The sequence below is a fragment of the Saimiri boliviensis genome, chromosome 20, assembly GCF_048565385.1.
Source record: "Saimiri boliviensis isolate mSaiBol1 chromosome 20, mSaiBol1.pri, whole genome shotgun sequence".
Lineage (NCBI taxonomy): Eukaryota > Metazoa > Chordata > Mammalia > Primates > Cebidae > Saimiri > Saimiri boliviensis.
Window position 1 is genome coordinate 13183391 of NC_133468.1, and position 576716 is coordinate 13760106.

Genomic DNA, 576716 nt, shown 5'->3' on the forward strand with positions numbered 1-576716 from the left:
CAGATTTACACTGAGGTCTTACTTCACCAGAATGACTATGGTGACTCACGGAGAGAATACTCCCACCACTGTCCCCTTCCCTTGCACTCAGGCCAGTCCCAGCTTGAGAAACATCCACTGCACTTTCAGTATGGGATGGGGGGTTTAATTTGAAAATACAAAGTGATATAATCGGGATGGGACTATCTGTACACCCCCAGAAACTAGGACTCAATCAAATGCTTCTATTTTTGAAAGAGGCCCTCTGAGCAAATTTTCTTAGGACTATGTTAAGATTAGCAGGCTGGTCACTCCTCACCATCACCTCCTGCAAATCCTTGGAAGCTTCCGTGGCCTGAGGTAAGTGATCGAAAATATGTGGGTCTTCCTCAGGCCAGTAGGTGGGCCCAGGGCTGAGCTGTGATCACCAGGGATCCAGTGGTGGGAGAGAAGGTAGATGCTCATGTAGCTCCTGCATACGAGTCACATGGGAAGTGTCAAATGATGGACTGGTGCTAAAATCCTCAACGCTGGACTCCCAGCCCATCCAAATACATGTGCACATTACGAAGACATTTAAGAGTTCTTTGGGATGAGAGAGGCAGGGTTTAAATACCAACCTTGCCCCTTATTTCCCATCTGATTTTGGAATACCACATGGGATTAAGGTAATGTGCAAGTTAATAGAGGCCCCAAATAATAGTGACTAAATAAGATAGACATAAATTTCTGAAGGGCAGCAGTCCATGACCAATATGGCAGTCCTTAGTGCCAGGGCCCCAGGCTCTGTCATGCATAGATGTTTCCAAAGATGCTGCACCTCATAGAGCAAGATAGCTGTTGAAACTCCAGCCCTTATGCTCACATTCTAGCAGGTAGAAAGAAGTAAGGAATGAGAAAGGAAAAATCCTTTTATCCTAGCTCCTTTTAAGGACACTTCCTGGAACTGTATATATCACCTCAACCGAAATCCTATTGGCCAGCCTTAATCACGTGAACACATGTGGATGCAAGGAAGTCTGGGAAAGGTCGTTATTCCGGTTGGCCATGTGTCCAGATAAGAATCAGAGAGTCTAGACCTAAGGAATAGGGAAGATCATGTATTGAGGGACAGCTGGCAGTCTCTGCCACCACAGGGCAAAATCACATTATCTCTGATCCCTGCTTTTTTAATCTGTAAAATGGGAGTAATACTAGTATTCATTGGGTCATTATGAGAATTAACTGAGATTCTGTAATGTACCAAGCACATTGCCTGAACTATGGTAAGCACTCACTATCTTTCAAGAGATATTCTCATTCTCATGACTCATGGCTCTCACCTTTGAATATCTGCAATGAGAACCAGCAGAATCACCCTTTCAAAATTCATCTCAGGCTGATTTAATGTTGTGTCATATTAATGGCAATACCTGGTTTGCAAGGGGGACAGAGAGGGAACTCATGGGGGCATCACTGTGGGATTGTCATGTTCCCTCTTTTACAGATCAGTACAGTGAAGTGCACAAAGCTAGACTTTGAGCTTGGCCTTCTCTCAAGCCTGGGCACCTAACACTGTATTATACTGCCACTCTTCTGTGAATACCATGGGCAAACATTCTTGTGCCCAGGAGATTCCAACGGGAAAGGCTTTTCTTGCAAGGCATGTTTCATGCTGCGGGAAATTTTATAGCCAATCCTGTGGGCTCCAGCAGGATGCTGCCCAAACACCCCCCACCTGCAGGTGGAGCACCACATCCAGCATTCTCTGGGGAAGCCTGCAGCCCCTAGTCCATGTTGGGAGGCTGTGCCCACCATGCAGGTTTGCACCAGTGAGTCTTCTGTGGGTAAATGCTCAGGACTATTCTAGGGGGTGACATCACAGGGCTTTACTTTTTCACAATTGCTACCCATGGGTGCTGGTGCTGGGGCTGAAGTTCCGGGTTGGCCAAGATACCCAGAAGGAACCGCAATTGCCCAGGGGCCTTCCAACTACAGGAGCCAAGGAAGCCGAGTCACGGAGCTCTGCCAAGCCTGGCCCCAACTCTGTCCACGAGAAGGGTCTGCTGAGCTCTGTACACTCATGGGCCATGAGACTTCAGCCCAATTGCAGAGGGTGCAGGCCCAGACTGTCTTTGCAGTTGTGACCTAGAAAGCTCTGAAGACCTGTAGGGGTGTGGAAGGAGAGGTCTGCTTAGGAGAGTCCTTCCCTGGGCGCTTGTCCTCAACTGTCTCCTGGCGGCTCAGCCTAGCTGAAGAATAAGGTACCAGGATGGGGAGGGAAAAGGAGTCCCCAGGAATTGGGGAAAACTGAGGCTGAAGCATCCATCAGGATTCCATCGTGTGTGTGTGTGTGTGTGTGTGTGTGTGTGTGTGTGTGTGTGCGCACACACGCACATACACCTTAGGGCAGGGAGACATCTTCCATATGCTATGATGTATACCCACAGGCCTCTGGCATCTAGAGCTGGTCATGCTTCTGAGCTGTGGGACAATTTGTATCCAAAGCCAACCTTGGTCTTCTGGCTGGAGCTTCTTCTGTGTAAGCAGACACCAGATCACTCCATCACCAAGTGATTCAGCATTAAATGGTGCATAGATGGAGCAGGATCGAATTCCTTTGGCTGCAGGGAGCGGGAGCTGGGGTGTGGGGAGCAGTGGCAACAGCAGTAGTAGCTTTGTCATCATTGGCTGAATAATAATGAAGGGGGACAACATTTGGGGAACTTGGGGAAAATAATGATGGTGGCTGGTCATCTTTTTCATTCCCTTGCCTGCTGCCTGTAGGCAGGACCACTGTGAATCACCCAGGAAGATGACGGAAGGCATCCTGGCCAGGAGTTCTGCTTCTGCTGGTGTCGCCCATTCCAAGCTTTAACAACCCTTCCCATCAGGGCTTCCTCATCGCATTGGGGCCATTCACAGCGCCATTTGAACAATGGCTTTCCTGCCCAATCTACAGCCAAATATCAACCAAACCCCGTCCATCATGTAACAAGAGGGAGCCCAGGGTGGGGACAAGCAGCCCAGAGCCTGGCTCACATCCTTTCTTGTTGTGCGATCTCGGAGAACTTCCTATCACTGGTCCTTAGTTTTCCCTTCTGCAGAAAGGGAAAAAATTAACAATGCCTTCTACAAGAAGTTGCTTTGAGGATTCAACTTGGTCACAGGTATAAATAAGCCCAGTGCATACATTTAATAACTGTGCAAAATGTTCCATTTAAAAACAAAACTTTGAGACAAACAAAAAAGCAAGCAAAATTAGCCGTCCCATTGAATTCCAGACCCTTTAGTCTTCCTCATGGGTTTTCTTTAGTAATCATGACTTACTGAGCACTGATTATGTGCCCGGCACCTTCCATGTCGTCTCCATCAGTCTTCACAGCAGCCCGCTGAAGTCAGTACTATTGTTATGCCCATTTAACAGATGAAGAAACTGAGGAGAGGGCCTTACTCATGGCACAGTAGTAAATGGAAGGTCCATCTCTTAGCCATCATATAACTGAGTCTCCACACAGAAGACTCCTCTCCTAGTGCTCCTTTGCTGTCTTGGTTTGGAAAGTGGACCCCATCCCAGAGAATCCCCTTAGACCACAGACTCTTTGAGGAAAGGGAACACATGTCTGTGATCTTACACCCCAAGCACTGGTATAAGTCTGGTGCAAGTTAAGTTATCACTGTGCAGAAAACATGAATAAGTGAGTCAATACGTTAATAAATAATGGAGAGTTTTTAGAAGACAACTTTATACTAAGATGAAGGACATTGTCACTATTGCCTACCTTCCTGTGTGACACTGTATCTGACAGCTCTTTCCTTTGTAAAATGGGGATAATAATATGCCCTCTGCCCTGTCGTGGAGACTGGGTCAAGAAACTGTTTACCGTTCAGCTTGAACAGAGCCGGATGACATGGCTTTTGCCCTAGTTTATATCTACCAGCGTAGAGTAGGTATTCCACGGTTATTGGCTGAATGAGTAAATGATTCAGCGCTTTTATTCCCCAGACATTTCTGAGTTATTAAAAGCTGCAAACACAACTTTACCGTGGATGCGCCATGAAGAGGTGGAGTTGTCCCGGTTTGGAGCGGGGTTCTCCCTCATCCTACGAGAATCAGCTGAAAACTGTGGTTTGGTTAGGACTGGCTTCAGCTGGAGCCATGCTTATACATTCACTTGCTGCAGCCTAGAGAGGGTTAACCCCTGGGCAGCATGGCCTGGGTGTTCTCCAGCCCTGCCGTGCCCCATTACCTTGCCTCCAGCTAAGATTAGGCCATTAGTTGACTTGTCAACAGGCGGCACGCTCCACCTGTGCAGCTGGAGATAAGGGCAGCTCTGAAGCTGCTGCTCAGGAAACCGCACCTGCACACCCAGGCCTACGCACCATCTTGGTCTCAGCAGTCTGGGAGGTTGCTCTTTGCCGGCAGCTCTGCCCTGTCCTTTGGAAATCCCTGTGCTTGCATCAAGACTTTAGGGGCCTGGAACGGCCACACAGACAGAAATGGAATCCATGAGAGGGCTTACAGAATACCAAGAGTCTCGGACCAAGAAGGCACTGGGCAAGCCCTGCAAACCCCAGTCAGGGGCAGGCTGGAGAACCCTCATTCTAGAACTCAGGCTGGAGTTTTCCAAAGGTGAAACTTAAGTAATTCCCTCTTTCTAGCCCCATCTAAACTCTTTGGCCTTCCTCCTAGGTCAGGCGTCCCCACACTTTTTACACAGGGGGCCAGTTCACTGTCCCTCAGACCACTGGAGGGCCGCCACATACTGTGCTCCTCTCACTGACCACCAATGAAAGAGGTGCCCCTTCCTGAAGTGCGGCGGGGGGCCGGATAAATGGCCTCAGGGGGCCGCATGCTGCCCGCGGGCCGTAGTTTGGGGACGCCTGTCCTGGGTACTTCTTCCTCACCAGGCAGATATTAGGGATAACCATACAGCACCAGATTTCCTTTGACAATCCTGATTAGGAATGGCTTACTTTCACACACTAAGACTGCAGCCCACAGGAAGAGCTGGCGTGCTGCTTGGTTTTGGATGGCTCATGGGCTAAGAATGATTTTCACATTTTTAAATGACTGAAAAAACAAACAAAAGACTAATTCCGTTTTTGACATGTGAAAATTATGTGAAAGTCAAGTTTCAGTTCCATAAATAAAATTCTATTGGAATAAGTGAGGCTCATTCCTTTATATATGGTTTACATATGTAAATGATACATGCATAAATGTATGAGTAGGTCTCATTGCTTAGGACTGCTTCTTAGTGCACTGAATATCACAGTGATGCCACACCTATTTCACAGCTATTGATGTGAAATACATTTTCAGACACAAAATACGGTAAGGCCATTACAGATGAGCACTAACAGGTAAACATTTACAATTGATTTTGACGTGAGAAAGTACTACCTTTGAAATCCAATAAAATAAAATATTATTCCCCCCCCAAAAAAATCCATCTTCTCATTAATAGAACTGTATTTTTTTTTTTTAAATGGACTCGGTTATTATTTTTTTTTAATTTTCATTAATAAGAATTTTGTGGACATTTTTTTTATCTCGTGAATCTTCTCTCTTGCCTCTTGGTCTACAAAGCCAAAAATGTATTCTATCTGAACCTTTACAAAAATGTTTGCTGGCCTCTGACCTAGGCCATTGAACTATGTCAGAAATGTCATGATTTTAGTCTCGAAACTCCATGTCCTCGATGGTCCTACACCTATGGAGAGGCTAGAAATCCTTTAAAGACCACGACCAAAATTTTTTGATTTCCTGCTCACATCAGTCTTAGGAAACCATGAAAAATTAACAGGAAGACCCATTCAAATACATTTCTTGATCTGGTTTCCTGGTCTACTCATCTCCCTTCCTGGCAAAACCAGTGCCTCCTTACTTAAAACTCTCAGAGAAGTGTCTCTGACCCATCAAGGGCTCGTTAATTTTCCTCTCCTCTGCTCTAACTTCCCATAGGAGAAATTTAATTAAACCTGGTCCCTTGATGGATCAACTGATACCAAACCAATAGAAAATTAATTCCCTTATTCAAATATTTATCAAGCATGGTGCTAGGGGCTAAATCAGTGAGAGATCCTACTTGGCATACACCCCAACCCCCAAGAGCAGGATGGCTTGGGGGCACTGGACTGGAATCAGCTATCTTGCGCCTACATTGAGCTTGAAGTCCACACTTCCTGTCTGTGTGACCTTCTTAAGTGGCTTGATCTTTCAGTCTACACTTCCTCATCTGCAAAAGACAAAGCTCAGGTGAAGTTACCTCCAGGCTAGCTTGAAGATTTATTTCAAACTGGGTAAGTTGGCAATGAGTCACTGATCAGCAGGAAAGGCACTGAGGGTTGCCAATGGCGTCCTCCCTACCAAGCACTGAAATCCAGTCCTCTAGATTTTCCCATCACCAGTCTGGAACAAAATGTCTTTTTAAGCCTTTGCAGCCACCATCCCCCCTGTTTCCTGCTGGCCCCTCAACCACATGCCCCCAAGGAGTTCTGGAGCAGGACTCACCTCCCACAGCCCTGGGCTCAGCCAAGCCCAATTTCTTCATCCAGGATCAATTATTTTTTTCTCCTTACCTTAAAGAATAATAATGAATCACACTGCCAACCCCATAGCCCTTTCTATTATTCTTTCTGTCTGACTTTGGATTTCCTCTTGGGTTGTGTAATTTGGCCTTTACAATATCCTTTCCATGCTAACAAAAATGAAGCACTTGGGAGGGGATGTCAGAGGGACATTTGGTCTCCAAAGCCAGGAGTTTGGTGAGTTCTTGCCTCCTACTCAGCCACTTCAGTCACCAAATCCCAGCTGCCTTTTTCTCTCTCAATGTCTCAAGTCCACCCACTCCTTCCAAGGCCCTTAGCCATTGTCCAGGTTGATTGAACCAGCATCTGTCTCTTAGTTTCTTGGGACTCCAGTTTCCTCCCTGCTCCCCCCAGCAGCTATCCCTCCCAGCAGGGATCTTTCTCAGTCAGTGCAGGTCTCGTCAGGTTTCTCCCCCAGTGCTTAAATCCTTCATGGCTCTCCATTACTCAAAGAATAAAATCTAAGTGTCTCACAGATTGGTTGCTTACAGCTGAACCTCACATGGTTCGTCCAAAAGAGTACTTTCTAAAACCGAATGGGATGTTTTTAGTAGGGACACATGCTCAGCAGGCCCTAAATCTGAGTTTAGGCTTCCTCTAGATTGTTACTCTGATCACCTCTTGAAATGGACATTTGTCATGTTTTTGCCAGACAGTCAAGCCCCATTTCCCATTTTCTTTCTTGCTTGCTTTCTTTCTTTTTCTTTCTTTCTTTTTTTTTTTTTTTTTTTTGGTAAGAATTCTATGTGAATCTTGAAAAGAGCCAGGGCTCAGACACTACATCTCCATACCCAGGCAGAGTTAGGGTGTAGGACCGTCACCTAATCGATTGGATGTTGCCCCTTGGGCTTTGAGTCTTGAGGGCAACATGCAGGCACAGGCAGAGAAATATCTGCCGAAGGAATGACAAGGAGCCAATATTGGGATTCTAACCATAGTGTCCCAATGGTGTGACCCAGAGTGTAATTCCTGCACCTGATCTTCCTCGGCCCTCATCTTTTTCTAAACATAGTTTCACAGTCTTACCTTTGAACCCACAAAACTCAAGAGCCTTCCCTTCTGTCACTTTCCACTTATGATTATGTAGAGAGACTTTCTGTTGCTGCAAATAGATGCTGCCTTTAGCCAGCCCCATCTCTGTTCCTTGAGCTCAAAGCTCTGACCATCCTTCTTTGCATTGCTGTAGATTTCCACCTGCTCTTGATGGTGGAAGAGCAGCCAGTCCCAACATAGAAATGTTTTGTTACATGAGTCAATTAAATTCTCCTGAGTGGGTGTTTCTGTCATTTGCTACCAAGAGTCCTGAACTAATACAGTCATTAAATAATAACTGTTGTTAAATATAGCAAACATCTGCTGAGTACCTACTACGGGTTAGGCTCAAGGAGAGGCCAACACTGAGCCTCATGGGCCATGAGTAATTTGCTCATTCTGGGGCTATTTCCCAAGGGAAAAGTGAGGGCGCTGTTAATAGAAGGAGGATGTGGGCTCTAGACACTGAGCAGACAAACACAACAATCTCAAACACATTTTTTTGTTTTTGTTTTTGTTTTTTTGAGACAGAGTATCACTCCGTAGCTCAGGCTGGAGTGCAGTGGCATGATCTCGACTCACTGCAACCTCCACCTCTCGGGTTCAAGATGTTCTCCTGCCTCAGCCTCCCGAGTAGCTAGGATTACAGGCACCTGCCACCATGCCTGGCTAATTTTTGTATTTTTAGTAGAAATGAGGTTTCACCATATTGGCCAGGCTCTTGAACTCCTGACCTCAGGTGATCCACCCACCTCGGCCTCCCGAAGTGCTGGGATTACAGGTGTGAGCCACTGTGCCCGCCCTCAAATGCATGTTATCATCATTGTTATTTTGTTAATTTTGAAATGAAGAAAATGTGCTTTCATCAGGAGATAAGGAACGCTGCAGTGTTAACAGACAGAAGCCAAGCTATGGATGTGGTTTAGGTGTGTGCCTTCCTCAGTGGAGGTTAACGCCAAATTCTCGGTGCTGGGAAGAGGGGATGTACTTGGTCATTCACTCTGAGGTCTGCCATCAGCCGACTTTCTGCTCACACCTACTTGGATTGCCCCACTGTAGGAATATTATCAAGGAGGCTCAGGGAAAGAGAACATAGGATTGCTTTTAATGTCCAGTTCCTTATACCCCTTCCCACATTCCATTTATTCATTGATAGATTCAGGTGGCTCCCAAGGCTGAAATGGAGAGTTAAAGAACTTGCCCTGTCTGGTCAATGGCTTTTATCAAGCCCTCCCTGTGTCCCTATGCCTCAGTTTTCTCATCTGTGACATGGGAGAGATTTTGAACTGCACTACTGACCTTGCAAGATTGTGTGAAGATCAAACCTGAGATTTCAGTTTTGAACACACTGAAAACCTAAGAGTCTCATAGAAACATCAGCCAAAGTGATGCCTAAGGATAAATGTACTCCTGTCTCCACCTGGCTGAAACTATCTGGATGGTATCACATTGTTTGTAGAGTGAATGTGAGTTCTTCCTACAGTCCACAAAGCGCTGCCTGACCTGTCCCCTGCCAAGCCTCCAATATTGTTGTATGTCTCTTTCTCCATCAGCCTCCTTTCTGATCTTCAAGAAATGCAACTTTCCCAGAGCTGGGTCTTGTGCTGGCTGCTCCCTCTGCCTGGCTCAGAGCTTTTCTCTGCTCTCTTCTCATTTCTCAGGCTCAGCTCAAACCTTGTCCCCTCACAGAAACCTTCCCTGACATCTGGACCAAGTCAGATGCCCTAATGGACATACTAGCCCCTCTGCTTTTTCTTCTTAGCTTTGATTTCAATTGCAATCAATTACTTGTATGATGAGTTAATGTTATGTCTGTCTTTGCTACTAGAATTTAAGTTCCTTGAGGAAAGAGGCTATAGGTGACTTAATCCAGGTTGAGTGCCACCTTCCAAATGAAGATTCTCAATAAATATTTACCAAAAATTAAATAAATGCATTACTTGAGGATATTAATTTAATTCCTTTTCCATAGTAGGTATTAGATTAGATACCAGCCAATGTTATGTATCTTGTCCAAATCAATAGATTGGTAGAAAATTCAAAGGCAGTTGGGATGAGTTAACAGGTTCACAGTCAAATGTGCACATTCAGGGAGAAACCTACATGGAAATAACCATCCTCTACTCACCTTCACACAGACAAATCATCCAGTGGACATCCGGGCCTGAAAGAGAAAATTCCTTTCTGGCAACATTCAGAAACTAAAAGGTCCTGAAGCCATATCCAACATTCTAGCTGCAGTTGGTTAATAAGCAGATACTCTTTTTTTTATCAGCAAGTAGTTACTGAGCACACCTACTGGGTGCCAGCCTCTGGGCTCTAAAGTGAGGTGGCTGCAATGAATCAGATGGATAGGACCCTGCTCTCAGGGACTCTACAGGATGGTTGAGAAAACGGAAAACAAACAAGTAAATACATTAACAGGCCCTTCGCAAAGTGTTTTCAAACAACCTGATCTTGATTAATTATCATGAACCTCCCTTTAAATTAGGCCTGGGTAGCCCCCTTGTACAGAAGAGGATGTGAGACTCAGAGAGGAGAAGGGATTCACACAAGGAAACGGGTGAATGGCAGGGCCGGAATCTGTCCACTTTGTCACTCAGGGACATTGTTTCCCTCTTTGTCCAGCACATCCTGCCACCCGAGATTCAGACAGAATGAGTCAGAGGCTTTGGTGACTGAATTGGCGCTGAAATTTTGCATAAGTAGGATTTATTGAAAGCAGACCAGATGTCAACACTATCCTGCTGGAAACGAGGCTACTACCATCTGTGTTTTGGAAAAAACAACCACAATTAGAGCACTACTGCCTGCACTTTAATTGACACACTATTTAGGAGGGTTGCTGGCTGCTCCTGGGGTTGGGTGCTGAGCCCTTCTGTTGCCCTTTAGAGAGCCCTAAGCTTATTGTCTCCCTTCTCTCCTGTGCACATTCTCCTTCCCCAACCATTATCCCCAATAGATGGAGTAAAATCAATCTCCTCCCCAAGGACCATGAGGTCCTTCCAGTTTCTCCTCCTTCACCCTCCTGACCGGACTCATCTTTTGGTCATTCCTCAAACTTGCCCAGCTCGTTTCTTCTCCAGGGCCTTTCTACTTTTCTGTTCCCATGACCTGCAGGAATGCCTTTCTTTCAGGTATTTCCATAGACGGCTTCTTCACATGTCCGGCTTCACATGGTTGGCTGTTTAAATGTCAGCTTTTCAGAGAGCCTTCTTGGACCACCCTATCTTAAATAGCATCCCCAGTCACTGTCTGAGTCTTTAGCCTGCTTTGGTTTAATTCATAGTAATAATCATCACCTGGCATGAGATTACATTTTGATTTAATTGTATAACCTGCTTATGTTTTTATTGGCTGTTTCTCCCATTAGAAGGTAAGCACCATAAGGTCAAGGGAATTTTTTTCACTGCTGTGTCTTCTGTACCCAAATCAGCACATGGTGTAAAGTAAGCAGGGGCTAAGAAAATGTTGTTGAGGCCGGGCACGGTGGCTCAAGCCTATAATCCCAGGACTTTGGGAGGCTGAGGTGGACGGATCATGAGGTCAAGAGATCAAGACCATCCTGGCCAACATGGTGAAAGCCCATCTCTACTAAAAATACAAAAATTAGCTGGGCATGGTGGCATGTGCCTGTAGTCCCAGCTACTCGGGAGGCTGAGTCAGGAGAATTGCTTGAACCCGGGAGGTGGAGGTTGCAATGAGCCGAGATTGTGCCACTTCACTCCAGCCTGGTGCCTGGCGACAGAGTAAGACTCTGTCTCAAAAAAAAAAAAAAAAAAAAAAAAAAAAAAGAAAGAAAGAAAAGAAAATGTTGTTGAATGAATCAAATCATGTTGGAATGTCTCCCTTCACTCCACAGATGAGCTATGTCATCCTTTTCATTTTATAAGGAGAAACCATCCCTTGGTAGCATAAAAGGCCACCATTTGCATTGTAGTCAATGCGAGTGGCAGCTCCTGGAGCCCACAGAGCTCAGGCTGAGTCTACAATGTGAATGGCTGATGGAGTCGTGCAAGCCGGGCATTCTTGGACAAGCACAAGCCCTAAAATCAGGCAGTTCTAAACCCAGACAGTTTAGATCCTGACTCCATCACTTATTGCCTGTAGGGTATGAACTTCACCTCTTTGGGTGTCAGTTCGCTCATTTACAAGATGGGGGTGATGGTAGGACTTACTATGTAGGATTTGTTGTTAGGATTTGATAATATACACAAACTGCTTAGCAATGCAACTTACACATAATAAGTGCTCAAATATAAAAATACAACTACATGTACCTATGCCTGATAAGAGTATACGTCAGATGCTGAGAGATACATGTAGAAGCAATAGCAGGTAAATTAGTAAGTGGTAACCACTACTAACACTCTAGCCAAGCGGTCACGAACTCAGAAAACTTCAGGGCTACATGGGTCACTAAGTGAGGGAAGCAGGCAGAGGGGCCACATGGAGGGAGTGCCCCACTGAATGGGTTAGCTGCCATTCAGCTCCTGACCTGGTTTGCCAGGGGAAGCTTGATTCAGCATGGCTAGAGCTTTCTACTTTTCAGAGATGTCCAAGTCCTAATATTTACCTGAAATCTCACAGGTTTCAAATATTGCCAGCTAATTCATTCAGTGCTCTGGAACTAGCCCCAGCAAGGATGCTAACCAGCTTTGTCACATCTTGCTGTAAACTCCAAATACCTGCTTTTATTTTAATCAGCTTCATTGAGGTGTGATTTACCTGCAATAAAATGCACCTACTTCACGTGTTCAGACCCGTGAGTTTTGATCAATGTATACACTTATGTAATCATCAAAATAATCAAGATATAGAATGTTTTCATCATTCCGGAAGATTCAGCAGGGTCTCTTCCCAAATAATCTTCACCTCTGCCCCCACCCCAATCCCAGACAACTACTGATTTACTTTCTGTCACTGTGGATTTATTTTGCCTACTCTAGAATTCAACGTAGATGGAATAATACAGAATGTACTTTGGTGTTTAGTTTCTTTTACATAACATAATGTTTAAAATTATTTTTTGATTTACTTCTGCCTTCTTATGTTACTATTTACACCCTCAACCTGTGTCCTCTCTGTTTAAAGTATGTATCTATAGACAGTACATAGTTGAGTTGTTTCTAAAAATCTATTCTGAAAACTTCTGCCATTTCGTTGTAGTGTTTAGTTCATTAACAATTCAGGTAATTATTGATACGGTTGGATTTAAAGCTACTATTTTATGATGTCCTCACTGACATGCCCTCACTGGCACTCTGTGACATTGGAGACAGCTTACAGAACTACACCTGGTCCCTAAATCTGCTGTGTCACTAACATAAGGCCTTAATTCTGTGTCTGTCATTTGGGGAGTAGAGATGCTACCTGTCCTCATTTACCTCTCAGGGTTCTTTGGGGCATCAAAATATGACCACAGATATAAAACAGATGGTCAAAGCTAAAGGAAGCCCAGGGTTCATTTTATTCTGCTCTTTCCTCTTCCAGTCAAGTAAACCAAAGTTCATAAGTGAGAAGACTGCATTAAATAGTGATAGGGCAGGGCATCTGGCTTGCAATCCAATGCTCTCTCTAGGGCACCAAAAGAAAGTAAGAGCCACTGGAGAAAGTGACAGGTGGCTGGGTGCTGTGGCTTATGACTGGAATCCCAGAACTTTGGGAGGCCAAGGCAGGCAGAACACAAGGTCAGGAGTTTGAGACCAGCCTTACCAACATGGTGAAACCCCATCTCTACTAAAAATACAAAAAGTAGTTGGGCATGGTGGCAGGCACCTGTAGTCCCAGCTACTCGGAGGCTGTGGTAGGAGAATTGCTTCAACGCTGGAGGCAGAGTTTGCAGTGAGCTGAGATTGCACACTGAACTCCAGCCTGGGCAAAAGAGTGAGATTCCCTTCTCAAAAAAGAAAAGAAAAGAAAAAGAAAGAAAGAAAGAAAGAAAGAAAAAAAGTGACATGTGTCTAGTCTGTTTGTAGTAGCGGAATAAAAATCATCTAAAAGAGACCTAACTCGCCCTCCATACATTTTAAATAATGCATAGTGGATACTGGCATGTATAAGACCTTCGACATCCTGTTTGGTATCCTCCCTGCCATCTCCCTGTGCAGTATATCATTGATACTGCTTTGATTAGTATGCTAAATCTCTTTCACTCTTTTTAAATGGCTGCAGAGTCTTTCATCAGAATTATTACAAACCATGACATGGTTTATTTATTCAATTTTTCTGATGGTAGATATTCAAGTTATTCCAGCATTTCACTAATATAAACTTTGGACGATATAAACATCTCTGTGAGGCACATTCTTGTACATTCATCTTGGCATACCCAGCCTCAAAATTAAACTCCTAGTAGAGAGATTCTTAAGTCAAAAGAGATATACGTTAGACATTTCCATGGTCATTACTGAAATCGCCCTTAAGATCTTTCTGCCTTGTTCTTCATCCAAGAATATATGAGACAAAGGCACCTATTTCCTTCTATGCTTGACAGCTCTAGGCATTGCTAATGTGTCAGTGGAAAGGATACAATATCACTGTGGTCTTTTTTCTTTGATCATTAGTGAGATTAGGCTTCTTTTCATGTGTCTATTATCTATTTGCATTTCTTTGTTGGTGAAAATAGATTAGCCCATTTTCTACTGGGAAAGTCTTTATCTTACTAATTTGCTAGATCTCTTCCTATAATACAGTTATTAAATTTTTGACATGTGTGCTGTAACATTTCTTTCCCTTTGTGTTTACTTTCCTACTCTGTTGATGGAGGCTTTGCCACAGAGAAACATCTCATTTGTATGTAGTCGACTTTGTAAACTATTCTTTTATAGTCCGTGCCCCTGAAGGCAGGAGGGGTGAGGCACCAGCCTTTCAATGTCATCAGTGTGACTCTTGGTTTTGTCACCCACCTGCTCGCAACCTTTGCAAGGCTCCCTGATGTCTTGGGAAGGAGGAATGAGCTTCTCTGCTGGGATTTAAGGCTGCTCTGCTTCCTCCACTTACTTAACTCCCGTCATCTTGAATCACTTGCCTTTCTCTTTCATCTCCAGGCCTTTGTGCATACTCTGCCTCTGCCTCCATCATTCACCCCCTCTTCTTTCCCAAGGAGAAATCCACCTGGTCCTTACAGACCTCTCTTAGGTGTCACTAACTCAAGGGAAACTTCCTTGACCCCCTCACCTGTGACAGGTGCCTCCTTTGTGCTGACCCATCAGAGCATATGCCACAGGGTGCTGTGCTAAGATGTTTACTTATCTGTCTCTCTACCAGACTATGAGCTCCTGGAGAATGGAACCATTTTTGGCTTACCAGTATACAGTGTCTCTAACTCCTAACACAGTGTTGGGTACATCATACACTTTTCGATGAATAAATGAGTGGTTGAATGAGTTTTCTACCCACCAAATGTCAATGTCCTCCAGCCAAGGGCTTCCAGGGATACCCCTGTTGTTAAACAATTGGGTTGATCCCTCATTGCAGTGATGGGGAGCATGCAACATAAAGACCGGTGAGCATTTCAGTATGAGGGTGTTAGAGAGGACTTTAAAATGTGGCCTTGTGTTAGGTGTTTGGGAGCAAGCTTAAAGAAGAGGGGCTTTGCTTGGATTGAATGCTTTGAGAAAGTGAAGATAGTTCTAGAATTGGGCACCTTAATAAATCGTATTTTGAAGGAGGGAAGTGTGGAGTGATAGTAAATCTGGAATAGACAAAAACAAAGCAGAAGCCCCTCCTATTGGCCAGGACTGGGGCCATGTGGTCATATTGCAGCTTGAGAAGTGCCTGTGTCTTCATCTGTGTTCACACATGGTTGTGGAGTGGTCTTGGTTATCTTGATCCATTATGGTCACAGAGTGGCCTTGTCTGGATGTTGATGTTCTGAGAAATTGTTCATGTCCAACAGACCAAAGGCTTAGCTGTGTGGGCACAGCTGGCCCCTGGATTTCTTCTCAGCTGTTCACTCACTCACCCATTCAGTCCCAGTCAGCAACTCTACCTCCCTGAACCCGGGGTTCCTTGGCGTCACCTCCACCCACCTTCTGCTCCTGCCCAATTCAAACCTGCTCCCTAGAGGGGATCTGTTGAACACTCCCCATGGGCAGTGTTGAAGTATAAAACCCCAGGTCCCTTGGGAAGTTGGCACATTGGTGCCTGGTTTTATGTCTGGCATTAACAATGAGACTCTGGTCCAGGGCTCTTCTTTTGTGACGTTCAGTGTCCTGGCCTTTGAAGTCATGGCCTGAGCTCCAGATTCCAAGAAGCCATTCACTTTACTCCTGGAGAACTGAAAAACTGCATGCTGCGCTGCTGCTCTCACCGTGGGTGTAAGTTCTTACTCCCTGTGAAAATGAATGGCTTCTGGCTTCTACGGACACATGGTGAGCGTTAGGTATGTGTGTGTGGTGTGGCACGACTTCCTGGCACTTCCAGACCTCACCATGTAGATTACCACCCTGGGCATGTTATCTGCTCCTAGGGCTGCCTCTCTGCTTGGGAGTTTGGGAGGTTGAGCACGGGAGGAGTGAGGAGCCAAGGCTGGCTTTTTGATTCCTGGGAAGGCACCATGTGTTTGTTGCCAAATCATGGAGCTCTCAAGGAGGTCAGGTTAGAACAGGTGTACTGGGCAGAGGGAGGGGAGAGACCTCACTCCTCCCAGAAGCCATAGTTCTCCCAGGTGTTGTGTGATTGGGCCTTAGTTTCTCAAGATACTTTAAAATTTTTTTCCAAGGAGAATCTATAACATTGACCCAGTGAGAGATCAATGACTTATTGATTTGCATCAAATTGATAATTAAGAGGCATTTCCTCTGGGCAAGCTACTTGGCATGCTTTTTCCACGTATCCTAATTGATGCTCATCGAAATCCTGACATTGGCTACATTCCTTATTGCCATTTAATAGATGATAAATTGGAGGTTCAGAGGAGTGATGTTACAGGCCCAAAGTCTCCAACAGGTAAAAGGCCAAATCAGGATTTGAAACTTGCTCTGGCTAGATCCAAAACCTGGGTTCTTATTCTTCACTATTTTTAATCCTTTTTTTTTTTTCTTCCAAAGGCTGGCAGTTTGTTACAGTATGCATTTTTTTTGTCTTGGCTCTAAAAATAGAGCAATCCTTCTTCTTCTTCCCATTGCAACATAACGTTACCCAAACCAGTCAGGGCCTGGGATCAGGACACTAATCAGTAGCTTTTTATTGTTTTCATCTTTGATCCTGCTTCTGAATCAGGGTTATACCCAGTTATCATTGGACAAAGGGGCACTTGAGCATCCCAAAGAAGAGCTGGGAGTAATGGGGAATGACCAAGGTTAGTCTTAAGAGGTGTCACCCACCCCAGTGTCTTAGACAGAATGAGGAGCGCTAGACCAAAGTCTGCAGGAGTAGGGGCTGAAGTGCTAAGGTATTAGGAATTTCTTCTAGGGATGAGTAGGTGCAAAGATTAATGACTTGTACAAAATGTTATCCATCCAATCATCCATCCATCCATCCAACCATCCATCCATCCATCCATCCATCCATCCATCCATCCATCCAACCATCCATCCATCCATCCATCCATCCATCCATCCATCCATCCAACATTCATCAAGCACATTCACTATACCAGGGACTGTGCCAAGTGCCAAGGGAGCCACTGACAACTGCTTCCTGTCCTAAAACTCAGTGTACAGAAAACCAGACAAGTAGAAAATGGCAATGCATGGGTAAGGGTCCTGTACTGTAAGAACATATACTGCTGGACCTTTGCTAGCCAGGAATGGCTTCCAGGAGCAAGTAGCTTCTTAGAGGAGAATTGAAGGCAAGGGTAAGGAAGGAAGGGTTTGGGGAAGAAGAAAGGAGACCTGGCAGAGAGAATAGCCCCTGGCAAGGCCCAGAGGTGATGATAGCAATAGCAGGAGGGGGCGACCACTAGTATTTTAGGGAGAGGGGAGTCTGGAGAAATTATGGGCGTTTATACCAATGGTGTCCTAGAGCCTGCTCAAACTGGCTCACAACAGCTGACTGCTAACTTTTCAGTTTTATGTTAAGCACAGCTGTTATTAAAAATTAATTAAACTTACATTAAAATAAATTATAAACAAAGGTAAAAATAAATATCTAAAACTCATTGCTTCTTGATTATTTTACTACATTTTACTTTTATCCATGCTCTGGGTGTTATTTACATCTATCATATGTGTATGGTGGAAATAGGTTTAATGTGCTACTGCATGTATCTTCCCAACTCTGTCTTCAGTTACAGTGTGTGGGAAGCTTGAAATCAGTTGAGAAGAGAGTATTTACACCACAGAAATGGACAGGCATTACAAATCTGGGACACCCTTTTTTCTCCAGTGAAACAGTTGTTACACATTTATCAGCATATGACTGAGTTAACATACATACATAAAAATCCAGAAATCACAAGTGTTCTCTCCATACAGTTTCCTAAAGTGAACATATCTGTGTGATCAGCACTCAGCTAAAACAATAAGTGATTACAAACCCCACCTTATGCACTTTCCCAGTCAGTAGCTCCTTCTTCCCCCCAGGGCTAATCACCATCCCCACTTCCCCAATGACTCCTAGAAACTCTCAGGAAAGCTTCTACCTGCCCTTCATTCTCATAACCCCACTTCTGAATGGTGCTAGAATCTGGGTATTTATTGTCCCATGATCCTGTTTTAAGTATTTTTAAATTGTACTAAGAATATAGCATGATTGGGGAAAAACAGTAAAACATGCTGATATGGTTTGGATGTGTCCCCACCCAAATCTCATCTTAAACTGTAGCTCCTACAATTCCCATGTGTTATTAGAGGGACCTGGTAGAGGTAATTGAATCATGAGGGTGGGTTTTTCCCATGTTGTTCTCATGATAGAGAATAAGTGTCACCAGATCTGATGGTTTTATAAAGGGGAGTTCCCCTGCACAATCTTTCCTTGCCTGCTGCCATGTAAGATAACCCTTGCTCTCCCGCTATGATGGGAGGCCTCCCTAGCCATGTGGAACTGTGAGTACATTAAGCCTCTTTCCTTTATAAATTTCCCAGTCTCAGGCATGTCTTTATTAGTAGTGTGAAAATGGACTAACACACACGAATATGCAGGACATCTCTTGAGGCGGCTGCCTGCTTACATTGACTCCTCTAGGCAGGCAGAGGGGATCTGAATCCAATTTAGTCTAGTGTTAAGCCTGAGGTCCTAACCAGAGAGATGAGGCTTTACGAGCCTTGCAAATTAGTGTGGACCTAAAGGATGTGGGACCACTGAGAGGCTCTGAGGAGGGCAGAGGCAGGCGTGACCTGCTCTGTCCTTTAGGAAGCTCACACTCTGTGTGTGGAGGGAAAGGCTGGAGGCAGGGAGGCCAGCCTGGAGGCTGTTGCTGATCAGGAATGCAGCGATGATGAGCTGACACAACATCTTCTTGATAGCTGTTATCCCATGTTTGATTGTTCCAGAATCTGTGGAAAGGGAATTGTCTCCTTGTGGGGATACTGTCTCCAAATTCCCAGTTCAGGGGCTTTCTCCTGGCATCTAGGCTAAGAGCACAGACTCTAGAGCTGGGGATCCCTGTGTTGGAGGTCTACCTCAGGCATGAGCTGCATGGTCTTGGAAAAGTTATTTAACTTCTCTGAATACGAGTTTACTTCCATACCAAAACCAAATAACTATAGTCTCAGCTTTAGCAATGTTGAGATTGTTAAGCAGTCTATAGGAAGTACAGAGGCTGAGCGCCATGGCTCACGCCTGTCATCCCAGCACTTTGAGAGACTGAGATGAGCGGATCACCTGAGTTCAGGCGTTTGAGACCAGCCCGGCCAACATGGTGAAACCTGTCTCTACAAAAAATACAAAAATTAGCTGGGTGTGGTGGCACACACCTACAGTCCCAGTTACTCAGGGACTGAGGCAGGAGAATAGCTTGAACCTGGGAGGTGGGAGGTGCAGTGAGCTGAGATCATGCCACTGTATTCCAGCCTGGGTGACAGAGCGAGACTCCATCTCACAAAAAAATAAAAATAAAAAGGAAATACATAGTTCATCCTAAACATGCAATAAATGTTAAAAATTCTGCTGTTACCCTATCTGCCTGAACTGAAAGAAAGCAGAAAAGTTTCCCAAATAGTGACACCACTTTGATGACAGACCCTGCATTTTGGCCTTCTTCTTGGGATTCCAATGGCTTCTGCAAGGGAGGAACATATGCCCATGGGGTTATTTGGGGGCCTACAGATAGCAGGAAGCAAGTGGTGCCCTCAGCATTGCAATATTTCTGCCTCACAAGAAACTCAAAGAAGCACTGAATAGAGAAAGTCAGGACAAAGGCCTATTTCGTTGTGTTTTCATAGCAGCTCCCAAGGAGGAAATCCAAAGGTGGGTTAGCAGAGAAAGCAGCCCAGGCCTCTCTCCTTCTGGGCTGAAGGAAAGCAGGGGGGCAGGCATGAAGTCTGTGTATAGGGCAGCGGGGCTGAGCTAAGCCTTCCACAGAGACAAAGCTTGGGTCTCCAGTGATGTGCTGGCCGACATGGCTTTCCTGATATGGGTGCTATGTCCCTACGTTCTCTCTAGCAGGGAGACTGATGGTTTGCTTGACAGCGGGCCTCACAGTGCGCATTTATAGAGGAGTGGGGGAGCCCGAGATTTAAAGCATGTAGACTGTGGTCTGAGATCTTGAGAGGCTGCTTAAACCTTGGGTGCCCGCCCCCAGCACCTAAGGCATTGTGAAGATGGAGATGACTGCATGCTCCTTGAGTCCCCAGGGCCTAGTGCATGTCAGGGCCTCATAAATGCTTCTCTGCAGTCCCTCCACTGTCTCCTTAAGCTCCCCTGCCTTTCTAGTCTTGTGCCTTGATCTCTGCTGGGCCCCCCAGGAACTGCAAGGAGAGCTTCTGCTGCCTTTAAACTCCCACATCATTCTCATCAGCTTGGCATGAGCTTTTCAGTAAGTCTGAACATTTATTCTGACTCTTATGTTTTATTTTATTTTGCTTTTTTTTGAGACAGAGTCTCACTCTGTTGCCGAGGCTGGAGTGCAGTGGTGCAATCTCTGCTCACTACAGCCTCCATCTCCCAAGCTCAGGTGATCCTCTCACCTCAGCCTCCTGAGTAGCTGAGACTACAGGTACACATCACACCTGGAATTTTTTTTTTTTTTTTTTTTTTTTACTTTTTGTAGAGATAGGGTTTCACTGTTTTGCCCAGGTTGCTCTCGAACTCCTGGACTTAAGTGATCCTCCTGCCTCAGCCTCCCAGAGTGCTGGGATTACAGGAGTAAGTCATCATGTCCAGCCTTGACTCTCATGTTTTAGATAAGTTGCTGGCATCACATTGATTCCCCTTTCTTTCAATAGTGGCTGCCTAAGGGCCATGCCTGTGCTAAGGGGAATCATTTCCTCAGGCATAGCAGAGAGACCTCAGCTTGGATTAGGTGTCCCTCAGGATCAGTCAGCTGTGATGGCGGGAGGTGGGGATGCCATGGGACAACATGGCAGGTGTCTTCCACCCCTGTCATTGGAACCAGTGGTGGCCTGGGATGACAATATGTCTACTGTACACAATGACCAAAACCCACACCTAGTATTTTATTAGCCACCAGACAATGACTGCTAGGATTTTATGTATAGAATTTCCCAACTTTTCCTCTTGCAACTTTGTCTATTAAAATAAACGAAACTGTAAACTGTATGTATATTTTACATATATTGCTTTGAATCATACTTCCCTCAACCTCCACATCACTTGGAAATGGAGGCACGCTAATTCAGGGTTTGGGGGGTGGTTTGAGTTTGGCTGTTGGAGTGTGAGGTTATAAACTAGTTTGTCATCCTTCAGCTCCCGTCACGTCTCTTTCTGGCAGCATTTCAGGTGGCCCTTTTCTCAGACCCTTCATTGACACTGGACACCATGGCTTCGACATGGAGCCAAAGTGTAGGAGGCTAATGATGCGAGCATCCATGCATGGCACTGTACACAGGATTAAGAGCTTGGTAAATAACCAGTCCTTTTCTCCCTTCCTCCTTCCCTCTCTCCAGCTCTTATTTCTTCTCAGAGAAAAAGAACCAAAACAGGAGCAGGCAGCCTCCACGGAAACTGCTGGGAGACCCCTGGACTTAAGTGATCCTCCTGCCTCAGCATCCCAGAGTGACCCCCCTCAGCTGTGCCGTTCTGGGTGCTCCCAGAGCCGTGCTTCCCATGGGCTCCTGGCGCTGCTACCAGGAACTCCCTGCAGGGCCACAGGCAAGAGTTGGCAGGGTCTTTGTGTTGTCAAAGCATTAAACACTTTCTCCTTTCTGCGTGTGCCCGTTAAATTCTGGGCAGAAGAAGACTGGAGACTTGAGGTTGTGGGCCTTGGTTCTAAATGGCTGGCTCCCTTCCTGGTTGGCTTGGGCTCTCCCTGGGCCCCTTCACTCCTCATTCCTGGCCCAGGCCCTTGCCCATTGCAGACCTGCCTGGGGGAAGGAGGAGGGGCTGAAGAGCAGGCAGTGAGGTGATCAATGGAGAGGGTGGGGTTTCAGGGTCTGTTTGGGCAAATTTGGTGACAGAGAGATCTAATGGGATAAAAAAAAATCCTAGTCTGGGCTTCAGGTACTTGTATTTTAATTCTGACTCTGACCTCATTGTCCTGGTGTCATTTGCGGAGTGCCTTCCCCTCCAAGCTGTAGGCTGCCTTTCTTTGCAGCAAGGGGCAGGCTTATCTTGAGTTTTCCAACAGGCTGACAGTCTCACACCATGTCCCATCCTTTTACTTCCCTAGGCCACGTGGAACCTGCCAGAAGTCTCCCTGCAGAAAGGGACTCCCAGGGAAAGGGTCTGAGGGCTTCGCAGGCAGCCTTGCTGCTTTTATTCTTGGTTGTCATGATGTGTTGGTCTGTGGTAAGTCCTGGGCTCCCCATCGCTAGGTACTGTGGAGAAGCACTTCAACCACAGCATTGATGAATCTGCTTGAGTCCTGGTTGTGACTATTCTATCAAGCTACGAATCTCCCCAGGCCTCAGTTTTCTCACCTATTCAATGAAGATAATGGTATTGATTGCACTGGATTATTTTGAGGATTAAATACAATAAAGCAGGTCAAGTCCTAATACAGTGCCTGGCACATGGTAAACCCAAGATGAATGCTCTTATGGTCATCACCATCATGTCATCATCGTTGTTATTTACCAACTCCCCTCTGTCACTCCAAGGAAAGAGAGCCCCCAAGGTCTGAAGTAGGCAGCGATCCAAGTGGCCAGCTGTTCCTGGTTTAAGCCCTCTCTATGCACACCCTAAGAGAGAACCCCTAACAAAAAAATCCAGCTTCAGTGCACAAGTCCTGCAGCATGCATTGTGTCAGGGACCCCAGGAGATCACCGGTGTACACACTACGGGCTGCTGGAAGGATTAAAAAGGTCCCACGTACACAGCACTTGCTGCAGGGCCTGCCCACAGCCCTCGGTGAATCGTAGCCCATAGTACTGTTGTTACTGCCTCTAACATCCATCACATCTGAGGCCACGTGGATGCATGATGAGGTGCAGGGTCAGACAGACCTAGGTGTGGACTGCATGTGGACTTCACATGAATCTCTCAACCACTGTGACCCTCAGTTTTCTCATCTGTATAATGAGACTAGTACCACCCTCATCACAGGGTTGTTAGGATGAAATGATCATCGCACAGTTAGGAGGTTTGCATGAGCTGTAAAGACTGGGATACGCCAAGTCCATATTGTGTGTTCAGCACCAGGGGATTCCTTCCATGTCCCCATACCTCCTTCCCAGACTCCCCTCTTTTCCTTGGGGGCTTTTGTCTGGGCTCCATGCCAGTGAAGAGGTGAATAGAGTCTTGATATGCATTCTTTCTCTGCCTCCTGTCCCAAATGCCTTCAGCTCTAGGCTGCAGGTGGCCCCCTGTTGAACACACCAGGCAGCCGGGAGACAGGAAATCTCATAAAGAAGGTCCACACACTTCGGCACCACTTTTTTTTTTTTTTTAATTAAAAAGAAAATAAGAAAACAAACAACACTTCCCAGGGTGTGCTGTGATGAAACATCACCAGCATATAAAGTACTCACAAAAACAAGAAGGAGAAATCCCAGGAGGGCCCAAGGCCCCTCCCTTGAGGCCACTGGTTTTTCAGACAAACATCTACCTCCCTTGGGCTAGAAAAAGGAAGTGCTTATCCAGCCTTGTTTCTCTTGGAAGACTCAGCCATCTCCAGCTCACTGGTCCATGACGTGCACACAGGAAACTGAGCTTTACAAGATTTTACAGATGGGCAGTGCTGGGGTGGGAGGATTTAGGGGTACACACCACCCCTCTCACTAACCGCTGGATCTGCTCAAGGTTTCTGGGGGTGGTGGGAAGCAATGGTGTTTCTCCATGGGGATGCATTACACATACATGCTGGGTGCATTGTTTCGCAGGGCCGCTAGGGCTGCGTTTTCTGGGCTAAGGCTAATGGTGACTTCCTTCCTTGCGTGGTAGCAAAAGAAGTGTCTGCAGGTTTAACTGGGGCAAGTAGAATAAGGTCTTAGACCAGGACAAGATGTGACTGGGCTGGCACTAAATTTTGGTGGACAGAAGGCAGTGGAGAGATTTTGCTATATTTGCCATAGCAAGCTTTTCACACTGACGTTTCTTGGCTACTCAACCAATTCTCCATCGTGGCCACCAGTCTCTGAGGATCACATAGACCTGGATTTGACTCTTAGCTCTGCCATTTACTAGTTTACATAACTCTGGAAATGTTACTTAACCCCCTTGAGCCTCAGTTTCCTCATCTGTTAAATGGGGAGGTTCGTGAACCTTACATGATGAGTGTAAATAGTAAGGTGTGGGAGTGCAGAACCTAGTACAGCACCTGGCATGTAGGAAGTGCTCAATACCTGGCCACTGTTACTGCTGTTCTCCAGGCACCGGTATTTCCATTGCAAAGTTGGTGAGTTTGTGTGTGGACCTATGTGTGATAAACAAGTCTTCACCAGTGTTCTAGAAAGAGGGTGGATTCCTCCGAGGCTCCTGCTTATGTCTGGGCAGTTCCACAGTCATGGACCACCCTGGGGCTGGCATGGAGCACCTCCACTGCTTTTCTCTCTGGCATGTCCATCTGGCTCAGGAGCTGTTCTGCACCTAGACCTCGCTGCCCTCCCTGGGGTAGAGGACGCCATTGGTGTTGATGCTATTGTAGAAATGAGGGCTGAACTGGCTGAGCACAGGTCCACCGTAGCTGAGTGTGTTGGTGGGCATGGGGTTGGCCCAGTCGCCCCCACCACCGTGGTTGCTGAGGTTGGTGAGCGGGGAGAAGGAGTTGAAGCTCAGCGAGTTCTGCCCCGTCTTGTCACTGGGCTCAGGATTCAGTCCTGGTGTGGCCAAGGGGCGGCTGGTGGGGCTCCCCCCGCTCACATAGGCTGTCATAGAGGAAAGGAAGCTGTTGAGGCAAGGGGCACCCGATGGGGGAGGGGAAGGCCGCTTCTCCGGGGAGCTGGTGGTGCCCCCTGGTGAAGCTCCATCCAAGATGTCCTGAGGCTCCGTGGTCTCGGGGCTGCCCACCAGGAGACTGCTCTCTGTCTTCTCTAAGGCCAAGGAGCCTGTGCTGGAGGAAACATCCGATTTTCTCTTCCTTTTCCTGCGGAAATTTCCATTGTCAAACATCTTCTCACAGTTAGGGTCCAGGGTCCAGTAATTCCCTTTGCCTGTTACAAAAGTGAAAGGTGGTAAGTAGAGAGGTGGACAAAATGCGTCTCTTCTGCCCCTCCTCATTGTCATGAACTAAAAACCACGGTGACAGACGCAGGAAGACAGAGACCCAAAGGCAGGTACTGAGGAATGGAGGAATTCCATCAAGTGATGGACCATACCACATCCATCTTTATTTAAGCAATCCATGATAGGGCCCTCTGGGACTGCAGCTGAGAGGCACAGGCATCAAGGAGTTTGTAGTGTCGGTCTCTTTAAGAAGGATACATTACTGGGGGCAAGGATGCTGGGGGTTTGGGGATGGAGGGCTTTCAATGCTGACACAAAAGAAGACTCAGGAAAAACTCTGGGACCCCCTTATAGCCTAGGCTTGGAGTCTGAGGACAGACTTGAGTCCTGGCCTTGCTCCTTACTGACTGAGGGGCTTTGGGAGAACCTCAGTTTCCTAGTCTGAAAAGTGGGCCCATTGCCCGTGTCTTCCTCAGGCCCACTGAGAAATGATGCTCACTGGGTGTGGAAAGAGGCTTTGCAGCCGGGAGGTACCATCCCAAGGGATGGCCTGAACTCTTCTTGCTACCATCTCTCAGCCTGAGGGTGACAGCAGTCCTTGGACAGGACACTTGCCCTCTTCTGGGGACAGACAGGCCTGGCGCTTGCTAAACTCAAACGGGGCAGATTTGGGGTTTTTCTGAGCTATACCTTGGCTTTCTGTCGTGGAACAAAAATGGGATTTAATTCTGGGAAATTGATGCATGAGTATTTAATACATGCCTCTCTGCAGGCCACTGAGTTTTAGAAATGCATCACTGAAAAGGAAAAGCTCACAATTTCTGGTGTTAGAGAAAACTGACTTCAAATTCAAACTCCATCACTATCATTTCATTCTGTGTCACCTCTGAGTGTTATCTTCCTAATCTGTAGAATGGATTTAATAAGAGTTACCCTGCAGGGTGCCGTGGGCTTAAAGGAGATTGTGTAAGTAGAAATAGGACAGGCAGCAAGATGGGCCATTAGTGGCTGTTTAACCTAGGTCATATCCTCTTCCTAGCGGTCTTGGGATGCCCTCCAGCTTAGCTTGGCCCAATTATTCATTCACCAAAGACTTTCTATGTGCGGGGTGCTGGAGACGCAGATGAATCGTAATTACTGCAGGTGATGAAGCGCTTGGTAACACCAAGGACCTTTCGTACATTATCGCATCATCTCCACTACAGCCTACAAAGCAGACACCATCACTATCCCTAGTTTTCAGATGAGGAAACTGAGGCTCTGAGGTCTAACCTGCCGGAGGTCACTGACTGGTCAGCTGCACAGCCAGAATTGAAAGGCAACTCTTCCGCCAGGTCCACGTCTCCTCCACTGCTGAGCTCCCCTCTGCCCTGTCTGGTAGCATCCCCTAGTCTTGGGGGACACAGCCTTAGTCAGAACTTTCTAGAATGAGGTCTTGGGGAGGAAGGAAGTGAGCCTTCCTTGGGGACACCCCCCACACTCAGAGCCTCCTTACCCGGGTCGTCCTCGTCCCGGGGCACCTTCTTGAAGCAATCGTTGAGTGACAGGTTGTGGCGGATGGAGTTCTGCCAGCCGGCTTTGCTCTTGTTATAGAAGGGGAAGTTGTCGGCCACATACTGGTAGATCTGGCTGAGGGTGAGGCGTTTGTCGGGTGCCCCGTGGATGGCCATGGCAATGAGAGCCGAGTAGGAGTAGGGGGGCCGCACCAGCTTCATCAGCTCCTCCTGCGAGGGGATGGGCAGCCAGCCCAGGTCACTCCCCCCAAGCCCCGACACGCTGGGCAGCAGTGGCCTCTGCATGCTGTAGGCCTGGGGTAGGAAGGGGCTGGCGTTCGGGCCGGGCAGGTAGGGCGGCGGGGTCATGGTGGGCCCGTTGAACCAGAGGTACGGGTTGGGGGTGGCCCCATACTCGCTGCCCCCCTCAAAGGATGGCCTCTGAGGGCTGGGCATGCCCTGTGGGTGGAAGAAGTTCTCGTAGTAGAGGTTCAGCTCGGGGGGCTCCTGGCCAATGCTGGGGAACTGGGGACTGCAGCGGGGTGGGGAGGGCGCCGGCAGGTCGAAGGAACTCATGCTGGGGCTGGGCTGGCTGGAGCCACCTGCCTGGCACCTGCACCCTGGAGCTGCCCCTGACAGGTGCTCAGCAGGCCCTGGCCTCCCACTTATACCCCGAGGGCTTGGCCAGGCGGCCCCACCCAGGGGCGGCCACCTGCCTGTGGATGCCAGCCTAGGGCCCGCCCTCCCCAGCCGCCAGCCCACGGGGAGGGGACTTTCCCCGCAGGCGCCTCAGGTCCCCACTAATGACATGCTAGACAGCTTACCAGAGCTGACACAGCGCAGCAAGGACGCCCGTCTATCATCCTCCCGGCTCTCCCTCCTGTCTTTCCATCCTCATGAATCCCCTTTTTCTCCTTTATTCCATCTTGCTGCATTTCATTTTTTTTTCTGTTTTTCCCCTTTCCTCACGTTTCTGCTCCTCACCTTCCTTCTCTCTCTCCTCTCTGCGTCTCATTCTCTATTTCTTTCCTTCTTATTTTCCTTTTCTACTCCGAACTGTATTTATTTTCTATGGACTGCTCTGACCACATCACGGCTGCTCCTTCCGGCGCTCTCTCTTTCTCTTTCTCTCTCTCTCTCTCTCCCTCCTCCTCCCTCAGTCTCCAGGCCTCCAGCCCTTCCCTCCACCTCTGTCTCTCGCTTCCATCCTCACTGTCTTCCCAGCTTCCCCCTCCCTCCTTCCCGTCCACTCTGTTCCTTTCTCTCCACCTCTCACTTTCTCTGCGCCTCTCTTCCCATCCCCTCATTCTCCCTCTTCTTCCCCTCAATAGCCCCTCATTCTTTGACCAACCACCCCAGCCCAGGCTGGGTGGGGCACTTCATCAGAAGCCCATTTCTTGGTCTTTTGAGGTGATAAGTCACTTTCTAGAATTGCCAGCCGGCCCTGGAGACTCAGAAGAGGGCAGAGAGGGGCCTGGGCTGGCCTCTGGTGGGATTCAAAGGGGCAGCCAGTGGTAGGTTCCTCTACTTCTCCCAATACACACACGCATGCACCCACGCACGCATCCACGCACACGCATGCACACACGCCCCCATGCACCCACGCATGCACACACACATTCACGCACGCACATGCATACATGCTGCAGACGGGCAGAGAACCTGAGAACTTGCTTAGAGAGCAGCAAGCCTCTTAAAAATCATAGCAAAAGGGGAAAATGGGAATCGTTCTTCAGGGAAAAGTGAGAGAACTTGAAGAATTCAAGCTTCTTTCTAGCTGCAGGGGAATGCAGGCTCCCAGCTCCTCTCTGATCCAAAGACCTTTCATCTTTCAGCTCACAGAGGCCCCTGGCATGAAGAGAGCCCCCGACTCACCATGCCCCAACCATCCTCTCTCCCTCAGGCTCCAGAAGCAGGACCTGCAGCCCCTGCTGGCTTCTCCCTGCGGCTCAGCCAGCTCCTCCTATCTGGGCTCTATTCTTCATCTTGTCCCAGCCTCCCTGGTGCCCAGGTCAGGCCCTCAGCTTGGGCCATGGGTGGTGTCTCTACTCAAAGGGTAGGCACTGTTCCCTGACCAGGTTCTGGTAGCAGCTGAGACTTCTCTCTGTCATCAAGCAGATGGGAGAAAAATTAGGGCCAGCTCCTCTGGTCACCACCTGGCTCCAGCCTGCCTCCCTCTACTCCTTCTTTCTATCCAGCATCTTCTCACTTCCTGCATACCCTATGTTTCTCTGAGGCCAAAGAAAGAGGTCACTGATGGTCCCAGCTAGAGGGGATGCTCCCCAAGGAATTCTCCCCACCTCTGCTCCTCCTTCACGGTTATGTGGGGGCACATGTGGCGAACATGAGTGGGAGTGAATAAATTTCATTTCAGCATACCGGTGTCCAGAGGAAGAGTTTCAGGTAACTGGGTAGCAGGGGTCATGTCAGGCCCAGAGGAACCTGTCCCCATCACAAAAAAAAGTGATGAAATGTGACTCTCTGAATGGCTCTGGTTGTCCAAATGAGGCTTAGAGTAAGGCAGACTGCAGATTGAAGCCAGAGGCAGAGTTTTTGTTTAGCAGATTTTCTCTATGAGGAGTCCTGGCTTGCTGAAGATGGAGCTCTGACTTTTCAAACAACATTCACATTGGAGTCCCGTATTTCATACTCAAAGCCTTACAATTAACCTAGCAATTTCACTTCTTAAAGCTTATCTTAAAAAAATTAAACAGAGCAAAGAATTAGCTACGGGATGTCCACCACAGCGCTGTTTATAGTGGTAACAAACTGTAACTAATCTAATTGCCCAATAGTAGGGGATTGGCTAAACAGTGTATCCTCCAAATGATGTCATATTATGGAATATTATGCAACTATAAAAAAATAGGTTGTGGAAGGATAACTAATGATACGAAAAGATGTTTATATTCTCATGATTTTATTTGGAGAAACAGGCTGCAAAATGCAATGAGATTTTTTTAGTAAAAATACATATTTATAATTGTATAAAAAATCTAGAAATATAAACATCAAACTGCTGATTATTATTTCTAGATGAAGAATTAGATGGAATTTTTGTTGTTTTTCTGCCGTTTCTGATTTAAACGATTACAGAAAGGCAAACACACAGGCAAGTTGCTTTTGGGGTTAAATGTGAAAGGCTGAAAAGAGATAATATAGCAGAGATGTAGCAAACATGGGCTGTGAGATCAGGAGGACCTGGCTGCAAGTCCCAACCCTGGTGCCAGGTAACTAACTGCAGACTCTGACGGGTGATCTGGCTTGTCTCAGCCTCGGTGTTTTCTGGTGAAAATGGGAACGATGCAGCACTGAACGCACGAGTTGCTGTGAGCACTCAGTGAGGTAGCCAGTGTAATCAATGTCAGTCATTTTGCATGGCACATGAAGGCTCACTCAATAAATATTAGTTATTTTGGATTATGGTCAATATACATTTTCGGTGTACCTGCATTTGCTACCCTGAGAGCTAATCGCACGCAGCGGGGATGTGACAGGGATTACAATGCAAGAACAGAGGGAGAAATATTTAGTGTAGACATCGATTCTATAGCCGGACTCTACCTTTACAGATGGTGATCAGAGAGGGCCCAGAGTCATGCAAGTTCACGGCTGGGTCAGGACCCGCTCTGCCCCACTTTGGCGTCTCCTGCCTTAGAGACATTTTCTAAGGAATGCTCACCTGAGCCTCCCTAGCTGCAGGTGCGCTCTGGTTCCTTTCCCCCAGGAGATCAGAGAAAGCCTGGCCTGTCTGAGAGGGCCTAATTCACATGGGGCCTCTGGTACCCGGAGCCCAGTCGCTGGGGTCACAGCTTCCCTGCACTTGATCACTTGTGGCCTTGACTTTCAGGGGTGGACAACCGTGCTCTTTTAGAAGTCAGATCTCAGTTCACCTGTCTGCTGGGGGGTGATGTGCATTTTCACAAACATGAGCTCATGTGGGACTGCAGTGCATCAAGGATGCGGTTTTCCTGTTGAACATCAAGGAAGTGAGACGAGGGAGGCAGGTGGGAGCCAGCCTGGCTGCTGCTCCACTGTGGCTGGACCTGGACCGCACCGGCAGTGCCGGGAGCAAGGAACTCCAGCCCTGCAACCAAACTTCCTGGGTCTCAATCCTGCCTCTACTTTTTTCGGCACTGTCATACCTCAGATAGCAACCATTTGTTTTGGGCCTCAGTTTTCCCACCAGTAAAACCAACTACTTCTGGGTGCTGCTGTGAGCACTAAATGTCAGGTGGTACTGTCTGGTATCGTACCTGTTCAGTACATAAACTCTCATTAGGGACTCGGGAGCCCAAGGTGACGGGAGATGCTGCAGGTTCACCAGCTGGGACTACAACATCTCCAGCTCTTGGACCATACCTCCCTCCCCCAAATTGACATTAGATTAGAGGCTTGGCTTCAGGGGCTCCTCCCCCTCTCTCCACATAAAACACAAATAGTTTCTAAGCTCCAGGATTCCCAGGAGCCTAGCACGGTACGAAGTTGTTTGAGATGGGGAATCAGGGGATTAGGGACTAGTTGGCCTCTAGCTTAACTCTCTGTACCTCTTCCCTAAGCTGTAAAATGCAGATAGAATTTACAGTACTACCTACTGTCTATGATGGTTCTCTGTGAGTGGCAGCGAGCCCTCATCCGTCCTGCCTGAGTGACAGTGTTCACCAGTCATGTTTTGGGGTATTTGGAGCTGACATGGGGTTGGCTTCTTCATCCTGAGCATGGGCTTTGTGTAAGTCTGGCTGAGGCATTAGCCAAGCTAAAGGTGGTCTTGGTGCTTGGAGGCTTTTTGGCTGCTGATGCGCTTGTCTGAAGAAACATAGATCAATACCGCCCTCTGGCGCCCTTCTCTTAAAAACGGGAAGGATGTTGCAGGGCTTGGGTGAAAAAGTTGAGGGCAGGCCAAGAGTTTTCTTTCAGTTCCTTTAAGGGCAGGAGGCAGAGTGAAAGATTGCTGGAAAAATCCGGTTCCCAGGAACAACAGTTGCTTAGAGAAAAAGACGTCACTGCTGCTACAGTGGGAATAGCAAGGGCTGGGCTGGAAATGGGAAAAGGTGTCTTAGAAGGCAGCCCAGCAGCAGGCTGCCTGGTCCGAGTCAGAATCAGACTCCTCCAGCTGTATTTTCTGAGTGCCTTGATATCTCATCTCTGATCCTGTTTGCGCATATGGAACACAGCTGCTGCGAGGACTGGATAGAAAATGCTTCTGAAACAAAGCATGGCTGTCATTCATTCCTTCATTTATTCAGCAAATATCAGGCTGTCTTCCCAGTACCAGCTCTGGGCTGGTGTTCAGGACACCGCCACAGCCACACAAGCTGAGGCTCGCTTTGCTTGCGGTGTTTGCCATCTATCTCTGTGTGGTGCCTGAAGTTCTGACATACTATACTTCAAAGTTCTCATTGGCTTTCTTGCTCTGTTTTTGATTTTTACTCAGTGAACTTGTTTTAAAGATAAATTCCACATAACTTCCGGCATTTATCAAGAGATAAACACAGCTCTTGAAGACTTGAAGAATGTAGGGGCAGTGGCCCATGTAATATTCCCATTCAATTCACCTGTCTGTGCTCTAAATATGAATTGAATCATGAAAGATGATAGTGGACTATCATCAGTATCACTAGACGCTATGTGGGCTTTGGTGCCTTTGCAGGAACTGGTCAGGACAGCCTCTGCTGTCTGTATGTGGTTCTTCATTTCATAAATGCTTTCTTCTTAGCATCCATATGAAAGGAACATGAAAAGCAGGTTGCTTTGGTATGGCAGGACCACAGGATAGCTGCACTGTGTAGTCTCGGTGCCATGTCAACTCTCCTTTTCTCTGTCCTAAGATAGTCCGTAGGGATGGTGCTTATGTCGTACTATTCCTGCATGCATAACATCATGTTCATTGGCTTGGTGATCAGGGAATCTCAGGCACCCTAGAGTCCCCATCAAGACACATACATGCTGCAAGAATGGCTTTATAAACCTCAGAGTGATTTAGGGGCCTGATATATGTCACCAATGTGACTGTCACCAAATTTTAGTGCTCCTAAAAGTGGTCAGGGCATGCTGGGACATCACCTTGAATATAAATGACAAGCTGTTGCATCTTACTTTTTTTTTTTTTTTTTGAGACTGAATCTTGCACTGTCGCCCAGGCTGGAGTGCAGTAGCATGATCTTGGCTCATAACAACCTCCACTTCCTGGGTTCAAGTGATCCTCCCAATTCAGCCTCTTGAGTCACTGGGACTGCAGGTGCATGACACCACACCCAGCTGATTTTTGACTATGAGTCCACTGGGCCTCAGATCCCTCTTTTTCTAACACTTTGGCATTGGGTTTGGTCTTTACTAGATGACCAGGCTTGGGTGGTCTTGCCATCTCTTTCCAAAGGTGGAGAAAAGTGGTCTGACACCCCACTATTCAGATCTGTGAGGAAGACCAGGCCAACTTTTTTAACATTCTGGTAGCCCAGGATTTGGCACCTAAGGAACCAGAGTCATGGAGATTCTTGAAGAATCTTCTCACAGATAGGTAGGGAAATTTGGCATTGGGCAAGGGCATCACCAGGCTCTTTAATATCACTGCAGCCCCTGGGTCTGCCTTCCTTCACGGGAGCTTCCTGCCCAGTCCTGGGCCTCAGAGAGTCAGCCAACAGAATCAGGAAACAAGGCTTACTCGAACCAAGGGACCATTTTTATTGTCAGTAAGAAACAGCAACACTTTGGAGATGATCAGCTAGAAAAGAAACTGGTTGGTTGTATTAAAAAATGTAAAGTACAAAACTGTTAATCTAAAATAAAATTAAAAAGAATATTTAAAAGACTTCCTTTCTGTTAAGGTCGGGGACTCAGTAAATGAAACAGTTTCTTACACCTAAGAAACTGGGTTATGAAAGCTGTGCCTAGGATGTTGGGGAGAGCACAGTGGGAGAAGGCATTCTTGCCAGTTCCTTGCGTTCAAGAATCTGTGTTGAGGCATCTTCATTCACCACCATCACTGCCCCAGGGGATGCTGGGCTTGTAACGCTCGAGCTCTGGGACCTGATTGGCCCCTCTGTCTCCTCTAAGTGAGGACAACTGTCAGGGACAGTCTCCCACTCTCTGAGGCTTCGATGTTGCCCCCATGGTTCTCTTTGTCCGGAAACTCCCCTCCCTGGCTCTCCCATGCAGCCCTAGTCAGCAGCAGCTCACAGGTCCGTGGACAGCGAGTCCGGGATCTGTTTGCCTTCTTCAGCCGATTTGCTGGCCAGCTTTTGGGAGAAGAGAATAAACAAGCACAAAACCAAGATGGGATTATCAGATTAAGCACCAAAATGGAGCTTCCCAGTCCTGATCACAAGGGCCCCAACACTGACCCCTGCCCAAAGCCCAGTGACTGTGAGCTGCTATGGCTTTGGCCAGAAAGGCAGTAGTAGGCAGTTGAGGGAGCCCAGGCTCATGGCCATGTGGACTTGGGCACATCACTTACCAAACCCTGTCAGCCTCCCTTATAAAATCCTGAGAGTGGGAGCTCAAATGGCATCACGCCTGGAAAGTGCTTAGCACAGTGCCTGACTCGTCGTGTGCTCACAGTAAACTTGTGATATTCATAATAGCACAGTTCTGTTTTCTTATTACCTTGAGGATGAGGTAAGTTACGGTACCTTTTTGCTCTTGAGCAAAGATCAGCAAGTGACAACAGAATCAGTGCTTGGAAACTAATGTTCAACTTGTAGGATTTTGTGATATAGGTCGAATAGAAAAGTGCTGGAGCAATTTCGGCAAGGGCAGGCCACCAATTGCTTCTGAGGTCCTGGGGCCCTGCACGTCCCTAGTTGGGGTCAATCCTGGTCCGAGAAGTCACTTGGAGCCCCAGAGGAGAACTGCCCTCTGGGCATTGCTGCACAGTGTCCCAGAACTCAGGGCCTCCAGACCATGCCTCGCCAGGAATGACCACTTATGCACACACATCTACACACAACCCCCCATTTTCTTCTCTCTGTATTGCTCTCTTCCCTTTCTCTTCCCAACATCTTCCCTTCCTTCCACTCTCAGTGTCCTCACCATTGTCTTGAAGAACTGATTGACTTTCTTCCGTTTGAGTGTCTTCTTGTCACCGTCTGAGAGATGGAGGAAGGTCTGGCTGAGGCGGGGGGATATGTTGGCCTCGTCCAACCCAGGCATGCCTGCCAAGGAGAGCGTCAGGGCTGGAAGGAGAGCAGAGCTGGGATATGAGTGGGTGCGTGGAGGAGAGGCGGTGCCTTGGGGGAGGTAGGCAGGAGGAGGGCTGGGGGACAGAGCCAGCATCCAGGGTTCACACATTGTCTACGCCAAGCAGGAGGTGGGATGCCTATCTCCTGCCATGCCAGGGAGTGGTGAAGCTGTCCTCTTTCAGGGAAGCTTGTCCACCCTACAGACAGGGGTCCAGCCTCCTGGCTCCTGGTCACAATCTAGCCCCAAAGCCCTGACATCCCCAGGAAACACAGAGCTTTCTGCCCCAAGGCAGGGGACAGTGTGAGCTTACTCTTCTTTCCGCTCCCAATACCAACACCCTTGATTTTTCTCTCCACTGCAGAAGACAGTGGGAAGAGATTCTCAGACTCATATGTCACCTGGTGGAGGGCCCAGATGGCTGAGTGTTTATAGCCCCAGCTTGGAGTCACAGAGCCATGAAACATTAGTTACTCTCTGACTGTTGGTTTCCACATTCGTCAAATGGGAGAAAGAGCCCAGACCTCCAGGGTGTTGTGAGACCTGCTGAGAGGATACCTGTGAAATGGCTTGGACTTCCTCAAATGTTGCAGCTGCGTTTAGGCTATCCTGGGTGGGCTATCAGGGCAATGGGTAGGTGCCTGCTTCCAGGGCAGAGGGCCTGGGTCTTAACTCAGTCTCTGCCATTTACTGGCTGGTGATAGGCAAGAGGCTGACATTCTCAGTGCCTCAGTTTCCTCATCTATACAATGGGGCAGATGACATGAAGTACTTTCTGGGTACATGCAGTGATGTAAATGAAATAATGAAGGAGTAGGAGTTGGCACAGGACCTGGCACCCTCAGCATTCAGGAAACAGCAAGCATCTTCACCATGATTGGGCTGCTGAGTTCCACAGGGCAGCACTGGCCCTGTCTTGCTCCCTTCTGACCTGGCCCTTAGCACACAGAGCTGGGCACATAGCAGCAGATGCCAAGGCCTTCTGCATGCCAGAAGGAGTGCTCCCAGGCATGCCATGTCCCCTGTTAAGGCCTCAGGTTCCCTTCTGTGAGTTAGGACTGCTGGCTGTGCTCTAACCTCCTCACTGGACAGTGAGTGAGTGATGGGGGTGGCAGGTAGGTAGCGTCTACGCACCCAATACTCTGCAGCTATAAGATGTGGTGGCCCTTTTTGTAAAGCCAGAAACTGTCTCCAGGTCTACAAAGAAGCCACAGGTCTTAAGGACATACTAAGGGCAAACTTCTGGCCCCAAGAGGCCTGGCTGAGAACAAGGGGCCACCTAGTGGGACAAATGGATGCCCAGTGAATCCTGCTGAGGGCCCAAGGGACAGCAGGTCTCTCTCCTGTCCCCGCTGGAGGTTGCTGGGATGATGTCACCCCCAGGAAGTGGTGGGTATGGGGAGAGGTGAGAAGGCGGGCCACTGTGAGCAGAGCCTCTCACCCCCAGGATGCCTGGCCCACTTTGTTGTGTAGACACAATTTCCACCCATCTTCCACCCACCAGGCTGGTGGCCTGTTCTATCTCTATTCCCTCATGCTGGCAGCAGCAGGGAGCATACCTGGGATGGTGGGCATGGACTGGCTGGCAAAACTCATCTGAGAGAGGACGGACGCCCTGAGGGGGATGGCTGTGTGCTCCGAGAGGTTGGTGTCACTCATGAACTCGTGCTTCCTGGAAAGCTGGAGGAATACAATACACCACACACACACACACACACACACACACACACACACACGCACACGAGAGAGGCTTAGCATGAGACAGATCTGGGCTCTGAAAGACCAGGGGGAGGGTGTGGCATGGCTTTCATGAAGCCAGTTCCAAGCTCATTTATTCTGTTTTATACCATTCCATTCCAGCCTGCCATGTATGGTTGCACAGGTTGCACACTACACAACTATGGGAGGAGGGAAGGAGGGCATTCACTTAGACTATCATGTGAGTGGCGTCCCCTAGAATTGAGAAACACGGAAGACACTTCCATTCTTACCCATTCAGGCACAAGTAGCCTGTGAGGCCACTGGGAAGTTTCTGGAGGGCCCTTTCTTCACCAAGCCATCTTGGTTGGCCCCCTGCTCTTTCATCTGGCACCCCTCCCTTGTCAGGGCAGTTAATCCATCTCCCCCTCCCAAGATCCCAGAACACCTTCCACAAACCTCTTTTGCAGGGGGAAACTAAGATTGAATTCAGGGCTGTCTGACACCAAGTCTCATTTTTAAATAGTGATTAGTTTACAAGACCAAAACTCTCAAAGCCAGGGCAGTGAGATTTCATCTCTGCATCCCCACCTGGACTCCTGGCACCCAGGAGGGGCTTGAGACGTCAGTGGTTAGAACAGCCCTGGGGCGGGGGGCTACAGAAGCACCTAGTTCGGAACCAGGCGGGCTGCTCTCCCCTTTGGTGGAAGAACAGGTGGCTTCTCTCCAGCCCGGAAAAGCCCTGTGCAGTGGTGGGAAGAATACACACAGGCTCCGAAGTGCAAAGTTCAACTCCCAGCTCTGTCATGTCCCAGCCCCCAGCTGGCTGGACACGAGCAAGCACTTCACCTCTCAGCTCCTCCGCTGCGGCCTCTGCGGTACCCACAGCGCCGCAGAAGCAGGCTTCAGGGAGACCATGTCTGGAAGGCCTGGGTTTTGTGCCCAGCACGTAGGGAAGATCTGCTAACAGCGCCGGAGAGGCAACCTGCCTCGGCCGCTCACCCGCTTCAGGTCCGACTCGGCGGCTGCTTTCTCATCCGCAAACACTACGCTGCTTCTCTTTGTCCTCTTCTTGGACCTCCGCAGCTTGACCTCAGGCAGGGTGCTCCCTGGGGAGATCGGCTCCTCCTGCTCCGCTCTTGGAGTCTTAGGTGGTGCTAATTCCAGGTCAAAGCTGAAAGGCCAGAGGGGTAGCCATAGAAACTGCAGTTAGAGCTTCAGTGGACCTGTCTTGCAAGGACCCAGGAAGCTCAAGGGGACCTTCAGGCTGCCTGAGCTGTCGCTACAGGGTCAGGGGTAGATCGGCAAATCTGGCAGAGGATTTGGGGAGCAACTTGCTCAATCCACAAACACTTAAATGTAATGACTAAGGTTCATTTTATTTTATTAATGGTAAAATGAAATTGAAAGAAGCGAGCCATAGTAAAGAAACTGGTGAGAAGGAGAGAAGGCTGCTTGAAAGTATGAATGAGGATTCAAACCCAGGCACTGCCGGTTCTCAGCTGAATGAGTAACTTTGGGTAAATCACTCAACCCCTTCAGGCCATCATTTCCTTTTCAGCAAATGTGAGTTCTTGCAGAGACCCTGCAGAGTGGCCACGAGATGACGTCTGAGGAACCCTTGGTATATGATGAGTGCGGGGTCGCTCATGGTGTCTATGATTAGAACAGATGAGTCGGGCAGGGTGAATGGTGCCCCCTAGAATTGCACATGACACCCTTTGGACCTGTCCGAGCTGTGAAACACAGAACACGTTTCCATCCTTTTCTCTCTGGGCAAGAGTAACCTCTGAGGCCCACTGGGAAGTTTCTGGAGGGTCCAGCAATGATGGCCAGAGGGCCCCAGAAAGCTGGAAGGGGGCAAGGGAAGGAGGACCCCGACAGAGGGGTGGGCGGGTGGTACAGGAGGGGGACTCTGCAATGAGGACAACCCATGGTGGTTGGGAGGAGCTTCCTTGAAAGGGAACCGATCCCTGTGAGAGGTGACAATATTCCAGAAGGATGCAGGCTTGCTCAGGAGCTCAGGCTGGCTGGCAGAGATCACTGGACTAGAAGTCTGGGGGCTGCAGGTGAGTCCTGCTGGGTCCTCAGGAAAGCCACCTTGCCTCTTGAGCCTCTGATAATCCCCTAAAAATGGTACTAACCATGAGCCTCCTAGGGTAGTTGTCAGGCTCCAGATGGGAAAAGGCTTTTAGACTGAAAGGGGGAAGTGGGAGGGAGAAGGGATGTTGTCAGGGAAGAGAGAAAGAGGGGGCATAGGGCCAGGGAGGCAGGGGTGCAGGGGGCTCCCTAGGGTGCAGGGACTGACCTCTCTGAGGTGGCCTTGCTGGGGGTGCTGCAGTCAGAATTCATGGAAGCCAGAGAGATGATGGACATTTGTCTGTATGAGCGCAGCATAGACCTGGGTCGGCCCACTCTCCTATCATCAAAGTCAGGCTGTGGTGGGAGAACAGGGTGGTTAGCAGCTGCAGCCTGGGCAAGGTGGCCCCAGCCTACCTGTTACCTTCTTCCTCCACCTGCGCAGGGCAGAGCTGTGCGGCTGAGTGAAGCATCAGCACAAAAGCTTCCTGGCTGGCTGAGGCCAGGGGGTTATTGTAGAATAAAGAATGTGGCCAATGTTTATTCCTGGTTCCTGGAAGGTAATATCCAAATCTTTGGAATTTCCTATGTAATAGGAGTATCCTTGTTATTATTCATGGTGACCCCCTTGACCATATTTAATTTAATGTTAGTAAGATGGTTCAGATGGCCAGAAAGACCAGCTTTATGATTACAGGGCTGGGGCTTTGAGCCATGTAATATCAGCTCAACCTCCAGGGAGTAGACAGGCCTGGAGACTGATTTCCATCATTGGCCAATGGGTCCATCTATCATGACCACATAATGAAACTCTAATAAAAACTCTGGACATAAGGCTGCAATGAAATTCTCTGGCTGGTAACCATACATCGATATGCCTGAAGGGGGACGCGTTGAGACGACATGGAAACTTCATGTTTGGGACCCTCCTAGATCTCACTTCTGTGTCTCTTTAACTGGCTGGTCTTGATTGGTGTCATAAACTGAAGTCATAAGTATCATGCTTTCCTGAGTGCTGCAAATTGTTCTAGTGAATTATGAAACCTGATGGGCTAGTGGGAATCCCCCAATTTGTAACCAGTTAGGCAGAAGTATGGGTGGCAAGGGTCCCTGAAGCTTATACTTGGTATTTGAAGTGGGAAGCATCTAAGACCATGCTTTTAACCTGTGAAATGTGACCTGACTCCACAGAGTTAGTATCAGAATTGCATTGCAATGACTTTATGTAGGCAGTACTGAAAGTGACAACCTGTCTCATGGAAAAAAATCTCTGAATCAAAAGAGACCTGAGTTCACCTCTAGGCTCTTCCAGTAATTCACTTTTCTTCTCTGGGTCTCAGCTTTCCCATCTGTAAAATGGGAAGGCTGGACTAGATGGTTTTAAATGAATTGCATAGCCTTGACATTTTACAATACCACATATTAAGTAAGAGGATGAAGTACCCTGTAAGCATCAGGTTCATGGCCGCTTTAGTCCAAGGAGTTCAGTTGCCAAAACCACTGGCTTTGAACTAACAGAACTAGAGGCAAATTCTGCCCCACACTCATTTGCTACAGAGCCTCTGGCAAGTTACCTGACCCTCTGAACCTCAGAAGAAATACAGGGGGTTAAAAATCATTCCTGCCTCTCAGGCTTGTGGTGAGGATTAAGTGACCTAGTAGATGTCAAGTGCATGAATCAGGCCTGGCACACAGTAGATGCTACGTCATTGTAGCTTTCATTATTACTATTACACAGTCCCTTGAGTAGTTGGTATTTGCACAATCCCATTTTAACAAGAGTTTGCCTGGGGGTTACTTTTGCTGGACCAAGTGTCCAGTAGGGTTCCCCTGGATGGGATTCAGCAATGCTGGCCATCAGTATCTTCTCTTTGGAAGCAGCTTCCTTTGCTGGGTTCCTTCCAGCTTCAGCCCTCATCATCCTTCCCTGCCCTGCCCCGCCCAATGCCACCCCTCCAGGCCACAGGAACCACTTATACCATCTCTCGGACACCATATTCCTTCTCCACCTTCATTTTCAGGTTCTTGAAACATTCCTCCATCCGGTCATGGAAGGGTCTCAGGTTATCTGACACCCTTTTCTCGTGGATCTTAATCCCAGCTCCCAGGAAGGGGATCTGGAGAGAAAGTGGTTAAGAATGAGCCAGAGGCTGGCTGGTGGGCCTCAGCCTGGCACCCAGTCCATGAAGGCAGCTGTAGTCTAGTCTGCCTATTAAGAATTTGTCAAGGGCCTCAGGGTCCTCAGAGACCTGCAAACAGGGTCCCCAACCATGGGAAACAGGGAAAGTTGTGAACATGGGGTTTGCCCTGGAAAGGGGAGAAATAACTCCAGCTTTCCTTGCCTCATAGGAGGGCTGGACTCTCCCATTCCCCAAGAAAAGCCACATGCTTGGGAAAATTGACCTCTTAAAGAATCTACTTGGGGGCAGAGTGTGGGGATCAGAGGAGGGGAATCTCTGATCAATCTTCCATTGATTTGAAAACTTGCCTAAGACGTTCTTGGTAATACTGAAGTGAAAGGATGAATTCAGAAGCTGGAAGATAGAGAAAGGCAAGAGAGGAGAGAGAAAACAGAGGAGTAGACATAGCCTCATCTTACCACATGGAGCCGATTGCACTTTATACAGCTGTTGAAGAAGGATATGAGCGTGCCAATATCATAAAGTTAACCCACCAATTGGAAGCTTTGAAAAGTGACGTAAAGGCCTCAGGAAGATGAGGGAAGAGGGGAGGATTGATATGAGGGGCTGAAGTTTTATTTGTCCTCATAGGAGGCCAGTGGATAATGTCTAAGTGGCAGCTGCATTAAGGCAGAGTAGCAGAGCCATGGTGGGTACTGTTAGAAACAGAAGGGTTACATTCCCCCAGGGAGATGTAACCATGGGAGCAAAGGGTGGACTATGAATTATCTGGGGAAAAGTTGCTTTCATGATGGTGGCATAAAGATATTTCTGCTTACTTTTCTTGGAGGTCTCCCAGAAATGACAAGGTGAAGGGGAAACTGAAATCTTCAGTGAAACTTGGAGACATTCATGAACCTGCCCCACAATGTGTGCAGGTGCAGGAGGCAGGACATAACTGACCTTCCAGAGCAGAGAAGGGAGGTGCCGATAAGAAGCAGCCAGTCTACCTCCATGAAGCCAGGAGGGCCTCAGGGATTGGAGACTCCAGGTACAACAGAGAAGCCGGGTGAGCTGACAGGAGCAAACACCAGGGAATTGGCTCAAGTTCTGTATCAGGAACAGTTAGATTGCCTGACCTGCCTCACTCTGCAGCCAAATGTTCTATTCTCCCATTTTCCCAAGAAGCAGGAGCTAATCCTCTAGAACAATTAGAACAAGGAACTCTGGGCTTAGGGGCATCAGGCACAACAGAAGGTAGAATCAGGAGCCAGAGTACAAATAAGGAGCTGAAGCGAAAGTCTGCATTTGGATCATGAGACCTCCACTTCCCAATTCTCAAATGGCCAGCAGTGTAGCAGCTGGGATTATCTTTCTATATAACAGCTGGAAGGGTCTGACTCTGGAGAACGTGAATGATCCCATGTAGAGAGAGAGACAGCTGTGGGTCATTCTGCTACCAAACAGTAATGCTACCCAGTAGCCAAGGCCCTCTCTCATGTACACAGATTTTCGATTAGCCTCGCTCTTAGCTATGAAGAGAGGGCCAAGCATCACCAGACATTGGAGGAAACTCCCCAATATCAAAGACAGAGACCAGACCAACAGATAGGGAAGAAAGCAAATAAGGATGAAAAGAAGGAAAAAATAAAGGAAGAAAAAACAGAATGAATTTGGAAGAAACAGAATAAAGAGGGCCTAGGAGAACATGTTTTTCTACAAGTTTTAATGACTATATAGGAATGGAAAAGATCCCCCATCCACGAAAAAGACAAGGATTTTATATAAAATAATGCATGCTAATAGAACAATTACATATAAAAGTAGTAAGATAAAGTTGTAAATGGAGATAAGTTTATGGCTTTAGTTTTACATATTAGAAAAGACAGAAAATCAAGTAGCTAAGTATCCATCTCAAGATATTAGTAAAAGAAAAGCGAATTAAATTCAAAGGGAGAAAAGGAATGAAAATGATAAAGGTAAGAGCAGACATGAATACAAATAAAAAACAAATTTTTAACAGAGAGTATCAACAGAGACAAAATTTGTTTCTTTGAAATGATACAACACTAATAAACTCCTAAAAAAACTAATCAAGAAAATACAAGGCACTAATAACCAATATTAAGACTGAAAAAAACAGAACTACAAGAAGTAAAAACATCATAAAAGATCATAAGAAAAGTATATTATGAAAAGTTGACAAACAGAAAATAAAATTTAAAAACAATACCATTTACAATAGAATTGAAAATATCAAATACCTAACCTAAGAGCAGATCTAATAAGATACATAAAAGAAAATATGTGAAAACCACAAAATTTTGCTGAAATTAAAGAACTATATAAATGGAGAGATACTCTATGTTTATGAATGAGCAGATAGTCATTCTCTCCAATTTAATTTAATATTTAATGTACAATTAATCCAAATCTCGATGTGTTTTGGAGAAGTGTGTAAACATTGACAGAGTTATTTTTAAATTTATAGAGAAATACAAAGGACTTAGAAGAGGTAAGACACACTTGGTGGAAAGCAACATTTGGGGTACACTTGACTATTAGGTTTCAAGACTTAAGGCAGTGTGGTATTGGTGTAAGCATGGACATAGACCAGTGGATCAGAATAGAAAATCCAGAAATAGACAAACACATATATGGTCAATTTTGGGGGTCAAAGTGGGGGTCAAAGTCTTTTCAACACATGGTGCTGAAGAAACCGGAAATCTGTGTGGGAAAATAATCTGCCTCTTACTTTACATCTGTCAAAATAGATCATACACCTAAATGTGTAAGATAAAACAATAAAAACTCGGAATAAAACATAGGACAGTATCTTTGCTATCTTGGGGTTGCTAGAGGTTTCTTAAAGTGGACACAAAAGCACTAATCATTAAAAAAAAAAAAAAGATAAATTAAACCTGACCAAAATTACAACTGCTGTTCAACAAAATACATTACGAAGAAAGCAAACAGATAAGCCAAACTAATAGAAGATATTTATAATACACATATCTGACAGAAGACGCATATCTAGAATATAAATAAACTAACAAATCAATAATAAAAAAGACAACTCAATTAACAATATAAGTAAAAGATTTGAAAAAGTATTTCACAAAAGGGTAATCTAATTAGCAGTAAGCATATGAAAAGGTGCTGTATGCCATCGCCCATGAAGGGAATGCAAATTAAAACTAAACTGAGATATCATTACACACCCACCAGAAGGACTAGAATTAAAAAAGACTCCTGGTATCAAGTGTCAGTGAGAATATGGATCAACTGACTTAGAAGCTGTGTGGGAGTGAAAATTGATTTAGCCACTTTGAAAAACTGCTTCTTGTGTCCAGTAAGGTTAAATGTGCATGGCCCAGCAATTCCACTACTAGATATATACCGAAGGAACTGAGTGCTTATGTCCACCGAAAGTCATGCACACGAATGTTCATAGCAACTTTACTCATAATACACAACACCTGAAAACAACTCAAATGTCCAGCAACAGGAGAGTAGATAAATAAATTGACATGTTAATGGTAATTTAGATACACATACAATAGATAACACTTAGAAACAAAAGTCAAACCTCTAGTATATGCAACAACCTAGAAGAATCTCAAAGGCATTATGCTGAGCAAAAGAAGCTACAGATTCAATAGTACATACTGTACTGAATAATACAATTTATAAGAGGTTCCAGAACAGGCAGAATAACCTAACCTTTGGTGATAGAAGACTGTAGTATCTACAAAAGCCGAATATCCTTACATGCTGCGACCAAGCAAGTTAATGCACAGGTATATACCCAACAAAAATTTTGCATATGTGTGCCAAAAAGACACACGCACAAGGATGTTCAGGATAGCATTACTTGTAATAGCCCGAAACTGAAATAAACCCTATTGTCTATTAGTAGAAAAATAAATAAATACATTTTGGTATAGTTATATAAGTCAGCTGTGTGGACTACTATATAGCAATGAAAATGAATAAATGATACATAACTACGTACAACAAAATGAATGTCTTTCACAAACATAACGTTGGGCAAAATAAGTTAGATTCAAAAGAATGAATATTGTGTGATTCGTTTAATGCATAGGTCAAAATTAAGCAAATCTAAACTATAGTGTTTAAGAATGAGTGTTTGGGTTAAGGCAGGGAAATGATTACTATAAAAGCAGAATAGTGCTGACTCTTAGGGAAGGAGTCATAGGATAGGCTTGGGGAGCTAGCAGAATTCTATTTTATCTGGGTGATGGTCATATGGGTGTATGTTTTTTGATAAATCAGTGGGTGATATATTTTCACGTGTACTTTTCTATACACAATATTTCATAACAAAAGCTTTAAAAGAAGAGCATACTGCAGACATCTTTTTATGCCAAAAATACAGAGTCTTTACAAAGAAAAGAAATTGACAAGCCATTGATCTTGAAATCTGCAAAAGGTTGAACACCAAATATACTTTGAAGGCCTCAGCATTTGTTGAGTTGCTAGAGGTTCAAATATATTCGCTGCCCTTGAAATCTAACCTTCTCATGTTTTCAGTAAATTCAAAGTGTATCTGGCTTTGCAAAACCAAGATCCAATCTAGAATTAAGCTCCAAGTGGGCAGGGAATGGGCCCAATTTTGTTCATCACTGTCTCTGTTGCCTAAGACTATGCCTAGGCCACAAAAGAGGCTCAGTAAATACAAGTCCCAAGAACAAATGGAATGAAACAGGTAGGGAAGAGCTAATCTGCTGTATGTAATCATGTTAAAAGGCTGCCTTCGCTATGAGCAGAGCTGCGTCTTTTGCATGCAAGTGCCCACAGTTAGGGTGCCTGGGCTCTGGGTGGGAGGAATATGGCTCTGGTCAACCTCCTTTCGGGGTTAGGCAGCCCTCTATAAAGGTGGTCTCAGGGGCGGCTGGTGGGACTAAAGAGAAGGTGGCCACTAGGGGGCGGTGTCTGAAGGCCCCTAGCTAGTGACTTTCAGAAGCAGTCACATCTAACGGAGTGCATGCTTTCAAAGTCTTCCTGCTTTGTTAGTAGTGTCCCTCTAATAAGTTCCAAGACAGTAGTAGAATTTTCTTAGAAGGTACAGCTTGGTATATGCTGTGCTGTGAAGCTGAAGTTCGTTCTTAGGGTACAACAGACACAGCATGGAGAAGCTGTTTCCAGATGAGCAGAAGTCCCCAGAGGAGAGGACCAGGGCAGTGGTATGAATTCAGAGTGACAGCCAACACTAAGCCAATCTGTGTGACACGTTAACCTTCCCTGTGACTTCCCGGTACTATCTGAGGATGGGAACCAATCAAAGCCCGGCCTTCCTGCTTCCCAAGTCTGGGGTGCTGACGGAGCAAATATCGTTATTTGAATAAAGAACATGATGACTCGAGAAGGCTGGGGACCTTGGAGATATTTGGACATCACAGGTGGCACAAGGTAAAAAGCAAGAGAAAATTCCAGACAGACACACAACATGCATTCGGGAAAAGCGCGTCTGTGCAGTGCCTGGTGTTTCATTTTTAAAGCCCCACTTTGCATAAATTGGCAGAGGCAGAGAAGGACCTGAATTAGGAATCCTTATTTTAAGAAAAGAGGCTGCACCCAACGCTTCTCATTCCCTGATTTCCCTAGAGTAACAAAAACTCCCAACCACAAAAGCTTGCTTTTCTTTGCACAGTGACTGGCAAGAAGGGAGCGAGGGAGGGCAGGCAGCTGCAAGCTGCCACCACCTGCCCCTGCACCCACCGCTTGCCTCCTGCCAGCTCCTGCCCTCCGAGCCCACCCCTGTGTTCTGCCAAGTGGTTTGCTGAGAGTCCAGAGTGGGCGACTGTCTGAGGAGGGGGCTGCTCCAAGCCTGGAGGGGAAGCCTCGCCCTGTGTAAGCCTCTATGGGAGAGATCTAGCAGACTGTTTCTTTTGCAGGGAGAGGGAGAATGAGAGAGAAGAGGAAGAGAAGCCAAGAGAGGAGTAAGATGTGTGGGGGTGGAGGGCAAAAGACAGAGAGGCAAGGAATGGAAGTGCAGACTTCTAAGAGAGAGAGGGAAAGACAGAGGCAAATGCACCGAGAGAGAGAAAGGAGGAAAGAAAGAGCCCACAGGAGGAAGAGGGCTGCAAGGAGGGAATGGAAGGAGAGGAAGGTAAGTGGCCAGTCTGAGACCGCAGGGGGGTGTCGTCCAAGCCTGTGGGCTGAGCAGCAGCTTGTGTGGGATGTAGACCCTTTGACTCACGACCAACCACACAAAGGCCTTGATTATTTTCAAAACCTGACATCCATCTGAGCATTATCTGCAACAAACTGGGTCAGCTCTAAAAGGAGGAGCGGTGGGAGTAGGGGCTCACATCTTCTATTATCAGATTGGCCTGTGCTGGGTGTCGAGGGAAGGTGCTGGTTTGGAGTGTGGAGGCCTGGTATTCATTTTCATCCCACTGTGAAAAGCCATCCCCTGAATTCAACATCAAATAAGGTAATCTTAGCATCATCCAGTATAGCATTGCTGCCTGGCGCCATGCAACACCCGAGAGTGCAGTGCCCCGAATCTCTGTTCCAGGATGTACCTGCTCAGGTGTGATACAGACTTGGAAGAGGGGCTGAAAAGCAAGGGACAGGAGGTCATGCAAATGTAGGCTGCCTCAGCCAGAGCCTAGCTTAGGGCAAGTGAACCCTGGTCGGGGGAGAGGAAGGAGGACGGGATGCTCCCCCAGCCAGCTCTGCTTTACCTGCCATGCAATCAGGTCCTTGAGGTGGGTCAGCTTGTCCTGGTCCTCAGGGTGGTCGCTGATGTACTCTTCAGTGAAGAAGGCCTGGGGAAGACAGACAGGAGTTCAGCATTCCCTGTTCATTTGGCATTTCACAGCCAATCTCTTTGGCACTGGGAGAAGATTCAATTTGAGAGGGGCAAGGATGACGTCACAGGCATTTGGATGGAACAAGAGTGAGAGGTCTGGAGAGACTGACATTGTTTTCTCTGCTTGGAGGCTCAGATCACCACCTAGTGGGAATGGGCTGAGAACTCTGGAAAGGTGGTTCTCAAAGTCAGGTTCCTGAGCCAGTAGCAGCAGCAGCACTTTGGAACTTGTTAGAGATGCAAATTCTCTGGCCCCAGCCCAGACAGCCTGAATCAGAAACTCAGGGGGTGGGATGAGGACCTGTGTGTTGGGAAGCAGTGGAGGGGATTCTGATGCTCCTTCAAGTTTGAGAAATTGCTCTGCAGAAAAGAACTCAGTAAGGATTCTCACTGGGTGGGTGTTCCAGTTCACCTCATGGCCTCCCTCGTTGCAAGGGACCCTGGCAGCCCCTAGCCATTTCCTGGGCTCATGTCCTTAGCGTGTGCGCATGTGTAAACAGACATATCCTATCACTGCTCAAGGCTGAGCCAAAGGTTACCAATGATGACTGCATTGGTATCTGAGGGTGGCTGGAAGGACTGATCAGGTGACTGGAGTTATTGTTCCTGAATTATACTACTGTGTGGCATTCTTAGTTTTATATCAATGGAGAACATAGGAAAAATAATAGGGAATTCATCAAGAGATTTATTAGAATGAGGAGTTCATTTTTCCTTCAGCGTCTGCTAGGTGAAAACCAAGTAAGAACTTTCTATTCTATTTTAATGCCAAGAAAAGCTATGTCTCCTTACTGAGAAATGGGTGTTTTTCCTTCCAGCGGATAATGTGTCTCATGTAAGTGATACTATTTCCCTTTCTGCCATGAACACCAGGAAGCTCAAAAATAAAATCTGTGGCTCAAATGTGTGGGGCTTTCTGGAGGGACCTTATGCCCTTGATAACTAGATTATAGCTCCCCTCTTGGAGATGATCTCTTAGTTTTTATGTCTTTTCACAGATTCTGAGTTTCATTTCTTTCCATTTGTACAGATCATTTCAAATTCTCTGTGGAAGAGATGGGTTTATACAACTGACATGTGCTTTTATGGTTTGGCTCACAGTCACCCCAGAGCCTTTCCTTAATAGAGCCACCCGAATCTGCCCGGTGAGAAAAGCGGCTCTTGTGACCCCTGTCCCTTCCTGCCCCAGCACAGGGTTTGGATAGGAGGGTGGGAGGGAGATGGGAGCTCAGCTAAGACATGAGGCTGTAGAAACATGAGGGCCAACCAAGCTGAGGGTCCCTTTGTGGACAAGGACAGCCAGAGTAGGATAAGTGACAGGCAGCTGCATCTGTCCCCTGGGTCCTCCCTCCACTGCTCTGCCCCCCTGAGCTCCCCTGAGCACAGAAATCCTCACCTTCTCGTACTTGGCGAAGCCTCCCATGACAGCAGGGTCCACAATCCCATTCAGGAGCATAGAGAGCGGGTTGATGGGGAGGGTCTCGTCACTCTGGTACTGGTTTATCATCATCAGGATCTTCTCATTGGCCGTGGACATGGTTTCTATGGCATTCTCCAGAGGACTAATTGTGGTCTGTGGAAAATGACATCACCAAGAAGAAAGGGCCTTAAAGTTAAGTCACTTTAAAAACAAATATTATTGGTATTGATTTCACTTGGGGTGGGAATTCAAATGAGGCAATGCTCCCTGAGGGGCTGTAGCAGGCTCTTCTTGTAATTACTGAGCTCTGGCGGCTGTCTGCTCTCTGGGGAGAGACAGACTGACTTTCTGCTTCGTGAGAAAGGAATTTCTTTGGGGAGGCAGAAGCAGGAAATGTCAGGTACTTGCTGAGGCTTCAGATGCTGAGTGTACCCCAGAGGAGGTTTCTCATTATTATCTGGGTGCAACACATGACAATTTAACCCTTTCAGTATTGGTTGAGCAGAAACTATATGTGAGTGATTGGCCAGGGGGATTAGAGCCATTTGCAATGTAGGCACCCAGCCAGGCACATAGTAGGTCCTAAGACTGGTTGTTAGGGGGTCAGTGTTCCAAGGTAGACTGAGGTTAGTTGGGAAAGTTAAACTGAACACCTCTCCAACACCTCTTAGAAGGCAATATAAAGAGAGTGCCATCAAATGCTAACCAGCAAAGAGTACAATTTGTAAGAACATGAGATCTGGAGTAGAAACCTAAAGTAGAGGTCGGCAAACAGTTTCTGTAAAAGGGCCAGATAGTAAATATTTTAGGATTTGCAGGCCAGATGGTGTCTGCTGCAACTACTCAACTCTGTTATTGTAGGGCAAAAGCACCTACAGGCAGTATGTAAATGAATGAGAATGGCTGTTCCAATCGAACTGCAAAAATAGGTTGTGCGTGAAATTTTGTCCATGGGCCATAGTCTGCTGACCCATGAACTCAACTGAAAACAAACTAAATAAAAATCTTCAATTTGCTAAGACTTGTTTTGTGGTCTGACACATGATCTATACTGAAGAGTGTTGTTCCATGTGCACTTCAGAAAAATGTGTATTCTGTTGCTGTGGGGTAGATTGTTCTGTGTACGTCTGTGAGGTCCATTATGACCTAAAATGTAGTTCAAGTTCAATATTTTCTCTTTTTTTATTGGCTAAATAATCAGTCCAATGTGAAAAGTTGAAAAGGGTATTGGAATGCCCTACTATCATTGTGTGGCAGTGTATGTCTCCCTTCAGATCTCCTAATGTTTACTTTATATATTTAGGTGCTCTAATGTTGAGTGTATATGTGTTTACAATTGTTATATCCTCTGGATGAAATGACCTCTTTGTCACAGTATAATGATCTTGTCTTTTTTTTTTTTTTTTTTTTTACAGTTTTTCATTTAAAGTCTATTCTGTCTGAAATAAATGTAGATACCCCTACTCTCCTTTTAAAAGTTTTCATGGACATGGAATATCTTTTTCCATCCCTTCACTTTCAGTTTACGAGTGTCCTTAAGGTGAGGTCAGTCTCTTGTAGGTAATATATTTGATACAGTTGGGCACTCTATCCCCATCCAAATCTCATCTTGTAGCTTCCATAATTCCCACATGTTGTAGCAGGGACCTGTTGGAGATGATTGAATCATGGGGACAGATCTTTCCCATGCTGTTCTTGTGATAGTCAATGGGTCTCATGAGATCTGATGGTTTTTAAAAAAAGGAGTTTCTCTGCACAAGTTCTTTGCCTGCTGCCATCCACCTAAGATGTGACTTGCTCCTCCTTGCCTTCCGCCATGATTGTAAGGCCTCCCCAGCCATGTGGAACTGTCAGTCAGTCTCAGGTATGTCTTTATTGGCAGTGTGAAAATGAACTAATACAATATCATTAGTTTTTTTTGTGTGTTGTTCAGTCACTCTATGCCTTTTGATTGTTGAATTTAATCCATTTACATTGAAAGTCATTATTGATAGGTAAGGACTTACTAATGCCATTCTGTTCATTGTTTTCTCATTGTTTTATAGATCCTTTGTTCTTTTTTTTTCTGTTTCTTTCTTCCTTTACGGTTGATGGCTTTCTGTAGTGATGTGCTTTGGGTCTTTTATCTTATCTTTTATCTTTTCTTTTACCTTTCTTTTATCTTTTCTTTTGTATATCTGTTATAGGCTTTTCCTAGGTTTGGAAAGTTTTCTGTCATTTCTTTGGATATGTTTTCTGTCCCTTTCTCTCTCTCTCTCTCTCTTCTTCTTCTTCCAGTACCCCAATAACATGTATGTTGTTACACTTGATGGTGTCCCATAAGTCTCTTATACCAGCCTCGTTCTTTCACGTTCTTACTGTTTTTGCTATTCAGGTTATGTGATTTCCAGTGACTTGTCTTCAAGTTTGCTAATCCTTTCTTCTGTTTGATCTAATGTGCTATTGAAATCTTCTATGGCATTTTTTAGTTCAGTTATTTTTTTAGTTCAGTTATGATATTCCTAAGCTCTGTGGTTTCTGTTTGATACATGTTATACTTTCTCTTTATTAGAATTCTCAGTTTGTTCTTCATTGCTCTCCTGACCTTGGTGAGCATCTTTATGAGCATTATTTTGGATTTCCTGCTGAGTAAATCACATGTCTTCACTCCACACATATCGGTTTCTGGAGATTTATCTTGTTCCTTTACTTGGAATAGATTGTCTTGTTTCTTCATTTTCCTTCAGTGTCTGTGTTGGTTTCTGTGCATTAGATAAGACAGCTGTATCTCCCAGTCTTGTCAGACTGGTCTTGTGTAGAAGAAGGATCTGACCAATCCATCTAGGGTGAAATGTTAGGGATCTTCTCAAATCTCTCTATTTGTCCAGACTGTTGTCTCTGTTTTTGATAACTCCCTAGAGTTTAGGATGTGCCACTTCCTGTCAGTGCCCTGAGACAGATAAGGTAGGGGCTAGACTCTCTAGATGTAGCTGGAAAGGTCAGGGTGTTAGATGTGTGTTCCAGCTCCTTCCATCTTCACAGTGAAGCTGAGCATGGGTGATTATCTCTCACTCTCTCTGCCCTAAGCTTGGGAGAGAATCTGTGGCAAGTGCCTACACTCAGGTTCAGGCTGCACCCTCTGATTCTGGGGATACAGTTGTTGAAATTGAACCCACTGTATATCCACCTCTTTTTGCTGTGGTCTAGGGCCACTCAGGAAGGCAAAACTCCATTGACTCCCAGAGCTACGTCATTAAGAGGACAGTCCCTTGGGGGGGGGAGCTCCAGTGTGGCACTTGGTATGTGGCCAAATTCTTTGCAGGAAGAATGGATAGACCTGGATTTATCACTGGATTGAGACAGAGGAAAGACTTGTGAAGTGCCAACCCCTGGCTGCTGGAAAGCTATTGTTTTCACTATTAGTTCCTGATGCAAGTTTGTTAGATGCTAAGTCATTAAGTAGCCACTGGAAGTGTGTGCCCCTTCCAGAAAGAAAATGGGACTATACATTTCTGTCTATTTTCATGCTGCCCCAAGGGGATGTAACCCCTGGAAGTGTTTGTGCACCCATTTAAAATCAGCTCTTTGTTCTGTGATCTAAGGAGACTTGTCTACGCCTACTCCCTTCTGTTCCCAGAGCTAAGAGGTTTAGATGGAGTCCTTTCAGAGATAGCTGTAAAAGTTGGGACACTCAATGCATAGCATAAACCTTGTCTAGGGAGAAATAGGGGATTGCAATTTTTTAAGCCCTTTCTCTGCACCACTCTCAGGGAATGAAGCCCTGGAAGTGCTTTGATGCCTGTACAAAACTGCTATTTTTTTTTCTTCTGTGGTCTTTGGAGACATGCATATGCCAGTCCCCTCTGCTCCCAGAGCTAGGGTGTTTAGGATACAGCCCTCAGGTGGAAGTTGTAAAAGTTGGGAAACTTGATGTGTGGACAAACTCCTCCAAGCGGGGATTAATAAACCTGTAGTTATTGCTGGGGTGAGCCAGGAGACAAGGTTTGAGAAGCGATAGCCTGCTTCTCAGGCTGCCAGTGGGTTAATATTTGTTTGCCCCTTAGCTCATCCGTGAAAGTTATGTAGAAGTCAGGCTGCCAAGTAGCTACTGGAAGAGTGTGTCATAAATGCCTTCTGGGGAGAAGCAGGGGATTTCAGTTTTTCAAGCCCCTTTATGACACTGCTCTCGGGATGAAAGGCCTGAAAGTTCATGTGCACCCATATAAAACCACTGATTTTTCTGTGGTCTAAAGAGACTTGCATGTGTCTAACTCTATGCAGTCTCAGAGTCCATAAATTAAGAGCCAACCTGTGAAGAACCTCAGAATTAGAATGGTATATGTGAGGTCCAAGCCCTCCCGGGGAACCTTAGAATTAGGGTAGTATATGTGAGGTCCAAGCCCTCCTCTCAATAGGGAGACAAGTACTGGAAATTTCTTTCTTGATTTTATGGCAGTGTCAGAGCAGGATCCATGCCTGAGTGTGACTCAGCTTTTCATATCAAATCAATGTGGATGTTTACTCAGTGCCTGACAGGTAGAAGTCCCTCAACTCATCTCTGAGTTTCTCGCAGAGGGAATTGACCTATGAGTAGATGTTTGGTGCATTTTGGGGATGGAGGGCGAGCCAGGAGCTTCCTATTCTGCCATGTTGCTAACTGTCTCCTTGGTCATCTTTTTAAACCATTTCTATGAAATTACAGCCTCCTCACTCCCTTACCCTGTATCTGGATGTTTTTGAAGATGATTGATCTCTGCAGTGAGAAGGCCCTGGGAATAGACTGACTCCTCTCTCTCTCTCTCTCTCTGCCTCTGTCTCTCTCTGTCATTCATATACATACTCACATAGATACACATACACATGTATGCACACATGCACACACTGGGCATACCCACACACCCTGCACCTGCACACGCACAGACACACATGTTAACTGAAGGGGAACACTGCCCACCTTGGCTGCAGCCATAGTCCTGCAAGGTGAAACCCACAGTCTAGTATCTGTCAAGTACACAGACCAGCTCTGAGGGGACTCTGAGGGACCAAGGTCTAGACTGCATTGTAAGGAAAATCTATCACCACCGCCTGGATTGAGCCCCATACCACACCTGCATTTGAACAATAGCCTGTTATATCTGACAGACTCAGGCTTTAAGGTGAGTCATTAAAAATGGAAAGAGCTATTGACTGGCATTCCTCCTTGCTTTTGAAACTATTTTTGGATTCCCAAAGCTTCATCCTCATTATAGCCCTCAGAAACAGAAAATGAGAATGAAAGTAACTTTGGTTTCTCACCTATGGGCATAGACCAAATATGTAACTTTCAGAGCATAGTTACAGGGGTTAAAGAGTCAGTGGGAGGCTTAGATGTCAGAAGCTAATAATAGGAATAAAAGTGATGATCATGATAATGAAGATGACTTCACTTATCAATTGCCTCCTACGTGCCAGCCCATGCTGGCCACATTACATCCATGCTCATTTCATTCCCCCAACAATAGGTTAAGCCACTTGTCCCTGAGCCACAGGGCAGAGCTGGGGAGAGAATGCAGGTATTTCTGATTCCAAAGGTGGGCTTCCTCCACCACATGTGAATGAAGCTTTGACACCACACTTGCCATCAACGGGCTATTGGGACTAAGGCCAGCCCTCAAACCTCTGGTATCTTCCCTAAGCTGAGCCTCAGTTTCTTTATCAATATAGTAACACTTGCCAGGCTTGCTGTGAAAGGAAAATGAATTATTAGGCAAGGGTGCTTGGGAAAAAAATATAAAAGTGTGGCTGGTGGGTGGGGAAACAAGATGAAAGAGAAAGTGATCTCAATCCCTGGTAATGAGGTGGCATTTCATATTTTTCAAAGCCATTTCACCAATATCAGCTTCTTAAGTCTACCCAGGAATCCTATGAGCTGCACGGGACAGGTGCTTTCATTACCTCTGAGTTCTGCCATAAATTGCTTTGGCAGTTCAAGTCCCATCACTGGGCTTCAGTTTCCTCATGTACGGAATAACACAGCTGGACAAGAACCAGGAAGAATCAGGACAAAAATTGGAGAACTGCAAGTCAAACCAGGCTGGGAGGTCTGTCACTTAGCTTGCACATTGATTCTAACTTTTAAAAATGTAATTCCACAGCAGTGCAGGAGGAGACTGTTGCTACTGCACTTTGCCACAGCCCAACCAAGACCCAAAGATACACCCTGCTTATCTAACAGAGACAGCTCATTAGCGACCAAGCCGAATTTGGATCTCTGATCCCTAGATCAGGGCTCCTTAGAAAGACTACATTTCTCAGGGCCAAGAACAAGAAAAAAAAATGAAACCCCAATAAGCAGAGCTTATACTTGAAGCCCATCAGAAAATATCTCTCTATATAAACATTACTGTAGTCATGATAATTTACAGAGGAAATAACCAGGAATAAGATGCAAATTCATATAACATAAAAATAATCTTTGGAAATGAAGTCACTTAGAAGAGTGACTTTTGTATCTGAGACACCCTGAAATTCCTGGTAACATCTGAGAGAGGCCATTAAAGATAAATGCACTCAGGCCAACTTCTTGAAGCTTTCCTTAACGTCTTCTATGAGAAGGCATCAGGATGAAAGAAACAAGTCAAAAATCTTGACTATTTCTTTCCTAACTTCAAAATGCTGAGTTTATAAAATAAGGTAACCAGTTTAAACATTATGGGTGTCTGTATATTGGCTGATTGATTAATTCATGTAAGTATTCTTTAGTTAGCATCAATTGTGGGCCAGGGACTATTCTTAGCACTGGGAGGTATAGCAGAAAATAAAATAGACAAAATATCTGTCTTCTTAGAATTTATATTCTAGTGGAGCTTACAGTCTAATGTTATATTTAATATTTTCTTAATACTAAAAATAACCAGGAAAATTATATAGTCTATTAGGAGATAAGTGCTTTGAGAAGACACACAGTAGCAGAGGGAATGGGAAGTAAGGGATGGGCTCTCTCAGTCTGTTACAGTTTGGCAGGAATGACTACAGAAGAGGTGCCTTGCTGAGCACCACCAGGTAACAGGGCTCAGGCAGGGCTAATGGAGAGAGGCTACAGATTGATGGAAAGATTCTAATTCCTTAACCCCTAAATAGGGCTAATAACAGTATGTACCTCACAGGGACCTATGAGAATTAATTGAGATACTGCTAGAAACCTTTTAACACAATACCTGTGGCACTTGTTAAAACTTAATGTGACCTGAAGGGCACAGACACTTCCTTTCCGTGGTACCACTGGCTGGGGTGTGCCAGGTGGGCTTCTTTTAATTTTTCTTAAGGAAAAAAAGATAAAGAGTCCAAGCCAGGTACCTGACAGGGGAGGTTAAAGTCACACCCTATCTCTTTTACTAACCTTGAACAATGTACTCATCAACTCTGCATCTCAGTTCCCTCATCTGTAAAATGGGAAGAATAATAGTATCTACCTCACAGGGCTGTTGAGGGGTTGAAATGAGATCATGCATATGAATAGTTGAGGCCACACTCAAAACAATGTTTTTTGCTATCACCATCACTGCTATACTTTTCCAAGGTCTAGGTCATGCCTGTAAAAAGGATACTGAAGGGCTACTGAGCTGCTGGGTTCACTGAAAAGAGAGGAGCATTAAGGGTAGAAGTGAAAATGTCTCAATGCTACCTATCGTCTGACACAGTAGCTCGAAAATGCAAGTCCTTCTGCTCATGGCTCTGTGCCACTTAGTGGGAAAGTCAAGGTTTTTACGGTCGTCTACAAGGTCCTACGTGATCTGGTATCAGACGACTGCTACTCACCATCATTTGCTCTGATCTGGACACAAGCATGTTCCGGCCCCAGGGCCTTTCCACTTGCTGTCCCCTCTGCTGGAATGTCTCTCTCTTCAACGTAAGCATGGGCCCCTTCCTCACTTCCTCCAGACCTTTCCTCAAAAGCCATTGGAGAGGGAAGCTTTCTCTGATTGCCCTATTTAAAACAGTCATCCCTCATCTATCACCTCTCTGCTTTAATTTTTTCCATCACAGTTACCACCATCTGTCATATTATATATTTACTTTGACTTTTTGGTCTGTCTTTCCCACTAGAATGGAAGCTACACTGCAGAATCTCTAGGTCTTAAAACAGTGCCTAACACATTAGGTACACATTAAGTATTTTCTGAATGAATAAGTAGGATATCCTTAACATATCCACATTTATAAGGTTTCCTCATAATGACACTGAGCCTTCCTCTGTATCTGGGGGACTGTAAGATCTTTAGCTGTCTGAGGACATGGAGAGCCTAAGCTGTGCTGAGAAGCAAAATATGTGTTATCTGCACAAGGGAGTTCAAATATTTGGATTCTAGCCAAATGATTTCTCCCCTCTGAGTCTCAGTTTGTCCAACTATAAAATGGATTCATATTGGGAGACTGCACAGGTACCCCCAAGGGGGTACTGTGATAAGCAGGTAGTGGAGTAGATTGTGTTCCAGGACCTCTGTGACACCCCACCCGCCCAACAGAAGCTCCGCATTCATCATTTTATTACTGGAGGCTCTGGAAAGTTTCATTTGCAAGGAAAAAAAGGGTTATCTGGTGCTTAAAAAAAAAAAAAATCTGAAAGCCACTATTCTGAATGCTGCCTGCATGGGAATTCTGGGACTCACACAGCAGCTTCAAACAAAAACATGTTCCCTTTTGAAAGTCAAAAGGGGCCTTCTGAGATTGGCTGTGCCCTGCCCATCAGAGGAGGGGTGGCCCTGCTGTGAATGTCCCCGACTCACCTGTGACATGTGCACCACCTCAAACCAGCGCAAGATCCCCGGCAGCTTGTATGCCGTCACGAAGGACGTTCTCTCAATCCACATGGACTGTCCGCGGGCAGAGAATAGCAAGGGCAGGAAAGCGACAAACACATTTATGAAACCTGGGTACCGGAGAAGCTTGGCAGAAACCCAGCCAGGTCCCCAGGCCTCCCACTACCTGAAAGCAGAATAAATATTGCAAGGCCCAGGAAATGCTCTCACCTTACCCTTAAGAATTCTTTCCCAACGTAAAGTTTAAGCTCTCCCTGGACTTAGGCCAAGTAAATTTTAACCAGGGTTGATTAGCAGACAGAATTTTTAGGTAATATTGAATGTGTCTGTTTGTTTTCTGGGGGAAGGGTTCCCAGTGTTTATTAGATTCTCAAAGAGGCAGTGGCTCCAAAAATATTAAGAATTACAGTCCAAGGCAAAGAGGTAAGAGAATTTGGAGACACCTCCTTATTCTAGTCTTGTTTGAATTCTAGCTGGACACACACAGAGGAGACGGGCACTCAGAGGACAGTGATAACCAAATTGCTGTGTTTGCTGGAAGGTTTGACTTTATCAACACCCTTCTACCTGCGGGAAATGCCTGAATGTCCTGTGGTTGAAAAGGTGCCTCTGACATGAGACCGGGGTTCTGTATTAAAGGGAAAAAAAGCTCAAAAATTAAGGACGCAGGTCCTAATGGAAGAGACCGGGGAATGGATGACATCATATCCATGGAGGCTAGCTTTATTTTCTCTGGCTTTGGATCAAGTTCCTTCCCATTCTGAGGCCGGCGGATGCATGCTCTGGTTCCTCCAGGTGGCCCTAGGGAATGATCAAGGGTAGGGAAGATACTCACGGCAAACTCATTCTCCGGATCTACAGTCCCCCTGCGCACGGGTCGGGAGTAGTGGAATCGTTGCACGTAGTTGGATTTGTAGAAGCTGAAAGACAGGAAGAGGCTGAGGCTCCTGGTAGCCATGTCTGCCTGCTGACACCTGATCTGAACCTGCACTGTCCAAGGGGGCTCATTACAGTAAACTTCAGGCCTGGCAGAGTCCCTTGTGGTGGCATTTAAAATCAAGGTCTGTGTTCTGAGCTCCATAAGAGTGATTCTTGCACAGGCTTTCCTGGCAAGGCAATTTAGAAGGTAGACTGGTCTCATGCCCCTTTGAGAACATAGTACCCCTAGAGTATCCAGGCAATTGAATTCCAACATTGATGGAGCTAAGGTCTGAGCCTAATTTCCCAGTGGTATCCTTAAAGGATTTCTTTAGGTGTCTCCGGCAACCCCCCAAAATCAGTCTTCTTGAATCCTTGGTGAGATTCTAACATCAGGGCCAGCAGGACACGGTGCTAGCTGCATGGTTATTGTCCCGAGCGTGGGTGCCTGACCAAGAAGGTGAGAAGGAGAGGGGAGGCTGAGACCCAACCTTGGCTCCACCTGCTCTGCTGTGGCACTTTGTGAGGCTGCTGGGAGGGACTGCCTCTCTCTGAAGAGTCCTTCATCTTGCAAAGCACATCCTGTTTCTGACTGTCCCACCCAGAGGGGAGGATGTACTCTAAGACACTCAAGTGCTCCATTAGAACCTGGGCATGGAGTCGGGGGAATGAGCTGAGCAGCTGGGAGGCATACAGCCTTGTGTCCCACTGGTGTCCCACCTCGTGGCCTCATCAGTGACCTTACAATCTGATCATCACTTCACTTCACTTCCTCTAGTGTCCCTTTATCAGAGCCTGAGCACACCATTGTCAATGCACAACCTTCACAAATGCTGAGGAGATGTCCCTCTGGGAGCATGTGTGGAGCATGGTCAAGGTCCCCTGTCTCCAGCCTGCCTATCACTTGCCCAGCCACACTCTGGCTATGGACTCCCTGGGGTCACTCTGAGATCAACCTGAGCAACCAGCAGGCTGACCACATCCAGTTGAGCAAATGCTCTATGCTTGCTAAGGATTTGCCGAGCCAGAACCCTGGCCCTCCCATCCTTTCCGGCTTCAGCCTTGGCAGGGGCAGAGCCCAGCCACTTGGAGGGCTTTGATTCTTTGCCTGAAGAGGAAAAGGGGGAACGAACTGGCTGGGACACAGAAGGAACTAGAAGGTCACTGGATCTGTTCTGCCACCAGCTCAGTTTGGTCACCCCAGTGGGTTCTCTTCCCCATCCTTCTTCCCAGTGGACTACGAGTCTTACTTTATAATCTGGTCAGGCACTGGCTTATTCTTGAACCTGGGGTGTTCATCCAAGACAGGCTGGACAGTGAAACACTGGATGTCTGGAATCCCTGTAGTTAAGGACTTATGTCTGCCAGATGCAGGGATGGTTCTAAGTGTAGCAGGTCCTAACTGAGACCTTCTAGGCCAGACTTTATGGGCCCACATTTTTACTGAATGATCAACCTCGGGTTGTGGGCTGCCCACGAGGCACTGATGACGAGTTAGTCACTAAGGTCCTTATCAGTGCTACCTGTCACCTTGCAACCTCATCCCAGGGCTCAGACCCTGCAAACAGAGTTGGCTAGTGGTGTTTAATCAGCATCACTGCTATATTATCATTAACAATAATACATTGAATGAATTAAAAGCTGTCAAATCAATTCCAGAGTACATCTCCCCATGATCTCATTTGATCCCCTCAATTCCACCGAGTTGCATTATTAACCTAAATTGTCCCCTTCAAGGTCAGAGAAGCCAGGCCACTTGTTGAAGGTCACACAGCTTGTCAGAACAGATCCAGGTTTGTATTTAACTTAACTCTAGCTCAGAATTCTTTTATTCTGGACTCGCTATTCAGAGACGGCCCTCTGACCAGTAGTATCAGCATGACCTGTGAGTTTGTTAGAATTGAAGACTCTTTGGCCTATCTCAGGACAGACTGAGCCAGAATCTGCAACAGATCCTTGGGTGATAAATATGCATGCGAACGTGTGAGAAGCACTGCTATAGAATATGCAAATCAATGTCATTTTGCACTCCAACTCTGAAAATTTGAAAGCAACTGCCTGCGGCAGGATTGTAAGAAGCTGTGTTCAGACTCAGTGGAAAAGAGTCTCATGATGGATTAATAATGCCTGCAGCAAGCAGAGATATTGGAGAGGCACTATGAGGGCCAGACTCTTGTCATGCCTTTTCCAGATCTGTCTTTAGTCCTTGTAAGCTGACAATATGGCAAACTGAATGACCAAAGTCCGTGGTCACTGGCCCTATCCCTGACCCCCTCTTCCCTTTCCCTACCTCCACTTCTTCTTTACCCACATCTCTTATTTGGGTATTCAAGGTCTTTCCTCCCTCAATTCCACCCAAGGACCACCATGACTCCAAAAAATCTTCGCCTAGGCCTGACATGTCTGCCAATGAAGGAATCAATAACTCCTCTGGCTGGCATTCAAAGATAGGCCAATATGGCCTTCGCCCATTTTTTCATCATTGGATATCCAATGGATCCTATTCCCTTTGCTTGGAAGCTTTTCCCTCATCAGTATCCCTCTCTTGTGAACTCTTTGGACAGATGTCAAATACCACAGTCCATGAAAACAAAATTCACCCCACCGTTAGAAGTTGTTTTCCTTCCTTTGGCTTTCCACAGCCTTCGTCTGTGCTTCTCTAAGGATGCACTCTCCAGCTCCCTGTCGGCTTCCTCCTTCCCCCAGCCCACCTCACACCCTCCAGCCCCTGCCCAGATTGTGAACTTCTTCATGGCAGAGGCTATGGTTCTTTCACACATAAGATATGTCCAAGACCTAGTTCCAAATTAAATTGAATTGCCTCTCTCTGATGAACTTACTCTATGTAAGGGGTTTCACTGATTTACTTCTGAAGCCTATTTCTGCCTTAAATAGAAGATACCTCTTCATAAGAGAGGACAATGTTTAACATGAATGAATGAATCTCAATGGAAGTATTTCTACGATCATCACGATAAGCATTTTCTTTCTAAGCCATGTGGCCAACAGCTTGCTCTGTGAAGAAAATCACTCTGGATTAAGTCTAGGGCAGGAGTTGGCAAACTACGGCCCTACAGTCAAATCTGGTTCACTGCCTGTTTTTGTAAGGCCCAGAGGCTAAGAAATTTTCTATGGAGAGAAAAAGAATATTTTGTGAGATGTGAAAATGATAGTTCAAATTTTAGTGTCTATATAGGTTTCACTGGAACACAGCAACGCCCATGCATTTTTGGGTTATCAGTGGCTGCTCTCCCACAACAGCAGAGTTGAGCAGTTGTGGTAGAGACTACATGGGCCACAAAGACTGAAATATTGCCTATCTGATCCCTTTCAGAAAAGTTTGCAGACCCCTGTTTTAGAAAACATTCTAGGTCATGTTTACTGATCTTAGCCACTGGCCTTGGTCCAAGAGGAGAATCCAAACCCATCCTGGGGAAGCCCGTGATACAAATCCCCTGAAGTTGTGCTGGGAGGATGCCTGGCGAGGTTGTTATGCCACATGCTGAATGTATGCATGGAACTGGGACCCCAGAGTTCTGGGCAACTGTTGACTTCTTGTAAAGATACTTTGGCTTTTAATTGTCATTCCCTACTTGAATACCTAAGTGAGGAAATATGAGATCTGTCACCCTCTCAGACTGCTTATCAGCTTTTTAACCAGTGAAGGCAAGAGAAGAGAACATTAGGAACTCAATATTTTGTCAAAAAGCAGGCCCGAGTTCAAATCCCAGCTCCATCACTTCCTAGCTGTGATCTTGTGCAAGCTGCTTAAATTCTGTGAGCCCCAATTTTCCTATTAGCAAAATGCAGAAAGCAATAATACCTAACTTGTAGAAGTATTGGAGGGTGAAACAACAATGCATGTCAATTGCCTAGTACACGGTAAACAGTTAATAAAGAGAAGGCTGTTCATCAATCTTTTTAAAAAGGATGGTGTACTAGAACAGAGGTTTTGAGACAGACAGATCGTGGGGATGAAGTACCCACTAACTAGCTTTGTAACCTTAGGCAAACCACTTTATATCTCTGTCCCACATATTTCTTCTCCATGAAATAGGGAAAATTAACATTTCCCTTATAGGATTTTAAGAGGTTCAAAGAAATATGGATATAAACCCCTCAGTCCCATGAAAAGGACGTTTAGCAAATATTAGCCCTCCCTCTTTTCTTTTGCACCTGCCTCCTGGCAGTGAACTAGGGAGATGTCATGTCCCAGGAGCATGAACTCTCTTCCCAGCCTCATGTTAAAGGGCCACAGAGCTGTTCAATCCCAGATGTCCACTTAGAAAGTCCTTAGAACTAATCCTGTGTCTCGCCTGTAACCAAATTCATATTTGTAACCAGCCCAGCCCACTACCAGTTGTATTTCCTCCTGCAAATAACCATGGTAGAGCAGGCACCAAGGGCAGGCAAGATTAACAAAAAGGTTGCAGATGAGTATTTACCACCAGAGAGAGAATATTTAGATTTGAGTATAGCAGACCAGTCATGCAACCTGTCAACCCCATTTTAGAGGCTGTCAGTTAATTTGCGCTAAAGGGTGCCATGACAGGAGCTAGGCTGAGTTAATGTGCTTCCTGGCTCAACAGTCATCCCTATCCCTGCGTTTTTTGGCTCCCTGCCATGTGCATCCTGTCTGCTGCCCAGCATCGGCTGCTGGCCCACTGACCACCACGCTTGGCGGCATTGGCGCCCACTTACACTACACTGCAGCATCATCTGACGTGACTTCTGTGTACTGTGTACTCCAGATGAGCTGGCTTATTCTCTGCCTCCTTCCTCCCTTTCTCTGTTTGTCTCTTTTCTTCTTTCCTCTTTCTGTGTTGTTGCCTTTTTATTTCTATTAATCAACAAATATTTACCGGGAGTCACTTTGTACCAGGCACCAGGGAGATAGGGGCTTCACTGCAGGGAGGAAGCCAGAGCAACCGTCTTCCCTCATGGAGCTGACATTCCAGCTCACATACATTTTAAAAGCACCAGGGATAATGGCAAATTGAGACAGATTTTCCAAAGAAAACACAACTTTTTTTCTTTGGATACCAGGGTCATGAAGAGCTCAGAAAAGGCCACACTAGACAATAGAAAGATCCAGGCAGGCCTCTTCCAGAAGGTGACATCATGCTAGGATCTGATGGGTGAGAGAGCTAGTCATGTAAGGAGCTGAGGAAGGGCATCCCAAGCAGAGGGAATAGAGAAGATGGATGCTCAGAGGCAGAAACAAGCTGGGCACAGTGCAGGAACAGAAACAAGACCACTATGGTCAGAGGGACGTGAGAAAGGGGTGGCAGTGATGACATCGGACAGGCAGGCAGAGGTCATAACCGATGGCCTCGCAGGCCTCGCTTAGCAGTTTTGATTTTATGCTAATGGCAGTGTGGCGTCATTTCTGTTCACGGAGCCTGCTCTGCTCATTCCTGTCGAAGGCCTCTGCACACAAGCATCTTTCCTTCCCTCTGGGATATTTTCCCCACTTGCTGCTAAGGTTTGGTTATTTGTCACCTCAAACATCACCTTCCTCAAGGAAACCTTTCCTTTCCCAACCACAGTACTCAGCATGGCCTCCTCTAGGCACAGATTCTATTTTTGTAAATAAATATGTAATAGTGCAATTAGTCGCTTAATATCTTTTTTACTTGCTAAACTGTAAGCTCCCTGAATGTAGGACCACTTTGCGAACGAAAATCTCCAGTCCCTTAGACCTTGCTTAGCATAGAGTCAGGGCTTGAGAGTATGCAATGCAAGAATGAATGAGTGACTTAATCAATGCATGCAACATTTACAGTGTATTGAGATGGGTTTTTTGGATCTCATCTCAATTATTTACTGGGAGTCACTCTGTACCAGGCACCATGGGAGATAGGGACTTAACTACTACAGTGAGTAAGCCAGAGCAAGCATCTTTCCTCACAGGGCTGACATTTTAGTAACATTCATGCACTTTAAAAAAGCACCAAAGACAATGGCAAATTGAGACGAATCTTCCAAAGCAAACAGAGCTTGAGATACCAGGGTCATGAAGAGTCCAGAAAAGGATCCCAAGAACATGGATCCGAAGAATGTGTTGCATGTTCCTGCAATATGACACCACTGCAATGATTCTGGCAGCAGCTCTGAGCTCTAAGGCGGGTCTTTGTGAGCTGCAGCCCTGGCAGGGCTGCTCATGTGTGGCCCCTTGGCTAGAGCATTCTCCAAGGATACACTGGCCTGGGGCATTCTTCACATCATCTCCAGGGGCAGAGGTGGTGTTCATCTTCTCCGCGTTGGGGAACTGGGTCATCAGCTGCATCTGGAAATCTTCTCTTCGCTCATACTCCTTCCCTCGGTAGATGAACACTTTGTTCTGTAGAGAAAGGATGTTCATTAGAGATTCTGGGACCCAGGTTTGAAGAAAGAGGCCAAGCAAAGCTGAACCCAAAGCTGAGCATGGGCTGTGGGCACCTCCAGGGCATCACCCTCCTCTTGGTTTTCCCACAGGGGAAGGAAAGGCTCAACTCACTGACCTAGTGGAGGCCATCACTGCTTTAAAGAGTCTGGGTCTAGAGGACGGGAAGATCATGGATGCTAAGAACTTTCTTCTTTTCACCACCCTACATATAGCTTCCAGAATAATTACTCACTCAGGTTTCACTATATCACAGCCTCTCTCCCATATACATGCCTACAACATTTCCTCCTTGCCTGTAATGGGCCACGTGGGCTGGACCCATGGGCTGGAAGGGCTCAGCATTCATATTCATCATCACCTGGCTTCTGGCTCTGAGCCTGTGAAATCACACTCATTACCCTTCCTGACCATGTTAGCCTCTTATAGACCAGTGGTTCTCAACGAAGGGTGATTTTGTCCTGCAAGGGACACTGGCAGTGTCTGGAAACATTTTTTGGTTGTCACAACTGGAAGTGGGGGGTGCTGCTATTACCTGCAGGGTAGAGGCTAGGGATGCTGCTGACATCCTATGATGAACAGCACAGCCCTACAATGAAGAATCATCAGGCCCAAAATATCAATCGTGCTGAGTTGAGAAACCCTGCTCTAGACATCTGTGCCATTCATACTCTTTCAAACGGCCCCGAAGTTCTTCTGCCCAAACACACATCTATCATTTATCTCTACATATCAGTGCTTCCGAACCTGCTGATCGTCCAAGGCACCTAGGAGACTTTCACAGATTCAGATTCCCAGGGCACACTCCAGACCTGCTACAATGGAATCTATGGGGGTAGGAACCAGGAGTCTGCACTTTCAACAAGTTAAGCAGGGGACTCTGATGTACAGCCATGTTTGGGAAGCCAGCTCTACTTCATCCATGAAACCCGCACCCCTCTCTGCTGCTTGTGGCAGTCACTCGTGTAGGCCCACTCTCACTTCCACGTTGAGTGCTGATTAGTAACTGTGAGTGGCTTATCTCCTTGGCTAGACTAAATCAAGTGAGGTTCGAGACCAGATTTGTCATTTCTTTTCTGTCTTCCTCACCCCAGAACTGAACCACAGACTCACAGACTGAAGGAAGCCTACTAGTGACCAAATCCAATTTGCTACAAGATGGGTAAATAAACCACTACCGCAGCAGTTCAGAAACTGTGCTTCAGGGATGCTTGGGGTTCCCAAGACCCTCTCAGGAACCACAAGATCACACTGTTTTCACAATCACATGAAAGCTGTTATTTATCCTTTTCATTCCCATTCTCCCATGAGCGTATGATGGAGCCTTCCGAGGCTGCATGATGTGTGATCACAACAGACTGCAGAAGCAGAAATGAGAATCTATATGTCTTAAGTCAGACGTTAAAGAGATTTGCAGAAATATGAAGCAATTGCATGATTTTCACTGATTTTTTTTTATTGGAAAATAGAGCTATTTTTCCTACAATTGCAGTTTATGTTAACATGCAATGGATTTATTATGGCTATTTTTATTTTTAAAATGTTACTTATTTGTTGAGACAGGGTCTCTCTTTGTCACCCAGGCTGGATGGTGTGCAGTGGCCCCATCATGACTCACTGTATGTAGCCTCAATCTCCTGGGTTCAAGTGATCCTCTTGTCTCAGGCCCCCAAATAACTGGGAATACAGGTGCGCATTACCACACCCAGCTAATATTCATATTTTTTTGTAGAGATAGGGCTTCACTGTGTTACCCAGGCTAGTCTCAAACTCCTGAGCTCAAGTGATCTGCCCACCTCAGCCTCCCAATATACTGGGATTACAGGCATAAGCCACTGTTATTCCTGGCCCAATATTGTTATTTTCAATTAAATGAACACTTTTAAAAACATTTTCTTAGTTTTAATTTCTCACATGGTAGATGTAGATAGAGACTGTCTATAACACACCTGTTCTTTGGGATTCTCAGTAATTTTTTTTTTTTTTTTTTTTTTTGAGATAAAGTCTTGTTCTGTCACCCTGGCTGGAGTGCAGTAGCACAATCTCAGCTCACTGCAACCTCCGCCTCCCGGGTTCAAGCAATTCCCCTGCCTCAGCCTCCTGAGTACCTGAAATTACAGCCATGTGCCACCACACCCAGCTATTTTTATATTTTTAATAAAGACGGGGTTTTACCATGTTGGTCAGGCTGGTCTCAAACTCCTGACTTCATGATTTGCCTGCCTCGGCCTCCCAAATTGCTGGGATTACAGGCTTGAGCCACCACGCCCCGCCAGGGTCCTTAATAATTTTTAAGAGAGAAAGAAGGTTCTGAAATCAAAAGTTCAGAGAACAACTGCTCTACAGTAACTCCTGGCAGCAAACCTCTTGCCAGAAAACATCTTCCAGCCTCTCTTTGAACAGCTCATTCCTGCGATGGGGAACTCACTACCTCACGAGACAGCTATAGTTGCTGTGTAGTTACAGAAACATAGTGATGAGAATTGCTGGTGATTAGGTGTTAGGGATTGACTGGGGAGTCTCCTGGGGATGGGGGCAGCGCTCAAACAGAGAAGAGCACTGCTCTGAGCACGAGCACATCCTCAAAGCAGAGAGGGATTGCTGAGATGCCAAGGCCCTGGGGCCCTCGCCTGTTGTCCAAGTCACCCCCAAACTCACCCGCAGGAAGGAGGGGAATCCCTGGCCATAGTACCCAACAGCAAAGTAGTCTGGTTTGGGCCTGAGGATTTTCATGATGCTCTCATAGAATTTTGCCTGCTGGATCTAAAAGAAGAAAACAAGGCTTGCTGCAGTACAGATGTGTATCAAAGGCACATTCAACTCAAAGAGGCCACAGTGAAGACACTATCATTACACCAGAACCAACGAGCTGTGTGTACATATTTGCGTATCTGTGCTATGTCTAAAATCACAATAGTAATAGCTATATTTACAGTATACCAGGGACTGCGGTAATCACTCTACCTACACTAGTGTGGTTACTTGAATCATCCTTGTAATAATCCCATGAGTATCTCCATTTTGCAGATAAAGAAATGGTGTCTCCTAAAGCAGCCAGTAAGCATGGAGCTGAACACAGTCAGCTACATCCAGGGTTCCCATCATGGCATCTCTGCTCCCACCTCCATGCATGCTTGAGCATGGATTTGTGAGGCTACAGGAATAAATAAATGCCCCGACATATAAATGTTTTTCTGTGTATGTATACCTAAGACATTTCATCTATTCTAAGAGGTGTGTATTTTTCATATTTTAACATCTCTGGAAATAGTCCGAATCTTACTTTACACCTAATGTCATCTTATAACTGCAGCTGGTCCTAAAGGAATCACGACATGGCACAATAAAAAGAATGATACATTTCATGATCAATTTGCATCTTCAATTTGATACAACCTGGAAGATGTATGTTGATCTAGACAAATGCCTGTGTGATGTGGACTCTGTGCAGGCGTGTGCACATACATTAGTGTGTGCCTGAATGTATCCTGTATCCTGTGTGTGTGTGTGTGTGTGTGTGTGTGTGTGTGTGTCTGTCTGTCTGTCTTGGGCATAGGCATTAGCAAACATCTTATGTAGAGGTACACGGGGGACAGATATCAGGTGTCACTTGGTGCAAGCACATGTGTGTGTGTTTGTGTAATATCTTGCAAACAGTGAAAACAGTTAACAGCTCAGTTGTTTGTAACAAGATGACCATACCTTCCCCCCGACAAAAACTATCAATCCTCTCTTAACATTCTGGCTCTGTAAGTCACTGGCCTGGCCTCTCTAAATGGGCTAAGAGGGGTCCCTGGGGTCCTGCTGCTCAGGCAGCCGGAAAATACGTGGGGAGTGTGGGCAGGAGGGAAGCAGTCAAAAAGCTCTGCATTTCCCTGCAGAGTCCAACTCCCCGCCAAACCTAGGCTTCTGCAGTACAGGCAGGATGGGCTAGGCTGGCTTCCCTCACTCTCCACACTTCCCCCACCAAATCCTGAGCATCGAGATGCTAATGGGAATAGCCAGATGGGGAGCATTTTAATGAGATTTATCTGTTAATCAGAAAGCACAAATTTGTGTTTTTATTTAATTGGTTTAGTGATTTGTGGAACTTTTACTGCAAATGTAGCACAGTGTTTATTGGGGCTGCGGCAGCAGCGGCAGTCGCAGCCTCATGCAGGTACTGAATGCTCCCTCCGAGAAGCTGTCCCTGAAGCATTTCTCCAGAACATCTCTCTTTGGGAATATTCCCAACGGGAAGGAAATGCTCAGTACAGCCTCGTTCAGGTCCCACTTCCATTCATTTTCTATTTCCCTAATCCTACCTGGCCCTCATTCCCCTCTACCCAGGATCTGGGGTGAGCTGAGGCCTTGAGCACCCAGCCTGCAGGCCATTCAGCCTTCCCCAGGGGATGCCTTACCAGATTCTGGCTGAGCAGTTCATAGTCAAAGATCTCCATCTCGTATTGTTCCGCCAGCTCCTTGCACAGGCTGATGGCCTCTTCCCACATCTACAGGAAGGTCACAGGGACAAAGGTTAGGCAGCACCTCCAGGTTTGCAGAGTCTTTTCCGAGGAAGGGACCCAGGCTTAGCTGGGCTTCCTGGGACTGAGTGGAAACCTCGCTCTGACTGGGACCCATCCCCCATACAGAGGGGGGCCGGGGGGCTTCCCAGAGAGGACAACCTTCCTCTGGCCTCTAACCCGAGTTTCTTGATAAATAATCGAGTAGGCACAGACGAGGCTAAACCCTTCATTTATGTGCTCTCTGATTCTTGACAACCACTCGGAGAGGTAACTGAGAGCATCTTCCTGGTGAGAGACAGGCTCAGGGAGGCTCAGCAGCCCACCCCAGGTCAGATGCTTCACTGGAAGCAGAATCAGGACACAAGCCCCCTTGTGTGTCTCCAAGGCCTTACTCTGCAGTCCCTGCCTCCCACATGTTCGTGTTTAGTGAATGAAACCTTTGATTCCCTCAGCCTCCTCAGGGCGGTGTTGCCCTCTTTTCCAAGGAGAAATGGTTCATGGAGAAGTGAACAAGGCGGTCCAAGGTCAGAGTTTCTTGGGGCAAAGTTGGGGCCAGGCCCCAGTTCTCCTGATATTCAGTCCTGGAAGTCTTCCACTCTGCCAATCCCATCTCTTTTAAATGGGCTTATTTGATGTGTGAGAGTAAAGAGTCAGGTAGCATAGAGGTGGAAATGGGGTGGTGCTAGAATATTCAGAGAACAAGACTTTTTTTTTAATAGTAGGTCTTCTCCATCTTAAGAGAAAAGATTGTAAACAAGCAAACCCCGGATATAGTGGACACTTCTCTGCTCTGTCTTAGACAACAGTCAATAGATCACCTCACTCTCTTGAGACCGAAGGAGGTCAGGAACCTCTGCAGAGTCAGGGGGGTGCAGGGCGGACTGGAGGCTGGCAATCTCAAGGGATACCCACTACATTTCACCTTCAGTTTAAAATGGAAAATGCACCTAAATGGAGACGCTGGGGGAGGCAGGAGGAGGAGAGAGGGGAGGTTGCCAAAATGCAGTGCGAGCTGTGTAGCAGAAGTGCTCTCTCTGCATCCAAGCATAAAAATAAATAAAACCAAGTGCCGAGTGGAGAAGCCACGGCTGTAAACCCACGGACAGCTTAGCAAGCAGCATAAAAATGCTTTATGTGCTAGGAGGAACCAAGTGTACGGGCCAGGCTGGGGTTTTCTCTTCATCCTGAACCAGAGGTTGAGGTAATCCCCCTGGGCTGGGCCAGGTGACTGTTGGGCTCAAGTATAGGTCTTGTCTACTTCTCACTGTAATATGAACAGGGAAAAGAAGTGCTCTCCCCATGAATTACAAGATCACTTGTAATCAGGGAAGAGGTGGGGCAGGAAGTCAGGTACCTAGGATTTCCTCCCAGTTCCACCTATGTGGCCCCTGAGACCTCTGACAGTCACCGATTTCTCTGAGTCTTACACATTCATTACTAGGCACATGGTGGGTTCTGGGCGTGGTGTGGTGTGCAGTAATGATACAAAGATGGACAAGACACAGACTCTACTCTGATGGAACATAAGTGGACAAAGCATATATATCAATAGATGAAATCGTTTGGCTTTGAGGAATTTAGAGGAGTCCATCAGGTGATGGCAAGACAAACTTACGGAACAGAAAGCTAGCGTGTATGCCTGGAGCAATGAGTCTCCCTGAGGAGGTGTGGGGAAGGAAAGCTGAGGGTGTGCTGAGGAGTTTGGGCTTCCTTCTAGAAGCTTCCATCACAGTGACTTTCAGGGTAAGCCGTATCCATCTGCCCCCTCCTCTCTGCTCCCAAAGTATTTTGGCACCACCCCGACCCCTTGCCTTTTTTCCCATTATTGCATAATGCCAAAGGTCAATGCAAAAATATTACTATTGGCATGTCTGTTTTGCCCACTAGACAGTAAGTTCTTGGAGGTTGGGGAGCATGCCTTTTTCCTCTCTGCTCAGCACAGAATGGGCTGAACCGCGTATCTTACTGAGGACAAAGCTCAACACGTACTTTTGGGCTGTCACACTGCAAGCTACCTAGTCGGCTGATAACAAATAGTAAGCTCTGACCCGACACCCAGCAGGGCAGGAGGTTCAAGGGATGGCAGCATCTCTGCCCTCAAGAGGCTTATAATTGTAAATTATGAAAACAGTGCTCTCCAACTGCTTGAGCCTTGGGAATTTATAAGCCCTTCCACAGACATTATCTCATTTTGTCTTTCCAGAGAAGGTGGAGGGATCCGATTAAGACAGATGCAATAAACTGCAGTGACAGGACAAGCCCAAATTAAGTGCCGACTTATATCCCGATGAACTGTAAGAGGTCTTGCAATGAAGAGGAGAGAGCGGGCTGCAGGTAGGCCAGAGGACTCAAGAAAGGCTTGAGAGGAAGTTGGGGAGTAGGGTAATGGTGTCGATTACTGACATTTCACCAGCTATTACTACACACTAGGTCCTATGCCAGGTGCTCTGCATGCATTTTCTCACTCAATTTTCATAGTACACTAGAAAGAAGGTACTATTAGTACCTCATTGTTATGGATGGGGAATTGGAGTCTCTTAGGTCAAGGAAAGGGTAGGTGGTAGAGAAGCAAGGATTGCAGCTGGGCCATCTGGCCCCAGAGCTTGCGCATGTGACCACTGAGCAACGTTTTCTATAGGGTGCATGGCAGTTTGAGGGCTGGTACTTCCTGAAGGTCCACTAGAAGCTGGAGCTGGGCAGCAGCTGGTCTGGCCAACCTCCTGACCAAACCCAACCAAGCATCCTTGCCGTTTAAAGACCAAGGATGACACTGCATGTCATTCATCCATTCAGTTTATTCATTTATGAGTGCCCAGTGACTGGAACAGAGCTTAGGATACAGGCCTACATATTCATTGGGGACTATGTCCTACGTTCTGTGTTCTAGCCTAGTCACTGGGCTTTTAGCAGTGAATAAGCCAAGTGTCTGCTTTCATGGCATTTTAAATTAGGGAGCCAGAGAATAAACAAGTGAAAAGAAAATGAACAAGATGATGTCTCATGGGAACAAGTGCTCTGAAGAAACCATAAGGGTAACTTGGGGCAGGGGTGCTGCTCGTTTGTCTAGTGGTGGTCAGGGAAGATTTCCTTAGCATGTGACATGTGAATGAAGCCCAGCCTTCCAGTGAGCAGCTAGGATGGAGGAATGCTTCCAGCTGGGAAAAGCAAGTGCAAAGCCCCTGAGTTTAAAAGGAGTGTGGCATAGAGCATGTGAACAAGAGAGACCCCAGCAGGCATGGAATGATAAGAGGGCACAGCTCGCGTGGGGTCTTGTGGGCCATGGAAAGGATTGTAGATTGGGGGAGCAGTTGAGAAATTACAGGCAGAGGAATGGCATAATCCAACCTATGTTTTATGATCATCCTATTTGCTATATGGAGGATGATCTGTTGAGGGTAGTGGAGGACGCAGAAAAATTATTTAGGATCCATCACAGTGCCCAGGTGAGTGATGTCAGTGCCTTACATGGAGGTGGAAGGAATGGAGATGGAGAGGAGATGGAGAGAAGTGATCAGAGTTAGGATTTGCAGGGATGCCTGACAGCTGAAGATAGACTGGATATAGGGTATGGGAGAGAACCATCCTTCCAGTAGCCAGGGTCCCCACAGAGAGAAGTGGGCAGGGACAGATTACCTTTCCTTTGTCAAAGTAGCCTATGATGGTCTCATAGAGTGTCTCCTTGAGCTGCCGGTGTGTCTGGGGATGCTGCTGGCCTGTCTGCATGACCTGCGATGCACACTGTTCATCTGACCACTATGAAGAGAAGGCACGGGAAGTCACACAGGGCTGAGAGACTGCCAGGAGCAGGTGTCTTCCCAGGATTAAAGGCAGGAACCACTCTCCCCACACCCTGTCTTTTCCATCTCTCCTTCTGTCTCAAACTCAGCTCATTTCTGGAAACCTGGGGTACCACTGGGAAGGCTGCCCTTTTGAGGCATGAATAGGGTATTTGGAGGTTGCCTTCCAGGCAGCACTAATGCCCCAAGTCCCCAAACAGTCAAATGAGAGAATATGAAATATTAAAACCACAGTGATTAGGAGTGAGATGAAGCCCTGCAAACACCCTCCCCTCTGCTAGCTACCCCCCCGGTCCCCTCTGGGTGCCAGTGGTCAGTCAGAGAGACACTGGGCTGCCATTTCCACTTGTGAAGTCTCCTGAGTTTTGTTGATTTGCACTTATCTTACTCTTTATTGTCTCTGTGCATGTGGTTTGTAGGGATTTATTCTGAACCCCTAAGAGACATGCTCCCAGCTCTCCCAAAGCCAAAGGAAATCATTCTGATTTTTTTTCCCAGCTACAGCTAAGTTCTCGAAAGAAGGAATGCAACTCAGTGGGCATGCCAATGATTTACTGTTAATAGCAGTTTAGATATTATATAAAACTGCAAAACATATCTCGGAGGGGGTGTTGTTGTTGCTAAATGTAAAGATCACTCAAAACCACATGTGATAGGGAAGCAGTGCAAAAAGTATCCTGCTAGCTCAAGAGTTTAGGGACACAGGGTAAAACAAAATTTATTTGGATTCTTCTTCTTTTTTTAATTTTTTCACTCTTCGACTTGCTGTGAGGCCCTGTTAGGATCCCAGCATAAATACCCTTCACCCAAAGTGACAGTACCTTGAGAAGCCAGGTGTGGAGAAGGAGTGTGTAGGCAGCCTCTGTGTAATTGTCGCAGTCCAGGTGAAGATCGCGGAGTTTGTACAGGTATCTGTTTGAGGGAAAATATGCTGAACTACCAAGTGCAGTAACAAGGAGACACCCAGCAGGGACAAGCAGGAGCCCAGAGAACAACTGGGCACCTCTCCGGGTCCCAAGAAAGTCTTCCTCCCTGAATAACCATCCCTTTGTGTAGGTGATAATGACAGAACCTAGTGTGTGTTGGGTACTTAGTGCATGCCAGGTACTATGCTAAGTATTTTAAATTTCTTAGATTACTTAATCTTCATGGAAACGCTGTGAGATGAGTCTCAGGAATTGCTATTTTCAGATGAGAGAATGATGGCCTAGACAAGTTAGGTGCCATCCCAGCTAACATGCAACTTGATAAAGAATAGTCTGGCCAATGCAATATGACAAACAAGAGAAATAAAGGAAGGAGAGACAATTTATCAGGATTTCCGTGCTAACAAACAGAAGCGTCAGGACATGATCCCTACGCCTAATCTCTGTGTCATTGCAAGAGTATGAACAAGCCACAGCAGCTGTAAGGGGCAGTTCTTACCCCTCTCTGCAGAGTCTCTGGGTGTAAGTAAGTGCATTTTTAGTAATAAAAGGAAGTAGGGGCTGGAGAATAGATATTCATATAGAGACCTTGAGCTGTCAGTAGGAGGAGTTAGGTATTTGACTGTAGTCACATTTTAACTTCCTGTTTCTTTGAAAAGTGAGATCCCGGTTATGAACCATGAGATGGCAATATAACGGAGGGGTACTGAGGATGGGAACAAGGAGAAAGAAAGGATGCTTTGGAAAATTCTTGATAACTGATCCATAATAGGTATTAAGGGCAGTGAATTAACTTCTCTGTACCTTATTTGCTCATCTATAAAATGGCAACACTCACAGAACCTATCTATAAAGTTACTGGGCATATAAAGGGCCAAGGAGACCATGTGTGTCTTACAAAAGGCTCAATACGCAACAGCTCACATCACTGCTACAAAATGCAGGTATGCACTGAAAGTGATTAGCCTGTTGCCAGCACTGAGCAGCAACAGCTTTTATCTATTATCACTGTGAACTAAATTTCTCTGTAAAACATTCTCTCCTGCCACCATTGGAAACAGAATCCAGAGGCAATGAACCACTGCTTTGGTGACCTGCATATCATTAGGAGGATTTATTTAAACCCAACTCTAAGTAATGTGGTGAGGGGATATGCTGATTTCTTCCTGTGAGAGGAAAGGCAGGGAATGCCTGCCATGGTGCTAACATTCCACCCTGACCCATTGTCTCACACCAGGGAACACAGGGTTTCTCGGGCATCTGCACTCAATGAGCGTCTCAATGCTCAGGTTTACAATCCTGTTGGGAAAAAGGTTTATTGCACGAAGCTCACCAAAGGAGAAGCTAATGTTCAGTATTTCTGGCCACATAAAATGGGCCAGTGGGTCAAATGTAGGCTTTCTGAAATCAGGGTAGGGACTGCCAAAGATTTTGAGGTGAGGAAAGGTCACCCAGCAGTGATTTGACAGCTGGTGTGCTGGGATGCCCTGGCAAACTTTTGTTCATTCACTTATTCATTCAGCAAAGCTGTACTGGGCATCCAGGCTGTACCAGGCCTTAGAGATGAACAGTGACAAAAGCAGGCATTGTTCTCATGGTTTGGGATTTAGAGTCTAGGAGAAGAGACAGACATGAATCAAATCATCAGATACATAACCGCAAGAACACAGTGATGATGTGTGTTGTGAAGGAGTGGGCTGTGGTACTAAGAGTGAAGGCTTTATCCAGGTGGGGAGAAAAGGGGCTTCTAGAAAGGTTCCTATGGCATAACAGTTCATCTGAAGGGGAAGGGGATGCGTTGGGAGAGCTTCCCAGGCAGAAACATTTGTTCATTCATTCGTTCATTCATTCAACAAATGGGTGTTTTATTATCACGTATTTTTATCAATGTGTCCTTCCAACAACACTATTAAGATGAGAAAACTAAGATCTAGGTTAAAAGAGCCAGAGCCAAAAATAGATAGAAGCAGATTTCAAGCTCAGTGATTTCTGCTTTCACAGACATAGCTTTTCCACTCTTCTCCGGCCTAATGTTCTGCTAATCAGAGTTAACCATGGACTCCATGTAGAGAGCTTGGAATTTAGAAACACCTCTGTGTGCATACATGGCTTTATTCTGCCTTATCTCCTCCTGCCCATCCTTTATGCCTCAGACCCCGAGATGGCTGAGTCCAAAAAACCTGGGGAGAGTAGCCCAGGGAGAGCTTCCCTGCCATTTTCAGCTCCTCCTTTGGCACTGTCTCCTCTTCTTTGTAAACTCAAGGGTCTGATGATCTGCCACAGAACCCAGAAGAAGACACCCTAATAAAAAGGAAGACATCCCTCAACCAAGGATACCAAACTCAAACACCTCCAGATGGCAGGCGCTTGAGCGAGGTAGACGGGGAGAAATAGAATAGGGAATAGAGATGGTGTCGTGACTACAGTGCTCCAGCCCTCTCTAGGATGGCTGCCACCACTCGGTTCAGCTAGCAATCGTCAGAATAGGATGAGGGCCCAGTGTTGTCACACCTTCTGAGTTTTCCCAGGAGAAAAAGGACATTTTGATTTTCATGTAAAATATCTAGATTTTTAAATTTTGGCAGCCAATTAAAAATGTTTTTAAATATTCTGCCTGCCAAACAGAACAGATTTTCAGACTATACCCTGTTTGCAGTCTGGTTTAGACAAATATGGTTTTCCTGGATTACTGTGGGCCTCAAATCTCCAAAGCTTGTGGAGGTCTGGGATTTGCCATCTGTGTTTCTAAGATGAGAAGGAGAGAAACAAGGTTGGAGGAAGGAAGCCATGTGGCGGGCATACTACCTATAGTACTTCATTTCATCCTCAAAACAGAAGGTAGGGAGGAAACATTCTACAGGTAGGGAAACCTCAACTCAGAAAGACTGAGTTATTTAAGGAATTTACCCAGGACCACAGAAAAAACGAGGCAGGACCTAGGTCCTTCACACCCCAGAGCTTTGTGCTGCTACATTAACGTATGACTAACGATGTAACAAATATCCCAAACCCAGGACAACCTATAAAATTAGTTTTTCTCCAAATGATAGCTCCTATTTCTGGAGTAATGCCAAACTAGGTACCTAAATATATCTGCAGTAATAGCAGAGTGAGTGTAGACTTGAAATCTCTGCCCTTTGACAGAATGTGACAAAAGCCCCATAAATACCTTGCTCCTCAATCTTCTGGTTGACTCTGCCTCAAAGGTTCCAGCCTCATAAGGATGTGCATAAAGGTATATGTCTGAGAATTTTGTGGTTGTGCTCTTTATTGTAGAAAAAAGTTGGAAACAACCTAAATGTTCAATAGTCTAGAATTGGCTATATAAATGATGGTATATTCTGGAAAAAATTGTTATAATTTCATTAAATATGATGTTGATTTACATCTGTTGAAATGGAATTCTTGTCGAGTTAGAAAAAGCAAAGAATAAACTATGAGTAATATAAAACTATTTTTGCAAAAAATATGCATGCATAGAATTCAATGTATATGTAAATATAAAAAGGTCTGGAAATATAGATGATTATGGAAAGTTATTTCATTTTTTGTGTTGCTTGTAATTTATGAGTTTTTGTTTTGTAATAAATATATATTTTTATTATAAATAAAAGTAACAATCATATAAAAAAATGCAGGAAAAAATATGAGATTCTGAGAAAAATTGGCAAAGGAGTTCTTTGCTCCAGGCTAATGTCCCCCCCAAAAAAATCCCTTCATGATATATTCAAATAATATCATTTAAATGCCTACAAAGATGCAGACATCATGCATCTTAATATTTTTTCCCCTTCACAACTGGGCTAGCCAATGGTCTTGCTACATGCCTGGACTAGGGCTTCACAGCAATTTATCCAAGGTCAACCCTGCAACAATGCAAATGCAGCTTAAGAGCTCAAACCACAAAGTATTTACTCTTAAGGAAAGTATGATCTGTGGGATTAATAGGACAGCGTGGATGGCCAAAAAATTTCACGTGGTTTAACAGGGCTGGCTGTGGGAGAATGAAAGCAGTTGAATCTGGAGAAATTGACAGGAATCAGAACACAGAGGGCCTAAATGTCAAGAAGGGAAGTTTAAATTTCATCCTGAAGGCAGCAGGGAGCCATCGATGGATAATAAGCAGGAAAGTGACACAGCAGGTCTGGATTTTAGAAAACATAAATCTTACCGTATGTACATCTCCTCCCTGTTGTTATCTTTGTAGAAATTCTAGGTAGAGGAGGAAAAACAAGGATTAGTATTGTTCTTTGCAATGTCACAGAAGTCAAGGGTGTAGTGATGAAGATGACAGGAAGAGTATTGTTTACCATCTGGGTACCCTGAGATAGGAACAGGAAATGTATTTTCCTAGATACACCAAAGATGCATCAAACAGCCTAATTGGAAGATTCTGCTTTGAAAGTCACTTTTCTGACCCTTAGACTACAAAGAAACAGGGGACTTGATGTGTCTCAGCCATTACATACCAGGAGGTGCAGTTCAGTTTTTTGCTGCATTGAGAGGTGGGCTGCCAAGACTGGCATAGTCTACTTTGGCCAAGCCCACTTTGAAAGACAGCCCAGCTTGATGTTTCAACACTCAGGCCTTGTGCTGGAAAGAACCTGAGTTGGAAAGTGAGTTATAGCACCTCAGTAACAGTAAGAGATCAGAGTTCCTGATAGTGCAGAACTCTCAGAAGTTATGATGGGATTCTGCAGCCAACACATTTAAATTTGGCAATACACAGGAATCTGGGTCGCTATTCCAGCTCAGGTACCATTTAGACTAGTAGTTGCCCTGGACTTCACCACCAGAGATCCTAAATCCTGTGGCATTTTTAAAACAAGTCCTTACAGATTCTGAGCCAGGAGGTCCTGGTCCAGTCCATGAACCATACCAGATGCATATTCTAGTTTAATCCAGCACACCCATGTGCACCTGAGGCTCAGAAAGACATATGCCAGAGCACACAGCCAATGGGTAGCAAGTCATACTGGGCATCATCTGTCCTGATGCCACCTCCCTCCCCACCCTCCTTGACACCATATTTAAGTAACACATCAACAACTAGTGGTGTCTACTGCTTGGAGAACTCTCTGTCTCAAGCATTCTCCCTGGTCATAGCTGGCTGTCAAAGGTCATTTTCCTCAATTAACTCTGTCTCTCCTTAGAGAGAGTGGCTGATCAGCTCCTGGAAAGCCTCTCTTTATTATCTTCATGTAAATTGGGCCTGGTGGAGTTATTAGCAATGGATTCCTTTCTGCTGTCATTAGGATTTTCAAACTCTCCTTGGCATTCTGGAAAATCAGTGGCAATATCTAGGCTTTTAAAATAAAGTCTACTTAGGGTAAAGGAAGCCACACAACAGAGCTATGGGGACAGGGTTTGTATTTCGGGAACCTTGGGAATGGTAGGGAGGTTGATGTGACAGATGCCACATGGCCTTTTGGTCAACTTCATTCTTTTAAACCATTTTCAGGTGGGATGACATGGTAAGTATGACGTATTACGGCTGCTTGCCTACCTGTCTCCTGATCGAATCACAGAGCATGTGAGAGAGGCTGTTTGGCAGCCGGCCCATGGGAGCTCATGGAATGTAGGAGTTAAGAGCTTGGGTCCAGGATTAGCTTCTCTGGTTAAGCTGGTTCATAGTGACAGCAATTCTATTTATTAGTGTGACTCCATTTTATAAGAAGAAGGAAAGTAATATATTGAGCATTTAACCATGGGCCAGGACAACACAACCTAATGAAATTGGAACCATTATTTTCTCCATGTTAGATAAGCTAACTAAGACTTCAGAGCATTTCCTTAGCTTGTACATCCTATTAATTATCGGACACAGGATAAAAACCTAGAGGTCGTGTGATTCCAAAGCTCACACTCTCAGCCAGTCTACACTGCCATCTTCTTTCCATGTGATGTGTTGAATGCTAAAGGGAATATGCATTAATCCCATGTTATAAATAAGGAAACTGAGGCAGAGAAAGGTGGAGTGATGGCCTCAAGACACAGAGCTAGCAGATAGCACAGCAGACGTTCCATTCCACATTTGTCTGCTTTCCAAAGCTCTTAAGCATCGCTTCCCTATGAAGAACAATCATGAGACCCCAAGCCAAGCCCACCCCCATCACCGGGTTCTGGTCTGACTTGGACCTGCCAGCCCCACGCACCAGTAGGTTCACAGTGCAGCTCATGCGGTTGTCTTTGCTCTCATCCGTCATCACGCCCCGGTAATCCAGCAGCTTCTCCAGGAGGCCTTTGACCAGGTTCACGAAGTTCTCCACTGACTTGGCAATGGTTGGGTGCTCTGCTGCACACTCCATCAGGCTGTGGCAGAGACCAGAGGGCAGTGAGCTCATGGCTGGGGAGAAAGACCATGCTGGGGCCAGTGGGCGGTGGGATGGAACACATGCAAAATCAGTCAGTCAACCCAAGTTCCCCTGACTGCTCCTTTTGTTCATTTATTCTTGGATGTAGCCATATAGTGCAGCAAGTGTTGTTTTTTTTTTTTTTTCTTTTTTCTAACATCAGAATGGAAAAAAATAAAAGTAAAATAGTTTCCAATATGGGTAATGATGGTGGGGGAGATGGTCACTTTCACCTACCCCTGCTGAGAATAAATGAACAAAACTTTTTGGGAAGCAATTTTCATAGTATCTGTCAAAATTTTAAATGCACATATCCTCTGTCCCCACAACTCTACTTTGGGGAATCCGTTCTACAGAAATATTCCCAGAAGTATGAAAAGACATATTTATAATACTCACAAATTGTGTCTAATAGTGAAATAGATGGAACTATCTTAAATGTTCATCAATTGGGAAATGCCTAAATAAATTACAGTATATTCACCAAATGAAATTCTGTGAAGACATTAAAAATATTAGAGAGTTTAAATATGTTTTGGCATGAAAAGCTCTATAAGATATAGAGCTAGGTGAGAAAAGTAAGTCTCAGAACAATATTTGTTTTTCATTAAACCAACTGACATAGAGCTTAGCATGGCGCAGGTGTTCTTCTAAACCACACGCAAATGGTAACTCATTTAACCTCCTGTCACAGTTTTATGAGATGGGACTTTTGTACATAGGGAAACTAAGGCATGGAGAGGTCCACTAACTTGTCCAAGGTCACATGGTTGGGAGTATCAACCAGTCTGGCTCCAGCATCCATGTCTCTCCCACCAAACACTGCATGTGTGCACAAGTATACATGGGAATCATATGTCTCTGCATGCTTATAAAGTGCCATGTATAGTCAGCAAGGACGGACATCAAACTCATTGTGATGGCTGTTTCCAACAAGGCTTTAAGTGGAAAAAGAGGGGAAAAAAGGCCTCAATTTTTCTATTGAAGTAAGTGTAAATTATTGTTTAAAATTATAAAATTTATTGTATTAGTATTCTAAATTTTAAAAACAAAAATAAAAACGTAACATCATTAAGCATCCGTTAGTTGCTAGGCATTGTGTGGTGGGGAGAAAGATATCAATGTAAAAAAAGAACCACACCTACTGTCTGTCTGGCAGCTCACAGGCTAGGTGGGGAGAAACAGATGGGTTAAAATTTTGTTTAATGACTGTTTCTTCTTAATTACTTATTCTGTGCCAGACACTGTACTAATCAACTTTCTTTAGAAATCCTCACAGTAGTTCTGGTAAGTGAGAATTATTCCCCCCATTTTACAGGTGTAGAAATGAAGGCTGAGAAAGATTAAAGGACCTTCCCAATATCACTCTGATAGTAAGTTTCAGTGGGGACATTAAGAATCAAGCCAATCATTGTGAAATTTAGGGGAGATATGCTTCCCACAGAGAAACCCCACAGCATGTTCTCAGGCATCTCAAGTAGACAAGCATTATGCAGGCCACATGATTTGTATCTGTCTCCTCTCCCCATGGACTTGTAACTTCCCAGGGGTCCTTAGGAGGATAAACGTAAGAAAAGCAAGGACTTCAGAGGGTCATTTCCTCCAAGAAGCCAAGCCAAAATGCAAGAAGGTGACATCTCAAACTGTGGCTGTGATAAGACAAATCCATCTTCACTCTGGGAGAAGCACTGTTCCCTGGCTCTCAATGGGAGATGCATATGGCCCTGTGATTTAGACCTGTCTGGCTCAGCCACAGCTGTGTATGCCTCCTTCTGGGGCAGTCACTTCTAGCCCTGTGTGTCACCCTAATGACAATGCAACAAAGCTTCTTCCCAGAGTTTGGCGTGTGATTTTTTCAAAGCCTTCATGGGCAGGAGACATGTCAGGGTCTGAGCTTCGCCAGATCTGAAGTTCTCAGCCCTGGTCACATGATAGAATCACCAGGGAGCTTTCACAAAGCCCAATGCCCAACCTAGGTCAGTAACTTTGGAATCTTTGTGGGTGAGCCCCAGGCAGCAGTACTTCATTTTTTACTTTCTCTAGGAGATGCCGACATGCAACTAACATTAAGAACAACTGGTTTTGTCCAGAGGTTTGCAAACTTCCATGTGCATGGGAATCACTGGGGCCTTGTGTTAACAGATTCTGATCCATCACATCTGGGCTGGTTCCTGAGCAGCTGCCTTACTAACAACCTCCCAGGTGGTGCCAATGCTACTGGTCCATGGACCACACTTTGAGAAACCAGGGTTTTGAAGAACAAGGTCTTGGCTTTCTTTCTTTTTCTATTTTTTATGCATGAAGCAAGAAAGGTGCTCCTACTATCTAGGATTGATGACATGGATGGGAAAATTGGCTAGAAAGGACCCATTTATCCACTATCCAGCCTTCCACTCAACATGTAGCATTCTAGAAACTAGGGATTCAGAGTCCCAGGAGATCACAGTCTAGCGAGTACAACACAGATAAAAATTAACCAAAATATATAATGATATTACCACTTATTGAGTACTTCCGGTGTTCCAGACTGCATGCTAAGCCTGTTTGTTTACCTTGTAATCCCATAACAGAGTATAAGTGACAATAAAAAAGCTTTGGGGATTGTGAGAAGATGTAGCTAATTCCTCACGCAGTGGAATGAGGGGTGGTGGACACTCGCCACACTGCTTCTGCCCCTGTCGTGGGATGGCTAGAGGGAGCTCACTCCTCCCTGCAACTGATTTGCCCTTGTATCGGAGGCTTTTAGAGGGAGGAGCCCAGACTCCCACTCTCTGTCGGTGCTGATGAAACTGGACTTTCTTTCCTTCCTTGAAATGAAATGAAATGACCGGTGACAGGTCCTCTTCCAGGTATTGAAAGGGTTTGGGTAGGTTAAAGGCCCAAGAACATACATCTGTCTCCTTCAGCCTTCCGGTTCCCTCACCATTTGTAGCACGATTCCCAGGAATAAAATACAGAAAGGCAGGGGTGTGTCTTAGGACTCCATTCAAGGTGAGACTCATACTTTCAGATACACGTGGATCCATGTGGGCTCCAAGGAGAGCACTGAGGGTAGGGAGAACTGGAGTGCCGTGTAAGGTAATACAGCTTGTACACTGCACAGAGCACATGAGGACTGAAATTCAGCCCCACTCCATGTCCTAAGCCTTGTGTTCTTATGCAAGGCTGCAGTTGCCACAGGGTGAGTAGCTCTGTTCTGTTCACCAAGGCACCATCCAACTACCAAGCCATGTGCCCACAGGACTGTACCTGCCCAGCAGGGGCCCTGTGTATCAGTGGAGGCCCTGAATGAGGGGCTGGAAGGCTGGAGGAACTGAGATGATTAGCCTGGGGGAGAAAAGACGGGTAAGCTCATGGCTTCAAATATTTACCCTGCTATCCACCTGTAAGTAATATAAGTTGACTGTCCCTTATTTAAAAATGTGAAATCCAAACCGTCTGAGAACTAACATGACACTCAAAGGAAATGCTCACTAGAACATTATAGATTTTGGATTTTCAGATTAGGGACACTTTACTTTTAAGTATAATTATTTCAAAATCTGGGGAAAAACATTCAAATCCAAAACACTTCTGGTCCCAAGCATTTCAGATAAGGGATAATCAATCTGTACTACTAATAATTAATATTGCTAGACAATCTATTCAGTATCAGAAACTGTGCTGAGCACTTAACATGATTTTTCTTATTTAATCCCAAAGAAAACTCTAAGGGCTGGATAAGGTTTTTATCCCCCATTTTCAGATAAGAAAATCGAGGCACAGAGAGGTGAAAGGAAGGAGCAAGCACAGGGGCCCCATGGATGTTCTGATGGGGTCCTGGCTCCCTGTGTCAGGCTTGATTCACTTTGTGTAAAAATCATTCACACCTCTACCTCAGGAGAAAAATAATGAGCTATCTTTAATTTCCGTGACCTCTAAGGACTTCTTTTATAAATCATCACTCAAGAAGGATTTGAAAACCCTGCTGATCATCTAAGACCGTTGCAGAGCCCCATCCACTTATAAAAATGGAAATTGCCAGCACTATACATGGTTTCACTTCTGGTCAATACTTAGATTTTCTTGTTTAGAACTTTAAGATAAACATGGACTCAGCCAGAACATTGTTTATTCCCCCTGGATACATCAGTCTCCAGATCCACCTGAGGGGCAGACGGTGGGTTTCTCCTTCTGGCAAAATGGCATTTACATTCTAGGTGTTTAGTGAGGTCCATCCATGGTGACAGGAAGGGGACAGGGGCACTGCCTGGGGCACCATCCTGCCCTCTGGGCTCTGCCTGGTTGGGCAGGGTCAGGAGGCTCATTGTGGGGGTCAGAGCAAGGCCTTCAGTTTGCTTTTGTTTCGAAATTAAAATATTTGAAAAGGATTGGAGAAAGAATCCAAACCAGAGTGATTTCAGAGAATCGTACAAATCAGAGAATATGCAGTTAGCGAGAATTGGGGATGTCTGGGCCATGTTCCTAAGCCTTAGGAGAAGCCCGCACAGAAGAAGGGGGCAATTACCAAGCTGTTAAAGACAGAAACTGGGAGCAAGGCCTGGAGATGGAAGCATATTTATGAAGCATTTACCTGCTGTGTGTCAGATGCTTTATAATTATTCAGTTCTCAGGATAACCACAGGAGCTTATTATTCCTATTTCAGAAATGGGGATACTGAGGCCAGAAATGTGTGATTCATGTGAAGTCTTGCAGCTGCTAAGTGGTAAAGCCAGGACCAAAACTCAACGTCTTTCTTCAAAGATATACAAGTGGCTGATAAGCACATGGAAAGATGCATAACCCTGTGAGTGTACTGAAAGTCAATGAATTCTACACATCACGGAAATGCAATTTGAAACCACAATGAGAAATCATTGCACACCTGCTGGGGTGGCTGTAATCAATAAGACAGATATTAACAAGTGTTAACAAGAATGTAGAGAAATTGAAACCCTTATGCATTACTGGTAACGATATACATGGAGCTGTCAGTTTGGAAAATAGTCTGGTTGCTCCTCAGAAGGTCAAATATAGGTACCATATGATCCAGCAATTCCATTGGTAGGTATATACTCAAGAGAAGTGTAAATGTATGTCCACACAAAAACTTGTACATGTGTGCTCACAGCAGAATCAATACTAATTGTCAAAACGTGGAAACAGCCTAAATATGCATCAACTGAGAGATTAATAAACAAAATGGGGTACATCCGTATGGTAGAGTATTTGGCAATTAAGAGATATGAAATATTGAAACATGCTACAACATGGATGAACCTTGAAAATATTATAAGCAAGACTGAATAAAGAGCAATGGTGGCCTAGGGCTAGGGAAGATGGGGGAGTGTTTGTGTGGGTGGGTGTGTGTGTGCATGTTGGCAGAGCAGTGGCTAAGGGGTGCACAGTTTCTTTTTAGGAGTAATGAAAATGTTGTAAAATTGATTGTGGTGATGGTTAGCAACAGAGCTCTGTGAATATACTCAGAGACAATGAATTGTACCCTTTGGGTAAATTGTATGGCATGTGAATTATATCTTGAGAAAGCTGTTAAACAATGTCCTGACTCCAAGTCCGTGGTCCTGGGCATTGTTCTCTGTCCACTGTCTACTGCCTGCCCTGGCCTGGGAGCTGGAGGCCGGCACAGCCAGTTTCAGGATGCGGCTTGTCCACCCCACTATCTTGTCCTAGTTTCCTTGAACAATGTGCTTACTTCCCTCAGCCTCAGGGCCCACCTATGTGAAATGGGCATCAAAGCCAGTAAGTGTGATTAAAGGAGGTATTACAAAGTCCATTGCACAATAGGATGCTAAGTTATTATGTGCATTTAATAAACGTAGTTCATGACCAACATCTGTCACAAATTTAAGAAAAGAAGGGAAAAATAGCAACCACTATTCCACAGTTAAGATGTAATGAAAGTAGACATTTTGGTGGATTATTTCCTCTTCCCAACACAGCAAAGATTCTTTTCATCTGGCCCATTCTATCAGTTCCAAAAAACTGGACACTGCAGAGAGAAATATGAGGTTTCTTCCAAAAATGCAATTTTACCCACACCCATGAGCCTCTAGATCGATCTCCAGGAGAGGACAGAGTCATTGGAGCCCCCTGGAGTTCTAAGCCCTCCCGCCTCACCTGACCTTCACAGGCTGTTCCTCCATAGGAGGCACTGGACTTACATTGACTCCAGCAGCTGTGTACTGCTCATCGCCTCGGCCCCCTTCCACCTCGTGGTCCAGCTTCAGGATGATTTCATTTTCAAACTGAAGATGCAGGAGACAAAAATCAACAATAACGTTAGAAGGTTGAAGACTGAAAGTCAATTCATGATTTCAACCAAAGCTTTATGGAGCCCTCATTATCTCCCAGGTTGAGTGCTGGGATCTGAGACTGCAAAACGGAACAGAATACTATGTCTACCTTTTGGAAATGCCCAGAGAGTGCAGAGGAGCAATGGCTGACAAGTGCTGGAGAAAAGGAGACAGACAGACAGAGAGAGAGAGAGAGAGAGAGAGAGAGAGAGACACGGAGAGAGAGCAGGAGCGGGAGGAAGGGAGGAGAGTCAGGAAAGACTTCTCACAGCCCATGGTATTTGAGCATGTTTTCAAAGGTTAAATAGAAATTTTGCAGAAAAAGGAAAAGGGCAACGACATCTCAAGAAGACAGCACCGCCGGGCGCGGTGGCTCAAGCCTGTAATCCCAGCACTTTGGGAGGCTGAGGCAGGTGGATCACGAGGTCGAGAGATTGAGACCATCCTGGTCAACATGGTGAAACCCCGTCTCTACTAAAAATACAAAAAATTAGCTGGGCGTGGTGGCGCGTGCCTGTAATCCCAGCTACTCAGGAGGCTGAGGCAGGAGAATTGCCTGAACCCAGGAGGCGGAGGTTGCGGTGAGCCGAGATCGCGCCATTGCACTCCAGCCTGGGTAACAAGAGCGAAACTCCGTCTCAAAAAAAAAAAAAAAAGAAGACAGCACCACATGTGCAAAGGCATGGAAGTGCATGAGGGAGCTCAGATTCTTCAGGGAATGCCATGTTTCCTTGACAGCTATTGTTTCTGCCTGCTTGGCATTCCTTCATTTCTTTCTCCATATTTTGGTGATCATATCAGTCCTAACCGCAGTCCTTGGGGCTCTGGTGGGCTGAGCTTCCCTCCCTAGTTCCAGGTGTGGAGACCCGACACAGCCCTAGCTCCTAATCAATATATTTCATTGCCAAGGTCCCCGGATTAATAAAGGTCTGAACTGAGACAGTGAGACTCTAAATCTGAGGCTTTACTGGAACTCAGCAAAATGAGTCTTTCGGCTCAACCTGAAGGTGGAAGGTCATGAGCCTGAGGCTGCCGCTGACCACAGTGAAAGAGGCTGTCTGAGAATGAAACCAATACAGAGGCAAGCAGAGAGGGGAAGATACAGACAGACAGAGAACTGATGCCATTTGTGAGCCTCCGCATTCAGCCACACCTGACTTATCTATCAGCCAGTTTGAATCGGAGTTTTGTTACCTGCAAACAAAAATATGCTGAAAAATACTCATAAGACATGGAGCAAATCAGGTCTCAGAGAGTTAAGACTGGTGTCAACAGTAATGATCAGAGATCAGATCAGGTAAGTGATCAGAAAGCAAGTATCCATCTACAGCGCCACCAAATCGTGTTGCATGGAAGCCACAGAAAGTTTTGTCTCCCTGCTTTCCATGTTAAGAAGCATTTCACCCATTGGAGTGCATGGCTTATTCAATACATTTTTTTGAAGTCACACTGTGTCTTTTTAACATGATTTTGATGCAAAATGGTTTGTATCGTTTTAGTATTACACCCTGAAGAGTCCATCCAAATCCACCCTTCCCTCATTTTACCATTAAAAAAGAAACTGGCACCTGAAGAGGGAAAGGGGTCTTGGCAAAAGCCACTGAGTCCAAAAGAGGACTTGGGGAGTCCTGGCTTCTAACTCGACCTCTTCACACTCAGTCTTCATAATACTTCATGAAGTCTGGAGGTCCCTGATCACCTTTAAATGTGGCAGTGGATGAAAAGCAGCCAGCCCTTGCTTGGTACAACCCTCAGTGTCAGTTTATTACAGATGAAGAAGTAAAGGCTCAGAGAGTTTAAGTGACCTGTCTAAGGTCTCAGATGAATGGCAGAGACCTTTAGCAGGCTCTTTCCTGTACATAAAGGATAGAGCCCCATGGAGCTGGAATCTTTAGGTGATGAAAAGGCAGGGACCAGATTCATTCTTCCCTCTGGTTCACACATCATCCATGATGCCATTGTCCCCTCACTTTTGTGCATAAAGGGTCAAAGGCGTGGACCAAAAGTTTGTACTGATACAGAACAAATGCCAAAGAATTTCCCATGAGTTGCCACAGTTGGGGAAGACTTATTGAAGGAGATATACTGAGCCTGGAAAGATGGGTAAAGCTGACAAATGTGAAAAGGAAGGTATTCCAAATGGGGGAAATGGTGTGAGTCAAGGGGCCGAGGTGGGAATGAGGAGAAAAATGAGGACAACAGTTCACTTTGAGCTGAGAGGGATGGATGTATGGACAAATGAAAGGGAGAGAGGAAAGGAAGAAGGGAGGAATGGAGGAGGGAGGGAGGAAGGGAGGGAGGGAAGGAGGGAGGGAGGGAGAGAGGTTGGGAAGGTGAGAAGGAGGGAGGAGAGAGAGGGAGGGAGGGTGGGAAGAACGGAGGAGAGAGAGGGAGGGAGGAGAGGAAGGGAAATAAATAACAGACACCTAGATGAGGCCAGTGCGGTAAGGGTCTAGACTGGCAGGCTGCAAATGAGTCATGCCCCTTCTATGGTATATCCTGTCAAGCATTATATCTGTGTTGAATATTATCCAATGTCAACGGCTGGGGACTATCATGCTGAGAGATGTCTTCTCTGCCAAGCCTAGAGCAGGAAGAAATATAGCCAATGGACTACACAATGAGTCTGCTGTGAAGCTGTCTGGCTTTAAATCCCTCCCCACTTCCCTCTGCCATCTTGGGAAAGCTGGTAGGTCTTTCTAATCCTCAGTGTCAGGATTTAGATCAGGGGCCAGTAAACATTTTCTGTAAAGGGCCAGATGGTAAATAATTTAGGCTTTGCAGGCCAAAGGGTCTTTGTGACAACTACCCAACGCTGCTGCTGTAGCACAAAAACAGCCCTAGACAACACATATACACATTGGCATGGCTGTATTCCAATAAAACTTTATTTACAAAAGCAGATGGAAGGAAGGATTTGGCCTGTGGGCCAGAGTTTGTCTACCCCTTATCAATATAACGGGAATAGCAGTAGTACCTACAGAGTGGAGTAGTTAGAGGGTGCAGAGATTTTACACATAAAGCGCTAGCAAAGTGCCTAACATGAAGTGTACACTGTGCTTGATTGACTTGTTATCACCACTGATGTGATTGTTATTCCTGCCGAATGTTACTGGAAAGCATCACAGGCGGAGAAAACCAGCATGTTTTCTTGTCTGAGTGGTTCACTGGGAAATGCTGGCATGATTCCCCTCGGTGAGCTGAACTTTTCTCTGGAGCAGAGACATGGTTGAGGTAAATAAGCACTTGTCTCAGGGTCACAAAAGAGCCTGCCAGGAGGGAAATTACAGGGTGCCAGGGAGCCTGTAGAGACAAATGCTACCACACCACCGTGCCCGAGCCCTTGGGGTGAGCTAGAGGGGTAAAGTCTCAGTAAGGCACATCCCAGGGTCAGTGCTGTGCTCAGAAATGGCTATGATCACTGACCTTGGCATTGAATAGACTTGGTTTGAGTCTTGCTTTGTCTGTTTTCTCGGTCCTGTGACCTCAGGCCAGTTAAGAAACATTTCTGAGGCTTAATTTGCTCATCTGTTAAATGGAGATTTGAAATAGCATCTCCTTCATAGTGGTACCATAACAAATTAAAGGGCAAACACATGTAAAAGGCACTTGGCACATAGTAAATGCTCAGTAATTGCTAGCAAAGCTCATTATGCTATGTCATTGTGCTGTCATTCTCATCACCACAGGAATCATACTCTCATTTAATTTTTACAACAGCCAAGGAAGAAGAATATCAGCATCCCCATGTTACAAATGAGGAGACTGAGGCAATGTAGGACCTTGGCCTGGAGTGCTAATGGATGAACTTGAGCTAGGGTAGGCCCAAGGTCCAATAGAAGAAGGCTCTCCCCACTGGGTGCAGTGAATCATGCTTGTAATCCCAGCACTTTGGGAGGCCGAGGTGGGTGGATCACAAGGTCAGGAGTTTGAGACCAGCCTGGCCAACACAGTGAAACCCTGTCTCTATTAAGAAAACAAAAATTAGCTAGACATGGTGGCAGGTGCCTGTAATCCTAGCTACTTGAGAGGCTGAAGCAGGAGAATCACTTGAACCTGGGGGGCAGAGGTTGCAGTGAGTCGAGTTTGCACCACTGCATTCCAGCCTGGGCGACAGAGTGAGACCTCATCTCAAAAAAAAAAAAAAGGCTCTCCCAAACATACACTCCATCATGATGCTGTGATAGTCCTTACCCACAACTGTGTCGCCATGCAGAGCTGAGGATGTAGCTCTGGTCTCTCCAAGTTACTTCCATTTTCATCCTCAGCTACATGACTGCATCACATCATTGACTCCTTACCCCATGGCTATGAGGTGGATGTTTGCTAATAAGTATACACAGATTTGTATTGGGCCACTGCAGAAGTCAGAGTCTACAGAGGCCCAACACAAATCTTAAGGAGTCCTAATCAAGAAAAAAGGGGTGAACTCCAGGCGCCCAGACCTCCTTCCTGGGCCTCCCTTTTCCAGGAGAACGGCCTAACAGGGGCCTCGTGTTTGCTTCGTGCCTTCCCTGCATTGCTTTTCCTGCCTCTCCTGGCTGCTTTAAAACATCTTGGCTATTTTTTACCATCTTGTTTTCCAAGAATGTTTTCTGATGGGAGCCCAGCCCTGTAGAACTGTGCGATTTGGGGAATAACTGCTCTTCCTCACATGTCTGGTGCTAACTTCGACATGGGAAGGGCAGAGATGGTTAGAGGCCTGGATGTCAGAGAGATGACAAGGATGACATCGACACCAGTAAGTCTGCCTTTGACCACCTCTGTTATGAAACGCCAGTTATCCTGGGTGGAAAGAAATACAGTCAGGAGGAATCTGGGAGAGAGAGTGCCATGTGAAAAGCGGTGTCTGTGGAAGTCAGTGCAGCTTTCTAATTTTCTTTGAGTTGTCTGGTCTCTAATTGTTCCAATTCATCCCCCCAAAGAGCTTGGGATGGGAACCTGTAATGGCAGTATGATACCCACTTTACAGATGAAGAAACTGAGGCTGAGAGAGGTTAAATAACTTACCCACATTTATTCAGCTTCTAAGAAGTAAGCTTAGCTGAATCCAAACCACTGCACTCAGAAGAGCAAGTCCTCAGTACAGATTTACTGAATTGTTGTAATCTTTCCACATTATGTTCTAAAGAATTTAAATCATCAGCTTACTCCATGACAAGACGCAGTCTCAGTGGAATCCACCAACATGGCTATCTCCATCTACTAATTCATTCAGTGAGCAATATGGAGCTCCTACGGTGTTCAGGCACTGTTCTAGGTGCTGCTGTCAGATACTATCTCCTCTTCTTTCTCTTAGAGAAGAATTCTCTCTGGGATCTCCCGTCTGCTGAGGGCTCAGACCCTCATGCTGACTGATACACAGTCCTGTTCTATAATATGCATCCAGCTAACCAGTCTCTAAGGTCTCTATACCCCAGGACTCTCATTCATTCCCATGAACAGTATGCAGAACACCTACGTGCCCTCCTTCCACAAAGATTTGGCCAGCAAGACAGCTGTTTTGCCCAGTGCAAGGGGATTACTAGAGCAATATTAGAAACCCCCACTACTCTATGTTATAAAAACATTTGCTGCAATGTACCTCCCTGTGCTGACTAGGTTCCCCTGAATGTCGTGGCATGGGGGTCTAAATGCCTCCATCCATTTATTCTGGGAACACTGACATGGATCTCCACCACATGGATCTCAGGCACTTGACAGGGACTGGGAGTTCAGGACTGAGAGATCAGTTTTGGCCCTCAAGAGCTCACAGTCTGCTGTGAGAGGCAGACCTATGAGTAGGCAATTGTGCTGTGTGGGACAAGTGTGACGACTGCTCAACCCAGGCAGGACGAGATACGTTTCACTGTGGCTGGCATGTGTCCTGGCCAAGCCAGCCATGGTGGGGTCCATCCAAGGCCCTCTTGCTGCAACTGCCTTTCCACAACCCCACCAAGGGAATCATGTGGCGTACCAGGGATGGGACATCCAGTCCTAGACAATGGACAGAGACCCCCAAGATGGTCTGGGATGAGGTGCTGCGCTCATGACGGGTAAATGTCATCAGTCAAACCCATCAGCTGTATATGAAATTTGGGTGAGAGGAGGAGACAGGGCAATCTGGCATTGAGGTTGCAAGAAGAAACCCAGAGCAGAGAGACAGCTTGCCCTGGAGTCACTTCTTGTTCAGCCCCCAGAACCCTGAGCCACTTAGCGTCTAACACCTTCCTGTCCCCACTCTAGCCTGTGTAGACTTGGTTTGAGCAAATCTTTGTCTGTTGTACCCAGATGAATCACTGCCCAGGATGTAGGAAAGCCTTTCCCCAAAAGCCTCCGCCGAAGGGTGTCTAGGATCTCCTCGGGAAAAGATATAAAAGGAAGAGCCCATACAAAGGAATGAGAGCTAGAGAACTTCAAGAAGCTGGCATCAGGCCAGAGGGCTTGGTATGAACTGGGAGCAAAGCCCTGCTTCCTGGGATTCAGCAGGCTGTCACGCCCTCCATTTCCTGGAGACTTCTTCCATGACTGCTTACTATGAACCAAAGCCATGCCTGGGACCGCTTATCCCACAGCTGAGCTCCAATGAAGCATGCCGGCTGGTTTTCACATGGGCATCTGCCTCATTAGTCAGCCTGATTGTCCCGTCTCTTTTGATAAGGGAGCAGCGAGGAGAAGTGATTGGGGAACATGCTCAGAATGCACACTGGAGCAAGGAGTTGAAGGAATGACACCATACAGAGAAAACAGGTGGGTGTATGCCACAGAGAAACCAAGATAAGCAAATCCTTTAGAGAATGAAAATCACACTAGAGTGAAACCCTCTGAGGCTGCCAATCACAGCTGTCAGGTCGCAGTCCAGGCAATGACCAGGTCTTCTTTCTTTTTGGGACCCTGTACACCATCGGACACTTTGTATGTTTCTTCTGCACAACTATTCCCAGGAACTCTTCTAAGGCACCAGCTGACCTCAGAAGTGGGTCTGAGGGTAAGTACAATGCCCTTCATCTCATGGTGTGTGCCCTTCAGTGGTCCCAAGCTGCACAGACCTTGCTCCCACTTAAAAGGCAGCAAATTCCAAGCCACCTGCAAACACGCAATGCAAGCTTTCACCCTCCACTACCCAACTGCTCAGATATGCCCTCTTTCTCCATTTGACCTATTCAGCCTGATTGCTTTTCAGGCATTTCACAAAGGGGCAGCTGGTCACTAGCCCTTTTGGCACTAGAGTCCCTATAATGCTACCTCTCACAGTGATATCATCATAGCAAACTAGTCTCTTGTTCCTCTCAGAACAACTTTCTCCCACGTGGGATTAATAGGATGGAAGATCCAATCGATGTTTCTTGCACAAATAAATTTAAGAAATTACAGATCTGTTTGCCATGGAAAGTGCCTTGACTCTGTTAATATGCACTGGGAATCTCTAAGAGGGGTTCCAACATGCAATGGTTTCCCAAGGTATTTAACCTTGAAACCTCTTTCCATGGAGCATCTTGTTGGATTCGCACTCCATAGACATATTTAGGGAAAGCACTGCTCTAGCAGATACTATTCAGCCAGAATTACTGGGAGATACTGGTGGCTGGAGAGTACAGGGTTCCAGCGTGGGTTTCAGAATCATAGCCACCTGCTTCTTGTAGCCTCTGTTCTACTACTTTCTTAATGTGTGACTTTCAGCAAATGACAACAGCTTTCTATGTCTCAGTTTCTTTTCATCTTTAAAATGGGGAAGATAATGTTACCTACTTCATAGGGTCGTAGTCTAAAAAAGACTACATGAACTAATATATAGAAAATAGTTGCCATATGCCTGATACGCAGTAAATACCTAAAGTCAGTCATGATCATCATCATCATCGTCGTCATCATTAGATGCAGATGAGGAAGATGAAAAATGCACAGAAACGAGTCTAAAGCAAGGCAGTAGATAATAGTTATACCTTAGACATAAAACGGCAGGAATGGGGAGAAAAGCCCTCTCCTAGGTGACATGGCATTTGGATGGGCTTTGCAGGATCAGTAGGAGCTTAGAAGGTGTTGGCAGGCAGGGTTGTGACTGTGCAGAGAAGTAGCAGGAAGAAAAAAATTCACGAAGGACACCCACAGAGGCAATGGCATTCAGGTGAGCTGCAGGGATAGCTGGAGAAGAGGTGAGGTACGGAAGACTTGGAGAGGATGGCTGAGTTCTTCAGAAGGCCGGAGCAGGGAGGACTGTGGATACTGGCTGGAGGGTATGGGCTTTATTCTGCAGGGTATTAATGGGTAAGAAAGGGCAATATCCCTAGGGATCTTAAGGACGGGCAGTTTGGAATCTGCTGCCTTGTAAGTGCCCATTTTAAGGCAGAATATGGTAGGAATGAGAGGTAGAAGCCCTGGAGGAGGGAGGAGAATGAGCAGATCAGTTAGTGGTAAGACTTAGTGAGGCCATGGGGCAGAGAGAACAGGGACTGAGACCTGAGGGAACTGCTCAGGCAGCCTTGATCGGACTGAAAGACCAACTTTCCTGAACAGGGTAAAGTCACTGAGCAGTGCCGGGAGCCAACTGCAGAGATTGGTGCTTCTTCCACTGCCAGAGCTCCCAGTGTGACCGGCCTGGGAAATGGACCTCTTTCTTGAAGTATGATCAGATATTCACTGACAATATTTGGCCAATGGCTCTTGTGTTTCACTGAAGTTCTGGTGCCCTCCATGCTGGGGGCAGCCTCCTATTCCCACACAGATCCACAGGTACCTCGTGAGCAACATGTCCCTAACTGTTTGCTATCAGATTTGATGTGTGAGTAAGCATGACACGTGGCAGGGTTGGCTTATTCTAGATAACATAGATCTGCTGGGTCAGTCAAGTACCAGACAAGAGTGGGTGCCAGAGTGGGACAGGTGGGATGGGTAGGAGGGTTTGCCCTGTGAGCACAGTTAGGGAATCATTAGCTAGAGACGTGGGGTTCTTAGCCTTCTGAGAAAGAGACTAAGCAAATACACAGCAAGAAAGTGCATTTTCATCTTGTCCTCGGATGGAAAGTGTGATAGAATACTGACCAAATCTGATCTGCCAGCTCATTCTGAGCCCATGAATAAATCTCCCTATACTGCCACGGAGCCTCTCAATGAAGCTCAGGGAGATGGAATGAGGATATCATTATGGGAAAATGGGCTGGGGATTAGGGATGCTGGCATGAGTTTCCGGCCTCATTTTTTACCTTTTTGAAATCCCCACTTCTTTGATATTCACACAGCATCATGTCGAAGAAGATTGGTATGGTGGCTTTCCGCAGCTCAGCCTCGGGGATAAGTGTCATCTCTAATATAGGTCCCACCATGCCTGGGATGAAGCAGATTTTGTTCTGACCTGAAAGAAAAGAGGAGCATGAACACATAAAACAGATCCTCCCCAGACCAAGTCTTGTGAAAGACAAAAAGGGAGACATTATAGTAACAATAATAGTTAACACTTATATAGTTGTTTACCATGAGCCAGTCACCGTTTTGAACACTTAACATGTATTAACTCCCATTAGAGCGCGTGCATTATCCAAAACAAGCCCCATTGTTAAGGCTAATAACACGGGCAGGCGTGTGGAAAGCACTTCACTGTTTACAAGAGTTTTCACCTGCATCATCTGCTCCGCAAATAGGCCCATGATGGAATATGTTAGAGATGGCAAAGCACAGGTACAGTTGAAATTATGTCTGTCTGCAACACAGGCCGTGTTGCCGAGATTTTTAAAATGGGCTTTTACCAACTGTTTTATGAAATGAGAAAAGCAAAATTTTCTACTAAGAGCCTGGTATAATAGTGTGGTCGGCGGAACAGGGAGATTTAAAACATAGCTTGAGGATCAGATAAACCACAACTTCTTGTTTCTCCTGCCTCATTTCAAGGCATTCCCTCCATCCTCTCCCCTGGCTCCTGGCATTCTAGCCTAGCTGGGGTGGCTCAAATGTCACAATTTCACATTGCTTCCCCCATAGCAAGGTCTGTGCACATAACACTCCTTTGTTGAGAATACTTTTCTCTGCCTGCTCCCTAACCCACTACCCATTACTACGTAGCTCCCCCTAGATAGGTGCTATCTTAGCTTAAACACTCCTTCCTCTGGGAGAAAATCCCCCTCCCTACACCACCTCCCACCCTTAGCTAGAAAAGATACCTTGCATTGCCTCTTTACGTTTTGCCAGTTTTGAAATGATGTCTTTATGTGCCGAATCACTAGAGACCATGTATGTTCTCCTCATTATGTCTACAGCATTAAACATAGGACTTATTAGATGATCAGTGAATACCTGCTGAATGAGAAAATAAATTTGTCTAGCTCCTACATTCCCTGGCTGTGGAGCTTAAATTTGTGTCTCTTAAAAATGCAATAGCGATGCCCAGCTGTTAAGATCTTGTAAAAATATGTCCGCATGTACTTAGCACAGAGCCCAGAAGAATCAGTGCCACTGGCTGGGGCGGTGTTGTCCAGGGGTTAAGGGCACCAAATCTGGAGCTAGCTGGCCTGCATACGTAAACTGACTCCGCTATCAACTATAGCTGTGTAATGCTGAGCAAGTTTGTCTCACCTCTCGGGGCCCCAGTGTCCTCCTCTGTAACTTGGAACAATAACAGCATTTATCTTGTAAGGTTGTTGTAAAGAATCAAAGAATAAATGCGTGATTGTTTAGCAATTGCCCAGGACAATGCTTGGCACATAGCCCACTTTCTACAGCATTAGCTATTAATATTATCTTTGTGATGTTGGGTCAAAATGAACCACAAAGGGCAGCCTCATAGAGCAGGACTGAGCAGAATCTTCAGAAAATACGCATCAGAAGTGGCAGATAGGGAATAAAGAGGAGCACTTACGAATTGCAGGGACTTCCTGAGAAGTGAGGGTCAGCATATTCAAGCAACCCTATCACTGAAGCTAACACCCTCTATATTTCATCAGCTGCTGCCTCCTTCTCCTCTGAGTTTAGGAGCCCATCCTGCTTTTATCATTGGCAGGATGAACATTTGTGGTCCTTGCCTAGGGCAGAAACTCGAGTGGTATGGCATGTAGCCTGGCACAGCTGCTTTTGATTAAAGCTCAGAAAAGGAACTGAGAGGGAAAGCAGTAAGAAAATGAATTTTCTTTCAACCTAAATGAGGCTTAATGTTGGAGTAGTTGCCCAAGATTCAGATTTAAAAAAAAAGCATCATCCCAGGAATATCCTTATCGTCAGTTAGTGAGAATGAAATGGTGGAGTCAGGCAGAGTTGAGTGAAAAATGAAGTCACTTTTCCAGGATATGAGCTTCGTTACATGATGCATTCGGATTACACTTAAGCCTCCGGTCTTCGCTTTGGCCCAAATAGAAAACAATAACAAGAACAACTTACTTTCTGGAAGGTTTATAGTAATTGCTAATCTAGGTTTCAGATTTCGTCCTTCAAGATCCTTTAAGTCTTTTTCAAACCACAATGGGGTTTTAAAATTCAAAGTCAAGTGCAAAAATAGGTAGAAGGTAAATGGGAAACTGTCAGATAAGCCACTATGGAATGGAGAAATTGCTTATGCAACAAAGGCTTTGAGAATACTGGAGGGCATTGGGCATGATAAGGATAAATTTAAGATGGTTTAAAATAAAGGGCAGACATGCTGTAGACCCAGGATTTCTCAAATACTTTTGATCTGCATTCTTTACAGTCAGTTGAGATATTTGGCAGAACAGGCAAAGTGGAGAGGGAAATGGTGATCTCCAAATACGTGTGACCCAATGGCTCTTACAATGCTCCCCAGAGAAATTGTATTCATTTACATAAAAACAGAATTTCAGCACATTGGATTTTGTGTTCAAGTAATCCAAATGCATATGTGTTTGTGTATATTTACATACGTAGATGCACATAGAACATATTTGTGCCTAAAGTGAATACAAACTCATTTGGGGAAAAAAGTGCTCATGCAAGAGGCACACCTGCTGCTGTATTCGAGAAAAGGCGAGGAAGGCCACTTAGGAAGAGGGTCTTTTTCGTGTGACTGAAGCTGAACTTTACTGGAAACATATATCAATTAGAAAAGGCTATTAAAATGCCAATAAGCCAGCAGGAAAAATCCCAATGCCAAATTCCACAGGCTTTGGGAGAGGATCTGGTGGCAATGAGAGCACAGACAGAGCTCAGGTGTGTGCGTGGAAAGGGGTCTCCGGTCTTGCTTTATAATCTGTACAACGGCCTCCTCCAACTCTCCTCCCAGGTGTGGACTGCAGGGTGTCATGCAAAGGTCTGAGGGCACTCAGTGAGATGATGACCTTGAAAAAAACAAGAAGGAAGGAGGAGGGAGCAGGAAGGGAGGGGAGAAAGGAAGGGTGAAAGGAAGGAAAGAAGGAAGAAAGGAAGGAGGAAGGGAAGAAAGGAAGAAAGAAAGGAGGAAAGGAGGAAAGGAGGAAAGGAAGAAAGGAGGGAAGGTGGGAGGGAAGCCTTTGTGAACCTTACTGAGAACAAAGTCCGGCAAGCCATGACCTTCTGAGGCTCACATGGGACAGAAGGGTCTCTCTAAAGCAGGCATCCCCAAACTTTTTACACAGGGGGCCAGTTCACTGTCCCTCAGACCACTGGAGGGCCACCACATACTGTGCTCCTCTCACTGACCACCAATGAAAGAGGTGCCCCTTCCTGAAGTGCGGTGGGGGGCCGGATAAATGGCCTTGGGGGGCCGCATGCGGCCCACGGGCCTTAGTTTGGGGACACCTGCTCTAAAGACTGGCACAGACCCCGCAATGAACAGGGATGAGGGCAAGTTATGACTCTGGATTTCAGAGTCCAACAAGCTTCCTGGGGACTTTGAAATAAAGCTGAGCTAATTTTTTTTTTTTTTTAATCAGTCAATCAGTTCAAAAGGGGAAGAAAAACCACAGATCCACAGATCTCTGTTCCTCTGTCTTAGGCTTGGAAAAGCTCCCTCCTGGTAATGCTCTGAGACAGGCAATCAATTCTCTCCTCATTATTCAGGACTTGCCGAGCCTCAGCTTCCCTCCAGGCCCCATGGAGTCTGTGAGTCTGACAGCCTGGGTCAGGTCCTGCCACTGCCACTCCCTGGCTGTGTGGCATTGTGCTTGTCATTTACCTTCCCTGAACCTCCACAATCTCATCTGTAAAATGAAGATAATAACATCTGCCTGGTAGAGTTGTGGAAGCTTAAGAGTTTGTGCAAGCAAGGGCCCTGCACAGTGTCTGGCGCATTGTAAAAGCTCAGTAAGTGTTGATGCTGCTGCTGCTGCTGGTTAGTACTTTGGGTTCAGCTCTATGCCGAGTTTTAGATTAAGCAATATGAAAAGACAAGGTCTAACCTCATGGAGCTCCCTGAAGCTTTTCATGGAAATTTTCAGGCTGGTCATTTTGTTTGTTCACTTTTAAAGCAAACAGCTGAACTGGGAAAGGGTCAGACAGATTTATCTTCCCTACCATGGCTGACATTCACAACCCTCCACTCTTCACTGTCTCATTGAAATATTTTCTCATCTGTCCTCAAAGATGTTTGAAAAGCCCCAATTGGATCATGTTTATTCATAGCTTTTTTTCCCTATGACTTTCATTGCTCTCAGGATAAAGTGCTACAGGTCTGTCTGGGCCTGTGCTCCCTCCCTCTCCACACCCATCTTGTGCCTCTCATCTGCCCACCCTCTATCCGTCTGCCTCCCACTCCTCCAACACACCCTGCTCTTCCCCCCTTGGGCCTTCCTCTGCCAAAGAGCTCTTCTTCCTTCGCTCTCCTGGACCCCACTCCAAACTCTACCTGACATGTGTCTCTGCAAGTAAACCCTTTCTCATGTTCCAGGGCTGTGCTATTCAGAACAGAAGCTACTAGCCACATAAGTCTTTTGAACACATGAAATGTGGCTAGTCCACTGGAAATGTGCTGTAAGCGTAAAAAATCCACTAGATACTCCAAAAAAGGGGGGAAAACCCTTAGTAACATTTTATATTCATTACATGTTAGTATAACACTTTAGAATATGGGGTTAAATAAATGTATTGTTAAAATCAACTTTACTGTTTAATTTTTGAAAAATATAGACCTAAAGCATTCATAAGTAGGAGGCTTATATTCCATTTCTAAAGAGCAGCACTGCTTGGAGCTCAGAGGTTCTGGCTCTTCCTCACGGAGGCCACCCTTGGCTTATTCACTAAGCAAAAGTCTGTCACTGATTCTCTGGGTGTCCCAATTTTCCACCTACAGCTATTTCTCCTTCACAGCTATCATTAAATAATGCTGCAATTAGTATGTAACTATTTAGTGCAACGAGCACCAGTCCATGAGGTCAGGGGCTGTGTCTCTAACCTGATTTGGGTTTTTAACCTCAGCTACTGGCATAGTGCCTGGCATGTAGAGGATGTGTGTGATAGTTTTCTATGGCTGTTGTTATAAATCACCACAAACTTCGTAAATTAAAACAGTACACATTTATTTTTTTTTTTACCTTTCTGGAGGTTAGAAGTCTGAAAGGGATTGCACAGGGCTAAATCAAGGTCTGGGCAAGACTGAGCTCCTTCTGGAGGATCTAAGGAAGAATCCATTTCCTTGCCTTTTCCAGCTTCTTTTTCCAGCCTCTAGAGCAGGCGTCCCCAAACTACGGCCCTCGGGCCACATGCAGCCCCCTGAGGCCATTTATCCGGCCCCCCGCTGCGCTTCAGGAAGGGGCACCTCTTTCATTGGTGGTGAGTGAGAGGAGCACAGTATGTGGTGGCCCTCCAATGGTCTGAGGGACAGTGAACTGGCCCCCTGTGTAAAAAGTTTGGGGAAGCCTGCCCTAGAGGCTCCCTGTATTCCTTGGCTTGTGGCCCCTTTCTCTGTCTTCAAAGCCAGCAACACAGCTTCTTTAAATCTCTGACTCTGATTTTCTCCAGCTTCCGTTTTTCACTTATAAGGGTGCTGTACTTTTACTGAGCCCACCTGGATAGCCCAAGACACTCACCATCTTCAAGATCCTCAATTTAATCACACCTGAAAGTCGCCTTTGCTGTGTCAGGTAACATATTTCACAGGTTCCAGGGATTAGGACATGGACATCTTTGGGGAGCCTACCACAGTGTTTGATGTTGGTTATTAAATGAATGAGTAAATGAATGGATGGATGGTCACACTAATTCCATTTCCTATTTAATGCCACCAGCCTGTCCCCAACCCTAGGAAGCCATGTTTGCTTGGGCTCGTTGCTCCCCTGGAACTCCTGCCCTTTCCCTGTCTTTCCTCAGTCCTGACACGGTCCTCCTTCCAATTCAGAAGCCATTTCCCCACACGGAATCATTCTTAGAGTCCTCACTTATATCCCTTTTGCCTGAACTCCTGTGTCCCCACTACACATTGCACTTTGCCACTTTTCCCAACTAGATCATTCCATTCCCTGGAGCTTCGCACTGAGCTGGGCGCTCTGTAGATGCTTAAAAAGTATTGGCTAAATTGCTCTCAAGGCTCGGCCAGGAGCGACCTCCCTATATGGGAGGCTGAGATGCCAGACACTGGAATGTATCTTTCTTTCCTACAATGACTGTTAACACAGCAGCTCAGTAATTAACCCAAGTGAATGTGGGAGGGTTAAGTGCAAAGTCATCTGAGCAAAATGTGCATTGCTTCATGCCAAGCAGAAATCAAATGGTATGATGCTACATTATCAGGAAAAGTACATTCCATTTGGCGTTGGCCCAGGATCCAAAACAACAAATGGCATTAACCCCGGAGTGGCTGGCTCCTTAGCAACATGTCATCCTTTTCCCCATGAAGACCTCCCTGCCCATACCTCCTCCCCCAAAACAACACTCACACACAATTTGTGTAGACTTTCCCTTGAAGAATGTTAAATAATCCTCAAGCCTGAGATTATAGCTTTGCAATTAGCTATCTTATAATCACAGGGTTGCTCAAGTTGTTCTTGATGAGAAGAAGAAGATGATGATACTGACGATCATCATTATGATGCCCTGATTGCTTCTGGCCTTAAAACAAAATTTAAAAAACTAACATGCAGTATGATTTACTCATTATCGATGGTCTTTGAAAAATGTAGACCATTGGTTATTTTACACCCTTTGCAATAATTTGCATACACTTTGAAAAAAAATTATCGGTAAAAACATTGCACTTGGGATCAAGAGACAAGCTCTTTTGGCCTCAATTCAGTCAATGACTTGTTTTTGACCTTGGGAAGGTCCTTGTATTTCTCTTGGCCTCACTTGGCAATTTTACCTATAAAATCAGCAAGATCAAATTAGATGATGTATCAGTTAGGGATGCAACAGAAATCTGACTACCATGACTAAACCAAAGATTTAATTTTCTTGTTTAATAAGCAGCCAAAAGATGGCCAGTCCAGGGTGGGCTCAGTGGTTCACGCCTGAAATCTCAGCACTTTGGGAGGCCAAGGCGGGCAGATTATGAGGTCAGGAAACAGAGACCATCATAGCTAACACAGTGTAACCCTAGCTCTACTAAAAATACAAAAAATTAGCTGGGCATGGTGGCATGTTCCTGTAATCCCAGGTACTCTGGAGGCTGAAGCAGGAGAATCATTTGAACCTGGGAGGCAGAGGTGGCAGTGAGCCAAGATCGCACCACTGCTCTCCAGCCTGGGTGACAAAGCAGACTGCATCCAAAAAAAAAAACTATGGCCAGTCCAGAGCTGCTTGTTCATCCTCGGAATGTGAGTTTTGTCCGCATAGCTTTCAGATGGCTACTGCCCCTCTAGCCATATTGTTCTTTTCCAGAAAGGAAGCGTGGAGAGGGCTATGGGCAAAAATGTGTTTTGTTCATTGAATCTGTCCTCTCCCTGGTTTTTTTTTTTTTTTTTTTTGGTCTTGTTTTGTTTTTAATCAGAAAAAAATACTTTCCAGTAGCCTCAACAGGTATGTTTCTGCTGATTCTCATGGTACAAACTTGGGATACTTGGCTGTTACCTGCTACAAGGCATTGTTAATGGCGCAAATTGCAAACCTACAAAACAGAATCCTGGATTCAGGTAGCCAGGAAGAAGACGAGCCTGGTTCTTCAGCTCCTTTTGCCCTTCTAATAAATACCTTCTCTGATTAAGGCAGCTACAGTCAATGCCTCTTTTTTGCAACCAAACCCCAATCCCTGATAGATATATCTTTTAATTGCATTAATTCATCCTACAGATTTTTGCTAACAGCAGGGAGTCTGTGGTGCTTCAGAGAAAACACTCTGGCCAAGGTGTTTGTCCAGTTTCTGCCTCTAACACACTACCTGATCTGTACAAACACCTTCTCTCTGGACCTCAGTTTCCTCATTGGTAAAATAGTGGATTGGACCAATCAGTTGCTTCCAACTATTTTCTGCAGTGCCCAGGACTTCCCCCTAGAAAGCCCTCTAAAAGGGAAGTTCAAGAGCAACCTGTTATAATGGGGTCTGGGTCTCCCACCTCACTTCAATTACAATAGCCCTGCTTTCATCCAATTTACTTAAGCATGAGAATTTTTTTTTATTGGTCCTCAGTTAAAAATAAATGTTTGAAAAATGCTGGACAATATGATCTCTGAAGAGCCCTTCCAGCTCCGATGTTATGTGATTCTAAGTAGGTGGAATATTTGGTAACAACTTTTCATTCATCAGCAAACTTGGGAGTACAGGAATGCCTGCCAAAGCATAATCTATATCTAAATAAAATCTTCTGTGTGCAAAACAATGGCAATGAAGGACATTCAGAAAAGAGCAGGCCATGTGGAAGGACCTGAAACAAACAAAGCCCAGATCCCTGTTTTGCGATTCTGGCAATGCCTGGGGTGTAGAGCTGGGAAAGGAAGCCCGCCACAGCTTTATGCAGCCTCTGCTGTTGTAGAGCAAATAATGCAAACTTGGAAGTGAACTGAATCTAGGTCCATCGTGTGTTGGACACATCTGATGTTTTGAAAACTTTCAATTATTTATCATTACCATTCATAAATTGGAAAATACATTGAAAAACCCAGTCTCCTGGCTTCTTTTGAAAAACTGAAAGGTATGACAACATCGGGATTGCATTTCAGTAGCACAGCAATTAACTGGAGAGGAACAGCGACTGTCTTGTTTTCTCCGCATGGGCATGCCATCTTCACTTTGCTGCAGGCCCTTACTCTTTCTCCTGTTCCTGACCCTGAGGACAGGTGCTGGCTGCTGGCTGGGCCTATGCTTGCATGATGTTTCCCCATTCCCCTCCCATTGCAAAGCAATGGTAAATAAAACATCAATTATTTCCTATATCCCAGTCCTTACTCACAGTGGAGAAGCAAAAGATAGACTGAGTAAGACATGCCTTTCTAAAAAAGGGGGCAGAGATGGTACCCTCTCCTCCCAGGGGACACTTGGCAGTGTCTGGAGACTTTTTTGATTGTCACCACTAGGGAGGATGCTACTAGCGTCGCAGAGAGTAGAGGCCAGGAAGAATAGAAAAATTCAGTTCCAACCCGATGCGGCCAGGATGACAGTAATGAGGAAGAACTCTGATGTGGGTGTGGTGGCCTCCATGGCTCCAGTTACCCCAGCTTGTACTCTTATGACCCTCATAAATACTCTGTGAGGGTGCTTATTTCCCCAACTTAGGCCTGGTAATGCCAAGTCCCCTTGTTTTAGGCCTTGTAGCATGTAAATGTCAGAGCAAGGCCCAAGGCAAAGATGTGGCAGTCTGCTCTGGGCTTGGGTCCTTGGCTTTGCCTTAGGCTTTGGGAGCCAACCTGTAGCCGCCCTGTTATCCAGCATGTACTGCTCTTAGCTTAAGTCCGATGCTACCAGCAACCACAGAAGCCAGACTGATCGTCTATCCACTGTGCTATGCTTCCCCCACAGCGGATAGAACTTGCTGGAAAGGGCATGCAACTGCTGCCTAAAAAATTCCTGGGAACTGGCAGACAATAAGACGTCTGGGGAAGTAAGAAGCATAGTCTGGAGAGGGAACAAAAATTAAATCCAAGAGATGGACACAGTTAGTACTTGCAGGAAATTCAGCAGCCATACCCAGGACAGAACAATTTGGCATCAGAGCATCAAGGAGGGAGCAGAAAAATAAAAAAGTCATTATTGTCTATCCATCCATCCATCCATCCATCCATCCATCCATCTTTTCAGCAAATATTTATGAATGAGGATTCAGGCTAGGAGCAAGGTTTATGGCCTCTGTCCTTATGGAATCAAAATCACACTTGGACGCTTCCAGCTGTTTGGTTTCAAGCAAGTTACTTCCCTTTCTGAGTTTCCTGATCAATAAAAGGATGAGGGAACAATTCAATCTTGCAGGAAGTGAAGATTAAATAAAATCTTAGCACGGGCCTGACTCAGACTCTCAATAAATGTCTCATTGGTTCCATCCTTCCCACTGCAGGTATCACTCCAGTAATCATACAGGATTCCGGCAGCTCCCTGTGGCAAAGACAGCTTCTGGGGTCACTTTTCAGCTCAAAAGACCCTCTCAACTTTCAGAGAACCAATTCTCCCCAGGAGGTTGGAGGTTGTTTTATGGACCATGCTATGTAGGATACAGAATGACCCTCCAATCAGCAGCATGTATTCGTGTGATGTGTGAGCATGTTAGTTCCCTTAACAGTCCTGATCCCTCTTATAAATTTGCATTTGAATCTGTAACCCATTGGGGGCATCAAGCAGAAGCTTGATATTCCAAACTGCTTGCAGGTTGGGTGGTAGGTGTATGTGTGGGGACCCATACCTTCATTCAGTGTATAATCAGGCACTTAATAAGAACTGGGCTACACACAGTAATGAACTGCTATTTCATGGTCCCACTGCTAAAACCCCTATGGCCCTCTAACGAATGGTCTTTGAGAAGGAGTTTGGTGCATGCAGATGTGGGTATCCAAATGTGTGCGCCTACTCACCAAGCTTGTACCACATATCACGGATGGAGAAGCCAATGAGACGTCTCATGTCCCCGTACCTAGGAGGAACAAAGGCCTCTGCTTCAGCCACCGTCTCAGAGGACCCCATGGACCTCCCCCTTTTCAGGAAATCCAAAAATGAAACCTACTTATTCAGGATTTTGTTGTACTTGGCGTGCGAGAACTGCTCCAGCTGCAGAGAATCCTGGGTGATGAAAGCCACTGCCAGATGAAAATAGTTGTTCCACAGCTGTAAATGAAAGAGTAGAGAACAGTTATGGAGAGGATCTGAAATGGGAACGCATAAGTGCTGGGTGGCGTGAATAATTTATGAAGATGGCAGAAGACAGAGGCAGAACCAGTTTCATTGTGCCCACTGCAGTTTTCTAACTGGCACTGACTCTGAAATTAATATCATGGCCAAAGTGGAGACAATGGATGGATTTCTCTAGGCGCTAACCTATCCACCACGTCTATTCTCAGACAACAGAATTTGGGAGAAGAGGAGAATTTTACTTTTATTTTTGTCCTTTTTGTGCTTTGTTTGGTTTTTTTGAAAGACATGTAACTTGCCCCAGCTGGTGAGCTGTTTCCTGCCCCAGAATTAGAGGGTGATAAAGGGTAAGATAATTCAGGGATTCACAGCCTCTCTGTAAGTCCTACCTAATTCACCTGACAGCATGGAGAACCAACCTGTAATCCATTCTGTCTTAAAATATTTTGTGTTTTCTTTCCCCTTAGTTTGATGGTTTCAAAGTGTGGTTCCCAGAACATCAGCAGCAGCACCTGGGAGCTTGTTAGAGCTACAAATTCTCTGGCCCCTGCCCAGACTTACTGAATCAGAACCTCTGGGGGTGGGACCTAGAAATCTGCAGGTTAAAAAGCACTCAGGTGATTCTGATGTGCATTTCAGTTAGAACCCCTGTTGGCCCAGCTGAGATGCAGGCTTCTCAGGATTTTTGCCTGTATCTGATGTTGGTGCTATATGTGAGACTAGTAGAAGGTCTCAATCGCAGGAGAGACCTTCTAGAACCCATTCCACCAGCTTGCAGCAAAATAGAGCAGGTAAAGGAGTCAGCACATGGTGACTGCTCAAAAGATTAGCCACACTGATGACAATATTGATACAGGCTACAGAACCAGAGAGATTGTAGACTCAAACCATGGGTCTACAATCCATGCATTCATTGCAATGCCTTGGTGAACCCTTCTGCAAAACTGAGGTGACTCTGGTACCCACTGCAGAAAGCTGTAATAAAGATGACACAAAATGATGTGTTTAAAGACATGAATCACAGTAAGAGCTCAGAAATCCTTGCTAGCCTTATTGCTGTTGGGCTTTTATTTCAGTGGTTCCTTTGGTACCAAAGCCAGTGATACAGCCTAGGGTCTTGGTGCTCAAGTGAAATTGTTGCACGATGCCACGGTCTCCTGCAAAGAGCAGGTGGGAGACAGCCTTGCTGAACAAAGCCCACCCACTTTAAGGCCCTCTCAACAGTGTATCTAGCAAGAGGATGGGTAACATTAGCCAGAGAAATCATCCAGCCCGGAGACCTTCATCCTTAACTCGCAGATGTTCATCGGTGTTTGCAGATGGCCAAGGCTATGAAAAAGGCAATTCTTCCACTGATAAAATAACATTATCATTGCTGCCCAGAGTGTGACTTTCAAATGGGCTTGTGGTTCCAGTCTTCAAAAGAAGCAAAACAAGCACTCTAATTTTACCATGGGCCAGGCACTTTCTATACATCCTCTTTTCATCTGTTAACACTTGACAGCTCTTCTTATTCCTCTCTTATAGATGAGGAGACTGAAGCTTAGAGAGGTTAAGTATTTTTGCCCAAGTCTCTCAGCTTGTTATACACACGTCAGAGCTAAGATCTCCACCCAGACCTTCCGACTGACATTTGGGGCTCTTTTAACACACCACGGTTAGTCTTCAGCTGGGGATGTATTTAACAAATATTTCTGGAACATCTGCTTAGTGCCCAGGCATTGCCACAATGTGGTGAGAGAGCAGTGGTTACACAGACAGTGATGCCTGGTCTCACGCATCTTATATTTTTTTGAGTGAATGCTTTTTCCTTACTTGGACCTGTATCACCCAGTGCCCAAAAAACCAAACTGCTCCTGGGGTGCAGTGAAGTGGTCTCTTGGCTCATGGCCCCCTTAAAGTCAGCTCTCCATGCAAAGACCAGAAGAACCCTTTAAACACATCAGATCATTCGAGACCAGCCTGACCAACATGGTGAAACCCTGTCTCAACTAAAAATACAAAAATTAGCTGGGCGTAGTGGCATGCATCTGTAACCCCAGCTAGTCAGGAGGCTGAGCAAGAAAATCGCTTGAAACCAGGAGGCAGAGGTTGCAGTGAACCAAGATGGCACCACTGCACTCCAGCCTGGTTGACAGTGAGAGATTCCGTCTCAAAAAACAAACAAACAAACAAACAAACAAACAAAAATATCACATCATGCCACTCCCTTCCTCAAAGTCTTCCAAAGGTTCCTGTAACACTTGGAATCAAATCTCCTTGTTTCCATAGCAACCTTGCTTATCTAAGGTTGCTATATCTAAGCTTGAGTCTCCTGTCCACATCCCCTCAGACTGCCTTTCCTTCTGGCACCCAAGTGACTTAGCAGCTTCTCCAGGGCCTTGCTTTGAAAATGTGCAGCTTTGGCCTGCTTATGCCCAGAGCTCACACCTTCTCACATTTAAGATGAGACTTTGAAACAACAAGCCAGGGAAATAGAAAACCATGGCCACAGGACATAGAAATGAGTGTTTCCATGAACGTGAGAAATCCATTATTTTAGGGGACAGCAAAACAGTAATCAAGGTACAATAGGAAATAGATATCCAACAAAACAAGTCAATTTACAATTACTTGTGAGAATGATTTCAGAAATGCTCCCTAATACATAAGACATGTCAAATATGGTTGAGCCTCTTGCCAGTCTTTAGTCCACCCTGAATGAATTCTTCAAAAAAGCGTTTTCTCTGTCATCACATCCTTGATTTAAAAAAAAAAAAAAAAACAGATATAATTTATATACCATAAGATTCACTTTTTAAAATGTATGATTTAGTTTTTAGTATATTCACAAGGTAGTTCAACCATTTTCGTCATGCCAAAAGAAATCCTCTAATCAACCAGGCATGGTGGCTCACACCTGTAATCTCACCACTTTGGGAGGCTGAGGCAGGTGGATCACCTGAGGTCTGGAGTTCAAGACCACCCTGACCAACATGAAGAAATCCATCTCTACTAAAAATACAAAAATTGGCCAAGCATGATGGCACATGCCTGTAATCCTAGCTACTCAAGAGGCTGAGGCAGGAGAATCGCTTGAACCTGGGAGGCAGAGGTTGCAGTGAGCCAAGATCACACCATTGCACTCCAGCCTGGGCAACAAGAGTGAAACTCCATCTCAAAACAAACAAACAAACAAACAAAAAAACAAAAAAAAACCCACAAAGAAACCCTCTACCCATAACAGTCAGTCCCCCTTCTCCCCAACAACACACCAACACCTTCTCCTACCCAGTCCCTGGAAACTATGCAAGCGTGAGGTATCCACCCCAGGCTTGGCACACACCAAGCACTCAGTAAATGTAACAGTGGTGGTGATGGTAGCACTGGTTGTGAAGTATTTGTATGCCCTGTCTTCTCCAGTTATAAGCTCCCCAAGTACCAAAATCCTGTCTTCCATTTATTTGTGTCCCTAATGCCATGCTCAGCACAGTGACTTGAATACAGTTGGGCTCCAGAAAATATTTATTGATTGCTGTATGGTCACAGAAATTCTTCAAAAGATCCCAGATATTTCTTCCTGCCCTGCTACAAACTGCCTGGAAACTGTTAATACTAGTGTACTGTCTGTCTCTGTGGATTTGCCTATTCTGACAGTTCATATAAGTGACATCATACAATATGTGACCTTTCATGCATGACTTCTTATACTTAGCATAATGCTTTCAAGGTTCATCCACGTTGTAGTGTGGATCAGTACTTCATTTTTTTATGGTTGAATAATATTCTATCATATGAATATATACATTTTGTTTTTTTCCATTCATCCACTGATGGCCATTTGGGTTTTTGCCAGTCTTTGAATATTATGAGTCACAGCATTGACGCTATGCTACTATGAACGTTTTTATACAAATTTCTGTGTGGACATACGTTTTCAATTCTCATGGGAGTGGACCTGGTTTTGTTTTGGTTTTGGCTTCTGTTCTGGAAGACCTTTATGAACCAGGAGGCCATAGCTGTGCCTTATATTCTTAGTGAATCACAAACGATATCCAAGTACCTCACCCATAGCCCCTGCCCAGTTCTGCCCATGGGGCTCTATGGAATGACTTCTGGAACTCAGAGGAGGTTGTCACAGTGTGTGGCTCTGTGCAGTGCCCTGAGAGTTGAGCAGTGGTCACAACTACATATCGGTGAATACTTAGAATGCCTCTGCCCCCAGCCTTTCTTCACTCTTGTTCCCAAAGAATCAGATTCAAACGCATTCGCCTGGCTTTTAAAGTCTCATACAATTTCCATGACCTCCAGTGTTGTCTCCTTCGACAAACTGCCCACCTAGTTGGGCTGGTCTGCTCTGACTCCACAGAGATCACAGGAGCATTTTGGTCTCCATGGCTTCGCTCACAGTGGTTCTCATACCTGCAGTGACTGTCTCCTACTCTTACATCCAAGCTGAGTTCAAGACCTGCTTCCTTCAGGAAGACTTTCTAGATTGCAGGGCACCTTGGGTCTGCCTGATCACTTCCTGATTTCAGGAGCACTTATTGTGTGCAACTCCATCCACTAACGGGGATGTCAGTCCACTGTTCTGTACTTGGTCTTGCGCTCTATTCATTTCTCATGACAGCATTGCCCGATAGTCAAGAGCGCACACGTCAGTGTCTTGCAGACCAGGATGTGAAAACCAGTTCTATTGCTTATTAGATGGGTTGCCTTTGGCTAGTTACTTGACCTTTCTGAGCCTCATTTTCCTCACTTGTAAAATACCCAAAATAATGGTACCTACCATAATGGACTGTTGTAATTACAGGATCATATGATATGAGCACGAGGCATCCATTACAGGCTTGGCACTAAGTGCTCAGTAAATGGAACAGTGGTGTTGACAGTAGCGTAGGTTGTGGAGTATTTGTATGCCCTGTCTTCTCCACTTGTAAGCTCCACAAGTAACAAGACTGTGTCTTCCATTTATTTGTATCTCTAATGCCATGCTCAGCACAATGACTTGAATACAGCTGGGCTCCAGGAAATATTTATTTATCGATTGCTGTATTGTCAGAGAAATTCTTCAAAGGGTCCTAGATTTTTCTCTCTGCCCTGTTACAAACTGCCTGGTGATATTTCTACTAAGTGCCTAGCTCAGCTGATTAGGGGAAGCCACAGTATCTCTTTAGCAAAACGACAGGTCTCTTTGCCCTGGGGAAGAGATGAGGTGATTTCAGATTGGGAATTTAATATTTTGAAATTATAGGACAATAGAGGGTTAGAACTGGAATAAATTTAAGTGTCATCTGTTCTGACTATCATATTGCACAGAGGTGAAGTCCAGATAAGGTAAAAGACTACCCAAAGTCATACGGCTAGTGAGTATAATGAGAATTTACTTTTAATCAGCTCTCAAAAAATTATAAAATTAATACACACACATAGTTAAAAAATGATAGAAAAGATTTACTAGGAGAAAGTTATTTTCCATCCTACCTTGAATCCAAGCTTAATTCCCCAGAAGAAAATGCTAACAATTCCTTGGATAGCCTTTTAGAATTTTTTTATGCATAAACAAATGTATGTATAGACATCTTTTTTAAAAGTCTGCTGCACTTGGCTTTTTTCTTTACCAATATATCTTGCAAATGTTTCTATATTAGCACATACAGATCTGCTTCATTCTCTTTTATTGCTACATTGTATTCTGCTATGAGGATGTACTTTAATTTTAACCAAATTCCCTATTTATAGACATTTAGCTTGATTCCAATTTTTTTTTTTTTTTTTTTTTTTTTTTTTTTTTTTTTTGCTAGCAACAGCACTGTAATCAACGCCCTTATTTAAACATCTTTATGCATGGGAAACTGTATTAGTAGTACACATTCCTAGAACTGGAATTTCTAAGATGCAGGGTCTATGTAGGTTTTGGGTTTTTTTTGTTTTTGTTTTTGTTTTTTTGTCTTTGTTTTTATAGATACTGTCAGGTTGCCTTCCAGAGTTTCAATTCAGTTACCAGCTCCATTGCCATGAACAAGTTACCCTACCTTTCTGACTCTCAGTAACTTCATCTAGAAAATGAGAACAATAGTATTTAAAGGGCATAGTTGTAAGGACTAAATGAGGAAATCACTGCCTAGTAAAATCTTAGTCTCGCAAAAGCCTTCTTTACTCAACCAACCCAAAGTAGATTCGCCCAGTATTCACCCATATTACACCCTGTTCACAGCATCTAAGTCATATTTTAGACAAAATTAATTTATATTCTGTCTCCTGTACTAGATATCAGCATCAAGCAAGCAAGAACCTTCTTTTTAAATTAACTATTGGATATACAGTTTCGTGCATCATGTCTGAGTCAGCATGTGCTTGGGAAATACTGTTTGAATGAGTTCATTAATGAGCCAAGCACACTACATGCGTTCTGGTTAAATTCCCCTAAACAACCATGAGATTTGTATAATGATTCTCCCCATTTTCAGATCAGGAAACTGAGGCCCAGAAAGGTTCAAGATCTTGCCCAATACCACAGAGGTATATGATGAAGGTGGCATCTGAATCCGGTTTATCTGACCCCAGGACTTGCATTCTTCACCACACTGCTCTTCTGCCGAAATCACTCTTTTTCTTTCTTAGTGTCCTTTCAGCTTTGTTGTTTGTTAAGGTTTTCACTGGTCCATCTGATGTTCATAAGGACTACAGTCTTTATAGCAGAGAGACCAATGCTTTTTAATCAGAATCAGGATTCTTTCTCAGTGACCTCAAATCATTATTTAGCCCAAATTTCAATTAAAAAATAAAACAAACAAAGCAGAATGCAGTGGTGCTGAAATGCAGTCAGCCTGCCCCCTCTGAGGGGCAGAGACACAGCTGTCATGACCACTTTGGGGATGCCCCTGGTTCTGGGAGTGGAAAGGCCCAGGTGTGGACTCAGGTGAGGAATATCAGACTAAAGGATGTCTGGGGCCTAAAAGCTGAAGCAGGCAGGGCTGGGGAAACTGTACCCAGGCATGTGCCCATGCTTCTGCCTGGTGAACCATCACACCATGAGTCCCCTTGTACCGGTGCTATGGGTGGTTGCAAGGCTTTGACAAATACTCCCTGTGTGTGTGTCTCCCTCACCTGTTTTTGGCATCACTGGTTACATTTCCCATTATAAAGACCAAGGTGGCCCTCATTTCTCTACTAATGTCTAGAAATATTCTAGAGGTTTTTCATTTCACAGGATATCCAAAGTAGCTCCCATCCAAAAATGCCTCAAAGCCTAGGCAGAAATGGCCATACTCAAAGCTGATTAGAACATCCCCAAGTAGAGACAGTGATCTCAATACCAAACACAGAGCTGCCGAAAACAGAGTCTTTCTGGAGCCCAAGTATAATCTCTGATTCCAGGGCCAATCAGAGATTTCAGCATGGAGAGTCTCATCTTCCAAGCCAATCATCTCAGAGCTCTCTATCCCAGTACCAGTAAGAACCAGCAAGGGCAGAGGGTGCTTCTGTATCTAAATAGAGCTGTCTCCTAGAATCCAAAGGCACCCTGTTCCTAAGAGACAGAGCAGAAGAGTGAAAAGAGGATGGGCTTTGCAGACAGGCCTAGTGTTGAATTCCAGCAGCCCCATTTATTGGTTAGATGACCTTTAACAGAAAAGCCAATCAACTCTCTGAAGCTCAGTTTATTCACCAAATGTGTATATCCTAATCTAACAAGATTACGATGAGAATCAACATTTTCTAAGTAGATGCCCGATAAAGTTAGTCATGTTCTTCAAAAGCCTGGATGCTAGAAGATATATTTATATAGCCTTCTATCAAGATTCCAAGATCCTTGAGGACAGGGCAGTGTTTTTTCCTTCTGAGTTCCTTGAAACATGTTGCAATAGTCTGGGCCCATGAGAATTGCTCTTAAACAAAAATGCTTGCTGATTTGAATTGGAAATCCTCTCTTGGTCTTCCCTGACCACACAAACTGATGCAGACACTAAGGACCAGCATCCTGAATAGGGCCTGGAATGCAAGTAATCTTAGCCCCAAGCAGAAAACACCATTTTTATAATTCCCAGTTCTTGTCACCTACAGAGTGGCACTCACCAAGCTTCTTACTTTCTGCCCTTTGAATCACAAAACCACAGTTCTGGGAAAGATATTAGGGGAAAATCTCATTGCACCTGTCCCTCCCCTGGTCAGTGGCTGCCAAGACAGGCAGCAGTCAGTGATGGATGCTGTTCCTGCTGATATTAAATGCATAATTAATGAGACCGTAAGAAGGAGACAGGGCATGTTCCAGGCAGGGTACAGGGAACAAATCCATTCTCACACAGAGGGAGGAAAAGGTAGGAGAACAAAGATAAGGTTGGAAAATGGTCCTGTTCTTGGGTGCTTTTCAGTAAATACCTATGGAAGCCTCATCAGGAAAAGAGACATACTGTATTTTGTGATGTTGGCCACCCTCCTGTTTTATAGAATCTTGTGGGTGTAACAGCCCCAGGCAATGTTGTGGTGAACAGAAAGAGGCTGCCCTCCTATTCTGTTTATCAAAGACTGACATGCATCCCCAGCCCTGACACATTTAGGGTCATGATCATCATCACGATTATCCAAATAGTAAGATTATTGTTGTTATAATGAGCTAACACTTATTAAATGGCTACTATGTTCCCAGCACTGTTCTAAATGCTTTACATGAATTAATTCACTCAATCCTCACAACAAGCCAATGACATAGCTGCTATTAGTATCCTGATTTAACGTTAAGGAAACTGAGGCACACAGAGATGAAGTAATCGTCTAAAATCACTAGGCTTGCAATCCCGCACTTCTCATGTATAAAACCCTCAATCTCTGAGCATCTCTCAAATACAGATTTTCTTTCAGGAAAACAGGATATAAACCTAAAGAAATGGCCTGAAGGACTGAAGTTGAACTTTTCTTAGAAAATATCAATCTAAGAGCATGGAAAAGAGTGAAGTCAGGAAAGCAAGTTCTAGGCTGCAACTGCTGACACCCACAGAAAGAGATGAACAAACTAGCTTGCAGTTGTATGGACCAAACCCTGTCACCTCTGGCCCCTAGGTATGGTGTTCCAAGTTGTCCCTCCCAAAAGGCAAAAACTTCTCTGAACATACCCATGACCAGAGCCTGCAGGCATCTTGGCCACATTTGAAAGGGAATCAAACACCTCTCCTGATTCAAACCAGCTAAAGAGATATGCTTTGTTCCCATGTCAAAGATTTATAATGCTGGGGGAAAGTTTCACCCAGAACCCAGCTGGGCAGTCAACCCACTGCAGGGATGAAAGTCTGTATCTGGCATGTGGCCGTTGTCAACTATGTGGGCCTTGGTGTCAGCTACCACTGAGTTCTGGTCCCAACTTTGCATCAACATGCTCCATGACACCAGGCTATCTCCTTATTACCTCTGAGTCTTACTGCCTCCTTAGAGCAGAAAAATAGTAGTAGTAGTGACTAACTGGTAGGGTGGTTGTAAAGACAGAGAAAGATAGTGGCCTTAAGGTGCTTCTCATGAGATCCGGCATGTATTAACCATCAGAAAACAACAGCTACTCATTTTATCATTATTCTCATTATCGTTCAGTTGCCTGATGTAAATACAAGGTAGTTCAAGAGAATCTTGTTCAAAGATACTGTTCATCCTCTCAACAAATACTCATAGGCTGGTGCTCTCAGCAGGATGAATCTCACAGGCCTCAGCCCAGACATCACTTCCCCAAGGAGACCTACTATGTGACAGGCACAGAGCTTGGAGTTGCTGTGTGTTCAAGGTCTTTATACTCACAAGGCTACGTTCTACGGGCAGAAAGAGAGAAAATATGCACGTAGTCAAGAACGATGATTTCTAATGACATTTAGTGCTATGAAGAGGCTCCAGGAAGCCACGTGGTGATGCATAATGACCGTGGGGTCAGTGGAGGTGATCCTCAGAGAGGAGTCAGGCAAGGGAGGCCTCTTGAAGGAGGAAGTCTTTGAACAGAAACTCATGGGACCTTACAAGTGGATTCTGCCAGCAAGCCCCCTCATCACATTCCAGTTCTGGAAAAAACTATGAAGTAGAAAGGGTAGTTGTTATATTTTACGGATGACTAATCTGAGGCACGGATACAGTCCAGGCCTTGCCTGAAGTTGCTCACAGGCCTCGGCCCAGACAGGAACGGAACAACTTAGATGAACAAGGAGAAATCACCATCATCCCAGTTGATGAGCTCGGTGCCTTCTACTACCTAAGCCCCTGCTGCAAGAGATGCTGGGGGTCAGAGACTTCCCTGGAGATGATCCTTTTGAGCGTGGTGGTGTGGGGTGGGGGTGGGGGGTCAGCAGGGGCTTCCCTCTCACATCTCCAGGCAGAAGCAGCAATCTGGACTTTCCCACAGAGTTTGCTCTTCTTGGGCCTGGACCTGGGGCAGGTGCATCATTCTGTTTGCCTCATGGACATACTTTTAGGACGCTGAATCTCTTAGAGGTCCCAGGTCTCAGCTGAGCACTAAAAATGACTTTCAGAGGAATCAGGAGCCACACAGTTGTACTGGTGAACTTGATTGTAAATCATTTTTCAGTGTCTATGACTGGCTGCTCTTTTGGCTTCAGGGAATAGAAAAGTAAAAAAAAGGTGATATATTTTTAAAAGGTGGGACTGACTCTGACAATGAATGAATGCAAGTCTCCTTGTTAGCGTAAGATCCACTATACAGTCACATTTGCGTATGATGGTGAATTGATGACTATTTAATCAAGGTCCTGGTTGAAAGCCTGAGAATTTTCTCCCCAGCCACACCCCACCATGGGAATCCCTGGAGACACTGGGACAGCTTCTGTGGGCTTTGGGACGTGTCGGATGGAACAATCAGCCCAACATGTCAGAAATGCCCTGGGCAGCTCCAAGGGTAGCTCTGGGGCCTCATACATACTCACTTGGAACTCAAAGTTCGTGTGCTCCAGGAACTTCTGGTTCATGGTTTCTGCAAACTTGTTGATAGCTCTCAGGAAGACCCTGGAAGAGAGCAGAAAATTACCAGACCACCTGAGCATGATCCCTCAGGTTCCTTTCTCCTTGTGCCAGACTGAAATTCCCTTACTCTCTGCGGGGAGAGTCTCAAAGGCCAAATCACTGATTTAGAGAGGTCAACTAATGCACATTAACAACTGTTCACACTCTAGACCAGGGGCTGTTTGCCTTGCAAGAACTCAATAACTGTTTAAATTCTTTTTGAAAATTTGCATTGTTTTATGTTTCAGGTATTACAAACTTATGGCGGAGGATTCATGCCATCCAGAAAAGATCTAAAGAGAAATCACCCCCCATCCCAAAACAAATAAACAACATACCATCACATCCTATCATCTATCGAAAACGGTCATCTACCTGTTGATGAACATTATTTTCAAAGGTATCCCTGGCTGTGTATATACAAATGATATTTTAAGGATATCACTTTGATAAATGAGGCTAAACAACAAATGCTCTTTCACAGCCTGTCTTTTTTAGTCAGCAATAAATTGTGTACTTTTTTCATGCCATTGAATGTAGATATATATCATCCTTTTTAATCACTGAAGAGCATTCTACTGTATGGATGTATCACAGTTAGTTTAACCTATTTCTTATTGATTGGTCTTTTTGTTTTATCTTTTTTTTTAATGTAATAAACAATGCTCCAGTGATTACTCTTCTGTGTATATCATATACATCCTATAAATACTCCTTTTCCAGTGTTCTCCTCCAAGTAATAAGACTGTCCAAATGGGCCAGGTGCGGGGGCTCGTATCTGTAATCCCAGCACTTTGGAAGGCCAAGGCGGGCGGATCACTTGAGGTCTGGAGTTCGAGACCAGCCTGACCAAAATGGTGAAACCCTGTCTCTACTAAAAATATAAAAATTCACTGGGTATGGTGGCACACACCTATACTCTAAGCTACTTGGGAAGCTGAGGCATGAGAATCCCTTGAACCCAGGAGGTGGAGGTTGCAGTGATCTGAGATTGTAGCAGTGCACTCCAGCCTGGGCAATAGAGTGAGACTCTGTCTCAAAAAAAAAAAAAAAAAAAAAAGAAGAAAAAGAAAAAGAAAAAAAACTGGTCAAATGCATGCACTTTAAAAATTTTGATACTTGCTGTCAATTTGCGTTTCTCCTTAAGTGTCTTCCTGTCCATGTTGTTCTCTCCCTCCTCCTTGTCAAGCCCTTCCGACTGGTCTTGCAGCCTCCTATCTCTTGCTCTTTCATCCTGAAAAGCACCTTTCCCTATAGGATAGCTCCATCATATCAATCATTGATTTAATGGCTCTCCACTGCCCATAGGGTAACTCCAAGCTCTTCTCTGGACAGTCCCTCTCCTCATGATGGGACCCCAACCTTCTTTTCTAGGCTTACTTCTTGCAATTACCCTGTGCTTCTGGTATTTCCCAAATCCCTGGCTGTGTTCTTTCTTTGTGGAGAATGTCCCTCGCTTTCTCATCTCTGAAAGTCAAGATTCTTCATGGTGATTATCCTTCATGGTCCAGATTAAGAGCCTTCTTCATTTAGTTGTCCATCATCCCGCCTTAAATGATTGTGACTGCCCCATTCTCTGAGATTATTTCTGGCACCAATCCTATGAGCACACTTTAAATCTAGCTGTCGGTGTGCAGCCGCGTCTCCTCTTTCTGACTGTGAGCTTCTTCAGGACAAGGTCTTCTGCACTATGTGTCCCCCAGGGATCCTCATTGTAACTCTCTTTTCTAACATTCATTATGGCCTAGGATGATTTACTTGTATGCCTCAGTAACGTCTCTCTCCTTGAGTAGATTCTACTCTCCTGGGAATCATAGACTCCCTCTATGAGCTCACATTCTCCCCAGTTCACCTGCCTTTAACTCCTAAATTTGTATCTCTGTCCCTGACCTCTCTTCTAAACACCGGTTTGTACTCAGCTCTCTGAATCTATACCCATACTTGAATAACCTACAGGCATCTCAAACTTCCATGTCAAAAAGTAAACTCCTGACATCTGCCCTCCCCACACTCACCCAGAAATACTTCTTCCTGTAGTCTTCCCATCTAAGTTAAGAACAATTCTATTCTTCCAATTGCTCAGAGTGAGAGATAAATAAGAAACAACTTTGGTAACGTCCTTGACTATGTCTTTCTCTCATATCTTACACCTGGATTTTACAGAACACATATGCTTAAAAGTGTCTCCTCTCAGGGACCAAAAAGGCTAGGCTATTTATCCCTTAGCTGCAGCCCCTCACTGGTTGAAAGTTGCTCCAATGGGCTGAAAGTCTGTACTTCTGGTCTGTCCTACAGGTGAGCTGGGCACTCTGTAGCCAGAGAAAGCCCAGGGAAAGAAAGAAGAAGGAAAGCCTTAGGGTGCATGGGAAATGTCCACTGAAGCTTCCTGTGGATGGGCGGATTTTGGGCGGTCTAAGTGTCGGTGGATGGAGTATCTGCAGCATTTGTTACATCAGGTGCTGCAAGACCAGGTGTTCATTAAAATACTTTAATGACTGTTGAACACAGAAGGCAGTGTATGCTGGCACTGCAATCACAGGATTTGGACACACGCACGCACGCACACACACACACACACACACACACACAAATCGGTGTGATTTCTGGCTTTGTTACTCTCTAGCTGTGTGGTTTTGGAGCATGTTAATATCACCCCCAACATTTCAGTCCCCTCCCTGGTGAAACAGCAGTAATGTAACCTTTTTCATAGGGTTATTAGCTGAGGTGGCTTCAGACCCCACAGGACTGCTTCATTCTTTTAAAGTCAAGAGCCAGACAACAGGGCAGACAGAGGACAGGAATCAGTTAGCAGCCAGTTTTGAGGCAGACAGCACCTTACAAACACAGAAATAAAAACCCCACAAAATCTGCCACCCCATCACGCTGTCACAAAGTGAGATTTCTTTGGTTTTGTTAGTCTGTTATTCACCAATATGTCTTTGAAACAACATCGTATTTTGTATTCTCCCTTGAAAGATTAGTTATCTGATTCCCCAGATGGAAATGCACCAAGTAGCTGTCATATTATATGTAAACATTTCAGAATCTTGAATACAATACCAAAGTGAGGGCTTTTACACGTTCTCAGCAGCAACAAAGCTATCAGTCGGTCCTGTAACAGTCATTATTTTGGTTGTCAGCTTAAACTTATCTCCAGCCTCAAAGGCCAGTCTAATGACCAGGAATTGATCTGCCCCTGTGCTGATGACGGAGATTAGTAGCAGGTAAATCAAAGTTCCTCCCTTTCTCTAGAGTCTTTCATAGTCACACATTAGAAATAAGAATATCACTTAACTTTGGTTTCCCATGTTTGGGTTGAGAAAAGTAACGCATTTTTCCTATTTTTTTAAAATGATAATTGTACTTAAAGCCTAAGCACTCATATAGTAAAGTGGGATAGGATGAACATACAGTCAACTTGGTTACTCTCAACAATGAACTTGAGTTGTTGAAAACAAAGCTCATTGTCAAATCTCAGCCTAGCACTTCCTGTGTCTCTTCCGTGAAGCTTAGTAGCTGTATGGGAGGAAGAACAATCCCAACCACGGTTTTCAACTGTGTGCCAGGCTCCATGCTAGAGGCTTTGCATGGATTTTTTTTCCTCTTTTGCTTTTGTTTTTCTAATGCTCACATATCTCTGAGTTAGATGTGGTTTCCACTTCAGAGATGTAAGTTTAGGTGACTTTCCCAATAGTCCAGCCAGTACACGTAAAATCAGGATTTACATGAAGTCACACTGCCTGCAGAATCTAGGTGTTGAACCACAGTGCAGCTGTGTCCACAAGATTATCTCTGTAATTCTGTTCAATCCAAGCTGTGAGCACACTTAATTAATAATTAATTAAAACACTCAACTCTGAGTGTGTTTATTTACCTATTATTAATAACAATGATGGAAGTATCAATTATCATAATTCACATGTCCTGTGCTAAGAGCTCTGCAGACGCTATTTCAGTTCCACTTCAGTTAGAAGAAGAAGCTACCGTTACACCCATTTAACAGAAGAGGAGACTGAGCCTTAGAAAGATCAAATAACTTCTCCACATTCAAACAGCAAACAAGCAGAAGAGAACAGACCCAAACTCAGATTTTTCTTTCTCTAAAGTGTTTTCAGCTAACCAGAAGAACACACTGGCTCCTCGGAAGGTCAGCCTCCGTGGGCTTCCGGCACTGGCATCTTCTGCTCATGTCTGTCGTGCACACGGCCCTTCGCACTTCGTCCACATCATTCTGCTGCCTGCCCACAACTGACTGGGCCCAGGGCCAACACTTGACTCAAAACAGTCTCGCATGGGCGGGCCGGCAGCCCATGGGTGGTCTTATGGATATGGCACTATGTGATGGAGATACCCAAGCCTGGACATAAGTAGATCCATCTTTTCAGACAGCCCACGAGGAGAGAGAATGCAATCTGAGCCTTGAGCAGAAGCCATGGGCAGACGATTCCACGAAGCCATATGCAATAGAGCAGGGAACGGAGAAGTCAGCTGTTGTGAGTAGGAAGAAACTGACAGAACGAGGAGCCAAACCTGTGCTTGCTATCCTGAAAACTGTTCCATGTGAGGCCTCACAGAGCCTGCTGGCTCGAGTCCCTAGCTTCCTACTTCTCTTCATGTGGCAGAACAAATGCTGGTCACAGGAGGCAGCCAAGAATAAGCCTATACACACTGCATGTACTACTCCCTGGCCCGGGCCCAGAAGTGGAAGGTGCATATAGATGCCTGCAGGTGCTGCAACCTGCCAGAGTCACCTTCCCACTCAGACACTCTTCTGAGCTGCGGCCATGGGCTGAGTGGTTGACCTCTGTGAATCTCAACTGCCCCATCTATGAAAGGAGCCAATGTGTGAAGACTAAATGAGATGCAATACAGGAAGCAGGGGCCCAGTGCCTCGGCACATAGATGTCCTCAGTACATGTCAGTTGTTGTTGTTATGGTCATCCTTAACTGCCCACTGCCTCGAAGTTCGGGGGCAGCACGATACGAGGCTAATGATATTCCCATGTGACAACACAGCATGGACCCATGCCCAATGATAACAGGTAGTTATCATGTGAATAAAAGGCAGATATGCCCTGTCTGGTGAGATTCACCAAGGGAGGGAAAGGGCCACTCCAAATCCCAGTCCCCTGTCATTCATGGGATGTAGTTGATTCTGCTGATCAGAACTTGAAGATAAAAGCAATGGCTAGCTAGGCACGGTGGCTTGTGCCCTTCCTGTAATCCCAGCACTTTGGGAGGCCGAGGTGGGCAGATCATGAGGTCAAGAGATTGAAACCATCCTGGCCAACATGGTGAAGCCCCATCTCTATTAAAAATTTAAAAATTAGCTGGGCTTAGTGGCATGCACCTGTAGTCCCAGCTACTCAGGAGGCTGAGGCAGAACTCAGGAGGCAGAGGTTGCAGTGAGCCAATATCATGCCACTGCACTCCAGCCTGGTGACAGAGTGAGACTCCATCTCAAAAAAAAAAAGCACTGGCTGGGAGACAGTCTTATCCCTCTCCTTGAGCCACTGGGAGATCCATTCCCCCACAGAGCCTTTAAGTGCCTCCATTACAACACACAAGATACTCCATGCACCAAAAGATTAGAATGAATCAGTATATTCCAGCTCAGTGACAGGACACAGTTCATCCCAAATGCCCGCAAACATTTTCTGCATAATTTGGGATTCCAGTTAGGGATGTAGCAGGCTCCCGGGATCGGGATCCCACATTAGCTGGATGTCAGGATTCGGTGTTCTGTGCTGGTTAAAGAAACCATGAAGAGGTAAGGTGGGCACGGTGGCTCGTGTCTGCAATCCCAGCACTTTGGGAGGCTGAGTCAAGTGGGTCGCCTGAGGTCAGGAATTTCAGACTAGCCTGGCCATCGTGGTGAAACCCTGTCTCTACTAAAAATATAAAAATTAGCCAGGGTTGGTTACGCACATAGTTAATCCCAGCTACTGGGGAGGCTGAGGCAGGAGAATCACTGGAATCCGGGAGGTGGAAATAGCAGTAAGCCAAGATCGTGTCACTGCACTCCAGCCTGGGCGACAGAGCAAGACTCTATCTCGAAAGAAAAAAAAGAAAAGAAAAGAAAAGGAAAGGAAAGGAAAGGAAAGGAAAGGAAAGGAAAGGAAAGGAAAGGAAAGGAAAGGAAAGGAAAGGAAAGGAAAGAAGGAAGGAAGGAAGGAAAGAAGGAAAGAGACAGAAAGAAAGAAAGAGAAAGCAAGCAAGCATGAAGAAAGTTCTTTCTTTCTGGATTGCATGGATTGGAGAAGGTAGAGACCCCAAAAATGAATAATCATTACAAATTCAGGTATGTAGGACAAAGAGAAAGTGGGTACCCGTGATTCAACAGCACACTGGGAACCACCATATGAAAAGGTGGACAAGATCCAGCCCAGATTTGCTGCTTCAGTGAAGTATTTTGGAAATATCTAGACCACAGAAATAGAAATATAAAATAAAAATGACTAACATTTATGAAGCACTTCTATGTGTCAAACACTGTTCTAACTACTTTCTACATATCATTTCATTTTAGTTCCCACAAATATCCTCTGTGGTAGGTATTATTATTAGCCACATTTTACAGTGAGGAAAACTGAGTCTGGAGTGGTTAAGTAACTTACCCAGGTCAAACAGCTCTTGAATGGTAGAGATGGAATTTGAACCCAGGCAGCCAGAAGTCCTAACTTGTCTGTTCTGCCTCTGGTCTCTCTCTGGGCTCTGAATTCATGATAGCGACTGCAGCACTTGGTTATACGTCCATGCAAATATTGACTGTTTTTCCAGCTAGACTGAAGCCCTCTACCTTCTGGGATCATAGCTTAAATTGGCCTCTTCATTGCCTAGAACCCTGGATGCCCATGAAATTCAATAAATATTTGGCAGTTGACTGCATTTAGGGTAACTTTAGGGATGTGTATAACTCCTAAGCCTCCTCAAAATGTTGGATGTCTAGAGTGAGGTGCAGATGGAAGAGAGGTAAAAGAGGTTTCTAGGCATAATCTTGTTCATTTACAACATTATAAAGAACTTGATCATTTAAAAATTAACGACATCATGTAAATCAGATCTTACTGAGTGTTGCAGCTTACCAAAAAGAAAAATGCTCTAACAGGAAGTATTTCTTGCAGAAGATGTATCACTATGTCTGCATACACAAACAGTACACAGCTGGGGAGACATTAAAATCTAGAAAACTCCACTCCCTTTTCCAACAAACTGATAAGTAAATAATAGATGACTAATGCATGCATAATACAGAAATCATAAGTGATAGTATAAAAATTATAAAACCAGGCTAACTATAACAACATATAGATCATGGAAGGAAGGAAGAAAAGTTAGTTGACATGTACAGACATACTGATAAGTGAAGTTGGCCCTGATCACATGAAAAAGTTGCATCTTTTTGGAGAAAAGAAAATGGTATTCTGGGGCCAGGCACGGTGGCTCATGCCTGTAATTTCAGCAGTTTGGGAGGCTGAGGTGGGTGGATCGTCTGAGGTCAAGAGTTCAAGACAAGCTGGCCAACATGGCGAAACCCTGTCTCTACTAAAAATACAAAAATTAGCTGAGAGTGGTGGTGCATACCTGTAGTCCCAGCTACTCAGGAGGCTGAGGCAGGAGAATCACTTGAACCCAGGAGGCGGAGGTTGCAGTAAGCCGAGATCATGCCACTGCACTCCAGCCTGTGCAACAGAGTAAGACTCCTTCTCAAAAAAAGAAAAAGAAAAAGAAAATGGTATTCTGTGCTCTGAGATAAGTCATGGTACATGTTCTGTTTATCTAAATCGGGTTGAAATTGTTCACTAGTGTCTTGACCTTAAAGGGGCTGTTTGACATCTCCAGGCAAAATGCAATTAATAATACAGAGATTAAGAGCATGGGCTTCAATGAAATGGCTTGTATTTCTTTTCAGCAAGGCAACAGGAAGTATGTTACTTATCTATTCTGTGCCTCACTTCCTCTTATATAATACGGGGATTACAGTTGTTCTACATTATAAAGTTGTTGGGAGGATTAAATGAGCTAATACATGTAAAGCCTTTGCAACAGTGATGGATCTAGGTACTTAATAAATGTTAGCTATTATAATATCACACAAAATGCAAAAATAGTGAGAACATTTCACGTGTTCTATAAATATAAGAGATCATTTTGGCTGGAAGATGAAGGAAATCTTCAAACTAAGCTATGTGCCTAAAAGGAGAAAAAAGTATTCTTTTTTGCTTGATGTTAGCACATGCTTCTTTAGTCCAAGCTAAGTTTGTTGTCATCCCCCAGTGATGGCAATGCTATTATTATTGTTTCCTTGATCCTGGCACTGTGCTAAGGAATAACTCATTCTATCCTTATAAACACAAAGCAATTTTTATAAAATAGAAACTACCATTATCCCCATTTCACAGACTAGGAAACTAATACGCCAAGAGTTTAAACGACTTCCCAAGAAAGAGAAAGTGGCAAAATTAAGGAGTCAGAAGCCCAGGCTGCGTTCTGGAGTCTAACTTTTTTCTTTAATATAAAAATCATAAGTACTTGGCTGACCCTTAAGAGATACAAATCTATTATTTCTATTTAGGAAAGATTTCCAATTTATTAGGTCCCTTATGAATTTATATTCTAATTTCCTCAGTATAAAAAGCCAGGATTGCTGGGCATGGTGGCTTGCCCAGCAATCCTGGTTTTTTATACTTAGGAAATTTCACATGGTGAAACCCCCATCTTTATTAAAAACACAAAAAATTAGCTGGGCATGGTGGTGGGTGCCGTAATCCCAGCTACTCAGGAGGCTGAGGCAGAAGAATCTCTTGAGCCCAGGAGGCAGAAGTTGCAGTGAGCCAAGATTGTGCCACTGCACTTCAGTCTAGGCAACAAAAGTGAAACTCTGACTCAAAAAAAAGAAACAAGGATTATTTTATCATTTCTGGTGGTCTGTCCCAAAAGTGACTAAAGTCTGAATCAAGCTGGGATTTCAGGAGGAAATATTCCTTCAAAGCACTTCCATGGGGCCCAGCACATGTTTCTTACAGAAGGACAGTGTAGACAGCTCAGAAGGGGAAGCTGCCTGGCTAGGGCTCCAATCCCAAGACCCTGGATCAAAGATGATCTGTGCATTCACCTGCCCATCATTTAGTCCTCTTTCTGGTAACAACTCCTAGACTTTCCTTTGAAGAACTGCTCCCTGTGCTTCTCTTCTTACTCTCTGACTTTGTAGTTTTGGTAGAACTGACCACACCACCCACCCCCAGTTCCAAAGGTGGGTTATAAAATCCATGCCTGATTTAATAGCACATTTCATGCAGTTGGCCGCAGAGGTCTATGGATAGGCACGTAGCCCAGACCAAACCTTTGAAGACTGGCCTCATGACTTTTTCTGTACCTATAAAAAATAAGCCTTTTTCCTTCTATTGTGGTTGAAAATACAACAAGTAATATATCTGCAACTTCTAGAGCCCATTTTCCCCACTATGAGGACAGCATCTGCCTGAGAATAAAGTAAACATGGAGAAAAAGCAGAGAGAGAGAGAGAGAAAGAGAGAGAGATAGAGATAGAGAGAGAGAGAGAGAGAGAGAGAGAGAGAGAGAGAGAGAGAGACAGAATTCCTACACTGCTATTTGAGCACCTAGATACATCCACGCCTGAAGCCACACCTCAGGGTTCTTTCAGTTATCTGTGCCAATAAATTCTTTTTTTGCTTGGGCAAGTTAGTCTTTCCTTTCTGCCTTCCACTTCAGAGAATTCTGATATTATCTTTTTAACTTCTCCCCTGTTCTGCCCTCTAGAGATATTTCTATCTTTTCCAGCCAATGCTTGTTTTTTTTGTTTTTTTTTTTTTGTTGTTTTGTTTTTTTTGTTATAAAATAAGGGCATTCGTGAATGCTCATTGCAGCACTCTTTTACAATAGCAAAGACCTGGAACCAACCCAAATGCCCACTGATGATAGAGTAGACAGGGGAAATGTGGTACATATACACCAGGAATATTATGCAGCCATCAAAAACGATGAGTTTGCATCCTTTGTAGGGACATGGAACTGGAGACCATCATTCTCAGCAAACTGACACAAGAACAGAAAATCAAACACCGCATGTTCTCACTCATAGGTGGGTGTTGAACAATGAGAACACATGGACACAGGGAGGGGAGCAACACAAACTGGGGTCTGTAGGGGGGGAAATAGGGGAGGGACAGCAGGGGGTGGGGAGTTGGAGAGAGATAACACGGGGAGAAATGCCAGATATAGGTGATGGGGAGGAAGGCAGTACATCACACTGCCATGTGTGTACCTATGCAACAATCTTGCATGTTCTTCACATGTACCCCAAAACCTAAAATGCAATTAAAAAATGGAAAAAAAACAAGTGCAATAGTTAGAGGGAAATAAAACCAGACACCAGTATACAATGAAGATCTTTCCATGAAAGAATCTAAAGCAAATGAAGAATCCAAAAGAAAGCAATGAGAAATGAAAGAGAAACGCCAAGAAGATGATATTTTAAAGGAATTGATAGGTAGGATTTGGAAATCAGGTTCTGAGAGAGGCTTGGGGAAACCCAAGGAATATGAGAAATAAATCCAAAAGAATATTAGAAAATATTAATGGATGTTATAATTTGGATTTTACTTTGGTGAAATGATATAAGAGATCTATCAGTAAAGACTGAAATTGTTTACAATTACTTTTATCTCTTGTGTTGGGCCATGGGAATCTGTTACTCTTGGGTTACACTGACAGTCTAGGAGACATTAACGGGTTTTGTAGATGCACATACAGACACACCAAATGCACAGCCTATGTGCAAATGGATGGACAAATGGAAGGCTGCACCCTAAATCATCCCTTAGAAAAACATCACATTAGCATATTAAAAGCTCAGAGAAGTCCTGCAGCACAGAAACCTGTTTCAAGCTGTTTAATTCAATGCTTCCTAAACTTATTTTACCATGCCACAGAATATATTTTAATATTTTAAAAAATTTAAAATAACGTATTTTTGAAATGCTTTTCTAAGATCTCCTGTCCCAAGAGTTCAGGAAAGGCTTCAAAGACGAAGTATGATATTCTAACTGGGCTTTGAAAAATGGGGGAAGTTGGGGAGGACTTTTTGAGTAGCTTCAAGATTGGTGAGGCATACTTCCCTGGGCTTCAAGATAGAAAGAAAGGATGCCTTAACACTTTAATTTCTTTTCAGCAGGAAGAAATTGTCCCTTAACCCCCTTAACCCTATCTTAACCCTAAATAAGTGATCTTTAAAGTGAAGCCTGGGTAAGGCAGCTTCATGGAAGCAAGTAGCAGCTCACCTGTTTTGAACCATGCTCATGGCCATCCAGTCTCCAGGATACACGTTCTTCCCAATGAGGTCCTTGAACATGATAAAGGTCTCCATCAGGAAGTCCTGAAACAGTGAAGCACAACACACATATCATCCTGTTTTAAAAGAACTTGGAGTTTGTTGCCTCTTTCCATTTTTTTCTGCATTACATTTTAGAGGGAGGAAAAGGGAAGGGATACAGCCTTCCATTAACTAAATTAAATGGAAGCTTAAAAGTTGAATGCTGGGATAGTGCTTCCCAAATATCAGTGGAACATGAATATGGAATGTGAAAATGCTCTCAAAATAAAGCACTATTAATTCCATCTTTGGGAATAAAGAAGTAAATACTCATTGATGTGGCAATTTTATCATCATTTTCCCAAATATGTATTTGAGGAGGAAATAATCTACACTATATAAAAGCATCTCAGGTCATTGAGCAAACAAACTCCTATTAAAATGAACATCTAATTAGTAGTGCTGTAAATGCAGCTAATTCATATGTGTCACACACACACACACACACACACACACACACACACGCACAGACGAGCAGATTAGAGGAGACACAGTGAAAGAAATTCTTCCTCTGAAGTGGACTTCAGCACCCTCCAGTAGATTTTGCAGTGAGCCAAACTTTTTCTCCATCTTTGGAGAACACAAATTAAAGACAAATCTGGATAGCTAAGATCAGAACCACAGTCGCTGAGACCCTTTTGAGCTGGAGGTAATGAAGTCATACCACCAGGGTGCTTTAGGCAAAATTTAAAATCTATAGGAAATCGGTTCAGAGTTGTTTCCTTAAGTCGGTGGTTTTCAAATTATTTTAACAGCAGAATTATTTGTTCAAAGGAAGGCTTACCTGGAACCCAATATATAAAATATATAAATGTAAAACAGCTCTGGTGGAATTGCGTGTGTGTGTGTGTGTGTGTGTGTGTGTGTGTGTTTGTGTGTGTGTGTGCATGTTTATGGTAAAGCAGAGTGAGGACAGGAGGAACACAATTTGAAAATTACTGTTTTAAGCTAAATTGCAAAATTCTAGAAATGGCACTTGTTCCTTTCCAGCAATCTTTGTTGCTAGGGAAAACTACCTCAATACTGTGAGCCCTAGTTTCCACGTCGGCAGAATGGGGATAATATCTACTTCAAAGGGTCACTGTGAGGACGAAGTGCATACTGCCAATCAGAGGCTGAGTGCAGCCCTGGCCTCTTACAAATTCTCATTACCTGATGATGATAATGGTGAGTGTTATTATATTATGCATACTTGATGTCACCTGGGAAAGTGTGGATATCATCACAGGCACATCCCCTTCCTATGGAAATGAAGATCACCCCTGGCTCACAGATGGGAAGAGTAGCTTCTTAATGAGAAGAGGCAACACTGTATAAGGATTACAGTCGAAGTCCAGACCTTACCTCCACCACATACTAGCTATCGGACCTTGAGCAAGCAGACCGTAGACTTGTGAAATGTGACTCCTAATTCCTATGTCAGACTTTTGTGAGGGTTATGTAAGAAAATGTATTATGTTCAATCAATAAGAATTCCATTTCTTACTTTCTTCCCCCAGAAACCTTTCCTTCTATAGAGGATCAAAAATTAGGAGTGCAGTTTTTCTCTTTCCATGTCTTAAGATACAGGGAAGTTGAAGGGTGAGTGAAAGGTTCCACTTCTTGCCAATCTTACTCCAATGGAGAGAACATCTCATTACTGAATGGATGAAGGGGTAGGGCATTGGCTTTCTAATGATTCATTTTTTTATGAGCCTCTCTCTGAGGTTTATCTCATCTCTCCAGGGAGAGTTGAGAGTGACCTCAAGAAGTGAGACTCCTGAACCTGGTTGCAAAGAGACAGTGAGAAGGGTGACAACGCTGAGGGCAACAGGTACTTTGCTCCACCCTTGGGGCAGGAACAGCCAGCCTGGGCTGGGCTCTATGTTAATGAGGTCATCTGCTGTAGAGATAGAAGCCACAGGCCACGGGCAGATTGTCTTGCAACAAATGCATCCTGAGAGGCTAGAAGAAGGGGGTCCAGAGGCCAACTTCCTCTAGGTGTTTGTGATCTTAATAAGAGCTATATTTTACTGAGCATTTACTACATAAGAGCTATTGTGTTCTCGTGTAACCCCTTCTTAATCCTATGACACAAATGATATTATCCCTACTTTATAAATGGGGAAACTGAGGCTTAAGGGTGATTGGCCTGCCCATGGTCACACAGCTGGCAAGTGACAAATCCTAGATGCAAACCTAAGACTGTGTGATTCCAGCAGTCACGCTCTTCAACCCCAAACTGTCTGTGATTCATCAACAAACATTGGTTAAGTCATATCTAGATTATGTGATAGACATTCAGGTCTCTCTGACATGGACAGAGGCATGTTCCAGAGATGGAAGAGTTCTTATCCTACGGACTCACCACAAGTTCAGAGCTGGTCTGGAAGGTCTCAATGTAGAAGGAGTAGTGCTGGTCACCCATCTGGTTTAAGATGGCCGTCATACAGGCCACAAAGTGACTCTGCAAGAAATGAAGAAAAATGCCATAAATGGTGGAGAGAGGACCATGGGAAACGTCCCTGTGAGAAAATGGCTCCTTATGGCTCATTGATTAAAAAAGTGTTTACTGAATACTACTATGTGCCTGGGACTGTAATGGGAGTGCCAAACATAAAGGTAACACCTGATCCATTACATCCCCTGCTGTTCGCACACTGAGGAAAGAGCACTGTACTTGTGTCAAGAAATCCAGCCTATATCAAAGTCATGAAGACAGTTTCATTTTATGACAAATAATTTTACATGTGTAAGTCCCAATTGTCTCATCTGTCAAGTAGGGCAATAATTCATCTGAATCTAACCCTAGAGGAGTATCGAAAGCATCAGGTGGCTCCTTTAGCACCTTGAAATACATTACAATTCTCTGCAGAGGAATCTGTAGTTGGATCACCATGAATCAGCCAGTGGCAACTCAGTACCTACTGGGTTGGCCTGGCACTTGGTAAGGGCTGAGAGGGATGAAAGAAATGAGAAGAGATGGCCCTTGCTCTTTGTGAGTTCATGGTCTAGTTGGGAAAGAAAGATCAATCCATGAGAGAAAAAGAGTAAGACCCTCAATCTGCAAAGCCAACTAAGTACCAGGAAGATTCAAACAAGAGGGAAATCAAAGCAGGGACATGGAGAGGAGACCCTGGGGGCAGAGGAGACTCTACTAAGGTTAAGACATCAGTAGAGCCTTTTCTGCTTCCTCTTTCCCAGATTGTATCAGTCCGTATCAGGGTGAGTTTTCTGTGTTTGCAAGCAGGATTCAGGGAGATCTATTCTGGAACCTGGTAAATAAAGAACTGCCCACTAATCCACCAAGGGTGAGAAGTCATTCTTGATTGTCCCTTTCAAGTTTCCACTACGGCTGCCATCTTGGCCAAATGAAGTTCCACTGTGGTCTGCCAAGCATGGGCTTGTGCAAGATGGCCTGGCTGGAAGTATTACGTTTGAACCCCCGAAAAAAAAATGCATTTTTATCATAAACTGCTGCCTTTTTCTAAAAAACTTCTCCTTTTATTAATAAAATAACATATATGAAATATATAGAGGCATATCTTGAAGATATTGTGGGTTTGGTTCCAGACAATCACAATAAAGTGAGTATCACGATAAAGCTAGTCACATGAGCTTGTTGGCTTCTCAGTGAATATAAAAGTTATGTCAACACTATATTGTAGTCTATTAAGTATGTAATAGCATTATGTTTTAAAAAATACACTTTATTTTGAGAACATAAACCTTAATTTAAAAGTACTTTATTGCTAAAAAAATACTAACAATCATCTGAGCCTTCAGTAAATAGTAATCCTTTTGATGGGGGAGGGTCTGGCCTTGATGCCGATGTCTGCTGACTGATCAGGGTGTTGGTTGCTGAAGGCTGAGGCGGCTGTGGCAGTTTCTTAAAAACAGACAACAGTGAGGTTTTCCATAGTGAAGTTTGTTTGTGGTGCCCTAAAACAATTATAATAGCAACATCACATCAAAGGTCACTGATCACAGATCACCGTAACAGGTATAATAATAATGACAAAAATCTGAAATACTGCTTGGATTTCCAAATCATGATGCAGAGATACAAAGTGAGCACAGGCTGTTGGAAAAATGGTGCCAATAGCCTTGCTCAATGCAGGGTTGCCACAAACCTTCACTTTGTAAAAAAAAAAAAAAAAAAAGCAGGTATCTGCGAAGCATAATAAAACAAGATACGCCTGAATGTACACATACATGTGTATATATTTCCTCCCAGGTATACAACTTCATTCCAGTGGTAGAGAAACAGGAAGCCTTTTGGAAAACTGTGTCTTAAGCTTACACTCCCCAAAGATTCTCGTTTGTTGTCCTTTGTGGGACCCAGAACAAAGTAAAAATGCAGAGCCCCTGCTTAAAATTATTCAGATATTTCAAACAGCCACGGAACCCTTCTAAGCAAAGGTCCTGGCGTGACTATGAGGGTCACACACCCAGGAAGCTGGTCCTCCCTGCCAAGTAACCACCACACCCGCCCACCATAAATGCCTAGAAAACATGCATATCCTGCAGAGAATGCAAAGCTGGGACTCTAGGGGACAATGTCTGATGATGCTTTATTGATGGGAACCTGTAGCCTCTACACTGGGTGGCACCTCCTTGAACATCCAGAGTCTAATTCTTTTTCTTACTCAGGCCTCCAGGGGGTGGTAGTGAGTGTGTGAAATTATTCCTTTTAAACTAGACGGAACACCACGGTCACTGCTAATTTAACCAGCTCCCACTTAAATCAAGAATTGACCAGTATTATTGTTTATACCTACAGCCAGGCCAAATGCAGGCAAGAAGAAACCTCAGCATTTGAGGGACACAGGAGTGTGTGTATGTGCATGTATGTGCACCTGCATATGTGTGTGTGTGTATCTACACACACATACACAGGAGCGTGTGTTTCCTCTGCTCCCTCCATCTCTCCTCTCCCTTCCTTAAAGAATTCAGCCTGTGGCCACTAGAGGTCTTTTCTTTTCACATGGTAGCTGCCGAGCAGTTTGTTCGGCTTTTTATTTATTCCTACGTGAGCAGACCCACTACACTTCTTGCATATAAACAGTGAAAATTACAATATAAAGGGCTTATTATTCCTTCTTTTGGAGTAATTCTGCTTCTGGTCAAAGCCTGGCTCACTGTACAAGGAAGGGGGACCATCCTCTGCAGGTAATTCCACTGCTTCAAGGTAAGAGATGTGGGTAGGTTTTATTTTTTATGATCGATGATCCTCTAAGAGAAAATACGATCGTCTCTTGTACAATAGTTTACTTTTAAAGCTTTGGCTTAAATGAACAGTGAGACTGGGAGCTTGTATGTGTGTGTGTGTGGTGGTATGTAATGAAAAAATCCACCATTGTCAGAACTGCAGGCTGCCCCAAATGCATAGATTTGGAATGCTTGTTATTTCTAATGGCTTGATTTGAATTTGAAGGGGGAAAAAAAAGCAAAGAAAACAAACCGCGGATCTCAAGTTGCCTGGAATTGTCTTGAAAAGGATGCATTGTCTTAAGCCTTGTTTAGAGAAACTTCCATTCTTCATTGTAAAAGATAAAAAGGGAGGGGGATTCTAGTCCCCATCTAGAGAGAGTGGCTGTTTTATGAAAGAAACCATTATCTTTTTATTAGGAGTTGGTCGGCGTGTTGTTGTTCACTGATCAATCAAAATTACTTTTACCAGCTTGTTAATTTCTTAGTTCTCACTACCACGTAGCAAAACCCGGTTGCATGCCTTTCAGTACGATTTGTAGTGCAATATGACTGAAGTTTGAACAAGTTACCTGCATCTGGCTGTTAATGAAAAATGACAGTGTTTTACCTCCAACTAAAAGCATCTTTTTTTTTTTTTCTGCTATGGTGTCTAGCCCACTTTGGTATCAGGTCTGTGAGAAATCACACCAATGTGACTGATTGATACCTGAAATGGAGTGAGACACTAGCAGCGGCTTCGTATTCAGAAAAGTCTCCTTTCTGTCATTTGGATTTTAAAAACCACCTCTTTGTCACATAGCAATAGAATAATGAAATAACATTTTGCTTCTCTGATGTGGGTCTCTTTTTCAGTAGTTTCCCCCAAAATGGTATTTGTGTCCTGCACCTCTGTACAAGTTTGAGACCTTACTTTCATGTCTACTATTCTTAAATTTTTAAAAGGAGACAGGAATAGGGGATGGAGGATGATCAGACTGCATTTGCCCTAGCAACTTAGCCCTAACACAGATGTTGCTCGAACTTTATAGTGTAGGATCTCGAACTCTCAGTCTTGTCAGAAACCTGGAAAAGCCTGAATACTGCATGGGGGACAGAGTGGTGGAAGGATCCCTTGTAGTCTCCATACTAGCAAGAATTCCCCTCTTTTCATCCCTGGCAGAAATTTTGTAATCGACATATTTACTACCTAGGAATGAGGCAGCCACTCATCCTTACCCAAGCAGCATGCCAGGATGGGAAATTGCTTCTTAAAACAGAATTCCAGAGAGACTTGCATATTAAATTCCAGAGAGAAATTATATCCGAGACTCTGGCACAAACCAGGCAGTGTCACCTCGCTCCAATTGGGGTGGTTTAAAATGTGGCTAATGAATCACAGCATGAAGAGACACTGTTTGAAACTAGGTCAAACGTGTAAAAATAAGTGCAATCATTGCAGGCACTTGGCTGATGAGGGGCTACTTAACACCCTGAGTGGCAGGTCTTATTTGCTGTATAGAACCCTCCTCAGTGATCCAAGACGATCAATCCTCTTAATTAATTCAGCCCATCGGGATGTAGGGAGGTCTTTCTTGCACACTTGGAAGCTCCAAAGGAAAAGCGTGAGGGTTTCTTCACTGTGTGACGGCGAGGGAGGAAAAGAAAAACCCAATATTGTGTGATCAAAATTAATTAGCTAGGATACTAGGTGACTGTGATCAGGAAATTAGTTCTCCCCAAATCATTCCATTCTTTTCCATTAAAAAAGTCATCATCATCTTCGTAATCATATTGATAATGCCAATAGTTTTAGTGTATAATATTCAACTTAAACATATTTGTTTAACAACCTCTAATGCAAACACATCTACACACACACACACACACACACACATACACACACACACACACACCACAGCCAGGACCCCTGCGATGCCAAGTGAACTGAGGAAAAGGCTACCAGTTTTCCCTGCCTTGGGAAACAGACAAAATAGGGGTGAGGGGCATGGGTGTTGCTCAGGCAACCCCCACTCACCTAAGATTAGTAGGAGTGATGAGATCGTAGAGGGAGAGAAACACCCAACTTCGGAAGCTTGTTACCTAAATGCCAACATTACTATGTGATACCAGCTGGTGACACGTTGCTATAGTAACATCAAATAATGCACACGACCAAAATAAAATAAAATATAGAAAGCACCAACGAGAGGAGACGAAGGAAAGTTTGTATGCCGAGGGAGGCTCAGAGAAAGATGAAAACTTCTTTCTATGAGCTGTCCTTTGGAGACAGGGAGTGGCCAAATGCACTCACAGGTTGCTTCTCTATTCACCCCATGTCTGCCATCTGGTTATGCAACAGATTTTATTCTTGGATGAAATTGGTGCTGTCTGTGTGGTGGGTCCAGGACTGGAAGTGGGAGGCTTTGGTGTCAGGAAAAACAGGGACTCTAAAACCCATTCATCTTAGAGCTTTATCAGGCAGTTCAGATTCGTAATTTGGAGCACTCTTTGGGGAAACTCAGGTATGCGTACCGTCCCTGCAACCACCAGGTGCTGGGCTCTGTGCTAGGTGCGAGGGGTGGAGCAATGAACCAGACGGATAAGGCAGTACTCTAAAGGGTTTACATCTGGTTCTGCCAGGATACAAACATGAGAGTGGGGGCTTAGGAGCCAGAAAGCCTGAGTTCAAATCTCAGCTCTATCGCCTACTAGTTTTGTGACCTCGAGCAGTGTCTTGCGCCTCAGTTGCCTCATCTGTAGGAGGTAAAAACATGCCTTACTTCACATGGTTTTGGTAAGGATTCAAATAATTTGTGTAAAGAACTTAGAATGCAGAAAGCCCTCGACAATAGCAGCTATTATTAGTATTGTCTTGTTGCTGACTCAAGTCCAGAGAAGCTATGCAGATTAGCTCATTGAAATTCCTGACCTGGACAGAGGAAATGATGACTCTGCCTACCCATGACTATGAACACATCAAGCGCTCCCCATCACAGCTTGGGATATAGAGCTAAGAGCCTCTGCCACTGAACATGCTTTTGGTTAGCAACATGCCTAAGGTGCTGCTGTTCAGTTAAGTCCAGTGTGTGCCTCTTGGAGCAAAGCATGCTGGGAGAGTTCTTTGATTCAGGAACAGTTGCTACCAGGTAGGAAAAGTGACCATAGTGCCCAAATTGTTCAGAAGCATGAAAAATAACTGTCTTCCTCTAAAACTTAGTTCCCCAGTTGTTTGGCTTTAGGAAGTTTCTGTCTGTCTTTGCGTGCAGTGACATTCTTTGGTTACCCAGGAAATCCTGCTGTGCAATAGAATAAACCAAATCACCTTCCTTCCTGAGAAGATTCTTGATGGGCACAGATCCAGAAGGTTCATGTGGCCTGCTACATGTCAAAGGCACATCACAGGAAAACAGAAAGATGCCACTTGGATGTTGCATAAGCTGGGCGTGCCCTGACATGTTCCATCTGTACAACATGGCAACTCCAGCAGAGTCAGCCGTGTGCGCCCCTGCCTGACGCTGTGGGCCTTAATGACAGATCAGCTCTCAAGCACAGATGAGGGGCCAGAAGCACAGGCTGCTTTGAATCAAGGCTTGAAGAGGAGCCTGAATTCATTACACACTCTTCATTTGAAACTAACACCTTCTGATCCTGGTTGGAGCCTGTGCTTGTGGCTCTGTGGTGTGAGATCACTTTAAATCTTCTAAAGCATATGATGAGATGTTTAATCACAAGGGGAAGTGGAAGGAAAGAAAATTTCATTCATTCATGCCTTTTGCCCAGGGCCCTACATTCATCATCTCAATAGCAATCACCACGTACTAGATGCCAGGGGTACAGCAGTTACTGAATACCCTCAATAATCTCATGAGGTCAGCTTTATGTTCATTTTACAGAGGAGGAAAGTGAGATGCCTGGAGGCCAGGTATCTTCCTTATGCAAACTTTTAGTATACGGTGACATAGGACCTAGGACTCAGGCCTTTCCGACTCCAAGCCCTGTGTTCGCTTCAAAAACCCACTACGTCTTCCATGTCAGCACTCTCATGTGCAGAGATTTTTGTCCATTTATTCATTGTTCTTTGTCAGAAGCCAGAGTTGAACTTGCATACTGCATGGACTCAATAAATATTTGTTAGATGGGAGACTGAATTTATTATAGTATTCCCCATCTCTAAAAGAACGTTACAGGGACCACCCCCTCCATAAACTCTCAAAAGTTAGGGTTCTGTGTTGACTACCTTTGCCTTTGGAGAGGCCAGAGATGAAAGAAGCTTTGTTCTGCTTCTGAACACACCCTATGATAAATTATATTCTAGCAGGCCGGAGTGGGATAATTCTTTCACACATTGCTTAATAATTCAACAAATATTTCTTGAGCATCTACGATGTGCCAGGCATGGTTCTAGATGCTGGGGATACACCTGAGAAGATTACCAAAGACTTTGTTTTTAAGAAGCTCACATCCCAGTTGGGAAGAGCCAGGAACAGGGAGAACACACCTTAAATATGGAAATATACAAGTAAGATCATTTTAGATAGTGGTATGTGCTACTGATGAAATATTACAAAGCAAAGCATGGAGATGGAGTGTCTACCCTATTTTCAACAGGGTGAATAGTAGTGGCCTCCTTGAGAGTTGACATTGAGTAGAAACCTGAATGATGAAAATGAGTGACGCAAAAATCTGGCAGAAAGTAGGTGCAAAGGCCCTGAAGTGAGATGTGCCTGAAGTGTCCGAGGAGCTGAAAGAAATTCAGTGTGGTGGGAAGGCATGAATGAGGGAAGGCTCTGTATATGATGAGGTCGGAGAGACAGGCAGCAGTGCAATCCCATGGGTCCTTGGAGGTCACAGCAAGAATTGGGATTTTCTTGAAAGTGCAAAGAGAAGCCATTGATTTGGATTTTGAGAAGCTGGCTCTGGCTGCTGTGTGCTGGAAAGCTCTCCTCTTTAAATAAGCAGTTTCCATGTCTTTCCACATGAGCCCATCTCCAGGGCACTAGATTGGAGTAGTTCCCAGGGTCATGAGTTTGTGAAAAACAAATTATGTTTTAAATGTTGACGCTTCCTCATTCCTGATGGTTGTCACTCCTCAGCAAGCATTTCTTGCTTATTTTCTAGCAGAATCTGGCCCTCCTTCAGCAGGTGTGGGCATGGACTTTAGTTTTACATTGATTCCATTTGTCTTCAAGTCCAGTGGGCTCATCTCCCTGTCATGCAGAGTTGAATGAACAGATGGCTCCCAGTCTCTAGTTAAAGCCATTCAAGTCTGGGGGCCTACCTGAGAAGCCCACTTGCCAGGAGAGGGGTTATCATTCAGGATACCACAGTTTTTAATGGAACGGAAGATAATTATCCTGTTTCTAACTCTCCATGGAACTCTGTGTGTGTGTGTGTGTGTGTGTGTGTGTGTATTGGGGGTCACAAATATGACTGCAAAAAGAACAGGTTCAGAAGCAAGCAGTTTTTCTCCATGCATACAACAATAATGGGCTTCTGTGCCTGAATATCTCAGGAAAAGCTATGCAGGAAGATATGGTATATTTCTCAGCTCATACCTCCCTGAGAAAAATCAAAACCAGGAGCATTGTTAGGATGTGGAGCTCTGAATAAGGATCCTAAGCAGCTCCCACTGTTTCCTGCAAACATATCCAGGGTAAAATGACACCAAGGTTAACCTTCTATGGGAAAAGCTGTCCCAAAAGGATATGAAGTCTTGAACAGAACATATTGTGGGCTAAACAACAGTACTAAAAGTCACTATTTTAAGGGCTAAATATGTGTTAGATACTGTGCTAAGCCTCTATTTCCCATCTGAAAGGACTTTTTATTATAGGGTCATGACAAGGGAAGAAGAACCAGAAGAAAAATAAGTTAGTATTAGTCAGATGCTTCTGTGTTAGACGCTGTTAAAAAGTTCACTGATGATCGTAACAGCCAACAGTTATATAGAGTACTTACCATGGGTCAAGCACTCACTATGTATGCTTTATCTTATGTCATCCTCCCAACTTCCAGTTGATGTTGGTAATACCATTTGTACTTTATAGGTGAGGAAACCAAGGAGCAGAGAGAGGATATAGCTTGCCTTGATCAGCTTGACTTCAGAATGCTCTCATTTAATTTAGAAAGAAAGAAGACTATCTGTTTGCAAACATGATATGATCTTATTATCATTAAAATTAAGCTATACCTCAAGAGACAATGAAGAACGGAAAAGTGTGTGATTGTTTATCTCACCACCTCTCCCCCTGATGAATTAACCTTGAATATTAGGAAACACCATTAACATCTCTTGTGCCTATATAGAAGTGAAGGAATGGATAATGGATGGATGGACAGACGGATAGATGAATGGATGAATGAACAGATGCATGTATGGACCGATGGATAAAGCTAGCTATATGATATACACAGATACACGAATTGGTAATGGTAGATACACCGTTACACAGACAGAACCAGCTCTCTTAATGACTCTTCTCTATGGCTGAGGATACCCCTTCTGTTTTCTGCATTACTTGGGAGCTGAAGGCTAGGAAGGGTTTTGTGTGAGGTGTCAATGCCACATACTAGGAAATATATGTGGTCTCCCATTGATGTTGCTTTTCCAGCAGGCATGGGGCACATCCTAAGTTCTGGGATCGATGCCGGCTCTCTTTGAGGTGCTCTGGAACTCTGGACAAGTTGCTTTACCTCTTGGAGCCTCAGTTCTCTCCTTATAAATGGGGATAACCATACTGGCTCTGTAGGACTGTAGTGAGGATGAAGGTAGAAGACACATGCAGAGGGTCCCTTAAAGAGACTGGCGCACATAGGTATTCAGAAAGACTTCTTGCAATGCTCAGCCTCAATCCCATTCCTGGTTCACCAGGAACAAACTGTCTGTAATCAGCCAGAAATGTGTAGAGTTCGCTTCTGGTTCACTCATGGAGGATGATTTAAATCCCCCTGTGGACATGTGGCAGCTGCATTGTGCGTGAGGATTTATAGTTTCTTCCCTTTTTCACCCTTTACAAAGCCTCTATTGTTTAAAGAAGTGGAGGGGGCAGGCAGATCAATACGCTCACAAAACATTAGGTGACCAAGCCAGAGAGTTTCCAGGAGGGAAGATTACTTTGTGGATAAAAGGATTTCTTCAGTTTACCTCTTGTTTTCCTTCTTGAGGCGTGAAGAAGAGTGAAGAAGGTCTCTTGCATCATGTTTTAAACTTCAAGCCAAACTTATCAGGCCTCTTTTAGCACTTCCTCCCTCCTCTACTTGTTTCTGCTGCAAGAGATCTGCTAGTCACAGCACACTCAGGTACTAGGATCTGCTAACAGCTTATCGGAGTGAGGGGTGGTGGTGTGTGGAGATGGCCCCTTTGCAAACTCTGCATTGCTCAATTCTGCAGTGCTTTACTGCAGCAAGAACACACTGAAAGTGTAATTCTCAGTCCACTTTGGAGAACATTTTTCCTGCTTCCTAGACAATTGTTCAGTCCTCATTCCCAATTAATCAATCAATTATCAAATATTTACTTAGCGCTTATTGTGTATAAGGAGCTATGCCAGGTATGATCGTGGTCCACACCCTGAAAGTCTCAGACTAACAGGGGAGATTTTATCTACCTATCTATTATCTCTCTCTTTCTCTCTCTCTGTCACACACACACACACACACACACACACACACACACACACACAGAGTGGCTCTCAGCTGGGGCAAGTTTGGCTCTCAAAGGGCATTTAATAATGTCTTAAATTATTTTTCTTTGACAAAAGTGATGGAGAGGGTTGCTACTGACATCTGTTGGGTAAAAGCTAAGGATGCTGCTACAATATCCTATAACACATAGGCTAGACCCCAGAAAGAAAATGATACAGCCCCAAAAGTCACTAGTGTTGATGTTGGGAAGCTCTGATCCATAAAGAGGAAAATACATTATGACACTAAATGACAAGTGCAAAATTCATGCTCTTTAAGGTTTTCACTAGGCTTTTAATAAGGAGGAACAATCTATGAGGGTAGAAATATTCGGGAAATATTTTACCAAGCATGCAGGATTTAAGAAACTACAAGATTGAGAGAGATTGAGCTAAGAATGGGAAAGGACATCTTAGATCAATAATAGAAAATACATTTTATTTTATAATTTGATTAATTTAATTGATTGGTAGTGACTGAGGAGTTGTGTTGGGAATAATTCTAAAGCCAAGTCCTAGCTCAGCAGGAAAGAGTGTAACAATCGATTAGTGATGTCTGCCATGGGTAAGAGCAGGGAAGTGGTAATACATATATATTGAGAAATTGCTGCCTCATTTTTATATATTGGATCAGGATGAGGAAAGCGGTAGAGGTGGAAATGAGCATGGTGCCTGGGTACAGCAGATGTTCATGGGTGACTGCGAGATATTTGGAGAGGAAGAATGTAGAAGGGCCTTGAATGCCAGGCTAAGGGCTTTGATCCTCAATCTGTAGGTAATGGCATGCCATGCAGGCACCTGCCTACTGTGTTGCCTTCAGGCCAGCTCTGCTGACAAGGTCTTGAGAACTAAAGAAAGCTACCCAAAGTCCTTGCTCTTCGTTTCTATAAAGGGAGTACTATTTCATCTGTTAACAGCAAAAACTGGCAGAATCATCACGCTCTGGCTTTTATGAAGCTGATCCCCATGATGAGAAAAATCCTATGAAGCTGAACTCAGAGATAACTGTTTGAAAAGCTGACTCCAAGGGTTCACATTAATGAGCTCTTGTAAAGCCCTTTTGGATAGAGCATTCCTTCTGATGTCTTTCGTGAAGGAAAAAAAAGGTTCTAGGAGGAAAGGGGCAGAAAAAAGTGAAAGTCCATTCCTGGGGCTCACATGCCAGCTGTGGCTGACCCCTGGCTAGGGCACTGCATAGCCGACCCAGCTTGTGCTTCCTGTCAGGCCCCAGCTCCCCGGCAGGTTGGCTCCTTCTTGGCAGATTCCTCTCTGCTCTGGGACTGATACTTCATTGATTCATTGGTTTGCAATTTTCTAGATGACATCATACTCCATTTTTTTTTTTTTTTTTTGCCTTTCCCTCTGTTCACCTCTCGTCTCTTAAATTCCCATTTATCCCACTGCCCTGTCCTTTGGAATGGTAGCAACACCTCCCGATTACGATCCTCTGCAGTCCGCATTAGCTGCCTGCTGACTCCCTCTCCTCGTCATCATTAATAAAGGTGACACTGCAGCTTGGCATGAATGCAGGTCCTCCGCCACCTGCCCCGCCCTCCCCTCTCTAAGAGAGGATGGCTCCCTGACTACAAAACCCCTGCCTTTGAAGGTTTCTTCCTGCACCCAGCTCCCATACCTATATTCTGATCCACACTCAATTGAAGAAAAATCAAGTGACACGATGAAAAATGCCATTCAGAGAGCTGGCCTGGTGGAGCCCAGATATCAGATCAACTTATTAAAGCTCCATATCTACTAATTCCATCTAGAAAAGAAAAAAGATGTCACAGTTGTCTGGGTTGATTTGTTCTTTAAAACCTCCTCTGACTCCTTCACCCTGGCAGAGCCAGAGAAATCTCAGCAAAAGTCTAATCAAAGTTAAAGCTTAGAGTTAGAGAGTTGATGGAGAGGATGCTTCTTGGAAACTATTCTGCAAGCCAGCCTCCCTCCAGCACAGATGGGGAAACGATGGTTTTCCCACAGTCACTTTACAACCCAGTCACATGATCACAGTGTCAACTCTATTGCCCTCCACCACCTTCAACCAGCAGTCCCCTGACCCTCCAAGTTTCCCACAAAGTGAGTGTCCTTTCCCAGCCTTATTTCAGTCCAGGTGCTGTCCAGATGCCCAGGATAAATGAGCCTTAAGGCTCATATTTGAGAAATATATTCTTCTTTATTTTTCTGACCAGATACGTTTCCAGGTTCGGGGCATAACAAGCCATTGAACAATTATTTTATCTTTCAAAAAAAATAAAATGCGTGTCCGTATTACCACTATTCATTGCTGCTTTCATCCACTACATTCTGTGCACAGCATCCAAATCTGGTTAAGAACATCAAATTAAAAACCAAACAATTGATCACTGAAGTCACTCTGCGTAATGAAAATCATCTGAACATGCCTTCAGGGGGTCTCAGGACAAGAACAGGGTAGGACATGGCAGGCTTTACTTTCATCATTATAGCCAGAGATCCTCAAAAGGGCAGCCTGCAGGCCTCATGCAGCCCACAGAAATGCTTTCTTTGGCCAGTATCATGTTTTTAAAACATTTGAATTTGTTGTCAACACTTAAAAACCAGAAGAACTTGCATTAAATTTTGAATTTAATTTCTCTTAGACGTTTGGAAGATCCAGCAATTCCAGTCTACATTTCCAAGGAGCTGCCCCCTGAAGAGAGCAGGCCCTTTCTAGGCAGGCAAGGCCTGGCCTCATTCTAGGGTGATCGACTCATCTTGGTCTGCTGGGGAACTTTTCCTGAGAAACCCCTCAGTCCTAGGTAACCTGGACAGTTGGTCACCCCACCTAGTTCTCTCACTGATGTTACCTGCCTGGCCCCTGTGGCCACTACACGTGTGACCTCTTCCCCACAGCCTCTCCCATTCCCCTCTGAGGAATGCCTCTGCAGAAAGACATGCAAAGCTGTCCACTCTGTGAATTCTCCCCACTCTCCTACGTACCGCCTACTCTCAACTTCTCTTCACTCCTTGGCATTTGCAAAAGCCAAGGATGCTCTCTCTGACACAAATGAAGTCCAATTCATTTTCTTTCCTTTTTAAATATTTTTTTTTGAGATGGAGTCTCATTCTGTCACCCAGGCTGTAGTGCAGTGGTGTGATCTCGGCTGGCTGCAACCTCCACTTCCCAGGTTCAAGTGATTCTCCTGCTTCAGCCTCTGGAGTAGCTGGGATTACAAACATCTGATACCACGCCCAGCTAATTGTTGTATTTTTAGTAGAGACAGCATTTCACCATGTTGGCCAGGCTGGTCTTAAACTCCTGACCTCAGATGACCCATCCACCTCAGCCTCTCAAAGTGTTGGGATTACAGACATGAGCCACCACCCCTGGCCATTTTTTCTTTTTTGAAACAGAGTCTCGCTCTGATACCCAGGGTGAGTGCAGTGGCATGATCATGGCTCACTGTAGCCTTGACTTGCTGGGCTCAGGTGATCCTCTCACCTCAGCCTCCAGAGAAGCTGGGACCACAGGCACATGCCACCATATCAGGCTATTAAAAAAAATTTTTTTTTTTTTTGTAGAAACACGGTCTTGCTATGTTATCCAGGGTAGTCTCAAACTCCTGGACTCAAGTGATTCTCCTGCCTTGGCCTCCTAAAGTGCATAATGCATTTTAAAAGACCCAAACAAGTGCCATTTCTTCCCTTGGGAAGCCTTCTCTATTCTCCTGTACCAGGTAGAACAGGGAGTCCACCTCTGTGTTCTAATCACAATTCTTCCTCCTTTTATTTTGCTCATCACCATCAACACAGCAGACTCGGGGAGCACCCTTCCTAATAACTGCAGGGAGTGAAAATTGTGATAAATTTGAAAAATATGAAGGTTTTGAAGCTTAAGTTGAAGTCTCAGACTCTCCGCAGTTGTAAGCTTTGCACATCATTCATGAAAATGAAAAACAAAAACCATCCCACAAGTATCTGCACCAACTCCATAGCGATATTTACCACGCTGAGTCGAAGAACACTTGGGTCCACTGAACACTGACACCATCCCCCCTCCCCTCCGCATGATTCTTCTGCCTGTAATGCGGTATCCTAATCATATGTTCATGTCTCTGCCCCCATTAGCCCTGGAGATACTCAAGAGCAGGAACCTTCTTTCCAATCCTGTAGCACTCAGCAAAAAATATCCCAAGGAGGGGAGTGGCTAGACTCCCATCAGAGGTTAAGAGGACTGCCTCATTTGCTGTGGTTTTAAAGGACAAAAGTCTTCTCAGCTGTCCCAGTGCCCACAGGGCCACTGAAGCTTAGCCAAATGCCCTGAGCCATATTACAAGCGAAAACAACCAGTCTATGATTGGGGTCAAGCTGTCATTCTTTTGGCAGTTTCTCATGAGATCATGAGATTACAGAATGTTGTCAGCTTTGGGGTCTTTTCTGATAAATAAAGAGAATTCCAGGAAAGTTTTCTCTCCTTGAAGCTTCAGAATGATGTACCCGGCATTCAACTTTGTCCTGGACATTTCCAGCTCATGGGCAGCTGATATGAACATGTCAACATGATCCTTTCCCTCTCACACCTTTCTCCCTTCTCCCGCTGTGCTCCTTCTCAGAACTAGCCACTCTGGCCAGGACAGTAATCTGGCCATAGTTCTTTGTTCTACCCTTCCTCTCGCTCTCCCCATATTCAATAAATCACCAAGCCCTGGGGATTTAGAAATCTGTCTTGAATGCGTTCATTTCTCACCCCACACTCTTAGTGCACTGATTGGTGCTACCATCCTCACTACCTGGATTATTGCAATAGCTTCCTAAATGCACCCCCTGCCTCCCGCTCTGGGCCCTCTAATCAATTCTCCCTGTTGCAGTCAGAGTGTGACCTCTCTATAATGGAAATGGGACTAAGTCTCACTCCTACTTAAATGGATTCCACTTACTCAGAGTCAAAATCCAAACCTCTTAGCATGGTGTTCAGTTCCCTGCACGACCTGGCCCCTCTTCCCTTTTCAGCCTTGTTTCTTCTGCTCTTCCTAGTCTTCCCTTTAAACTTTACCATCCAGGCACACAGAACTTGTATTAATTCCTCACCAACCTGCACATCCAGATCATAGTCTGATCACCTCTGACAGCCTGACCACATGCTATTCCCTTTACCAGAAGCACTGTTCGGCATCTGAGCCAACACACATATCTACCTACCTTTTAAACAATTGACCTGATCACCTCTACTGAACTTCAGGTCCCGTAATTGAAATCACTTCATCTGGAAAGGCTTCTGGGATTCCCTCCACCCCTAGCTGGAGTAGGGGCCCTCCTCTGAACTCTCATGTCCCTGTGCATATCACTTTCATGGCACTGACGGTAGTTTTCAGCAACTCACCTTATCTATCGCTGTCTACCTCAGGACTGGGAAGGCAGAGACTGGCTCAGTGTCCTACTTACCCCTTATCTCTTTCTCCCCAGCAGCTGGCACAGTGCCTGACACATAGGCGGTACTTCACTATTACTTGCTCAATGAATGGATATACTGTATAATATGACCTCAGATGGAAAAATCAGTGGGACACAGATTGGGAAAGTGTATCTATGTAGCATGTGTTAATTTAAATCTAATTTGATGGGACACGGATTGGTGAAGGGCTCTCTTTAATCGAATAGGTTCTTCAAAAAAAATTAGACCACAGTCGGCTCTGTATGGAGAGTAACTTCCTAGTTGCATGACAGCTTGAGCCTGAGTAGGAAAGGGAACAGCTTGGGGAGTCCTGGCCACTCTTCCTGGCCTCCTTTTCCGTGGACATAGTAGGAAACAACACTGGTCCCAGAGTGAGGAGACCATCGTCTCAGCTCTGTCCTGTCACTTGCTGTCCCTGTGTCCCAGGATAGGTTGCTGTAAAAATAAGGTATGGAGCCAGTAAAATAAAGGTATGGAGTCTGTCAAGTAAGGGTATGGAGCCAGCTCCTATGCTGAGTGTGGTGATTTGAATTCACCCACACATAATTTGCATCCCGGCTCCTCCAATTACTGCTGTGCAGGCCTCTGAAAGTAATGCTGACTTCATGGGGATCTTATATAGATTAAACGTAATTACATTCCTTAAGTGGATAATGCCATTATCCTTACAGAGTAAGTGCTCAATAAATGGTTACACTTAAGCGTATCAGCACACAGGGCTAAGTTATCAATGGAGTATATGGTAAAGCTACACAGGTACAGCTAAGACTTGGGGCTCTTAAACTCTGAGTCATGCCATTCCCTTGACCCCCCAGAAATCTTATTGTACACATTTGTACCCCATTATATCTTTATAATGAAGCAACCAACCAACGCACATCATGTTATGATTAAAACAAAAATCCCTATTGCATTAAATCAAGCCACCAATTATGCTCCTACCATAATGGGATTATATATTTCATCTTGGAATTTTAAAGGTCTTACAACTTCAAAGTATGTTCTGTTGCACACTGCCATTTCCAGATGGGTGGAATACTGGAAACCGTCCTGCTCTTCTGAGGTCAGTGGACGTTTCCCTGAGACATCCCAGAAAAACCTAGGTCCCCTTGAGTTTCCAAGGTCCCAGCTGGTGGAGGAGCACGGAGATGCCTTTCCAATGGATACTCTGTTCCTGGATTCCTCCTCCAGCACAGAAACTATGTGAAAAGTGAGAGCCCAGAGGCCTGAGTTCTAGTCCTAACTTTGCCATCAATGAGTTAACTGATTTGGGTTGAATATTTTAACCTCTATGGGCCTCAGTTTCCTTATATGTAACATCATAAAGAGGTCTAGATCTCCAAATTCTGAAAGTCTATAATTGGTACCTGAAATTAGAGAGATATCAAAATTCATCTCCTTTCCTTTCTTGTTCCTTGGTTGAGGTTGGGCTCTGAGACCATGGTTTCTAAACTCTGCCGCACATTAGAATTACCTGCCACCCAGCTCTCCAGACACTGGGTTGTGTAATGCTCCCTGGGTGATCTTAACACATAGCAAACATTGGGAACCACTGCTCTTAATGGTGAGTGACCTCAATAGACAAAATGAGACATGCTGACCTGATTCCAGCGCTAGCCAGCTGTGTGATCTTAAACAAGCTATTTAATCTCTATAAACTCTCATTTCTAAGCTCATCCCATAAATTTTGCAAGCAAATAAGTGACATAATGCACAGGAATCTCTGTCTTGCTACTCAAAGTGCAGCTTATAGACCAGCAGCATTAGCATCACCTGGGAGCTTCTTAGACATGGAGAATCACAAGCCCCAGCCCACAGCTGGAGAATCAGAATCTGATTCGAAGATCTCCAGGTGGACAGCAGGCCCATGGAATTTTAAGGAACACTGCCTTAGCATGCAGTAGGTATTCAATAAAATGTATCCTTTGTATGTTTTCTCAATCCTCCCCTTTCATTCATTAACCATCAAGTAACACATACTATGTGCAGCAATGGATGATGGGCCCCTAGCACAGTAACTGGCACACAGTAGGGTTTCAACAGATGTTTGGTGATTGAATGAATTGATTCAAAAGGGAATCAGACCTGACTACTTCTCAAGGAGCTCATGGTCCACGAGGAAAACTAAGATATGAACTCCAATATCCAGAACAGAATAATAGTCATGAGTGATGGAGACTCACCTTTAATTTGTACACTATTTCTGTATCTGCTATGTGCCAGATACGAGCTAAGCAATTTTCATGCAGTTCTTTGAATCCTCCAAGCAACAGTGAGAAGTAGATGCCGTTATTATCTACCTTTTACAAATGAGGACACTTTGGCTCAGAGGGGAGGAGCAGCTCATCTAAAATCACACTCAGCTAGTACATGGTACCAATAAGATTTGAAGGCAGGGCAGCTCCAGTCTGACCACTCAGTAGTACGGCTGCTGGGAGAGGAGGCAGAGGGATGACTTTTGGCTTAGCACCTTTGACAATGGCCCCTTCACGGGCAGCCCTGTCTCTGGGCACTGAGAAAAGAGGCAAAGGAAGCCTGGCAGGCAGGGATGCTGGGTTTCTATTCCCAGCAGAAGAGCTGGCCAGAGGGCTGCCAACTCCTGTGGGCCATTTGTCTGACACAGTTCACTGAGTCTAGCTGCCCCCTCCCAGGCTCTCTCCTGTTGCTTGGACATTTTACTTGCAAATACATTCTGCAGATGATGCCAGTCTTCTCAATGACAGGCCCAGGCAAAAGAAAATAAATTTATAGTCTGAGCTTGGGGATGGGAGTGGAGCAACTTTCTGGAAACTGCCCGATGTAAGCCAGAGTCTGGGAGTCCCAAACTTTCTGGTTTCTTAGCCTGGAGTACCAGACTCTAAACTCCAGGCTAAGAAAAGGCCTGTGGTCACTGGGGATAAAGCACAGAATGTAATTCCCCTGGGTCTTCCTCTGCACACAGATGAGTTCCCCAAAATCTGCATGTGAATCATGTTTTGGCCAGTAGAATTTCATCATTCAACAAGAGGTGGTGGATGGCAAAGAAGCTGGTGGAAATATTTACTTGTACCTCAACCTTACTGTAATTCTCCTCCCCCTTCTCCTTCCCCTAGTCCTGCCCCTTCCACAGGGGTAGGACTTTTGTTCCCTCTCCTTGGAGCAGTGCTTCTCTCTTTGTGGGCCCTGGAGTAGCAGCAGCAGCATCCAGGAACTTGTTTGAAATGCACATTCTCAGGCTCCATCCCACACCCACTGAATGAGAGCATCTGGGGGCAGGCTCAGCAGCCTATGTCTAACCAGCCTTCCTGGGGACTCTGCTAGGTGGTCAAGAGTAAGAACCAGGGCCTTAGAGAGCATCTCTAGTGAATAAATGACACTAGGGGGAAGAGGGACAAATGCTGCTGGTAGGGAGGAAGAGGCAGAAACTGAGGCAAAGAAAGGGTGAGAAGAGATTCCCAAGACCGGATGAAGGAGTGGGTTAAGATTCTCAGTAGCCAAAATCAGTAGCTCCTGCCTTGATGTGCCCCAGAGGGGAATGGCTGTATAAGTGTGTAAGTGCCCCTCTGATGGCTGGCCCCTGGGCCCAGCACTACCAAACCAGCAAAGCCTCCACCTCTAAGGGATATACACAACTATACAATGAGCATATCAGCAGTGATCACAGTAGGTCTAGGATCAGAGGAGTCACCATGAATACACTGCTAAGCATAGGTCCCAGGGACTTTTGTATGACTCTCTGGATGAGGAGGGAGCAGGAAGGCACAGATCCTCAAAGGCTGAGATTGAGTTCTTGTCAACGCCAGCCAAGTCAGATCACGGCGGCTAGGGGTTGGATTTAATTTGATTTAGAGAAAATAGGGGGAGCTGTCATCATCCGTCTCATTAGTTCATGGACATAAACTTATATCCACTTCACCTTGACCATTTTAAAGAGGCACCATTGTGAAGAGCATCCTCAGGCCCTCCCAAACTCTTTTTAGGCGACAGCGTCGTATCAACACAGAGCAGAAGGGTGGAAGGTGTTGTTTCCTGATACACATTTTCCAGGGGAACCCAGTGGACATTTTGGGGATGGGAGCAGTAACTGTAAAGACAACCCCAAAGCCCCACTTAAGCATCAAATGTCAATTCTTCCACCCTTGGCCTTAGCCTAGCTAGAACTTCCACCCTTACCCTTCTACTTCTCATTCTGTACTTGGCCTAGGGGTATTTGCAGAATACAGCCAGGCAGGCACAGGGGAGCTAAGGCTTTCTCTGTTCTGGGCAAGGGGAATTCTGCCTCATCCCCAGTCTGGCCTCAATACCCTTTCTCCTCACTTTGATGTCTACCTTGACTCTTGCTATCTTGGCAGAAAGTGCTTTCTTTCCCTTTCAACTTCTGTGTTAGGCCCTCCTTCCTTCTCTTTCTCTCTAACGGTTTTTTATCATTCCCTACTTTTTACTGTCATATTTTCCAATACATTATTCCAAGCAATAGACAATAAGTTCCTGGAGGTTAAGAAGCTGTCTAACCTCTTTGTCTCACACCCACCATGGAGCATGACACAGATTAGGTTTCAGCACATACTTGCAGACTGAGTGATGGACACAGCTCCCTGTCTGACACATCCAGGTGAATGCTTGCAGGCATCTCAAACCGAAGTTGCTCAGCTGGAATTCTGCATCTTCATGTCTTTGCTTACCCCAAATCTGGTTCTCTTGGGAAATGGCACCTCCATCCTCCCCCACTTTGCAGTTGCCTCTCTGGAAACCTTTGACATCTTTACCACGTTTTCTGTCTGGCCTCATCCAACTCTTGAGCCAGTTCTTTCTGACTGCATCTATAAACATATGTCCAGACTCTCTCCTTTTCTCTCCGCCCCGGGTCAGTCCACCATCATGTCGCCCTTACATTACAGCAATAGCCTCCTAACTGTTCCGTTTCCAATCTTGCTCCCTCCCCTTCAGGGAGCAACCAGAGTAGACTTTTAAAAAACCCAGTCCCTTTACTCACATCTCTACTTAGCCAAAATAAACAGTAAAGCCCTTAGCCTGGGTTCATCAGCCACCACTCTGCTCAGACACACTGGCTTTCTCCAATTTGGACAAACTGGTTTAACTGGTTTGTTTTAGTAGGTTCTGGCTTCTATTCATCTTGTTTTTTTTTTTTTTTTTTTTTTTTGGAGACAGAGTCTCGATTTTTTGCCCAGGCTGGAGTGCAGTGGCAGTGGCACAATCTCGGCTCACTGTAACCTCCACCCTCTCAAGTTCAAGCAGTTCTCCTGCCTCAGCCTCCCGAGTAGAGGTGCCCACCACCATACCGGCTAATTTCTTATATTTTTAGTAGAGATGGGGTTTTACCATGTTGGCCAGACTGATCTTAAACTCCTGACCTCATGTGATCCACCCGCCTCAGCCTCCCACAGTGCTGGGATTACAGGCATGAACAACTGTGCCCCGCCTGGCTTCTATTCTTCTTACAAAACTTTATACTTCTTAGCACTTGTCACAGTTTTAATTAGGTATTTATTTATGCAAGATTGGTCAGTGCTTGTCTCCTTTCCTAGGTGGAGCTCCTCAAGACAGAGAAATGTTGGCTTAGTCCACCATGTTTTCCCAGCATCCAACACAGTGCCTGAATTTAAAATGTGCACAGTCAATAGTTTTAAAATGAACACGTTTAAATTTCAAACATTATGCTCCGCATGCTATCCTTATTCTTGCTCTGGTTAGAGTTGATTAGCTAGCAAAGGTAACATATTCCCCTGATGCAAGGCAAGACTAGGCAATTCAATTTAATTTTGTTCAGTGGGTGGGTTCAAGTCACTTCAATTATATTCCATTCATCTTAATTTAATTCCACAAACCTTCACAGAGACCAGAACTAAGACAGCCTTTATCCTAGGTGTGGAAACGTCAGAGATGAAGATAATCCATTAACTGCCCTTAGGGGGCTACCCATTTATGTCCCCTCATCTATGGCCAGTGACAATTGTAGGACATATGACTGATCTCCCTACATGCATGAAATTGCAAACAGGAAACAGGTTGACCTAAATAGTGTCTTGCTGCCATCACTCACTCATGTAATGTACTGGGGTGTTTTCCATGATAGTTACAGTCATCTTTCTTAGTCCTCAGGGATATGTTCCAAGGCTCCCAGTGGGTGCCCGAATCCATGGATAGTGCAACTATATATACTGTGAACCCTAGTATATATATTCAGTTCATAGCTTATACTGAATCCTAGGTATGCTATGATTTTTTGCCTATATATGCATATTATACAACATGAATATACTGAACAAAGGGATGATTCACATGCCAGGTGAAGAGAGTCAGATTTCATCATGTGACTCAGAAGACTGCACAATTTAAAACTTATGAATTATTTATCTGTGGATTTTCCATTTGATATCTTTGGACCACAATTGACTGTAAGTAACAAACCATGGAAAGTAAAACCACGGATTGTGGGAGGCGGGGACAACAATATAGAGGCTCGAATACAGCACACCACCAATAGCGGAGACTAGTAATGGCCAAGAATGTTGAGTCAAATGACTTGTCCTCCATGATTGGTCATTTTAAGTGATAGAAATCCTCCAAGCCACCTTGAAAACCTAGCCTAGAACCTCAAGTTTCTTTACAATCAATAACTTTCCTTTTTATTTCATTTCATCCTGAGTATATGAGATTTGAGCCTACTCACTTCCCAAATGACATGAGATGAATGGCAGACTGAAAAACAAGACATATTAATATTATCAGTGGCCTGAAATGAGTTCATCTACTATAAGAAGTAGAAATAGCACCTTTCAGACACCATAACTGAGCAGATATAATAACCAAGGATCTGGCTCTGAATTCTCTAACAGCTAAGAAAAAAAAAAGATACCAGTGTACACAGTTTTTGTCTTTTGACATGGAAAGTATACATAGCTTTCTGTAGGAACCACATTATTTTCTCCTCTGGAACTATACACTGGTGGAAATTTATCATGGGTCCTTATAAAAGAACTTAGAGAGGCAGAGTAGACCTTGCCTTAATCAGTTTCACAAAAGCATCAAATGCTGCACAACTTGACTGTTCCTTCAACCACCTTCAGTAAAGGCAATTCTTTGAGGGATTGATAGCCTGAGATCTGACACCCTGCCTCTGATGATCTAGCTTTACACTGATTGACTTTAATTCAGCCTATTTACTCTTATCTGGACCTCAACAGAAACCAAACAAGCTGTTTGCCCTCTTTCCAAATATTTCAGGCTCAGTTCTCTAAAATGCTTCTGTTTCCCTTTTCTTGGCCAAATGTCTTTTCCATCCTATTGTTGTAGTTTCTGTTTTGCCCTCTGAGCATTCTACCTGGTTTCCACAGAACTATTTCTAGATCTTTCTAGAGCTACGATAATTCTAAGGATGTGGAACAACTAGGATGGCACCTATTAGTAAAACATCTGGTCAAAGCCAAGTAACATACAGTCAGGGGACCTCAGAACTGGAAGGACTGTCTAAGGTCCTTCAGTCGAACACTCACCCTTATGCATGATCCTCTCTGAAACATCCCCAGTAAACCATCCAGTGACCTCTGCTTGCAAGATTCCAGAGAGAGAAAAAAATCTCTGCCTAATCAGAAATTTCCTCACTCTGTTGACTATTAGAATTATTAGAAAGTTCTTCCTTATGTTGAACCATAGACTTCTTTTTAATAACATTAAGTCATCGAACCAGTTCTGCCTCTGCAGAATGATCTTCTGATTCCCCTGAAGTTGTCTGGAACAGTTTGTGCTTTTAATACATGATTTCTACCCATTAGAATATTCTCCAATGCTACCTACATTTTCATACGTTGCTTCTGTCCAGTCGTGGGCGCAAATACTTTGTAAGTCAGTAATTTACTAATGGGACCTGTTTGATTTGGATTCTAGGAACCTGCCTTATTCCTTGCCCAATCAACCATGAGTTGCTAATGCTGATAAAACACATTATCTTTGAGAGACACAAAGCGTATTAGATTTTCCCCCCAGTCTATTAAGCATTTTTGGCAAAACAGAGAAGCATGAAAAGGTGAGAGCCCTTTACCCTGAACCAATTATAAGGGTGACTGTGTGGCTGATGGACAGCCCCTCCTGCCTGAATGGCCTCTATTGCTGGACAGTGCTTGTTCCTGGCCTTAGTGCTTACTTAACAATTTTTAAGAGAGCTCCATGCCTAACATTGAATCTTAAAATGTGACACTGTTCCTATAAAATCAATACGTAAACCACATTTTATAAATTCATACCAAAAAAAAAAACCGAGGAAAAAAACACCCCCTTTGTCCTCTATTTTAATAATGCGAGAGAAAGGGGGCTAGGCTAAAGGGAACAGCTACCCTTTCTGTGTATCGAAAGCTGTAATTTAAATATACACACCAGTTTTTCAAGCAGAACATTCTAAACCATAAACCCTGTTATTCGGATGACAGAGTTTGCAGACTTTCTGTTTGCCCTCCTCTTTCTTTTCCCACCTTTGGGGCTTTTCACTGTCCCCAGAAACCCAAGCTTAGAGTGGAGAAAGAAGGCAAAGACCACATCGAATAGACTCATAAGCTCCTTATTAATAACAGTGCAGTGAAGTGTAAATGGGGTAGGTGCCTTTTTTTGCAAAACAAAGTTTCCAGATTCTCTGTGTTCCATTCAGCCAGGCCCTCATTTCTCGCCACAGGATAGATAATCAAGTAGACAAAGACTGTGTTTTGTCCTTCTATGTGCATGTGGACATCATGTTTCACAGCTGCACTCGTGTCTGCTGGGTTCCACACAGGGAGAGTATCCATTGGGTGAATTTTAAATGTTCTTGCACTGCGTGCGTTTTCAAAAGCATAGCATATGAGCATCTCGGTCAAGGTGAGCTGGTAGGACCTCTCTTGATGCCCTGCTCCCTCACAGTGGACTTCCCACTGGAAACCTTCACTTTTGCTGCTTAGCTCAGTGTGTCTCTGCAAATAGGCTTGTTTAAGGAAATAATAAATGCCTAAGGCAATGCAGGTGGGGAGCAGGGGAGAGTCAGGGAGACAAAAAGAACAGTAGCACTACATGGAGCTCTATCAGCTTTTGGGCTAACATTGGTTGAGTGCATACTACTTTCTAAACCAGGTGTTACCAAACTACGGCGTGGGCCGCATGCGGCCCCCTGAGGCCATTTATCCGGCCCCCTGCTGCACTTCAGGAAGGGGCACCTCTTTCATTGGTGGTCAGTGAGAGGAGCACAGTATGTGGCGGCCCTCCAACGGTCTGAGGGACAGTGAACTGGCCCCCTGTGTAAAAAGTATGGGGACGCCTGTTCTAAACAATGTGCTAAGTACTTTGTGGATTTTGTCTCATTGAATCCTGATGACAATCCTACAACATAGGAACTCTTACTGTCTCCATGCTATGGATGCAGAAATCGGGGCTCCGAGCAGTTAAGTACCTGGCAAAAGGCCAGAAAATCAGCTAGAATTGACGTGTCAATTTCATTCCTTCCCTCTTTCATTCATTCATTCACCATTATTTATTGAGTACCTGTTCCTTGCCATGCAATGAGAAGCAAATCACACATAGTTCCTGCCCTCATGGCACTGACAGTCTTGTTACTGCAAAGTACAAGGTGCAGAGTAAATGGAAATCAAATTGGATTCCAAATTCTATTCAACACCCAGTAACCCCCAGAATAAACTCTCCAGAACAATGGTATTGCTCCTATGGCTTTGCCTGGTGCTCACGATTTAAACATACTCAAGGAAGACAGTGCTGGCTCTGTAGGTCCTCCAGGGACAGAAACCAAGCATTCTGGCCAAGACAAAAACCTCATATACATTTTCCTTATATTCGATGCATTCTTGGACCCCGGATCTGAAAGGAACCTTGAGAATGAGTTGAATTTATTTCTCTGCCTCTGAGAAAGATTACATTTGCACTTTTTGTGAGAGTGATCCAGCCAGGGAAACTTCGCTTTAAAAACCTGGTTAAACAAAGCTTGTATTTATAAACAGGTGAATTTAAGGGCATCCCTGTGCCTTTAAATAGCGAACACTCTGGTGCATTTTAAGTAGGATTGAGTCAATGTATTTTCTTAGCACATAGCTTTTCAGGAATGCAAAATATACCTGTGCCCAGCATCTTAAGGCTTCTAAAAGGTAGATGATCGCTTTTTCTCTGTTCACTTACAAGCTCGTCTTCAAAAGCATTTGTTTAGAAGTCCTTCCTTAAATCTAACCTGAAACCAACCTGTTGTGCTTAAGGTCCTTCAGTAATCTTTCTAATACATCCAGGAGAGAGGGACTGGAGGGAAGAACTTAAGACTCCCATGAGATCAGAAGCAACCTCTGAAGTTAGTAGTACCATTTGTGGCTAAATCTTGGCATCATTTCCCTAATTTTTTCTAGCTGCTCCCAGGCACTCCAACTGTTTCTGAGAATTTTCTTTCTTTTTTTCTTTTATTATTATACTTTAATTTCTGGGGTACATGTGCAGAATGTACAGGTTTGTTACATAGGTATACATGTGCCATGGCGGTTTACTGCATCCATCACCCTGTCATCTACATTAGGTATTTCTCCTAATGCTATCCTTCCCCTACCCCCAACCCTCCTGCTAACCCTCCCCTACCCTGCCACCCCACGACAGGCCCCAGTGTGTGATGTTCCCCCCACCCGATGTCCATGTGTTCTCATTGTTCAACATCCACTTAGGAGTGAGAACATGCAGTGTTTGGTTTTCTGTTCGTGTGTCAGTTGGCTGAGAATGATGGTTTCCAGCTTCATCCATGTCCTTGCGAAGGACATGAACTCATTTTTTATTGCTGCATAGTATTCCACAGTGCATATGTGCCACGTTTTCCTTTGATGAGCATTTGAGTTGGTTCCAAGTCTTTGCTATTGTGAACAGGTGCTGCAATAAATATACGTGTGCATGTGTCTTTGTAATAGAATGATTTCTAATCCTTCGGGTATATACCCAGTAATGGGATTGCTGGGTCAAATGGTATTTCTTCTTGGACATACTTAAGAAGCATCTGAAATTTGTGCCATGCAGCTTAGCACTTGCTCAACCAGGATGAATCTTAAAGATCATCAAGTTTTACCCTTGGAGGATAGAAGAGGATTCAGAGAACTACTGTGACTTAATCAGGGACACGTAGCAAATTTGTGGCAAAACTGGGAAGATAACTCAGACTCCAGACTCCAAGCCTTTTTTTTTTTTTTTAAACAAATCTGTCTCCCCGACATCTGACTCTTTGTTTTCCTGAGGTCCAGAGCCATGCCCTATTCCTTTTCAGGTCTCTCATGACCCCGGCTTCAGCACATTAGTTGCAAGCATGAAGCACACTTGGCTTGCTCTGACTTGAGCAGTACAGTGAGTTATGTCTTAGTTTCAGGCCAGACCACCTTGACCATGAGACATGAAAAGGAACTGAATCTATGGAGTCTCTGCTATGTGGCAGGGACTGTGTTAGCGCTTTGCTAAAGCCCTAGGAGGCAGGCATTCTTAGTGCCCATTGCCCAGATGAAGAAACCCAGTTTCAGAGAGGTTAAAGAATGTCTCCGTGGTTCCACCGCTATATCGTGGCTAGGCAGGAATTCAAAACCAGGTTTGCCTGCCTTCTTCTCCTGAATAATACTGCTTCATACACAGTCCCCAGAACCTTAACAAGTCCCTCCCCTGGGCTTTGAGAGCCAGCCCTTGAAAATCATCTTGGTATGTGTAAAAAAACAAACAACAACAACAATAAGTTTGGAAGGGCCCAGCACTCTGCATTTGGGGAATCAAACCGTACTATCTTCTGAGCAAGCCACTTCCCTCCTTGGCCTGAATAAAAATGGAAGAGCAGCGATAGATAAGCTTATAGGTCCCTTCTATCTCCAGGCTCTGCCTGGTTCTGCTGAACCACAGCTTCAGGAGTGTGGCCAAGAGGTCTTTCTGGTCCCTGGCTGACTGCCTTCATCTATTACCTTACCTAAAGTCTGAAAACGCATTTTTTTTGGCTTCAAAATACAAAAAGAGAACACTGAAAAATCGAAATAGATAAAAGTTTAATTAAATGTCTACATAATGGAATTTTATGTAAACATCATTAATTGTTAAGTTTGATGTTCATAAAAATTTTATTACATTTAAAAACAATTTGTTCCTTAGAATCACTCACTTTGAGAGGATTTTCAAACATGTCCAGCGATTGCTAAGGTCTCATAGCCATGAGTTAGTCACATCCAAACACTTCCAAAAGCAAAATCATTAAAACCTTTTTAAACATACTACAGCAGAAAATCATAATTAATGTGACAGGTAAGTGACTTTGAGTATGTTTGATCAAATGTGGTGTGTAATCTCCGAAAGGAAGAGCATTCAGGATCTTTGAAAGCCTTAGGATTTCTCTGGAACCAAAGTATAGAATATAAAGTCGTATTTACAAATCACTTACTCTGTGCCAGGCTCTTGGGGAGGCTTTCCCATGCATTAACTCACTCACTTGGTGAGACAATTCTTGAGGTAGACAGAACGACCATTCCCATTCTACAGATGAGGAAACTGACTCAGAGCGAGTAAGTGGCACAGGTAGAAAGGAAAACTAATGGCGCCAGAGCTCATGCTCTTAGCCACCTAACCATGTACAATGCTTGCCATCCCGGGTGTTTCCCAAGGAGAAGACAAGTGCTGGCAGGTTGAGAAGAGAGGCGGGTGCATCTCCCTAATGTGGAGTGCACTTCACACTGCGTCAAATGGAACCCATTCTCTGCTTGGCTCTACCACTACTTGCTCTCTCCTCTGTGGTTCTCTTGTGCCCACAGAGGTCTCTGCAGCGGACTGTCAGCCTTGCCTAATGCTATTAAAAATGCAATTAATAACAATAAAGAGCTGAAGTTATTGACAGCTCCATCAGCATTTTATACAGGACTTAATCTCATTCAATCCCCATGACCTCCATTTCATAAACAAGGGAACTGGGGGTTTAGAGATCTGAAACTATTTGCCCTCAGTCACGTCGCTCTCAGAAATAGTGGAAGCTAGGACTCACACTCCAGTCTTATTCTAAAGCCCAAATTCTTTTAATTAGAAAGATATAAATATTGTTTAAACCATTCAATAAATAAGAAGTAGATTGAATAACAAAGTGAAGCCTTCCCTTTACCACAATCGACCTACTGTTCTCTCCCTATCTGAGGCTCTCTTCCTATGTTCCACTGTCCCAGACTTCTGCAAAGTATTTATGTATCTATCTAGGCATCTGTCCATCTTTCCCCTCCTTTCTCACTTATGTATTCTGGTGGCTTCACTCTCCATGTGGCAACTCTACACCCAGGATCGAAACGGCATCAAAGGAAGCTTGAGACAATGACAACCCCTACCTGAGATGTCTCCATTCCTTGATAGCCACAGGATTAGGAAAAGCAGCTGGGGTGCTATGCACTCCTTCTACTCCTGAACCCTTAGCAGGGTTTCTGTGGCTAACATGCCAGTTATGTCTACTCCTGCATAGTCTCATGTGCTGAAGTGCCACACTACATTCTCAGCCTGGGAGGTTTCTGGGCTCAGCTGGCTCAGAACCCATGTGTGGGGAGCGTTAAGAAAAATAGGTCACCTGCATAAGACTAGTGGCAAAAATGTGACTCAGTGCTACTTCTCTGTTTGTCCTTTACTTAAAGAGGAACCATAATTAAAATGATCCAGAAGAGAGAACCAAGCAGTAGATTGAGTTGCTTGGGGAAAGGACCATGCTGCATTGATTTTTACATACCCAATGCCAGCAGTGCATCTGGTACACAACAGGTTCTCAATAAATTGTTAAATGGACAAGTTGACAGATTAAAAAACAGGGTCTCTTCCCAGTGCTGCATACAAAAAAGCTCAGTTAGAATGAATTCTTATTTGCAAAGATGAGAGAGTTTTAGTCTTCTGATGGCTTTTTCCTTCTTTCTGTTTTCTTAGTCACAGTTCAGGGGCAAAGAAAAGCTTCTATCTCTCTGAAATGGTAGGAGAAGCCCTTGGGGCTTAGGTAACAAATCACAAGGCTCTCTCTTTCACATGTTGTGAGAATAGAAATATTTAACCATCAGCACCGACAATGTCATTTGTACAAAAGGGAGTGACTTCCTGGCTAAGAGATGGTCAGAATAACATAGAGCCTAGGAGTGAAGGCAGTGAAGTCTGTGAGCCTGGGGCTCTGGTTCTGGTGTCTGCTTCTTGGCTGTGTGATGTTGGGAAAGCTTCCTAAATTTTCTGCTTCTCAGTTTTGTCATCCATAAAATGACAATAATAGTCCCTGCCTCAAATATTGTGTGGAAGAGGCTAAAACAAGCTAATGCAAGTAAAATCTTAAGTGCAATCCTTGGTGTAGGTATACATACATATGTTTGTGTATATATAACAGAAGCTCAAAATTATACCATTATTATCAATGACATACTCTGGATCCTCACCATAATGCTATTCTCAATATCCAAATACTCGATTTCTACTGACAGCTCTCTTTTGAATAAATGGGTGCACTAGACTGATCAGGCTATGATGCCAAGGCAGGGGTCCATGTCCTCCATCTCTGAACCCCCAGAGCTGAGCAGGCAGCACACAGCAGGCTGAGTAAATGAGCCAAGAATTCCTAAGCCAGATAACTACACGGGGAAGGGGGAAGAGCTCTGCAATGGTATCTGGAAGTTCTGGATTCAAGCCCTGATTCCTCCATGTGTTGTGTTATTTGGAAGCATTAAGAAGCCTCTATCTGGGGCCACATATGCAGCTTCAGAAGGAATGTCCACGAAATAAAAATGAGAGCCAAAGAAGGTTAGCTGAGAGGGCCTCTGAGACTTCCATGCTAGAGAAGGTAAAACCCAAAGTCTTCCCATATTTGATAAAGGAATGAGCATTAAGAACCATTCATTCCCCTTTTCTCTTGCCCTGACTCTATCCCTGCAAGAGTGAGAATGACAGAGTAGCCAGAGAGGTAAAGGGCTGGTGGGGATCGAGTCCCAGATAAGGCAGGCAGCTCTCATCAGCTCCAGCCAATCTCTGTGGTGTGGGAAAGCAGGCCCAGTCACACTGGCTAATCTGACTTTGGAGCAGCTGGAAATCTAAATGTTTACATGCAACCTCCCAAATTTTATATATTCCCATCAAATTCAAATTAATTTTATAATTATGAGTGGGCCAACATCATGAAGATCAGTCAAAACGCCACAGGCCACATCTGCCCCATGGGCTTCCGCTGTTTGGCTCAGCCTCAGTAAGATCCTGCAGCCCAGATTGTGAGAGGAGGCTGCTGAAGCTGGTGGTTCGTCACAGAGAGTTGGGGACAGAATCCGGTCCTGATACACCCCAGTCTGAAGAGATCAAATGATGCTGTGAAAGAATGTGGCTGTTACAAGGAATAATGACAAAATCCCCAGAGAAACACGACACTGGACAAAATTCTTCCTAGAGGAAAACAGTACACCCAAAGCCTCCTGTCACATGGAAAATCCGTAACAAGATCCAGGCGCAAGGACCAAAACCAAAAGAGAAACTGACACAACCCACAGAGAATGACTCCGTTGCTACAAGACAGGGGCCATGTTGTTTAGCCCAAAACTGAAGCCTCTCAACCTTGGTTCACACAATGATTTCATTTCTGTTTACCTAGATTTGTCTTGCAAAAGCTCCTGTCATTTGAAAGTCTGCAAAGACTGCTATGTTGAGATAACGCTACTATTTTTTGAGCGCTTAGTAAATGCTAGACACTAATGAAGCGCCTTGCATGTATCAATGCTCTTAATCCTCAAACAACGCTCTAAGGAAGGTCTACTTGTTCTCTTAGGAGGAAAGTGAGTCTCAGAAAGGTTAATAACTTCTCTAAGGGCATGGAGCTAGAGCTGGGGTTTGAATGCAGTCAGGGTGGCTCCAGTGGCCAAGCTTCCAACCACCTTCCATGATGGTTCCTGTCTCATCTCATGACAGTAGAACAGAAAGAGGGAGAGAAAGGCCACCACTGTCTACTGAGGAACGGTGTAAGATGAGCCTGAGCAGGCTTCCAAACAGATGGCACTGGATCCCTCACTGGGAAGTGTCTGTGATCCCCTCAGATACAAAACCCACCTTCATTGTGAGGTTGGTTTTTCTGGTAAATGTGAATCCTGCCAGAGGATAATCTAAGCCAATATTCACTATAAAAGAAAGTTGAGAAAGAAAGAGTTACTAGCTGATATGAGGATGTACGTAAGGTGAAGAGTCTATTTGCATTTGTTGCTTTAAAAATGAGACCTTGGGCTCTTCTATCAAAAATTATTAAATGACAGGGTGACAATCTTCTCAGCTGGCTCCTTTAATTAAATGAATCTGAAATGCTACATCTCTGTGTACACTCAGAAGCTCTCATATTCTGTTCCCTTTTCATCTCTGTAATTTATTTTAAAGATCACATTGAGCATGTTATTTACTCTGTGAGCCACAGCCCAAAGAAATCAAATTTTAACCTGACCACAGCATTCCATTTCACATCACCCACATCACTAAAAAGCTGCTGTGCTCTCCCACCTCTCGATACCAATGCCTTCAAATTCAGTCTCCATTCAGCATGGAGTTCCAGGCTGCAGCTGCCTTTCCAGGCTATTTCTCACTTTTTATTGACTCATTCTTCCCTTCAGCCAAACTGGGCTAATGGGCTATCTCCTTCAAGAAAACTTTCAAAAACTGTCCCTTCGTGCAGCCCCAGGAACACAGAATGGGATCTCTCCTCTCAGGGCCCTCCATGAGGCTTTCCAGGTGCCTCTGTTTATAGTTCTGCCCACATGATTATGATCTCCCTCCCGGGGCATATAAAACAGGAGGGCAAGGACTGTAACTTCAATGAATCCCTACCCCATTCTGCACATAGTAGTTGTACAGCAAATGCTTGTGAAGTTGAATTGATCATCAGGGAATTGATTCATAAATGGAACCGTCTTGGACTTTTGCATTAATATTCAAAAAGATGCCAGGGAAATTCGAATACAGGGCTATACACCTTCATCCACATGCTCTGCTTTTCATTTAATAATTATCCTTTTGTCAGGGAACACAGTGATTCTAAGGTAAGGAGGGCATGCAGAGGTTTTTATCGCATCTTTGTAATTGGATGCATATATAAATAAGATATTCTTGTAATCCGGTAATTTCACAAATGCTTGTTATGCTTGTCTTATGGCAAACAGTATGTTTATGTTTACTATGGAGACATGGAGAAGTAGCCAGGTTCCAGTCATTGGGGAGCCAAAGGGAAAAAAAAAGAGAGAAAGACAAACCACCCTGAGGAATTGGCCCTGAGTGGGTATCAGAAATTAGTTGTGAGCTGGGTGTAATGGCACACATCTATAATCCCAGCTGGGATTGGTTGGGAGGCTGAGGCGAGAGGCTTGCTTAGTCTGTAAGTTCAAGACTGCAGTGAGCCATAATCACACCACTGCATTCCAGCCTTGCGAACAGAGCAAAATCCTGTCTCTAAAAATAATAATTGTGGAAGGAAGGAATAAGAAAGGAGGAAAAGAAGGATGGAGAAAGAGAGGCCTATAAAGAATATATAAATGTATATGTGTTTGTGTGTGTGGGTAGATAACAGACAGATATGGCGAGAGATGTAGGGGATGGATGAATGAATGAGTAGGCAGACAAAGGAAGGGATAGATGGATGGGTATGAAGAAAACAGAGAAAGGTGCAAATAATCTTTCTCTCCCCACCCATCTCTTCCTGTCATTACCATGTTTCATCTTTTTCATAACACTTTTGTGCATTTGTTGACCTTTTTTTAAAAAAAACTATGAATCCCTCTACTAAAATATAAGCTCTGTGAGAGCTGGGCCTTTATCCACACTGTTCTCCACAGTGTCATCAGAGCCTAAGTCACAGCAGACAAACAACTATTTGTTAAGTGAATGAATAAAAGAAGAGGTCAGATGAAATTTTCCCACCTAGAATTTAAACTAAGAAGTGAAAAGGGTGTGTACTGAGTGGTGGCCTGGCTCCTCTCTTGGTGCCTTATTCTCTGGGTCTCCCTGAAGGTGGAATCAAGGGCAAAGGCCAGAGAGGAATAAGAATGACAAATCCTGACTCTGCTTCTAGCAATTGCAAGGACCTGTGGGTGATGCTTTGCAGAATGCACTGGCACTGCATGGTGTGGCATTTACTTTTTATTTATGGAATGCCTGTGTGCTCATGCTTACCCAGCAGGCACCATGATGGTGAAGGATCTGGTCCTGCTCCTCACCTCTAGGTTACAAGTAATCTGAAGAACATTGCAGCATGCTGACAGCCAGTCATTCCCTCCATCCTAAAACAGGTGCACTTATTGTTAAGGTTGTTACATTGTTGGAGATACTAATTTTCATTTTTGGAGGGAGAGGAATCAGAAATAGTGAGATAAAAAGGAATCAGATTAATGTGGAGGGTCAGAAAGGCCCATGTGCCAGGGCAGATGCCCTCAACCCTTACTCAGGCAATCTGATATGGGTTTCCTGGCCTTGGGCAGGAAGCTTCACCTCTCTGAGCCTGTGCTTTCACCATCTGTAAAATGGGGCTAATGAAGTCTACATTTGAGGGTTGAGATCAGGATAATGGATGAGAAAGCACACAGCCCAGTGCCTGGCACTCAGCCTAGGCACCATCAACAAATGCCAGGTCCCTCCTCATTCCCCTTGGAAAATGTTCTGTCCTATTCCAAGACTCATATCCTCTTCCCAATCTTGGCTCATTTTGTTAATACATTCAAGTGAGTTTACAGTGACTGTATAATGTACAGATTAAAAGTACAGCTTCCTCTATCGGACTGCTTGAGTTCCTATCACAGCTCTATCACTGATTAAGTGTGTGACCTTAGAAGGTTACACAATCTCTTTGAACTTCACTTTCCAAAATGGTAACAGGGAGTCATACTGTTGTGTAAGGATAAATGTATGTTGCAGATTAGGCATTTAGAACACTTCCAGATACATCGTAAACTCGCTCCAGTGTGGGTATACTCAGTGCTCCTCTCTGAACCCTCTGGCCTTCATTCCGTCCTTCCAATATGGCAAAACTTCCTGACTTGAGGCCTTTCTCACATTCTTCCCTCTGCCTGGAACACTGTCCCCCAGATCTTTGCATAGCAGGCTCCATCTCGATATTCGGGTCCAGCCTAAAGGCCCTTTCCATGGTGAAATCTTCACCGCCCACCCAGTTTCAAGTAGTCTCCCTCAGCCCCAAGTCACTCTCAATGACAGGATCTGACAGGATCCTACTGAGTGATTTTCAGATTGCCTATTGCTGTGTGAAATTATTTTTCTGCTATGTTTGTTTATTGTCTATCCCCACCCCATTAGAACATAGCTCCAGGAGACCAGGAACTGGCTTGTCTTATTCCTTGAAACAGTGGCTGATACACAGTGAGTCCTCAGTAGATTGGTGGAATGAAGAAGTGAATGAATTAATGAATGACTGAATGGATGGATGGATGGATGGATGACTATGCCAGTTCCCCCAGTTCTTTGCAATGTTTTGCTAGAATTTTGCCTATCTAATGCCCAACACAGGAGCTGGGGTAAAGACTAATTTCTAAAACACTCCTGCCCTTTCCTCCAAATATGAAAAACAGCTAAGGTTTTCATATTTCATATGTCTTCTAAGAAGACACCTCTGACACATGAAGAAACATAAAGGTAGCTCCTGGGAGAGCCTTCTGGGACTTTCTATGGCTCATCCCCCTCAGTCACCCGGTTAGAGAGCGAACACATCACCTCCCTCAGATGCCTGTCTCCGGATGCCCCTGGCTGGGATGGATGTAGGGAGTCTGGAACACTACTTTCTTCACTGTGGCAGTCCAGAATAATCCTACAGGGCTAGAGGCTTGGTCTTCTCTTCAAGTAACTGAAAGCTTGAGCCCCCTCGTCTGTCAGGGGCTGGGAGACTGTTAGATCAGTCCTTCCTCAAATTTGCTGCTGCTGAGATGGCCTGCTGGAGTGAACCAGGGCTTTCTGGGTAAGCACAGCTTTGGAGCTTTGCTCAGCTGATGGTCTGTGAATGGACGCAGGGGAGCAGGGAGGAGGGGATGGCAACAGGGTGCTTGCACCAGGGCTGGAGCCCGCCTGGCCTGCTCATGTGGCTTCCTGGAGCTGGCAGTATGGGGGAATGCTCACTTTTCTGGAAAAGAGCCACATCCATATTCTGGGTGACTCTTGTGCAAATAAGGACGAGTCTTAGGGCCTGAAGCCAGGAAAAATCAGGCTGCACAAAGGACCAAGGCCATGGACAAATCAAAATAATAAGCAAAAACCAGAGGTGCTGGCTGCTGGAGAAAAGCCTTGGGAGCTGAGATACCCAGAGAGAAGTGTTCTGCAGCCAGAAAGAGTGACTTTTAAGCGGGAGAAGCACATCCAGGCTCCTTTCTATTCCTTCCCAGTACACATGTGAAGAGGCCACTGCAACCTGCAGATGCAGCTTAGCCAGTTAGTAGCTGTGAGCTCTGGGCAACAGACTTCACTTCTCTGAGCCTTGATTTTCTCACCTTCAAAACGGGCATAATAACATCTCCCTAATTAAAAGAGAACGCCTGGGAAGACTGCATGAGACAACACACACAGAATGTTTGGCACTTTGCTGGGCACAAAGTAACAGCTCAATTACTAGTACTTCCACTGAGTTTACTCTGATTTTTCACTCTGAGACCCAAAGAGTTCAAATTTGTTCTACTCTCTCCCCTTGAGCTCTCTGCCCAAAATTACATATATCCTCTAACTAGAGGAGGGAAGAGAAGTACCGCTCGACGCGTACCTGCCAAGGCATTAGTGCGGTATTATCGACTCACTGTACGGATGACAGCACAATCCTGGAGAGGCTGCATGCCTTTTCCAAGGTCACACAGCTGCGGCAGAGCCAGCCTGTCTGCTTTTAACCCACACCCTTTTAACCATTTCAGAGGATTCTTCTGGGGTCAAGAGAAAGAAAAGGAAATCACAGTCCATTCCCTAATCTGAGAACTGAGGGTCTCTGGGAATGTGAATGCTCTTTTGCTCTGGTCATGCTAAGAAGACACCTCTGAAGTTGTAATCAGGATTTAAATCCTCCTAGAGGCATTTGCCAGCCATTCTCAAATAGGACAGACCCCAGATTTCTGAAGGGAAAAAGAAATTGGAACATGTAGCCAAGACAGGGCAATGAAACAAGACATCTGGAAAACGAAGCATTCTGGGCAACTGGAGCCCACCAGGCAGATGGAGGAGGAAGGTTCCTCCCATGGTCAGAAAGCATTCAGCTTTCCCATCATCACGGACAACAGTACTAGGTGCTTCTAGATCAGGCGTCCCCAAACTTTTTACACAGGGGCCAGTTCACTGTCTCTCAGACTGTTGGAGGGCCACCACATACTATGCTCCTCTCACTGACCACCAATGAAAGAAGTGCCCCTTCTTGAAATGCGGTGGGGGGCCGGATAAATGGCCTCAGGGGGCCACATGCGGCCTGCAGGCCATAGTTTGGGGATGCCTGTTCTAGAGCTTTCCAGAAAGGTCAAGCAAGGTTCCTAGCTCTGATGAGAGCTACCATATATTCAGCTATTTACAACATCCACATGCTTTTCATAAACCTGTTTGCTCCTAATCATTGTGAAGTAGGGATCATCCCCATTTTACAAATGAGAAAACCAAGGCACAGAGTATTAAAATGTTCTCCCAAGGTCACTTCATAAGGGATGGCTGGGATTCCCCTGAAGACTGGGGAGTTTCAAAGCCTCACTGGTACTCACTGTGCAGGGCTGGCTGCTCTCCCTCCTTCCCTCTCCAAATCTCTTGCCTCCTTCAGCATCTCTCTGCAGGGTCACCGCTGGCTCCTTGCAACTAGGGCTGGAGAAGGCCATGGCTGCCATGTTCTATTTTTGATAATCCTCCCTGTTTGGCAGAACATGCCTCTGCCTGCCTTGAAGGACCTGCCAGCTTTGTTCTGAGGTGCTGGCCACACTGCCATTGTCACCTCTCAGACACCTCTGTGTATCAGCAGGAAATAGAGTATCAGGGAGTTGGGGCTCACCAGCTCTCAGTTACATGAAACCAGGGTACTCCCAGGCCGGGCCTTTGGTGTGTCAGCTCACCTCTCTGAGCCTCAATTTCTCCCTCTATAAAATGAGTCCTTAAAGGGTGCCATGGTTAGTGTTAAATGACATCATGAAGGTAAAGTCCTTACCCTGATCAAAGCACATGGTGAGTGCTTTATAAATACTAATTCTTAGTCCAGAGACCTGGAGAATTACAGAAACACACCATGCTAAGGCCAGAAGGTCCTTGGGAACCAATTAGCCCACTCTTACCACTTTACAGAGACAGTAAAAAAGCAAAGTGACTTTTCACCTGAGCATGGTGGCTCACACCTGTAATCCCAGTACTTTGGGAAGCCAAGGCGGCTGGATCATGAGGTCAGGAGTTCTAGATCAGCCTGGCCAAGATGGTGAAACTCATCACCCATCTCTACTAAAAATACAAAAATTAACTGGGCACGATGGCACACGCCTATAATCCCAGCTACCTGGGAGGCTGAGGAAGGAGAATTGCTTGAACCTGGGAGGCAATGGTTGCAGTGAGCCGAGATCATGCCACTGAGTGACAGAGCAAGACTTCGTCTAAAAAAAAAAAAAAAAAAAAAAAAAAAGGCCAAGTGACTTTTCTAAAATTTCTCACCGAATTACCGAATTATATGGCAAAGATGACCTTAGAACGGTTCCCTTAATTTTTCACCACTTGTCCCTTACCCCGGGGTAAGGATTCTCAAGCTTAATGAGCATCAGAGTCAACTGGGGGGCTGGCTAAAACACAGATCCCTGGGCCCTACCCTCAACTGTTCCAAATCAGTAGGCTTGAGCAGGGCCTGAGAATGTGCATTTCTAACGAGCTCCCAGGTGATGCGGATTCCACTGATCCCAGGACCACACCTTGAGAACCACTGCCCCAGGGTCTGCAAACTCTAATGCCTGGTGAGGCCAGGCAGATGTTGATACAACAGACAAGCTGGGAGGTGAGGGTAACCAATGTTACGCCTAATCTCGTGGAAATGGCTACTCTTCATCAACATGGGATGGCCTTGTGTAGAAATGTGGGACCTTCCATTTTCTCAAGAGAAGCCCTAAAATCTTTTTATGCAAAAACTCCTAGAGTTTAAATGTTAGCAAAGAATTCACATTTTTAAAAAGTCCAGACCAATAAATCATATTTCTGTGTAGAATATGGCCCTTGGGCCATAGGTTTGGGACCTCGGTATTGCCTGTCCACAGGACCTGGGATCTCAGGGTAGGATCAACCTTTAGACAGCTGCTGCTTCTTCTTCAAGATAAATCCAACCCAGAATCCTGGGTTTTCTTCAAAGGAAATGTACCAATGAATATTTTAAAACCTATTCATCCAATTCACATTCCTGAAGCGTGCTCCAAAGCTGAAACTCAACCTCACACGGGTACTTTAGGAAACAGGGACATGGATAGTCTGGGTGTGGGGAAAACTCAATGATATCTCCATTGAATGGAATAGAGAAGCTGCAGAAAGTGTTCCAAAGACTGCAGGTTCCTCCAGCCCAGCCAGATACATTCATATACTTATTTCTCTTTTTTAGCTATTGATATCAACAACCATGTTTGTTCCATGCATATGATTTGCCAGGTTTTACATAGAGTCTTTCATTTAATTCTAATGACACTGTGAAGGGATTATCATTCTGTATTTCAGCTGAGTATGAAAATCTAAGCTCAGAGGCGAGCACACGCAGTGGTCAGGGCTGAAACAAAGAGTTCAGACCAAGCCTTGGAAAGCAACAAAGACCGAGGTTCCTGACGGTTAACCTTGAAGCAGGCTAGTTGGTCTCTGTTTCCTGAACCCATGTGGCCTCCCCGATGTGGCGGGCAGGAGCTGTGTCCTCTATTTCTCTGTATTGCTTGCAGGGCCAAGGCCAGCTCCAGACCGCCCTGCATCCTCAACTCATAAAAGCTGCTGTCAGCAGAGCCAGCACCATCTTGGTGAAAAATTCCTCCTCCTCACCATAGAGGGAACTTGGAAGGGAAAATTACAATTTTCTGTAAAATATGGAAATAGATCCTTGCAAATGAGTTCAAATTTATGATAATTTCCCAATACCTCAAGACAACCCACTTGAACATCTGTGTGACTCACAGACGAGTGCATGAACTGTTCCTAATCAGAAATGAATTGTGTCAGCCCCACAAACCTGTGTTTCTGGGCATCTTTAGATATTTCCGCTCCTACCCAGTCTCCCTCTAAGTTAATTAGACCATGGGAGAGGCACAGATACACTTCATGATTCAGAGAAGTCAGAAGTCACTGGGGAGAGAGAATACACCAAGGAAGATAATATTTTTCTTGCCTTCACAGTCGGTTTTTTAACTTCCTTCTCCATCACCCATACACACACCGCCATAAATAAGATATACTGCAGACTTTCTCAGGTGTCAACATCTTAATGAGAGAATCTGCTTTCTGACACCTTGGAAAAGGTCAATAAAGAAAAAAGAAATTATAGAGACAATCCCACATCCTTCTCATGTCGAACTGTTTTTGTTCAGGCTAATGACAGCAGAGGAATTGTTATTTTGCACCTACAGAACAGATGTGAAACTGAAATGATATGATAGGGTTTTATTTCCAAATGGTGCGTGTTTTTTAAATTGGGAGAAAGGATTAGACTTGACATTTATGGGTGACAGAGTTCTTGATGCACAGCGACCCTGCTGTTAACACAAACCAAAATTGGCAGCCCCAGGGAAGCGAAGTTCTATTCTGGAAGGGAACGCCCCCGTCCCATCCCTGCAAAGCAAGAAAGCATGTGGTATTCAGCGTCTGCTGGTTCCCTAGGGCCACTCTTGCCCCATCCAGTTTGTTTACCACATAACAGTCAGAGTGATCTTTTACAGTTCCAATAAAATCATGCCATGCCCTGCTGGAGGATCCCCCATGGTCTCCACAGCTCACAGCTCTTAGTTTCCTCAAGTCCAGAATCCTTAAGATGACCAACGTTCTGCCAGATGTGGTTCTTCCTTCCCACTTTGTGCAGCCCAGCTCTTGCATTCTCCATTCTAGCCCACTGGCCTTCCAATAGACCCTTGCCCTTGCTCCACGGGGCCTCTGCACCTTCAGTAACCTGTGCCTACACCACTCCCACTCCACCTGCCCTCTGCCTTCAGACAGAAGCCTCTCTGACGCACCTGACCGACCCCGTCTCTATTAAAAATACAAAATTAGCTGGGTCTGGTGGTGCATTACTGTAATCTCAGCTACTTGGGAGGCTGTGTCAGGAGAATGGCTTGAACCCCAGGAGGCGGAGGTTGGGGTGAGCTGAGTTCACCCATTGCACTCCAGCCTGGACAACGAGAGTAAAACTCCATATCAGAAGAAAAAAAGCACCCTTCTAGACCTCAGGGAAAAAGGGTCCTTGTTATCACCTCTCCTGACACCCCATACTTTCCCTTCAGAGCACTCAGTTTGTTAAAGTGTCAGTGTGGGTGACTGGATGAATATCTTTGCTAAAGACTCAGTGTGGGTGACTGGATGAATATCTGCCTACCTCCGCTAAAGCATACTTCACAAGGATAGGTTTTCTGTCTCTTTTTCTCACCACTGATTACCTAAGACAGCATGAAACAGGGTCTCTCAGCCATGGCACTACCATTTTAGGTTAGACAATTCTTGCACATGGTGTGATTACCAGCAGCATTCCAGGCCTTATCCACTAGATCAGCAGTCCCCAACACGTGGTCCATGGAGTGGTATCCGTCTGTGGTCAGTTAGGAACCGAGATGCACAGCAGGAGGTAAGTGGCAGGTGAGTGACTGAAGCTTCATCTGTATTTACAGTTGCTCCCCATCACTCACATTACTGCCTGAGCTCCACCTCCTGTCAGATCAGTGGTGGCATTAGATTCTCATAGAAGCATAAACCCTACTGTGAACTGTCCATGTGAGGGATCTGGGTTGTGTGCTCCTTATGAAAATCTAATGCCTGATGATCTGTCACTGTTTCCCATCACCCTCAGAAAGCACTGTCTAGCTGCAGAAAAACAAGCTCAGGGTTCCCAATGATTCTACATTACGGTGAGTTGTATAATTATTTCATTATAAATTACAATATAATAATAATAGAAATAAAATGCGCAATAAATGTAATGTGCTTTAATCATCCCAAAACCATACCCTTCTCCCAGTCTGCAGAAAAACTGTCATCCAGAAAACTGGCCCCTGGTGCCAAAAAAGTTGGGGACCACTGCATTAGATGCCAATAGCAACGCTCAAGTTGTGAAAAACAAAAATGTCTCTAGACATTGCTAAATGCCTGATGGGAGGCAAAATTGCCCCTGGTTGAGAGTGACCAGAGTCTGGCACACAGCTGGCACTGCATAAAGACCGCCAACTTCTCAGCACAGCTCTACCTTCATTGCTAGAGCAGCAGGTCCCTTTTAAAGATCAGTAGAACACGCACACAGAAAACAGTGGAAGAAGGTGCTGCTTCAACAGAGAGAGGAGATCATGGGACCCTAATCACCCCTCTTCCCACCCACAGCTTTCCCCAGGGCTCTGAAAGACACAGTGACAAAACTCCCGGGGGAATGGGAGGCGTTGGGGTTTGGGGATAAGATCTGAAAGATGACTCTGCCTCTTCATCGCCAAGTAGCCTTGAGCAAGTCACTTAAACACTCAGAATCTCTGTTTTTCCACATATAAACTGGGAAATGATCAACTCTGTGGTAAGAAATCAATGAGCTAAAGTGGGCAAAGTACTTTATTCAGTGCCTGACATAGAGGAGGAGCTAACTCTAGGTGACTTTTTCCCCCTTTCTTATATATATATTTTTAGGGACCTTAATATAGTGCTGAGTTCCTTATAAGAACTTTAAGTATCATATTAATTTTACATGAAAACAAATATATCCATGTACTGCATAATGACATTTTGGCCCATGACAGAATGGAGCTAAAGAATTCTTACTATCTAGTGGCATCGCACGCATCATAATGCCATAGCACAATGCATCACTCACCTATTTGTAAACATACCGTGCTGCTGGTCATATAAAGCACAGCACATACTATGACATACAACACATAATTGATCATAATAACTATTGCTCGTTTATATATTCACTATATTTTTTAGCACAGTTTAGAGTGCACTCTTTCTACAAATAAAAATTAACTATAAAAAAGCCTCAGGCAGGTCCTTCAGGACATATTCCAGAAGAAGGCATTGTTATAGGTGACAACTTCATGCATGTTATTATTCCTGAAGACCTTCTATGAGACAAGATGTGGAGGCAAAAGACAGTGATAGGGAGGGTCCTGACCCTGTGTAGCCCTAAGCTATTGTGTGTGTGTCTTAGTTTTTAACAAAGAGTTTAAAAAGTTAAAATAGGGCCGGGCGCAGTGGCTCAAGCCTGTAATCCCAGCACTTTGGGAGGCCGAGGCGGGTGGATCACGAGGTCAAGAGATCAAGACCATCCTGGTCAACATGGTAAAACCCCGTCTCTACTAAAAATACAAAAATTTAGCTGGGCATGGTGGCGTGTGCCTGTAATCCCAGTTACTCAGGAGGCTGAGTCAGGAGAATTGCCTGAACCCAGGAGGCGGAGGCTGCGGTGAGCCGAGATCGTGCCATTGCACTCCAGCCTGGGTAACAAGAGCAAAACTCCATCTCAAAAAAAAAAAAAAAAAAAAAAAAGTTAAAATAAATTTTTTAAAAATCCAGACACAGTGGCTCACACCTGTAATCCCAGCACTTTGGGAGGCTGAGGCAGCCGGATCAAGAAGTCAGGAATTTGAGACCAGCCTGACAAATATGATGAAACCCTGTCTCTACTAAAAATACAAAAATTAACCAGGCATGGTGGTGTGCACCTGTATTCCCAGCTGCTCGGGAGGCTGAGGCAGGAGAATCACTTTGAACCCGGGGAAGTAGAAGTTGCAGTGAGCTGAGATTGCGCCACTGTACTCCAGCTTGGGTGACAGAGCAAGACTCTGTCTCAAAAAAAAAAAAAAAAAAAAAAAAAAAAAAAAGTTTGTAGAATAAGGATATTAAGAAAGAATATATTTTTGCACAGCTGTACAATGTGTTTGTGTTTTAAGCTAAGTATCACTACAAAAGAGTGAAAAACTTAAAAAAATTAAAAGTTTATAAAGTTACAGCTATGGTTAATTTTTTATTGAAGAGAAAAATTTTAAATAATGTTAGTGTAGCCTAAGTGTACAGTGTTGATAAAGTCTACAGTAGTGTACAGTAACCTTCCTAGGCCTTCACACACTGACTCACCCAGAACAACTTCCAGTCCTGCAAGCTCCATTCAAGGTAAATGTCCGGTACAGGTGCACCATTTTTTATTTCATACCGTATGTTTTGGCATGCTTTTTCCAGGTTTAGGCAAACACATTATGTTTACCGACGCGTTCTACTTGCCTAGAGTATTCTGGACAGTAACATACCATCCAGGTTGGCGGCTTAGGAGCAATAGGCTCTACTTTACAGCCTAGGTGTGTTGTACGTAGACTCTCATTTAGCTTTGTGTAAGTACACTCTGATGTTCACACAGAGATAAAATTGCCTAATGATGCATTTCTCATAACATATCCCCATCCTTAAGTGATGCATGATTGTATTTGGATATAGATATCCCAGGAAGAACACATTTACTTTTGTGCAAAAAAGAAGAAGAAGAAGAAGAAGAAAAACAAAGACTTCTTGAAGGTGGCAGCTGTGCAGGAGTTGTCATTTTTCTTGAATAGACTGCAAGCTCTAGAGAGGCAGGGAGCATTTTGTCTTGCAGGTAGAATCTCCATGGCTGGTGCATGTTAGGCACACAATAAATGTGAACTGAATAAATGAACATGTGGTTATTTCAAAACTTAATGGCTCCCAGGATTTCCAAGCTTTTACCTGCCTGAGTTACCTGCCTGAGTTTTCACTATCTGCCTGGCCATACCTGGGGCTGATATCCACCTCCTATTACACTGCAAAGGCCAGGAGAAGATGTGAAAGATGAAGAAGGGAGACTGGGCAGGCAGAATGGAGAAAAGGACCCGCTACTCATGTGAGAGAAGAAATATTTGACTTCAGTGACCAACACATTGAGGTCCAGGGACAATGAGGACCCTCAGGACCTCACCTTGAGCAGCTTGCCACCCAGGAGAGGAGTTAGTAATGGGCAAAAGTGTTACGTAAAGGAGTCAATATAAGAGAATTTAGAAGAAAGGGTAAAATAATAATCAATACTTTCTCCATTTGTAAAATTAAAATAATTATAATATCTACCTCACAATTGTTGTGGGATTAAACCAGTTAATATAGGTAAAGAACTGAGCACAGAGTCTAGAACATAGTAAGTACTCAATATATGTTCCTATTATCATTGCCTTTACTAATCTCATTAGCCCTTTATTGAACACTTACTATATGCCAAGCACAGATAAGTGTACATATCTTACCTAATTCTCACAGTCTCATGAGATAGTCTTTGTATCATTCCCATTTTACTTTTAAGAAAACCAGAGGCCAGGAATGTGGGAAGTATCTCATCAAGGTTGCACATCCAGGGCACCATAGATCCAAGGTGCAGCCCAAGTCTAGGCATTGGCAAACTTGTTTTTAAAGGGTCAGATATTTTTCTTAAAGGGCCAGATAATAAATGTTGAAGGCTTTTTGAGCCATAAGGTCTCTGTCACCACTGCTCAACTCCTCAACTCTTCAATGGTGGTGTGAAAGCAGCTATGGACAATATATAGAAAAATAAGCATACCTATGCCCCAATAAAACTTTATTTACAAAAACAGGCAGCTGGCTGGAGGTTTGTTGGAAAAGTCACCTAACAAATTACTCTTCCCAGAAGCAGGCCAGTGCCTCCCTGCTCACCAAATACTAAGCCTCTCCTCCACTATGTCCACACTGCCATTTTTTGCAAAGCAGTGGCAGAAAAGGGGGTGGAAAATCCAGTCTGGGATGGAGAAGCTTTGTTTGATTTTTCTCTAAGTATGTTTGAATTATTAAGTGTCTGGCTCATTAAGTGAAGGGTGTCGTTATAATTCTATCACTAGAGACAAAATTGCTATTTAAATTGAGTTTTGTCAATTTAGCTAATTTACTAAGTGGGCATTGCCACTCTTAATTAGTATGCTCTGATCAGAGATTATTCATGAGGACAGGGCTGTGCTGGTGCACCCAAACCTATATAGGCTGGAGCACGCCACCCCCCTCCTCACCCCAGGAGGATTTTGCTCTCTGGGGAATGCCAGATCCTGCAATGGATCAGTAGCCACACTGGCTTCTCCAGTGAAATCTAAGGATCTGCTAATTCATGAAGAAAAGAAGTCCAAGAATTATCAGTGATTAAAAGACCTTCCAATTCTCTCCAACACGCCCACCGAAACACACACAGGATAGAATAGATGTGTTTACTCATTTTAATTCATTTGATTCATTTTGATTCAGTTTCCTCTCCTAAAAGGGCCAGGTAAGTTCAGAGTTTGGGGATGAGGAATAACCGTCCTTAAATGTTTTGCCCTAGGAAACCCCCCTTGCTACAGCCTAGCCCCATCTCTTGTCACTGAAGCACAGACTTTATCTTCTGTAAAACCATGCATGGCTGTGTTACCATGGTTGGGTCTCAAAAACGCCTGTGCTTCTGTGGATTAATTCTGTATATATACTCAAAATGCAAATATTGTTGATTTTGTTCTCTACCTCCTCAAGGGCAGACAGGTGGTTTTGTAATATTTTCTAACAAGTGGGGATTTTGTTTTTGTTAGCAAAAATACTTAGAAAACAGAAAAATGCTTCTTTAAAGTTATCCCCCAACCACCTCCTCAAGAAAAAAATGTATGCTCACTTCCTAAAGGCTGTGTGCCTCACCTTTTATTAGTTGTGGTTAGAGGCAGGAAACCGTAACCATTTGAGGATGTAGCTGATAGAGAATGTTGTTTTATTCCTGCTCTGTGGAGTAAATGTCATTCCTAATTATTATTTATCTGTAGGACTTTTGAGTTATAATGTCTCGTTCTACCAGAGATGTCTGATTTTTGATATTTTTAGAGAACCCGTTTTTCTCCTATGAAGTCAGTGTACTGTGCACAACTTGACAAGTTTTAAGACATAATGTAGCAGTTGGAGCTCTAGGCAAAATAACACGGTGATGAAGGATGACTTCGCCGCGTCAGCATGTTCATCATTGCCTCACTATGAAGACCTTCATTTCACCGCAAAGTAGGTAGGACGTGATAAAACACCGACTTCTCCACCAGCACGTCTTGGTGCTGGCTTCCTAATAGTCTCCCAATTCTTGACCTGATATTCGAATGGCTACCGTCCAGAGGTGGTGGTGGTTGTAGAAATCAGCTCTCAACCTGAGCTCCACCGTTAAGTCGCCCGTTCAGCATGTCAGATTTTGGTGACTTAGCACAGAAGAAAGCAAGCTAGGGCAATCTAGGCCTCTGCGATGGCTCCATAGAATCAGAAGGGCACATCTGAGATTCAGTTTCCCTACACTGCCATGGGACATGAGACCTTCTTTTTGTTGATTTAAAATTTTGATCTGATAATGTACAAAGGAGAGGATCTTGGCAGTGACTCACAGATCTTAGTTCCTGCAAACAGTGTACAAATTTACTCAGAAATGGCAACGGCACGCTGCTCTGCAGACCGTCTTTATACACAGCTGCTCCCTCCAATTAAGAGGGCTCTCCACAGTGCGGGCCAGTCCTTCCAGCCAAACCCCACCACGCTGTCTTGACTGCTGCTTAGCTGCCTGCCCACGTGGACTCCCTCTCCAGTGCTCTTTCTATTAATTTTTCTGCCTTCCCGAGAATCAACTCCCTGTCTTAGATGGCCACAATCAGTATGTTGGCTGCTAATGTTCACGTTCTAGCTGATATTGTATCCAGCATAGCACAATCACTTTATAAACCACGTTCTCAGGTCATTATTGTTTAATCAGAATGAATATCAAGTCTAAGGTGGTTAAAGTTGTTTTAGCAATGCATAGTACTTCATTTACCTATTTGCAGATGATGCTACAATCAATTTAACATACAGATAATAATGAAACTAACAATAAGGATGGCATGATAACCGGCATTTACTGAGCTCCGATCCTGTGAGCAGAGCAGCCCTGTGCTAACCCTCAGCAGATACTATCACATTTAATACTCTGTAGCACCCAATCAGTTCAGTCCTATCACCAGCTCCATCCTAGAAAGGACAGAGACAGAACTTAGCAAGAGGAAGTATCTTGTCCAAGGTCAGACAGCCCAGAAGCAAACAGCAGGATTTAGATCCAGGTCTGTGGGAATACAGTTAATACAATTAGGCTGGAAGAAACGTGGGTGCTGACGAGCATTCCGTCTCCTAGCATATGTGCATGCACCCCTTACTATAAAACAGGTGTGGTGTGGGCACTGAGGGCACCGTGTCCTTGTGGGTTGGTGACTCACGGGCCTGTGGATAGGCAAATTAGTGGGAACAACACAGGGTGGTATTGGCTATAATCCACTCCAGGAACCACTACCAAAGTAGCTAGGAGGGAAATGCAAATCAGCCCAGGAAATCAGAGAAGTCTTCCCAGGTAAAGACGGCAGAAGGGACTCCTCTTGTTCCAAGGAATTCACGATCCAAGTCCACTGTTAGTACATGAAAACTAAAGCAAGTGGCATAAGCCCCACCCCTGTGCCTGGTTACTGCCAACCCCTAATTGGGCACACTCGACCCCCTGCCTTAGCAGTTCTCAACCCCCCTGCCACCCCCCACAGACATCAGGTGTGCTACAAATGTGACCACTGATCAATGAGCAGCACAGATCAAGGGAGATTGGCAGGCTCTGCCCTAAATGCTTAAACCTAACATTAGCCATCGATGCCGGTCCTGCTGAGTGAAGAAAAAGAGGAAATGGCACATGAGGTTCCTAAGTCAGCATCATTAACGACGACACCAGTAGTTTGTTCAGAAAGTGCCGCATGTCCCCTGGAGCACGCTATGTTCATTTCTCTCTGGTTACAGTAAGTCTGGACGCCAGCCACCTCTCACACATTCCCCGCCTCATAAATCTGCATGTTGAAAGAAATCCAAGAAGGGAAGACAAAGGTTGGCAGCTGCCTGGAAGTTGGAGAAGTGGGTGTCTGACCCCAAAACTGCTTGAAGGCTGATACACACAGGTATTCTTGTAGTGTGGCAGTATTTCCAGAACAGAGGCCAATAAGGTCCCTTGACTTCTACAGCTGTTACTCCTCACAAGGAAGAAGGCTGAACACAGGGATGAAAAAGGAAGGGACCGGACCACAGGTTCATTGTTTCTGAAAAGTAGGCAAATAAGCAGACTCTTTCCCCAGGTGAATGCAATATCCATGTTAAAATAAAACACAGTCCTCAGTTTATTTATGCAGACTCTTGATGCTCAGGATAATGACTGATTTACCAGAAAGAGCTCTTCTATAGCCCAGACTCTCAATCTTTGTCTGCATATTAGAAGTACGTTGGATGCCAGCCCATCTCACAAACTAATGAAATCATATCCTTAGGGGTGGGGCGCCGGTGTCTGTATTTGTTTAGCCCCAGGAGATTTCAATATGCAGCCATGGGCTGAGAGCCACTGTACTCTAGGCTAACCTGATGCACTGGAAGTAGAGGAAGCTACTAGTAAACAGAAGCTGATTTCCATGGCAACATATTGTTCAAATCCTCTCTCTTTCAGGGTACACCAAAAGGTGAATTTATTTCGTTTCTGCACCCTTATCCTTGCCTCATTTCAGGTGAGAGGGTCGGGAGTAAGGGGATTTCTCTTACTTAATGACTGAAGGATGGGTGGAAAGGCAATGATATAATCTTGCCTGCCAACACCTGCTAGAGAAACCATTTTTTTGCAGAGAATAGCAGGCAGAGGCAGGGTATGCTCAGAAGCTAGGAAGGCTTGACCGTGGGGGCAAGAGAATGGCTTTTTTTTTTTTTTTTTTTTTTTAAACAGGACTGCTATAGTTTGAGGATGCAGGATTGGTACTAGGATATTCTTGTTATTTCTTTGGATTTGGCCCCTGGAAAATTATATCAGATCTTTTTTTAAAAGAGACAAAGAAACTACTATTTATTTATAAACACTATGCATAGGTGAATGTTTGTATATTTGCAGGAAATGATCAGAAAATATTCACATTTCTCTTTGAATGTTAGTCACTTGTGGAGATCAGAACGCAGGGAACAGTGAAAGAGCCTTGGGCTTTCTCCTTACCTGTGTTCATAAGCTTCGGATTATTTAAAACAGAACAAACGACAACAACAAAAACACCACAAATCCAGCCTGGCCCTCACCCTGTGGTCAGTGTCACATGTCCCAGATCTAAAAAACCCAGAACTGACGACAAAAGCATCAGTGAGGCATGCACATTGCTCCTGAGGCTCCATGAGGACACCAGAAGTGTGTCCCATCAACTGAGGGATCGCCAAAGCCTCCCTGTCTCTTGCTACGTGGCAGCTGCCATCTTCCTTCCCCATTCTTCCCCTACTTCATGTCACCTACCTGCCTTTTCCCCTTTTCTTCCTCAATGACTCTGCAGCTGGTGTAATTCCAACCCCTTCCTGCCTCTTGGATCCTACTCCATGCAGTCCCTTCATTTGAGTGAGTGTCCCCTTCACTTAGTGCCCTTTCCTCATAATGGGGCTCTGTAAACTAAGGGACGACCCTCCTTACTTTGCGTGTGAGTGCAGGTGATGCTAAAAATCAGATACTCACCATCGATGTTAATAAGCTCTGTCACGTCCATCATATCCTCTTACCCCACTGTATCTCACCATATAGCTGTTATCGCCACTGGATGTTACATTTTCTTTGTTTATTATACCTGTGCCTAACTCCCCACTAAAATATAAGCATCATGAGGTCAGGACTCTGTTTTGCTTATGGCTATATTCCTAGCACCTAGAGCAGTTCCTGGCATGCAGCAGGCTCCAGAGGTATTTGTTGAATATATGAATGAGTGAATGAATGCATGATATTTTTCCTGACCCACAGTGAAGCAAGAGGAACAAAGAGAAGGGCAGGCAGGAGGGAAGCAGTTCAGAAGGCTATGATCCCTGCAGGAAGGATTCCCATGATTTCTGGGGCTAGCTGGGAATTGTCCTCTGGGCCACATGGCTGTGCTTACATCCACTGGAAGCACAGTGCCAGCCACCTTTTCCCATGTGAGCTATTGTGCTGGGAACTTCACCTTCCTCACTTATAACCCTCACCATCATGGCACACGGCAGCATTAGCCCAATTTCACAGACAAGGAAGCAGGCTCAGAGATCTTATGTCACTTTGCCAAAGTCAAACAGCGAATAAGAAACTGAAATGAAATTAAAACCCTGATTGGTCTGACCTCCTACCCCAAAACAACTTTGCACAAAATGATACCACGTCATAAAATAACCACATCTAATTTTATATGCCAGGAACTTAGTGCCCTTGGATAGGTGGAAAGAGCTTCTTCAAAGAAGTCTGAGGGTAGGGGAGAAGTGTTCAACTGCTGAGAGGTGGCGCTATCAAGGCAAGCCCTTTGAGAGATGCTAGTGTTGTGTTCTTCCCGCTGACTCACTGTTGAAAGTAAGACCTGTACTTTGATGGCTTTTTAGCAACTGGGCTGGGTTGAGCCAAGCCTTCCTCCCTCTCCTGGTCCTCTTTGGAAGGCACATGTATTTGTAAGATGGTTTCCTAGAGCTGGGCTCTGTAGGAAGGAATCCTTCATGACTCAAAATATCCCATATGATGCTTAATGCCGAGATCAAGGGTGTTAGTAGCATCGTTAGTTTGGCCAGTGAGTCAACCAGCCAAGCAAATCCACTTTATCTTTACGGGGGAGGGAGGGAGGTGGGAAACGACTTCCCACAAATCCACTTTTCCTAGCTTAGAAACTCGCCTCTGTCTGGCACACACGTGAGTACCTGCCATGGCTGTGCAGGAACACCTTGTAAAAGGGACGGGCCCACAAAACATGATGGGGATGCTTTTTCTTGGGACAGATCTCCTCTATTTTGTTTTGTTATATTTATTTGTATGGTTAATTTGTTGTGAATATGAGAAGAAAAGGAAATGCAAACCCCAATAAAGAGCTGAAAGCATTAAGAAAGAAACCGAGAGAGATGTTTTCACCATGACCTGGAAAGGGAGGCTCACCCACCGTGCTTTCTGCCCGACTCTCGAAGGGCGAAGATGTAGACTGAAATGAGAGAAGCAACCCTTCTTGAAATTAATAATTCAAGGCAAAATTACAAAACTTAATTGCTCCCTGTCAACCACAGCTCATCCTTGTCTGCAGTTATTTTGCACAAATTGATTTGGCAGCCACCACATTCATTTTTAAAGGACTTTCTTATTATCTATAGCCTGTTAATATGTTCATCCTTCAGCCTCGTAAGTAATTCCAGGCAGATTTTTACTCATTTTCCATGAATGAGGCTCGCATTTTAGAGGAGGAGGGAAATTGTCCAAGAAATGTCATCCCGGAGGACACACATCACCCTAGGAAGCTCTGAGGTCCCTGGAGCCCAGACAGACAACCCTAGTCATGAGTGTATAAGGAGAACTAAAGCCGGCATGTCTTTTGAGGTCCTGCTTGAATTATTACCCATACATATATGGTTATTTAAATTTAAATTAAACAAAGTTCTATTCCTCACTCACTTTAGCCCTATTTCAAGTGCTCAAAGGCATACATGGCTAGTGGCTACCACATTGGAACATTAAACAAGATTTCTATCATCATATAAGGTTCTTTCGGAAAGTGTTGGGTCAAGCTTTCAGACTCAACCAGGATAGCTTCTCTCTCTCTCTGTCTCTCTCTCTTTTTTTTGAGACAGGGTCTCACTCTGTCTCCCAGGCTAGAGTGCAGTGATACAATCTTGGCTCACTGCGACCTCCATATCCTAGGTTCGAGTGATTTTCCCACCTCAGTCTCCGAGCAGCAGGGACTACAGGCACATGCCACCACACTCATCTAATTTTGTTATTGTTGTTAGAGACAAGGTTTCAACATGTTGCCCAGGCTGGTCTCAAACTACTGGGCTCAAGCAACCCTCCCCTCTCAGCCTTCCAAAGTGCTTGCATTACAGGCATGAGCCACCGTGCCTGGCCACAGGATGGTTTCTTACCATCTTATCTCATCCGATGGCAAGATAAGCTAGGAGTTCTGTATATAATTTGACAGGATTCTCTTTGTGTGAAATCTAGGTGTAAAAGCTATGGGCTCTGTCTGAGTCTTACTCATGTGAGATGATCTTGTTGGTGTCAGTGGGGAAAGGAATGAGAAATATTCATCATATGGCCAAGGATGGAGGAGGCAGAGATTGGAAAGTATGGGCCCCTGGGTCCATGGCTTATAAACGCATCACGAATTAAACTTGAAAACACCTTTAATCCCCTCTATGCCTAAGTGCTATGTGCGTGGGCTTCCTGTATTGGCACTCTGGTTCCCTTTCAAGGCAGGGCATGGCAGAACCTCAGTCTACTGGGCAATCTGTGGGCCCAGGTTAACCTCAAGCTTTCCATCTGCTCTTCTCAGGGCACAAAGATGAAAGGAACACATAGACCCTCCTCATCCTACGTGTTTGGCCTTTTAGTCTATCTCAAAGCTAGCTGTGGCATAATTAATAGTGCAGTTATCTGCTAATTATTCTACTATTCAAGCAGGACTAGAAACACCCAGGGCACAGAGCATCATGTGCACAATTAATAATTTTCCTCACTGAGTAATTACTTGTGTAGTATTTAACCTAATAACATTAGATGTGCATTATTGGGCTGTGATAGCTGTTTTCTTCCACCCACTCATTCCTGTAAACGGTTCCCTATGAAGTTGTCATAACTTGTCGACAAATCATTTTTTTTTTCCTAATGCCTTACACTTCAACGGTTTGGATGTATTTAGATCTCTCTGCCTCTTTTAAAAGTTTGTCTCCCTCTAGGCCTCCATGACACTGTCCTTTCCACGGTTTCTTGGCCTCTCTTCTGGCTGGACTATGCTTCATACCACTCACTGGTTTTGTCCTCCTGCTCAGCAAGGTTACTCCCATAACTTGGGTTCACTCTCAGCAGCACTGGTTGACGGAGGAGAGAGGAGGCTGGCTCTGGTAGAACTAAGGCTGGAAAACTTGCCCAACTGCATGAAAACAAGGGGGCATTCTGGGGCAAAGCAGTGCAGCCTCAGACCTAGCTCCTTCAGATGGAGACTGGGCATCTCTGGTCAGGTAGCACTGCCACTGGTCAGTGCCACTGGTCTGGGGACTTATTTTGTTCACCTTAAGATGCACGACGTAGAGTCCAGTCTCCTACATGATGGTAGAGGAGGAGATGGCAAGAACAGGCTGGCTCACCAAGGGCCATCAGGCGTAAGACCTGTGGCAGCAAGAATAACTGCAGGCACCTGCTGCTGGTGCACTGAGGCTGCTGTCATAGTAGTTTGGCCTTTGGTGGGGCAAGCCAGTGAGGTGGCTGCCCTTGAGTTGCAGGGGGCAGGGTTTGGCTGGGAAGGCCCAGAGGAACCTCAGGTTGACAGGATCTTATCCTGCTTCTGTGCACTTTCTCCCCTACATTTGTACCCTATCTACCACCACCTATTTGTTAAACACACACACACACACACACACACACACACACACGGATCTGTGAGTTAATTATCACATCCACTGAAACCCAAGGAAGATTCCTGCTGGCTATACCATCTCATCATGCAGCCTGAATAAAGAATTTTTCCTGTATGTTTTACCTCCTGATCACACAGGACTGCACCTCTAGAATTATCTTTGATTCTTTTCCCTCTTTAACCCTACGCTCCATCGGTTAGCAAGTTCTGCAAATTAATTATATGAAACAACCTGCTGTTAAACTTCTCAGGGCCTTACAACTGTGGCTCTCAAAGTCTGGTCTCTGAACCAGTAGTATCGACACCACTTGCAAACTTATTAGAAATGTGAATTCTCAGTTCCCCCATCTCTAGGGATGGGTTCCAGCAATCTCTATTGAAGGAACCCTCCAGGTGATTCTGATTCATGCTAGAGCTTGAGAACCCTGCCTTGCATTACAACTCAAACCCCTTACGGTGGCTTACAAGGCTCTAGAGGATCTGGCTCCTTCTACCTCTCCAAATTCACCTGAAGCTGCTTCCCCTCTCTCATGACTCTCCAGCCCAGGGCTTTTCAAGTCCTGGAAGGGGCCAAGATCTTCCCATCTTGAACTTTCGCAAACGCCAGCTCCTCCAGCTGGAATGTTCTTCTGCTCTTATGATCTTCTTCCCACTCTTCACGTGGTATAATATTTATGAAGAATATACCATATTGGTCTGGCATCCTGGGAAGCACTTTACATGACTTTAATTCTTAACACAAATGTCAGAGAGGTTATCTTTGGCCATCCCACCTAAAGTAGCCAGCCTCTTTTCTGGCCCAACCTTTAGTTCTTCCCTATTCTGCTCCTTGTTTTGTATCACAATTTACAATAATTTTTTCATGTACTGATCTTTTTTTTTAAGAAGACCTAGAGGCTGGGACATTGTCTAGTTCAATCCATGTTTTCAGTGCAGTGCCTGAGGTGCAGTGAAAGCTCAAAAAGCAACTAGTTGCTACATGAATGCATCCAGCCACCTTCACCTCTATTTACAGAGTCACAAGGCTTAAAGGCACTGGTTTGCTTTTCTTTAAACAATCTTTGAGGTCCCCTCTAGTTCTATGCCATGGTAAGTGGGTGACATATGGCATAATACATTCTAATGCATTCTTTGCTTAAACCCTATTTTGTCCTGCCTGGGTAAGCTGATGTGACACAAATTCATCTTTCTCAATCATCGTGTTCACAAGGCCCTCTTTGGACACGGTCACTTGAACTCACAGAAGATCAATGCAGACCATAAACGGTGGCTCATGTGATCAGGGAAAAGGGCCTATTTGTTAACAGTAATGCCAGCACATATATGGCAGTTGAAAAAGGTACAGGACAAGAGGTTTATTTTTCAGGCATTCATCAAAAGTAAGAAAAGTGCCCTTCTACGCAAAGTGACAATATTTCTTGAACAGCAAATAAGGAGCAAGGTCTGCAGGTGGCAGGGAAGAGACGATGAGGTGAGTGGCTTCCTCGTGGTCCCTAAGTCAGGCGTTGGGCCTGGGTCAAACTATCCACATGTCATGCCAGCTGTAGGAACTCCTACTGCTGGATCCCTTTGGCCTGACTAGCTTCCCAGATCCACATTTTCCCAGAGCATCTCACTTGACTCTAAGAGATAAATTCTCTTTTCCAAGCTCAGCTCTGAGCAACGGACTCAGCGACTAACCAGAGCTGGTAACATCCTGCCACGGAATGAGGACCGGGTTATGAGCTCCTGGGAATGTACTTATGCTCAGAGATGATACTCACAAAGCCTCTTTAAGAATTTCCCAAGAGTCTCTGGGGAAACACAAGACCTAAAACAGGCCCAGCCATCAGGGAACATCTTTTCTCTAGGGAACCAGAAATTTCTAAATTCCAGGAATAGTGATTATAGCAGCAATAGATAATATTTTGAAGGACTCACCATTATTGGTCTGGCATCCTGGAAAGCACTTTACATGAATGATCTCTTTTAATCTCCCAATGCAACCCTATACAAAAGGTGCTATTGTCACTCTGTTCTACAGATGAAGAAATTAAACTACAGAGTCTCACAAGTCACACAACCAATCAATGGCAGGGCTGGGATTATACCCCAGCATGATGGGTTTTTTTGTTGTTGTTGTTCTTTTTTTTTTTTTTTTTTTTTTTTGAGACAGAGTCTTACTCTGTCACCCAGACTAGAGGGCAGTGGCATGATCTTGGCTCACTGCAGCCTCCACCTCCTGGGTTCAAGCAATTCTCCTGCCTCAGCCTCCAGAGTAGCTGGAATTACAGGCACACACAACCACGCTTAGCTAATTTTTTAATTTTCAGTAGAGACAGGGTTTCACCATGTTGGTGAGGCTGGTCTCGAATGCCTGACCTCGTGATCCACTGGCCTTGGCCTCCCAACAGGTCGATGCTCTTACCATGACCTACCTGTCCCAAGGTCTTACCTGCAGCAACCCAGTCACCCACCCCTGAGGCAGGTTTCACTTCTCTACTTGACAGATAAGGAAACTGAAGCTCACCAAGGCTGCCCGACTGAACCAGGTCCTCAGCTCCCTACTATCAAGTCCCTTTCCCCTCCTTACCATGCATTAAACTCTTTGGCCTCCATAAAAAGAATAGATGAACGAGGGGTTGGGGTGAGTAGTGAAGAAAAAGAATAATAGAGAAAAAACACTAAAAAGGAAAGCGGGAAGTCTAATATTATCGATGGTTAAATTACTTGAGTGAACAATCGGAAATAAAACTGAAAACTGGTTGACAAGATTGGAACATCACCAGAAAGACTGGGAGGAGCAATTGTGCCCAGACACATAATCCCATTTGCATTTCTGGGGGCTTCAAGATGGAAGTAGTTATTAGGAAACCCACAAATTGAGAAACTGCAGTTCGACCTTTGACAATATGCCTACCTACTCATATGGCAGGCCAAAAAGCATGCCAAGATACTTCAAGTTGATGAAAAAAAGAAAAGAAGGTCAGAAAAAAAAGTCTAATTAATTATTCAATTTTCAGCCCTCCTTCAAGAAGTCTCTCAGATCTGCTTTAATGGCAGAGGGGAGTCTCATTTTTTAAGCAGGATGGGGTTGCTAATAGGAAGTTCAAATGAAGTTCAAATGAACTTCAACATGATTGAACAGATCTGAAGAGATGAGACGGGTATTCAGTGAGAGTCTAAATTGTTACCCCAAAAGCAGCCAAATGATCATCAAGATTCTGAGATTCCTAATTCTTCTTGGGAACAAATGAATGAGAAAAATCCTTCCTACTTGAGAAAACACACAGGAAAATGTGACTTGCCGACAGGATGGTTGGAGTAAAATGGGTCCTTAGATACCAGGAAACTGACTAAAAAAAAGGTTAGACTTTTAGGGAGACAGGTGACAGGGAAAGGGGATGAGGAGAGAAACTTCCTATTTATACTGAAAATATATGTTTGAAGCCTGATGTCTCCTAGGTCTGACCTCATTTACTCCCAGCTCAGGGCCAGAGCTAGAGTGTATGGCTGGTGTAACTCACCCCCGTACCAACTCGTCAGATGGCTGTGGCCCCCTGGGACTTTCCAGGCACCATACAGGGAGGAGCAGAGGAGGAGGATGCAGGTGTCTCTGCCTCTGGATTCTAGAGGGCACAGCAGGGCAGGGAGGAAGAGGGTGGCAGGAGGAGGCAAGGGGCATCTGCTGATTACCAATTACCAGGCCCTTTGCAAACACAAAGCCTCCACCTGAATGATAAATGTTGTTGCTCCAGCTCCATTTTGCCAACTGCAATGTTTCTACTTGCAAATTTAGAGAATTCTCCAAGGGAGTGGCAGATTGCTTATCCCACAAAACTTCCATCTTAGCTTACATACATCCTGAATGGCTCAGGGCTGCAGGATAAAACTCTCCTTGGCAAACTATCTACAACACAAGTTGCATAATATCTATGCAAATAACAGAGAAGGGAAACTTTAAGAAACACGCCATATATGTTTTTACCTAAACACAGTCACTCGCATTTTTACAGTACTTTTAAACTTATAAGATACATGCATATTCAGGCCTCACTTAGTCCTACTAACCTTCTTTGAAGCAATATTATCGTTCTTTTATCAGATGAAAGAACAGTGGCTCAAAGAGGTGTAGAGATGTGCCCAAGGTCACAAAGGAAATGTGATCAATTTCTGGCTCAAAATTCCCCTGCAAAGTGTGTGTGTGTGTGTGTGTGTGTGTGTGTGTGTGTGTGCGCGCGCGCGCGCACACATGTGCACAGGTGCGCTGCTAACAAATAGGTTGCCAATATGTCAGCATCAACATCTATAAAGGCTGAAATCCTATATAGAACCAATGCATTTTCTGTGTATGCCCTTTCAGTATTAGGAAAGTAAGACATAAATATTGTAGAAAATGCAGGAAATATATGAAAGTATAAAGAAAAAAGTAAAAACTATTCATATAAGCTTACCAGCCAGACATCTAACGCTTAGACCAAGAAAACATCTCAGTCTGAATCACCTTCCATCCAGTTTTTCTACCCAGTCCCATGCTTTTGTAAACAGAGGATTTAGAGGGAGAAGGAGCACAGCACAGAGGTGAGGAACACAGCTCCTGGAACCTGAGAGCCTGGGTACAATCCTAGTTCCACGAGGTGGTGGCTCTGTGTCCCCAGGGAATGATTTAGCATCTAATCTTAGTTTCCACATCTGTGAAATGGGGTAAATTTTATCTGCTTGTTGGACTGATAAGAGGAATTCACAATTTGATATTTCCAATGTGCTTAGAAGCTCGTCTGTAATGACAATAAACACCGTACAGGTGTTTCTTAAATAAAGGGATCACCTAACCTCAGCACCCAAATTCTAAGCTCCCTTTTAAATAATTCCCCTTGGAAAACCACCCAGAATGTATCAGATACTCAAATGATGTAGGTTACAACCAATCAAACAGCTTTGCCTGAGGAGCTCTGTGGAATGAGACAGCACAATTTAGGGCAAGTGCAAGGGGTTAGGATATGGCTCCAGTTCAGCTATACATGAAGCTGTGTGACCATACACAAATCACTAACCTCTATGAGCACTATAAATCTGTTAAATGAGGTGACTCCACCAGCCTAGAAAGATAATGTAGGTGATACTCTATAAACTGCAAAATCCTCAACCATTAAGGGTTTTTTTTTCTCATTGCTGGTATTATTCAAAGTTAATGGCCAAGATCTATCTTACTTTGATAATTAAATGTATCAAGCCCAGTCTGGATACAATACCAAGGGAGTTCAGAAAGCTCTATACTAACCAGGTGAACTAGTTCCAGATCTTCCAGCTAACTGCTACAGTGTATTCACATGATTTATTTATTTTTATTTATTAACATTATTTCTTGATATTCCAGATGAATATTATCATGGGTTCTAGCCTGCATAAATTAGGGCTCCTCTTCCCTGAGCCTCCACCTCTTCCTCCATAGGATGAGAGGAGTGGAAGCAATAAATAACTTTAGGCAATGTGGACACTGTATTGTAATTCTTTCTGGAGAGCTTCTTGCAAAAGCTGCACCCTAGCTATGCAAATACTGATGAGTGACATGACTGCAGTTTATGTTAATGCTCTCTCTCAAAAGTGGAATGGCATTAAAGCTAAGGAGCAAAGGAAATGAACAGAATAAAAAGAAGGTATCTGAGCCATGGCAAAGCTCTTAAATAATATTTGTCCAGGACCAGGATGTACATGGGATTCTGACAGATACAGATAAAAGTAATTCTCTCCTCCAACCTCTCTGGAGCATTTTTCTTTTTAAGATCATCTTTCTACTGTCAAGGGGCTATCACAGTATATTTATTATGTTCCTTCAGCAAAGGGGTAAAAGATTGTATTTGTGCACTATTCAATTGAGAAAGTTAAAAGTTCAATTAAGATCTCTGGGCAAAGACTGTCATAACACTGCTTACCGCCTGTTCTCATCAGTGGGCCCTAATCCTCAAGAAAGCATTCATTTCAACGTACAACTGGGATGCCATCCTAGCTCCCAAACTGGCTTCTCCCAAGCACTCCTCTCCACAGCTCTGTAAGGGATCTTTGATGAGGTGAAACTGGAAAATACTGGGTTAAACAAAGTTAAACAGACATCTTTATTGGATGCAGGAATTCTTAGAGCTACAGCAAATTCCTAAGAGAAGGATGAAAGGGGCAGCATTTCCCAAGTATTTGACCACAGAACTGTTGATCTGTGGCTTTGGCATTCCCTGAAATGTGTTTGGGAAAGTTTAGCTTGAATACAGTCTTTATTTTTAAAAGAGTATCACAGCAGTCCTTAAAAATCTAGATTTACTGATTTTTCTGGAAAACCTTTATGCTGAGAAAGAATAAAAACATAATAAACACAAACAAAGATTATATAGATTTCCTATATTCCTATAAAGATTATGAGATTTCCTATGTAATCTTATTAGGAAAGGATGATCTTGAACATTCTAATCCAAAATCTTACATCAGGAGCAAAATGGACTTAGATCAAATCACAAACATGATTTCCTGAGTACTTTCCCTATCCATCCAGACACTTTTCTAGGTCAACACTACATTCATTCCTACTGACAATCATCCTACACGCTTTTCCCTTATGGAAGCAAAACACTGGGATTAAGACTCTTCAAAAAAAAATTGTTGTAGAAGGAATTGGAAAATAACTGAGGAATAAAACATATTCTTACAAAGGTAATTGGGAAAGTGCCTCCACGGACTGACAGAAGACCTATAGTATGAATCTTAGTTCATCTAATAAACTGTTTAACTATATTTTTTGACAATAAGAGCTGCTGATCTCTAGGACAACAACTTCCCACTACTGGACTTGGAGGAGTTCCAGGTGTCCTTGGGCAGAGGTCAGAAAAATGAGAAGAGCCATCCATATAGATCATGCTAAGCTCAGCTATTCAACTCTCAGGTTTTCCTGTAAGTCCAAAGAAAGGGCCAAGTTCCAGCGATAAATTAAATCTGCAGAGACAGGAATGAGCACAGAGCTGATGTGCTCTCAATGGCTACACTGTCCATCACCTGCCACTGGGGCTGAGCTATCACCTTCTATGACATCGGTGGAATTCCTGAGCTGAGTTACAGCCATGCCTTCTTTCCAAATCCATCAGTTATTCAGTAAGTGATGTGTGACCTCTGGGAGTGGTATGAATGGTGAGATCTGGGTTTGCATTTATCTCCCAAGTAAGAGTGCCAGCCAGCAAACTGCTGAGCCAAGAAAGAAGAGAAAAAACTACCTTACAAACTTTGCCAAACCCACCTAGTTTCTGGAATACTATCAACAACCCTCTGAGACAATTTTTTTTTCCTCTCCTTGGTGTTTCTAAAATCAAAGTATGCAAATGAGTATCCCCACAGCTAATTGCATATAATTATATCTTACATAATATATTTTATTGTATTACATTATATTTTGTACAGCATAATTGCATAATCATTATTATGATACCAGCAATATGGCATGGTGGTGAGGAGCTGAATCTCTGAAGATGGGACTGCCTGGGTTTGAATCTAGCCCTGTCTCCTACTGTGTTACCCTCCCTGAGATGCTAAATCTCAAAAAGCCTATCTCTTGGTGGTCCATTAACTACTTAATGGAGATAAAATCATTATCTCATAAAGTTGTGTTGTAGATTAAATGACATCATTCACGTAACATGCTGGGTTCTATATTCAACAATATGGACAACGTATATTACTGGAATATGTGTTAATTAACACAAAGTATAGTTATTTGACATAATTTCATAAAAATGGGGAAGGCAGAAAAAGTACAGTAAAATCCTTTCCACTGATACAATTAGCTGGTTAATGTCTAAGATTCTACCTTTAAAGCATCATCAAATTTAGCTTCAGGTCCTGATCGCTATTAATTTGTAAATACTCTAGGGAAGAATAAGGGTTTAGCTGCTTCCACTTGCCCCCACAATAGCAGGTTTTGCTGGGACTCAGAGAATCGCCAGAGGAAAGGCCGTGAGTACACTGCTTACCTGAAGAAAGGCAATGACACGAACCAAAACAAAAGACCCCATGATAACTGTCATAGAAACATGCCAGGAAAACCCTTCTCAGCATATGCTCACCACCTCTTCAAACCATTAATGTCCACTTTAATGTCCACATCAAAGAAATGCATGTTGGAGAATTAAGGTCAAAACAAAACCAGATAGTAGACTTCAGAGAATAAATCAGGTGGCTGCCAGTCCCAGTCTGGGGTCAACTCATGATACTGACTGTTACTTTGTAGTTTGGGATTTAGGGGAAGTAAAATTTGATGAGTTGTGGATAAGTTTGTTTCCAGCCATTTATTTCCATCTATGGAGTTAAGTCAACTCAATAAATCTTCATAAACCTTCAAGGAGAGCATTGTCCAGATGGTGAGAAAGAAACTGGGTGTCAGGAGACTCATGGGGCCCCACCTCTGTCCCGTATTGATGGTGTGACCCTGGAAAACGCATGCAACTTCTCAAGGCCTCAGTTACCTCAATTCAAAACAATGAATTGAGTGACATCACCTCTGGAACATAGTTTTAAGCTTCAAATTACATTTAAAATAAATGAACAATTCCACAAGCAATTGAAGATTATAGTGTCCTTAGGAAAAAGCTAAATATTTTGGTTACAGTCACCCTTTGATCACCATATCAAATCCAACCCATCAGTCCTATGCAATATAACCCTTGCTGCTAGTTTATAAATGTCTTTCATTTTTCCATCTTACAAACTCATATACGTGGCCCCTAAAATATATTTTAAATTCGTCTGCTATTTTTTTTTTTTGAGATGAAGTCTCACTCTGTCACCCAAACTGGAGTGCAGTGGTATGATCTCAGCTCACTGCAACTGCTTCCTGAGTTCAAGCAATCCTCCTGCCTCAGCCTTCTGAGTAGCTGGGATTACAGGTGCCCACCACCACACCTGGTTAATTCTTATATTTGTAGTAGAGATAGAGTTTCACCATCTGGTTAGGCTGGTCTTGAACTCGTGACCTCAGGTGATCCACCCACCTTGAGCTCCCAAAGTGCTGGGATTACAGGCATGAGCCACTGCACCCAACCCAATTTGCATTTTTTTTTTTTTTTTGAGACGGAGTTTCGCTCTTGTTACCCAGGCTGGAGTGCAATGGCCCGATCTCGGCTCACCGCAACCTCCGCCTCCCGGGTTCAAGCAATTCTCCTGCCTCAGCCTCCTGAGTAGCTGGGATTACAGGCACGCGCCACCATGCCCAGCTTATTTTTTGTATTTTTAGTAGAGACGGGGTTTCACCATGTTGACCAGGATGGTCTGAACTCGTGACCTCAGGTGATCCACCCGCCTCGGCCTCCCAAAGTGCTGGGATTACAGGCTTGAGCCACCGCGCCCGGCCCAATTTGCATTTTTAAAGTAACTAAACAGTACCATTTTGGACAATATTCTAAAGATTATTTATTTGCCTCAGTACATATCTAGATTTGTCTATTTCACTACATATGGATCCATCACTATCTTTTAACTGTGAGATGATGCTTTCAGTGTGAATATTCTGTAGTTCATTTGGCCATTCTTTTAGTGCAGATGCATGTGATTTCCTATGTTGTGATTTATAAACAATGCTACAGTCACCTCTTCGTACATGTGTGTGAGTAATTTTCTAGGTCAGATACTTACCAGAAGAATCACTGGGTTATATATAGGCAGACTATAGTTTATTAGTCAAACCAGAATATTTTGAGAGAGAGTCATAACTATACCAGTATCACAAGTATAAACTGGGACTGTCCTGGGCAAAACGGGATGTGTGGTCTCCCTAAACAAGGATCATGCATGGTTTTTGTATTTTTAAAATTTTAATAGTAACAAACGCCATCCAAAGCAAATTGAACAGGATATTTTTAAGCTTTCAATTCTACTAAGATTTGACTTTTTCCCCAAAAATAGGAAGGGTAGGATATCAGAAGTTTATGCTAATCCTCAGATCCCAGCTAAATACCTTTCCTTGCTGAAAGGCAGAATTCTGTAACACAGAACACACATTAGTTCAGGGCTCCTTTCAATCCTGGTTTTGATAGTTTGTAAGTCCCTCTCCCTTGAAATGAGACACCATTCTTTATTTAATGCCCCATTTCCGTTCCCAGAATGAAACAGCAGTGGAAGGGAAAGACCAGCTTTAAGCACAATAACTCCTCCTTAATTACCAGTCTTATCTCTCTCCTGCAAGGTCATCATTTTCTGTGTGGTATGGCCAGAAAAAAATCCCTTTCTGAGTGCGACATTATGTCTTCTGTCATCTTCAATTATTGTCCCTGTGGACCTCCCCTATGGACACGTTCTCCCCTTCATTTCTCTTTTTATGCATATCTGGTTCCCTTGGGACTTTCCAGGGTTTCTCAATCACCAAAAAACAACGAGTAATCCATTAGAAAATCATCAAAACACAACATTCAATTTTCATTTTGTCCTATAATTCTCTTGATGGGAAGTCATAGGTCATCCACATAGCCTCAGCTATGATGATTTCATTATCAAAAAATCATCTGCTCCACTGATAGTCACAGGAATTAAAAAGCACTAGAGCTCAAACTTTGCACCAAACGAAATTCTAGAATTCCTATCTTGACTACTGGAAAAATATCTAAGCCATGAGAGCTGTTGGTGTCAGGGCATAAAACAAACAAATGGAGTAAATTCATTCATTATTATGTATTGAACCTCTGAGTGTCTAACACTTGGGTGTCATGGGAGATGAGCAATTGTATTGGTCTGGTCTACCAGGAATTTATAATGTGGTTGTGAAACCAACCTAGTGAGAATGACTGTAAATAAGGTGGCAAGAATCACCTGGAATCCCTAGCCAGATCAGTTGCTATGAATTTCCCACCACTAAAAAGGTTGTCTTTTGTCCAAGGAAATACTGAGATTTGATGGCTTGATCATATGTCAACTCCACTGGCTTTAGGCTGTGGGTAATAAGAGAGGCATATAGGTGCCCATCTTCTGCCTCAGGCTCTCCGAGATCCACCATATTTGCAATGAATGAATTCAATACTGAATTTGGAAAAGTAATAGCAATGGCTGTTTGTATTTCTTTATAGTATAGTGGCTAAAATCATGGGTTCCAGAGACTGTTGCTTGCTTTCAAATCTAAGCTCCCCCTTACTTACTAGCTATGTGACTTGGACATATTACTAACATTTCTACACTCCAGTTTTCTCAACTGAAAATAAAGTAGTAATATTACCCTGCATATTCTGAAAATCAAATGATTTTGCTAAATTCTTGGACTGGTGCCTGGCACATAAAAGGGCTCAAAATGCTGGTGGTTGTTATTAAAAGCAATATCCTATATTTTGAAAAGTTATTTAACAATCCCTAACCTAATACCCACTAATGTGCCAGGTATTATTCTAAGCACTTTAAATATATTAACTTGTTTCATCCTATAAAGGAGATACTATCATTGTCTCCACTTTATAAATAAGAGAACTGAAGCACAGAAAGGTTGCCCAATAGCTAGCCAGTGGCAGGGTCATGGTTCAAACCCAAACTGCAGCGTCCATGCCCTTAATCACTTCGATATGATGCTCTCACTCTCTAAGTGCCTTTGTCCCCATGGCAAGGTTTTTTCAGCTCCAGAGCAGGGATAATGGAAGGGCCCGGAGCACAGATACTGACTAAGACATTGATGAGACTGATGAAATGCCCCCTGCCAAAGTGGCTGGTTCCTTGGGTCCATGCACATGCAGACACAAATCCCAAGTCACAGGCTCCTGTCGGACAAACAAACCTAGAATTATTTTGCCCCACATTTCAGTGGCAGACAGCTTGTTTAGAATAGGTTCTTTGTGAATCCCACACTCATGAAAGACTCTATTTTCAGGATTTAAGCAGCTTCTGCTTCTGCCTGGTAGAGCAAAGCCTGGGAATCAGGAAGACCTCAAATCCAGTTTGAATTCTCATTAACTGCCTGGCAATCCTCTGTTCTGCCCTCTGAGTTCCCATACTTCTAATCTAAACATGAGAAAATAAGAAAGGGAGAATCTGAGAGCATTTCTAATATTTCTGGTCCAGTGTGACACTTTTTTATCATGTTACAGAATTTAGCATAACATTTTTTAAGGATAGGATTTTCCCTGATATATTGTTTTTCTAAACCAATATATATTCTTTAATCAGATCTGCTATGGAGATCAAATCCCAAGTCACCAATCTCACACTTGCATTTCTTGGATTTGGGTACCAGCTCAGTTTTGTGGTATCACTGATTTCCATATGTTGACTCTTCAGTAAAACACCTTGCTCATTAGCCCTTGATGGTTTAAAACGGCCGAATTGACCATGCTGACAATTGCCTTTAAATGTTGAAAACAGATCTAAATAATGAATATCATTGGAGAAATAATCTGTTCAACCTCTCCCTCTCTCTCTCTCTCTCTCTCTCTGTGTGTGTGTGTGCGTGTGTGTGCGTGTGTGTGTGTTTGTGTGTGTGTGTGTGAGATCTCTGTCAGTTCCTCAGATCATTTCACTATATAGCCAGGCAAATTGGAAATGAATCAAAATCATTAAAACATTTAAGATCCAATACATTAGTTATATGACCTTGGGTAAATGACCTAATCTCTTTGGTTTTCAGTTTTCCATCAGTAAAATGGGAGCAGTGGGTTAAATTAAATGAAATAGACAAACACACAATAGGCCTGCAATTAGTATTAGCAGTTATTGTTGCTTTTGCTGATGACTGTGAGTAAAGACTTTTGGAGTACCAAAAATCAACTTTAAAATTAGTAATAATTAGCATTATTCCTCCAAACATTATACAGCTTTTATTTGCTTTTACCCAAAAGTTCTCTCCTTATTCATTTCTGAATCATTTGGCTTCCACCAGAGACAATTTCTGATCTTCTAGTTTTGTTAGTTTTATCTACTTATACTAAACCTCTTCAAATTTTCAAGTAGTGGGGCCGCCACATCAAGGCCTGGAATTGATTCTAAGTGGCTCTGGGGTAAAGACAGCTGGTTGCTGTCCAGGGGATGACTGTGCCCTGAGTTTGCCCTGTGATGATGGAGCCTCCTTTGGGGCCAGGCAGGTTCTCTCTGTCTGGCTGCCAGCTCTGGGCAGGTGCTGCCTGTGGGAAGAGGCCACAGCAGTGCACAGGAAGCCAAACAGCAGCTATGTCAGAAGGTGAAGGGACTTTGTAGGTCATTACTCCATGGGATGCAAAAGTGTCTACAGAGGTCAACAGACCATGTACATGAGTGTAGCTGGCTGGACATGAGAAGGAATGGTTGAGGCAGAAGTGGCTAAAAGACCCTGTGCCTCATCAGAAGGCCACAGAACTGCTCCTCCTACAAGGGTTGGTGCCTTATGGGGATGTAGGCACAGGTTACTACTAAGATGCCAGAAATCCAGGTTGTTTTCTATGTGGAAACTGCTGATCTTAAAATGCTACCAACAAATTCCATTTTTAAGATGCTGTGCAGGCCAGATTAAATATAACCATTTCCCATATCTGCCAGTTTTAACATTATGATTTAGCATTGGTCTTTTGAAACCAAGTTCAGTGCTCTCCAATCATCAATCCCTCCACCCAAGACTGGAAGCCCCATAAAACAGGAGCCAGTTGATCTGGTTCATGGATATTCCCCAAGAGCAGTTCCTGGCTCAGAGTGGGCACTTAGTATCATATTCTTTTCTGAATGAAGAAATCAGTGAGATTAACCAAACAAAGGTTTAGGAAGAGAGTATCTATATGGGTTATGAGAGAGCCAGAAAGGATGGGGTAAGGCTACTTGAGCTTCAGGACATAGCATGAGGCAAGTATCAAGTTGAAAAATCCAAAAATGTTGGGAACTGGAGAGAGTTAGGTCAAAGAGAAGAAAGGAACTTTGTTGGACCCAAGATTTGCTTTGAAGGTTGTTTTCAGTATGCAAAATATCTATACAAAAGGAGTTCTGAGGGACCAGAGCACATATATTGTTTCTTTAATCAAAAGCTTCATTTGAAAGGGCATCTTTAGTAAACATCTTTTGGTGTCCATCAAAGTCTATTAGCAAACTGCTGTGTGATATGGGTCAGGACACTTGAGTTTTCTGAGCCTATTTCCTCATCTGTAAAAATGGATACAATCTCACTTTCTTTATGATCTTGGCAACTGGAACTTAGGATTAAAAGAGATAATGTCCTCAAAGCTTCTTGCTCAGTATACAAAAAGTTCTTAAATGGGATCAACATTGTGGTTGTTATTCTAGGAGCTAAGCATCTAACCCCTCATTGATCAAAATTGAGAGGGTTAGACCAATTAAATCATTTTGCAGACCTGATTTGGCTAGAAAATGTCCAGGCAGAGGACATAAGACTGCTCTTTCCCCACTGAATTTAGCAACAAAGTGTGAAATAGCTCTGCTCCTAAGCTGCATACTCCCAGGAAGCCAAAAGCATACAATCCACTGCAGATATCAGGGAATTCCAATATGTTTATTTTTATTTTTGTTGTATTTCAAATTTTCTAGAGCTCCTTTTGAATAATACATTTAAGCACCATCTCCTCAAGAGTCAAAGAAGCCAGTAGAAAATAGGACCAAACAGTACTTTACTGCCAGGGAGTTTCCCTGGCAATACGCTTGTTCTATTCCCAGGGTGTTTTGGGAGAATGGAGGGCAGGTGAATTGTAAACAAGTTCTAGGGATCTTCTGTATGTTTTACCCATAGATCAGGCTGATAAATAAAACTCAGGCAGAGTAGAATTGAAGTGAAACAACTTTCTGTACAAAGAGAAAGGTCATCTCTACTCTTGGGATGAGTAGAGCTCAATAGTTTCTATCAGGAACTGCAAAGCTCTATAAACTTCAATAGCACATTCCAATTCTCCTAGAACACTAATGAAATTGTAAAAGTATAGTTGTCCTTTTAATGTTTGTGCCTGAAGTTATGACCTGTTTCAAATGACAGGAAACTAGAGACAACACTTTAATGGTTATGAATGCATTTAGAAAGAAGCCTTGCTGTCTAATGAGAGTTGAGGAGGCACTACAATTGAGGAACAATTTACTACCAAGAAATCAATTTGAAAATTCTATACAAAATTATCACCCATTAAATTGTCTTTCTTCAGTATTGCAGGCCCTAAAATGTTACTTCTGGACAAGGAATTTTACAAACAATAAATGCTAATTAAGTAATCTATTCAAATGAGTTGATTTAAAAAAATAAAAAAAAGAAGTACCTCCTAGAAAAAATCTCAACACTCTGCTTATACTGCTGCTGCTACCACTCTGCTATGTCTAATCTTACTTTCTTTACCAAAAACTATCACGGCATTGAACCATAAGCTGGACCACTCCATTTTCCTACTACCTTCATACATTATGGGTATAATGTAACATGAATGAATATACCCACATGCATCACACACACACACACACACACACACACACACACACACACACACTCCACCATACACAGTGGCACATAAAGAATTCTGTTGATGATGTAATGATTTTAAGTGGACAGAAAGAGTTATGTATTGGAGTAGTTATTAAGACAAGGGAGAATGCTGATGTCTCAACAAGACCCTAAGGAAACACATACAGGCACACACATATGCACACACCAAAAGATGAATTTGTGTGTGGCTAAGACCATTAAAGACCCTTCCCAAGTAAAGCAACAATCCTGAAAGCCAGTAGACCCTAAGGAAACACATACAGGCACACACATATGCACACACCAAAAGATGAATTTGTGTGTGGCTAAGACCATTAAAGACCCTTCCCAAGTAAAGCAACAATCCTGAAAGCCAGTAGACAATGATAAGAAAGGGTACACAAATAGAAGCCACCCTTCAACCAAGGAACCCAATACACTTTTAAATCAAATATCAGGAACAGCATGGGCTCAGGAGTTTGACAACAGCCTGGGCAACACAGTGAGACTTCATCTCTAAATAAATAACTAAATAAATAAATAAATGCCTGGCCTACAACTAGAAGGCAAACAAAAGAAGAAAGAAGTAGAAGAAAAAATAATTGCTTTCCTTTTTTATACTCAGGGTCTGTTACATCATCAAGAGTGGTTTAGTAGATGCTGTTTTCTCAAAGACCAAGCTGTTTGGTTGTTCAACAGCCTGATGTGCATAGGTACTCAGCCCATGCCCTATCGTGTTAGAGGTCTTGGCTTATACCATCATTCCAGAGTGAATGATTTCAACCTAGGAAACATCATGGAAATGAAAACAGAAAGACGTTTAATAACCCCATGAGTCTTTAGTAGTGAAGATGACAGTGGAGTGTTGCCTTTCCCAGCAGTTGGTAGAAAACACTTCCTTCCCTTTATTTTCTTTCCTAGCATCTAGGCTTTCCATAGAAGCTGCTGATGTGACTTGGTGACCCAATATGCCACTTGTCTTGTATTGGTTTTGCACAACAGATAAAGAGTTCCAAGTCAATTTTTACCATCTGTGTAGCACCAACTTTTTGGCTAATTATAGGAAACTTTAATGTTGTGGCCTTTAACTTGAAGGCAGACAGAAAAGAATTGAATACGAGTGTTGATTTAGCATCATGTGAGATTAAGCCTGAAGGGCATTATGTCCTCATAAAGTATAATTACTCCTAAAGTTTTATCTCAAATTGTCTCAGGCACTCTCACCAGCAGGTAATAAACAGACTTTGAAAAATGTCACTGGCCACATTAAACATCCCCAGTCTGGACATGGAGGGCAATCTTATGTACAGCTCAGTGTCGTGGGAACAGCTCTAGTTTCTAAAAGCTCCTCTGGCTCTGATGTCCTGTGAACACCATGACATGAAAAGAAAAGCGAAGGAGAGTTCTCTAATAAACAGCAATTCGTACAAGATTGGTATGTGTGTGGAATACAGCAGAAGCTTAATGAGGATCTGAGAAAGGCAAGAAACTAATAATCATCATCCTTTTTTACTAATCCTCTGTTTCTAAGCACAGCATATACCTGAACTGTTAAATAAACTGGCTGACTAGGGGCCATTTTGACAGTGAAAAACAATAAAATAAAATAAAAACACTAATGAAGAAATAAACCTAGAAAAGAGGTGACATCACTGAGATTTAGTGGCCAGAACAGCAGCTGCCTGCTAGTGGACCAATGAGCATCAGCAAAAGTAGAAATGCTTTTCCTGGGGCCTTGCAGGTACCTGAGGGTTTCGCTTGTTATTCTCACTTTCAGGTGACTCATACCCCAAATATATGAAGGATTCAGAAATTGTGCCCTGTGAGGACAGTGTTCTGAGGACAAACAGGTTACGGTTAACCTGCCCTGCATGAGAAACCAACTAGGTGGGCTGGAGGGAGGCAACTGGGGGACTGGAACCAGTGACCTCACCAGAGGCAGAAGGGGCACCTGCCACTTCTTGTGAAAACTGTGACCTAAAAAGTTTAGTCATCCGTCCAAATTCCTCCAGGAGTCCACTAGAAACTGTCGATTTTCCTGAGTCTTGTAGCTGGAGATGTAACAGGTCATTCTGGGGACTTCATTGCCGTGGCCCCTGCTGGGTCATCTGCTACGAACATGGCATATCGTTTTCGCTCAGTGCTAAACACTTAGTGCAGTGAACCTCGGAGGAGCTCCCTGGGCACACAGGGAAAGGATCTTGAAAACAGGTCAGTCATGGTTTATGAATCAGGCCTGAGAAAAGGTAAGCACGTCTCCAACCACAGGCAGCACAATCAATCTGCTGATCTTTTTTAAAAACATTAGAAGAGTAAGCAATAAATCAGCACTGAGGGGTAGACTCTCTGCCATCAAACTGTCTTGAGGTGCAATTTTGAATGACTTGTGAGTGACCTTGCTTACGTAATTGCAGGGCTCAAAAGAGATTTTCCTTACATATTCCATGCAGCGGTGACCTGCTTGAAAGAATGTCCTGTTTGTCTCAGATGGCCACTTCTAACAATGAAAGGCCTGCCTGTGACTGTCCTCTTCCTTGCAAATGGACAGACTGGGGATCTGGATCTGTGGTATTAATCGTCTAGAAGTGAGAGAGCCATCTGGGCCAGGAACATATGGCTTAGCTAACACCAGGCCACAGACATGGAAATAAACCAGGCTTTGGTGCCATTCAGAGTAAACATTAAGCGTCCTCCTGGCAAATTTGTTCCAATAGCTGAGAGAAAGGCACCCTGGTGACTTGCAGAGTCATTAAAAATACAATGCTGGTGCAGAAGTTGAGTGGCATTTTGTGGCTCAAGCTGTACAAGGGCCAATTGTGGGACTGGGAAGAAAAGAGAGGATTAGGCCCAAGGAAAGGACTCAGTGATATTTACCATAAAGTATGCCTTGGGTGATTTTTCCACTGTTTATCTACGCAGACCATTCTAGAAGTTCCAAATCTGGATGATAATAATCCTTGTAAGTGATGATCTTGGATTGTATTTTATTCACAGTGACACTGGCTTTGGGGTAGAACCAAAATTCCTTTTGTTGAGGACTCATGGTGCAGAGTAAAGTAGATAGGTTTGGAGGGCAGATTTGAGTTTGAATTCTTACTCTGCTATTTAGAAGATGTGCATGTTGGTCAAGTAACTATACCTGTCCTAATTCAAAAGAAGCATTTTGCAGATAATAATACCTTGCAGGGCTGACATAAAGATAAGCATAGGGAAATATCCCTACCCTGGTACCTGATAGAGAGTACATTCAAAACCAAATATTTAGACTTCCTTCCTCAAATAGCAAAAACAGATTTTTTTAAGTCATTGCAAATTGGATAGCATCTTTCTGAAATATTCTATGTCCCATGGATTTTATTTCCTTAATCACTCTGATCCAGTGCTACTCAAGAGAGGGAAATATTCTATACTATCTAATATGGTAGCCACCAGCAACATGGGGCTATTAGCACTTGAAATGTGGCTAATGTGACCTAGGAACTAAAATTTTAATTCATATAAATTTAAACAGCTTCATGTGGTACATGGTTCCTATACTGGACAGCACATCATAGCTGAGCCCTGACAGATAAAGAACGAAGGAGTTAGAAGTGGAGGCACAGCAAAGGTGAGGAAATCATCCACAGACTCTTCTCACAGCAGCAGCAGCTACCGAAGGCAGGCAGACTGGCTCGGCCTCGCTCTCATTCACTTTAGGGGCTGACAGTAATGACAGAAATAGCACCAGACAGTGGCTTACTCTGCCAGAGGCAAGTTCTGTGACCTTGGACAAATTTCCTCATTTTTCTGAACCTGTTTTCTCATCTGCAAAATGGGGATCATGCCTCAGGGTTGTTTTGAAGGTGAAATGCAGTAACATGGCAGGCACCTGTAGTCCCAGCTACTTGGGAGGCTGAGGCAAGAGAATTGCTCGAACCTGGGAGGCAGAGATTGCAGTGAGCTGAGGTCACACCACTGCACTCCAGCCTGGGTGACAGTGCAAGACTCAGTCTCAAAAAAAAAAAAAAAAAAGAAAAGAAAAGAAAGAAAGAAAAAGAAAAAATGCATTGAAACCTGTAAAATGGACAACTACAAACATAGCTCACTGTATCCTTAGTTTTGCAACATTGTTCATGATTCCATATTGCAATATGTTGCTTGGCATTTATAGATAGGCAAAAACGTCCAGGACCCATATGCTTTAAGGATTTCTTTTCCCCTAGCAGGTGGGAACCTATTTGTGTTCATTTCTCTATTCATTCCAATTCTTGCCCATCTCATAACTTGGGGGCCATATTCAGGAGACCAAATGTCATAATGTGGGGATTAGTTTTAAAACATGGAACAGGGGAAAGCATATTCTTTGAGTATATATTAGTATGCCTGTATGTACATGAGGAATCAGAATTATATTTGCAAAAAGCACAAGAATCGCATGTGCTTATATACCTTATTGATTTGCCTCAGCTGTTAAAAATGTCCTAATAAATCTAGTTGCCACCAAAGGACCAGCTATAAAAATAAAATTGAGCTTAAATTAAAGGTGAAGCTATTAACATTTGTCCTGCCTGTAAGGCACTAATGAATTCCTTTCTGGTATCAGTGAACTTAGAACCTTAGCTGAAATGGGGCTGCAGAATACACTGGACTTCCCCTTGCTCTGTTGTTCAGTGAAAGCTTTTCCTGAGGATGGCTTGTTCTAAATTGTTCCATCACAGCTTCTAGATGAAGGCAGAGCAAGAGAGGAGGTAAACACATCAACACTTCAGTAGAGATTAGGAATATGGTATAAAATGCAAAATGTTTTGGCAAGAAGTACCTGCACAAGAGATATTTATGGATAGGGACTGGCCAATGGTTCCTGCATATTGCAGGATGTTTAGAGCAAGAGCATCCCTGCCCTCTACCCACTAGATGCTGGTAGCACCCCCTCCCGGTTGTGGCAAACAAAAATGTCTCCAGACTTTTCCAAATGTCCCCTGGAAGGTTGCAGAATGGGGGCAAAGTCACCCCTAGTTGAAAACCACTCTTCTAGAGAAAGTCAGGCCTAGTTCATTTCTGCCTTTGCCATTTTCCAGCTGTGTAACCTTGAACAAGAATTTGACATCTCTGAGTCTTAATTTGCTTGTGTGTAAAACAGAGATAATTGAACTCTTCAACATACTGGGTTGTTTGTGAGGATTAAATTAAATAATGCACGTAAAGCCTCTGCCACTGTGATTGGCAATAGTCTTCACTGGGTGGTAGTTACCATTATCATTAACTACTTTGACTTTCTAAAATGTTCCAAGCAAACAAGCCACAGATTTTAACTGCTTCTCTGTAGGAGCCCAGTTATCAGCCACTTAAACCAAACAGAGAGTAAACAGGAGCTAAGACTAGAACTGGCCGGAGCTCCCTTTCTAAGGGCCCCCTTCTAGAAATACATGGTTACTGCCTCCAGATGAAAGCAGAATCTTCTCCTAAAATTGGGCAGGTTCATCTGACTTGGGCACATTGCTGCATCTTCAGTAGCCCTAAGAATGACGCAAACCAAATGCAAAATCAAGTTGCCTGCCAAAAAGCAGAAAATATTTTACTGGTAACCAAAATGCCTCAGCAGCCATCAGATGTGGTTCCCAAATGCATTTCTGGCTGAATCTTTCCATTCATTTCCAATGGAGTTCCTAAGACCTCATATTTATGATTGGCATCTTTTTAACTGCAGGATTGTGACAGATTATAAGCTCAGTGAGAGGAGGGCCCCTGCTCTCTTCACTACTGCAGTCCCAGTCCCTAGGATAGTGCCTGACTCATAGTAGAACTCAATAAATATTTACCAAATGACAGTATTTTCCTCTAGACAGCATGTGCTTTCTCAGCATCCTCAGCACCATCCTCATGCACATTTCCAGCAGGAGAGAGGTGGCTGGCAGTCTTTCTACTTCAGGCTCTAATTTCCCTATAGACTTTACAGAACTTAAACTGAGAACCACCCTTCAATTTTTACTGACAGCAAAGCAAGGAGGTCAGGAATGGTCTTCCCTATCACAGTGATTTGGTAGAAAGATAATGGGCTTAGATGACTGGTCAATCCCAGCTCTAGCATTTGCTCAGGTATGTGACTTTCATCAAGGTAATTTGTCACAGCAAAACTCAGTTTTGTCCAGGCATGGCAGCTCATACCTCTAATCCCAGCACTTTGGGAGGCTAAGGCAGAAGGATAGCTTGAGCCTAGGAATTCGAGACCAGCCTGAGTAACAGAGAGATACCCTGTCTCTACAAATAAAATAAAATAGAATAAGTATTAAAAATCTAAAAAGCTCAGTTTGATCGTCTGTTAGAAGTGGGGATAACAGTACCAAGCCCAAAAGATGGTGGTTTTATTTGAGATGAATGATCATTTGCTGGCTAATGCTTACTGAATACTGGCCATATGCACACACTGCCTGTGTAATCCTTTAAAATAATCATTAGTACTACGAGCATACTCATTTTACATATGAGGAAACTGAGGCTCCCTTAGCCGGCAGCAAAGCTTGAGTTTGATGTCAGAACTTTCTGACCATCCAAGGCCCCATGCACAATGCCTGGCATGTGCAGTCACCCACTGAGGATTTGCTAAATGAATGAATGTAAAGAGGGTCAAACTCAGGCCTGTTTGGTAATTCTTACAAGAAAAATGTCTTCATCTTCATTTATAATTAGTACCCCATCTACCTCCAACCAGTCAACCCCTGCTGAGGTAGTAAACCTCGTATAAGAGAAAATGTTTATGGGTAGAAGGGAATAGAGGCTTTCTGAATGAACGCAGCAGACATTTTAGACACAGTCAGGTTCAAGGGAGTTGTTTTTAGGAAATCAGCTTGACTGTGAATGACTGTTTAGACATCCTCTTATTACAAAGTAAAAACTTCCTGGCTGCTACATTTGCCCCAAAGTGTTCTCACTTTGTTCAAGCCCAAAAAGGACAGAGGATCGATTGCAGCCGCAGTGAGCACTGCTCACCAGGGTGGTTTGCAACTCCTGGGTGCAGATGCTACCATTTAGTGCTCCCTCCCGGGGACGCTCTATGACAGCATACAGCCTGGATGGTTTGTCCAGTCCGTATCCGCCGCACCCCCATCCCTCTCTATTTCAGTTCGATTCTGGACATCATTCAAACCTGTATACAGGACCTGATGAGCAAGTGACATTACCCTCAGAGGAGTGGGGGCCTTAAATTACTTCAACCTGCCACAGACTATCTTCTGCCAACATACTCTGTGCCTGGCAGCCTTGAGCTATTTATACTGAGGACCCAGTTTTAAACTACTTCTTGTAGAAAGAAAAGGCAAGAGGCTGCCAAGGGGCAGCTAGCTTTCAGATGTGTTTGGTTTGCCCCCAGATGATTTGAAAAGCTTAATTCCGTCTCCAACATTTAAAAGTTGGGGTATTTAACACTGAGTTCTGGCTTCTTCTGAAAAACAGCTGGCTCTCACAGGACTGCTCCAGTGCTTCATTCACCAACAGTGGCTGCAGCTGACAGCAGGGGTCCCCTTTATGGCCCCTCTCTACTTATTTTGTTGTCAGCTGACTTCACCCACTTGTGTCACCCTGAAGCCATGTGAGTTTCCACATGGCTAGCACCTCGTATCTACTGAGCACGCTGCATGGCCTCCCTGAATCCTGACCACAGCCCCATGAGAGTGTCATGATTAGTATCTTCATTTTCAATTGAATGAGGTTCAGGGAGAGGTTCAGTTGCTTGCTCAAGGTCACACAGCTAGGGAGTGGCAGAGCTGGGATTCAAACCTGGCTCTCTCGGGTTCCAGAGCCTGTTCCTTCCCTCACACTGAGTTGCATCAGCGGTGGAGCAATAGTTATGGTGCCATGGTCTTCTGCACAGACACTCACACACAGAAATGTGTTCTTATTAAAGTGACTTAGGGATTAACAAACCCACAAATTAGCTCCATACAGTGTCACTGATGGAAATTCCGATGTAGCTAATAGAGCTAATACTCACTGAGCTGAGGCCACCCTTGGTATCTGCCAGACTCATCATCCGTTTAAATGATGGGGAGCCTTCTTAATGGACTAAAGGGCCCTCACTATAAAGAGAATCTGGTTGGAAGGCCTCCATGTGAATGAGAGAGAATGAGCTGATGGTGCTGCCGAGGTTACCAGCACCCTACAGGCCTGTGCTCTCTGCCAACCCCTTCCCACCTCACTCCCTCAAGCCCTGTCCTGCCTGTCCATGCCCTTCCTCACCACTCCCATTAAAGGGAAGCTGCCCAGAAATGAAAACTTGGAGATGTGTTTGAATGCACTGGTAGAAATTCCATAGACAGGTAGGTGATTTAGAGCAAGTCGTTCTTTAAAAAATAAAACTCATCTCAGCTACTCAGCAAGCCCAGCATAGCAAGAAAAAGGAAGGCACAACTGGCATTAAGACTGAGAGGGGAAAGCCCTCCTTGAAGCCAAGCAGTGCCGCCTCTTGGGAACCAATCATCAGGCTTCTTGCCGAGAACTAGGTCAGTACGCCACTTTACCCAAGGAAGTACAAAGGATCCAGGCAGCCCCAGAAAATGTCTTACCTTCTCCCCTAGACATTTTTTTTTTTTTTTTTGAGACACAGTCTTGCTCTGTTGTCCAGGCATAATCTTGGCTCACTTCAACCTCCACCTCCCAGGCTCAAGTGATTTTCGTGCCTCAGCCCCCCAAGTAGCTGGGATTACAGGTGCCCGCCACCATGCCCAGCTAATTTTTACGTATTTTGTAGAGGTGGAGTTTCGCCATGTTGGCCAGGCTGGTCTCGAACTCCTAACCTCAGGTAATCTGCCTGCCTCAGCCTCCCAAAGTGCTGGGATTACAGGCATGAGTCACCACGCCTGGCCTCTCCTCTCCAGAAGCCCACAGGAGGGCTTCCACTGCTCTCGGGGTTAAGTCCAAACTACCTGCTGCAGCGACCGAGCTCTCACCCACCTTTCTCTAAACTCACTTTTTTTCTCTCCCTGTCCTGAGTAGGCTCGACCCTCTAGGAAGTCTGAATTTCTATCACTTTCACAAAAGAGCCCTGCTCTCTCTTATCTACATACTTGGAGGCGTTTGTACGTACTGTGTCCTTAAGTGACCTCCTTCTCCCATCTCCCCATTTGTGCCCACCTGTACCACCCCACTAGCTGGCTAGCTCCTACTCTCTTCCAAGCTCACAATAGATGACCCTGCCCTTGAGGAGGCTCCCTTGGCCACCACCCCTCACACTCACGCCACCACAGAAACGTATCAGGGATGCATGCTGCTCCTAGGGACTTCTGAAGCACCTCGGCTTCCTCTTGGTGGGTATTTACCACCCTGCTCTTAACTTTTTATTTTTCTTTCTTTCTTTCTTTTTTTTTTTTTTTGAAATGGCGGTCTCACTACATTGCTCAGGCTGGACTGCAGTGGCTATTCATAGGTGCGGTGATAGCTCACTATAGCCTCAAATTCCTGGGCTCAAGAGATCCTCCCACCTCAGCTTCCCCAGTAGCTCAGACTATAGACATGTACCATGACCGCTTTACATTTAAATTCACCTCTTTCTTTTATGACTCCCTCCCTACTCTGTGGGCTCTGGGAGAACGTCTGAGCTCACTGTTACATCCCTAGGACTCAACCCATTTTCTGCAGATTAAGAGTGCTCGGAAGGATCTGAGGAAAAATATGCAATCAGGAATCGGGCTTGCCTCTCTGTGGAACACTCAACACCATGCCGGGAACCCTGCTTCCCAAACAGCCCCATGGAGCCTCAGCAACGTGCAGTCTCCAGAGCAGCTGACACTCAGTATTTCCCACTTTTCTCAAGCCAGGTCAAGGCTGTCCCTTGCAGAAGCCACTCTACTTGACATTAATAGCCTGTGGCCTCTTGCTACAGAATCACATAGTGGCTAAGAGCATGACCCCTGGAGCGCAGGGTCGTGCTGGACTATTCACTACTGTGGTGGCTTGGCAAAGTCATGAAACCTCTTTGTGCCTCAGCTTCCTAAAATGGGGCTCACTGGGAGGGTGAAGATTATACAAAATAAGCTTCACAGCCTTAAAAAGATGGCTTAGTCCACAGCAACCACCAAGTGATGCTGGTTATGGCTGTGCCTCTGTTCCTGTGACAGCTTTCCCGGCAGTTCATCAGCTCTTTTGTAGGGGAGCTAAACACAACTAGACTAACTAGTTATTCCCCTCCCGGACTTTACTTCATCTTTTCAGTGTCTTTGTGGTATTTCTGATAGATAGCATTAACCCTACTGATCGAGACACAGCCTCATTTGTGTTTGTAGTCCCTGTGAGTTCCTTGGAACACAGAGATGGAGAAACAAACCATTTGACTGGGCATCTGAGTGGTCTCTTGCTTCTGAAGGGCAATGCTCAATATGGTGTGGTGTACACCACTCATGCTCCAAACCTGAGGGTAGGAGAGGGCATCGTGGTCCCCAGAGCCATGTGTTCTTGCAAGGCAGCCACCATGCAGAGGAAGGGGTGCCTTCTTCTCCAACAGATGCAAGCAAACATGGTGATCACATCATAGCATGTGGCTGAGGGTCCAGAAGACCCCTCCATATGGCTCTGGAAAAGCCTACTTGAAGCCATCACTCTAGGTGTCTCAAAATATTGCCTTCTAAGTCAAGTCCACTCAAACCAAATTAATTTCCTTCCTCTCCCTCTTTCCTCCTGACACAGCAACCCTAATCTAACATCTAGTGTTTTTGAGTTTATCCAATTTTCATCATCTTTACTATGACCAACTTGCCATCATCATGTGTCACCTGGACAACTGTCATGGCCTCCCCACTGATATACCCTGCTTCCACTTTTGCCCCATCCAGTCCACTTTCACAGGACGAGAAAAATCATTTTAAAACAGAAACGTGTTAATATCTCACTCTCTCACACATATATGCATGCACGCGTGAATGCGCATGCATGCGCATGCACATGCACACACACACACACACACACCCCTTTCTTAAACCTCTTGAAGTCATTCTGTTTTCAAAAATCAACCAAAAGGCTTAATGTGGCCTTCAGGACCAATACCATCACTACTGCCTAACTCTTCAAGACCAACTGTGGTCTGCTCCCTGGATTCCATATGAGCTGGCCTTTCTTTAGCTGCCACAAAGGCCAAATGCTTTCCCTGCACCAGAGCCAGTGTGCACAGTGTTCTTTTGCCTGGAACACCCTCTTCTCATGCCCATCCCTCCACCTCGATCACATCCACCATCCCTCCTGAATCCAAACATCACTTCCTCAGAAGGCACCTCGTTTACCCCCAGTGTAAATTAGGACTCTTTATTCTCCCATGGGGCTTCACTTTTTGGTCACGATATTTAGCACGTTTTGTAAATCCATATTTACTTGGGTGTTTGTTCACTTAATATCGACCTCCGCTACCCTTAACTAAGTTCCAAAATAGACAGGACCTTGGCTGTTCAATCCATCAGTTATATCTCAAGGTGAAGACAGTGCTAGACATATGGTGAACTCCTAATCAATGATTTGCTGGGTGTTATCACTTAAATTCAATTCCAGGCATGCTGCATCTGTATCTTGGTAAGAGGAGGAAATATTTTTCGGTTTTTTTCACCACCAAGAGCCTCTTTGTTATTTTCCGTCTCCCCACTGACTTGGTGTATTAAAAGATAGTGGGTAACATCTCTACACATTAAGTCATAATTAGCTTATTTTATCATTTTGCTCATCCAAAGCATGTAATACTGCTAATCAAAGTTTCTAATTAGTAGTAGTGAATGAAGAAGACAATACTCATGATATAATTACAGCCAAAAGGAGAGGGACTCAACATTAAGGTTTGCTTTGTAAATGTACAGCTTGCCTAAGCTTTAAGATGTTGAAATCATTCCAGAAGATCTGTTTGGCCTACGAAGTCCTTTATGCCATGCCTCCTGCCAGCCAGTTCTTCTCCTGACATTTGCCACTTACCCCGCCCAACCACAATAATTAAGTTTATGTGGAAGGAACAGCTTTCATTTCACTGTCTAGACTCAAGGCATACCTTTTTACCTGCTTCATCCTTCTTCCAACGACTTGAACTCCTAGTCGTCATAGAAAGCCTGGCTCAGATGTCCCCTCCACCAGGGGACAACAGGTTAAGGTTGTCTAAGGGTCCCAACAGGATAGGGCCTGGGATGGTGGATTTCCACAATACCTGACCTTGCTTAAAGCTTGCTTCTTATCATGCAGCCTATCCCTGCCCATCTCCTCCTTTAGATCTGAGAGCTTGGAGGTGTTCCCGATGCCCAGCATGATGTTTGGCACATGGTGAGTGCTTAGTAGAAAGAAGAGAAGAAAGAATGAATGGAGAGAGGAAGGAAGAAAGAAAGAAGAGAAAAGACAGCTTGTGGTTTCTAGTGCTGGGGACCCTGAAGGGAATAAAGTGGACATTTTGTGAGACTCTCATAATCTTAGTGGAAGGAAATGACATACTGAAAATCAGTATCAATTAATATATGATTAGGGCAGATGCCTGATAGCATTAATCAGGGTTGTAAAAGTCTGTTTAATTTTTTTTCTGGAAAATCTGAGTGAAAGTAAGAATAAATACTTATGCAGTCAAAAACAGGGCACAATATGAACAGTGGGGGAAACCCACTTGTTCTGCAGTCTTTGCATGCCAACAGGGAATGGAAAGGAACACTGAAGTCTCACTTTTGATGGCAATACCTTCTCCCAACAAAATGTGGTATGTGGAGAGGTCTATTTCCGGGACACTAACATCGAACAAACGCAATCCAGAGCCCAGGGCCTTCCTAGGCCTGTTCCAAACCTGAGTGCCCACACACCTCTGCACAGCCAGAGACAAACATATATATTCTCCATTATCCATCTTTTTGCCCTGCGATCCTCAAGTTCATTTGAGGCAAGCAAGACTGAAATGCCAAGTCTCATTTTTGACCCGTAATCACTGATGTTGGTGCTGACTTGTCATCCCATTTCTAGGTAGGTGGTAGGCAGGCTCTCCCGCCATGGTCTCATTGAACCTGACTCTTGGCAGGGAGAAAGAATGTGAACTGGCTGCACTTTACAGAGTGAGAGAAGTCTCAGGGCAGGAAGTCAGGCAGGCTGAGGATCTGAAACTCTTGCTCTTCCTAATGAGCCACACTGTGTGGGCATGCTGAGGCTAAGGAGGCTGTGGTTCGACGCCGTTTGGTTCACTTCAGCAGCCCCCTTATCATCATCACCCTCTTTACTAACAGTTTTTGAGCTCTTACTAGATGCCTGGCACCATGTCTTGTATCTCTTTTTTGTTTGTTTGTTTGTTTGTTTGTTTTGAGATAGAGTCTTGCTCTATTGCCCAGGCTGGAGTGCAATGCTGCCATCTCAGCTCACTGCAACCTCTGCCTCCCGGGTTCAAGCCATTCTCCAGCCTCAGCCTTCCAGGTAGCCAGGACTACAGGCATGTGCCACCACGCCCGACATTTTTTTTTTTTTTTTTTAGGAGAGACGGGGTTTCAGCATGCTGGCCAGGCTGTTCTGAAACTCTTGAAATCAAGTGATCCACCCGTCTTGGTTTTCCAAAGTGCTGGGATTACAGACCTGAACCACCGCGCCTGGACACCTCTCTTTTAATCTACAAATCAGCCATTTGAGAAAGGTCCCGTTTACTTGCCATCTTGCACGTTATGTATTAGAAAGCCAAGGCTCAGAGAACAAACACCACTCACCAGCCAGGTTTGAAACCAGACCTGTTCTACTTCACAGACCGAGTTCTTAACCTCTGGGTGCTACTGCTGAACCCACCATTCTATCACCTTTTGTTTCCTCCCTTTAGTCTGTGTGGTTGCTCATTTCCATCTGGTTCTCTGACTCGCTGCTTTACACAGGGGCAGCAAACTACTGGCCATGGGCCACATCTTGCCTATTACCTGTTTGGGTCAATTCAGTTTGACTGGCATATCACTATGCTTGTTCATTTACGTACTGCACATGTGTGCTTTCAGGCTACATTGCCAGAGGTGAGTACTTGGAACACAGACCACATGACCTACAAAGCTGCAAATATTTACTGTCTAACCCTTGATTGAAAGAGTTTTTTGGTCCCTGATACAATAGATAAGATAGACAATATGTTAAGAGCTTAACTGTCATTCTTTCATTGAATTCACACTCTCCGTGTGTGTGTGTGTGTGTGTGTGTGTGCGCGCGCGTGCGCGCAAGCATGTGCACGTGTGCATGTGTAAAGGATACTCCTATCCCATTTTACAGATAAGAAAACTGAGGCTCAAAGAGTTGAAACATCCTGACCAAGGTCACAGAGTTAGTAAGTGAGAGAGCTGGATTTTAAACCCAGGCAGCTTGGCTCCTAACCATACAGCACACCTGACTGCTGTGGGTTCCTAACCATACAGTACACACAGTGCTGAGTGATATATGGTCCTGCTTAAGCGGAGCCCCCATGAGGAAGGAGACCATGGCAGCCAGCTGATGTAGAGAAGTGAGCTGGGGTCGGGCTCTGGGAGCCCCAGGGACACACACTTGTTCATGCAGCCTCGGTTAGCCCCAGACTCTCAGAATGTACTGAGGACAGCTGGGACATACCAAGGAAGAACAACACACAGGAAGGTAGCTGGCAGGTGACACAGTCACTTCTGACAGGGGACTCTCTCCCCAAATCTACTGACAATTGCTTAGCCAAATTATTTTCTAATGCTCTTCATCTTAAAGAATCATTTAAAAAAGTGATTTTGTTGCTCTAGCTAGCCAGCTCCATTATTTGTAAGGGAGCAGCTTTGTAGGAAATGGTTTTCGTTAGAGTTGCTCACCTATGTTCAAGGGAGGAAAGTTCAGCTCTTCTTTTGAGAGTCCACTCCTCTGTTACATAGACCAGGAGAAAATTAAAGTATCCTGCGATGGAGGAGCCATCTCTTTGCTCCCTAACAATGCAGTGAGACCTTCCCCATGTAGCCCTGATGATGGCCTTCTACACAAATGCTTGCATGGAAAAGGAGCTCACCTCGTCACAAGGCAGAGTTGTATTATTTGAGTTTGAGGGAACTTCTGCCTTTAGCTGAAATTCATTTTGCATCCTTGACGCTCTAAATCATGGGGCTGTGGTTCTGTCTCTAGAAATATCACAGGGAAACCCTACTTCCCACTTGATACAGTAGTGAAGTCTTTAAAGGGACCATCATGTCTCCCTGTTTGCTCTTCCCTTGCTTAAAGAGCTCACATTCCTGGCCAGGCATGGTGGCTCATGCCTGTAATCCCAGCATTTTGGGAGGCTGAGGCAGGTGAATCACAAGATCAGGAGATCAAGACCATCCTGGCCAACATGGTGAAACCCTGTCTCTACTAAAGAAATAAAATTTTAAAAAAATTAGCCGGGCATGGTGGCACATGCCTATAATCCCAGCTACATGGGAGGCTGAGGCAGAATCGCTTGAACCCAGGAGGCGGAGGTTGCAGTGAGCCAAGATTGTACCACTGCACTTCAGCCTGACAGCAGAGTGAGACTCTGCCTGAAAAAAAAAGAGCTCACATTTCTTCAACCATTTGTATTGTGATACTTTCCAAATCTCATAAGGATTCTCTTTCTCACAGTGAAAGCCTAAAATTTTAGATGTGTAAATAAATTCAAAATGAATATTCTTATGGTAATGTCTCTTAGAGTTCAAGGCTATGAAAAAGGTTGTTACTCGTGATGAAATGTCTCAGCATTAAGCACTAAGTAATGATAAAAATATGTTTTACTGGGGTTCCCTTTCTGTCTTGGTTTACTAGGAAGCTCACATCAAAACTGATGCTCAGTTTTTCTCCTCTTTATTAACTTCATATTTTGCCTCGCATCTTCTATCATCTGATAATTGTTTTTAGTTGTATGGCATCTGCATTTCATTATAGACATCTCAGGTATCCTCTTCTACATTATCAATTGGCTCCCACACACACTGTGAGCAGCAGGTAGGGAATATATTATAAATATTCCTGCTTTACAAATGAGAGTTTGAGTGGCTACTAGTGAGTGATAGACGTCTTTGCTGGTTCTTATACCTTGATTATAATGATGGTGATACTGCCTATAGTAATAATGCTAGTAATCATAAAGGAGCCAATGTTTATTAAGTGCTTCCGGCCTGACAGGCACTTTTCTGAAAGCTTTATGAGTATGTCATCTCATTTAAATCTTACAGCCAGCTTCTCAAGTAATATTATTAGCTACAGCTTCTTAAGTAATATTATTAGCTACATATTATAGATGAGAAAATCAAAGCCCAGAGAGGTTAAGTAATTTACCCACCAACAGAGACGCAGAAAATGGCAGAGCCAGCATTGAAACCTAAGCCATCTGTTTTCAGAATGTAAGTTTTGTCCACTATGCCACACTACCTAAATTATCGGACCACCCCCAGCCACTCCACATGGAATTTAAGAGGTCCTAGTATTTCAGATAAACTCTGAACCTATAAGATTCTGGATCTCATCCAGAATGGGAATGTTGACATGAGCTTTAAGAAGCTGCTCAGTGCTGACTGCCTCCCCACCCCCAACCCAGCAGCAATGGTTTCTGGCTCTCACGCCATTTGCCTGCACACTCTGGGTGTTCCTTCTAAGCCCTGTGCCGCTGTGCAGTCAATCAGCCTCAGACATGGGACTGGGAAGCAGAGAGGCTGTCCTGGTCATTGGCCCTGCAAGGATCATGGAGGGCAGCCACGACCAGGCTTGAGAGCAGATCATTCACATAAAGGTCCCTGTTCAGGCAAGACAAGGATAGTGGTAATCTGGGGATATCTCCAGGCCAGAAAATATGAAAGGAAGGAAGGAAGGAAGGAAGCCAAGAGGTCTGCTGGCTGATTCTTACTATATCTATTAAGTGCCAGGCACTGCATTATGTCCGCCAAATGCTCCTCTCATTTTGAAATAAGGAAACTAAGATCCCAGATATGAGGTGACTTGTCCTAGGTCATTTAGCAAGTTTAGGTGAGAGTGTCTGAATAACTCCTTGTAAGAGAAAGGCTTTGCCAAATCATGATAAGAATTTCATTCCAGGAGATGGAATGTCACCCTGCTCTTGGGGGCTATGGTTACAATAGGGAACACGGAGGGAAGGTGGAACCCCCAGTGGCTGGAGTCAGGGTGAAAGCATGGGGCACTGTGGGACCTTTGGGGAGTGTGATCCTACCTGCAAAAGGAGAGAATACATGAATGCTGGCTGCTTTTCTCTAGGGGCAGGGGAGAAGACTCAGGTGAGTATAGGTGGCTAGAGTGAGACTACCCCCTGTCCCCAGATCTCCAGGAAAGGTCTCCTCCCAGCTCAGTCCCTTTCCTCATCTCCTATCCTGGAGGGTGGGAAGTGGAGTTGAGGCTGGAGGGTTCTCTCTACCCATATGCCCTTCCCTTTGCAAGAAATAAGAGAGGGTAGAAGAAGGGAGAGAAAGGAAGGAGGAAAGGAGAAAGAAGGAAGGGGGACATTTAAAACATGAGTTTTTATATTTTTGGATTTGACCAACATCCATGAGAAATAAGACATCCCTTGTCATTAGGCAAATACCGTGAGCCCTTCAAGTGAGAGGCAGTAACAGGTGTGCTACCCAGCCTGTGATTTGCATGGGAGGTGGATGGGGCTTCACAGCTTGCACAGGCAGAGAGCCTAAGTCCCAGAATGCAACACCAGTTCCAGCAATGGTCTGAGATTCCTGCAGGAGAGGAGGAAATGAATGACGAAAAGCCACAGAGATGTTCCTGGCTCCTTGGGAGACGGCAGACCTCACAGGGAACCACAACACCAAAACCAGCAGACAGGAGACACTGGGCAGCATTTTCTCCTTGAGTTTCATTTTTTTAACTCTGCCTTTTAATATTACTTGAGATTTGCTACAACCCTTCCCACAACAGACTCTCAAATCCTGGGATTTTGTCCTGTCTCTGTGTAATCTGGGGCCCAATGCATAATGGTAACCATGGTAAAGATGAGAATGGTGGAAGCCACCATTTATTGAGCACCTACTATGTGCTGCACACGCTGCTGGGCACACCATTTACTCATCTCAGAAATGAGGAGTGGGCTCTTTAATGGCACTGGAGTCCTGTGCTTCTGCAAACTACTTGCTGCCACCGAGTTCTCTGTTCATCTGTGATTAGATCAGACCATAAACTTCCCCCCTTCTCTTCCCCTTGTGAAAATTCTGCAGTGTAGGCAAAGATCCAGAAGCAGGAAAACCTTCATTGCAGCTGCCTGCCAATGCTTTGCTGCACTGCAGAGTCCAGGGCCCGACAGTTGCCCTTGGTGGGTGTGTGTTGTGTATCTAGTCAGGAGAAGGGGGTACTTCCAAGCCATGCTGTAGGCCAATCCTGCCAGCTCCCACCCAAGGCATCACTAAGAGGTGCCCAGCTTCCGCCTGCCCTCAGAGAAGCTCCCTGTTCTTATGAAGTTTTTGCTGTCCTTGTGATCCTGCCAAGCCACATTCATCTTGAGCAAATCTTGCACCTCTCTACCAGCTCCCTCATCTGCAAAATGGGAGTGATAATGCCTTGTCTTGGCAGACCTGATGAGGCGGAAATGAGCTAGTAAATCTAAAAATGCTTTGAAAACTTTGGCAGTGCTATTGATGAGCAAGAGGTCACTGGAGTCTGTCTCGTTTTTAGTACAAGGACTAGTATTTTAATCAGTCAAATATGTGTGACTGGTCTATACTGGAGCACAGGTCCCTTAAGAATGGAAAGGCTTTCCCAATTTTATTCCTAATTGCTTTAGACAATCTACAGGTTGAGATTACCAAGTATAAACAGTTTCCAGGTACCACAAAACCACAGAGGGTGTTGCTGAGATGGAAAGGGATTTTCCTGTCTTCTTCCACTGCAGATGGATCCTCTCCCATGTGAAAAATGTTAACATTGAAAAAGAACTTAGAAGTGACCTGTGCCAACTCTGTACTTTATGAATGAATCAGTTTACAGCAATGCAAGTCATTGGCTGTCTGGCTTCCTGTTGTTTTTTTCTGGATGGAGCGGATGGAGAAGAGTGAGACATGACCATTCACCTCTGCTCTCCCCCTTCCCTCTGACACACTGAGTTATTCCACCGATGACAAATCCAAAAGGCTCTAGATTCTTCTATCTGTCTGAGCAGGGAGCTCCCCCAGTGTTTGGCTCCAGGAAAATAAATCAAAGTATTTAAAGTCGAAGTAGTATAACATTAAAAAATGGTAAGAAAATGTCTCCGGTGATGTAGTGGAAAAGACATGCATTGAGAAATATCAGAAAAACCTCTGGAAAGAAATCAAAATGCTGAGAAATATAGAGATAATATTAAGCCAATGCTCTTTCATCTATGAGAAGATGGATGAATTTACTACTACCAGCAGTTGCATCTGGTGGTAGTAAAGCTTTTTCCCTGGAGAAAGCAAGCTGGAGGTGACCTTTCAGATTCAGCAGCAGCAGCAGCCAATGCCTCTGGCTAGATGGGTGCGTGCACTGCAGAATTGTTCCTACAGGGCAGATGTCCTGAGATTTGCAGGAGAGGACATTCAAGAGATGCTGATTCTTCACCCTTGACGTAGAAAAGCCAGCAGCATGAATCACTGACCCCAAAACATTTATAAAGATGCAAGAGAGAAGGAGAAGGCAAGAGAAGGGGCCAGAGAGGAGCAAAAGAAATGCAGAAGGAAGAGGAAGGGCAGGGTGTGGAAAAGAGAAAGGCAGGAAAGGTGGTGGGACAAAGAGCAGGGAGGAGAGAAGAGAAATGAAACGGGGGCCATGCCGGAGAAAACAGAAGGCAAGAGGGGGAAAAGGAGAGAAGACAGAGGGAAATACAATAAAAGGAGAGAGGAGAGAGGAAATCCAAACGGTAATCCAGCTAGATTTGTAACATTTCATGTCTTAGGCTGGTCATGCTTGTCACGTTCACTCTGCTGTCCTCTGTGTTGTCTTGCACACCTGAGACATTTTATGTTTTTTAAAAAAGGAAGAGAAGGGAGAAGAAAGGATAAAAATGAAGAGGCGGCGGAGGGAGACGCTGCTCATGTTTCCCTGTGTCTGTGACAAATGCCATTAGATGGCTGGAATGGTAGAAAAAACAGCATTAATGGCTTGCCCATCCATTGGAGAGACCTCTGGGATCAGAAAGCCTGTCTTCTCCACTAGGTCTCGTTCCAAATGAGGCACCTGAACTGGAAGCAGATGTGGGCCACGGCCCTAAACCTTTCTCCCTGGTGTGTTGGAGAACAGGAGACCCTAGATTGACTCAGTGTGTTACTTGTGCAGTGCAACAAATGTTCCCAAGCTCCTGCTCCATGCTAGGAGCTGTGCTGGGGTCTGGGATACATACCAGCGACTTTGTTTTTCTTGAAGCATTAGCAGGTAGAAGATAGCTGCTCAGAGTCTCAGTTTCCCCATCTCTATAATGAGGGGGGGTTGTCTTCATGGTTTTTAGGTTTGCTTTGAGTCCCAGGACTGAATTTCCCACATTTTCTAGAGCAACTCCACTTTATTCTGGTTTAGATATTAGAATTGTGCTTAAGCTTGGATTTGGAAAGCTGATTTTACAGCTAATATAATTTTGAAAATCATTAAATAAGATTCTACCCTAGGTCTAAAGTTTTAATCTCTGTTCTATTTCTAAGGTTGTATGATTCCTTGAGGCCTCCAACTATAAGAATTTACTCATTCATTCATTCAGCAAATACTAAAGTTCCTCAATAAATGGGGCAGAATCAGGTAATAAATAAACAAGCTAGGCCAGGCACGGTGGCTCAAGCCTGTAATCCCAGCACTTTGGGAGGCCAAGGCGGGTGAATCACGAGGTCGAGAGATCGAGACCATCCTGGTCAACATGGTGAAACTCCATCTCTACTAAAAATACAAAAAAATTAGCTGGGCATGGTGGCGCGTGCCTGTAATCCCAGCCACTCAGGAGGCTGAGGCAGGAGAATTGCCTGAGCCCAGGAGGCGGAGGTTGTGGTGAGCCGAGATCGCGCCATTGCACTCCAGCCTGGGTAACAAGAGCGAAACTCCGTCTCAAAAAATAAATAAATAAATAAATAAATAAATAAATAAACAAACAAGCTAATAGGCCAGGGTTTTGCTGCACAGAGGGACATGGAAGGGGAGGAGATGGTTGAGGAGTGTCTCCTGGGGATGACAGTCTTGGAAGGATCTGAGGAAAGAGGAGTCCTAACAAAAGAAACAGCAGATCTGAGAGCCAGATGATTAGAAGGAATCTACCATGTTCAGGGCCAGGGACCGGTCACAGAAAAAGGGGAAAGAGGCATGAGAAGAGATGGGACCAGGAAGGTAGGCAGTGGCCAGACGATATAGGGTTGGGGCCTGTGTTCAAGGTTGCGGCCCTGAAATTATGAAACTAGTTTGTATTTTAATTTAAATACAATGGAACACCTTCGCAGGGTTTCAAAGAGGGGTCTGATATGAACTGATTAAATATTCTCAAGATTACTCTGGCTGCCATGTAGAAGACAGATGGTAAAGGGGACAAGAGTGGGGGCCACTCACAGTGATACAGGTGAGAGATGATGAAAACCTGGGTATGGGCCGGGCGCGGTGGCTCAAGCCTGTAATCCCAGCACTTTGGGAGGCCGAGACGGGTGGATCATGAGGTCAAGAGATCGAGACCATCCCGGTCAACATAGTGAAACCCCGTCTCTACTAAAAATACAAAAAATTAGCTGGGCATGGTGGCACATGCCTGTAATCCCAGCTACTCAGGAGGCTGAGGCAGGAGAATTGCCTGAACCCAGGAGGCGGAGGTTGCGGTGAGCCGAGATCGTGCCATTGCACTCCAGCCTGGGTAACAAGAGCGAAACTCCGTTCCAAAAAAAAAAAAAAAAAAAAAAAAAGAAAACCTGGGTATGAATACCAGAATTTGTGCAAAAAGGTCAAACATGGTATATAGAAAAATGAGAACAAGATTTTATGATTAGTACATATCCAACATCTTTCAAGGTCCCAAATATATAAGTCTAGATCTTAACCTCACATTTTGGTGCCTAATTCCTTCCCTCCAGTCAACCCATGCTTAGTAATCCCAGATGCTAAAAAGAAAGTTAATTCCCTTTGTCTCTTTGACCACTTACAACAAAACGTAGATTTAGACAGACCCCCAAAAATACCCTTTTCCTTATTGAAAAAGCTAGCTGCTGGAAAGGGACATATTTTGGAATATATAATTTGGAAAACTATCTTTCCAAATTTCAAACTGAAAAGAGAAATGAAGACTTGGACCACAAGCATTAACTCTTTGATTTCAGGTGAGAATGCAGTAACCCTTACCAACAGATTTGATCAAGCAATTAACTGGATACAAAGGGAAGGAATGCAAACTTTGAACCACAAGGCCCAGAGGTGAATGACCAATAGTCAGTAGTCAATGGCTCCTAAAGACTCAGCACTGTGCTTAGGACTTTGGAAGACAGAAAAACAGTGGAAGACATAACGCTAAACCTTAGAAATGTACCCTGTAGCTGAGGAAACAGGACTAACACATAAAATAGTTACATGTCTGGACAGCTAAATGGAGGGAAAGTTGGGGTCTCCAGCAGAGCCCCGAGGCTGGTGGCAGGAAGACAGGGTTTCAGTCCGCCTCTGTGACTTAAGACAAGTCATCTCATCCTTCCGGGTTGAATTCCTCTTCTCCAGAACAGGGATAATGCTTCCCAGCCTCCCTACTGGGGATTACATGGGATTTGAAAATGCTTTGTAAGTTGTAAAGTGTGGTATAAATAGTAAAGGTTATTATTACTGACTAAATTCAGAGAAAGGAGATGGCAATGTGTCAGTAAACAAAGCCTCCTCTGAAAAACAACCCAATCAAGAGCCTCCTGCTCAAAAACTACCAATGACTTCCCAGTGTCTAAAGCAGGGGTTGTCAAGCAACGGCTCCCAGGCCGAATCCATTCAGTTGCATATTTTATAAATGAAATTTTATTGGAACACAACCAGAGCCATTTGTTTACATGTTGTCTATGACTTCTTTCTTGCTACAATGGCAGAGCTGAATGGTTGCAACAGAAACTATTTAGCCAGCAAAGATGGAAATGATTACTATCTGGCCCTTTAAAGAAAGAAGCATGCTGACTCCTGGCATAAAGCATAGCCTGAACCCCAGTTAACATGTAAAACACTCTGATACCTAAGGCAGAATTTAGATACATAAAATGAATTAGATACCTTCCTCTAAGTCCTCCCCAACACTATATAACATTTTGAACAATTCCCAGGGACCGATTCCATATGAGATTGGCATTACAAGGTCCTTTTTTTTTTTAAATTTTACTTTAGGTGTATACTATATCCAGCATTTCTCCCCGTGTTATCCCTCCCCATCCTCCTCTATCCTTCCCCTACTCCCCACAACTGCCCCCAGTGTGTGATGCTCCTCTCCAATGCCCATTAATGATAGACTGGACAAAGAACATGTGGTACGTATACACTGTGGAATACTACGCAGCCATAAAAAATGATGAGTTCGTGTCCTTTGTAGGGACTTGGATGAACCTGGAAGCCATCATTCTCAGCAAACTGACACAAGAACAGAAACCAAACACCACATGTTCTCACTCATAGGTGGGTGTTGAACAATGAGAACACAAGGTCCTTTCTTAATACTACAATAAGGGTCGGGTCTTTTTCCTCCTTGGAATCTCCACAGTATTTATTACAGTGCCCACATCATGACAGAACCTCAATAAAGTTTAATCAAATGAAATTTGTCATAAATAGAGAAAGCATAGTAGACTAGAGAACAGACATGAGACCTACCGATAATAAATCTTTGAAAGGGGAAAAAATGTTGGAAGTGAATTAATTCCTTCATTCTTAATTAGTTATGTGAATTAATTACAGGTATTGATCAACTTACGACCTATGCAACTTACGACCATTCGACTTTACGACCACAATTGCTAGCCACGACTGCTCCGTGTCTGGCAGCGCAAACATTGCCCAGCTGGGCATACGACAGTGCGGACCAGCTTCCAGCAGCACTACCATCTCCGCGTGCACCATTTCAACTGTACATATAGCCTACTCAACTTACAACCAAATCGTGTTAAGACCATTCCGCGGTCCCGACCGTGGTCGTAAGTCGAGCACTAGCTATAGTTATTTATTCCATTTTCCTCTATTCCATGTCATAGAAGCTAAGACAAATTAGATAATACAGGATATGTATTTGTTTTACAAGAATGTATGTGACCCTTTCTGTGTCAAGTTGAGGATAAGGACTGGGAGTACACCATCACCACATGTCTCTTAAGGAGCTTATAGTGAGGCTAGAAGTCAGCAGATCATCACAATATAGACAGACAAGCACAATGTCAAAGTACACGAAGTACAGAGACAGCAGGGAGAGGAGTAGGGCTCCTGGGAATACAACCCTTGTACATTCCTTCCCATGAATGTACCTACAGTTTACTATTTCAAGGAAAAGCGGGGGAACCCAGACCAACTTGCAAGTTTCTCCTGGCTACCAGCTGGGTTCTATCTGAAGAGTACACACTGACTATGCTGACCATTTCATATAGATTATCTCATTTAATTCTTACAACCAGTCTAGGTGGTTTTACAAAGATCAAGTCACTTATTCCAGGTCAATAGTCAGAAAGTGGAAGAGTCTCATCCAGAAAAATAAAATGAATAATATCTTTATAAGCAGAAAACCAACTGCTTTTAAACATCACAAGCAAAAGCCTATGCACTTAATGCCTCACTGTATTCCCTAAATACACTGAGAAAAGAGGAATGGGCTGGAATTCTGGAGAAAGCCCACAGTTTGTGACCTACAGAGATACTGTGAAATGTTTCTATGTCTACTGAATGGACACTGATTCCATGAGGACCATCTGATGTGGGCCCAAGTCATAGCTGGAACACAAACAGTTGGTTCATGTTCACTAAAGTCAATAATCAGTGGAGGACAGAATAAAGTGTTGCAAAGATCATCAATAACCCCCACCTGCAGGGCCACTGTGACTACCTCTGGGGAATAATTCTGGATTCTGGCCAAAATATTAATTTAGCCCTAACCACCAATGCCTGGGGAACTGTGAATTAATGGACAGCTGGGAGCCCATAAGACTTAAGGGCCTCCAGAGGGTCCTATTAGCCTGGTATATCCCCCAGGATGTGTTTGTGCAGGTCACAGTGGACATCAAGGGCAAAAAGAGTTGGGACACAAAATGTTTTTGTAAAGAGAAAATTTAGTATTTCCTAAACGCCTTAGGTTTTGTCCAGGACACGAGATTTTCCACATTTGCTTGACTATCCACATTTTTATTTTCAACTTTTCAGTCTTTACTTGTACCAAATGTGTAAAATCAATAAATGTGAAAAAATTTCCAATCTTACATAAATTCCATATCGAGAATGAGATACAATTTCTTTTCTACTTTATTGGCAATGACAAAAGCAATGATCACAAATTGACCAAACTCAGTAACAAGAAAGTCCTGGTGAAAGGACTTCTCATTCAGGAATGGCAGGGTTGCATATTAAAGTAGAACTTTATGGAAGGATGAGTGGTAACATGGTAGTGTCAACAAAATGTAAAATGTATGGCTATTTTGACTAACTAATTCTTCTTCCAGGCATTTATTCCAAGGAGATAATTAGACAAGTGCTCCCAGATTCACATATAAAAAATGTTATTTGTAGAATTACTAATAATACCAAATATTTAGAGACAACTGAAATAGCTACAAAAGTACTGTATAGATAATCGTGTAACTAGACAACAGATTCATGTTAACCTACTTGAAAGAACAGTGTGACCTGTAAGCCACAATGTGTAACTTTCTCCAGGTTGTTCAGTGACAAAAAGGCTTTCTGTCCATCAGCTTGTCTGTGCATCGCTCTGTGCAAGCACTGCTCAGGGAGATGCCTAGAATGAATGTCACCAAATTGTTGGCGCATTGTGGCTCTTTCCGGTTGGTAAGATATCATGTATTTTTTTCTTCCATTTTTTGTTTATTTGTATTATTATTTATTTTTACAATGAATGAATAATATCTTTATAAGCAGAAAACCAATTGCTTTTAAAGAACAAAAGAAAACATCTATAGGATACATAACTTCCTGGAGAAAAGGCAGGGCTAACACCAGAATAATGATTGACTTTCAGAATGGAAACGTGGAGGGAGTTTGAAACCTGCTTGCTAGCCTTGCGCAAAAATATTAGTCTTTCCAGTCTTGAAGAAGGCAGGAAGGCCCAATGGTGAGAAGCCTGTGCTTCAGGGTCAGTCTGTGGGTCCAAATGTCAGCTCTATCACTTATTAGTATGAACAACTTGGTACAAATATCTTAACCTTCTGTGCCTCAGTTTCCTCATTTACAAAATGGGGAACTGACTGCACCTGCCTCTAACAGTGTCATAGGATTAAGGAAGAGAGTAAACGAAACACACCAATCACAATGCCTGGCACATAATCAGTGTACTATACATTAGCTCTTATGAAAACCAGCCTCAGACAGTCGTAGCCTGTGTGAGTTATTGTTCCCAGAATGAGTGCTAACGAGCAGTTAAGAAGAAGGCAAAAGTTAATTAGTCAAGGAAACCACAAAAGTAGACATATAAATATTCTAGGCTCTTCAGTACAAAGATGAAGAGTATGAGCTGCATGTTTTCAGGCATGTGACCATCTCATAAACTTCAACTGCTTACTCTGCAAAATGGGGATAATATACAGAAGGTCATTTTGAGTATTAAATGCCAGGTGCTAACACAGCACTTAACAGTAAGATTTTAATATATATTTGCTACTGTTAATGAAAATAACTATTATGGACTAGGGAACTGGGTACTGAGCTCCCCATCATCACAGGTATCCAGGCAGGCTTAATTATTATTTGGGGAGGAAGACACAGAAAGGATTTAGTCAGGGACTGAGGAAAGTGACTACGGGATTCTCCCAGACCTAAAAATTCTACACAAAGTCATTGAAACATGGAACCAGTTTTAAAAGTTGGGTTGTGTGGAATTTTTGTGTAAAGCAACTCAGGAGCAGTAGGTTCATCTCCTCAGGGAGGTATGTGACGATGCCACTGCCAGAAGCCAACCCTGCTTTTCAAACAGGCAAGGCAAATAAGGAATCGCTTGCTCATAAAACTGCTCATTCTGTCCCATGATGGCTCTACCTGCTCTGGAAAAGCTACAGATGGTGGTTCATCCACCACTGGGACTCAGAGCTCCCTGAGCTTGGCTGAAAGCTATGGTCCCACTCCTCAGAAATAGCACATACATACACACACCCTGGCATTCACAGTAAGAAGCCCTGGCTGCAGGTGATTGCAATAGTGATAACAGCAATGGTAGGAAACACGCACAGATTGCCTAATGTGTGCCAGGCTCTGGGCTGAGAGCTTTGCATACACTGTCTTACTGACTTCTCATCAGACTTTTGAGTTTGTGTCTATGTTATGTCATCCCCACTTTACAGATTAAAAACACACAAAGTCCTTCAGTCAGTGAGGGGCAGGGTTTGAATCCAGTTCTAAGGTACACTCGGAATGTGAGCAGTAGTTAGTTGTAAGGGTTGATGACTAGTTGACAACTCATTAGCACTTTGGATGAATCCAAGTCTCTTCCAGGACCTGCCACACAGTCTCCGAGCCTCACTGGGTTAGCTGGACTCTCTCAAGGCACGTAGGAGCAGGGAAAACCAAAGTTTATATGAGCATTATCTAGCAACTCTTAGGGAAAGCAGAAGTATGATAGACGAAGTTTAGGCTGCACTCACAATGAGCAACCCAAATAGTAAGACAGAAAATGTTAGTAACAGTCTCCATTTATGAGCAAAGGTTTCTATCTGTATGGTAAGGCTGGCTGGTGATATAGTTTGGCTGTGTTCCCACCCAAATCTCTAATTGTAACTACCATGATTCCCAGGTGTAGTGGGAGGGACCTGGTAGGAGGTAATTGAATCACGAGGGCAAGTCTTTCCCATGATAGTGAATAAGTCTCCCAAGATCTGCTGATTTTATACAGGGGAGTTCCCCTGCACACGCTCTCTCTCTTGCATGCTGCCATCATGTAAGATGTGACTTTGCTCCAGCTTTACCTTCTGCCATGATTGTGAGGCCTTCCCAGCCAGGTGGAACTGGGAGTCCATTAAACCTCTTTTTCTTTATAAATTACCCAGTGTCAGGTATGTCTTTATTAGTCGTATGAAAACAGACCAATAAGCTGAGTTCTAAGACGACTTTCTCAGAGCCATCCAAACACTTGTGGGTTATTATTTTTATTTTCTTTAAAAAACCCTTAGTCAATCCAGACAGCCTTAGAATTCTCCTCATCTCAGTGCCACGGTGATCCCTCTGGCTTGCTTTCCCATGGCGTGGCCCGCAAGCAGTTTCCTGTGTCTCTCCAGATCTGCAAGGGTCTTTTACCCTTGTCCTCACAACTGTCAACATATGAGGCAGATCCCAAAAGGGCAGAGTCATAACCTCATGGTTAAGGATGTGGACTTTGAAATGAGAGCCACCTAGGTTCAAATTCTAGCTCCTTTACTGAGTACTTACCCTCTTTGAGCTTCAATTTCCCCATACATCTAAGCGGGATAATGGCACCTCACGGACTTGTTGTAAGTAACTTTAGGCAAGTTACTCACCCTTTCTGGGCCTCAGTTTATTCAACTGTAAATGGGGACAAAAATATTATCTACCCGTATGGAGTAGTGTGTGATTAATGAATGAGTTATGGCTTGGAAAGTGCTTAAAACAGCACTTGTCCCATCAGTTAGTACTCAGTAAATATGAGTTATTCTAATTAACACATGTGAAGTTGTCAGCATGGTAAAAGTATGTGTTCAATAAATGGTGGCTATCATTATTATGAGGTAGCTGTTCCTCAGAGAAGTTCCTGCACATTTATCTCCTGGAAAGCAGTAAGATATGAAAATATCAGGGGGAAAACCTTGTCCTTAAGTAAATGTTGCAGTCATAGCAGAACGAGTCCACAGGTCCTGTTGCCCTAGCAGGACACCTGAGGACCTCCACCCCTCGTCTTGCCCAGGTTCTCCCTTGCTTCAGAAGTACCTGCCCTTTATCTAACCATCCACTCTTTCAACAAATTCTCCTTCAGCACCTACAGTGAGCTGGAAAGAGGGCTGGGAATACTCAAGCAGTGAAGGAGATGGTTCCAGCCTCTGCCCTCCTGGAGTCTACAGGGTAGTGGAGGAGATTCACACTAAACAAATACATACACAAATGCTCATTTAACAACAGCTGCAATTTATGTTGTGAAAAATGTGGTGAGGATGTACAATGGGCCCTGATGTGGTCAGGCACTGGATATGAGAGTAAGGGGGAGTCATCGTAAAGGCTCCCTGAGAAATCGCTGGGACTTGACAGATGAGTAAGAGTCGGCTGGGTGATGCGTGGGCATGGAGACAGAAAAGGGTCCAGGCAGATAGCCATTTCGTTCCAAGGCCCTGCACCCACAAAGTGCCTGGCTCACAAGGAGAACAGAGAGAAGGGCCACGTGGTTCACTTACTCCTAGATCCTCCACTCAAAATATTCAGCTAGGAAGCTGGAATTTGAAGAGAAACCTAGGTCCACAGAAACTGCCTTCTCAGTGGCGACTGTTGTCTCTTCCCTTTCAGGTGCTCCTCGCCTGCTTGTAGACTGGCTTGTCTCAGACCCAGCCCTTGAGGCCAAGCAAACATACATCATCCTGGAGGCTGCAGACATAGCTCACTGCCCACAGGTGAACTTCAGTCAAGATACCACAACAGGGACTCTGCCCACTGAATCCCCAATGATTCCTCAATCCTGTCGTCGTCATATCCCACTGGGTTTTGTGAGGCTATTTAGGAAGATAAGTTTTCTTCACTGAAGAAAAGAGAGACAGCATGAAAGAAAACAATGGCCCCAAAGGAGGAATCTGTGATTGACATAAACGGGAGTGTTCCCTTGGGAGCATCATGTATCATCAAAGAAGCAAACCCCCAGGTCATTTATTTATCCACCTATTTACCTGCTATGAAAAGAAGATATGTTTAAGTTTCCTACGGTTTTACACTGGAAATTAATGCTCTGGGGGAAAAAAAGCTGTATATTCTAGATGTAGCAGGTTTCTTTTGGAATTCATTCACCGGGAGCCTGGCACTACCCCCTAAATGGTACTTTTGTTGTCTTTTTATTCAAGACGGCCAGCTTCTTCCAAGATCAGAACCACATGCCAGCCTCCCTTGATCAACAGCCTCCCAGCTCTCTTGGTACATCAGATGTTTAGTAGTTAGCCTAACTCATTTGTTTTTCCAAGCAGCAATTATAACTACAATGAATTAATATTTTAACTGCAGGGGAAGCATTACAGACAGCTCCTACGTAGACTCTAGAGGCTGGGAATGGCCAACGGGATTTCCCATACTAAAAGAAGAGGACCACTCCAACCTGGCCAGCAGTTCTCTATGTCTGAGATGCCATCATTAGATACTACTCCAAAGACCTAAGGGAGATGTGTCCAGGAGAAGTGTATGGTCCTGGTCCTTCCCACTGAGGCTCAATGGCCCAGCAAAATATGAAAGTGAGACCTGTGCTTCTAAAGCGCAACAGTCTAGAGTCAGTGGAGTTTGTGAAACAACCTCACCACCGCAGGAGCAAATCCCAGCAGGTGAGATTCAAGGAAGATGGGACCACTAAGAATCCAACTGGCCTAGCTGAAGTTGACGTCCGAACTCCAGAAGACCCAGCTGTGATGGGGAAGACTCAAGCAACCAGGCACCATCATCCCCCCACCTATTCGCTCTCCTTCCCCAGGTCCCAGAAGGCAGGGGACTTTCGCAACATTGCGATTCAAACTTCCCCCAGTCTCAGGAAGCATTTCCCAGTTTTCAAAAGGAAGAAACTCACAGCCAGCAAGTCCCTGGTGGAAATGCCGACAGCATCCCAAAGTGCTATCCAGGTCAACGGCAACCTCTCTGAACAGGACATTGTGTCTTCTGACCTAGCCTACTTAAGGTTGGCTCAGCATCTTGAGGATGGGCCTCGAAGGGTCAAAGTGTCCCATGCATTCCTCCCAAGGGTCCCCAAGGTGCAAAGCAATGGGCCTGTTAGCATATGCTTGGAAGCAGGAACTTGGAGGTCCTTAGAGAAAGCCACAGCTGCCATTCAGGTTCCAGATGATATTTATCACAGTCCTTCCTGGGAAGCTAGAGAGTCTGCTGTCAGCCCAGACAGGTCAGCTGAAGTAAGTACCTCCATACGCCCTTTGGACAACACATGTCCAGGTGGTGGGAGAAGGGTGACTCCAACAGTTTCAGAAAAATCCACCTCCTGCTTAAATGCCACCAGCGGTGCCAGCCACACACCAGGAACAGAGAAACTTAAACCTGAATTGCTTTTGGCCAAAGACAACTCGGATGACAAAGACCTTGGCCCACTGTCACCTCAGTCAAAGGAAACGTGTGTTCCTTCACCTCCACGGACTCACAGTTCCCCCTCACCAGGCTCCCACAGCCAGCCAGCCCACCCAGGAAGAACCTCAGACTGTCCTTCATCAAGTACTAGTCACCAGAATCTGTTGTCACTCAAAACTAACACTACATCAAAATCTGCCCCTGGGTATCAGGAGCAGATGGCAAACAACCCCACCCCTCCAGAGTCAGACACCCTGGAGTTTCCAAAGTGTCCAGGAAGTAATCACCTCCCATCCTTTCTTCCAAGGAGTGAGACCAAACTTCAGAGCAACAGGGAGATTAGTGACATTAATGAAATTCACCTGGCACGGGGTGAACTCTGCGACCTCCAAGGCCGGCTGCAATCTGTGGAGGAATCTCTGCACTCCAACCAAGAGAAAATTAAAGTCCTATTGAATGTCATTCAAGACTTGGAGAAAGCTCGAGCTCTCACTGAAGGGTAAGGGGATTTTTTTTTCCATATTAAAAATGACTGGGTGAAGTTATCTGCCAACACAAGAGCAGATACAGCATTGGTATCTTTAGTAAAAATGTCTCCAAAATGGTTGAAGTACTTTTGTTTCCCCAAATCATAACCACAGACCTTCCCTTTTCTCTAACGGAATTTCATTTAGTTCTACGCTTTGGTGGATTTTTGTGGATTTCTACTGCTGTTTGTTTTCGTTTTCAGGTGTTAGCAGAATGGGGAAAGGCAGCGGTGAAGCAGTAGGATCAAAAATGATTTTGATGAAGATAAGGGTTCTGTTGATACATGATGGAGGGAAGTGGTAGCAGGAAGGCACTTCCCCAGCCCCCTCCTCTTAGCAAGTTACTGCATTTGCACAGTATTTCTGTTCTTTGTGTCATTGTGACAAAGGACTTGAGGTGGCCATTTAGTTTATTATTGACCTTCCCCTGTAGGACCACTTTGATGACTTGGTCCATCAATGAGCAACTAATTGGAACTGAAATGAGATCACAATTCATTTTGCACAGTTCATTTTCCGAAAAGAGAAAAAAGTCACAAAATGCTTTCTTGTGTGACTCAGCACCAGTATAGGAGGAAAAGACAGTTATTTGTTTAGATGTGAAATGCTTGTCCCTCTAGAAGGTGCTCTCTAAAGACAGAGAATAAGCAATGGTTAAAGCACATCAAAAAGGGTAGGAGAGAGAAGTAATTAACTGGCGTTTGCTGTATGAATCAGAATCAGCACTGCCATATAAGAGAGAAACACTGTGATGATGCAGACAGAAATGTACTGAACTAAGAGGTCAGGATTTTTAATAATCTCCCTTCTACTCGCTTGCAAAATCCCTCATCTCACAGGATTGTTGTCAGCATGAAAAAATTCTCAGGTTGGGAAGTCTTTAAACATGTATAAAGCCTTCTAGAAATGTGAGCTCCTATTGCTATGACTTTCTTGTTTCCTTATTCGTAATGGTCATGCAACTTCAGAGCACTGTGAATCCTGTGCTATAGGGACTAAGGAACCAGTAGGTAGAATGTTTGTGGCCCACGTGGCTTTTGCCCATAGATTTATCTAGCAAATGCTCTGTCTTGCAGGCGCAACTTTTATCGAACTGGCCAAGATCTCAACAATTGCAGTACCTGCCAGAACACGGCGTGCATCATATACAGGTACCTGGCCACAAGCGAGGCCTGCTCTGTAGACTGCAAAGCCATAGGTTCCACTGAACGCTTTAGCAAACTCTTAAATGCAGAAAGTCAAGAGAGAGGCAAAAATAGGAGGCCTTTGAATATCTGAGACTAAAATAACAAGGTATTTAACTATGAAATGTTAACATCTGGTTCCAAGGCAGGGACTGTTTTGTTTCCTTACAACGAAGTCTATGAGTCTATGAGTCTTTGACTGTAATCATCCCTACACTTATCAAACACCAAGTGCAGGCATCATGGTAAGCTTGGCATGCACATTTGCATCTCATTCCACCCTCAGGAAAGTTAAGCCATTTGGTCTTGCTCACATAGAGTGTTTTCTGAGAACAGAAAGGGCCAGAGTCAGGACTCACATCCAGATTTTTCAAATCCCAAACCTGTGATCTTAATTATTCCACCACACTGCTTCTTCCTCAACAATAGCTATCCCATGCCAAGCACTTACTTGGCACAGTCAAGAACTGTGATAAGAACTTTATGTTCATTTCTAAGTATGTCATTTCCTTCTAGCACAGAGTAAGTTTGCTGCAGTAAAGTAGATTTTTATAAGTGACAAAAGGGAAACATGATATACAGTGTAAAGTTGGAGTCAAAGATCTGTGTTTTAATCCCCAAGTCTGACATCAGCTAACTTAACCTAGGCTCACACTCCTTATCTTCATAGGGAACAATTATCCCCATTCAGAGTTGCAATGAAGACCAGATGAAATAATCTATGTGAATGTCTTTTGTAACTGTAAACCTCTGCACAAATCCAAAGGCTTATACCTGTTATTACTAGAAAGATCAATGCCCCCTTAGCTGGAAGCCCACTTTCAATGGCATAGCAGAAAAGTGGTCAAAAGCAGTCATTTCAGTTGATGACATCTCATTTTGTTGACCAAAGTGAACAATTTTGCTTTCTCTATTATAGTTCTCTTTTTGCTGAAAACTGGCAGCTCAGGGCCTGAGCAAACTAGAGCCTAATTGGGCTGCCTATGTCTTCTTTTAAAACTTCTCATTCTCTCTGGCAGAATCCTGAAATATCATTGAGTAAGAGACCATGTGCCTGGAAGGCTGGAGGTGTGTGCACTTAGGCAGGGCCTTGAGCAACTTTTCATGAAACCTAACAGCTCCTTACAAAGAGGAGCCACCTGTTTTTATCAAATAACAGAAGATTCAGGAAAGATAAATGCCTTTCACCTCAATGTGAAGTCTTCCTTCAAAAAAGGGGTTCTGGAAGAGCTCTACAGCATTGGAAAGTCTAGGTAGGAAGTTTCATCAGTGGCTTTCTTTTTTGGTGCTTCTTTTTTTATATCTCTTCTCTTGAGCAAATTTTCTAATCATTAGGAGGACACAAATTATTAAATGTCTAGACAGAGAGGACACAACTATTCATCATAAACAAGAAGAATTAATTTGAACTAACCTCCATTTAAATCTTGATTAGTCTCTCTTCTTTTCCACAGCCAGATGATGTATTTTCTGTTACCTTAAAATGATTTTTTATTTGGCCTATAGAAGTAAAAAGGGCAAGTGGTGATTTCAAAGTCTACTATGAGTTTCATGATCTGGCCTTGGGCAAGTCATTTTCCTCATCTGAAAAATGAGGGTCTTTAATTACATGGTCCCAAGAGTCCCTTTTAGTTCTGACATTCTGATATTCTAAGCTGAATTAAAAGTGACAATATTTGGCTAAACTATGACCTTCCAACAAGTCTGAGAATGTTTGCATTTTTCTAGCACTTACTTCAAACATCTTGAGCAAACATTCTAAATTAAGTTACACCCCTGGATGGGTTAGCAAACCTTCCTGCACACCTTCCTTTCCAGAAGAACAGCAATAGTATGCATATATCCCTCATTATAATTCAAAGCCAGACTGTTCTCCCAGACAGGATCTATACCCTTGTAACTGAGCCATTGGGAGGGAACGGGCAATTAATTTGACGAAAGCAAAGAGATCTCAACAACATCCCCATTGTAGTAACAGTGGGAAGATGAGAGTTGTCATTTTCTTAAGAAAACATTTCAAATGACTTCAAACTTGCTTTGTGTCCTGGAAAGTCAGATCTTAGAAACAAATGAGTCAGTGATGTGAAATACTCATCCCCAGGCCTTGTTAAGCTGCAATCTCTCTCTGTGATGATGGATGTGTTCAATGCATGTCACTGTACATAAAGCAGATGGGCACATGATGGATTGCCCACTAGGTCTTCTCTGGAGATGCTGCTGCTAAGTTAGCCATGCATATGGTTTCCTAAGCAGTATTTCCCAGAGGCTCCACCAGCTGGAGGCTATGGCTATGCTGCTTGCTCCTATCAAGACATGTGGGGTCATCTGGTTCTAACTCATTCTCTCTGCTCCCTAAGCCTCCTTGGCTCTCCTCTTACCATTGAACACTTGGATACATCCTATCTCACCAAGAGCACAGCCCCAACACCAATACCTAGAGATTCTATGCATGGCTCTCAGGAGCTTGCAGGAATTCATACGTCAAGGTGAATGGAATCTCTTGTTTTGACTGCCGTAGACTCCATGAGAAGTGGGTGGCAATTGGCTCTAAACCACAAGTGATCCCAGGCTGTTAGGCCCCAATCACTGCCTTCACTTCTCCTTAGCATTAATCCTAGCACAAGTTACCTAAAGGGTTGAGTGAATGCCACCATAATAGCCAAGATTAAATAACGTTAAATTCCTTAGCAAGAAAGTTGTTCTCTTTTCAAATTTATTTCAATATTTCGAATAACCTAGAGGGGAAAATCTGGGTTTGGCACTAGAATGTCTTTAAAACATTCCTAATGCTGGCTTATCACATTTCTCTGCAAAGAGAGAGCAGGTCTCAGGTTCACAGCCCTGGGCAAGCAATAGTTATCTAGCTACTTTTTTTTATTGAAATCTTTCACTTTTAAAACTAGTCCTTTTAAATACTTTTTGTAATAGATGCAGGTCTGCATTTCCAAAAGTGATATTGCCTGTTTTATATAAAACAGGTTTTTAAATTTAAAAAGTGAATACATTCAGAGAAAGAAAGTGAAGTGAATAATTGTGTAGATAGCATGGGGAATCTTGCAAAAACCATGAAGGTGGAGAACAAGCGATTGAAGTTTGGGAAATGGTACCCTAACGAATCGGCTACTTTTCCTCTTCTCAAGGGCATGAAGTCTCTCTAAGCCTCTTGCTCCTCCTTCTCCCACCCTGCTTCTCTACTTCTCAGCCATATCTCCAGCATTCATCTTTACATTCACGCTAAAAATAGTCAATAGAGCTTCTTTAGAGGTCTTTGACTACAGAGATCATGCATTTCTTTTCTAGACATCACTTCTGGAAAAAGCTGCGTGGTTTAAGTTATAAAATGTCTCCAATATGTTTTAAAGGAAAATGGTAAGAGGTCTTTCCCAGAAAATTTTTCACCTACCATCCAAGCATGCTGCTCAGGAATTAGAAAGACAGAGTTGCAAGCTTACCATTTTCAGTGGGTGAAGAGAAAAGTCAGCCATGTAGAATTTGAAAGGTGCTAGAGAAGTGAGAACAGAAGAGCTATTGTTTGTCTAGGGTCTCCCTGGACAGGCTGCTCCTCTTCTTATTCTTGGTCTCTTCCCATAGCCTCAACTGCACTCACGGACTTCATTTCCAGGGCACCACTTTCCACCATCTTATATCTGATACCTACATGGATCGATCCTTAACCATCTATCTTTCATCTACCTAGCTAAAATTTTCAACCAATTGCATACAGACATCTCCACTTAATATCCCAAGGCAACTCAAATTTGTCATATCCCCAAACATACCTGTTTTACCACAAAATTAATTTTCTTCCCATATTTCTTACTTTGTTTAACACCATTGACCAAGAGGCAACTCCATAAAGATATCACAGTCCCCCGTGACATACTCTTTTCCACCTCATACACCAAATAAGCTATGGATTCCAACTGTTCAATCCAACCCCTTCGCTCCAATTCCTCTGTCTCAGGTTCAAAAAAGGCTCTCATCATGTGTCACTTGAATGCTAATTGATCTTTGGGACGCAGATCCCTTTTGCCTTATCTCAAGCAATCCTCTGTGCAGATTGCTAACTTGCACCTGAAGAGTAGAATCTGACCACGTCACTCCCTTGCTAAACAGTCTTGTCCTGGTTTGGTTAGTCTGGGGCTCCCCTCCAGCTATGGGGAGCCAGGTGCTTAGCTGGTGGCTCCGTCAGGCCTCAGTGCCTTGGATAAGTTCCCTTGCTTTCTTGGGATGTCTTTTCTGCCCTGCTTTATCTGGATAGTTCTTAGTCTTGCAGCTTAAATGTCAGTTATCTGGACAATCTTATGATCCTTCCCCAAAAAGACCCCCATGCCATGAGCCTTCCTCCGTTAGGTCGCTGATCCTACTGCATTGTAAGGCAGTGTTTATGAGTTCCTTTCCTTCAGCAAATGGTTAGTCTCTCAAAGTCATGGATAAGTGTCTCATACATAGTTGGTGCTCAGTAGGTTCTTATTAAATAAAGAAATGACTCTACTGACTAGGGGAGGAAGGAAAAGCAGTAGTGGACTTGAGACAGCTGTTTAGATTGTCCAGAAGTGAAGTCATTGTTACCATTTGCGTACACCCCCACCCTTGGGTGGGGAAATGAAGGATTAAGCAAATATTCTTATTAGGAAGGAGGGCTTCTATGTAGCTGGTTCTCAACAGATCTTCTTCACCTGAATGTAAGCACATAGATTGCCGGTTTAAAAATAACTGGAATGCCACATACTTTCAACGAGGGAGAACTTTTTTTTTTTTTTTTTTTTTTTTTTTTATGACTGAGAAAGATTGCTGCACTTTCATAGGACATGGAAACACTTGTTTCTCCAGGCCATCTGACACTATTGCCCAGGAATTCTGTCCTGGTTGCGGTGGGAAAGGCAAAATTTAACTGTGGGGAACCTCAAAACTCTCTGCAGGTGAAAATAAATCCTTTCTCTGATATCTGAACTGTCCCAGTGATCTCTCTGGGAAAAGGAATTAGAACATCAGATCTTCAGATTCTTTTGCTAAATGTCTAATGGTAAATATCAAAACCCAGGCTTGGAGGCACACTAATGCCTAAGAAGACCACATCCTAACTCATGGACCCTTTGCATATATGACCTTACTTGGCAAAAGGGACTTTGCAGATGAGATTATGCAAAGGACTTCAAAGGAGGAGAGCAGAATGGATAGTCTGGGTCGGTCCAGTATAATCACAAGGACCCCAGAGAAAGAAGGAAGGCCAGAGGATCAGAGTCAGAGAAGGAGATGTGATGCCAGAGGCAGAGGTCAGAGTGCCATGGTCACAAGCCAAGGAGAGTGGCAGCCCCTAAAAGTGAGGAAAGGCAAGGGATATGTGTTCTCTCTTAGAGCCTCCAGAAGGAACACAGCTCTGCTGACACCCTGATTTGCAGCTCTGAAGGACTTCCACCCTCCAGAGCTGTAACAGTGAAATCTGTGTGGTTTTAAGCCACTAAATTTGCAGTAATTTCAACAGAAGCAAATGAGTACACTCAAATTAAATACTCATAATTGGAGGCCAGTTTATTTGACTTTAATTGATGATGTTTACAATGATAACATCTGAGGAAAGAGATCTGTTGGGAAACTTAAGGGAAAGAAAGAAGAGAGCTACCACTTAGTGAGGTGAGGATCCATTATTTACCGATCATTTGAAGTACCTTTTGTTTTCACACTTAATCCTCACAACTATGAGATCTATTAAAGCACCCCCATGTTACAGATGAAGAAACTGAGGCTCAGGAAGGGTCAGACGTTTGCTCAACATTCAGATTAGGCAAGCTGAGAGAGGTGAGGCACTTGCACAATTATTCTGGAAATAGTAATTGCAACAGCCACAGCAGAAAACAGTTCTGTCTTCCTGCAAGCCAGATTCCATAGCATGCTGCCTTACAGATGCCAGACTCATCTGACGGATATTAGGGCTTAGTGGAATGTTCGACACTAAGTTCCACTCAGCCAAGGGCATCATGAGGGTTTACACTGAAGATACAGGCTCTAGACAGTGCTCCCAAAGTGTGGTCATGGACCGTCTGCATCGAACCTCCTGGGTGTCTGTGAAAACTGGTTGCTGGGTTTCAGCCCCAAGGTTACTAAATCAGAGTGTGTGGGGTGGATGATGGGAATCTGCAGTTGCAGCAAGCTCCCTGGGAAACGTTGGTTCGAATAAAGCTTGAGGGTTTTTTTAGGTAAAAAATTGGGGTCTTGAAAAGAGATCGTTGATTTACTAGAAACTTTTATGGCAACCAGCCCATGAATAAAAAATACTTGCTTGCAAAACAGCCTGGAAACTAGCTTTTCTTCTGAATCCATCTGCTTGGCTCTGATCTTAGGGTTAGCTGATCATATATAGACCTAATTATATATGTTGGATACAGGTGAGAATGGAGGCAAAGGAGGGGGAAGGAAGAGAAAGGAGAAGATTATTCATGGAGCAGACATATCTTTTGATGCCTCCTATTTCCAATGAGAAGAGAAAAGGAGTCCCTCTCAGTCCACTCTGGGGCTCAGGCTTATATTATGCAATACTTAAGGGATTCAGCTGTAGCCTTTCCTTCCTCCCACGTCTCTCAGCTCCTCAGGCCTCATCTGAGATCAGAAACCGATTGGCAATCCAGGCTGACATTTTTCCTCCAATAAAGGTTGAGAGTAATTAAAGCCTAATTCTGCTCCCTAGCCAAGAGACCAAATGCTAAGCACCGCCCTCTGGTGAGTGCTAGAGGATCAACAGCCGACATATGTAAAAGGTGGGTGTCCAAGTGCTGACCATTACCACTACATCCTCACATCAGGACAGGGGTATGGTCATCCCATGCTTGGGAACCAAGGACCATGTGTGAAGCTAAATACCATGCAGAATCCACCGCCACGACCTGCTCATTTCCTCAAACTCCACAGATCATGGGTTTTTTTTGTTTTGTTTGTTTGTTTGTTTGTTTTGTTTTGTTTTTTGTTTTTTTTTTTTTTTTGAGACAGAGTCTTGCTGCAGCCTAGGTTAGAGTATAGTAGCATGATCTCCGTTCACCACAACCTCCACCTTCCAGGTTTAAGTGATTTTCCTCCCTCAGCCTCCCGAGCTGGGATTACAGGTGCCTGCCACCACACACAGCTAATTTTTGTATTATTAGTAGAGATGGGGTTTCACCATGTTGGCCAGGCTGGTCTTGAACCCCTGACCTCAAGTGATCCACCCACCTCAGCCTCCCAAAGTTCTGGGATTACAGGTGTGAGCCACTATGCCTGGTCACTTTTTTTTTTTAAATCATTATTAATACGTCCACTCATAAACTCTTCTGGACCAGACAGAAGGACTTACGGATTTTAAAAATAAGATTCTCTGCAAGAGCCTCCCTTTGAACCTAGCAACCAGCATTCTCGTTCCTACCACGTCCCCCTCACAGTTTTCGTATTCAGATTACGACAAGAAGGCTCCCTGGAATACAGGCCAAAGCCTCACAGCTGTGCACCCTGCAAGAGCAAAGCAAGGGCATCACATTACTGAGGAAAGAGAGGCTCCAGAGAGCTGTGTGAGCCGTCTGAGGTCACACGGCTGGTGGGCTGAGAGTGCTTCCTGGAGTTTCCTTCTTGGTTAAGCTATTTGGCCACTGAGCTCTGGCCTTGCCTGCCACTTAAAGCTATTACCTAACCAGAGAAAAAGGCATTTCTCTAGAAATGCAATATGCACTCAGTCCTATGGGTTTAGCAGCCAACTTTTCACTTAAATTATTTAGTATTTTCTTTTTGTCTGCTTATGACGCTCTCCCAGTGTGGAGCCAGGTGAACTCTGAGAGCCTTGTCTTCCAGCCACAGTCCTCCCTCTGGCCAGCAATGAAGTCCACAGTAAAAAATAATGATAAAGGCACACAGCAGATCTGTTCTTTCCAGTAATCAGATGCCCTTGCAGCTCTCATCCAACTCCAGTATGGACTGAGCAACACGATTTCAGATGCTGGGCCATGAACGTCATGGCAACACCCTCCAGCATCCTCAAAACAACCAATAGCAAACACAGCTTCAACTGTCTCTTTGGGAAATAGCCATGAAGTTGGGGGTACATGTAAAATTTCTCTGAGTCCCGGCAGGCTGATTCCCAAGACATTCGTCTCTGTTCCCTGATTCTTTGAATGGCTTTATCCCTTTCTTTTTCTCCCTAGCGTGTAAAGGAAAAGAAGGATTTACAGCATCAGCAATTTATCTGCGATAAAAAGGAAACCTATTTTAATGCATTAATAGTGAAAGAGGCTGAAACATGCCATAAATATAAAATTATACAAGTTGAATATTTCAGAGGAATAACAAGTGAATGACAGAGGCCACAGGTGACCACAGAGTGATCCGATCTTTATTTCTCCATCAAGTTAGTGTAATAATCATTACTGTTTGTTGAGCCAGTCACTGTGCTAGGCATTTTGCCCAACACTATATGTCTATCATTTCATTTCAGACTCCCAACAACCCTAAAATGTGGATAGGATTAATATTCCCATTTTACAGATGAAGAAACTGAGCCTCAGAGAGTTTAAGTCATCTGCCCAAGATCCAAAGAAGCCAGGGCTCAAAACTAGGTCCTACTTTCAGGAGACTTGCCTGTCCCTTCCCCTCTTTCCTTGTGACCTTGCATCATCAATTAATAGGTATGTTAAAATTTTCAGAGTTGATGGATCAACCCTTCCTGAGGACTTCACATGCAGATCTTCCTGGCACAGAGTCACAGAATCCAGAACACAGATTTCTTTCAGCGTTAGCTCTCAGCAGAGATTTCTGCAGCTTGATCCCATTTATATATGTGCCAAGAAGAGAACCTGTGATTTTCTGAAGACTCAACAGCAAGATAGATGCCCTAGGAGAAGGGGTAGACTTGCCAATTTGAAATAGCTGCAAGTTGTGAAGCTCAAAATTATACCCTATAAAAAATGAGCAAACTGGTCATTAGGAGAAAGTTTTAGGAACAACATCCCTTCCAGGCTGGGGAGAGAAAAACATACAAACCAAAGTTCCTGTGATCGAGACTGTAATTCTTCCCCAGAGATGCCTTCGTAAGCATCATGATTTATCCAAATGGACAAGAACCAAACTACCTCGCTGCATCCATTGATTCTTACAGCTAATTCTTTAAAAGAGAAAGTTGCAGGAGGTCAATAAATCAGTGGTGCACCTGGGTTCTGTGGAAACAGGGACCACAGAAATGCTCCAATAAGAGATAAAGAAGAGGTGGAGAGGAATTTGGAAGATGGTTTGTCTTCAGGGAGACACCATGAATCATTTACTTCTCAGCCAGCTTGCTTAGAGTGTACAGCTGATGGCAGTTTGTTGCATATCTCTTTATAAAAGGCAGGACCCACTGCTAAGAAGGAAGTACATACAAAAGGGCTCACTGGAGACAGCAGCAGCCTACACCAGACCCAAGATCACTGAGGCAGATATTATCTTGAAAAGGCTGCCTCCTTAGAAGGTGAGCACCTTCTTTGAGTATGCAGCCTCCCTACCAAGGCTTCCCTGAAGTTGAGAAAGACTATTCTAAGGTAGACTGGTCAGCTTTAGAAAGGGTCCCCCATGCATCCCAGCCCCAATTTGGGTCTGGTTCCACAGCAGACTGTGAGGTCATCCAGGAGCACCAGGCCTTGGTCGCCACCTCCACCACTGCCACCCTACACATTTTGCAACCAGGATTTCATAGAGACACAGATTACTATGTTCTTTCAGTCCAGTACATCTTAGTGTACAAGCTTTGGGGCTAGACTGTCAGGGTTCAGATTCTGACTCTGTCACTTACACTTACATGCCCTTGGCAGAATATTTAACCTCTCTTTGCTTGTTTCCTCAGTTATGAAATGAAGGTATTATTGTTTACCCCATGGGACTGTGAGAATTCATGAGAGGAGTGTAAACTTGCAACATAGTGTCTAGAACATAGATTTCATTCCACAAATGACAGTCATTCTTCTTACAATTGTTAGTTTTACCCATTTAAATTACCATGTGTCCTAATCGAACGTGTTTCAGGTACTCTGTTTTTGTTTCTTCTCCTTAGAATAAAATGCTAGAAAGAGTTAGGTACGTGGCCAAAAACTTGATCTGTCTTTAAACAAAAAAAAATCAGGAAACCAGGTGAATAAAGTGGAGGCTTGTGCACCCCTCAAATTCAGATTAATTCCTAATGCCCCATGTGATGATATTTGGAGGTGGAAACTTTGGGAGGTGATTAGGTCAAGAACTTGGAGTCCTCATGAATCGGATTAGTGTCCTTATAAAGAGAACTCAGAGAGGTCTCTCTCCACGTCAGGACACTGAGGGATGACAGCCCAGGAAGAGGGCTCTCACTAGACACCCATCTAACAGCACTTTGATTTTCAACTTACCAGCCTCCAGAACTGTGAGAAATAAAATGTATGTTAGGTATAAGCCACTCAGTCTGTAGTGTTTTGTAATAGCAGCCCAAGCAGACTAAGACACCAGGTTTAGATTCTGCTTGTAACTCATGGTGTGACTTCCCTTTGCCAACCTGCTTGTCTGGTAAATGGGCATAACAACTTTCCTATCTTCCTGGGCTATCCTGAGGATAAAATAAAAACACAGATCTAAAATACTTTGCAAATTCAAAAGCTATATACAACTAAGAGACATCTTTGTTTCTACACCAACTTTTATCTCCTTGTGGTTCACCCAACTTCAGCTTACCCCGCCAAGATCCTGCCTCCAGAACCTCACTCTGTTGTTTGCTCTTGTGCTTATTATTTTTTTTTTTTTTTCCTATTTGTTCCTCAGTGTGTCTTCTTCCAGACAAGTCATGACTTGGGGCTTTTGCTGCTTCCAATTACCTAGGAAAACATCTTTCCACTTTTCAGCAAGCATGATGGCTGGAGAACTGATCTGTCACTTAGATTAGTGAGGTGCCCTCCAGAGGGAAACCTGAAAGTTCTTACCATTTCTGGTTTATACATAGCTCACTTTCTAAATGCAGTGTGGCTCCATGTTCAGACATCTCCTTGGATGTGAAGGGCTCAAAGGCTCCTCAGGCAGGGAACTGAGCATCACTGAGCCACAGTCCCTGTGTCCCATGCATCCTCAGGAGGACCAACTCACGCACCTTGAATGCCCCGGACTCTCTCAAGGGCTCCTGTCCTGGATCTTGCATTGTAACAATGTCTGAATTACTGTTTGCTGTTCACTGTAAGCCAGGGCTCTGCACGAACTCAGTACTCAGCATTTGTGTTCCTTCTTATGATCCTGCATGGAATATAGAGCATATGTGGAATGTGGATGGTGAAAGATGGTAAAGATGGGAGGGTACAGAGAGGAGGTGGAAGCCGTGAAGAGGAGGTGAGGTTAGAAAAGTTATCAGTGTGCTATTTGGATCCTTGAGCTGAAATCCCAAGCAGAGAGTCTGTCCCCATATTTGCAAACAACCCTCTGCTAAGAATTAACTTCAATTTTCACCAAGTTGGCAACTTACTCCTTTTTGCAAGGGGTTGCTGAGCATGGTGTGTAAGTAGCTAAGCAGGAAGTAGAAGGGCATCTTCTCTTTTCTACCCAGCCTCAAGATAAAAAGCAGATGACAGGGCACTGCCCCTTCCCATTTATAAGGCAGCTGCCACCAAAGCAAAATATACTCCCTCCTCTCCCTTCCAAACTAAACTGTAGTGTGTCAAACAGATGAATAAGAAGAAAAGTGGCAATTTTCCTTTCTGTTAATAAATTGCTTTGGCCTAAAAAACTTAATCAATTTCTTTCCAAAGTATGCACACTTCTCCATACTCTGCTATTTCCCTGGCCTTGAAAAGAAAGTTACTTTCAATCCCCTTTAAATTGTCAAGACTAGTGGGGGCAGTCACAAGAGGGGAGTGGGGAGCTCCCTAAATCCCAGTGATTATAATGGAACCCTGCTGTGTTTCCATAGAAACATAAAAAGTGTATTCTTCCCTGAATGTAGATGGTGGGGAGGGGTGAGGAACGATGCGGCTGGTAAGGTGTGCAGCTACTGAAGAGCTGAAGGTGGAAGCAAGGAGCTGAGACGGGAAGGCAAAGGACCTAGTGAAGAAAAGAGGAATGGGCCGAGACCGTGCTCCGTGTGCAGTGACTTCACCTCTGACTGTGCCCCATCTGCACAGCCAGCCAGTGCGGTAGCTAGTGTAACTCCCAACTTCAACTGAGCTGTAGAAAGAGAAGAAACTTGCCCAGGGTGACCCAGTCAGGAAGTGTTAGAGTATCCATTCAAACCCAAGAGTGTTCATCTGTGGGGCCTCACTCCACCCTCTATATTGGGCTGCGCTTCAAGTCATGACAGTGAGACAAAGTTTCCATTTCCTCGTCTTTTCTACCCAGGCCTGCCGGTTCTATACATTCTGGAATCACCCAGGGCATTAATGTCATTTTCTTTTTCAGATGGGGACTCACTCTGTCACCCAGGCTGGAGTGCAGTGGTGCACTCATAGCTAATTGCAGCCCCAATTTCCCGGGCTCAAGTGATCCTCTCACCTCAGCCTCCCCAGTAGCTGGGACCACAGGTGCGCACTACCACACATGGCTAATTTTTTATTTTTTGTGGAGACGGGATCTCGCTACGTTGCCCAGGCTGGTCTCAAACTCCTGGCCTCAAGCAATCCTCCTACCTGGGCCTTCCAAAGTGCTGGGATTACAGGTGTGAGCCACAGCACCCGTCCTATTTTTCTTAAGCAGGTATTAGGACGCTTGTAAATCTTGTCAAACTCAGGTGGTTTGTTGTCGTTGTCTGTTTACTTTAATTACAAAGTCAGAGACATTACATATAAGGGGAGGAAGGCAGCTGGTGCATGTGTGTGTTTACATAATTTAGTAGAAGCATATGGGTGAAAAACTGTAAATAAAGTAGGAGGAGTTGAGAGAAATAAGAAGTATCTTTTGAAAGCAATTGTTATTTAATCACCTATCTCAAACACTTTAGTATTCACATCTGTCTAACTTGCTATAGTGTTCCTGGAACCTGGTACAGTGTCAGGCCGAGAGCAGGATGGACTGATAATGGATGGAATGTTTTGTACCGGAAAATCATAGACTCGTAAAATTCTAGAGAGGGTACCCACTCTTTGGTTCCATCTGGTACTCTGTGGTGAAGATTGTTTTTCTGCCACAGTAGGGAAGGCAGGGCTATTTCAGGAGCTAGGAGCATTGTGAATACAGATGTTCCCTATCTGTGAACTATGTGTGTTCCCAGTGCTAGATGGGTGAGAATCAGAACTTGCAACTCACCATTTTGAAGTCCTTCCTTGCTGCAATGCAGAGGTTGCATAGGCTCTTGATCCATTTCCTTAGATTTCCACTGAGGAGAATGAGGTGCAGGTAGTGCAGACTCACATACTGCAGAAACCCACTCCTCCCCACCCCAGACAAACAAGGGTACAGTATTGTCTTGTTATGATTATATATGTGTGTGTGTGCGTGCGTGTGTGTGTGTGTTCTATGTGTGTGTGAGGGATGGATAGAGAGATAGATGATAGAGAGAGAGAGAATAGATGATGGATAGATGCCAGATAGATAGATGATAGATGGACAGATGCTAAATAATGATAGATGATAGATGGTAGATGATAAATACATGATTAATAAATGATAATAATAATCAATAGATGATAGGTGATACATAGATGTTAGATAGATAGATAGATAGATAGAGATAGACAGATAGATAGATAGATAGATAGATAGATAGATAGATAGATAGATAGATAGATAGGTTTTCGTCCATGGTTCCTGGCTCATAACTCCCACAGCCCTTGTTACAATCTTTTGTTATAATGTTGGGTGAGTTAGGCCTCAGGAGCAGGCATCAGGGAACAGAATCTCTCTCTCTCTCTGACCTTCTCCTGTCCTCCTGTCACCTGCCTAAGGCAGGACTCTAATCCGATTATGGGTCAAGAGACTCTGATTCCAGAGTGGGTCCTGCCCACTCCCTAGAGGAAGGAGTGCTACACAGGAGGCCGAAGCCCTCACACTTTGCCCCATGCATCCCTTTGTCTGTATCCTTTGCAATATCCTTTATGATACACCAGTAACTGCAAGTGTTTCCCTGAGTTCTGAGAGTCACTCTAGTAAATTAATCAAACTCAAAGAGAGGGTTTTGGAAACCCCAACTTGGAGCAAGTTGGTCAGAAGTTCCAGGGGCCCGGACTTGTAAGTGAGGGGAACAAGGGGGACGTCTTGTAGGACTGAGCCCCTAGTCTGTAGAATCTGATGTTATCTCTGGGTAGATAGTGCTGGAACTGAACTGGAAGATACCCAGTTGGTGGCCGCTGCTTGGTAGTGGGGAGAAACTCCTACACATTTGATCATAGTCTTCTTCTGTGTTGATGATTCTTGTTGTGGTGTGAGAGCAGAGAAAAAACATGGTTTGAGAGCTTTTCCTGAAATAGAGACTCCTGAAATAGAGAGTCAGTATGTGAGTCTGTGGATACCTCTGCCCACTGGCCTGGCAAATCCTGAGCTTTGGCTAGAAGGTCTCTTAACAGCTACTGATGCCAGAATTAACTGAGGACACAGAGTCACTGGATTAGCAGTGACAGGAGGCCAGAGAGATTGTCTGCATACCATTCCTTCCTCAGCAGCCAGAACAGGGCCTGCCACACAAAAGATGCTCATTTGTCAAATGACTGGCTGAATATGTGGTTCCTACTCCATGCGGTGTGTTGTATATGCACATAGAATTTAGCTTCACTGAGATCCTTTGCGTATGTATTACTTATTTCGCAAATGAGGACACAGCAGACTGAAAGTGGGAAATGACTTCCCCAAGATCTCACAGTTATAATTGTGGAGCTTTGCTTTAAAAAACACAGCCTGGGTTTCACCCATTATATAGATCATCCAGCCAGGATTATGGCCCCATAGAGGGCCAGGGAAAACAGAAAGAGAAGGGATGTAAGTGGAGGAGAAGAAAGCCTGGATGAAAACTATAGAAACAAAAAAAAATCAAACACCCTTACCTAGTGCTCCTTAAGAACTAACACCTTATCAGTGTGGCTACAAAATGGGTCCCCTCGCCCCTCTGACTCTTCAGCCCTGCCTCTTCCGTCTCAGAATGCTAGGGACAAGGCATCCTTCGGGGCTTCATTTTTCATGCATGGCAACGGTAGTAACATGCCTTTGCAGCAGCACTAACTGGGGTCCCCAGGCCTGGGAGGTGACATGGGGATAGTTAAGCAAGGGCAGATGTCCCTTTAATGACAGCTGTTTTTCAGCACTTGCAGGGCGTAACGGCATTGGCCACTTCACAAACCAACATGGGGTCTTTGGTCTTCCAGATGCAACATTTCATTCTCCTCCTGGCTAAACAAGGAGAATGCACTCTTTTCATGATCACATTTCCTCTACTTTCCACCCTCCCACACTAGCTCCTTATCCTTGGGCCTTCTGAGACCCCTGATATGAAACAAGGTAACAAACACATCGAAAAGCTTAAGAGCCTTCTTATAAGCATCTTGGCACTGAAAACTCTTCTGTAAGTAAATCCTCCTTATGGAGGAAAGTGGACAATTAAGGACAGAAGGAACCCATGCTCAGCCCACAGGGATGTCTAAGAGGATTTGTTCTTTCTGGCCCAGCTCTCTGGGTTCTGGGGAGGGTTAGCCAGAGTGAGGAAGCAGGCTGAGAGCCCCTGAGGCCTGCTGGCCTGACTCCCAAACATGCAGAGGCCACAGACAGCATCAGCACCCACTCCCCACAGGTCAGGCTTCTGCTCAACTCCTACCTCCCCTGACTTCAGAGATCCCTGGTTTGCAACAGTTTCACTTTTACTTAGCAGATGTTTATGATAATCAGTGCAGGACAATGGAGTCTGTATGTTAATGACACCAAAACACAAGTAAAATAGCCTACAACAACAGCAAAAAAAAAAAAAAAAAAGAGGTTGGGAAATGTCCATCCATCAATAGAGGAATATTTAAATACATCATATTGAGGAATACTGCAAGGCAGTCTTCCTCCCCAAGATACATCTTTAGGTTGGGATGTAGTTCAAGGAGCAAGTCATAATATATTGGTAGGAGTAATGTTAATGATGATGATGAGAGCTGTAATAGGAGCTAACACAGACGGAGGACTTAGTGCATGCCAGGCACTACTCTTAACACTTTGTTTATATTATCTCAGTTTACACACGTTATTTCCAAAGAAAGCCTTTGAGACAGGTGCTAATATTACCTCCATTTTACAGATGATGAAACTGAGCTGCAGTTTTCTTGTCTGTTCCTCTGTATTACCTAAATCTTTTAATAATGAGACAGTTTTCGTGCATAGCACATGCAACAAAAACCATTCATGATTAAGAAAGAAACTGGAGCCAATATTTACAGAACACTTGCCATCAGGCTGCCATGCTACGTGTCTCACTGACACTTAATGTCCCTCTGAGGAAGGCATTACATGTTCCAATTCAATCAATGAAGAACTAGAGGTTCAGAGAGGTGGCATCATTTTCCCAAAGTCAAACAGCCAGTAGGTACCTAAGGATCTGGAATTTGATCCCAAAACTCATGGTCTTCCATGTTAGTTGGGGCTGAGTGATGCTAAATCAGCCTGTGCTTATTCAAATTTACTTTCCTTCCTTCCTCTCTGTGTTTTTCAGTGTAGAGTATGATTTCCGGCAGCAGGAGGGCAGGTTCCATGAAGTTCTACAGAGTCTGGAGGAAGCAGAACCAGTTGAAGAGGCATCGCCTCCACCAAAGTCCCCAGCAGAACCCCCAGTCCCGGAAAAGCAGGACTTAAGGCGGAAAACCAAGAAGGTGAAAAAGAAATGCTTCTGGTGGATCTGAGCTGGTTGGGACCATCCCCAAGCCCCCTGCTTACTTCCCCGAGATGGGAAATCCACTGCACTTAAGGCCTGCCCTGCTTCTTTGCAAAGTCTCTGGGCTGTGAGCTCCTTGGCCTGTGAAACAGAAGAGTCTTGGAGCTGATGTAGCCGCTACTGGACACCTGACCACCATCCTTAACCTGGGTGTGTGCCACTGCTTGCTGAGGGCTTCACAGACACTAGAGTGACCACTTGCCAAGTTCCCTGTCCACTCAGCCAGACCTAAAGCTGAGTTGCAAGACCAGATTCCCACCACAAGCAAAACCCTCCACTACACATTCCAACACCTCCGCAATGCCACTAAGTACTTCCTTCCCATCCTGGGTTCATCAACCCAAAAGAAAAAAAAGTGTTGTGTAGAGCCAGAAGATAGAGGGAGGTTTTAAGTTATTAGCAGGTACCCTAGAAAAAATGAGATAAACTGGCAGTTTTCTAAGATATCAGCATACATAAGCACAAGAAAAGTGGGCAGGGCATAAAATGCAAGATCACCCTGGTGTGTTGGGTTGTTTTCCTTTTTGATTAGCCCCTTGATCCCAAATCAAGCCTCTGTCATCTCATGCTGTGAGCACCGTTCTGCCTATGGCAGAGTCAGGTGACCCCAGGGTTTAAGGGACTTGATGTGGCTGTGCTGGACAACTGTAATTCAAAGAGGATTTCAGCAGTTGTAGCTGCTCCAGGGCCCACCATAAACCATTATGCTTCTGGGGCCTGAGACCACCTGGCAAATGGGTAGAATCTGTTTTCGGTGTGAACTTTAACTTACCACAGTTAAATTACCTGCAAAATTTAAATCATGAGATTCAGCAGCCTGTTCATCAGTTACATCTTATGAGTAACATAAATAAGGTTAAGATAAAACACAACGCTGTTCTCATCCCTTCATCCCAGAATCAGCCGTGTAGATAGGTTCCAACATGTATTAATCGACACAGTCTCCCTTCCTGGTGATCAGGCCATGGTCACCCGACTGATAAAGCAGCAGGACTGGGAATGAGGATACAGTTTTTCCATTTTAGTTTTAAATATCTTTCTATCCCAAAGTCTGAGTTCTTCGAAGTCTGGCTCATTCTTTTGACAAGACCTACATACATATGGATCCAGTCAAACTTGCATGGCTGAACAAACAACTAAAGTAATATAATTAAGTAATTGCTACATACTCTTGGGAATGAGGGGTAGGATGGATAGCCTCAGATTCCTTCTGGTTGAATTAAATTCTCTATCAGCCTGTGGTGAGACTGACACTGCTAGAAAGCGAACCTAAAACTAAACAGACATTAAGCGAAGAAGGTATTTTGTAAACCCCTTTGCTGAAGACCGAGTGTCTAAGCCAGAATCTTTGCAGAGCACAGCATCCTGTGTGTTCGTGGGATGCACGTACCCCACCACAAATTGAGACTAATTGAGCAAACCACTCTGACGGTTTCACCTTCCCCTGTCACAGCGACGCACTGCACAAAGCTATTTCAGTGAGAATGAAAGGGAAATTTGGCAAGGAATCTCAGCTTGCACTATTTAAGTCTTGGAATGTCATTCAAGATGTTCTTGTTCTGTTTCTAGTATAATATTTAAGCCCACAGAATGAGACCGGAATATATAATGTCATGTTAGAATTAAGATAAATACACTTGTCATACTTAAGAAGCCACATTTCAATAAGATATGCTACCACTGGCTAAAAGCCACTCTGTATCCATACGATCAACTCTCAGTTGGCCCCAGCATTGGAAAAGAACAGAATAGAGGATAATCCAATAAAGTGAAATCATTGGGGATCTCTTATGTAATTTTATCTTGTATTAGAGCTTCCATCTTAATTTGCTTTGCTTACGCTAATTTCATATGAATTTGTATTCTCAGGCATCATGCTAGAATGTAAATAATCCTGTTCCTAGAATTAAGAGACCCAGGCAACCAAGCAGTCTATCTCACTAACCTTTGGCAAATGGCTTAAATTTCCAGGGCCTATTTATCCATCCTTGAATACAGATAAGAACATATGCTTTCCTACTTTATAAACTCTGAGCACGCTCCATATTATGTGAGCTGAGTGACTCAGAGCTGAGCTGGATCACTGGCCAAAGTTAGCCTGGCAAGATAAAGAGATGTTTGAGGTATCTCACACAAAATTAATAAGCTCATGTGGTCATAGACATATTTCTAGTTGGGGCCCTCACATGAACTCTTAACTGAATTAAATAAAAGTGGGACTAGAAAATGTTCACATTTCTAGAAATACAACCAAACAAGGCTATACTGATTCTACACCAAAGCACAACACTGCATTGCTTGGGCCACTGACCTGAAACTGGCAAGGAGTTCTCTTCTGAAAATTTGATATTTAAAATCACTATGAGGAAACAGGATTCCGGAAACATTTTCCTGATGAACAAAAATGATCGTCTCTATGTTTAAGACACCATACACACATATACCAAAACTGTATACTCCTTTATTCATGTGAAAATCACTGCTTCTTTGTAAAATATTATGTAACATCTACCATGATATTCTACAGAAATGCTGTACTTGAGGTTATCTGGTTTTCTGGAGAGAGATTAATTTAGCAAAAATTACTTTTATAAAATTGAAGAGGAAAAGACCAATATATCAACTTATATTGCAGGAGTTTATGTAGCTGCTTTCTCTGTAGTTTAAAAAACAATGCATAAATGCGTACTCACTATCCTTGGAACTTAATACCAGCTCATCTACAGAGCACCTTCTTAAAGACGATGTACTGATGTAAGGTTTTGTAAGTTTCTAAACTGTTTTAAATGGGATATTATCTTTTGCAATAAACGTACATATTTTTTCTAGGTTTTAAGACTCCATTACTAGCTTGGGTTGATTTGGGTTATAAAATGCATACTTAAGAAGGATGCCTCAGTGGTCCTAGGGGCGAGTATGGTTTTCATTATCATTGCTTCCATATATTTCTAAGGGAAATAAATACAGAGCAGATTCAGAACTTAGCGTCACAATGATCACATGAAGCCCCATGTGTCCTGTGAGCGAAGGAGGCAGCATGGATCAATGGAGCTGCTCCCAGCCTCATTCCCATGGATGCACATGCATGATTTGTATCATTTTGCTCAGACACCTGAACTCTAATTTATTCAGTACTTTTCTTTAATTATTTCCCCCTTAATTTTTTCCTTAAAAGCCAAATTTATATCACCAATGTGAAGAAAAGCATCATGTCCTAAAAATAGAAGATGAAATAAAAATATATCTTACTAAATTCTTGCTAAACCCTATTGCTATTGAAGCTGCTAAGCCTGAGACCAGTTCTGTTTGTTAGGACTGGATATTAGCAAATATTCAACACATACTGAAGCCACATTCATACCAAGCCCATTTTCTATGTGACTAATCAGGATGTTTGAGAGAGAACTGAAAAGGAGACAACTTTCCTGTCATGTGATTCAGTATTCTTTTTCCTGCCTTCTCTATGAACCATCTAAAATCAGCTTGTTTACTGGAGAGTGACTCTCCCACTTTGGGAAACCCCAATTTACAGAAACAAAAACAAATCCCGGACACAGAATCGAAGTCTTGGGTTTGACTGCATTCTGCTACCTTCTTCTTGTTGCATGACCTTGAACAAGTTACTTAGCTTCTGTGAGCCTCTGATTCCTCTGACATACCCCCTGCCTCTGAAGAGTGCCTTGACAACTGACTAAGTGACAGCCCAGAGCACAACATAGGGTACATATCAGGCCAGGGGCTCAACAAATGCATATTCAGTCATTTGTGGATTGAAGTAAATTGGGAGAGAGAAAGAAACATCCGTGAAGCTGCAGTGGTTTTCAAAAACTGGTTTAAGATTTTCTCGGGGCAAGGGAAGAACATTTTCTGGCCTTAGGACACCAGGGCTGGGCATGATGGCTCACACCTGTAATACCAACACTTTGGGAGGCCAAGGTGGGAGGATTGCTTGAGCTCAGGAGTTTGAGACCAACTTGGGCAACGTAGAGAGACCTGTCTCTACAAAAAATAAAAAATTAGCCAGGAGTGTTGGCTGGCACCTGTTGTCCCTGCTACTCCGAAGGCTGAGTCAGGAAGGTAACTTAAACCCAGGACAGGGAGGCCTGCAGTGAGCTGTGATCACTCCACTGCACTCCAGCCTGGGTGACAGAGCAAGAGTCTGCCTCAAAAAAAAAAAAAAAAAAGGTTCTACCAGAAACCATGACAATGAATGTTAAGTAATAAAGTCCTCTGTGATTCAGAAGAGCACATGGGCACATAAAATACAGCATAGCACTCTTGGAATTAAAGACTCTTGTTGCATGAAATCAAATATCCTAGAGGTGAAAGAGACCTTAAGAGTCAGGTCCCTTCCATTTTAAGCATGAGTCAATTAAGGAAGGCTGGATGATTTATCCCAGGCCTTATAGCAATCCTGTGGGGAGGTGTTGGGAGCCCTGTGGTGGTGGGTGGAATGTGTGAGGGGCCAGGGCCATTCCAGGAAGCACGAGGCTAGACTTGAAACCTGTTCTTACCTTCATTAGCTGAGCTGAGTTCTCAATATAACCTTCACTTGAAAAGGCTCTCATTTTAAGCTGCTCAAGGCAACTTGCTGTATGCTAAAAATGTATTTCTTTTTATAAGTTCCAAGAAACAAAGATGTTTTATGATCACTACGCCCATCAAGCATTGCTTGCAAGAAAAAGTGCGGGGGACAAATCCTAATCCAACATTGCCAGCATTTGGCGCAAACCACGTTTGACCGGTTTAATGAACATAATCCCATTTTTGAGTACTTTTACCTCAACTTCCTCCCCATCTTCTTTTAACTGATTTGCGCCTAAATTTCTATGGACCACATCATACCACCCCTACTCCTGAGGTTTTGCAAATGTCTAATTTCTCTCTGCCTCCTACAGAACTCTCAGCCCATAAAGAGCAGGGATGCATCCGTTGGCAACACACAGACTTTGGTTCTCTCACTGCCAGACTAAGCCAAGTTCTCAGGTAAGCGTGCCTCTCCACTGTGGGCATCCTGTTCTCAACCCACTTTGTTTCTCAACTGGCCTCTGCAGGAACCTCCCCAATGAGTCTCCCCATGTGCACTCTCTCTCTTCTTTTACACTTATTTTTTAAATATGTTCTGAAACGGGGTCTCACTCTGCCACCCAGGCTGGAGTGCAGTGGCACTATCATAGCTCGCTGCATCCTCAAACTCCTAGACTCAAGCAATCCTTTCACCTCAGCCTCCCCAGTAACTGGGATTACAGGTTCTTACCACCACAACCTGCTAATATTTTTTTAATAATTATTTTCTGTAAAGACCGAGTCTTGCTATGTTGCCCAAGCTGGTCTCAAACTTCTGGGCTCAAACTATCCTCCTACCTCAACCTCCCAAAGTGCTGGGATTACAGGTGCGTGCCACCACACCCAGCCCCTCTCTCATTTCTTAAGTATCTGCTCTACAGAGTAGCCAAAACAATCATTGCAAAATTTGGATAGGAATAAGGTTACACTCTGACTTAGAACCATTCAGTGGCTTCCTGATCTACTTAGGAAGTAAGACCAAGTCTGTTGCTATGGACCAAAGCCCTGCACAACCTGCCCTGCCTCTCCTGTAAACTCCCATCACAGGCCTTTCAGTGTTTGTCCTCTAATCTTAGCGAGCCTTCTTAAACCCACAGCGCCTTCAGTCCTGAAAGGCTCCTGCTCTTCCTGCCTGCAATACTTCCCCCACCTACACCAACCTCCCTGCACAGCCTGCAGCTCTGCTGGAGTTTCTCAGGTCATATCTCCCATGACTACCACCAATTCAGCCCAGACAACACCAAATAACCCTCCTTAGACATTTGCCTGGCAAAAGGGACCTTGTCATCAAAGTCCTTGTACATATATTTCTGCCATTCTTTGATCAAGGTCTCTCTCTTATCTAGCCTGTAGTCCTCCTAAGGATGGAACCTTACTTACTGCCTTTGTATCTCCAGCATGTAACACAATGAGGTTTAAATATTTGTTGCAGAAATAAATTAATGAGTAAATTGGATTCAGTGGGAAGACACTAAAAATTAATCCCCAGTTTACCCCTTGTCCTTCAGTCCCCATATTGGGATGGTACCCTTAGTGGGTATAGTCCCTAATGGCATATGGTATAAATCTATACATAAAGAAACAATTCTCTCTATGCTCATTCTGCTTTCCACCAAAACCAAAGGGATCTTCAGAAGCTTAACACTTATCAAATATAAAACCAACATATATAGACTTCAACAGAATACGTGTCTTTTAAATTAAGAGTTTCTGCATTCAAGTTATTTCATAGTATATCCCCAAAATGATTGCTGGATTATTTACTTCCTAGAACTAAATGACCTATTACTGTGGTTTTGGTTTATGTATGTATGATTTTTCTTTTTTTAGTTTTGTTCCCAGAACAAATAACCAGTCTTCCCCAAAGAGACACGTAAGTCCTTGAGGAATAGAAAACAGCAACTTGGAAACAGCAATTTTTCTACCTCCTCACCATCACGCCCTAGTCTCAGCTCTTTGCAGAAATAAGGGCCTGCAACTGGTAATGTGCCCAAGGCTTCTAACTCTCCTGAGGTCTGCATGGCATTCAGGACCCAGGAATAAAAAGACACTAATGTTTGTTCCCAGTACTCCTCCCCCTGCCAAGACCTATTGATGCCCCAGTTTAACACTGTTTCAGAATAAACTGTCATCATAATTAAATCCCAATGCATTTTGCACATTTTACCAAGATACCGCCTTACCATATGAAAGAATAAATGAGTTTTGAAATTAAAACAGATTGTTAACTATTTTTCCCAGTAATGTTTCTATTAAAGTGCTAGAATTTATTATATGTGAACTAGACCATTCCAGACAAAATGCAATTTCAAAGAGGCAAGGTCTAACTAAAGGAACCTTTTCGGCAAAGCTTTTTGCCTTGGCTTAAACCACAACAAAAATGAAAAGAAGGTAAAATCACACCAAAAGATTATTTGTTCAGAAGCAAATAACAGCTTTATTATCACAAATGGCTTTCACAAATTCTTAGAATTCGTAAGTATGCTATATTAAATTTTACTCAAATGAAATCCATATGTTTGTTCCTGACAAAAACCTTTATTTCTTAAATCATTAGCTAAACATGGTGACCTCGACTCCGTGCCCCACCTTGGTTTCCCAGGCAGCAGGCAGTGATGTGATTCCCTGGTTATGCTGACAGAAAAGCCTTCTTGCTCATGAACCAAGGGCTGAGTCATGTTAATTGCTGAAGTTGAGAATGATTCACACAGCTCTTCCACTGAGCACACCAAGCCCAATGGAACTCAATTCCACAGGCAGAAATCATGGATGGATGATGGAGGTGGTGAGAAGTGACTTGCTATTGTCAATGTCTTTGGTGTGCTTTTTTGTTTTAAAATAAAAAACAATATACCTTCAGTAGCTGAGAGTCAGGGATCAAAGGGAGCAAAATCAAAGCAACACAAATCATGAACACTCATAAACTCAGGCTGCTGACCCAGAGTGAGTTTCAAGGATTGAAGTTCTGCCTCATCTCCACTAATATGCACCCCTTGGGTCAAAAAATCTCAGATGAAACTCAATCTGTAATCATTTTTTTCAGTAAACAGTCACCAAGCTCCTTATCTCTGCCAGGTGAGCTGCCAAGGACACTGAAGGGAAAATGCAGTGCAGATACCACCCTAGTCCCAAAGAGCTCAGGAGCCAGTGGGTAGCTTCTGACAATAAACAGGTGTCCTTTTCTGATTTGCCCCACGTGGATGTCACATTGCCTCCTTCTGAACCCATCCAAATGCTATCCTTGTATTCTGACATGGTTAGGCTTTGTGTCTCCACCCACATCTCATCTTGAGTTATAATCCCCAGGTGTTGAGGGAGAGACCTGGTAAGAAGTGATCAGATTATGGGGCAATCACCCATTTCCTGCCCCCAGCTGTTCTTGTGATAGTGAGATCTCAAGAGATCTGATGAGTTTATAAGGGGCTCTTCCCCCTTCACTCCTCACTCTTTGCTCTTTCTCTCTCTTGCTGCCATGTGAAGAAGGTCCTTGCTATCCCTTTGCTTTTTGTCACGATTGTAAGTTTCCTGAGGCCTCCTTGGCCATGTGGAACTGTGAGTCAATTAAACTTCTTTTCTTTATAAATTACCCAGCCTTGGGTATGTCTTTACAGCAGTGTGAAAACAGACTAATATGTATTCTTTTGTGACTCTTTCTCATTATCTTTCCCCTTTCCTACCATATGTTAAACTCCCTGAGAGTAGGAGCAGCTTTCCTCACCTTGTAATGTCCAAATCCAAGAAGTCTTGTTTAGTTTAACTGAAAGACTTCACCAAGGGAGCCCTTGTCTCTTCCATGTGGACCCCTGCACCGGTCTTCAAAGTCTATGTTCTCTTGCCATTTTCTACCGCCTCACAACTGCCTGGGGCCTCTCACTAAGACATACATGTAGCAGTGTCATTCTCTGATTTTTATATCTCTAGTTGCATCCCACTACCATCCTAGAGCATAAAAATTCCTTCCCCTACAAATAAGGCTCCTTATAATCTAATGCCAATCCAGCGCTTATAACCTAACTTCCTATTCTACTTCCCCAACCCCATCTCCTTGCCACTTTCTAAAAAGTCACAGGCTACTACCTATCGGTGACTTTGCACATGCTGTTCTCCCAACCAGGGACACTATTCTATCACCTATCTAGCACAGGAAATAATTTTAATTTAGGGGAAAGAAAAGGAGAGTAGCATTATTATTACTGATAGTGATGATAAAAGCTCTAGTTTCTTAAAGTTACAATGAGCTATTACTAACGGCTTTGCTTGTATTATCTCATTTGCTCTTCAGAAAATTACCACAAGGTATTTTGTGATCATCCCCATTTTCTAGAAGAATAAATAGAGGCTTAGGGGGAGATAAGTAATCTGTCAGAGTCCACAGGTAGGAGGTGGTGAAGGCTGGAGTTCTTTCAAGGTCTGACAAACTTGGGAGCCTGAGCTCTCAACTCCGATGCCAGACAGCAAGTTGCAATTTAAATGTCACCTCCTCTCTGTAACTTTTTCTGATCATCCCCCGCCACTGCCGTGGAATTAGTCACTCCATCCTCCAAGTACCCACAGCATGTTGTAAAGGCTGCCACTTTTCATGTCATATCAACATTTCTTTTGTCAATCTCTCATGCTCATCTCCACCAGAAAGAAAGTCCTGGGGAGAGAGAATGGTCATTTCCATCTCTGAAACTCTCCAAGGGCTTCTCAAGTTGCCTGAGATTCTGTAAATGCTTTTGTATATGTTTCTTGAATGAATTAGGAGACTGTATGAAAATGGAGAATATATAATAATGACCAGCCTGGCCAACATGGTGAAACCCCATCTCTACTAAAAATATAAAAATTAGCAGGGTGTGGTGGTAGACACCTGTAATCCTAGTTACTTGAGAGGCTGAGGCATGAGAATCCCTTTAACCTGAAAAGCAGAGGTTGCAGTGAGCTGAGGTCATGCCACCACACACCAGCCTGGGCAAAACAGTGAGGCTCTGTCTCAAAAAAAAGTTTCAGTAAATTTGACTGTCTCATTAATTCCTATTTTTAAAGAAATTGTATTAAATTTATTTTTCCTGATTATAAAAGGAAAGCAAAATGATTTTTTAAAAAGTAAAACTCCCAATAAGAACACATGGACACAGGGAGGGGCGCATCACACACTGCGGTCTGTCGGGGGGAAAGAGGGGAGGGACAGTGGCGGGTGGGGAGTTGGGGAAAGATAGCATGGGGAGAAATGCCAGATATAGGTGATGGAGAGGAAGGCAGCAAATCACACTGCCATGTGTGTACCTATGCAACAATCTTGCATATTCTTCACATGTAGCCCAAAACCTAAAATGCAATTTTTTTTAAAAAAAAGTAAAACTCCAGAAATGTGCAAGTCATGTGTCCTTTAAGTAGAAGATACTAACACAATCTGAGCCTTAGAACATGTTCTGAGCTCTGGGAGATCAAGGCCCTCTGATGAGGAGCCATATTTCTTTCCCCTCCATGAACTTCAGTTTCCTCGATGACTTTATTGTTATTATTGTTGTTGTCATTGTTGTTGTTGCTTCATTCCTGCACCCCTCTCTCTGTATAAAATTCACAGAATAGTCTTGTGTTATTAAAAATCACCATAAATATCACTTAATGGCTGCAAAAATGCATCACTGCATGAATGTAGCATAAATCTAGAAAAATGGGTTCTGATTTTGAAGGATCATTGGACAGAATTGACTCCTTTGAGTCACTTAAGATCAATGCCCTGGAAAGGGGTGATGGGGCTGAGATTTGTGGAAAGCCTATTTCATTAGCAATTGTTCCAACACGGTTTTCCCAGGGGCAGTATATTAGTCCATTTTCACACTGCTTAGAAAGACATACCTGAGACTGGACAATTTACAAAAGAAAGAGGTTTATTAGACTTACAGTTCCACTTGGCTGGGGAGGCCTCACGATCATGGCAGAATGTGAAAGTCACATCTCACATGGTGGCAGACAAAAGAGGAGAGCTTGTGCAGGGAAACTCTCCTTTTTAGAGTCATCGGATCTCATGAGACTTATTCATTATTAGGAGAACAGTACAGGAAAGACCTGCCCCTGTGATTCACTTACCTCCCACCAGGTCCCTCCCACAATATATGGGAATTCAAGATGAGATCTGGGTGGGGACACAGCCAAACCATAGCAGGCATTGTCAAATCCTCAACAACACCCCCAGGGAAGGATATTCATGATGGGATTTCTCCTTCCAGTGTGGTTCCAGGCCTTCACAGAAGACACGGGGTGCCTCATAGAGGCTTCTTCATAGCCCAGCCATAGCGACAGCTGGATATTACTTCTCAAATTCAGAAAAGATCTCCAGACAGGGCGGTAAAACAGTTTGTAATCTTATTCCTGACATCTGTGTCAAAGTAGGGAGAAGACAGCCCACAAGGGAAATAATAATAGCTATTAATTACCAAGGGTCTACTATATGTTAAGCCTTGTATGGTGAGCTTCACACAGGTTTTAACTGGGTCTTTACCATAAGCTTGGCAGGTAATGACCATTACTAGCCCAACTTTACAGAGAAGCAAAATGAGAATCTGCACAGTGAAGAGACTTTCTAGCTGTGGAACGAGGAGGCCTCCTCCCTCCTTGAGGAAAGGAGGACACTGGCTCCCGGCCTGTCAACTCCTTTCAGGCAGCATACCTTGTCCCCAATTCCACAGCACTTAGAAAGCAATGTCAGGGGTAGAGGTACTCGCCAATGCCCAAATGGCAGATATGCTGTTTCTCAAGTTCTCCAAGAACAAGAAAAAGCTGGCCTCTCTTTCAGTGCCAGGAAACAGGACAAGAGATACAGTGGAATCTTACCTTTAATAACACACTTAAAATCACTTGTCCCAAATCAGATTTGTCTAGCTCCACTAACAGAAGCTGAAAGGCACCAAGATATCTGGAGGTAATTTTATTAGGATTTGATGACAGACTAGTCATTCTGTGTGACTGCATTTCCCAGCACTTGCTGAATAATTACAAAACTGTTTCTCTGTCTCTTTGTCTCTCTGTCTCTCTTTCTCTCGCTCGGTGCTGACAGCTGCAGATACCTCTCTCTCCCTCTCTCTCTCTCTCTCTATCTATCTCTATCTCTCTCTCTCTCTCTCTCTGTGCTGATAGCTGTAGTACCTGTGTGGCCAGTAAAGTCCCCAGCTTGGCCAGCAGCTTCTCCAGGGCCTGTAGAAACATGAGGCATGTTGATACGGTTTTGCTGTCCCCACCTAAATCTCATTTCAAATTGTAATCCCCAAAATCCCCAGTTGTTGAGGGAGGGACCTAGTGGGAGGTGATTGATCATGGGGGCTGTTCTCACACTGCTGAGTGACTTCTCACAAGATCTGATGGTTTTATGAAGGGGTTCTTCTCTCTTCTCTCTTTCCTGCCACCATGTAAAATGTGCCTGCATCCCTTTCCACCATGATTGTAAGATTTCTGAGGCCTCCCCAGCCATGAGAAACTGTGAGTCAATTAAACCTCTTTCCTTTATAAATTACCCAATCTTGGGCAGTTCTTTATAGCAGTGTGAAAATGGACTAATACACATGTGTACTGAATCAAATGAAACTTATATGGCGGCAGCAGCAGCAGCAGCAACGGCAGCAGTGACATCATCATCATTATCCAGGAGCCCTCCCTACTCATATCAAAGGTCTGCTCCATAGGACACAGCAGGGAGAATGCAGTAGCTAGCTTAACAAATTGAACAACCTCATATTTCCTCTTAATTCTCATTTCTGCAGCAGCTAATCATGGGACAGAAGAAAGATTTGGAGAATGAAGCATGCTCTTTCATGCCCCAGCTCTCACATTTTAGTTTGCCTGAAAGAATTCTGCCACACAGAACTAGTAAGATATTTCGGAATTTTATATTTAAAAAAATCTTTACAGGAAAGACTGTCATGAAACAAAACTTTATTCACCTTATTATTGAAATTGAACTTTGTAAAGTTTGTCATTAATTTTTTCCTTCAATTAGTTTTTTCTTTCCATTAATTCACTGCCGTAGCTTGGACTGAGTATCTGCTACGCACCATGCCCTGGATAGAAGGATGGATGGAAAGATAAAAGGATGTGGTCCTTTCCTGCATGGGTGTTACTTTACTGTGAAACAGATATGTAAAGAGAAAATTCCAATACATGTAGTAATGTTGTAACTGAAACAAGGACAAAGAACAACCAGAAAGACAGTCTAACAGAATGACAAGAGTTTTGCAGACCACAAGAAGGGATAGGGCAAGAAATGTTCTTCCCACTTAAAATGCACCAAGACTTCCTCTCCACCCATTAAAGTTTTTTGTGACAATCAAGAACCAGTTCCAGTTCAGTGAAGTCTACACTGATAAATGACTTCTGTCCAGACATGCTACAGATCCTTTGAAAGTTGAGATATTAATCCATGTTTTGCATATATATTTTAGGCCTATTATGCCCTGGTCTCTGTTTACCAAAGTCCTTATTAAGGAAATGCTTCCCCTGCCAAAAAACTTGCACACATCGCTATTACCACATTAAGCTGCAACCAAGCTGCCCTAAGCTCATGATACCACCTTTTGGCTACAAACTATCATTTCTCGTGTTTTCTACTATTTTCTTTCTTAACTTGATTCTCTCTCTCTCTCTGAGGAAGCTATGGATCTTGGCTTCCTCCTTCCCAGGCTTGCAATGCTGGCAAGGTGCTGGAGCCCTCTAACAGACATTTCCTCTTTGAGAGGAGATATTAATTATTGCCAGCCTCACTGATTAAATTAGATAATGCCCTTAAAGTGCTTGGTACCACCTTGGTCACACAAATGCTCCACAAATGTGAACTGTTAATCCTAACAGCACATTCTGTGAAAGGGACTTTTCCGCTCCCCACTCCTGCTCTTTTTCCACTCAGGCCAGTTATCCAGCAAGAACTCTTTCTCCTCTCTTACTCTCCAAGTCTAATCATAACATAAAGGTCACAGTAATAACACTTGCATGTTGAGAAGAAGAATGATGGTTTGTGTGGAAATAAAAGTAGACAGTAAAAATCTTGAATTCACTTAGTAGGTGTGAATGTCAACAATTGTCAACATTGTCCTGAGGGCCAGGGACACCCATAAGAGATGGTCATGGCTAGACTCAGGCTAGCAGCCTCGGTGGGAGGGAGGCATTTAGAGTTGAAAGGTCTTTAGGGACCAGGATGAACAGTGCCTGGAGATGAGCTAAAGACGGAAGGAGAAGGAAAAAGACACTTTGACTCCAGAACCATTTGGAATCTCCATGCCAGCCTTGTCCTCTTCTGTTAAGCCTGCTATTTCATAAGTACCAACACTCACATAAACAAAACGTTCTTTTTCTATGTTTATAGCTTTTGTGGTTTAATTACCAGAATGTAGAAGATCAATCCTCAACATATCATTGTCATCACAAAACCACCAAAAATTCTGTGCCATTTTATATGTTTCTGAAAGTTGCCACATAGATCATCTCATTAGATTCCATGATTCCAGGCAAGGTGGCAGCCGAGTTTAAGGTGCTTATTATTATCCTTCAAATATTTGATTCCTAAAGAATAACCTTGGTTATTCATAACGTAGGACTGTATAATATGCTATTTAAGGGGAGCGACTCCAAAACAGTGCTCCCTGGGTTCACATCCTAGTTCTTACGCTAACAAGCTGTGTGGTTATAGGCAAGTTACATAACCTGTCTGTGTCTCAGTTATCTCAGATGTAAAATAGGAGCACCTGATGCAGGTCAAGTAAGGTAAAACACATCAGGTGCTTAGCTATTTGCCTAGCATACAGGATACGTGCTCCATTAAATGATAACTTTATTATAAATATTATTTTTCAACACGGCTCAGGGGCACTGAGTGAAGGCCAAGAGCTAACTAACCACTCCTGGCTGGGAACCATGCATCCTCGTGTCCTAGGCTGTCCTCCCTCCTGCTTGCCGTGGACTGGGGCTGGGAGGAGTTTGTACTGTCCTGCTATAGTCCATGGCTCAGTCTCTGGGCTCATGGTCTGGCTCAGAGTGATTGCTTAGGTAGGTCATTTCCAATTTGGTGTCCCAGGAGTGAAAAGTAAAGTCAGAGCTTCAAAGCACAGTCTCTCATGACACAGATGCCTTCCGGAGTCTCCAGCACTATTAAGAGGTGAAGCAGCAGAGGACGGGGTGACCTCCAATTTCCTTTTTCTTTTTCTTTTTGAACAAACTACTCTGTATTTCTGGAGCTGGTATGATGCCAAGCATTTACCTTTATTTAATCACTCAATAGACTCCTCTGTGAAAACCGGGGTAATTAGGCCCAAAATATATCACCCAGAGGCTTATTTTAAATACCTGAAATAAAGGCGAGATCCCAATTTCAACAAAATCACACTGTTTTCCTTCCAAGAAGTTCTGGTAGTGTTCAAGTTCCCCGGTTGATTCTCCCTATGGGATTGTTTGTCCCCAGCACTAGGGTGGTAGAAGGCAGGGGACAGCCCCTTTAGAGCAGTCAGTAACAGGATGCATCAGCCAGGGAGGGTTCCTGGAACATGCCCTCACCATGTACAAACAAGCCTGGACATGTTTTCTCAAGCTGCTCCAATACCTGTGAGACAGGACAGTATCTTCCTGGAAGGGAACTGAGATGACTAGAGACATATGCACTCCAGTGTCCCTGGTTCACATCCTGCTTATTCCTACCAGCAGTGTAACTTTAGCCATGATGCTTTCATGGTCTGCTACTCAATCTGTTCCCCTAAACAATGGGAGCTAGCAATAACTGCCTACCTGTGTGTGAGGGCTCAAGATGCAATCCATTACACAGTAGGCATTTTGAGTGGCACTTAAAAAACATCTCTGAAATTACAATCTGTGTCACATTATAATTGGTAGCAAGTTTTTTTTCTTATGAATTCATAAAATCATGGGGCATCTTACATTTGATAAAATATGTCATGTAACCTGCGGAAATCATTCCCCAGGAAAGGCAAGCTCTCCAAGACTGTTTTTTCCATTACGCTTCTGCTTTTATACCACAGCTTTTTTGAAGGAACCAAGAATATGTACAAGAGAATGTTATTGATATAAGAGCTTTTGGACTGGGCCAGAAAAACACCAGTGGTTGCATAAATACATAATGTTTGCAAGTATCTTGCATATATCACTGTTCTCCAATCCCATGCCATAACAGACAGCACTAATCAATTCCCCAGTTCTTCCCACTGAGCCAACATGTAGGCTCTGCATCCTTCTCAACACAGTTCTACAGGCAGCCAGCCCCAATCGGGCAGGGCTGGCACATGAAACAAAATCTATTTTAGGTCTCCGATTCAGGAGCTTGGGAGATAGAAAAAGAGAATAGGAATCGTCAGCCAAGTCAGGAAATTCATATATAAGAAGATTTCAAATACAGTATAGTTTATTGCACCAAAAAAATAAAGTCTAGAGAGATTAAACTGGCATAAAGTAACCAGCCAATTATCTGGAGAAATAATGTAGAATTTTTTTCCTGTTCTCCCTGGTAAGGGAAAATATTATATCTAAATTTTCAACATCACTAATCATCAGGGAAATGCAAATTAAAACCACAATGAGATACCGCCTTACTCCTGCAAGAATGGCCATTATTAAAAAGTGAAAAAACAATAGATGTGGGCGTGAATGTTGGGAAAAGGGAACATTTATACACTGCTGTTGGGAATGTAAATTAGTACAACCTCTTTGGAAAACAGTATAGGGATTCCTTCCAGAGCTAAAAGTAGATCTACCATTCAATCTAGCAATCTCACTACTCGGTATCTACCCAAAGGAAAAGAAGTCATTATGTGAAAAAGACACTTGGACATGTATGTTTACAGCAGCACAAATCACAACTGTCAACATGTGGAACCAACCTATGTGCCCATCAGCTAATGAGTGGATCAAGAAAATGTGGGATATATGCACCATGGACTACTACTCAGCCATTAAAAGGAATGAAATAATGTCTTTTGCCACAACTTGGATGGAGCTGGAAGCCATTATTCTAAGTGAAGTAACACAAGATGAAAAACCAAAAACCGTACGTTCTCACTTATAAGTGGGAACTAAGCCATGAGTGTGCAAAGCATGCAGAGTAACAGAATGGACTCTAGAGACCCAGAAAGGGGAGGGTGGAAGGGAGGCTAGGAATAAATAAACCACATATTAAGTACAATGCCCACTACTCAGGTGATGGGTTCACTAAAATCTCAGAATTCACCACTATATAATTCATCCATGTAACAAAAAAAACACCTGAACCCCAAACCTTGAAATAAGTGTGTGTGTGTGTGCGTGTGTGTGTGTGTGTGTGTGTGTGTGTTTCTAAAACACCATGCACCCTTTCTCAGCACCGAAGCCAAACTCCTTAGGACTTAAGTAAATAAGAAGTTACCTGACAAATTGGACTGTGGCAAAGAGAGTATGAAAGGGTACTAGTCATGGAAAAGTCATTGCTTTTTGTTTTTGCAAAATTCCCTTTTGCTCACTTGTCACCAACAATTCATTGCCCAGGGGAGTGATCTACAGAAAATATATAATTCCAAATTTTTCTCAGGAATGGTCATTGCAAAGCGCTGAGCCCAAGAAACAATCCATCCTAGCCCCATGGTTCCTGTGATTATAATGGCTAGAACCTTTTATTGCAATGTTCCTACCCCTGAAAATAAGAAAAAAAATGTCACTAATCCCATATAAGAATGAGAGTTGCAACCAGCCATCCTATACCCATTTGGGGCCCTCTGGGGATTTCAAAAGTACTTGACATGTGTGGTGTTTACCACAAATATTGATTAATATTCCCAAGCAATGGAAACTAACCAATAAAAATCACATATGGAAAATTAAAAGTGACGGGTAAAATGGGATCTCTCCTCCTTGTCAAATTTCAATTCAAAATTAGATTGGGGCCTTTAGTGCTAAGACAGGGACTCTTGACCCCTGAGTAATTACTTTCCAACACCATTTTCTTTAATTTGGAGGAGATATTTCTATTTCAAGAATTGCTGGAAAGGCTCTTTCTATGAAAATGAAGCTATACCTTAAGAAAACCTTGTTTGTTGCTCCCTTTTATTTCAGGTACATTTCTGCTCCTAGTGAGGTATGCTTGCCACAGGCCTCTGGCTCTCCCCTCTCAGGACTCTTAGCATGGTAATTACACTAGCAAACTCCAGAGTCATTGAGACTAATGACACAGCTTGCAACTTACAACCTCTGCAAAGCTTCGGGGATGAGCCAGAAAGTCTGAACAGGCAATTCCTTACTCCCTGAAATGTGGATTCGCATATTTAGAAAACATATTTGTTGAATAAGGAAAAGCAATCTGACGGGAAAGCACATACAAGAATATGAAGGTAGGAAATGACAGCATTTTCAGGGAGTATTTCACTAATTCACTCATTTCATTTCATTAGTGCCTTCATTTGCTCAACAAACAGGTAGACACCGCATGCCAGGAACTCTGCTGGGTGTTTAGCATAAAACAGTGAGTAAAACAGAGAGACTGACCTGGTGGGGGGAGTTCCACAAAATGTGGGGGGAGCCTACAAATAGAGAATCACTCTTCAATGTCGTAAGCACAATGAGCACAGTGATCTAAGCATGTACAGGGCCTTGGAGAACATGGCGTAAGGGATAGAGGCAGGGTAGCTTGTCCAGCCCCAAGTGGGGAGGGAGTCGGGACAGGTGGGCTGAAAGCAGCAGGACTTGGTGCCTGACTGGAAGCGGCAGACAGGTGAGAGAGAGAGAGGGGCAAGGGTAGCTGGAATCTAGGAGGGCAGTCCCATAAACTGAGGTCCTGAATTCAGGTGGAGTGTGGAGTGGCCTTCAGGGAGCTGACAATGTGTGTGTTTGGGGCACAGTGCGTTTGAGATGCCCGAGAGACATCACATCAGAACAGGTCTGATTTTCTTCAGGGCACAGACCACACCTAACTCATTTCTGAGTCTTTGTGCTGAGTATCTAAGAGGTTCTCATAAACTGCTGAAGGAATACATAAATGAATACTAGGCATAAGAAGCACACATGCAAATGCTTATCCTGTATTATATGATTTAATTTACACAGAAACTCTGTGAGGAAGATCTATTATTACTCCATTTATTTCATAAATAGGCACAAGCTTTAAAGTCTTACAGTCTAAGACAGGAACTGTGACAAGTTCACAGATAAAAATTACTCAAAGCAAAAAAAGAGGCAGAGTGCATGAAAATGTGCTCAATATCATTCATCATTGGGGAAATGAAAATTAAAACCACAGTGACATACCATTAGGATTGCTATAATCCAAAGGATTGACAATACTTAGAGTTGGTGGGAATGTGGGTAAACAAAACCTCAAACATTGCTGGTGGGAATATGAAGTGGTACAGCCACACAGTGCGATGGGTCACCCACTGGGTTACTTAGGGGCGTATGTCCTCTGCTTATCTTTAAAGGCTGGGCAGTGAGCCGAGGCCAAGGTGCCTAGCCGAAGAGCAAGTGTCCCTGAGAACCCAAACATCCCAGAAGGTAACTAAGAATATACCAAGGAAAAGAGCCCCGTCGCACCCACATAGTAGGCAAAGCACCAGAAAATTAGCTTAAAAGCAGCTTAGGGATGGGAGACAGTGCTGATCTCTAAAGCTGTCCTGCCGCCATCCAAGAGTACCTCATATGTAAGTCGTAATAAACTTATTTACTCGCCAAACTGAACTAGTCTGAGTCATTCTTTAATCTCTTGATTCCCTTTTAGTTTCAGGGAACGTTTTTTAAACATAGGGTACCCTATATTCTGCATCCCTGAAGCGAGATTATAGTATATTGCACCCCTAAGCCTGGCTCACACTGTATCAGTGTAAAGCAGGAATGCCAGGGTGGCTTTCTGAAGAGAACCCAGCTGTTTGAAAGTCACAAAGTGTTTAAAAACATTATTTTTTTTAAATGAACTGCTAACACTTAAATATCAGAAAATTTCACATAAAACATGGAAATTTTCAGTTTCTCTTGAAACATTGGGAATTCTAGCAACTATATGGCACAATCCCATGTGGGATCCCATCTCATCCTCTTTTAAACATTAGAGTCCCCGCCTGGTACACATCATGCATTTACTCATTCGGAAGTATTTTTTGAGCACCTGCGATGTGCCAAGTGCTGTTGTAGGACCTAGAGACACAGCAATGACAAAACAGAAAAATATGCTTACTTTCCTGGATCTCATATTCTCATGATGATAGCCAGACAATAACCAAATAAGATAATATGTATTTCTGATTATAAGTAATGAGAAAAATAAAGAAGGTAAGTATGATTTTTAGAGTATGGAGAGGAGCTGAGAATTGTAGACAGGATGTTCAGGGAAGGGAAGCCGCTATGATCAGGTGATATCTGACTCAAAGAAAGGGAAACAGCACATCCATCATGTTTTTTATGTGGGAGAAACATATAAGTGAAGGAGCATGGGGCAGGGGCATTTCAGGCCTGGCAATGGTTTGGATTTTATTCTGAGTGAGATGGAAAACCACTGGCAGGTTTGAGCAGAGGAGTGACATAGTTGGGCATATTCATTTATGTTGGTGACTGGCCCCAGTAAGCATCTGAATTTTTAGTCCTTGGTTTAAAACACTATGGGCAGACGTTAAAGAGTTCAAGCTGGGTTCTGTGTCTAGAGAAGGAAAATGATCAGATAATGGGGCAGAAATTTCCTGATCTTCAGAACATAGTATTTATGCAGACGAATAGCTCAAAATGTAGCAATAAACTTGAATAACTGGCATCTTTCGGCAGAGTTAACACACAATAAAGTCCCTTAGGAAACCAAGCTCACAGGACCCTGAGACTGGGTACCACTTGAATGTAGGCCAGAGGAAAAGGTTCCTAGCAGACATGCATCTGGGATGTTCCAACTTGTTCACTTATGAAAAACTGCTCTCTCTTCTCTATCTTCAGCAGTGATAGTCCACCTTTACTGGTGTACTCAACTTAGCACTGGTACACTCAACTAGACAAGTCGTAAGCCTTATTTTATTTCAACTACTTGAGCTAATTCTCACATCCTCACAACTCAGATTGGAAAAATCTGATCCTTGTACTCCAAAACAAAGCAATGATCAATGCTGGGAGTTCGATGTGATCTGCCCTTCCAGAAAATCCATTTGTAGTTGCTGAAGAGTTTGCAACATTTGACAAAAAAAATAATCTACTCACGATCAGAACATGATCCCGGCCCATGGTGATGACTGTCCGGTTCACTGTCCGCAGCAGCTGGACCATGATCTCCTGGATGTGGTGATAGGTGAAGGCCTGTAACACAGTCAGAGACATCTGTGTGATAACCAGGACACTGTATCTGCACAATTGGGCAAAGGACACAGACAAGAGCGGTCAGACATGGTGATCTTCAACACCATCACCAACACCACCACTGCCATTATCATTATCATCATCATCGCCGTCGTCATATCTCCATTGCCATCACCACCTGCACTGGGCATAAGAAATTCCACTAGTAACCTTAAATATAAGTTAAGATGGCTTAACTTATACTTTGGAATCAGGAACTTTGGAGGTAGAATACTAACTCTGACAAGAGTTAGTACTGCATTGGTTAAGTTATTATATGATTTGGATCTGTGTCCCTGGTAAAATCTCATGTCAAATCATAATCTCCAATATTGGAGGTGGGGCCTGGTAGAAGGTGATTGGATCATGGGTGTGGATTCTTATGGTTTAACACCATCCCCCTCGATGCTATCATCATGACAGTGAGTTCTCATGAGATGTGGTTGTTGAAAAGCGTGTGGCAACTTCCTCCTCCTTTCTGTTCCTCCAGCTCTGGCCACGTGAAGATACCTACTTCTGCTTTGCCTTCTGCCATGAATAAAAGTTTCCCAAGTCCTCCCCAGAAGCCCCGCAGATGCCAGTTATCATGCTTCCTATATAGTTTGTAGAATCGTGAGCCAAGTAAACCTTTCTTCTTTATAAATTACCCAGTCTCAGGTATTTCTTTTTAACAGTGCAAGAACAGGCCAACACAGTTACATTAACTTTTCTAATCTTTGGTTTCTTCATCTGTCTAATAGGATCTAAGCTAGAATAAGGAGGAAATTTAATGCAGGGAATTGGTTATACAGGTAACAGAAATCCCAACACACCAAACAAGGTAACCTAGAGTCAGCCACAGCAGGAAACCACTGTTACCTCAAGGCTAGAAGGACAAATCAAGGAGGCAGTGTTTCTGGAGCCCCAGGACTGGGGTTATAAAATAGAAACTAGGGTTACATAATGGTAACCACACAGTGCTTGTATACTAGAAGTCACATTATCTACCTCGGGTGGAAATTTACAGTGAGTCAGGTTGTAACAGGTATTGGGTTGTGCCCACTTTCAGTACAGGTCCCTAAACTTTCTGTAGGATTTGCTGATCCTTTCTGAGCTTTTGCTGTAGTCGGCAAGGGTTTCAAGCATATTCACCTAGTATATCTTGGATCGTTTCACCAGCAGCGTAGCATTTAGGCACAGAGTTGCATACTATGCATACACGAGGATGGCCATGGCCAAGTGGAAAGGCCTTGAGATCTTAAGTTCAGAAGCTCTGGGTCTGAGGTTCAATGTTGTACTTGCCAGCTGTGCAACCTCACTTACCACTTAACTTCTCTGAGCTTCAATTATCTCATCTACAAAAATGTGGAATGTTCTCTCAAGGCTGATGCACAAATGGCATGTGCAATTCTGGAAAAACATATGCCCGGGTCCTCTGCTGGAGGTGCTGTAGCCTGAGACAGAGCCTGGCCATCAGCAATTTCTGAATTTTAGGTGTGTTATTGTGATGGTTGAGAACCACGATGTGACATGCCGTTAAGCTCTGGAGATGGGGGCTTGGGAACAACAGCCTTGTGTCTCCAGGACCTAGCCAGAGCTTAACATAAAGAAAGTGCTAAATCGATGGTGGCTGAAAACGTGGATGACCACTTATGCTCATTTACAAGAACATCAGCAAGCTTTACTGCATTAAACTTAAGCATGGTTTTGTCACTTAATGTGAGGAATTGCAGGGAGTTTGTTATACAGTGAAAGGGAAGTAGATTTGCAGTTGGGGTAGGGCCAGAAAAAGAAAGGAAATGTGCTTATTAAAAAATCGCCTCCCCTCCCAATGACTTTCAGTGACTTTTGGCATCCAAAGATGAATAACGCAGAGCTTTCTCTTTCCACCTCAGACTCACTTACTTGTCACTTTGGCTACTGCCAGACTCTCTAGCCCTGTGAAGCTACCAACAGAACCTCTGCCAACGAGGTTTTGTTAGAGTGTTTTACAGAAAAAAGTTCCCTTGCTTTATCAAGTGCAGCCAGACCTCAGTCTCTGCTGGAGACTGACTGGTGTCTCCCTACCAACAGGCCCTTTCTACTCCTGAGGCTCAAGGGCAGGGAAGACAGATCTCCCCTTATTTCTGGCCCAAAGGTGAACCTCTTTTCTGATTTCCTTCTCCTTTATTTCTCCAAGCCATGGTTTAACAGCATCACCCCTGATTTATAATCTCCTATTTCTTATATTACGTGAACATGATGTTCATGGTTATAACAACAACCACAGCTGACAGTCTTTAGTGCTTCCTAAATGCCCGGCACTCTGCTAAACACTTGACCTCCTCTCACATCAAGATAAGCAACATTACTCTCTCCATTGTTCAGATGAAGAAACTGAAGCCAGAGTGGTTAAGTAACTTGTCTAGGGTCATCCAGTAAGGAAGTAAGGGAGAAGGGATTCAACCCAGCAGCCCGTCTCCAGAGTATTCTCCTTACCCAAACTTACCCAGGCAGACTGGAACACGATGACAGATTTCTCGTGGCTACTCGGAGGTTTCATCCTCCTCCTTCCATCTTAAGAAGAACAGACCCTGCCTTTGATTGGATCAACTTCGAACTCCTTCAGTGACTTTTGATCTTTTCTCTGCCTTTTATAAAATCTTCAATGCTACGTCTTTCTATTCCCTTATCTTCTCTGCATTCCTTTGCAAATTCATCAAATTTATATAATGGTTTTCATTTTGAGGCTGTTTTTTTCCAGGACTACATCTCTTCCCTTGTGAATAGAGATATGAAAACTCCCTTTCTTGACCTCCTGCTCCTTGCTTCTTTTAAATAGACATTTCTTCTTAGTCCAAAGAGCAGCAATTAGACTGCTCAGGAAGTTTGGTATTTAAAAGTAGAAAACTGTCAAATTCAATTCATTTCACTCTGAAAACTCCCAGTACCGGGAGGTTGTATAGCAGAATGTTTTGAGAGTAGTCATACTTGAGTTTGAATCCCCATTCTGCTCATTTGAGCTGGGTGACCTTGGGCAAATTGCTTTTCCTCTCTGAGTTTCTGTTTCTTTGTTTATAATATGTGGCAAATAATAGTAACTTCAAGATTACTCGTTTGAGGAATAAATAAGGTAATGCAGGTAAAGCCCTCGATACCGGGGGTTGGAACACAGCAAGCTCTCAGTAAGTGGTGGCTGCAACTCACATTCCCCTTGGTTTGCATCCATACTCTGGCTGGGCTTGCAGATTCCCAGCACGTAGCAGAAAGGGCTGTACAAGGCAATGTATAATCTAAACTCTGGGTGATATCGAAATGTCACCCAAAGAATGTATGGCATATATGCAAATGGAAAACTTTCAGGATGATGAACCTGTACTAAGCAGTAAAAGTGCAGTCACAAATCACCCACTGTTAATTGCTCCAGTGCCAGGCAAGTGGAGGGAGACTCTAGGAAAATATCTTCTGGGCTCAAACTAAACGGTGGCTTGTAATTGAAATGACAAAATCAGTCTTCCCATTATGGCCTTGGCAAAGAAATTAATCCATCCAACCTAAACACACTGCAAATTGTAGTGATTTTTTTCTTTTAATAATTATAGGCTATGGTATCTGGAAGGGACTTTAAATGAAGTCTTATGCAGAGCCTACTACATAACACAGCAGAAGGTGAGCTGGGAGTGGATGGGGACCAGGCGGGGTTGGGGGCTAAGGAAGCTAAGCACTATCTTCTTGACTCACTCTTGGCCCTAGGCCAGTCCTAGGACTTTGCAGAATGCAATACAAAACTACTGATCTCCTGCTACATTTCTAGAATAACAGAGCACACCAAATATGAGAATATTTTAAGTAACAATGGACGCAGCATTTCATAACACTAATTATATGAAAAATGCAGCATTTTTTTTTCATTTTTCTTTCAACACTTCTCATGATACCAAGTAGAAAAATCTCCTTTTTGTGATTATATGTTTTTAACACCTCTTTAGTTCTTGTAAAGCCCCTTTTCTAACAAAGAGAAAAGTCTTTGGAGGCAGACTTTGGAGGAAGGTCAGAGCAGGCAGCAAAGAGCATCTACTAGAACTTAATAACATTGTTTTGTTTTATTGTGTTTATTTTCTAAAGTTGGCTGTACTTATGGCAAGTGTGCAAGAAAAACCTCCAAAACTTGGAAATAAAGCAAAATTAGGTTTGCATGACTTTTTTTTAATAGAACATTTGGAAAAACCCTACCAAAGTTCCTTTTACCCTCTCTGGAATATAACTTTGTTTGATTAACCATCCACAACTGATTAGAAACTAGAAATTTTATAACCTTGCAGAGTTAGTAGTTAACTTCCAGAAAAATGATTAAATGTAATGTTTGTGGCTTTGCTAAAACTCAGTTTTATTGCTCTGTATAAAATCTACCTGTTTTATATCTAATGACAATTTTATACAAACATCTCTCACAAAAAAAAATCAAGAAACATGAATACTTTTAAACTAGGTTTTTGTTGTTCAGCTTGTTCTCTGGTTTATCAGTTAAATAAAACTTTGACGTGCTCAGTGTCTAATTACACTGGATGATATTTTTAATAATTTGAGAAATCTACTTTTATACAAATGATGCTACTTACAGTTTTGGTATAAAACTTTATTTTTATCAAAGTTATAAATGTATATAGTTCTAAAAATTCTCCAAGCTTCATTTAAAAACAAAACAGGCAGGGCACAGTGGTTCATGCCTATAATCCCAGTATTTTGGGAGACCGAGGCAGGGAGATTGCTTGAGCCCAGGAGTTCAAGACCAGCCTGGACAACATGTTGAAATCCCATCTCTACTAAGCATATAAAAAATTAGCCTGGCATAGCGATGCATGCTTATAGTCCCAGCTACTGGGTAGGCTGAGGCAGGCTTGTACCCAGGAAGTTGAGCTGCAGTGAGCTGTGATCACACCACTGCACTCCAGGCTGGGTGGAGGCGTGAGACCCTGTCTCAAAAAAGAGAAAAACATCAAACCCCAAAACAAACAAACAAACTACAGCAGTCTCTAACGATCCCTTTGCTAGCGCAACTTTTGTATCCCTTTAAGCTGTTGTAATTGTTATTTTGGCATTTATGAACATGACACCAATAACATGCTTATATGTTACTTCTCATTTAAGCATTTCGTTTCACTTTTTGGCATTGTCTATTAACTGTCCACCATAAAAAGCAAACACTGTGGTTGGGCACAGTGATTCATGCCAGTAATCCCAGCACGTTTGGGATTGAGGTTAGAATGAGCAGAGGTTACACTATTGCACTCCAGCCTGGGCAACAGAGCGAGACTCCACCTCAAAAAAATAAATAAATAAAAAATAAAAAAATACAAGCATTTCGCTTTTCCTCCCCTGTCCCATCAGGCTCATGCATCCTTCCCATTTCTCCTTCCTCCCATATACTTGTGGTATAATTTTGCTTTGATCAATATTTATTAAAGTATTTCGAATATGCAAATACCATTCTCATCCAAGTTGTAAACTATGATGGATTCCCATTTCTCTCAGACTCCTCATTTCCTGCCCTCCCGCTCCAAGAAAAAGCAATTTGGAAAAATCCAAGATTCCTTTTAGTTCTCTGAATGTTTAGTTTTTTTAAATACTAGCTCTCAATTTACAATGGTCTCTTCTGCTATTTTTCAAAGTTCTCTCTGCCTATTTTCTAAAGTTTGCTTTACCTCACAGAGTCTGTGTCCTCCAAGTCGCTTTGCTTCTGTTTGCTTGTTGTGCACTCTCTCTTCTACATGAGCATTGCTCCTTAGTTCTCTTTAATCCTTGGGGCTATGGTCTCATTTCAGTGTGTGTGATGCTAAAGTGATCACCAACTGAGCATATGAGTAGGGCCTGTGGTCTGTGAGCTTACTGCAGGGTGATCTGGTTGGGACACTTAGGTGGAGAGATGCCAGTATCAATCTATGCAAGTCTTTCTTCCTGGACTTCTTGGATTTCACAAATAAGAATTGTCTGATCCCTGCGTGATGGGTTAAGGCCTGGCCACCAGCACTCTAGGAACCGAGTGGGAGGGAACTGCTGGAGGTTTTGGCCTCCAGGATGCATACTTTGATTGAAATCTGCTTTTGAATAAGGTATGGCTGCCCTCAATTTTGTCTGGCATCTCCTAGGCCAGATGTCCTCTCTTTTTTCTTCTTTTTCTTCTTTATTGAATGCACCTTCAATGACTCAGCTGCATGGAGCCAGACTGTTTCTGGAACAGGTTCTCAACTGATCCTCCTTATCTGAGCTCCTTTCCATCACCCTGACTTGCAGGGGTGCCTGGTGCTACCATTTCCCAAAACTGTGTTTTAGCTGGGATGAGTCCTCAGGGTCCTCCACTGCTGGCTTATGAAATACTTTCCTCAGGTCTGCTAAGTCATGTAATAACTTTCCATATGATCCCTATCTTTCTTTCGAAGAAATCCTTTTACTTTTTTTTAGGAGGTTTTCAAGAGGGAGGAATTAGGTAGCTATTTTAATTTACCATCTTTATAGGGAATTCTACCCTAAACTTTCCATGTTTAAATATTTAGAAGTGAGGTGATTTCATTAAAAATATTAAACCTACACTTGATAGTGATATATTTTAAAAAATATTATTGTGTCATGTAAATGTCTAAGGTTTCAAAAAGAGAGTGCAAACCCTAATTTCACAGAAAGAAAAACTTCAGCTGTAGGAAGGGGTTTGCATAAGGTAATATGACCAGTGACATGTGACAGGAAATGTTGTCAGAGGTAGAATAAAGGACTTATTCTAATGAACATTGTGGGGGCCACTGCTTCCTTCACTCCAGCACACAGGCAGCCTTGGCCCTGTGTTCATGCAAAGGACAATCTCACCTCCTCCACCTGCTTTGTCTTTAGGCCTTTTCAATACAAAGATGAAGATCACAAGGTCACAGCTACAGAGTGAAATCCAAAGGCCTACTTTATTTCTTTTAAGCAAAAGAGAAATAATGTATATTCTTATAGTAAAAACAGCTACAATCTATGGCTACTACTATTTTGTTTTGTTTTTTTCCATTCTGTGTTCTAGGAAAGAGACCTTTTCCATTTCTTTCTTATCTTGAAGGTACCACAAACCTAGAAAGAAAATATCTAACTTTGAAAAATAGTAACAGCTATCCTCTACAGTAGGGTCACACACACTCTCTCCCTCTGGCTCCTAGAGGGAATGTGATTTTTGCATGCATTCTAGGTTTAGTGCTGTCTTCTTTCTTCCTATTTTAACTGGTTTCTATCCTGAAATATTTTACTGCATGGACATCTCATTGCATGAAGCAAGCCTCAGAGGAAGCCAGGGACAGAGACAGCACAGCAAAGGGAAGGCAGGGTCAACATGGTGGGGTGGGTGGCATTGCTATATTCCATCACCTCTGCTTCTCCCCACCCACTGGGTGAGCCTCCCCACCCCATTTCCCAGGTGGGGCTTGGGAAATGCCTTCATGTTGTCATACACGTCTTACACTTTGTATTAGCCTTCTCTAGAAGACGAGGGTTGGTGTTGGTGGCAGAAGGACACATTAAAAAGAAAAGGAAGATGTGGGTTCTAATTCTGACACTGCTGTTAACACAAATTTCACAGTCTTATTATATGCTAGGAACTGTGCATATAGACTTGACATAAAACATGAAGTCCACTGAAGTCCCAGATACACAACTAGAGAATTAGAGAGGTTTAGTTAACTTGCCCAAGATTGTTCCATTCATAGATGACCAAACTTGAACCCAAGCTCATTTCTGCCTAATTAGGTGCTCCTTCCATGGTAAGAAGTGTAGTGTTGGCGGCACTACGGAATGGTGATTTTGGCCCTCTCCAACTTCTCTAGCAACTTCTTTCAGTATTATGAAAAGTGCTCTGCAAGAAAAGTTTCTCCTCGCACAGAGACTATGAAGTTGCCATTAACTATGCTCTTCCCTTGCTGGTCACTGACCTCAACCCATGTTGCCTCTCTGAGCCTCAAGTTTCTTCATCTGTATATTGGATGCACTGCCATCCGAAATATCAGAATTGTTTTGAGGAACCATAGCTAATTCCAACACTGCAAGCTAATATCTTTTAAGTTTTTACTACGTGACATATACTTTTCTAAGTATTTTACATACATTCACTTAAGGAATCTTGCAAGCACGTATAAAATGAGAGAAATACTTCTATGATTCCAGATTTGGAGATGAGTGAAGTGAAATACTTGGCTGTGGTCTGCTAACCCAAGTTTCAGCCCAGGCCTGCCTGACTCCAGTCCAGGCTTGTGACAGCCTCTGCCTCCACCTCTTCAGATCACATAAATGAATGGATGTGGCAGCACTTTGCAGATGATAAATCAATCTGTAAATCTGTCTGAAGAACATCATAAGACAAACAGTTGTGTGCACAGCTGCTTGTAGCATATTGCATTGTTTATAATATCTAAACACAGCAAGCAAGATAAATGTGGTCAAATCAGGAATCCTATTACGTACATGATGGCTTATTCCCAGAATGGAGGAGAAGGTAGATAGATCTTGACCTGAAAGTATATCCTTAATATGTTCAGTAAAAAGAGACTACAGAGCATCATATGTAATATAGACCTTTTTGTTTTGGAAAATGTATTTTCTAAGTCCAGAAAGTCTGCAAAAAAAAAAATGCATGGCAAACCATTAACAATGTTATCACTGAGTAGGAGGGAAGAGGGACAGAGGTGAAGTTAAAGGGATAATTTCCCTTGCTATGCTTTGTTGCAAATGTTCATAATCACCTATATAATAAAGAAAATAGAACACTTTCTCCGTTGGAAAGAAATGAAAGTCAGACTGCAATCCTAAGGAATCATGTCCATAGGAGACTGAGTGGATACATCCCAGTGATATGCACCCAGGAAGCCCTGTGTTCAGGGGTGTCAGGCTGCTGTGGGGATGGCTCTCCTCCTTCCCCACCCCCAGCAGGTCTCCCACCCCATGCTTGGCTACAGATGTAACCTTGGACTGGATCACTGTTGCCAATACTAAATGGACAGAATAGCACTGCAAAGTAACATGGACAGGCTAACATTCTTTTAAAAGGCACAATTATGAAACCAACTCATTGAGCAAAACATTGTTTTTATTTAGATCCTGTAAGTTGCTTTGCAAGGGTTTTTATTAAAATATACTGGAACCTGCAGGCTAGAGCAGAAAGGATTAAACCTCCCAAAGTCTGTAAGTTCAATATCTCAATGCCAATGAATAAAGGCTGGTTGGAGACACTTATGAAGATATGCCTCAGATATGCTTCACTTTACTATTTTGTTCTTCAAAACAGGAAAAATTTATGGGGTACAAAAAATATAAAGAACAAAGCTAACATCTGCTGAATTCTTACTATGTGCTGGGCAATGGGCTGTGTGCTTTGTGTTCGATATCTCAATGAGTCTTGACAAGAACCCCGGGGATAAGTATTACCCTATTTTAAGATGTAAAATTAGATTCATTCTAATTATTATTATCATTCAATATTTATTGAACACAATATATGCCAGCCATTATGATAAGTGCTTTACATGAGCCACCTCATTTAATTCATTGAATAACCTTATAAATCTGTTACCTTGATTCTTCCCATGTTACAAATGAGGAAATCTAAAGGTTTATGCAACTTATCCAGAGTCTCAGAACTGTAGGTGCTGGAACTGGATCTGCTCTCATGTCTTTTTGGTTGCAAGTCCCTTGCACTGTGTGCAGCTATTTATAGCAATATGGTATTATGTCTAAACCCAACATAACAAGCAGGATAAATCCCCAAATTAGGAATCCTATTATATAAATGCTGGCTTATCCACACAATAGAATAGGAGATAGCAGATATGCCCTGCCCAAGGAAACTGCATCTCCAGTCTACTTTCCAGGAAGAACAGGGTTATCTGCTTTTAGATCTTAAGTTATACCACTCAGCCTCTTTTCTTGAAGCTCTTTACACAAAGAAGCAGGCTCTAGACAACTTGATTTTTGAAGGCCCTCATCTCATATCATGCATCAAAGATATTAAAAAGAAAAAAACCTCCCCAAATAAATACAACGTAAATACAATTGCAAAATTATCAAGTTGTAGTTGACTAGCTAATACACTGTTCATTTTCTAAACTGTTACTTAAGCAATTATTTATTTCAACTTTGATATGTGTTTAATACTTTAATGTCAATTAACCAATATGCTGGGCCAATAAAGTGAAAGGCCCTGGGTTCTGTATGTACCCTGTCCTGATGTGCAAACTTTCAAAGCTTAAGTGAATGTTAAACTACATGAACAAGTGGCCCTGCAGCAATGGTCTCAGGTAAGGTTTCTACTGCAGAAAGGAGGGTATATGAGCTATTTGCAATATTGAGAAAAGCTTAACAGAAATTGCACATTCACTTATCTTCAGTATTACTGCATGGGCTAAGGAAAATGCCAAGGTTCCTTGTTTGAATGAGAACAAGATAAACTCTAGGTGGGCAACCTGTTTAACTCCACTGGTCAGAAAATCCTGAATGATATTTATATAGTATTAATTATTTTAAATGAGTAACAAAATTATTTAATGTTTAACGCATGCGGCTTGTTTGAGAGACAATGTATTTTTTGATAAGAAAAGGACTCCATGGTGGTGAAAAGCTTTGCAACTATTTATCCAGAAAGCCATCCCAGATATTGCTTCCACCCCTTCATTTCCCAACATCATGATCAGTTCCCTCCCTCTCTCCATGACTTCCCTCTCCTTCATCCCGCATCCAACGGCAAGCTAGTGTTTCTCATCTGTTTCTTTTTTTGCTTGATGCCTCTGGATCATCACCAGCCCTGAATGACAGCATTAAAATACTGGACTATAAGCTCCTCTCAGGTAGAAAGTCTTAACATATTCACTCCAATCTGCCCCCCTTACACTGTTAAACAAATAGATTGTGAATCACTGTTGTGTTCCTTGAGGACAGAGGTTAGGTCTGTGTCACTATTTTGTGTTCAACACCTCGCACAGGTACCTGTCACAGAATAAGTAACCGCCATGATTTTATTAAGCTGATGTAAGTTTCTTTTGATTAACTGATTAATTAGAAAGGTCAATAGGAGATGTCACATAACTGTTGCAGAGAGAAAGGAAAGGTTCTTAGAGGAGTGGGTGGAGCTAGAATAAAGAATCTGGAAGCTTCTGGGCACAGCTTTCTTCAATTGTACTGACAACACAGCTTGACCATATACAAAAGACTAAGGGGTTCTTTGACAGAGAAATGAGAGAAAACAAAAAATATATACAAACTGCTATCCTCCTTCCCACGGTGAAAATACCCTTAATCATCCCACCACCCTCCAGAGGGAGAACATAGACATCAGAAGCTCATTCAGTGAGGACTGATATAGTTTCCTCAGTGGGGTTTCCCTAAATCAAAACTCTCTATCCTCATTTTTCAAAATGGACTCTTCCCACAAATCCCTTCCACGTCAAGCAGGCACAAAACCAAGCTGGGAAGCCAATCTCATGAAACATACAGCATCCTGTGCCTCGGCCAGAATTCAGAGCCCACTATCACTGACCGGTCTGTTTAGGGATTAATTCTACCAGAAACTTTAGAAAAATTACTAGCAACAGGAGGTTTTAAAATCTCACCCTTGAACCTCTTTTCCTTTGCTAAGAAAGGACAGAGGACGTATGTCAATCTAAAATGCAACAGAATTGGCCAGAAAAGACCAACAGATCTAAGGAGTGAATTTGTATCCCGATAGACGCATGCAGTTACACAGACATCAGGGTTGCTTTTGTCAGTTCAGATTGGATACAATCAAAACCCTCCCCAGAAACCCATCTGTATAAATAAAAAATAAGCAAGAGACAATGTGTGCCCTTCTCCATGCTGTTGACAAAATCACTGCCTCCTAGAACAAGTGCTTTTCTCCTCATCTTGAGAAATATGGATTGTCACTCTCTCTCAATCCCACCCTCAACAGAGTATGTGACTCAGTTTTAATGTTGAAAAAGCATGTGTGTTGGTTTTTTTTGTTTGTTTGTTTTTTTACTGTTTTCCAATTATCACCAACACCAATGATTTCAACATTTTTAAAGTTCTACCACATTTCTCACACCATCATCCCAAGCTCTTCCTGGAAAGCTTAGGCTGTGTGCTCCCTCTCCTTCCACTAAATCTCTCAGATCCACCAATACAACTACAATAAATTTGGGCAAGGGAGAACTCCTTTATTTTCCTTGATTTATTCCAAATTTCCCAATCTGATCTACAGTTTCTGGTGGTGGATAGAAAGATGGCCACCTCATTTTCCAGTTTCTGTAACACACTCAGTGCCCCCACTTTTAATCCATAGCTCTGATCCTTCGCCAACAAGCTGGTGAATAGGAAAGCTGTTTCTATGGATGCTCAGTCACTTTCCATTCTCACCAGTGACACTAGCTTAGTTAGTTAGTATAACCAAGTCATCTTGAAGCAAATCCACGTGTTTATTCCTGAGAGCACATTAAGGTTGCTTTTTGTTTGTTTGTTTTGTTTTTCAGACAAGTATGCAGCATCTAGAAGTAGTCATCTACTCCCAGGTTTCTGCAGCCTGGAGTGAATTGAGATCCTTGAGAAGCTGCCTGAACAGCAGACTGCAGCTCCTCTCCAATCCCTTGCCCTATCAAAACATGAGATGTCCAGGTTAATTAATATCTGTTATAGCCCAATACCTCAAGAAGCATTATGTAAGCATCTGCTTCAACGGTCTATAACCATGGCTGCATTTTTAGAACAAGCTGGGGATTTTCCATATATACAAATAAATCCATAACCAGGTTCTACCCAAGACAAATTCTAAGTCTCTGATGGTAAGACTCAAGCATGGTTATTTTGTAAAAGCTCTCTACATAAATTTCAATACAGAGTAGTACCCTTGACTCATTATGTGTCATGCTCTGTCCTGAGTGCTGAGGATTCAGAGACAGAAAATCTAGCCCCTGCTTTTAAGAGGCCACAGTGTATTAGCAACATAGAACTAGGGAAGAATCACATGGTAAAGGAAGGCCCCTGACAGTGCTATTACAGGGAGCTGAGAAAGCTCAGAAAAAATTCAAGTTACCCAATCTAGAGAAATCTGAGGTGTCCTGAGGAGGTGCTGCAGAAGCAGCTGGAAGAAACATGTACCTGATGTGTTCTTTGAAACATAGTAAGTAAGGTGTTATAACAACAGTGTCTTTCCATATTAAAAGTGTAGCCTAGTAATACATAACTAACTCTTATGTATTCTTGCTGCCAACCCCTTTCCCTAAAAGAGTATCAAATCTCACTTACAGTGAGTCAGACCAACCACTCATGGATTCCTACCTTCTCCCTGGAATTCTGATTATGATATTCCCACAATCATGATGGGAAACAGAGTCCACCACACCTTCACCTTGGACTACAGGCATCTTCTTCAGAGTTCAGTCCTTGGAGTCTGGAGAGGTTTCATTTCTCACAGGCCCTACCCAAACCAGTCTTGGTCAGTTTGTCCTCCCCAGAGATGGGAACCGCCAGAGATAAGTGCATGTTTTTCTCTGTGTCTGAGATGTCCTTCTCCCTCTGGTCACCTGCCAATAACCTGCTCACCAAGGAAAAAACTGAGCCAAATTATCGTCTTTGGGAACTCAACCACCCCGAACTTTCACCTTACCTCAGGCAAAGTTGCTTGTTCTCTTTGAGTACCCACGAAACCTTGTTCCTATGTCCTGGGACCTGGGACCACACCCTTCCATTTTGAAAGTCCAAAGTGTAGCACCATGCCTGACACAGAGTGAGCACTAAGTACATGTATAAATATGCAAAATGAACATGTCAATGGAGGGATGGAGGGATAGATGAAAGAATGAACGGATGGGTAAATAATATTGTCTAAACTACTTTACATCTTATCAATTCAGAGTTTGGTGAAAAATAATAGATGTGCTAAGTCATCTCTTCTGAAGAAGCAAAGATGCTGGCAACTTCTTTACTTCCCACCCCTACAACATGTGCCATCTCCTTCTCTTCTTTCTTCACTTTTCACCACATAACCAAGAGGGTGTGGTGTTGTGACTCCTCTTCCAAGACAGGTTGTTTTTGGTTTGTTTGTTTTTGAGACAGGGTCTCTCTCTATCACCCAGGCTGGAGTGCAGTGGAGTGATCACAGGTCATGGTATCCTCTAGTTTCTGGGCCCAAGCAATCCTCCCACCTCAGCTTCCTGAGTAGCTGAAAATATAGGTGCATGGCACCATGCCCAGCTAATTTTTTAAATTTTTGGAGACATAGGATCTTGCCATGTTTCTCAGGCTGGCTTCAACCTCCTCTACTCAAGGCTCAATCAATCCTCTCTTTGGCCTCCCAAAGTACTGGGATTATAGGTGTGAGCCATCCTGCCCAGCAAAGGATAGTTTGTCACTGTTCTACAAATGAATAAACTGAACTGCAGATGTCCCACAGATCACTGATCAATGGCAGGGCTGGGACCCCAGGACAATGAGTTTTTTATTGTTTTTTTGAGACAGAGTCTCACTCTGCCACCCAGGCCAGAGTGTACGGTGGTGCCATCTTGGCTCACCACAACCTCCACTTCCCAGGTTCAAGTGATTCTCCTGCCTCAGCCTCCTGAGTAGCTAGAATACAGGCATGTGCCACCATGCTTGGCTAATTTTTGTATTTTTAGTAGAGACAGGGTTTCACCATATTGGCCAGGCTGGTCTTGAACTCCTGACCTCGTGATCTACCCACCTCAGCCTCCCAAAGTGTTGGGATTACAAGTGTGAGACACTGCACCCAACTGCAAAAAATAGTTTTTTTTACTGGTCTCCTGGGGGTATTTCTGGAAAGGTTAACTATGCTTACCATCACTGAATCATGTCATTCCATGGCCCCAGATATAAAAGCGAAGGCATTTTTATTAACATATTTGATGACTATGGGAAGTCTCAGTTTTTACCTATGCTTTGATGAAGTATAGGAGAAATGTTGATATTTGGACAAATTAAATTCTGGCCCTGCCACTAACTTTCTCTGTAGCCTGAGTTTACTTATTTCAACTCATGTAAGCCTCAGTGTGCTCATCAGTAACATGGAGATAATAACACCTTACTCAAAGAACCGTGGTAAAAATGAACTGACTGCTGAATATAAAGTGCTTAGCACGGTGTTTGGCTTATAGCAAGCATTTATCAACATGAATAACATTGTGTCAATATTTATAAAATAAGTACTCACCATGAATTAGAATATGAAGTATGCATGAATAACTAAGATAAAACAGAAGACTGAAAACACTAATCATTTATATTCACTCACCTGAAATGATTAATACTTATGTGGAAAAGCCTGAAAATAACTGAAATCGCTCATCACTGTCTCACAGATATGTTTGTGTGACTTATCTCAGATCACACGATCTGTTAGAACCAGAGCTGGCAAAAGAACCCACCACTCCCCAAAAGCTGCAGAAAGGTCCTGGCATCAAATATTGCCTTCCCTGTCACCACCACCTTAACAAAGAGTGTACTAAGAAGAGACATCATTAATTAATGAATCACATGCTTTTGAGAGATTAAGGCAATGAAGAAGGAAAGAAAAAACATTTTGGTATTAACCACATACTCAGCAACTTGGCAGTTATGAATTAACAAAATATGGAGAGATAAGCTAAGGCTCAGAGAGGCCACAATACCACACAGCTAGTTAGTGATGGCACTGGAATTCAAATCCATGCTTGTCTGTCTCCAGAGTCCATCATCTTTCAACTAAAATTTAACTCAATCCAAATCAACAAATATGTATTGACTGTTCAATAAATGTGCTGGGCACTGTGCTAGGACATGGCAGTGAACAAGATCGATGCAGTTCTTGTGCTCATAGGGGTTACTATCCAGATGAGAAAATAGATATTGTAAAGCTGGGCACAGTGTGGTGATTGTCAGGCAAGGTGAAGTACATACAACATCCACACTTTTCAGGCAATGAGGAGAAGTAAACTTCACAACTCTCATCTCTGCCCCAGAGTTCAAAATGTTACAGGTTAAGCATGTTCATGTAGCCTGGCCTGGAGGTCTGACCAACCCCAAGGCATTATGTCTGTCGGAAAATGCAGGCTGAATTCTAAACTGATGTATAAACAACTTTGGGAGCTCAGCAGTACTCAAAGTTAGTACCTGCTTTTTATGCGATGTTTTAATGCAGGAACAGCAGATTTACCTTTCTCACTGGATTCCACTGAGTATAAAAAATAAAATTAGTGTCAGCATGTATTTCTTGAAAGTAGACTAATTGAAGATGGGAGGATCAATCAAACCACAGAGATTAATTATTGAGTATCTGCTCAGAGTTCGGCACTATGCCCAGGCAGTGTGGAAATACAGGGGAAACATAAGACTGGATCAGCCCTGTCCTTGGAGAGTCTGTAAATCACATATAGGACACCCACAGAAGAACACTTTCTTTAAATGATGGCCTGTGCCAAATTTCCAAGAGACAGGATGGACACATGTCTGTGAAATGGGCCAGGCAAGTCAGATAAAGGGAAATTGATCCAAGCTTCAAAAGATGAAAATGATTTAAATATTCAGAGAAAGTCCATTGTAGCAGTGGAAAGAGTTTTAACCAGGGAATGAGGCTTAGGAAGGACTACATGTGCTCTGAAATAACGAATAGACCACTGAGGCCAAGTGCTGGGAAATAAGGTCTCCGACTTCGTTTCTAATAAGAGAGGAGCTTGTCTTCAACACCTTTGCATCCCAAAGGCCTAGCGTGGTACCTGACAAATCATAGGGGCTTAGATAATGTTTAGTGAGCTGTCGGATAGAAAGATACTACCTTGGTTGAAAAGAGAAATAACAAAAAGTGTTAGTCTTGTCTCAACATGTGCTAGAAAGGTCTACCGTGACAAGAGCAAATGTCAAGCTGCATATAATTAAGTGCTAAATTCTACGATAAAGCCAAGAGTTTTCAGAATGCAGGAGAGGTACTGAGTGAGATGGAGCTAAAAGAACCTGGGGTGATTTCTTAATCAAGGAATAATTAGGTTGAGCCTATTAGGAAAAGCAGGTTCTGGCTCTCAGAGGTCACAATTCAGATGTCTACATGGGCAGAGTGGATAATATAAAAGTGTGAACCCAGTCATCTAGAAAACAGTAGGAACTAGTGGGACTGTGGGTTTTATGAAATAATTATGCAAGCCAAACAAAATACACCTGTGGGCTAGATTCAGGTTGTGAACCACCAGCTGGAGGTTTTCAGGAGAGACAGAAGGAAGAAAAACAGGGTGACTGTAGTCAGCCATAATTTAATTGTCGTATTTTAACATAACTAGAAGAGCATAATTGCATTGACTATAATGCAAAGGATGTATGCCTGAGGAGATGGATACCCCATTTTCCATGCTCTGATTACTGCGCATTCCACGCCTCTATCAAAACATTGCATGTACCCCATAAATACATACACCTATTATGTACCCACAAAAATTAAAAATTACAAGAAAAGTTAGAAAGAAAAAGAACCCCTTCCAGATGGAAGGAATAGGGTAAATGACAAAGAAGAAAGAGCATGAAGGCTTGGTGAGACAGTGAGAGTCTGGCTGTGCTAGAATGCAAACTGCAGGCTGGAAACAGTTGGAAATGTGGTTGGAGAGGAAAACTAAGCGGAGTTTGGATTTCAGGCCAAAAACAAGGTAATACATAGAGGGTCAAAGATGACGTGAGCATGCTAGGTTGCTTGCAGGAACTGTACTGAAATTAAACTTTATTTTCCAACCCGCGCTGTTAAACCAATTGTGTTTATCTCGAAGACAGAAGTGATCTAAAAATCTCCCTGATATTCTAGAAATCTTAGATCATTTGCTGGAAGCTTCCTAGCTGCAGTCCTTGGCTGCTGCACCCCAGATTGTACCTGACAAGTGGGGCACCATACATAGAGCTGTTGATCAAATGCATCTTTAAAAACAGAGCGCCTCCTCCCTCACTTAAGTCATTTCACTTAAGGATTTACATTTACACCAGGAGAGCAAATCAAAGTTATATTCCCTCAGCAACTATAACCTGGACCAAACACAGCTATATTTTTCTGCTGCTGAGAGGGCTTTTAACTCATGCCTCCCAACTTCGAAGGGGAGATTTAATTCAAACATTATGCAAGAAATGCTTTTTGGAAAGCAAGTACCTGACCCAGTGAAGGTTTAGAGTATAAATGGCTGTTCCTTTCAACTAGTGCTTTTACGCAAGGGTTCCCAGCAGACAGAAATCTTCCACAGCCTCTCTACAGTCTTGGAGGAAGAACAGAAAGGTACTTTCTGTGTCCCTGCAAGCTGCCGCGCCATTCATGGGTCAGAGCCCAGCTTTGTTACTGCAGGCAGCCAGTGTTGATGAGGGAACTATGCAGGAGCCAGGACTAGGGGGAGGGAGTGATACAAGTGAGACACTAGCCTAGGGGGCAGAACTGAAGGGGTGCCAAAAACATTCAGTAATCCAGAAAATTAACAATGCAATTTTTTTGTTTAAAAAATGTGAAAACTCATGATAAAATAATACAATATGGATTTTTTAAAATATCATGTGAAAATATTATTTGATACTGAATTTTTGGTGCCCCACTACACTCTGCCCTTCCCCCCAGGCCATGCCTCACCCTCATCCTGCCTCTGAGAGGCAGTGAAAAAGGGTGTGAGATTGAGGATGGGAAGGAGGGAGCATGTGAGGCCATTGTGGATTTGACTGTAGCCAAACTTCCTTTTGGTCATGGCAGATGACGGAATATTAAAGAACACCTTAAGAAGTATCTCAAGTTGGTGCTGATGGAACGAAACCTGGTGGATCATTAATTTTACTAGGGGCAGGTCTGGTCAACTGTTAGCAAAAGCTGTCTTCTTATTTTCCAGATAGATCCCCTGAGAATACCCAGCCCAAAGGCCACCCCTAAGCAATGCCAAACTGACCATTTTCCATCCCTGCCAGGCAAAGGTCAGTTGACACTCATGTCCTATACCCCGGCCTAGGACTTACCACAGGGTCAGGCCTGTCAAATAGCCCATGGAAAAGATGGCAAGGTCCCTGAGAACAGGACAGGCTCCTATGCTTCTCCACGTCCCACGTCCCCAGAGCCTAGTCCTGGGTTGAGGCATGCTAAATGTTGGTTTAGTCATGCGATTACCTAATTGTCCATTTGGTAGGAGGTTACATTGGCCTCCTGATTGGTTAAGGCAGTTAGGAAGTTTGCAAATGGAACCTTCTAGTAAGGCTAATCATTTGTGGATTTTGTTATCTTAACTCATAAAGCAGAAAAACCCACCTCTATCAGCATCCCCTTCACATAGAAATTAGTATACTTGGCAGAACTGCTCACCTTCAAACCTCATTCTTCATCGTAAGTGAGTGATCATCCCTTAAATACTTCAAAAATAAGCTTTTTAAAAACACTTTAAATTTTGAAATAATGTTAGATTCCTAGTGAGTTGCAAAGATGGTTCAGAGAGTTCCTATGCACCCTTCACCCAGCACTGATTAACATTAACTTCTTACCTTACCAGAGTACAATAATCACACGAGGAAATTCACTTTGGTCCCATGCTATTAATTACACTGTAGTCTTATTCTAACTTTGCCAGTTTTCCTTCTAACATCCATTTCCTGGTCCATGATTCAATTCAGGATCCCACACTGAATCCAGATGTCATGTTTCCAATCTGTAACACAGTCTCTCATGACCTTAACTTTTGAAGAGGACTAGTCTGGTACTTTTTACTCCTCATTTAAGGTTTGTCTAATGTCTTCTCATCATCAGATTGAGGATGTACATTTTGGCAAGATCCCCGCAGAAGAGATGTAGAGTCCTTCTCAGTGCATTGTGTCAGGAGGCACATGACATCAGTACGTCTCCCTGCTGGTGCTTTCCCTTTGCTCATTTGGTTAGGATAAGAACCAGGTAAGGACAGCACAGGGCCAAGTGGCTTCCTGAGAGAATGCTAGGCAGGCACTGAGCCTTATCAGATAAGGTCTATCAGGGGTCTCCAGTGTAAAGCCACTACATTTCCCTGTGCCATTAATCGGTGGATACTTTAAGAAGATACTTTGAGATTATACAAATATCCTGTTTCCTATCAGACTTGCCCATTACTTTTAGTAACCATCAATGGTTCTTCCTTGTAATCATAAATCTGGTGGTGTCTGCCTAATCAAAAATCAACTTTTCCTAGTTGTTATGCCCTACTTAAGGCCAAAAACCTACTGAGGTGACAGATAACAATCTCATCACACTGACCTTCCTCACATTTTGGGATTGGCCATCTAGTTTAGGCATAGCAAAACCATGGTACTCAGCTCATTGTCCCCACCCCTCACCTACTGCAGGAACCAAGGCTTTCTTTCGCACTGCCCTGAGGAAGACCTCTACATTCTCAATACTGCTAGGAAAGAATCCATGGCAGATTAATGAGAACTGTCATGAGAAATGAAACATATCTTCCCTCCTTGGTCTAGGTTGGGTGTTTAGTTTTTCTTAAAATCACTATATCCCTGGAGCATACTAGCTTTGCCAAGTCCCTTGAGAACCTTAGAGGATGGCAGATTTAGAGTCCACCAGGGGAAGAGAAGTAAACAAGCAGTTCCCTTGGGTCTCTGGGTTTTTCTTGTTTGGGGTCATTCTTTTGAGTCCCTGGCCGGGGTGTGCTGGTAGATGTTTGTCCATTGTTTTTCTAAAAAGAAATAAATAAAGCCCTGGACATATGTAATGTTTTCCAGTTTCTGTGGCATTAACACTCCCTTCTTGGTTGATTTCAAGGCACAAGCAGCAGAGCATTAGACAGTATTTCCACCACACAGACACAATAGATATAAATAACCTCAAGAAGGTAAATAAAAATAAAATGGAGTCAGATCATCAGGAAGTTTTTGAGATCTTATTACCTTAGATTTTAATACGGTTTATTTAATTACAGATTTATAACAATTTTTAATAATGGCAGTTATTTAATAATTGCCTCACAAAATTCCTAAATATGTGATACTTGGTTCTTGTGAGCTGGAAAGAGCCAGCTCTAGCTCACGGCCCCATACGGTGCTGATCACTGTACAGCCCTGAAGTTCGGGGATTCCCCGCAGGAGCCCCTGAAAGGACAGGACGACACCTTTCTCCAGTCCTGTGAGGCACAGATGCCCTGTGGGGAAGGCCACCTCCAGCAACAGCATCTGCCACTTCTTGGCAAACCTCTGTGGAGCTGAGAGGGTTCCAAACCATCTGGCTGCCACCAGGGCTGGTTGGGGGTTGCCCTCAATACTAATGGGGCTACGGAGTTCTCTCCAGGCTCAGTGCCTGCCTAGCATTATCTCAGGAAGCCACTTGGCCCTGGGTTGTCCTTAAAAGAATTATAGAGATGTTTTAGAAGCAGCCTGGAACAGCAGAAAGAGCACAGAGTCAAGTGGAAGAGTGAGGGAAGAAGGAAAACCAGGTGCATAGAGTGCAGATTATGTGTCAGGCATAAGGCTGGAAGTTTTCACAGGTGATCTTGCTTACTGTAATTCTGACACATCTGGGTAAAGAGCATCTTCATCTTACAGACAGGTCACAGCAGCTGTCCCTAACCCTTTTGGCACCAGGGACAGGTTTCATGGAAGACAACTTTTTCACGAAATGGATGGTGGAGGAGGTGGCTTTCAGATGATTCAAGTGCATTATATTTACCATGTACCTTATTTCTATTATTATTACCTTACAATACACCGTGAAATAATTATACAACTCACCGTAGCATAGAATCAGTGGGAGCCCTGAGCTTGTTTTCCTGCAACTCGATGGTCCCATCTGGGGGTGATGGGAGACAGTGACAGATCATCAGGCATTAGATTCTCATAAAGAGCCCGCACCCTACATTCCTCTTGTGTAGCTCACAATAGTGTTCGAGTTCCTATGAGAATCTAATGCTACTGCTGATCTGAAGGAGGCAGAGCTCAGGTGGTAAAAGCAATGAAGAGTGGCTATAAATACAGGTGAATTTTTACTTGCTCTCCTACTGCTCACCTCCTGCTGTGCAGCCCAGTTCCTCACAGGCCAGGGACCCGGGGTTGAGGACTCCTGGGTTAGATGACTTCCCAATGTCCCACAGCCAATAAGCGGCAGAGCTAGAATTTATTCCCTGCTCTGCTCACTACTGCAGCCCCAGTGGTAGACAGGGGCTTCCTACTTTAGCCCCTGCTCTGCTTCTAAAACATCCCTATTTTGTAGCACCAGCATACAAAATAGAGCACTTGATAGGCACTTTCTAAATATTTGTGGAATGGATACAAGACGCGGTCTGACTTAAAGCCTGTACTCACTCCTCCAGGGAAATGGTGCGGGTGAAAGTGTTGCTAAACTGTGATGTGTAGCTAGGCAGTGGGGGGAGGCAACATGGTGCAAAAGAGTCTGTTGGGTTGGGAATGTCACCTAGCCTCTCTGAGTCTCAGCCTCCTACCAGTTAAATGGGGATAGTAAAATCTATCTTGCCACTCTGGGGCTGTAAACCAACAACTGTGGTGTATAAGAACAATGCTGCTGGTTAGAAGGTACCGGGGAAGTGTGTGGTACGCGGTTATCCAGGGAAGTCATGCCATTGGCCTCAGGAGGGCATTTCTAACTACATGGAAGCCAGAGGAAAAGCAAGAAGTGAAAACAAAGCAGGCTTGGGCACAGCAATCTCATGTATTTTAAAATCAGGTTTGGGGCTTAATTAGTGGTTCTCTGGAATGTACCACGGACAAAAGAATTTCAGCAAGCGCTGTCTCCCTGCCTTTTATTTGAAATACAAGGGAGGAGATAGGTTAGAAGAAAACCCTGCTGCTCTTGCAGGGTGGTATTGATTCCTGGGAATTAAATAGTAATGCAAAGAGGCAGTGGCAGACTCCCTTCCACCTTGCAGCAGGCAAACTGCCTGGGCTTATCAGAGAACCCAGGGAGGTACTTCAGAAGCAGCAGCCCCAGAACAGACCGACAGGGTGAGCTGCTTTCCCACACGCAAATCAGGGGCAGGACTCTGCCAAGAACACCATCTAGTCTAGAGGACTCCTGCTCATGCCACAGTCCCCTTCCCTCTCATCGGGATTCTAACAGAGCTGAGATGCTAATACCTTTTGCTGTCTATATCTGATCCTCTTCAAAGCAGCAGCATGAATGTCCATGTGTGTCTGTGTGTGTGTAAACATACATGCACCCAAAACCACATGTGCAAATTTAACACACTAGACAAATCATTCATGGGTGGTGGGCGGCGTGTGGAATGGGAGTAGAAGATGCGGATAAAAGGTAAGAAATTGTTAAATAAATCATAGGAGGCCATTGTTTTGGACTGAGCTCCTGTACTAGGACCCAACAGATCAAACCAAGATGGAGTCATTTGTGCTAAGTGCGACACGCTAAAATGGGAACTTTAAAGAAGCAGAAAAATTCCCCCAAACAGACTAGTTTTTCTTAAAAACAGAAGGTTCACAACAACCAGTTGGAAAGGGCATGGTCACTTGAGCTGGCATGATAAGGAAGTCCCCTCTGCTTTATCTCTTACAAGGAAAATAACCTGAAGTAACCTGATGTTAACCAACCCACTTTTTCGGATTATTCCATTTCCTTCTTCCTGCTCAAGCTACCTTACAATAACCAATTGTTTTGCTGCACCCAAGAGAGCTCCTTCTGTTTTTTAGATAGGAATGCCTGACTCATGAATCACTAACAAGAGTCAATTAGAACACTAAAATCAATTTGATACTACTTTGTTTTATGACAAAATGCACATGCTTATACACACACAGAACAGAGATGGATCTTGCACAGACCAATGAATATAATGTGTCATTAACTCAGGAGTGTGATTATTTCAACCCTCTGCACCTGACATCTAAAGACGGCAAAAAGAAGAATACCCTGCTAGCACTCAGCACACAAGACCCCAGGGAGAAATCCGGCCCTGCCGGATTTGAGTGAGACATATTCATTCATTTATTCCTTCCTTCAGGTAGCTTCAAGAGCCAGGCATTGTGCTGGGGTGGCAGAGGTTGGAGCAGTCAAGATCTCTTTCCTTCATAGCACTCTGCATTCTGCAGGCTGACAGACAAGTCCGCAGAGGGTGACAACACAGATGCTATAAGGGAGCAGGCACTCGCTGCTCCTAGGACCACAAGAGACTTGGGGAAGAGGATTAGAGACGGCTTCCCAGGAGAATGAAATTTAACCTGACTTCTGAGAGTTGGGTCGGATTTAGTTAGGCTAAGAGCAGAGGTGATGCATTCAGGCAGTAAGAATGGTATTCAGCACATTGAGAAGTGAAAGAGTGCTGCACAAGTGAGGACCTGAAAGAACTGTAGTGGAGCCAAAGCACAGAGTGCAGGCGGGACCAGAGAGACCTAAGCTGAAAGCATTAACTCTGTGAAGTCAGGGGAGCATGCCTTGCTCTCTGAGCTTCCCTATGCTTCTACACTCAAAGTCCCCTGTTATGCAGCAGACAGTAACACAAAATGATTGGTGCTGGGATATCAGTGTGCACACATGGCTGTGAATATACAGACTTAGGAATATACAGACTTAGGAATATACAGAATTAGGAAGTCCCTAATTCTGCCTGAGGGCAGAGGGGAGGGAAGAGGGAATGGAATTGAGAAAACCTCAGAAAGAAAGTGTTAGCTGAGCTGAACTCAAAATGAGTTTAGGATTCTACCTACAGAGAAAGATGAGAAATTGGAAGAGCATTCCAAGCAAGAGACACTGTATTAAGCAAAAGCAGAAATCTCCTGATCAACGTCTAAGTTGTGAATAAAAATATCAAAACCTGGCTAAGCACAGTAGTTCACACCTATAATCCCAGCACTTTGGGAGGTGGAGGTGGGCAGATCACTTAAGGCCAGCAGTTCGAGACCAGCCTAGCTAACATGGTGAAACATCATCTCTACTAAAAAATACAAAAATTAGCAAGGAGCAGTGGTTGGCATGTGTAATCTCAGCTGCTTGGGAGGCTGAGGCACAAGAAGCGCTTGAACCTGGGAAGTGGAGGTTGCATAAGTTGAAATGGCACCACTGCACTCCAGCCTGGGCAACAGAGTGAGACCCCATTTCAAAAAAATAAAATCAGAACCCTCAAACCCTTCATGACTAATAGAGTACCTCGGTAACCCCCGACCAGGTTTAGCCAATTGACTCAAATAACCCTTTTTTTAAAAAAAAAAAAAAAAAAAAAAAGATGATTCTGGGAATTCCCTATGTCCATGATTCAGATACAGCCAACACCTTTTCCTCCTGAGAAATAGGAGTCATCTTTACCCATTTTAAGACTGCTAAGCAGAGTAGCAAACGACGACTCTCTTTTTTCTTGAGGAATGAAACATAGAAACAAAAACCCTGTCTAAAGAGGGGAAAAACCAACTCCCTCCAGGTCTGGAGCAATATTAAATCTTATCAGTTACTCAGCAGCCAGCGAAGCACAGAAGGAAGCCAGTGTGAAACGCCTTTCAAAGTAACTGCAGTTGACAACTAAACTTGCTCAGTGAGGGGGAGAAAATGAGTTAATAGAGGAAGAAGTCAGGCCTTTCATCCTTCACCTGAGCTGGTCCCTTTCATATGCTAAGAGGCTAGGAGCAAGCTGGGTGAAGGTATTCGACACTATCATTAAAAAAAAAAAAAAAAAAAAAAAATCAACACCCAGGCTAAGGTAGACATCTCCCCCTGAGTCCTATCAAGACACTCAGGGTTACAAAAAATAAGGTTGGCCTGCTGCACTGGGCTGTAATTACCCAAACAATGACAATCTATTGAAGACAAGCATCCTCTCCCATCCCCCAAACACACAACACCCCCCAAATGGAAGCTTGGCATCCGGCACTATAATTGCTTAATTTCCACATGTTGTTCTACCCTGGGCAACGGTTCCAGTAGGTGGACATGGTCTCTATGCTTGGGGTGGGACAATGGGTTGTTCTATGACGCCAAGTAAAAGCCAGTAAAAAATGGCTATGCTGTTGTCAGCTGAGAAGGTCGAAACAACCAGGAGAAAATTATAGAACATATGCACTGGGGGCCTTATTCGTTTTCATCTAAATGTTCGATTTTGAGAAGTTGGTGTCTGTAGAAAGCAAAGAGCACATTCTATGGTCTGGATTTTCAAAGTCGGATCTTTACATATTTCTTGTCCCTTCATGAAAATGAATGAATGAGTACAAATTAATGTGTTTGAAATATTTGCCACTTTATGGTTTATTAAATGTGTATTGGAAGATGCTAGATTTTATACACTGAAGAGGGCTCTTAAATTAAGGACGTAAAGAACTGAGAATGAATCCAGCTATTCCTCTATTTCCAGTGAATACTAAAGGAAAAAAAAATAGGTCACATTAGAGCAATGGTTTCTGGGCATGGTCTCTAGGCTGGCAGCATCAACAGTACCTAGGAACTTGTTAGGAAAATAAGTTACTGGACCCTTGGACCCCACCATCCAGAATAATGATCAGAAACCTGTTTTAACAGCTCCTCCAGGTTACTAGGGGTTTCTGCTCAGGTTTGAGACCTTCTGCACTAAAACTGTGGCTCTTCACACAGGCTTACAGTTAGCATCACCTGGTCATCACTACCTTCTCATTGCAACGCCCCCACAAACCCCAGACCAATTCAATTGGAATACTTGGGACAAGAGTCTAGGTACTGCTGCTTTTGATGCAGGATTTTTCTTCTCAGTCACTTTGCAAGCCGGGGACCCTAAGTCAGTGACACCCTGCCCAAAACTCTCTCAGCCCATCCACCTATGTTATAGCTTGTACCCAGGTTCAGCGATTCCTGATCTCTTGTGCCACAACCAAGAAGAATGAGGATATGTGGGACGCTGAAGGGTGAGCAGGGCATAGAATAATTTTCCTGAGCAATGAAAACAGCTTTCAGTGGAGAGGGGACAAGTGGGGGCTGGAGGGGGAACACTGGTTCCCCTACCCCAAGGTGGGAAAGTTGCCCCCACTCCCAGCCCTCCCCACACCTTGTGTGACTGATCAGGTGCCTTTTATGGACTCTGAATGCGAGTGCTAATTGGTTTGTGAGTACGAAAAAAAAAGGTTAAAGTGAAGTGCCACTCAAAAGACGGCATGACAGTGTAGAAAACCAGTTAGGAAAAGGTAAGTATACATAAAATAAGTGAAGGGTGGGGATCAATCAGAGGAAACTGTGCCAAATGCTAAGACAAGTTCTCAGTTGGGTTTGAGGATTTAACATATAGCTTGGCTTTCAGGTTTTAAACTGGAGATGGAGTTTCACTGGGGACCCACCCCTATCTGCCTATGCATTTCGCTGCCTCCTGCTGTTTTCACTTTTAAAAAGCTCCCCAGGTGGCTTGTAATCCCAGCACTTTGGGAGGCCAAGGCAGGAGGATTACTTGAGGTCAGGGGTTTAGGACCAGCCTGGGCAATATAGTGAGGCCCCTATCTCTATAAAAAATAAACAAATAAATTAGCCAAGTGTGGTGGCTGGTATCTATAGTCCTAGCTATTTTGAGGACCGCTATACACTATGACATGAGAAATTTAGGTAAGGCACTTTTGGACTCTGGTTTTCATTTTAGCTCAGAGTAATCATGGCTACTAAATGCCTCCTATTCATTGAGGAAACTTTTGAGAAGAGAAGAGAGATTTCCATCTTCATGAGCGGGAGAAGTGAGACATGAAGCTCAGCAAAAGCATCAAAATTTGTATCACATTCAGTGGTGATAACAGTATTTAATAACTCTTCCAGCGAAGACAGTTGCTCACCCAGAGAAAGGGCTGGGTTAGTCCCCACAGTCAGAATTCAATATAAAAGCACTGCACTCAGAGGTGGGAAAAAGTGACACGCACCTCCCACACACCTCAAGTCCAGATGCCACAATCCCCCACTGGGAGATCAGAGCCTCCCACTCAATTCTTGGCTTTGAAGCCCTAAGTACTGAGGGTGTGTGAGACAGCAGCCTCTTCTCACCAGTGTCTGATGTCAGAGAATGTGCAAAATGATGTCAGCCTGTCAGGGTAGAGCTCCTGGGGGCCACTCCCCTGGGATGGGCAGAGCCTCAGCATCCTGCTTAACCAACAACTGTGAACTGGGGCCATCCCTCTACCAACCCAGGAACTTGACAATTTGCACATTATAACAGGGTCCCTCAAACTGGGGTACACTGGTGTATTCCCAAGGATCCATATTTTTCCCCATTAAAAGGGATCTGAACATTATTAAAATGTAAAAAACATTGCAGATCGGCTTTTCAACAGAAAGGCAAATTTTGTTTTTTAGAGAGAGACAGGGTCTGCTCTGTCACCTGGGCTGAAGTGCAGTGGCAAGATCATGGCTCATGGAAACCTCAAACTCCTGGCCTCAAGAAGTCACCCACCTCAGCCTCTCCAGCAACTAGGACTATGGGTACATGTCACCATACCCGGCTAACTTGTTTTCCCTTTTTATTTATGTTTTTTTGGAGAGACAGAGGTCTTGCTCTGTTGTCCAGGCTGGTCTCAAACTCCTGGACTCAAGTATTCCTCCTCCCTAGCCACCCAAATTGCTGGGACCACAGGCACAATCACCCTCCCTGATTGAGGCAACATTCTGTAGGATGTTACCACAGAAATGATGGGCAAACCCTCATGTTTATATACTATGAGTAAGACTGAAATCTCTCTTTAAAAAAAAAAATTGAAGATTAAATAGCTGAGACTGGAACCAGCTCAACAGCTGGCTACTGAATATGCTTATAGAAACATCATCATCTCTAACCTCCTCACCTGAATGAATCCTGAATACCTAAGCTCTTAGATATTATACTCTCTTTCCATTAAATAAGGTGGGAATAGAAAAAGAAAGAGAAGACAAAGACCTTGTCTTTGTATCCCCTATGCCTGTGATTACACAGAGTCTGAATTAAACTGACCTGGGTTTGAATTTTGACGCTGATATTTATTTGCTCTATTTATTTGGACTTGAATGCTAATGAAGTCTATGAATTTCAGGTATTTCATCTCTAAAATGGGAATAATAAGCCTTAGTATCTAAGATCAGGGTGAACAGAGAGAAAGTGGAGATTGCATTTAGCATAGTGCCTAGAAAACAACAAAATAAGTAGAGCTATGGGCTGGACGTGGTGGCTCATGCCTGTAATTCCAGCACTTTGGGAGGTCAAGGCTGGCAGATCACAAGGTCAGGAGTTTGAGACCAGGCTGACCAACATGGTGAAACCCTGTCTCTACTAAAAATACAAAAAGTTGGCCAGGCATGGTGGCGTGCCTGAAATCCCAGCTACTCAGGAGACTGAGGCAGGAGAATCACTTGAACTCAGGAGGCAGAGGTTGCTGCAAGCCAAGATCACACCACTGCACTCCAGCCTCGGTGACAGAGCAAGACTCCATCTCAAAAAATAAAGTAGAGCTATAATCATTGATTATTTACCACTGAACACTAGCTGATGTTTCAGTCCTTTGTGTAGGCTTCCTTGACAAAAATGCCTCCCCCCTACTACACACACACACATCCTTTTTAGCTCTTGTACCCCAAATATGCATCTAGATTTTAGCCATTATATATTAGGAACAGGTTTTCTTGTTCCCAGTGCCCACTGGGTATATCATATGTATTAATACCTCTGCATGAATGAATGAATGAAGAAAGCTAATACATTATTACATAGTGGTAAGACAAGAAGTGGCTTAATTGGGATGGCAAAAGTAGAAAGAGACAGGAGAGACAGCACACACACAAACTGATCGTAATGGTTGACTATGGATCTGACCAGTAAAAGAATGTTGCTCTGCAGAGTTTTCGAATTACAGTCAATCTTAGACACAGTTCATTCAGAAAGCTCTTCTCTGAGGATGTTCTAGGAAGGATGGAGAAAGGGGCAAAGCACACACAAACACATAGAAAAAATATATTGGTTGTTTGGGTCTACATAGTACTCTGAAGCCAGTCTCATCTAAGGACTGAGAACCTCTTGGACATTACTTAAGGACAAAGAGGAGCTGCCGGAGGAACTTGGATCAAATCAAGAACCCTCCTTCCCTCTTCCAATGCTTAAGACTTCCAGGCCTGAGTCTAATTGCTACCTCTCAGTCTCCATCTGGCTATCTTCTGCAGATTCAGCTCTTTGGAAGCCCTCCACTTACTCCCACTGAGACTTTCCTTTGGTTTCTATCCCTGCCTAATCTCTGAATGACGTCTACAAAACACATAATGACTTCACGACCACAGGCATCTCCCGGCCAGCATCCCACTCCACACCCTATCTCTGGAATCTGGGTGCAGGCAATCTGCCCATCCAGGAGGACACTTAATCATTTTTGCCATTTCAGAAGGTAACTGGAGAAAAAACAACCCAAGTAAATCAGCTAAGAAAGCAGACACGAGAATTTTCTTGGCTGTCTAGGCATAGGAAACTCCTCCTCCCACCCCTGCAAACCAGGATGTGAGTACATGGACAAGCCATCTAAAAAGGCTGCAATAATGTCTATACCCACATTCTGAGAAAGCCTGGCCAATACGACACATGGTGACAAAATGCTACACGATTAATTCCAGTCCCCTAGCCATCCTTCACAACCATGGAGGTTAGTCACAGGAAAAGTAGGCCTGCAGAGCAAGCCATTGACTTATCTTTAGACTCCAGCTGCTATCCATCAGCATCAATATTTTACAATTTAATCAACTCAGCCCTAGTCTGAGTCTAAGATATCTACATCACCAGGAGGACTCACCGCATCCTGATAGCTAAGGACCTCCAAGATGCTGTTGAGCAATTCAACGCAGTACTTCTTCTCCAGAACCTGGTGCTGCATCTCATCCTTCTGCTCCAGCAGCTCCTTCAGCTCTTTGGTGATGACAGGAAGCAGAATGTCCCGGCATTCTGGAATAAAAACAGTTCAGAGGCATGTAGAATTCCTCATTTTTTAGTTTCTTTTCTTTCACATATGCATATAATTTTTCATTAAATAGTTCATGAAGACATTCTCCTTGTAAAAAATTAAAATATTAAAGATTAGGTTAAGATTTCTTGAGAACATCGTTCACAATTCTAGTCCTTTTTCTAACCCTTCCTCCCAGAGGCAACCAGTTATTTTATTCAATATATTGTAAGATATTCTGTATATCTTATGCATCCTCCCAGAGGCAACCAGTTATTTTATTCAGTATATTGTAAGATATTCTGTATATCTTATACATACACATACATAGAAAAATGTGCCATATGAAATATCTAATGTTATTTTAATTTTGCATTTCATTTAAGGAAGTCATATTATACTGTGATTATAAACTTCCAAGATCCTTTTATATGATTTTACTTGCGTGTTTATCAGTATAAAACATATAGTGTTATTTTAGCTTTGTTTCCATTTTATACAAGGGGACCATGATATATATATTACTCTGAACCTTGATTTCTTTTTCACTCACTAATATTTCTTGGGGCACTTTCTATATTATTACGTTTAGGGACCAGCTTAGTTATTTTTTAACCATTTTATAGTACTCTCTATTATGGATGTATGTGTCTATTCAGCCATACCTGTACTACTGGACAGTTTTCACTGGTACAGACAGTACAGAATGAACAACTTTTACTTGCATCCTTGCGCACACTGCTTTCATTTGCCAGCCTGGCCAACATGGTGAAACTCCATGTCTACTAAAAATATAAAAAGTAACTGGGTGTGGTGGTGTGTGCCTGTAATCCCAGCTACTCAGGAGGTTGTGGCAGGAGAATCCAGGAAGTGGAGGTTTCAGTGAGCTGAGATGGCGCCACTGCTCTCCAGCCTGGGTAACAAGAGTGAGACTTTGTCTCAAAAAAAAAAAGAGAAGTAAATTAAAACTTTTGCAGAGAATGGTATGTCTCTTGACATTGCTGTTTCAGGGAAATTTTTGGAAGGTTCTGAAGCCCTTTGCAGCTTTGTCTCCATATTTCCCTTGAAAACAGAAAATCTTGAGGGACCAAAAAAAAAAAAAAAAAAATCCAATAATGTGTCAAGCTGTCCCCACTCAGTTGCTGCTTGAGTTGCAATGTGAATCATGAATACCAGGATTTCATTTTAATTCAATCCAACAAATAGATGTTGGACATATTTAAGGCAGAAGATACTCTCTTTGTGGAGGTACAGAGATAAGATGTGGTTCTTGCCCATTAGGTACTTAAAAACTGACAGAGGTGATTACAGAAGAAAAAAAAAAAAGGCAAAACCAATGAGCAATGGCAAAAATCAGAATAAAACAAAGGTTGGAAGCGGTAGAGGACATCTCTTATTGTGTCAGCCCAAGAGTTACACCCACTCCTTCTGGCACAGCACCCTGACTGTACACGGGGGAGCCATACTGCCATGGGCTACAGTCCTGAGAAGCTGTCATAAGGCTCCTTGCCTTCCCTTGGAGACGGGCTGGACACCTGACCCCAATTAGGATGGCCTCTTGAAATCTGAATCTTGAGGGAACCTTCATAATAGTAACTGCCAACGTTACTAATACATGGTAATACTGAGTGCCTACAATGTGCTAGGCACTGTTGCAAGTGTCTTGCATGAATCATCTCAGTAAATTCTCCAAGTGATTAAGGGAGGTAGATACTATTATTTTCCCATTTTGCTGATGAGGAAACAAAGGGACTTGTCATGTGTACACAGCAAGTAAGTGGTAAATCCAGCCTGACTGCAGAGACTGTGCTCTTAAGCACTACACGAAATGTGCAGTCTCAGCTGGATATGGTGGCTCATGCCTGTAATCTCAGCACTTTGAGAGGCCGAGGCAGGTGGATCACTTGAGATCAGGAGTTTGAGATCTGACTGGCCAATATGGTGAAAGCCCATGTCTACTGAAAAAAAAAAAAAAAAAAAAAGCAAAACCTAGCTGGTGGTGGGCACCTGTAATCCCAGCTACTGGAGAGGCTGAGGTAGGAGAATAGTTTAAACCAGAGAGGCGGAAATCACAGTGAGCTGAGATCACACCACTGCACTCCAGCCTGAGCAACTGAGCAAGACTCCATCTCAAAAAGAAAAAGCAAAAAGAAATGTGCAGTTTCTTGGGCTCTGCTGTCATCACAGAAGTACCCCAAGGAGGCTGCCCAGGGGTGCATGCTGAATCCCCTCTCCCTCCAAGATTCTGATGTTCTCCTCTCTGATGACTAGTTCCCCAGCATTTCCTCTGATTCTATGGATTATCCCCTTTCTTCTAAATCCATTTGTTTTTATTTAAATTTACCAGACTCTATTAGTTGGGACTCTTCAGTTTCAAGAAACAGACTCTTTCCTTCTTGAAACCGAAGAGTCCCAACTAATAGTCACAAAACACCCTGAGGGCTTCAGAAGCCCTATCATAAGCTCTGGTCTGAAGGTGCACAGAAGACTTTATGGGATCTAATAGAATATGTTCTCTCAGAGCCCAATCTCAGCTTCTTATTAAATTCCAGTAAGTGTAATTAATGTCTATTCATCCCACTAAAAAGTAAGCTCCATAAGAGCTGAACTAAAATTCAAGTGCCTGGTACAGTACCTGGATCATAGAAGTGAGTCAGTAAATCTTGGTTGCATGAATGGAGGAGGCAGCATTTGAGATAGTCCCTGATAAGTAGATAATATTGCAACAGGAAGAGTGAGGATTTAGAGAGCACTGGGTGATTCAGAGAACATAAATCTAGGTGGGGTTACTTGTATATTCTCTTGGAGGTAGAATAATGGAAGGTAACACTTAAGTGTTCTTAATTGCAATGGAAGTGTCAGTACTATGGAAACAGAAAATTATAGATGTCAAGAATTTTGATTCTGCTTTGCTGAAAATCATAGATAAAATCATAGGCCATGGCTTTTATCACACTTATGAGAAATGCAACTGAAGATATTGTTGGGACTGAGCATGGTAGCTCACACCTATAATCCCAGCACTTTGGGAGGCTGAGGAAGCAGGATAACTTGAGCCCAGGAGTTCAAGACCAGCTTGGGCAACATAGGAAGACCCCATCTCTGCAAAAAATTTAAAAATTAGTTGGGCATAGTGATGCATGTCTGTAGTCCCAGCTACTCAGGAGGCTGAAGTGGGAAGATAACTTGAGCCCAGGAAGTAAAGGTTGCAGTGAGCCATGATCACACCACTGCACACCAGCCTGAGCCACAGAGTAAGACCTTGTCTCAAAAGAAAAAAAAAAAAGAAAGAAAGAAAAAAACTTGTTGGCCTAAGGAATTTGAGAGTATAAGACAATGATTAGCAACTATTCTTTGTTTAGAAAGATAAAGGGGAAAGTTGGAGAAAATATATCAATTACCCTATTACTTTATCAATTACCCTATTACTTAAATATTTGGTCCATATCTTGCCATCACAAGGTTGAGTTTTTCATCCAGAAGTATTTATTAAGCAGGGCAAAAAAAAAAAATGCCTTACAATGTTCATTAAAAAGTTTATTTTAAAAGTTATCTTCTCTCTTTTTCTTTTCTTTTGCTGGCTAAAAGTTATCTTCAAAAGGACTCACACTTGTAACTTTGCAATGTTTTGTTTGCTAGAGGGAAATTAGGAATGCTTGCTATAGAAAAACCAGGTGAGTTCATCTGAAGTGGTAGCTTTGTCATTGGAAGATGAATAACTTCCCTAACTTAATGATACTTAACTTCCCAATTATGCCTTCACTGATGTTGTGATAATTAAATCCAGCCAGAAGATAAAAAATGGTGTATTATCTTATTAAGTTAGATAAAGGTGGTCAAGTCTTCCTCTTTGAAAAGTAGGATCAAAGATTCTTTAACAGGAGATTTAAAATGCAACAGAAAGTCATGTTTTTCCACAGTTCTCTGGGCACAAGGGAGTTTCCAAAAGCTGTGCCTTCAGGAAATCTGTGTCACTGCAGTGAAGACGCCATGGTGACGACAATCCAGGTGATGACAAAGTGTGGGGGTTGTCCCCTAGATTCCTAGCTTCTGACATAATGTATTTGGATTCTGCTGAAGCTAAAGATTTGATAAGCCCTTGAAGCAAGGTAGTAAACAAATCAAAAGTGTTCAATTGCCTTTAGCTTAAAGTACAAGAAAACTATGTTTTAAGGCTTAAAATAGCTTTCTGTGACTCAAGATTAAAAATTATTTAAAACTCTCCCCTTCTGTAAAATGAGATCAGTAGGACCTACAGGAAGGAGCTATGAAAAGGCAGATCAAGAGCTAATCCATTCATGCATTTAATTAACTCATTCATTCTGTCAGTCAGTCATTCTACACATTTATTGAAGGCTTACTATGTGCCAGTCACTACTCTGGGGTGGAAAGGAATGACCAGGGGTTAACTACCCATCACTGCACAGAGCCAGCAGAAGAAGCAGACTTGAGTAGACAGGAATAACACTTAGTCTTAAGAGTAGCAACTTATTAGGAGTGGTCATAAAATAGAGCTGTAGAACAACTGAGGTCAGGTTTTTCCTTAAAAGGTCATTCTGTTAGCACTGTAGTTGAGATACCTCATATAAATCCATTACTAAGATATGAATCCAAGAGGAAAAGCCACTTGGGAGATTTTAGATATGAAAGATGTCCTTGGGAAGTCACTGGTATTTAAATCCTACTTAAAATTGAAATAAACTAGTAGATTTTTCATGGAAAAGTCTGGTAATGAATTCTCCATCCCTAAAAATATTCAAGTAGTGGGTTGCTGCCCATGGATAGGCATGAGGCAGAGGTAAAGTATCATATGAAGGGTTGAATTGAATGATTGTTAAGGCCACAACCAAAATCCCAGGATTCTATAAAACATAGCTTCCGAGCAAGTTGCAGGAGGAAGGATATATTTGCTAGGTGGAAAGACAGTGGACATGTTTGCCTTGCTCACAAAGTACTGAGGCTGTGGGAGCTGCAGACCAGACCCCAGGAGAAGCAATGGTTTATCAACCTGAAAGGCAGCGGCTTTACAGATTCTCAAAACCAGCATCCCCATAAGATGAAGGTTCATGGTTTGGAGAGTCAGCAAGATTTTCGCTGAAGATGCCATTAATAACATGGCCCGTTTTTCAGAAGGTACTTTGTCTTCTCTTTAACCATGCATTCTCAGAAATGTCTGGCTCTTCTGTTTGCAGATGAAATAATTTTTCTCATTTGTAATTGGAGCTGTGAAATTATATTAGTCTGTAAAGCTTCAGGAAGCAGCATTTCTAAATTGCTGCTTGACTGTCAAGCCAACAAACACAAATGGTTTTGAAGATAAATAATGCAAAGCCTGAAATCAATCTTCATAGGCAGAGGCAATGAATGTCAGAGACCTGCAAACCCAGGCTGGGTTCCTGCATTAGGTATCCAATGTCTGACAAAGACTGGGAGACTTGCCACCAAGTGACAAGTCCAAATTATAATTCAGACCAGCCATGGAGGAATCTGCAGAGCTTTCAACTCCTTCAGCTTTAAACAAAAGAGTTTTCTTTGTCCAAGTGACCGCAGAGAGGAAAATGCAGTATTTCTGGGTTTTGGTTCCTCCCTTAAGAAAGTTTTGTCATGTGGTGATCAGTGCTACCTACCTGAATGCATAGCCCTCTTGAAGTGTGGTGTGCTTTTGCAATTATTTGGTGACTCAGGGACACTTCAAATAAGAAGATCCTTTTCTTCACCTGCTCCTCCCCAATATCAGCCCCACTGGAAACTAAACGAAAATTCGTTGTCACTTTGGAAAACCACTTTGAAGTGCATCCAGCCAAAATCACATCCGCCACCATAGTCACAATCCAGCTCCAGCAGGAAACACTCCTAAAAATCATATCTGAATTGACCCTCTTCCCCACAAGTCTGTTGTTTCTCCTTTGCTGTCTCTCAAGAGTGAGGACACCCTAGTCACACAGTCATCCAAGCAAAGAAATCATCTTTGAGTTCTTCTTTTTATACCAGCATCAAATCCATCATGAAGTTATGTCCACTCCACCTTCAAGCCAACTTCCTCCACGTTCTGTGTCATGTTCTCCTAACTGCCCTCCTTGCTCCCTGCACAGGAGTCCACTGTGGTCAAGAAATTCTTCAGTAACTTCCTATGGCCCTCAGGATGACTTTTCTCAACTCTCTGGTCTGAGCTTAACTCATCGTGAACACTCATCACTTGTCAATCCTCCACCTCCCTCTCTCTGTTCCAACCACGAACTCTCCTTCTTCTGAATTTTTGCATGTTACTTTCTTTGCCTGGAATGCTTTTGTCCCACCCATCTTCTCCTGACTCTTTCTTGCCTTCAAGCTCTTACTTTAGATATCAAACCCTCTAGGACAATTTTCCTGACATCCCAACTCTACCTTGGGTCACTCTCCTTCATTCCTATAGCACCCAGAATATATTTCAATATATTTCCATCCTACCATTTATCACATGATATGGCCATTGTTTATGTAACAGGAAAACCAGTAAGATTATTGGGGTTGTTCCATAAATGAAAGTAAGACCCAAGCTTAGGACAAAAGTCACTAATTATGCCACATTCAAACTTTAAATTGTCTCCAGTAGTTGGGGTATACCATCATCCCCCTAGGTTTTTTGAGATGGACTAGTTCAAGACCAGACCTATAGCAATCCACATGCACTCACCCAGAACTGAGAGAAAGTCAGCTGTGGCCATTGGATATAATGCAATGTCCATGGAGAGATGCCATTACCCCTTTCATCCTTGAAACTGATGTTGAGAGAAGGAGAACCCAAAGAGTCACTTATAAAACATAAGAAGCCAAGATGGACCCTACTTCCCTGCTAGGGAAATGCTTGCCAATCTGTGAACCCAGGTACATCTTGGTCCCACCATCAGAATGCAGATTTTAGGACATTCTGGAATGTGGTACACTGTGGTTTCCCAGTCTCCTTCTTACTGTTGGGGAAGAAGGTTAAACACAAGGAATGCATCTGTGTCGAAGCTCAGCCATGTCCTCAGCATGAGTGACCGTGTTTCTAAGCCTGACTGCGGCAGCCTGCACTTGGAATCTTGTTCCACTCATAGCCAGCCCCTGACTTTGTCACCAGCACAGGTTAATCGACTCTTCAGACCTGTTCCGTTTTTCACAGACTTTAAGGTGAAACTCATTCGGCTTTGGCCAAATTCCTTTGTCTGAAAGTTGACTTTCCCTCAATTCAGCTCTGTTGGAAGACTGGCAACGGGGTGGGGCTATAGTTGTCACAGCTCACCCTGCCCTCCCCTTGTAATTGAAACCCACAATTCTCCCAGGCAGTACTGAGCAGTGTGAACCGAGCTCTACACTGCCAGGCTGCTTTCCTTCTGTTTGGTTTGGGAGCATTTGCAGATGTTGAAAGCCACCTGGTTGGATCAACTAGACACAAAGAGAGACCTCCATGGACATGATTCTTATCTGACAGCAATTTGTTCTTACAACCTCCCTCCTCCAAACAGCATATCATGAAGAAAACTAATTCCACCCACTGGGAAATCAATAACTACCCACAAATTTCATATTCCAGATCAGGTTACAAGTCTTTTACAACTCCACCAGCATTTTCCCCCCAACGCATTCTTCAGCAGCTCCCCATGAGTCATTTGCCTCACTCCCCCGGCCCTGAATGATCCAGAATCACCACCCACAGCCCTCCGGCCAGCCTTCGCCACCATCTACGTCTCTACTTTATGAACCCCTCAGGGGCACAAATATGTCTCCCAGCTAAACAAACAGCCTATTTAGAGATGTTAGAACTCAGAAACGGTTAAAATTCTCTCCAGGCATCTTAGAAGGGAGAAAACATAGTTAGGCAGTAAATCCTTAAGGAAAAACATACTTCCAGAACTTTATAATAGATATCCATTCAAAGTCCAAACCAAGCTCTTGCTTTTATCATGTATGCTTTATATTGAACATAAAAAGTGATTTTGCCCTAAACTTAATAAGCAAATGCCCTATAATAAGTAGGCTTATGCCACTTAGATGCACAGAGACAGCAGGGAGGGTAGACTGACATGTAACAGCTGGAACTGTTATTATGTATGTGTGTGTGTAGGAATGGGGTCTTGGTATGTTGCCCAGGCTGGTCTCAAATTCTTGGGCTCAAGCAATCCACACACCCTGGCCTCCCAAAGTGAAAAACTTTGAACAGGATGTGAATATGTTTGTATCCAAAAGAAAGTCACACTGATTATAAATATAATTTGAAAGCTCTGATAGTCAATATGCAATATATTTGTATCTTTATATATGTATGTTTAAATATATATACATACATATGTATACATACATAGTCAGTGAATACTCACTGTTCTCATGGATATTATATTCTAGTGGAGTGTCATAAACAATTAAATAAACAAGATAATAGTTGACTTAGGTTAGATATTCCAGAAGCAAACTCTATCATGAAGTTTGGGTGAAAAGGACTTATTAGGAGATGTTCCAGAAAAAAAATGGAAGGGGAGTAGAGAAGTGGAGGGAACCAGGCCAAGCTGAGTACAAAAACCAAGCTAACTTCACAAAGGTAACTTTTGAGCTCAATTCCACAAATTCTGGAGACAGTGTAGATTCCAGGGGTGATAAACCTGGAATGTTCAGAACCAGGGGATGGACAGCATTTGGGGTGGTTCAGTCTCTGGGAAAAGTAGGGTCCTGCAGCCCGAGGGCAGCCCCAGGAGGCAGGTGCTGGAGATGGAAGTGACAGTTGCCCTGGGCAAGGCCCTGAGATCAGATGTTACAACAATGGGCACAGATAACTACCAGCAAGGCACTTAACCAAGTAACAGGATGAAAGAGTCTAGGGGTCTGGGAAGACCACTTCATACAGTGCAGTCAAGGAAGGGTCTCGCTGAGCCAGACACACTTGAGCCAAGAACTGAAGGGGGAGAAGGAAGCTGCACGCACAGGTCTCAGGGAGGCGTACTCTCAGAGGAAGGGGCATGGAAAGGCGCTGGGGTGGAAATCTGCAGAACTTGGAAAAGTGGTATGGATGCGAGTGTGGCTGGATTGCAGGAAACAGGAGTTTAATGTGAGATGATCAATTTGGAGGAGCTGCCAGGAACAGGACTTATCAGGCCCTGTGGCCCAAGGTAAAAAGTTTGATTCCTGGGTAGAGATAAATAATTTTTGTTTTTGTGTTTTTAATGGAGGGTGAAGGGTTTGTGCCTAGAGAGGAAGGTGGGAGAACACTGAGGAGGCTTTCTATAGAGGTAAAGAAGAGGTCTTGTATTTATTGTGCCCTCACTGTCTACCACGCATTCTCTCTATGAAGTGTATCATTACATCTATTTTATGGATGAGGGAACTGAAGCTTAGAGAAGTTCAGTAACTTGCCTGAAATCACACAGCTAGTAAGCAGAGCTGAGCTAAACTGAGGAAATACGATTCCAGAGCCTATATTCATACGTACTAAGTTACCCTTCTTCCTTACTACAACAGTGCAGGAGAGAGAAGATGAATGCTTGATTCATTTGCAGCAGTAGATACAAGGGTACAAGTACAGAGGGAAGTCGACGAACTTGGGTTATGTTTTGAAGGCAGAGTCGACATGGCCTGCTGATGGATTAGATGTGCTGCATACATATGTAAGCATATGCATTCTGGAGCATTTGAGTGAGATAGCAATAGATTCATTTTAGGGTTTATCAAATTAGGGTGTAATCATGGAGACCATTTCCTGGCCTCAACTAGCAAGTAATGAAAGACTCCCATCAACATTTCTCTGACGGTGAGAAATGGCCACTGAGATAGCCTATCATCATGCCTTCCGAAAGCTATTAGGACATGACTAGTGTGTTCTGAAAAGTATTTGCACCCTTAGTTACCCAACTGTGCCTGCCTGCAACTGCTGACTGGCCTCCTCAATGCTAGCTTGCTCATTAAATCCAGCTCCTTAGAAAGCACTTTTGGAAAAATAAAAAGCCAATCCAGCTCCTTAGAAAATGCTTTTAGAAAAATAAAAATGCAGATATGGCCAATTGAATTGAGACCCAAAATTTAATTTGTTTCCTAATGCTTAGAATGATTACATTTGCACCAGATGAGTGCAGTTTGGCCTGCTGGAAGACTGTACACCCACCCGTTCATCCTGGTGATGAAAGGAGCAGCAAATAAAAAGCTTCTGGCTGACCAAGCTGCCTCTGTACTGGATAATTTTGACAATCTTTAAAGAAAGATTTCTAGCTAAGTGCTGGGCATGCACCTGCTGTCCCAGCTACTCAGGGCGCTGAGATGCAAGGATTGCTTTAGCCCAGGAGTTTGAGGCCAGTCTGGGCAACATAGCAAGACCCCCATCTTTAAAAAATAACACACACACACACACACACACACACACACACACACACACACACAGAGAGAGAGAGAGAGAGAGAGAGAGCGCAAGATTTTTAGATAAGTGCTCTACTTCAAATACATGCAAGAGGAAAAATTAGTCCAGTAATGTTGTGACTATGAACATCTGTGTCTCACATCCTTTGACACCATTTCCAATTCAGTGATGTATGGAATTCAGATTGATTTATAAGTGCTCGGGAGACCTATAAGATTGGTTAGCAGCCCCACCCCTCCAGGGCCACCATCCCTAACCCACTGCCTCTCATTTGCATCACACCATATAAAATCCCTTATTCTGTCATCCCAGTCCCTCTGGAGACTTACAGAATTTCATTGGCTTCACTATTCCCAATCTCTACTTAACAAGGAATTCCTACACTTTTATCTCTTTATTAGCTGGTACACGGTCACATACTCAAATAGAATCTTCTCAGCAGCCAGGGTCACTATGACATATATTTTAAAAGTGACAGAAATTATTGGCATGAAGGGGAGTGGCAAAGTGGAATATTTATTGTGAGAATATGCAATATACGTTGAACTCCTGCTAGGTTCTAGGCAACATACTGGAAATTTATTTAATCCTTACCAAAACCTATTCAATAGATTGCATTGTTCCCATTTTACAGATGAAAAAATAGGAGCTCCATGCAGCTCACCCAGCTAGTGTATCTCCAACAGAGGCACGGCCCCAGCACAGACCTGTCTGACTCCAACATCAGTGTTATTCCAGCCCCACCCCTTTGGCTCATGAGAGCAAGGCAATTATTACCAATTTCTTGGATTCTGCTGGAATGAAGCAGCCACCCTTTGAGTTTGATAACTCCCTTAAGTTGGCTTTAAATAGATAATCTGAGACTCTGATTGGTTGGTCTGTTTAATGATTGGTTGATATTTGTTGCGGTTTTATAAGTTACAATCCCAGGGGAGTGAAACAAATCTCAGTCCTAGAACCTCAGAATTAAACAATAATGAGCATTAGTCAACTCAGTGATTGAGTCTCTAGTCCAGCCATTCACTTCTTTCATTTTTTTTATTTTTTATTGAACTTCCCCATCACAATGCAGTTGACTAGCAAAGAGCAATTGTGACTTGAAGCCATTCACTACCTTTTCCTACTTAGATAGTGAAACCCTGGACTGACCTATCCAATCTCAATCAAGTCATGTCTCCTATAGTTCCTGGCACAACGCCTATTACCCAGTAGGATCTTAGTAAGTATTAGATGAATGAGTAAGTGCTTGCTGAATGCGAAGAAGGGGCCTGTACTTAGGGCAACTCATAGAGTCAGAACCCTGTTTAGTGTTGGGTTGGTCAATATTCATTATTCTGTGTCATCCTGGAGGAAACCAGGTAGTAGCAGCTGGGGGTGGGGTGGAAGGAGCAGAAAGAGAACTGTATGTGTGTTTCTTTACCTTCATCACCTTCCCTGAGCCATTTTACCTAATCATAGAGGAAGCCATGGTATAGGGAGTAGAGCTTTGAGTTAAAGGCTGAAAGACCCAAGTTTGAATCCCAGCCTGACTACTACCATGCTGTGTGTAACCTTGGATGAGCCACTTCACTTCTCTCCCTCCAAAAATGGAGATGAAAATGAGTCTTTCATAAGAAGATCAAAGTAAAACATAATACAAATCCAGTTGCAGTTATTAAGTTAATGAGACACTGGGATCCAATGCTACGCAGAAGTTTCTCAGTCTAAAGTAGAGTGTGTTGAAGCTTCAGTTTCCTTCTACTGTTGCTAACTTATAAACTCTACAAATGCCTGGTCCAGGCAGGCTGGAATAAAATGGACTTAAAGCTATTACCTTCATCATTCAAACAAACTACACTTTTGTCTGAATACCAAACTCAGAGAATTGAGTTCTAAGAAGTGGGTATGAATTGAAATAATTGGGATATATGCCTCAGATTTCCATTTTCCCTTTTGTATGTGGACAGACTAATGGAGGGCTCAGGCAACCATTCTCTGAATGTCCTTTTTTTTTTTTTTAATTTCTGTTTGCAACTTAGAATAATAATACCTCTTACTGACAATCCTCAAGCTGCACATGAACAATCCTATATCGCCACCATCACAAAACTTAGAAATACCAAAAAGAACAAAAGCTAACAGCAATGTTTTGGATCAATATGAGCAGCTAACATTCCACTTCTGGGAAAAGCGTGCATTAAAAGCCTCTTGTTTACATTTTAAGGCTAACAGAGGGGCCCTTCATTTCAGAGAATTAAATGAGAAAATTATCCTGGATTCAAACATTAGCAAAATGGAATGGTTGTGTAATTGTTTCCAATCATCATCTGATTCTCCTCTTCTCTCACCTTCCCCATATTAGCTCCGAAGGAGAAGAGGCTGGGGCTCCTCTCATTTATAGCGCTGCACATTTAAAACCCAGTGTGGTTTATTACAAAAGGAAAACCGAGAAGTATACTATATTTCAAACAAGCCAAAGAACTGGAAGCACGCTTCAAAGAGGAAAGGAAAAAAAAAACACAGCCATTTTTCTCCCTATAAATAAAAATGGAAATGGGAAGAACGCATCCTCTGGCCTGGTTTTCTTTTCTAGCACTCAGCTAAGAAGGTAGACAGATGAGACAGACTTGAGGGGCAGGGGCTCTAACCTGCTTTATTTCTCTACTTGTGCAAAAGAGCCAAGAGGAGCCCTTCCCTAAAAGGCCCAAAGCAAAGAGTGATTTACGAAATGAACCACACACTTAGGCCCAATATTTAAATAAGAGGATCAAAGAGATTTTACTTGGACTCTACAATAATAAAAGAGAAACTGGAAAAAGTATTAGATGGTAGGAAATAAAGATAATAAATATCAGTGAAGACATTTAATGTGAAAGAAGCAGTCAATTGATGGTTAAAAAAAATATAATGAAACACTGCATTTCACAGAACTACCATTCAATCCAGCAATCTCATTACTGTGTATAGACCCAAATAAATATAAATCATTCTGTCATAAAGACACATGCACACATATGTTCATTACAACACTATTCACAACCGCATAGACATAGAATAACCTAAATGCTCATCAATAAAAGACTGGATAAATAAAATGTGGTACATATACACCATGAAATACTATGCAGCCATAAAAAAGAACAAGATAATGTCAAAGGACATGGGTGGAGGCAGGGACATGGATGGAGCTGGAGGCTAATATCCTTAGCAAACTAATGCAGGAACAGAACACCAAATATCATATGTTCTCATTTATAAGTGGGAGCTAAATGATGAGAGCATATGGACACATAGAAGGGAACAATCCTCACTGGGGCCTTTTGGAGAGTGGAGAGTAGAAGGAGAAAGAGAATCAGGAAAAATAACTAATGGGTATTAGGTTTAATTCCTTGGTGACAAAATAATCTGCACAACAAATCCCCATGACGTAAGTTTACCTATGTAACAAACCTACACATGTACCCCTGAACTTCAAACAAAAGTTAACAAAAAAAAGAAACATACTGGATTTCAAATTATGTTCAGTCCCCACCAATGAATCTCCAGTTGTATTTCTATGAAATTGCAAATAATTTTGCACATTATTTGTTCATGTTTATTATTAGTTATAAGCATTTATTTATATGTTACCTTAGTCCAGAAAGAATGAAAGAAGAAAGAAAATGCCATTCCAACGTAAAAGATAATATAAGCTCCAATTCCCCTTATTGGGGCCATAAGGGCAGTCATCCAAGTTCTAGAGTTTGTTGATCATGAGAATAAAATAGGACCAATTCCTTGCAGGAACCATAGCTTTTTCTGGCACTAAATTCTTAAAGACATTTTTCATATGATGTTTTAAAGTTAAGGTTCTACATTGAGTTTAGTAGTCATTTGTTGCTTTTGACTCAAATTGTGATATCTTAGCACTGAAAAAAACTGGAGAAAAGCTAATGGTTTCAAGTCACTTGACTGTGTTTTCTGCTCTTGTGAAACATTAAAAAAAAATAAAGGGAGGAAGTTTCATGACTATGTGCTTGTCCCTCCATGGCACTTCCATTTCTCTATTCATGTGAATAAGTGCATATCGAGCGTCTGCCAAATGCCAGGCATTCCATATGGCACACAGCTGTACAGGACCAGGATGCAGGTTATAAAGAGAGAGATGTTACCAAATTCAAGGCATATATGAAAATGATTCAAATGCAGAAAAATCATGGAGGAGGAGAAGGTTTTCTTGAATAGAATGAATACAGTTTTGGAAATAATGAGTTTGAGTACCTATAGGACATCCAGAAGGAGATGTCAAAGAAAGGATTGGCTAAATAATCAGATGGAAATGATCTAGTACAAATGAGTAAGCATCGATTTAACTATATGAGTGACACAGTGGACATGGCTGCCTCCTACAGAAAGTAACTTGCCATGGGCAATTACAATACATTTAGCAGAGAGTGGCTTCTTAATTTTATTTGGTGGTGCTCATGTGGATCATGATAAAGTGAAAAGGAGAAGAAAAAAGAGTGGAAGGAAGGGGAGAAAAAGAAAAAAGGAGAGATAAAAGAGGAAGGAAAGAAAGAGAAAAAGAAGAAAGGGGAGGCAAAGAGAAGAAAGACACAGAAGAGGAGAACAAAAAAGCAAAGGTAGAGAAGGAAAAGCAGCAGCAACTGGGCAAGGATGAGGATGGACAGGCAACAGATGAGTAGGGGAAGCTGGAACAAGGGAGCCACAAAAGGCCCAGAAACAGGAGGGATTTTCACTTGAAATTTTTAGGCTATCACAAGGACAAGGTTAAGACTGAGCCCAAAGGTGCCGAAGCAGCCCAAACTTGCAGGGGACCCAGTGATCCCACCTGTAAGTCTGTCAAAACTGTCACTTCAACAAGTAGCATCAGTTGGGTGGGAGCTGGGGGACAGGATTTTCTGGGAGCAACAGTCAGTGACTACTTCTAGAGCACCTATCATGCACCTGACTGTTGAAGGTGGGGATGGAACCATCTTTTCCCTCAAAGATGCTACTAGAGTACCAAGCACAGCCCATTAGCCCAAGACAAGGTGGAATGATAAACTGGACTATGAAGAAGAGGAACAGAAAGAAATATCAGCCATCAAAGGGGCTTCATTCTCATTCCTCGGACGCATTTAATCACTTATAGACCACATGGTAAGTGCTATGTAGACAATAGGGAGCAGAGTGTGGACGTGGAGTATCGGTTACTGCCTGCGTGATCTTGGAGAAATCACTTAATCTCCCTGTATCTTTGTTTCTGTATTTGTAATGCAGAAATAACAACAGCACCTCCCTTGGTGACAGTGAAACAAAAAGACATGAAGCACCTAGAGCAGCATACCTGGCCCAGGGAAAGCGTTATAAAAGTACCAGCTATTGTTATTAACTTTTAAAATATTTATATGTAACTCTCTGGGTAATGAAAATATACCGTATCTTGATATAGGTGCTGGTTGATAGATTTACATATAAAAAAATTCATAAACTACTTAAGATGTGTGTGTTTTTATATATGTAAATTATAATAAAATTAAATTCTATTTAATTTTATATAAAATATAAGTGTATCTACATCAAAATATAAGTTCCATATTATTTTCCCTGTTTAAAACAGTGAGTTGAAAAAGTAAAGTAAATTACCCAAGAAATCTCACTGGAACTTGTAATCTAGTACTTGGACTCCAGAGCCTGTGCCCTTAAAGACTGGACTGGCTATGTTCCTATGTCAGCTGGGCCTTGGTACTCAATGGGGAAAATACAGCAAATAGTTGTCTAATAACACTGTGCAGAATTCTTCTTGGAGAATCTCCTGCCATCAAGAGAGAGCAGCTCTTCCCTCATCTTTCCCATCTCTTCTCCCACCTTCCACCCTCTTCTCATTTCAGCCCAGTTTCATCATCTCATTAAATTTTAAAACCAAGATCCATGCCAGTCAACAAGATGGCCAGTAATGGAGTACACACATCCCAGCAGGAAAACACCTGGCAGACAGGCAGTGATTAAGAATTAGAGGGCACATACCCCAAGCTTCCCAAATTCCTCAGGGACCAAAGATGCCCTGCTACTAACTGAGGTGTTCCCACTTTAAGTACACATGTGGCCTTTGCCAAGAGAAAGAGCACCAGCCAAAGAAGAGTGAGTGATCATAATTTATGAGGTGCTATAGAAATTAATTTTGTATGCCCCCTCCATTAGCAGTATGTCTGAATTAACTTTAATATGCAAGTTATCATGTTAATCTTTGATACTAAAATAGAATGTATCATCATTAACCTTTCTAGCCCTCAATTTAGCAATGCAGTCTTTTTATTAGTGGTAATAGAAGTAGCATCATTTCTTGGCATCTCTGTATTCTACCCATCTGTATGCAGTTCTTCAAGTCACTTTGTAAAATCTCTGCTGATTCAGAAGCCCATTCTTCAAACATTTGACTCTGACTGCCCATAAGTCACCAGAAGTTGACTCCATCTTCCTTCTTTTTTTTTTCAGGTTCCTCTAAATGAGAATAAATTTTCCACTGAAAGAGCATTACACACACACACACACACACACACACACACACACACACACACACAAATGGCCAGCAGAAGAACCCCACAGGAAGAGAGGGCGTGAATGAGTTGTGTGTGGCATTTAGGAAAGGCAAGCTCATCTTAGCCAAGCCGTAACAGGTCTTCAGAGCTCCAGAATCCCTGGATAACTAAGTCATAGCTAAGAAGAACCTTCTGCTTTAGGGAGCAGGGAAACAAATTAAGCAATACTGGAAAGAAATGCTATTAAGATAATGGGAAAAACACTCAAATACTGCAATCTAATACATCTTTCTTCCCAGGCATTCATTTGATAGAGGTAAATTATACATGAAAGAAACATGTGGAGAGTTCTACACTCCATTTTGATGAATAACTTTAATATTCCCATTCCATTTGTTCGATATATGCTTATCTCTAAAATGTGTTAATAGTGGGAAAATGTTTGATAAATTGCATTTGGCTATCTTCTTCATTCACACTCTCTAATGGAATAGCAAGATGATCAGAAGTTAGAGAACTTGTCAGGAAGGAAAAAAAGCAAGAATAAGGTATAAAATGTCTTAAGATACAGCATCAGTCCCTGAAAAATGAAATGAGTTTCTGTCTTCAAATGCATGAGCATACTGTTTATAATGTAAAATATAAGCAAAAATATCTCCATACTGAAACTAGATTGGCTGCCGATCCAACTTTTTGGCTTGTAGGGAAGCTATCCATAAAGAGGTTACTGGCATACGAGTTCATCTCTGATATATAAGTAGTTTTTATGTTCTTCTTTTAGATCTAATGGTTGTTTTTCTGACTGCTACATAGAAAGGACATGACATGAATAAGAAGGAAACTGAGATTCCACCATATCTATCTTCTAAGAGCTTGGAGCTTTCTAAAAGGCAAAATCTAATTGAGTGTTTTCCAAGAAATATGTGGAGAGTTCTACACTCCATTTTGATGAATAACTAAGAAGCTTTAGTTTATTATTATGTTTTTCAGTGGGAAACCCACGATGTACACATCGTAATTTCCACCTATACTATTGTTTACTTAATATTTTTCCTAAAGTAAATTCACTTTAATCTGCGTATTTTAAAATAAAACTCAGCTACATCAACCAGAAAACCAGTTTCCCTTGCCATAAATGAAAGATATCGTAACAATCAATACAATAAAAATGAACACTTTTATTAAGTTCTAAGAGAAGCTTAAGCCTGAGGTCTGTTCCCTCTTTGTTATCAAGGAGATTATTAGACAAAGATTAAAAACAAAATAGCAAAGATACATAATCCTTGACATAACGAAAAAGATTGAAAGGAAAATGAAAGGAATGAATGATCTTTGCTTCTGGATACAGTACTCTATCTGTACATACCTGACATTATATTTCATGCCAAGGAAAATAATTTTGCATACTGTGCAAATGAAAGAAATAAATCAAAATCTGAATTTCTGGCTTTTAATCTCAACTCTTCCACTAACTTGTGGTGTGACTTTGGGTGGGTCATGTCCCCTCTGGACCACAGTTTGCTGGGCTGTAAAATGAGGAGCTTGGATTAGGCAATTTCTCCAAGGAGTCATTCAACTTTTCCTGTCTGTGTTTTGTGAAACCATTAAACATGTTCAAAACTATCTCATCATCATCTGAAATGTGTGGTTGTTCATTGGATTTAATCCGAAAGTCTTACCTAGAGAATAGCAAAGAGTTGAAAAGATCAGTTATTTGGGAACAAAAGAGCCTTTTGAAGCTGTTGTATGGGAAAAAAAAAAATCAATGAAATTGACCACAATCCATGCACAACAGAACCTGAATTCCCAGAATATATACTATGCATCCCTGGACTTTGGAAGCCAGTGGGCAAGACACTGCTTTAAATTGGCCTTACAAATCATCATCTCATCACTTGCCTGGGTCAAACAGTCCTTTGCGTCAGCCGAGTAAAACAGGGTGCTCATTTCAAACTATCAGGTTTATCTCCCCCTTCCTAGGAGACAGTAGGTTGTGAGGAGAAAAAAACAAATAAATACATCAATAGTTAAAAATAAGTAAAGTAACTGCAAGCTTGCTTATTTGAAAGAACTGGCACATTTAAGCAAGCCTCTCCATCTGTAAAATAATGACAACAAGCTACCTTACAAGGTTTCAATAAGAAATTATAGAAAGTAACTAGTATCATAATTATTAGAGTATGAACATCCTCTTTCTCCCATAGCTTTTTTTTTCTATCTTGATATTCTGAAAAGTCTATTTAAGCAACTTTTTATTTTTAATGCTCTACAGTGGCTCTAACGTCAAACCAATAATAAAAATGGATATAATAATTATTAATGAATAATTAAAATGGAAACAATTATACTAATTTTAAGCTATCATTTATCTAGCATTTATTGCCATCCAGGGACTGTGTTGAGCATTAGGTCATTTAATATTCACATTTAACCCCATTATAATCCAGATTTTACAGATCAAGAAACCATGAACCAAAAAAAATGACATGGCTTTTCCAAAATCACTGATGAATACAATTCAATTATCAAACAAAATGAAAAATCCTGAAATGTCTCTCTAGAACTCAAGACTTGGTAAGGAGATCATCCAACGAACCCTCTTTGTACATTTGGGACCAAAGTCAAAATCATGAAAAAACCGGAGGTTATCAAATTTAATAAAATAAAGTCTGAATATTTCCAAGTTCTGAAGCTCTTTGGTGCTTCTTGTTCATTTTAAATTATCTTTTGGAGGTTTTAAACTGTAAGAATGACTTTGACATCCTCTGGCTCACTCCTCTGAAGTCTCATGGTGCTTTGCTTATATCTGTGCTATAAAATATTCATTCCTCATTATAATAAAGAATGCTTTATTTTGCAAATAAAGGCAAGCTTCTTGAGGACATCACCATATTTTCATCATCTTTGTATGTTCTAAATGGCTACAAAATGTTTTGATTACGCCAGAGAATCAATAAACATTTACTGAATTGAAAAACCTGTTCTAAACGTTGTCTCTCTTCATCAAAAAGGTGGCTTCATCTATTATGTCTGGCATTTGATATATCAGAGAGCCAGTTAAAGATACAGATCTTGGGGTGAAGGCAAAGACTTAGACTGAAAATTAACTTTTACTGCTGCTGGCAGCAGGATGGCATTAAGCCGGCAGAGTGGATGAAATCCCCTAGGCAAGAATGGGTAGAGCAAACCTGGAATCCAGTTGAGAACCAAAGCCCTACATGGCTGTTCGATTTCTCCCAAACAGTTCGGTAGTCCTGCTCTCTGTGTGCCCCCCTACTTATGACCCTAAGGCATAGAAATAAGGACCTAGAGACCTGCAATCATGCAGCAAGGCCTTCTGAGGATATACCCAGGATGAATCAAGAAATTAAAAAACAAAACAAACAAACAAACAAAAAAAACTGCAGAGGAAGTTGCCTAGTGTTCTCCCCATAGGTTGGCAAGAGACAAAGAAGTAACTGGCCAGCTTTAGGCCAGGGGATCAAAGAGCTGCAAGGAACCTGATCACAAAGAAGGAGCCTAGATCCACAGTTTCCCGTCTCCTTGGAACGAGAGCAAGAAATAACCATCTCTCCTGCTTGTTCTCCAAATGCATGATCTGTCTCTTGATGTATGTGGCTATCTCCTGATAAACTAGAAGAGGGAGCAACACATCTTGTGCTCAGGGAATTGTTCTCTCTTTTCCCTGCTGAACCATCATATAAGCCAGTCTGCTCTTTGCAAACAGGTCCCACCACCTCTCAAGATTTGCAAGTCACCGTAGTCCCCTGAAATTCCACAAATTTTCTGACACATAACTGGGACCTGCTTAATTTCTCAGCATAGGCTTTGAACAGACAGCAGAGTGCTGTGGTGAACCTCACATCACCTGGATTGTAATTGATTTTAAAACCAGCCACCACACCCAGAGACAGAGTCCAAAATCCCCATAAACCAACAAACAAAACAAAGCATCCTGCTGCAGACGGAGGTTCTGGCAAATCTGGGACATTGGCAGGGATAAACCCAATGTAAAGCAAATTTTTGTGACCCACACAAACACTTGCATGGAGAAAAACATCCTCTTGCAAAGGGGGTGATGTCCTGACTGCTGCTCCCTCCGAGGGGCAAGGAGGGCAGAAAGTGGTAGAGTGCCAGGTCCCACGTCAAGACACACAGACCCAGTCTTAACGAGGCTCTCAATGACACACTGATTCACACACCATGGCCTATGTGGACAATACCCTGACCTTAATACATCCAAACACAGTAAGTCCTTCTGTGTCTTTCATGTCAGGCTGACACCAGTGCCCTCAAAGCCCAGTATAACAGAAAGCTTTTCAAGCAGTTTAAATAGTACTTGAAGCTGCTGGTTCTTGTTCTATGCCATCCTGGCAACAAGAGACTGGCTGATTATCAGAGATGAACAGGATCTCAGAGATCCAGCATCCTTATTATACAGATGTGAAATGAAGCCCAGAGAGGTTAAGTGGTTTTTCCAAGGTTACACCACTTGTTAGCTTTCCTGGACTAGAGTTTTAAATTTTCCAGCTCTTAGTACAGCAGATCCTTGAATAACATCATTTTATTGAATGTCGTTTTGTTATAACCTTGATGGGAAAAAAAAATCAATTCCCAGCTGGGGCCACTGTCTGTGGAGTTTGCACATTTTCCCCATTTCTATGTTGATTTTCTCCAGGTACTCCAATTTCCTCCCACCTCCCAAAGACATGTGCATCACGTTCATTTAGCATGTCTACACGGCTGCAGTGTGAGTGAACACAGGCATATGTGAGTGCACCTTGTGATAAGATGGCATCCTTTCCAAGGCTAGTTTCCTCCTGGCACCCTGAGATGTCAGCATGGGCTCCAGCCACAAGGACCCAGAACTGGAATAAGCAGGTAAGTCATGATACTACTTGTTTTTATTATTCTTAAATGTTATGTATAGCTCACATTTATTTTAATGTTTAATATTAGAAGTGTTTTGGTCTTTATTTACAAGTAAGGCATTATTTTAAGTTAGGAATTTAACTCTTGTTTATATCAATTAGCCTATGGCAACACTGGTTTTGGTATACATCGTTTCACTTACAGTCACTGTTCTCAAGAACCTGTGGATGACATTAAGTGAAAACCTAGTGTGCAGTGTTTTCTTCAATAGACAAGACTACTTTCTTTCAATGGAGGCAACTGGTCCTTTGACCTTCAAACATGTATCCCAGTTCAGTTTCTGGGAATGTAGAGGAAACACACACACTCTTTGCCTGAAGTCAGGCAGCCGGTGTTGTGTAAGTACAAGGAAAATCTTAGAGAAGCATGAGAAGGAGGAGAGGCCCCTGACATCCCAAATACATGGATTCTCAGTGCATTTGTTTGGCTTCTGATAAATGAAATCTGAACAAGGAGGAAACCCTCTACCTGCCCAGAAGCTGCCAGCATAAAAGGCCCAGAGGTACTTTACTGGATGCCAAATTCTTTTAACCAACCATGGGAAGAGAAGTTGACAACTTTCCCATCCATTTTGGGGAACCCTTTAAAACCTGACCAGGAGAAGGTGTTATTAGAATGACTCAACACACATTAAACACACACATACACACACACATACACACACACACACACACACACACACACACACACACACACCCCTTTACTGGGTTGGGGATCCTTAACACTTACAATTCTAATCAGAGCTGACTCCATCCCTCCTCAGTCATAGAGCAGAGTTTACAGCTAGGGGAGAGTGGCAACGACCAGGGCAAACTGGGCTCATGCTGGATGGAAAAGAGCCAATTACCTCTTAGCACAGTAATGCCAGGGTTGCTAGATCCAAAAGGATCAAGGCCAAAGCCACAGTAAAGGGAAAATCTATGACCCCAAATTAAATTAGAAGATGCTGGGTCTGAGAAAAAGTAAGGCTCACCTTGGCAAGGTGTGCCTTACTTCTTCAGTGAACCACAAAGAAAACTGGTTAGAGCTCTTCCTGGAAGGGCAAATCCAATGGGATGAATTCCTGCAGCCTACTCTCTCTCTCTACAGGGCCACAGTTGGTTGCCACATCTGGAGTCTGAGGGGACTGGGTGAACTGCCTGCATGGGAACTGGCTGATGTGTGAAGCCAATGCAAGCTGTTCAGGCATGAGAAGAGAACAAGGGGAAAGGGGGAGTTCCTACAGGGATGCGGTGAAGCAGAAGATTTAAAGAAGGGTGCATGGGATGATGTGGGGGTGGGGTGGGGTGGGAGACAGAACAAACGAGAGACAGACAGAGACAGATAGGGAGACAGCTAGACCTGCATAACCGGAAGCTGGTGGGGCAGGAAGCCTCAACCCACTTGAACCTCAGCCACCACCTAATCACCTTGTGAGTTCCTCTAGAGCTGACCCTATGAAATTATCCCACTGTCGCAGCGATGAGCCAATGTGAGCCATTGGACAGCACCACCAATGGCTCACAGTCACAGACACAGTGATGACAGAGAGCCAGCAATGGCAGAGAAGGTCCCCCAACCACAGGCACCACCACCCACCACCGGCACAAGCAGTGAAACTGAAGCCCTACCACCACCTCCCTAAGGCACTGACGTGTACCCTTTAAGTCAGGGAGGGAGAGGGCCATGCTTCTGGTGCTAACAATTGGTATGTGAATTGGTATGTGGGCAGAAAAAGCAGAACCAGGGCTCTATCCTAATTCTTCTACTCAGTAGCCTTAGAAGAGCTACTTCTTTCAGAGCCTTTTTTGCATCCTCTGTAAAATGGATTGGGTATTGGGTATGACGGCAGATCAGGTCCACGTTTGTAGTGCATTTGTTTTTTTTATTTTTTTTAGTAGGCTTGTTTAAAGAGCAGCTTTAGGTTCACAGCAAAACTGAGTCAAAAGTACACAGTTCCCATACATCCCCTGTACTCCCAACACATAGCCTCCCCCACTATCAACATCCCTCATCAGAGCCAGATCAATTTTTCACATTATGCTCAGCGAAATAAGCCAGGCACAGAAAAACAAATACCACATACTTCTTTAGACTTAGAATTTTTGCTCAAAATATTCTTGGATATATAGATTGATAGATCGACAGAGACATAGATACAGTGAGCTATTCTAAGAAGCGGGGGGGGCGGGGCAGGCCTGCTTGTTATGCACCCAAGGTGAAGCCTCTTCAGGGTTTCTCTGAACTGCTGAATTTGACTGTCTCTGGGCAGCTGGTTGCTATTCAGCTCAGACATTCGACATGCCCAGTGTGCAAATTCTTTAATGCACACACACATATACAGTCCTTCCTGTAACTCAAAATTACCAGGCAAGTAGGGAAGAGCAACTGTTTATCAGTCTCATTTACAGAGAAGGAAAGTTAGACAGGGCTGAGGTAGCAGGAGCTGCCCCCAAGGTCTGACAGGTGTCGACTTCCTGACTTTCATGTCTGCAATTTTGAAAGGACTGAGTGAAAGAGAAGAGTGCAGTATGAGCACACTGCTGAGTGTCCTCTCGATCCCAGTTCTTCCAAAGCCTCACATGCAGCCCGACAAACATTTATGAGCACAATAATATTACTAGTCATGACTGAACACTGTGGACACAGAGACCATTTAGTATGGATGTTAGCCTATGTTTAAATCTCAGCTTCCGATCTAAGTCTCAACTTTAGCACCTGCAAAGAGGTGACCACAACAGCCCCTATAAGACAGGGTTGATGGGAGGATTCACCAAGGCAATGATATATGATTCTCAGCACAATGTACTTCTGTGTGTAAGTAAGAACTCCAGAAATAGTAACTGAGGAGCCAGTTTCCCACCAGCTGAGTGGTGCTGCACAGAGTAACTCAAACTCTGAACCCTTGGTTACAGTGAGTTTAGGTCCACAAACCTCAGGGGGAAATATGTGCTCACTTATCCCCTTGTTCAAGCTTCTCATTTGAGAAATGAGGAAAATGAGATGGAGGGATGAATTCATCCTCTAAGTTAGAATATACAGGAAACTACAGAGCCGAGACTCCAGCTCTCCTGACTTCCAGTTGTACCTTCTATGATGCTACCAGATGACTACAAATAATAGTAACACTAGTAATAGTTATTGATGCTGAAACTTGGTTTATGAGTGCTTACTAAGGACCAGGCCTCTGTGTGTCTCTCACCAGCAACGTCTCATTCAAGGCTCAGAGTAAACCAGTGAGGTCAACCTTCTATATTGTTTCCATTTCACAGATGAAGAATCGGATGCTTCCAGAGGTGAAGTATCCCAAGTAAGATAGCAAAATCAGGACTTGATCCAGTCCCTTGTACTGAACAACTGTCCTGTGTTGTGCCTACACCAGATATGGGAAGTCTCTCCTCAAATAATTTCTCACTCTTTAGCTAAAGCTGTAATTAGAGTCTCATTTGCCTTTGGATAACTGGATCCTCTCTCCACTGTGGCGTCTGGTTCTGTGTGGGCAGTCTCTCCAGCCTGGATGGTGGCACACTCAGCAAATCTACTTTGGCTGCCTAGGGCTAATGAGGGCTCTCAGTGTGGTTGCATTTAAGTGCTTGGTATTACAGAGAACGTCCACACACAGACACACCCCCTGCCATCAAGGATAACAGTGGAGTAGTGAAAACATGTCCCTCCCAAATTGGATCATGTCACTCCAACTCCTTAACTCAAGGACAACAAAGTCTGCTCCATGCTGAGCCTATCACACAGAGAGGAATGAAAATCGTGTGTGTGTGTGTGTGTGTGTGTGTGTGTGTGTGTGTGTGTGTATGCATATGTGTGAAAAGGAGGGAGGAGGAGAGTCAAAACCTGGACAAACACTGGTAAGGTTTGGTTAGATTCATGTCCAATGGTAAACAAATAATGAGCAATCAGGAAAATGATTTGTCTATTAAGGCTATGAATTCCAGGAAGTTTTTCTAGCGTACAATGAAATAAAGCTAAATGTCCTCAAAGAGGAAAATACTGAAATTGACTGTATTAGTTCATTCTCATGCTGCTATAAAGAAATACCTGATACTGGGTAATTTATAAAGGAAAGAGATTTAATTGACTCACAGTTCTGCATTGCTGAGGAGGCCGCAGGAAACTTACAATCAATGGTGGAAGGCAAAGGGGAGACAAGCACCTTCTTCACAGCGTGGCAGGTCAGAGTAAGAACGAGTGCCAAGCAAAGGGGAAGCCTCTTACAAAACTATCAGATCTCATGAGAATTCACTCACTATCACAAGAACAGCATGGGGGAAACTGCCGCCATGATTTGATTATCTTTACCTGGTCTCATCCTTGACATGTGGGGGTTATTATAATTCAAGGTGAGACTTGGTTGGGGACACAGAGCCAAACCGTTTAATTGACTACAGCCAGTGTCCGATGAAAAGTCTTGTGAAGTCCTTAAAAATAGAATGGGAAAATGTTCCTAATAATTCTCAGAAAAGAAATCAGATTATAGAACACATAAAACAAGATCCCAAATATATAAAATATATGATACAGGCTAAGTGTTGTGGCTCACATTTGTAATCCCAACACTTTGGGAGACTGAAGTGGAAGAATCGCTTGAGGCTAGGAGTTCAAGACCAGCCTGGGCAACGCAGTGAGACCCTGTCTCTACAAAACATATTCTAAAATTAGCTAGCCATGGGGATGTGCACCTGTATTCCTAGGTATTTAGGAGCCTGAGGTGTGAGGACTGCTTCAGCCCAGGAGGTCAAGGGTGCAGTGAGCCATGATCACACCACTGTACTCTAGACTGGGCCACAGAGTGAGCCCATATATGTATGATATGATACAAATCATATCACATATATGATACAAAGAGAGGAAGAACAATGATTTCCTCTAAGTAATGAGATCACGGACATTTTATACATTTCCAAATGTCTTGCAATCAACTCACAATATTATAATAATCCTAACTTTAATAAAGAATGAATGCCATTTTTCTCATCTCTGGACCAATATCTCCAGAATCATGCCAGGTAGAAGTCTCGGTGTGGTCCGAGGCCTCCCTTAGCAACAGAGCCTGTGAGGCAAGGAAGAATCCCAAGTGCTCTTGAGGTTGAGAAGCAGGGGTCTTGCAGGTCAGACACTCCAAAATCTCCCACAGACTGTTGTCCAGAGAGCACCCTGTCACATATACTGGCCTTTCATGTTCAGCTGACATCCTGCCTTCTCCATAAAACTGTCCCCAATGTTCCAAGAGCCCTGCTTCCACTGAATTCTGGTAATAGTCACTCTTGTAGGGTTATTTATAAACATAAAAACCCATAAATTATCATATTTATAATTCTTATAGATATATTGTACAAGGGTACAATATATGTACATGTACATGTATAGGGTACATGTGAAAAACACACAGGACTGTTGCATAGGTACATACATGGCAATGTGGTTTGCTGCCTCCATCCCCATTACCTATATGTGGTATTTGTCCTCATGTTATCCCTCCCCAACTCCCTACCCCCCACTGTCCCTCCCCTAGTCCCCCCAAACAGATCCCAGTGTGTGATGCTCCCCTCACTGTGTCCATGTGTTCTCATTGTTCAACACCCACCTATGAGTGAGAACATGCGGTGTTTGTTTTTCTGTTCTTGTGTCAGTTTGCTGAGAATGATGGTTTTCAGGTTCATCCATGTCCCTACAAAGGACATGAACGCATCATTTTTTATGGCTGCATAGTATTCCATGGTGTATATGTGCCACATTTTCCCTGTCCAGTCTATTATCAATGGGCATTTGGGATGGTTCCAGGTCTTTGCTATTGTAAACAGTGCTGCAATGAACATACATGTGTATGGTTGTCTTTATAACAGAAAGATTTATAATCCTTCGGATATATACCCAGTAATGGGATTGCTGGGTCAAATGGAATTTCTATTTCTAGGTCCTTGAGGAATTTCTAGGTCCTTCCATTGTTGGTGGAAGTGTAAATTAGGTCAGCCACTGTCTTTCACAATGGTTGAACTAATTTACACTTCCACCAACAATATAAAAGTGTTCCTATTTCTCCACATCCTCGCCAGCATCTGTTGTCTCTGGATGTTTTAATGATCGCCATTCTAACTGGCATGAGATGGTATCTCAATGTGGTTTTGATTTGCATTTCTCCAATAACCCGTGATGATGAGCATTTTTTCATATGTTTGTTGGTCTCATATATGTCTTCTTTTGAAAAGTTTCTGTTCATATCCTTTGCCCACTTTTGAATGGGTTTGCTTTTTTCTTTTAAGTCTGTTTTAGTTCTTTGTACATTCTGGATATTAGCCCTTTGTCAGATGGGTAGATTGCAAAATTTTTTCCCATTTTGTTGGTTGCCAGTTCACTCTAATGATTGTTTTTTTTTTTTTTTTTTTTTGCTGTGCAGAAGCTCTGGAGTTTAATAAGTTCCCATTTGTCTATTTTGGCTTTTGTTGCCAATGCTTCTGGTGTTTTAGTCATGAAGTCCTTGCCTATGTTTATGTCCTGAATGGTTTTGCCTAGGTTTTTTTCTAGGGTTTTTATGGTGTTAAGTCTTATGTTTAAGGCTTTAATCCATCTGGAGCTAATTTTAGTGTAAGGTGTCAAGAAGGGGTCCAGTTTCTGCTTTCTGCACATGGCTAGCCAGTTTTCCCAACACCATTTATTAAACAGGGAATCCTTTCCCCATTGCTTGTTTCTGTGAGGTCTGTCAAAGATCAGATGGCTGTAGACGTGTGGTGTTGCCTCTGAGGCCTCTGTTCTGTTCCATTGGCCTATATCTCTGTTTTGGTACCAGTACCATGCTGTTTTGAATACTATAGCCTTGTAGCATAGTTTGAAGTGAGGTAGTGTGATGCCTCCAACTTTGTTCTTTTTGCTTAGAATTGACTTGGCTATGCGGGCTCTCTTTTGGTTCTATATGAAGTTTAAGGTGGTTTTTTTCCAGTTCTGTGAAGAGGGTCATAGATAGCTCGATGGGGATAGCATTGAATTTATAAATTACTTTGGGCAGTATGGCCATTTTCATGATATTGATTCTTCCTAACCATGAGCATGGAATGTTTCTCCATCTTATTTCTTAGTTCCTCTCTTATTTCCTTGAGCAGTGGTTTGCAGTTCTCCTTGAAGAGGTCCTTTACATTCTTTGTTAGTTGTATTCCTAGGTATTTTATTCTCTTTGTAGCTATTGCAAATGGCAGTTCATTCTTGATTTAGCTCTCATTAAGTCTGTTATTGACGTATAGGAATTCTTGTAATTTCTGCACACTGATTTTTTTTTTCTATCCTATGAAGATGTTGGGGAAAAATAACCCAGCAAAATCAAATTCAAACAGATCAACACAAAAGTCTCAGGACACTTGTATTAGCCCATTTTCACACTGCTGATAAAGACATACCCAAGACTTAGTAATTTATAAAGAAAAAGAGGTTTAATGGACTCACAGTTTCACATGGCTGGGGAAGCTTCACAATCATGGCAAAAGACAGAAGGCATGTCTTACATGGTAGCAGGCAAGAGGGGATGAGAAACAAACAAAAGTGGTTTCCCCTTATAAAACCATCAGATTTCATGAGATTTATTCACTACTGTGAGAACAGTATGGGAGAATACACCCCCATAATTCAATTATCTCCCACCGGGCCCCACCCAAAACACATGGGAATTATGGGAGCTCCAATTCAAGATGACATTTGAGTGGGGACACAGCCAAACCATATCAACATTCTAAAACCCTGCCTCAGCCTAATGGAAATCATTCATGATTGCAATTTCACAGTAAAAACAACATTTTGGAGTAAATGTACAACCTTATAAAGATTTATATAAATGCCCTAATTAAGCATGCTTCTGTTAATGCAACTCATTCCAAAACTAAAAAAGAATCCCATGGAATGTAGATTGAAAGGTATGGGAAGAGAGTGATTTTGTTGTTCTCTATTTTTGATGAGGTAAACTACATATACACTCACAGAAGAGTTTACTGAGTGTATTTACATTGCCATTAAAGAAGTGACCTGGAATTTTTTTTCTCCCCCAATTAAATTGTAGTTCATACTGCCATTGAAAGCTGCTATTCTAAGTATTTCTAAAAGTTCAAGAGGGAATTTTTTTCCCTTGATTTTATGCCAGTTTTTTAAACTTCAGTGCACCCCAACCCCAACAGACACTTTCATAAATCTCTCTTGGAATTGTTCTGCAGCACATTAAATCACTGTCTTCTCTGATTCTGGATCTGAAGGTTTCCTTCTGAGAATGAAGTCTGCAATCCATCACATCAGAACGGGAAGAGAGATGTGAGGCAGAGCCCCTTCTCAGATCTCCAGTGAGGAAGGGATATTTTGGTGCTGGCTATGGCTTTGTAACACTGCAGTTGAAACAGGCAAAATGGGCTCCTCACTTGAAGATCTTTGATGCCTCTAAATGCTCTGATGAGAAGAAGCTTGTCCTCAAAATCAATGGTACTTTCTTGAAGAAATGAAACTGGCTCCAGCACGTGAAGCATTGCTAATGACCAGTTGTGGAACCTCGAATGCATCATGCAATTACCCTCCATTCATTTAAGGTTCTATGAAATGGCCTTATCCTTTACCCACAGCTCAGGCAGAATGCTGAGACATACTGGGGAATTCTTCTCAATACTTCTCAATACTGTATTGGGAGAATAATTTTCAATGGGAAGAGGAGGATTTTTAAGGCACTAAATTATACTATGTGAAAAAGATTCAGAATTACGATCACTGTGAATCAGAGAATGATTTTTTTAAATCATTAGATTTTCATTGTTGGTGGAATGCTATAAAATCTTGTTCAGGCTCATCATTAACAGTTGTTCTACAGAGGTTGAGGGACTTGCCCAAGATCTCACAACTGTGCACTAAATAAGATAATGTACCTACTGTTTAGCACAGTGCCAGTGCTTAATAAGCAGTCAATAAATATCAGCTGCTGTTGCAACTTCTCATATTATTGTTGTTAGTATGATCAGGACTCCTCACTCTCAATTCAATGCTATTTTTACATCAGATACACAAAGAAACTAAAAGAAGGTAGCTCTATGAGCCCAAGCAATTTCTTACCATAAGGAAAATTATTTCTTTTGTCATTGAAAAAGTGCAAGCCTAGAGAAGGTAAGTGCTATGACTTGGCACATAATCCTCAGGATGCTAACATCCCACTGGAGGCTAATTTAGGGCTTGTCTGGAGGAGAAGACGCTATCCCATTTTCCTAATCCTCAGAGCAATAACACTGAGGACTGCACATTGTGGACCAGAGATTGAATCCAGTCTACAGCAACCCTATCCTCAGCACTAGCGACTGAATCTAGACTACAGCAACTCAGCCCACGGCCTCTAGAAAAGAGCAATGTACTGAAAATGCAAAATGATACTGGCATGGAGAAAGGAGAAACTGTTCCGCAGATGAAGCTGGGAAAGATGTGTGGTCAAATGGGAAAAAAACAAAACTGAAAGACAACATCAGATTTCCACTCACACTATATATAAAACATAAACTCTGTAGATAGATTCAGGATTTGTGTATCAAAACTAAAATTATAGAATTCTTAATAAAAATAATGAACATCTTTTAGACTTGGGGATTGAGAAAGACTTCTTAGGGCACACACAAAAATCTAACTAACAAAATGATTGATTTGATTGTATTAAAATTAAGAACTTTTGCTCACGAAAATGCATCTTAAATAAAAAGACAAGGTGTAAACTGGGAGAAGATACTCATGATACATTAAATCAGGAAAATATAAGTAGAAAGAATATATTAAATATCCTATAGATCAATAAGAAAAATAAAACCAATCCGATAGAAAAATAGACAAAAGACATAAATAAATGTATCAAAACAAACAAACAAACAAAACACAAGTGGCAAAGAAAGAGAAGAAAAGATTTTCAGTATTACTGGTGATCAGGGAAATGCAACTCATGACAGTGATGACACAGTCTAAGCCCATTTTAGTGGCAAGGATTACGAAGTGGGGCAATATCCAGTGTTGAGGAGACTGTGGCTACACAGGACAACTTCTGCATTGCTGGTGGGTGTGTAAATTGGTACAACCACTTTTGGAAAGAGTGTACACTATCTCCTAAAAATTCTGATCCCTTATGGCCAAGCAAATCTACCAGTAGTTCTATTCCCAAAGGAGACTCTTGAACATTTACAACAAGAGACTTGTACAAGAATGTTTTTAGCAGCAGTGATTACAATAGAAGAAACACTGAAACAACCCAAATGCTTGAAATTGAAAGCAGGAATGAACAAATTATGGCCTATTCACACAATGGAATTTTCTACAGTCATCAAAACAATGAACTCCAGCAGTCAGTAATATGGATGATTCTTAGTTTAATATTAAGTGAAAAAATAAATTCCCTCAAATTATTGACAGCGCAGTACACTTTTGATAAAGTTAAAATAACTAAAACACTAGAAATGTATAGAAATGCAATACAACTGCATGAAAAGGAAAGCAATAGAATGATTAACAGAAGATTCAAGAGGCTGGACACAACGGCTCATACTTGTAAATTGCAGGATTTTGCAATTTTAACAAACTCCTCAGGGCTTTGGGAGGCCAAGGCAGACGGATCACTTAAGCCCAGGAGTTTGAGACCAGCCTGGTGAACATAGGAGACCCTATCGCTACACATTTTTTTTAAAAAATTCACCAGATGTGGTGGCATGTGCCTGTAGTCCTAGCTACTCAGAAGCTGAAGCAGGAGTATTGTTTGAGTCCAGGATCTCAAGGTTACAATGAGCTCTGATTGTGCCACTGTGCTTCAGCCTGAGTGACAGAGGAAGACCCTGTCTCTAAAAACAAACAAAAAGACTCAAGAATGTAGTTACCTTATGTGGGGAAAGGCAGTCATGTGGTCACATGTAAGTGATTGTTAACTTCCTAGCTTTTGTTTTGTGTGGTGAGTACATGGATGCTTTATTTGTTTTTAAAAATAAAGAATATGCAAATAAATAAAAACAGGTCTTATGTAGATCAATAATAAAATGTATTTTGAATTAATGGCCAGGACTGCTCCAGCTTGTGTAACAGAGGTCTGTTCTTTCTTTTCTTAATGGGAGACTGACCATTGAATAATGGTGAATTTTACTACCAAGGTCCACAGATCAGCCTCTGAGAGCTGGTATCAGTAAGACCAGGCACATAAACATATGTGCAGATGTGGAACATAAATAAAACAAAACTTATACCTTCCCTTATCCTTAAGGAGCTCATTCCATCAGTATAGACAGTCACATAAACATAGAATGCTAGAATGATACGTCAAGTGTCATGACGCTAGTTTGCACTCTGCAATGGGGGAGCCATGTCCCTGCCCGCACTGATTTCCTTTCCCTCCTCAGGTTACTAGAGCTGGGCTTCCCATTTAAGAGGGGTCAAGGGCCACCTGCATCCAAAGCCCCTTGGTGGGCTGACACCATGCACATCCCTGGCCCTCTCACCAGATATTCAGAATCAGAATCTTTGGGGTAGGGTTCAGGATTCTGCAATTTTAACAAACTCCTCAGGGACATCTAAGCTTTGAGGTTAGACTCATTGTCTCGCCCCCTTTGGGAACTGGGGTAATATCTGCAATGTATTCAACCTCTACTTTCACATCTTTCCGCATTCATCAGGTACCCCGGCAGCCATTCTGTTTCTATAGCCCCAGGGGCAGAGATGAAGACAGTCTCCTTGGAAAGGAAGGAGACAGGATGGAGGGGAAGGGTCAGCTGCCCCTTCACCTGGCGTTGAGACCCAAAGCCACAAGATGTGTGTGTACCAACATGCCCTATGGGGCTAAAGTCCCATTGGGAGTCATTTTAGATAAACTGAGGGAAAAGCCAAAACATGTGCCTTTCTTCCCCTTCCTATTTGAGTCCCTGGGAGAGAGGGCACTGTTTTGAGTTGGAAAGACTGGTTAAATCTAGAGCCATAGATATCGTCTACTGAAAATTTTAAGTTGTCACAGCACAAAGTAGAAACTCAAAAAGAAGACTGAATTAGATTAAAAACAAACAAAAAGCAGCAGCTTCGTTTTCTTTGCACAGAGATCATGGTGCAGAAGTTTGCAAACTTGCCACAGTTGTAACCACATTGCTTCCCCAAGGACTGAGTAAGTGTTGAATAGAATTGAGCCAAAATTCCTGAGACATCAGGGAGGACATACTGCAGGCTTGAGGTCTACTTTGGTTCTTAAAAGGATGAGTAGGGGTTGCCTGTTGAGCATGGCTGGGGCTTGGGGTAGGGAATAGGAGGCAGTAGAAGGTATTCCAGGAATACATGCAATGAACTGAATTTTGCAAGGGCATGTAACGTGCAAGGAGAAATGACAGCCCCACTGTGAGGCTAGAGCACACCCTGAGAGATAGAGGCTTTGTTTTCCTAACAGCCTTTTCCTTCTGAACAGTCTCAGAGGCAAAGCCTCATGTCAACATCTCAAGTCTTGGATAGCCTGCTAACACCCCGGCTTGCTGCAGGGAAGCTGTACTCTAAGAAGCCACAAGCGACACAGCAACCACTGGCAGCAAGAGCCTCACCCCCTTCCCAGGCAAGGGCCCCTATGCACACCGGTCAGAGCTCATATATAGCCTGGCATTTGGAACAGGGGTTGGGAAGGAGGAATGGAAGTAAACAAAATCCTTCAGGAGGGGTGGCAAGGCATTTGTTCTCACATGGAGAAGGAAGAATTACCAGGTCAATACACCACCATTTTCTCCTTTTTAGTCCTCATAAGAATAAAGCACAGTATAGTGAGAAAAAGATGGGTTCTGTTATTCAAATGACTTGTACTCAGAATCGGCTTTAGCACTTTCTACCTGTGAGCTGCAGAGACAGCACTCTCAAATAGTGCATGTGCTTCGTTTACATCCCAGATTCTCTGGCGTTAGCACATGAGATGTGTTCTGGCTAATGGACTGTGGGTGGAACTGGCAGGTGTCACTTCCAGCCCAAGGACATTAAGAGCCTCTGTGCTCCTTACCTCCCTTCTTATCTTCCCTGCTATGAGGCCACACGCACCAGCTGGCACAACTTCAAGAGGGACAAAAGGCATACGACCTTCATCAGACTTTGCAAAGGAGAGACATAAATAAACCTTTCCATTATCAAACCACTGAGATTTGGAGATTAATTTGTAACCCTAGCATCATATAGTCCAAAATATTAATACACTAATACATTGTGTAATATTTGTTCTCATTGGAATGAAAATTAGTTAACTTTCTAGGCCATTGGAGTTTTTGTAAAAACTTAATATACATTTATGCTGATACAGAGGCAGCATCTGATAAACGTTAAGTCTTTCCCTTTAAGTTGTAGTTGATGTCATTACTATTATGGTTAGTACTGTTATGCGATAGATATAATAGATGCATTTTAATAAGCAGCAACTTTGTCTCCGGCACTCCGCTAGTTGTTTTTCATAAGTTTTCACATTTCTGTATCTAGAAAAGCCACAGCTCAAAGAGGTTACTTGTTCAAAGGAACACAGCTAGTATGCAGTCAAGCCACGATCTAAAATAACAATATCCTGAATCAAGAGTCTCTTATTCTAATGGTGACAGTCCTATTCACATTCTTTTTTATTTAATTTAATTTTTCATTGCATTTTAGGTTTTGGGGTACATGTGAAGAACATGAAAGATTGTTGCATAGGTACACACGTGGCAGTGTGATTTGCTGCCTTCCTCCCCCTCACCTATATCTGGCGTTTCTCCCCATGCCATCCCCTCCACAACTCCCCACATTCTTAACATATTTTCAGACATGGAACCTGAGGCCCTGAGATGTTACATAAGATCACTAAAGTAATAACTGCTAAAATAAAATCAAAAATTGGCAAGTGGGGCCTAATTAAACTAAAGAACAAAAGCAACTATCAACAGAGTAGACAACCTACAGAATGGGAGAAAGTATTTACAAATGATGCATCTCACAAAGGTCTAATATCCAGAATCTGTAATGAACTTAAACAAATTAACAAGCAAAAACAACTCCATTAAAAAGGGGGCAAAAGACATGAACAGACACTTCTTAAAAGACATACATGTGACCAAGAAGCATATGAAGAAATGCTCAGTGTCACTAGTCATTAGAGATATGCAAATCAAAACCACAATGAGATATACCCTGTCACCAGTTAAAATGGCTATTATTAAAAAGTCAGAAATTGGCTAGCAAACCAACTTGCTCAAACTGCATGCAGTGGCTCATGCCTGTAAATCTAGCACTTTGGGAGACTGAGGCAGGTAGATCACTTGAGGTCAGGAGTTTGAGACCAGCCTGGTCAGCATGGTGAAACCCTGTCTCCACTAAAAATGGTAAGAGTTAGCCAGACATGGTGGTACAAGCCTGTAGTCCCAGCTACTTGGGAGGCTGAGGTAGGAGAATCGCTTGAACTCGGGGGCAGGGGTTATAGTAAGCAGAGATCACACCATTGCACTCCAGCCTGAGTGACAAGAGTCAAACTCAGTCTCAAAAAAATAAATAAGTAAGTCAAAAATTAACAGATGCTGGTGAGGTTTTGGTGAAAAGGGGATGACACACTGCTGGAAGGAACGTAAATTAGTTCAGCCATCATGAAAAACAGTTTTGAGATTCCTCAGAGAACTTAAAACAGAACTACCACTCGACCCAGGAATCCCATTACTGGGTATATACCCAAAGGAAGATAAATTGTTCTACCATAAAGACATAAACATGCATAAACGTGTAATCACACTTTATTCACAATAGCAAAGACATGGACTCAACCTAAATGCACATTGGTGATAGTGGACTGGATAAAGAAAATGTGGTACATATACATGATGGAATACTATACAGCCATAAAAGAGATTAAAATCATATACTTTGCAGCAACACTGATGAAGCTGGAATCAGTGGATTCCATCCATAATGGATGAAGCCATTATTCCAAGCAAATTAACACAGGAGCAGAAAACCAAATGCTGCATGCTCTCAGGTATAAATGAGAGCTAAACACTGAGTCCACATGGATGCAAAGAAAGGAACAATAAACACTGGAGCCTACTTGAGGGTGGAGGGTGGGAGGAGGGTAAGGATCAAAAAACTACTTATTGGGTACTATGCTTATTACCTGGGTGACAAAATTATCTGTACATGAAACCCCTGACATGAAATTAGTTCATGTAACAAACCTGCACATGTACCCCCCTGAACCTAAAAGTTGAAAAGAAAAAAAAAAAAGTAGTAACTGCTAGAGTCAGCGTATTGTTTATTCCCAGCCCAGTGCTGCAATGATATAACGATAGAAAAGATACAGGCACAATTATTTCCATCCCTCTTTCCCCTAACCATTGCCGAGCCCCCTGTACACTGCAAATCGAGGACCCAGCAGCTCCAGATACTGTGGGCATCAGATGAGAGGGAAGAAGGAAGCTACGCTTTGATATAAGGGAAACTGGATGCTTTGCTCAAACAACAGCTTCTCGATAAGGTACCCAATGAAAAAACCCAGCAGCTGAAAATAAACATTGAGTTTCCAAATCTCTGCCAGGTGTGTGTGTGTGTGTGTGTGTGTGTGTGTGTGTGTGTGTGTGTGTCTGTCTGTCTGTCTGTCTCTCTCTCTCTCTCTGTGTCAATCTCTCTCTCTGTTTGTTTTGGAAAGTTGAAGAGAAATCGCAAGCAATGTGGATCCTAAAGCAGTTTACACTGAACCAGATGGTGCCTCTGATTAGCATCAGACTAAAAAGATACATTACTTGGAGATGAGGTTCTCATAGGGACAAATCTGTTTCAAAGGCACAGAGGGTTTGCTTTTCTCCTAGACTCCCCTTGGAGCTTTCTCTGGGTGTATCTGTGCATCCTTTCTCCTGTCATCACCTCCAGGCAAGTCTGAGTGTGAGCTGGAGAAGAGAGCAAATTAGTGTTTGTAGGTTTCTCAGTTCTCCTCTCACTGAAGCCGGAAGTCCCTCACATGGGGCAAGCCATTCCATGTGGGAACCTGGCTGGTGGTGACTACTCCTGCAATTCCAAGGCTAACCAGCCATATGTGCCACTGATGCACCAGCAACACATGGAGGCACATTCTGTGGCTATTCCCATTTTACAGATGAGGAAATTAAGACTTGCAAGGATTAAGTAATTTACTCAATAGCACAAGTCAAATCAAAGTTGAGGCTAATTGCCTCCATAAAGGGGTGTGTGTGTGTGCGTGCGTGCATGTGCGTGTGCGTGTGTGTGTATGTGTTTTAAAAGAGGCCTGAAGGGTAAATCATCAGAACAGATGGCTACCAAGTGTCCAAAACTATGTAACTATGTTGGTGCCTGCAGTAAGATAAACAATGAAGTGAGAAATCACAAACATTTCACCTTGACCTCTACTTCTAGGCCTACATAACAGGGACCCTTTAGAAAAACACTCTAGGGAAATAAAAATAGCAAAACAAAACAAAACATTTAAAGCCAGGATGGAAAGCATGTATCAACCAAGGCCCTTTTATTCACTAGGTCCTGTGTTTCTCAGACCGAGGAAAATCATGTAGCTTAGGGTTATATGCAACTGTCAAAAATTAAGGGACTCCCTTATTGCAAGGAATTTAAAGGTCAGCACAAAAATTGGGATTAGCAGGAAAAATAACCACAACACCAATAACAACAATTACTGCTTAGTATGAGACATCATGCTGAGCCCAGCGCTGTGTCAAGTACTTTAAATACATCATCCATCTCATTAGCCCACATGATCACCCTCTAAGACAGACCTTATTGTTCTTATTCCCATTTTACAGATGAGCCTACTGAGGATCAGAGAGGTTTAGAAAATTACTCATAGTCACATAGTCACGTAAAGGGCCAAACCAGGAATTAAACTCAGGTGTAGTGTACCCCGAGAACCACTGCCCTTAACCAGTAAACCCTTCTCCACCTTCTCCGTAGGATCCTCCTGAAGACAGGCCAATAGGGTAGTCTGCCAGAATCTCAGAAAGTGCTTAAAAGCCTTCTGGCCCCTCAGCTTGATGTCAATACAAATGTTCAAGGCTGTGAGTACAAGCAAATGCCACTGAAAATACTCCAGGCAATTTGCACATCTGGCAGTTAAATGAGTGCAGGCTCAAAGCAAATCACATCCCTGAGGCACAGGACACTTCACAGGGAGAATAACAGGAAGAATTTCATTACTGCTCAAACTTGGCCAGAGGAAATCACACTCACCTTATTTAAGGGTATAAAGAAAGATGTTCACCAAAGGGCAATGGCCACCTATTAAGTATAATGAATTCAGATTTTATTCACTGGGAACTAAAGGATTTAAGAAAGGGGATGAGTTGAAGTTTCCCTTTGGAACTATTTTGGTGAGAGGGCTCACTTAGCAAATAGATCGTGGGATAAGAGTTACCTTTCAGCTGTGAGTGAGAGCGTACAGCTTTAACATGTGAGCTGAGCATGGCTACACTAATTATACTTTGCCTCCTCTTTGAAATGGGCCCCCAGAGGACATTTTGCCTACCTCTAGTCTCTGTATGTATTTAAAGGTAAGAATTTTGCATTTCTTTTGTAACTGTGTACAATGCCAGGGTGGGCCTTCTGTCAGTTAATATTAATCAGAGTGTTTTTACTGAATCTGAAACCCAGACACACAGCAGGACCGAGAAGCAGCGGCTGTCCAGCCTGCCCTGCGACTATGCTAACCCTCAGAGGCCTCCTTCCAGCCCTGGAGATGTGGCTGCAGTAAAGGAATTACTCCGACTTCCATGAGGCTGGAATTGACACCACATGACCTGCCCAGGCCCGTGCTAGCAGTCCATCTGGCCTCGATGCCAAGCCAGGCCCCTGGCAATGACAGCAGCTCTGAACAATGAAGGAGAGCCAAGTAGCCCGCTCCCTGCTGCCTGTGCTGCATCATATGCATAGCTAGAGTCGTCCTTGTCAAGACCCTAGGATGGGACTCAATTTGTCTTTGCAGTGGCGCCACCTGAAATCCTGAGAGGGCCTTCCAGGGCAGGAAGGGGAAGACATATTTCAATGCATTTGGTATGAGGGCAATTTATTTGGAGGTAGAAGTCAGAACTTTAAAACCATGGAAGTCTCACTTTAAAAAGGCACAGTAACCCAAGGAGGGCAATTCCCAGAATTAGTCTCCATAACCTCACACAAACCATCTTGCTCAAACTGCATATTTATTGGATTAATCTGTTGTCACACATCTGTCTAAAGGGTCAAGAAACCACACACATGAATATTAAAACCACAAGAACACTTTTCATCCCCACATCCTCCTCCTACCCTTAACTCCACCGATAGCATACAGACAGCAATTCTGGATGCACCATGTTAACCAGGCATTGGAAAAAACATCTTTACAGTGAAGTGGTTCCTGAATATTTCTATGATTACTAGGCAATTTGCATAAATATTCAGGCTTCGTTCCCTGAATAAATTCCAGTTGGGTGACGGCTGATCCTCTGAATTCTAAGACCTTTTGTTTCTTGCACAGTTTGCTTCTCATTTTATTGTTAACATCAGTGTGGATAGAGAAGTTGAAAATTGGGAAGGTTTGGTCTTAGGGTACAGAAAAAAAGTACTGACCCTGAAAAGTCACTTCTTCACCCTTACAGACAGGAGTGAAGAAATGCAGAGTTTCTGAACAGGCCATTCTTTTACATGGAGCCAAAGGCTTGATCCATTTTGCAGATTCAAACGTGCAGAGCATTACTAGAGATGAGGCGGAGGATGAATATGAGTTAACGAATCCTGCCTGATCAAATCTAGAGGAGCTAGTCACATCTAGTTGACTGACCTTGAAAATAGGGAACTCTAAGTCTCTTGCCTGTGGGATCCAGTGGTGACCAGTTTAGGGTAAGCAGAAGCTCTGACCATAACTTCTGTGCAAAACCACTGTCATTCCATGATCTCCCAAAAATATATACCATTAAGTGAAGAAAGGCTAAGTGCAGAGCAGTTACATACTATGCTACCATTTGCATGATAATAATAAAGAGTAAATAGCATATATATAATTGATGGCACACCCACAGAGTGTGCCTAGAAGCAAACACAAGAAGCTGGATATGGCTTTTGCCACTGGAGAGGGGACTGGGAGTAGCCATGCACAGGGTCTGGAGGGACCCTTTCCAAATGGTACCCTTTCATACCTTTGCATTTTGATCCATGTAAATGCATTAACTACTCTAAAATAATTTACATTAAAAAAAACTTTTAAAAAATGCTAATTCTGATTCAATCAGACTCTTTAAACTGGGTCTCAGGAATTAGCAATTTAATAGGCTCTCCAGTTTATTCTTACACACTCAAAACTTTGAGAACTTCCCCGTGAAAGGCTCTTTCTACTAAAAGGAACTTCATCCATTTCCCCTAGAGTTTAAGATAGCAATAATAAACCATACAGGGGAAAAAAAAAGAGCCTCATTAAACTTTCTCAAGAGAAATAAACAATGCAACCTCAGCTTTCCTAAAATCAATTTAGATTCTGATATCTAAGTTGTCAGCTACTTTCAACTTTTTGCATTTATGCAGACCAAAGGAGTTGTAAGAAAAGAGATGTCTTAGTCACCAGACAGGTTGCCTTCTTCTGCCAAGCTTCCCAAAAAAGATGTGGGGCTTATTGGCCCCTTACCCCACCCCAGCAAGGGTGCTGTGTACTCACCTTGCTTTTTAAAGAGGTTGCTCTGGACTATCTCATTCATAGACTGTACTTTCTGCTTCTGGAGTTTCACAGGAGGGATGCAGGTGTAGAACTCATACAGGAGTTGGCTGAGGGCAGGAAAAATAGAAGCTAGTAGAGCAAAGTAGACCAATGTCTCGCACCTCATAGCACTTACAGTTCATCCCTGGATCTCTAGACCTGAGATAACCCCAAGTCCCGGCAGAGCGTTAAGTGCAAGGTAAGCCTTTAGTAAAAATGTACGAGTTGTTCTTGGTATGGGCTATTAGTAGCATTAAAAGAGACGTAAAAATCTGAAAATAGTGCTTGCTTCGACAGCACATATACTAAAATTGGAACGATACAGAGATTAGCATGGTCCATGTGCACGGATGACACACAAATTCGTGAAGCGTTCTATATTTTTTTTAAAAAAACTATTTTTTTATTTTAAAAAGAAAAAAAAATCTGAAAATAATACCAATAGCCCTGATTAGTTACAGTGTATCAAGCACACACTTTGCATTTTGCATTAATTATGCCATGTAGACCTCATAACTCTAAAAGAAAAAAAAACAACCCCATTCAAAAGTGGGCGAAGGATATGAACAGAAACTTTTCAAAAGAAGACATATATGAGGTGAACAAACATATGAAAAAATGCTCATCATCACTGGTCATTAGAGAAATGCAAATCAAAACCACACTGAGATATCATCTCACACCAGTTAGAATGGTGATCATTAAAAAAATCTGGAGACAACAGATGCTGGAGAGGATGTGGAGAAATAGGAATACTCTGACATAGTTGGTGGGAGTGTAAATTAGTTCAACCATTGTGGAATACAGTGTGGCAATTTCTCAAGGATCTAGAAATAGAAATTCCATTTGATCCAGCAATCCCATTACTGAGTATAGAGCCAAAGAACTGTAAATCATTCTACCATAAAGACACATGCACACGTATGTTTATTGCAGCCCTGTGTACAATAGCAAAGACCTGGAACCAACTCAAATGCCCATCAATGATAGACTGGACAAAGAAAATGTGGTACATATACGCCATGGAATACTACGCAGCCATAAAAAACGATGAGTTTGTGTCCTTTGTAGGGACTTGGAGGAATCTGGAAACCATCATTCTCAGCAAACTGACACAAGAACAGAAAGCCAAACACCGTACATTCTCACTCATAGGTAGGTGTTGAACAATGAGAACACATGGACTCAGGGAGAGGAACATCACACACTAGGGGGCAGTTGTGGGGGTAAAGGAGAGACAGTAGGGGTGGGGGATGGGAAGGGAGGGGAGGGTGGGGAGGGATAACATGGGAAGAAATGTCAGATATAGTATGCACCTAAAGTAAAATAAATAATTTTTTTTAAAAAGCTATACCCAATACTTATCCCAATTGCATAAGTTGGAAAGCTCAAGTTTAGAAGGGCTAACTAACTTTCCCAAGGTTATGCAGCTAGGAAGTTAATGAAACAAGAGTTCAAAACAAGGTTCTGACTTTATTACCATACCATTTTACTTACAAATGTTTTATGCTGGTAATCCTTTATGGTAAGGCTTAAAATCAAAAGGTCTCTAATTTTTAAAAAAAACTATGAAAAATTATGAATTAGAACCAGTTTGGGACATCAAAAGGGAGATGGCTTTTCCCAAAAAGGGTGAGAATCAAAATGCCCTGAAACAAAATTATAGTCCTTGTCGGCTTTCCAAAATAAGCTTATTGTATTCATTCATTCTTTCAAGGACTTATTAAACATCTACTTAATATGAGTCAGGCAAAGCACAGAGAAATGGGGATACAAGGGGAACAGACCAGGTCCCAGTTGGCATGGAACTTACACTCTAATAGAGTTCGTCAAATGACACAGAAGCAAACAAATCAATACACAGTGATGTATGCAGTGAAAGAAATAAATAGGGAGCTGTGTCAATGAATAATGGCACAAGGGCTGGAGGGAAATTTTAATTTATTTACAATATTGAGAGGTGGCTTCTCCAAAAAGATAACATTTAGTTTGAGGATCTGAAGGATGAGAAGTAGCTAGCAAAAGTCTCCCATATGAACAGAAAAAGGACATCCACAAAAAACCTGGTGACATATGAATAAAGACCAGAGTGCAGTTAAGAGAACTGTACCCATGTTAATTTCTCAGTTTTTATAAACGTACCATAGTTATGTAAACATTAACATTAGGGGAAGCTGGGTGAGGGGCACATGATAACTCTGTATGTAATCTTTGAAACTCTTTTCTAAATCTTTAAGTATTTTAATATAAAAAGTCTTTTAAATCTGTTATCTGGAAACTATAATAAATTTTTTAAAAAGAAAAAGGTATATCTGATTGAGATGCCCCTATTCCAACAGCATAATAACATTAAAAAAATGTGTTTATCTACGAGCCCAATGGAGTTAAGAGGGAGAAGGAAAAAGGGAGCCATCTCCATTATCTCTTTAGGTGTGCTTAGGCTGTTCTCTGTTTGCAACTGTGGGGCCTCCAGGGCAAAGAGTGGAACCCAAAATAACCTTCAGGCCCAGGTGAAATGGAGACATTTACCCCAAACATCAATTTTTTAACCTATATGATTACATTTCATACCATTAAAGAGGGATGCTTATTACACAGTTGTTTTTCACCAGTCTGGCACAGGAAAACCAAAAGGTAAAAATCCCATACTGGAAGCCTTGAAAAAGTCCCCTGCCACAGGTCCTCCCCACCCCTAGCTGAGTGCCCATCTGAAGCTCCCCGTAAGAGCCCACCTCCCACTCTGAATCCCTGGCTTGCCAATAGAGCCCAAGAAAGTACAACATAAGCTCTCACCTGAGTAACTTTGCATCAAAGACCGTTTCTACATCATGGAGGACAGATGGGATGTATTTCAAAGCCGCCACCTAAGTGAAATGTAAAATATGTATGAGTGATGCTCACATCAACAAGTCTGTGCTGGCAAAGAGGGTAATCTGCAGCATGACACAGATCACAGGAGAATGATTCCGCATCCTAGACATCAGGATATTGATGCAAGCCTCTGTATGTACATCAAAACATAAGCATGGACTTCTTTGTATACAAAAGTGAAGTCACAACTTCTGTCTTCAAGGAGGCAGTAACACAGAGTAGCATGACCACAGAGCTTGTAGTTCTATAGATCTGCAAATTCTGCTTCCACACCTTATTATCCATGCGGTTTTGGACCAAACATTTAACCTCTCAGACATTTACATATCTGTGAAATAGAGAAAGTTATATGTATTCTGCAGAACTGTAAAGATTAAAAATATATGTGAGGCATCCAACAGAGCACGAGGCATATTTTAGTGCTCAGTAAATGGTGACTTATTAATGGAAGATGGTGTCGTTGGATTGCTTTGCTGGTGGCAAGTTATTTGTATTTCCTCTCCCTAGCCACTTTCTGAATAATAGTGGGCATGTTTTGGTCCACTAGATGGGTTGGGAAAGCTGAGCATTGTGGTGGATTGCTTCCTCTCTTCTAGTTAACCGATGTATCCAGAGGTAAGAGCCACACTCACCCTCTAGCAACACCACTTGCTAAAAAGCAGGGCAGACTACAGTTTCAGCAGATAGAATTGTAAGTCACATGAATGGAAAATAATGTTTAAGACTCTAATGGAATCATGCATTTTTTATTCTTTTTATTTTTCTACATACTCTAGGTGTTCTGTTATTAACATGTATCACCCTTTAACAATCAGATCAAAGCAAAAATCACAAAAATTACTTTCCTAAAGAAAATCTTCCTCCTAGCCATATAAAACTAAGATTCTTACTTAACATAAATAATGATTATGATTATTCTCTAAAAATTTACATCAGGGCAGATGCTGTGCCAAAGACTGCTAATAGATTATCTTATTAGTTACAACACTGCAAGGGAAATATTATTTTCATAAATAAAGAATCTCTGGTGCATCACAATTAAATAACTAGCCTGGGGTTGCAAAGTTAGCAAGTGGAGAGCCTGGATTCAAATGCAGGCAGGCTGCTCTTAGAGCCCCTTTTTGTAACCCTTCAGCTACATGGCCACCTTACTCAAATAACAACTGTCTCCCTCTATGCCTTCATCCGTTTTTTTTTTCTTGTTTATAATTTTTAAATTTTTAAAAAGTCAGTACTGTATGCTTGATGTAAAAACATTTATATCAGATAATGCATTAGGGTGAAAATTGTTCCCAAAGTCCCATATGGTATCCTCCTCTCAGCTCCAATCTTTCCTTCCCAGAGAGGAGAGGACCACTGTTCCTTAACATTGTGAATTTCCTTCCAGACTGCTTTCTATGCACGAATGTGTATGTGCATCTGTGTGTGTATGTAAATATACAGGTCTGCAACTTGCTTTTCGTAGTTAACCACACACCAGTGGCATCCTGCCATCTCACAGAGTACATTCTTTTCATTTCTAACCACTGCCCAGCACTGCTCAAATGGGTACATTATACCTTTTTCAGCCCACCCCTGCTACCAGGTGCCATGCTATTTTCAGTTTTTCTTTATTATAAATATATGGTAAAAACTAGTTAATATGTATGTTTGTGTATCTGTAAAAATCCTTGTAGGATGGATTGTTCAAAGAAGAATTAGTGCATAAAAATGTATAGACATATAAATTTTAGGAGAGACTGTCAATTACCTTAGAAGAGGCAGTAACCAATTTCCTTTAACTAGCTTTTCCTTTCCCCATAACCTTTTTACCATTGGACATAGAGTCTTTTAGATTTTTGTAGATCTGATGTGTAATTTGCAACTTTTTGGTTGCTAGTACGGTTGGGCATCTTTTCTATATTTATTAAACATCTATATTTACTAAATTACATGTTCATATACTTTTTCCATTCTTAGTTTTTTTTTTCCTCATTGGTTTGTAGAATTCTTCATGCACCTTTAATATTAACCCTTTTACAGTAACACATCTTACAAGAATCTTCTCCTGCTTATCATGATATTCCACTGCATAGAAAGATTTTAATTTGCAGGCTGTCATATTTGTCAGACTTTATAGTTACTGGATTTTGTATCTACAGATTTATTCTTTATTCTTTTAAATGTAGATTATAAGACAAAACAATATTCCAAAGCCATTGTTTCTGAAACCATGTTCTATTGGAACCTCTTGTCCCATAGGATGGTATTAGGTATTCTGTAAAAAGAAAAGGGTTTGCAATCAAAGAATTGTGGGAAGCACTGGTTTAAGCAAAGATAAACCAGTGAGGTTTTTTTTTTAACTATAGAACTTTTCATAATTTTAATATGCTAAGAAGCATTATGACATTCCCCCAGGCAGTCATAGTATCCAGTACATTCCAACCTAGTTGGTCAAGAACCATCTTTATCAGGAAACACTAAGTAGATGTAGCAAAATGAGATGACTGCAGAGCTAGGCAAGCAGCAGAAAGAAGTGATACGGAATGAGGACACGGCAGTGAGAAGTGTTGAGATGTGTGGATTCTATTCTCTGCCTAAAGACTCAGTCATTCCTGTTCAATTGTTTTAACACTTTGATTTAACACTTTGATTTGCTAGACAAATCAAACACAAATACAGGCTGCATTTCTTCCAGAGGCTACTAATTTACAACCTCTAATGTCTAAAGGGATACCATATACTGAGCCATGTGCCCTGAAAAAAGCCTAGTCCAAACTCTTCTCTTTTGAGATAGAGTTTTGCTCTTGTTGCCAAGGCTGGAGTACAATGGGGTGACATTAGCTCACTGCAACCTCCATCACCCAGGTTCAAGTGATTCTCCTGCCTCAGCCACCTGAGCAGCTGGGATTACAGGCATGCACCACCACATCTGGCTAATTTTGTATTTTTAGTAGAGATGGGGTTTCACCATGTTGGTCAGGCTGGTCTTGAACTCATGACCTCAAGTGATTCACCCATCTTGGCCTCCCAAAGTGCTGAGAAGATTACAGGCATGACACATCAAACCTGGCCTGGTCCAAGTACTACTAATAAACTATTTCTTCATCCACTCTTAGGCCAAAGAACATAGAGGCCACATGGCCCTGAGCTCTCCACCCAGCACTGCATGAGCCTAGGCTCATTTCTTCACTCCTAGAGCCTCAGCCTCTTCATGATAGTACATGCCGAGTCTCTTCCCATCTCATTACTCAAACACTGGCCATCATTCCCCACACCCAGAGTATAATGTATACTCATCATAATTAAGGCCAAAGTGAGAAACATGCACAGAAACAAATCCCTTTGGGGAAAGACATGACTTCAGTGTCCTCTGAGGGTTTGTGGCTTTCCAGAGCTGCATGTCATTCCAGGGCTTTGGAGGGATGTGGTGGAATCACAGTCACCAGGAGTCTGCACAGCACACACACACTTACACCCTTTAACCATTAGCAAGGAACTGCACAGGCTACCAGAGGGGATGCTCAGAAGGAGACCATCTTCCCAGTCTCCCACTCTGGGCTGGCAATACAGTCAAAGGAAGCAAGTAGCTGTCACCTGAGACTCAGAGGGTGTTAGCAATGTGACAGGAGAGTATTAAATTTGCATCTGGTCCAGGCCGCCTCACAGAGAAGTGGCAGGCCTGTGGTTCTTTCTCCCTACGGGGACAGCCCATCTCTGCCTTGGGAAGTTTGCCAAGACTGTTGTCATGGTCAGCACTGGCCAGATGACTTTTGTCTATAGTCTTGCTTTGACGCACTGGAGTGGGTGACAACAGGAAACTTCAGCAGGTGCCAGAACCAAACGCTTCCAGAAGGCGGAGCACCTCAGCCATAAGACTATGGGAGACTCCATTTGTTACAAGTTTCCAGATCTGTCAGCCTCCTAGGAACTGGGTTTTACTGTTCTATTATTTATTTGTTTATTTATTTTTTTGAGACAGAGTATCACTCTGTCACCCAGGATGGAGTACAGCGGCACTATCTCTGCTTACTGCAACCTCTGCCTCCTTGGTTCAAGCGATTCTCCTGCCTCAACCCCTGAGTAGCTGGGATTACAGGTGTCTGCCACCACACCTGGCTAATTTTTTGTATTTTTAGTAGAGACAGGATTTCATCATGTTGGCCAGTCTGGGTTCGAACTCCTGACTTCAGGTGATCCACCCACCTCAGCCTCCCGAAGTGCTGGGATTATAGGCTAGAGTCACTGCACCCAGCTGTTCTATTATTTTCACTCTTATTATTACTACCATTCTATATAAAATAATATTATATCATTATTACTTTCATTCCATAGTCTATATTCCTATATTGTATATAATATTTAAAACACATACATACACATACACAATAACATACATGTGATGCATATACATACATATACATATAATAGGATTATGAATCATAGGGTTTTTTAAATGGGAACCATGGCTGGGCATGGTGGCTCATGCCTATAATCCCAGCACTTAGGGAGGATGAGGGGTTGATCACTTGAGCCCAGGTGTTCAAGACCAGCCTCAGCAACATGGCAAGACCTCATCTCTACAGGAAAGTAAAAATATTAGCCAGGCACGGTGGCACAGGACTGTGGTCCCAGCTACTCAGGAGGCTGAGGCATGAGGATCACTTCAGCCCAGGAGCTAAAGGCTGCAGTGTGCTGTGTTTTGTCACTGCACTCCAGCCAGGGTGACAGACAGAGATGCTGCCTCAAAAATAAATAATAATAAAATAGAAACCATTACTGGAAACTGTATATATGCCAAATACTTTACATGCATGATCTCATTTAATTCTTCCAACTACTGAGTGGATATTGGTAATCCCATTTTACCAATGAGAAAACTATGGCATGGAGAGGTTAAATAACTTGCCAGAAGCCATGTAGCTAATGAGCAGCAAAGCAAGGATGAATACTCAGCTCTGTCCAGCTGGCTCTTATCCAGTATGTCCACTACTGCCCATCACGCTGTAGGAAAGGCATTCTCTCTCAGCAAGTGGTGAGGATTCAGCAGGGAGGAGAAGGCTGATTTGGAGAAGGGGTGAGAAAAGAGCTTCCCCAACCCTTTGTAAGAAGTTTTTGAAAATAAAATGCAGTTTTTCTGACATCCCTTAAGGATCTTCCTTACCACATCTACAGGGGGCCAACAGGAAAATGTTTGCTGCCTTGGTAATTAGGTGATCATGTGGCGCTGAGTGAATTTCCTAGATTAACCATCCACTCTGAACCCCTTTGCCAAAGGCCAGGTATATTCCTCAAGAAAAGAACCAAATCCAAAGCAAGCAATAGTGGTTTTACTGTCCCAAAGGTAAATCAAGGGAGGACACTTGAGATCATTACCATCTAGATGGACTTCACCAGAATTAGCAAACAGCAAATGTTTAAACATAACAACAAAAATTAAAACCAAACTAGCATGCCTCCAATATCAAAGGGACTTGTCTGCTGAGTGTTCTCAGGCCTTCCTGCGCTTTCTCTCTTACTTTTTCTCTCTCTCTGTTCTCTCTCTCTCTCTCTCTCTCTCTCTCCCCCTCCCTCCCTCCCTCTCTCTCTCTCTCTCTCTCTTTCAAACAGAGTGACTAATGTTGGTGTCAGTAGACACAGACTTCTGGCCAAAATGAACATGTCTTAAAATGATACACAGTTATGCAAGAATGCTACTAGACATCTTCAAGAGCCACAGGCATTCAAAACAGGTACTATTCCCATGAATTTTTAATCCTTTTATTTTAGCCAAGTAGTAGATGATCAAGGACTATGGAAACTGGAAAAATGATGTCACAGGAATTCCCCACAGCATGACCTTAAGAAGGCAGTTTCCTTTGGGATGCTGAGTTGTCACTGGAGAACATAAATGCAACTCTCTCAGGACATTCAGCCTCATCACTAATCTCTCAGGCACAGTGAAGGAAAGGAACTAACAGGTTCCAGAATATGTATGTTTCCATCCTTTCTGTAACTTAACGTTTTGGGGTCCCCTGAGTCTTATCCACCTGGTTTTGCCAGAAGACTTGGGTCATAATTAAATTATCCTATTGCTTGGTAGTGATTAAGAACTCAAACTCTGGACTTATACAGCCAAGATTTAAATCCAAGATCTACTAATTTTCAGCCACGGTAAATCACTTAACCACTTTAAGCCTCATTTTCCTCATTTGTAAAGCAGAGATAAAGACTATTTGTCTTTGCATATAATCTTTATCTCTGCTTTATACCACATGTTCTCACTCACAAGTGGGAGTTGAACAATAAGAACCCATGGGCACAGGGACAGGAACAACACACATGGGGCCTGTCAGGGGGTGGGGGACAAGGGGAAGGAGAGCATCGGGACAAATAGCTAATGCACGTGAGGCTTAAAACCTGGATGATGGGTTGATAGGTGCAGCAAACCACCATGGTACACGTATACCTACGTAACAATCCTGCACCTTCTGCACACCTATCACAGAACTTAAAGTACAATTTAAAAAAGAAACTATTTGTCTTATAAGGTTGTTGTCACAAAGATCAACTGGGCTAACAACATATGTAAAGCTTTTAGCTCAACGCTTGACACGTAATAAACACTGAAACACCAAACTAAACAAAATGATGGAAGTCAGTATTTATTTTTTTAAGATACAGAATCTTGCTTTGTCACCCAGGCTGGAATGCAGTGGCACAATCACAGCTCACTACAGCCTCGACCCCCTAGGCTCAAGTGATCCTCCTACCTCAGCTTTCTGAGTATCTGGGACCACAAGCATACATCACCATGCCTAGATAATTTTTTTTTTTTTTTTTTTTTTTTTTTTGTAGAGACAGGGTCTCACTATGTTGCCCAGCCTGGCCTTGATCTCCTGGGTTTGAGAGATTCTCTCGCCTCAGCCTCCTAAAGTGCAGGATTACAGGCATGAGCCACTGCACCCAACCATGTTCACTCTTTCATCCAGAGAGTAGATATTTGAGCACTTGCTGTGTGTCAGCCATTGTTCCAGACACTGGTGATATAAATGGCAGAGTCCCCTGCCCTCCTAGACACTCCAGTGGCTTCATTAGCATGAGTGGCATTCACAGTAGCCAAGAGGGCATGTCATTCAATACAAGCTGTTCATTTAATTCCACTTGTACCATCAAATTGGGGCATTATGAAATATCATGGACCGTAAGGAGAACAGGGCAAATTGGCCTGCATGGCATCACCATATGCCTTTTACTCACATATGAGCGCTATCTAATTTACAAGCATCTGGTGTTGACCCTCCAAATCTGCCATCAATTTTATCAACTGCATTCACAGGGCTGGCACGTGCAAGGACTTCTGAGCACGTGGCCCATTGTTGAAAACACATGGAAACCTCCGGCCTACACCTTACCTATGGCAAAGAGAAGAATAGTGCTTTGGAGGCAAAAGATCTAGGCGGATTCAAATCCTAGCTCCAGCACTATGAATACGTGTAATTTGGGATTAACTATTTAACTTTATGAGCCTCCTATGTACACTGAGGATAGTGGCTCCTTGAAGACCTCTGGCAGGATTTAAAACGCTGTACGTGAAAAGCCAACAGTTCCATGCCTGGAACGTGGTAGGTAATCAGTGGAAAGTGTTTTTATTGCTCCTCTCCTCTTTGAACTTCTGGCTTTAAATTCTCCATGGTCTTGGTGAGCTCCTGCCATGCCAACTCAGAACAATAAGAAAAACCACAGAAAGCAACTCACAAAAGCTGGGTAAGCCTTAGAGATGAGTAATAACTTGCTTAGGTTTCAGAATTCACAGTGGACACAGCTGAGATTTGAACCAGATCTGCTCTACTCACAATTAAGCTGCATACAAATGGGGGTTTCCAACATAAGCTGCTATCCAGCTGGATGCAAAAAGTTGGAACCAGGAACATCAACCACGGGCAATCTCATTCTCTGCACCACCACCCTGCCCCTGCCCCCCAGCCACAGCACTTCTGGCTGATGTTAATAATAGCTCACACCCCATGCAGGCTCAGAATCAAGACTCCAGTCATCTCATATTATTTCACTAGGTGAAACATTCCCATGCCATGTTTTTTCATACAGTCACTTCTTGTGGGTTTATTCTTTTCAGAATGTATAACTATATTTCTTGATCTGACTGTACTAACATTATTTGGTCTTGTGTAACAAGACTAGAAACACAAATACCCACCTTCAGAATCCTCACTAGTAAAATACCCATAAAACTTCTGTTTTATGATAAGGTTAAGGAGGAAGAGGTATAAATGATTAAAAATGATTTAAACCAAACTATGTAAAAGGCTTTATACTTCATGCGTCACATATATTACTTCCTTTTACCTTCTCAATAATCCCCTAAATTACACAAGGTCTCCCATGTTATAAAAGGATAAACTGAGGTTCAGAAAGCTGAAATGATGAGTTCAAGGCTACATGCCCACATTTCTCTGCTCAAAAGCCAAAGCTCCTCCTGCAACAAATGTCAAAGTCTGTAGAAGACTCCTTGTGTGGGATCTGCCAACATCATGTGGGCCGACCCCTCTGCCCTCATCATTACGTTCTCTTCAGATGGTACTGCTTTCCATATTTGAATATAACTTTAAATTCTTCATGGATAAGTTTTCGACAGCCATATAAATAAGTGGAAAGCATCACTGGCTTTATGAAAATTCCTGAGGCTAAATTTGGCCCTTAGAGCAAATTGAAAGATGAAGCTCCTTTCTATGTCTCTGGGATGGAAATCTATGAGAACCAACCAACAAACCTAACCCAAATTACAAGGAAAGCAATGTATTTCTACACAGCTACCTGCAACAAGAAGAACCTGGGTAAAAAGACTTATGCCAAAACCATAGTAATTGTATTAGTTCATTGCACTTGCATAGCATGTTACAATTTGTTCTTTTGCAGACAATGCTCATTTGATCCTCACCCACACAATGAACATTTATAGATGAGGAAACTGAGACATTGAGAAGTTAAGTGACCAATGTACAGTCATGGAGCTGATAAAGAAGAGCATTCCTGTCAACCAGGTGTCTTCAGAGTAGCAAATGCTCACTTGCTCCCTTTTTGCTTCCTAGCTACCTTTCTTCCTCCCTCCTTCTTTCTTTCCCTGCCTTCTTACACTCTCTCTCCCTTTGTTCCTTCCCCTAAGACATTTGTAGCCCATCATAGGGAAACAGGTGCTGGAATTAGAAAGAGTAGCTCCGCAATGACCTATTCCCTTTTCTATCCTTCTCTCTCTCCACAGCACCTCTACTTCTTTGGGGCATCAGCACCTTTCTCCTCTGGGATGAGGAACTGGCTTTATCTATTCGCTCATCATTTCTGCTCTTTCATCCTTCAGCTTCCTTGGAAGTGATTTCACACCTGATTCCACCCTATAGCCTCTCTCATGGTAACTGGTCAACCTTGGCTCTTCCTGATATCCTGGCACTGTGTGGCTGCTCACTGGAAGTGAGTTGCTTCCAATGTGATACAGATGCAGTGGCTAGCTGGGGCTCCTGCTGCATCTTCTCATGCTGTCCCCTGCTCCTGTTATCCCCTTTGTCACAGAATGATGGGGGTGTTAGGAATATGAGGAAGATGTTTTTAGTTTGTTGGTTCATTTTTTAACCAGCAGTGGGTAAGGGAAAATGAAAACTAAAAGACTGCAGTCCCAACTAATCCAAGGGAAGACATCCATCCCCAGTAGGGCCTAAACAAACAGTATAAAGAACATGCTAATGTCGTGGCAGTGAATATGGTCTTCAGAGCCAGGAAGGAATACTTATGAATCTGAGCCATCCCACTTCTCAGGAATGGTGCCTGGAGGAAGCTGTTTCAACTGTCTGAGCTTCAATTCTCTCATCAGTAAAATAAGAGACCTTAAGACCTATCCCTAGTGTTATGAATTAATGCAACAGATACCGATTAAGCATCAACTAATAAATGATTATTAATTGAAGACACACTAATCATTGTATTTTCAACACTCAGGATAATCCTAATATTAGGATTAGAGAACTAATATGATTATTATGGTTTTGGCATAAGTCTTTTTACCCAGGTTCTTTTTGTCCAGGTAGCTGTGTCAGAAATGCCTTATTTTCTTTGTGATTTGGGACAGATTATGCTGGTTTCTTCTTGCAGATTTCCACCGCAGAGACATACAAAGGGGCTTTATCTCTTTTTCAATTTGCTCTAAGGGCCAAATTTAGCCTCAGGGATTTTCATAAAATCAATGATACTTTCCAATTACTTATATGGCTGCTGAAAACTTATCAAAGAAGAATTTAAAGTTATTTTCAAATATGAAGAGCAGTACCATCTGAAGAGAACTTAATGATGAAGGCAGAGGGGTCAAGCCTGTGTGATGTTGGCAAATCCCATAAAAGGCGTCTTCTATAGTCTGGGACATTTGGTGCATGAGAAGGAGCTTTGGCTTTAGACCAGAGAGATGTGGGCATGTAGCCTTGGGCACATCATTTCAGTTTTCTGAGCCTCAGATTATCCTTTTATAATATGGGAGGCCTAATGTATAATTTAGGGGATTACTGAGAGGTTAAAATAAATATATGTGGAGCATGAAGTGTAAAGCTTGTTACATAGTTTAACTTAAATCATTTTTAATCATTTATAAGTCTTCCTCCTTTACTTCATTATAAAACAGAAGCTTTTTGGGTATTTTACTAGTGTGGATTCTGAAGGTGGGTATTTGTGTTCTTAACCTTGTTACAGAAGACCAAATAGTGTTAGGACATTCAGTTATTCAGTTTGATGAAGAAATACAGATATACATTCTGAAGAGAATAAATGTTTAGATTATTAGGATTATTTTGAGTGTTGAAGACACATGATAAATAAAACAAAGTCTTCCCCAACACACAAGTTTCCACTATTTGTTAAATTAAAGGAAGCCATCAGCAGAGTGGTTCTCAAACTTTGCTTCACATTAAAATCACCTGGCCTGGGTCACACTTCATACCAATTAAATTAGCAAGTCTGGTGGTTGTGAGGGACTTCTCTTCCGGGTCCGTGAGAGGTGTGGTTTCAAATGCAGGGATTTCCTTTGAGCACCTCCTCCACGCCTCCATCCGGAAATCAGAGGGGCTTCAAATGTAAAATTCCTTGTCTAATTTTCGCCTGCAGCGGGCCAGGTAGGGAAAGCCAGGTGGGGCTGTTTTGTCACCAAATCTCTGAGAGCTCTGGGAGGAGGGGGCTCTGTAACTCAGGATTGTGGACCAAGTAGCCAATCCAGATCAGAGTCAAAGATCAATCACTCCAGAGGAAGTTTGAAAGAACTCCTCTCATTGGACGAGAACATGAATGGCGGGGTGGGGGGTGGGGGGAATAATTCAAAGGTTAAAACTTAAGCTGCTCCTACCTCTACGGATTTCCCAGTCTGGGTTCCCATCCCATAACAGCGTGGAAGTTCTCTCTCCACCCTGCTTTCTCCCCTCTCTTGCTCCCACTCTGCCCTCTCTCCCCCCAACCCTATCTAATAAATCGCTTTTCTACAAAACTCTTTGGGTACATGATATTTATTCAAACGGCGTGCCTCTGGGGCCCCTTTCTCCACTTTTCCGGGGCTGAGAACCTCTTTGGAACTGGGAGCTGGGTATGCTCCGCTGATTACAGTTGTAACCAGGCATCAAAATTTATTAAAGATCCCCACGCAATTGTAACATACAAGACTCTGGAATCCATAGTATGAGAAGCAAACATTCCCCAGGCAGACTTCTGCCTCTGCTTCCTCACCTTCATTCTAGCTAAACACTAGTACTTCATTAATTCTAACCAGTGCCTGGGATGCCCAGGCACTGGTTAGAATTAGCAACTAAAAGAATAACATCGATTTTTTAAAAAGCAGCAGCAATCTGCATTAACTCATTGATTTAGATAAATGTGTTTGGGCTTCCTTTATTCACAACACATGAAGCACTCCCAGCTTCCCCCATCCCCACCCCCAGCGCTTGCAAGTACATTCTGTGGAAGTTCTGAAGTCTCCCTGAGACAGCCTCTTCATTCAGACTCTGCCGCTCAACTCTTTCTCAAACACAGGGGTAGGCCTCAAAGATTTGCAGAATCTCCAGATTAGCAACATGGACCACACATTAGAGGACTCATTCTCTCCAAAGTACCTCCTATTTATTGAGGAGCTCTCTTTAATCCCAAAAGAGTCACTGATTTTATGTTTTTGAGAATAAAAAATAAACTATTGGAGCCTCGGTTTAAGAGACTGTCCCCATAACTATTCTTTCCATTGGAAGTGGATCCAGTTTGACTGATTTCCTTCCAGGCAACAAAAGCTTCAGAGCTATTTTAAAAGAAGGCACTGCTGCCTTCACAGGAAGCAAACAATAAATATGTTTTCTCTTGTCCTGAGGAGCCCTTGGTCTTCAACCAAGTGGCCAGCCCAGGCCTTCACTTGACATAAGTTTACATATTTCAGCAAAAGAAGACATTATCTTAGCATGCTGTTATTTACTGGATGACCAAGGAAAAGACAGATTTTATTGTAGTGTAAACCAACCTGCAAAAGGATGGTAGTTTTGTATTGACTTTTCATCAGATTGTTGATAGATTCAAAGAGCCGTCTCATGGATTCTTCAAACTCCATCTGTTCTTTGCCTTCGTAAAGCCTGAAACAAGATATATCTGGGTCATTTCTCAAGCTAATAGACAATACCTCTAAAAGTGTGTACCAGGCACAAACTTCATTTAAAATTTAAAACAAAAAGGAGTGGGAGATGAGAACTTCAGGGAGGAGAGGGTTTTGCAGATGCTGTGCGCACCATTCTCTCAAGAGAAAAGCCTCACATCCACCACTAGAAACCCACCAACTGACAGGGAATACGCCTTCTGCTGTATTTTTTGAACCCCAAGGAAACCCCAAAGGAAAGAAATTTGTCTGAGCTGAAGGGACATTAATAATTTTCACCCCTCTGCAAGAATCAGAGGATCGTGGTCATCAGATTTTCAAAGTATCTGGGAAACATCAAGGAGAAATATTTTCAAACGTGCTGCCATTTCTACCTAGTCATTGCCTGCTTGTCGGATGAATACCTGTAAGGTTTATTGCCGATGTAAAATGAGGAAACTGAGTCAAGTATGAGAAAATGAGAAGCCAATTTATTCAGCTCCCAGGCGAGGTTCTGTGGTCCAGGAAGGGGCCATAGAAGTCACGCCCAGCTGCTTAGGTTATGGGGTTTTATTGGGGTGGAAGGCGATTGATTGGCTATTGGGGAAACAAAGCAAAGGCAATTTTATTGGCTGTTAGGAAGCAGGAAGTGCTGGAGCTAGTGGTTATGGGTAGGCAGGTGGGACGTTGGGCCTTGATTGACTGCTGGGGAAACAAAGTGAAGGCAATCTTATTGGCTATTAAGAAGCAGGAAATGCTTGGAGCTAGTTGTTATGGGTAGGTGGGCTTTGGGCGTACAGAGCAGACTGCTACCCGGCAGGGTTTGATGGGGCTTTCTTAAAAAATTTTCCTGCAGGGTTTATCAACAGCGGGCTGGGTGTTGAATGCATAATTTAGTGCTGAACGTGGGCTTGGGTTTGGTATGCAGAGACAGGTGTGGGGAAGCCATGAGGCAAGGCCAGATAATGGGCTTGGGTGATGTTGCAGTTATCAGTCGAGGAGAGAGATGGGTGTGTCCGTTTTAACCCTCTGTGAGGCAGCTGGCCTTACAGTACCAACAACCCATTTCATGTCAGGCGCATTCCCTGCCCTCATTTCAGGAGTGTATTTATTACCTTAACTCAAGCTGTTGTTGCTCTGATTATAAAGGCCTTACATTGTAAAACATGTAAACCTAATTGAAATACATAACTTAGAAAGCGAGACTCCTCATAAATCCAACCAGGGAGGTTAGCTATTGTCAACATTTTCATGGACCCTTCCAGGGACTTTCAATGCTTATAATAATATACAAGTGTAAAATTGCATAGAATCAGCCCGTCTTATAAACCAGTCTCCAGATACCTGACTCTTATCAACCCCTTCCCCCAGCCTTAGCAGTGTTGTTCAGCTCAAGGCTTCTCCAAACAAGCATTCACTGCCAACCATGAAATATCCACAACCTAATCTGTGGCATCCAGTGTGAAATGCACAGAAGAGCGCTCCTGTCTCCAATACAGATAAAGCGAGTCTCTCCTGTCACAGCCCTACACACTCAAAAGGCTCCTCAGTGCGCCCGGGCCTTGGCAAAGGTGCTTTCCTAGATAAAGCCCTGACACACTTAACAGGTTTGTTTGCCCATCGACCACAGAGCAGGCCAGCCAGTCACGGCCCCCTCAGCGCTGTCTCTGCAAAATCCCCATCCTTCCCCTCACCCTTCTTTCCTATTTTTCTGCTTCATTTCTCTGGCTCTAAGTGTGTGTCCCTTCTGTTCATCTTCTTGAGTGTTAATCACTCTCTTTCTCTCCTTGGGCCTTTGTCTTTACATCTAGTTCTCTTCCCCCACCCCCGCCCCCATGCCCTGACTCTATCTCTCTCTCTCTCTCTCTGTCTTAGTCACTCTCTGTCCTTCTTTCCTTCTTTTTCTAACTAACGCCCTCCTGAAGTCAGAAGTATAAGGGAAGTCAGTGCTGAATGTTCCCATCGGTTATGGGGACTCAGCAATTGCTGCTGACCTTCTGGGTGTCCAGCTCAAGGTCACAGAGACAAGGAGCCCCGAAGTGGCCTCGTGCCGAGGGCTCCTCATTCTCTTCTTCTCCTTAGCTCCATAGCTTCTTCTGCTAATTCGCCCCCACCCCAGCTTTTACACTGCTCACTGCTGAGCCTTCTTGTCCCACCACCAGAGATACTTGTCACAGCATATGTATTCTCGAGTTGATCTGCTTTGGATTCAAATCCCCACTGTCCAGCGGGCACTTTACTACAACAGCAAACATTACAGAGCGCCGCTCTGCTCCAGGCACCATCCTGGATGCGTGTTAAATCACTCACTCCTCACAACCTCAGCATGAGGCAGGCACTAGCATCATGCCCACTTAACAAATTAACAAAGCTTACATGCATGCTGGAGAATGCCAGGCCAGTGAGTGTCAGAGCCAGAATTCAAGCATGGCCATCGGCTCCTGAGTTCAGTCTCTCAGTCTGTACACTGCTTTGCTCTACACTTTACTGCCCCACTTAATTTCTACAAGCCTTGGCTTCCTGTGGGCAAAGTATAAATTATAATAGTACTATTTCAGAGGATAGCAAGGACCGACCCACACGGGAAGCGCTCAACACGGTGCCTCTCCCCAGCAGTTGTTAGTGCCTGCCGTACTATTGTCAATTGGAAGAATAGCGTGATTATCATTGCTCTCATCCCCATTTCACAGATAAGGACACAGAAAAACTCTCAAGGGGCTGAAACTTGCCCAGATGCCATCAAAGTGGAAAAGATGGGACCAGAGTACCTTGTGCTTAACCTGGCTGAAAAGAGAGGATCATAATCCAGCATGGTGGTGGTCAGTCTCCCAGAGAGATGGCACTGTTTGTCTTTCTTTGTGCCCACAGCCACCGGCAATCCCACCCATCACACCTTTTGCCTTGAAGTCCGCCACGAGGCACAGCTGCCTGCAAACACTGAATGAACTGCATCACCATGGCTGCTCCTGGTCTAGAGTCTCCCAACCACATTTAACACCCAGACCTGGCTGCCCAAGCATTTACAGACACATGGGATCTTTCTGTAGGGTGTCCCTGTGTGTGTAGTGGGGGGTTCTGCCCAGCTCCTCCTGGGAACCGCCTGCTCCTTCAACAAGGCTGGGCTCCGGCAATACCTTCCTGTTGATTGGCCTGTCCAACCTGCCCTCCATAACTGAATGGCCCCCTGGCAGTTCTCCTTCTGGAATTTGTCATTTTTAAGAAAGAAACATAAAAACAGGCTTTTTTGGAGTCATGTAAATGGCAGCACTCCAGGGGGAAGGGTCATGAGCTCCTGCTGAAGAGATCCCTGAGGCTGTCCTGGTTCCCTTCTTCTCTGTGTCTCATTATTTAACTGTTTTTTGGATGTTATGAACTGTACAAATATCTTTACAATAAACTCCCCTTTTTGCCTAGACTAACCCCGGTTGGTTTCATTGCAAACCCTCACTAGTCACAGCTTGGCAGAGTAGAGCAGGCTTCTTCCTGCAACTCCCCTGGGTTTGAAGCCAAGAGCTGCTGAGATGTCCAGTGAGCATTTAGTTCATGCTCTTATTGTGCAGGTGAAGAGACTGAGAGCCAGAGTGGGCAAATGACATGGCTTCACCATCTTGTAAATATTATGTGACTGAGCTGAAAGGAAAAGAGATTTTTAGTCTGTAAGACCAAACCAAGGCTCTCTGTTCAACTTTAAATTTTGTAGGAAACTAAATTTAATTTTCAAAAGAAGAGAAGTGATCTGCTTTAGGTCACAGACTGTGCTTGTGATACAGCTTGAACAGAAACAGGTATTCTATTCTTCTTCGTTTTGAGTATCTAACCCAGGAAGGCAGATGACATAAATCTCAGTAACCCACCATTACGGGACTCCACCCTGGTGGGAATCCAATCTGCTCCCTGCTATTCATTTCACAAGTTAAGTGCCTTGACACCACACTTAAGTCCAGGGATAAAAATATATCTTGCACCTGTCTAAGCTTATAAACGATAAAAAAAATTCGAGGGGGAAAATGGGGGAAAAATTATATAGATATTAAATAAATCTTAAATTTAAAATTTAAAGATAAATTGTATTTAAATTTATATAAAATACAAATTTAAATATAAATTTATAATATAATTTATTATAAATATAGTTATTAAATATTAATAAATTTAAAATATAAATTTATATATTAAAATATAAATATATTATATATTATCTATATAAACCTTAAAAATATAAATATACATATCTCTAAAATAGATACATATTTTAAAATACTTATTTTTTTTTAGGTGAGGAATGGTTGGGAATGGGAAGAACAGTCACAGGACATGACTACATCTGGGAAGAAGAAAGGAAAGAAAAATCTATTTCATACAAAGGGCTTTGCTATTAAGCCAGACTCCTTCATATATTTGTTGTGTATCCTCAGTTACTTTTCTGAAATTTTACTTTTATTCCTAATAAAATAGAGTTTTAATTCTCATTTAAATGGTTATTTTGAAGTGAAAAACATGAGATAATTCTTTTCAAGAGCTTAATATTGTAGCTGGCATTTAATCAGCATTAAATAAACATTAGAAATTCTTGTTCCTGATTCCTAAGCACAGAAGTGATTGTATGGAGAAACTCTCTGATCTGAGCATAAGAGGAACATTTTGTAAGATACAGGGTCTCAATATGTTGCCCAGGCTGGCCTCAAACTCCCAGATTCAAGGAATCCGCCAGCCTAATGCTCCTGAGTAGCTGGGACTATAGGCACATGCCACCAATGCCCAGCTATAAAAGAAATATTTCAAGTAGGGAGTGACTAAGGAAAAAACTTCATAAGGGTTTTAGATTATAAGGAAGATGTAATCTGATGATAGCAGGGTGATTAAGCATGGCGGGACCTCCCTTGAAAAGCTTGAAAAGAAAATGCCTCATCTGTCTGCAATTCTTCAAACGTGGCCTTCAAGGGCACAGCAGATGTAGCTTAACTTCCAGGTTCTTTCTTAGGGCTTGGGCTCTGTTATGGCTTCAGGACATAAACATTTTCTTCTGGCCTAGAACACCTGGAAAGATACTTCAGAAACCAGCAGATTCTGCCAGGGAACAAATTATTGAAGGGCCCTAAGGCCCTGACCACAAGGAAAACTGGAACAGCCTGCAAGGCACTGTTCTGGGGCATGCGCGTCCGACCACAGCCAGCACTCCTGCTCCCAGGGCTTGGATAAATATAGCGATGCTCAGCTTGCATGTGATTCATTAAGGAGACATTGGGCACAGCTGAGCACTCACTAAATGCTAATGGAGCCCCATATGTTGTGTACAATGCTCTGCGCCACTTCTTCCACGCAGGTACATAAAGCCTCAACTAGCATCCCACGGGAGCAGAATCTACCCAAAGCAACCTCAGGCTGTGAAAAGCACGTGGGAAGATTCCCTTTAGAATCCAGGCGGGGAGAGAGGGCCTCCTAACACCCTGACCCTCTTTTATTTTCTGTACCTCGGTCACTTCCAAATATATAGGCATCCATCCTCCGATTCCTTCTCTGCCTCTTTGAGGCAATAGAAAAGTTTAGGCAACACTGCTTGGGTTCCTAACCCTCCTCTGTCACTTATAAGTTGGGTGACCTTGGTTAAGGTACCTAATCTCTCTAAGACTCAGATTTCTCAATAATAAAATGGTATTAGCCCCATAAGGTTGCTCAAAAATCAAACAACGTATGTAAAGCCATTAGCAGTGTCTAGTACATAGTCAACAATAGATGTTAGCTATTATTACATCATATCCAGTTTTCCTTCTGGATGCACCCATTTTGCTTCCTGAACTGTAAGGAGAAAGAAATCAGCATCTTCATTAAGACAACTGTCATTTACTGAGCACTTCCTACACACCAGGCACCACATTGGAGATAAAAATGAGTAAAAGAACCTAGGAGATAAGTAGCAGCTAAATAATTTATTACCCCAGGAACAAGAGCAAATAAGCGGGAAGGGAGGCATCTGTTGCCCAGGGGATGATGCTGTGGACTGTTGGAGGCAAGCTGGAAAGCTGGCTCTAACCTTTTTCTATTCAAGCTCTAAAACAAGGTAACTTGGCTGCTGTTCCTTCCCCTGAGCCAATAATTTGCTCTCTTTAGGTAAGTGTAAATTAGTGACTTTACAAAAAGAACCACTGATCTTTCCTGCTTTCAAAAGAGTGATTACTCTGGGAAAATCACAATACTTTTAGACAAGCGTCAAGGAGTCAAGTGTATTTTCATTTTCTTTCTCTCTCTCTCTCTCTTTCTCTCTCTCTCTCTTTCTTCCTGCTCCCCCCCGCCTCCCTCCCTCTCTCTCCCTCTCTCTCCCTCTCTTTCTCTCTTCCTCCCTCCTTCCCATCCCACAACCTGGAACCAAGAATAATTCTAGCTAACCCAGTGGCTGAGTCTGACTGAAGATCATCCTTGCACTTACCAATCCGGCTCATAGAATGAGACCCTTCAGTGCACTAGGCAGGCACATTTAAGTCAATGAAATAGTCATGGAAAGGACTCATGAAAGAGATGAATCCGTTCCTGATTCACTTCTTCCCTGCATGGTCACTGCCACCATCCCTACCTCTTGCCCACCATCGAGGTATATGGACCTGAAATAAATAAGAAATTGCAGACTAAGGGAATCTTAGAGTTAGCTATCTCACTCAGCAATGGTCAGAGGGCGGGTGCAGTGGCTCACACCTGTAATCACAGCACTCCGAGAGGCTAAAACGGGAGGATCACTTGAGCCCAGGACTTCAGGACCAGCCTGGGCAACATGGAGGATCCTTGTCTCTACAAAAAAATACAAAAATTAGCTGGGCATGGTGGTACATGCCTGTGGTTCAAGCTATTTAGGAGGCTGAGGCTGGAGAATCACCTGGGCCCAGGAAGTCAAGGTTGCAATGAGCCATAATCAAACCACTGCACTCCAGCCTGGGTGACACAATGAGACCCAGTCTCCAAAAACCAAACCAAACCAAAACAAAACACATACATAATGGTCAGATAAATTTTCCTTTAAAGGGTAAGAAAGTTGAAATGGAAATATTTCTTCTGTCAGAAAAGAAAGAGTAAAGCCTTATGAGAAAGGGAATACATAAGGAAGGGTTAGGATGGCTACAGTGGCCCCAGTATAAACTGTCAGGCAGCCCTAGAGGCCACAGAGGTGCCTGTGCAGGCTTTACTTCATTGAATACCCCCAGCAGCCAGCAGGCGGGGTGCAGATCAGCCCCTGGTGCCAGCACTTTTGTCAATGACAAGAATATTTCTATTGAGCTGTTACTTTTCCAGAGCATGACATTTGGGGTGAGATCACTCCTCAGGGCAAATCGCAAAAGAGTTTCACTAACATCTTCTTCCTGTAAATCAGGCCAGGAAAGAATGATTTGTGGATGAGAGAAAAGAAGACAAACTCAACATGTGGAGATTCTGTTTGAAAAATGTCTAGAATGAACACATAAAAATTAACGTAATCACTGAAGAAAAACTGCCTCTGGTGGAAGTATAAACAGTCTATATAAAAAAATAGAAGTTAACAATATGGAAGAAATGAAAGAAAAACCATCCATCTGAAACATTCACTTTACTTTTAAAATATGGAAACTCTGTATAATAAATTAATAGTAAGTAGGTAATAAGATGCAGGCAAAAGCCTTGAAAAGAACTTTAAGTTATGAACGCTGTGTGATGTGTGCCTGTGCCATCCTTCATTCTATTCAGAGGAGCTGCACACTTTATGTAATTTGGCAAGAAAACTAAGTTGCATAATTCTGCACTTAAGTAAATTTCTCCATTAGCATGAAAAATGGTATTTAGGGTTTCCCCCCAATATAATTAGAAATTGAATGTTTCCAAAACAATATTCCTAAGGATAGAAAGAAACACACACATGCACACACTCTCTCTCTTCCTCTCTTTCTTCCCTGCTTCCAAGACATACAGAGAAAAATGTAGATTGCATCATCCATTTGAAAAAGCAGCTAATATTCAGCACAGTTCTTTCAGTTCTTTCTCTATGGCCCAGCTGGTACAAAAGTCTGGGTGCCAGGAAGAAATTGGATTTTGACCACTTCTCTCACCATTTCTTTTTTTTTTTTCTACAATCTGGGAGGTTTCCTCAATATACTATATAACAGAAAAAAATTGGCTTGCCAAATGATTATGCAGACACACATGTAAAACTAATAAAATCTGGAAAACTGTACATTAAATTGATAATATAGTTACCTCTTGGAAAAGGGGATTAGGTATAACAGGCTCGTTATACACACTTATTTTATATTCTGATTTTTAAACAGAAATGAAATTTTCATTTAATTTTAAAAAGAGAGATCTACTATTTCTTTGGTGTCAGAATTTCTTGCCTTACGGCTCCTTCCTACAACAGTGCATTTCTCCCAAGCCTTCCCTGAATTTTTCTCATTCTCATGGGGGAATAAAGCTGGCACTGGAGAATCTAACTCAAAGTCATTTACAACTATAGGCCTTTCCCTCTACAATTACAGAATCAAGATGCTGATCTTTTTCACCTGCCCCCCAGTTTCTGGAATAAACTGCAGCTAGAGAGACAACGGCCCAAGAAATGCCAAGTTATTATTACACTAAACTATGGTCATGCCAAGAGCATTGAACTTCATCCTTTAATTCTGTGGCTTCCTGAAAAGGACAATTAACCCCAGGCTTCCTGTTCTTCTGCTGAGAGCCCTGACATTTGGTGTGTGTAGTTAAGTAGATTTTTTTTTTTAACATTTTCCTTACTAACGTTGCTAGTTTTAAAAATGCATGTGCAGTAAAATTCTTTGTTTTGAAATTTGGGAACACCCAAGAAGTGTGGAGATCTAACACACTGAGATTCGTGTTCCTGGAGACCTCTTTGAACAGTAGGATGACCAAGAGCCCACCAGGCCACCGGCAGAGGACAGGGCAACAGAAGGAGCAATGCTATGGACCACAGGACTGAATGAATTCCAAACCAGACCAGCATCCACAGACTTTCAGACCTTCAGACCACACCTCTCTGGGCCCTTGTGTCCTCATCTTTAGGTAAACTATTTGCCATTGAGGTAAATCTCCAGGATTCTTATCTGGCTTCTATTGTAAAAGAGTTCTTGCTTATATTCAGCAATAACACGTTACACACATATTTCATACATACTGGCCCATAAGACTTAGTTTCTTTTTTTTAAGCACTTGAGTTGAAAATGAACGTTTCTATCTATTTCAGAACATGTATTGTCCAAAACCAAGCCTGCTTTTGGACAATAAAAAAAATACCCTCTAGTTTCCAAGCACAGCATAAAGGCCCTATAGGTGACCAAGTCCAAGACCTGGGCTAAGAAGGGGCTATCTTCAATTTCTTGAAAGTCATTCAGTCATCAAGACTCATTAATTTCACCCCAAAAGCCATTTACCCTTCTCCATCTTCATCAGCTCCACTGAAGACCAAGCCTCCATCTCCTCTCACCTGTGGGCATCTCTGAACCAGTGCCCCTTCCCTCTCCTTTATTCTCTTTCAATCCAGTTTCTATGTAACGGTCAGAGGGACCTTTCTAAAAGCACAGATGTGATCATCGCATTTTCCTGTTGAAAATCCTTTAATCACTCCTGAGTCAAAAAAACACACACTATTTTCCCTCTGCTCCCATGCCACAAGCATGAACAGAGAAGATGCCTGTGACCAAATATGCGAGAGTTTCTCCTCACCACCGAGCAGACAAGAATTATGCAGTGGGCACAGCTAGGTGTACTCTAATTCAGTCCAATCCCAACACTATGTACCTGGAGAGAGTCAGATCCCACAGGGTGAGGGCTCAGTCCCCAAGACTGCCCCCCATTTCCAATGCCAATCATAAGCCCAAGCTGTTTCATCTGTGCCTCTGACCAATTGGCTATCAGTTAGAGTTCCCACAACCCCTCCATGGCTTGGATTAAGTTGCTAGAGCAGCTCACAGAACTCAGGGAAACATGTTTACCGGTTTGTTATAAAGGGTATTTATTACAAAAGTTACAGGTATGGGGAGGAAGGTATGTGGAGCTTCCATGCCCTGTCCAGGAATGCCACCTTCCAGGAAGCGCCACATGTTCAGCTATCTGGAATCTCTCAGAATTCAGTCCTTTTGGGATTTTATAGAGGTTTTATTATGCAAGCATTGGCCACTGGTGATCAAGTTAACTTCAACCCTCTCCCCTCCCTGGAGGCTGTGGGTGGGGCTGAAGTCCCAACCTTCCAATCCTGCTTTGCTCTGTCAGATGGCCAGCCCTCAACCTGAAACTACCTAAGGGCTTCCAGGCTTCAGTCAACTAATTAGCATGCAAAGGACATCACTTTGGGGAGGTTCTAAGGATTTTAGGAGTGGTATGCCAGGAAAAAGGGTCAAAGACCAAGTATATATTTCCTAATATTACAGTTCCCCATTTCCCTAAGATAATTTCTAGAGGTCATAGCCCGACACTCAAGGCTCTTTCAGATCTATCCCTTCCTACCCTTCTAGGCAATGTCCAGTCATTCTGTTCCTTCGTCATTGAATTCCAGGCACCCTAGACTTTCCACAGTTCCTTTGAACTCCCTCCTATCGCAGGGAGCTCCCTCTGGCTTTATTTTCACCTACTACACCCTCTTCCTGTTCACCTGCCAACTCATACTCATCATTCAGGTCACAGCTTAGATAGTACTTCCTCAGAGATGCATTCCTGACCCAGTGATGAAAGCTGATCTCTTTATAGCATGCTCTCAGGGCACCTCACACACATTTTTCCTTGATTTTACAAGCACCCACGTGATTGCCTGCTTCATGACTCTCTTCCCAATTACACTAAAAAATTCCACACCTTTGTCCAATTCCACTAGTCTGTCCAATTCATTGTTATATTTCTAGGATCTAGCATAGTAGCCTACTCAATGTGTTGGATAAACATGTAATTACTAATGCAAACCAAATTTCTACCACTAGACACATATTTGAACTAATTTTTAAATAGAAACTTTATCAACTCATGTGCTTTAAAAAAAGAAACTAAATTTTTTGGCCCAGCATGCATAGAACAGGTACGTGATGCATTGTTGCTGAATGTCAGGATGAATAAGTGCTGAGTTAAAGGTGTTTTGAAAGCTATTGGCTTTAAGAGCAATTTGTTAAAAGCTGCGAAATACTCATATACTGAAAAGCTGTTCACCATCTTTAGATTTCAGGCTCTGAGACCCACAAATGCCTTTCAAAGTGGAAACACCATGGCAAAAGCCCAGGTAGAAAAAAGCTGGAATGCACACCACCCAAAACAGAGATCAAAAAACAAAATATTATTTTAAAAATTATATGTGAAAAAGAACAAAATGGAATATTTTTGAAAATAATATAGTAATTCAAAGAAAAAACTCAGTCAGTTAAAGAGCATATTAGACAAAGCTAAAGAGAGATCTTGGTGAGCTGGTTTAAGAAAATTAGGCAGAATAAACCAGGAAGACAAAAAAAATAGAAAATATGAAAGAGAATTTATGAGAACTACAGAATATAATGAGATCTAACATAAACCGATTGATATTTCAGAGAGATAATAAAATATATGGAAAAATGTGAATATTTAAAAAGGCAAAAATAAGAATTTTTTTGGAATTGGAATTAAACATTCAAAACTTAAAATCCAAGAAAACTAACTTCTAGCAGCATAAACAAAATCATTCCCAAGTACATCATGGTGAAACTGTAGAACGTCAAAGAGAAAGAGATGATCTTACAAGCTACCAGAGAGAAAAAACCAGAATGCCTATAAAGAAACAATAGTAAGACTAACAGTTAACATTAACAGTAGATGACATAAACAAAAAATGACCTGTAAGTCTATATCGAAACAAACTTCAAGTTTCAGAATAAAATCAGATAATTGAATTTGAAGACTTTCACCAACAGAATTTCCTAAAGTTAATTCTAAAAGATTAACCTCAAAAAGAAAGAAAACAAATATGAAAGGTCTAAGATAAGAGAAAGAGTGATGAGCGTTTTTTTATTGTGGTTAAAAACATATAACAGAAAATTTACCATCATCATTATTTTTAAGTATACAGTAGAATAGTTGTGATGAACTTTTATTGGTAAACGATAAATACTGTTTAAAACAATATTGATGTCTAGTATGTGGAGTTATTTTTAAAAAGTAAAACTAAAATGCTGTATAATTCTAGCATGGTATTTAGGAAAGAAGTGACAGAACCTTCTGAAATCCTGTTACTCAGGGAAATGTTAAAAATGTAACTCTAGACTTTACTAAGATAAATATGTATGAAAAAATATCCAGGTAGCCACTAATACAATTAAATACAGAATGTAACTTTCAAACTAGTAAAGGGTAAAAAAGAAAATGAGGATATTGAAAACAATTCCCAAAAGAATAATTTATGAGAACTAGGACAGAAAAAAATTATGAGAAAAAGGACAGAAAAATTAGGGTGCTGTGGAGGACGTACAGATAAAATGGTAGAAATACATTCAAAACATAAGTCATCACAATTAAACCTATTATCTCTTCATAATGGACATAATTATTGATTTCCTTAAACTGATAAAAAGCATCTACAATAAATATCCAAAGCACAATATGTATTACCATTTCTATTCAACACTGACCCAGACTCCTAGCCAGTACAGTAGAATAGGGAGAAAAAGAATTAAGATTAGAAAGCAAGGTACAAAATGTTCTATATTTATAAATGTTATAATTGACTATTTAGGAAATCCAAAAACCTTCATAGAGGATAGACTGAAGGAAAGCAAGAATGGAATTGCAAGCTGGAAAAAGCAAATGCAGTAGTCGACATGTGAGAGAGTGGGAACATGGAGTAGGAGGTTAGCAGTAAAGATGGAAAGATACAGGTGAATTGAGAGATCTTTCAGGGAGAAAGGTTTGAGACTTGACTGTGGATCATATGTGGAGTATCAGAATGATGTGTCAAGAACAAGTCCCTCTTTTCTGCCTCAAGCTACATGCTGGTTTGTGAGTCAGTGAGATAGAGCGCATCATGACTTTGATTCTGGATGTGCCAGCTTTGAGTTGCCTTTGATATACTAGAAAAGCAGATATCAAGTGATTGGATATATGGATCTAGAACTTGGTGAAGATGTGAGGCTGGATTTCTGTGTTCTGCATAGAAGTGATAACCGAAGCAATGGGCCTGGATGCATTCAGCTAGGGAGTGGGAAGTGAGTGAAAGGAGAACAGCAGCCTGAGCATTTAGGACCTCCAGAGACAAAATAATGGCGTGAGGAACATAAGTTCTGTGTTAGTGAGCCAAGGGGAGAAAGTGACTCTAGAAGGAGATGTCAGCAGAATAAAACGCTGCAATTCATGCTATTTAGGATATTCTTAATTGTTAGCATGACAGTATTATTACCTGTGACTCATTCACAAAATAAGGTTACTGTTTTGTTTTGAAACGGAGTCTCAATCTGTCACCCAAGCTAGAATGCAGTGGTGTGATCTCAGCTCACTGCAATCTCTGCCTCCTGGGTTCAAGCGATTCTCCTGCCACAGCCTCCTGAGTAGCTGGGACTACAGACTATGCCACCATGCTTGATTAATTTTTATACTTTTATTAGAGATGGGGTTTCGCCATGTTGCCCAGACTAGTCTCAAACTCCGGAGCTCAGGTGATACTCCCGCCTCAGCCTCCCAAAGTACTAGGATTACAGACATGAGCCACCACACCAGGCTCAAAACATGTTTAATTATAGCCAAGCTCTTCATTTTATCACTCAGGTGGCACTTAAGACATGCAAGTTTGCCCTTCCTTCAAGAATGTTCATCTGATAGGATCTCAGGAAAAAGACAATTAATTCCCTTTAGCCCAGTAAATTATACTTTGGGAGAACATTCTTCTGAGGAAGGTACACTTATGCACAAGAATGTATCTGGGCACAATGACTGCTAACAATCACATCAAGTGGCTTTGACAGCATCTGTTACGTTGGGGAATAAGGGTTTGCATTAGTCCATTTTCACACTGCTGATAAAGACATATCTGAGACTGGGCAATTTACAAAAGAAAGAGGTTTAATGGACTTACAGTTTCAAGTGGCTGGGATGCTTCACAATCATGGTGGAAGGCAAGAAGGAGCAAGTCATGTCATACATGGATGGCAGCAGGCAAAGAGAGAGCTTGTGTAGGAAAACTACAGCTTTTAAAACCATCAGATCTCATGAGACTCATTCACTATCATGAGAAAAGCACAAGAAAGACCCACTCCCATAATTCAATCACCTCCCATCGGGCTCCTCCTGCAACACGTGGGAGTTGTGGGAGTTATAATTTAAGATGAGATTTGGGTGTGGACACAGCCAAACCATATCAGGGTCTTTAGACCCATACATTAACACAGCATTGAGAAGTCGCAAGGCTGGGTGTGGTGGCTCACGCCTGTACTCTCAGCACTTTGGGAGGCTAAGGAAGGAGGATCACTTGAGGCCAGAAGTCAAGACCAGCCTCAGCAACATAGTGAGACTGCATCTCCACAAAAAATTTTAAAAATTAGCTGGGCATTCATTAGTCCTAGCTACTTGGGAGGCTGAAATGGGAGGATCACTTGAGCCCAGGAGTTCAAGGCTACAGTGAGCTGTGATCATGCCACTGTACTTCAGCCTCTGCAACAGAGAAAGACCCTATCTCTAAAGAGAGGGAGAGGGAGAGGGAAAAGGAGGGGGGTGGGGGGAGGGAGGGAGGGAGAGAGAGAGAGAGAGAGAGAGAGAGAGAAAGAGAGGATAGGAGAGGGAGGGAGAGGGAGGGAGGGAGAGGGGGAGAGGGAGGGGGGAGAGAGAGAGAGAGAGAGAGAGAGAGAGAGAGAGAGAGAGAGAGAGAGAGAGAGAGGTAGCTATAATTATATACTTAAAAAAAAAAACTTATTCAAAACTGTAACCAAAAACTCATGGTGGCTAAAACATAAATGGCTCTTAAAAATAGTAAATGTGGTGACTGTAGAACAAAAATGCTTAACAGAGTGGAGAGATTTCAAGAACTCTAGGGATTGCTCACTGATTTGAGGAAACACAGGATGTCTATCTTCCATCTAGCCTGATTAAAGAATAGACAGTTTATGTCCTGTGTATCTCACATGAGGTAACTAAAGAGGCTTATGGGGGTTACGACACACATGTGGTCCATGACACAAACCCGTCTTGTCACACAAGTCTTATAGCATGCTACCTGACATGCAAGCATTTTTAGTTAAATGCCCTCTGAGGACTTTGCAGTGCGCCTAGAAAAATCCCTGCATGGTAGCCTCTGCCTCGCTCTCCAAATTCGTCTTTCTCCTGTTCTCCCCTATTCTCACCATACGTGCCCCAGCACCGGTCTTCTCGAACTTTCTGAAAAGCTTCACCCTGTGAGAGCGCTTGCTCATAGCTTTCCTCCCTGTACCTCCTCCTCCCATCCAGCCCTCGCATGGCTGACTCATTTGCATCTTTCATATCTCAGTTTAAATGTCACATTGTCAGGGCTGGGAGCAGTGGCTCATCCCTGTAAGCCCAGCACTTTGGGAAGTTGAGGTAAGAGATCATCTGAGGTCAGGAGTTCGAGACCAGCCTGGCCAACATGGCAAAACTCCATCTCTGCTAAAAATACAAAAATTAGCTGGGCATAGTAGCACACCTACAGTCCTAGCTACTCGGGAGGCTGAGGCAGGAGAATCGCTTGAACCAAGGAGGCAGAGGCTGCAGTGAGCCTAGATCATGCCATTGCACTCAGCCTGGAAAACAAAGTGAGACTCCACCTCGAATGAATGCATGAACAAATGAATGTATGTATGTATGTCACATTTTCAGAACTCTCACAATAACACTCTGAGGTAATCCCCACTTTAGACAAGGAAACTAAGGCCCAGAGGTGAAGTGACTTTACGCAAGGTCACAGTCACTGGGATTCAAACCCAGGCAGTCTAGCTCCAGAGCCTCCTCAGTCACCACTCCATACCCTGCTGCCCCCTCTCCTCCTGCCCCCATCACAGCCACACACTTGCTTATTCCTTACTGGCATTTATTACCATTTGAAAAGATTTGGTTTATTCATGTCTTTATGTTTGTCTATCTCCCCCAGTATAATATAAGGGCAGCATGAAGTAGACATTACATCTGTCTTACTCACTGTAGTGTCCTAGCATAGAACAAGGCCAAACAGTAAGATTCAAAAGTGATGACTGAATAAACAAATGAATGAATGAAATCGATGTGTCTCTGTAGCAGGCTATATGTCTCTCCTATATGTAGGAGAGTATATCTGGCAGGTAGAGGGACCAGCTTAGACACTTGAAGGACAATGACCATATGTGCCTTATGATGAAGTCTTTTTCAATCTTCCTTCCACCCCAAAGACACAATAAATAGCAACCCTAACAAGTGAGCAATATATTATTTTCCACTAAGGAAACAAATTCTCCTTCAGGGTGATGCCTGCCTCAAGTACATTTGACAAAGATCACGAAGTACATCTAGTCATCCCAATTGCACTCCACATCCCTGACAATTGTGTTAGCATGGCGAATTTCACCCCTCTGGCAAACTGCACCCTTCTTATTCAGGATGTTCATATTTCGTTACAGGGGATTTGCAAACACGGTTTCTAAATCTACACATTTATTCAGTAAATTTCCTCTCCCACCCAAGTCATTCTCTGAACAACCATCAACCTCAGCATTTGACAGGAACAGTCATTTTTTCTCTCAGGTAAGGGTTCAACCAGCAATCTAGCTCCCAGATTTCCAATAAGGAGTTAATACTCAGAGGAAATCGTTTACTGGTACAACCTAAAAGAATGAATATCTGTGTTCTCCATGGCTTTTCCCTTAATCGTCTAACAGATTACCCTTGTTCGGTGCCATTTAAAGGGAGGTGGAAGCAGACAAGACCAGTGTCCTATGCTTTGCTGTGAGCAAAGTATAAAACTTCCCTCAAGTTCTGAAGGGTGGACAAGGGGAAGTCAGTCTAGATTATACCCTGGAAAAGGATAGTCCAAATGTAGGTAATTCACAAACAGATAAGAGGAAGTCAAATGCACTTCAAACCCTGACCCTTCTGCTTGCCCTGATGGCCTCTGGACTACACATGAGGAAAGATGCTAAGCTCTGGGAAAGGGTTGGCTAACTTAACAATGCAAAATATCATGCCACTAATCAGTTTCCAGTCCCATGACCTCCTTGTAGCATCTGACACTGCCGACACTCTCTCCTTGAAACACTCTCCTTCCTGGTTCCTGGAATGGCAGTCCTTTCTGCTTGTTATCTTATGTCCTTAATCCAAATTCAGTGCGATCCTGTTTTCACCCATCCCTTCAATGGCCTGACTCCCTGGGTTTCATTCTGAGTTTTGTAGTATTACTCACATTGTGCTATAGCTTCAAATATCTCTTTGGATCAGTTTCCATCAAAACTGTGTCTCCATTCTCCTGAACTCCAAATCTGTATCTAACTGCCTGCTGTACATTTTCATCTGGCTCTGCCAATAAACACCTCAAACATTTTATGTCTCCAACCCAACACACTATAAAAACCCACTACTCCCCTGTATTTCTCATGCTGGTTTGCAATGCCAGGGCAAATGGACCAGAAAGTCCAGAGTCAGATCATCTGGCTTGGCCCTCTCCTTGAACTCCATGCCTATATTCAATTAGTTCTGGCCATCCCCTCATCTGTAAACCCTTATCTTCTTCCTCTCCTCTTCTCTAGCACCACCATGACTATCTTAGTTCAAGAGCTCTTGCCTGAATTATTACAATAGCTTCACCACCGATAGTCCATCTACATCTCTTGCTTTCTATACCATCTTCCACAAGCTAACCTTTCATTCCCAGTACTCTATCTAAAATGTGAATCTAATCATGTTAATCCCCTGCTTTAAAACTTCAGTGACTCCCCACTGCCAAAGCAGCACTTTCCAAACTGCTCCTAGTGCAAAATTTTTTTTTCCATTGTAAGCATGAAACTCAATAGATGCTTATTTATTTATAAATGATATCTATCTACTAGTCCAAATTAAGTGTATATAAGTTTAATTTCTTCATGTGAGATAAAATAATTTTAATATTTTTATGTGATCCCTGTGGATTAGTGTGTACACCTACTGGGGCACTCATATGTGCTCTCTAAGAATAAAAGGTAGTATCTACATCAAAATCCCCCTGCATACAGAATGAAGTCAAGCTGCTGGGTCTGACATTCAAGGTGTTTCACAATCCAGCTTCAAGCCACCTCTCCAGATGCACCAGGCCCCCTCTACCACCACGGCTTCATACACTGGTTACTCTTCTCCACAAATGTGCTGTTCATATGTGGGCACGGCGTAGCAGCAAGAACCTCAGCTTGGGTCTCAGATCCCTCCCTGCCGACATCTAGAGTGTGACCTGGAGTCACTTTCTGTGCCTCATTTTCTCTTTTATATAATGAACGTGATAATACCTATGCTTTGCAGGGTTACTGCATTAAGTGAGGTAGATTGAAAAGCTAGTTCTATTTCATAGGTCGTATTTAGAATTTTGGGGTCTCTTTTCTCCCATGGGCTGGCTCTTAATTTTTATTATTATTATTATTTTTTTTTTGAGACAGGGTCTCACTCTCTTGCTCAGGCTAGAGTGCAGTGGTGTGATCTCAGCTCACTGCAACCTCCCCCTCCTGGGTTCAAGCGATTCTCCCACCTCAGCCTCCCCAGGAGCCACCGTGCCTAGCTAGGCTGGCTTCTTAAATACCTTTCAACGTCTAGTTTGAAACATCACCTCCTCTGAGAAGAATTACTGATCCTCCCAAGGTAGAGTTTGTCATTCAAATCTGTCTGCACCCCAAGAACCATTTCCAGGCCTCCGCTGTGATACTGCATCACTGATCATTGCTGATCCCAGAGATCTGTGAATTGATTGCTGGGATGTAGGCTTATCTTGCCCACAACATTGCCAATACTTGAGGAAGCCTGGCTTACCAATTTCAGAGTCCCCAGGAGCTAACAAAGTGCCTAGCACATAATAGGTGCCCAATAAATGTTTACTAATATTTCCATAGGCAAAGGGAAAAGCTTTAAAAGCTCATGCGTATGCACAATTTCATGTTATAGTCAGGCAACTTAACAGTTGACAAACCACTTTCACGTATGTTCATGAGAAGGGCTGTTTAGCTTTCTCTGAGTACTGCAGCAACTCATAAAATAAATAATAAATTAAAGAGAAGTCACTGTTTGATGATATCCTTTTGGTGACAGCTTTCTCTTTCATCTTGATCTGATGCCAAGTTAATGCTATCATAAAACAGTTCCATTAACTGCAATTGTTGTTTACTAAGCCATTACTGTCATCAAAAAGTAAAATTATATTCAAAACCGAAAACAGAGGCTTACATAGAAATAAATGGCATTAACATGCAAACAAATTACATGCAGAAGAAACAGGAATCACAATGTCACAGATATTTTAGCTCATGCTCAGCATAAACAGATGATTACATTTTAATATTTATTCATACATAACAATAAAAACAAATCACACTGGCAAGTACCTTTGAGTTAAATTCATATTTGTTTCAAAAGGCAGAGGCTTATGTGTGCCCTCCACTGCAGGCTACATTGACTAGCCTTGAGCTTGATTCAGACAATTTTGCTTACTTATTCACAACCTAGAGGGTGAACTACTGTATAATATTTACATAGGAAGAAACTGAGCTGGTGGGAAGGGATAAGGTGGAGGTTGATCGGTAGGGTGGCACAGAATAAAGAAGGATGCAAAGAAGGAGGGGAAAGGCAATAGAAAGTACCAGATTGCTGGTGTCTGGGTTCTGATCATTGATGCTAAAGGCAATTAGAGAAAGGGCAGTCATGTTTGGCCCTGGGTGAGGTAAGCTAGACTGGAGGTGTCACTGCAGCTGTGAACCATGCTCCGAAGATGCCCTTGTTAATGAAGTGGCAGCTGCAGTGCAGGCCCGTGGCACTGTGCACACCATGGCAGGCTTTCTCGGCTCTCGGGGGTAGGGAGCAGGATGAAGCTTACAGGTACCGAAGCTCCCATCAGGACAGAGTACAGTTTATCTCTCCCCAATCAGTGACTTGTTTCCAAGGAGTGTGAGCTCACCTGGCTTGCCTTATGTCAATTTTTCTTTATTTATTTCCTGGGGATGAAGAGAAAGTCACAGTTGCCTGGATGGCTTCAGCAGTAACAGCAAGAATGCCTTTCCTAACCAATCCTGCTCCAGCTCATCACTTTTTTTTTTCCTGAATTCCTACTACACTTAGGTACCATGCATGGTACCATGCATCCTAGCACTGAAACCCAAGCAGCTGTGTGCCTCTCAGCAGCCCCTGATGGCACTCAGTACATCAACCCCTCCAGTCTGAATCACCCTCTCTCAGAACAGCCCCTCAACATGGTCAGCCAGGCTTCACGCTTGCATGGCTCAGAAAAATGATGAGGTTCTCACATTTGCTTAATCAGATGAGGCAGAGTGCAAAAGTCTCATTCTGCTATATTTCGTAGCCATGTGATCATTGAGCTTGAATCTAAGCCTCAGTCTCCTTCTTTGTGAAAGAGGGCTAGAAACGGTGTCCAATTTCATACTTAATGAGTGCTTACTACATTCCCGTTGCCTTAGCGTACCTCAGCGCACAAAACAGTCAAAGGTTCGTGTCCTGATGGAGCTGACATTCCAGCAGGAAAAAGACAGTCAACAAAAGCATAATTATTAGATAGTATGTTGTGTTTAGTTCTATGGGGAGGAGAAAAAGACCAAGAGGAGGAGGGAAATCAGCAGTGCTTACATAGGACAGGGGCTGCAATTTTAAACAGGGTAGTAAAGAAGATGTTTGAGCAAAGATATACAAGTGGTGAGGGAGTTAGCTAACAGATCTGGGGAAGGGCGCAAAGGCCTTGAAGCGAGGAAGGAGACTGAGCCACAGCAAGTCCAGTGTGGCTGGCACAAAGTGAGTGAGGAGCAGCAGGAGACAAAGTCAGAAAATGGGGTCCTCTGTAGAATTTTTGTGAAGACTGCTGGAGATAATACATGAATAACCATGAATATTGGCTGTGTCACCAGCACTGTGCTACTAAGTACCTTACGTCCACTGGGCTCATTTATTCTGTACAACAACTCATTATGGTACCACTGTTTTTTTTTTTAAATTTATTTATTGTACTTTAAGTTCTGGGGTACATGTGCAGAACGTGCAGGTCTGTTACCTAGGTATACATGTGCCATGGTGGTTTGCTGCATCCATCACCCCATCATCTACATTAGGTATTTCTCCTAATGCTATCCCTTCCCTATCCCCTAACCCCCTGCTATCCCTACCCTAGCTCCCCACCACCTGATAGGCCCCAGTTGTGATGCTCTCCTCCCTGTGTCCATGTATTCTCACTGCTCAACACCGACTTATGAGTGAGAACATGCAGTGTGTGGTTTTCTGTTCTTGTGTCAGTTTACTGAGAATGATGGTTTCCAGCTTCATCCATGTCCCTGCAAAGGACATGAACTCATCCTTTTTTATGGCTGCATATGTGTCACATTTTCTTTATCCAGTCTATCACTGATGGGCATTTGGGTTGATTCCAAGTATTTGCTCTTGTGAACAGTGCCACAATAAATACGTGTGCATGTGTCTTTACATTAGAACAATTTATAATCCCTTGGGTATATATCCAGTAATAGGATTACTGGATCAAATGGTATTTCTAGTTCTAGATCCTTGAGGAATTGCCACCCTGTCTTCCACAATGGTTGAACTAATTTACACTCCCACCAACAGTGTAAAAGCATTATCTCTCCAGTATCTGTTGTCTCCTGATTTTTTAATGATCGGCATTCTAAACAGGCATGAGATGGTCTCTCAATGTGATTTTGATTTGCATTTCTCTAATGACCAGTGATGATGAGCTTTTTTTCATATGTTTGTTGGCTGCATAAATGTCTTCTTTTGGAAAGTGTCTGTTCTTATCCTTCACCCACTTTTTGTTTGTTATTTTCTTGTAAATCTGTTTAAGTTCTTTGTAGATTTTGGATATTATCCTTTGCCAGATGGGTAGATTGCAAAAATTTTTTTCTCATTCTGTTGGTTGCCAGTATGACTGTTACATATGAGGAGACTAAGCTTTGGGCAGATTAAATAATTTGCCTAAGGTTGTAAATGCTAGTAAATATAATGGGAAGATTCAAACTCAGAATTCACACTCAAGCAGCTTTGGCCCTAGAGACTGTGCCTTTAACCTCGGGGTGGCAGTTTCTCATAAGCAAATGAGCTGGAACTGGGGCTAGTAAAGGAGGAGTCTGTGGAAGGCAGGAGATCAGGGTTAAATGGAGAAGTGGGAAGAAGCAATACCCAAATAAGCAGGTCTATAATAAGAACAGAAGGTAGGATGCAAAGAAAAACGAGGCATAGCAAGCAAGGGCCAGAGACCTGGGCACAACGGCTGCTCTGGCCAGAAGGGCCTGACCACATTCACAGAAGGAAATGAGAGCAACAAACAGAATCAGGACCACCCAGTGGGAGCCAGCAGCAGATCAAGGTGAATTTCTGGGGCCAGGAGAGTCCCACACTGTGGTCCTCAAAAAGCAGAGACACCTGGTAAAAGTTATCCCTGCCTCCAGAGAAATAAACAGTAAGACACGCTTAGGATAGTACAAGCAGTAAGTCAAATTTTAAGCTTGAATCAAGACACTGTAATTTCTTTATAAATCTGAGTTTTTGAAAAAAAGCACCCTTGCTGTTTCTCCTAGGTGAAAACATGGTATCAAGTACCAGATATTGCATAGAGCACTTTGTACCAATAATCTCATTTCATCATAAAAACACGATGAACTGGTTTATCCGCATTTAGAGATGAGGATACTGAGGCTCAGAGAGGCTGATTCAATCACTAAGCCAGGGTCTTATGGGGCAGAGATATCATTCCACCCAATGTCTGTCCTGCATGAACATGTACTCATAACTATTACTCCACACTGCCTCCTGCAGTATGCCTCTAATCTGGGGCAGCATGAGGATTTTTGAGAAGCAGAGGCAAGTGGGAACAACTCTCATTGGAGCACTGTGTTCTGATTCCTCTCCCTTTTAGAGAGTTATCTTAACTCTGCAGTCTCATTCTCTGTGTCGGCCAGCAGAAGGGGGAGCTGCTCAGTGTTCATCGCATAGAACAGGGAAGCACAGTCTGCTCCAAACTCTGTAATTCCCCAAGCTCAGAAACCCTGGGGCTCCGCACAGCTGCTTGTCTGAGCTTCAGGATTAAAGGCACTGCAAGGGGCTTTGTAAAGAAGCTGAATCCTAGATTATCACTTCAACTCTTTCTGAATGTTCCTCATGATGCTCTATACCTCCCAGGAGCTCAGCCATTCTACAAAAGTATACTGGATATTGGACATATTTATGGCCACCCAGCATCTTTTGGATACAATTCTTCTAATTTAGGAATTATTGATGAGCCTGCCTCCCTGTGGCAGAAGCTAGAACATGCTCTGCCAGCCTCCTTTGCAGCTACAGCACCGGCACATATACATCATAGAATACTATGCAGCCATAAAAAAAGGGATCAGCCCAATCAGAGACACTTGATCTAGACTTTGACTCAGGAGCTAGTGACACAAGAAGTGGGGGACAGGAGACTCGCTTTCTTTTTTCCTTGGCTATAGATAGAAGTGAATCCTCCTGAAAAATATAATAAAATAAAAATTCCATCCCTTTTCAACATGACTCTTCTTCCCTTACCCAACTACACCTTGCATACTGACATAGTAAAATCCTTAGCCATTGCAAATGTTGCTGTATAGTATGTACAAAAAATAATGGCAAGAGAACAGATAATGGAGCTAGATCAGTTGCAGTTATGCAAGTGGGGAAACAGAATAAAGGATTAACAGGAAACAGACATACAATGCCAGATACAATTAGCCCCAAAGCAGTAAGTATATTCTGATTTCCCAACAGCTGGGTTAGAAATCTCAAAGCATTGAAACTTCTGTTTTCTAGTTTCCCACAAAAGATGCCGCCTCATATGTAGAAATACCCCAATTGCTTTCCAATGCCCTAGAGGCTCCTCTGGGGAGCAGATCCTTGCTAAAGATTCTAAAAAGAACAAGACACAAAACCTACCTTTTCCTAGCATGAGGTCCTAGACCTTCTTTGTAGGTCAGCCTAGATTTCTGTTCATGAGGAAAGATTCAAGATTAGGCTTGGGTTGCTTTAGAGACATCTCTCTTGATCAAATGTCAGTGATGTGCTGCTATATGCTATTCTAGGGACACAGTAAGGAATAACAGATCACCCTGCTCCTTAATAAGCCAAAAGTCACTTCACATTTAGCATTACAGCAGCACTGAATTTACACCAGTTAAAGAGTTAGGGGTTCTGCCAGATGGCATTCCTTGAGGCAGAGAAGAACAAAACCAATGCACAAATGTATTTTGTCCAAGTAGATGGAAGAGACAAAAACTACAGATGTAAGACATAAGAGAGTTATCCTGGCTGGGCATGGTGGCTCATGTCTGCAATACCAGCATTTTGGGAGGCCAAGGCAGGCAGATCACAAGGTCATAAGATCAAGACCATCCTGGCCAACATGGTGAAACCCTGTCTCTACTAAAAATACAAAAATTAGCTGGGATGGTGGTGCACACCTGTAATCCCAGCTACTCAGGAAGCTGAGGCAGGAGCATCACTTGAACCTGGGAGGTGGAAGTTGCAATGAGCCAAGATCATACCACTGCACTCCAGCCTGGCAACAGAGAGAGGCTCCGTCTCAAAAAAAAAAAAAAAAGTTATCCTAACAGAAGCTCTGCAGTCTCATCTCCTTGTGCCTTGCCAGTAGGAAGGGGAGCTGCTCACTGTACATCTCATGGAACAGGGAAGCATGGTCTGCTTCAAACTCTGTATAATTCCACAAGCTCAGAAACCTTAGGGATCAGCATAGATGGTTGTCTGAGTTTCAGGCACTGCAAGGGGCTTTGTAAAGAAGCTCAATCCTTGAAAATGGAAGAAAAAAGGAAGGAAAGGAGGGAGGGAGGAAGGAAGGGAGAGAAGGAAGGGAGGCAGGGAAGGAAGCAGGATGAAAGAAAAGAAAAGGAAAGAAATACAGGAGAGAGAAGAAGCAATAAAATAAATACACCAAAAGGAAGAACTGAAGAAAAGTTCCGATAAGTAGAAAAGACATACTCTTCTTATTGATAAAACATTCTCACTTGGAAAATGGGATAAGATATCCTTGTCTTTTAAACTGTAACTACAATGTCTGAATTCTTGAACTCCTCCAAGAAAATCAGTCTTAGACCCCCCTAGAGTCTCCTATTCGTTTTCCCAAATCACTGGTAAGAATCTCTCAAACCTGGAAGAATATCCAACTAAGATCTGACTAAATGACATGCCAGAGGAATTTGAAACGTTTCAAATTTTACTTAGGCTACGTTCAGAATAGCCTAAGTAAATTTGTTCTGTGGCATGGTTCAAGACACTCACATCTTTCTATTCATCACCTGAAATCTCAAAGACTGTTTTAAGAGAATCCCAAATGATTGCCTGTTCCAGATGCATTGTCAAGTATAAAACTTTAGCAGCCCATTCATTTCACTGTCATGATCACAATCACAATAATGGTTTTTTGTTTGTTTGTTTGTTTGTTTTTTGCGTCAGAGTCTTGCTTTGTTGCCCAGGCTACTTCAAGTTTCTTTTGAGAAGTCATCTCTCCAACATATCAAGTCCACACTGTAAGTGGCCAACCTGGCCATGGCTCCAGAAATGCACATATGACCACAACTACACAAGACCCAAGACAGTTCTGGCATAGGATCTTGCTAGGACAACAAGGAATGAAGGGTTGCTTCCACCAGTAGAAAGAAAACTTGAAGATTCTAGTGGCCTCTGAATTGAAAAATGTACCTCATGAGGCAATCAACAAAAGGAAAGCAGAGTCTAGATCTAGACAGATAGAGACTATCCCAATAACACCGAGCATCTGAACTCATCCATGCCTGAGGCCAACTACCCCCTTGATTTTTCAATGATGTGAAATAAAGTCTCATTTTTCCCTAAGTCAGTTTCAGTTGAGTTTTCTTTGTTTGCACTGATAAGAATCCAGACAATACTCTCCTTGCATGTTTTTCTTATTTTCCATCACACACAAGCAGCCTGATTACACACAAACAATCCTCTACCTAGCTTTGCCTTATGGCCAGGATGAACATGAATTGCTCTTTTGTAGATTGCATTTGAATGCCTCCCTCTCCAAAGCCCTTCAGAAAGGCAGCTGACCCCATGATACTGACCATCAAAATCTTCTAATACTCTAATGCATCAGCTCACTTTTTGGGTATGCAGATCTCAAGGACAGACAGGTCAACTGCAAATACCAGCTCATCGGCCATGTACAACCTACAAGCCATCAAACTCCCTGAGTTGTGCCCTTCCTGCTCCCAGCCCCTCTAACACTGAATATCGATTCCTGGAAGATGTTCATCGTATTTCAAATCAAATGAGGAATGTTAGATGAAACACAAAAGAGCCTCAAATCACATTTACTGGATAAAACATAACTCTGCAACATGTTAAGATTTCTTTTATTTTCCCAAATGAACTTAGAGGGTACGATTATTACATATTCATAACTCTCTCGGTTGGATTCTTGAACTGTTTTTGATCGACAGCTGGTTATAATTTTTTAAACGAGTTTCTCCTACAGTAAAAATACTGTTATATCCCAAAGGAATTGCAGAGCTAATCAATCACTCTTGCATAGCAAGTACTCACTGTGAAAATAATGTCCTTGACCGAACAATGAACTTGAACACGTATTCCAAAGCCTTCAAGGTTCTCAGGATTGGCTCACATTGCTCCCCTCTGCTGGAGGTATCCAAGTAAGTCTTCAGTACTGTCATCAATTTCCTGAAAAGGGATAATATTTTCAAAATACATCTCTTTCATCATGGTAATTAATTTGCTGAGTAAATTATAAGGCATTCAATCAAAGGTTAAAGGTGGTAGTAGAGCCAAGCTCACTCATTGTAAGCATAAAAATAACTGCATAAAAATTATATTTATTTCAGGGAATAAATAAGCATTTCCTTCTCATAAAAACCCAGCAAAGAAACAAATAGGGAGGATAAAAAAATTCTCGACTAGGAAAACTAGTCACAATCAGGCTATAAGTGGGAATAATGGTGGCAATAATGTCTTCTTTTTCAGCCTTTTCTTTCTATAAAATATGTTCTCATAATATCACAGAACTCTAAGTTTACTTAGGAACTTTCTATGTTTCTTCATTACCATAGGGCAGACTTCAAATTACTTGGCCTGCCTTTCAAGGCCCCTTCCTACACCCAAGCCAGACTGAGCTACCTGGCATGAGTATATGTGCATTTTCTTCTCTGTAGCTTTTATTGTGGGGAGAAGACGAGTCTCACTCTGCCACCTAGGCTGGAGTGCAGTCGTGTAACCTCTGCTCATTGCAACTTCACCTCTGGTTTCAAGTGATTCTCCTGCCTTTCTGTAGCCCACCACCACGCCTGACTAATTTTTGTATTTTTAGTAGAGACTGGGTTTCACCATGTTGGCCAGGCTGGTCTCCAACTCCTGATCTCAGGTTATCTGCCCACCTTAACCTCCCAAAGTGCTGGGATTACAAGCATAAGCCACTGCACCTGTTCTTCTCTGTAGCCTTTGAGTCCTGGTGTCTACTCAAGAAGTGACAGCTCACCAGCTGAATGGATGAATGAGCACTTCCAGGTACCACTGCCACCGTAAGGTATTCATCCAAACCTATAGGTATTCCACATTTTTACTGATATCCAGTCAACCCAAGCATAGGTTGGATTTTGTCACAGAATGGAAAGCTCATACAGATTAGTGACAAAAGGAAATTATTCAAGTTCCTGTGCCCTAGGCATCCCGCCAGGGCAAGAAGGTGGTGGACAAGAAGTCCCCATGTGCACAATTACTTACTTGTAAGCCAAGGTCGCACTGAAATGCTGTTGGATGTAAGCCTCCAGAACGGTGTTGAAATGTTGAAATTTCCGGTCTGCAATGAGTCCTATTATGTAGATCTGAGGAAGATGAAAGACAGCAGTATTTTCAGGGCAAACCCAGACCAGGAAGCCATCTTTACCAGGCATAATTCAACCCCAATCAAAATTCTTTGCTCAGAAATTAGTTTACTAATACATAGTGAGTCCTTTTTATTAAGGTAGCATCTTCCAAAAAAAGTGTTTCATGAAGTATGCTGCAGGATGTTATAAGATGAAAAGGATTTAATGGCCAAATAAGTTTGAGAAATGTCAGGTTATCATCATTAGACTGTCTTCCTTATTGCAAAACTTTTCAGAATCTTTAATATACTTACATACATTGTGAATCTCTAAAGGGTCATGCAACATTCAGCACTTCCCTAACTTAATTAATCAAAGTATGTTTTTGTCATGAAACATCTTTTCTGAGAGCTAGCATCCTAGGGTACTCTCTGGGGAAACACTTGATTAAGCCACAGTTGTCTCTCAATAACCTCTTCAAAAAGGCAAATATCCATGACACAAGGGGTTAACACATGAAAACTTTGTTGGGCACTGATTCCCTAATGCAGATGTTTAATTTGCATTATGTTTATTTTGACATAACTCTTGAGAGAATCTGAGTCAAGAGAGGGAGGAGACAAAAAGACCATAAAAGAGGACTAAAGGAAGGAAGATCTGAATGGTATAGCATCATGAAAGGTTCTAGGTGGGTACGAGAAATGTAATGATTAGTGCATTGGAGGAAATTGGGAGTAGAAGAAGAAAGGAAAGAAGCTAGGAAACATTTTGGGTGTTTTACAACCTAGCCAGGAACTAGCTCCTAACATTCATGGAAAGCAAAAGCAATCATCCATGGAATCCAGCCTCATGTACCTTCAGTCAGTGTCAATCTGATATCAGCATGTAAAATTCCCCTTTCATCCACCATCCCTCATGCTTTCAAATGAACCGGCATGAAACAAAAGCAAACAGCAGCTCACTGTTGGTCTTATTGCCAAACATTACAACACCTCAAAAGAATTTATGAAAAAGGCCATGAGGGTCACGAGTTCTCAGTATTTTCAGAATAAGACACACCCTAGTGCCGGTTGTCACTAGACACTTTTCCCCTCTCTCTTACCAAGGCATCAAAGACGAGGATGTCATACTCATCACTTTGAGAATGCTCCATCATGATGTTAAAGAGGGCATCCAGAGTATCCTGGAGAAACTGGAAGAAATAACGAAGGTCGCTCTATTTCAGAAACAAGACAAAGTGCAGGTGACCCAGCAATCCCACTCCTTAGTATCTATCCAAGAGAATGAGAGCACACATCCACCACATGCTCAATAGGGCTAGAGAAGTTTTACTCACAAGAGCCAGAAGTTAGAGGAACCCAGCTGTCTTCCATGTATCCTCAACAGCAGAATGGATACATGGATGGTGGCATTTTCACACTAGAGAATACTAGACAGCTAGACTAAAGTGCTAACTACTTTCACAGGCAGCAAGGAGGATGATTCTCACAGGCATTATATTGAGTAAAATACATCAGGCACAGAAAGTACACTCTTTACTGCTCCATTCTTAAGAAATTTGAGAGCAGGCAAAATGCATCTACAATTATGGTAATCAACAGCGATTACCCCAGGGAGATTACTGGCTGAGAAGGGCCATGACGGAATCTACTGTAATGCTAAAAGTGCTCTGTATCTTCAACTGGGTGGCGAGTACATGGTGTGTACATGCTGTATCTATTTCATCACATGTATGTTGTATTTAAATAACAAACTTTTTTTAAAAAAAAAAAAAAAAGAAAAGAAAACAGAATGCAAGAGGGAGACAACAAAAGTCTCATCTCTTCCATGACTTCTCCAAGTTACCGAAAGGCTGTAGACTATAAAAGTGGTGTCTAGGGGGTTACTCTGCCATTGCTGAATGAGGTAGATGGGTCAGTGGTATACATTTACAGCATCTGGAAATTCTACCACTGCTTCTCCAGGTAAAGGCAATTAAATAAAACTTGATTTTCCTACCTCCTAAGGGATGGGTCAATATTTCCTATAATCCCTCAAAACACAGAGTTACCATATAAAGATGTTTAATCTCAGAATTTCTAGTCGTATCATGGAAACAAGATCACCAGGACCATTGGGAAACACTTGTCCCAATTCATAAGGCTGGAGAAAAAGGTTGCTTTAATTAGATATGCACTTCAGACACTTTTTATTCTCCACTACCATGTGGATGCAATAATACATCTGACATTTGCATTGTTTTCTGCTTATTTCACTTAAAATGTAAGCCCTGATGTCTTTCCCTTTCTCATCTTTAATACATAATTCTGTACAAGAAGCAGAAACCAAGAATACTTTTTATTTCTAACAATGATGTGTGGGCTAACAGATCATACTACTACATATACATGCACATACATACATATATACATATACATATATAATCAACATATGACAACAAAAATTAGTTACTTTATTGAACTGTTTTAAATGCTTTGATTTAAATGTTGTGTACTATGTGTAAGAGACTGTCGAGTAAGTTTTACATATTATCACCTTGAATGCTCATAATAGCCCTGAGAACTATGTCACATTTATAATATTATCACATAAAGTTGGCAAGTGGGAGAGCTGGGATTTACACCCAGGCTCATCTATTTCCAGAGACTGAGCATAACCATTGTTTTCTGGCACCCAACATTCAGTGCCATTGAACCAAGTCACTCTCCCAGATTTCACAACAAAGATTCCTTAATGCAGCTTGGGAGAGTGTGTCCCACTGTTGGAGGAGAAATTTTCCCAGGTCCTTCAATACTTTGTTTCTCCCCTGAAGCCACCCACAATGGAGAGTTCTGTCACTAGTGTAAGAACACAAACAAAATGAAGCCCCACTGACCTTCACCACTTCTTCTCCATCCACAATCTTCAACTTTTCTAAATTCTCCTGTAGCAGTTGAGGCTTCATACGCCACTTCAGCAAACCCAGCAGGCCCACTAAAATAGAGTCCAGACATTCAGAAGCATCATTACCGGCCTAACTGTCCATATCAGGACTTCCTTGGGCCTGCAAGCACATGCACATGCACATGCACATGCACACACACACACACACACACACTCCCCACAGACACAACTCTTGATGACCCCATTACCATTCTGAGTGAGCTTGGTGGAGCACACCAGGGTGGAAATGGAGAACACATCCCGGGAGCTGACAGAAAGCCCCCCGACGCTGCTGGAGCTCCGGCTCAGGGTGGCCCCCTTGTTTTCCACATGGTGTCGGTAAGAAGGAAGGGTCAGGTATGCACTGGCATCCTCCATCTTCTTGCTGTCCCCCTGGAAACAACACTTGGTTACTGCCCCAAGCCAAGGCTCCATGCCCAATGCCACACAGAGCTTACAGCAGCCAAATTAGACACTGTGAAGTGGAGAAGGCCATATAGAGTGAAGAAAATCATCAGCAAAGCAATAGACATCAGTTGGTGAGGCAGGGTCATTTTTCCACAAAACAGGCAAGAATTTAGATACAAAAACGGAAAGGGAGTTGATTCTCAAGGTGAAAGCTCTGTGAACCTCACTAATGGCAACATGAAAAGGGAATTGAAGATTCCCAGACAGTCCATTTTCATTAGTCTTCTTTTCTTTTTTTGAGATTATAACACATCCTTACCAGCAAAATAAGGAATCTAGCTTAAAGAGGAATTTAATGGCAAAGGCACTAAGTAAGAATGTGCTGGGATCTGGACCCTGTTTTGTCATTCACAGGTCTATGCTATCTTGAATACATTCTTTTGCCTCTTTGCGTCTCATTTTTTTTCATGAGTAAACTGAAGATAATCATCATCCCTACTTCCTAGAATACCTGAGTAGATAACATAGGATAATGTGTATAGAATGCATAGCAGACTGATACGCATGTAAGTGTCTTGGCATGCTGAAATGAATGACTAGAGATAGGCATTACAGAAGGTAACATTTATCTTACTCTGCACCAGGAGCTGTACCAAGTTTTTTATATGCTTTGGTTCATTTCATTTAAGCCTCATAATAATCATATGAAGCAGATACTGTTACTCTAATTAGTCAAGGAAACTGGAACCTAATGGGGGTAAGTAAAAGAAAATTGACTGCAACTGGGCCTCTGCCCCCAAGGAGTTCACAGTCTGTCAGGGAAGAAGGGCTTTCAAGCCAAGAACTCTATGCATGATAAGTGAGAAAACAGAGGCTGTACTGAATAAAGGGAGTTTTCCGGAAAAGTCAGAGAGACTCAGAGAAGAGTACAAGAGTACCATGAGATGAAGCCTTGATGAGGCTGTTTGGCATGCATCCCATAGGCAAAAGGGCAATTTCAGCCTACAAGATTGAGAAAGCCAAGGGCAAGGGTGTGATCCATGAGCTGGATACTCAACCTTGCCCTACTTCACAGCCATATACTTGCCTCCAGAGAGGTGCTGGTAGATGCATTCTGCTGTCATAAGAGGGCATGTGGAAAAGCAGCAGGTAAAACCAGGCAAACACTTCTACACATCTCAAAAACAGTCCAAGTGTCATAATGTACACATAAAATTCTGCACTCCCTTTATAGTTTAGATGGCCCTTTCATATGGGTCATCCTATTGGATTGTCATAAATACTGCCATCACTGCTTAAGATAAAGGAAACTGAGACTCAGGAAGACATGTGACATGAGTCCAGGCTTAGTCATCAGCAGGATCAGAACTGCAGATTCTAATATTTTTCCATTAGCTACAATGCAGCATCTCTCGAATGTTTATTGTAGGTCTTCCACACATGTCATAGAGGTCCTTACAGTGTCAAGAGTACATAGCAGTCATAATAATAACCTTTCTATAATAACAATAACCTTTTCCACATAGTGAGTCTCCCACGTATTCATCATTGCCATGTCTCATAATTCTCATATGCACTGTCTCATAATTCTCACAATTATTCACTGAGGGCACAAAGGTGAGGAAACAGAGGCTCAGAGAAGTCAAGATTTTGTAAAAGGCGACAAAGCTGGTAAACCCTGATGTGTGTGATTCTGGAGTCCCTGCTGTTGACCACTAAGCAATTCTGCCATCACCCTTTGCTTCCTGCACCCGCCTCAGTGCAGAGCTCCTTCCAACTCATGATACCTTGAGGACAACCAAGTCATGGAATCCATCGTGTAGAGTAGTCCCATCTTCTTTCATCAGCTTCACGTAGGACATGGCAAAGTTCTTTTCTCCTTTATCTTTAGCTGGAAATAGCATTGTGGAGTCAGGAAAGAAAACAATACATGGGCCACCCAGCTATTCCATTCTTCTTTCCTTAGGGGGAGGTGCAGAGATGCCATTTGGTATGGTACTCACATTCCAGAGATGACCGGTGTCGAAACATGAATCGCAGATGGATCCTCTGCATGTCTTCAATGGGGACAGCCACCTCAGCAGACAGAAGCCAGAGCTCAGAACACAAAGAGTTAAAGGGCCCTCTGCACTGCACCCCACTCTTCCACAGCAGCCTGATCATTTAACTGAGAGAGCTGCCTGCTGATTTACAACCCATCCATCGAGCCTGATGAACTGTAAATAAATTACATAAGAACTAGCTATGAAGAGAAAATAAAGTACCAAATGTAATCCATTTGGCAAATTGCATTCCCAGCCAATGAAAAGAGGTCTGTAAATTATAGTGAGGAAAAATGAGTCTCCCCAAATTGATATAAAAGTCACATAACTTTAGCACAGGATTTGATGCACTGCAAGCTGCACAATGCACATTTTCCTTACACACTCCAGGAGTTCTGGCAATTGCAGCAGGGCTTAGCAAATTAGGGAGGTTGCTTGAGGATTCTCATTTATGAAAATTAATAAAATGCTTTAATCCAATAATATTTGGAAAAATTCTAGAGCTCATCCCATCCTTGATTGGACAAATGTCCAGATGCTTTTGAGTCCAAGGACACAGGTAAGACAACCACCCACTGGTCACCCTGGCATCCATGTCCAGTGAATGGCCCACAGGCACCACTGATTGTGATGCTTTCAGCCTGGCTCTGTGCTGCCTACCTCCCAAAATCTCACAGCTTCTCTGCAATTTGAGATTCAAGCCAATGCAGAGAAGCTTAGCTACCTGCGAGAAGGACACTGATTTTAAAAAGGAACACATTTGTACTGTACAGTTACCTATTAAACGCCAAAACAAATGTATACTTGGGGGCACTTTCTGTTATCGAAAATGAGACTTGAGCCTGGGGAGGTCCACCATTCTGTCTATTCTTGTTTCAGACAGAACAAAGGAACTGAGAGTCTCACAGGTAACTGCGGTCCAATTCATCCTTTCCCTACGTGTTGAATGTTCACTAGAAGCTACAATCGTGTGAGGCACTGGCCATGCTGATGCCAGGCAGAGTCTTCACACTCAAAGAGCTCATGCTCTCGTGTTACATATGGGGCAATGTGTAACAGCCCTGTGACAAGGGCCAGCAAGGAGATATAACTTAGGTGCAAGTGAGCACAGAGAAGAGAAACCTGACTTGTAAGCTAACTTTCTGACCTCAAAGTTGAGAGGGTCATCAATTTGAAGGCAGTAGGTATGGGGAGACACACTGAGAAAAGTAATAATATGTGTGACAAATAGAGAACCGCTGGAGTTTAAATAGCTATTACTGAAAGGAAGTCATGTGTGCATCTCGCATTTGGAGTCAGAGCCCAGGGCGAATAAAGAATGCTGCCAATGACAAGCAGAGATATCTGAAGCTATGATCAAGCTTCACTGTTCATTGAATTAATTCCAAATTCTTATTCCAATGCAGGTTATTCTTTTCTGTTTAGTGTGACGATCTGGTAATGTGAATATTTGTGGTTAATGTCATGTCTATCAGGGAATTATCCCAAAAGCGCATCTTTTAGGCATTATGCAGCCTGTGATAGGCTCACATTGGCTTGCAAGCTCTGTCACTCCTCACTGCTGAGTAGAACGGCACAGCTTGATGACCTGGGCACCACCCACAAGAGGACTATTTGACAATTCCACTTTGGTTATATCCTGCACCAATGAAGGGTGATCAAGGGAACCAGGGTGCTCACCCACCAGGCCTCCATTTCCACTGGCTGACAGTGCCACCAGACACATACTACGGGGTTGTTTCAGATTCAGAGAGGTGCCTCCAAGCACCCTAAGCCCTTACGGATAGTGACTTCTGCTATAACCCAGAGCTAAAGATGTTCTTTCTGTCACCCCATATCCCTCCGGTATGTTCAGTATGTTCATGACTGGCCTCAGAATTGAGCTGGACATTTCATGAAGAAAAACATAATATATTCTCATATGTTGTTCACAATCACATTGATCCATCAAGCCTCCCACCTGCTTAGGTTAAAACAAGACATTTCTCAAACAAGTTCAACAGAATCCTAGCCCTGGGATATGACACTAGGAAAAAGGAAAATGCTCTGTAGTCAGTGAGTTTGGGGACGTGCTCTGCATTCTTATTTCCTTTTGCAGATCTGCAGAGCACATTTCTATCTCAAGGGCTCTAAGAACTTGACATAAGGAAGCCTTTAACTTCTTTATTTGTTCTCAAGTTTCTCATATTTATTTGACCAGGAAATGTTATTTTAATATATTTAATGTGTGAATTTTTTTCTTTTCTGAGATGGAGTCTTGCTCTGTCACCTAGGCTGGAGTGCAGTGGTGCAATCTCAGCTCTCTGCAACCTCTGCCTCCCAGGTTCAAGGGATTCTCATGCCTCAGCCTCCTGAGCAGCTGGAACTACAGGTGCATGCCACCATGCATGGCTAGTTTATTTTTAGTAGAAACAGAGTTTCACCATGTTGGCCAGGCTGGTCTTTAGCTCCTGACCTCAGATGATCCACCCACCTTGGCCTCCCAAAGTGCTGGGATTACAGGCATGAGCCACTGCTCCTAGCCTGAAATGTTATTTGAATAAAACACCACTTAGCATTTCAGAAAACATTTTGCGGGGAGATGCCACATGAGACGAACCCAGAAGGATACTGCATCAGATATCTAGAACAACTATATCTTCCCTCTGCCTTCTCCCCCTAACTGCACAGAGAGACACAAAGCTGCCTGCCACTACCAATGAGGCTGGCTTGTAGAGGGGTGAGTAAAAAACAGCCGAGTGTCAAGTGTTTGAAGGGCATCTTGAAGAAATACAAAATCTAGTTCAATTTTGCAGACTGAGATAACTGCCAAGTGTAATTATGAGTTGTATTAACTGAATAAGACTTCCAAGGACTAGTCTGACACTGTTATATGTATGAAATTATTTTACGTCCACAGTCAACCTATTGCTCCACTTTACAGATGAGGAAACCTGGGCACAGAGCAGGTGAATGACTTGCCTAAGGTGAAACTGTTGGTGAGCATTAGGGCTGGAACACGAATCCAGACTCTCCAGGTCTAGGGTCCATATGCAGAACTGCCTTGTTCTACTGCTCTCATTAAAAGGAGGAAGGGCTGGGTGTGGTGGCTCATGCCTGTAATCTCAGCATGTTGGGAGGCCAAGGTGAACAGATCACTTGAGATCAGGAGTTTGAGACCAGCCTGGCCAACAAGGTGAAACCCCGTCTCTGCTAAAAACATAAAAAGCCTCGTGTGGTGGTGTATGCTTGTAATCACAGCGACTCAGAGGGCTGAGGCAGGAGAATCACTTGAACCCAGGAGACAGAGGTTGCAGTGAGCAGATATTGTACCACTGCACTCCAGTCTGGGCAACACAGCGAGACTTTGTCTCAAAAAAAAAGGAGGAAGAAGGCGAATTGCTCCAGTCAGTGTTTTGCCCCCTCAAGTTGCAGTGAGGAGCACAGGCCCAGAGCCAGACTGCTCAGGTTTGAATCCCAGCTCTGATGTTTCCTAGCAGTGTGATTGTAGGCAGGCCAATTACTTGTTCTGCATAAGTTTCCTCAACTATAAAATGAGGGAAATATCAGTATAAACCTCACATGGCTGTTGTAAGCAATACAAAAATGATTTAAATAAAGCACTTAAAACAGTGCCTGGTTCATGGTAAGAACTAGACATGTGTTTGCTTCTATTATTATTATTATTACCTTGACTGTTTCCATCCAGCGTGGCTGTTTGACTTGATAGTACACGACAGAGTGATACTCATTCATGGGCTTGTCCCCAGCTCCCACGCAAATTGCATTCTGACTCAAGAAAAACAAAGTGAGAGTAAAACACACTACAGAATTGCCATTTTCTGTGCTTGTGCAGGTTTGATCCCTAGGCCACTGCCAGCCTTAGGGCCTAGGTCAACCCTGCCTTCCCTAGCCCTCATGCCAGGTGCCCATAATGGCCCCTTTGCTTTTACAGATGTACACAGGAGCGCCCAGGCTACAGGACTAACAGGTGCTTAACTACAGAAATTCTATTATTTCCATTCTGGAAACCACTGGAGTGCACCAGGGCATCGATGTGGCTGCCTTATTTTAAGTGAGAACCAGCCTTGGAGTTACTGCACACTGACAATCTTATTAATCCTATTTGTTTCCTAAATGGGAATGTGCACAAAGTTTACCAACAGGCTCAGATCAGCCAAGCAGCAACTCCTTCTGATGAACTTCTATGGCTAACACATCAGGGCGGTGGGCGGTGCTGGGCAAAAGGAGAGAACACAGGCTTCAGAGAGACACGCGAGCACCTGCCTTAGAGAACAAGTCTGAGGAGAGGCAGTTGTGGGGAGGAGGCTCAGTTCAGCCCACAGTGATGGAACATCTTCTCTGTATTCCACGCTGAGCACTGGAGTATGGGAATGGGTCAGATACAGAACTGTGATCACACAGTTTAGCGCAGGAAACGTTAGGGAGGATGTCACGACAGCAATGCGACATGATGACAGACGCGTGTGCACACTACTGTCAAGCACAGAGGAAGGACACAAGGACAGGTGAGGAATCAGGGAAGATTTCTTGGAGGCAATGACAGTCGAGTATCTTGAAGGAAGATTTCAAGTTGGCTCGGAGAAGAAATGTGGGAGGGCTTTCTGAACAGAGAGTGAGCACAGAGCACACCTGCTCATGTGGGACATCGATTCCTTGCCATAAAAATCACCCTCAGAGGTTCGGAAAGGAGTAACAAGGAATTATCTCCTAGTCACATACAGCAATGCCTAATTCTGTCTATGTTCATTCCAGCTTTTTGGCCCCAGAACAAGATTCAAGCTAGGATTACCCAGAAGGGGCCCGAAGTGTGGTTTTTATACCAGGCCAAACAATTTTCAACCCTCAAATTGCCAGATTTGTAAGACCTGGTTTTAAAGCCCCCCTTCTGAAATTGCACAGTGTGTGCCTCCCAGCATGTGGATGGTGAGCGAGTCACGCCTCTCACTAGATTGGATCAGATTCTCCCATGGATCCTTAATCCTCAGCAGGCTGAATCACCAAAGCTGGCAGCATATAGGCACTCCTTGAGCCCTGGCAAAGCAGGCTAACCTGGGGAAAAGAGGGCTCGCCCTTCACACTGGAAACCTCCCTGTGTGCTTCCGAGATACAGAACAGGAATGAGCTCAGTTTCAATATTGACTGACAGTACTTGCAGCCAAATCGATCCATTTGAAAACAGAATACACAGTAGTCCTTTCAGAATGTATCTTCAAAAGAAAAACAAAGGTAACCAATGAACCAGAACTGAGTGAAGACACTCGACTCTCTTCTTTTTCCATGGGATGAAGCCTTCCATAACTTCCGGAGGCGCTGAGCTAAAAACATGCTCCCAAAGGCTTTCCAACCATTTAGAGGGGGCTTTGTGTCCAACATCATGCTAAGCCCTTTACACACACCACCTCGCTTAATTCAGTTGTCATAACCACCTCTGAGGCTTACTGTCAACATCCCCATTTCACAGCTGGGTAAATTGAGGCGCTGAGAGAGTAAGCCACTTGCTCAAAAAGTGGCAAAGCCGGGACTACATCACAGACCCCCTAGCTACTCAGCCAGTGCTCCTTCTATTAGAACCTAGATGTCTTCCAGCCTACAAAGATTTATATCTGGTGACATTTATGGGCTTAGAGTTTCTGTGAATCCCATGTAGCTTATAAAATCAGAAACTACACATATATCTCTACTGAAAGTAAAACTGCTGTATAGCAGGCAACCGAATCTCACAAAACTGTACGGATGATGAACATTTTTGATTTCTTAAGGCTGGAGAAAAAAGTCTCAGTACCATTCTGAGAAAAGTCAAAGACAGGGCCCTAACCCTCAGCACTTGAGAGAGAAAACAGTGTTGGAAGGTGCAGTGAGAAAGCATTGTGACCAGGGACTGAGCCCAGTTGTAGCAAAATATAGAGTGCTATATATATATCTCGAATAACACTGTTCCATAATTTTCCACATTGCCTCTCCCCTTGACCCCCAATTAAAAGTGAGATCCCTTCACAGGTGTGGGAGACTTCAGGCCAGTTGAAGAAAATCTGAGTAAGGATCAGGAAGCCTGGAGGCTTTCATGTTGACTTAGCCTTAGAAGAGACGTCTCTGCAGGAAGAAAAGCCAGGCTCCTAACACATGCCCTATTTATTTGGTAGGAATTAGGTAAGGAAGAGATGACACCAGGGATGTGAACACACTTTGGGAAAGAAAGTGGTCTCCTCTCACAAGACCACATCATGGGAAGATGCTAATTAGCATCCCTAAGGTGGGAATCAGGCCAGGAGCTCAATATACCCTTCTAATAATAATAGCTAAATGTAATGAACACCTATTATGTAGATTACCTCATCTGATATTCACAAGAGCAGTGTGCCATTACTGGTCCCATTTTCAGACAGAGACTCTCAGGCTTAGAGAGGTTATGTAACTGCCTCAACATCCTCTTGCTAATTCAGGCTGAGCTGGGCTTTGCACCTGGTTGCCTGGCCCCAGAGGTCATGGTCTTAACCACCATCCCACACTTCCCCTATCCCCTGCCTTCACCACCTCAAGCTGGGTGGTCTCAGAAGAACAGAGGTTTTTTGGTCCAGCATCTGAGCCTTTCTCTTTCACCAGAACTTGCTTCTGCCTGGATTGCCTATTTGACTTCCTCAGGCCCATCACAGGGCCTCATCCTGCACTTGGCCCCGCTTCTCTGAATGTGGCTCTCCTTCCTGTTGCTGAATACTTACTGCATACCAGTGCCTTCTACATATGGCGTGTTTTGTTTGTTGAGAAAGGGTCTTGCTTTGTCACCCAGACTGGAGTGGCCAGGGTGCGATCTCAGCTCACTGCAACCTCTGCCTCCAGGTTCAAGCAATTCTCGTGCCTCAGCCTCCCGAGTAGTTACAGGCACCCACCACTACATTCAGCTAATGTTTGTATTTTTAGTAGAGATGAGGTTTCACCTTCTTGGCCAGGCTGATCTCAAACTCCTGACCTCCAGTGATCTGCCTGCCTTGGCCTCCCAAAGTGCTGAGATTACAGGTGTGAGCTGCTGTGCCCCACAGCATATTTGTTTTTGTATTTCAATATTTTAATTTCAATTTTAATTTTATAAATTTTAATTTTTGTGGGCATACGGTAGATATGCATATTTATGGAGTACATGAGATGTTTTGATACAGGCATACCATGTATCATAATCACATTATGGAAAACGGGGATCCATCCCCTCAAGCATTTATCCTTGTGTTACAAACAATCCAATCATACTCTTTTAGTTGTTTTAATACCTACGCTTTTGTTTAACCTGCGACCCGAGAAGAAGAGGTTATTATTCCTTTTTACACATGAATAGATTTGCCTAAGATCACACAGCTAATAGGAGGAGAGGCTAGAATTCGAACCCTGTCTGCCTGACCCCAGAGCCCACCCCATTAGCTTCTATACTACAGCCCCTCCTGAGTAGGACCCTTGACACCCCAAGGTGAGCCACAGAGAGGCCTAACCTCCTCTACCCTCTGGTCTCACTCTGCCAAAGACAGTGTGCACACACCTAGAGCAGGAGGAGAAATCGATACTTCTAAAGGGGACCATTCCCACAGGAACCCACCAATATCAAACAGAAGTGTTTGAATGTGTTTCCTGACACTTAATTAGGCAGTAATATTTATTTCTGCAAACAGAGAAAGAAAAGCCTCCCACAGGCTTCCTAAGCAATTTTCAATAGTCAGTCAACTGAACTCCCCCAGAATTTCCCTAATAGAGGAAACTGCAACTTATCATCATGCCCCACAGTTCCCTTTCCATGTCAGCCCCCAGAATACCTGCTTATCTATTCATCTTTCCTAAGTGCATCTGCTCAGCCTGGTCGGTAGTGACTTGAAAGGGTGACAAAAGTGGAAGTAAGAATGGTTTAGACAGGAGATAAGATGACTGCTTGCCTGTTAACTGTGTCTTTTGCTTTGTCCTTTGGCCACATGGAAGGTAAGTGTATCAGTGTTTCAAAAATGAAGCTGAGGTTAAAAAGTCCTCCAACAGGTAAGATGGAATAAAAGTAACTTCAAAGCAATGGTCTACACATTTGGGAACTGCAATTTCCCTTTCAGATTAAAAACGCTCTGCCCCTTTATGATCCTTTGAGCCACGTGTTTCCCACTTATTTTATTTTTCGGAAAAGTTTCAGACTCCAACAAAAGGAGGATGTGTTCAATGCTTAGATTTTGTTCAAACAGATACTAATTAACATGATCGGTCTTTATGAACAAAAAGGCAATTGTGAAGATTTCTTTACATTTAAAAAATCATTATGAGTCTTCCCACATTTGTCAGAAGTGGTTATTAGCCTCATTTTAAAAATGAGAAATAAATTGGAGAATTTTGTTAAATGTGCAGGCATTGTAGTGAAGTGTCTATGAGGGCCTGGAACCAGTCAAACACCATCTCTGCCATATGCCAAGGTTATAGCCTTGGGAAAGTTACTGTAAATGACAAAGGTTTTGTTTCCTTATCTGTAAAATGGAGCATAATAAAGGAAATGTGTCACACTATCACACAGCCTGACTCATGGTAATTCCCCTATGACTGTTAGTTATTCTTGGGTATTAAGTACCAACATAAGTCTGATTTCCAGGCCCCAAGGACAGAACTGATGCCTTTTCCATCTTCACATCCCCTCTCTGATGTACACACACACCCTACTTGGCTATGTGATCATTCACAGAGGTCTAGGAGGAATATTCGCCCATGCTAAAATTTCTCCGGAGAGCTAATTTTCTTTTCAGCTAGCTACTTTGCAAAGAGGAATTGAGAAACAAAACCCTCCTACACACTGGACACGGCACTGACAACCTTAAAGGAAATACAAGCAAATAAATGTGAACATACACGATAAATATTGGACAGGACATATGCCATATAAATATAGCAATGTGCTTTGCATTCCTGAATACACCCTGCTAGCTCTCTGGAGATCAATTTACGAATAAGGCTTTCCACCAGCATTTCTGGCTGAGCGCTGGGGAGTTAGATTAAGTGTTGAGAATGTCTGCTTTGAGCACATCCTGAGCCTCCACACCAGCCCAAGGCACTGTATTGATCCTCTTTCTTACCATGGACTTTGCCTGAATAAACCAGCTCAGGTTTCAATGAGAACATTTTAACTGCAGAGAGCTAATCTATCAGCCGAGACCAAGCAAAAATAAATAGATAGATAGACAGACAGACAGACAGACAGACAGACAGACAGACAGACAGATAGATAGATAGATAGATAGATAGATAGATAGATAGATAGATAGATAGGAATCATGAAAGGAAAGGAAGAGACATTGAAAAACTGCTTTGGTGTAAAGAAATATCACAAGGTCTTATTATGGAACATTGCGCTAACTAAGCTCAAAAGGTGTAGATCACATTATTCAACACCATCCCAAAGGCACCTGGCATTTAGGGAACAGAATCAGGGAGGGGAAAAGTATATTTTTATGAGCAGAAGCCCCCAAGAGGGCCCCTGTCACCCAGAGCAGCAGCGAGTCCCTTACGGGCAGCGTTTTGCCGTCCTCCGCGCAAACACACATGATCACTTCCACATTCCTCTGTGTGGTCTTGTTGTACTTGTCAAAGTCACCTTGTAAGAGAGTAATGTAGATGTCGTTCCTGACATCCCCTGAGGCAGAGGGAGAGAGAGACAAGAGTTAGCATGGATTGCAGCAGGAGAGACGGTGACTAACTTGAGGGAATGGAGGGTGAGAGGAAGCGCCCCCACCTGGATTGCTGTTAATTAAAATCAGAATTGTTTGGAGAAAGCACTTTTCTCTCATCAGGGAAACTGGAGAAGTAGGTGACAAGCGGATGACAGGATGCTAGGAAATCAGTTGCAAAAACGGAAGTAGGGACACTCGAAATTGGCCATGTTTTTCTCGACATTAAAAATCATTTAATTTTCATCCTCTAGTGACACCTTCTGGGAAGGCAAAGGAAAGCTCCAGTTGAATTGATCCTGTCCAATGAAAACAACCAAACCTACACATCCACCGATGTTTTACTGTGTAGGAGCAGAATACAGCAACTTTCCATGTGTCCTAGGGACACACAGTTAGGAAGGAGCTGCAGAGGATCTTCAGGCAGGGAGGCAAGGAAAACCAGAAAATCCGCCAGGCACAGGTGGCTCACATCTGTAATCCCAAGCACTTTGGGAGGCCAACGCGGGCAGATTACCTGAGCTCAGAAGTTCAAAACCAACCTGGGCAACAGGAAAAAACCCTCTTTCTATCAAAAATACAAAAAATTAGCTGAGCATGGTGGCACATGCTTATGGTCCCAGCTGCTGAGGAGGCTGAGGTAGGAGGATTGCCTGAGTCTGGGAGGCAGAAGCTGCAGTGAATGGAGGTCACACCACTGTACGCTGCACTCCAGCCCGAATAACAAAGCCAGACCCCATCTCAAAAAAAAAAAAAAAAAAAAAAAAAAAGGAATAGAAAATCCTACAAAGGGATACACAAGTAATTGAAGTCTCAGGTAAAGCATGTACAAATAAATGACAGCATAGGCCCTAGGAGACCACCATCAGAAAAATGTAGAAAGGAATGGCTGGTCAGTGAGAGCCATAGAGAACAGAAGTCCAAGACATGGGTTTAAGACACAAAGAGAAATTTCAAAAGAGTATTACTATTGTCAAAAGACAAAATTACATCAAATTTAATTTAAAGACCTCAGTTTGCTCCATTGCAATTCTAGAATCAGGCAATGCTTCACTCCATAAGATAGAACCAGTGTTCCAAAGGGCTGAGCAGAAGAGTTTGGCTTTATGGACAGAGAAGGCCTGAAGGAAGTAGAAGCAAGACAGAGTGAATTGGTTATTTCAAAGTCATTGCCCTCGTAAGGCTGAAACAGGGAAACAGAATAATAGAAAAGTAACTGATTAATTAACATCAGGTTACTTCAGGTTACCCTTTGCTGTTAGGATTAAAGCAACGGGAACTTCATTACCACACTCATTGAAAATTGAAAATGGCCTGTCTGGAAAATAGGCACTCTCTTGCTCGCTCGTGCTCGCTCTCTCTCTCTCTCTCTCTCTCTCCCCCGCCACTTCTTTCTCTCTCTCTCTCTCTAGATAACAATTTAGTGACATGAAATTTTAGCATGGCTGACTCCATTTTGATTTTCAGTCTGGTTTGTTGGGGCCTGGTGCAGGAACTTAGTCCAAAACAATGTCCTCCTTTAATTGTTTATTATTATATAAACTCATTTTTAAAAATTACACACGTTTGGAAATGGAATGGCTACTTTATGAGACAAAGATATGAAGGAGCTTTGAACATTTCACTTTATACCTTTTCATGCCATTTGAATATTTCACAATGAACACAAATTCCTTTGGTAATATAAAAAAAATGCTTAAAAATGCTTAAAAATTCAAGAGAATGGCAATATTCCCCCAGAAAAAGTGGAAGTGTTCTGCATGTAGTAAAGTAGAGATGAGGTCCACAATAAATTATTAAGTGATAAAGCACGTTGTAGAACACCACATAAAGTATATTAAGCAAAGGAATATAAAGTATGTAAAGTATGATTCCATTTGCGGGGACAAAGGGTATGTTTGTGGATTTACCTGCTTGTGCCTATTTTGTTAATGCATATAAGTTTTTGGATATACAGAAATCATTTTTAGTAGTTACCCTTCAGGGAGAGAAACAGAGACAGGCAGTAAAAAAGGAAGGAGTTGACTCTTTAAAAGGAATTGGCCCCTATGTCCCCAGGGGAAGGTCAGAGCAGCTGTGTCTCACCTGGCATGATGATCTCTGGGAAGCCCAGCTTCCTGGCCACTACGGTGGTCCTGTCCACCAGGTGTGGATAGTCCTTGCGGATCTGAATGATGTCACCCACCAGCATCTTCATGGTCACCCAGAGGCCTGGAAAGGAACAGCTTACCGTGAAGAGCCCACTTTTCCAAGTGTTCTCTCAGTCTGCCTTCCCACCACTTGTCTCCTCTGTCTTTCTGGAGATCACTGGGAACAGAGTCATACAACCACAGATGTAGCCACCCAGCCCACGAGGCCTCTGGAGCAGGAGATCTCCGGGTCTGAATCGCACTAATTATTTTTAGCAGTGTCAGCCTCTGGCAACTTATCCCACTTCTCTAAACCCAAAGTGAGGATGATACCACCTATCTCACAGGCCTGGAGTAAGAATGAAATCAAACAAGGTAACTTTTAAAGTGCCAGGAATTCACAGGAGATATTCAGGGTGTATCAGCTCCTTTCTTTTGGGCACAAGAACATGCCTCCAATTGGTTTCAGGAGATGTGACTTCTATCACTATAGATCATACATTCCTAGTCTTCCCAGTGGTCTGTCTGGAAGGAAAGCTAAGCATCCCAGGGGTCAGGATTTTGATTCATTTGCTAAAGAGTCAGGGGCTCCTAAGCTGGAGCAAGCCTAGCCCACCAGTATGTTAGCACTATACCTTGCCCTCCACTGTCTCCCTTGGAGGCTATGACTTTGCCCAGTAGGCTGTGTAGGAAGTCATTCTCAGCTGTAACCCTGGAAAGGAAAAGAGAGTATGAGATGTGCACGTGGTGCCCTCACTTGTGTTTCAAGGTGCCCTTGAAGGGAGCTCCCTGGCCCCTCCACGTGTCTTAGGTGAAAAGTGAGCTTGTGTGTGTGATACTTGCCATCGCAAGGCACAGCACTTTTGAATCACAAAGCAATGTGGCTCTGAAATTTGGAAATATCGATGCTACAGGTAGAGGCCATTTTTTCTTCTCCAAGAAGATGCTTAAAAAGGTAGGATTCCAAAACTTTCGACAGGCATATCTGCTCAGCAAGGGTGAAGATTTGAGTTGCTCCTGCTAAGTCGTAATCACACGCCTTCAGCAAAGTCACTAGGCTCATTACCTAGCCCATCCATAGGGTTATTAAGTACTGATGATACCCTCAAACTGGGGCCCTGCTTTCTGGAAGACTTCTTTTGGAACAGGAGAGGAGAAGACATTCACCTTCCTCACTACCCTCCTTCTAAGTCATGGATATGTCTATCCACAAAAGCCGGGTTAGGATTCCCTGCCACACACTCCTGAAACGCTGCTGCTTCACAGCTTCGTGGTTTCTGCTGCACTCGTAATTAATGCTTAATCTTCTGGTGATTATCTATTCAATTCCCCACATATACTATGAGCTCCATGAGGACAGGTCCATCTTGTTCAGTACTTCATCCTCCACACCTAGCACAGGGCCGGCCTCTGCCAGGCCGCCAATAAATGTCTGTGGAATAAATAACATCTGATGAATGAATGGGTGAAGAGCTGTTTGGTTTTGAGTGCCTGGGCACTGAGCCAATAATTCTCACCCTGCGCTCCCCTAGGAGGCTCCACCTGCCTATCACTAACTAGGGGAACCACTGCACACTGAGCTCCAGCAGCCCTTGATGACAAAGGGTGTGGTTGAAGAGAATGGAAAGAAATGGGAAATGTCTTACGGATGAAAAGGAATGAAGTGCTGCTTTTCTTCATCACTCTCTGCTTTCCCCTTGATGATGTCTGTTATATCCATAACTAGAAAGAGGAGAGAATGAATTAATGGTTTAACTTCATCCTGCTCCCAGGAAGGGATGACAGTGGAGTGAGCCTGTGGGACAGGAGGTAGGGCCTAGGCTGCCTGGGGGTCAGGAAGGCCTAAAATGGCAAGCAACCCTGTGCTGCACAATGCACAAGCAGCAGAGGTTCCTGGCATGCAGCACTGGGGCAAGTACCTCTAGGCAAAGCAGACTGAGAGGTCAGCAGGCCAGGGAGGCGTCCAAGAGCACCATGGCTTAACAGAGGCCCAAAGGAACAGGTCAGTGCTGTGGCTGTGGAATTCAGCAATCAGATTTGGATTTGACACATATATATTGAATGTCTACAGTACCTACAAAACCAGAGAGCAGCGATTGGGTCTCTGTAGGAGCTGAGAATCTCATGAAATATTCACCCTTTTTTTATAAGCATACTCATATGTACAGGCACTTAACAGTAGAATCCTCAAATCCTGCAATTCCAATGGGATCCTGGATCCTCTGAAACCTCTCCTTAAGTCAGCCGCTAAAGGCCCCAAAACCAAGGTAAAGAAATCTTACACTGGAACGGGGATTATAGAAATTGGAGTGGAGGAGAGGGCTGCGAAAAGCTACTCCAACGAGCCCATACCCTCGTTACAGAAAACACCTCCAACACTCTGGGCATTGGACAGGGGGCCATTAAAATTTCTTGGGTAATAATCAACCCCTGACTGCATGTAGGTAGAGAGGGGAGTCACAGAGCAGACAGGAGGAGAAACTGAGCACCCATCTAACAGACTCTCCTCATCCATCCTCAGTGCTGTGATTTGGGCAGGGCAATTTCCCTTTGGTTCCAGAGTTGTTCATAGGACATGATAGATCAGAAAATCATCTCTCCCTGCCCAAAGTAAATGCTCTGGAGATGAGCATGTGACCTGTATTAAAGCTCCTGGGGCTTCTGTTGAAATGAAGGGGAAAGAGGTACATTCTTTCCACTGGGTTTCTAAGTTGGTAGAATGCAAGCTTAGAACAGTTGGCTGATAATTTGCCAACTCAGTGGACAGCTATCTTATTAGTAATCCAGCATGAGGACATAGGGGCTGAGCAAGAAAGAGACAAATTCTTCACAGTAGGCCAGCATGGGGACATAGAAGCAAGAAAGAGACAAACTGATTTGAGTTCCTGGATCCAGCTATGCCTGAAGCAATCTATTCATAAGCCTTTCAGTTACACTAATAAAGTACCTTTTTTTCTTCTTCTTCTACCAGTTTAGATCAGATTTCTGTCACCTGACACCCAAGAGAGGGCAGACTACAGCTGAGGACAAAGATACACTTTGCAGTAAGGTTAGAGGATTCTCACTGCCTTAACGGAAACACTGTGATGTTGGAAATGCCCCACAAGTAGAATCAGAGCATTTTTTTAGAGCAGTAGAGGATTTCATGAATTAACCAGGTGCAAGGCCTTCATTTTGCATATAATAAAACTAAGGCCCTGGGGAAAATGCTTACCCAACATCACTGGCTGGCTAGCTAGCCACAGTGCCAGGTTAAAAAAACCAGTGAGCTCAGTAAAACATCCTCCACTCCCCCACTTTGCAAGCAGTGCCAGGGGACTAGTTGGAGAATCAGCAGGTCTGTGATTACAGATCAGAGCATCTGGAAGTGAAAAACCTGTAACACTGAGCTTAGCTATGGTACCCAGGGGTTAGAAATGATATGCTATTAAAAATTTATATTTTAATAAAAAGAATAAAACTGGCATATCAAATTACCATTTTCACACGTATTTAAATTGCCATTGGCGAAAAACATACATTATATAAAGTAGGTTGATTAAAAGAAAATATAGATAAATAATAGTGCAAGTGGTAGTCAAATATAACTAAAACCATAAAAGTGGGACAAGGATGAAGCCCTAGAAACCCCAAGAGAGCTAAAGCTTGGAGAAGGAGGCAGAGCTGACGTTGCTGTGTGGCAGCCCTCTGGTGAGCTCCGCCTCGGGGCACACCAGCTCTTCAAATGTCCGTTTCCATCTGGAATTTCGATGTGTGGTAGGTGACTCATTCTGTGTAACTGCATTTCCTGTCCTAGATCTATTTTTTAAATGATTTGCTCCTCATAATTAGATCCTGCCTGTATTGTTTTTCCTTTTTCACTTAGCTGGGGAGCAAAGGCACCAACTGCTCAGACGGCATCGGTCTCTCCACGCTCTGCCCCAGACAAGAGTAGCTCATGATTCACTGTGTTCATCATAAATCTGGACTTAGTCACCAATTATTTCGATTTAGTCACCAAAAATATAGTTATTAAGGGCTGTCTGGCATAAACTTTGCAGGGGTGAGGGGAGGAGGGTGGGAAAGAAATATTCATTAAAATTCAGCCATATAAAATGTATACTCCAATAAAAATTAATGGTGCAGAGTGTGTCCCTTACCTGCCACCCCAAAGGGCCTCCTCAGTCCCTGTGTGCACTTCTTTGTACCAGTATCCTTAAGATCCATCTTCCCGACCCGAACTATTTGACAAATCAAGTAAATTTTATCCCTGTTGAGGTCTTTGTTTCCAAGATCCTGTAGAGAAGGAAATTTAAAATTACCCATCATGTGCTGAATGGGAAAAAAAAGTAGACAAGAAAACCCAGTAAGAGTAATTTCTGAGGGGTGTCTGCAATACTCGCTATACACAGACCAATCATATAGTAAGCCCTGGAAAAGGTAGAAAAAACAAGTCTCTCACACCCATTTTACAGATAAGCAAGGTAAGGTTTGCAAAGGAAAATGAGCGATCAAACTCTAGTGTTTAATCCCAAGTCTTCCCTCTCAAAACACTAGGATGAGAGAAGGGTGAGGTGGAATATCAGCTGTATAGATGGGATTCCCGCATGCAAGGTGATAGATCCAAAAGCAGCATTTGCTGCAGATAACCCGGGTAATGCCATCGGTCACATCATTGCTCAGAACCTCTGAGAGAGAAGACAGAAGGAAGAGGGAAAAGTCATAACAGGTACCATTTTCTAAACACCTAAAGTGTGGCCATCCGTCGGGTTGAAATGGTACTAACAACCCCAATATCTCGGAGCTTACAGCACAGAAGTTTACTTCTAGTGCAGTCTACAGGGCCGGTGCAGAGGGGTAGGGGCTCTCGTCTCTTCCTTACTCTGGGCCCCTGGCTGGCAGCTCAATCTCAGCACAGGTGCTTTCATTGTCTCTGCAGCAGGGGAAAGGAATGTGGCAAATCATTTATTGGCTCTTAAATCATCTGCTCAGGAGAGACATACATCACTTTTGCTTGCATGTCATTTGCTAAAGCAAGGCATGTGGCCACGCTTGACTTCAAGGGGTCAGGAAACTGCACTCAACTGTGTGTGTGTGTGTGTGTGTGTTGTGTTGTGTTGTGTTTCATTTTATTTTGAGACAGGGTTTCACTCTGCCTCCCAGGCTAGAGGGCAGTGGCATGATCACAGCTCACTGCATCCTCAGTCTCCCAGGCTCAAATAATACTCCCACCTCAGCCTCTTGGGTAGCTGGGACTACAGGCATGACTCACCATGCCCAGTTAATTTTTTTTTTAAAGATGGGGCCTCACTATGTTGCTCAGGCTGATCTCAAACTCCTGGGCTCAAGAAATCCTCCTACATCAGCCTCCCAAAGTGCTGGGATTACACACATGAGCCACTGAATCCAGCTCAACTGAGTCTAGAAAAGTCAAAACTGGTGAAATGCACTCATGTCTCATGCACTGTGCTAAGTGATTCACGCATCATCACACTCAATCCCTCAGACCTCTGAAGTATCTGAAGTATATATAATTATTACGCCCCTTTTACAGATGGGGAAACTGAGGCACAAGGAAGATAAGAGGCATCCCTGAAGTATATATAATTATTACGCCCCTTTTACAGATGGGGAAACCGAGGCACAAGGAAGATAAAAGGCATCCCCAAGGTCATGACCATAGCCCATGAAACTGGGCTTTGAGCCCAGTCCCTGACACCAAAGACCATAAATGTAGCTACTACAGTATACAGCTCACTTATTATCAGAAGGGCATGCAGGAGGGAACTCCTGACTGTCTGCTCAAATCTAAAAGCTTCAGTGATCCTGGAGCCCCCTGCCAGTGAGGATCAGCTAGGGAAGAAACGACAAGGCATGTTGTTGCCATCAGAGCAGAGTGCCCTGGGCCAGGTCTCAAAAGGGAACAGTTTCTTCTCCTTCGAGTTAATTCTCCTGTGGGCATATGCACTGGGAACAAGTTGTCAGCTCACATCAGATCCAGGGCTGAGGCAGAGCAGCCATCCCCAGCCTCTCACTACGCTGGTATAGGAGGAAGGGAGTGGGGCTGTGTAATGTCTCTGGGAACAAGGCAAGGCCCCAGGGTGGTCCACACCTTCCTGCTTGGGGACTGTGATGCTTAAATTTTATATGTCAACCTGGCGAGGTTGTAGTGCCTAGCTGTTTGGTCAAACATCAGTCTAGATGTTGCTGTGAAGGTATTTTGTAGACCTGATTAATATCTAAAACCAGTTGACTAAGCAAAGGAGATGACGTTCCACAATGTCCATGGGCTTCATTCAACCAGCTAAAGGTCTTAAGAGCAAAACCTGAGGTTTCCCAGACAAGGAGGAATTCTGCCTCAAGGCTGTGGTATAGAAATCCTGCCCGAGTTTCCAGGCTGCCTTTCAGATCTCAAACATATATTCCATGGGTTCTGTTTCCCCAGAGAGCCCTGACTGGTACAAGGGCTGTCCATCCACCAGCTGTAGGAATGGACATCTGCTTTTCAGGCTAAGAAAGCCCCTCCATCATCTGTATCCCTTGCCTTGCTCTGCAGGCATTTGAATTTGAGATCCCAATTATTTCACATCCAGATGGTTGGAACAGCCTTGTCTGTGGCCTGCCTGACTCCTTCCTCCGAATCACTCTGAAATCTCTTACAAACTCATCTTTAGAATTCACGTCTATTATTTCATTTCTCTCCTCCTAACAACATTAATAGCTCCCTATTTCCTACCCTATTCTTTCTACTCTTTCCAGTTGGTATGAAAGGACCTAGACTAATATATCCAGCTGTCCAACCCCATCGATTCCCCATGACTCTCTGAATATAAGTAGGTTATTTTTGTCACAAAGATTTCTTTATTGCTCCATAAACACACAATGCTCACTTCCAACTCTAGATCTTTCTTCCTGACCACTCCCTGCTCCCATACCTCCCCTCCAATGCTTGCCTCTTCCTCCTCTACATATCTACATCCTTTCCATCCTTAAAACTCGAATCTGCTGCCTTCATAATGACTTCCATCCCTAATACCTTCTCTCCTCACATTAGGATTCTTCATATTTTTGAAATATCTAGATTGCTGCCTTTCAGAGGCATTTCAGAGCCACAGAGGCCCTGGTACCCAAAAGCTTCCTAGACATTAAGGGGCTCAATTGCACCCTAACACCCCAAATTCATATATTGAATACCTAATCTTCAGTGTCTCACAATATGACTGCATTTGGAGACGGGGTCTTTAAATAAGTAATTAAATTAAAAAGAGGTCATTTGGGGAATATGGCTGGTGTCCTTATAAGAAGACATTAGGGCACACACACAAGAGAGAAGACCACGGTGAAGACACAGGGAGAAGACAGCCACCTGCAAACCACAGCAAGAGGCCTAGGAAGAAGCCAACCCTGCCAACACCTTAATCTCAGACTTCCAGGCTCCAGAATTGTGAGAAAATACATTTCTTTTGTTTACATAAGCTGTGATAGTTATGGCAGGCCCAGCAAACTAATATACTACACAAACCTAAAAGATTCCTAGGTAAGCCCCCATTCCACCCTCTTCTCTAAAAAGTTTTTTATTTGCTCAAAGAAAGATAGCAGACCTCTACGAGCTGTCTCATCGGACAGCCCCCGCACACACGCCTCCACACTAAAGAATCTCAAAGTGTAAAAAATAGCAAACTGCTTTATTTATATTATAGTCTCTGGAGGGTATGTCAACTGGCAGTTCTTATACAGAATTGTGCTCCAATGTGTGGTGTCTCCTAGTCACTTCTACTTTGACCTTATGACACTTGAAAGTATTAGGGAAGCAGGGCAATGGAACTGAAAACCAGTACCACCTGATTTAGGAATTCATTAGTGCTTCTTTTATTGTTCATTCTTATTTCCTGCATCTTAGCAGCCATCCTTAAACTGGGCTAAGTCTTAGGGAACTTCACAGTATATGCTGCTTTCCTCTTACACAGCCATGGTGGGGGCAGGGGGTGAGCCCTTACAAAACAGAGGGAAAGTCAAGTCGGCCAGACCTACATGCCAGCTCCTCAGGCTCAAAGAGCTGGAAGCCTTCCCCCAAAGAGGAGACCAGGAAGAGCTAACATCCAGAGAGGGAAGAAATAAGGCCAGCAAGGCACAGGCTTGCCAAGTCTTATCTCATCTCTAATTTAAACGTTACCTCAACACCCAGTTGAAAGTAACTTCCAGTCAAATACCATCACATCACCCTGTTTTAATTATCTGCATTGCTTGGATTGCTTTCTGGCATTGCTCTTGCTTATTTATGCATGCATTTTATTATCTGAACTTACCCCCACTGCACCAAGAAAGCACTCACTGCTGTATCGCCAGTGCTTAGCACAGAGCGCACGCACAGTAGGCACTCATCAGCTAGCCCTTGGATCGATATAAGCAGTGAGAGCACCATCACCTTCCTTGCCCTCTGATATGGTTTGGATCTCTGTCCCCACCCACATCTCAAGTTAAAATGTAATCCCCAGGCTGGAGGTGGGACCTGGTGGGAGGTGATTGGATCATGGGGGTGCATTTGACTGCATTAAAAATGATGATGATGATAGTGAGTTCTCCTAAGATCCTGTGTTTAAAAGTATGTGGCACCTCCCTCTGTCTCTCTTGCTCCTGCTCTGGCCACATAGGACAAGCCTGCTTTCCCTTTGCCTTCTTCCATGATGGCGAGTTTCCTGAGGCCTCCCCAGAAGCACAGAAGCCAAACAGATACCAGCATCATGCTTCTCATACAGCCTGCAGAACTGTGAGCCAATTAAAACTCTTTTCTTCACAAATTACCCAGTTTCAGGGATTTCTTTATAGCCTGTAAGAACGAACTAATATACCCCCCAGATCAAGAGTCTGATCATCTCAACAGAGGGAAGGAAGTGCCTGCCTGTTGAGCCTGTCAACCAAGGCTCTCAAGTCCGCTTGTTCAGAGGAGCTGAGGTGTGGCCCAGGCAGAATTCCATGAAGGTAGGATTACATTCTCATTAATACCGTGTGACACAAATTTACTGATGCTCTTTCCCCCAAGTTTACATCATGAATTGGTTCTCTGCAAAATGAACCACTGATTGATTCCCTGTCCTTCTCCCTCTCATGAAACATCTGTCTCATGGTTTAATCAGGAAGGCCTGTGGGACTCTCCTATTTATAAAGAAAATAAATAGCCTCCTCCTTCTAACTAATAACAGATAAACAGGATGGAGGCACATCTATATATGCCAAGAAAACTTTGCCTAAGCAATTAGGACCTGTGATCCTATTACATGCCTCTGGCCCACTTTTTTTTTTTTCCAGAAAATAACAAACAAAATTAATCAGCTAAACCTCAATCTAATCACAACATAACATAAGACATTGCACTTAATGGGCTGTAACTGGAAAATTATTGTAGAGCAAGGTAGGTTAATCTAGCATGTCGGTCACTCCTGGATCCAACTCATCTGTTTGGTCAATGCCCAAAGCCCTTCCTGGTTCCTTCTCTGTAGTTTCCCTTGCTAATACAGGCAATGTAGTGAAAAACCTCAGTCTTCTCCCCAAAGGAGCTTACAGACAATGCTAAGGTATTTAGGTGTCTTAAGATCACATTGATAGCACACACCCTTATGGAAACAGGAGGACGAGAAAGGGGTCTCTACTGGAAATTATAACCTTTGTTTATCTCCTTCTTTCCCATTTCCCCTATTCAGAGCTAAAAAGCCAGCTTTGCTCTCAGAAATAAATCATCCAAGTAACAATCGATTTCAACATTTCTACGTACATGTCTTGCCCAGTGAATACTGGTATTTATAAGGATGATCCTAAGGACCCACCAGATCTTTAGTCATCTATGACTTAATTACGTTCAGAATGTCCAATTTACCAAGGCAGTCAATGTTCTGGGAAGGTCCTATTTTTTTTCTGATATATTTTATAAAGATTTTTTCAGAACGCTCTGAACAAAGAAAGGAACTCAGGTTAATGTTGAATGAACTGGAAAACGAAAATAGGTGTTTTACCCAGTTCACCTGGGCATTATTGCTCAAAGAAGTTGGCCCTTGTTTATGTAGCATTCTGCATACGTGTGTGTGCAGGAGGGAAACAGATAGGGAGAGATGAGGAAAGACAGAGGAGAACATCCATCTTCCCAAAAGCTTCCTCAAGGCACACAATGTCCTTTGTCAGCTTTGGATTTCTGCATGAAGCCCAGAACACAGCTTTGCAGGACAGCCACACTCCACCCTGAGCACCTGACCAGCCTCATTTCCAAGGTCATGTTTTTGTGGGTAAGGAACACAGCAATGAGAAGAGGGTGCACACTCACTGTGAAGACCACCTTCAGGTTGTTGAGCATCTCAATCTCCTTAGGGAAGCCCCGGCTGCCCCATCGCACCAGGTAGTTCTCACTGTGGGAAGAAGAGCGGCAGCCCGTTACTGCCAGGGGGCCCGGCATCCATTCAGTAAAAACATTCACCAAGCATCTACTATGTGCCCAACACCATGCTGGCAGCTGGGGGCATGCAGGTGTTTAAGGCAGACATGGTCTTTCCCTCCAAGAGATCACAGTTGTCCTGAGAGACAGACATTAGACAGGCAAGAGCAAAGAACTATTAACATATGTATATTTGCCACTTCTAGCCCTATCCCATCTGCTAAACAAATTCTGGCACAGCTGTCTAATATTTTTGAAGAGCATCTGCATACTGATAGCGGTTATTGAGAATGGCAGGGATGAAAGAGGAAAGGACTTTAGTATATTTTGTTGGACATTAAGAATATATTTACCCTTTGCAGCCCATTCTCCATTCAAGACTGAGTGAAGATCTGAATTATTTTAAGTTACCCTTTGAATGTAGAGCTGTTTCCTTGAATGTAATGTCATACTGTGATGGACCATACAGAGCCTCAGCCATTATCTAAGATACACTTAAATTGCTGCTTAAATGCCATTGTGGCACCATTATATAAAATTATGCTACAGGCTAAGCATACTTAATCTGAAAATTCAAAATATGAAATGCTCTTAAACCTGAACATTTTTAAGTGTCAACATGATGCCACTGTATGTCGACTCTGGCTAGAGCAGGCAGGAGCCCAGATTTCTTGCTTAGGGAAAGAGCAGCTCTTCAGAGTGAGACTAACATTGGGAGTGTTTTCAGATTCCCCTGTCCCCTTCCTGCATCGTGCCTCTTTTCTTCTTCCTTTGCTTTCTCCTCTTTTTACCATTGCTAGTTTCTGCCCCCTTTGTCCTCCTCCCTCTGCTCATCCCCCCTCTCCCAGGGCTGGCCCTTGTCTCTGGCACTCTCAGAGATGTCACTCAGACACACCCCATTGAGCACAGCATGCCGGGTGGCACAGCAGGGAGCACAGCTGCCACCTCGCTGATTCATGGTCTCCCTCCACAGAGCTGGTCCAGCCATCCATCACTAAGATGGGTCAGCTGACCACACTCCCTTGTCAATGTGGCAGGCAGTGAGCACTTTCAGGATCCATCGTATGTCATAGGCCCTATACTATTCTCTCTCAGTTGCTTCCAAAGCTCCTGAAACTGCAGCCAGTGAGCCTTTCAGGAACCTTGGGAGTAACTAATAGGAAACAGCAAGGGACCTCTGCCTCTGACACCCATACCATTTCAAGATGGGCCTAAGGGATCAGGAACACTCATTCTCAGTGTCCACCGAGGCTAAGCCAGGTGAATTGGGCTGACTCTTCAATGTTAGGGACTTTGGCACATAATAAAAAAAATACCTTTCCACCATAATGGTGCTGAAACTCTGGTGAGAACTATTTAGAATATTTGACACGACTCATTTATTGATGACAGACTTAAGTGGGAAATAGCTTGTCTTTGGAGTCAGATGGGCCTGTGTATAAATCTCAGCTCTGCCTCACTTTTTCACCCTAATGACACGGATTAGATGAGACAATGTATAGACCCCAGTACAGTCTGCTGAGTTGGACAGCCTCTTCAGTTTCATGCATGTCTTCAGAACGCCACTGTTTACTAAAGTACCATTATTCACTAGGCATGGTGTATTCATTCATTTAATCATAACAACAAGCCAGGAAGACATCATTTCATCCATTTTTCCCACAAAGGCAGAGAGATCATGTCCTAGCTCCTTTCTAATGTGTGTCTATACAAAAAATGAAAAATCAGCCGAGTGCAGTGGCACATGCCTGTAGTCACAGTCAGTGGCCTCACATACAAGACCATGTCTTGGCTTAAAATCCCAACGGAGGAGAGAGGCAGTGGTCGCCTGGGAGGCAGGATGGTCTGAGCCACAAGCAGAGGCCAGGGGTCTGGCAGTAGGAGCTGGAGGAGCACCAAAGTCTCTTCCCTGGAGATTCCCAAAACTATTTTCCCTTCCTTGAGCCGAGGCACCCAGAAGTTTCTTCACTTCCTCCATTTCCAAGAACAACTTATTAAAGTAGTAATAATAACAGCCACTGCCCCTTGCAGCACAGGCACCATGTGCCAGGCCTTGTGTATCACAAGCTCTTTCTCATGAAAGCTTGAAAGAAATGACGCTGTGAGGTCAGCACTAACATTGTGCAGATGGGAAACTCAGGCTTAAGAAACATTAACAACCTGCCCAACCTTAAGAAAGAGTAAACAATGTGGCCAAGATGTGAACCCAGACAGATCTCAAAACCTATACCCTTAGCCTATTGTTGCTACGGAGGATTTGAAGCATTCATTTCTTAACTCCTATTTTGAAAGTAGATACTGGTGGGGAGCAGTGGCTCACGCCTATAATCCCAGCACTTTGGGAAGCCAAGGTGGAAGGATCACTCAAGGCCAAGAGTCTGACACTAGACTAGACAACACAGCAAGACCCCGTCTCTACAAAAAATTAAAAATTAGCCAGGTGTGGTGCTGCATGCCAATAGACCCAATTACTCAGGAGGCTGAGGTGGGAGAATTGTTTGAGCTCAGGAGTTCAAGGCTACAGTGAGCTGTGATTGCACCAATGCATTTCAGCCTGGGCAGCAGAGTGAGAGCCTGTCTCAAAACAAAAAAGTAGATATTTTTATTCTAGCCAATGCTTCTTATATGAATCTTGTTATTTCTGGCTGCTTTCCGGTCATCAAAATCTATTTTACAAAACCCTACAACCATAAACTCCACTGCAGGAAAAAAAAAAACAAAAAAACTGGTGGTAAATAACACTTCCACGTGAGACCTACACCCTCCAAAGAAATTATTTCTACATTCTCAGTCATGCTCGGTCTTTTTTCCAGGTTGAAATTGCTCCACAAATGATGATGGAAAGAAAAGATGCTCTGTGCATTGCTTCCCAGAGACAGAGAATTAGGGCAACACTGGACACACCTACCTTATGACTGTTTGCTTGTTGGGGTCATAGAGAGACATGAAGAGCTCGGCATCTTCCCCAATTCTGCACACAAAGTTTCTCACAAAGACATAGAGGCTATGGGTGGGGGATGAGGAGATCCGGGAATACATTCCATAATCTGGCTGGTCTTTTGACTGAAAGGCAGAAGGAAGAAGGAAAGAAGATGGAGAAAATTAGCCCAGTACCACTTATGAAAGTCACCCGAGCCCAGAAGGTTGAGGCTGCTGTGAGTCATGATCATATCACTGTACTCCAGCCTGGGTGACAGAGTAAGACCCTGTCTCCAAAAAAAAAAAAAGAAAAAAAAAAAACCCACCGCAAAATTATACAGCCATTTTGAGAAATAGTATAGCAATACTTTAAAAAGTTATATAAACATTTATCATATGAGCCAGCAATCCCACTGCTAAGTATTGCCCAAAAGGATTTAAAACACGTCCATGCAAGGATTTGTTTCCAAATGTTCATAGAGATAGTCAAGGATATTGGGTTCAAGCCTGAAATTTTTGGGCTTAACCCAAAAGCTTCTACAACCTGAATCAATTCACTTTGACTCTCTTGGCCTGTATTTTTCTATCTTGGGAAATGTCACCACTGATCCAGACTTCCTCATAAAGTTAGTGTCATAAAAAGCACAAACTATAAAAGAAAAATATTCCTTAAATGGATTTTATCAAAACTATAAACTTTTGCTCTTTGAAAGATGCAACAGCTAGGTACAGATTTGGAGACACTTGCAAGCAAAACATATCTGGCAAATAATTTGTATCTAGAATATACAAATAACTCTTACAGCTAATTATGAGGAAAATAACTTGATTTAAATGGGTAAAATGTTTGACCGACACTTCCTAAGATAAGATACAAGTGGAAATGGCAGGAAGCACATGAAGAGACACTCAACATCACTGCTCATCAGAAAATGAAAATTAAAACTACAGTGAGATACCGCTACATAACCATTGGAATGGCTTAGTTTAAAAGTCTGATAATACTAAGTGTTGCCAAGGATGTAGAGCAAGTAAAGCTTTCATATATTGCTAGTAGAAATGCAAAATTGGGCCAGCATGGTGGCCTGTAATCTGTAATCTCAGCACTTTGGGAGGCTGAGGTGGGCTGATTATTTGAGCCCAGAAGTTCAAGATCAGCCCAGGCCACATGGTGAAACCCTGCCTGTACAAAAAAAGTTAGCTAGGCATGGTGACATATGCACCTGTGATTCCAGCTACTTGGGAGGCTGAGGTGGAAAAATCACCTGAGCCCAGGATGTCAAGGCTGCAGTGAGCCATGATCATAGCACTATACTCCAGCCTGGGCGACAGAGTAAAAGCCTGTCTTAAAAAAAAAAAAAACCCACAAAATTATACAGTCATTTTGAGAAATAGCATGGCAATACCTTAAAAAGTTATATAAACACTTACCATATGATCCAGCAATCCCACTGCTAAGTATTTCCCCAAAAGGAATTAAAACACGTCCATGCAAGGATTTGTTTTCAAGTATTCATAGTTGCATTAGTTATAATAGCTCTGAACTGACAACTACCCAAATTTCCAATAAATGGTCAATGCTATATACCATTGGCAACTGGACAGTGGCATACTGACTCAGCAATAAAAAGGACCAAAATGTTAATACGCACAACAACATAGACCTCAAATACATCAAGCTGAGTAAAAGTCAAACACAGAAAATTAATACTGCTTGTTTCCATTAGATGAAACTCTAGAAAAAGCAAATGTACAGGGACCAGAAATTAGGGGTTGCATAGGGTTTGGGCCTGCGGAAGGAGCACAAAGAAACTTCCAGGGTGATGGAACTGTTCTTTTTCTTGATTGTTGTGATGTTTATCCAATACAATATATTATTATAATTCATTAAGGTGTAATTTAAAATGAGTGAAATGTACTGGATATAAATTATATCTTAATAAACCTAAAAACAAAATTGCTTTCAAATAATACAGAGCAGCTAAAATAATTTTTTAAGAAAATATAAATCAGATTGTTAATCATTCCTTGAAATCTTTCACTGATTTCCCATCAGTGAAAATAACATTGCAACCCTTTCCAAAACCCCTCAAGTCCTCTGAGAGCTAGCTCCATCTACTTGCCTCTGCAAATCAATGCCTAAACTCCCCTACTGTTGACCACATCTCATCCTTGTTTGGCTTTACTATTCCTTGTATAGTCAGAATGCAATCCTACCTCAGAGCCTTTGTACCTGCTATGCCCTCTCCCTGGAACACCCTGTCCCAGATCGTCCCAGGCCTGGTGCTTTCATATGATTCAGGTACCAGCTCAGATATGACTCTTGAGAAACACTTCTGGCCGTGCCTTTTAACGTAGCTGCTGAGTCACTTGATTCACATAACCCTGGTTTATTGCCTTTTAGAAACTCATCTGGAATTATTAATATTTTCACTTATTTGTTTACTTTTTCATCGCCTTTCTTCTCTTCTCCCCTCTGGAATCTACAGGCTCCAAGAGATCAAGAAACTGGCCTGGCATTTAACTACCTGTGAGATGAATGTTGAATGAATTACAGATTTGAGTACAAAGCCACAGCAAAACGCATGTACAGTCTGGTTAATCGGCCCATTATTTTAAGTTTATGACATGCTAAACGATTGTATTGCTTGGCCAAAGCCTATTTAGTAAAGCTCACCATTTCTTCTTTGATACGCTCTGTGATTTTATCAGTAGCTTCCTCATGTGCATGGAACAAGCTGATGACGCTGGTATTATCAGGGTCCAGGATATTTCCGTCTTCATCTCTGACAATCAAATCGAGCTCAAGGATTCTGCAAAGCAAAAATTGGAGGTGAAGATAAATCAGGGGAGAACTTTAGGTCACTGATGAGAAGCGTTTCACCAGAAAGTTCAACTGATTTCTGGGCATCATATAGTCACAGAGAAGAGCTCTACCCTGATAGCCCACAACACTGCTAGTGAGCACATATCGGTATAGCACAGCCCTTTTGGACGTTAACGTGAAAGTGTGCATTCAATTTTTTCAAAAGGTATATTTTCCATGGTATTAAATCAAAACACCCGACACTTGAACTAGGATGTGTTTAACATTGTTTGCATCAGCAAGTATTAAACAAACAAACAAACAAACAAACAAAAAAACGTCAGCTGGGTGCCGTGGTTCACACCTGTAATCCCAGCACTTTGGGAGGCCAAGGCAGGTGGATGAGCTGAGGTCAGGAGTTCAAGACCAGCCTGGCCAACACGGTGACGTCTCATCTCTACTAAAAAGATAAAAATTAGCTGGGTGTGGTGGTAAGGGCAGCAAGGACAAATGAAGGAGACTAAGTCTTCATGTCTTATCGGAGAATCAAATTGAGAGGCACATCTCTCATCTCATCCAATGCAGTTGGAAGGGAGCCAAGGGTCACCCATTTGTCCACATTCATTAGGAAATTAACTCCCAACTCGATATGACTCATAATGGTGCACGGCCACGCTGCCTAATGACAATGCTACGGGGGAAGAAACACCTTCAGCTAATGCTTAGCAGAGGCTCTCCTGACCTTGGAAAGGATGGAGCATCACTGATACATAATTTAATGCCAAGATCTCTCTGGCTGTTTCTCTTCAAAATTTATCAAAGTAGATTCAGTTCTAAAATACATGAATAAAACATTCTCCTGGGTCCAACTATCTTGGGATGTGGAGAAGTCATTTCAGGATTCCTCACTCATTGGACACTGAAGTCACTTGGAACTTCAGGAGCTTCAGTAGGATTGACAGGACTCCTGTGGCCCTGGGGCAGGAGAGGCTGTCCTCCATAGTCTCTGAATGCAGCCACTATGCATTTTGGGGGGCAGAACATTTAGGCATTCTCCCATCAGGATATAACCCCAGTGCTCTCTTCTGTTCAAGAAAGTGATAAAATGAAGCCAAGATGAGGGTAGAGGGAAAAGCCCCCACTGTGTGCATTTAAAAGGAAAAAAAAAAAAGGTAAAATCAGCTGGGTGTGGTGGCACACACCTCTAGTCCCAGCTACTCGGGAAACTGAGGTGGGAGGATCACTTGAGGCCAGGAGATGGAGACTGCAGTGAGCGGTGATTATGCCACTGCATATGCCAATATAAAGATCTCCTGCAATGGCTTCCTATCACTGTCTGTTCAAATCCAGACTGACTTGGCACTAAAATCCTCAAGGTTCCAGCCCCAGTCCACCCATGTCTTCCTCTCCATGGTCATGTCAATCTCTCATCTCCCACATTCTCTGAGTTTCTCTTCTCCGTTTCACCCAGTAATTTCTGCTGGTCTGATTATATTCAGAGTGGTTGTCATCCCCATCCTGACTCCCACCCCCACATCATCCAACCTTCTTGTCCATGCTTCCTGCACTCCTAACATGTATGACTTCCGACTGCAAGTGGCTGTTTACTTCTCTGCCTCCCTTATTAACCCACGTGGCTCTTGGAAGGCAGTAGAATGTGGTGGTTAAGCACTTGAACTCTGGAGCCACATTACCAGTTCAAATTCCACTGCATCTTAGGCAAAAATCACCTGCCATTCAAAAGACAACCAGGACGGCTAAATAGCAGAAAGTGTAACCAAGGAGCTCAGCTTCAAACTGCATTTTAAAACTTTTTTCCTTTCTTCCCAGTCTCAAGATGTAACCTTGAGAAAAACTGTAGAAACCTTTCTTCCTTAGTCTTAAAATATACCCTTAAAACATACTTTGAAACTCCATTCCCTTCCCTCTCCTCCATACACTCTTATTCCATGCACATTTACTCAACTCTGTGCTTGTTAAGAAATTCCAGGGGCTAATTTAAAACAAACCAGGCATGAGGGCACAGCTACAGAATTCTCCACTTAAAGATTGCCTTGAGATGGATCATCTACAGCTTGGCCACTGTCAAGATGGCACCAGCCTGTACTCCAGGTGGACCATAATTCAAGAGTGCATCAGAGCAAGACACACAGCCTGCACAGCTCCAGCTTACCTATTTGAAACCCCTGCCCTCAGCCCAGAGTTTTGAAGTGGTTTCTAGAGAGTGAGCCTGTATGTTTCCCCACTGCTAGCTTTGGAAATAGTGACTTATAATGTACTTTTTCCCTGTTACTGGCTTTGCAAACAGCAAGCAGCAGAGCCTCTGTTCCATTACAAAAGGAGAACCTTACTGGTGACATCAGTTTGCAAACTTTGAAGCAACAGTGTCCGGCATGTAAGGAAGGTGCTCTCTGAAGAGAGGAAGGATATTTTGGGTTTTATGCCTCACAAGGCTAGCATCATATATATACAGCAGGTTTGGGGGGAAAGTATACACATTTATAGGGACAAGAGCATGTACAATGGGTAAACATGTATGCAACATACAGCCCATGTTCACTTTGGGGTGGGATTATTAAAATGAGGTGAAACTTGGCTCTTTATATCAAAAGGTGAACTTACGAACACAGTTTGTGAGCAGCCTGAAGCTAGCTGAAACTGGCTTAAGGTTTGCAGTTCTTTATCAAAAATGAACGTTTATCAGGCCAGTCTTCTGTCCACTTAAGAGTTATGGTGGCCTGGATGTAAATCAGACTTAGTAGGGGTCTGATAATTTGCCTGATAGATCCTATTGTTAGGGAGTTTGGCAAGAGTGTTTTCTCTTGCAGCTGTAGGAATTTAGGGAGTTGCCATGCCAGCTTTGCTGAATGCTCAACTTGAGCGATAAGTCACTGTTGTTCCTTTAACCTTAGGGTCCGTCTTAGTTAATAAAGAGGCATCTATGTTGGCTTCTCAGATCACACACATAATCCCTCCTGAGCCCCACTTTCCTCACCTGAGAAACAGGCTGAGAATAGTACCTACCTCATAAAGTTGTGAGACTTCACAGAGTTAATACATGGAAAGTGCTTTAAACAGTGCCTGGTACATTGTGAGTACTCTGGAAGTTATCATTAGTTCTCATTGCTTGCTTTTTGATTGCTGTTAAAAACAGAGGCTGTATTTTGTATATATCTGTACCCTATACCCTTGGGCCTATCAGGTGTGCCACAAAAGTTTCCTATCTGAATGAAGGAATGGAATGAATGAGAGAAGAAACAAGCTCCTTCTGATCACTCCCCCAAGGTTTAGTTCTGCTTTGTGCCCCCCTCCCCTCCTCTCCCAGCTGCTGGAGGTTGGAGGTGGTTGATCCTGACCTTGGCCCAGATGCTGGGCCTCGTGGATTTGGGGAAGCTGCCCATTCTATACCAGAGCTCTGAGCACCCATTAGACCAGTGCTAAGGTGCCCACTATTAGGCCAGGGATGAGGTGCCCAACTCTCTCACTTGCAGCTGAAGTTGTCAGGTAAATAAGGCGTCTCAGTCTGTGCCACAGGGCATCTCTCACTCCCCAACAGAAACTGACAAAACTAAAAGCATGAGGCTAGGTCAGAGGATACTGCAGAGGAGGTGCTGGTTTAGGGAGAACCCTCTTTTTTTTTATTTTTTGAGATGGAGTTTCACTCTTGTTGCCCAGGCTGGAGTGCATTGGTGCAATCTCCACTCATCACAACTTCGCCTCCCGGGTTAAGCAATTCTCCTGCCTCAGCCTCCCAAGTGGCTGGGATTACAGACATGTGCCACCATGCCCAGCTAAGTTTTGTATTTTTAGTAGAGATAGGGTTTCTCCATGTTGGTCAGGCTGCTCTCAAACTCCCCACCTCAGGTGTTCCACCCACCTCAGCCTCCCAAAGTGCTGGGATTACAGGTTTGAGCCACCACATCCAGCCAGAAAATGATTCTTCTTAGTAAAATTAACCTGTCCAAAGTCACAGCCTTATTAAGTTGTATAACTCACTCAGTTATCACTCACTGTGCCCCTACTACGTGCAGACCTTGTTCCAGGCACAGGCATAGAGGTGGTTTAGACAGTCAACATCCTATAGGAGCTCCAAGGATAGGAGGGAAACGGGGCCAAAAGGGAGGCGATTACTACTCAGGGCCTTCAAGAACACCTAACTCAGCTCAAGGTGAGTTGTGGGAAATCAGGGAAGGCTTCCAGTGAGAGGTGACCACTTCTTCCATTCTTGGTCCTTCTTTTCGGAAGCCCCCATTGAGAAAACATTTGAATGTTGTAGACGTCACTGTAAAGCAGCCCTCCGTTCCCATATACTCAGCTGCAATTGTGCTCAGCTAAAGAGCCACAGAACCAAGAGAAGCAGTAGGTGCATGGCAAACCCTTCCTGTCACTTTGGGATGATGTGCTTTATAAACAGATTTGGACATGCTTGCTAGATGCCAACAGGGGCACTGGCAGAGGGACTGTGTTCCTGGGATGGAGAGCAGCTGTGAATCGGAGCCACTGACTTTCCTCTCCAAATCCTCTTAGTGCTTGGCCTGGCTGCTGGGCAAACTTCTTTTTATTCTCATTAAATGCGCTTTTTCTTTCTTTTTTTTTTTTTCTGAGATGGAGTTTCACTCTCGTTCCCCAGGCTGGAGTGCAATGGCGCGATCTCGGCTCACCGCAACCTCCGCCTCCCGGGTTCATGCAATTCTCCCGCCTCAACCTCCTGAGTAGCTGGGATTACAGGCACGTGCCACCATGCCCAGCTGATTTTTTGTATTTTTAGTAGAGACGGGGTTTCACCATGTTGACCAGGATGGTCTCGATCTCTCAACCTCGTGATCCACCCGCCTCGGCCTCCCAAAGTGCTGGGATTACAGGCGTGAGCCACCCCGCCTGGCTAAATGGGCTTTTTACTTCCCCTCAGGCCCTGTGTTCCAGCCTTAAGACTCACTTTGCAGTTCCTTGAGTATGTCATGCTCTCTCATGAGCCCCCGTCCCTCCTTCTTTTTCTAGCCTGCTTAACATCTCTTTATCCTTCAGCCTTTAGCTGAGAGGTCACCTCTTTCAGGAAGTCTTCCTTGACTTCCTTCTCAAAGGCTCATTAAAAGCACTCTTGCTTCCTGAGCCATCGAACTTATCACAATACATATCAGCAGTTTACTTGTGGCTTACTCCTAGTTGGAACGGTGATCCTTCAGTAGACAGGGACTTTTATTTCTACAGTCCCAATACCTAGCAGGAGGTCCAGCCAACTATAAAGTGGTCAATACATGTTCGTGGTTGTAGAATGAATGAGCAAATGAACAGGATGTATGGAGGCAATTCAAAAGACCAGGAGGGAGGAGAGGCCCGTACAGTTCTCAAACACTATCCAAGTAGCAGAGTGGGGAGGGCCATGGGCCCTGGAGCCAGACTGCCTGGGTCTAATTTCAGGTTGTGTCATTTACTAGCTGTGTGACTCTGGACAAGTTACACACCCTACTGAAAACCCTCAGTTTTTTTATCCAAAGGAAAAAATGGGGATAATAAAACTACACATGCCATAGAGTTATTATAAGACTGAGACAATGTGTATAAAACACCTAACACCAAGCCTGATGTACAATAAGCTCTGATTAAGAGTTACCTGTAATGTCATTATCAGTGGGTTGTCCCACCTCAAATAATTGGTTCAGTTTCTCCTTAACTTCATAGCATTCAAATTCCAACCAATTTTTACTTCTCTTCCCTTTTGAGGAAACACTTTTGTAATTGTGCTTGTGACTTAGCTGATTGTGTGTGGGTTGGATCTTTTAAGATGGGGGAAGAGACATTAAGTCTCACACTGGGATTTAAGGGAGAGTTTTGCAAATGCAGGGATAAAATGACAACTAAGCTGAAAGTGAACCAGCATGTCTGTGCACCCTAGTCCCTCAGAAGTAGGTTAAATGAGTGTCCTAAATCTCTCAACCTGGTAATAACACCGTGTAAGCACAAGACTTCTCTCCCCCTGCACATTCCTGGGTCGCCCAAGGGTGGTAACAACAGCACACAAGCACAGCCCTGGTCACAACCTTCTCCCAAACAGAAAGTGGCAAACTTGCATCTAAAAATGAAACCCAGCTGGGGAGAGAGAAAGGGAAGAAGGAGGATGGCTGGGGGAAGAAAGCCTCTGCAGAGGAGAGGTTACTTGTTGCCGTAGTCAATTTTGGACGTGACTTTCTGCTTCAGTTCCTTCAGCTCGTCCTTGGGCAAGGTTCCTGAGAGAAGCTGGGACCTCCACTCCATCAGATCGTACATCATGGACTGCACCTGGAGAAAACGCTCCTTTTTGCTGGCCTAGGAGACAAGAAACAACCCATAATCACCTGTGTTAAAGGGGCATGGCCATCTATTTAGCAGGCTGTACCAAAGTCAGGAGAGTATGGTCAGGGGCCGTGACCTGAGACTCTCTCCCAGCCCTACCCACTACAAAGGAATTAGATGGGGGTCCTAGTCCTTGATATATTTCTTCCCCGTGGGCCACAGGGATTTCCCAAAAGCAAAAATAAAAATCTCAATCACTGCTTGGTTAAGAACTGAGTGATTTCTGACTTTATCTAAAAAGATATTTATTGCAAAGGAATGCTACAAACATCTGCTCTAATGGAGGTCCCACCTGTGGGATGCAAGGTGGCTCTTCATGGTACAAAGATACAATATCAAACAACACGAACCCCTAGGGTGATTCTCTTCCACTCCATTTCTAGCCTTCTGTTTAAGAGAAAAAGAAAGCGGCAGTTTTACAGTAATATGTCTCTAACAACTCTCACACATTGTTAATGTCTTTTTTAACGAAGAGAGAGAAAAGGTCTTGGACTCAGAACTTTTGACAGGTACAATAGCAAGCATGTTCCAGAGGCTGAGATGGGAGGATCACTTGAGCCCAGGTGTTTAAAACTGCAGTGAGCTATGATCGCCCCACTGCACTCCAGCCTGGGTGACAAAGCTAGACCCTGCCTCTAAATTTTTTTTAATAAAAATGTTATCTTGATTTTATTGTATTTAGTTGAATAATCTTCTGAATGTGCCAAGTATTTTTGTCTTTCCATTTGGGGAAGTGTGGGTGGTATAATTATATATTTGGTCTTTGTCCTTGGTTCCTGAAGTAGTGCTCCTAAAACTCTAGCAATATCCAGAGTGATAAAAATGTATTTGCTTATTCCTACCAATCCCCTTTCAATGATGCCTGAGTTTATGCTAATGAGGTGACTTTAGGTGGGCACCTAGATAGCTTCAGGATAGGGGTGCTGGTTGTAGAGGAACCAACAAGGAACCAAACCCCCAACCACATGACTAGAGGATTGGAAATTAACAGGCTCACTCCCCTCCACCTGCCCCACCCGAACCTCCTGGAGTAGAGGGGGACTGAGGACTGAGCTCAAGCACCAACAGCCAATAATTTAATCAATCATGCCTTTGTAATAATTGATTATTGTGTAATGAAACTCTGATTAAAACTCTTGGTCAATAACGTTTTGGGGGCTTCCCAGAAGGTGAACACATCAATGTGCTGGGAGGGTGATAGGCTGAGAGAGGACATGGAAGCTCTGCACCCCTCTGTGCCTCGCCCTGTGTGTCTCTTCCATAGGCTGTTCCTGAATTACATCCTTTGTAATTAAACTGTAATCATATGTATAGCACGTTCCTGAGTTTTCTGAGTTATTCTAAAAAATTATGAAATCTGAAGTGAGAAAAGGGGATGTCTAGCTAGGCAGGGAGGGGTGGTGAGAATCCCTGAATTTATAGCCAAGTCCAGCAGAAGTTCAGGTAGCCTGGGAACCCAGGACTTGCGAACGGCATGTGAAGTGAGGGCAATCTTGTTGGACTGAGCCTTGAAACCTATGGAGTCTGACACTAACCCTGGGTAGTCAGAGGTGAATGAATTGTAAGGCATCTAGTTCGTGACAGGGATTCAGAGAACTGCTGGAATGCTGCAACATGCTATTGCATTCTTTATGTCTATAGATTCAAGCTTGCTGAAAGGAGATCCAATGCAGAGATTAAGTAAATATTACACAGATTGTAGGCAGATCCGGCAAGAATCAGGAATGTGATACTGAAGTGCTAGATGTTTAAGGATCTCTTGACTAGAGTAAATGGATGAATTTACTAGTCAAAAACTTCCTAAGGGAAAACGCCAAGCTTCAATGGTACATGTGATTGTGATGCTTTAAAAGGGGTATGATGGCTCATCCCTGTAATCTCAGCACTTTGGGAGGCCAAGGCAGGTGGATCACCTGAGGTCAGGAGTTCAAGACCAGCCTGACCAACACAGTGAAACCCTGTTTCTACTAAAAATACAAAAATTAGCCTGGTATGGTGGCAGGTGCCTATAATCCCAGCTACTCAGGAAGCTGAGGCAGGAGAATTGCTTGAACCCAGGAAGTGGAAGTTGCAGTGAGCCAAGATTGTGCCACTGCCTTCCAACCTGGACAACAGAGCAAGACTCAAAAAAAGGTAGGGGAACGGTAGTGGAGATGAACAAAAAATTGCTTTAGCCACAAGGATACTATTTGCCCCCTAAATTTTCTAAAAACTTTTGAGAAACACATAAAACTGATCGTGTCAATCACATCTTCATATTATGAAATGTCTACATGGGAGTCAACATTTAAGACCATGAAAGGTAACCCTACAAATACTGTGCATACACCAGCAGGTGTACATGGTGCCATAACAAATATGTAGTAAGCCTTGGCTGATATTTTCACTCTCAGCTTAATGGTTTGCTTAGTTAATTGCTTTCATTAGGAGCTTTGGAGCATCAAATGAGGACTTAAAATTAGATTTGCTTCAAAACAGGAAAAACAAATGCAGAAATATGTTCTTTGCTTTTCCAGAGTCAAAACTTCTTCATAGATCTGAGGCTGGTAGCCATTGGTTAATTAAAGTATAAGAACAGTATTTCTCAAGGTGTTATCAGCAGACTAACAAAACAAACCAAGTTTATTAAAAATGCAAATTATAAAACCCCTTGGGAGGAAGCTTTATTTTTAAGAGTTCTCAAGGTGATTCTTATGCATGCTCAACTTTGACAACTTCTGCACTAGTTTAAACACCTAAGGTTCACAGCAGACTCCACAGAGTATGGCTCTGTCACTGGCTCTGTCACTAGCTAGTTCTATAGTTTTGAGAAAGTCCCTGATCTTCTCTGGGCCTTAATGTCCTCACACATAATAGTGTGCACTCTGCTATGTCACCAAAGTCACCTCCACCTGCCTAACTCAATGCTAAACTGAAAACTGGAACCAAATTGAAGATTGCAAGAAGCTTCCATCCCAGGGAGCAGAGTTTTGAGTCTCACCACATAGAGCTGTTTCCAGATGCTCCCCCATTCCCAAAGTGTCGTTGTCACTTCTTGTGCCAGAGGAATTTCTGCAGGAATGATGTTCTCAGTATTTCTATTCAAGGTGGGAGAAAAGAAATAGTTTGAAATTGAGATCCAGGTGCTAACAAGATAAAATACTAGCACATTTGCATTAAGCTGCAGCTGCCAAGAGGTGCCTTTCTGACATTAGACTAAAGCACCTCCAATAGCCACACCAATTACATTATGCAAATACAAGGGACTTGCTTTGTTATGTCCTCCTTCGCTAGGGTGGCCTCATTATTTAGGACTAATCTACTTTAATACAGTTCTAAAGTACTGCCAGCAAAAAGTTTCATTCTCCAAACTGATACCCCCTCAGAACCAGATCTGAACATGAATCAATTTGGATTAGATCTCCCATTGAGTTAGGGAAAGGAGACCCACAAATAGACACAGGCACAATAAAGATAAGCTGAGCACCCCTCAGACCTGCCAAATCAGATTTTCAAAATAAACAGGACAGAAACATCCAAGAGCCACTGAAGGGTCGAGCCTGGGGAAGAATGGCAAATACCTTCTTTTCTCAACTGTCACTTCCTTGATGTGGATAAAGGACTTAGGAAAAATGCCCTGTTGGAAACAAAACAAAATTAAGTAAAAAGATATACCACTACAGAAATGAATGACCCTAGGTCTTTACCATTTTTTTCAAAAGTTATTGGCTTATAGAATCCTCAAACTTTAAAGAAATAACCCCAAAGCAGGGGCTGGACTCTAAATCTACTTGCTTAGATCTGGCTTTCCCCTCCAGTTCTCCATCAGTTGCTCTAGATCGCACATTAGCCCTGCATCCCACGTTAGCTCTAGATCCCAAAGGATGCTCCAACCCATTACAGGCACTCATCCTACAGGTGGGCTGTAAAACAGTATCGCTTGAAAGACAACCTAAACCACTCACTGACTTTAAGTGAGACCAGGAGCTCTGCTTTTCCTGTTGCCTGCCCAACTCCGGAAAGCAGTCACCCTTCACAGTCAGGAACAACTGGAAGGTCAGAAATAACTGGTCCTGAAGCAGCAATGTTCTTAGGTGCATTTGGGCTAGTTCACTTTGAGACCTATTCTGCCTGCATTTATTCCATTGTTCTTTGAGAGAGCAGAGTAGGATCATTCCTCCTGACACAGCATGTCAGGGAAGAAGGAAGACGCTTCTATTATTTCTTTGCTCCACACCAGGCATCTCCAAACATTTTACACAGGGGACCAGTTCACTGTCCCTCAGACCGTTGGAGGGCCGCCACATACTGTGCTCCTCTCACTGACCACCAATGAAAGAGGTGCCCCTTCCTGAAATGCGGCGCGGGGGGGGGGGGGGGGGGGCGGGGGCGGTGATAAATGGCCTCAGGGGGCCGCATGCGGCCCGCGGGCCATAGTCTGGGGATGACTGCTCCACACATTTGGCTCAGTTAACAAGGTAAGTTTATCAACCACTTGGAAATCCTTTCATAAATGCAACCAACGTACATTCTGGGGACATCTGTTCACTGTGCTAGATGCTGTGAGAGAAAATGAGACAAGCAAGGCAAGCACCTGCTCTCGTGGAGGTGACAGTGAAACGTGAGGTTAGAACAAGAGAACCCCTCAAAGGTAGAAGCCTGGCCTGTCCTTTCTGTATTGAGCTGGATACACAGATGAGGAAATGACTGAATGCTGCAAATAACTCTAAAGGAAGGCAGTAGAACACATTTCAAATTTAAAACACACAATTCCACAGGGACTCAAGAGAGGGAGAAATCAGAAGTGAACGGCATATCAGGAAAGGTTGCAGGGAGAAGATGGCACCAGAGATTAACCTTAAAGAGTGAGGGGGCCCAGGCGCGGTGGCTCACGCCTGTAATCCTAAGACTTTGGAAGGCTGAGGCAGGCGAATCACAAGGTCAGGAGTTCAAGACCAGCCTGGCCAACATGGTGAAACCCCGTCTCTACTAAAAATACAAAAGTTAGCTGGGTGTGGTGGCAGGCACCTGTAATCCCAGCTATTTGGAGGTTGAGGTAGGAAAATCGCTTGAAACCGGAAGGAGGAGGTTACAATGAGCTGAGATCCCACCACTGCACTCCAACCTGGGCAAAAGAGCAAAATTCCATCTCAAAAAGAAGAAAAACGTGAGGGAAAGCAGGAGGGAACTGAGGCACAGCGAGCGCCAAGGCACAGAGATCAGAGAGCACAGGGCACAGGAGGGAAGGATGGCTTCCCTTTGCCAAGGAGCAATGGTGGGCGAGACCTGCCCAGATGGGATAGCAGGGCCATGTGAAGACATCCAGTACTGACCCAAATAAAAACCAGGTGGCCTTACTGTAAGGCCAGTTGCCTCGCCAGGAGCTCAGACATGCCCATCCCTCTCCACTCCTGAAAATTACATCACCACTCAGCACCTAGCTTCCCCATGCCCACCTCTGCACCCAACACTAAACTCTGCACTCGGCACCTAGCCAGCCGTTGGAAATCCCCTCTGCACTCGGCACTAAACTCTGCACTCAGCACATAGCCAGCCGTTGGAAATCCCCTCTGCACTCGGCACTAAACTCTGCACTCAGCACATAACCAGCCGTTGGAAATCCCCTCTGCACTTGGCACTAAACTCTGCACTCAGCACATAGCCAGCCGTTGGAAATCCCCTCTGCACTCGGCACTAAACTCTGCACTCGGCACCTAGCCAGCCGTTGGAAATCCCCTCTGCACTCGGCACTAAACTCTGCACTCGGCACATAGCCAGCTGTTGGAAATCCCCTCTGCACTCAGCACCAGGATCTGCACTCGCACCTAGACAGCCGTTGGAAATCCCCTCTGCACTCAGCACCAGGATCTGCACTCGGCACCTAGACAGCCGTTGGAAATCCCCTCTGCACTCAGCACCAGGATCTGCACTCGGCACTAAACTCTGCACTCGGCACCTAGCCAGCCGTTGGAAATCCCCTCTGCACTCGGCACTAAACTCTGCACTCAGCACCTAGCCAGCCGTTGGAAATCCCCTCTGCACTCAGCACCAGGATCTGCACTCGGCACTAAACTCTGCACTCGGCACCTGGCCCACCACTGGAAAACCCCACCAAAATTTAAAATAAGCCCTGCCAAAACCTGCCCAATAGCACACTGCCCATCCAGCCTGCTCACCGGAAATCCCGCCTACCTACCTGTATCAGCTTGCCATGTCCACGTCCTTTTTCTCCACAGCCAATCAGAGCACCTCCCCTCCCTATATAACCCCATGCCTGAGAGGAGTCAGGCACGACTTCTCTGGCCCCCTTTCCCTGGACCGTAGAACCTCACCCAGGAGCTGAATAAATTGGCATCTAATTGTTCTCATGCAAGCCTTAGTTTTCTCATTTTAAACTCGGCAATAAACCTTACAGAGAATAACCCTTACACTTACCTGTAACATTTTGTGCTTTATGAGGTATCCCCTATACCAGTCTGCAAAGAGAAAACAAAGAAACAGATCCCTCATTTATTACAGGTTTGTTGCTAGCGTTTTTTCTGTTTTGTTTTGTTTGCAACTACTAAAACTACTGCAAACTGCCTTAGACCTTGGGTACAGATCAACCTCTGGAGGCTCATTGTCTTTGAAATCTGTTGAATTGGTTGCCAACATCTCAAAATGATATCTGAAAATAGACTTCATATAAAGATGCTCCTGATTTTGAAAAATCAGGAGCCCCAGCAATGCTGGCCAGTCATCCCACTGGCTGGGAAGAGAAGAGCAGCAGGGCTCACCAGACGGAGCATCTGCCTCCAGCCCACCAGCCTCTACACAGCCCGTCCCTCGTGTCCATTACCTTCCTGGGCCCTGTGATCATCTGCATGTTTTCAATCCTGCCTTCGGGACATAGAAATGCTCCTAGATTTGGGCAAACATCCTAAAATAACATCGACAGTTCTAACAGAAGCATATGGCATCTAAAGTGTGATTTACAAAAGTTAATCATTACAAAACAGCTAAGTTTAGGGACAAATAAAGGGACAGGGATTTTAAAAGATCTTCCCTTTGCAAGAATATTAAAAAGTGTTTCCATGAACAGAAATCCAAATTACACACAGTCCTCAGACAAAATACGCCTGAGTGCAGCAAGTCTTGATGACTGTAATGAGTCCGCTGGCCTTTGAAATGATTCGAGCGCAGCCAAGGAGTGACATTTGTCATGTTTGTAAATAAACATGCCTCCTGGGAGCCTCATTACTGGGCTGACCCTCATTACTGGGCTGACAGGTTGTTGATGAAATATGTTCCCAACAGACATACATGCAAGCCCCAAAACAAACAACTTAAAATGCAAAGTCACCCTTCACAGTCATGAGCCAGCCTGAGGGCCAGGTCCTAAAGCTTCAGGAAACTGAAGCAACAGGGGGCCATGATGGCTTTTTTTTGAGTGACAGAAAGTGAGAGGAAGAAGAAAAGGAAGAAGAGAGGAAAAACAGAAATGCAGAAAGGGAGGTTGGAGAGAGAATCTTAGGTGGGAAATAAAAAAACCATTCTAAGCGCTCTTTGTATATTAAGTCCTTTAATATTCATAATAACCATATAAGGTAGGAACTGTTAGTATCCTATTTTACAAATGAGTGGCCTACCAGAGGCACAGAGAAGTTAAGTGACTTTCCAAGGATCACACAGCTAGTAGGTTGCAGCATCAGGTTTGGAACATAAGCAACTATTGCACTATGTTTCCTATTTTATGAAGGAATGATTTGATGTTACCTAATATTAACATTTCCAACTTCTCAGTGTCTGAATCTCCAAAACTAAATCTCCACTAAGCTTCTCGCCACCTGAATACTTTCAGTGATGGAAGATGTTCTATTTCACAAGGTATCGAGTTCTGTTTTCAGTGGCCTCTAATTATTTGTCAATAACTATTGAAAAAGAATCCATAATTAACAATACTACTTATACTTTCTAAGTGCTTCCTACATACTGCTAACTCTGTTAACATTTTTTGTTTTGTTTTGTCAAATTATAAATTAATCTTTACAACAATCCTATTAAGGAGGTACTGCTACTGCTTCAGTTCTGCAAATGAAAATAGGCACAGAGATCAAGCAGCTTGCGGACGATCATACAGCTAGCAGATGATGCAGCTGAGATTTACTCTCAAGCAGCACTCTGCTGCACTGTGCTACAACAACCTCCTTTAGTTGCCCCTTTTCACCAACTAGATATAAATGCAACTCTGTAACATTATTATAACTGTCTTTCACTGGTCACCTGCAGCACGCAAAGCTGTATGCTAAATGTTGTGCAGGCATTCTCTCATTTTATCCTCAGAGTGAGACTATGAGCTAAGCATTATCATTCCCATTTTATAGATGAGGAACTGGATATTCAAGTCAGTTGATGGGCTGGGCCAGGATCATACAACCAGGGTTCAAACTCAAGTTTATGTGACTTCAAAGTCAATCCTTAAAGCTGGTTGGCCACATTGTCTCCCATGTGATGGAGTTAGAATACAAATACAGATAAGGTCATCTGGTAGCAGTGACTTGAACCCACATGATGACCAAAGCCACACAAATCCACCGAAAAGTAGAAAAACAATCAAAGTACCAATTGATGGTCCTGACACAAAGCTCATGTCTGTATCTGCATCTCTGTCATACGGAGTCCGTTAGGGTGCCTTGTCTTCCTGGATCCAAGGAGTTTGCCTGCTCTGACCCTCAAAACTCGGTTATGTGTGTACATCTTAAAGGTTTCCTAATTCTCAGAGTTGCAGCTCACCCCTGATGACAGGATTCTGATGCCACTTACACCTAATATTCTCATTCTGGCTCCTAGACACAAGTTCAATCAACATTAATTGTGTACCAACTATGTATATTGCACTGGGCTACATGCTTTCAGGAAGAAATCCCCAGGGATTCATTGTAACAAGGGATCTATAATCAATAAAATTGTACTATATTTGAGATTTCTGCTAAGTGATTAGATTTCAGCTGCTGATGCCACAAAAACAAAAAGAATGGGTACCTATGTGAATGATGGATATGTTAATTTGTATCACCATAGTAACTATTTTACTACCTGTATCTCATAACATCATGTTATATGCCTTAAATATACACAATTTTTAAAAAATTAAAATGTATGAGCTCTGTAATCAAAGTCTTAATTTGACAGAGATCTGCTATTTAACTGTGTGATCATGAACATGTTAATGCATTTCTCTGAGCCTCAGTCTCCTCATCTATAAAATGGGAATAACAGTGCCCCATGTCTGGTGAGAATAATAATAGTTTCTCATCAGGCTTACATTGGATTAAAATCTCAGAGTCTGTCCAGTGTCCAAAAGAGTTAGTAGATACTATTCTTTAAAAAGAAAATCAATTAAAATAATAATACAGAGAAATGTGGGCATATTTTGTATTTTGTTTTCAGGACCTATGGATTTGGAATATTATTTTTGTTTTTTTCACTAAAGTTAGTCAACATATTTCTATAACAATAAAGCAAATAGACATGCCTCAAATGAAACATAATGGAAGTTTACTAACTTATTAGCCTCATCCTCATTCAGAAAGGAAGAAAACTTCACATACACATTGCTGATAATGGAGTAGCATTACTGAAGAAAATTGAGTCCTTTTCAAAGTGACCTGTCACTACAGCAGCCCTGAAAAAAGACTATCACCTTGCAAGGTGTTGCTTTAAAAAGATTCCCTGTTAAGTGCTCATAATGTCCTCACTTATACTAAAAGCAAAGAATTCTGATGGGTCAAGATCATCCTCAAAGGAGTTATTAACATGGAGGCCACTGCCAGGGCTCTGAGTGTACCCTACCCTGTGAGAGGTAGAATCCAAACCTCATCGTGCCAAGTTTTTTGCAGTCAAACCAACAATGTAATAATAGAAATGTGTTCACTTAGAAAGCACTCTAGGAGAACACAAGAATAGTATATAGAGTAGTTGCATTTCTAGAAAATAGCATCAACAAAAGCAATGTATTATTTTTAAAAAGCAGAGGATCCTCTATCCATCTCCTCCCTCACTCCTTCAACTAATTTTATTGTGTGTGTGTGTGTGTTTGTTTTTAGAGACAAGGTCTCACTCTGTCTCCCAGGCTGGAGTGCAGTGGCGTAATCATACCTCACTGCAGCCTCGAACTCCTGGGCTCAAGAAATTCTCCCGCCTCAGCCTTTGCAGGTAGGAAGTTGTTGCCTTAGGAGGGCATGATACAGTTCCTCCACCCCAAAACTACATCCAAGTACGGTATGGGTGCATTTCAGGAACCTCACACAAAGATGTCAGGGGCATCTGGCATCTCATTCCCCAGCTACACGGCTATTTTTATGGTGGACTGGCTAATCATAGAGGGCTTATTTTAGCAGAGAAGACAAAGAATCGGAAAGAAAACACCCCAAACAGCCTCCTTTCCCAGGTCTTATTTGAACTGGGGAAAGACAAGAAGTAGGTGAGCTACACAATGGACATATGAGATTGAAGTCTTCTGATGTCCTCAAATATCAGGAAAGATGTCAACCAAATACGACTGGAGGAAGTGACGGGGCGGGGGGAGGAATAAAATAATACTGCTTTTTTTATGTTTGTCCCTTCTGTGAGGAATTCCTACTGCTCAATGTACTTACATGTGTTTTCCACAACTAAAACACAGAATGTTTATGCTGCCTCTGGGTAGAAGAGACAGCATGAGAGATATATGGACAATGAAGTCAGCATTTGATGTCAAAGGCTTAGCATGGCCTAGCATGAGTGTCATCTTGAACTATGTGAGTTTTTTATCATAACAATACATTATCTTTAAAATAAAAACTGAAATTCACTCATGTCTAAGCTTTCAGGTCAGGGTCCTGCTTTCCCTATTCATCCAGCTGAGTAAATTTAGTATATAGGCAAGGAGGGGCTAGCCTCACCCATTCCAAGCAAAGATTCAGCTTCTGGGCCAAGCTGTAAAAATATGTATCTGCCAGGTTTGGTCCAGCACTACATAATGGGGGACAGGATGAAATTAGGAAACACAGAGCACCTTCTATGAGCCAGGCTGGTGCTGGATAGCTTCTTTAACTTTTTCTTATTTTATCCTCATAACAAGTTTAGGAGCAAGGTGAAAACAACCCACTTGACAGATGAGAAACCTACAGCTTACATACCCGAGATTACTCCACTAGTGGGTAGCGGAAGGAGGGAATAACTTTCTGATTCAAAAGCCAGTGTTCTTTTCATTTCTTTATTGGGGGTGGTAGGGAAGATTTTAAAACTATTGGAAGCCTGGCAAGGTGCAATGCATCTGTAATCCCACGTACTTGGAAGGACAAGGCAGGAGGACTTCTTGCACCCTGGAGTTGGAAACCAGCCTGGATAACAAAGAGAAATCCCCATCTCAATAATAATAATAGTAATAATAATGCAGTCTTGTATATCGGAAGCAAATATCCTCAGGTGTTGGCAATAATTATGGGTGGTTGGAATGTAAGTGATTGTTATTTTATTCTTTGTACTTTTTTTTGCCTTATTTTTCAGAGATGGAGTCTTGTTAGTCTTGAACTCCTGGGCTCAAGGGATCCTCCTGCTTCCGCCTCCCAAGTAGCTAGGACTATAGGTGTACACCACCGTGCTCAGCTTAAAGACTATTTTTGGGGGGTCTAAAACTAATATATGCTATTATAAAGAATTTAAACAGAAAAGTACAAACATAAAAGCTTAAAGAATTATCCTGAATCCCATTACATAGAAAAACACTGTTAATATCATTCCAGCCAACTCTTCATTATATATATACATAAAATGACAGATAAAAAGATAAAATATGATTTTTAAAATGCTCTCATAAAATAAGCACATAGAAAAGATACTATGTAAATAAAAATTTTATTTAATCTTATTTGTATTTAACAGAAAAAGAAACCAAGTAAAACTGAAGAAAATTTGAACTTCAATTCAATGTTTCTTTATCACTAACAAGATTTTCCTTAAAAACTTCTCTAAAATGAAAATTGCTATGAAAAGCATTCAAAGATAGAAGTGGTTATTTTTTTAATTCCATGTTTTATTTCCAATTAATATTCATTGACTTTGTTGTAAAAGTGATGTCATTGAGTTAGCTATTCTCTTCCATCTCCTTGCAAGTCCCAATTTTATTAGATTTTTAAAAATACTATCTAGGTTCCCAACAATAACATTCTTTGTGGCAGCCATAAATATCATGATGTTAGGGGCATCCAGCATCTCATTCTCCAGCTACAGGACTATTTGTATGGTGGACTGACCAATCATTAGGCTTATTTCAGCAGAGAAGACAAAGAATAGAAAACATCCCAAACTCCCTCCTTCCCCAGGTCTTGTGTGAACTGGGGAAAGGGAAGAAGTAGGTGAGCAGCACATGAATATGAGATTGAAGTCTTCTGATGTCATCAAATATGACGAAAGATGTCAACCAAATATGACTGAAGGAAGTGACTGGGGGAAAAATAAAACACTGCTTTTTTTTGTTTGTCCCTTCTACAAGCAATTCCTACAGTTTTTAATATCAATTTTTATTAAGAAATTCATTTGGACCCAATATGGGCCACTATTTTCTTTTATCACAGCTTTTTAATCCCATATTCCTTTATTATCAATCGTCTCTCAATTGTCTGGATTTTGTTTTTGAAATCATTTTATATAAGGAGGTTTCACAGGCACACCCATATTCCTTCTACTACACAGTTTTGACTAATTTTTGACTAACATTGTGGTTTTCACATCTGTTATATTTTTGGAAGAACCATTTTTTTTTTCAATCAGAACCATACACCCCATCTGCAAAAAAGACAACACCAGGCCTGCTCTCAGACTCCCTCCAACTCCATTTCTTTCTACCACTCAAGGTACCCCAAGAAGCTTTTGGATTCCCTAAATTCCAGTTTGAAAACTCACATGGCATGAGTGTATGCATGAGAAGTCCCAATAATTTGAATACCACTAGATACGTTATTTCCTCAGATAGCTAGAATCACTTCTGAACACTATCTTTTCAAAGAATTAATAAATTATCAGCCATTTAACACATGAATATATCCAGGTTTTTCCAGCAAAGTATTGTGACTAATTTACAAAGATACATTAAAAGATTAATAAAATTGAATTAGAAATGGAGAGCCAGAACCAAAGAAAGAATAAAGGTGTCCCAGAGATGAACAAAGGTGGCTTGAGTCCGCCGGAACAGCCTTCCTAAAGTTCAGGGCACCAGGCCAGGAAAACGTACTGGTAAGGATCTGACTATGGCAGCCTGTGTGGGAGGGTTATTCCCTCAAGCTTTCTATCCAGGAAAGCTGCAAACAAACGAACAGAAAAATACCCATCTCGATTTCACAATATAGGACACAGAAAATCATGACCAAGGCCTTGCCACTGTTTCGTCAGGCATAAGTGGAGGAAAGAGTGTCAGCTTGGGTATGAGAGAAGAGACACTGGGGCCAGGTGCGGTGGCTCATGCCTGTATTCCCAGAACTTTGGGAGGCCAAGGTGAGTGGATGCCCTGAGGCCAGGAGGTTTGAGATCAGCCTGGCCAACATGGCAAAAACCCCGTCTCTATTTAAAATACAAAAATTAGCCAGGTGTGGTGGCATATGCGGGTAATCCCAGCTACTAAGGAGGCTGAGGCACGAGAATTGCTTGAATCTGGGAAGCAGAGGTGGAGGCTGCAGTGAGCCAAGATCACGCCACTGCAACCCAGCCTGGGAGACAAAAGCGAGACTACGTCTTAAAAAATCAAAAGCCACTGGCTCACTATGCAACCTTAGATGGGTCATTTCCCTGCCTCCCACCTGCAGACATGAGGTCTTGTGCCTGCTTCTCAGGATTAGCATCTAGTAGCACGTAAGAGGCACTGAGGAGAGTTGCTGGCGTTTTCATTTTCATTCTTTGCCCTTAGTAGTCACCTACAGTTCGCTTATCTGCCACTGGACAGAACTAGATTTGTAAAAGATAGGATTATGCTGTGGGCAGGAGGCAGGGTGCCTGCAGTCACAGACCCAATTCTCTAGGACGTCGTCCCCACCCTTCTCCTCCAGTCTTGTCCACTTCATGTGTAAAAGGTTTCAACAGGGCTGGAGTATGAACCTTCCAGGCCCTGGACATTGAAAAGTGTACAGTACCCCCTCATCTGCAACCCCAAGTAAAAATCATACTAAAGTGTAAAATAAGTATAAGGAAGATGAACAGAGCTCTCATTTCCCCCATGATCCCTTTTTAAAGTTGTCTTGAAATATCAAATATCAAATTATTTCCCCCCAAAATGGTTTTCTGTATGTTTTTTGTTGTATCTATGTGCACGTGTGGTGTGTGTCTGTGTAGGTGTGCATGTGTTTACACAAGCATCCTTGTACAAATCTGCAGACCCAGCTGGGGGCTCCATTGGCTAGGAGGTTGCATGCAGCTAATCCAGCACTGGAAATGACACTGCCTGTCCTGCGGGATGTGGTGAGGAGGGAATAGGATCATGTGTTATAAAGAAGTTAGCACAGTGTCTATTCTGTGGAAAGGACCAAAGACCTCCTGCCGGTGACTGCCTTTCCCTGTGAAAGGCCTCCTTCACAGTCGCACACCGGCCTCCTCCCTAACCCTCACTCCCTCCCCGGGGCCTCATCTGATGGATTCACTGGGGGGACACCAGGCCTAGGATCTCAGTCCACTCTCTCTACTTTCTCTGCCACTCTGCCCAGACACAGGAAGCCCACACTCTGTGCCCTCTGTGCAGCAGGAGCTACCGGCAGGCCCAGACAGGAGGGAACTGTGGTGGACCAATTGGGCCAGTTGAGGGGTGGGAGCCCGCCTGACCGCGAGTGACAGATCAGCAGCTCATTTGGCCCTCATGCCCAAGCCATGCTCCCAATATCAAGTTTATCAGTGACATATTGACTTCCAACTGCCTGACTTGTGAGTCCAAGGCTATTAGCCTTTGTGCAAATTTTGAAAAACACTCCCTACCACTGCACCACCATGGGTGGACACAGCCCAGTAGACAGCTGGCTTCACAAGGCAAGGGCACCTTTGTAGGAGAAAGAAAGAGAGGCTACTACATTGCCCAGGACAGGGCTCCCAGCTTGGGGAGGAGGGTGAGCTCCTCCTCCCTGGGCTGAGTGCCTTCGTGCTGTAAACAAACCATACAACTGTGCACGTCAGCTCTCTTGGAATTAGAAGTGTGATTTATGGGACCCTTCCAAACCCTAATGATGCTTATTTCCTTTTGCTATGATATTAATACTAATAAAGAACTGTATCTAGCAAGAGTCACAAGCTGAAGAGTCCCATGGCTGAGGCAAATGGAGAGCATAACAAACATTGAACCATTCAGTTAGGCTTTTGCTATGAAACATGCATTCCGAAAATGACAAAGCATTTCTGCTGAGTAAGTTCTAATTACTAGCATTACCAAAATGTTTCTAAACAGACCACACAGTTGCAGGTTGAGAGAGAGGACTGAAGGGCCTGCGTGTACTCTGGGCTTCCACCGGCCAAGGGTCCAGCATCCGGGGCGTGTGCCAGTGACTCACCTCCGCATGTCTCCTGTATTCGCACCACATCGCCGATCTGCAGGGAGAGCTGGGGAACTCCACTGCCTTGGAAGTTGTAGATGGCTGTGAAATACAAAGAAAGACAGCTAGGTGAGACCTCAGGATCTCTTCAGTCTCTGCTTCTTCCTGGTATCCCTGCCTCAAGTCCATCCCACGCCCACGCAGCCCACTTGGGCTAAACAAAACCAACACAGAAACCTAATGACTGCCACAAGAGTCATTCCAGACTCAGCCTGGCTCCCAAGGCCTTCCCATATTCACCAAAGCTGACCTCTCCACAACACAGGCCCTACGTTCAGCCTGAATGGCCTGGCCTCTTACTGTACACCAGGCAGTTAAAATGGTACATTGTTTGTTATGCATGTTCTGCTACAATTAAAAAGAAACAACTGCATACTAAGCACCTGAAGTGTGGTGAGGTGCTATCATAGGTGGCAAATATGTACCGGTAAACAGGACGGCAGGAGAGCCAGGAAGCTGTGGCCTCTGAGAGCTGGAGCCCCTCCTTCAGCCAGGCCTGGGGTTGAGTTCCAGCTCAGGCACCCCAGGGACCTATGGCAAGTTACTATGAGAAAGAAAGTGAGTTCCAGCATGTGAAGAACGTGCCATATTGCAGTGCTCCATAACCAGTAGCCAAATGGCAGAATTAGCCAGGGCCTTGTATTCGAATGGGAGAATCTGACAGGTCCACCTGCAAGAACCGGATGGATGGTCTGGGATCACGGAGTACAGGTGCTTTGAGAGCACATGAGGTGGCAAGCTAGAGCCATGCATGGGTGCCAGGGGAGGCTTCCTGAGGGCAGGGCCAGCTGAGATGGGCTCCTTCCCCAACTGGCACAGCACCATTGTGAAGATGGACAGGGCTATGCAATCTCCTGTGCAGGAGATTTACCAGGAGGAAGGCCCCAGTGTGAGCTCCAGTCCCTCAGGATGCCCTCAGCTCTGCTGCTGCCCATACAACAGTCAGCAGCTACGTCTCCAGATTCTTCCAAACCCATTCTAGCAGGTAACAGCTACAAAACAGTCTCACTTTCCCTCTGAATCTGTTTCCCCATTTTTAAAGTAGGCATTATTGTGCCACTCTTACCCACTCCATAAGTTTGGGTGGGGAGCTAAGATAAGAAGATACCATTCTCAAAAGTTTATTTTTCCTAAAGTGGAACTAAACGTAGGCAAGCCCCACTTTTCTGGAAGACGGTTATTAGTGTGGAAACTAATAAGGACTAGTGTCTAGCAATCACTTATAACCCAGACATGACATTTACTCATTTAATTCTCACAATACTCCTTGCAAGTGAGAAGTCTCATTATTTCCAAATTTCAGATACAGAAACTCAGGCACAGAGAGGTTACTTGCATTGCCCAAGGTCACACAGTGCTGGAGCTGGGAGTACAGGCCCATGCTCTTTCTCACTCCTCTACTCTACAGGCACATTTCTTCATAATTACCTCCTTTTAACTTTGCGGACCAAAGTCCAAATGGCCAGTGCTGCTATGTGTCTAACCCCTATGCACAAGCTGGGTGAAATGCCACTGGGTTCTGAGCAGATTGTTTTGCATCACAGACATCACCTCTAGTATCTAACTCTCATTCATCTCTGCCTCCTCCCACTTATCTTCTTCCCTTCCTTCCCTTTCTCTTCCCTCCTTCCCCCAGTCCCACCTCCCCAACACGTCTGCCTAAACCACATTAAAAGAGCAGAGCGGGCCAGGCACGGTGGCTTGTGCCTGTAATCCCAGCACCTTGGGCGGACCACCTGATGTCAGGAATTTGAGACCAACCTGACCAACATGGAGAAACACTGTCTCTACTAAAAATCAAAAAAATTAGCTGGGTCTCATGGTGCATGCCTGTAATCCCAGCTGCTCGGGAGGCTGAGGTAGGAGAATCACTTGAACCCAGGAGGCAGAAGTTGCAGTGAGCCGAGATCATGCCACTGCACTCCAGCCTGGACAACAAGCGAAACTCATCTCAAAAAAAAAAAAAAAGAGCAGAGTGGTTCAGAAGAAACCCCAGCTCTTCTACTCACTGCTGTGTGATCCTGGGCAAAAGACTTCACCTCTCTGGGCCTCACTTTTTTACAATGGGGATGTTAACAGTACCTATCTCACAGGGTTATTAAATGGAATGGAGCATAGACTGTCTCCTCTACTCCCAGGTGTGCCCCGTATCCCTAACTTCCCTTCATGTGCATTCAGAGAAATGAAGTCTCCATCCTGAGAAATGATAAAGCTTAAGAGTTAAGAGCTAGTATCTCTGGAGTCAGACAGATGTGGCTTTTGGGGCCAGTTCTGTCCTTTCCTGACTCTGACCTCAAGCCTAGGGCTGCAGTGTACAAAGGCATCCAGCCAAGAGAGCAGTGAAGGCTGGCACTCAACCTATGATCTGCTTGCCAAGGCTTTCACCCTGCCCTGGCACTGTGCCCACCAGAGGAGGGGTATCTTTCCACACAAAGGCACTGTAGGAGCCAGGGACAGCCTGCTTGAGCAAGCGTCCGCATCTCCCCGAGCCTCAGCTTCTCTGACTATAGAATGCAAGACATAATGTTCTCTACCTTATCAGGTTCCTGGGAGGCTCAGCTGAGATTAATGCCCATACACGACCTGACTTCATGTCCAGCCATAGTAAGTGCTCAGTAAATGGTAGTCAGTTTTCTTTTTATTAGCCTTATATTATCTCCTGAACAAGGCTCACTCATTCAGAGCTTTGTGTCACCTTAAAATCTATTTTTCTGCAGTTTGCAACCAATAGCTCTGTCGACCAACACTTAATCAAATTAATCTTTGTCCAAAAGCAAACCTTGAGAGGGCCCTCAGGGGAGGCTCAGGCTTCTTTCCTCCTGCATAACTGCAGCCTGTCTCTTCCTTCCCCCTGCACCTGGCCTGATTTCAGACCCCCTCCCCGCATAGGCTGCTGTCTCTTGGACACACTCCAGTTTGCTGGTGTCCTCATTGGGTAAACTCTGCTCCCTGCTCTTCCAGCCCATGTGGTCTGCCTGGGGACTTGGCAGTGGAACTAGACAGGACAGTGGAAGTGACTGAGGTTTCCAACAAAAGAAAACCTGTGTTAGTCTCTGGAGCACGAGCAAATCAGGTGTGTCCATCAGATATTTGGAGGTGGGGCACGACTGTGTGTTGCTCCCTGACCAGCTCCTCCCTGCTTTCCTTGGGAATCTCTTCCTTTGTCCTCTGCCCAGCAATGTCAGGTGAGAAGGTGCCAGTAGATTGGCTTAAGACATCCTGGACAGATCTTGAAATTGGGTATTCAAGGTGAAGATCCATTCCAAGTACTTACTGATTACAAAAATGAAAGTAACTAACTTTGACACTTAATTTATAAATCTATTTCTGCCTTTGCATAAGGGCCTCTTAAGGCTCCATTTGAAGAAAAACAGACATGACCGACAAAGGAAGTGGCTTTGCCTATGAATACCCAATTCTGTTTAGTCTTCTAGATAACTAACAGGAAGCTCCAAGCCAGAATGCCCCTCTGCTAAGTTTGATGGCTTATCTCTGTCCTTCAGTTTGCTTCTGACCGGTCTAAGATGGGCCTAACCACTCTCAACTTTTGAACAAGTGATGAAAAAGGCAGAAAAACAAGAGGAAGAAATCATAGCTGGCTCCACCCTGGCCAGTGCCTGTCCACAAAAGATAGACAAATCAGGGAAGCCTACCCACAGCCCCTCAGGCCCTTGGCCATTACCACAAATACCCATTCCAGCTTCTCCATCATGCAAGGTCGCCAAGCTCTGGGGAATACTACACATTCCCTGTGGAAGACTTGGCCTCTCCTTGTACCAAAGCACTATACCTAGGAGCCAAAACAGCAACTGGTATCCTGACAAGCCCGCCCAGACCAAAGCATTTATGGCCAAGGATCAAAGGGATGTCCCCAAGTACTGGAGCCATCTTGGGTCACTGACTCCAACAAGGACTCATATTGGAAACCTCAGGTTGGCAAGCCACTGGACTGCTATTTTGAGGCAGATGGGACTTTTAGCAACCCTGGAAATTGAATTCACTGATGAGCTACCAGTTCCATACCTAAACATATTTCAGTACTTCATTCATCGGGAGTCCAAATAGAGGGAAATAAGGTGAAAGCGAACACCACTGTTCTAGCACAGTGGCTCATAGAAACAACTAAAGAAGGGTCTCTGTGCTTTGTGCAATTTTAGGAGATAAGTTCAATGCTTCTCTTTGATGTATATATAAGGAAACTGAGGAAGGGGTGGGTAAACAACTTTTCCACCTGATAAGATAGATAAGTAGATAGATCTCGAAGTCTAAATTCTAACCACTGCACAATCTGCTTCCTAAGAAAAATGGTAAATATGTACTGAGCACATTTTACATGCCAAGTACATATTCCACAGTGTTTTCAACAGATATTCATGTGAACATCTACTGAGTGCTAGGTACTGTCCTAAGTACTATAGACACAGTGGGCAGTACCTACTGTGTGCTAGATATTGCTCTGAGTACTATAGTCACAGTGACAGGTAAGACAGACAAAATCCCTACTACTGCCAGGTGTGGAGGCTCATGCCTGTAATTCCAACACTTTGGGAGGCAGGTGGATCACTTGAGGTCAGGAGTTTGAGACCAGCCTGGGCAACATGATGAAACTCCATCTCTACTAAAAATACAAAAATTAGCTGAGTGTGGTGAGGTGTATCTGTAGTCCCAGCTACTCAGGGAGCTGAGACATGAGAATCACTTGAACCTGGGAGGCAGAGGTTGCAGTAAGCCAAGATTGTGCTACTGCACTCCAATCTGGGTGACAGAGCAAGATGCCAGCTAAAAAAAAAGAAAAAAAAGGCCTTAGCAGTTTACTTGTATCAGCTCATTTAATCTTCATAGTAACCTCAAGGTATTCCTCTTCCTGTAACATACAAGAAACTCAAAGAGATGTTAAGGAACTTGCTCATAGCCACACAGAAAGTGGAAGAAAGTGGATTCAAACCCAGAGTGGAGTCCAGAGTCCCTGCCTCCTCACTAGGCCATTGCTGGCACCGCACTCTGTCATACATACACTGGACTTGTTCATGTCCCATCTTTCCCTATAGCCTCAGTAAGGATGGAGACTGAGCCTATCTTGTTGACCACTGAATTCCCAGCACCTGGCCCCTAGAAGTGGAATCAATATTTATTGAGCTTTTATGAAATGCTCATTGGACTGGAGGGATATGAATGAACATGAAGAGCAGGTATGTCTCTTCTTCTAGCTGTATTCTGTCTTGCATTTCTCAAGATTGCTTCAAGAGATGCTGACCCAGCTTGGCTGCCAATTTTGATTGCAGCCACCAAGTGCCCTGTGACCCTTCGAGATGGATTTTACCTCATCTGGGGCCCTGCCATCTGCTGACATGTTTGAAAACACAAGCTTCAGCCAACACCAAGTGTTAATAGAGTTTGGACAAGTGGCTGTATAAGAGGAACAAAAGTAATAATGGAGAAATAATATAATTGCCTGAAGCTCACTTCTCCAGTCCCTGAGCCAGGCTTTGGAGAGTCTCCACTCCAGGGGGAAATAGATCTAGCTGGCAGGTCCACTTTGGATTCAAGTGAAATGCACTCGTTGAAATGTGCAAGCAGTGTGCCTGAAGTCTCTGGACAGGTGTTGACAGCTTCAGCACTGAGGCAGCATCCTGACATTGCATCCAGGAGGACGACTGCGATGACCCAGCAGAAGCCTCTGGCAGCCACCCCAGAGCTCAAACCCGAGCATTAGTCAGCAGCGAATGAGGCAGAAGAATTACAGCCAGAGGGAACCCAGGAGGAGGAGGTGTTCCTCCACCCACCAGGGGACAGCAGAGAAATCACAAGAACAGCTAACCTCTGCCGAACACTTCCTGTGTATCAGACACTATTCCAAGGGCTTTACACACAGCCACCCATTTAATGATGAATCTGCAGTTCTTGGGGTAGGTATGACTACTATCGTCTCTGTTTTACAGATGAGGAAACTGAGGTAGTACAAAATCAAGTAAACATCCTGGGAGGTCATAGCAAAGAAGGGCCCAAGTGAGGATTTCACCCCAAACAGGCCGGCTCCGGAGCACACACCCTCAGCTACGCACCACACTCACACCTCCTCTCATAGTGGAGATGCAGCTAGCCCCTGTGCTGTAGGTATGTTAAGCCTCTTACTGGATGGTAGTAACAACCTTATGGGCTGCATATTGTAGTGCTCAGTTTTTAGCAAGTCAGTGACATGCACAGCCAACAAAAGGAAAGTCAGGATTCCAATCCATTCTCTAGAACAGTAATTCTCCACTGGGAGTGAATTTGCCCCACTGGAGGAGACATCTGTTGATGTCTGGAGACATTTTTGCTTGTCCCAACCTGGGGGAAGGGAGTCAGGGGTGTTAGTGCTACTATCCTCTAGTGGGTAGAGGCCAGAGATGCTGCTGAACATCTACAGTGCACAGGACAGCGCCATAACAAAGACTTCTGGCCCATAATGTTAATAGTGCCAAGGCTGATAAATCCTGCTCTGAAACATCACACTGGATTTCACTCTCTCCGTTCTAGTACTCCCATAGGCACACTCACACACACACTCCTGCATTCACACAGGCACACACACACTATAGAGTTGGAAGAGAGAGTTTATGGTGAAATCAACCAAATCAGCCCTCTAGCCCCAAATGCAGAGAGTGTCTGGCACTCTGCAGGATCCCGCAGGTTAGAAAAGTGGGGTAAAAGGGGATGGCTCCTGCTCTCCTGAGCTTCCGTGAAATCTAGTTGAAGAGACAAAATACACACACAAGAAACAAAGAGCTGTCTTTAGAAGTGATGGGCTAAACTGCAAGCCACAGCAGCTGTGGGCTCTCAGAGGGAAAAAGAGGCCCCACTAAGGAAGTGAGACTGGAGGCAAGAGGAAGAACTGGACTGAGACTGCCAAGGAGGTGGGGAGAGGGCATAAGGGCAGGGAGGAGAGAGGGGAAATCAGTTTGATGTGTAAGGGACGTTTGGCAGGGCCATCTTAATGGAGTCCCGGGGAGAACTGGTGAGCTTGGTACAGTGGCCATCCGCAGGGGTCCCCTGTTTGGAGAAGAGTTCAAGAATACTCTATTTATTGCTGTGCTGTGGTGCTCTCATAGGACCTTGCCTCCTGACAGGGAAAGGGATGGGGTGGGAAGATAAAGGCAAGATGGGGAAACTCAGTCCGTCTGAATCCTATAAGGCCACCAGAAAATTTTAAAACCTCCAACCCCTACCCTTTGCCCATCCCTGTTGCCTCTCCACTCATCCACTCACCCATCCATCCATCCATCCATCCACTCACCCATCTATCATCCGTCTGCCCACCCATCCATCTAATCAACAACTATCCATCCTCCTATCAATTTACCTCTTCAGCCATCCAATCAACAACTGCTGGGCACCTGCTCTGTGCTGAAGAAGAACAAGAGACATGGCCCTGTCATCATGGAGCTTACATTCTACTGAGGTGCCCAGATCATTCAACACCAGGCTGCAAGGAAGTATGAAGGGAATAATGGCAGCTGTAGTAACATGAAGTAAAGGGTGCACTGCCCCCAACCTGTCCAATGGGGATATTAGTACTCATAATGGTACTATCTGCTGCCTCATTCAGAAAGAGAGATTATGACTGGACTATAAGCTTCCTGAAGGCATAGACTGTTTTATTCATCTCTGGGCCCCAATACCTAGCTAAAGACCATCACTCAGAACAGGATTATTGAACATAATTGATCTGAACAGACTATAAGAATTGTTTTCTGACTCTTGACAGCTCCTGGCTTCAAGAATTCATACCTCGGGCAGAATGCTTTGGCTATGCCTACTGTATTTGTTTACTAAATAGTTACATAGTAAAATGAGCATGTTTTACCAGAGACCTTAACTGGCTTCCATGAATGGGTTTTGGTGACACTGCAATGCTGAACCGCACATGTGCCTATTTTTGTGGGAAGAGGGGTTTCTAGCTGCCACTGGATTCCCAAGGGGACCTATGCTACAAAAATGATTAGTTTCTCTGACCTGCCGTATTCCTAATATTGCCTTGGAGCTGAATGGACTCAAAGTTGACCCTCCATACAGCTCTGCCCTCCAACAATGCACCATCTAGTTGGGAAGATGACAGGCAGTTACCTAACTAAAACACAAGGTGAAAGGGGGCAATTCCCCTAAAATAGAGGGAGTGAAGTATGATAAAACTGCCTGGAACAGGCTGCATTTCAGCAAGATCTCATAGATCTATGCCTCTGTTTCCTCACCTGTGAAATGAAGACAGAAGTTATTTGTCTTAGGGTGCCTGTGAGGGCTAAATGATAACACAAGGGCTTTGTAAGTATACTGCGCTATGGTACTGGTACCAAAACAGACATATAAACCACTGAAACAGAACAGAGACCTCAGAAATAACACCACACATCTACAACCATCTGATCTTCAACAAACCTGACAAAAACGAGCAATGGAAAAAAGGATCTCCTATTTAATACATAGTGCTGGGAAAACTGGCTAGCCATATGTGGGAAACTGAAACTGGACCAGTTCCTTACATCTTATACAAAAATTAACTCAAAATAGATTAAAAACTTAAATGTAAAACCCCAAGCCATAAAAACCCTAGAAGAAAATCTAGGCAATAACAGTCAGGACATACACATAGGCATAGATTTCATGGCAAAAACACTAAAAGCAATTACGACAAAAGCCAAAATTGACAAATGGGACCTAATTAAACTAAAGAGTTTCTGCACAGCAAAAGAAATTATCATCAGAGTGAACAGGCAACCTACAGAATGAGAGAAAAATTTTGCAATCTATCCATCTGACAAAGGTCTAATATCCAGTATCTACAAGGAACTTAAACAAATTCACAAGAAAAAAAAAAAAAAAAAAAAAAAAAACAGAAAAAAAAACTCATCAAAAAGTGAACAAAGAATATGAACAGACATTTCTCAAAAGAAGATATTTATGCAGCCAACAAACATGAAAAAATGCTCAACATCACTGATCGTTAGAGAAATGCAAATCAAAACCACAATGAGATACCATCTCATGCCAGTCAGAATGGTGATTATTAAAAAGTCAAGAAACAATAGATGCTGATGAGGCTGTGGAGAAATAAGAACACTTTTACACTGTTGGCAGGAATGTAAATTAGTTCAAACATTGTGGAAGACAGCGTGGCAATTCCTCAAGGATCTAGAAATAGAAATACCATTTGACCCAGCAATCCCATTACTCGATATATACCCAAAGGAATAGAAATCATTCTAATATAAAGACACATGCACATGTATGTTTACTGAGCACTGTTTACAAGAGCAAAGACATGGAACCAACCCAAATGCCCATCAATGATAGACTGAATAAAGAAAATATGACACATACGCACCATGGAATACTACGCAGCCATTAAAAAAGCATGAGTTCGGGCCGGGCGCGATGGCTCACGCCTGTAATCCCAGCACTTTGGGAGGCTGAGGTGGGAGGATCACGAGGTCAAGAGATCGAGATTATCCTGGTCAACATGGTGAAACGCCGTCTCTACTAAAAATACAAAAAGTCAGCTGGGCATGGTGGCGCGTGCCTGTAATCCCAGCTACTCAGGAGGCTGAGGCAGGAGAATTGCCTGAACCCAGGAGGCGGAGGTTGCGGTGAGCCGAGATCACGCCATTGCACTCCAGCATGGGTAACAACAGCGAAACTCCGTCTCAAAAAAAAAAAAAAAAGCATGAGTTCATGTCCTCTGCAGGGACATGGATGAAGCTGGAAACCATCATTCTCAGCAAACTAACACAGGAACAGGAAACCAAACACTGCATGTTTTCACTCATAAGTGGGAGTTGAACAGTAGGAACACATGGCCACAGGGAGGGGAATATCACACACTAGGGCCTGTCTGGGGCTGGGGGGTGAGGGAAGGAAGAGCATTAGGATAAATAGCTAATGCATACGGGGCTTAAAACCTAGATGAGGGGATGACGAGTGCAGCAAACCACCGTGGCACATGTATACCTGTGTAACAAACCTGCATGTGCTGCACTTGTATCCCGGAACTTTCAGTAAAATTTAGAAAAAAATGTACCGTGCTATAAAAGGTGAGGCAATGGTATGATTTATGCCAACGCTGATGACTGCTTAGATCAAAGTTTTCACTAGGGAAGGCCTCGATGCAGTGATCATTCTTCCAGCTATTCCGACCAGGAACCTTAGAGTCACCAGTGGCTCCTCTCTCCTTCTCATACCCACATCCATTCCAATGAGGAAACCCCTGTTTGCTTGACCTGCAACACATACATCCCAAATCTAAGCACATCTCACCGTCTCCACTGCTCCCTCCTGCTGCGAGCCGCTGCCATCTCTTGCCTGAGTTATCGCTGTTGCTGCCTAACTGGTCCCCCTACTTCCACATTTAATTCCCCTGATTAATTCACCATAAAACTGCTATGATCAATCCTTTTAAAACATAAGACAGATCATTCTACAATTCTACTCCAAACCCTGCAGTGCTCCCCCATTCAGAGTAAAAGCCAAAGACTTCACAACACCTACGAGGCACTGCTCCCTGTGACCTCTCTCAGAGAAGCCATTTCCCACTGCTCTGCACCTTACTTACTCTACTGCAGCCACACTGGCCTCCCACACGTCAGAGAGGCTTCCTCCTCAGGACCTTTGCATTGGCTGTTCATTCTACTTGAACAGTCTTTCCCTGACTGCCACCACCAGGGAAGCCAGCACAAAAACCTACTTTCCAGGCAGACACTCAAGTTTCAGCTGACACTGGGATGGCCCTGCTGCTGCAGCCCACCATGTCAGTCAGGCTGTCTCTAGGCCTGGCATTGCACCATTTAATTCAGCCAAACAAATGCCTATTACCCCGTTCAGACCCTGTGCTGTGACAGTGTGTACATCATACTGTCCACCTATGTCTCCATCCATCGTCTTAGCTTAGGCTGTGATCCAAGGGCCCATGTACTGTCAGGGGAACTGAGTACCCTAGAGCAGGGGTCCCCAAACCCCCGGGTCACAGACCCCTACCGGTCTGTGGCCTGTTAGGAACCGAGTTGCACAGCAGGAGGTGAGTTGCAGGTGATCCAGCATTACCCCCTGAGCTCTGCCTCTTATCAGATCAATAGCGGCATTACATTCGCACAGGAACATAAACCCTATTGTGAAGTGTGCATGCGAGGGATCTAGGTGGTACACTCCTTATGAGAATCTAACTAATGCCTGATGATCTGAGGTGGAACAGTTCCTAAAAACCATCCCTCCCGCCCTGCCCCATCTCCCCATCAAGCTTGTGGAAAAATTGTCTTCCACCAAACTAGCCCCTGGTGCCGAAAAGTTTGCAGACCACTGCCCTAGAGTGATGAACGGAGAAGGCTCTGGAAAGTGCCCACCTTAGTGGTCATACTTTCTCCAACCTCAGTTTCTGCCACTATGACTTTAAACCAAAGCAGAAGTTGACCTGGTGGGGGCAGGGGGACAAGGAATGACTTTCTCCAAGGAGAACTAACAACAGAACAGGACTGAAACAGCTCACAAACTCAGCCTGTTTTTCAGTTCACACCAGTTAAGGGAAGGGGGAAGAAAGGAGAAAGTGACTATTAGAGGGAACATTTGTGGTGTCTCTACCCAGATGCCTCTGGAGTTGCGTGGTGATAAGCACTCTCATTCCCCATTTGCAGAACATATGCTGCAGAGCACAGGCTGCGGTCCCCATGTGTAACTGACTATTAAATTAAAGGCCTGTAAGCTTTAAAAAAAACCCAGCAAATCAAAAGGTCCAGAAATTAGCAGAGCAGTCTGGCGACTACATTTCCTTTCTCAAAAGACAGCAGCAATAGGATGCTGATCTCAGGAGGAAGCAGGGCTGAGAAAATACAGTCATCTTCAATTCCAATGCAAACATTATGGTTAGGCGCAAGATGTCCACCGACTAATGAGGTGCCCATATCACTACCGATTAGGACAGTCTCCTTACAGGGACTCAAACAGCCAGCCCAGCAGGTACTCCTAAACAACCCCAAGTTGCTGAGGCATCTGAAAGTAGGAAGCCTAGCACCTAAGAACTGGTGGTAGGAAGGAATTAGATCTCTAATCCATGTATTTTTGTTTCACCAGACTAATTTCTGGGGACCAGTCCAAAGGTACAGTCAGCCACTGTAGCAAAGATGCACATGTCAATATCCCTCCAAGCATTTGCTTTGGAATTATTTTCCCTATTGCACTTTAGAGGCCTTCCCACATCATCTAATTCAAGACCACTCATGATATTCTCATTCATATTGCAATACCACATATCACAATTTGTAATTATATGGTTACTGGTTTATTCATCAATTTCTTTTTCATCTTTCCTACTATAGACCTCAGAATAGGGGCCATATTGGCCTAATTCTAGTAATCTCAGTGACTAGCATAATGCCTGGCACATAGGCCCAACAAATATTTCAGCAGTTAATGAAGAATGAATGAATGAATAAATGGACACATGAATGAATGAATTATGCTCCCTGGTCCTTCAACTGTTGGATTTGGTAATAAGAGCAGTATAACTGGTCCCTCTGTAGTGAAGTTCCACCCTGGGTGTGTTTGCGATGTAGTTTCCATTCATGCTTCCTACTCAAAGAATCAGTTGCCACCCCTGGCTCCTGCTAGATGAGTAGCAAGCCATGTGATCCCACCTCATAATCACAGTGAATTAGACCTGGCAGCGGCAGCACCCTCACCAGAGTGGGGCCCACTCTTAGGCTGTCAATGGCCTCTGATTTCGGTGGTCTTTCTTACAAAGGGAAATCAAGCTACCACTCTCTTCTTTTGGGACTTTGCACAAATAAACACAGAAAGAAGATTAAGTGCATGCTTAAACTGCAAGGTTGTTCACAGAGGAGTGGGTGGCATGCTGGGGCCACCACTGTGGTGTTACAGAGCATCAGAATCATGAAGGAGTAATGAAGTCAGAGGGAGGTGGTGGGGAGAGAAAGGAGACCAGAGCCAGCACGCTCAGAGAAGCTAAGAAGCCATAGAGGAGAGGCAGAGGTTTCCAGGGCAGCTCCAGTTCAAGCCCTTTCCGAGGCCTGGCTCCTCCTGTTTCCTGGATTTCCATGTGATTCCTCTGACCCTAAAATATACCACTTCCCCTGCCCTCCCACAGATACACACCACATACATTGTCGTTCAACTGGTTTGACTAGATTTTGTTCCCTGCAACAAAAATCCATGCTGCAAATGACACCAGCAAACATTGCCCACTCCAAGTCTGTCAGACTGCATGGATCAGCTCTGTCCAGGGTCCTGGGCTGTGACAGCATCATTCACAACCATGGGCTGGTTACCGATTCCTCCATAGTCCCCAACCAAGATGTGAAAAAGATTCCTTCTCTGCTTCTGCAGAGCCTGCTATGGTTTGATTTGTGCACATCCTCTCAAAACACACACACACACACACACACACACACACACACACACAAAACACTAGATGTTGTAGTCCCATCTCCCAGTACCTCAAAATGTGATCTTATTTGGAGATAGTCTTTACAAAATTAATCACATTTAACTGAAGTCACTATGGTGAGCACTAATCCAATATGACTGGATGTCCTTTTTAAAAGGAGAAATGTGGAGACAGACATGCACACAATGAGAATACCACATGAAGATGGAGGCAGAGATCAAGGTGATTCTTCTGTGAGCCAAGGAATGCCAAGGATTGCCAGCAAACCACTGGCAGCTGGGGAGCAGACCTGGGACAGATTATCTCACAGCCCTCAGAAGAAACCAACAAATACTCCCCAATACTCTCCAACACCACACATGGGTATAAACCCATAAATAGAGACAAGCTGCCTACAGAACAGGTTTCTGATCAAAATATGCCACCCCAAAATATGCCACTTTGGCATAATGATTATTTTGAGCTGGATGCAAATAAGAATCAACAGGTACAGAAAGCAGCTTTCCTGGATATTCTTTTATCTGAAGAAACTCATAAGAAATAAGAACTGTCATAAATCCCCTCTCCCAGGGAAGTTTTATGGCCATGAAGAAGACAGAAAGTTGGCTCCAAGATGGACCTGCACAAATAACACTTTATCTTCCATTAGATTCCCCTGTATATCTCCCTTCCCACAGTTCGTTCCCCTTGGAAGCTTAAAACCCTCTTTTGCATTGCTACTTCTCTAAACCTTTATCATACCTTTTCTAAGATGCTGTATAAGCCCAAGTTCAAACCAACCCTTTGAGTACTCCATCTGTAAGCAGGATGTACATGCTAAGAAACTTGTTTGTTTTCTCTTGTTCATCAGTCTTTTGCTAGTCTAATTTACAGAGAACCCAAGATGCAGTAGCAGAAAGAGCCTTTTCCCTCCCCTGCAAGCATAATTAGAGCCCCACACAAATCTGCTTGGCAGGCTCAGATTCAAGGTGAACAAACCTCTTTCCTACCCTCACCCTTTATCTCAGGACTCCTGCCTTGAAGCCCTCTTTACAGTCCCAAAATACCATGCCAAAGACCACAGATTATTTGTCATAAACTTGTGTCCCCACCAAAATTGTTATGCTGAAGTCCCAGTCATTAGCATCTTAGAATGTACTCCTATTTGGAGATAAGTGCGTATTTGGAGCTAAAGGGGTGATTAAGTTAAAATGAGGCCTTTACGGAGGGGTGCTAATCCAATATGACTGGTGTCCTTATGAGAAGAGGAAGAGACCACAAGCGTGTGCCTGCACAGAAAGCAATGGAGAGGCAGCAAGACTGCCATGTGCAAACCAAGGAGACAGGCCACAGGAGAAGCCAACCCTGCTGGCAGGTTGATCTTGGACTTCCAGCCTCAAGAGCTATGAAAAAAAAAAAAACATTTTTGTTGTTTAAGCCATCCAGTCTGTGGTATTTTGCTATGGCAGCCCTGGCAAACTAATACATCATCCTCAATATTCTCCCTCCCCTCCTTCCTTAGGAATAGAACTCCTAATTTTTAGCTGGGTACATGGCTGCCTACATTACAGACTACATTTTCTAGCTTCCCTTGCAGCTATACCCAGTCATGTGATTGCATTTTCACCAATAGGATGTAAGAAGAAATGTCAAGTGTGCCTTCAGGTAAATGTCCTTAAAGGGAAAACCCATGATCTTCTTGTTCCCTGCATCCTTTTTGCTGGCTGAAAGTGGACCTGATCACCAAAGCTTAAGCAGCCTGTGTGGTTCAGGAGGCAGAAGTCACATACCAAGGATACAGCATGAGACACAGAATGAGCTGCCTTACCATATTTCTGAGCTTTCTGTGTGAGACAGAAATAAACTTGCAACTTGGTTAGGCCACAGTTTTGGAGGTTTTCTGTCACCCTTAGTCACATTTAACCCTAACTGATACCGTTAGTTTCTCTTTCCACCTCCTCCTTTTCTACTCTACCCTCTCTCCTACAAGGAGAAAGCTCTCCTCACTGACAAGAGCCTCAGACAGAGTGGATTAATCTAGTAAAGGTTAACTGGCAATGTTGTTTATAAGCAACCTCCTGCTACATTAACTAACCAGGCAGTCAGTAGACAGGTAAAACTGTTACACATTTTGCTTCTAAGTCCAATCCCCACTCCTATCTTAATTACTTAACCTCTTCCAGATGACACTGCTTAAAACTTCCAGTGCTCACAGAAGGAAATACCAACTTTGAAGCTTGGCTCTCAAAGCCCTTCACAATCTAGCCGTAATCTACCTCTGCAATTTTTTTTTCACTACAAACAATACTAAAACCAAAACAGACTACTTATTGTTTGACGCACACACTGCAGGGGTGCCAGTTCCCTGCTTTTACCCATGATGTTCCCCTTCTAGATGTTTTTCTGGTGCCAGTGCAAAGGGCCTAGGCTCTGAAGACAATTGAATTTAAGTCCCAGCTCCACAGCTTCCACGTGAGGTAAACTGGGTTACTTCATTGGCAAAGTGGGAATAATACACTTTGTTTTGCAGGGGTGTTCTGAAGTCAGAGACTGCATGACATTTGGTCTTGCAAACCATAAAATACTACAGTTGCACAAGGCATCACTGTCCTGAATCTGGCATTAGGGTGCCTTTCGGTGCTGGCGTCTGTTGGTTCTGAAGCTACTAGGTAAGCCCCTTACCCTCAGTCACTAATTCTCATTGGGCCTGCACACTGCTGGGTGCTTTCCATGCGTAACGCCATTCAATCCTCACAAGAGTCTCATGAGACCTGCATTATTATCGATACTCCCACTTGATAGACGAGGTAACAGGCCTCGATTTGAACTCAGTTCTGACTTACACAGAACTCCTCAAAGGCAGAAGTTGTACCCTTCCTCACTTGGTAACTGCCCCTTGAGGATAGGAACTATTATTTGTTCTCTGGATAGGGACCATTCATATTAAAATGCCCCTACAGTGCTGGGTGCCCAGTAAGTGAGTGGATAACTGCTGATCTCTCCAGGGCAGTGTTCCTCAAACAGTGGCCTGGGGACCCCTCTCGGAACTTGGGTCTTCTAATGCCTCGCCTGCTAAATCTTTTATCTCCGAGATGGTGTCTGGTATCTGCCTGTGTAGGAAGTTCCAGAGTGATTTTTTAAATTGATATTTAAGTTTGAAAACCACAGTGAGTCCACGGAGATTGCACCACGGATGCCACTCAGAGAGTGGCAGCACCTGAGGGCTCCCTTCCCCCAGCCGCCACTTCCGCCCCTGAGCTCCAGGCAGAGGCCTCTGGGAGTTTAGATGGCTGAGGCCGACAATGCTAGTTTCTTGGTTACTCTCAGATGACCTGGCGGGAGTCTTTTTTCCCCAGGGGCTCTTGGAGGCTGAGTAGAGAACCCCACCATCTAGCCCCATGTCCCAAGCTTCAGCTGACCTCTGGATGCCCTGCGAAATCAGGAGTCATCTGGCCCAGGAGGAACAGGCAGATGGGTCTCGCTTTGGAGCGGGTGGACGTAGACATGGTGTGCAGGCCGAGGCTGAGCCGCAGGAGACTGGAGCTCCCTCTCTAAGGCCAAGTCTCCCATGGGACGAGTTGGGGCGGGCAGTCCTGGGGACGGACGCTGAGCCTGGCGCAAAGAGCTGAGTTGTCAAGCGCTGGTCTTGACCCTATCTCAGAAATGCCTAAGGTTCCCCCAGCAGGCGAGGCACAGGCGGCGAAGGCGCGGGCTGTGCTTAGCCTGTGGGATGGGGTCCCGCCGTCCTCTCCCGGAGCCTCGGCTTTCCCGCCCCGGGGCCCCGCCGCAGGCTGCGCCCTCTGCCCGCCCTGCGCCGCCCTCCCCACAGCATCCTCCTGCCCGCGGCTCTCCCGGCCACCTGTCCCGCTCCCTGCCGCGCGCGGGCTCCTGAACCTACCCACGCCGTGCCGCTCCTTGTCAGTTTTGCGCCAGGGGCCCATGGCTGGGCCGGGGCCTCGCGTCCTCCCGTGGGGAAGCCGGCAGGGGTGGCTGGGCGCTGCAGGGCCCCACTTCCTTCCTCTTTTCAAACTCCTCTCAGGGCCCGCCCTCTCCTCGCTCCCCGGGGCGCCCCGCTCCCTCCTCCCTCCCCCTGGCAGGAGCACATTCGAAGGCTGGTGCTCGGTAGGCTACCACACCCCACCCAACGCAAAGCTTGGGGACCACTCCCACCTTGTCTCCTCCCCAGGCGAGGGGGCAGAGGCCAGGCCCCACCGCGCAAGTGCAGAGAGTTTCCCGATTCCCAGTGCCTAGGAACTGAACAAACCGTCTCCTTAACTCCCCTCAGCAAGAGCTTCGGTGTCAGATCTGGGTTCGAATGCAGACGGCGACCAAAAACATCATTTTTCTAAGCTTCAGTTTTCTCATCTGTGAAATGGGATACTAGTACCTACTTCATATGATTATTGCGGGGCTAAGAGAAGACAATGTACACGGCAGATGACCTCAAAGCGTAAATATTTACCTGGAGGTGGATCATATACAACTTTTCATCGTTTTGGTGCTATAGATTAGACCTGTTGGAAAATCTGAGGTAAACTGGAAGCTCTGCTCTGAAAATACATATATACACTATTTACCAAAATCACTGCAAGGTAAAGGGTGCTGTCATAGCCAGCAACAGTGGGCCCCAGAAAAAGAGCCCTACCGTTAGGCTAATGGAGACATTGCCTCTAAAAATCTCATTTTTGCTCTGGGAACAGATTCTATCCAGAAAAAAAAAAAAAAAAAAAAAATGTCTGATCCACAGTGATAAGGCAGAATTTAAGTATTCCTGAATTTTCTTTCTTTATTCATGACTCTCACTACCCCTTTCTGCCTTATACTAGAGAGTCACTAAGATAGATTAGGCAATATCACAGCCAATCGGGAACAACAAAAAATATTGATTTTGTTTTATCTGCAATTGTTTTCTTTTTTCTAGCAGCACAAATTACGTAATCATGTCTTGTACAGAGAGCAGCGGTATTAGGGTTCCACCAGATGACCAGAACATAGGAGATTATATATGTATGTATATAATATAACATAGGAGATTATAGATGTATGTATATATGTATGTATATAATTAAGGAGGATAATCTTCCTTAATTAAATTCAACAGATGGTAGATGTTAATCTCATCTACAAAGTACTTCACAGCAACACCTGTGAGATGGTGACGCTTGGTGTTTGAGTAACTGGGCTGTAGCCTTGCCAAGTTAACTCACAAAACTAGATATCACAACAGTATTACAAATTGAGACTATACAACAGAGGTTGGCAAACTTGAGAGTCATGAATAAAGAAAGAAAATATAGGCCGGGCACTGTGGCTCATGCCTGTGATCCTAGCACTTTGGGAGGCCGAAGTGGGTGGATCACCTGAGGTCAGGAGTTCAAGACCAGCCTGGCCATCATGGTGAAACCCCACCTTTAAAAAAAATAATGAAATAAATAAACAAATAATAAAAAAAGAAAGAAAGAAAATATATATGTATGCACAAGAAAGAGAAAGATTGGGGGTTGGCTAATGTGATTGTGGGTCTATCAGGAAGAGCAGTCTGGAAACTCACAGGCAGGAGATGTCCTCGGGAGGCATTTCTTTCAAGGAACCTCAGTTTTATTCATCAGGTTTGTCAGCTAATTGAATCAGGACCACCCAATTTATTGAGGATAATCTTCCTTAATTAAATTCAATGGATGGTAGATGTTAATCACATTTACAAAGTACTTCACAGCAACACCTGTGAAGATTGTGAAGATTGGTGCTTGATTGAATAACTGGGCTATACAACCTTGCCAAGCTGACTTACAAAACTAACCATCACAACAGTGTTACAAATTGAGACCATACAACAGAAGTTGGCAAACATTTTCTGTAAAGGCACAGACAATCAATATTCTAGTCTCTGCAGTCCAGAAAGCAAAATCAAGTATACGTAGGATACAGGTTCTTATGTAAAGAAAGAAAACAAGCTTCTAAAATTTTTTATTAATAAAATTCAAAATATGATGTGAATATCTTTTGTAATACTGGCTTAGTAATGCAAAAAATACATTTTGGGAATAATTCACTTTATTGGAATTCAAAGTTAATGTTCCTTATCAAAATTGATTCAAATGTTCATATGTTAATGCTGATCTGACAGGATATTTACTTTATTTCTGAAAAAATGTTTACCAAATGGGCAATGGTTAAAAGTCCAGAAGAGATAATAAAATTAACCTTTGATACTACTGATTCAATAACACATCACAGATTTAAATATTTTCCGCAAAGTACCTGATGAATTTACAATTAATAATCATAGGTTGTAAATATCTTACATTTTCCCCCATTTTCTAAATTTGCTCCAAAAGCCTTTTTCTGCTCCATAGATTTTTTTTTAACCATGAACAATTGCAACACATCCTAGCAGATTCCACTTCAGGTTATGTTGAATTAGTGTTTTCTCATTTTCATTTAAAATAATATTGCCCATAGTTCTTCTACTATGAAAGAAATAGCTCCTATTTAAATTTCATTTAAAATAATATTGCCTATAGCTCTTCATAGAAGCTATTTCTTCATTCACTTCAAACTCAGCATTGACTCCTCAAATAAATAACAATTGAGCTGCATTGGTAATATTTGTCAACTTAAGACCTAAGGAAAACCACCAGAAGTCATTTTAAAATTCACTTTTGATGTTGCTGTCAATGTTCTCAATTCTTTCAATTCTTCAAGCAACCAGTGTCACCAAAAGGCTAACAGTCTTGAGCTAATTTATTTTCACTGGATATATTTCATCTGCTGCTATAATCAAACATGATTTAATGAACTCAACATTAATAAAATGTTTTTCCTTGCTTGCATAACAAGCCACTTGGGAACTTATTCTGCTTGCAGTCTCATTTTCATTTTTTATTATTTTAAAGAAATTGTGCTGTGATGAGATATTCTGTTTTAAATTTTCTAATTTTTCTGGCCATTGCTTTTGTGTGAGTTGGAAATATTATTATGAGTGCTCAATCTATTATATTGTTTGGAGTGTCAACATGTAATAAACAATGCTTTCTCCCCTGCTTTGTTTGTTTTGTGCTGCTACAGACTGTGTAATTTATGATGAACAGAAAATTATTTGGCTCACATTTCTGGAGAATGGAAAGTTAAATATCAAGGGGTCAGCATCTAGCAAGGGGCTTTTTTGCTATGCCATCCCAAAGTGGAAGGTGACAGGGCAAAAACCAGAGAGCAAAAAGAGCCAAACTCACTTTTATAACAAACCCACTCTCACAATAACAAATCACGCCCTCAATAACTAACTCACTCCCACGATAACATTAATCTATTTATGCAGAGCCCTCATTATCTAATAATCACATCTTATTAGCCTCCACCTTCCAACATTGTTGTATTGGTGATTAAATTCCCAACACGGGAACTTTGTGGAGGGTGGGGGGTGTCACATTTAAACCATGCCACTGTTTGATAACAAAACAATACACACTCCATTGTGCCTTAAGAGCATGACATTTGGAGCCCACTATTCTTTATTTTCTTTTTGACATGGTGGCCATAGCACTGGTAATTTTTTTAAATGTTGCTATGTAGAGTAATATGCATGGCACTTTAAATGCTGTGGAGTTATAACCCCATCTGATTAGTGGGTTGTTGGACAGCACTGGGAAGCTTTGCGAACACCACATACAGTCCTCATTGCAAATAGTCAACTCTGCCATTGTATCATGAAAACAACTATAAATGTATAAATGAATGACCAGGGCTGTGTTCCCATAAAATGGAATTTTTACTTCCTACAGTTTTCACATATCATGAAATATTATCTTTATTTCGATATTGTTCAACAACTTAAAACTGTAAAAAGTAGTCTTAGTTCACAAGCCATACAAAAATATGTGGCAAGCCAGATTTGATCTGTGAACCATAGTTTGCTATCTCCTGCCATACACAGTTGTATTATCTTCATAAACTTGTAGCCAGGTGATCTAAAATGCACATTTTTTTTTTCTATTTAGGTTTAAGCTTCTGACATACAAAACAGGCATACTATTTTACATCAACAGTGTGGTAAAGTATCTCATGGGAGGCCAAGCGATTGGTGGCACCAGAAAGCAAGTAAGATTAAACTTGAGGGGTACTGAAGATTTTTTCCTCATTCAATTTGTGACACAACCTATAACAGGAATCTGTTCCTTAAATAATGTTAAATGAACAAATTATTCAGCGTATTAAGAGTTGAAAAATTGCTTTCAGTTGAAGGAGATGAAGTTTAGAAATTTTGACTGAGGGTTAATTAACTTCTTAATAAGGTGGCTTTTAATGTAGAAATCTTTAAACTTCATTCCGTTAGGAGATGGCTTTTACGTTTCTGAAATATGGGTTTTCCATTAGAGCTAACAATTCTATGTCACCATAAAAATTTTTTGGCCAGAGAGATCAATATTCAAACATAAAAATCTGACTAAAACCACTTAAAGAATTTACAATAATCTTGGTCGCACTATTTTATTAAACACCATCTGTCAGATACTTGACTTAGGTAGTATACTCGTGATGACTGTAACTTTGCATACGTTGTGAGGGATGACTGTGGGAAAAAGGAAATCTCTAGCCAAGATTTAAGTTCAGTGCCATATGTCCAACTACCTCCTAGACATCCCCTCCCCCCACCCCATCAATGTCTCCATGTTTCAGAGCCAAGTTTATCACGTAACTGCACCCTAGACTTGTCCCTCTTCTGTTTCTACCTGATCTAACAGGTGAAGTGACCAGACTGTGCTTTAATGAGGTGCTAGAACCCCATCTCCATCACTTACCTAGCTTTTTGGTTTGCAGCAAATTCACTGAACACTTTCTAAGCCCCATTCATTGAATACTTACTGCCTGTCAATCCCTGATTCTCATCTACATGGGTATTTTAAACTGTGAGCTCTAAGGGCTTATTTTTGTACCCATAGCGCACAGCTCATGTTGGAAGGAATTGATCTACATTATCTACATTATCTAATATGCAGTATAAATATGGTCACTCATTTAATATCCTCAGGTTGAAATTATTTGTTCCAGATATGGTTTGGTTATGTGTCCCCACCCAAATCTCATATCAAATTATAATCCTCAATGTTGGAGGATGGACCTGGTGGGAGGTGATTGAATCATGGGGGTGATTTCCCCCTTTCCTTTCTGATAGTGAGTTCTTCCAAAATCTGGTTTTAAACGTGTGTAGCACCAGACCCTTCTCCATTCCAGTCATGTGAAGATGTGTCTGCATCCCCTTCACCTTCTACCTGATTGGAAGGTTCCTGCGGCCTCCCCAGCCATGCTACCAGCCTGCAGAAACATGTGCCAATTAGCGCTCTTTTCTTTATAAAGGACCTAGTTTCAGGTATTTCTTTACAGCAGTAAAGAATGTACTAATGCAGCTCCCTAATGCCTTCAGCTTCTTTTTGCAAGACATACTAATATGAATAGTCTACTTAGGAGTATGCTCTTTGCAGAAAATTAAAACAAGTTTATTAATTTATGTAGATGTTAAAGATAACTTATTTTTACCTAGTGTTTCAACAGACTCGTCTTTTTTTTTTTTTTTTTTTTTTTTTTTTTTTTGAGACAGATTCTCACTCTGTTGCCCAGGCTGAAGTGCAGTAGCCCCATCTCGGCTCACTGCAATCTCTACCTCCCAGGTTCAAGTGATTCTCCTACTTCAGTTTCCCGAGTAACTGGACTTACAAGTGCACACCACCACACCCAGCTAATCTTAGTATTTTCAGTGGAGATGGATTTCACCATGTTGGCCAGGCTGGTCTCGAACTCCTGACCTCAGGTGATCTGCCCCCCTCGGCCTCCCAAAGTGCTGGGACTACAGGTGTGAGCCACCACGCCCGGCTTCAATCGACTAATCTAACTGAAACAGACACCCATTGTGAATGCCAACTTAACTGGCCCATGATGCCCAGACATGTGGTTGAACATTATTCTGAATGTTTCTGTGAGGGTGTTTTCAGATGAGATCAGCATTTAAATCAGTGGATTTAAACAGATTGCCTTTTCTAATATGAATGGGTTTCTTCCAATGAATTGAAGTCCTAGATGGAAAGACTCACCTCCCCCAGCAAAGGCAAACTCTGATGCAGATAGCCTTTGAACTTGAACTGCAGTGCAGTTAACCCCTGGATCTCTAGCATGATGGCTTTTGGACTTGAATTCAACATCAGCTCTTTCCTTCCCTGGTCTCCAGTCTGCTGGCCCACCCTACAAGTTTGGACTTGCCCCCACAACCATGTGAACCAATTCTTGAAAATAAATCTTTCTCTATACACATACCCACAGCCTACTGATTTTATTTCTCTGGAGAACCCCAATTCTCTGGAGAACCCTAATATGTGCAGGTGCTCCTTGACCTATAATGGGGTTATAATTCAATATACTCACTGTAATGCATTTAGACATCTAATTTAATGAATATCATAGCTTAGCCTAGCCTGCCTTAAATGTGCTCAGAACACTTACACTGGCTTACTACTGGGCAAAATCATCTAACACAAAGTCTATTTTATCATAAAGCGTTGAATATCTTATGTAATTTATTGAGTACTATATTGAAAGAGAAACAGAATGGTCATATGGGTACTTGAAGTACAGTTTCTACTGAATGCATACTGTTTTTCTACCACTGAAAAGTTGAAAAATCATTAAGTGAAACCATTGTTAAGTCAGGGACCATCTGTATCTATACATATAATTAACCATAAAATTATATATACAATTATATGTAAGGGAATTAAGAACTCCTAAAGTTTCTTTTTTCTCCTTATTTATTCCCCCCACTTTTATTTTCTGCAGACAGGGTCTTGCTGTGTTGCCCAGGCTGGACTGCAGTAGAGTGATCACAGATCAACTACAGCCTCAATGTCCTTACTGGGCTCAGATGATCCTACCACCTCAGCCTCCCGAGTAGCTGGAACTACAGGTGTGCACCATCATGCCCAGCTAAGTTTTTGTATGTTTTTGTAGAGATAGGGTTTTTGCCAAGTTGCCCAGGCTGGTCTCGAATTCCTGGGCTCAAGCGATTCACCTGCTTCAGGCTCCCAAAGTACTTTTTATTCCCTTTTGATAACATCCTTTTACCTATACAGAGTAAGAAATTAGAAAAAAAATCATAGCTGTTTTATTTAAAATTTCAAAATTATCTGAGACAAAATTTAAATCATGTATATAAATACAAAGATGAACGAACATTGGTTCTTTAAAGAGACAAAATCCTGAAACCATATAATGTTTTTAAGCCATGTTTTCTATTTTTACAACATAGTTTAAAACTAAGTTTATTTTAAAAAGTACATAGGAAAATATAATGATTTGAGTGTTCTCAAATATATGGCTCTGAAGGTAGATTGTTTTTATCACTTAATCCATATACAGTACAGAAAATAGATACATTAATTACAACATTTTCCTTCAGTTAATAGTTTACTCACTGTCATAGACACTCCAGGATGGATAATCACTCAAAGAACTCTCCAGGTTAGAGTTAAGCAAATTCTGAACACTTGGTCAAAGGAACAGGAAAATGCCAGGTCCTGGCACAATAAATAGATCTAAATAACCCAGAAGGTGGCATACATCAGATAAAGACCATCTTAACTAAGGACCACAGTAACTTTGGAGGCAAGTGGTACTGTACTCTTATCAAAGAAAAGTCTTTACTGTTGAGGGCACTGGGTTTCTGGAGTTGATTTAGAAGACACATATAGAATAGGGTGTAATTTCTTACAAGTTTCTTTTTTCAATTTGCTTGCAGTTCCTTTTTCTTCTTTAACTTCTGTTTGAAGCTTTGATTCAGCAGCTAACCTACAGGCATTAAAGTATCCACTCTGAATTCAAATATGGTTATGAAGGATTGAAGAAACAAACCCCCAGTATAATGGGCCTCCAATGAGGCATGATATTTAAGGAAAAAAAATAAAGTTCAATACCATTAAGCATATTAAGTTACTGACTCACTAAAAGAGTCTTTTTATATCAATAGGCTCAATTACTTTTTAAGTCTAAAGAATATCTTTACAAAGTCACGGCAAGGCCTAAATTAAAGAATTAAAATATGACAGAGCACCTATCATGATAAGCACACTTAACACAAAAACTGAAATGTTACAGCAATATTTTAATGGTAAATGACATACAGAAGGCTAAGTGCAAGACAAAAATAACATGGAATCTTGTGCTGTACAAATAGATGTCTATTTCTTTAATTAAAAGACTGAGTTTCAACTAGCAAAATAAAGAAAAGATAAACAGTGGAGAGGTATTTTTTTAAAGGCATATAAAGATTCTTGATAAAAAGAACACCAATTAGTTTTGTAAAGCATGCAATAGTAAAGTTCCCAATAAAAGCCATGTTTATTGTTCCAAAATTATCTTAGGATTGTGCATCTATGTAAAACGTGTAGAAAACAGAGAGTTGGAAAAAAGTTAGCAGATGGACTCACACACACACACACACAAATGTTTTGTGATATTTTATTTTTTTGTTTAACTAACAAGACAAAAAGTTTCCAACGTGCTAATTAATTAGTGTAAATTAGCCACATACATTTGCTTAAGTAATTTTTATCAAGCAAAAAAGGCAGAGAAAGAAATGAAGACAATACAGATAGCAAGGTTGGTACTTATCAATTCTGGAAATCCACCTCCAGAAATATACACTGGTCAAGCACATTTATACAATGCCTCACATATAAACAGGCATAATCTGCTGCATTTGTTTCAGAACTCTGAAACCATGTGTATGCAGCAGATATTCATGTGAAGTTACTTTTTCCTTAAGAATAGCAAGCTTTTATTTTATGTGACTCACAGATTATAACATTATATAAAAATCCAAGGAGAGAGTAATAAATTACTGTTCTTTATAATAAAAATAGCAGCTAACATTGTTGAAGTGCTTTTACTGTTGAGTATTACATTTAGTAGCACTGAAGACTTGGAGAAAAATCAGATGAAACGTATAAGGAAGCCCTTTTATATGATGTGGGCTGTGTCATATTCTTTCTACTCAAATCTACATTAGTAACATGTCTTATTAATCTGTCTCTACCCTCTAAGACTGATGTAGCCCTAGTAGCACCTTCAAGATCTCATTTCACAGGAAATAATCCAAGCTAGCTATTGTTACATCAATGTGCTTAACTTTTTGAATGCCTACCGATATTTGTTTTAAATGCCTCTAGCATCCCACTGCATTCAGACATCCTTCAACTTTCTTTTACTTTCTCCAGTATCCTCATTCACTTCTCCTGCTGTACACATCCCGAACTCTGGCCTAGCCACTGCTACTTACCTTTCCCTTTCGTTCACTTTCTCTTACCTTCTGACCTCGATTATTCTTTTAAAGGACAAAGCCCTTGGGTCATTAATTCCTTCAGACATACATGTCTGACACTATTTCTTTTAGTCACAAACTCAATTATGCAGAAACTAGAGGCTTTCAAGTTTTGGAAACAATGAAAATGAATTAGCTTTGATATGTAAAAATGTCAAAAGAAGTATCAAAGCCCATTTCTGAATGCCTAGGATTAGCAATTTCAAAAGACATAAAAAATTCACCTACGTTTTCTTGAAGGCTGCAATTTCTTAGACTACTGGAAAGCCCTCTGAGAAAGTGAGTTAATTTTTCTTTCATGGTCATGCTTGGACCAAGAGAAAAATAACAGTACATTTATTCAAACTGACAAAACATTCAGAGATGTGTTAGACTGTGATATTTCCTTTCATGAAATAGAAACGTGTGACTTTTTAATGTGATTCCCTTATTCAGGAGTACTTTCCCTTTGCAATCATTTTAGTCTTTCTCAAAGTTCTGGAAAAGTTGAAAGTAGGCAGATGAAACTGAGGAATTATACTGCATGCAAAACTAAGAAAGTAGATAAAGAAACAGACAGCACAGTTCATGCAGCGAGACAGGAGAGAGGAAGAGGTCTGCTGGTTGCCTTGAGGAGAAGGGGACACTGACCTGGGAGAGTTAGGGGTGTTTCCACTTCTTTCACTCAAGGCCTCAGAGTCAGCTGGAACTCCTATGAGTCTCACACACTTCTTTTCCTTCTTTAGCTGCATAGCCATGGGCAGATTTTTGTGAGGAGAGAGAGTGCCTACTGGTGTGTTTATAGAAACTAACTTTTCTAGCTGCAAGTTGTTATCTTCTGAACTGTTAGGACAGGACTGTGTCTCCTCTTTCTGAGGCGGTAATCGATAAACTTCTCCCTCGGCAGCACTGTTGTTGGCACATGCATCCTTAGAGGTGGTTATATCCACGGGCAGCACCTCACGCCTCTTTTTCAGTACAGGCACTTCAACTGTCTCTGAGAATGAAAACAAGTGGGGAAAAAAATGTAAGAAAACAAAGACACAACCGGCACAAGAAGCCAGAACTAGCTATAACTTTTTCCATTCTTTAAAAATGTACCCATCTCCTCGCTGAAATGTATTGTTTCTACCTTTTATTCATTAGCATGGAATCTACATAAATTACATATTTTAAAGATTTTTTGGCTATACATTTTTCCTTGGGAATTCAGTATTTTGACTCTAGGCATGAATGCCTGTGTTCTCTTTTGGAGTTTTGATAAAGGTGGTTCATCAGATCTCAGTGTGGAGATGAGGAGGCTGTAGCAGAGTCCAGGTTTGAATCCTAATCGTCATATTTGGCAGCCATGTCTTTGGGGAATTATTTAACCTCTTTGAGCTTCGTTTTATCTGTAAAATGGGGATTAAATGCACCCACTTCACTCAGTGTTGTTGTGTTAGAAGAATTAAGTAAGAATAGGTCAAACTTTCTGAGTATTTTATATGCTCAGAATATATGTTAGCAGTAATATATGCCTGTTAGCTCTACCAACAAAATATACGCAGAATCAGACTACTTTTATGATGGCTACTTCCCTAGTCCAACCTTAAAACGTCTCATTGAAGACTACTGCAATGCCTTCCATCCTCATGGCCTAACATCATTCTATCTAAGCAGGTCATACACAAGCCACTGAATTAATTGCTCTAGCATCTTTTCCCTATCCCCATTATCAAAGTATTTAATTTTCAAAATCAAAATTTTCAAAATTCAAAGTGGAGTCTGAGGAACCCTGGTAGCACAAAAAGTTGTTTTTGCTCTGCATTGTTGCTTTTAGACCATGATTTCCCTTATTCTTGCACTGCTCCTTTGAAACCCATGTTATCAGGATTCACTACCTTGCCTCCTGTCTATTTGCTGTGTTCAGTTCAACACATGTTTGAAATTCATAATGGATAATTTTTAATCAGGGGAGCCTATCAGAATCATGGAAGAAAAAAAGAGTAAGAGAAAGAGAAGCCTTTTAAAATTGTGTAGAAACCTTCCTAATTTTGGCAACCTCCCCACTATTGTTGAGAATCACAGCAGTTCACTGAGAAAATATGAAGACAGACTGAGGCATGTGCAGAGTGCAGGGACAAAAGCTTGTTAAGAATCCTTAATCTAGGCCGGGCGCGGTGGCTCAAGCCTGTAATCCCAGCACTTTGGGAGGCCGAGACGGGTGGATCACAAGGTCAAGAGATCGAGACCATCCTGGTCAACATGGTGAAACCCCGTCTCTACTAAAAATACAAAAAAAATTAGCTGGGCATGGTGGCACGTGCCTGTAATCCCAGCTACTCAGGAGGCTGAGGCAGGAGAATTGCCTGAACCCAGGAGGCGGAGGTTGCGGTGAGCCGAGATCGCGCCATTGCACTCCAGTCTGGGTAACGAGAGCGAAACTCCGTCTCAAAAAAAAAAAAAAAAAGAATCCTTAATCTAAAACATGTAACACACTTTAGGGGAGGGGGCATTGTAGAACCATCACATTCTTAAGACTCCTTCACATTTTGCCTTTTGCTTTTTAATTTGTATTACAGTAAAATTCACTCTCTGTTGTAGAAACTGTATGGTTAGGTTACTTTCTAGCTCAGTGATTAGACTTGCTAGATGTTCCCTAGTATGTTTCACTGTTCTTTCCTTCCCCGTCTGCCCCTTTTTCTGGAGAATGGGGTCTTGCCACATTGCCCAAGCAAATCTGAAATTCCTGGGCACAAGCTATCCTCCCCGCTCTGCCTCCCCAACAGCTGGGATTACAGGCAGGAGCCACCATGCACGTCTGGCTCACTCTTCTTCCTTAATAGAAGAATTTCCAATATTTAGTGAGGAAGGAACATGGACCCTGAGAATCAAGACTGTTTCCTAGCCTTTCCTACTGGCAGGTGATGCTGCATGATTAAATTGTGCTCAGCAGGATGGCTGCAGACCAAAACACACAAGAAGCCTGAATCTTGCTGCGGTGGAGTACTTACCAGTCCTGGATCAAGGGCAGAGATAAAGATCCCCCTTTTAAAGTCTCCATTATTTTAGATTTTCTATAAACAGTCCTACCTCATATAGGTTCCAAACATCAGCTGCTTCAACATAATTAAACTATTTGGTATGACAAAAAATACTGTAATCTTAAAATGGGAAAGTCTCAAATACCAAGTTTCTACTATAAAATATGAATTTAGATATCCAAAAAGGATATATGTTATATTCATGCACACCCAGTATCCAGTTCTCTCTTAATTTTTCCACACATCTTACAGAATAAATTTGCCTTATTAACTACAGGTATATAAATACAAATGAGTTTGTAATAGGATTTGCATAAAACTACAGTAAGAAAATAATTTGATATAATTTCTCAGGATTACTCATTATTTAAAAGACAAAATATGTAAGACCTATATACCTTCAGGTTCATATTTTAGTTTTAATTCCTCTAGTTGAGCTCTCAGTTTCATATTTTCACTTTCTGAAAGCTGTAGGCATCTTTCATTTGCAAAAAGTTTTCGCTCAAGATCCAGAGCCCGTTGGCTCTCAAATAATGCTTTCATTCGCTGTATGGACAATTCACCTTTAGTGCTTTCATTTTCTTTGCTGTGACAATAAAAAAGGGGAACCAAGGAGTAGTAAAACAGCATATAATATAAATAAGTGTAGTGGTGTAAATATTTCATTGTATATTTGAACTTAGTTAAAAATACATTTTTCTGTGGTTTTCAGTAAAAAAGAAACAGTAAACAATTTAAATAATCTTTAACAACAGTAGTGTCAAATTTAAAAAATATTCATGCATTCTTGAAAGGAAATGGACAAAAGAAGAAATAGTCTTTCAAACGTATTCATGCATGAATATCTGCACAAAGATATTTTTGTTGCCTTTCTTTTCGGATAATTTCCTTTGGCAACTTCAAAAAAACTTTGAAGTCACTGACACTACTATTATAAGCAAGTGACATGTCCATCTTTCCATCCACCAACACAGACACTTACTTTAAGTTATCCAGCTTCATCTGAAGTAAATCTGTATAATAGGTGTTATCTTCCAGAGCACCAGAGTGGACTGAAGGCTTAGATTCCATACTTTCATATAAATTCTTTAAAAAGCAAAACTTTGTATTACTTAAAATAAGTAACAAATAAGGTTAGTGTACGTTTATTAACAATAGCACCATCACTTACTGAATTTACTTACCCCTTGGCACGTACTATGCTAAGAACTACCCATTTAACTCATTCGCCTCTGAAGTAGGTAAAAGAATTAACATTCCTCCTCTTACAGATAAGGAAACAGACTCCAAATGCAGAGGAAAGTAATCCAAGAAGAGAAAATCTGAACCCAGATCTGACTCCAAAGCCTACGCTTCTAACCATACCAACATCTTTTGGCTTCCCTCTCCTGGCTTTTAAAATAGAAGAAATAAATGCCTGCTGGATTGAATTCTGGCCTTTGTAACAAAACCATAAACTGGAAAAACATTTTAAAAAAAGATGAGAGTATTACATTTATATTTGGTATCCCCCTCTTCTGATAGTCTTCTCCCCACCCCAGGCAAGAAGGTAGAGCAAGCTCTTCTGAGACTTTGATGGAAACTATACATTTCTCTAGGGGGATAAAAAATGTAAATCTGCTTAAAAACTTGAAACAATTTCAGAGGTTATAAATAACTTTCCCCTGATTTAAAGCCATCATTTTCAAAGTATAGTTTGGAGCCCACTGGTAGAAAACATAAGGCTGCCAATGTAACCAAATTTGCAGTCCTTTCAACAGTTTTTATAAGACACAGAAATAAAGTTATGTAAACTTAAGATTTTATGACGTATAATGGCTACAAGTTAGAATGCCTAAGAGGTTATTAACATGTACAAAAATTTGTCATTTACATACTTTAGTTCATTAGGAGGTTGGTTAATGAAAAGATATCAATGTTCCCTAAGTTAATTTATAACATCTTAAATTAATACAATTTTAATAGAAAGCCAACAAACTTTTTTTGGTGCTAGACAAGATGTTTGTAAACAAAAACATTCAAAAATAGACAGGAAAACACCGAAAAAGAATGCATAGTGAGGAAATAGTCACCAGATAAACATACTTTAAAGCCTTTATAATTAATAAAGCAGTGTGGTACTGACACACACAGAAGCAGACCAAGGTAGTAGGCAGAAAATCTAGAAACAGACTCAAGTATATATGGACACTTGATGCATTATAAAGGTGTCAAATCACTAGGGTCAAGATTGTTTTTTTTTTTTTTTTTTTAATCAAATGTCTCTGGGACAACTGCCTACTTATTAGGTAGAAGATAAAATTAGATTTACACCTCATATTATATACAAAAATAAACTTCAGTGGGGATCAGATACCTAAATGTAAAAAACGAAACCACACAAGTACTAGTAGAAAACACAGATGAATTCACTCACACACACACACACACACACACACACACACACGCTTACACAAATACTATTCTCCACTAAAAGAAACCAATGCTCCTTGAAGAAATGATAATCCCAGGGCTGGGGCAGGTGAGCTAGGAATACCTTATTGTGCCATACAGTAAGAAACTACTCAACTTGGAGCACTTCGACTACCAAATCTGAGACAACTTGAGTATTAGAGTAAATAAAACAAGCAATGGATTGTAACTCATAGGAAAAAATAGGAATCCATGAGGCTATACTGATATAAATAAATGAATGAATAAGTGAGGGAAAAGATTTTTCTTTCTGTCCCCTCATTAGAATTCCAACTAATAAATGTAGAAGTAATGGAATTACCATTTAGCAATCATCACAGAATTATGTTTCGGGCAAGAATCACGAATGGATGCTTAGCATAAGGAGAAACAGGCATTTACTTGGTCTCAAAGTATCTTCCCACAAAATATTTATTAGTATTTTCAAATTAAAATACAAACCAAAATTTAAGATATTCAAATCAAAATTTGGTTGTGTGTTTTTTTAAATGTTATACATACCTTAAATTTCTCCAGATTTCTAATTTCACCTAAAAGATGTTTTATTTCACCATTCTTCTGCTCCAACATGGCAAGCAATCGTTCCTGCTGCTCAAATTCAGTTTGAGACCCTTTCATTTGTAGCAACGTGGCGATTTGTAACTAGAAAAATAAAATTACCCCCTCTCATAAAATTAAGTGAGACAAAGATTCTGGTAACTACTTTTTTGATACAATTCATATTTTGTACTATATTACTTTGAACTCATTCTGGAAACTAATTAGCTATTTCTAATCTAATGATAACTTTTGTTGTAGAGGTAACATTTGAATACTTACTTTGACTACTTATGGATGATAACTAAAGTCTGTAATAAAATTATTTGTAGTTTTGTGAAACATAAAACTGACCTGCATGGCTGTGGTCTAAAAGCCCACCACTGAACTGGTAAGTAAGCCTGGCCAAATGCTGCACACTACTTATCATAAGCACTAGCTCTCATTAAGGGTCGGATAGGTTTCTCAAAAATTTTAATTAATTCTAATTAAGTGAGGAAAACTAAGCTACTCACAGCCACAAATGTTAGATTCACAAATGACATGAAAAGCAAAGATAAAAGGCTATCTCGGGATACTGGCGCAATCTTCAATACATCATTTTTTTTTTTTAGATGAAGTCTCACTCTCGTCCCCCAGGCTGGAGTGCAATGGCATGATCTCAGCTCACTGCAACCTCTGCCTCCCAGGTTCAAGCGATTCTCTTGCCTCAGCCTCCTGAGTAGCTGAGATTATAGGCACTTGCCACCACGCCCAGCTAATTTCTGTATTTTTAGTAAAGACGAGGTTCCACCATGTTGGCCAGGCTGGTCTCGAACTCCTCACCTCTGGTGATCTGCCTGCCTTGGCCTCTCAAAGTGCTGGGATTATAGGTGTGAGCCATCGCACCTAGACCATGTTTTAACTTTTTTAGGATAGCACTCAATTTACCTAATTATAGCTCCCCACTCCCTAAATCTGGAGTTGCAAAGCTATCAGAGGGAGACTCTAAACCTAGCATTTCCTTCTGCCTTTGGAAATTTCTGGAGTTGAAAAAAGTGCCAATTAGTTTAACTATAGTTTTGAGTAAAGCAAGCAATGATACAAGGTTGAAAATGACTTTTAGCATTTTTAAAGATATCCTTTTTGTTCCTGTTTCAGATTGGAGGCTAGGCCCACTTAGCCTAAGATTCAGAATGTTTCTAGTCTCTAAACATACTTTGGTACATCATGGAACAGTGGAGATTAAAAGTACCCCCAAAAAGCACTGCAAGAAAACTAAGGGTAAATGTGAGAAAATTTATAAAGAAATACTTCTCAGACAGGAGAGTCTCAGGAAATGAGGCAGCAGAGTCTGGAAATCCTTAGAAATAAAATTCACAGCTGTTGTTCATTAAACACTCATTTGCCAACTAGTAGGTAAGTATTTTACTACGCTTTAACTGTAGGACAATTCTAAGAGGAGGGTTCTATCATCTCCACTTTATAGATGAGGAACTGATGCTTTGAAAATTAAAATACTTGTCCAAGGCCAGAGAGCTAGCAAGTGACAAAACTACAAATCCACCTAACTCCCAAGTTTCATCACTGACCTTTTCCATTTCTTTGGTAAAGCCCATCATCCTGAATAAAAGGAAGGAAGCCTTTCCAGATTCCAATTACTACCACGGTAGAGTAAGGTACAGTGGATGAGGGATCAGAATTCTAAGGATTGTTACAATATTGGAATCTTTCTAATTTCCACGTTTTTCTGTTACTTCTTATTTGGCTAGAATGATGACCAACAAAATCTGTAAAATTAAAAGGGTCTACGTGCTTGACTTGAGCTACTATAAGGAAAGGAAACCCTGAATAATCCAAATTTCATTCCATAATAGGCCTTGGTGAAAGAGCGGAGGAATGGTGACTAGGAACCCTACAGCTATGCTTGGAAAGACATCATGCCAAGAATAGGAAATAAATACTTATCTTTTTCTACTCCACAAAAAAAGACCCTGTCAAGGCTAGTGAATAACCATCAAAACAAACAAACAAACAATGATTGCTAAATACACTATTACTAAATATATATTCCAAGATTATTTTTTAGTATATGTGCTGCCGAAGCGAGCACCCAAGATTATTTTTTAAGCATAAATAAATCTTCTGATCAATTTAAAAACTGATTTTTTGAAATCATGCAGTTCTAGAAATAACTATCTAAGTACACTTCTTGCAGGAAAAGATAGTTTCTCTGATGTATTTGTACACATAATGCCGAAAGAAAATTTGTTTAATAAACCTTTGATAGTGATAGCTCTATACCTTCATTCTCTGCATCTGTTCTCTGTTAAATACATTTTGCTTCTTTAGTGACTGATACTTGACTTTCATACTGATAAGCTGACGTTCCATTGCTGCCCTTCGATCTTCTACCTACAAAATATTAACATGCTTAATTGTTCTTGTAGTAAATGAAAATGCCAATTTAGTAGTTAGAATACTTATAAGTACCTCTGCAAACAAAGAGTTGCCTTTACTATTAGGATCCAAGGCTTGCTGGAGTGCCTGGTCCAACTGCACCTGAAGATCTTGATTTGCTACACGAGCTTTCTGAATTCAAGACAAAACAATTTAGATAATAGAGGTTAGATTAGCAAGAAAATAAGTTATGATAAATTGGAAAAGAGGGTGTTACTGTGATTACAGTACCTCTAGAGCATTATAGTAAGAAACTGCTTCTTTCTCTCGCTCCTCTTTTTCCTCCTTAAGCCGGTCTACCTGGCGCAGCAGGTTAGTAATAAGAAGCTCTAGCTGTTCTTGTCTGTATTGCAGTTCATTCACTTCTTCTTTGAGGGTGGTCTGTTTAACAGGAAGTAAAAACGAGGAAATTCTCTTGAATACTTTTTCATTGACAACTGCTCAGTTTATCTCAATTATACTCTCTATACTACTCTTTTTTATTTAGGTAATGAAAGCTATTGCAAAAATAAACATAACATACAGAAAGAGAAAAACGCGCATCATTATCAGTCATTAAGGCCTCAAATCAGATTAGTTTCAGACAAGCTGGATGATATTACCTGTCAGAGTGGTATATGCAAGATGATTATGTTTTACACAAAGGCATATTTAGATAGCTATCTTTGTTTCAGTGTATACTAGGAAAAAATAAGCAAGCTTAAATATGTAATTTCATTGATGTTTCCTAAAATTAGAAAACATTTAAAGAGAGTCAATAAAAAATTAAGTTATGGTTCACATCCAAAATTAAAACTAAAGAACCAGTCAAAAGTTGTCAGGTACATACTAAAATAACAGAAATTACTATTACTGTTAAATTACGGGGAAACAAGTAAAAGGCTTTAGAGACTGCCCCTTTTCCTCTATAAATTTAAGGCTTTAATTTTTAATTAGCTTTAGCTTTCAGTGAAAAAACGAAGTTCACATGCATTTCAACTTCTACTGAACCAACATTTTACACTGGGCTCTTATGATAAAAATCGGGATGAGAGTATACACCTCTAAATTCTTCCAGAGGTTTCATTAATCTAAAAGTAAAGTTTGCCTTACATAATCATATAATCTAAAGTTATGTTATAAATGAAGTCATCCACCTAAAAAAAAATCACTTTTTAATTAGTTAGATGCAAGTTAGGTCAAAAAATGTTTCAGCCTTCAAACAAGGTCTTAAGAATTATTACCAAAACATGTAAAAATACGCCAGAAGAAAAGAGAAAACCTGAGAAACACACGCCGTAAAAATTACCTTCATACTCTCCATTTCTGTCAGCTCAATTTGAAGAGCAAGCATCTCTGAAGACATGCTTTCCTGCACACGTCCAGACATTATGCGCAGTTCCTCTGATTTACAAGAGAGGAGTTCCTTCTGATGATCTATTTGGTGTTTCAGCTGCTTTTCACTAAGTCTAGCTTCATCTAATTCCACTTTTAGTTTTTCTATCTGAAGACAAAACAATCAGTCATAAATTGAAAGTTATTTGTTTCTAAAAAGCATCATTGATTGAACTGATTGGCCCAAACTTACTGAATGATGACACTACTGGAGTTTCCTATTTGCCCAAGGTTAGGCATCTTGTAACAGATAGTGACAGACCTTTTTAAATAAGCACAGAAATAATCCATGAGTAATCAAGGTGGGTCTGGATGCCTTAGATGCAATCTGGAGGCACTCTGTTGCTGACCACTTGGCTACTGTGTAAAGAATGAGTGGCATGAAGAGAAACAATGGAAGCAGGCTTGAATAAGCTTTCATTTGACAGCTGCTCAGTTAATCTCAGTATCACATCTAAATATGCGTATTTAGATAGCTGTTTGGTTCAGTATATACTAGGAAAAAATAAACAAGCTTAAATATGTAATTTCATTGACGTTTCTTAAAATCAGAAAACATTTAAAGAGTCAATGATAAATTAAGTAATAGCATAGGTGGTACACAGCAATAGAAAAGTCTTAGAAGCTTCCACACAACCTGGTCAGAGGGCTACAGCAGCGGTCCAGGGTAGAGATGATGAGGGTCTGGACTGGAGTGGCAGTAGCGTAGACAGATGTTTTGTAGGTCAAGTTCTTAGAACTTGATGAATTAAATGTGAGAAATAAGAGAAGAAAAGGCACTAAAAAAGCTCCAAATTTTGGAATAAGTGATTTGAGAAAAATCAGTAAAACAAAATATTTCACTAATTTACTCTGTTCCACCAAAAAAAAAGCCATCTCTGTAATTAGCCTTGCCTCAGTCTCTGAATACTCCCTATATTATTCTTTTTTTTAATTTAGGAAATGAAAGCTATTGTAAAAATAAACATAACATACAGAGGGGGAAAAAAGCACATCATTATCAGTCATTAAGGCCTCAAATCAGATTAGTTTAAAACAAGCTGGATGATATTACCTGTCAGAGTGGTATGCAAGATGATTATGTTTTACACAAACGCATATTTAGATGGCTATGTTGGTTTCAGTGTACACTAGGAAAAAACGAGCAAGCTTAAATATGTAATTTCATTGATGTTTCTTAAAATCAGAAAACTTTTAAAGAGAGTCAGTGAGCAATTAAGTATAGTATAGGTGGTACCCAGAAACATGAAAATCTTGGAAGAGTCTACACAAGTAGCTGAAAATTGGAATACAGACTTCTGAGAAAGGAGGACAAGTCAGGTAAGTTTTGGTAGAGAGGTGTCTGGAAAAGTCAGAGTACAGACTATACACAAAGCAGATCCATGATAAAAAGTTCTGGATTCCTTAGAAGCAACCTGAAAGCATTGCATAGCCGGGATACCAAAAGGGAAAACCACTGACCAATCATTTATCTTGCATTTATGTTTAAAATGGAGTCAGTGTAACGTGTTGTTAGACTAAAGTGATTCAGTAACATGGCCTTTGGAGTCAGACAGCCTCAGTTCAAATCTAGATGGAGAATTTCTAGCTCTTTAATTGTATTAAATTCACTCAATCTATCTAAACACTAGCTCTCTCTTCTGGTATATGGAGAGAATAATGGTACCAACCCACAGAATTACTTTAAGAACTGAATCACGTGCATTAGTTTATCTTCAGTAAACAAACGATGAAGTGTCATTTGTAATGCATATTCATTGGTAAAAACTACTGGTCTGTTTTTACAGAATTACAAAGCATACCACTGGTTGCAGAGAAGGCTAGGATACCAGGCTTTCTGCAGGGGTACTGCTGTACTATCAGCAAGGAGGCCAAGTGAGTCACTAAACTAAACCTTCACAAGTATCCAGTGACCAAAAATTAATAATTATATTTAATTAGTAGAATGTAATTCACACAAGTGCCGTTGACAAACTCTTGTATCTCAGTGTTCCCACCCTCAGTACTAAGATAATGAAGAGTTAGATCTTGGCTATTGTGCAAAGCTGACACTTAAGAAAATTTTTATCATCCAAAGTTTACAGATGGCTGCATAAACATGGAATATTTTGCTCTGAAATACACAGATATCCCAACCTTAGTTTTTAGTTCATTCACTTCCTGCCCATGGCTTCTGCTTAGTTGTTCTTCCAATTTCTCCAGGTGTATTTTTTGTTGTTGTTTAATAACTTCACATTCAGAGCTCAAACTTTCTAACATTCGACTCTTGAGTTCAACTTCTCTTTGAAGGGTATATTTTTCTTGTTCATAACTCTGAAAACAGATTCAATTACAATTCAGTTACATAAACATAGCCTAAAGCCATTACATATAATCAGTTTTCAACGTCAACTGTTTCATTCTTATTTCAAGCATTTGCTGATTTCCAAATAACGAGGACATGTTAAACCTGGAATAACTTTGTAGTTAACCGTTCTTAATAAACCCCTTAGGTGTATTTTGAGACTATGTTAAACCCATGCAAGGGATACCTTACTGCTTTCGTGGGCTGTCAAGGAAGTAAAAAGTGCTCCATAGTATGTGAACATATCAAGTAATCTCTGCTAACAACAAAAAAGATTTAATAGCACTTAAGTTTTCCTAATGAGAATTATTAGTTTCATAATGAGATGCTCTACTTGTAGCTCTGAACACAATGTAGTAGTAGTAAAATAGTTGAAAAAAAAGAAATATTGAATTAGCCTTTATTTTCAGAACCTAGCCATCTGAGAAATGTTCATGAAATGTCTACCAGAATGAATGTAGTGCTAAGACAAAAGGAGTAATTAAAAGGAATTTTGTTTACTCACAGGGAGGTTTAGACATTAAAAAGGGTATGAGTATAAACTCCTTCAACAAGCTTTAAAAAATGATAAAATATTCCCCTCAAAAGCCATTTTATTTTAAAATAAGGCAAAGGGCATTAACAATTAAATGAACACTGAAATTTGACAAGTTATTACTCAAAATGATTAAGTATAATACAATTTCCTACTCTTAGTGATATTTATAATCTTTACTTTGCCTTTATGACTTGCTACTCAGTTCTTGGTTTAGAGCAGTACTAAGTAGAAACACAAAGGTTGCCATCACTAATTATTTTTACCTGTTATAGATAATTTTTACCTGCCATATTTACAATGTTGAGATTCAAGTTTAAATATGCTACTGAGCATTTGCTAAATTACACAGATTTATTCATTCACTCTTTTAAGAAATATCAGGCACTGGGGATATAGCAGTGACCAAGGCATACAAAATTCCCTCTCTCATGGAGTTTATAATTTGAGATAATTAGCCATGCAGATAATTAAGAGTGAATCGGGGCTGGACACAGTGGCTCGTGCCTGTAATCCCAGCACTTTGGAAGGCAGAGGCAGGCAGATCACTTGAAGCCAGGAGTTCAAGACCAGCCTGGCCAACATGGTAAAACCCTGTCTCTATTAAAAATACAAAAATTAGTCAGGTGTGGTGGCATACACCTGTAATCCCAGCTACTTGGGAGGCTGAGGCAGGAGAATCTCTTGAACCTGGGAATTGGAGTAGGCAGTGAGCTGACATTGCACCACTGGACTTAAGCCTGGGTGACAGAGCAAGACCCTGTCTCAAAAAAAAAAAGTGAATTGGGCAACTTCACATTACACAGTCAGGGTTGGCCTCTCTGCTGAGGTGTCATATTTAACTGAAAAGCTTAAGTTTGAGGACTCAATCTAAGAGCAGTGAGAGGTAAACAGATTTAAAAAAGGCAATAGCTGGTATAAAGCCCTTAAGGGAGGACTAATATAACCAAGAATAAGGCAAAGCAGTTTGAGATGAGGTCAGAAGCTTGGCAGGGGTCAGGTCACATAGGGATCTACAAACTCAAGTAAGGAGCTCAGATTTTGTTGTAAATACAATAAGAAGCTGTTGTATGGTTTTTAGCAGGGCTGTGACATGGCCTTTGCATATTTTTCCAAGGCCACTTAGACTCCAAGTGAAGAATGAATGGCATGAATGGCAACAATGGAAGCAGGTAACCAGGTCGGAAGGCTACAGTAGTTGTCCAGGAGACATGATGGTGGTCTGGAATACAGTGGCAGTAGCAAAGACAGATCCTTTGCAGTCTAGTTCTTAGAACTTACTAATGAATTAAATGTGAGAAATAAAGGAAAGATATTGACTAAAAGTTCTATGTTTTTGGTATATAAAGAAAGCAAGAATATACCAAAGATTTTTGGTATTCAAGAAACTGAATGCTGTTACATTTACTAAACAAGCTAAAGAAAATTGTAAAATAATATTTGGTTAATGGACAGGGAATCCACTCTTCTGTGTTAAGTTTGAGAAGTCTATCAGTGGGCAGTTGAACACACAAACATAGATTTTAGAGGAGAACTAAGGGCTTGGTGTAGTGTCATGGGGCACCTAGATGTTTAGAGGTCTGAAACAAGTGAGGTCACGTATGTATTTTGTAAATATCTTCTCACATCTCTCTTGTCTTTTTGTTCTCTGAATACAGTTTTGCACAGTAGAATACTTAGTTTTATAAAGTCTGTGTTATCAATATTTTCATGAATTGGCATTTGATGTTTTGTGTTACAAGTCAATACCAAACTCAACGTCATATAGATTTTCTTTTAGATTGAAAAGCATAAACTACTAGTACTATTAATTGCTAGAAAGGACAAATCTTCAACAGCTAAGCACACTCTTGCAGACAGAGGAGTCCAGAGTCCTACCTCAGTCATGGTCATCATTTCATTACGACATTTATCCAATTGATTCTGTAATTCATTTTGACTCTCTACTAGTTGTAAACCGTACTTCGCAGCTTTTAGTCGCTCTTCTTCAACCTCCTTGAGCTTGCATCGAAGACTTGCAATTATATCTGCCTCCATGTTCTTTTCTTTTTTTTTTAGCCAACTGTAAAGAGAGGAAATAAAACTACTTAAGCTTATACAAAAAAATTCCATGCAATGATGTCAATAATAGAAGAAATATATCTACTCAATACTACTGCTGTATAAAAACATTAAAATTTTCTTCCTGACTTTTAAGTAGTCAAATGTACATTCTTGTTCCAAGAGCAAGAACTCTTCTGACAATTGTTACTGATTTGGGACCAAAAATAAAAGAGCAAAAGAGAATACATTTAATTTTGCTTTTAAGCAGTTCATCATCAGGAAACTGTTCAGTTGTTGTATACTAAGTTTCCTTAAATGTTAAGGTAACATTGGTCTTATAATTGGACCACTATCCATATAATCAAAATTAAGAGAACAACAATAAAAAAAATCAAAAAACTTTATAGCAGCAGGTATGGTGGCTCATACTTGTAAACTCAGCAACTGGGGAGGATCGCTTGAGGATCTGAGCAACATAGCAAGACTCCATCTCAATCAATCAATCAATAGACATAAGTTGAGAATGATGGAGAACCCCTGTAGTCCCAGCTACTTGGGAGGCTCAGGAGAGAAAATTGTTTGAGTTAGAGGCTGCAGTGAGTTATGATCGTGGCACTGACAGAGCCAGATACTGTCTTGAAAAATACTACTACTAATAATACTGCCAGAAAAGGAAGGTCTGGGTACTATAAATAAATATAAAAAGGCAGGTGTGAATAAGACTCATAAGGTAAAGTAAGGAATATTACATCTGTAATTTTTCACAACAGTGTTAACTTCCTGAATGTATTAAATCTGTTTTCTTGAAAAGAGATTCACTAGTATTTTTCTATTCATAAAAGTATGCAAAAATTGAAACCATATTCGTAAGAATTAAAGGACATTCCTTTCATTCTAGATTTTTTAATAAAGACTTAAAAATTATATATAGAAACATTCCACTTTAATCAACCTTACTCATTATCCTTTACTATTTGGTCCCAGCCTCTTAAGCAAGACTCAAACTCACCTTTGCCTTCAACGAGCACTAGGCCATTATAAGATGTTCCCCCATGTCTCAAGTCAATGTAGTCATTCACTGAACAAGCATTTCTTGAATGCCTTATATACTAGGTTCCATTCTGGGCAGTTCAGATTCATTAGAGAACAAAATGGACCAAAAAAAGCTCCTCCCTCATGAAACTTACATTCCAGGAGGGGAAGATAAATAATAAGTAATAAATATTAATAAATTAGAAAGGGGAGATGACAAAAAATAGTAAAGAAGAATCTGGAGAGAAGAGGTAGGTAGTGTAACTAGGAGGCACAGATGAAAGCATCAGATACGTAGCTATTTAGGAGAAGAATGTTCTGGCAAGAAGGGAATCCCTAAGGCAGAAAGAAGCCTAAGGAGTGAAACCTGAATTTGGGCAAGAGATAGCAGGTAGTGGGCAAATCAGGCCATTGTAAGGACGTTGGCTCCTACTCTGGGTGACATGGGAAGTTATTCCAAAGTCTGGAGTAGAGGGTCTGATATAATTGAAAAGGATCATTCTGGCTGCTATGTTGACTAGTTAGAAGGGGAACAAGGCTGGAAGCAGAGACCATGTGAGATGGCTTAGACTAGGGTGGTAGCATAGGAGGCTGTAAGAAATGGCCACATTGTGAAGGTTTTGAAGGTAAGGTCAATATGATTTTCGGAAGGGTATAACGTGGGAGGTGTGAAAAAGGGAAAAGTAAAAAATTTCTCCAAGCCTTCTGGCCTGAGAACCTAGTAATACGGAACTGCCATCAGCTGAAGCACTGATATAAAGAATGTTTTGGAAAGAAAATCAGGAATTCAAGTTTTGAACATGAACTATGTCAAGTAGGCAACTGGATATACAAGAGGGATCCTGGCTGGAGATGTAAATTTGAGAGTTAATCAGGTTATAGTGTATAAATATATTTAAAGAGAAATGGTCCCAGGACTGAATCCTGTTATGAGGTAGAGAAGAAGAAAAGTGGAGGATCAGGAGTGACCAGTGAGGTAGAAGGAAAACCAGGAGTATGTGTTGTCCTAGAAGGCAATGAACAGTGCATTAAGGATCTGGAAGTAATCATGCCAGATGCTGCTGCTAAGGCAATTAAGGTAAGAACAGAGAACTGGTCATCGAACTTGAATTCCTGGAGGTCACTGGTGACAGGAAAAGTTTTGATATACAGGTAGGGGTGAAAGCCTAACTAGAATGCCAAGAGAGAATGGTAGGAGATTAATAAAGATAGCAAGTACAGGTATGCTGCAAGGGACAACGGATAAATGGAGCAGCAGTTGGAAAGGAAGTAGAGACAAGTTGCTTTTTTTTTTTTTTTTTTTTGAAATGGAAAAAATAACAGTGTTTATAGGTCATGGAATAAATCTAGGAGAAAAGAAAAGCTGATGATCTGAAAAGAAGACACTGGAGAATTGCTAGTAATGTCCCTGAATAAACAGGATGAGGTTTAATGTAGAGACTTGTTTTAATAGAAGCATGATTTCATCTAAAGTAAAGGAAAGCAAAGTACAGGAGCTCAGGTGCTGATAAGCAAGTGGAAGTCTGTGTAAGTACCCTTTTAACTGTTTCAATTAATCAGTGAATTAGGAAGCAAGGTCTTTAACTGAGAATGATGACAAGGGAAGAGATACAGTGTTTTAAGAGAGGAAAAAAAGGTGTTCTAGGTAATCCCAACTTGGCAGTCACTGCTCTAAAATGCAAGACCTGAAGCCTGTACATGATAAGGCCAGCCAACTAAATGTTGTACTGTTTACAATAACACAATTATTGAGGATTTACCATTTGCCATACTGAGTACTTCAAATATATTATCTCGTCTAATTCTCTTGATGAGCCAGAGTTAAGTAAATACTGTCATCTCAACTACCAAAGAAAAAATAGGGTTAACATGAAGACATTCCAGCCAGGCATATCCATAGAAGCCCAAAAAATTAGCTCTTGTTTATTCAAGATTTGCTGGAATTCTTACTGTGTGTCAGACACTGTGCTGGTGCCGAGGACACAATGGTAACCCAAAACAACATTTCTGTCTTCTTGAATCCTACAGTCTATTAGTAAACGACATTAAATCAAGTAATTGAACTATAAAGTTACAAGTATGACAAGTGAGAGAGAGAGAGATTCATGCTACTTGAGCCTATAACAAGGGTGAGCTGTCCTAACTGCGGGGGCAGGGTGTAGAAGGGAACATGGACAAAAAGATTTTCCTGAGGAGGTAACTTTTCAGCAGAGATCTAATGGATGAAAAAGTTAACCTATCAAAGAGGGATAACCCTACAAAGAGGGATAGGGGTGGCTGATTAAAAGCTACAGCTCATATGTGGCAGACATTGTGCTTGGTGCTTTATATACATTCATATTCAATCTTCTCAAAAACCTTAAGAAGTTGAAGGTACTTCCCTCATTTACACATGCAAACTGAGGCACAGAAGGCTTAGGTAACTTGCTTAGGGTTACTCCCAAGTTAAGAGGCTAAGACGGGAACCAGAATCCACCTAAAAGCCCTGGTGCTACAACCACTTTTCTATCTTGCTTCTCAAAAACATCACACACAAAGCATCAAATCGCCTGGGAATCAAACCGCCTGAGTTCTCACCCCGTCTCCACTACTCACAGGATGCATGAACGTGGACAAGTTATACGTCTCGTTTAATTATCTATAAAAACAAGTACGGTAACACTTATCTAATCGTTTATCGAAAGGATTAAATCAGATAACGAATGAAAAGCAATTAGGGCAGAATCTGACATACGGCTGGGGCAGTGATGTCCAGCAGAAAGATAACGCGAGCCATCTACGTGATTTTAAATTTTCTAGGAGCCATCATTTTTTAAAAAAATAAACACAGATGAAAAATTTACATATTTTTATTTAACCAAATACACTCAAAACATGATCGTTTCAGCATGAAATCATTATAACAATTACTAATGAGATATTCCTCTTTCTGCGCTATTTTTGAAATCCAGTGTTTATCTCCCATCGGCACCACTTCTCATTTCGGGCTAGTGTCTACCATACCGCACAGCGCAGACCCACTAGTGGTTACCGTTTTGAGGCCCCGGCAGTCGACCCAACCTCCCATATTTGTGCAGAATCCCGAGAGCGGCGAGGTGGTCCCACGGAAGATTAGACCGGCTCGGAACCCAGAGTATAAGCCCCCAGGGTTCCGGGGAAGGAGGTGTTTCAGCTAAAGGCCTCGGCCGAGACCCTGATCCCAGCTTTCCTTAGGCCCTCTCGCTACTCCCGCTTTCCACACCCACCTCCCACCAGGCCCCTTGCGCCTACCTCTCACCCCAGTTCCCTGCTGCAGCAGCCAGCGGCTCCTAAGGAGAGATCAGGGATGCCACACTAAGGACGCCAACTCCACATTCGCCGGCCCATTCACCCGGCTAACTCCCAGGTAAGCGCCAGGGCTTTTTGAATGTAGTTCCCGCGAGAAGTCCCACATCTCACGAGATGTTCCTCCCAAGCCGCGCGTAAAAGAAAAACTCAAGAGAAAAGCCCAACGAAGCGTCCCGCCCCCGCTACAGCTACTGCGCAGGTGCAAGTGGCGCGTCATCCTGGCGCAGGCGCAGATGTGGCTCCTTCGCGTAAATTGTACCTTGTGCTGGTTTCCAGTATGTTTCCTAAGTATCCGCTTTTAGTTGCCGTGTTTGGGTGTTCTGTTTGTTTGTTTGTTTTTTGTTTGTTTGTTTTACGACAATGCCTTCTAGGGGAAGAGTGTCGTTGGGCTGGGCAGTGGAGAATCACCTTTGGCACCATTATGTGATCTCAAGCACCTTACCAGTGGTAATACTGGCGTTACCATTTAAATTCCCACCATGTGCTAAATTTTACATTTTATCTCAGTTAAGCCCGCAGCCTATGAGGTAGATATTACCCCTCGTTTTCTACAGAGAAAAACAAACCGCAAAGAAAAAAAGTGTCCCGTCCAAGTGCTAGAACTAGAATTTAATGCAGTCTGATTCTACAGTCCAGGCTGTTTGCATGTGTTTTTAATAATAATGTTTTGTAAAGCTAATGGCTATTCATTATTCAAAAATTTAATTAATCAGAAATAATCATAGCTAACATTTAGTGAGCACTGATGAATCCTGGTAACTTACATGAATCATGTGCTTTTGAGCCTATCTTTTCTTGCCTATTTGAGGACTTGGCTCTAACTGTTCTGTTCTTGCATCTTCAGTTTTTTCTTCTCTATTGGATTTTCTCTACCAGCTCATAAACATACTGCCATGATTGTTATAAAAATCATTTCATGATTTCATTTTTTAAAAAATACCTCCTTGACCCCAATCAGCAACCATCCCATTTGTTTTCTTCTCTTTATAACAAAATTTCTGGGGGGAAAAGTTTGCATTTATTATCTCCATTTTCTTTTTGTTCTTTTTTTTTTTTCTTCTCCCACTTTAACCAGGATTTTGTCCCCACCAATACCATGAAGTGGCTCTTGTTAGGTTTACCAGTAGTAATTCGTACCTTGCAAAACTCGGTAGTCAATATTTAGTCCTCACTTCTGGTGACATTTGACAGATTTGCTTGCTCTCGTTGGGTCCTTATGTCTGGGATGCCACTCTCTCCTTGTCCTCCTTTTCTCAGTTTCCTTTGCAGACTACAATTTCTGCCTGAGCTAAGCGAGACTCAAAGGGTTGATCTGAGCTTTAAGATTGGCAGCAAGTTGCTCAAGGTGTAGTCTCACAGATGGATCTGGGGCTCTAATTAACCAGATACTCATTCATTTGTAATCACGCCCATGTTCTTGGGTAAATGAAACAAATGCCATTTTCTCTGTCATTTAACAAAGATTCCTTAACTCAGGAGCCAGGAAAAGATTGTTCTAGCATAGGCCAGTTATGACTGGCTGCAATTAGGTAATCTAAAATCGATCTGAAATTTTTTCTCTTTTGTTAAAAGAAAAGGTAGACCCTACATTATTAATGTTTCTTCCTATTTTATTTTAAAAATATAACATATATTTTAAACTATTAATTGAGTGACTGCAATGTGTTAGGCATAGTGGAGGAATTCAGAGATGTGGTAAACTCGACTTATTGCCTAGAAGATGGCCACAATATAGTAAGAGATTTACAAAAAACAAATAGAACTTACAGGACTGTAAATGCTATGTGCCCCACACTAATGGAGTTGTGTGAAGGGAGAGGTCTGTTTTTGTCTGGATGTTCCTTGAAAGCTTCCCAGTGCATGTGACACTTCAAGCAGGGCCTTGAAGGATGGCAGAGCTAAGAAGGGGTGCATTCAATGGGAGGGGACAGCATTAGTAAAGTTGTAGAGGCTACCTGTATCATAATTAAGGTCATTCTTTAGGGATGGCCTGAATACCTGGCTGCCAATACCACCACTGGACACTAGATGTCACAAGTGAAATGAATTCTAGATGGGCTCCACTTTTAAGATAACTTACGTGGAACTTCTGATTTGCAGTACCATGCAAATCTCTGCTCAGGCAAGGTCCGCATACCATGACCTGAATACCAAAGTCAAAAAAGAGAAAAAAACCAACAACTTGTATCTGCTATTTTCCATTTACACAAGGAGAGATGGGACTTGGCCTCCTCACACAGTAGTGCATTCACCAAGCATAGGACGGAAGCTTAGATTCTGGGAAACAACACCCATCCCACAACTCTGTGCCCCTCAATTACAATTCCTAATATTGTAGCTGTTCAAAACTGGGATAGACTGCTGTAGTGAACCTGTCGTCATTTCTTCATTGTGACTGTTCCGGAAGAAACAGGAGAATTAGTTATCAGAAATGATGTAGAAGGGACTGTTACGTTGTGTTGAAAGCCGCATATATTTTGACAGGAACTTATTGAATGATCATTTGTTTCGGGCAATACAGATGAATTGTCTCTGTATTGAATGAGCTAAGAGTTTAGTGGAAGAGACATGTACCAAACAATAAACAGTAAATCCTTACTTAGAGGATGACTTAGACTTTCTTGTTCCTTCACATTATTAAGTAGAATTGCAAGCTAGTCTTTACTGGGTTCAAGCAAAAACAAGCTCAGGACTCTTGAGATACAGAGTCTGCAAATAAGAATGAGATTAAGAGGATAGGCCAGAATATGAAGTTCTGGAAGTTACACTCAAGGTTGTGGTCACTGAAACTTGGGGGATAGCAGAGATTAAGAAAAAAAAACTTCGAGAGAGAACAGAGGGCTGTGTGCAGGACTTTTGGGATTGTCGTAATCCATGACACAGCAGAAGAATATGATCCAACAAGAAAAACAGGAGCCATGTGAGAAGAGATCAGGAAATTGGGTTGTCACAACTCCCACTGTGATAATTAGATATCAGAATGAGTCTTATACCAGGCAGGTGGATTTGACTGTTTAATACTAATAATGATAATGAAACCCAGTCTGCCATCTCTCCTATATCAACAGTGTATAGTGCCAGCTTGAACTCTGAATGAGCCTTATTGCTATACTAGTTTTTCTCTAAATAGGGGAGTCTTCTTTCAGACAAAGGGTGCACCATCCCAGTATAGTGGAGATTTATCAGCTAACATCTTAGCATGAATTTCTTCCTCCTTTTCCCACCAAGAGAATTCTGATTATTCTTTTGTGTAATTCCCACTTTCTAAATTTTCAGCCATATGAATTCTTCAACACTGATGCTACCTTTCATCTCTAGGATATCCATCACCCTGGTTACAGTAATTGGTTGAAAGATGTGTATGTGATAGAATCTAAGCCAATGAGATTTTTCACTGGTATGGCTTGAAAAAATGGATTTTGTTAACTGCTTCTGTTATGGTCTGAATTGTGTCCTCGTCCCCGTTGTTCCCCCCGACATATTCATATTTGGAAGCCCTAATTTCCAATGTGACTGTATTTGGAGACAGGGTCCTTTAGGTTAAATGAGGTCACAAGGGTGAGGCCTTAATTGATAGAGCTATCATCCTTATAAGAAGAAGAAGAGACATCAGAGATAGATCCACTTTCTCTTTCTCTCTCCTTCTCTTTCCCCCCACTACTCCTCAAGTGTACACAGTTAAAGGTCACGTGAGGACACAGTGATAATAAGGAGGCTCTCTGCAACCCAGTGAGAGAGGCCTCACCAGGAACCAACCTTGGTCTTGGACTCCCAGTCTCCAGCACTGTGGGAAAATGTCTGTTATTTAAGCCACCCAGTCAGTGGTATTTTGTTACATTTGCCTGAGTGGATTAATACACCCTCTGTACTTAAACTTTATAACCCAAAGCTTCCAGCTGCCAGCTTGGGTTCATGAAGGACAAATCTGCTTGAAAGAAAAAAAAAAAATCTGCTTCCTAGCAAAGTGTCTTGGTCATGCAATTTGAGCCCTGTTTCAAGCCTCCTGTGAAGATAAAGCTATCCCTGGACTGTTCAGTTTTTGCTCCAATCACATAGCTTCACTTTGAGTTTTCTGCTGTTTGCAATATAAAGGCTTTTTTTTTTTCTTTTTGAGATTGTGTCTTGCTCTGTTGCCCAAGCTAGAATGCATTGGCGTGATTTTGTCTCACTACAACCTCTGCCTTCTGGGCTCAAGCGATTCTTCTGCTTCAGCCTCCCAAGTAGCTGGGATTACAGGCAGCTGCCACCACGTCTGGCTGATTTTTGTATTTTTAGTAGAGATGAGGTTTTTCATATTGGCTAGGCTGGTCTTGAACTCCTGACCTCAAATTATCTGCCTGCCTTGGCCTCCCAAAGTACTGGGATTAAAGGTGTGAGACACCACAGCCAGCCAGCAACATAAAGGGTTCTAACCAATACACATAGTAATATTTGTGCCTGATCTTGAGTAGACTCATTCACCTATGATGTTTAACCCATCAAGTTCCCATTCTACATTTAGGCTTAAAGGGAAAGTTGCTAACTTCCAGAGATTAGATTTAGCTTCTTTGAGAAAAATGCCTTAATTGAATGAAAAGAAAATATTATCCTAGATAAAGGGGCTTAATGGTTTGCAGAGGAAAATAAAGACTCAGTCAGCTTGTGTGGAATCCCTTTCCTGGTTCCACTTCAGATTACCACCATACCATCTCTAAACTAATTTCTTCAGGTGATTTTGGCACCTAAGCCAGTTAGAATTAAGACTGGATGTTTATATCAGTTATAATTTTTACTTGCTAAGAAGTGTACTCACTCTGGTTAGTTTAAGATATACATGTATATTAAAAATGAGAGTCATAACTTTTGCAACCATTTAAGACTGTAATTGCTATAGACTCCTCCTTTTTAGCATCTGTTACATATTTCTTATATTTTTTGACAGTCCCTCACCTACTTGGGGGCTCTTTATCTAGTAAAGCAATCCAAAGCTTCACTGTCCAATAAGACATATTCATTAGCCATTATTTAGATTACTCACTGTTCTGTTGGCCCAAGTTCCTTTGGCCCAAGTCATAGAGGGACAGGATAAAACTTAGGGTCTTTTTCTGTCTCTGAGGGCTTGAAACTGTGACACGTTACTTTTATGTTTGTATCTCAATTCAGTTGAAACAAGTGGTTGCTGATCTCGTAATGTTTCGTTTAATGTATTTTGTTTCTAGGAAAAACAGTTTGGGATTGCCCAGTGCAGACAATAGACATGAAAATTGATGATCCGCATCCCCAGGTAAGCAACTGGATACACCTGTTCAGAAATACCAGCCCAAATGACTTCCTGCCTGTTGCCGCTAGGTGACAGTCTTTGCAAATATTTTGTTTGAAGAAAGCCTCTTCCTGTTACAGAAATTAGATTCTGTTGGGAAATGTTTCTTTGCTAGTTTCAGTTAGATTTGCCAAGTGTACATATTTGTTATAATCTATGCTCTTAGTCATTTGAGATCATAGTTATTTCTCATCTGGAACACTCTTTTCCTCCCTTTATTTAATTACTTGTCTCATCCTGTTCTTTGGAGAGGTCCTATAACTAATAGTTAAACATAAAATACATGTTCTGGAGTCAGCATCTGGGTTTAATTGCAGGCTCTGTTACTTCCTAGATGTGTCTACCTTTGACAGGCCACTTGCTCTTTTTAAGTCTCAGTTTCCCCATGCACAAAATGGCAAAATCAAAGTATCTAAGTCAATAGACCATCACTAACTCTGTTAAAGCTCCTTTAGCATAATGTCAGTAAATGGGAGCTGTTAAGAGCGCTGTCTTAGCTTAAATGTCACTCCCTCCAGGACTCTTTTTTCTGAGTCCAGGGCACATCCCCTATATACAATTCATAACACCCTGTGCTTATCCTTCGGGCCACTTACAATAGCTTGTGGTAATTTGTGTAATTTATATCTGCCTCCTTCACTAAACTGTCTCCCAGCAAGTACCCTAGTGCCTGAAACATGCCGGGTGCTAAAGTTAAGTTTGATGAATGAATGAAAAAATGCATACTCAAATCACCAGTATTAAATGAAATTCATTGATTTAAGTGGGAAATCTAAGAACTCTTTTATATCTTTTAGAGATCAAAGTAGCCTGTAGAAGGTTATTCTTAATCCTGAGTGAAAAATGCTAACCTTTTATTAATCAGTTTACATGAAATCAATTAAATGTTCTTGAGTATACCAGTATACCAAATAACTAGTTTGGGGTATTTGACACCCTCTGCAAGTTCCATTGCTTCATTCACTTATGACAGCTTAGGTGTTCCTCACTTACACCAGTATTTCTTCACCAAGAATTTATTTGCTGATATAGTATCTGTAATTCAAACATTTTAAAATGTACTTGGGAACATGGTATGTAAAATAACTCTATTGAAGAGGACTCTAAAGTCAAGAATCCTTGGCTAAAGTAAATGCTTACTTTTTTGTAAATACTCAATTTTTCATACTAAATTCTCTTAAAGGAAGAGCTACCCTTGATGAACTTAAAGCTTTGAAACACATATTTCCTGATTTTTTTTCATGTCATAGACAGATTTATTCATATCCTTCGAAACAAAGCTGGCCCATGTTGCTCTATCAATATTTCAAACTAGAAAATATTAAAAACAGTGTATAATTTCAGGAATCCTTAAAGTCCTTTAGTTATGAAATGATTAACTGAGCAAGTAAGAAAGTCCAAAAGCACAGTTACGAAAATGTTACATACTTGTTTTTAAAAAATAATTTTATGTTTCCAAAGTTTTCTCAAAATATGAAAAATGAGAAGGTTTTGTGGACTTGAAATACCCTAGACAGACAGCAAAACCTCCTTTTCTTCCTACCGTGGTGATAAAACTTGAGGCTGCCCTGATAGTAGATGTGTTCCTTTCTTTATATTAAGCATTGCTCTTCTGCTCTGTTTACCTCTCCGCTACCTGGCAAGAGGCTTGGACTCTGGCTTCATCACAAATGAATCTCATCAACTCACCCATGACATCATACTGCTAGTAATATTTGGCCACTTTTTGATAAATTGTTTAGTCATGTGAAATACTTCCCTCAACTGAAGTTCTGGAACTCATCAGGTGTCTTCTCTGACAGTCATATCTTCCTTTGGCTCTCAGATTACCCAGGCAGCTGGGGTAAAGCCCGTATCCTCCCACAAAGCATGCTTCTTTGGAAATTCATATCTATTGGCTTTGGCACTCAAGTAATGTTCTTGCATTCTCTGTCAAGTCAGGGCTGAATAATCTCTTGAGGGTGAGTAACCTTTTACGTGTTGGAGGACTAACAGTTCTAGGGATCAGTGTGCATTTAGCAATTTGTAAGAAAGGTCAGCATCCCGTATGACGACATTTGTTTTAGCAAGGCACAGATTATTCTATTCCTTCTTTGACTTAGTCTGGAGGTTGGCATCACAGTCTTCTTATGTCAAGCCATCAGTTTGTGCAATCTTGATATACAAATGAAGTATGGCATCTGAGTTCCATGGGTGTGTAATCATTATTATTACATATGATCGAAGGCAGGCAGTTATAGAAGGGTCTTGGGTGACTGTCGTTCTCCCATCTATAAAACTCCTGGCAAAAGGATTAATAAGCACCCTATAAACAGAGCCAGAGTTAAGTTCCTGGAAACAACATCCCATTCTTAAGGTGTAAATCTTGAAGTCAGCAAGGGAAAAACAGATTTAAAAAGCAGCATCTAATTTGTTTTGCAATATGATTGGAAGGTCAGATTTCATTCCTACTCCCACAAAAGTAATTAGAGCTGCTCTCATCTTAAGGAACAGAGGTATATTAGGGTCACACAGTGTTTTCCACACTTTGTTCTGTATTAGAAACCTCTGAGGAAGTTTTACAACTCCTGATAGGCCCAGGCTGTACCTAGCACTAATTAAACCAGAACGTCTGAGGCAGGTGCCAGGTGTCAGTTATTTTCAAAAATCCTTGGGTGAATCCAGTGTGCAGCAAAATTTAGGAGCCATATGTTGAAACAATCATACCTTCTCTACCACAAGTCAGCTTTTCTTCATTGCCTGTTTAGCTCAGTGCATCTTAACCTGACTGCTCTTCAAAATCAAGGAGCATCTTTTAAAAATTCCATCCTGATTCATTAGGTCTAGGGCAGGGTGCACACATCAGAAACATTTAGCTGTTTCCCAAGTAACTCTAGTGTGCAGCCAGGGTGTAGAATCCCTGGACTAGCCGATCACATAAAGAGGCGCATAAGATGGATCTTTTGGCATTTTTTCTGGCAGTTAAGAGCTTAATACATTTTAAAAATTACTCTTCACTAGCTTTGTTGAATGAATTTTCTTCTTTAGTGCACTAGGCTGTAAAGTCCAACCATTTTTCTGAATCTGTTCATTAGCAGGGTTACCTGATGAAATACAGGATACCCAGTTAAATTTGATTTTAGCTAAGATGAATATTTTTAGTATAAGTGTGCCCATATGATCTATGGGATTATAATACATATTATTGCTGTTATTTGAAATTCAAATTTAACTTGCACCTTGTAATTTTATTTGCTATATCTGGTAACACTAATCATGGGAGAGCATGGCTTATTCTTGGGAAAGTCAGCAGCTGAATTCAGGTTGAGGAGATCCCTTGAATCTTCAGGGTTTGCGGCCTTTTAGCACTTACCTCCTTGCTTCAAAGGTGGTAAGTAAAGAGCCATCAGCAGTTTGGGAATTAAAAACTTCTAAAATCCCCCAGTGAGCCAAGAAGACTCAGGAGGGGTTTACTGTGCAAGAACTAGGATATGGAAAAAGGTGAAGACCTGAATCTTGAATATAGGTTTTGGTTCCAGGAACCCCTGTACTCTCTAAGGGATCACCATTTTGCCACTTTGAACTTTTTTGATGATTTCAAGTGCCTCAGACTTGCTTCCATCCTCCCCTCCCCACCTCATATTTTTTTACACGTTATTTTTTCTTCTTAATCTATGTGAATGTCAGATGCTTACTGCCTTGGCTGAAATTGAAAGAGTTTCCAGTGGAACTGTTCTCATACCTCAGTGAGTCTGAACTAATGGAAACTTTGAAAGTCCTTTGCAGTGTTGTAAGAACCCCCTAATCTCAGGAGGCTTCCCAAGCAGTCTGGATGCCTTTCTGCCTCAGTCTCTAAGGACTGTTCACCACTAGCTGATTCCTGAAATTTCCTTCCTTCCCACCATCCCAAATAGACCTCAAACTGTAAATAAAAGTCATGGGTGGGTGTATTTCTTAGCCAACAGCAGATTCTCTAAAAAGGGAAAAGGAGTGAGATTTCACGATAATTCCCAGAAAGCAGGTCTTATAATGATTTTACCAAATTGGAGCCTGACATTTTGATGAATAACTCCTGAACACCCCTCTTAATTTCCCCCATGGAGGAGATAGGCAAACAGGTAATATGTCAAATCCCCTTTGCTGGTCCAAGTTTACTAATGGACGGTGGTGAAACAGGTGATACACATTAACTTTTAACCTATTAACACTGATTTTTTTCACTAAGCGTTAGGTACTTAAAAGAGAAATGGACACTGGCAGAAAGGAGACAAGACAAAGGGTGACAGGAAGGGGCTGGAAACTGGCCTGCATCATGGAACATATTTGCAAGCCAGCTGGGCCCACTTTGCACAGATGTTTTTATGGGAACAAGAGGGAGGGAAAGTGTGCTAGTGTTAGATGCATTAGCACAGCAGTGGAATATCTTTGTTAGCGTTGCTGCTCCTTTCTCACTGTGGCTGGACAAGGGTGGGGGCATGGTCAGAGGCCTTGGGATAATTTTATTGCCCAACCTAAATTCAAGGAAATTACATTAAAAGTGGTTAGTCTATTTTTTAGAATGTCAACTCTGAAAAGCAAAGAGTTGCATTTTTATTTGCCTATGGAAAAAGCAGTCGAATCATCATCAGCTATTTGGAGAAAATATATTCAAAATTTATCTCCTTAAGCATAAATTTGGTTGTTTTGTTACAGTATAGGTTTCTCTTCCCCTCCACAGATGATTGGTTTGGTCTGTCACTGTTTGGTGTTTCACTTACATGTCTATGCAGCATGTTTTCCAGAAAATGGAAGAAGTCAGTTTTTCTGTATATGTTGTAGGTTTGCAAATTACTGGCCCACTATTGTGCTGTTTGGCCCACACACAGTGCAGAAGAAAAAAATATATATATATTTGATCCAAAGTTAGAAACTTGGGAATTCACACATTGCGCACACGTGTGCACACACACACACACGCACACACACACAAACACACACACTCATAATGTAGAATTCCAGCATATTTTGAAAAATCAAATTTGGCTGTTTTGTGCCCATATTCCTCATGTCAACGGTCCACTAGTTCTTTGGATCCTATACTGGGTATGCTTTTTCCAGCTCACCAAGGCCTCTGTCACTTTATCATTTGGTTTTCTCAAAAGGGCCAGGTATAAGGAGACATTTATATTACCTGTGTGTATGATTCCTGTATGCATTTCAATTTGCCATCCATGCCATGAGGCAGGATTCGATTATATTATCACTTCAGTGTCCTCCAACATGATTCTAGGATTCTTCTCCTTTCTACAAATGAAGTTCTTAATATTGCAATAGACTATCTAATACTCTGCTTGAGGAAAAATTTGACTGTATGGTAGCTCTAAAAGTCATTTCTGTTGTATTTCAATTTAGTCTGCTTAGCGTATGAATATATTTATGACCAACATAATAACTCTTAAGTTGGCGTACTTCTTTGTGATCTCATTGATGGAGAATTAAACTATCATCTGGATAAACTCACCTATAAATGGAAAATAAAATTAGTAATTTGAATATTCGGAAGTGGTTTCCTATACAGGTTTCCTATAAAATATAGCAAAGAGGTGCTTAACTGTTGAATCTGCTTCACCTGATATCAGACAACTTTAATTCTAGAAGGGACCTTAGGAATAAAATCTGGCCCCTTAATTCTGCTGATAAAACTGAACTTAGTACTGGTAAAGTGATTTATTCTTTTTTTTTTTTCAAGGGAGTCTTGCTCTGTTGCTCAGGCTGGAGTACAGTGGTGCAATTTCAGCTCACTGCAACTTCCGCCTCTTGGCTTCAATAGATTCTTTTACCTCTGCCTCCTGAGTAGTTGTGATTGCAGGTGTCCACCACCATGCCTGGCTAATTTTTGCATTTTAAGTTAGAGACTGGGTTTCCCAATGTTGGCCTGGCTGGTCTTGAACTTCTGACCTCAAGTGGTCCACCTGCCTCGGCCTCCCAAAGTGCTGGGATTATAGAAGTGAGCTAATGTGCTCAGCCAAGTAATTTATTCTTGATCACACTATGGGTTAGTGTGATCAAAGAGCTGGGGCCCAAATGATATCTCTTTTGACTTTAACCAAGGCAAATTTTATTTTAATTACCCTTAATTGCCTGCAATTACATAGATACTGGTTCAGGCTTATTTCTTAGTTTTCAGTGTTCTTTATTGTTTATTACGATAAGCATAATTAACAATGAAAATTATAATGTCGTGATTCTTTTATAAGTATCAGAATTATTTGTGATGAAATTCTGAATTATTTCAAATAATTTTTCTTGAAAATATGAAGATGACCCCTAATAATGAAAATTTATAACTTGCATTTTAAGAAAGACTTCTAGACAACAGGCAATGCTAACAGTAGTTGTCTTTTCATGTCTTTAGTTGGCTTCCTCTGCTTCTTGGCTTTCATTATCTTTATGTACACATTTCCCATTATGAATCTGCATCCCTTTTAGAATTGCTGGAATTTTTAAGCACTAGGCAAAAGAAACAAAGGCAAATCCAGTCTGATAAAGGCATGAAGCATTTGTATGAAATTAAAATGTTCTCACACCTCATTCATTCCTATGAGTGCGATATGAAAACCATTTCCTGTGACTCAAATATGCACATGCAAAGAAAAAGGATTTGACACTTTCCCACAGTGAGAGAAAAATGTCTGGTGGCCATGATTGCAAGGGGACATGTGCTGAGAGCTGTGACCTAGAGTGCATTCTAGGCTGAGTAGCACCAACTTTAAAATTTAAAATTCAGCAGTTCCAACTCTCTCAACGATGATCCCTTCATAGTATCTGGCTAATCGACTTAGCCCAATATTTTGGTACAGACTTCTGGTTTCTCTGAAATTCTGAAAGCTAAGAAGAATTCAAATTTTGATTTACCTTTGCCTACTTTTGGGGAACTTTAAAGATAGGAAAGTTAGAACCTGCAACCCAACCTCTCTCCCAAAGGCAACAGCTGTGTGGTTTCCAGGGGAAGAGTTTACTTGGATGGAGAGCGAAAATACTTCTTGATAAATAATGTGTTTTAATGACTCCTGTTGCTGGGAAACCTGATATATACAATGCACCTACAAGTATTTGAGGTCAAGTTCCAACTGTGTTTTTATTAAATATTTGACTGTTTTATGTGTGATTGTAATTGGCTGGGTTTGAAACCTGAGTGATTAAGGAGCTTGTCTGTAAGAAGGTTGCTTCTCTGTCTCTCTTCTTTTTTTCTCTTCTCTCTCTGTTTCTGTATTTTTATATAATGGTTTGTAATTAGTTGATTCTACTTTTTCATGTTCCTTAATTTTGATTTCTTAGAAAGATGAAGCATTGGAAAGCACTCCATAGTTCCATGTTATCAATCAATTAATGTCTTCAGTTCTCTTATGTCCTCTGCACAGCTGGGTTGCTTGGGAGAAGACTATTGACAAGCCTTGTATGTGAGGAAGACACCGTTTTACTTAATTTCCCTTTATCAGGGAAGGAACACAAGCCCATCTTACAAAAAGATACCTAGAATCCCAGAAGAACAATTTTTATTCTGAATCTCAATAAAATGTCACATTTCTTTGTATCAGCAACTAACTCTTAGGGAAAAAAATTCCCTTTTTAAGTTTTGGTATGTTTCTAAATAAGTCATGAATCCATTCACACATACACACACAAACACATACACCTCTAGTCTGCATCTATAGACCTCTCTGTTGCAGCTGGGATGTGGCGTTGCTGTTGATAGGGTTGGACAAAGGATCTCTTCAGGCAATGCCTAGTGCTATTTCGTATGACATGGCAGTGAAATCCCTCCACTCTGATTTTCCTGTTAAGTATTTTGGTAAATTGTCCCTCTCAGTTCCTCATAGTCAGGATTGATGAGCTACAGCCTCAGGCTGGAGTGTCTGAGGCTCTGACATGTAGACAGGAGAGTACTTAGGCATAGCACAGAGTATCTCCATTCGGAAGAAAGAGTAATTGAAAAATCCTGAGCTGCTCCAGTTGGTTCTTCTCAGGTCATTCCTGGAAACAAACTTTGATAGCCCAAACTCCCACTTCATAAGTCTTCTTGTTTTTCCCCATAAAATGATGATTATTTTCCTGAAGTTCTCATCCTGAACTAAAATGTGCTTGAACTTGGAGATGTTGTAAGGACAATTCCAAAGGAGAGTTTTACCACAAGATTTAGCTTCTTTGGAGAGTCTTAAAAATAATTTGCCAAATAGTTGTTCATTTAAAATTCTACTTAAGTTGTCAAACAAGGAAGCTTTTATATTACCTTACAGTTTATAAAGCACTTACAGATATATATTTAATAAAAGAAAATAGAGGTGTTCCCCTATGGGAAATGGGCTGTGCCACTTAGTCATATTCCTGTTGAGTGTGGGGTATTAATGTGCAATATGCAGATTTGGGAAGGGAAACTCAGGCAGTACTGAAGGAAATGACCTGGGAAGCACCACTCTGAAAGTCCCAGCCTGGCACCGTAGAGTGGGAGGTCCTGTTGCCGGAGCCATACAGAGCTTGATTCTAATCTCAGCTTTGCTTCTTCATAGAGTGGAGGCCTTGAAGCCACATTTCTTGCATCCACATCAGGCTTTCACTACTTATTTTGTAAACTTGGGCAACATTCTGGTGTTTCTTATCTTAGGAATAGAGACAGTAACACTACCTGATGCATAGTATTGTGAAAACTAAATGAGATATACAGTGTTGAGAAGGTGCTGGTGCATTGTATGTCTTCAGTAAATATTAGCTATTATTCTATGTGAGTGACCTTAGCAATGACCAGTCACATGACTGCCCTTTATTCAGGGTCCACACATGTAAAAGGGGAAAAAGTAATTGTTATGAGGATTCATAGAGAGGATCTGTTTTGTTCATTTTAACCTTTTAATTAAAAAATTTACAAATGCATGCAAAAGTAGAAAGACTAATGTAAATAACTCTCATGTGCCCAACATCAAGCTTCAACAATGATCACTTTTTGCCATTTTTCTTTTAATTATTTTCCCACCATTTTTTGTTTCTGGGATGTTTTGAAGCAAATCACAGATATCATATTATTTTAACTATAAATTCTTCAGCATGCAGGTGTGGAAGATTGTTTTCAACATGGCCACAGTAGTCTGTTTCTCAGCCCTCTTGAATCTGAGCTGGCCTTGTCATGTACCTTGACTAATGAATGTGGCAAAAATAACATTGTGGGATTCTAAGCTCATGCCTTGTAGTTCCTAGACAAAAGAATTGTCTAGCTGAACCCAATCCACGTTGCTGACAATACCAGTTCATTAGTAAATAACACCACTAAGTTTTGAGTGGTTTACTATGCATTGACAGATAACTAACATAATAATGTGTTTTAAAAAATCCCAAATACAGATCTTCATATGTAACGAACATGGAACTTTTAGCTTCCTGTCCAAAGGACTGAATTCACAAGGCATGAGACATTTTAAAATTCTGAGAGTGAGTGTCAATAGCTGGGGTTTGTGTGGAAGTAGTATTCCATGACTTTCATTCTAACCAAGAGCTTTCTGTGGTTGAATTATATATTCCAGCTCGAGGTCTAAAGGATGCTGATTCTTGAGCCAAGATGATACTTCCTAAGCTTTACTGGGTCCAAGTCTCCTTTGAGAATCTGATGAAATCTATAAAAATTATTCCCAGAAAAAAATAATGTACATGTACACAGCCCCTTTAACACACACACACACACACACACACACACACACACACACACTCACTCACTATCAATAGGTAGATACATTGTGTGTGTGTGAGAGAGACAGAAGGAGACAGAGAGAGAAAGAGAGAGAGGTTTCCTTCTATTACAGGGTTTGTGGACCAGCCAGTGCATGGATACCAGTTAAGAAACTGCTGGGTGCTGTGATTCAGGCCTGTAATCCCAGCTACTTGGGAGATTGAGGTAGGAGGATCAGTTGAGCCCAGGAGTTCAAGACCAGCCTGGGCAACATAGCAAGACCTCTTTTCTTATAGAAATTTTTTAAATTGACTGGGTGTGGTGGTGCATGCCTGTAGTCCCAGCTGCTTAGGAGGCTGAGGAGTGCCCAGGAGTTCAAGGCTGCAATGAGCTATGATTGTGACACTGCACTCTGTGTACTTTAGCCAGGGTGACAGAGGAAGACTCTGTCTCTTAAAAAAAGAAGGAGAAGAAGAGAAGGAGGAGGAGAAAGAAGAAAGAAGCTAAAGTAGAAGCAGAAGAAGAAAAGGAAGGAGAAAGAAGAAAGAAGCTAAAGTAGAAGCAGAAGAAGAAAAGGAAGGAGAAAGAAGAAAGAAGCTAAAGTAGAAGCAGAAGAAGAAAAGGAAGGAGAAAGAAGAAGGAGGAGGAGGAAGAGAAAGAGGAAAGAAGAAAAAAGGAAGAAGAAAAGAAGAAAGAAGAGGAGGAGGAGGGGGAGGGGGAGAAGGAGGAGGAGGGAAGGAAAGGGAAGGAGAAGGAGGAGAATAAACTCTGGTCTTATTTCAACAGACCTCTACTTGTATACCCAGAACTGTGTAGTCAACTCTAACCACCAAATAATCTCTTTGCTAGATATGTATTTCCATTGCTGTTGCGGTTGCAGTTACTTCTGAAAGAGGAGCTGTTGGTATGGGTTTCTGGCTGCATTTCAGGTTTAGAGTCCAAAAGCTCCTTGACAGTGCTTGGTTTAACCAGATTTGTTTCAAGGTCTTTTGAAGCTCTGGGCTTATTCTTCCACCTCCCACCCGCTGACCCTCATTTAACCCAAGCATTGAGCAATAGAATGCTCAAGAAGTTAGTTGGCAGCTTCCAGCTGAACCTCCGCAGCTGTACCTTACCATGCTGCTGGTGCTGTCCCATGTGCTGGATACTTCCACCATGTCTTGGCCTGTGTACTTCTTGAAGATTTCAGTTGATAATTTATTAGGTATAGGTAGGCTGTAAATACTGCTTTGCTTCGTATTTTATCACTGGTTCATTGCTGTTTAGGCTCTTTATTTACTGCCCATTAGTTTGTTCATTGTACTATTGATGGAGAAGGCCAGCCCTTTGATCACTGAGTCCATCCCTTGCTAACATCCTATAGGGCCAGAGGAATAGGTGAGGGTGGAAGGAAGCAAAGATATGTTGAGAACGAGAGCACCAGCCCCAAACTCAGGTGAACTGAGAAATTGAAATGCGTCTAAGATTGATATTAAGTAACTTTACTGTTCAAAAATGAGACAAATGAAAGTTATTGATTATTAGTAAACCGAAAGAAGTACCCACCCTACCATCACTCTTTCCTCTTACTTTGCTTTAGGCTTTGTAATAGCACTTACCACCTTGCATAATAATGCATATGTTTTGTTGTTGTTTGACTTCCTCCATTATAATGTAAGCCCCATTAGAACATGGACTTAATTTACTGTTCTGTTTCCAGAACAGTGGCTGGCACATTGTAGGTGCTCAGTAATTATTTTAATTACTCTTTGAACAAATTGATGAACAACTGAATGAATTGAAGTTACTAAATGGTCATTTTCCAAAGTTTTTTTTCAAAATTGCTACATGTAAGAATCTCCCAGAAAGGGCCTTTCCAAGATGCAGCTATCTGGTATATACTTTTAGAGACTCTCATCTTTAGTGTCTGGAGGATTGAACTCCAGAATCAGATATTTAAGCTCCTCAAGTGATCCCGAGGCAAGTGGTCCTAGGAAAGTATTTTGAAAAGGTTGCCTTATGTGATTATACCCTCACAAAGATATGTACCAGAAATTCTTAGCAAAACAGTAGAATCTCTTTCTTTCTCCCTGGCAATTCAGGACATACCAAATATAATCAAAATAAAAAATAATCAAATAGATAACTCAGTAACTCATTCTCATTTGAAATAGCTTTCTTCTTTTTTTTCCCCACATCTTTTTATTATTTCCTTTTTTTGTAGCTTTTCTAAACAGATGCACATCTCACAAAGGCCGAAAATTCCTCTTAACTAGCTATTTCTTTCAAACTGAGAAAAGTTTGGTAGCAGTTATTGAGAATGAAAAAAGAAATGTTTGAAATATTGTCAGACTCTCTTTTGTGGTTGAAATTTTTAAAGGGCATGTAGGTCACCTAACCTCTACAACAAAAATTCCATTAAACCTCTAAGGATACAATCAAATAATTCATTGAAAATATGAATGATTGGCCAGGCACAATGGCTCATGCCTGTAATTCCAGCACTTTGGGAGGCCGAGGCAGGTGGATCACCTAAGGTCAGGAGCTCGAGACCAGCCTGGCCAACATGGCGAAACCCTGTCTCTACTAAAAATACAAAAAAATTAGCCAGGTGTGGCGGCTCATGCCTGTAATCCCAGCTACTCGGTAGGCTGAGACAGGAGAATCACTTGAATACAGGAGGTGGAGGTTGGCACCGTTGCACTCCAGCCTGGGCAACAAAAACCAAACTTCATCTCAAAAACAAATTTTATATATATATATATATATATATATATATATATATATATGAATGTTTAAAAATATTTAGAAAATTATAAACCTTTTTACATATCGAATAAATGTAAATTAAAGAGTAATGAGAATTCTCACTGCTAGTTTAGCAAAAATTAATATCTAGAATTGGAAAAGATATCGGAAAACAGACCTTCCTTTACCCAAAAACAAGCACTTCCTTGGTAGCTTGGAACATGCTCTCTAAAGAGCAGCTTGGAAATCTAAGTGTCAAAATTTAAAGTGTGGATATCCTTTGACCCAGCAATTATATTTGAGGAAATGTATCCTTAGGACATTATTTGACAAAGATGTATTTTCAAGGATATTAATGGATGGACAATTTATTAAATTAAATATTTTAAGATAATTCAAATATCTGCCAGTTCAGGATTAATAAAATTAGTTGACATGTTTCCATACAATAAAACTGGCTGACATTTATTGAGCACTGTTATTTGCCTGTCACTCTACTAAGTGCATTACAGGGATTAACTAGTTTAACTTTCACAACAGTCCTCTACATAGATAGTATTATTATCTCATCTTAAGGATGGCAAAATTGAACCACAAAGAAGTTATGCAGCTGATAAGTGGTCATGTTGGAGGTGACACCCAGATAGTCTGGGGTGATCTGTGTTCTTAACACTGACACTTCATAATGGGATATAACACAGCGACCATATGCAAAGGGAATGAGGATATATTCAGTAGATGAATGCAGATTTCAGAAGAACCTAGCATAGTTACAGAAATGACAGAATGGAGAAAGGAAGAAAATATGTAGAATCCTTAGAAAAATGTTTTAAAGGGAATATACCAAATGTGTTATGCAGGGAGTTACTTTTAGATGAGTTTCACTTTCTTTTTATAATTCCCTGCAATCAAAAAGTCTTGTTAAATAAGCTTGTATTTCTTTTACAATAGAAAATATATTTTTTAAAAATCGGCCAGCTGCCAGTTTTAATGTATTTTGGCAAACATTGGGGCATTCCCGTTTGACTCAGTTGGTATTGGTTTTTCCTGCTAACATTTCCCATAAGCCAGTACCTTCAAAAATTTTAATTAATAGTTTAATGTTGGCTCTGTCTCTATTTTAGTGAAATCCTAGATTACTATCCTGGGAGTTGTAATTAGGGAGACATGCAGGGATACAAAGATATAATGCAGAAATTATTGTGGTAGACATGGTTGCTTGGCTGACCTAAAAACCATTGAAAAGACTGGGATTTCCACTCTTCAGGCTGGAGAAGTGAAGTCACAGGCACTTTAGACCTAGAGTTGGTCATGTGACACATGAAACCAAACAATTTGGCTGCTGCAGGAGCTTCTATAAAATACTTTTCCCTCCAAATAGATCAAACCTGGATGGCACTCTTTCTGTCTCTACTAATCTTCCAGCTCTTCAGTCAGTCATGAGGACATGATTTTGGCAGTTGCGGCAGCCAGTTTGTGAACCTGAGGTGACAAGATAAGGGAAAGATCAAGGAATATGCTGACCCTAACATTGTGATGCTGTTGAGCAAAAGCCAGCTAAAGTCTACCTCCAGGCTTCTTGTTACAAGGGAAAAGAAAACCTTATTGCTTTAAGCCACTGTTTACTTTCTCATTAGTTGCAGTCATGCATATTCCCAATGGATACAGTGTTCAAAATGCTCAGATATTATTCTTTCTTGAATTCAAGCAAATGTTTTATATCTTCCCTTACAAAGAAGTATTGCTTGAATCATTTTTAGGAAAGACTAAAATTTGAATTTAGAGTTCATCTAGTTAAATTTATTTTTTGATGTACAAAAATTAATATTTAGGGAAAATAAAGAATTGCCACAGGGTTATAAGACTAGTGGTTATTTTCTCAACAGCAGAATTTTGCATGAGGATACCTTCAGGTGGCTATTTGTGTTGTCTACAAGTCATAAGCCATAAGAGTTATGGTATATGATGTACAAGATGATAGATAAGAACATTCTATAGCATCTCAGTAGATAAACTTCCTGACAAGAAATATGTCTGCTCCTTACCCTGAGTATGGGAACTGTTGGCTGATAGATTCACAGAAGATATGAGTATAAGAATGTTTGTCTGCGTGTCCTGGTAGCTGTTCTTCATCATAAGCACTTAAGGGTCATTTTGTTGGATGATTTTGGTCACTGATAGAGGACGAGGTATGCAAGCCTATGGCAGTCGACAAAGCAATGACCTCATTATTTTTGTCTAAAAGGCCAGCTCAATCCCTGCTGGAACATCTTTTTGGGATTTCTGTATCACTTACAGCTAACAGGTCTAGCCTATTTCTGAAATACCATTTTAGAATGAAGCTTAAAAATGAAGTGGGAGGAAGCTGAGGGTATAATATAGAACCTTATCCACCATTTGTGTATTCTAGTCACTTCATTTAAATGTGTGTGAAGGAGCCACATCATAAAATGACCTGAAAAATTAGCGCAGAGCTGTAGCCTAAGCACTTGTGATTCAGGTCTCGGCTCAAAAATAACCTTCAGTGGGACACTTCTTGATCCCTCAATCTCATGTAGTCCCACAGTCGCTCTATGATGTCATTTCATTTTAGTTTCTTCTTGACTTTTACCATCTGACGATTATTTCACCCATTCTGTTCTTTGTTCATTGCCTCTGTCCCCTCTCTAGCATGTGAGAGGCAGCAGGACCCACTCTGTCTAGCTTGCTGTAGCATTCTGAGTGGAGATGTCAGGCCTCATAGTAGAAGTTCGGTAAATGTTTGTGGATTGGACAAAAGATGATCATGATACTCTCTGTGACAACTTTGGCTACTTAGTCAAGTGACTACATTGTCTTTTAAGGGTGGGAGGGGTGATAGATTAGCTCTCTTCATTTTGATTAGCATGTCAGCCAAGTATTTGTATACCTTAGTCCAAAGAGTTACAATATAAACATGTAAAAAAAATGTGGGAGCAATTAGAACTGGCAAATGCCTCAGTCACAATAAAATTTGTATTTGTGCATGTGCATGTATATGTGGTTTATGTACATATACTGGTCGGGTTTAGTTGTTTTTGCCTGAGTGTCCAGTGGTCTTGGTTACTGAGAAAAAGATATATGTTTAAATTTTACCAGAATTATATAGACATTTTCATATTTCACTGAGTAATATGTTATACAGATATTTTCACAACCTGCAGTTGATCCTGTGCCCTATGCATGCATATGAATTGGACGGTGACCTGAATGTAAAACGCCTTGGAAACCAGGCAAGCATTAGTCTAGCTTAGGAAACTTGCAGCAAGCTTGATTGGAAGGAACCCTTGGCATATGCAACCACTACATAACAAGAGCAAGAGCTTGACACTGAGCCCAAGAGAAAAGAGCCCATAGAGAGTCCCAGAACTCCCCACCCCACTCTCAGGATGGAAAGTCATGTGGGATGTGGTGTAGCAAGAGCCTTATTCCACTCCAAAGAGCAGCTAAGCTGCCAGCAAACTAAACTTTCAGAGTAAGATAAAAACATTAATTACAGATGTCAAGATTAGAGTTTGCTTTTTCTGCAAATTCCATGGGGTCTCTAAGCAACTTGATCTTCGAATCCCTGGGGTACTAAAAATCTACAGAGAAGAGATTGTTATCTTAATGTTGCAAAAATCCCCACCTTGAGTGCTGCCAAGTAAAAATCCAGCTTAATGACACAAAGTAGAGGGAATATTTCTTGTCTCTTCTTTCTTTAAAAGAGGACTGACATTCAAACACAATTTAAGCTGACAATTATAACTGTAAATTCTTCCAGAATTCTATGAGTATGCAAGGTGCCTTGCCTGAGCTTAAGGACACAACTATGTAGTCACTAAAATTGGATTTTGATTTTAGAAAGCCTTTCTACATACTACTTTTAAAATGTATCGGTCAACTTAAAAACGTTTGTCACCTAAACATAGAGGCACCTCCCAGAAGAGGCATTTGATTGCTGGAATGTAAAATGTTGAGCCCTCATATTTGATATTCACAAATGTGAAGTCACCTTCTCCTCTCTTCTTGCCACGGTCCATTAATACTGATCACAGGAGATCCCTGGCAACAGAATACAGATTAAATTACCAGTGTCCAAAGTAGAGAATACTACTACTAAATTACTACTGTCCAAATAATATGTGTTTGTTAGAAAATATTGCTGTGAGTATAGACTCTCATATCACAGAAACATGGGTGTATAAGAAATTTAACACTTGTGCCATGAGCCGAGATCATGCCATTGCACCATTGCACTCAAGCCTGGGCAACAAGAGAGAAACTCCATCTCAAAAAAAAAAAAGGAGAAGAAATATAACACTTCCATTTTTTTTTTAAGCACTGAACTTCATATCAATCCAGAACCCCCATTCTGTGGAATTGATTTAGTGGCATGGAATAAAATTAGTTGTGGATAAAATCAGTCTTTCCAGATTAAACGCAGTAGTTTGAGCATTTCTTTCTCTGTACCCTTCTTGCTGGAGTGGCAGGTAGCATCGTGGCATCAGGGAAAGAAGCCCACTGTCAGCTGTTCACTCATTTCTTGGCAGTATGGGAAATGATGCAAAGCCTTGGGTGATGTGGTTGGCTGCCTTCAGCCCTCTTGTCCCTCAACACACCATGCAGCCCTTTTTACATTATTCCTCTGTGCAGGGTTGCTGCCTCCCATGAATCCAGATGAGAAGTGGGGTACAGATTTCCTTTGCTATCATATTCACAAACATACTCTGGCATTTTAGTACTTCTCCTTTTGCAACAAACACTAGCTCCTTTGCTGAGAGTCCTCGGTATTTAGTTTTTCTTTCTTCCTTTTCTCCCATATAAAAGTGTATTTAGCTTTGAAAACCCCTAAAAAGTCTTACCACCTTCACAAAAGTTGTGAGACTAATATAATGAACATTTGTATACCCTTTATCTAGATACAGCAATGGTTATCTCTTTTTTGTCTCATTTGCTTTATTTCTATTCTCTTTCTCTCTCTGTCTCTGTCTTTCTCTCTCCTTTTTCCCTGAATCAATGGAGTTAGTTACCTACATCATGACATTTCACCCTGCAATACTTCACCATTTATCTCCCTAGAATAAAGCATTTTTCTACTTTATCAAATTTGGGAATGTAATATTGATGCATTGTTATTACCAATATACATACATATCCAACAGTTTTCACTTGTCCCAGCAATGTCCTTCTTAGAATGTTTCCTTTCTCATCTAGGATCCAATCTGAAATCATTTACTGCATTTTGTCATCACAGATCTTCACCCTTTAATTGAGAATGTCAGCTCAAAGAATTATCTTTTCAGATTACAGTGAGGGAGGGGAAGTCAAAGTGGGGAGGGAGAAACTAATTTTATTCATTAGGCCTAGTCCTTGGTTTTTAAAGCTTAGAATTCAAGAGATTAATTATTTTGTCGTCATTTGAATTTTTGCATTTAGATGCCTAATCTGTGAACAGTGAGTACTAGCCAAGGAAGACTGAAGGGGGAAGAAACCACACTAGTTAATATTAATACTACACTTCCAATTATTGTTCTTTTAATGTGATAAAAGTGGATTTGTATCTTTTGTTGAAGTGGATTCTTCTCCTGTAAGAGTTTTTGACAGTCCCCCATGTCATCTTGTTCTGTCTTAGAGAACTCAGCCTCTGGAGAACAATGTTCTTCCCTCTCATCTTGCTCTCTCTCGCCTCTGACTCCCTCCCTACAGTTGTATCATTGCAGTTGATGCTAGAGAGCAAATTCTTTTAGCTGGCTTTTGGAACTTTTTGGACATGGCCTAAAATGTTAAAGGACAATTATGTGAATGAAGTATGAAATCAGTGATACTGCAGAGGAAAATTTTGCAGGACCCTGGTAATGAAGTGAATTGCTTTCACACAGGCCTAATTTAGCTGAAAGCCCCAGTAGCAGCCTCAAATTAAATATTTCAAGTTAAGAGTGTCTTTGTTTTTTGATAGTCTCTGAAAATGTTTTTTGGAGAATGAGGTCAATTTATTAATAACAGCTGATAGCTTCTGAACTTTAAATCCATCATAGACTTCCAGCATAACAACTTCACTACTTTTGAGAGGCTTGTATTGTAAAGCCAACAACTTTATGACAGTGAAATAAAAGCCCTTTGTGCTATTCGAGACAGTATTTTATTTGACATCAGGGAGATATTGTGTAAATACTTCACTGGTGGGAACACAGAAGAGTTATTATTCTTTTTCAAATAATAGCATAAACAATTGAGCTTGGATTCTGGGATTTATTCAGTAATTCTCAGAGCATGATTTGCTACTACTGAGATGTACAGAAAAAAAGGAAAGGAAAAAGACCCTTTTCTTTGAAAGACAAGTCACAGACTGGGTAAAATATTATCTATGTATCTATATGGCAAAGGACTTATATCAATAATATACAAAGTACTCTTACAGTTCAATAAGAAAGCTAACAACTCAAATAAAAATGGGCAAAGGGTACAAACACTTTGGTTAGTAAGTATACAAAAAAGTGCTCAGTAACATTAGTCATCAGGGAAATGTAAACTACAATGAGATATCACTTCACACCCACTAAAGTTAAAAAAAAACTGCTGATATCAAGTGTTCACAACCCAAATGTCCATCAACATGTGGATGGAGAAACAATTTTTATCATGTTCATGCAATGGGTTCATACTCAGCAATATAATAAAAAGGGATGAAGCAACAGCATGCATGGATAAGCCTCAAAATAGTTATGCTGTGTGAAAACGTTAGGTAAAATGAGTCCATATTGTATTATTCCTTTCATATAAGATTCTAGAAAATGCAATGTAATCTATAGCAACAGAAGGCATACCAGTGGGTGCCTGTGAATGGGAATGGAGAGGAGGCAGGGTGAGGGGAGATGGATTACACAGGAACATGAAGAAACACTTGAGGATAATGCATCTGTTCAGTATCTTGATTTTGGTGATAGTTTCATGATTGTATGGATATGTCAAAACGCATCAAATTATACACATTAAGTATGTGAACATACTTGTACACATAAATATGTGTAATTTATTATATGTCAATTATGCCTCAAGCCATTAAAACAAGAAAAGCATAGGTTGGGAGAAAATATTTGCAATACATAAAACTGATAAAAGACTAATATCCAGAATATTAAAAATGAAAAAATATTACTACAAATTATTAAGGAAAAGAGGCAACTCAGTAGAAAAATGGACAAATTTCTCTAATGGAAAATATATCTAAACACAGTAACATGAAAGTAAAAAGACAGGAGGGAGTTAAATGAAGTTAAAGGGCTTGCACATCTTTAAGTTTCTTGGGAAACAGCCAAGATACTCATTTATATTAGACTTGGATACATTAACAATAGATATTGTGATTTCAAGGAAAACGACTGTAAGGCAAGAATATATGACTAGTGATATCATAGAGAAAGAAAATGTAATAATAAAAATATTTAATATAAGAAAGATATAAAAAGAGAAAATAGAGTAAGAGATTTTAAGATCATTGACTTAAATTTACAACAAATTATTAATTAGTTTATAAAGCTAGGATATTTGTATGTGACTTATTTTGTTGTGTGTATACAAATTTTTTATACATTTAAATTATTTCAAAATAAAAAAGAAAAGTAGACAAACAAAAAAGACAAATTACTCACAAAGAAGCCAAAACCAACACTGACTTCTAAACATAAATGATGGAAGTCAGAAGACAATGGAACCATATCTGAAATACATGGAAAGAAAGTAACTGTCAATTTGTAATAAAATGTCAATTAAAATTTTATATAAATACAAAATTAAGACTTTTTATACAAATAAACACTAAAAGAATTTTTGAGCAACAGACTCATTGTAAAAGACATAACAAATTACTCAAGGGGGAAAAAATGATCCCAAATTGCAGCACAGAGATGAAGGAAGTAGTGAAGTGCAATAGGATGGGAAGTGTGTGTGTGTGTGTGTGTGTGTGTGTGTGTGTGTGTGTATGCATGCATGTGCGCGTGTGCGCGCGCCCACACACACACACACACACGCAAATCTTTTAGAATAAACTGCATATGAATTCATTGTAGAAGTTTGGGTTTCCTGGGAAGCCAGCTCTGAGGACTCTGAGACAGAATGTGTTGCATAGGCTGTTTATTAAAGGGTTCCCTTGGGATAAAAACCTGTAAAAGTCAGGGAGAAAGAAGAAAGTGTAGGCATAGAGATTAATTCTCTATCATTTTTGCTTCCCTAAACAACCCTGTAACTATAAGTCAAGGGACATGAAAACAGACTCTTTCCCAACCTTTAAGATAGAATTGCTACCCTTAAAAATTTTGATTTACACTTTTAACAATGACAAAATAGTGTAAGATAAAATATTCAATAAAATATTTGTTAACAAGCTGACCATTTATAGAATTTGTTCTCACTCAGAAACATGTTCTTTGCTAATTATCTTGCCAACAACTCTGCCAATTTTTTATAATAGAGAGCTTCTCTAAACATTTAACCATATAATATAAATACTTTAATAATGCCGGTATATTAGCTTTCTATTGCTGCATAAGACATCACCACAAACTTAGTGGTTTAAAACAACACACATTTACTATCTCACAGTTTCCATGGGGCAGGAGCCCTGGCATGGGTTAGCTGGGTCCTCTGCTTAGGGTATCATAAATCTTGTGAGTCTGAAATTATAGTGTTAGCTGGGACTCTGATCTCATGTGAGATTTGGGGTTGTCTTTCGAACACACTAGTTGTTGGCAGGATTCAGTTCCTTGTGATTATAGGACTCAAATCTGCATTTCCTTGCTGGTTGTTAGCAGGGATAGTTCTCAGCTTTTAGAGGCTACTCTCTTGTCTTTGCACATGACCCTCTCCATGGGCAGTTGTCTTAGTCCATTTTTGCATTGCTATAACGGAACATCTGAGACTGGGTAATTTATAAAAGAAAATAGGTTTATTTGGCTCAGAGTTTTGCAGGCTGTACTTGTATGGCACCAGCATCTGTTTGGTTTCTGGTGAGGCCTCAAGAAGCTTTACTCATGGTGCAAGGTGAAGGGGAGCAGGCATGTTACATGGTGAGAGAGGGAGCAAGAGAGAGGAAGAGATGCCAGGCTCTTTTTAACAATCAGATCTTGTGGTAACTAATAGGGCAAGAATTCATTACTGGGAAAATGGCACCAAGCAATTCATGGGGCATCTGTCCCCATGACCAAAACACCTCCCGTTAGGTCCAACCTTCAACACTGGAGATCAAATTTCAACATAAGATTTGTAGAGGACAAATATTCAACTTCTATAAGCAGTTCACACGTGGCTTCTCCAAGGCCAACAAGAGGAGCTCACTCCAGTTGGCTGCAACAGACTTACAAAAAGAATAACATATTACAGGTATTACTATCCCATCATATGTACAGTCCCCACTCTCACTCATGAGGAGGAAATAAGACAGTTCATGTACACTAGGGGGCAGGAATCTTGGGGTTGGTCTTAGAATTCTACTTACTGAAGCAAAATTGAATGATATAGATGAAAATGATGTTTAGAGAACTGCTTGATTCCTACTCAGACCTATTGATCAGATAGTAGGTCAGCTAACAAATGAAAAACAAAACAAAACAAAACACACAGTAATTATAATGTTTCAAAAGGGAATGATTTGGCTATCAAAGGACTAAGAGATGCCCTTGGAAAGAAATTGTTAAATGCCATATTTTTACAAAACACCCAGATAAACTGTCTTGAAGTGAAGGCTATTGTATTCACTTCCATAAAATTTATTAGACACATTTTGTTTCTCTAAATACAATTAAAAGCTGATTCATTTTTGTCCTGATAATTACAAGGTAATTATGACTTAGATTTTTTTAATTATAAAATAAAAATGGAAGTAATTTTATTTTTTAAAAATTTCATTTTGTAAAATAAAATCTCAATCACTTCCTCTCCCCTCTCATTTATTATGAGATTTTGGTCCCTTTTTATACCACTTAATTTGACCTTTATCTGGGAACAATTTCCCTGGGTAATGAATGCCTATACTTGAAAAATGCATGATTTGGGGGAGATGATTCAGTGTATCATATTTAGGATTTTTTTTTGCCAGCTAGTGGTTAGCTATCATTCAAAGCTGCCACCCAGTTAAGAGGAATAAAATACCATTTTTAATATCTATAGGTATCAGCTCAGCTAGTACACTAAGCATGAAACTGTTCATTGAACCATAGTTTTAGTTTTTCCCAGGGTTAATATTCAGAATGATTTACAAACAGTAAGTCATTGTTACTGATTAATCTTCCTGACCATGAGCATGGAATGTTTTTCCATCTGTTCATGTCCTCTCTTATTTCCTTGAGCAGTGGTTTGTAGTTCTCCTTGAGGAGGTCCTTCACATCCTTTGTTAGTTGTATTCCTAGGTATTTTATTCTCTTTGTAGCAATTGTGAATTGGAGTTCACTCATGATTTGGCTCTCTGTTTGTCTGTTACTGGTGTATAGGAATGCTTGTGATTTTTGCACATTGACTTTGTGTCCTGAGACTTTGCTAAAATTGCTTATCAGCTTAAGGAGATTTTGGGCTGAGAAGATGGGGTCTTCTAAATCTACAATCATGTCGTCTGCAAATAGAGACCATTTGACTTCCTCTTTCCTAATCGAATACCCTTTATTTATTTTTTTTTTCTTGCCTGATTGCCCTGGCCAGAGCTTCCAGTACTATGTTAAATAGGAGTGGTGAGAGAGGGCATCCTTGTCTTGTGCTGGTTTTCAAAGGGAATGCTTCCAGTTTTTGCCCATTCAGTATGATATTGGCTGTGGGTTTGTCGTAAATAGCTCTTATTATTTTGAGATATATTCAAAGACCCTCTCTACATCTATTGAGATAATCATGTAGTTTTTGTCTTTGGTTCTGTTTATATGATAGATTGCATTTATTGTTTTGTGTATATTGAACCAGCCTTGCATCCCAGGGATGAAGCCGACTTGATCATGATGGATAAACTTTTTGATGTGCTGTTGGATTCAATTTGCCAGTATTTTATTGAGGATTTTTACATCAATGTTCATCAGGGATATTGGCCTAAAATTTTCTTTTTTAGTTGTGTCTCTGCCAGGTTTTGGTGTCAGGATGAGGTTGGCCTCAGAAAATAAGTTAGGGAGGAGTCCCTCTTTCTGTATTGTTTGGAATAGTTCCAGAATGAATGGTAGCAGCTCCTCTTTGTACCTCTGGTAGAATTTAGATGTGACCCCATCTGGTCCTGTACTTTTTTTGGTCGATATGCTATTAATTGCTGCCTCAGTTTCAGACCTTGTTACTGGTCATTTCAGGGATTTGACTTCTTCCTGGTTTAGACTTGGGAGTATGTAAGTGTCCAGGAATTTATCCATCTTATCTAGATTTTGTGGTTTATTTGCATAGAAGTGTTTATAGTATTCTCTGATGGTAGTTTATGTTTCTGTGGTATTGGTGGTGATGTCCCCTTTATCATTTTTTATTGTATCTATTTGATTCATCTCTCTTTTCTTCTTTATTAGTCTGGTTAGCAGTCTCTATTTTGTTGATCTTTTCAAAAAAACCATCCCCTGGATACATTGATTTTTTTGACCAGTTTTTCGTGTCTCTATCTTCTTCACTTCTGCTCTAATCTTAGTTATTTCTTGTCTTTTGCTAGCTTTTGAATTTGTTTGCTCTTACTCCTCTAGTTCTTTTAATTGTGTTGTTAGGGTGTCAATTTTAGATCTTTCCTGCTTTCTCTTGCGGGCCTTTAGTGCTATAAATTTCCGTCTAGACACTGCTTTAAATGTATCCCAGAGATTCTTGTACATTGTGTCTTCATTCTTATTGGTTTTAAAGAACATCTTTCTTTCTGCCTTCATTTCATTATTTATCCAGTATTCATTCAGGAGCAGGTTGTTCAGTTTTCATGTAGTTGTGCAGCTTTGAGTGAGTTTCTTAATCCTGAGTTCTAATTTGATTGCACTGTGGTCTGAGAGACTGTTATGATTCCCGTTCTTTTGCATTTTGCTGAGGAGTGTTTTGCTTCCAATTATGTAGTCTATTTTAGAATAAGTGTGATGTAGTGCTGAGAAGAATGTATATTCTGTTAATTTGGAGTGGAGAGTTCTGTAGATGTCTATTAGGTCCACTTGGTCCAGATCTGAGTTCAAGTCCTGGATATCCATGTTAATTTTCTATCTCATTAATCATCTAATATTGACAATGGGGTGTTAAGGTCTCCTACTATTATTGTGTGGGAGTCTAAGTTTCTTTGTAGGTCTCTAAGAACTTACTTTATGAATCTGGGTGCTCCTGTATTGGGTGCATATATATTTAGAATAGTTAGCTCTTCTTGTTGCATTGATCCCTTTACCATTATGTAATGCCCTTCTTTGTCTCTTTTGATCTTTGTTGGTTTAAAGTCTGTTTTATCAGAGACTAGTATTACAACCCCTGCTTTTTTTTTTTCTTTCCATTTGCTTGGTAAATATTCCTCCATCCCTTTATTTTGAGCCTATGTGTGTCTTTGCACGTGATATGGGTCTCCTGAATACAGTACACAAATGGATGCTTTATCCAATTTGCCAGTCTGTGTCTTTTAATTGGGGCATTTAGCCTATTTACATTTAAGATTAATAATGTTATATGTGAATTCGATCCTGCCATTTTGATGCTATCTGGTTGTTTTCCTGTTAGTTGATGCAGTTTCTTCATAGTGTCAGTCGTCTTTACCATTTAGTATGTTTTTGCAGTGGCTGGTACTGATTGTTCCTTTCCATGTTTAGTGCTTCCTTCAGGAGCTCTTGTAAGGCAGGCCTCACAGTGACAGAATCTCTCAGCAGTTGCTTATTCTTAAAGGATTTTATTTCTCCTTCACTTATGAAGCTTAGTTTGACTGGATATGAAATTCTGGGTTGAAATTTTTTTTCTTTAAGAATGCTGAGTATTGGCCCTCACTCTATTCTGGCTTGTAGGGTTTCTGCCAAGAGATCTGCTGTGAGTCTGATGGGCTTCCCTTTGTGGGTACCCTTTCTCTCTGGCTGCCCTTAGCATTTTTCCCCCTCATTTCAGCCTTGGTGAATCTGATGATTATGTGTCTTGGGTTGCTCTTCTGAAGGAATGTCTTTGTGGTGTTCTCTGTAATTCCTGAATTTGAATGTTGGCTTGCCTTGCTAGGTTGCAGAAGTTCTCCTGGATAATGTCCTGAAGAGTGTTTTCCAACTTGGTTTCATTCTCTTTGTCACTTTCAGGTACACCAATAAAATGTAGACTTGATCTTTTCACTTAATACCATATTTCTTGGAGGCTTTGTTCATTTCTTCGTTTTTTTTCACTCTTTTTTCTCTAATCTTGTCTTCTCACTTTATTTCCTTGAGTTGATCTTCAGTCTCTGATATCCGTTTTTCTGCTTGATTGATTTGGGTATCGAAACTTGTATATGCTTCATAAAGTTCTCATGCTGTTTTTTTCAGCTCCCTCGGGTCATTTATGTTCTTTTCTAAACTGGTTATTTTAGTTAGCATTTTGTCTAACCTTTATTCAAGGTTCTTAGCTTCCTTGCATTGGGTTAGATCATACCCCTTTAACTTGGAGAAATGTGTTATTTTATCCATCTTCTGAAGCCTGCTTCTGTCAATTTGTCAAACTCATTCTCCTTCCAGTTTTGTTCCCTTGCTGGCGAGGAATTGTCATCCCTTGGAGGAAAAGAGGCATTCTGTTTTCTGGAAATTTCAGTGTTTTTGTGCTGGTTTTCTCCCATCTTTGTGAGTTTATCTCCCTTTGGTCTTTGAAGTCAGTGACCTTTGAAATGGTTCTCTGAGTGGATCTTTTCTGTTGATGTTGAGACTATTTCTTTCTGTTTCTTAGTTTTCCTTCTAACAGCCAGGCCCCTCTGCTGCAGGTGTGCTGAAGTTTGCTTGAGGTCCGCTGCAGACCCTGCATGCCTGGGAATCACCAGCGGGGGCTGTAGAACAACAAAGATTACTGCCTGTTCCTTCCTCTGGTAGCTTCGTCCCAGAAGGGTGCCTGCCAGATGCCAGCCAGAACTCTTCTGTATGAAGGTGTCTGTCAGCCCCTACTGGGATACACAGGGTTCAGGGAGCCACTTAAGGAGTCAGTCTGTCCCTTATCAAAGCTGGAACACTGTACTGGGAGACTCGCTGCTCTTTTCAGAGCTGCTAGGCAGGGATGTTTAAGTCTGCTGAAGCTGTACACACAATTGCCTCTTTTCACAGGCGTTCTGTCCCAGGAGGGTGGGGGCTTTATTTATAAGTCCCTGACAGGTTGCTGTCTTTTTTCAGAGATGCCCTGCCCAGTGAAGAGGGAGTCTAGTGCCATAGTTGGCCTGCAGAGGCCTTGCTAAACTACTGTGGGCTCTGCCCAGTTTGAACTTCCCAGTGACTTTGTTTACACTGGTGTTAAAATTGCCTACTCAAGCCTCAGCAATGGTGTACACGTCTTGCCCCACTGAGCCTGAATGTCCCAGGTTGAGCTCAAACTGCTTTGCTGGCTGTGAGAATTTCAAGCTAGTGTATCTTAGCTTGCTGGTCTTTTGGGGGGTGGGACCTACCAAGTGAGAAGTCGGAATGGAGAATTCCTACTTTTCCTTTCCTTGGAAATAGATTTTTGAAACATTGCAAACATTCACTTGTTCATTTTTCTTTTCACTGTTCTTGTTGATCCTTTACTTGTCTACTTATTTTCAAAAGTACATATATTTAACAGTATATGTATATATATATAAAATATATGAATGAGTTGTTTCACAAACATATATCTATACAAAGATAGATATATGTTTGTAAAACAAATCCCTAAATGTAGAAATATAGAGAGGAAGAAAGTGAAGATCTCCTTTCAGGTCTTGCTGCCATCAGATGCCCCATTCCCTTCTTTAGAGATGATCATTGCTATTGCCTGGTCTTTCCACATTCTCTTCTTTGCATTTATATGCATACAGATGCACATCTGCCTATATGCGTCAAAAAATTAAGAAGATCATCCTTTACATGTTGTTTTGCAATCTTTTCTTCCCTCACAGTATGCTTTAGAAAGTTTTCCATGGCAGGAGCTATAGCTGGACTGTGGTCTTTTGTCTCCTCCTTCAACTTTTAAGTTCTGGGATACATGTGCAGGATGTGCAGGTTTGCTCTATAGGTAGATGTGTGCCATGGTGGTTTGCTACACAGATCAACCCATCACCTAGGTATTAAGCCCAGCGTCCCTTAGCTATTCTTCCTAATGCTTTTCCTCCCCTTATGCCACCCTTGACAGGCCCCTGTATGTGTTGTTCTTGCCCATGTATCCATATGTTCTCATCATTCAGCTCCCACTTTTAAGTGAGAACATGAGGTGTTTTGTTAGTTTGCTGAAGATAACGGCATCCAGCTCTATCCATGTACCTGCAAAGGAAATGATATCATTCCTTTTTATGGCTGCATATTATTCCATGTTGTTTATGTGCAACATTTTCTTTATCCAGTCTATCATTAATGGGTATTTGGGTTGATTCCAGGTCTTTGCTATTGTGAATAGTTCTGTGAGGAACATAAGCATGCCTGTATCTTTATAACAGCATGATTTATATTCCTTTGGCTATATATATGCAGTAATGGATTGCAGGGTCAAATGATGTTTCTTCCTCTAGATCTTTGAGGAATAGCTATACTGTCTGGTTGAACCAACAGTGTCAAAGCATCTCTCCCACCATTTTTTTTTTTTTTTACAACCTCACCAGCATCTGTTGTTTTTTGACTTTTTAATAATAGCCATTCTGACTGGCATGAAGTGGTATCTCATTGTGGTTTTGACTCATATTTCTCTAATGATCAGTGATGTTGAACTTTTTTTTCACGTTTGTTGGCCACATAAATGTCTTCTTTTGAGAAGTGTCTGTTCTTGTCCTTTGCCTACTTTTTAATGGAATTGTTTTATTCTTGTAAGTTTGCTGAAGTTCCTCATAGATTCTGGATATTAGATCTTTGTCAGATGAATAGACTGCAAAATTTTCCTCCCGTTCTGTAGGTTGTCTGTTCACTCTGATGATCGTTTCTTTTGCTGTGCAGAAGCTCTTTAGTTTAATTAGATTCCATTTGTCAATTTTTCCTTTTGTTGCAATTGCTTTTGGTGTTTTCATCATGACATCCTTGCCCATCCCTAAGTCCTGAATGATATTGACTAGATTTTCTTCTAGGGTTTTTATAGAGGAGGCGTTATATTAGGTTAATTATTTACTCTGACCATGACCAAATTAAGAACATGATATGACAGGTATGTCTTCAGGACTAGAGAAATGCCTGAGCCCTCAAACTCAGTTTATCTTTTATACCATGATCTCTTTCTTTGTTTCCCAGACTCTCTAATGCTCCTCCCCTTACTTGTCTCCAAGAAGGAGTTGGCTAGTCCAGATGTTGCTATGCCCCAAATTACTGTTTATTTCATTTGTATTTGACTTGTCTTATAATGGTGCACTTAGCATGCCAAGGAAGTACTTTTGCCCAGGGGATTGGGAATAGGGACCAGAGTTCTCTCTCACTGGGACCTCCTCAGGTCTTGGTGGTTGAATCCTAATAGTGCTAATGGTTATGCTCTTTCTTGTGGTCACAAGAATATAAACACATCTTCTCCATCTTATTTTGTTTATTCAAAGGTCTCATCAACCTTTACTTTTTTTTTCCTAAAATTTTAAACTTGACTCATTTTGCTTTTATTAATCTTGCTATGTTTTTCCCTTCCACTATAACATATTCACTTTTTGAGCAATCTTGAAACTCAACATAGATGTCATTTGTTCAAGGTCACACATATCTATATTAAGTGCCTCATTTAGATGGGCACCTTAATCAGGTGCAGAGAGCTAAAATGTCTGAATGTTGAAGTATTTTTATCTTGATTTGCTGTAAATGTAAGCAGAAATTCATATCTGAGTGCCTTAGGCATGGAGTGGAAAGGGAATATGTTACAGAGAGTATGAAATCATATTTAATATGAACACTTCTCTTCCTTGAGAACCACACGAGAGTCCTCACCTGGATGTACAAAGGGACCATTTTTATGAGGCCTCATCTCTGATAATTTTCAGGGAAGACAGAATTAGAACTTTTAGGTAGAACGGTATTCTGCTTTCCTAGAAAATATTCTTTCTGTTTATACCTCAGAAACAATCTATGTTCTATTGGATCTTTAATAAATATTTGATATTGTATTTTGTTCTTTGTCCCTTAGGTAAACTGTTGTAGAAAGTCTAAATCAAGTGTTTAAGAGAAATTCAGTTACAAGCCTCCTTTCATTTATACATACACCCTACAACTTACTCAGTCCAATACATTTTTTCCTGTATTTTAACTCTCCATTGCCTGTTTAAGTAATGAGTTTTCTCACCCTCCACAAAGACAGAAATTAATTCAAAAGTCTTATCACTGAGTCAAAGTCAATTCCTGCAGTATAACTTTGACCTCCTTATAGATTCTTGTGAGTCTCCCCCATGACAGCCTTCCTCGATCATGAGACAAGGGTATCATAAGGACAAGTCTTTTCACCCAAAGAGGGCTCTGCCAATGAGCAGTGCAGTAAAATGAGTTGCAGTCAGATGTGAGCCATCAGTGGAGATGTTGAGGGGTCTCCCGAAAATAGTATCTTCTGTTATCACCAAGCCTGCTATCACACAGAATAAGCCACTGAGGCATTTCGAGTTCTGGAGCATTTCCCAGATTTATTCCATCTCTTCTGCTCTCCATTTTGGTAGGAGCTGCACAGGGTTAAGTAAACAAAAAACAAAGGCAGGCTGCCCTTGGACAATAAACTAGAGGGGATAAGTGAAAGTTCTTGCATTTGTTGATTAGATTTGAGACACATAATCTGTTTCCTATTAAAATATGATGTCCTAGCAAAAGCATTTCTGGGGGAAAACACTAGACAAAATACTAATAAAAATGTATCTATTTTAGTTGAAATATCTACCTTATACTCTGTTGGCCAACCAGCTGTCATTAGATTGATTAATTGGAAAAGGTGAACTATGTATATCATCTAGTTTCTATTTAAGTTTCAGACATTTCTCTTTTTACTGAGAATTAAAACATCATTATGAGTTTGTACTTTGAACTTTTTTCCACCTGATTGCTGAGAGCTCCTATTTTCCACAGAAATAAGTGCCTTGATAAAAGCTAAGCTCACCATCCTCCTCCTCCTCATTGTCATATGACTGTACATTCTTACTGAGGAAAAGAACATTTTGATGTTGTAAGCGTCTCTGAATTTTCATAACTCTGCCTTGCAGTTTCCATATGTTCTAAAAATGCATGGAAATTTCCATAGGAGACGCTAACCCCACCCATCACTTTGGCGTAATGGGCAAGTAGACTTTGTGGAAACTGTTTTCCTTACAGAATTTGTAGTCAGAAAAATATATCTCATTCCCTATGGGATTTGATTAAATAGAGGGAAGGCACAACACATCTCTTACCGTATATTGACATCATGTGGTAAACTAATTATATTCACGAGTCACTCTTAGTACCTTCTCCTAAATCAAGCCAAAATCACTGTGGTGTCTGGATAGTTCTAACTACAGCTAACATGAGGTTTCATTTGAAGTCACTGCTGCATATTTACAAATAAATACATTTTTTTCTGGATTACCTCTGGAAAATATTATTAAATGGGGAAGGAGCTTGTTTGGGATGAATTCCTTTGAGCAGGAGAACATATTGAAACTACTGTGAATTCTGAGTTGGTGGTATTTTTCAAGCAAAGGTCCATCTAAACAGGGATTTCTCTTCCTAGTTCACTTAAGTGTGAGGTGTTATGATGAAGTTATTGGTATATTGGACTTTCTGTTGAAAAAAAGGAGAATTTAATACATACATGAAATTGGTTTATTTTTTGAGACTGTGTCTATACTAGAATGAGATTGACTTCATGAGCTCCATATAGAAATAACCTTCAGCTTCCTGCCATTGAATGCAGCACCATCCTGAACTTGAGAAAGCTACGTTGCTGGCCTTATATTTTGCTGATCCCAGGCTCCCTTGCCTCAGCTGCTGGCTAGGAATCATTCCTGAGTAGCCTGATCCTCTGGGACTGTGAGTGATGAGACCTCGTAAATCTAAGGACTGTCTGCCTGGAACACTGGTCAGACTCTTAATACCATACTGGGAACCTTTAGATGTTAGCTGAAGCCTGGATTTAGGCTGACTTTCCCATTAGGAAAAGTCAGGCTTTTAGGCTTCCAATACTGGAGCCTAAAGTAATGAGCCTCTAGTCTTGGGAGCCAGGTCTAGAGTCGATTAATTATCTCAGTCCTGGTCCTATCCCCAGTTTCCTTCTCTAACGACCAGTCTATGCCATTGGCAGACATCACTAGAATTGTAACAGGCATGTACTCAGAAAAGGAAAAAAGACAAATAAACTTGAATATGAGATCTCAAGCAACTAGGTAGGCAAATCTCTTTTAATACTCTCCCAGAGTAAATCTAATGATTGTCTAAGTTTCATCTTCTGTTAAGAGTTTTATATATTGTGCTTCTTTCTATTTAAAATGATAATGGAGAGCTGGTTAGATTTCCAGATGTATTACAATGAGTGATTAAGTTGTAAGCCACTGGATGTCACTCTTAGGCTATGCAAGTGTAGCTAGCTGCAGTGGAGATTTTCCAGAGTAAACTAAAGATAGAGAGTTAGGGGAGAGAGCCGGGGTTAGAAACCAATTGAACTGTTTGCATAGGTGCATTTGCAATGTCAGTGAATTACGGCAAAGTTTACCTTTAGGTTCTTATATATTTTCTCTAGATTCATGCACTTAAACAGGACTAATAATCAGAGAAAATTCCCTTAGTGCCAAAATGCCAAAAAGACATTCATTATCAATTCAATACCTTCATTAATCACATGCTATAAGCAGGATATTGGGCTAATGAACTATGGGATTAGAAGAAAAGGTGAATTCATGGCATACATACATTTAACTTACTGGAATTCAACTATGGCAAAAAAAGAAAGAAAAATAATACAAATATTGCAGGAAATTCTGCTTGTTATCTCACTCAATGAATTTGTACCTCGGAGTAACTGTACCTGTCTGTCTCTCAACCTTAAGCCCAGGATTTTATACTCTGCTCTGTGACAATGGAGACAGGAGTCTGAAGACTGCCTTTCCCAGGCTTGTTTGCTATCTAGCTTCTGGTTAGGTTCTGCCAATTGGAGGCACTGGCAGGAAATTAGAGGGGGAAAGGAGGGTAGAAGGGATGCTCCTGATTTCAGTTCTGCTTGGAGTCCCTTCATCAGTAGCACTCAAATAGGACTCCAACTTATTTTAGCATTTCCAGCATTAGTGCCACAGTGGCTCCTTCAGAGGTACCAGTAGGAACTGTGCCACATTCCCTTTTAGAGCTCATCATTGGAGACCAAATAGCAATTACATGACATCTGCTCAGAGGTTGCTGAACCAGCTATGTAGTGACACCTTGGTGGTTGGAGTATCTGCTCTGTGGAGACTGTTCCCCCAAGAAATGGTGTCCTGGTAACATCATTCATTCTCTTTTAATCTTCCAGCCATAAAAGTCATGGCTGCTTTCTAAACTACGAATACTAAAGGTACCTGAATAGCATCTTTTGTGTTTTTTTTTTCTTTTTGCTCTTTCAGCCCTCCAGTTGCTGTATAACTGATATCCTCTATTAAATCACCTCTGTTTGAAACACTTGGCATGATTTCTGTTTCTGTTTTCCTGATGGGATCCTGACTGCAGTAAGAATGAGTTGAGAGACCAGGAACAGTGGCTCACACCTATAATCCCAGCACTTTGGAAGGCCAAGGCAGGTGAATCACTTGAGGTCAGGAGTTTGAGACGAGCCTGGCCAACATTGTGAAACCCCATCTCTACTAAAAATACAAAAATTATCCAGGCATGGTAGCATGCATCTATAGTCCCAGCTACTCAGGAGACAGGCAGAAGAATCGCTGGAACCCAGGAGGCAGAATCTGCAGTGAGCCAAGATCGCGCCACTGCCCTGGATCCAGCCTCTGCAACAGAGTGAGAATCTGTCTGAAAAAAAAAAAAAAAAAAAAAAAAAAAAAAAAAAAAAGATGAGAGACACCAATGTTCATTTTCTTATCCAGTATTACACTTTGTGTACCTTTCACGGTTGAGACATCTTGTAACACTGATGTTTATGTTTATTTATACTTTCAAACAATATAAACCTACTCACCAGCCAACTGGTGATCAACCAAAACCAGTAGAATGTAAAGCTTCATGCACATAAAGGAGTTAATGATACACTGGCCTGTTCCAGCACTGGGAGAAACCTGACCATGTTGGACTTAAGGACCCATGGTTGTCAGATTGCCCGTTTCTAAGGAATTTCCAAGGATGATTTGGCCAGATAAGACTTTTGCCCTATATCACTGTAGAAACTGAAACTTTAATAATAATGTCTCCATAGGATACTCTTGCAAAGGTGAGCAAGACCAGAGTTCTTGCCTTTAAAAACTCTCCAACTAGTAGAAGACATAAGGTATGTACAAACAGACAATACATGGCAACGCTTGATGGGAGCAAAACACACAAGGATAAACCCGTTTGTCACCAGGTAACAGTGAGAGTTTATGAAATAGGTTGGAAGAGGAGGAAACTGTGATACATGGATTCTGCTAGAGACTTCATTCACTTGCTTGCTCAGAACAAGAAATGATCATTATTTCAATTTTAAAGACCTATTTGGAAGAAGATACTTGCCTGATCATGAAGCATTGCTTAATATATAGCTTATCTTCTCCTGATATATCAATGCCATTCTATTTTCTTTTTCTTAATGATCATGGAAAATACAGGTGTACTTCCTCAAGGACTCTCAATAATACATTCTTTAAAGCAGGCGTCCCCAAACTACGGCCTGCGGGCCGCATGCGGCCCCTGAGGCCATTTATCCGGCCCCCCACCGCACTTCAGGAAGGGGCACCTCTTTCATTGGTGGTCAGTGAGAGGAGCACAGTATGTGGTGGCCCTCCAATGGTCTGAGGGACAGTGAACTGGCCCCCTGTGTAAAAAGTTTGGGGACGCCTGCTTTAAAGGTTTCACACATTTGTGTTAAGTTTTCATTTTGTGCTGGGTTTCTTTTTCACTGTGTTTGTATCCTTTTCTCCTCCTAGAAAACATGTGATTATATTCCTTAGTTTCAAGTTTTATTAGCCCTAGTTCTTCATTTGTCACTTCTGGAGTTTGTGAAATAATCACTGTCTTCAGCATAGAACACCAGGATAAGAAAGGCAAGAAAGGGACCTTCCAGCTATTGTGCTGGGACCATCAGTCCATGGGAGGTTTTGAATCTCAGTAAGTTTCATCTTACCAGGTCATCCACCTCTGAAGGTGGTGACATACCAGGATGAGAGATGACTTAATGGTGAGGATGTCTTTGCAAGTTCTCATTTGAAGTGGCTTTTGAAGAATAAGGAGTGGATGTGGGGGGGGGAGCAGCAGTCAACTCTTTTCTTCTATTATTAAATCTTTTGGAATTCAGCACTTTTTTCAAAATATGTTTACCTAAAATTCTTAAGGATTAATTTAAAAGGAAGGAGCAAGAAGAAAAGAGGTTTGAAGCTGAAGAGAGAATACTTGTTGCCCTTTTCCCTCATGGTTTGAACTTATTTGAACAGTTTTTGTCCTGCCATGTGACTTAGCTTGAGGAATATTTTTGTTGGTTTTGGACAGTGATGGGGATGTAGAACAAATTTTCCCTGAAAATGCCCCTCCTATTTCTTTGAACTGTATCAAAGCACACTCCATACATAATTCTGTGCATTTATTTCCTCTTCACGGCAACTCATTCCAGATGAATGTGACAACCTGATAGGTACCAATACAATGGAAGTAATAAGCTTATTTAAAACGGATTTTACTTTACCCTAAAACAAAATATCTGTGTAACTATAGCTTGCTGAATAGAATGTAAAGCTTTATACAAATGAAGGATCTAATGAGATACTGTTATGTTTTGAATATTAGTCTGTGAAATTGCTGGAAGAACTTGGCTGTCTTACAACATTATGTTATAGACAAACTTCAGCATGGAGTAATATAATTCATATACACCTTAATGGAAACCTCCTGGCTCTGACTCACAGCAAGAAATAAAGCCAAACACTCCAGTCTGTGGTGCTTAAGTTCCTGCATTTAAATCTGGAGTCATATTTAGTTTGTATTTATTTTCTGAAGTGAATGATATTGTGGTCACTAGGATTCCAGATATGATTAGGGGATGCCTCACGTTACAGAAAAGGTCAATATTAGATTTTCAGAAGGTAAGCTAGAAGAGAGACTTTATTTTCAAACAGGAAAGACATGAGCAAGAACCCATAGACAGATAGACAGCAATCCAATGGGGGAATTTAGCTTTCTTTAGAAGTCATCTAAGCAGAATGTGTGGAAGAGACACATGCTAGGTTATAAAAAACAAAAAAAGGGAAAAATAATTAAGGAAGCTAAATCCTAGCTTGTAGCACCTAGACTATAAGTATTTAAAATAATTGCAAACTTGCCATCAATTAAATAAAAATATCAAATCAGCTGTTGTTATCATTTTGGTTAGACGGTTGATTGACTAGTCATTTTGCTATCTTATAAAATGAAACTGGGAAAAAGTTTAATGTACAATCATATCTATGTAATATGATTAAATTGCTTTAGGAAAATGTTAATATGCTTTACTATCCCCAGAACCAATTGTATTAAGCGTCATTTGATCCACAGTGATGCAGCAAAATTCTGTTTTTGATCCAGGCCTCCATGGTTGGTTCAATTATAGTTATTTTAGTTGTGAAAACACAGTTTCAGTCTCCATGATGTAAGCAATGCAGGTGGTTGGGGCAATTCTCCAAGTACTCTAATTTAGAGAAAACATTGGCTTTTCTGGAAATTACCTGGGTCATCTGACATGTATTTTGCTTAAACTAATTCAGTAATTTTTCCAATTCTCTGCTTTGTCCAGAAAGATACTATCTACGATGCCTGGACATAAAATATAAACTGTAGATGGGGAATTTTCTTAACTTTAGGGCTTTAAATAGGCTTCCCCTGCCCCCAAACTTGCAGATGTAGTCTTACCTAAAAGTAGAAAAAAATAATTAATGTAGTTCTGTATTGCACTGGGGTGCAGTGGGATGAAACAACAGAGATCCGTAGATCCTCTGAATCAGGAGCCAGAATGCCACAACATTAGCTTCCCAATGAGACTTACAGACAAGAACTTCCACACCAATGATTTCCAAACGTTTCACTAACCATTGTATCCAATAATCAGAATTGCACTAATATAGAAAAAAAATCTATTTTCTAAAGAGGGACATTTATATGATTGGGGTAGGAATTGCAAACTTAAATGCTAAGACAAGATGGCTAAATTGAATGGGTGTAAGGTAATATGGAGCAGTGGAGACTATGGCAAACAAGAGCACTCATGCCCCATATAAAGGTGACATCCATTATTCAGCTTTAGCCCAATTGATACCATTTGGAAATATGTCCCAGCCCTGCCAAACCATCCATTTTTTAACATGTCAGAAATCTAGATCTTTATATGAAATTTCCCAGTGTTTAAATGCTGGCAATCTCTTGGAGCTTGAGGCAGCCAATTAATAACCACTCCCCTTTTCTCCTCTTGAGTTCATTATGAATTAAGAAATGACACAGGAATAAGACAGATGGAGGTCAAGAAGTCAACATTATTACTGATAAAACTGATTGGAGGACAATGCTGCAATCTGTAGCCAAAATATATTTTCTAATTACTACTCTCAGAAGAAATCTCGGGTATGCAGAACAGCTTTGTCAGGGGAAAAAGGGTAAAAAAGAGAAATCTTCATGCTCCCAGATGATTAATAACTTTACCCAATAAAGAAAGGATGACTGAATTTCAGAAATAACCTCCTACCCATCAGGGAGAGAGTTCAGCGAGTTCCTAGAGTGGAGATTCTTCCTACCTCAAACCACCACACTACATACACATGAGAATATCTCAAAGATTTTGCAGGTTTGGTTACAGACTACTGCAATAAAGCAAATATCACAGGAAAGCAAGTCACATGAATTTTTTTATTTCCCAATGCTAATAAAAGTTATGTTGACACTATAGTGTTGTCTATTAAGTGTGCAATAGCATTAAGTCCAAAAAGACAATGTATTTCATTAAAAAATATTTCTGAAAAATGCTAATAATTATCCAGGCCTTCCATGAGCATAATCTTTTCCTGCTGGTGGAGGGTCTGGTCTTAATGGTGGCAGCTGCTGACTAATCAGGGTGGTGGTGGCTGAAGGTTGGGGTGACTGTGGCAGTTACTTAAGGTAACAATGAAGTTTGCTGTAATTGATTGACTCTTCTTTTCATGAAAGATTTCTCTGTAGAATGCAGTGCTATTTGATCGCATTTTATGCACAGTAAACTTCTTTCAAAATGGGAGTCAATCCTCTAAAATGCTGCCCCTGAATTATCAACAAAGTTCATGTAATATTCTAAATTATTTGTTGTCATTTCAACAATGCTTACAGCATCTTCACCAGGCGTAGATTCCATCTCAAAAAACCACTTTGCCCATCCATAAGAAGCAACTCTTGTTTGTTCAAGTTTCCTCATGAGATTGCAGCAGTTCAGTCACATTTTCAGGCTGCACTTCTAGTTCTGTTGCTATTTCCACCACATTTGCAGTTACTTCCTCCACTGAAGTCTTGAACCCCTCAAAGTCATCATGAAGGTTGGAATAAATTTCTTCCAAACTCCTGTTAAACTCATTTCATGAATTATGAATGTTCCTAATGGCATCCAGAATGTTGAAGATCCTTTTCAGAAAGTTTTCAATTGATTTTGCCCAGATTCATCAGAGGAATCACTATCTATAGCATTTTTAGCCTTAAAAAATGTATTTCTTAAACAAGAAGACTAGAAAGTCAAAATTATTCCGTGATCCATGGGCTGCAGAATGATGTCGTGTTATCAGGCATGAAAACAACATTAATCACGTTGTGCATCTCCATCAGAGTTCTTGGATGACTAAGTGCATTGTCACTGAGCAGTAATATCTTGAATTGAATCATTTATTTTAGTAGCAGCTCTCAACAGTGGGCCTAAAGTATTTAGTAAACCGCTGGACATGGTGGTGCATGTGTATAATCCCAGGTACTCTGGAGGCTGAGGCAGAAAAACCATTTGAGCCCATGAGTTCAGGACCAGTCTGGGCAACATAATGAGACCCTATCTCAAAAAAAAAAGAAGGAAAAAAATCCAGTAAATCATACTGTAAACAGATGTACTTTCATTCAGGCTTTATTGCTTCATTTCTAGAGCTCAGACAGAGTAAATTTAGCATAATTCTTAAGGGCCCTAGGATTTTCAAAAAGGTAAATGAGCATTGGCTTCAGCTTAAAGTTACCAGCTGCATTAGGCTCTGACAAAAGAGTATCCTTTCCATTGAAGCTTTGAAGCTAGGCATTGACCTCTACTTTTTAGCTATGAAAGTACTGGATGGCATCTTCTTCCATTAGAAGGCTGTTTCATCTATTAATACATTGACGATCTGTTGTGTAGTATAGCCACCTTCATCAATTCTCTTCTCTTTCTTTCCTCCAATTATCAGTTGTCCCTTTTACTTTAATATTTTAGAGGCAGTTGTAGGGTTATTAATTGGCCCTAATTTCAATTTTGTTATTTCTCAGAAAATAGGAAGGCCCAAAGAGAGGAAGAGAGATGAGAGAGCAGCCAGTTGGCAGGGCAGACAGCACACACATTTATCAGTTAAGTTTACTGTCTTATATAGGTGTAGTTTGCAGCATCCCAAAACAATTACAATAGTAACATCAAAGATCACTGATCACCATAACAGATAACAATAAAAATTTGAAATGATAAAATTTGTGAGAATCACCAAAATGTAACATAGAGACCTGAAGTGAGCATATATTGTTGGAAAAATGACTCTGATAGACTTGCTTGATGGAGGTTTACCACAGACCTTCAATTTGTTTAAAAATATGCAATATCTTTGAAGCTCAATAAAGCAAAGTGAAATAAAATGAGGTATGTCTGTATAAAATGTAAAGCCAGAGGAATGGAAGTTCTGCTCTAACTGCAAGTAGTCCATTTTAAAAAACACTGAGCAAGACTGGCACAGATAAACTCGCCCATAGACACCCCATCTGCAACCTCTGGCTAATAGTCATTCTGTTTTTAAATTTGTCACTTTCCATTTTTAGGACTAGAAATTGCAGTAATGTTGTAGGCATAAACACTAAAATTGAAATTTTTCTTTACTCTCATGGAAATTCAGCACACCACTTAGAATACTTTTTGATAGTTTTGTGCAATGATCAAGTCTTTCTCGGTAAGACAGGTTTTCCCAATAATACATGTCAGGAAATATATTTTAGTTGATGTCCAGCCCTATATTATTTATTTACCCAACCTCATAAAGAAAACTGGTATGCATCATTCACAGCCCCAGTTTTGACTTCCCACTTACGCTTTAGTTTCATGTCTCCTAAAGTTGCCACTCACCTCTCAATTTCTTTCCTTGCCTCATCCTTCTATTTTGACATCTGCAATTGTTTTCCTGGTGACTATTTTGACTCCCTCATGATTCTGATTCCTTCTCCTCCCCCCCCTCCCCACTTACAGCCATCCTGCCTCGAGATATGCCAAGTATACACTCCACCAAGTTCAACAGCGGAGACTCTCCTACCCTGTGTGGGTCTCCCATTTGGTTTGCCAAGTAGACCTTTGAATGGGAAATAGCATTCATAGTTTTTCCATTCCTGGTGGTTCTGGAAATGTTCATTATTAAATACAGTTTGCAATGAAGACTCCATTGGCCAGGGCAATGATATTTGCCATAACAGAATCAGTTTTGTTATCATAGTTTGGCATTGTAAATGGGTATCTTATTCAGTAGTTAAAGTAAACAAAGGCCAGTTGCAGTGCCTCACACCTGTAATCCCAGGATTTGGGGAGGCTGAGGCAGGAGGATCACTTGAGCTCAAGAGTTCAAGGCCAGCCTAGGGATTATGGGGAGACCTCTTCTCTAGTAAATTTTTTTTAAACAATTAGCTGGGCATGGTGGTGCATGCTTGTAGTCCCAGCTACTCAGGAGGCTAAGTGGGGAGGATTGCTTGAGCCTGGGAGATGAAGGTTGCAGTGAGCTGTGACTGCACCACTGCACTTCAACCTAGGCAACAGAGTAATACCCTGTCTCAAAAACAACAACAGCAACAACAACAAAAAACACAAGCCAGTAAACAGAGTCATCCATGATGGAAATGTCTTAAAAAAAAGATTCCCACCCATCCCTGCAACATGATTGAATCTCAATAAGTGATTTACAATCTAGCTCCCATTTAGAAAAATTCCTCTTCTAGAATCATAATTAATTAAAAATATCTTCTCAGTTTTGTTTTAGCAGTGATCTGGGACATTTTTGATGTGCAGACTATTCAAAAGCTGTTTTTTAGGCAGATGGCATCCACATCTCAAAATGATAATCCTTTCCTTGCATACTATTTCTTGCATTTCCTCATCTGGAGCTTTCTCCCACAAATATTCAAGGGAGGCCTAGAGGGGCAGGGTGCTTTGAAGGAAGCACTAAACAGGATGTTGGAATTTATGCCTGGTTTTGTCCTTTTTTGTTCAAAGATGACTCTATTGGATAGATTTATCTATGTATAAGGGCATGAAGAAAAAATTTCAGCCCTGGCTTTCTCAGCCTGCTCAGATATGGACCTTGAACCGCAGCCCTTACCTGCACAACCCAGTAGGGGAGTTAATCTCTATCAAGGCAGACAGAAAGCCTAGAGGCTCAGATCCACCAGCCAGGGCTGGGCAGTGATCCACCTGCAGGTTCTAACTAAAGTGAACCCTAGGCACGTGTCATCTACCAAAACTTAGCTACCACATAGCTTCCATTTATTGAGTACCAACCACGATTTTGAACTGCACTAAGTGTATCTCACACATTATCTCTTTTAATTTAATCCTTGCTATCTCCATGAGGTAAGGAGCCTCATAGATGAGGAAATTCAGGCTCAGAGTCATTAAAGTCACACAAAAATCACATAGCTAGTGAGAAGTAGAGCTAGGATTTTATCCTGGATGTCAGATTTAATGCCTCTTGAACCCTGTCTGTTGGCCTGTTCCTGCAATTTCGCTTTTTTCTAGGCATTTTGATTAGCACTGTAGTTCTCTATTTGGCTGGGAGCCATGACATCCTGCCTAGATTTTAATAAACCCTATCTATGTGGATGCAGAGTTCCCAGCCTTGAGGTTGACTGTGTGTCTCTTACTCTAAACCATCAGGTAGGGACAGTCTTAGTTTGCTGTGTCATCACAAAATACCACAAACTAGGTGGTGTAAAAAGCAAAAATTTATTTTCTCACAATTCTGGAGGCTGGAAGTTTGGGATCAGTGCCAGCAGGTGTGATTTCTTCTGAGGCTTCCCTCCTTGGCTTGCAGATGGCTACCTTCTCACTGTACCCACACATTATCTTAGTTGTACATACCTGGTGTCTCTCCTTCTGTTCTCAGCTCCTCTTCTTAAAAGGACACCAGTCAGATTGGATTAGGGCCCACCCTAATGGCTTCATTTTCACTTAATTGCCTCTTAAAGGCTCTATCTCCAAATACAGCCATATATGAAGGTACTGGGGGTTAGGGCTTCAACATGTGCATTTTTAGGGGAGGTGGAGAGACAATTCAGCCTGCCCGTAACAAAGACTGAAGGGCCTGCTGCCAATAAAGTGATTACTTGAGTCTCTGATAATATATCTGATTGCTTTTGATCATCACTCTTGGCCCTGCTAGAATGCACTACTGTCCTGAACTATCCTATAGGAGGGGACCTCTTTGAATGTGAAGACAGCTGGAAATTTAAGTCTTGGATTTTATGCCCCATTGCCTCATATTCTGACTTCTATCCTGCTGTAGTCTGAATGTCTGAATCCCCTCAACTTTCATATGTGGGAACATAATACCCAATGTGATGGTATAAAGAGGTGGGGCCTTTGGGAAGTGATTAAGTCATGAGGGATCCACCCTCATAAATAGGATCAGTGCCTTTAAAAAAGAAGTTAGAGCAACATCCCTGGTGCCTTCCACCATGTGCTCACACATAGAAGGTGCTATCTATGAGATATGGGCACCCACTAGGCACCAAATGTACTGGCATCTTCATCTTGGATTTCCCAGCCTCCAAACATTTCTCTTATTTATAAGTTACTCAGTCTAAGGCATTTTGCTATAGAAACCTGAACAGATAAGGCATTTTCCTTCCCCGCTATCCATCCCACAGAAAAAGACTTGAAAACACCAGTTTTGTGCCTGGACTGAACAGACTGATGCTCAAGGCCATGCTAACATTCTCTTAACATAGAAGACTCCAGTTATAATACAGATTAAACTGGATATATCTTTATATGAGGCTCTTTATTTTCACATTAAGGCCATCTTTTAATCTTTACACCAATAAGGTGACCCACTTACTTGTATAGCTGGTGTTTAAAAGTATCTTTGGTTGGAGAGCAGGTGGCGAGGGGTTCTTAGCGATAAAATGTACCAATTAAGCACTCAAGCTCTGGGGGATCAGATTGCCTAGGTTAGTATTTGAGTGCTATCTTATTACTGAGTGAACTTGGACAGTTTTCTTGACCTCTTAATGCCACAATTTCCTCATCTGTAAAAGGAAAAATTAATAACACCTACCTGATGGACTTGCTGTTAGAATTAAATGAGTTAAGACATACAGTGAAGTTAAAACAGAGCCTGATGCACAGTAAGTACTCAATTTCAGCTCTAACCTTTATTATTAGCATAAGAATTTACAGAATTGTCTTTATTTCATTCTTTACTATTAGTTCATCCTGGATAATTTTTATAAAATGTACATTCATGTCATTTATTTGTCTATAAAAGATAAAAATTCAATAAAAACTGGCTTAAGTATGGGAAAGAATTTATTGTCTCTTGTAAATCAAGCAGTCTAGGAGCATAACAGCATCAGATATGGCTTGATACAGAGCCCAAGAGCCCAAATGGTGTCACCAGAACTCAATTTTTTTCTATACATTTCTCAGCTGTATTGCTTTTCTTTCTCTGGTCTTTCTGATTCCCTTCTTATGGTTTAAAGACTACTGTCATCAGCTCTTGGAACTGCATGATTCTAGGTTAAAATCCAATAAAAAAAGAAAGGAGCATCTTTATTCTAGTATTTCCAAAGAAAAGGACACCCTAATTGGAGTAGGCCAGCCCATGTGCTTAGCTTTGGTTTGATGACTGGTGCCATTAAAAATCAGGAGTTTGATTGGCCAGATCTGGTTCATTCACTGCACTATTGAGTTAGGGTTAGAGTCAACTCCATTGGAAACACATGGGTTGGAATTGGGGCAATTGGGCTATAGCTACCAGAAAAAAGGTTACAAGATTCCAGACAGAAAAATAATAGATGTTCACAGCACTACTGTGTTTTAAATAGATTTGTAGGACTTTGGGCATGTGTGAGGCCTCCAGCACATATCAGAGTTTTGTTCTGTTCTACTGTGTGTTCAAACCCACAAATTGGATATGAATTATGTATGGCATTATATGAAGACAACTCTAATGCAATTGAGATAGCATCTCTCAGGGCCTGATGCACAGTAAATACTCAATTTCAGCTCTACCTGTATTATTAGTGTAGGAATTTACGGAATTGTCTTTATTTCATCCTTTACTAATAGTTTATCCTGGGTAATTATAAAATGTACATTCATTTCATTTATATGTCTATAAAATATAAAAATTCAACCAAAACTGTCTTAAGTATGGGAAATAATTTATTGTCTCTTGTAAATCAAGCAATCTAGGAGCATAAAAGCATCAGATATGGCTTGATACAGAGCCCAAGAGCCTAAATGATGTCACCATAACTCAATTTTTTTCCATACATTTCTCAGCTATATTGTTGTGAGACATATATTAACATATACAATTGTGGGAATATGAAGGATTTTTACATTTTGGTTCTAGGAATAGAGAAGAACTCATTAACTCTTCTCTCCTTCATTCCAACCCCTTTCCTCCACCTGCCGAAAGGGGCATTATGGATACGATCAGCCACTTTGGGCAGAGTCAGTCACTATACAGCATTAAAAGCTCCATCTTCTCTCCTTCTGGGTGGTACATTGACCTGGTCCTGTTGCAATGGGAGAAGGTCCAGGCATCTCTCTTTGAATGCTTGTCTCCACTAGATCCTAAGAATGTTCAGTTAAGCTTTAGGCACTGAAAGCTTCCCAGGGATAAACATACAACTAGTTAGGCTTTGTTGAGACAGACTAACCTTTCCACTTGCTTCTAGTCCATTCAAACCTGTCTTGCTTGACTACAGAAGCTCTCTACGGATTCTAGCCCAGCTGGTTTGAATTCCACTTTGGCATTTTGGGTCAAAGCCCTAGTACTTTGTCTCCTTTGTTTAATATCTCCCTTGGAGATATTCTGAAAGAAGTAGTGGTGCACCCAAGGGAAGAACTGAGGTAGTGCTTAGGTTCCTGGCTAAAATACCACCATAATATCTTCCTATTACCACTTAATTGCACCTAATTATATACATTCCAAACACAACTTTTTTTTTTTATTGCATTTTAGGTTTTGGGGTACATGTGATGAACATGCAAGATTGTTGCATAGGTACACACATGGCAGTGTGCTTTGCTGCCTTCCGTCCCCTCACCTGTATCTGTCATTTCTCCCCATGCTATCTCTTCCCACCTCCCCACCCCCCGCCCCTCCCCCATTTCCCCCCAACAGACCCCAGTGTGTAGTGCTCCCCTCCCTGTGTCCATGTGTTCTCATTGTTCAACACCCGCCTATGAGCGAGAATATACGGTGTTTGATTTTCTGCTCTTGTGTCAGTTTGCTGAGAATGATGGTTTCCAGGTTCATCCATGTCCCTATAAAGGACGTGAACTCATCGTTTTTTATGGCTGCATAATATTCCATGGTGTATATGTACCACATTTTCCCTATCCAGTCTATCATCGTTGGGCATTTGGGTTGGTTCCAGGTCTTTGCTATTGTAAACAGTGCTGCAATGAACATTCATGTGCACGTGTCCTTGTAGTAGAATGATTTATAATCCTTTGGATATATACCCAGTAATGGGATTGCTGGGTCAAATGGGATTTCTATTTTTAGGTCCTTGAGGAATCGCCACACTGTCTTCCACAATGGTTGAATTAATTTACATTCCCACCAACAGTGTAAAAGTGTTCCTATTTCTCCACATCCTCTCCAGCATCTGTTGTTTCCCGATTTTTTAATGATCGCCATTCTAACTGGTGTGAGATGGTATCTCAATGTGGTTTTGATTTGCATTTCTCTGATGACCAGTGATGATGAGCATTTTTTCATATGTTTGTTGGCCTCCTGTATGTCTTCTTTTGTAAAGTATCTGTTCATATCCTTTGCCCATTTTTGAATGGGCTTGCCAAACACAACTTTTGAGGACATTTAGTTTAATCTCATTGTCTTTAAGATCCCGAATTAAAGGTCCAAAGAATGAATAAAGGGGAAATCAAAGGCATATTATATTGCTCATGTGCTTGAAGAATATGGATCAGTAGTCTGAACTTGGCTGTCAAAATTCTTGTTAAGAATAAAAGAATCTGGCTCCGAGAACAAAACTTGAGTAAAACATCTTAATGAAACTGTTTACTAATATGATTTTCATGGGAGGATCTGGCCCTAGCTCAAAAAAAAATTAATATAAGCTAATCTACTAAGGGGATTTGTTTTCTTAACCCAACGCCTGAACACCATGTCTGTGAAGTATACCACTGTATATGGTGTAATTGTTGTGTATTCCCCTCATTAGGAGAAAGAGTGGAAAATATCAAATCCTGTCAAATGAAGCAAAGGAAAAAAATTGGTCTTTCATTTGTTGAAGAGAAAATAACACCCCAGGGACTCCAAAGCCTGCTCTGTATTACCCAGCATTCTCTAATTGAGCCCTCCTTAAAAAATCCAACTTCACAAGTGATATCTTAGAAATTCCCTCTAATTTAAAGTACTCCACAGTTCAGCATCTGTGAATGTCCCCTTGTGAGCTAGAAGGACTAATGATCAAAAAGAAACCGGTGAGATATAAAGATATTTAACTTCTCTCATGTGAGTTTAGTGATTTAGAAAAGACTGATATGTCAGGGTTTTTTTTCTTATTTTAATGACCTTTCCCGCATGCAGCCTCCCTGATTCCCATAATAACACTTTGTTTATACAGATAATTTTCTTTCCAGCAGGAGCTCTTACATGCTTTCATAACCTTTTCTCATAAATCAAGTCAATGCACTGTGAAGTTTGATGGGGTACAGGGGTCAGGAGTCTTCCCCTTGAGTCTGCCAGTTGGGACACTGATTGCTTCATTTCCCCTCCTAGACTTCTAAGTGGGGTGATGCTGGTGCAGGGACCTGGGGGCATAGTTTGATTGGGCAGGAAAGTCACACCACAGTGGCCCAGGAGTGATTGCAAACTCTGTGAGAAATAGGATGTCTGAGAAGGTCCCCTGTGAAGAAGCCAAATTCCAAATGTGTGTCCAGATTGTGGAAAGCTTAAGTCAGAGATTCTTGGGTTGAGCTTTGGTTATCTCTTAGGAATGCCATAATTTTTATTTACTCAAGTATCCACTTAAAATTAAAAATAACTCCACTGAATGAATCAAGCAAGTCAGATGGTATTCTTTTGGTAGCACAAGAAAAAAAAAAGCCAGCTCAAATTGGTATATACATATAAGAAAAATTGATGAATGATGTTACTAGGATATATGCAAGGAGGGGCATCAGGTACAGTATGATCCAGGGGATCAAATTGTATGAAGGAGCTTTTTCTTTTTCTCATCTCTTGCCTTAGGTTCCCACTAGATGTTCTCAGCTAGACTTTTTATTTTAACACAGACTGAGAAAGATGGGAAAGATGGCAGCTAGCAACCTCCTATTTTATCTCCTCCAAAGGAAGTGAGGAGCCTCTTGTGTCTTGTCATGTCTCTATCAAACTTCAAGGAGTTCTATGACTCTGTGGATTCATGGATGGATTTCCGAAAGATGTAGTAGGATGGAAGATGCAAAATTTCACTGGAGTGACCCATCTTTGTCAGCTCTCTACTCCTCTTTTCTGAAATCTGCCCTGCCCCACCTCATTATGCATCTGTGCATGCGTGTGCATGCACACACACACACACACACACACACACACACACACCCCTTGCTAAAATATTCTGAAAGGAAATCTCATATGATAAACATAAATAAATATGGTACAACCAACAAATTACGGTTGTTTAGGATCTCATCAGAACCCCACAGACAGTGGCCTGATGTCACTTACAATATGTATTTCACAAACACTGTTTTATCTAATCAACATATGTGCCAGGCACTGTTCTAAGTATTTTACAAGTATTAATTAACTCAATTCTTTTTTTTTTTTTTTTTTTTTTTTTTTCTGAGATGGAGTCTTGCTCTGTGGCCCAGGCTGGAGTGCAGTGGTACAATCTCACTTTGCTGCCTCCTGGGCTTCAGAGATTCTCCTACCTCAACCTTCTGAGTAGCTGGGACCATAGGTGTGTGCCACCACACTCAGCTAATTTTTGTATTTTTAGTAGCGATGGGGTTTCACCATGTTGCAACTCAAACTTTCGACCTCAGGCGATCCACTGGCCTTGGCCTCCCAAAGTGTTAGGACTACAGGTGTGAGCCATTGTGTCCAGCCAATTAACTCAATTCTTTTAACAAACCTATGAGGTAAGTACTGTTGTTATTACCATTCTACAGATTGGAAAACTGAGGCTCAGAGTGGCTAAGGCACTTGTACACAGGTGGTAGGTTTCAGAGCCTGGATTTGAATCCAGATGGCTTGGAAACATTTTCTTTGAAAAGAACTTAAATGTATTAAATACACTGTCTCCTGTTTATCAGCCCTTTTGCTATTGAAGTTACTATATTAATGCTTTCTGTGTCCCTTTGCTTGAACTACACTTCATAGTTACCAGCACGTGTCCTGTGTTTTTCACCGCTTTCTGACCCATTTCCTCATCAAATACAGATAGCAGGGCTGGCATTGCTTTTAAGCCAGCCGGACATTAGAGATTCGTTGCAAGGAATCTGACACATAGTAGACTCTCAATATAGGTTCATTCCTTCCACCTGTACCCTTTTCTTTCCAGCTAATATTAACTTGGCTTATTCATTAATTCATTCATTATTTTCTCTAGCTTTAATCTTGGAAAATGGGTAGGTTATGGCATCCCATTTGAAAAAAGCGAAACACCCTGAGCTTTGAGCAGTCAGGAAGAGCTTTATATTCTTTTTTTTTCAACTTTTAAGTTTAGGGATATATGTACAGGATGTGCAAATTTGTCACATAGGTAAACGTGTGTCATGGTGATTTTCTGCACAGATCTACACAGATCAAATTATCACCTAGATACTAAGCCCATCATTCTTCAGCGATTTTTCCTGATGCTCTCCCTCCCACCACCCAAGTGCTTTGTATTCTTATAGAAATATAAATGCCTTTTTTCTTGGGATCTGCTGTACTATTTACCACTTACTCAGACAGATAATCCAGTGAATGAAGTCTCACTCTGGCCCTGGGCTCCTCCTGGCTTCCAACCCTGCCACAAAAGACTAATGCCTTAGAACTAGATTCAGTAGTGTCCCCTCCACCATTTCTGTCCACCTGGGATCACAGGATTTGACTTTATTTGGAAATAGGTCTTTATTTAATAGATACTCACTAGTTAAAATGAGATTATATTATAGTGTCTAATAATTAATATCCTTATTAGAAGAACAGGGGAAGACGCAGACACACAAAAGGAAGAGGGCCATGTGGACAGAGGCAGAGATGGGATCAATTTAGCTACAGGCCAATAAATGCCAAGGACTGTCAGCTACCACTCGAAGCCAGAAAAGGCAAGGAAAGATTATTCTCTAGAGCCTCACGAGGGAGCATGGCACTATCAACGTCTTGATTGCAGATGTCTAGCTCAAAAACTGTGAGAGAATAAATTACAATTATTTTAAGTCACCCAATTTTTGGTAATTTGTTAACGGTAGCTCTAGAAAGTTAGCATACCCTTTGCACTTATTATCTAAAGCAGGCATCCCCAAACTTTTTACACAGGGGGCCAGTTCACTGTCCCTCAGACTGTTGGAGGGCTGCCACATACTGTGCTCCTCTCACTGACCACCAATGAAAGAGGTGCCCCTTCCTGAAGTGTGGCGGGGGGCCGGATAAATGGCCTCAGGAGGCCGCATGTGACCCACGGGCCATAGTTTGGAGATGCCTGGTCTAAAGCTTCAAGTATTCCTTTCTATGTTCTGCTCTGTGATGCTGTGGCCGGGAATTTGAAGCCACATGTCTACTTTGCAGCAACTTCCTTTGCTCTTTGCCAATACAGACACCAGAGGGTCACTTCAGAGTGGGTCAGAGACATAGGATGTGCTTCTTCTTGTTTGTCTCTCTTCCTTTGTGTATCAACATTACGATGCCTCTACACCTTGCACAGGCACTATGATGCTTCTACACCTTGCATAGGCACCTTCCAATAGTGGCAGTTGGTGATGTTTGCCATCGTGGCTGTGGAATGATGAAACAGCTCCAAATGTTGTGGGAAGGGTGAACATGCGCAATGAAGTAAAGTGAGATGCTTCTTCTTGTATACCTTTTTAAGGGAGTAAATCTTCGTACAGTCCCTCAAGAGATCCCCTTTAGGTCGTATCAACCAGAAGTGGGACACACACCAACAACCTAGATGGGAGAGGTGTTGAAAGTGAGCACCTGTCATTGGTAGTCTCCTATGTGAAGGGCAGTCACTACCAGCTTCCTTCACTTTCCAAGCCCTCCTCCAGTCTGAGCCTCAGGTTCTCATCTGTTTTTTGTTTCTTTGTTTTTGAGACAGGGTCTCACTCTGTTGCCTATGCTGGAGTGCAGTGGCACCATCACAGCTCACTAAAGTCTCAAACTCCTGGGCTCAAGTGATCCTCCTGCCACAGCCTCCACCACACCTGGATTTTTTTTTTTTTTTTTTTTTAGAGATGGGGTCTTGCTATGTTGTTCAGGTTGGTCTTGAACTCCTGGCCTCAAGCAATCCCTTCATCTCAGCTTCCCAAAGTGCTAGGATTACAGGTGTGAGTCACCACACCCAGGCTTCTCTTTTATTACGTAGGACTGGTAATAAGTATTCTTGCAGCAGTTTTGCAAGAACTAAATGAGGTAGGTGGGTAAAAGGTTTCCAGCATAATGTGTGGCACTCAGTGCGCGTTCAGTAAAAGCAGATTTGTTCTCCTGTTATCTGGCTGCTTCTCTGAGGGGACTGCCCATGCTTCATAACCAGCTGCTCTTGGTTGACTGAAGTGTATCTGGGAACTAAAGGCCTAAATCTTCTGCTCTAGCTTATAGGTGTTCCATTATGTGGCACCTTCTCTTTTTGGAAACATTGTCACCTCTGGTATATTCTTTACTCACAAAATCCCTGTGAGGAAACCAATCTCACGTTCTTCCAAGTGTGGAAAGGACTAAGAAGAAAAGGGTTCGGATTCCTGTCTTCAACCAGTTCACCGGTATAGGTTTTCTTAAGCCTAGAGCTGTGGAAACCATTTCTCCTTTAAGATTGGATCTATATATCCACAGTTATTTTGTCAGCAATAACATAGATACCCCTTCTGTGGTAACAGGGCTCCTGTTCAAAGTCTCAACGAGTGAACTTTTTTCTGAAGATTCCCGGGAGAAATATTTCTGTACACAGTTGCAAATGCATTCACCTACAGCCTGAGAAATATTTCTATATTTGCACTTTGATTTTGACATCCAGCTCCTCCACCTTGTTCAACTACACAAAAGACCCTCTTTAAATTCTGTTTGCTTTTGCTTAATTCACTAGCACATTGGAAGCATCAGGGAGAACGTGTGGCTGTTGGATCTGGAGTAATGGGTTCTGGGGAATGCAGCATGTACAATATGAAATGGCCCAGGGCAGCCTCTGGGACTAAGGGCTTCTCAGCTTGTTTCTAGGGCCTCTTGGGCATCTTCTTGTTACAGCCTTGCAGGATGTTGGGGGAATTACTCCTCTGAAAAGTTAGGGATACTCTGCCTTCTGCTTTCCTGTGTTTCGGCCTGTGTGTGATGCACATATCCCTCCTGGCATGAGCTAAGTGAGCAGATTTCTTTACCACAGTGGATTAGGATGCAAAAAACATTCAAATAGATTAAGTGAGAGGTAAATTACCAATTTACCTTGACTTCTAAGCATCTCTCTCAGTTTTTCAGGAGTTTCCAATGGCACTAGTTTCCTTACCCTACTTTCCCATGTTACTGTAGCCCTGCCTCTAGGGAAACATTTTTTCCTTCTAAACCATAGAGACTTTTGGGATGCAGTCACTCTCAGACCACAATGAAGGTATTAGGTTCTACCACTTCACATCTTGAAGGACAGTTTAGATGCAATCTGGTATGTGTGTGCACACACACACGTATATGGTGCATTGGAGAGTAGGCAGTAAAATGTCACATTCTTCTCTAGGACAATGAGAATTTCTTATTCTTTTGCGTCCTCTGCAGAAAAAAAGCTGAGGTCCTTAGAGTGGCTAGAAGAATCCTCTTGCCATTTTTAATGAGCCCCCCTGCATGCCTTTCTGCCGTTAGTACTTAAAAGACTGCTTGTAAATCTGTGACTATTCTTGGATGGGGACAGAGAGGGCAGGAGGTAGAAGGGGTGCAAGTTTGTGAAAAGCTTCCCCTTCAGTGTGCAGGAAGCTTCTTGTCTGCTCTGTGGACCTCAGAGCCCAGCCAGCCATCTATAGAATCTGTGGGAAGTGTTATCAGGAAGGAAAGTATTGACAAGTGAGGATTAAACTGGTCTTCTGAGTGGTAATTGGCATTCATGTATGTGCAGTGATGAGGTTATCAGGTGAACTTGTCAGGGCTCCTTTCATTTGAAGAAAATGCAAAAACAATGTCTCTGAAGCCAAATAAAGAAGGGCTCTCAAAGCATTCTGAGAAGTAGTGGAGACAAAACAACAAATAAAAACAAAGCATTTCCTTTTCAGAAAATTGTATGTCAAAACTGACAGAGGAACAGGAAACAGCCTGTTTAGGAACAAAGATTTTTCTCAAGTCTGGGTCATAGTTTCAACCTTGCTGCTCACCCAGAGATCATAAGCAGGCCATTTAACCTCTTGGGGCGCTAAGTCTTTTCTTTCAGAAAATTTCAGAAGTAAGTACAGGGGCATTCTACTGTGAGTTCTGGGACAAGCTGGCATGGGGTTTTTGATGGCAATTAGAGGAGAAGGGTAGAAATGGGACCTCCACTTATAACTACCAAATTTTGTTTTGCAGTTCGGAGTATCTAACACTTGGTGTATTTGTACAGGTACAATATATCTGTGTATTGCATGTTAATCACAGGGCAGTCACTCTGAGGAAGTGGCAGATTTTGGAATTCTGTGCTTATGTGGCTCATTTGTAAAGAATCTGAAAAGAATTATTCTTTTTACCAAAAATGATTTGGTGAAAAAGGTAAAATCTCAAACTTCTCTCAATTCTTCTTCCAAGGAAGAGATCCTTCGGAGTTGAATATGAAGTCAAAATTTCTATACTTCTAAATAGGCTACAAGGGCCAAAAAATTAATCTAGTAATTTTTCAGACTCAACAAACATGGTTCTGTGCACTGGAGACAAACCTTGATGCTCAAAAGATGGGAGGAGATGAGGGAAATAATCACAGATCTTAAATGTACAAACTTTTCATTTTCCACCAGTCTGCCTCTTCTGTCACCTCTGCCACCCCTTCCAACCTCTGATAAATGAATTCAGACACCTTTTTGCTAAATTGTGAGGACATCAACCATGTTAATTTCAAGACTTAGAAATTAGCATTAAAAAATATTTTGTCTAAAGACATGATGCAATCACAAAAGCCACACTCTTGCCTCATACCAGTCTAAATTGCTTTACTGTTAATGAAATAAAGAAAACCACTTTTTAATAAGTCTTTTGCTAGGCAAATAATATGTTAACTAGTTCAATAACAGTTCATTCAGAGACAGAGCATATGACTAATCCTCAGGGTCAAAAGTACTTCAGTACATGCTATTATGAGCAATGCTGCTATGAACATTCTTGCATTGTCTTCTGGTGCATGTGCACAAGAGTTTGCCGAGGGCATGGACTTAGGAGAGAAATTGTTGGAAGGCAGCAAATCTATTTGTTCAATCTTACAAAACAATGTTTCATTGTTTTCCAAAGTGCTTGTCTTAGTTCGTTTTGTGTTGCTATGAAGGAATATCTGAGGTTATAAAGAAAAGCGGTTTATGTGACTCACAGTTCTGCAGGTTGTACAAGGGCACCTGCATCTTCTCAGCTTCTGGTGAAGCCTCTTGTGCTCTGTCGAAACATGGTGGAGAAGGTCAAGAGGGAAGTGGGCACATGCAAAGAAGGACCAAATTTGAGAGGTATCCTGGCTTTATAACAACTCATTCTTGCAAGTAGTAATCTATTCCCCCCAAAACCAATCCGGCTTCACAAGCATGGGAACTCACTCGTTACTGTAAAAACAGCACCAAGTCATTCATCCACTCCCATGACCCAAACACCACTAAGCCCCACCTTCCAATACCACCATGATATGGTTTGGCTGTGTCCCCACCCAAATCTCAACTCAAATTGTATCTGTCACAATTCCCATGTGTTGTGGGAGGGACCTAGGGGGAGGTAATTGAACCATGGGGGCCAGTCTTTCCCATGCTATTCTTGTGATAGTGAATAAGTCTCACAAAATCTGATGGGTTTATCAGGGGTTTCCACTTTTGCTTCATCATCATTTTCTCTTGCTGCTGCTATATAAGAAGTGCCTTTTGCCTCCTGCCATGATTCTGAGGCCCTCTCCCCAGCCATGTGGAACTGTAAGTCCAATTAAACCTCTTTTCCTTCCCAGTCTCGTGTATGTCTTTATCAACAGTGTGACAATGCACTAATACAGTAAATTGGTATCAGTGGAGTGGGGCATTGCTGAAAAGATACCCTAAAATGTGGAAATAACTTTGAAACTGGGTAACACGCGTAACACGCAGAGGTTGGAACAGTTCGGAGGGCTCAGAAGAAGACAGGAAAATGTGGGAAAGTTTGGAACTTCCTAGAGACTTGTTAAATGACTTTGGCCAAAATGCTGATAGTGATAGTGACAATAAGGTCCAGGCTGAGATGGTCCCAGATGGAGATGAGGAACTTGTTGGGAACTGGAGTAAAGATGACTCTTGTTGTGTTTTAGCAAAGAGACTGATGGCATTTTGCACCTGCCCTAGGGATGTGTGGAACTTTAAATTTGAGAAAGATAATTTAGGGTATCTGGCAGAAGAAATTTCTAAGCAGCATAGCATTCACGATGTGACTTGGGTGCTGTTAAAGGCACCCTTACAAAGTTTTATAAGGGAAGCAGAGCATAAAAGTTTGGAGGATTTGCGGCCCGACTATGCAATAGAAAATAAAAATCTATTTTCTGGGAGAAATTCAAGCTGCAGAAATTTTCATAAGTAGCAAGGAGTTAATGTTAATCCCCAGGATCTCGGGAAATTGTCTCCAGGGAATGTCAGAGGTCTTCAAAGCAGCCCCTCTCATCACAGGCCTGGAGTCCCAGAAGGAAAAAGTGGTTTCTTGGGTGAAGTCCAGGTTCCCTGTGCTGTGTGCAGCCTAGGGACCTGGTCCTCTGTGTCCCAGACACTCCATCACGGCTGAAAGGGGTCAGCATACAGCTTTAGCTGTGGCTTCAGAGGGTGGAAACCCCAGTCCTTGGCAGCTTCCACATGTTGTTGAGCCTGCAAGTGCACAGGTCAATAATTGAGGTTTGGGAACCTCCACCTAAATTTCAGAAGACGTATGGAAATGCCTGGATCCCCAGTCAAAAGTTTGCTACAGGGGCAGGACCCTCATGGAGAACCTCTGCTAGGGCAGTGTGGAAGGGAAATGTGGGATTGGAGCCCCCACATAGAGTCCCTTGGGGCACTGTCTAGTGGAGCTGTGAGAAAAGGGCCACCATACTCCAGACCCCAGAATGATAGATCCGCCAACAGCTTGCACTGTGTACCTAGAAAAGCTGCCAGCATTCAACACCAGCCTGTGAAAGCAGCCAAGAGGGGGGCTATACCCTGCAAATCCACAGGGGCAGAGCTGCCCAACACCATGGAAACTACTTGCATCAGCATGACCTGGATGTGAGACCTGAAGTCAAAGGAGATCATTTTGGAACTTTAAAGTTTGACTGCCCCACTGGATTTTGGACTTGCATGGGCCCTGTAACCCCTTTGTTTTGGCTAGTTTCTCCCATTAGGAATGGCTGTGTTTACCCAATACCTGTATCCCCATTGTATCTAGGAAGTAACTAGCTGGCTTTTGATTGTACAGGCTCATAGGTGGAAGGGACTTGCCTTGTTTCAGATGAGACTTTGGACTGTGGACTTTTAGGTTAATGCTGAAATGAGTTAAGACTTTGGGAGACTGTTGGGAAGGTGTGATTGGTTTTCAAGTGTGAGGACATGAGATTTGGAGGGGCCAGGGGCAGAATGATGTGGTTTGGCTGTGTCCCCACTCAAATCTCAACTCAAATTTTATCTCCCAGAATTCCCACATGTTGTGGGAGGGACCCACATGAGGGGGAGGTAATTGACTCATGGGGGCCAGTCTTTCCCATACCATTCTCATGGTAGTGAATAAGTCTTACATGATCTGATGAGTTTATCAGGGGTTTCTACTTTTGCTTCTTCCTCATTTTCTCTTGTTGCCACTATGTAAGCAGTGCCTTTTACCTCCCACCATGATTCTGAGGCCTCCCCAGCCATGTGGAACTGTAAGTCCAATTAAACCTCTTTTTCTTCCCAGTCTCAGATATGTCTTTATCAGCAGACATACACATCACGCTGGGGTCAAATTTTAACATTTGACCCCAACAGAGCTTTGGTAAGGATCATGGTAACTTTTGGGAGTAGGAGGATAGGATTGAGGAAGAGGACACGAGTATTGGTAATGTTCTAACTTTACTATTGTCATGGTTAATTGTAACTTGACTGGGCTAAGGGATGCCCAGGTAACTGATATGACCTTTTTTTCTGGGTATGTGTGCGAGGGTGTTTCTGGATGAGATTAGCATTTAAATCAGTAGAATATCTCCCTTGTGAATGCCACCGGGCACCGTTGAATCAATTGTGGGTCTGAATAAAACAAAAAGGTACAAGAAGACAATTTGCTGTCTCTGCTTGAGCCAGGCCATCCATCTCCTCCTGTCTTCAGATATTGGTGGTCCTGTTTCTTGGACATTTGAACTCAGACCAGGACTTAGGACCAGGGTCATCACACTGATGACCCTGATTCTCCCTGATTCTCAGGTCTTGGGATTCAGATTGAATTACACAGTGGCCTTCTTGGTTCTCTAGGTTGCAGAATGCAGATCATGGGACTTCTCGACTTCTATACCACATGAGCCGATTCCTATAATACATCTCTTCATTTTATATACACATACACACAGATATATATGTGTGTATATGAATATATAATCTTCTAATGGTTCTGCTTCTCTGGTGGATGCTCGCTAATACAACTACTGTTCTTTGTAACTTACGTGTATATTGCATATATTCTTTTGTGTGAACTATTTCACAATAATTTAAAAATAAAAAATACATTTTCTTTCATTGAAGTTGAGATCCTGGAAAGGACTCAGACGTTTAACTTAATTAACTTTTTAAAACTTTTATCTTAGGTTCAGGGATATGTGTGCAGGTTTGTTATATAGGTAAATTACAGGTCACAGGGGTTTGGTTTACAGATTATATTGTCACACACATAATAAGCATAGTACCTGATAGGTAACTTTTAATGCAACTAAGAAAAAGTGCAGTGGCAGGGAATGAGGAGCAGAGAAATGGCATTGAAAGGATTTGTGAGGCAGCTCAAATTGGACTTCTGAATTTGAGTCTTGACTGTCACTTATTAAGAATGTGGCTTTGGAAAAGTAACTTTGCCTCTTGGTATTCCATTCTTCTTCTCTGTAAAATGGGGCTAATGAAGAGCATGTGTTTCTTAAAGTTGTTGTAATGCAAGTAAAACCTTTTCTTTATGGCTGGCACCTTGAAATATTTTAGTGTTTGTTTTGTAAGAAGAACTCTTATTGGAGCTTGAAGATTTAAATAAAAGGATGGGCATATTTGCATTTGAAGCCCAAACACCTTTTGGAAGGAAAGCATTTGAAACTTTTCTTACTAGACACCCACAGGAATTGAATTCCATCAGGATAAGTTGCAGTTGGTATTTGCCAAGTCCTTGAGGCAGGAATGCATTATTACACCCTGAAGTAAAATTATCTTGGTGGTAGACTGATTTGGGGCCAGTGGACTGGTGGCCAAAAGAGTCTATAAGTTGACAGATGCACCAGAACTTGTCCTGATGCACACATTGGACTTCAGTCACAGAACACAGATGGTGGGCATGAATTGAAAGTCAGAATCAGACCACCATTTCACTGTGATAGTGATTTGCAACACTTGGTGTCAGCAACATAAACAGGAAACTCTTCATACACATTTCTTCATACTGCTGGGTTTCCCTGAATTTTGACCTGGGCGGCAACAAGTGGTGACATCTCAGGCTCTTGTGACCCTGTTTGGATGCCTGTTTCTGGAAGGAGCAGGATTCCAATGGGTAGCACTCTAGCTCCAAGAAAGGCATCTGTGGCAAGCAGGCATTTCTTTGGCAACGGCTGGGAGACCCCAGCCTCAATTGGAGTTCTGAGGCGAGAACAAGCAGGTCTGGATCCTGGAGCATGGTGAATAAGCACCACACAGTTTGCATTTTTGGATATGCAAGAGGAAAGGAACCTGATATGGGGAAAGACATGACTCCCCTGCCAAGTTGGCCATGGGAGGGCTGAGTGGTTGCTGTACTTTGGACTATAACTGGGTAGGGAGTGAGGAAACTGGGTAGGGAGTGAGGACCATTCACAACCAAACTTATAAAACCAGATACTTCAACATGGATTAAAATAAGATGGCATGTCTTCAAAGGACCTGCATTACACAGGCTGCTGCTGATTGAGATAGGTTCTGCAATTATGCTTTGCCATCAGGAAACACGTATGTGTCCTCCTGTGGCTTAGATATTGTGGGTTGGGAGAAAAACTCTTTTCAGATGATGCACACTGGACAACTCAGGACCTAAAGTGGTAGATTTAAGTCTTTAAGTTGCAATAAGAGGTTTTTTTTTTTTTAAATTACATTTGTTTAATTTTTTAAAAAGAATATGAGAAACACCCTTATTCCCTACATATAATATTGTTGAGATTTCTTCTACTTGTTTAATTTTTTAAAAAGGAACAAAACATTACAAATAGATCAAGTTTAAGTTCTGTTTGCTCACTCTTTCCATCCCACTTCTTTCCTGCTCTCCCTAAACCCACAGAGGCAACTAACTGATAGTGAAATGGGAAAGATTCCCTTGTCTCCCTCACAGGGCATGTGATGGAGCTGTGACTCATTTCTTCTGTGCACCACTGCTCAGACCTCTAGGGAGCATACAGATGGGCAGGCTGTAGAGCTTCGACCCCACGGCAGTGTCTAGGGGTCAATGTTTATAGCCGAAGTCCCAGTGGGTGTGTGTTACAGGGTGCTCTTTTAGTTTGCCATCTATAGTTGACTTGTATTAGTCAGCTCAATTAGACCCCTGCCTTATCGCAAGAATAGAGGGATTTCTGTACCCCAGGATTCTTGCCTTGGTGTACCAGAAGAAATGGATCACATCTGGGCTTGGAGAATGAGTGCAAGGTTTTGCTGAGTGGAAGGAGCTCTCAGCAGAAGGGGGAGCCGGAGGGAGATGGTTTCCCCCCAGATTCGGTCTACTCTGTGGCTGGGATTTCCTTTGATTGTCCTGGCCAAACTCCATGTTCTTCCTCCAGGTGGTGGTCTGCCAGCATGCTGTGCTCCTACACTGGTGTGTTCTTCTCCATGTCAACTGCCTGTGTGTCTGCCTGCTAGGCTCTAGGAGTTTTCATAGGCACAGGATAGTGGCGTGGCAGGCCAGAGTGGTCTTGGGAAATGCAACATTTGGGTAGGAAAACAAAAATGCCTGTCTTCACCTAGGTCCATAGACACAGGCCTGGGGGTGGAGCCCTAGCCAGGGACCGTGACCTTCTCTACTCAGCACTTCCCTTCTCCTCTTCCATAGCATTTAAAGGGACCATACCCTTCTCTGCCTAGCATTTCCAATCAGTAGCACAATTTGGAAGATACCCTCCTCCTCCATGTTTGTATACCTTTACTACACATTGAGGGATCCATAAATAATAGGTTTTTGTTCTTTGTTTTTGAAATCCTCATCTGTACGTTTTCTTAAAATTTCCTGTTTCACTTTTTTTTTCTTTATTTCTTTCTTTTTTTGAAATGGGGTCCTGCTCTGGAGTGAAGTGGTATGATCTCAGCTCATTGCAGCCATGAACTCCTGCACTCAAGTGATCCTCCCAACTCAGCCTCCCAAAGTGCTGACAATACAGATGCACACTGCATGCCTGGCTCATTTTGTTTTTGAGATCTACCCATGCTGATGTGTATAGAGCTAGTTAATGCATTATCACTGTGGCATAAAATGAATTCCATAATACAAATATACAATGTTTTATGTATCCATTCTTTTACCAGTGGATATTTAGATTTTAAAAAAATCTTCACAATTATAAACAAGGCTGTGATGAACATCCTCTTCAAAGGCCTGCCTACTTTACAGAAATGCACAAACTACTGTAGCATCAACATCACTATCAAGGACAAACAACTGCTTCTGTGATCACACTGTGCTGTGCTGAGGCCAGCTTTTTTGGTCTACAAGAGGTAGTTAAAATTTCAAAAATGTTGCAAGCCAGTTGCTAACACAGACATAATGAAAAATAAAATTTTGTAAATGTACAATATAATAATTTATATTTTAAAAGGTAATAATGACTCAAACCACATTTCTCCTCCTTCTATTTTGTAATTCTTTAAAAATGGGAAAGAAAAAAAAAGTCAGCTGATGAGCTTTCCAAAACCAGGGGCCCATGAGCTGTAACTGGCTAAGCCCTGGTGGTGGAGGAAATGTTAATACAGATTTAACTTAAAAGTGGTTGTGGGCTGGACACAGTGGCTCACACCTATAATCCCAGCACTTTGGGAGGCCAAGGATCACCTGAGGTCAGGAGTTCGAGACCAGCCTGACCAATATGGTGAAATCCCATCTCTACTAAAAATAAAAAATTAACCAGCATAGTGGTGTGTGCCTGTAGTCCTAGCTACTCTAGCAGCTGAGACGGGAGAATTGCTTGAACCTGGGAGGTGGAGGTTGCAGTGAGCCAAGATGGCGCTACTGCACTCCAGCCTGGGTGACAGAGTGAGACTCCATCTCAAAAAAAAAAAAAAAAAAAAAAAAAAAAGAAGTTGTTGTGTATATAGTTTCTACATTGTAAATAACAGAATAACAGAAAAGCCTGAGGAAATATTCTTCCAGTGTTTGAAAACTATTGCTGGTAACAGCAAAAAAGTTACTCAGATCTTTCACAAACAAATAAAGTTTTGACATATGTTTTTATTATTTATTTCACTTTCATCTTACTCATTAATGTAAATGAAAATATCAACGAACATTCATCAGGAACTACACCTGGAAATCTAGTTGTTAAACTAGTTTTAACAGCTGGGTCACATCCATTAAATTGATACAGAGAAGAAACCCTTATCCATCTAATTGAGATGGCTTATTATACTTAAATTGCATCTTCTTCCTTGCTCAGATGCACACGCCACTCACATCGTTGCCAGATTTTCTTCTATCTTTTTTATAGTCTTATTTTTTTGCTTAAAACTCTATTTAAATGATGTCTATTATTAGTATTATGTCATCATTCACAGTAGCATCACTGTTTTACATCCTAAACCTCCACCAGACCATGAACTGCTCAAAGGAGGGCCTATGGTACAGTTATTACCTTTGTACCTCAGTGTTCTCAGGAGAAAAATGGGCTTAATAATAATAACTACCTCATAAGTTTGTTGTGAGGATTAAATGAGATAATATATGTAAAGTGCTTATAATAGTGCCTGGCGTATAGTAAGTACTCAATCACTGTTAACTATGATAACCATTATTAATTGTAGAGGTGTTAGTATTATCCTCATCTTTCTCAATGTTATGGTAGCTTTAAATCTTCAGATAACTCCTGGCCTATAGCAGGTACATTGCAATAAGAAATTTGTGAATGTGACCTCTTTTTTGCGTGTAGAATGTGTCAATCAGAAAAATAAATCAAACTATTTAAACCACTTTTAATGTCTCTAGGACAGGGTGCTTGATGAGGTGGTGGCACTAAACTGAGGAGGATATAAATGTCCATTGCCCCCACAATGACGTCTCACTGGGGAGACTGACCACCCTAAACAGTAGAAGGAAAGTACCAGCAGAATGAAACAGGCCTGTAAGAGCCAGGAAAGTAAAGGATCAAGGAAATCACTGTTTTTTGTGATGACAGGGAAGGCTCCTGGGTGAGATGGGTCATGCTGCCTTTCTTTTTTGCAAGTCATTTTCTTCTTCCTATGAACTGTCTTCAGTCTCTGTCACTTACGTATCTATAAAAGCATCTCACATCTGGAGTGATAAAAGCAAACTTGGCTGTATGAACAGCTCTGTGCATCCTTGGAGACCCTGGCGGCTTCCACTCTGAAAAACGTTTCCAAATTCCTAACAACCATAAACAGTATTCTCATCCCAGAATGCTGTGGCACACACTCTGGGAACATTCCACATTGGATTAACATTCTCAATATCTGACAGGATATCTGCCTTGAGAGGGCTTGATGTCCATCTCTATGGTACTAATCCATGAAGTGGTCCTGCAGTGAGCCAAGCTCCCTCTGAATGATGCCCCTGGCTCCATGGGCCATTCCTCTCTATGTCTCCTATGATGCTTCTGCCCTGTGAGGTGTTGGAGGGCCCTCATCAAGCTCAGCAAGAGTCTGAGGAGGAAGCATGAGGCCAAAAGAGTGGTCCTAGAGTATTTGGTGGCTTTCCAAAAGGCCTATATGTCCCCTCAGTGAGGTTGTTAGGACTGGAGGAAAGCAGAGCTGGTGTCAGACAGTATCTCTCTTTCCCTCTGGTGTTTCTGAGGTGGGGTCGGTGGGGTGGTCATTAATCTTACCCTTCTCTCCTCTGAGTTCTAAGCCTTTTGAGAAAATGACACCTGAGTTAGATAGGGATTGACATATCATAACTAACAAAGTTGGTAGGTGAATGCGACTTAACTGGAGGCCTCCTGAACCTCCTATTCATTACTGCCAAATCTAGGCTTGAGAGGAACATGGAGGAAGTGGGTCTACTCAGCAGACATCCCTCCAGCCAGCCAGGCCCATAGTGTGCTGAGGTCAGAGGCCTGAAAGAGAGGCACAGAGATTGGACCCCAGGTAAACATTGCCTTTTCATTACTCTGCCTAATAGAGAATGGCAGATTGACGGATACCAGAGTGTAGCCAGCTCTTCAAGCATGTAAGTCACTTCTCACAGGGCAGAGCCGGGAAGAGGAAAGGAGGAAAGCAGAAGTCTCCCATTCCTCTCTCACCCAATGCTCCAGGAAGGGAACATTCCTATCCGGAGGGGAATATCCTGGGCAGAGGAAAAATAGCTCTATTATACCACACCCATTTTCAAATAAACTGCTGACCAATCACTATGCGTACCTGTACTGTGGCCAGTTGTCAGTGGCCTAGGGGACAGCCTCCCCCTGCCTCTCCCTTGGCTCCCCTCCCTTCTCTTTCCTTCTCTTTCCCTCTGCTTCCCTCCTCTTTTTCCTTTTTCTCTTTCTTTCTTTTATATTCTTTAAAAATTCTATTCTTTTTCCTTTCAACAAATATTGATTGAGTGCCTAGTGTCTGTTGGTGATTGAATGGTGAACAAGACCTGTGTAAGACTAAGTTTCGAGGAGCTTATGTTCCAGTGGACAAAACTGTTTTAAAAAAATAAGCACCCAAGAAAATACATAATCATAAGACTTAATACATTGTATGAAGGAATCCTGCAAAAACCTGACATAAAGAATAATGGGAGGCATTTAAGCATTTATTTAGTGAAGAAGAAGAAAAGGAGGGTCTCTTTGGAGAGGTGCATTCAAGCTGAGTCCTGGACAGTAAGAAGACAAAGGTGGGAGGGGAGTAGAAAGGATAGGAGAACAGGGGTGTGAAGAGCTTTTTCTAGGCTGTCTACCAGATTGGCTGTTTGTTGGAGACAGAGAAAGCAGCCAAAACCACCCAATAGGGACTGGCCTGTTGGTTTTATCTCTTTATGCAATGCTGAAAAATTGGTAGTAGCTTCCCAGATTGCTGTGTTGAAAAGAATTTTGAGATCCTTAAGGGCTTACTAGAAAAGTGGTCTATAAAAATCAGTCATATCTGCCATGGGAGTGGAGGGCTCCAAGGGCATATTTACTCTTCTGGCTCTATTTGCCCAGTGGCCTGAAGTCCAGGAAGTAAGCTAGGGAGACAGTGGGGATGATGCCCAAGCCCACTGTTATCCACCCTCATCCTTTAACAGCGGAAGGGTGAATAACTCATTTGGAAAACAATTAGACAATAAGCCACAGGGTTGAATATAACTGATCCCATCTTACTATTCCATGTCACTATTCCGTAGCTCTCCTATGTGTCACTCACAGCAGATAGACAAACCCCTAGAGAAAAGAGAGATGAGCAAGGAGACCCTGCTTTTCCATTTTTAGAATCTTCTCATGGCTCTACCGTATAGAAAGCTGGATGGGCTGTTCCTGTGAGGTTGGAGAGATGCTGAGAATTGCTTTGCAGCACTGGAGCTTTGGGAACTACTACCTCTTAAATTAAATTGGATTTGCCTCATTTAATAAAATACCCATATGACCCCATCTCATGGAATGTGTGCGAACCTGCATACTCACAAACCATTTGGATTTGTGTTTCCAAAACAGTGATATGCATACTAATAGTGATACATGAGATAATGTTAGTTGGTATGAGAACTTCTAAATTTTCATACTCATTTTAATGTATATTGGAAAAGCATTGGCTTACCATTCATATAACAGATAAAGCTACCTTTTAACATAAATCTATTTTATGAAACAAGGTGATATATAGATATTAAAGGTGAGTCATGTGCATGGTATATGCATAGAGGAAAGGTATGATGATGATATGCAAATGGCTGCAATTTGGGAAGCACTGGTTTAAAGTTTGTTGTAGGTTGAATCATTCCTTACTCTTCTCCCAAATTCACACATTGCAGTCCTAGCCCTCATTCCCTCAAAATGTAATCTTATTCTGAGATAAGGTCTTTACTGAAGTAATCAAGTTAAAATGAGGTCATTAGGGTGGGCCCTAATAATCTAATAGAACTAGTGTCCTTAGAAAATGGGGAAATTCAGATGCAGAGACAGACACACATCAAAAGAAGACAATGTGAAGACACAGGGAGAACACAGCCAATGACAAGCCAAAAAGAGGGGCCTGGAACAGAGCTTTCCCTCACAGCCCTCAGAAGGAACCAACCATGTTAACAACTTGATTGAGAACTTCCAGTGTCCAGAACTGTGAGACACTCATTTCTGTTGCTTAAGCCACTCAGTTTATGGTACTTTGTTACAGTGGCCTGAGGAAACGAATAAAGAATTCATTTTCTATGCTTGAAGCCAGTTGCCTGGTGGATGACTGACTGTTGCCAACCATGATATGTGGGCTTCTAATGAATGGGACCCTGTAAGTGCCTCTAATGCCCAGCAGAAGGTACAAAAGATGGATTAATAAATCTTGTTTTCACAGAATGTCAGTAATCCATCAAGTGGGGAAAATGGCAAAATGTTCCTCAATGTCCAAGCCAGCTGGTAGAAATGGTACTGGCCTTGAAGTCTGAAGACCTGGGCTGAAGTTCTTACTCTGTCACAGACTGTGGGGTCTTGAACAGGTTCTCTCCCTTGTGAGCCCTTCACAGCAGGGAGGTCCTATGTTCTCCACTTAGTTATCCTCTTCTATTGCTTTAAGACTCCATACTGAGAAGGTGCACAACCCTCAGGATTCCAGAATGTCAGTCATCTCCACAGCTGGAGAGAGAAGGTGAAGGGCAGGGCTCATGGGAGATGTAAAGAGGTTTTCCTAGCTGTCTAGACAGATGGCCTCAATGTTTAAACTTGACTGCACATCTGTTAATTATCCAAGATGCTTCTAATGCTACACTGGCCTACAGACAGTCACCAGGGGGCTGTCCACCAAAGATCTCATGTGATTGTGGAAACTCAGTGGCCACAGAATAGTTAGTGGGAAAGACACTGCCTATAGCCTACTGAGAACCCAGATACTAAGTGACAACAAGGGACTTGATTGAGCTACTAGCTCTGGTCTACCACAAATGAAACTCCGTTTTCCTTCTGACTGGCAGGATTCCAGGACCCAAATGTCTCGTCACCAACTGTTTAGTCTGGATATAAGAATATTGGTAAATTTTATCCTCAAAAAGTAAGTTATTTATATTGGAAACAGTATCTCTTTTTCTAGTCTTTCCTTGGAGAGATGCCCCTTCCTCTCCAGCCACTCCCAACTTATTTCAATATTGGACCTAATTCCTGATTGTTCTCTCCCCCTTGATATCAGGGGAATTGGGGGTGAATATAAGAAAGGAATTTGCAGATCAATCAGATGAAATCAAATTAAATGGTATCAATCAAATCAAAGCAAGTGTGTAGCATGCTGCTTTACAGGCCTCATTTTGGGGAGCAAGAATCAGACCAAAGCTCTAGTTTGGTTGTTGTAGTTTAATTCCTATCTCCCCATACCATGACACCTCCTGAAGCAGCATGAAAAAACATGATCTTTAGGTGGGAAAGAAGGAGGCTCTCCCTTAGCAAGTGTATGTAGCTGGCTTCAAATAAAGGGGGAAGGTGGTCTGGGGAGGGTGAAGTCCCTTTGCCAATACCACAATATCAATAACAGCAATAAATATGTTCTGAAGCGCCACATTAGGAGTTGGGGAGCTACTGATTAATAAAAGCAGCAATGGTCCCTGCTCTCTTGGAATTTATGGTCCAGTGTGGGGAACCCAGTGTTTGTGGAGCCCTCCAGGTATGCTAGTACATGATGTGGATTATCTTACTAAATACTGTGGGGGGCATATTATGATCCCTGTTTTGTAGTTGGGAAACTGAGGGTACAAATTGTTTAGCTTTGCCTATATTCACAAATCACAGGTGTGGTGATGGTGGCATTTGGTTTCAGGTACGCTGAGACAGAAGATAGTTCACCTGTGCATCCTGTTACCCCACCTCCCACAATGCGGTCTCATAGAGTTAGATGTCTTACCTCTGCCCTGTTTGTGTGTGTGCTGGTGCTGGCGAAGCCAGGACATACCCCTAGAAGGCTCACTCATCCACGTCTGTACTCTCCCAGCAGGTCTTCAGCTATTATGTGAGGCTCCTGGGCACTTGCATGGAGAAAACACTTTGTCCCACCCCACGGGCTCAATTCATCGTACCTGCTGATCTCCTGAAATGCCAACCAACCCCTCAGATGTCCATTATCCTAGGCTAGGGGCATTCCTGGGAAATCAGTGGGTTATTCTACCATCTTCTCCCTTATTAACTAGTTTATCTTCTGAAACACCGTGTTAACTCAGGCTTGGCATTATGATTTGAACTCAGCTCTGTCCCTTGTAAATCTCAACTGCGGAAATGTTATTTCAGTTTTGCCATACACTTTTCTTCCTTCTCTCCTCTGACCCTCTCATTCTCTCACTCTCCTACTAACAATTGGATGAAGAGGTTATGCCTGATCCCAGGCTTCTATTTCTTCCATAGTTTGGTTCTGTATTTGAGGTTTGAGGATGCTAATTATCTATTTATTTTCTTTTCTGGCTTCTTTACTAGCAGCCAGCAGAGTTTGAAGATAGTCAATTTCCAGGATCAGTATCAACTTTATGAACTCCAAATTGGGGACTGGAATTGGAAGTCACGTTGACCTTGAAGTCTTAATTGGGCTTCCCAATGCAAGTCCCTGTTAGACTATTTTCTCTTATATATGACCCATGTTTAAAATTATGGTATGCTTTCTGGTGTCTGTGCAGCCAATATTTAGCCAGACAGTGATCTGGAAGGCTGTAGCAAGAATTACCTGGTGATTGGTGGGACAGGAAACTGAGGAGGGGGCTAAGACTCCAGGTCTTCCCATGAAGGCAGATCCATAGCTGACCTGGCATGCTTTCTGCCTGACAACAGGAGCAGAGGGTGCAATGTAGGCTGCTTGCTGGCAGGTGGGATGAGGTAAGAGTGTACTGTGTACCATTGTGGTAGAGCATCTCCGCTCATTAGACCCAGAACTTGGCCTTTCTGAGAATTTGTTGGGCAGGGGGGTAGTGACCACATTAGTGGGTGGAGAGAAGAGAAACATGAGTCGAAGTCCCCTCTTTTCTGAAAGAGTGAAGGAAAGTGGAATAAGCATTTCCTTAATTACTCAGATGTATGACCCATGATTTCTCCAGGTAGTAGTAGACTGTAAAACTCTTCTTTCTGGGTTGGAAAAAGAACCAGAGAAACAGAGGTACAAGAGGCAAAGTGTTCATGTGGCTGATGAGAAAACTGAAAACCTTGGTGACTTGCCCAGGGTCACATGTCTGCTTAGGCACTGCGTCAAGAACCCCAGAAGTCCTTCCTTCTAGCACTGTGCCCTCCCCTGAGAACATCCACACACCTGCACAGGGTTTCAGCTTGCTCTTGATAGCCTCACATAACAGCTGAGATATCTTTGTACAAAAGCTTTGATCAAGCAGCCTGAGGCAGTGCATGGCTCATCTCATTCTCAATTCAATAGGCTCTGTCTGTTGACTGTCACCTTCTTCCCAGCAGCCTTTTGTTTTATACGAGGAACCCTAAGGGCACAGCTGGAAAATCAAAGAGCTGTCTTGGTAGGTGCCCTGCCACTCTGGACCAGAAGGGGACCAAGGAAGATGTCTCATTATCCTGCTTCCTTGTCTCTCTCTGCTTTGGGAAGTTTTAGTTTGAATTTCTATTTATTGCACAAATAATATGAGGACTATAAGGAAAAGATTTTTTTTTTTTATCACTCCAGAGAGGGATACAGGGAAAGCTCAGGCTTTGAATCAAAGAGGTCTAGATGCGAATTCCAGCTTTGCTACTACATCAACTTATAACACTGAACAATTGACTAAATTTCTTTGAACCACAGTTTCTTCATCTCTAAGTGGCAATAATAACATCTTCCTGGTGTCTGTGTGTGTGTGTGTGTGTGTGTGTGTGTGTGTGTGTGTGTGAAAGAGAGAGAGAGAGAGACAGACAGACAGACAGAGGGAGGGATGGGGGCAGTAAAGAAATATTTCATTATGTAAGGTCTTGGACATGTAAGTTAAATAAATTTAGTTCTTTCCCACTCTCCTTCCTCAATGTAACTTTTAAATTTTGTTGTTCTCCATTCAAGTTCATATCCAAATGCAAAGATACTTTCATATATTGTAGATGTAATTTTGCTTTCTGTATTTTTCATCTAACATTATACCATCATCTCTTTTCCTGTGTTACTCTTAAGGTGAATGGCATAAAATTGCTGATACGCAACTATTTTGAGCTAGAAAGAGCAATTTCATATTCCACCTAATACATAGTTTTGAGAATCATCATTGTAAAAGAACAAATAATATTCCTTGGAGTTGATGTACCATGATTTATGCAAGGACTTCTTATGGCTGACCGTTTTGCTTATTTCTCATTTTTCCCTATTAAAAATAGTTATGTAATAACAATCTTCACATATATAAGTTATTTTCTTTCTTTAAATTGTTTTCTTGGGATAGACTCCCAAAAGTAGCTCCACTTTTATTTTGAGGCCCAAGGTACAGTATTCATTTTGCCTATATTAATCACTTCTATAATCTGTTCCTTAGGTCTGGCTGGGACCTAAAATTTGTTGACAGAACCACTCAGAAAACAATGGGAATTCTAGAAACCAGAACCTGGTGCTTGTCACAGCTGAGGCAGAGGGGCAAAGACCAAAGATATTGCAGGAATTCTCTGGAGGCCTGTTAATTTTCAGCAAGAATTAAAAAAAAAAAGACATTTCACTCATATTGACCTTTCAAGGAAGTCAGGAAGAAAAATGCAGAGAAAGAAGAACATAGGAAGTCACGTGCATGTCCATCAATGACATGACATATAGCAATGTAAAAATTCTAAAAAAGAATGAATTTAAAAAATCAAGTTATAGTATCATATGGTATACCATTTATGTAGGCTGAAAGACCACACAGAATAATATTTTGTATTTTTCACAGATATCAACATACACATTTAAAATATTCAAAATAAACTGGGAAGATACACATCAAGATTATGATCACTGTTGTCTATGGAAAGTGGTAACAGAGGAGATTTGAATTTTTCCTGTACTGTTTTTCACTTTTCAAACAAAACTACAAAAGCAAATATGACAAAAAGTTAACAATATGTAAATGTTTGTATTTTTATTATTGGCTCTTTTTTGCATTTATTACATTTCTCAAATCATCATCAGTGTCAACAGCAACAACTCCAGAGCATCTAAAGATAGGAAGTAGCATGGGTGGTAGATTGGAGGGAAGGACCATCCCAATAGAAGCAGCAGCCCTCCAGTGTAGCCATGAATTGGAAGGTTACACTCCCCTTTCCATATTAAGTTAGCTATATCCTGCTGTTGGCTTCTCAACATTTCCAAGTCTTTGGTCAGCTGTTGTTTCCAGGAAATGCTGAAACCCCAAAGCTATCTTGCCAGTCTTGTTTCAAATGGATTCCACAGAAGCTGAGTCTCCCGGGAGGCCCTTCACTGGAGATTGCAAAAATTATTTGATGGGTCAGTTACTTATCTGATTCCAGAGCAAGTGCTGATGATTTAGACACTGACCTGTTACTGGTTTTTGATTCTTTCTTTTTGATAAGTGGAATAAGAAACTGCAAGGAAGGGAAGATTTGTGAAGGTCTAGATTTTTGATCTACGAGGGACCACAGAGTCAGATCAAGCATGTGGGACATAATTGCCAGAGAATAATAGAATGATCTCAAGTAGAGCTGAGTGTCAAGCACAGAGGTTAAGATTAAAAAGTCAGTAGCTCCTGTTGCCATGCTACCCAACTGTAGTGGATGATGCTATGATAGAGTATCAAACTCTGTCCAGAAAAAGGCACTCATTTCCCCAGCTTCTAGGAGTATTGGCTCCTGACAGCTGGCAGCTGAAGCCCTCCTATGGAATTGCCAAAAGCAATTGTCTTGCTCGAAGTTGTTTCCTTTCCCCAGGTACATTCCACATCCAAAGAGTGGTCTTAGTGGGCATACAAAGACCTTGTTTCTTTGCTTCAATTGAGACAATTTGATGATCACCCCAGGTCCAAAGCTCCCTGTAAGATTGAATGAAGACTGCTAAAACTACATTACAAATCAACTTCTTGCTTCTTCCTCTGTCTCCTCTGTCATCTCTTGGCCATCATCCTCCAGAGGTGTTGATCCCAAGAATGGTAACTTTCTGAGTGCATATCTCAGAATCACAAAATATCATCATCATTAATAACGACAACAACAACAAAAAACCCTTAGAATCTCATGGTCTATTTTGCAAGAAATCTGGTCTATAACACCTACCAACCTTGAAATCCAACCCTTTCTTATACTTTACTTATTGTCATTTAGATAGTGTAAGTTAGTCTTATAAATTGACATCCCTGGTTCCCATCATCCCTACTAGTCAGTCAACTACTGTGCTTGCAGGAAGAAGAATGAGATACAAGTCCTGATCTTGAAGAACTTGAAGTCTAGATTGAAAACCAAGATTTCAAAAAAAAAAAAAGAAAAGTTAGCTAACCTCCTTTTAATTAAAATAACAATATAAAATTCTAGCTGAAGGAATACTACAAATTTCTTTGCCTAATGAGTGGAACAGACATGTTCTGTGACTTCAAAAGAGAACATGTGGTGGGTTAGGGATGTTAGTAAAGAGATTGGAAAAATAGCAACAAATTTTTAAAGAATTAAGAAACTGACAAAAAATCAGAAAGGTTACAAATTATCTGCAGATTAAATGATGAATTTGATGGTTGAGGGGAGAATGGAGGTAATTTCATATTGGAGTTTGGCTAGAAGCAGGAAATAGAAGCCTAGATGGAAGAATTGTCAGAAAAATGATGAGAAAGGTATGCAAGGAGACATAACTGAAAGCAGTTTAATTTCAGATTCTGAAAAGTGTCGAGTATTAGGCTTAGGAGCTTGGTTTTACCCTGAAAGCAGTAAGGTAGGGATAGTGGTGGGGGTAGAGATGGGGGGAACAGACAAGCACTGAATACTTAGAGACAGGCTAGAGACAAGAGGGCGGCGGTGTTGGAAAAGGCTGACCTGGGGGAGGGCGTCCAGGACGTAGTGGAAGGGATGAACCCAGAGGTACCCTGGGGCTTGTGCAGAGGCCCACCTAAAGGTATAAGGCACAGGATAAGGATGGTGGGAAGCCAGTCACAGCACTGACCACTGAAAGTTAGCGCAAGATGGTCAGTGCAACATGTCACTGTCATTTCTACCTCTTGGCTTTTGATGATGTTTCCCCAGTAACCTCCTCCTCTATCTGTCATCTATATCCGACTTGTCCAACACTGCACAGGACAGTTATGCTCAGGAGTCATGACTTCTCCATGAAGTCTTGTCTGCTCCTTCAGTTCACAATGATCTCTCTCTCTCTCTTTGAATTTCTACAGTCCGTCTAGCCAACCTATTTAATGATTTGTTCTAAGTTTAACCTAAGTTAGCACTGTCTTACCAGATATTGTATTATAAATCTAGAAAAGTGCTGGGATCTGACTTGGTACCTCTGTACTGATTCTTTAGCAGTTGGTGGGTGTCTCTTCTTCACCACCATCCCTAAAATATTTTTTTCATTTATCTTTTCATCTTCTCACTAACCAAAGTCTTGTGTTTGGCACCTAAGAGAGATCATTTAAATTCATCAAACACTTACTGTATATTGAAATGCTGTTCAAGGTGTTTTGCATCTATAACTCTCTAACTCTCCAGCAATCCTAAAAGGTAAGTCTTATCATTATCCCCATTTTACAGATTGGAAAAGTGAGGTCAAACAACTCTCTGAAATTTACACAGCTAGTGAGAAATAGAGTCAGAGTTTCAAACTAGGTGACCTGATTCTGGAACACTCATTTAACTTCCACCTTACTCAATAAAGGTCTGAAATAAAGTAGTTGATGGCTGTATGGATGCACGAGGAATGAGTTCAGCAAATGACATATCCAAGTTTTGCTGCACAGTGAGAGATGAGGTCCTTAAATATTCTATGAATGTTTGCTGCTGATCTCGGGTGAATCTAATGTGGTATATATGGGCTGCTGCTGACCTCTTAGGCCCTGTCCAGTTCTTAAGATTAAGAGATTGTAAACCCTGCTTTCAGGAACGGTATTGAGACTTTGGGAATTCTACATAGTATGATTGATTTAGAAGTGTATTTATATTTAAGGTGCTAATTCACAAACCTTTTAAAATATTGTTCATCTTCATCTGTAGCTTCAAATCCTCGTAAACCTCTCCAGATACTAGATAGGCCTGTAGGGTTTGGGATTCCTTTGGGGGTCAGTTAATTTAAAAAGACTGAGGCAAATGCCAGTCCGGGTGTTTATCATCAACGCTCATCATTGTTTTCCATTTTCCTCTTTCTTATCAGAAGTCAAAGCAACATGTAAGATATGTGGCTATCAGAGGGTTATCGCCTGTTGCCAAGTGAAAATGCACAGCTGAATTTGGTTTAGCTTGATGGCCCCTCTGTTGAAATTCAGGATCTCTTATCTTTGTTTCCACTTCTCCTGTCTAGACACTTGACAATGATTTGCAGGAAATTGAGGCACTTACCCCTGCTGAGAAGCCAGAGCTGAAACATTTCTAAATATAATTTTACTGTGTATGTGTGCATGTGTTTAAAGCAAGTTAATGGTAATTCAAAAGGAAAACAAATGTTTTTTTTCTCTCTCTGGGAATGGGATTAGCTGACCCCTGCTCAGGCAGAACTATGTGATTTGTCAGTCTACTCATTCTAGGCTAGTAAGCTTGTCTAGTTATTTAGGGCACAAAACACCAGGCTCTCTTCTCTGACGAAGAAAACTGTAGGATCTAATATTCTTGTATTCAAACATGTTTTCTTTTGTTTGCTTTCTGTTTTCCTTCTTTCATGTAGATGGGGAAATAATTTTATGCTCTCAACACTTGGTATCAGTATCCCTTATTTAAAACATTGGATTTTGTTGAGAAAATGCTCTGATAAATTCTCTTTAGGATCTCAGGGCCTTGGTATTATCATCTGGTATCCAAGTTCTAAAAGAGTGAAAGAGAGGCTTTGCTACTAAACAGAGGAGAGGGGAATTGGGGATTTAGCTTTCCTGGGGGCTGGAGGGGATGAGCCTTCAGGGCGAAGGCTGTTGGGGAAAGAGAAGAGTATGACTTCCAGAGGTGCCAATTTTAAGGGAAAAAATGGAGAGAGAAGAAAAAGGCTGAAGGAAAGTTTTAAGATTTTCTTTGCAAGATGATTAGTGTAAAGTACTTCTATTTCATTCCCCATCTCTCCTGTGAAACCTTCCAATTCGAGGGCTGGGTGGAGAGAAAGGGGAGCTAAGTCATTTGTCCATGTTGATGACCAAAAATGCTTCCCTAGATTCAAGAGCCAGAGCCTGGCAGGGGTGGTGGGGGGAGGGGAGCAGCTGCTTGGGCCATGTTTTAGGGATATTTAAATGATTAATTTTTGCACAATGTACCCAACTGGCCTTAAAATTGATCTAATTCAGTTAAGGGATCAGGAGGCTGAATGACATTAGCTTTTTCGTTCCACGATATACTCAGGAAGGAGGGATTAAGTGCAAGCCAGCTGTTTGTAAAACAAATGAAACATTCCACATATAGTTTAATCTTGTGTAAATTGGTAAGTATATTAGTTTGTTAGGGCCACCACAACAAGTACCACAAACTAGCTTAAACAACAGAAATTTACTTCTTCACATCTCTGGAGGATAGACGTCCAAAATAAAATGTTGGCAGGGTTGATTTCATTCTGAGGCCTCTTTCATTGGCCATCTCTTCCCTTTCCTTGACATGGTCTTTCATCATTCTGTTTTCTCTGTGTCCTAATCGCCTCTTCTTATATGGACACCAAGTTCTATAGGAAAAGGGCCTACCCATATGACCTCATTTAACCTGAATTACTCCTCTAAAGGGTCTATCTCCAAATACAGTCACATTTGGTGGGGGACACAATTTAGATGGGGGACAGAATTCAGCCCATATCAGTAAGGCATCTGCAGTTTGGGCAAATTTCTACACACATATACACACATTTAAGTGCACTATCTACATCGGAAGACATACATGTTTTTAGCTGTTGCATTAAAAAAGACACATACATCTTAGTGAAGCTTGAAGGAGTTCTGCCATTGCTGGAGACATGGTGCTGGGGGACATCCAGTAAATTCTACCTAACACAGCACAATATAGTGCACCAGGAATGTTTCCTCTTTTGCAGCTCTCTTTGTAGTCACACTGGGGCTTCTTTCCCCATGTCTGTAAAATCCAACTGGTGCTACTTTAAGTAATGCTACACTTGTGAAACTGAGATCTTGACTTTGTCTCCTGCAAGAGCCAATGCTTTTTTTGTTTCAACCCAATTCCCAGCTTTCCTTAGTGCTTCTACAATTGCTCAAGCAGGACAATTATTCTAGTACCTATAAATGAAATTAGCAAGTCCTTTAAATCTCCAGCTTCCCATATTGCTTTTCCAAGAAACCCATCAACAATGACTGTGCCTGTAGATGTTCCATTTATAGCTAGAGATGAAGTTAGCCATAGTGTGGTATACTTTCTGTTAGAGTCCAGATTTGGTTTGGATGCCTCTTTTTGTGGCCATGAGCATGAAAAAGAGGGGACCCTACTCTTGTGGAGCCTGTGTGAATCCTGATTTGCTTAAAGCCATTGTGATAATTTCTATTCTTCTTACTAGTGATGAATTGGACAATGGAACCTTAGAGAAAGTCAGCTTGGTGGCTTCTGGAAAGGAGAAGCACATGAGAGACAGCACCCTTTCTCTTTATTATTGGTTCTCTTTCGGTCTGCATTTGGTACTTGGCACTGTTGCAGACCCTTGTGACAATGAAGGGCCTCTACTCACCTCAATATTATGGCATCTATTTTATAGGAGTGTTGACAGGACCAACTAAATTAATGGTTGTAAAACATTTAGAATTGTCTGGAATATAGCAGGCATTCAACAAGTATTATTATGAAAACAAGGGATAATATTATCAGCTATCTTGAAGATAGATAGCGTGGTTGAATGATGGAAGTCACTTCCTGTGATGATATTGCTGAGCTGCTGAATTAACCCTAACCGAGCCCTGCAGTTGCCTAACCACGGAATATCTTGTTTTGTGAGATAGTACATACCCTCCTTATTGCTGATGATACTTTTAGTTGAGACTTAAGTTACTTGCAACAAAAATCATCCTTACTGTTAACATTCTTACTGATATCAATAGACTCTTTTGAGTAGAGACATGACATATATCCATAAAAGCTTTCGTTGTTACTAGTGTTACTAACTGTGCTTGAGAAATTAGCCATTTGTTGAGGGTTAACCATATTAAAGGAAGCATTTTTAGTGTCCCAAGTTAAATCATACCAGGTACACTGGAATTTCAGTTGGCTGGGTGCTCACACCTTTAATCTCAGCACTTTGAGAAGCCAAGGTGGGAAGATCCTCTGAGCCCAGGAGTTTGAGACCAGTCTGGGAAACTTAGTGAGATCTTGTCTCTCCAAAAATTAAAACAATTAGCTGGGCATGGTGGTGCATGCTCATGGTCCCAGCTACTTGGGAGGCTGAGGTGGATCACTTAAGCCCAAGAGGTTGAGGCCACAGAGGTCAAGCTGTGGTTGTGTCACTTTATTTCAGCCTGGGCAAAAGAATGAGACCTTGTTAAAAAAAAAAAAAAGCAATAGAGTTTGTATTTCTTGAAGGCTGTAATAGTGTAGTAAAAAGGGCATGAAATTTGTAGTCTAAAATAAGTAGGCTTAAGTACTTAATATGCCACTTACTGGTTTGTAACATTGGGCAATTTATTTAATATATATGTGTCTCATTTTCTTTATCTATAAGATGGAAATAAATAATCATCATATCTGTAAGATGGAAATAAATAATCAAGGTTACTGAGAGTACTACATAAAATTACACATGTAGTAATAATATTGAGGTTTTCCTATGTGGCTGCAGTCACTTTGTTAGAATAGACATTTTTCTCCCCCATTCATGAATCTGCTAAGACTGTATTGAACATTTTATAAAAGCAGGATTCCATTTTACTCATAGAAGTTTCAACTACCCTGAATGAAGTTCATGACATTAGGACTCTTGAGCATTGGAGTGAAACCAGTTATAGAAAAGCCTCTTTGTAGTTTATTGAAATTTGTAACATATTTGGAAATGGACATTTGGCTTTCAATGATGTGCTGAGAAATGAATTTTCCTCCCACTTGACACGAGTGACTTAAAATTGTCTCTCTGGTTTTGCTGTGTCTGAAAGGCGCTTATTTGATTTCAACACCCTTGAGAATGTTGCCAACTAAAAGGCTGTGGGTCAGAACAATTTGGATTGAACAAGGTCCTAAGCAGGCTCAAGGAATGCTTGCCAAACACGATTTGCCTGTGAAAAACGTATGTGAGGACTGGCTCACTGTCAGACACTCACGTAACTGCTATGTTGTGAGTTCAGGTGAAGTGAGTGACTGTTTCCATTAGGTTGGCCATTATTCCTTAAAATACTTTGTAACTGAGTTCTCATGTCATGTTCTTTTATTTAGGCAGAAAACAGTATGCTTTTCTTATATGCTCATAATGAAGTTTACTTTTTATGCCTTATATGTGAGAAATCCCAGTGTTAGAATTTCCCAGAGTTAAAATTTCAATAGCAAATACATGGAATCAACTTCAAGGCCCATCAGTGATAGATTGGATAAAGAGAGTATGGAACATATATACCATGGAATACTATGCAGCCATAAAAAGGAATGTGATCATGTCCTTTGTGCAACACGGATGGAGCTGGAGGCCATTATCCTAAGCAAACTAACACAGGAACAGAAAACTGAATACCATATGTTCTCACTTATAAGTGGGAGCCAAACATTGAGTACACCTGGATTCAAAGGAGGGAACAACAGACACTGGAACCTACTTGAGAGTAGAGGGTAGAGGGTAGGAGGAAGGTGAGAATAAAAAAAAATTACCTATCAGGTCCTATATGACCTGGTTGATGAAATAACCTGTACACCAAAACCCTGTGGTACACAATTTACTGATAAAGCAATCCTGCATATGTACCCCAGAATCTAAAATAAAAGGCAGCTCTTAAAAATGTGTGTTTAATAGTGTTAAGCAGCTTCAAGAAAGGGTTATGAGCAAATTATATTTTCCTTATCCACCATTACATGGATCTTAATCAGATGTCTTTAAAATATTCAGTGTACACTTTATGGTGAGTCACCTCAAATGTTCTTCTGAAAGTAGATGTTATTTGTGCATTTATTCACTCACCCAACTACCCAACAAATATTTATGGGTATACATTATGTACTGTGCTATTTGCAGAAAAATCAGAAGTAAATAAGACCCTCTGCCTCCATTTTCATGATTCTCATAATCCAGTGGATATGATGCATATTGAATAATATTACAGGTAATTTTTTAAATTACCAAAAAAGGAGAAGAAGTTACTATGAGAATGTGAAATAGGATTTGTGGGAATACATGGTCTTCACACACATATTCTCTAACAAGGCTTCTAGCACTCCATGAATCTGAGTTGGAGATATCACTAAGCTCTTTGGATGATATGTAGAGATACAGATTGAAGGAGATGCTTTACACATTAAGAATTGGAACCTGGCCAGGCATGGTGGGTTACTCCTGTGATCCCAGCACTTTGAAAGGTCAAGGATAGAAGACTGCTTGAGCCCAGGAGTTGAAGACCAGCCTGGGCAACACAGCAAGACCCAATCTCTGTAAGATTTTATTTTAAAGGATTGGATCCTGATAATTATTTGGCATTTTAAAAATTTATTTATGTTTGGTTTATGAACATCATCAACAAATAGAAACTTTGAAACCCCAAAACCATAATATTTACTTGAAAAAAATTTAGTTGGCATACATTTTCTGAACACCTGGATTCTGCTATTGTTATCATTTTCCCTTTATCTGATAATAACTTGGAATGAAATATAAGTTCCCAGCAGGAGAGTTCCACACCTTCCACCACCATTTTGTAGCATATAGTGCACGTGGTATGTGAACTTGTTTCAAATAGGCATTTTGATCATTTTATTTTGAGATAAGTTTTTCTCTACTAAGTCTTTGGAAACATTGTGGGCAGAAATCACAGCCAAGCCTGTATGTTGACAGAGGCATAGGGAAAATTGTCCAAAAATTTAGAAATGTAAAATTTCCAAACTGGAAGGACGGAAAACATTATCAAAACCTAATCCCTCATTTTTAGCTGGGGAAACTGTCCAGATAGGAAAAGTGACATAACCAAGAACACATGCTCTCTCAGGGTACTGCTTATATCTTATTCCTGTTAGACTCCAAATTTCTCATCACTTACCATCATTTTTACTCAAGTTGTTGAACTGACTAAAGGGCGAGGGCAAAGGCATTCCAGTAATATTGGGCCATGAAGAAGGTTGCATTTCATTGCAATATTTAACTTCTTTTCAGTGCAGCATCTTGCTCTGTATCCATATATAAATCAGCATGCAATAGGTTGAGCACAAAATGTAAAAACTGAAGGTTTGTACAAGGAAATACATTTATAGGAAAAGCTCAAGGAATCACTTTATGTTTTGGTTTCATCTGGATACACATGGTTAGAGCACAATTTATGTGGAGAAAATAAAATGTGACATTGTTAGTTTTGAGGAAGGATGTGCCCTCTAAATCCAAGACAGTGAACTGATTATTACTTTTTCAAAAAAAAAAACCTATTTAGACTGAGAAACCTGCTGTTTCTTGCTACATTTTGCAAAATTGCTGTTTACATGTAAACTAATAGAAAATTTCATCGTTTTGCATCAAGAATTTCTGTGGCCTTTTGAGTAACAGAAAGTCAAGGTCATAAAATGCTTGCAGAACCTACCTTGAAATAACTTAAGTTTCTGAGGCTTAAGTTACCTTACAGTGGCTACCTAAGATGTCCTTTCAGGTGGCTTTGTCAGTTTTTAGTTGAAAGGAGAAAAATGGGGCACCATGGTATGAAATTTCCTCCAGAGGGTTATTTTAGATGGGAATTTTAAAGCAGTGGTTCTCAATGCGGGCTGAACATTCCAATAATCTAGGGATCCTTTAAAATACTATACATTCCCAGAACTTCTGATTTAACTGATCAGAGGTGAGGTAGAGTCAGAATTATAATGGACACGAGTTTTGTGTATCTTCTCAGCTTCCCTTGATCTCTTCTATCTTTCTGAACACTCTTCCTGGCTCTCTGACCATGTCCTACTGCTTCCGTCTTTGCTGACCCTTACTGACCACCCCAGAGCCCCTCCAACCCCCACCTCCCATGAATTGGTTGGAGCTCAAGGCAAAATCCTAGGAGCACAGCTCAAGATTCACATCTGAGCTCATGCTACTCTAAGTCATCTCTCTTTTGATGTAGATTTTGATAAATGTCTTATTTGAAGTCAGGGGATCTGACTTTCTGAGAGCAGCTATTAGCTAGATGAGGCAGGGAGCAGCTTGCCTTGACTAGAGAGAAAGGGAGAACAGGAGAGGGGTGAGTGATAGATTCCCCTCTTCCTCCCCTGTGGACAGCTCCAAGGTATGGCTTCTCCTTGTATATACCTGGATAAGTCCTGTTAAGCAAATGCTCTGTCTCTGTCTGTCTCTTCAATACTTTTTATGAAGTGTTGGCCAGCAAGAAAATAACGCACAACCTAACTTAGCATCTTTCCTGACCCAAGTATTTCCTTATTGTTATTACCCTTGGCTTATGCCGCCCAAATGAAATGTCAACATTTTTATCCTTGCCTCAAGGTTGCTTCCTACAATACCTGAGTTAAGATAGGTTTATTTCTTTATTTCCCTAAGTGATGCTATAGTATAGCCAGAATTGAGAAACACTGCTTCTGAAAAAGACCTGAACTCCCATTTCTTTAACATCACATACAACAAAGTTTTTCTTGCTGTCATCTTCTTTTATTTACTTTTCAAAACAAGTATAGAATAAAACTTCAAACTCTCATTTTCACCATTCCCCTTTCTGACCATTTCCTATCCATTCACTTTCTCAGAGTTCCAGAGTTAACCACGGCAAACAGTTCAATGTGCTGCCTTGCAAAGATACGTTTCATGCATAGACATAGAATTCTCAACATTCTTTTATGTTCTGCATGAGTGTGATCATTTATCTATCTTCCTTTGTATTGGCTTTTGTCATTTAGCAATGTCTCTGAGAGATTAGGTATTGCAAAGGACTTCTTTACTTTTTTGAATGTCACATGGTATTTCATAATGTGGATGCACTGGAAATAATTTTCTCTTAACCTTACTAATGGAAATTAATATTGCCTGCAACTTTTTGACATCAAAAACAATGCTAACTTGAACCTCTTTATATGTGTATCTTTGTACATATATAAAAGTGGTTCTCAAGGGCAGATAGCTAGAAATGGAATTGTTAGGTTGAAAGGCATACACTCCCATTAGGTTTTGACAGACACTTCTAAAATGCCCTTTAAAATGGTGCCCCAAATTATATTCCTACTAACAGTATGTGAGAATTATTATTTCTCCATGCCTTTTGCCAACACTGGATGTTATCCATTTGAAAGCTTGTCAATTTGGGTAAATGATGATACCCCATAGTTACTTTAATGTATTAAACATCATTTTAGAATCTTTATTTTAAGCCACTTTTGGCCTTGTATCTCCAGTTTGGAAGAATCTATTGAACTTTATTGGGGTAGGATGTGAGTATCATGTAGCTACTGAGAAGTTGGACTGTTCTTTATAAATAATAGTCTTCTAAGCAGGACCTGATTACTTCACACTTTCTATAATGCTGGGTCTTGGAATTTGGAGTCTTGAGCCATTCCAGCCCTTCTCTGAGAGGAACCAGACCTGGGCACCAGACAAGATGATTGAAAAGACTTTCTAATATTTGGGTTGCTGAAAGAAGCCTTCACACCTGCCTGGCCTGCTTGCCAAATCCCCTGTTGATTCTAGCTCCACCCAGTCAGTTTGAACAGAAGCAGAACATGCTGAGAACTTTCTCCAAAGACAGACAAACATGCTCTGCCAGGGAGTTTGTGTCCAGAGAAGCTGGGCCAATATTTCCCTGGCAAACAAGCTTTAGGCAAAGCTGAAATAAATTTGCCAGTGTGGAACAGCCCAGCTCCTTAGTGTGGTGGAAGCAGGATTGTTACATGAATCGGGAAAGTGTGGTGAAATTAGGCTTATGACCAGCTGTGGCTGCAGACCTCAAGCCTGCCCTACATCACCACTTCTTGCATAGATAATCAATATTTGTGGGCACTACCTTTCCCTGGGAGAAAGAATCATGGTCCTTATCCTTGGGATGCACCTGGTCTCTTAAGAAAGACATGGTCCTTGCTCCTAAAGCTTTCCAAACTACTGAGAAAATGGGCATTGTTATATCTCG

The 576716-nt window shown here is 42.6% G+C and overlaps 4 protein-coding genes and 1 non-coding gene across 9 annotated transcripts; 2 read left to right on the top strand and 3 right to left on the bottom strand.

Moving 5' to 3' along the window:
* Positions 1-23517: 23517 nt before the first annotated feature.
* FOXI1 (forkhead box I1) lies at positions 23518-27371 on the bottom strand. The gene is made up of 2 exons (XM_003936168.4): positions 26747-27371; positions 23518-25238 (listed from the first exon to the last, which is right to left on the bottom strand). Exons 1-2 carry the CDS (start codon positions 27318-27320, stop codon positions 24676-24678), a joined length of 1137 nt encoding a protein of 378 aa, XP_003936217.1. The 5' UTR covers positions 27321-27371; the 3' UTR covers positions 23518-24675.
* Positions 27372-33401: 6030 nt separating this feature from the next.
* DOCK2 (dedicator of cytokinesis 2) lies at positions 33402-460734 on the bottom strand. The gene is given in 53 exon segments (XM_003936169.4): positions 33402-33979; positions 34773-34915; positions 36479-36599; positions 37620-37791; positions 38926-39053; positions 40676-40813; positions 47530-47613; positions 49054-49230; positions 57822-57908; positions 58690-58774; positions 60023-60104; positions 64974-65115; positions 67816-67920; positions 69558-69647; positions 73296-73415; positions 74281-74371; positions 78557-78597; positions 80541-80697; positions 86901-86918; positions 86920-86984; positions 96212-96360; positions 106848-106906; positions 106997-107097; positions 118011-118089; positions 129387-129481; positions 131826-131924; positions 272281-272376; positions 303061-303209; positions 344624-344730; positions 347456-347526; positions 360036-360144; positions 386862-386996; positions 388053-388153; positions 389238-389327; positions 391011-391108; positions 391267-391450; positions 393253-393356; positions 393469-393541; positions 397177-397275; positions 403020-403144; positions 405264-405389; positions 405943-406019; positions 406954-407029; positions 409447-409582; positions 415599-415680; positions 418615-418769; positions 421303-421438; positions 427586-427734; positions 430742-430838; positions 431322-431377; positions 434176-434216; positions 443283-443366; positions 460625-460734. Coding segments are annotated over 53 exon segments (5490 nt in total). The 5' UTR covers positions 460668-460734; the 3' UTR covers positions 33402-33916.
* Positions 134386-254375, top strand: INSYN2B (inhibitory synaptic factor family member 2B). 4 transcript variants are annotated; one of them, XM_074390476.1, is made up of 5 exons: positions 134386-134648; positions 225503-225738; positions 231257-233513; positions 234618-234692; positions 251329-254375. In XM_074390476.1, the coding sequence occupies exons 3-5, from the start codon at positions 232162-232164 to the stop codon at positions 251513-251515; spliced, it is 1614 nt and encodes a 537-aa protein (XP_074246577.1). In that variant the 5' UTR covers positions 134386-134648; positions 225503-225738; positions 231257-232161; the 3' UTR covers positions 251516-254375. The 4 variants fall into 4 exon arrangements, with proteins under 4 accessions (XP_074246577.1, XP_003936219.1, XP_074246579.1 ...); XM_003936170.4 differs by lacking the exon at positions 225503-225738; XM_074390478.1 differs by lacking the exon at positions 225503-225738 and having other exon boundaries at positions 134386-134629.
* On the top strand, positions 344944-345047 carry LOC120360482 (U6 spliceosomal RNA). The gene has a single exon (XR_005576970.1). It is a non-coding gene; the product is annotated as a U6 spliceosomal RNA (small nuclear RNA).
* Positions 460735-467852: 7118 nt separating the features above from the next.
* SPDL1 (spindle apparatus coiled-coil protein 1) lies at positions 467853-489333 on the bottom strand. Of its 2 annotated transcripts, XM_039460683.2 has the most exons (12): positions 489138-489333; positions 484671-484854; positions 482050-482226; positions 479828-480022; positions 478771-478920; positions 478573-478671; positions 478384-478494; positions 476065-476205; positions 474074-474177; positions 473490-473677; positions 470720-471065; positions 467853-468558 (listed from the first exon to the last, which is right to left on the bottom strand). In XM_039460683.2, the coding sequence occupies exons 2-12, from the start codon at positions 484827-484829 to the stop codon at positions 468411-468413; spliced, it is 1818 nt and encodes a 605-aa protein (XP_039316617.1). In that variant the 5' UTR covers positions 484830-484854; positions 489138-489333; the 3' UTR covers positions 467853-468410. The 2 variants fall into 2 exon arrangements, with proteins under 2 accessions (XP_039316617.1, XP_074246860.1); XM_074390759.1 differs by lacking the exons at positions 467853-468558; positions 470720-471065; positions 489138-489333 and adding an exon at positions 488899-488987 and having other exon boundaries at positions 472529-473677.
* Positions 489334-576716: the final 87383 nt, after the last annotated feature.

Bases quoted from the DNA above. Each gene is read 5' to 3' on its own strand.
- FOXI1 (XM_003936168.4), bottom strand. From the start codon at position 27,320: ATGAGTTCCTTCGACCTGCCGGCGCCCTCCCCACCCCGCTGCAGTCCC. The intron at 25,239-26,746 runs GTAAGGAGGCTC...CTTTTGTAACAG, and splicing joins CCGGGACGAGGACGACCCGG to GCAAAGGGAATTACTGGACC.
- INSYN2B (XM_074390476.1), top strand. From the start codon at position 232,162: ATGGCCCAGCAAAATATGAAAGTGAGACCTGTGCTTCTAAAGCGCAAC. The intron at 233,514-234,617 runs GTAAGGGGATTT...TCTGTCTTGCAG, and splicing joins GCTCGAGCTCTCACTGAAGG to GCGCAACTTTTATCGAACTG. The intron at 234,693-251,328 runs GTACCTGGCCAC...TGTGTTTTTCAG, and splicing joins ACGGCGTGCATCATATACAG to TGTAGAGTATGATTTCCGGC.
- SPDL1 (XM_039460683.2), bottom strand. From the start codon at position 484,829: ATGGAGGCAGATATAATTGCAAGTCTTCGATGCAAGCTCAAGGAGGTT. The intron at 478,921-479,827 runs GTAATTTTTACG...CCTGTTAAACAG, and splicing joins CAGAAATGGAGAGTATGAAG to ACCACCCTCAAAGAAGAAGT. The intron at 468,559-470,719 runs GTCAGTGTCCCC...TAATGCCTGTAG, and splicing joins AACACCCCTAACTCTCCCAG to GTTAGCTGCTGAATCAAAGC.